This window comes from Cydia splendana, chromosome 8 (assembly GCF_910591565.1).
Source record: "Cydia splendana chromosome 8, ilCydSple1.2, whole genome shotgun sequence".
Classification (NCBI taxonomy): Eukaryota; Metazoa; Arthropoda; class Insecta; order Lepidoptera; family Tortricidae; genus Cydia; species Cydia splendana.
In genome coordinates this window covers 10,097,214-10,609,845 of record NC_085967.1, presented here as the reverse complement: position 1 = coordinate 10,609,845, position 512,632 = coordinate 10,097,214, and the positions used below count along the sequence as shown (strand labels likewise).

At 38.2% G+C, this 512,632-nt stretch overlaps 16 protein-coding genes and 1 long non-coding RNA gene across 34 annotated transcripts; 10 read left to right on the top strand and 7 right to left on the bottom strand.

Moving 5' to 3' along the window:
* The first annotated feature begins 65,589 nt into the window (after positions 1 to 65,589).
* Positions 65,590 to 125,217, top strand: LOC134792815 (RNA binding protein fox-1 homolog 3). Of its 5 annotated transcripts, none has more exons than XM_063764195.1 (14): positions 65,590 to 65,895; positions 80,817 to 80,861; positions 108,888 to 109,142; positions 109,573 to 109,845; positions 109,967 to 110,020; positions 113,433 to 113,525; positions 114,553 to 114,607; positions 115,458 to 115,478; positions 116,448 to 116,550; positions 117,648 to 117,708; positions 117,863 to 117,883; positions 119,778 to 119,950; positions 120,628 to 120,691; positions 120,814 to 125,217. In XM_063764195.1, the coding sequence occupies exons 1-14, from the start codon at positions 65,884 to 65,886 to the stop codon at positions 120,856 to 120,858; spliced, it is 1,275 nt and encodes a 424-aa protein (XP_063620265.1). In that variant the 5' UTR covers positions 65,590 to 65,883; the 3' UTR covers positions 120,859 to 125,217. The 5 variants fall into 5 exon arrangements, with proteins under 5 accessions (XP_063620265.1, XP_063620267.1, XP_063620263.1 ...); XM_063764193.1 differs by lacking the exon at positions 116,448 to 116,550 and adding an exon at positions 116,592 to 116,706 and having other exon boundaries at positions 65,592 to 65,895; XM_063764197.1 differs by lacking the exon at positions 117,863 to 117,883.
* Positions 125,218 to 125,915: 698 nt separating this feature from the next.
* LOC134793090 (uncharacterized) lies at positions 125,916 to 130,952 on the top strand. The gene is made up of 2 exons (XM_063764616.1): positions 125,916 to 128,267; positions 130,482 to 130,952. Exons 1-2 carry the CDS (start codon positions 125,928 to 125,930, stop codon positions 130,950 to 130,952), a joined length of 2,811 nt encoding a protein of 936 aa, XP_063620686.1. The 5' UTR covers positions 125,916 to 125,927.
* A 3,300-nt stretch (positions 130,953 to 134,252) lies between these two features.
* Positions 134,253 to 157,693, top strand: LOC134792814 (cGMP-dependent protein kinase 1-like). Its single transcript, XM_063764192.1, has 11 exons — positions 134,253 to 134,622; positions 139,620 to 139,993; positions 140,296 to 140,579; positions 140,913 to 141,082; positions 141,367 to 141,605; positions 141,899 to 141,999; positions 142,843 to 143,059; positions 150,962 to 151,193; positions 155,810 to 155,908; positions 156,590 to 156,843; positions 157,185 to 157,693. The coding sequence occupies exons 1-11, from the start codon at positions 134,527 to 134,529 to the stop codon at positions 157,342 to 157,344; spliced, it is 2,226 nt and encodes a 741-aa protein (XP_063620262.1). The 5' UTR covers positions 134,253 to 134,526; the 3' UTR covers positions 157,345 to 157,693.
* Positions 157,694 to 158,444: 751 nt separating this feature from the next.
* LOC134792820 (ATP-binding cassette sub-family C member Sur) lies at positions 158,445 to 220,599 on the top strand. Its single transcript, XM_063764202.1, has 28 exons — positions 158,445 to 158,877; positions 185,495 to 185,652; positions 189,438 to 189,598; positions 189,969 to 190,183; positions 195,248 to 195,481; positions 195,575 to 195,904; positions 196,183 to 196,377; positions 196,569 to 196,869; positions 197,025 to 197,206; positions 197,303 to 197,627; positions 197,702 to 197,807; positions 198,330 to 198,481; positions 198,559 to 198,803; positions 205,796 to 206,017; positions 207,054 to 207,199; positions 207,466 to 207,585; positions 208,074 to 208,147; positions 208,236 to 208,363; positions 208,949 to 209,104; positions 209,767 to 209,979; positions 215,150 to 215,307; positions 215,487 to 215,682; positions 216,003 to 216,219; positions 216,398 to 216,525; positions 216,879 to 217,037; positions 217,313 to 217,445; positions 217,919 to 218,121; positions 219,166 to 220,599. The coding sequence occupies exons 2-28, from the start codon at positions 185,516 to 185,518 to the stop codon at positions 219,304 to 219,306; spliced, it is 4,977 nt and encodes a 1,658-aa protein (XP_063620272.1). The 5' UTR covers positions 158,445 to 158,877; positions 185,495 to 185,515; the 3' UTR covers positions 219,307 to 220,599.
* On the bottom strand, positions 220,327 to 222,132 carry LOC134792835 (uncharacterized). Its single transcript, XR_010144477.1, has 2 exons — positions 222,082 to 222,132; positions 220,327 to 221,470 (listed from the first exon to the last, which is right to left on the bottom strand). It is a non-coding gene; the product is annotated as an uncharacterized LOC134792835 (long non-coding RNA).
* Positions 222,133 to 223,389: 1,257 nt separating this feature from the next.
* On the bottom strand, positions 223,390 to 248,742 carry LOC134792813 (carbohydrate-responsive element-binding protein). 4 transcript variants are annotated; one of them, XM_063764188.1, is made up of 17 exons: positions 248,288 to 248,742; positions 245,738 to 245,844; positions 243,370 to 243,443; positions 242,886 to 243,011; positions 242,404 to 242,560; positions 241,508 to 241,603; positions 240,088 to 240,255; positions 238,866 to 239,132; positions 238,211 to 238,566; positions 237,723 to 237,926; positions 236,362 to 236,542; positions 234,296 to 234,405; positions 232,389 to 232,553; positions 226,724 to 226,851; positions 224,852 to 224,975; positions 224,424 to 224,553; positions 223,390 to 223,579 (listed from the first exon to the last, which is right to left on the bottom strand). In XM_063764188.1, exons 1-17 carry the CDS (start codon positions 248,644 to 248,646, stop codon positions 223,455 to 223,457), a joined length of 2,877 nt encoding a protein of 958 aa, XP_063620258.1. In that variant the 5' UTR covers positions 248,647 to 248,742; the 3' UTR covers positions 223,390 to 223,454. The 4 variants fall into 4 exon arrangements, with proteins under 4 accessions (XP_063620258.1, XP_063620260.1, XP_063620259.1 ...); XM_063764190.1 differs by having other exon boundaries at positions 238,211 to 238,563; XM_063764189.1 differs by having other exon boundaries at positions 223,391 to 223,579; positions 237,723 to 237,923.
* Positions 248,743 to 250,060: 1,318 nt separating this feature from the next.
* LOC134792812 (uncharacterized) lies at positions 250,061 to 253,455 on the top strand. Its single transcript, XM_063764187.1, has 3 exons — positions 250,061 to 250,275; positions 250,355 to 250,551; positions 252,550 to 253,455. Exons 1-3 carry the CDS (start codon positions 250,156 to 250,158, stop codon positions 252,866 to 252,868), a joined length of 636 nt encoding a protein of 211 aa, XP_063620257.1. The 5' UTR covers positions 250,061 to 250,155; the 3' UTR covers positions 252,869 to 253,455.
* LOC134792811 (ribosomal protein S6 kinase beta-1) lies at positions 253,440 to 267,889 on the bottom strand. 2 transcript variants are annotated; one of them, XM_063764184.1, is made up of 10 exons: positions 267,592 to 267,889; positions 267,306 to 267,346; positions 266,416 to 266,677; positions 265,911 to 266,044; positions 265,442 to 265,633; positions 264,807 to 264,897; positions 264,160 to 264,402; positions 262,347 to 262,454; positions 256,592 to 256,776; positions 253,440 to 254,630 (listed from the first exon to the last, which is right to left on the bottom strand). In XM_063764184.1, the coding sequence occupies exons 1-10, from the start codon at positions 267,694 to 267,696 to the stop codon at positions 254,624 to 254,626; spliced, it is 1,368 nt and encodes a 455-aa protein (XP_063620254.1). In that variant the 5' UTR covers positions 267,697 to 267,889; the 3' UTR covers positions 253,440 to 254,623. The 2 variants fall into 2 exon arrangements, with proteins under 2 accessions (XP_063620254.1, XP_063620256.1); XM_063764186.1 differs by having other exon boundaries at positions 253,440 to 253,716.
* Positions 267,890 to 268,536: 647 nt separating this feature from the next.
* LOC134792827 (phosphatase and actin regulator 4) lies at positions 268,537 to 360,341 on the top strand. 8 transcript variants are annotated; one of them, XM_063764219.1, is made up of 14 exons: positions 268,537 to 268,794; positions 276,862 to 276,963; positions 309,840 to 310,007; positions 310,694 to 310,792; positions 312,409 to 312,594; positions 341,969 to 342,079; positions 344,048 to 344,212; positions 345,559 to 345,757; positions 346,432 to 346,464; positions 351,208 to 351,393; positions 352,919 to 353,046; positions 355,090 to 355,229; positions 356,193 to 356,329; positions 356,717 to 360,341. In XM_063764219.1, the coding sequence occupies exons 1-14, from the start codon at positions 268,704 to 268,706 to the stop codon at positions 356,730 to 356,732; spliced, it is 1,761 nt and encodes a 586-aa protein (XP_063620289.1). In that variant the 5' UTR covers positions 268,537 to 268,703; the 3' UTR covers positions 356,733 to 360,341. The 8 variants fall into 8 exon arrangements, with proteins under 8 accessions (XP_063620289.1, XP_063620288.1, XP_063620291.1 ...); XM_063764218.1 differs by having other exon boundaries at positions 268,538 to 268,794; positions 344,045 to 344,212; XM_063764221.1 differs by lacking the exon at positions 346,432 to 346,464 and having other exon boundaries at positions 268,538 to 268,794; positions 344,045 to 344,212; positions 351,211 to 351,393.
* Positions 274,698 to 275,677, top strand: LOC134792830 (uncharacterized). The gene has a single exon (XM_063764229.1). The coding sequence runs from the start codon at positions 274,811 to 274,813 to the stop codon at positions 275,663 to 275,665; it is 855 nt and encodes a 284-aa protein (XP_063620299.1). The 5' UTR covers positions 274,698 to 274,810; the 3' UTR covers positions 275,666 to 275,677.
* A 220-nt stretch (positions 360,342 to 360,561) lies between the features above and the next one.
* Positions 360,562 to 420,045, top strand: LOC134792824 (atrial natriuretic peptide-converting enzyme). Its single transcript, XM_063764215.1, has 13 exons — positions 360,562 to 360,985; positions 382,252 to 382,438; positions 394,712 to 394,910; positions 411,028 to 411,184; positions 413,448 to 413,708; positions 414,330 to 414,513; positions 414,661 to 414,876; positions 416,206 to 416,401; positions 416,808 to 416,983; positions 417,251 to 417,429; positions 417,888 to 418,104; positions 418,469 to 418,617; positions 419,082 to 420,045. Exons 1-13 carry the CDS (start codon positions 360,923 to 360,925, stop codon positions 419,265 to 419,267), a joined length of 2,370 nt encoding a protein of 789 aa, XP_063620285.1. The 5' UTR covers positions 360,562 to 360,922; the 3' UTR covers positions 419,268 to 420,045.
* Positions 420,046 to 420,477: 432 nt separating this feature from the next.
* Positions 420,478 to 420,750, bottom strand: LOC134792834 (ubiquinol-cytochrome-c reductase complex assembly factor 6). Its single transcript, XM_063764234.1, has one exon. It carries the CDS (start codon positions 420,748 to 420,750, stop codon positions 420,544 to 420,546), a length of 207 nt encoding a protein of 68 aa, XP_063620304.1. The 3' UTR covers positions 420,478 to 420,543.
* LOC134792833 (small integral membrane protein 4) lies at positions 420,521 to 421,045 on the bottom strand. The gene has a single exon (XM_063764233.1). It carries the CDS (start codon positions 420,968 to 420,970, stop codon positions 420,752 to 420,754), a length of 219 nt encoding a protein of 72 aa, XP_063620303.1. The 5' UTR covers positions 420,971 to 421,045; the 3' UTR covers positions 420,521 to 420,751.
* Positions 421,046 to 423,369: 2,324 nt separating this feature from the next.
* LOC134792809 (uncharacterized) lies at positions 423,370 to 450,700 on the top strand. Of its 2 annotated transcripts, none has more exons than XM_063764181.1 (6): positions 423,370 to 423,537; positions 446,051 to 446,206; positions 447,001 to 448,375; positions 448,470 to 449,127; positions 449,285 to 450,339; positions 450,423 to 450,700. In XM_063764181.1, the coding sequence occupies exons 1-6, from the start codon at positions 423,481 to 423,483 to the stop codon at positions 450,464 to 450,466; spliced, it is 3,345 nt and encodes a 1,114-aa protein (XP_063620251.1). In that variant the 5' UTR covers positions 423,370 to 423,480; the 3' UTR covers positions 450,467 to 450,700. The 2 variants fall into 2 exon arrangements, with proteins under 2 accessions (XP_063620251.1, XP_063620250.1); XM_063764180.1 differs by having other exon boundaries at positions 450,418 to 450,700.
* A 52-nt stretch (positions 450,701 to 450,752) lies between these two features.
* Positions 450,753 to 457,076, bottom strand: LOC134792810 (probable cytosolic iron-sulfur protein assembly protein Ciao1). Of its 2 annotated transcripts, XM_063764183.1 has the most exons (6): positions 456,932 to 457,076; positions 454,929 to 455,150; positions 454,685 to 454,816; positions 454,313 to 454,489; positions 451,569 to 451,762; positions 450,753 to 451,060 (listed from the first exon to the last, which is right to left on the bottom strand). In XM_063764183.1, exons 1-6 carry the CDS (start codon positions 456,937 to 456,939, stop codon positions 450,876 to 450,878), a joined length of 918 nt encoding a protein of 305 aa, XP_063620253.1. In that variant the 5' UTR covers positions 456,940 to 457,076; the 3' UTR covers positions 450,753 to 450,875. The 2 variants fall into 2 exon arrangements, with proteins under 2 accessions (XP_063620253.1, XP_063620252.1); XM_063764182.1 differs by lacking the exons at positions 450,753 to 451,060; positions 451,569 to 451,762; positions 454,313 to 454,489; positions 454,685 to 454,816; positions 454,929 to 455,150 and adding exons at positions 455,310 to 456,109; positions 456,183 to 456,370; positions 456,453 to 456,772 and having other exon boundaries at positions 456,932 to 457,075.
* A 19,201-nt stretch (positions 457,077 to 476,277) lies between these two features.
* Positions 476,278 to 482,212, top strand: LOC134792808 (methylosome protein WDR77-like). The gene is made up of 6 exons (XM_063764179.1): positions 476,278 to 476,534; positions 476,640 to 476,809; positions 477,266 to 477,442; positions 480,691 to 480,856; positions 481,176 to 481,347; positions 481,963 to 482,212. The coding sequence occupies exons 1-6, from the start codon at positions 476,423 to 476,425 to the stop codon at positions 482,162 to 482,164; spliced, it is 999 nt and encodes a 332-aa protein (XP_063620249.1). The 5' UTR covers positions 476,278 to 476,422; the 3' UTR covers positions 482,165 to 482,212.
* A 420-nt stretch (positions 482,213 to 482,632) lies between these two features.
* LOC134792825 (tyrosine decarboxylase) lies at positions 482,633 to 510,198 on the bottom strand. Its single transcript, XM_063764216.1, has 11 exons — positions 509,806 to 510,198; positions 494,887 to 494,938; positions 493,299 to 493,369; positions 490,777 to 491,013; positions 488,591 to 488,877; positions 487,849 to 488,101; positions 486,970 to 487,156; positions 486,331 to 486,395; positions 485,712 to 485,929; positions 484,779 to 484,859; positions 482,633 to 482,841 (listed from the first exon to the last, which is right to left on the bottom strand). The coding sequence occupies exons 1-11, from the start codon at positions 510,118 to 510,120 to the stop codon at positions 482,724 to 482,726; spliced, it is 1,884 nt and encodes a 627-aa protein (XP_063620286.1). The 5' UTR covers positions 510,121 to 510,198; the 3' UTR covers positions 482,633 to 482,723.
* Between the last annotated feature and the right edge of the window lie 2,434 nt (positions 510,199 to 512,632).

The following is a 512,632-nucleotide window of genomic DNA, read 5'->3' as shown; positions in this document are numbered from 1 at the left end:
ACTGCGATCGTACGTGAAATTTGTATCGCTGCACCGCTACGAGGTTCAAAGAATAAGATACAGCCCAGAGGCGCGCAGTTGGCGCTATACTCGTAAGTATATCTTTTGTTTGCAGATATTTTGTTTTCAAACATGATGATGTATGAGTAAATAGAATACGAGAAATATAAATAAATCATTGTTATAAATAATTTATAACAATGATTGTCAAAGAGAATTCAAGTTTACTGATTTTTAAACCTGCTTTTTATTGGTTTACCTTTGTAACTTTCTTAATACATGTGATGTTGCATAACCAATATGGACGTAAGTCCATGGGCGACGATGACCGCTTCTCAACAGGCGGCTCATTTGCTGACTAGCACATAAAAAAACATTTTTCGAAAGAAGATATTTATAATATTTACACCTGGCCGGGATATCCCTATTATATGCCTACACAACATACATGCATACACTAACATAATCCCGGTAAATGTTATCGCGATTGAAATAATATGTACTTATGTAAGTACTTCTCTCAAAAAATGCGAGGAAATATCTATATAAAAGTTCAAATAAGGGCGGGACGTAATGACCTAATGACAATATTTCCACGCATGTTTGAGAAAACATAATTTACATAATAAACTAACATCATTTTAATAGGTAACAATCCTAAAAATATAAATAGATGTTTCGACGACCCAGAACAGGTACGCCTGGCGAAGAAAGAATGAGGAGAGCCGACCCCAAATGATATGGGAAAAGGCTAGGCGAAGAAGAAGAATCCTAAAAATTGAATGGTTTCTGAATCAAATTATATATACCTACGTACAACATAAATTGCCAATGTCGATTAATTAACTATTATTTTTTAGGAATCAAACTTTATTAAAAACGTAACATAAGTGGAAATAGTGTCATTACATTACGTTCGTAATAATAGGCTGCGAAATACCGTGTTGCGCGTGCTAAAGCGCGTCACAACCAAATCAACTTTCTGCAGTTATTTAATCTTTGGCCACAATAACTCCAATTTTATTGCACTTGGGCATAAGCATGCAGAATACAAGGAAGGCACGGAGCGACCAGCGACACAGCCTCCTCGTCTGAAAGCTAGCAGACGACTGCCGGCCACGCCTTTTTCGCGCTAAATACGCACGAAATGTTGAAAAATATTCGATTTCTTTAAAAATAATTCATTGATAAACATTATTCTACGTTGCATTTGTAGTCGGTTAAAACATTTATTTTAGTTTAAAAATAACTTTAATCGAATAAACCGTTTAGTAGAAATAGGCAAAGATAGTAGCAAAACGGCCTATCGTAATGATCCTTTATTGGAAAAATTATAAGTCACAGGAAAAAAGTCAAACATTACAAATGTTGTACATAAAACGTAGATTCGTATATATTTTTTTCATAATTTTTTGTTGAACCGTTAAGAAGATATATACTCTAGAAAGTAGGAGTTTACGGCCAAAAACGGCGCGTAGCGCCTTAAGCAACTTCGGCATCATAAGTTCCTGATTTTATTCACTCCTTATAGTCCTTATACTTACGAGTATTATGTTGAACACAAGTCTTTCAAAAGCAAAACAGCGGATGCCATTCAGGTTTTAATTAAGCCTTTTTGAATTGACGTTTGACGCTCGACTCGCAGTCGCGAGAAAAGTACCTCAACAAAAAAGAAATCAGTTTCGCAAATAGATGCGGATTATTATTTAAGTCGGGAAAAGTGTATGTAGGGTTCCGTGTACAGTAAAGGTATTAAATATCGACACGAATAAAGTGCTAATAATTTGTAGGTACCTACACACTACCTTAACATATGGGCAATAAGAACGTGTACCTACACATATTTTTGGCACTTTGTCCGTGTCGATATTCAATACCTCGACTGTACTAAGAATGAAGCGAATTATTACGTAATTATTCGTGATATTTTTTTTTGCAATTTTGCTACGGAACCCCAACTACGTAGGTAGTTGGTAAGTCTAAGTATTAATTTCGACATCGTTTGAAACAAAATGAGTAAAATTTTGTTTGGCTACGATAGGCTTAATTTTAATTAGCCTCTCCTTAATATCCTTTAGGGTTTCGAACTTTTGTAAGTACCTATCCTCTTATTAGCTAGGTTTTGGAAATGTTAGAATTTTCCACTCGCCGAATCATCTTTCTAATAATACCTACCGTTTTAGGCATAATTTAAATGAGTAGGCAGCCAGGCAAAAGGCTTTATTTATCTACTTAGGTAGACATTCAACTCAACTATATGGTGAAAGTGGGTCGTTGTTGTTCTATGAAGTGAGCAGAAAGTGATACGTTTCTGGTCTAGAGCGTTTTACTTTCCAAGTACGTTTCTTTACGATATACAATTAAAATTTGGCTTAAAATGGATTTCTTGTACAATTTCCATTCTGATATTTAATTCCCTATTCCATAAATAACGATTCTTTTACCTACATTGTTAATTTAAAGTGCCCTTAAGAAATAGAGCAAGCAAGAAATTCCAAAATTGAACTGAGACCGTAGCGAGATCATTCAAAATCATCACGCGTATCTCAGCCATCGCCTCCCTCAACCTTCCTACTTGCCTATTTATATTAAGATATCTTTTGTTATTAGGCATTAATTAATTGGGTAATTAATTAATTAAATATATGGCACAAACGAAGAGTTCATATTCTGCTGAAATAAAAAAGGACACATTTATGGCAAATTATTATTTAAAAAAATTGCGATGTCGCGAAACTGTCAATGACAATGTCGAACTGCGCTTCGGGACTAAAAATTTGTAAGCGATTAAAATTAAAAAAAAACCGGACAAGTGCGAGTCGGACTCACCCACCGAGGGTTCGTACAAATTTAACTTATATTTTTTTTACAAATTTATAGTTTTGAGATTTTTTCCTGCGGCGGTAGCACGGTCGCATTTTTAACGCTTGTCACCATGCCTGTCACGTTCTAACAAGTATGTAAGTGCGAAAGTGACGGGCATAGTGACAGGCGATAAAAATGGAACCATGCAACGCCCGCTGTAATACCTAATCTTTCTTAAGCCCGCTGAAATGAGATACGATGACTTAAATAATTCAATCAATTAAGCCTTTGACGACAGCTTTATTTGTAGGCAATTGAATTATTGATTAAAAGTCACTTAAAGTAACGGGACACCTTGTTTAGTTTAATATACATTTAGGCAAGTTCTCGATTTAACGCTTCCAAGCACGGCCTTATCTAATCTAATATTATTTACGGAAACAACATTACATATATTCCTAACCTACACCGGATCCGCAGGTGGCTTGCCGATTAATCACAACAAAGAATCATAGCTCGGGGTTTTCGACATCAACCTAAATCGAAATGCAAGTCGATAAACGAAATTGCTAATAACCTTACTACACATAACAGAGTTTAGCGCGAACGGGACAGAAGTTGTACTCGAACATTGTGGATTACATTGAGCGAATTTGAGTAGGGTGTTCCAGTGGTCGTTGGGCGGGCGGCGAGCGGCGGGCCGGACTCGGAAACGCGGTAGTGCCGCCGCGGTGCCGCGTGATACCTCTCGCTTCGCATCCGCGCTGCCCGCTTATTCTCACGCCAGCGAACGCGGGAAAACCTTATCTACTCGCCTCAAAGTTTGAGTGTGTTTCCAACACTTACAATAAAGGTAAGAACTTGTTAGTCAGCAACATTCTAAACAAACAATGTGTTTTGATAAGAAGTCGTTTAAGTATAATTTTATTTGTTATTGTGATGTAAAATTGTTAAAATACAGGTAGGTATAGGTATTTAGATACTGGAACCAGAACGTCGACTGCATTTAGGTACCTGTAAGTTAAACATACAGATACCTAGGTTTATTTAGTTTTACCAGATATTCAAAGTCCTTAGATAAACTGGCAATGGTTTATCTCTTTTCAATAAGTAGGTATTTTATCTTTTCCTTTCAACTTAATAACCAGAAACCACGTCCCACATACTTATATGGTTATTCGTTTGTAAGTTGAAAAGTCGGAAATCCAATTCCAAACTTCTGGATATCTGGGCTTCATTACTAGCTCTGTGATCCACTGAAGCCCTCTCCACGAGCGTGCAACGACTTTTTTGAACTTTGAAAGTGCCTGAAACTGAAGTGTCGTTGATGCATATTTACGTGCCCACATTTCGCATGTAGGACTGATGTAGGTAGACTTTGTTTATGTGAATTTCCAGGTAACTGGCAGGTTATAAAGTAGGCTTTGTGGTGGCCATTACCACAAATCCGTCAACGTTGATCTGAAACCACAAATTCCCTGTATTTACCAACTTGTTTGTTTACGCTTGGGCTATCTATCTACTTATGTTCAGGTTTTCATAAATAGTAGGTATTCTTACCTACACATGTCTGAAATACTTTGCAATTATGTTTATTTTCAGTTTTGTTGCTATTAAGTAAAAATCTCAGTTCCTTTGGTTATAAACGGTGCTGATTGCGGCCGCCTTATCGTCCATTAATTTTACCTATTCTATCAGATTGAATAGATACTATGTAGATTGAAACGTAGTAGTTGATCGCGTGCCTGGGTGCTCGTAGACCGCTGATGCGTGTCTATCAGCGGGCGGCGGCGGCGCTGGCACGACGTTGTCGGCGATGCTGCCTTCACTTAACATTTTGCTCGACTGTGAACAAGTCACTAGTTTAACTTGAGACCGATACTCGTAACAAAGATAGGTAACTAGGTCAGACTTTATACTGGCACGCCTTTAGTGCAGAAGTCTATTAGTTGTGAAAAGCTGTATGCATTATGTGACGGCTGCCCACTGTTAAAAGTGTAATTAACAAATACTGAGCACTTGAGGAAGTGTAACATTTGTAATGTTGATTTACGATACATAAAATACAATGTAGATCCTATCAACACAATATATACCCACTAGTGCTCACTATTGTACTAATTTTAGAAGAATACCTGGTCATTTTACGCAAAATGGAAGGACGTATATTTGTACCTATACCAGAAAATAAATAATAGGGAGACAAAAACAGAACCTTTCACAAGTTAGATAATTCCAATAACTGGGTGACAATAAATACTGCTAACATCGGCCATACTCGTGTTACATCCAGTTCACCAGACTGGACATCAGTTGTGCAACAGATGCATCTATGCAGATCGTGCTGGGGTAATTCTAATCGCTTACGAGACGAATTGAGTCCCTGAAGGATCGTGACTTCGAGGTCTGTGGGAAACTAGTATGTGTACCTGAAAGGGCTCACTGGTTAATATGAGCTTTCGACTTCTCCGTGCTCAGAGCGATTGGAATAAACAGGAATCGCAGCGTAGCGTGCCCGCTGATGCGTGTGTATATCAACGCGCAGGGTGTCACGGCGCTTGCCGGCCGCATCGCCTCTAGCCACCTGTGTAGGTAAATGATTGTCAATCTTGCATTTCCGAGATCATTTATACCTACTGGCTGATCAGAATTCCCTGATCAAGTTATACTAGAGCCGAGCTCTCAAATAAAACAGGCGTGGCTTACTCTACCTTGTATTTACTGCTACATGAAGGTAGGTAGGTACACATAATGTGCCGTCGGCACCTAGTTGTTATTTTAGGTCTAAATTATCAGGGATATCAGGGCCAGGGTTCGCGCAACTCGCGTTTGTAAGTAATTATCAACATTCCTATCATAGTACCTATAAAAATTGTAGACTGTAAATTAGTATTTAAGTTTCGTTTTTATGATTGTATGTTCCTACTATTAATTTGAATAAAAGTTCTTTAACTATTTCTTCAACAAAGTTATTTCAAATAAATATTATTCTTATTCTTATTTGTCTGGCAGTTTTACCACCATCGGTTTTCTTATTATGTATTTTATAATAAGCCAACACATTTTTTCATTCGAAACATTTGATAACTCTGTTGTATTCCGTGATACAATAACGCAATAACGAAGCAATAACGAAGTAACGACTACCTACTTTATTAAAAGCCAGAATTTAATGATAAAACTCTAGTGCCTATATTTTTTATACTAATAAGCAAGTAGGTAAGTATTATTTTATTTCCAAGGTCGAGACAAAATATTTTGTGAATTAGATAACATTTGTCGGAGATACATAATATAACATACAGTCCATACACTTACTTGATGCATAATGTGATGGTAGCTTACTGTAAGCACCTTGAGAACGTTTGTAATTAGATATAGGTACCTAATTAAGGCCGAGCTTCACATGTTCTAGTACTAAATTAACCATCATTCTCTGTTTTGGTATTTCAGGTAAGAGGTAAGAAATATGACATCGATAATCAGTGTAGTATGGGAGATACTAGCTAAATTTTAGTTAGGAACTTACCTACCTAATTAAGCTTATACGAAACAAGTAAAAACACTAAAAACAAGGAAGAGGGAAGCTTTTAAGAAGGATATGGCTGTTTGAAGATTTGTGGAAAACTAATCAGCAAGAAAATAGTTTTTCCAATTTTTTATGCAAATCGAAATAATGTTTATTTAGAGATCAACAAAGGCAGGATTATCGAACGAGCGAGCGAAGCAAAGCGAAGTTCTTACATTCAAATTGGAACGCACGGCTGGCTAGAGGCACGTCCCGGCATTTCGATGTTTTTGGCTGAACTATCAGAGGATTTTAGTTGCACAATAACTTTAGTACCTAGTACAAAACGGGGGTCAATAACTACTTTTAAAACGCGAATCACGATGGCTATGTGACGATGGACCTGCCTACATGTAATGTTTATGTCTGTACATATAAGTACTAGTAGTTCGCCCCGAACTGAGAACTCGCGGTTAATCAAAAATTATATAGCGATTGTTGCACCTACTTAGGTACTCGTATAGTGCGACATAAAATAATAGAAAATAAATGAGGGCGCCACTTTCTACGTAACTCACATTTTTGACGTAAAATGCTTACACATGGCAACAATTTAGTATGGACATTTTTGAGTTCCATTTTATTTAATTTCTACTAGTTTATGTCGCTCTATAGGTGGCAATGGATCAAAGATCGCGTGGATTTATTGCAAGGTCTGTGGAGCCCTTAACTAATAGATTTAAGCAAAGAGTAGTATGTATAATATAGTTGGCCAAGCAGATCTTGTCAGGAAAAATGTAGGCGCGAAGGGATATGGTCTCATAGAAAATTTGAGTTTCGCGTCTTTTTCTACTGACCAGATTTGCTTTTTTGCATCAATTTTGAAGCGCCATTTACAAGTTTAGCGTTCAGTAATACAGATGGCGCTATTTTTTCGAATAAAGGGCTTCGTATACGGCTGTCCCTCCCCTGGATTTAAGTCACCACCATAGAGATTAAAATAAACTGTATCTGTGCTAAGCCGAAATATTTCCTGTCAAATGTCAAATACTTATATTATGTTTATTCTATTTTATTTTTATCTTGCTAATTATTTCAAAATGGTAAATTTAAAAACGATATTATAAAAGACTAAGTCGTGCACTTTCATTTGATACTAAACTCGACCATGTTTCTTGCAAAAAAATTACCAGAATAGCAAGAACTCTCACAAACAGCTTTTTGGCCTTCTAAGCTCTTCTAACTCAATAACCCCTTGATCGGGCCTGCTCATAATTTAATGACTAAAATATAATGCCCTCGACTACACGTTTACCCAATTTCATTTAAATTAGAACAAATTTACTTAAGTTATTGAGTATCAAACTATTTTCTGACAGTTCAGCTTAAAAACATCGAAATGCCGGGACGTGCCGCTAGCCAGCCGCGTGTTCAAAGTCGAATGTAAGAACTTCGCTTCGCTTCGCTTCGCTCGCTCGTTCGAAAATTATCTACGATAACTGCAGTTGGCAATTGTCAACACACCCAAACCTTAGCATATATATATTACTTATTTGCTTAACATCTGTTGGGATGTATGCTTGTTTGCCAGCTATTTTCATAGCACTGAAGTGAACTATTCGTGGCTGCCGATGTAACATGGCTGCAGGCACTTTACAAAGTGTACTAGTGGACATTTGTAATTATAATTAGGGTAGGCGTAGCGAGGACCGTCAGAGTAAAAAAACTACTGCAAGTACTAAATAAGGTCGTGGTTGTAGTTTGGCAAAGCACTCCAAGCACCAACTTTACGCATTTATCGGGTTTAAGATGACTCAAGTTACTCCGGCTGACGAGCTTTGTCACTTATTTAATACTTTTATTTATATAAAGTGCATTAGCAGCATTGGAATATTGCAGTTATATTATACCAACAATAACCAACAAATACATGTACTTGCACTGAAAACATGTGAAAGTATCTAGGTTACTCATCGAGTAGTTATGAAAGCTATGTACTTTTCTTGAGTTCTCGAGTATTTATATAGACTATGGTTTCTTTTCGTTTTTTAAGTAAACTAAGTAGGTTAGTATCGAGTGCAGTACCTACAATTAGGTTGATACGGAAAAACCGGGATAGCGTCTCAGCATCTGAGATAAAAGCTAATAGAGGTTTTCATGAACAGGTTTCCTTTCCAACTTCCAACTTGCGATTTTCAGATGTGATACCGGAGCTCGAGTAGCGTATTTATTTTAACGATTTGTCGCATTTCCCTGTTAGATTTTTTTTTAATAAAAAATATATTTTTCTTATAGACGCTATATAGCATAAATCTTACTTAACGACAGTTTTTTGGAGAGTCTGCGCGGAAAGAGAAGAGACGTGGAATGTATGGGGCCCAATACATTCCACGACTCTTCTCTATCCGAACAGACTCTGTATTATTTTTCTATATTTTTACATTTTCTATTCGTTTAAACCATTTTAATTAAAACTCTGACCATTACATATTTTAGTCGTCATGAAGATCTATACCTACATGTAATGATATAAATAATTAATTGTAATATTTGTAATGGAACAATAAAAAAACATTAGGTTTGTTTTTTCATTACACACTCTTTAGTACTATTCCTCTTTTCAGCAAAGTATTTTTGTCAGTGGCATAATGCCAAACATAATATTGTGTGCAATTTATAAATATTTAAGCATAAAAATAAATAATGAAGGGGAATGTGGCAGCCAAGAATACAATTTAATAGGTCCATTAAAAATCTAAAACATCACTATGCTTTTTCATTGAAAGTGATACTTACGAATAGATATACCATATGTCGGAATTGAGGAAGGAGAAATCATCATGCATATGCCATAGGACCAACTCGTGAGTGAATTGAACAGTAAATGTAATGTAGTATGTAGTAATGCAATACGATGCAGGTAGAGCCTCTTAGAAACATCAGGCACTAGACATTGATACGCTTACTCTGTATTTGCGTACATACATTTGATACACTATACACATAGCTTTCACAATAGACTGAAAAGCCACCCCCTCCTAACTGGAGACTGCACAGATTCATGTTTACTCGTATAATGCCAGCATTGACACTTTGCTAATTGAGTCGGCCCGGCCTGCCTGACATAAACAAGAATGCTAAGTTATTATTATTGTCTTTATGCAGTGCATAAGATTGTTATAAAGCCCATGTACAGTCAACTGTAAAAATATGGGTCTAGACAACTTACTCAAAAATATGTCCCATAGTTCTTAATTCACTGACATAAGAGTTATAGGACATATTTTTTAAATGATTTGTACACCCATATTTTTACAGTTGACTGTATTATGCTCGGAAATCGACGAGTGGTCCAATTAAATTATTGCAAAGAAAACATGTTTTAAAAGACATAAACAGCCGGCGTATTATGGATGGCTTTATCCATCTTTATCCACGTGATAAAATAACTGTCACTTTTTAACACCGTGGGTTAGAAAGTGACGGACACCGTTTTATCACGCTGTCACGTAGAGAAGAACGACCATCATATCCGTACAGGAATATAAAACTAAAACTAACTACAATTAAAATAACTAAAACTAAAAATTAAAAATACCTATCAAAATTTGGTGCATTAAATTATTATATTTCAGTGGATGCATTGATGATTATAATGTTTTAGAATTGAATACAAATTACTCCTTCTACGAGTAGGTAAACACTTACTCTATATTTTTACAATTCGTAAGTTTCTTTTCTTAGATCGCTATAACAAGTTAGACTAAAACTGATACAAGGCATCTAATATTACATATTGCACAGTGACTCAACAGTTCACTGACAAATATTTATCTAAAATACATACGAAATCTCTTTGAAAAGTTCTGTCGGTATGTTTATATTTAAAAGCTATTGCGACTGAGCCAGTAAACAAAGAACTAAGGATAAGCGGTGGCAGCGAAAAATGCGACATTGATAGCCAGAACCTTTCACTTTGAAAGGCTTCTTTCATTCTGATACAGTCTGACTATAAATTATTGCGCTACGACGAAAGCAGGATTTACAGTCTATGGAAAATGTTATTATCTGAAAAGAGTCCATATAAATTATTGTGTCAATTTCACTTAACTTTTCTTTACTGTTATATATACTTATAATGCCTTATTAAGAAGATTTTGTGTTCGTTTTTGGGGTTTCGTACCCGATGGCTGACAATTAGAATTAAAAGCCCATCTTTCTATCTGTCTGTTAGCGGGCTCTATATCGAGAAACGTTTTGGTAGACAATTGAAATTTTCTTAGAGTAGGTACCTACCTATTGTTGACCTCATTCCGCTATTGCAACAAATAATTGAATGATGAAGAAAATCGCTTCCGTACAAAAACGTGTTTTTATGGTGTCTTTTTTTTTAAGATCTATCGTTCAGCGGGCTCTATCTTATGATCCTTAATTTAAGTAGGTAAACGACTGAAATTTACACATGTGTATGTTAGTGTGTACATTAAACAACAAATAATAACATTTTTTATTCGTATCTTTCTATCATAAAGATTATATTTTCAGTTTGAACTTTGAAACTAGTCGTGGTATTTCGATTATTTAGGTTACCCACAGCATTGTTTAATAGTAATTAGTTTAGTGCTCACTGTAAATTAAATTAATCTATAAATTTAATTAAACGTTACTTTTGTGTTTATTCGCATGGTACCTACTTTACTCAAATATCCTTTATTTAAATAGGAAAACGTAGGTACCATCGAGTGGGCTATATGTTTGTAACTTTCGTGGAAGGTATTACAAATTAAGGCTTATAAAAATTGCTTTTGAAAATAACACAGAAAAAATAGCTTGAAATATATTGTGACCTCATAATTCCTAATCCGTTGTCATACGTTGCAACAACAATAACGTTTCATTGTAGGCATGTATTTCCCATATATGTGGTCGCCGCTTTAGGACAGCGCGCGCTACAAACTACAAACCTTTCTCCTTTTTATCATATTTTTAAACAAAATGTTGATTTCAGTCAGAATTTGAATGTTGCAACACAGTAGGTAGGTACCTACACTTTACCTAGGTCGTTAAAATTTGAGATCACAAATTTCTACTTATAATAAAATAAATATCCACGAAAGGCCATTGTTACACGAACCTATTAAGTCCCACAGTAAATTCAGTGAAACTAATATGTGCCCTTAGCGGATTTAAACTTACACCTTCACATATATATTTAAAGGAAAGGCTCTGGAGTTGTCTGTGGATAGTTTGGACTATTTGCAAGATTTAACATTACCCGTTATTACATTTGGCAACAATATCGTGTTTGTTACTCATGTATTTCCCTTGTGGTTCTCGCGTTAGGCATTCGGGAAAATACAGGTTAAGGCTGCATTTACACCAGAGATGTGCGAGGTAGCTGAGCGGGGTGCGAGGATGATGAACTTTGTAAATGTTTCCACCAGCCCAGTACCACCGCTCAGCTATATGTATACCCCGCACTTCTTTATGTGCGGTGCGAGGTGCGAAGTTGCGTAAGGGTGGTATTCTACCTAACCAATTTTTTTGTCTAATGTGTATTGCGTCTCACATTTTGCTTATTGAGAGAGTGAGACGCAATGACATTGGACATAGAAATTGGACATGTGGAATACCACCCTAACGAGGATGTAGCGGGATCTTTTCAAATAAGCGAGCCCGATGCGGTGAGGAGAGAGTGAAGCTTAATTATTGGTCAAGACTCCGGTCATTAAGTGCTCCTTACCCGCCATCGTTATTGTACATTCAATTTTAGGCATTTACTCACCTTCTTAATAATCCTCTAGCCGCCCACAAATCAAGACTAGCCAAGAGAAATGCAATTCCGATTAATCCTTTGAGTTACGTAGTCAGTCTGCTATAGGCGGTCCATAGGGCGTAAATACGTTTGTTTGATAATGATAACATTGTCGTATAAGGTAAAATTGTTAAAAAAAATTAAGGAACCTAGAATACCTAGATTTACTCTTCCATAACTAATCCATTGTACGTTTAAATACCATGTTTGAAACTCGTGTACCTAAATAATAGTTCGGTCCCCGCTTTAACTACTCTGAGAATTGCAAGTTACCGCCTCGACACAGTACACACATGCAGACCCGGCGTCAGAGAAAACTCTCTTGTAAACCGGAATCTCAAATTCTGACTTGAGAACAGAAAGAGCTGGCACAGAAATTGTAACTTAATTTTGTTAATTAGTACGTGCTCTTTGTTTATTTTCTGCCCCTTCCATTTCTTCTCTGAATATTCGGTTTTGTTTAATGTTTCCTTTTTCTCCACGGCGTCATTATAATTAAGAGAAATATCGTTTGATATTCAGGTATCGTCTTGGGTCGTCCCATTCGTTTTTCGTCAAGTTCTTAAATTAGTCCTAATATTCTGCTTTCGTCACTCATTCTACATTGAAAGCCACCGACGATTGTGACGAATACCGATATTCAGAGTGACCAAAGCGTGAATGTTGACGCTAACTTAGAGGTACCTGCTGTGTGCAGGTACCTACTAAGTTAATAGGTAATTGCGATTTTTAATAGGTACCTAAAGGCGAACTATAATTTCGGAAATGTTTTTGTTAATTTAAAAAGAAATATAGTGCGTGATTTATCTTTCCCGTAAGAGGTCGATCCATTAATTAAATTACACGTTCAGAGGGGTGGACGGGGTCAAGAAAACGTAACACGTTGTGACAAGAGGGAGGAGGTAGTCACAAAATAACGTCACTTTAATATAGGTAACTATACATACGAGTATATAACTATAAAACAAATTGAGCATGCAAACCTACGTATTTACTTTAAAACTTTTACTTTAAAATTTGTATTAAATCGCATATTTGTAAGTATTTGCAATGATCTCTCAATTTCCAATATTTACATCAATTTCGCCGCGTTCGAAAGGCTGAATGGAACATGCATTTACACAGAGAGGTATTCAATTGAAAACGATAAATAATAGTCCGGCGGGTAGGTTATGGAAATGTAGCGCATGAATACATTAAATAGTGATATTTTACCGTGGCATTACTAACGTAGGTAGTGAGTTCCTCCATCCATCACCAGCTAGTATCCTGTTCTGGTGAAACGATTAACGTGTGCGTGTAGATAGGGCCCTAGAGCGGGCTAAGTATTAGCGAAGTGAACGGCGGAAGCAAGCCCGCGGCGCCATTGTAGAGCGCTACTCCGCCCGCCCATTCCGTAAAATGACTGCGAAAAACTTGGGCGCCTATTGTTCCGCTGTTTCTAGTAATCCGAAATTCACTTAAATACTTCAAAATCATTACTAACGCGATTTTCACAGCACAGCCATCGTTTTTGATGTTTGAAACACGATAAAACTTCGGCCTTCCCTTTGAGCAACAATTTATTCTAATAATATTGCTAACGGCAAAGCTCGTTACCAGAGTACTCGAGTTTATTGTTTTAACCTTTTTGCTGTTAATGCGATAACCTTAAACTGTAGGCCAGAAAAGATCAAAACAGGCAATAAATATACACAGACGTAGGTGTAGTATTGCCGTATTTTCCTAAAGTAAATTTTTAATCTCGTAAATTTTGGTATACATTATAGTTATTCTTGTCATAAAAATACGCCTACGTGTTATCTTGAAGTGTCCGATGTTAAACCCTTACTATTGTTATAAGCTTTCGAAATAATATTAAATATTTAATCAAAAAAGAAAACAAGCTATAAATATAGACGTGTAATATTGCCGTATTTTCCGTTAAGAAGTTTATCCCGTAAATTCTGTTCAATATTGCGCGCTGTTAAATCCCGAGGTAAGAGCCATGACGCCACATGTTACGATGGGCATTGTTTATTTTCACACAAAATCCGTTAGTGTAAGTGTAACAAATATTTCAATATTACAAACAAAGGCATCGGTACCGATTTTAATAATATCTAGATATATAATATCCAATTAGTCAGTCTAGTCGCCGTTGTGGCTGTAACAAAGCAGTCTGTCAATATCACCATTAGCTTTACTGCGGCGTCGACGGGATGTTTCTTCCAATGGACACCCATTTCCGTGATATGGGATCCATTTTCCTATTAGCTGCTGCTACAGAAGTAACTTTTAGGTCCGAATCGAGGTTTCGATATCCTCAAGACATTGCTATTTTTTACAAGTGTCTATACCTACGGCATAGCTTGAAGAATTGTACTTTATTAATCATAATCATAATCATTTATTTGCGATAAGAAAGGTTTTATATACAAGTTGTTTCTGTAAAATTATACATTTTCAAGTCTCATCTTTCTTTTTCATCTTTGTTTCTTTTTTTTTATTGTAGGTGTACCGCCGCGCGCCGTAATAAATAAATACCACACATATATACCAATGAACTGATCCGTAGGTATTTAATTGCCACTACTCGAGGAACATAATAGCACTATCGTTAATGCTAGTTATTACTGTGTAAATAATAACCTCACTGCAAAATAGGAAATTATAAAATGTTATAGAGCTAGATGATCCTGCCACAACGGCTAGTTACGGACTATGTATTGTTTCCTAGATGGTAGATACGGCTTGCAGTTTCTTTTTACGGCGCTGTTAATTTAATACTAAAACACGGCAAAGAAAATGGCTCGCACACAACGGAAGATATAAATTTAGTTTCACAAAAACAGTGCACTACTGCTACCTTTTATTTCTTGTTGGATGTGGTCAAAATGGCAGTAGGTCGTAGGTCGGCGGCGGCGGACGGGCCCGGGCCCTTATCAAAGCAGTTTGCATTCATTGACTGTAGTAGCAAACTGAAAACTTTTTCTTAAGTTCCGATAGCAGCTATATTACTTACTACTTATGGTAATGTGCAGAAATTATACCAGTTTTAATCGGGGCGACGTGTGCGGTAATTAATTGCATTGCATTGCATTACATGTTTTAAATGGAACAATATGATTTTCTAGCATGCTAACACTGCTTTCTCTATTGACATCATTATTCATAAATATCATGAACACGAGAAAGTCTAGTACCTAGTAGTTTACATTCTTGCGCTTTTATGAATACAAAAGAAGGAGGTTTATCCACAACATTCATGTCCTAATTTATTTTATCTATGGCGCTAATGGCACTGATTGCTTTGAGGCTTAAAAATACTTTCCTAATTGTAAGAAATTTGTCCGCAAAGACTACAAATCGGTTTTGCTATAATGTTTGCAGAGAAAATGCGAATACAGAGCTCTAAAAATTAAGAAATCACAATGAAGTTTCTTATTGGAGGCCTTAATTTAATTGTTTGTTGCGTTAAAGGCTTCGTCGCACAGGCGCGTTTTCCGGGCGGGACGTGAGCGGGGCGCGCCGCTTTTACATATAAAACGCTCACGCTCCGCCCGGAAAACGCGCCTGTGTGACGGAACCTTAAGATATCATGTTGCATACCTACTTACCCTTGCATTGCATAAAGTTAGGTCAGGTTCATAATCATAATTAATATTTATTTAGGTACCTAAAATTATTTATACTGTAATGAATGTTTAACCTGTCATATTATGATATTTATAATGATACAGCATAAAGTATTTAATATTTTATAAAAAAAAAATCTAATTATTTATAACGTTTATGCCATCGTCGCAAAAATAACAACAGTACTATAAAAACATTGTTTACGTTCTTGCCGAGTGGCGCGGAAAAAAGATTTTAATACCTACTTCAGTAATTATAATCCCCGGCCCAGTTTGATGTTTCACGTTGTAAATTTAAACTTGGCCCGCGCACAGGTGGCAGCCTGCATTGATTACTTAGGCCACGCAATAATAAACAAGTGTCGCAAGATTTTCGCCAAATCATAATATACCAGGCGGCTTAGCACGGTCGCGTTTTTATCCCTTGTCACCATGCCTGTCACGTTCTAACAAGTATGTAAGTGCGAAAGGGACGCGCATAGTGATAGTCGATAAAAATGGAACCGTGATGAGCCCGCAGCATAATTTCTACTAGAATTACTAGATATACGAGTATGTTCGTTTTATTTCGATAACATCTGTACCCGCATGAGTGTCAAAACTGTCATATACGCCAATGTCTACGTAATTTACTTTCTATACTTAGGTACATCTCGCTCCCACTAAGTAATATGGCAGTACGAGCGAGATGCATAGAAAGTAAGTTACATTCATCCTAGTTTTTATTTCAGTGCTAAACAGGTGGTAGCCACACTGATGTATTGCCAAGAATATGAAACAAGAAGGTATATAGGTTCTCATCTTTCTGTGGATGCACCCAATAAAAGTCAAAAGCATGTATTTCCTTAGAAGTATTGCGACCTCTACCAGTAATAAGGATAGTATAGCAACCACATAGCAACTAACTGTAGTTGATCCCATTATCACGTACCATTTTCCGAGGATGTCTTAGTCCAATTCCTTAGCTCTCTTTGATAGTCTTGGCGAGTGCAGCCTCTGCGTATGTTTCATAATAGGGGTAGGACGCGAGTCGCATCCGCTCGGCGTAGCTCTCTTACGTTTTATTAAATTGTTGAAACAGCATCTACGAGTTGGATTTGTACGCCTTCGAAATATCCGAAACACCATTGTTTCGTGTTCGATACGGAAACGACAAGTACATAAACATAAATGTAGAATTCATTCTCTTATTAAATTTTACATACTGAAATCAAAGAAATCAAAACATCTTTGCGGTGTAAGAATATTTTTTTTATTTTTGAAATCATAAAATTGGGAAGATGTTGGTACATAACCCTGAATAAAAACCTATTAGACCCTAATAATTAATGAATTTTATTAAAATATTTATAACCTCTGCAGGTGTAGGTGTGCTGTAGGTTTCACACTGGGAATTAGTGTAGGTAACAGCACTACCACTATCTCTACAATATAAAGAAACAGGGCATTTATACATTTTTTATACCTAAATAAAATAATAGTATTTGAGGGCCATGTTTCGAATCAATTAGTTTGCTTTTCATTTCAATATTGTTTCCTGCCGATGACGGAACGAAATGTAAATATTGAGCCTATTTTAATCCAAATTATATAACTGAAAATTCCTTTCGAATCTCACGTGAATTTAGCCAACTTGTTTGGTTAAATTAATTGAATCGCATTATTCGCAATTAATAATACAGTGTTGATTACTTATTTTAGCTAATGCAGATACGCAGACTACAGTATAGTAGAGTCCTAATAAGTATAAACTTTGTACATAGGAATAACTATACAAAATGCTACTATAACCTCCTGGATATGAGTTGATTGAGTTTTTGCTAGGTAGGTACTTTAAGATTAAGTACCTTTTACCCTTCAACTCTTTAAAAGCACAAAACGATTTTGTTTTATTCTCATTTAAGTTACGATTGCTGTAAATCAATTTAGTATATCATACAATTTTAACCCCCCTACTTTGCGTAGTGACACACTGAACAACTTTTATTATGGGGCCTAATGCCGAAATCAGCGGCATCACATCAGCCGGAATTTACTCGTATGAAACAGCCAAATTTTTTTCCGGATGTCGGCACTGGTCCCATAATAAAAGTGTTTCAGTATGACCTATATAAAGTCACTGTGCAGAGTATGGCTGGTGGTAAAAATGGCACCCTTTATTAATATAAAATATCATACCTATTCAATGAATTGAGGCTCTCGGCGCTGATAGCTACGCAATGCATCGAAACAGCATAAATTCCTTTATGCAATGCAAACTGCCGCTGCAATATTGCGTGGGTACAAAGCCCGTGTACTTACTCGTACTAAGCCCCTACAGGATGGAGTTGTGGCATTGTGTGTGCTGATTCAAATCCAATACCATCTAGGCACAAGGCTCGTTGATGTAAATTAATTTTGCGGATGGAGGATGGATTTAGGCACTTCAATTACCTAGTCTACATACACCAGTTGTGCATTCAGGAACACGCACTATCCCTGTTGTGTATGTCGGCCTTTTCGAGAAAAACCCTTGGCATTTCTGCTATTTTTCCAAACATTTCGGTGAAAATGGTGACGCTTTTACTTAGTTTAGTTAGTTTGCATTTTCAAATTAGCTCAAGAGTCCTTTAATATCAGTTCCCTTATTAGGTATCCATTCACCTCATATCTACTTCCTATTTATTATCATTCAGAGAATCGACCAAACCGGAGCTAGAATGAAACATTTCTTAGACACATCGTTTACGGAGCAAAATACATGGCAATGACACCATCTCACCATCAATACCATTAATTAATTCAAATTATCTAAGCAATTGTCACACTGCATGTGCCTAAAGTAGAGCATAGGTAAAATAATAAGAATACAAACACGTAGGTAGCTTATTGTCTGCAACATTGCTTGCTCAAATCATAGCCCACAATTTTTGCCGTCCCGTAGTCCAGTCAGCAGCAGAAGTTGCTAAGCGGGCGAGGTGTTCAAAATGATCTTGACGCGACATTATTGTTAAGAGAATAAGAGCGTGTCAAGGTAATTTTGAACACATCGCCCGCTTAGCAACTTCTGCTGCTGACTGTCCAGTAAAAGTAAAGCACAAATATAATTATTAAATTATAGTTCACATCTTGTCTGGCGTTTAATTGTTGTTTATTCAATCCCTTTACCCCTGAACTTCTGCAGTTAGCCGTTTGTGCGTACAGGTATGTAAGTAAGACAACTTCGGAAGTGGATGCATGCAGAGATAGACCCAGGCACTTAGGGGAAACACGCGAACTTGCAAGTTGCAAACTAAGACGGCAGCCAGGCCTCGGCAATAAGCCATGAGTTAATGCTGCAGGCGAGATAAGCCCAGACCGTCTATTCTTGTTAACTTAGGTATTTGTGCGAGAGCGAGCGAGTCAAAAGAACCAGAGTAATGCGCCCTCGAATCCGTAATTACTGATAGTTAATGTTATCATTTTCGAAGCTTACAACCGAATCAGAATCACACAAAATGAGTAACACGACTCCTGTCCAACTCCCTGCGTGAAAAGTCGGTATCGCTCATCTCATCTCATTCGTTTTTCGTTTATTTCCTATTTCGTATCATTCTGTTTTCGTGATTCGTTCTTTATTCGGCTTGTTCGTTTTTTGTCAGTAGGTATCTTCTTTGGTCAATGTCATTTGTTTTTCGTCACAGTCTTCCTTCGTGTCATTCGTTGCTATCCTTCCTCGTTTTTCATATCATTCGCAGGTTATCGTTACAGTCACATTCGTTTTTGTCACTCTCTTTTACAATTCGTCTTATTCTTTTTGTGCACGTTTGCTACTCGTTCCGTTCGCACTCGAGCACTTCGTGAAGGTCGTCATCGTCACACAAATAAATTCCCATTCGATTTCGGACGAACCCGGAACCTCCTGCTTCGTAGTTAGGGTCACGATCATGGCTAGTTATAGGATAGGAGGCTGCTGTTAAACAAATGCCGGGAGGCGGACTAAATTGATACATAGACAACGGGCACGTTCAACTTAAAAAATACCTACTTAAAAAATAAATCTCTTTTATATTTTTTGTTAACAGTCAACAAGGGTCGTCCACGCAAAGAACATTTTCACCTTGTTTCACATTTCAACTATTCTGAATTTAACTTAGTTAATTAATTAAATTACAATACATATCTGTTCTGACACTTTGAAGTAATATTCCACTAACTACTCGTAGGTACAATAACAATTAACCAGCACTTACAGGGCTCACATGTACTTAACTAAGTGATATTAGTGCCCTAAGGGGACTACTTTAAGTAAGTTTAGTACTAGAATCACTAAGCTTTACGAAAGTTTGAGCAGCCATAAACTTGAAATCTATTTCTAGTTTACAGGTTGGCAACAAACGTTTTAAACACCCATCAGCCACGAAGTTTTAGTTTGTACCTCTACATTTTCAAGAAAATTGAATTTGTGAAAAAATTCTTTGGCATTAATAAATTGACTGTACTTATTCGTATCTACTTCTACATACTTGTATGTACCCTAGAGGTTACGGTTACGGCTACGGTTTGAAGTAGTTCGCATATTTGGAGCAACTCGATTCGAAAAGTTGATCCACTCTCAAACAAGAATTTAAATGTAATTATTTACAGCCATTTTATATCGAAGAATGCGTGTGACCTCTACTAAAGAGCGGACATCATTAGAATGCCCTATCAGTAACGGGGTTAGGTATAAAGATACAGACGACACCCAATGTGTTTCACGAGCAAGGAGCATTAACCATTTAAGTAATATTGAATTTTGGTGGTTACATACTGTTAAGCTCAAAATTAAAAAATATTCTCATTTTATCGAATAACAACGAATTCCAACATCGTTCAGTATGTTCTGCTTGCATTAATAAATTGTATAGGTAATTTTATTATTGAAGTATCCGTCCAGACTATATACTAACTATTACCTAATAAAAGCAAAACACTCAAAACGGACCCACCTACGCGGAAAATCTTTTTCATATTTTCGCCCATCGATAAATTACTTCTAAATCATAAAAGTTTATAGGGTAATCGGCTCATGAAAATTGCTCATATTAGCGAATCATTTACTGTTTAATAGTATTTATAAAGTAGCTAGTAGTTCGGAGCAGTACTTGTATTTGCTACCATGCATTAGGTAACTTGCATGCCAATTATGTTGGCTGTAGTAATAGTCTTAGCGATTACTGTCACGCTACGCGATTTATAGGCGGGCAGGTTAATTGCGAATGGAGTAAACGTTATCAGTCATATTACGGTGTATTAAGTAGTTAATGTGGGTTCCAAGGTAGATAGTATTTAGAGCTAGAGATATAAACAAGACGACTCAAGTATTTTGTATAGTTGAATTATCGAGAAGATGGAATTGCATTTGTAGTGGTTGTATGCTGATAGTACAAGAAAATAGAAAATTCAAATATAGAATGCCTGTAAACAAACAATACTACTACATATGCAATTCCACGCTCTCGATGATACGACTATACCTATCTAAATTAGGATTATTTCAATCAGTTTTACGAGAAATACTTATTTTACTGGCCTTTTGACAGCTCAAAAGGAGCTTTTCGAAAGGAGATACCTATGTTTTTTATCAAGTATTTTATAAAGTGTCGGTAAGTAATTAACAATCAAAATCGCTGTCGTTTACTTAGCTAAACGCTTCCTACCTAGTCTACCTACCTATATTTATTAAAACTGTGTGTAAACGTAAACAACAAATCCAATTAACATGACTATTATGTACAGCCATAAAAACGATTAGTTTAGCACCTTACATACAATATTTGTATCCAGTAGTTCTGTATACTTTGTGGATATATCGTGCGCACGGTGGTGAGGTGAGTAAGGTAAACTAGATCTTTTATGGATGCACTGTGTTGAAAGATCTCTCACCATGCAGTTTCCATTAAGCTGTCAACACTTTTTAAGTAGGATTAAGGTACGAGAGCTCGGTAACACGCAGTGCCAGCAATTAGTTCAGAGCATAATGAGTTATATCTGTTCCTATTTACTCCAATACAATTTATTATGACACAAAAATATTGTGTCGCTGTATATATATGTCAGGATTTACCTTAAAATTATAGTTTCCAACAACAGATTGTATTCGATAGTCGATGTTTTGAATGCTCTAAGCCAGCGGTTCTCAATCTTTTTTTTTGACGAAACCCTTTTGGAAAGCGAAATACTTGATGGAAGCCTAGCCTACAATAAAACAATAGTTTTTAGAAATGTGTTTTTTGCATAGTAAAATTTTTCGAGGCGACTAAAGCATAGTGTTCTAAATTCTTGCGGAACCCCTGCAGGGGTGTCGCGGAACCCTAGGGTTCCGCGGAACACACTTAGAGAATGGCTGCACTAAGCTATAGGTGCCTATCGTAGGTAGATATCTTCGTTCGTACTTCGTATAAATGTGTGGCTATGGGGTAACGCCAAGGTTATTCGATGCTAGTGGTTCACCGGTAGTAACTTAACTTTGATAGTTTTGAATAGGCGTAATGGTCTAAGATTCCACATATATGGTCGACCTTCACCATTCTGTCTGACGGATGGAACTATGAAAATATGAAAGAAAATATGTACCAGAACTTAAATAAATAGGGTTGCCTAAAGAAATATGGTCAAGGCTATTTTTAATAAATTTATGAAAAAAAATTTTTTTCGGCAAATTTCACCGATTTGTCTGACGAACGAAATAAGTTTCAATGGAAAGTATACAACTTGTACAACATAAATCAACTAGGTTGCCTATCTTTTTCCGGTCACTATTATGTGGTTGCCGTGTTTAAAGAGGTGATTTTATATCGATAATTGCACTCATCTGTCATTGCGCTTGAATTATACATCAAAATGATGGTAATTTTATTGCAAATACAGTGGTATAGGGTTGCCTGCGAAAATCCGGTCACAAATAAGGGTTGCCAGGCTTTTAATTAAAATAAGAAGGGAAGACTTTTAGCGATAACTCATAAGCGGCTTAACTGATCAAGTTTGTTTTAATTTTATTTGATTGAATTTTTTAAGCACTATTTGCTTGATTTTTTTTCCTTTTTTTTGGACAGATGGTTCAAAAATGAGAAGAAAAAATCTTTTTATTTTCTTTCTAAACGATTATTTCCGAAATGATTCACTTTATCAAGAAATGTTGTTCAAAGACCCCTATTTGTTTTGAAAGGCCTATCCAACGACATCCCACACTATAAGGTTGTCACACAAAAAAAATTGTCACACACATTTTGTTTCTTTCAAAGCGATTATTTCCGAAAATGTTCACTTTATCAAAAAATGTTCTTCTAAAATCCCTATTCATTTTGAAAGACCTTTCCAACAACATCCCACACCATAGGGTTGACACGAAAAACAAAATCCTCACGTACATTTTGTTTCTTTCGAGGCGATTATTTCCTAAAATATTCACTTTATCAAAAAATGTTGTTTAAAGACCCCTATTTATTTTGAAATACCTATCCAACGACATTCCACACTATAAGGTTGAAACGATAAAAAAAATTTCACAGACATTTTGTTTTTTTCAAAGCGATTATTTCCGAAAATATTCACTTTGTCAAAAAATGTTCTTCTAAAACCCCTATTTATTTTAAAAGACCTTTCCAACAACATCCCGCATCATAGGGTTGACACGAAAAAAAATCCTCACGTACATTTTGTTTCTTTCGAGTCAATTATTTCCTAAAATATGTTAAATCTGGCGTAAAGGAAACTATGATGAGTCCATATGAAGAGTATATTGTCGAGGAATTAGGCACTGATACAAATTTAGTCTGGTTAGCAGCAAGGTCGAAACGAATGTGACGGCATCACGCACGCGAACAAAAGCTGTATATTTATTCAAACATTTAAACTTGTTCCACGTGCGTTTATGCAGTTACCTATAAAACAAGATTCTTTAGGTTTACGAAGACACTTTCCAACACTGGCCCTTAAACCAAAGCAATCTTGTTTAAACACACAAACACAAAACTTAAATAGTGACTTACACTTCACTATAACGTTAAATTAACAAAAACATATGCACTGAACTTTCGCTACACCTTATTAACAAAGTTCAGTTATTCACATTATGAATTGTTATTCAATAAATGTTTATAAAATAAACAAGTCTTTTAATTTCATGTAATCACTATCATGTTTGACTAAACCAACAAATAACCATGATGGTAATTACATTAAGAACACAATTATTACATAGAATACATAGTTAAATGTATTTACCTATGACAGTAATGTGAGCTGTCTCACAAACTTACTGTGTTTAACTTTACACAACGCTTTCGTCAGTATATCTGCCAACATATCATTAGTATTTAGATACTCAATAGTAATCTTATTACTATTTACAAGTTCTCTAATAAAATGATGCCGTATATCGATATGTTTGGTCCTAGCATGATGTAAAGAGCTCCTACACAATTTTAGCGCTGACTGATTGTCATTGAAAATTGTCGGTACAATTTCTTTATTTATAATTTCTTTCAGAAATGTACTAATAAACAAACCCTCTTTACAAGAATTAGACAAAGAGTAGTATTCGGCTTCGGTAGAGCTAAGGCTAACTGTTTTTTGCTTGCGACTTTCCCAAGTAACTACTGAGTCACCTATTTTAAAAACATAGCCCGTGTACGACCGGCGGTCTACGTCGTCACTGCCCCAGTCTGCATCCGCATATCCGGTGATGTCCAGCTGCTGCTTGCCTTTCTTAAAAGTCAAACGGAGATCCAAAGTACCTTTCAAGTAGCGCAGGACTCTTTTGGCTGCTTTCCAGTGGGTCTCTGTAAATGATTCATTAAATTGACTCAAGTAACTAACTGCGTATGCGATGTCTGGTCGGGTACAGATAGCAATATACATAAGAGAACCTACAAGACCTCTATAATCATAGGTATCATCTCTTTGATTGCCCCTAGGTAACTTAAGTCCAGTTTCCATGGGAGTAGGCGAACACTTACACTCTTCCATTTTATATTTCTTCAGCACCATCGCGATATAACTCGATTGATCGAGAGTAATTTTGTTTTCATCTCTACACAATCTCATACCTAACACCTGATGAGCTGGCCCTAGATCTGTCATATCAAATTCCTTCATTAATTTGACTTTGACATCTAGCTTATCACGTTCATCACCTGTCGAAAACAATATTATATCATCAACATACAGAGCAATAATCATAAACGACCCCTTCAGTCGCTGAAAATAAACACAAGGCTCAGATGATGACTTATTGAACTTCAACTTACTGCATAGAACATGATCTATCTTCTCGTACCATGCCTTTGAGGCTTGTTTCAACCCGTAAATAGCTTTATTTAATTTGTAGACCTTACTTTCTTGACCTTTAACTATAAAGCCTTCCGGTTGTTCCATGAACACAGTTTCCTTCAAGTCACCGTTGAGAAATGCTGTTTTTACATCAAGATGTTCAATCTTCATACCGTACTCAACCGCTAAGGCTAACAAAGTACGTATAGTGGAATATCTGACAACCGGTGAATACGTCTCCTCATAGTCTATTCCATATTGCTGCGTGAAGCCTTTAGCTACCAGGCGTGCCCTATATTTGAGTAGTTCACCGTTCAATCCACGTTTCACTTTGAACACCCACTTGCATTTGACAGGTTTTTGTGACTCTCGTCGATCTGTCAGTGTCCAACACTCGTTCTTAATAAATGAGTTGTACTCACAAGACATTGCTTCCCTCCAATTGTCAGCATCTGGACCACTCAGTGCTTCTCGTACAGTCCGTGGAGCATCTGGATCGCACGTGCCCGCTAGGAATCCAAAATGTGGTGAACCCGATGAACTGTCATATTCCGAAGTATCCGTACTCTCCTCCTCTGGAATATAAGTTGCATCGGCCGGATCATCACATTCACTAGAGCTAGACGAATCATTTATTGTGATCGTACTCGTTCGATCGCTCGTACTCTGAGAATTTTGTGTCAAATTGGCATCATCAGACGTACCGCTCACTACCGATATCTCTGGTTGTACAGAAGTTGGGTTCGACAATTCGATTACAACATTTTTATTTCCATTATTTTCAATTTGTGGAAATATTTCAATTGACTCAATGACATTGTCAATGTCATCACTTGATACTTTTTTAATGAACGTATTTTCTAAGAAGGTTACATCCCTGGCTTTGATGCATTTTGTTGGTTGTTCCGGGTCCAAGAGTCTATAACCCTTTGTATGCTCACAATACCCAACAAAAATGTACTTTTTGCATTTCGGATCTAATTTCGAACGCTTCAAATTCATCGCATAAGCCACAGAACCAAAGATACGTAAATGACTTAGAGATACCTTTTTGCCACTCCACTTTTCTTCAGGAGTGCTCCCCAGTACAGCTTTCGTAGGACAGCGGTTTTTTACGTAGACTGCCGTGTTAACGGCCTCCGCCCAGAATTCGTTGCTTAGGCCCGCATCTTGCAGCATGCATCTTGCAGCCTGCATCACGGTCCTGTTCGCGCGTTCTGCGACCCCGTTCTGAGCAGCGGAGCCAGGAACAGTGGTTTGATGCACGATGCCATTGCTCTTGAGATACGCCTGAAAAGCAGAACTGGTGTATTCTCCTCCGTTGTCGCTACGTAGCGATTTTATCTTTTTACCTGTCTGGTTCTCCACTAAAGCCTTAAATTCTTTGAACCTATCAAATACTTCACCTTTATTAGTTAAAAAGTACACAAACGTCTTTCTAGAATAGTCATCTATGAAAAGCAAGAAATACCTTGCACCGCTGAATGAGGGAGATGGTAGCGGCCCACAGACGTCTGTATGTACTAAACCCAGGACCTCTTTAGCCCTGTTGTGAGATTTCTTAGGAAAGGGGACCCTACTTGCCTTACCTTGTACACACGCTACACACGTTTCAAAATCTCTACTATCATATGATATACCAGAAGCCATACCTTTTTTCAAAAGTTCCATGCTTCTTCTGTTAAGATGCGATAGACGACGATGCCAAACCTTCTCTGAAGCTACAGATACAGTTCCGTCGCTAGTAACCGCACGCTTGTCCTCCACTGCTGCATTGGCCATCTGTTTGTTCTGTAAAGGAACATTAGAACACGCCCCCACAGTGTCAAGGACATAAACATCATTTTTCAAAGTAGCTGTCGCTGCAATAACCCCATTATCTAATATTTCGCAACTATCGGATTCGAATACTATCTTAAAGCCTTTCTTTGCCATGGCGCTTACCGACAATAAGTTAGCTACTAAATTAGGTACATAATACACATCACTTATAGTCTTTACAGTGCCATTACGTTGTTCCACTTGAACATTACCTCGTCCGGCCGTAAATAGTTTATCTCCGTTAGCTACAGTCACTTGCAACGATTTCTCTGACTTCATGTCACTCATCATGTTCACATCTCGACAAAGATGACTCGCCGATCCACTGTCCACGTACCAAAGATCACTTTCCACGTTCACCGACAGCGCCGTGAGTAGAGCCTTTGCCGACGACGTTTCTTTGCTACTTTTCTTTTTGTTCAACATTGGACAATCTTTCTTGAAATGTCCGGTCCTCTTACATACATAACACCTGGGCAGCTTTCTCGCGGCCGCCAGAGCCGTAACTCCGTCTCCGTCGCGCTTGCTGTCCTCACGTCGCATCCTCTCCTGTAGCAGCTTCGCCGATACAACTTCGCTAGATAATTTGGCAGTTGACGAGTTCTCAATAGCCATGATTAGCGGGTCGTAGTCCTCAGGAAGTCCGCTCAGCATGATGACCGCAACAAAGTCATCCTCCAACCCAGCACCAATATCCTGCAGTTGTTGTGCGACATCCGTGATTTTGTTTATGTATTTCTCCATACTCTGACAATCCGTTAACTTTGTGCTAAACAAAGTTCGCAACAGGCCTAGTCTCCGACATAATCCCTTATCTTCATATGCTTTCTGAAGACTCGTCCATGCTTTGTGTGCCGAGGTCACGTTCCTTATGTGTACAAAGGCCGTCGATTGCACGGACAATGCAATGCGTGCGAGCGCTTTCTGGCCCCTTTTCACATCTTCCGGTTTTTTATTGTCAACCTCTTTTTCCACAAAATCCCAAAGATCTTCATGAACTAACACCATCTTCATCATAAATTTCCACGATGAATAGTTTTCCATTCCTTTTAGTTTTTCCATCACGAGTGGAGATGAGGAACTTATACTGGACGCCATTACTGCCGGCAACCGTATTAACTATTTTCGCTTTTTACGCTCGAAATCCGTTTTGATTTTTATTGAAAACGCGCAGGCCCATGACCTGTTAAATCTGGCGTAAAGGAAACTATGATGAGTCCATATGAAGAGTATATTGTCGAGGAAATAGGCACTGATACAAATTTAGTCTGATTAGCAGCAAGGTCGAAACGAATGTGACGGCATCACGCACGCGAACAAAAGCTGTATATTTATTCAAACATTTAAACTTGTTCCACGTGCGTTTATGCAGTTACCTATAAAACAAGATTCTTTAGGTTTACGAAGACACTTTCCAACAAAATATTCACGTTATCAAAAAATGTTTTCCAAAAAACCGTATTAATTTCAAAAGACCTATCCAACGACATGTCACATTATAGGGTAGAAGCGAAAAAAATTGTCACATACATTTTTTTTCTTTTTTTTTTCGTTTGATAACTATGTTGTAAGATGTCATTTGATATGAGTTTTAAAATAAATAGGGTTTAAAAAAAAAAAATTGATAAAGTGAATAATTTAGGAAATAATCGCCTCGAAAGAAACAAAATGTACGTGAGTATTTTGTTTTTCGTGTCAACCCTATACACCGTGTTTTTATTGAATTCCGTTAACTTCGGGGTATGGTTAAGTACGTTTAAGAAAACTAAATGGCATAGTTAATTTTGAAAAAAAAAAATATTTTTTTGCTTTTTTTTTCAGAAAAATTAATATTAAAAAGTAATTAAATGTAGCATATAGCGTTGTTGTAACACGGGCATTACATTTAACTAAACCAAACAATTGAAATCTGTGACATATCAATGTCAATTCGAACATCGATCGACCGAGATTTTACTTAAGTTTAGTAGCAAATGTATGAACTCATTCTAAACACTAATCAATATGTAAACCGGCCTTAAGGCAAGTGTACAAGCTTGTAGAGGCCTTATAGGAAAAAAATAAAATATTGATTATCTTCGAAATGGAGTTAATTAGAATATCGGTGTCTTTGGGAAAGTTACTTGATTTAAGCTCAGGTATGCACCCTTGAAATTAACGGAAATCAAAAAAAACACGGTGTAGTGTGGGATGTTGTTGGAAAGGTCTTTCAAAATGAATAGGGGTTTTAGAAGAACATTTTTTGATAAAGTGAATATTTTCGGAAATAATCGCTATGAAAGGAACAAAATGTGTGTGACATTTTTTTTTGTGTGACAACCTTATAATGTGGGGTTTCGTTGGATAGGCCTTGCAAAACAAATAGGGGTCTTTGAACAACATTTCTTGATAAAGTGAATCATTTCGGAAATAATCGTTTAGAAAAAAAAAAAAGGATTTTTTCTTCTAACTTTTGAACCATCTGTCCAAAAAATATGAAAAAAATCAAGAAAATAGTGCTTAAAAAACTGAATCAAATAAAATTAAAACAAACTTGATCAGTTAAGCCGTTTATGAGTTATCGCTAAAAGTCTTCCCTTCTTATTTTAATTAAAAGCCTGGCAACCCATTGTATTTGCAATAAAATTACCATCATTTTGATGTATAATTCAAGCGTCAGACAGATGAGTGCAATTATCGATATAAAATCACCTCTTTAAACACGGCAACCACATAATAGTCACCGGAAAAAGATAGGCAACCTAGTTGATTTATGTTGTACAAGTTGTATACTTTCCATTGAAACTTATTTCGTTCGTCAGACAAATCGGTGAAATTTGCCGAAAAAACATTTTTTTCAAAAATTTATTCAAAATAGCCTTGACCATATTTCTTTAGGCAACCCTATTTATTTATGTTCTGGAACATATTTTCTTTCATATTTTCATAGTTTCATCCGTCAGACAGATTGGTGAAGGTCGACTATATGTGGGATCTCCTACTATAATAAAATATACCTACACAGTATCCACACTAAATGATAAATACTTAATATAAGCGCTAATTATTGTTAGCCAGAATCATTATCTTATTGAAGCCTTTGTAAGAAAGCTGAATTTTAAAGTTTACAAAGTTATTTATGTACTTACCTGAAAAGCTTTTGTCCAAGTTTTGTATTCATACCTCCTGGCATGGAGCAAACTGGGATTACACACATTTAGGACCAAATGAAGGTATTAAAACGATTTACAGCTTGCTGGGAATTAAAAATTCAGTCTATTGATTAAAAATTGAATATAAAAACTACAATTTTCGATAGGGGCGCCTGGCGCTTAGTTTTGCGAGTTGTATTGGGAATGAGCCGCTGGACTGTCTGTGCCCCTATCTTACCTCGCCTCATTTCCCGTGGCCTTAAGTGGCCTAATTGCTTTCTGTCGTTAATTATGTCGTTTGGTTTTTGTCCCTCTTGTCCTATGTTACATAACAATGAGAACATTGAGAGACTGCAGTGGTATACATATTACTTAAAAAAAAAATACTTAGAATGTAGGTAGGAATATAAAGATAACCATTGAGTAATCTGTAATATTTGAAATTATACCTATAGTTTTCTTTATAACTTAACCGAAGATGACAGTGGATAACATCTTTATCAAAAAGAGTGCAACTCTTTGTTGTACAGTCGACGTCAAAGATATGTTTACACTTTTCGCCTTATTACAAAGGAGTAAGGTGCAAAAGTGTAAACATATATTTGACGTCGACTGTACGATAACATAATAAGCATAATTATACCTAATAATTTATGTCTTCGAAATCCAACTCAGTAATAAACATAAAATGAGACTTGTATAAATATTTTGTGATATCATCCTAATTTCGCCTGTAGCGTAATACAACACGATATTACTTATTTAACTAAAGATAATAAAATGTAATAAATCTTATAGCCCACACAGGCAGTTCATAACAAGATACATATTTAATATATTTTCTGGTACAATGCTAGTTCTTAATTTCTTTTAGTAATACCACTGTATATATCTTGTTTGTAAATAAATAAATTGTTTTTTATACTGCAAAAAAAAATCTCGAGATAATACTTATCACGTGTGAAATGTGACAAAAACAACATTTCTATCAGATTCGAAACTCTTTTTGTTTATATCTTACTTACGTATGTAAATATTGTAAATGGATACGACTATGTCGGTAAACAATTTCCCCTTTTTTAGGGTGCTCTTTAGATCTTCCTATTGCAGAGATCCCTAGAGCAGCGGTTCTCAATCTTTTTTTTTTGACGGAACCCTTTTGGAAAGCGAAATACTTGATGGAACCCTACAATAAAACAATAGTTTTTAGAAGTGTGTGTTTTTGCATAGTAAAATTTTTCGAGGCGACTAAAGCATAGTGTTCTAAATTCTTGCGGAACCCCTGCAGGGGTGTCGCGGAACCCTAGGGTTCCGCGGAACACACTTAGAGAATGGCTGCCCTGGAGGATTAAACCAACAAAAGTGGGGAATTGGAAATTAATAAGTAACACTGGCCTATTCCGGTGCCGCTTTTGCCCTACAGGCCGTATGTTCCAATGGCTCACTAGAGTTTTATTCGAACGTTGAGGAAACAATTTCAACTGTGACCAGGGTGCGTAGCCAACATGTCAGTCGTTTACGCTCCGTAGCGAACGAAACGCAACTGTCACTGTCACACTAATATGGAAGAGTGGTAGAGAGAGACGACTACGCTACGCTACGGAGTGTTAACGATTGGCATGTTGGCTAAGCACCCTCAGCACCTGAAGCAAAGAAACAAACGAGACGATATCTGTCTCTATCGCATTAACATGGAAGAGTGATAGAGAGATAAAAGCGTTTTCTTTCGTTTTCTGCAAACGATTGTCATCTTGGCTAGGCCCCATGTAATAACTAATATATATCTATCTAATACCTTTAAACGAGCAATTCTTGTTTATTTATTCGAGGATCTCGGTAACGGCTCTAACGATTTCGATGAAATTTGCTATATGGGGGTTTTCGGGGGCGATAGATCGATCTAGCTAGGTCTTATCTCTGGGAAAACACGCATTTTTGAGTTTTTATATGTTTCTCCCAGATATTGCGTAATTAATTGTCAAATTGGAGAATGCAGTTAAAGCAAAAGTACACACAAAATGCGTGTACCTACACATGGCAGTTGCAAAGTTTGGAATTGTGTCTAAGCAGCAATCTGAATGGCTGAAAACGTACATTAGTTATCTGGTGTGGGTTCGCATTTATTATACTGGTTTTTCTGAACATTCAACTAGTCCTGGGGAAGCGCTTGCTAACACCTCGGGGCGAGAGACGCGGGCCGTTGTATTTAACGAGCGAAAATTAAAGTAATTTATGGAACAATTTATTTAATTGACTTTATTTATCTATTAACAAATAAAAATAAAAAGCCCTAATGCTTAATTTTGTTGACTCCTTAAAACAGGGCCATAATTATAATTTAACGTTTGTGGGGGATCTTGAATTGAATTTAGTAGATTTTCAATTCGAATGCGAGTCTTTAACACTAGTAAATGAATGAAGTTAAATATAAGTCAAGCTTTTTGTAATATTATGATTTTGATAAGGTTAAATAGATGCCTATGTTAGATAAGTACTTAGGTATACCTGCTATTCATACGTAGCAATATTACAACCCAAATCATCTCAAATTATTTATACCTACCGTTCTACTAGCAAAACGCCTTCAAAAGTGTCTTCAAACCCGAGTTAATTTGCCATCCTGCTTACAAAAATTTACCTACCTACAGGTAGCTCTTAAGAGTCCGCAGCAAGCTCGGCCGAATTTCACCTTCCCATACAAACTGAGTTTCGTTCTCATTTTAAAACTACGTGTTGGATTGTAACGAAACTTTGCATTTGCTTAATTTATATAACTCCAACTTATAAAGCAGATAAAATAGGGCACCTAATATTGTGTCTATTTACTAAATAATTGGATACACGCAGTCATGGAGGAAGTTATTATAATAAGAGGTTTACCTAAAACTTTTTCTCATTATATCCGAATATGAGGGCAGAACTCGAGACTCGAGATAGCGTCTTTATGGGTTCGAGCCAGTAGGAACCAGAAAAGGAATTGTCTCCGATTGCAGAAGGTCTTAGTTTCCTACACTGCCGGCCTAGCCAAGGTTACAATCGCTATCGCTTCGACAACGAAACGCTTTGTGTCTCTCTATCACTCTTCCATATTAGTGTGACAGTGACAGTTGCGTTTCGATCGCTAGCGCTACGGAGCATAAGCGATTGGCATGTTGGCTACGCGGCCTGGTCCACCAGCGTTTAACGCGCCTGTCGCAGGTGAGCAATGGAAATATAACAGGGTCTGGAATCTGATTTTCAATATTTTTTTCCCAAAAACGTTCACTTTATCTATGTAAAAGTTCTTTTACATAATCCAGCAATTTATGATCGTGTTACAGGCATCACTGTAATAAGGAAAATGGCAATTATTTTATGAAACAAATATGAGCTCTCTTTTTTATTATCTACGAAAAGCGATAGACATAATTACTACGCATTTTTGTAATTTCCACAGAAAATTAGATATACATACATATTATGAAACATGAGAAACATGAGAAATTATACTATTACTAACCTATTGCTTTGGCTTTTGACATTGGAAATGTCTTTTCGTTCGCTCCAGTATAGGGTCCGATTTCACGAAAAAGTGCGATCCCCTTATATCTCGGAAAGTTGTGAAGATATGATATTAAAAAAAGGCTCAAAAGACGCATAATCACGAGAGCTGTAAGGTGCAAAAATAATTATTCGAGAAAGTCAAAAACGAAAAAAGTTATGGTCGAAATAGTGAAAATAAAATTCAATTTTTTCCGAATTTTTGAATTTGGTGCTCGATAATTTGGAAACGAAGAATTATATCAAAAATTTGAGAAAAACGGCTCTGAACAATTTAGTCAGCTACAATTTGAGCCTAAAACAAAGACCACCGGGTTAAGGGTTTGCCCTGTAGGCTAACCTTAAAATAGTCAAAAAGTCACGACATTTTTCACATGACATTTATGACTTCATGTTTCGCAGAGTTCGTTATCGGTGTTTGTTGTGAATTATCGGGATTATGACGGCAGAATAACACTTGCACTGCGTGGGCTATCAAAATCGCTGCAGATTTTTCTTGGTCTAACTCTATCTATCCTGTTTGAGACGGGCGTAGATAACGCACTATTCGACAATCTATGCATTCTTATGGTGGTGGAAATAGAAATAGAGATAGAGGTAGAGGTAGAGGTAGAGGTAGAGGTAGAGGTAGAGGTAGAGGTAGAGGTAGAGGTAGAGGTAGAGGTAGAGGTAGAGGTAGAGGTAGAGGTAGAGGTAGAGGTAGAGGTAGAGGTAGAGGTAGAGGTAGAGGTAGAGGTAGAGGTAGAGGTAGAGGTAGAGGTAGAGGTAGAGGTAGAGGTAGAGGTAGAGGTAGAGGTAGAGGTAGAGGTAGAGGTAGAGGTAGAGGTAGAGGTAGAGGTAGAGGTAGAGGTAGAGGTAGAGGTAGAGGTAGAGGTAGAGGTAGAGGTAGAGGTAGAGGTAGAGGTAGAGGTAGAGGTAGAGGTAGAGGTAGAGGTAGAGGTAGAGGTAGAGGTAGAGGTAGAGGTAGAGGTAGAGGTAGAGGTAGAGGTAGAGGTAGAGGTAGAGGTAGAGGTAGAGGTAGAGGTAGAGGTAGAGGTAGAGGTAGAGGTAGAGGTAGAGGTAGAGGTAGAGGTAGAGATAGAAATAGAAATAGAAATAATTTTATTCGTGAGCACAAACACAAAATAAAAACTTAATACAGAGAAACATAAAAAAGAAAAAGTGCCACGAAATGGTCTCACCTCAGCATGTTGCTGGCGGCTGCTAGCAGATAGCTGATGCTGAACCCTGGCAGTACCTAGTGGAGCTCGGGTTTAATACAACATAAGCACACGCTGTTTTGGTCATCGGACTTGTCTCGATGAGCACTTAGGAGAGTAGTACCCAAGATAGAGCTGATGCTGCACCCTGGCTGTACCTAAATTAACTCAGGTTTGTTGCAACATAGGCACACGCTGTTTTCGTCATCCGACTGGTCTTGATGAGCACTTAGGAGAGTAGTACCCAAGATAGAGCTGATGATGAACCCTGGTTGTACCTAGCGGAACTCAGGTTTGGTGCAACATAGGCACGCGCTGTTTTGGACATCCGATTCGTCATGATGATCACATGGTAGAGCATTACCCCAGATAGCTGATGCTGAACCCTGGTAGTACCTATTGGAACTCAGGTTTGGTGCAACATAGACAAACGCTGTTATGGTCATCTCTCGTCGCGTCAAACTGCTGTCAAGAAAATTTCATATCTTGCAGCAAATGGGCCGCTGCCGATCAAGACTCGAGTGACGATAACGGCGATGTGGCTACCACTTCTCGAGTTGACTACGGATTTGCCGTGTAATAATTTTCTTGTACTTTGAACATTAATATATCCTGCTTATTAATCGAAAAATGAAATATGTACCTATACTTATGCGCCACGGCGACAATTATTCAAACTTCGATACGCGTGTGGAAATTTTGCAATTTGTTTGTTCACATGCGTTATGTCCAGGATACTTGTGTTAATCTAAGAATAAAATAATTATCATTCAACGTTGTAGTTTTATTTTGTAACTTTTTCCTTATCCAGACTTTCTCGTCGCTCAGCGACAATATTTTTTCGAATTCCGTAGATTCATTTCCAATGTGCTCGATAGTCGTGTGAGGCACGAAATCTGTGATTTTTTTTTAAGTTGGAGGATAAACTACTCATTTGTCCAAGAGGTTAGGTGTCTGATACGATGTCGCGTCGCTGACCCAAACGAACGACCGGCTAACACCTCTATTACCCTAATTTATATAGTTAGCCATTGCTTATTCAGAAATAGGGACAGTCAGAGAAAAGTAACCCTCCTGTCAAGAAATGTATGCGTATAACTTTTTACCGCGACTTCGTACACGTAAAACTTCTTAATTGCACTTTCTTACAAATTTTAGCCATCTTACCTTATTAGGGGATGTATGATTGGATAAAACTTATCTTAGTCGCATGTATATCCTTTGCGTGTGTCAAATCATATTTGACCTACTGCATTAAATATGTGGTCAGATAATGGAGTCGGAGTGAGGTACCAAGTTGAGAGTTGTTACTTATGTGAAAAATTGTTTAGGTTGTAAGTTAAATTTAATAATACTTGTTAGAGTTTAGTTTTAGTTTTAATTTTAATGTTTAGTTTAATTATTTTGTTAATACTTTTGTTTTTTGTTAATAAATATATATATATATAATAATACTTATAAAATAGTTAAATAAAATCTTATTTTGAATTGTATTGAGTGCATAATCATGTATGGTCAATGAAAATGTTAATGTGTCACTCAAAAGTTACACAACGCTTAGACAGAATAACAGAATCTGTGTAAAAGCTTTTAGGTGAACATGTATGATCATTGACAGTGTTGGCCGAAAGTTAATGCGAATTGAAAATGTTGGCCATTAACCATTATAAATTGAACCTTAAACCGTAACGGACGATTACAGTTTACGATTCAATTTATAATGGTTAATGGCCAGCATTTTCAATTTGGATTAACTTTCGGCCAACACTGATCATTGATCACTTAGTTTAGAAACATTTTATTTGGTAGTTAAAAATTTTCACGCTTAATCTCCAAAGCCTAAGTAACTACTTAAGTAAGTAGTTTTAGTTGTATATTCAATAGCGTGACCTGTCAAAATGTTTCGGTAAAATAGATTCCACATATTTTTCCACTTGACGAAGCTTGCGTTGCTCATTACGAACTATGGACTGACGACTTGTGTCTACCTATTGTTTATTTAAAAATTGGTACGATGCTATAAATTAAAACTACAAACTTGTTCATTTCTTATTAAGAAACCTCTCTCTCTTAGGTACCTAGTGTACCTACTCGAAGGTAAGCCAGAAAATATATCTGACTTGTGATAGCTAACCGTCTCTAGTACTTTAATGTCAATGGCATTTTAAGCACCACTTAATAAAACATTTATATTATCGTTCATAATGGAGTGTTCAATGTAATTTAATTTTGCACCTGGTGCATTATTTATTCGCGCAGAGAGGTAAGTGCGTTAGTGACATAGAAGGTAGGATTGTATAGAAGTGGTATACGCGTGCCTCCGTGAGGGACAAAACACACGCAAATGCGACACTGTGATTGGTCGAATTCATTTGTTGCCCACCATTATCCATACAAAAAAAAGGTGGGGAACAAATAAAATGTGAGACTGTGACAAGGACAAACAATAATAGCTCTTTCGCTGCTACTCCTACTGAAAGATACATAAGACTATCCCGTTCTGCCAGTTACCCCCACCACTCATGCCAGATCCAGGTATATCCTAGATTCATGGTCAGTGACAGTAACATAGGTACTCGTATATTTGGGTATGCTACATATTACGCAGCCAGCTTACGATTAAATAAACATCGGTCTCTAGCGAGTTGTGCTCTTTACCCTTTATTTACGACGACGTGAAATACATTGTGGATTTGTCTTGTTTTTGCAATGCGAATGTTTTCTTACAGTATCCTTATTTACATTCGTTTTCATGATAAAATACATTGAGATAAAGAAAGAAAATATGTCGGTAGTATATGTAAAATGTTACGATAAAAATAATGTACCTATACACGTGTGTGTGTAAGGTGTGAACATTAATTTTATCAGATTTATTATACCAGAGTCTTCTTCTTCTTCTTTCTCGCGTTAGGTATCCATAGTGCAATTATACCAGAGTGCAAATATAAATTAGATTTTGGTGATGGTTCTCATGGTGAATGAAACATTTTGGTTAGACTGGACAATGTGAATAATAATGCGATACCCACTTACTGTCCCACTTGAATATTGTTACAGTTGAACTTCGTTATTATGAATTTAAGGTTAATTCATAATGAATTAATGATCTCAGACTCTTTAAAAATGATTGTGCAATTAAATAAAATGTAAAATACTTAGTAGTACCTACTTAGTTAGTAGTAGTTGTGTGTCGTGTCAAGGATATAGCATATGAGAGGGACAAATGGAAAATACTCCACCGACAAGAGGATACCTCTTAAATTGAAGAAGAGAAAGTACTTAGGTACTTACATACAAAATTATACTAGAACAAAACCTCTACGAGGTATGCTTAATAATAAAACACACCTACCTATAATATTTTCACAGCAGGTACTGACCAATGGCTTTTTAACCGTGACAGCTAAAGTAGCATTTTGATAAGACGCTCCATGTCTGCGAGCAGTCTTCTGTAGTTCGAGCTGCATTATCGGGTCAAGGTAGCATGCAAGAAGGCGTTTAGTCCGAAATTTTACAATGATTAGCGAATGTCTAGAAGGAAATTCTAATTGTAAAGTAAGTAGATTAAACACGCAAACGAAGCTTACTAAGTTCAAAAAAGCGAAGCACAATTAAGTATTATAGTGTGCGACATGAAATAACATCGACACGACAGAGCACACTAGAATACACTTCAACTACCTACGTGTGAGAGGTTGCCAGACACATTAGAAATCCATGATATTTTACGAAAAACCCAAAATGCTATATGCTCTGCTTGGAATACAATTTAGTTTAATTAAATATCGTAAGCCGGAAGGGTACATCATTGCAGCTGCATTTTATACATCCTATCACCTATACTAATGTATTTACAGAAGGATGTAACGGATGTGGTTTTATCGGAACCGAAAACGGAAACAAATGTTTTCAATTTAGTTTATAGGAATCGGAAACGGAATCGGAACATTCGGAACCAAAAACGGAACCGGAACCAGAATCCGGGGCGGCTCGTTAGTAGATACTAATTTCGAGCGCTATTTCTAGTTTCTAACAAATGACCAAAATCCTTAAATGATAGGAAAATATCTTGATATATAGTAACCCTGGCTAGAGGGAGTTCGGCCCGGAATGGTGTCGGGCTTCGTAACAATGCACGTATGGTACCTATTGTAGGCCGCTTCAAATTAATGGACTCTGTACAATTTGTTTACACATTTTACTTTCACAGGCCTTTTTTGTGAAACTCGGCAGTATTATACTGAGGCATGGCTCGTCGACAATGAACTGAAACAGATAATGGCACAACGAAAACGAAAATATATACATAATTAATGCTTTCTTCAGAGAAAGGTTTTATACTGGGTTTTTGAAGTGAAAACTTCTTTAGCGGCGCTGAGCACTTTTTGAGGTGGGGAAAAAATGATAAACTCGGGACAGCGTAACGCGTAACGCGTAAGGCGTCTCTCCTCTCTTTCTACCGCACGGCGAAAATGTATGCCTGAGCCGTTTCATGTAGGCGGCGCAGGGCGCTTGCGTGACTTATGTCATGTGTGACGGACAATGTTATTCACCAAAGAACTTTAGTCATAACGTATCATAATCAGGTCAATTATTTAAAACTGGACTTTTATATTAAGCAATATAAAGCTCAATGCAATGTTCTAATCTTGTACGGGCTGAAAAACGAGGACCTCACAGTTACATCCTAACTTTATATCACTCCAATATAATTCAATAATTCAATAAAGTCTCATCTTGATGAAATCGCTAATAAAAGTGAACTCTAGTACTGGTGAATAAAACTCAAAATATCATGACCAAATATATTTAGATGCGAGGTCTGCAAGAGGTAACTTTACAATTTCTATTCGAATTTTAAACAATTAACGCTACAAATTTAAGTTCACTGGCCAGCAATTTCGGAACTAAAGTTTTTCAATAGAAAGGAGGATGGGTCAATTATACATAGTGCTGCAAACATTTTGGACTAGTTATTGAGTTTTCACTTTTGTCGGCACTCCGGAGTGCAACCCGTTGTTTTTTTATTTATGTACACCTACTTTAGTAATAAATAACGAATAAATATCATGGGGCAATCTTACACAAATCGATGTAGTCCTGCAGTAAAACCCCAATGAGGCTTGTGTTGTGGATATGTAGGGGACTATTGGACAGTCGGGAGCAAAGAATATAATACTCACTAGGAGAAGAACGATAACTCCATACAAAAAAATGTCCCTTTCAAAAGTTCGTTTATACTACTAGCGCTCTGGTAGGATACCATTGTAATTAGAATTGACAACCCGTTTAGCCTAGCGGGTATTGGCAGTAATCCAGTTCAGGAAGCTAATGGTCCTGGGTTCGAATCCCAGAGAGGGAATTTCTTTTTGTATTTTTTTCTTTTTTGTTGGGATCAGGTTTTTAAGAGCCCATCAACGTGCACACTAGTGCCACTGCTGAATACATTAAACTAGTTTTTATGTTATTGGATTCGTCAATCTACCCGTCCAAAGTTAAAACGGCCGTTTTTGTTTTGAGCTCATAGATCGACGAATCCAGCAACATAAAATCTAGTTTGATGTATTCAAAAGGTACCTAAATACACAATACAGTCCGTAGCGGCCCCTTTTTTAAATACATGTCGTTAAATTTAAATAATCACGATTATTTAGCAGTGGCGCTAGTGTGCACGTTGTTGGGCTCTTAAATTAGCATTTCACAAATAAGTAAAAAAATACGTTAAAAGATAATGATTAGGTACTATATTCAGAAATTCGTGAAATATAAAAGGTAACAAATAGTTACGTATTATTAAGATATAAATATTTTCATAATACGTATGAATACATACACTGATATGGCAAATGGTTACAAGTTGTTATTACATCTATCCGGTTATCGGACATTTTCTGCTTCACAGCTCCGCGCAGCGTTCTTGGTCACCGGGAAACTAGTTTGGATATGCGGCAGATACGTGCCCTTCTGAGCTTTTTCCAAGAAATCATATGACGGCCCAGGATTATATTATTATCTCACGCTCAAGCCATCTGCTGATTCACTTTCTAAAACAAAATAGTCAAAAAATTAAACAATATAATCTATCTTCCTAATTACTAACGTCGCTAATTCCTAGGGTTACCAGCTTAAACAATGCGGGGTTTTACATCTATGTTGAATTTTGATTATAATTTCGGACGCGATATAGCGTCCGCGGGATTTACGGGGATAGTAAGATTAAATTATTATATTTGAATTTGGTAATTAGCACGCTCATTTTTATTTAAAGATTAATATATATCTTACCTTGAAATTAACGCTGTTTCTGATTTACTACAACGGTTTCCACACACACATTAGGGCTTTCCATAATCCGGATAAGAATTGTTGATAAAGTCGCCATTGCCGGATACATACAGCAAGGAAGGAAGAGAGACAACGGTTTAAATTTAACTAAGTCTGTGCGAAGACGCATTTAGATGTGTTGCTCGTACATATGAATAGTTTTTATTTTTAAAATTAATAGGTAAATAAATATATTTCAAGTGAATAAATCGTTTTATATGAAAATTGATATTTTTGCATTAAATGACTTAAATGACAGCATTGACATTACAGACTTTTATCTTGTCTATGTTCTTACCGGCCAGACACAAATCAAGGCCTATCAAAGAGGCCAATTGACAAAGATTTTTTTTTATTTTATCAAGGAGGGTAGAGGCACGTCTACCCTTCGTAGATTTTATGAACATAGACAAAGACAAACTGAAATATAATAGATAATAATATACATATATCAAAAAATAAATAATAATTTACATATGACTACTTCATAAAATACAAATCAAAATATATTTGATAAAATAATTTGATTTGTTCCTAGAAATCGTATCTATAGACAAAGCCAGTTCTAGCAATGTTGCTGTAGTAAAATATTTTGATGTTAATTACTGGCAATCTCGTCTGGGAACGGACAACACATGTACAATTTTGAAGGGTCACATCGTTTCAAGGAAGTCAATAGGCCTTGGTCGGGAGGCTCGGGTACCTCCTTGTAAATCAGGACTTATTTATTACAAGGGGGTTCCCGAGCCTCTCGACTGCCCAATGGTTCCCTACCTCCCCTATACTATATATCGTCATATAAAATAAGTTAGATAAATACTTAATAAAAAACAATGAAAATACCCGTAACTCAAGAACAAAATATTCGCAATAAACACAAATCGCAATGCCCCTATGACAGGGGAGCCCAAGAGGGGATTTTTGTAGTTACTTGAGCGTGTCATCTGAATAAGTACTATAAGTAGAGAGATATCTTGATACGTGGAGATCTTTTTTTTTTTGTTTTTTTTAATTTATTTACTTACTCAATAAAAAATACACAGTAATCCATTAAACATATTTTTTCGCCAAACTGCATGACAGTTTGTTGGCGAACGGTAGCACTCAACAATCTTCCTTAATCTACTGTGTAAGGTATAAGTAGGTACCAAGGCCTATTGACTTCCTTGGAATGACGTGACCCTTCATAATTGTACATGTGTGCTCCGTTCCTAGAGGAGGATTGCCAGTAATTACCATAAAAATATTTTACTACAGCAACATTGCTAGAACTGGCTTCGTCTATACGATTTCTAGGAACAAATCCAATTATTTTATCAAATATATTTTGATTTGCATTTTATGAAGTAGTTGAAGTCATATGTAAATTATTATCTATTTTAGTTTGTCTTTGTCTATGTTCATAAAATCTATGAAGGGTAGACGTGCCTCTACCCTCCATGATAAAATTAAAAAAAATCTTTGTCAATAGGCCTCTTTGATAGGCCTAGATTTGGGTCTGGCCGGTAAGAACATAGGCAAGACAAAAGTCTGTAATGTCAATGCTGTCATTAAAGTCATTTAACGCAAAAATATCAGTTTTCATATAAAACGATTTATTCACTTGAAATATATTTATTTACCTATTAATTTTAAAAATAAAAACGATTCATATGTACGAGCAACATATCTAAATGCGTCTTCGCACAGACTTAGTTAAAATTAACCCGTTGTAGTAAACCAGAAACCGCGATAATTTCAAGGTAAGAAATACATAAATATATTAATCTTTAAATAAAAATGAGCGTACTAATTGCCAAATTCAAATATAATAATTTAATCTTACTATCCCCGTAAGTCCCGCGGACGCTATATCGCGTCCGAAATTTTAATCAAAATGTATCATAGATGTAAAACCTCACATTGTTTAAGCCGGTAAATTTAGACCCGGTAGCAATTAGCGACGTTAGTAATTAGGCAGTTAGATTATATTGTTTAATTTGTGACTGTTTTGTTTTAGAGAGTGAATCAGCAGATGGCTTGAGCGTGAGATAACAATATAATCCTGGGCCGTCATATGATTTCTTGGAAAAAGCTCAAAGGGCACGTATCTGCCGCATATCCAGACTACCGGGATACCGGTGAACAAGAACGCTGCGCGGAGCTGTGAAGCAGAAAATGTCCGATAACCGGATAGATGTAATAACAACTTGTAACCATTTGCCATATCAATGTATGTATTCATATGTATTGCTCCTAACATATATACAGTAATCCTAATAGGAATGAAAATATTTATATCTTAATATACTTTTTTGTTGCCGAATATTTGACGAATTTCTAAATATAGTACCTAATCATTACCTTTTAACGTATTTTTTTATTTTTTTGTGATATGCTAATTTAAGAGCCCATCAACGTGCACACTAGCGCCGCTGCTAAATAATCGTGATTATTTAAATTTAATGACAGGTATTTAAAAAAGGGGGCCGCTACGGACTGTATTGTGTATTTAAGTACCTTTTGAATACATCAAACTAGTTTTTATGTTACTGGATTCGTCAATCTACGCGTCCAAAGTTAAAACGGCCGTTTTTGTTTTGAGCTCATAGATCGACTAATCCAGCAACATAAAAACTAGTTTGGTGTATTCAAAAGGTACTTAAATACACAATACAGTCAGTAGCGGCCCCCTTTTTGAAATACCTGTCGCTAAATTTAAATAATCACGATTATTTAGCAGTGGCGCTAGTGTGCACGTTGATGGGCTCTTAAAAACCTGACCCCAACAAAAAAGAAAAAATACAAAAAGAAATTCCCTCTCCGGGATTCGAACCCAGGACCATTAGCTTCCTGAACAGGATTACTGCCAATACCCGCTAGGCTAAACGGGTTGTCAATTCTAATTACAATGGTATCCTACCAGAGCGCTAGTAGTATAAACGAACTTTTGAAAGGGACATTTTTTTGTATGGAGTTATCGTTCTTCTCCTAGTGAGTATTATATTCTTTGGTAGGTACTATCAGCAATACACTTACCTGACCAGTCGTTAGGCTTTATCACCAGTTTACGCATGTTTCTTGGACTTATCCAAGGCATTCGACCTGGTGTCCTACGATCTCCTATGGAAAAAGCTAAGCCAAGCTGCGGTACCTGGAGAGCTGGTTGAGCTGTTTAAATTTTGGTACAGCAATCAGAGTAACAGGATAAGATGGGCGGCTTCGCTGTCTGACTCCTACAAATTGCAGTGCGGGGTGAGACAGGGAGGTATAACTTCGCCAAGGCTATTCTGCCTATATATGGACCACCTGATTGATGAGCTTAGCGGTACTCGAGCGGGTTGTTCAGTCGGAGGACAGTGCTTCAATAACATCAGCTACGCTGACGATATGGTGTTACTTAGCCCCTCGGTTTGCGCACTTAATAAGCTACTGGCCATATGTTAAAGATACGCAGAGGCACATGGCCTCAGGTACAATTCTAATAAGACTGAGTTACTAATTTTCAAAGCTGGCACAAAAACATACAACATAGTACCACCGGTCATGTTAGGGGGTGTTCAGTTGAAATTGGTGACTCAGTTTAAGTACCTGGGGCATTGGGTCACTGCGTCTCAAAATGATGACGTGGATGTAGAGAGGGAGCGCAGGGCACTATCAGTGAGAAGCAACATGTTGATCCGCAGGTTTGCAAAATGCACAACAAGTGTTAAATTAACCTTGTTCAGATCGTATTGCCAAACTTTTTACACTTGCAGCCTGTGGATCAACTACACGAATAAAGCTTATAGTGCTCTGCGCGTCCTCTACAATAACGCATTTAGGATGCTGATGGGGCTGCCGCGGTACTGCAGTGCCTCGGGGATGTTCGCGGAGGCCCACACGGACGATTTCCGTGCTATTATGCGCAAACGCGTCGCGTCCCTGATGCGCCGTGTGCGCGGCAGCACCAACGGGCTCTTGAGCGCGGTCGCAGGGGCCCATGACAGCCCGATATTTGGGCACTGGGCGAAATCTCACGCGCCACTTGCCCAGTATGACCAGTAAGAACTTATAAGTAAAAAGAATTTGTAATTTAATTTAATTTATTTAGGAATGTGTATTATGTAGTCGTTTTTAATTTTTAATTGTTTAATGTAATATTAATGTGAGTGACTGAGGAAGAATGTATACAAAGTAAAAAAATATTTTTAATTATATTATTTAATTTATTTAATTTATTTTGTGAAATTCCGGAAACCTATTGGGTGTGTTTTTGTAATTTATTTATGTTGTATAGAATATGGATATCTTGTCCGAAATAAAATATTTTTAATTTTTTAATTTTTTTTTTAATTTTTAATTTATCTCATTGCAACAAGGCTCAAAACTGGTCAGATAACTGTGACGCCGATGGAATATTTGTTAACAGGTAACATACTTAAATACAATCTTATATCTAATACTATGCTATATTAACCATTAGGAACTAGTATCAGGTATGTTGCACTTTATAGCATTATAGGTAAAGTAAGCATTATAGGTTCATACAGACTTATTTAATCCGAATCTTACTATCCAGAACATTACGTCGATAATTAAATGAAATAACTTAAGAACGAAAAACAGGTTAACACCACGTCAATCTGTTTTTGTGTAATAATCTACTTTAACCACTTGTAGCCGTCTATATTGGTGGGTTGGTTGCAGGGGCGTATTTACCCTAGGGCCAAGGGGGCCATGGCCCGGGGCGGCAGGCCGCGGGGGGGCGGCGAAGCCGCCCCCTCGCGGCTTTTTCTGGGCGCCTTTTATAATAAAAATTAGCTATATTTTTATTATATTTTAATTGACATTTAAATTAATAAACAAACGAACGCTTCAAACCTCTTTGTTCAAACCCCACCAATTGCTTAAAATATCTACCAATAAGTACCTAAATTAAGCAACATTTTCGTTCAAGAAGTATTAGTACGGCGCAGTGCCGGATTTACCACTAGGCTGAGTAGGCTGAAGCCTAGGGCGGCAGATTTTAGAGGGCGGCAAATTTGGTTCAAAAAATATTTTATTTGCTGTTCAGATAGGGTCGACCAGAATTTTGTCGCTCCCCTATTTATTAGTAAAATTTAAATAACCAGCATTATTTGTCGATTTTGTCGCCCTCTGTTATGTCAAGACCCTTTATATTGAGACAGACAGACGGCCGGACGGACAACAAAGTGATCCTATATGGGTTCCGTTTTTTTCCTTTTGAAGTACGGAACCCTAAAAATTTACCTACTATTTTCTCGAAAAAATTTCGCGCTCGCTACGCTCGCGTTTTCACTTACGTACCTACATTATTTGTGACCCATCTGACTACGTTGGGTGGTTCTTGTGTTTTCGTGGTATTGAATCTCACTAAATTGTTCCGATCCCATGCCGAAACTCAGTATAGATAGAGTGCTCTCGATATCAGATACAAATACAATACTTTTCATGACTTTCCAGCACCTCAGAATGAGGGATAATGACACGACCTATGTAATACGCATCCCTACTACTGCCGTCTGCATAGCAATGATTATCATTGATATGCAGCAATGACAGCACAGAACCTAGTGCAGCGGTAATGTCCACACTATCGGAGCAACTTCCGTCTACTATACGGCTCATATGCGTCTACCGGAAAAAAAGCTAGCGTTCCATTTGTATAACATAGTCCCTCGAGCAGACACGTTGCCAGGCCCGAACGAACTCCTTAGCTATATCCAGCCTGACTGCCAATGCCTCACCTTCATTCTCAATGGCCAAAACCCAGCAGTACCCACCGGTCACCGATCAGATCATGCAGGCAAATATAACGAGGTCGCATCGTCATTGAGTGGCAAAAACGGCCTATACAAATCTGTATCTAGAATAGTGACATTAGTGACGTCACCTTTCTGCACTGAAAAGAATAAAAAATTATCTACGTTCCACTATCAGCGAAGAGCGCCTGAATAGCTTAGCTGTTCTTAATATAGAAGCTGAGCTGACAAACGTTTTAAATTACGACAGCGTCTTTGATGATTTTGTCAACCAATTTGTACATAGAAAAAAAATGTAAATGCCTATGTGAGTAAATGGTAAATGTTTAGTTTTTTTTTATTTTACACCCCTAAGGTACTTGTTGCAGGTTTTTTCTTAAATAAAATACTTTATCGTCACTGCTGAAGGGGGGCGGCAAATCAAAATGGCCCGGGGCGCCAAATTTGTAAATACGCCTCTTGTTGGTTGGTGGGCAATAAAAAAAATCCTTAAAGTAGATTGTGTGTGTGTCATTTTCGTCCAAATTAATGCTATGATTGTGCTATCACTTAATCTGTCAATATTTATTTTATACTACAAATCCAATATGAACCAAATTTTTATTGCAAATCGCAAAAAAATAAAAAATTTATACTTTTAAAGTAAAACTCCCTAGGGCATAAACGTATCACTTTCGATCCGCTTCATAGGTAAACAATGAATGACATTCAGAGCCTGAGAAACCATAAATATTTGTTATAATAATGATACTGATTATACAAAATTACGGCTTAACAGAACAAAAGTGTGGCTGTTAATATTTTACCAGACAGTTTTTCATTATAAATTTTGAGTAAACTAATAACCAAATAGAAAATTAGAAACAGCAATAACGAAATGAGACACTTACCCTAATTTAATTATCGTCTTTATTCCTCTAGTGATGACGGTTTATTAGGGCAGAACATTGTGCCCTCTTTTGTCGTGACTTGAACCCCGAGGAATTACCCGCATGTTAGTAATATTTCATTTATTAGAAATCATGTGAGCGATACAATACAATCTGTTTAGAGTCAAGCTGGCGTCATTTGGCTTTGACCTGAACATGTTGTGTAATATATCAATATAATATGTGATAGGTACCTACCTACATATTTAGTTTTTTTAGGTTCCGAATTTTTTCTCCTCAATCACGCAAGAGCTAAACAGCCGGCCTAGCAAAAGCTTTATATCTCTCTATCACTCTTCTATATTAGTGCGACAGTGACAGTTGCGTTTCGATCGCTACGGAGCGTAAGCGATTGGCATCTTGGCTACGCGGCCAGAATCGCTACAAATCTGGCATACAGAGACTTTGTAAGTTTTGTAACCTTAGGATTTTTTGCTGGGAATCAAACAGTACAGGGAAATGGTTGGATCAAGTTAATACAAATTACAATTAACAGAGAAGGGGGATACGGCCTTAATTCTACTCGGACCAAGTCGTTGGAAGAAAAACGTAAGAGTTATTGTATTGCGAGCGATTAGCCGTACTCGAATTTCCGGATGACATTAGTAACCCCATTCAAAGAAATTCCCCAAAACAATAAGGCTGTGATAAAATCTCTTTGTAACTACTTCCTCGTCGTTACTGCACACTTGCACAATACGTCGCTTTTACCAAAAAACAACTTCTAATATAGTCAAACGAGTTTCATGAAATATGCAGAAATAGTCCAAAGCGTAAACAACGTTGAGAAACTGACAATTCTGTGCTGAATTGTTGTTGCCAACTCTAGAAGCTGGTTCATTTAGTTTGATCCCATTTACTTTGTACACTTAGAATAGGTAAATGCCTCTAATAATATTACTTAATTAGGTATTGATATAAATACAACCAAGACTGTCAAGCCAGACACCCAAGTAGCACAGATTAGCTGTATAGCAGCCGCATAATGAAGTACGAATACGTTTGAAGCTGGAATATAAAAACTGCATAAGAGCTGTATAAGCGTCTTTTCAGCTTTTATAACTCTTAAATGGGCACAAATTAGGCAGCCTTAAGTTCACATAGCTACTTAAGAGCGTTGTAGCAGCAATTTAACGGAATTATAAGGGGTAACAGGAGTTATAAGAGGTGTATATTGGCTGGGTAAGAGACCACCAGTTACCCTTTATTCAGCTAATATGTCACATGTGCGCCCTAATACCGGGAAAGATTGACGTTGGGCTGAATAAAAGATAATTAATAACATACTTTTACACCTCTGCCTTAAAAATCTGCTATTATATTTAGTATAGTGACGACGAACGCAGAGGTGAACATATTTATATTGAAGCAAAAACGTCAAGCGCAACGACACCATAAGTCATTTTGTTAAAGTGTTTAGTTAAATGTTTGTACATGATCTTTTATATATTAATGCGAAAAAGATGTTTGGGAATGCAAGTTTATTGACATTATATATATACATTATCTAAGAAAATTTCAGTGCGCCACGAAAATAATCAGTATTTATTTAAATTAATGATATAAATAAGCTATGTGTAAAAACTATTTCAGTGGTTCGGACAGAATTATGAGATAAAAAGTTAATAATACGTTATAGGAAGTACTAAACTAATGATTTAGGTTAAGAACTCAGGCACAAAACCATATTGTTACCCTTAAAAGTTGGAAAAGCAATTTCAATTTTGTAGGTTATATACAATAAAATGGCGGTCGATGTTAAAAAGCAACGTGAACCGTTAAAATTCTTATATGCAGCATACGACTGTTATATATCTGATAAAGATACTTAAGTGAACCACTATAAAGTCCAAGTCGTTATTTCGATACACTAGTGAACCTCTAAACAGTTATAAGGCATCTTATGAACGTTTTAACAGCCGCTATGCAGACAGTCCCAATGGTAGTATAATAGGCTGCTTAGCGGTAAACATGTTCAGCGCTAAGCCGTATTATGCGCCACATGTGTTCGATTATACGTCTATTGGTTTCATAATAGTTCACTCGTTCTCCCTTATAATAAGTCAGCGAAATAAAAGCTGCTTTAACAGTAAACATGTTCAGCGATAAGCTGTATTATGCGCCCCATGTGTTCCATTATACGTCTATTGGCTTCATAATAGTTCATTCGTGCTTCCTCAAAAAGTCAGAATAATAAAAGCTGCTTAGCGGTAAACATGTTCAGCTATAAGCTGTATTATGCGTCCCATGTGTTCCATTTATACGTCTATTGGCTTCATATTAGTTCACTCGTGCTCCCTTAAATGTCAGCGTAATAAAAGCTGCTTAGCGGTAAACATGTTCAGCGATAAGCTGTATTATGCGCCACGTGTGTTCCATTATACGTCTATTGGCTTCATAATAGTTCATTCGTGCTTCCTTAAAAAGTCAGCGTAATAAAAGCTGCTTAGCGGTAAACACGTTCAGCGATAAGCTGTATTATGCGCCACATGTGTTCCATTATACGTCTATTGGCTTCATATTAGTTCACTCGTGCTCCCTTAAAAGTCAGTGTAATAAAAGCTGCTTAGTGGTAAACATGTTAAGCGACAAGCTGTATTATGTGCCACATGTGTTCCATTATACGTCTATTAGCTTCATAATAGTTCACTTGTGCTCCCTTAATAAGTCAGCGTAATAAAAGTCCACAATTACCTCCTTATACAGCATATGGCGTAATTTTATCCACTAAACAGACCTTATAACGGTTAAAGCATTTGATAACCCTTAAAGCTGTATAGGGTCGTAGCAAATATACCTTTATATCACTCTTTGCGTATTAATGGTAGTTTTCAGAGCCGTAATGCAGCTTTTAATCAGCCCTAAGCTATATAAGTATCACTGAGATCTATTATACAGCTGTAGGACCACGAGTGTGCTCTTATAAGTGTCTTAATACGCACAGAGCGTTAGATAGAACTAAAAGTGAGTAGTTATAGAGCTATCTGTGCTACTTGGGCATAATTTCGACGAAGTGACCCGTTTTCATTGCTTTTGATAACTGAAAATTAAAACTACTCAAAAAATAAACCACCTTACCTTAGTGCTACCCTCACCTACCTAGCCAAGATGTCAATTGGTTACGCCGTAGTGAACGATACGCTCACGTCATGTCTCTCTGTCTGTTTCCATTGTCACATATACGGCTGTCGTCTGTGTTGGCACATACGTCTGTCTAACTCTCTATTACCTACCTATCTTTGTACAGTCCATTTGGTACTACCTAAAGTAATAGTCCAGTAAATTTCTTTATAGCTTCTGCTCCGGTAATTTAACGCCAAATTTCGCTCGGCTACTATGTTGGCGAATCGTAATTTTGTGCTTGGCATTCATTCCGCCGCTGTGCCGAGTTGCCGACCCTTCCGCGGTGTGATTGATTTTAGATTCGTGATTTTAGCCCTTTAGAAAGTTTTGAATCATGCTCAACATTGCAAAAGAATGTGCATTTTAGAACTCCTTTAGAATACTAAACATGAATACTGTAGGTCTGCATAAAAGAGGACCGTGAAGGTGATGGGTGCTTATTGCTATTCGCAGAGTTAACGCCACCACGAAAACTACTATGTATAAGCCAAAAGCCACAGAATAGATGATATAATTTTGCAGGAGAAGATCCACTGTCTTAACTTAATCATGGTGTTCCTATCTAACCCAAAGCACGTTTGGCTAGAGCTCTATCGGGAAAATCGTGTTGTCAAGTTTGCGAGTCATACGCGTGACCGCGCTAGGCGCTGTTAGCTGTTCCAAGCATCGCGACAACCGAATTTACCCGAAGAGATGAATTATCTGTCAAGTACCATTTTATATTAAATATTAAAACAGCACATATTTTAACGTTTGAACGTGTTACAAATGAACTCAGCAAACATACTACAAAGACTGATGCTTTGTTTGATTCCCGTGTGCTACCTTTGATTTAGTCGCGAATATGCGACATCTCTATGTGCATGGGACGAATCAAAGTATTAAATATTGGCGGGAGACATTATACTAATCTAACATCAATTGTTACAGCCCGCAAAATTTACTTAAGTACGTTGTTAAAGTGTTACCTACTAGTCGATGTTTAATGAAGGTTAATATAAGTACCTACTAGTCGTACCGCATCATAGCTGTGGCGGGACTATAGTCCTGTCTGGCTGAGACCATTAAATTTGGCGTGCATTTAGCTTTTACATTTGTCTACAAAAAGAACAAATAAAAAAAACAGTCACTTGAATTATTAGATTCCACGGTAGTGATTCGATCGACGGCAAGCAAATACATCTGTGCATGCGTGGTACATTAGGACAAAAACTTCACTGAGGACATCAATGGATGATCATACATATCGTCGGTATACTTCCAAAACATGATAACTGACAAAATGGTCAAACATGAGTTGTTTATACAGTTTTGTTCACATTTTATTGTTTTAAATATATATGTGACATATTTTAATTTATATTATATTTGGGCTTGGTAGCATTATTCTACTATCATGTTAAATATTTCCGAATATTAGTAACATTCGATTGATCCCATTAGAATCAGGTTTGTACATTGTATATTGAACAGTGATGGCTTGTTCTTGAAAAGGTACACTGTAAACAGATATTTGCTCTGTAGTTTGCACTAAGTAAACTCTGCAAAAGCACATGGCAAACGCCGAAATGCCTCGCAACTTCAAACGCGGACGTAGCAAAGGAAAAGCCTGACATTATCGCTACGCGGGCGCGGGCGCTACGGCGCGTAGCACTTCAAAGGTGAATGTCCCGGAAGACATTTCAATTATTCTAATTATTTACTTTTGTCTAAATATAAAATATTTGTTTAGTATTACCATAAGAAATTCGCTTTTCGGTGAAGGAAACCATCGTGAGGAAACCGGACTTATCCCAATAAAGGCCTAGTTTATCCTCTGGGTTGGAATGTCAGATGGCAGTCGCTTTCGTAAAAACTAGTGCCTACGCCAATTCTTGGGATTAGTAGCCAAGCGGACCCCAGGCTCCCATGAGCCGTGGCATAATGCCGGGACAACGCGAGGAAGATGATAATTAGATTGATTAGTATTACCATTACCATAAGACATGAAATATTATTACTTATACCTAAGTAGAGAAGTACATATTATGTAATTTTAAATCAGTTTTTTTTTCTTTATGTTTAAATAAAATGGATAGGCCTATTTAAGACCTAAGTAATTTGTAAAAACTACCGATTTAAAAGTGTAAGTGGAAAGAAACTGATGAACGTTGAAAATTACGCAAAATGTTTAGTAATAAAACATCAAAGTCAATGGTCGGGTATACCTACTTTCCCTTTCCATTAAATTATTCCGTAAAGCGAGGCGTTATCTTGCTAGGTTTATCACGCTTCAACAGGATTACTTTATATTTTTTCCAACTCCTGGGCGCAATATGGTTCCATTTTTATCACCTGTCACTATGCCCGTCACTTTCGCATTTACATATTATTATGTACTTGTTACGCGACAGACATGGTGACAAGCGATAAAAATGCGACCGTGCTACCGCCGCAGGATCCAGAAGTATAACCTACATGCTCATTATCGAACCTAGTAGTAGTAATTATAGTACTATGTAGTATTAGTTAAGACTCGAGTCCCCTGAGTCCTCTGCTTTTAGACTCGACTAGGGACGAATGCTCCCAGACTGCATGTGTATGACGGGGCTGAGTTTGTATAGAAAACTAGTACCGGGACTACACCCTGGACGTGACTGTATTTTTCAGACTTATGCAATTAAGTCGAAACTCTAGTACAGTGCTTTTCAACTTGTTAGATACTCGAGTCTTATGTAGAGACTTGAGTCATTTTCAGAAAACTCCCATTAATAAAATAAACAAAATATTCATGGGTTTAGGTACACCAAACAATTACCTACGCTTATTTTCTTTACTGCTACTAGTTTTTATAACCTACAAAATTGTTAATAAGTTGCGCTTAAATTAAAAAAGACTATAAAAAACTCAATTCGGGACTTAAGGATGACTCATGCTAGACCGAGCCGTGCCCGGGCCGAGGCGTCTGACATGTAATTTTCTATGATGGCTGATCGGTGATCACGTGGTGCTTTCCATAGAAAAGGAAGCTCAGGAAGCCCGGCCCTGGCCACGGCCCGGTCTAACGTGAGTCATCCTTTAACAGGCTCCGAAGCTTTTTGAGCGCAGTCTCGTAAAAACTAGTAAAAGTCTTCAAATTTAGATTCAAAACACTCGAGTTCCTACCAACAATATTATATGTAGCTATAGTTCATGACACCCGGACCCCGACACGAGCTTCGGTCACCATGCACTAAATCATGCAACTTTCAAACCAGAAGTCGGGGGTTGGAATTGGAAATTTGGAACCCAGGCCCAGGGTTCGGAGCCTCCGAAGCTTTTTGAGCGCAGTCTCGTAAAAACTAGTAAAATTCTTCAAATTTAGATTCAAAACACTCGAGTTCCTACCAACAATATTATATGTAGCTATAGTTCATGACACCCGGACCCCGACACGAGCTTCGGTCACCATGCACTAAATCATGCAACTTTCAAACCAGAAGTCGGGGGTTGGAATTGGAAATTTGGAACCCAGGCCCAGGGTTCGGAGCCTCCGAAGCTTTTTGAGCGCAGTCTCGTAAAAACTAGTAAAATTCTTCAAATTTAGATTCAAAACACTCGAGTTCCTACCAACAATATTATATGTAGCTATAGTTCATGACACCCGGACCCCGACACGAGCTTCGGTCACCATGCACTAAATCATGCAACTTTCAAACCAGAAGTCGGGGGTTGGAATTGGAAATTTGGAACCCAGGCCCAGGGTTCGGAGCCTCCGAAGCTTTTTGAGCGCAGTCTCGTAAAAACTAGTAAAATTCTTCAAATTTAGATTCAAAACACTCGAGTTCCTACCAACAATATTATATGTAGCTATAGTTCATGACACCCGGACCCCGACACGAGCTTCGGTCACCATGCACTAAATCATGCAACTTTCAAACCAGAAGTCGGGGGTTGGAATTGGAAATTTGGAACCCAGGCCCAGGGTTATTATATCATGAGTTTTTCGGAACTTGCGAACTAAATGTTAGATAACCTGGGCTCCTTTGAGATGCTAATGAGAAAGCACTAAGATGAGGAAAACTTTGCAACTACATGGTCACTTTCGTGAAAATTTGTCTTTTACACTGCTGAACTCCCAACTTTATCTTACCTACTCTTAAATATAGGGTAGCCTAAAAATGCGTTTACCTACAAATAATTTACGAAGATTCTTCTTCACATCTTTTACATAATGTCACAGAATAAATAATAGTACTAGGTACAGAAGACTCACTCTCTAACAAAACGCGTCTGTTACGATCAGGACAGATATGGCCGCTAGGTGGCGACAGCGCCACGCGCGGCTTATGGCTAGCCACCAAAATTGGTGTGGAACGGATTTACTTTTAGCTAATACCTGTAGCAAAGCGACGAAATCGCGGAGTGAGCCACGCCTGATAATGTCATTAAAAATTATAACTACAATCTCTACAAAAACGCAAATTTATGATAAGTAATCAACAAAAATATGTATAACCTGGCCGCGTAGCTAACATGCCAATCGCTTACGATCCGTAGCGATCGAAACGCAATTGTCGCTAATATGGAAGAGTGATAGAGGTCAAAGCGTTGCGTTGTCGTAGCGGTAGCGATTGTCACCTTGGCTAGGCCGGCTGTACTCAAAATGCATTAAGTAGGTAAGTCCAGAACGCTGGCATTGGTTATTTTACAACATTTGATATCATGAACTGTCGAAAAACAATGTAAAAGTGCGTACAACATTCAGCGGTCTGCACAGGGTTCTACATTAGGACTAGAGCTTTTATTACCCAAGTATAAGCTCGACGTCGTATCGGGGTGCTCAAACGGAATGAGTGATGACCACACTATGGCCGCCCTAAATATCACTTGCTCTCGGTAAAGCCTCCGCCGCAGGTCTCTTGACAGAAATGTACAAGTCGACATACATTTTTAAGTAAGTAGGTATTACCTACCCAGGTAAAGTTGTTTAGCAAGCAAAGTTAGCTCAATTTCATCTCCTGACTTAGTTTAACATGAATAGTTTAAATTTCTACAGTAAAAAAATGCTTGCTTTTTCAATTTTCAAAGTTACCCTGTTTTTGAAATTACCTTAACGTTTAACGTCTGTGGCGTCGAAGCTCCAAATGCTGAACCAACTTCGATTACTTAATCCGACTGGATGTTATGATTTTAGTTAACTGATGAAGTACCTACCTATAATTGCCATATATATGTCGTAGTCAGATCGTATAATCCGCCGTATTACATTACGGCTAGCCGTTTTCAAAAACAGGGGCGTTTTGAAATGCGGCGGTTCGACGATTAGCCGGATGGCCGGATTGTCATTGTCACTACTATTTTAGATTGTAGAGTGACCAGTTCTTTCGGTCGCCTACGTAACCGGAGTTAGACAATGTTTGCAATTTAATTTTTTTTTACCATGGTCCCACCGCACTACATGTGTTTCTTTTCCAAAACATTCCCTTCACAACTTAAATAGACGGAGCCCCGCAAGCGGGGCTCCTATTTCTGGGCGGTTTGCCCTTCGGGCATCTGAAGCTACCTAACGAACCTAACCTACTTACCTACCTACGCTTTTTTCCCCAAAGTGTAATGTTTTCACGGACGTCTCACTAAATCAATAGGTAGGTAGGTTAGGTTCGTTAGGTAGCTTCAGATGCCCGAAGGGCAAACCGTTCAGAAATAGGAGCCCCGCGAAGCGGGGCTCCGTCTAGTTAAGTTGCGAAGGAAATGTTTTTTGAAAAGAAACAGTCCGACGAACTCCAGATTTGATGGACACCCCAGCGTTTGTCAGGCAGCGCCACAGGTGTTAAAAATGGGAACTAAAAACTGTCAAAGCGGCGGCTAATGACTCGCTGTATTACATTACGGCTAGCCGTGTTGAAGAACGTATGGCGCCGAATACATTCCGGCGGATTCTCATTCAGCCGCATTCAATCCGGCTAATCGTTAAACCGCCGCATTTCAAAACGCCCCTGTTTTTGAAAACGGCTAGCCGTAATGTAATACGGCGGATTATACGATCCGACTGCGACATATACATATGCATATGTCACATATACAGAAAAAGTGACGAAGCCCTCCAGTGGCGAAGGCCGGATCACTGGAGGGTTTCGTCAGTTTATTATTTAAATATAGTAGTGACTTAAAAAACACATATCAAAATATTTCATAAAAATAATTTAATTTTTTCTCAAAGTTTTGTACTTACCTATAACATGAACACTTATTAACATGGCCAATCGAGAAAGTGACTCGTTTCTATTGATCTTGTGACTTGATTGCTTGACTTAATTTGAATACCGTATTTTATTTGTTTATTTAGTTACGACGGGACACGTTATTACTTGCTAGATATACATAACCCATGTATATGTATGTACCTATATTATTATCTTAGCTCAAATAGAAAAAAAGAAAATGGGTTCCTAATTTGGTTCCATGGAAATTGGTTATTTCTTATAAGGGTTGTGATGGGTAAATTGAACCGACATCCTGTTCCAATTTGTGGCTGGTATTATATGGTAAAGCCGTATCTATCCTGTTAATAAAACGTGTAAGGAAAGTAAAAAGAGCGACAGCAAGGGCGGCTCGAGAGGCTTCTCGGGGAAAAGCCTGAGCTTTCGCGTACTCCTGACCCCACGCAATCAGGGCGTGCTTCATATTCCTACCTAACTCACAAGACATAAAATGTTCGTGCAACTGCAAGTTATAACTTGTGTAACTTGATCTTCTTAGGGCCACTTGCACCATTTACTAACCCTAAACGGGTTAACCTGTTAAATCTGGAGTTACCATGGTTACCAGTACAATTTGACACTGGGTTAACGGTTTAACCGCTTAACCGCGGGTTAGTGGGATGGTGCAAGTGGCGCTTAGTGGTAATAAATAATAATGACCTTAAGGTGCAGTAGGTCATAGGACCTAGGATATAGGATAATAGAACATAGGTCTGAAATGCACTTTCAAAAATTATAATAAATTGTGCACATAAACTAAAAATATGAAAATTATTTCAATAAAATAAGCAATATTGTGCTTGAGGGAACTCAGTGATTACTTTTAGGGTTCCGTACCTCAAAGGAAAAAACGGAACCCCTATAGAATTACTTTGTTTTATTTTTAATTCACACAAAAAATTAAAATTCATAAACATGCTATCCGCGGTCCCGAGCACGCACATCCACCTCGCTCACGCTTACGCTCAGTGAGAGTGAGAGAAGAACACAAACCTACTGGGCCTCAAAAGAACCTCGGTCATTTTACTAACTTCCTAATTTTTGTAGTTGTGTGTTGATCTAGACAACTTTAGACAAGGTAGGTAGGCATCTGCAAAGTCAATGTTCATTAATTTATTCATTTATGGATGTTAGCTATATATGTATATTACAGATTTTTTTTCTTAGCCCGTTATAGTGTCCCACTGCTGGGCAAAGGCCTCTTCCCTTGATTTCCACAACTCCCGTTGTTGCTATAATATGTTCTGTAATTGTATACTACAGATTAAGTACGTAACATTAAGTATTTATTTTTTAGGTCAGCGGCAGTTCTCGTGCTTAAGCTATATTTTTCTATAGTAAAATCGTAAAATAATTGGCGGCCTTGAACCACACTTGAACTGTGAGTGCCGGAAACATGGGTCTAAACTCAGGAAAAAATGGACTACGAATCAAAGTCGTCGATTAAAATCATTCAAGGTCCTACACTAAAAAATATCAATGATTGTCAATGAAGCTTTGGTATCTTCAAGTAAATACCCAGCACGTATGCTAAGAACACATCGAGGCTTCGCGTTTGTTCGCCTATAGTACAGACCACAACACACATATTACAATGTCAGTTTATTAAAAAATCCAAAATGAAGCATTCCTTTACACATTGTCATTGCATTGTCAGTATAAGAAGCGTAGCGTTACAGCTACGAGGGTAGCTTGACAGTGAATGAGTTAACAGAGCGTAGGGCCCTACTTAAACTGGTCTATTTTTATCGAGAAAGTATAGTTGCTAAACCTTGTGAATAACAACTGTACATACTATGTAACATATTTATAAATACATCCGCGCTGAAAATTTAATGAATATACCCAATTACCCAATACTGTGTCGAATTACCAAATCCTTCACAAAATTATGATTAATAATCAACCCCTAGCGTGAGGTACTTCCTCACGTTACACCCCTGAACATTTGGAGAGCATAATCTATTCACAAATAACTGATTTCCATCGGAGCAGCAATTTTCGAGCTACAAAGGCACGAACACGCCCAAATCAAGCGTTATACTCCCCTCCATTGTTCGGGGTTAAAAAGAGATTATATGTAGTAAACGTAGCAATTACAGCGGGCCCACTAATGCGTGGTGGGTGACCTTACGATTTATACGTCGTTCGAGTTCCTCTTCCTGTGCACATCACGTAATTCGCGTATTAATATTTTACGTCCTTTCTTGGTCGCACGTCGCATACCACATATTAAGGCAAATGACGTTTATAAATTCAGTTCTTTGTAAAGAATTGACCATATGACCAACCTACATTTTACCGCGGATGGTGGTTCAACGTACTTATTTCCAACGCTGGTGTGATCAATATCAGTACCTTTAATCAGATAATTCAGATATTACACGCTACCAATTGAATGGATTAATTCATTAATATACGTATTATTATTGGTTTGGCGAGTCGAAACTTTGAGGATTGTTTTGTTGGTAGGTACGTGGGTTACGGCGGAGTATACCTACCTAGCTAAATTAGTTTACAATAATAAAATTGTATTCTACTTTACCAAAGTCGTTACGTGCAGTAGATAAAGGACACCTATATACTTATATTCCTACTCCGAATATTTTTAATTCAAAATAATTATATTTTAACAAAAAGTGTACCAACATTACTTAATTAATACCGAGGTATATAGTCGAGAAGAAAAAGGGAAAGTTTGTCAGAGTACCTACTCTTTAAAGTAGCGTTTCTTAACTTTGGAGTTACAAAATATTCAAGTAGGTAGCTCCTTATTTTGAAATATTGCTTTTGTTATTTTAATATTGTGCAAATAAAACAAAAATGGAAATGTGTAAGTACATATTTTTACTACTTAAGTATATTTAATAATATATATTGATTTGGTTTATTAGGTTTGATTTCTTACATAAGTATATAAGTAATATATCTTACAAAATGTATGACTTTTATAATTAATTAACCTGCCTGGCTTGAATACACGAGGATAATTCCAAAAACAAGACGATATTATTTCATCTATATATGTATTCGTTTCTTCTTCTTCTTCTATTATTAACAATGAAGTCGAAATAATTAGTATAGGTAGGTACATTTTATTAATGATAATGGTAAGAAAACCCATATAAATACGTAGCGCTGCCATAATTCAAATATTTCAAATTTAGAACATACATCTCTGAAAAAAAAATCAAATAGAGAATCATTTCATAATTTTTGTTGTATGTGCCAGTAACATAATTAAGTTAACATTGTTTTTATTAGTGAATATGAACGATAAGTATTATTTATTGTTAGAATGGTATCAAGATTGGGAAGATTTAAATTCGTGTATTTGGGTAAGTCTTTAAAAACAATGTTTAGTTAGATCATTTGTCCTTTTTGGGATTATCATACAGACCTTTTTTACGCATATTAATCCATTAATTTCATGTTTTATTACTTTTATTAGCTACCGCGACCTACTTATAGTATAAGCCCGTCTTCTTTAATAGGTATACAATTGGTTTTTATGACTTAAGAGTAGGTACCCTGCTACAATTAGTTTTCTTCTTTAAATTCTGGTACTATACATATTTATAGAGAATGAATATGTCGATTTGCATTTGATTTAGGTTCTTGGAACATTTGGGTGAGTTAAGCTGATTATAATTTTCTTTAAATATTTATTTTTGATTTATTTGCTTATCGATAACAGTTGAGTATGCTTTGATATTGTATCTATGAATACTTAAATTGAAACATTAATTACATCCGTAGCCCAAAGGTTTATTAGGTACTTTACTTATTTTATGGCACTCTACGTGTAGGACTGTGGGTTCTGTAGGGTAGGTAGCATATCGTTTGATGGGTAGGTACTTATTTAAAAACAACTTTAAGGTTTCTAAAAAAAAGTAGAGAAAGAAATCGCCTCGAAAGTCCAACAAAATGTGTAAACAGTATATTATAATAACTATAATAAGTATATCGCCGTACCTACATACCCTGAAAAACGGCCTTCAGGTTTACACCCCAAAAGGGAACCCTGTAGCGAAACTCAAATGTAAGTTTAGCGGCATCTAATGAACACTTTTATAACCCTACGCATCGCGTCTTCTAAGCACCCAACTAAACCCGTCAAACGACTTGCGGAGCTATGTTGATCGCCTAAATTTTGACAGCGTCCCACAACAGATGGCGTTAAATGTACTGTTTTCTACATTTCCTCGGTCGAGCATCGAGTCTTCTAGCGGATGTTTATCATGTAGCGTGCCGTCTGGTACTCTGGGGTAATTTTGAGGTTGCCAGCCAGGTTGCGTAGCCAACATGCCAATCGTTTACGCCCCGCAGCGGACAAAACGCAACTCTCACTGTCGCACTTATATGGAAGAGTGATAAAGAGACACAATGCGTTTCGTTGTCGTAGCGCAAGCGATTGTCACCTTGGCTAGGCACCCAGTTCAGTTTGTTTATGTCTGGATTGAGATTCGAAGCCCGCCTAATCTTTTGTTTGTTGATAATGATAACATTTCAACATACAACTAACAGATGTTCTACAAAAATAGAACGTTAAACGTTCCTATGTATACAAATGTAGGTATACTAGGTATACCCTCATAAAAGGCAATACGATAAGGTGCGGTTACTAAAGAAAGAACCCTTGAGGTATTGCATGTGTTCATATGCCATTATCGTCATTATTTTACCTACTAAGTATCTCGTATCACGAAGATGTCTGAACGAAGATAGTTACAAATGCAATAGCGTGACATTTCTTTTACAATGTCATCAGAAATTGCAATAACTATCATAGATTTAACAGCGATTGCCCGGTAAATTGGATAGGTATACGATAAAGTCTTTTACATTTACTACTACCTATCTGCTACCTATTTCGCTTCACACTTTGCCCAAAACTATCGTGATATTGTCTCCACCAAATCGAAAAATACAATATGAAAAGCGGCTATGGCGGCAGGAACCTGAAAAGGTATCATTTTAATTAAACAAATAAACTCATAGTAATTAGTTAGTTAGTATGTAATTGTGTATTCCAAGCTTAAAATATTTTCAATTTCGAATAAACACAAAGGGACATCAATACGTAATACACTGACCCAATCTGAGAATCGAACCCTTTCTTAACCTCTTTCACAATGAGTACCTATGTAAAATAATCCTTAAGTGGTCGCGTGATAGCTGATCCTACTCACTTACCTATGGGTATTCCGTGCATCTTATCTCGCTTATCTCGAGAGTTGATAAATCGTGGGTAGGAAGATCTACCTGTGTAACCGTCAGTCTCAGAGGTTTCGGAAAGTTTTACCTTTTACACAATCCAAATCCTTTCCTTTCTAAATAATCTAGGTACCTAGGTGGATCCTTTGTTATTTTATCTGCTATGAAGTAAATCGTACTGTTTCCTCTTTCTCCTGTACGGCTACCACCAGTTTTGACATTGACATAACGCTCATGTTTAAGTAACTTACTTTCTATGCATCTCGCTCGTACTCGCATATGCGAGCAATAGTGGAAGCGAGATGTACAGAAAGTAAATTACGTAGACGTGAGCGTTATGTCAATGTTAAAACTGATGGTAGAGGCTCTGTACACTTAATCAATTTAGCAAGGAAAGTTGATTTTAGATTACGAAAGGTGGGCTCTCTGACTTAGCCCTTTTGACCACCGTATGTACTTAATTAATTTGGATCACTCCTGAATATAAAGAAGGGCTGAATGAATGGTACTTTATGTCCTCTCAAGTCCTCTCTTACAAATTGCCTTATACAATACCTACCTATACATACCTAATACTACCTACCTACTCAAATATCCCAAATAAAAAAATCGCGGCATTTAAAACTTCAAAGCCTTCGCTTATAATCACTACACCTTATAAAACCCAGTCCCCCGCCGCGTTTGTCTGTCTGTACGTTCGCGATAAACTCAAAAACGACTGAACGGATTTTAATGCGGTATTCACTTATCAACAGACTTGAGAAGTTGTTAGTAAGGTAATTTAGTGTCGTTTTTAGTTTAAGTATGTATTTTTATGTTTTTATAAAAATAAATGTAAACTGTAATAACTAGTAATTATTGAAATTTTATTTTATGTACTTACAATAAACTTACATCATAATATAGTTTTCACACAATGGGGCGCGCACCCCTATTGGAGGTGTAGCGAGACGACAAATGGGTCTCGAAATGTTTTCTGTAGATTTTACCACAACGCAAATAGTTATTTACGATACAAGTGCGGAAAAGAGGAAACTCGATTGCGAATTACCTATTCGCACGTGTATCGTACAACGTTTTACAGTACATATGGCCCTTTAAACTTTTGACATACGCACGAAAAGTGCTATTTTACGCACTAGTGCGGGAAAATAGGACCATACCGTCGCGATTTAACTTACTCTCGTTTGCAATATTCAACTTACGCCCCATGTTGCACAATGTACTATTTCACCTTTGGACTTGGTGCAGATGCAGAAAGGGTTGGGTAACCCTGATTTATCTGATATAGTGTTAGCGGTACAGCTTGAAATTCGGGGGTTAGATATGAGGATATTGGGTATTATTTGAGGTATATTTTACAAAAAATAATTCAACGGTATCGTATTTGGAGGAGCCCAAACTTGGTATGTTTTGAAAATTATTTTAATTTTAATTGAATACAAGTGACTGAAATGTAATAATGTGATGTATTTTTAGAACCCGCTCCGAATGCCCTTTCATTTAATACCACACACGATTGGTTTCTCAACAAAAAATATTTTTTTTCCATACAAAAAAAGATGACGTCATAACTCCTTTCCGTTTTTTTATGGTGCATTGATTCAAATGGCCTAAAGATTAATCGTGCCGATTTTCATAGCTTTAACACCATTAGCAGCTGATTTTGGCCAACCGCTAGCACTAATATACTTAGCGCCACTTGCACCATCCCACTAACTCGGGATTAACCGGTTAAACCGTTAACACAGTGTCAAATTGTACTGGTAACCATGGTAACTCCAGGTTTAACCGGTTAACCCCAGGTTAGTGAATGGTGCAAGTGGCCGTTAGTGATTTAAATAAATAAATAGCAATTATGTTTACAAATTAAAATGAAATAATCATTTAATTCAGGCATGACCCATATAAGCCTATATATGTACGTCCACTGCCGGGCACAGGCCTCCTCTCATGCGCGAGAGGGCTCAGGCTATGTAGTCCCCACGCTGACCAATTTTTAAATTCTTCGCGGATGAATGCCGGTTTCCTCACGATGTTTTCCTTTACTGAAAAACTAGTGGTAAATATCAAATGATATTTACTCAGTTGATATTTAAGTTCCGAATAACTCATTGGTACGAGCCAGGATTTGAACATTTTGAACCCGCTACCTCCGGATTGAAGTCGGACGTCAGATTCACTCGAACACTTCGCTCTAAATTACAATTATAATATGTATTACTAAATCAAATTGGTCAGTTTATTAATAATAATATAATGTCTACCTACATAATTTTAAATCTAAGTTAGTTCATTCGTTTAGATACATAGAATACATACGTATAAAAATTGTACTTTAATTTTATAATTAATTACCCATAGGTATTTTCATGTCTGTTATCATGTAAATCTATAGGTAGATAGGTAACAAGTGTAAGTTAGTACCTAGGTATTACCTACAAATTAGATTATATCAACGAGTAAATTTTGCATAGGCAAATAAGAGATAAGCCGAATTGTCTCTTTAACATAAAGACACATCAAAAAACGTAAATTTATGTATTAGAGAAAAATGTACAATCGTCAAAGTTCGTCATACTGCGACGTAAATTGATATAAATTAGGTGGACATTGTGATCAGCGATGATGAAGTCGCGAGACGACCACGAGAGGGCGCTCGGAGCGCAGCGCAGGGAGGAATGTAGGGATGACGCCGGCCGGGACCGGGGGGCCTGGAGCGATTCATTGATCCGAACGCTCTCGGGCCCGTGACAGGGAGCGCCGGACTAGGGGGAGGGTCGCACGCAGCATCTCTCTCCCTCTCCGTTAAGAATGAATCTCACTAGCTTACCAACGCGGTAGGTAGGTATAACTTTATAATTTTAAATGAACTTAGGCAATTAATAGGGGCAATAAAGTTGAGAAATAATAATAATTCTATATATTTCATCGTTATTAGTTATTAAACAATACTATAGACCTACTACAGGTGTATGCCGTGTATGCCAAAAACCTGGCTATAGATAATTCCTTTCTTTTAAAGGTTAAACTAACTAAACAAATTGTTAACAACTTTCGCCTCATATGATATCTACCAACAAACTTTTAAGAATGATTGATTATAAAACGCCATTGCAAAGTTCAAAAAAGCAACATGAGCGCGAGAAATTCGTAATCTGTCCAACCGTCCAATGCTAACGTCAAGGAGTACGACAAATACGCTATCTCGTTCTAATAGCCCGAAGCCGAAATATCTTGGGCTGTCTCGTTCGCACTCCGCGCGTTCGAGCAGCTGTCGCGTCTCGTGGCATCTGTGTGAGTGAGGCGAGCCACGCCGTTGTTGCATTTAACGCACAGTCACAGCACATCGACACCAACCGCGACAGTGTTCAGCGCGTTATTCTGCGCTGTTTCTAAATAACCTAAAAAGTTGAACAAACCAGATTATTTTTAGGAATAATCGTAGCAATTATCATAAAATACTCATGACTGCTTCGAATTTATAAGAGTTTGTGCTGTGAAGTCGACGCCCATCTCGGAGGCGTACGTGGAGTGTATTTTTGTGCAACACAAAGCAAATACAAACGGCAAGCTGTGGGGATCAGGGGCCTTTTTTTTGCCGCCGCAGGGGATGTACTATCCTGTGAGTATACATCGATGTATTTTATCTAACGAAATCGTACAAGCGAGGTTACATTGCCAGTTATTATTATCTCAAGTCATCTGAAGTCGTGATAGGATATATTGGCGCACAATAGTACGGCGCATGTCGTTATTGTCAGATGCGTTTTGTTTATACAACGTCCTTTACATATTACAATCTTGCCCTCCGGTTCTTTAACATTGTGATCTGTAGATGATACCTGCTTTATATTTGTCTATTTTATGATTACTTTGAGATGGATACATGCTACCTCAAGACCATGAAGGTTTGATTCAATTAAATCATGTACATGACAGGAATTATCAATCTACCGAGGGCGCCTCTTAAAATGTGTTGTGGCATGAATGAATGAGTAACTTTAGCTTGCTCTAAGGTGCTACCACTGGACGTTTGTTGTGTCTCTTGAATATTAATGAAATTTAAATGTAATATTTTAATAATATTATAATCTGTAATAATGTGGGTGTCCGGTATAGGTATTGTAATTAGCATAATAAGAATAATATTACTCATTTGGTCATGTTGTTTATTTTTAATAACTTCAGGAAATATCAAGTCAATGCAATTGTCAACTCATTCTGTAAGCGCTAATTTTCAGAAGGATAAACTAAAACCATAATTAACCACATTGTCACGAGAATACAGATAATATCTATATTTTATACAGTTTTATTTTGCTATCTACCTAACTTACAATAATGTTACGCGATATCACATCTGTCGGCAATGCCGGTAAATGGAATGTCGATAAATACCGATTTTCACTTAGGGTGAATGATGGGCGCCAATTTGATTTATTAGAACAGAAAATGGAGACATTTTTTATATAAAAATGGAATAAAACACGCGGAAGATTGATTGAATGTTACCATTTTCTATCGCCTTTTCAAATTATGGTAGGTACCTTCATTATATATCAATGATAGGTAGGTACTTAGGTACCTAGTACGTACCTACATTATGTGCTACTGTTGACTTGAACTTTACAATAAATTGGTCTGTTGTCATTGCCCCGGTAAAGCTGGGTGACCCTGAGTATAACATATCTGCGAATCTGTTATAGGTACCTATAGTAACTCTGCCTATTTTAATAGTCCATGTTGTTATAGGTAGATAACCTATTTCACCGATTGATAGGAACTGCCGATTTTAGTATAACTAACCAATGTAAATTGGATTTGGCGCCATTTCAAACTGTACCACAATCATCATGGAATCGTTAGAGCTAACTTTATGAGGTTGTTGTGACAAGGTTCAAAATAGCCAATAAGTAATTAAGTAATTATGCCTATGTCTGACCTACTAACTCCTGAGTTAGTCTTATAAAGAACTTAAAGAAGCTTGTATTCAATCATGGGAAAAAAGACATACCTATGCCTCAATCTCGCGAAGGCGAGTAGCGATTTATCGATGGGAATTGCACCTTAATTTCGTAATATAGGTACCTGGGTACAGTAGGTATCTCTAACAATAGGTATACCCAGTTAGGCTTTTAGTGAAATACAGGAAACTACGTATGGTCTGACCAGCTAATTATACTTACCACTATATTCACATTTACTCGGAAAAAACTGTGGGTAGTGTAGTTAGCGCTATTTATTAGTGATATGATGGTTAAATAGTCTAGAGTTCTAGACCTATCATTGCGAACTTGGATTTTATCGGATCGGTTCTAGCCCACGTTGACTTGACTTTAAGTATTTGCCGTTCCATTAAATTGTATAACAGTATTGGTACACTGTTTTTTGAACCATTGTCAGTAGTTTGACATCGGTGTTTTTTTTTCGTATCCAATCATACCGATTGACCAACTATACTATACGTAATATATACGAAAAAAAAAATTGATTATACGAATTTCGTATCCAATTCTACAATCTGGCAGCCCTGCCTATCAGTTACACTGGGGGTTTCGTTAGGAACCCTATCCCTTATACCTAATTAAAAATTACGACACGCATCGCTCAGTAGCGTGAGGCTCACCGGCCTATTAAAATCGGTCAACCAATGGTTAATCTCTGCTTCTATCCTAATATACTCGTAAGCATGGCGTTAAAACCTACATTATATACCTGTCCACCTAATTATATACAGTCCTATTACAGGAACTCGCGAAACAGGATGCAAGCTACCTTCGATTTTGGGGGGTTGGGTTATGTGGTTGGTTTCATATTTACCTATCTACTTCAAAAAAGTTATCTTCGGTATCTTATGCAAGTTATGCAAGATCAAAATAATCTGCATACCACCTTCACTTATAATTAGGTACACTGGCGTTCAAAATTGCATGGATAGATCATGCAATTTTGAACGCCAGTGTAAATCACGTTATCTCCGTATTCGGCTATCTTCTCCTTAATTTTGTGTAGTATAGGAACTAAATTACTAAACGAAAACCACAAATTAACAGAATCTGTAAAATGGCTTGTATTGTAAGGGAAGTCAGCCTTAAGTTAAACATTATTAACATAAGATAGCATACGAAACATGTAAACGAGCTCTCGCCTGAATAGTTATTAAACTTGCATTAATTACTAACTTTGCCCAGCAAACTTGGTAATAACAATAGGTACCTAAGCACCTAAATAAGCATGCGGAATTAAATTGGGTAGCTTGCTCGTCTTGTCAGCCTACGCAAGATTATGCAAAACCGCTCCCGTTTCTACCAATTCTACCTGCGTTCGAAGTTGCCCTGTTGCTAAAATAAATAGCAGCATGTTTTTCTTCCTTTGTTTAAATTTCGGGCGGAGTCGTAAGGGCAGATTACTGGAACCCGTTCAAAGCCTCAAGGTGAACGCGCGCGGCCGGCGGGGAGATGCCGCTAATAAGGATAAAAATATTTACAACATCTTTCGAGTTCACGGACGATCCACCATTTTGAAATGTGTGCCTACCTGCTTGCGATGCAAAGGATCCGTTTGGCATTGAATGTGCATGCACGAAGTAGGTAACTTATTTATAACAAAAGAAATGTTCACTTACCTGGAGTTCATTCTCACCTGTAAAGGTTAACGCAGGTAAATAACAGATGATACAGAATTACAGAAAGGTTTGCCGGGATCGTTGAAGCTAACCTAATTCGATAGGCCTATACGTGTATGTATACTTAATCTGTGGGATAGCTAGAGTAGGTATTTGTATTTCTAATTTGCATAGCTAGGTGACCGGGATTTGACATAAAGAAAATAATAATACACGGTAATTTTTGACTGCAGATCTGTAATCTTCGCAAACCATACCTACGGCTCAAAACGGGCTATTAGTCTTGTATTTATTCATTCTCATCTCAATGCCAAGATGCCCATGGCATCTGAATCCCATCGGCTTGCTTAATCTAACAAGTTCACGGACACTACGTAAGACAGTATTATTATTACTCAGGGCTTGGTACAGTCGACGTCAAAAATATGTTTACACTTTTGCACCTTACTCTTTTGTAATAAGGCAAAAAGTGTAAACATATCTTTGACGTCGACTGTACATAGCTACAGCGGACAATGTCCACAAACAATAAAAATGTTAATGAGGGTTTTTAGAAACATAATGATGCGTTCAATGCTTTACAAGATGTGATAAATTGAGAAAAAGGTACCTACGTATTACCATTTGCTCCCGCCCTACCCGATCAAGGTGGCAACTATATCGGGAACAAGTGGGAATATTTATTTTCAAACTGGATGGAGTAAATGTATGTGCTTGTCAATCATATCCAACAAGTGCATCCTCTCAGTAGTCTCAGACGTCTCAGTTAGATACTACCGTAAGATGCATGTAAAGGAGTTAACAGCAAGATCCCATAAGACTTATGGGATCTTGCTGTAAACTCCTTTACATGCATCTTACGGTAGTATCTACCTATTACATATCAAAGACGAACACCCGATTAGTGCAACTAGTATTTAGGTACTTAAGGCTTGTTTACTACCGTCAACTACCGTATAACCATGTATATTGCAAGATTTAACATGTGTCACGGCGCGTAGTTATTTCCTTACATGGCCGTTCAGTAGACAGATGTCAAATCGGGCAATTATCGAGTGCTCGTGACCTATTGTGATTGCGAACTGAGTCGGCCGGCATTCAATTACAGTTCAACAAATCTCCTGTATTCCATCGCGCAACTACAGTGTTCCTGGAAAATTGTTCTATGTAGCTACGTACGAGTAGATTATTCGTGTATTGATTGGATCTTGTTATGGTAGGCAATTGAATGTTTTTTTTAAATAACGTCAACAGAAAATATCGCGCGGCGTGATTTTTTCGTTCAAAAGAACCTTTGTTACGATTGGGATTTACTTTGACGACTGAAGTAAAACATTCGCAGTTGCAACGAAATGTTTGGTCGTGATCTGCCTAATTTGCAGAATAAACCAAAACAGACGTGATTTTATGTGATATATTTAAAATCTTGTTCATAATTTCATATGTATTTGTTACCTCATGCGCCTTATTTCCCGAAGGTATATGTATACAATATTGCGTCCAGTAAAAACTACCTACCTCCGGTTTAAACAGACTAGAGATCTAATTAAGGTCCAAAATTGACTAGGGACCTATTTTTTAGTCTAGCTCGTCTGTTAACGCCCGCCGCCTTTGTAGCTATAATGATCCTGTATTTCGTGTGTAACTGACGTGAAGTAACACTTCGTTCCTACACGTGTCAATCAATATTCTAGGGATATTAACTACCTATATCAATGTTACTCTTAATATAAACATATGTAGGTATTGTAGGTGTTCCGCAGATAGCATAGAGAAAAGTATTTCATAAAATTGTTATTGCTAAAACGTGCTTCAGAAAATCTCGGTGAGAGAAATTGCGACATTCTTTTCGACTCCTGCCTCCTCGGTTTGGAAGGATTTTAGTAAAACCGATAAAATAGGTACATGTCTCTCCTCCATTCGTATGGTCGCTTTATCGTTAGACATAATAATCCGTGTTAGGTGCAGTGAAGACAATATTATGTGAGGGTAAACGTTAAACCTAGTTGAGTAAGGTTAAATCGAGTTGCCCTCTTTAAGCCCAAGATAATTTTGTCCGGTTACTCGTCGTCTTCTCTTTTTTTTATACCTATTGTAGTGATAGCATTATATTTATATTCTCGGACGCTACGTGTACATAATATAGGCTCCAAAGCCCGATTAAAATCTGTGAAATCAGTTCATTAGAATATCCTTTGTAAATTGGCCTTACTCAGATATCTTACCAAATATGTATAGGTACAAATTGTTAGTAAATTGAACATTTTCCGCGGTTGACGACTTGCTTTTTGCATATTGTTTAGGGATAACGGAAATTAACATTCTGTTTATTTCATTCCGTATCTTATTTAAAACAGCAATAGATACACATTCGTTTCTTCAGATTTAATTTCAAAGAATCTAATCTGTCTCATACGGAACATGCGAGGAACTCAGTTGGCAACATGTACAAATTCCTGTTGGCCGCAAAGCCTCCAGGCCAGGTTCCCCTCTAATTCGCTGGCTGGGTCCCTACCGCTTTTAATGGCGGTCTCCATTGTACACGCCTCGTGAAAGTTACAAATTAATTTAAATGTTGTTAAGTAACACAGCCATCCTTGTTGAAGCTGTTAATGAGTTACTTATTTCGCTCATTTTGGAGTAACCGCGGGAGAGCGGAAAATCGACTTATCTTGTTCACCCTTTTGTTGCTTTTCTAACTTCCTACTACCTACCTTCGGCGCAGTGTTACATATATCTACATGTGATTCCTATTTGCTTGTTAATTCCATTAACAATTCAAATTGCAATTCCATTAATTCCATTTCCAAAAAATCATATTCCAAAAAATTATCCAATTTTTTTAGGTGGTGATTCGTATTATCCAAATTACATGTAAAATTTAAAATTATACGGTTAATATATTGTATATAATGGCTGTCATCAATCAGACAAATATTTATCTCATGAAACTGCTTCACACATATTTCGCCAAATAAGACATATGATAAGTAGGTAACGTATATTACATATTTGAAAAATGTCGGCATCTCGCGGAAGCAGTCGCAGTGATGAATACTAAGTATTAATCCTATCACGTTACTATAATCCTCCTATGATTATAAGTATGAAAGGGAGTTCGTTACGTTAGGTATACGTTTATTACGCCGACAGGATTTAGCTAGCGCGCTTTTATAAGCGATAAGGCGAGTCTGAAAATATTATATTTCGGCAGCCTAACAATCCTTGATTTGCTAACGGAAGCTAAACCGAGGAGATTTAATTATTCACTCACACTTAGTCAAAATTTATATTAATATTCATACAGAGTGTTTCCAAATTGGATGTATTCATTGAAGGATGTAGATAATTACCTACTACAGTTAATTTGCAACTAATTTGTTTCTAAAGAACACGTGTTTTCACTGTTTTCGGGATATAATGAGATTTTGCTTGTCATGTCCTGCCTACGGTTTAAATGGTGAAGTCAACTTAAAAATAAACATTGCGTTAAATTTACCTAAAAGCTTACCTCCTTAATTATAAAACTCGGCAAACCTCTGTCAGATTTTGTCTCATTCTGACAAACACAAATGTCAAAATGACGGATAGAGACAAACGATTACCAACGGCATCTTAAATTTGGCAGACGTTTATGAATCATAACGCCATTAGAAACAAAACAACATAATATTTATAAACCCTAGTAGTTAGCGGCTAATTTGTTGCAAACTCACTTAAGTACATATTATACATCCTTTATTCATGAAATATGTACGTCCAATTAGAAAACACCCCATGTATAATAAGATACACGTATGGTGTTGCCGCCTAATTTAGTTTACTTGCTTTAGCTTTCGTTAGCCTGGCTCTTATTTCTCTCGTGAATTTGCCGGGATGAAGGACATCAAGATGAATCGACCCAAATTATACTCGTATTTCGTTAAACACACGCTTATTAAGGGGACGGTGCCGCGGTAAAAGTCAGGCCTAAATTTGCTTTTGCTTAACAGAACCTACCAGGAGACACAGTTAAGGAAGTTCATCGAGATTTAATGGAGGTTAGGCGGTATAATATATTAACGAGATCATAAAGAGATACATGGGTGCTAAGTTTGCTTCAAGTTGGTGCATTCTAAATAGTAAAGTGGCCTTAAAATTTCGTCTATAATTTTAATTTACGTAATCTCTGAAGTGTGTAGTTTAATCGTATAAAGATAAGTCAGAAAGACAGAGTTACTATTACATTTACATTTGGGATAGATTACCTACATCATTTAAAATAAATCTGGGAGATTCCCAGAGCCTAGAAATGGACCACTGAAAAAAGCATTTTTCGATTACGTACGATATACGATTGCGTAATAGTATAAAAATCCAACTTAAATAACATTTTCTCACGTTACTGTGACAGCTGTTTAACATCTGTTAAAAAATAAAATGTATCATATCCTAATGTGGTGATCTCTGTAAATCAGCGGGCTATATCCTACTTATTGATGTATTATGTATGTTATGTATATACCTACACCTAAAAACAACTCTATGGCACAGTAGGTAACGGGAACGGGGTAGGTATTCAATCGGATAACTGTTGATGTACTGTATGATTCGGAACATTAATTATAATTACTTACAATTGAAATTATATTATGTATCATGTCTAATAAATATAATACTAAAAAAGTCCATATGATTAATACTTAAGTAAATTAAATTTCCGCTATTTTGCCGATGTAAAAATAAGTCAAAAGTAAGTAGCTGTAAGCGGCTTAGAGAGCCTTGTGTCAAAATGAAATGTAAGTGATTTTAATGTTTCACTCTTAAAACAAAAGAAGTCTTATCAAAGTAATGTCGCAAAATAAGACGTAGTGTAGTTGTTTAACGAACTGTTGCTTACTTATTGCGTGTTGTTATAACTAACTAACTTACTGCCATAAATAGCAAAGTAGGAATCGTCCTTATCGACAACTGACAAACAACGATATAAGTAACCTTTTTAAAACGTGATGCGAAACAAAGTTTGTTTTGCCTGGGGTAAGAGAAATGGTATCACAATCCCTGTTTGGCTTGCCACTTACCTCGGTGTTCGGTCGCGTTAGACAACCTTATAACTTATAAGCTTTCATGGAACGGATCCCTGATGTTATCAAGAAAACGCTTTATGAAGTATACGGGTAGAGTTACTGAGAAACCGGATATGAATGTGTAAGAATTTCGGAATAATAAAACAAAAAGATCTCGATGAGAAGTTGAAAACTTTATAATTATCATATTTCATACAAAGGGTCGTGACACTCATGACTGGGGAACGTTACAGCGCTCCCGCCAGTGATTATGTTTATCTAAACATACGAATATCGTCAATATTTAAGTCCAACACTGTCACTTACGAGATTAGATAATAAAGGTCATTAGAAACCTCCTATCTAACACAAGTTAGGACAACAAACCTCTATGCCTCGACATATCGTTTACTAAATCAAATTTTACGAAGAGAGCAGCGAGTAATTACAGTCCACGATTTTATTTACCCTTCTGTATTATGTTCGGGATGTGCCCCGGTTTATTTACTACCCCGAGCTCAGTCGGCAACCGGCTGCACAGCAAGTGTAATTATTCATTCTAGAATACCGAGTTTCACTCGCTTGAATACAGTAAATTACACTTTCAGTTAACGCATGCATTTTACGGCACAATTTAAATTTCTACCCATTAAAGTGACCGAAGCGACGTTCGCTAACGAGTCTATTTGTAACTGATTTCAGCTGGAAATATTCGCACATGGGTGGGTAGGCTCAGGTCATTTCCTCATATTCGTATTTACACCTAGTTAGAATTCGTTATTAATTACATACACTGCATTTCGAGCGTAAGATATGTCGAATTTCCACCTGGGTTTTACTTTTACCATGTTTAATACTTCTGGTTCTATAAATGTGTAAGTTAACGATTCTTTTAGCTAAACGCAATGGAAAGTAGAGTGTTTAATCGGTTTGCCGCGGCATCATGCTGAGTGGGGATCCTATTTTAGCGTCCAAATTTCTTTTATGTCTGCATCCCTTTCTTTTTGTCATGTACTATGTTGTGGCGTTAAAATAAATGAATTTCTTCTTCTTCTTTTTCATAATTAATTAGGTTAGAAGCACCATTTTCAATCCCTGGTTTATAAGCTACTACGTATTGTCGAAATGGCTCCGTATTTTTATAAAGCACATGACGAGTGTTGATTTGTTGAAAGGCGGGCGCCACCCATTTTCCGGGAGTTTGACTAGCCGCGTGTCTCCGGCACAAGTAAGCGTTCATTTGTCTCGCATTGCGCACGTTCATGGACATTCATTAATCAATCGTCTGAGAAGGTGATTAAATACCGTGTAGCGGCTTTCGGAATCTGAAATCTTAATTATGTTTTCTAAGGACTTAATACTCATTACAACTTATGTATGTAAAGCAATTTATGTAATAACACAAGACATTCGTACATGTAGCGCCGGGTGCTAAATAACTAACTAACACGCGTTTAATGTTCGAGCGATCGTTTTATTTATACGTGTAGAATCCATTGTGGTAAGTCAAGATCTTATTATCAGGCCAGCAGGGCAGGTTTAGTCTATAGGAGTTAACTCTTGTTGTACCGTTGACACGACAATACAGTCAGTCATCAAAAATATCTGTATTATACAAAATGCCAGAACGTCTGTCATAAAATGGATGCCTTTAGGTTAGAGTTGTGTTCGGTATGACAACCGTGTCAGTTCTGACTGTAAATCCTATTACAACAAAATATTGGGTTGTAACAGTACTACATATAAAAAAAGGAAACCTTAGCAACTATACGAGTAAAACTATGTTAAAGTTGCGCTATAAATCAATTATTTAATGGAAGTTTCTTAGCCAAGGGTTTTATTTTTATGAGTGGTACCTACTACAAAATCGTGAAACAAAACCTGTGATTTCCATGCTGTGAAATCACGTGCTTATTACGCAGTAAATGCGTAGTTAACGGTATTGGCAGCGTGGTTTATCTCGCGACCTAAAGGTTAACCCTTGATTGTTAACGCTTAAATACTATTATTTTCAAAATCGTGTTCAATTCATCTCACTAACCGTTCAGTTACTTGTTTTTGCGGCACTGTTCATTATCTGAAGGGGCGTCTGCAAATTGAATGTCATATTCGCTTAAAACTACTTTTAAAACACCAACGGCACAGCAAAAGTAGCAACACTTGTTAACTCGAGCGGTCACTGAACCGCGACTATCAATTAATTTATAAATGTACGTTCATGGTGAGTAAGATCCATTCCACATGCTTGATAATCTTTACAAAAATCTGTTTTGGACACAAATTGGCCGCAGTCCAAGAACAGTCGCAGATATCGTGTTGGATGCGAGGAATGTCGGCAATCCGACTGCGTGTACGTGACGTTGCCCAATGCCAATACGACTTAAATGAGAGATTTATTACTCTGGCAACTTGTCCCACGTCTTTGTACTTCATGCAGAATAGACCCGATCCGGCCCTCTTTCTATCCAAGAAGATCAATTTCCGCAACTTGCGCGGATAGAACGCAATCGATAATTTCCTTATTATGATCATCATGTTGCTGCTAAATAAGCAACAAAAGCTTGCTTTATGTTGATGCTATGAGTTTCCATTTTTAACTTTTAGCTATCTAAAATTGGCTATAGGTCAGACGGTGTCACGCCCAAAACCCTCGGGGCGTCGCTATAACTTCGCCTGATATAATTCTATCGCATCGCTGTCCTTATTTTTTAACTTTTCAATCTTCTCGGTAAATATCAACCACGTTTTCTGTTACAAGTGAACCCCGAATTGAATAGCTTACAGACCGTAGACTGAAGTTGGCACTAAGCTTTATCTGTTCTCAACTCGAGCTCGAGCACAAAAAGGCCTGTTTACGTGATATTCGAGCCACTCGATTCACCTGCCAACTACCACATTGCACCCCTACAACTGCACTATTGGATAGTTCATGTGAGCGCAGTTGTTAAAGGATGTCCTAAAATCGTGCAAATTTTAGATTACCTAGGCACCATTTGTGCGGTGAAGTGTCGGCAATAACAAAAACCAAACTGTTTGACAGCTGACAGTTTAGGTTTGATAAAAAACCGGATAAGTGCGAGTCGGACTCTCCCACCGAGGGTTCCGTTCTTTTTAGTATTTGTTGTTATAGCGGCAACAGAAATATATCGTCTGTGAAAATTTGAACTGTCTAAGCTATCACGGTTCATAAAGATACAACCTGATAGACATACGGACAGACAGACAGACGGACAGTAGAGTCTTAGTACTTAATAGGGTCCCGTTTTTACCCTTTGGGTACGGAACCCTAAAAGTGAGCACAATAGAAGTCAAATTAAAATGAATTGGCTAGTGCCAATAACAGGTAGTTTATAGAACAAAATCATTCATACAGACGATGCTTATTTTCACCTTTACAGCTCTTGGTTACCTAATTGTTAAAACTGCTGCGTTTCGGGCTCATAAAACCCACTTGCGATTTTCAAAACAAATGCATTCCCAACGTGTCACTATTTCGCTCGGATTTTGGGCTGAAGCCATCATCATAGAACCGTATTTTTTCATAAGAGGAGTGAGTGACTGTCATTGGAGCCGCGGAGGCCATTAACTCGATGCGGTATTTCATATTTTGATATTTCAAATCATATATGTAATAAATATTTTTTATATTTTATTCAATCCTTGAATTATTTTTGGGACACCCGTTAGTTACCACGGACTATCGAGTCAGCTAAACAATTAACTAGGTTTTATTTGTGTACTTTGCTACTTTCTATCTCCCAATTAAACCTATTGGCTCGTTCGGTTTGCCGATGTGCAGGCAGTCCAGATGCTGTCATACTAGTGGATAACATTGCATTGTACAGGAATTAAAGACCTTCCGGTCGTTCTATTGTTTACCTTTTCTGCGTCACGTGTATCTGTAATGTAACTAGATGTGAAGGTCGTATCCTACCTATTAATCTGTCCTATTCTAATTACATTAATTTTATCTGAGCATTAATATTCTCATCCGACAGCTGTGCTGGGCTAATACTAATCTACTGTTTGTAGGTCTACTGTGTATTGTGGGTTATTTCTTCTCAAAATAGTGAGCAAAGACCATTCCTGACAGGGAAAGGGTCTAAAGAATTTTACTGGTATGTTTTCCATTTTGATACCATTTTCAATGTAATGACGGTAACGTACAGGATTAAAAGGCGTTTTATGCTTTAGAATTTAGATCACAAGTGACACCATCAACTAAATATGAAAATGTATTGTTTATTAAAAACGGCTCGGCTAAGTATAACATATATGCAGATAATATGTAAGTGCGGTTTTATGCGGGTTAGTCGTCATTGATATGTGCGGTTATAGCGATTAATCAAACGCGGTTCGCCTCGGTGCGGCTGCCGCGGCGGCGCGCGGCGGCGGCACTCCACGTGTGCCTGCAGCGAGCTGTTAGCGTGCGCTGATTGCGCCCACAGACCGCTTCAAAGCAAACCGGTGAAAGGAAGCGTTCCCATGTTTCCACGCTTATGGACCTAGAATGAACTTTTGTTCCCATGTTCTGTTTATCCTGTCATATGGAAACTTGAAACCCTTCTGTTGATTTACTCGCCTAATGAGAAACTATTTGTTAATCATTAATAACTTGTTATCGTTTTGTTATTTAATTACGCAGTTAAAGAATGCTTAATGTGGTAGTTAACTCATTATTACTTTGTTTGTTTCCAATGCGGGAGCGTGATTGATTCATATCCTCATGAGACCTACACACTCACTGTTTACCTATAGGTGAATTTGTGAGCTGCAGATTTATCTGTTACACGCTCACGTCACTCACGTGTTCGCGAGATAATAACAGAGGTTTGCCGAATTTCTAAACTTATTATATATTCCGTCAAATTATTTAGTAATGAAACCTATGTATTGCATCTGGCATTTGAAGGCGAACCAGTTCAGTTGGTGGTAAATAAATACCAGTTTGTACGGCGCGCGGGCGCAGCGCCACGAGCGCCGCTTACTATAATTATTGTTTCACTTCATTCAATCCGCGAGCGATGCCCGTACCCGTGTAATTGGAGCTAGTTTTGATAACTTATTGCGCTCGTCTGACGCGTTCACTATGGAATATGATCCTAGTAATAGTTATTTGTTTTACAAGGGAGCAAAGTTGTTGTTTAACCTCTCGTGCTAACCGAGCATGCATTCTAAAAATGTAATCTTGAGCGTTGCGAGGGTTTTAAGGCACGAGGGTTAAACAAATTATGCCACCGAGTGAAACACAACATTTTTCACCACACCAACACAAGGAAAATACTATCTGTAAAATATCAAACAAAATCAAAGCAAATCGATTCAAAATTAATGAATGTTATTAAATATTTATATTCAAAATCATCATTTCAATGTCAATTTTACCAACAAACATAAGAAATTTAGAGTCGTATTGATACTATCAATGATTACTTTGCCTCACATATGGATAAAATGCAACTTTCTTATCAGTTTTTGAACAATCAAGAGAGCCTTTACCAGCTGGTGTGATGAAAAAGTCTTTTCGGCTTTTTAAATAATTTGATAAAGTTTGATTTGGTTCTGATGGTCTATAGATCATTGCTTGAAAAAATAGGGCGCCAAATGTGACGTACCTACGGGGCTACGCGATCGCGATCAATCTTGTTTGTCAGTGACTCAGTGCTAGAATTAAATATACATATATATTCTAAGTATAAAAATTATTTTGCTGTGGCAGTTGTGACCCGAGAACATCAAGCGTAATTGCAAACCCTCGTCTCAATATTTGGCGGTAAAAGTGTGGCTTTTGTTTTCATGTTCCAGAGAATCCTCTTAATATGATTTTCGGACCCGAGTAATATACATTATGATGTACATATAATCGCTCATTTGGCGAGCGCTTACCTCCATTAACTTTTAATCGGATGAGCAATAAACATGCATAAGGTTATATTGATTGTGGTTATCTTCTTCTACCTAGCGTTATCCCGGCCTTTGTCAGAGTCCACTTTTCTACTTGCTTTTCTCCACTTTGCGCGATTATTTTATTTTATTTTATTTTAGTACATGGAAAACCAACAGCGCTATATATATCCAGAAATTACAATAGAATCACAGAGCCAATTATAGGTTCTCACTTATAGAAATATAATAAATTATAAAAAGTTATATAGTCATCATAATTTTTATAAGTTTTAGTTAACCTTTCATTTGAATTTGAAAAAAAAAATTGCATTGATAATATACATATGTACTCCCATTGTAAGTTTGAATTGAATATAAACCCTTGACCGATATCTGAACGCTGAAGGCACAGTAATTGTCGTAAAAGATTTGACGTCAATACCAATAACCTCGTTATTGGACAGGGCGGTTACGGTGCAAATTACGATCGCGGTAGAATGTAAATGTATTCCGATTCAGGTGAATAGGGCAACTTATCCCGGTCCCGAGAGGAGTATGAAAATTATTTGGGCTCGTGCCAGAACTGCTCGGTTTGCGGGCAGCGACGCCTCGCCCACCCGACTCGATAACTAGTGCCCGCGTAATGCGTAATGCAAGACACTACCGAAACTGCATCATTTGTCTGGGCATCGTGTTTAACATATATGTTATGTCAATTTCACTGCCAATATCGTTTCATACGGAATTATAACAGTAACTAGATCTCTCCTACGCTCGACGACTGCGGTATCGCCGTCCAATCACATTATGCGAATGACACAACAAAACACGAATGCTTTAGTGTGATTAACATTGTAGTACGCAGGGAGTATTTACGTTAGACGATTAGTTTATATTAGCCAACGCGTTTTACGTAAACCAGTGTTATGTTAAGGTCTAGCCAGTACCGCCGAAAACAGAGTTGACCTGGTACATGTTTGCTTTCAGGTGAGTAACGGCAATGTCATCGATACGGGGACCACAACCCTACTGGTATTTACCATTTGATATTTTCGGCACTTTAGCATGTGAATGCATTGTATAATCGTTAAAATAAGACTCATTAATCCGACATCTTACAGCAGTCTCAGTCACGTGCCTGCGAATGTAATTGACTATGTATGTTTAAATCGTTTAGCACTCTTAAACACTGCAATTCACACTTTTGTATCATCTGGGATTCTTGTTATGTGTTTAAGGCATGTTTGTATAGTTTCTTAGGTTCATTAATCGCCTCGTCGGTTAACTTCATTAAGTGTTCTCATCAGCATGATCTGCGCGTCAATTACTCCGAAAACTGTTCGCACGTGATAATCTACGTTGCTTTTGTTTTAATAACTTTCAAATGAGTTTTTTTCTTCTTCTTTTTCTTTTCTGTATTATGTTTCTAAAGTAGCATTTAAAGTTAGATGTTTTAGTTGCCAGTTGTAATTATAGTGCTCTCATGTCTCGACTGGCTTAATTTTATAAAATAACTTTTAAACAATTTTATTGGTATGGCATCTTTAACCCAATGTTATAGTCATATGTATGATGAATGAATAATTTCAATCCTATACCAACTATTATATCACGATACGATACGGTTTAGGTACTTTATATTGTAAGTACGTATTTTCTGTCTACAGGGTGATCAATCCAAATGGGTCAGTATGGAGAAGTCAGAAACTATGAGAGATAGCGAAATCTGTTCTTAGGAACCATGGCTTCGATTTTAGATTTAATAATAATGGCATTAATTTTTTTTTTAATCTATCATACATAACCGGGATTCGAACCTGGTCAATATTCTTTATGTAATCGCGTGTAGTATTTGTTTGTATGGCAACTTTTAAACGATGCGTGATAGGTGGGGGGTGCTCGACCAAATATCATAGAGGGCCCCGAGACAAAACAAACTATATTAAAAAAAAACAAAATGGTCTACTTTCTTTTTAATTTTTTCAAGTTGGTCCGAGCGCGCTGAGATTTGGCATGCAGCGAGACTGGGGGACCAAGATTACCATGTCAAAAAAATTTTTGGAAAAATCCAAAATGGCGGCGGACACGGGCAAAACCAAATTTCCAAGTAGGTTAAGCGAGCCCGAAGGGCGAGCTTCAGGCCGGGAGGCCGAAGGCCGACCCCGGTGGAGGGCCGAAGGCCCGAAGCCTCCACCCCGACTCCCAAAACGCGACTCCCTATAGGAAAAGTGTTGGGTCGTGTTTAAGCTCCAACTTCCCCCTCTCGTATGACGCTTCGGGCCTTCGGCCCTACGCGGAGCTCGACCTTCGCAAGCCTCGACGCTTCGCCGTCGGACATTCGGCCCGCCGGCTTCGCTCATCAAGACAGTTGACTTGGTAGAACGCTTGGAAGCACCGCATTCACGCAGCTCGGTCTTCGGCTTCGCGTTTTGGGAGTCGGGGTGGAGGCTCCGGACCTTCGGCATTCCGCCGGGGTCGGCCTTCGGCCTCCCGGCCTGAAGCTCGCCTTTCGGGCTCGCTTAACCTACTTGAAAATTTGACTTTGCCCGTGTCCGCCACCATTTTGGATTTTTCCAAAATTTTTTTTCATATGGTAATCTTGGGCCCCCAGGCTCATCGCATGCCAAATCTCAGCGCGCTCGGACCAACTTGAAAAAATTAAAAAAAAGTCGGCTATTTTGAAATTTTTTTTATGTAGTTTGTTTTGTCTCGGGGCCCTCTATGATATTTGGTCGAGTACCCCCCACCTATCACGCATCGTTTAAAAGTTGCCATACAAACAAATACTACACGCGATTACATAAAGAATATTGACCAGGTTCGAATCCCGGTTATGTATGATAGAATTTAAAAAAAAATAATGCCATTATTATTAAATCTAAAATCGAAGCTATGGTTCCTAAGAACAGATTTCGCTATCTCTCATAGTTTCTGACTTCTCCATACTGACCCATTTGAATTGATCACCCTGTATAGTATAAAAAATACATTTTCTGATTATATCTTGATCGGGCCGTATGAATTTTTTAAAAAGAATGCGAGTTTGAAACTCTTGATCTACAAAAACGATAAAATTATAATAGGACGTGCGTTTTAAAATGAACCCGATGAACCTACAACGAATTTTCGGTCGCTATGCCCGAGGGTGCTTTATCAACTTTTTAATACCCGCAACAAAGCTCTGTAAAAAAAAGAATCCAGTTTTAGCTTCCGACCTGAGGCAAATTTTGCAGATCTGCGCATAATTTTACAAAATAAAATTTAACAAATTCGTCCCTTGACACCACGTAGGTTTAAACTAATCAACCCTCAATTGGCACTGGTTTCATTTCTTGACCTAAAGGAGGGTCTGATATAATTATAACATAAATTAATGTTTTTTTATGCGTAGGTATACTTACAGATTATATATTATTTAGTATCATTGGTATAAATTTAACAATTACTTAGTTAATATATTTTGCAAATCTCTTTCATATTTAGTTAAGGAATAAAAAATAAGTATGAATCTTATTAAACCTGTAAAACGTCAGATGGTGGCTGGATAATGAGCTTCCAGTAGTTAAAAGTTACGGATTTATTCGCGTTATATATTTTAATGAAAGCTTTTACAATTAGCGCTATTTTAATCTTATAAAAGCCTTTTAGAGCGTAACATCATACCTTTATTTACTACGGATAGGTAATCGTTGGGCAGCGTAGATGGGATGTTCATTTGTTCAGGCCGGGCTTTATTAGGGGAGCTGGGGAATTCACCCGCCTCTGAATAACTTATCAGTGTGAGATCAAACAAATCAACGATATAGCGCGTCACCTTTGAGAGTTGTCGTGGATCGAAGTACCATTAAGGCCTCGCCTGGCCACGTGCCAGAGTTTCGGTATTATTAGTTCGTCGACAACGTCTGAGTTAATCAAGCTCAAATAAGATCAATATTTCCCGTAGGTGATGGTCCAGGGCCGCCGTGCGCCGCTGCCTGTCACCCGGGATTACCGACCAGAACCGACAACGATGTACGATGCCCGTTTCAAACTTCAATTTACGTCTTAACCTAATTATGTCGAGGACCGACACGTAAACAAATTAATCTTTCGTAATTGATTTAGCCACCTAAAAGGAGTACATTGGCAGTGCATAATCCAATTCCAGAACACTGTTTTTAATTATATCGTAACTTAACTGTCGGTATAAATATGATCAACCGTGAATTCCTATTGTCGGAATTTGGATATCCGTAAATACCTTTGTTTGACCTGTGATTGTCTGTATTATGCTCAAAGATATAAAAATCGGTCCTTGAAAAATGCTTCATAAGACACGTAGTCAGTACACTATCTTCGACTTACGAGTACGTTCAATGACGCTTTATTAATAGACTTGTTATACTCTCACGATATGCATTAAAAGAACGCCGCCAAAAAATAGCACGTTCTTTGCCGGCGAATGTTGTATTTGCTTAGTTAGTCTAATTCATTAATGTGAAGGCAATTTAATGATAAAACGATTATAAACGATCAAATATACTTATCCCTATATACCTATCTGTTATAATCTACTATCGACGTAATGTACTAGCCGATGGGGTAGGTAATATTATTTCCTATTCATGCATAATTGAGGCACCAATACACGTAAGCCCTTTCCACAAAGCACAAGAGGGACTTATTACAAAAGTTATACGCGGCGCATTTAATATTCTGTATTGGGGGCAGAAACGTACCTTTTTCATCTTCCACCAGCATTTCTAAGTAAACTGCAATGTATGAAGAATGGCCAAAGGAACATCCCCTTTCTCTTTAATACTGCGTTTGGATCATCTTGCAAATTGTATTAGTAGTCCTCATGTAGTCCTATTCATCTACACAGTGCTAGTTACTTTCCATACATACTTACCTACTATGTAGCGTGACCATTCGCATGAGAAATTCTGCGTTCCAACAAGAGAAACGCTTAGCTGAGTAGTTAAGTTTAATTAATGGCATTACCTACCTTCTGTGGCTTTTGTTTTCCCTTATTGCAATATTCGTTAAATGGTTCCAGCCTCATTTGACCTTTTTCTTTAACTTTAAACGCTTCGCCTTCTGGTGAATTACGTCGAAGTACGACCGAAAGTAGCCTTCAGGCAGCCTTACATTGTTCTCAAAATAGTATTTTATGTTAATTGCGTGTTTATGAACTAGCTCTGATGGTGCACTCCTTATTATAACGATCGGTAGAAAGTGTAAAGGCGAGTTCTATAAAATTGATTTGAACCGAACCGCAAACGTAACGAACTCTTGTCAACTTATTGTTAGCAGGGAGAAAATATACCTAAGACTTTTTATTTACGTGTTCGCAACTCAGGCGACTAATCGCAGAGGTTACTAATCATCGGTCACCGTGGGATCCTATAGTTAGTGGAATAGTTATTTAGTGTAGTAGTGCTAATCCTGCGCGGGATCAGAAATGTAGCCACGCGGATATGTCGCCTAAATCGGATTAGCAGATTCTTAATACGTTTCAATGTAATTATTTAATTAGCCTTAGTAGTAGAGTAGTAATAAAATATTATTTTAAAGAACCAATGCCAGCTAAGTTGAAATGATTCATAATTTATAGGTAATCCCATAAATTAAATTAAACCATACACACAATTAGCCTACTGTATGTATAAATAGTAGTACATAGTTTGTAGTACATATGCAAAGGAACTGTGAGCTCTGGGAAAAGAAATCGCGTTAATTAACGGTGCCGGCGACCCATAAAATGGGCTACAGGGCGCAGTTTCAATGAGATCGCTTCCGCGACTCGAGTGCATGTTGACTCACGATGCACCCCGTTTTTGTGGTTAAATATAAATCTGCGTGAGAATTTCGCTAGATAGATTTAGGTAGATGTTGTTGCTTTACTGTAATTATTCTTAGGATTACACGCGAATATAGTAGTAGCTGGGGGCAGATTTTTGAATTTCGAGTGCTCGATTACGTCACTCGAAAAACTGTAGAAAACGTCTTATTGATATTTTTGAAATAGGTACAAGCAATAGAAATGGAGCGCACGAAATTCAACGACTCCTGCCTAGTCAACTAATAAGGTTGCAGCAACCATGTTAACAAGGGGATTGAAACATCGACATATGCCGTACAGGAGAAAAAGTGGAATATTTTTTTCTAACATACTGCTCTCGTGCTCCGTGCTCCGTGCTCTTTAGGCACGTCTTGCTAGTTAAGTTAACATCAAATATGTATCAACATTGCCCGTTAATTCCATCATTTTGACGCACGCTACTGACTTTTCTTGTGGAAAACCACAATAAATAATTATGTTAGCACAGTCGTCTACAGTGGGTTCATTTAGTTAATTAAACTTAACAGGTCATTCATGGAAGCATTGATTACACATACGAGTACAGTACAGTACAGTACAGGTTATCGTTTTTGTATAGGTGTTCGTATCTAAATCTTGAAAACCGACAAGCGAAAACTTGCAAAATGACAAAATACTTCATGTGGATTTGTGCAAACAATAAATACAAAATTTATTATAAGTAAGTACACATAAAATGAACTTATCAGATTAAATAATTAAAAATACAGCAATTATCCATCTCTTGTTAAATTAATCCGTAACAGGTTATAGAACCTCACCTAAACAATAAACGGAAACGCGACCCGAAACTGAATCGCATTTCCCCGGAAAACGTTATGTATTCGATATTTTGTTACGAAGCTCGGAGCCGTTTAAAGTGGGCTGCGCTCGCGCTGGGTCACGGCTTTCATGGATCATCCACTTGATTAGGGGGCTGTTACTTTTGCGTCGCAGCTTTTTTAAAACCACTGGTAATATAATTACTCATTCAACAACTACCAGAATGCCTTAGTAGACCGCATTTTCGGTTTACAGTCATCCTATAAATGAAAAAAAAAAACGTCGTGACGTCATCTAAGGTAATAATGTCGCTTCTGCTTACAAATCGATTACTTGGTATGATCTAGCAATACCGCACACGTTAAATCAGTTGAGCCGTTTGGACTGCAAGGCACGTCATGGAAACAGACTTATAGTTATTTGTTTTACAAGGGAGCAAAGTTGTTGTTTAACCGCTCGTGCTAATATTGATACCCGAACAAGCGAAAGAATCCAAAATTGAACCACAAGCGTAGCGAGTGGTTCGAAAAATGGAATCTTTAGCGTTGCGAGGGTTTCAAAGCACGAAATTTGCCCCCCAGTTAACTGTGTTTCAATACAATATTTTTCACCACACCAACCCGAAGAAAATGTTAACTGTAGGTATGACATGAAACAAAAACAAACCAAATCCTAATTAATGTTTATTATAAAAAAATATTTATCATTCAAAATCATTATTTAAAAGTCAATTCAACCAGCGAACATAAGAAAACAACTCAAATTTGCATTTGATTACCTACTTTGCCTCATATGTGTGTAAAAAGTATTTATACTTTATTATTCTTCCTATTTGGCCGCCGCCTACTCTATGGATGCGTGGCTGTCGATAATGTCACATATATGTCATTGAAAAATATGAAATGCATTAAAGAAAACGTTTATTTAAGATAAGTTTATAAAATAGTGATTTAGTGTACATACGATGGACGAATAGACATTAAATGTCGTTTCTTTCGTTTCAGGTATGTAGGTTTACTTTTAGTTATTCTCTTACGAATGTAATAAAGATAAAAAACATATAGTAAATAAAACTTTCGTTTCAGATAAAGCAACGCATTATTATTATTTGTCCATCATACTACTGATAAAAAAAATATCTTATAAAACGACATTTTTGTTATTAAGTTGATCGAAAATGGAGAAACTTCGCTTTGAATTTACGATATTGCCGGGAAGTGATGGGAAAACAAATATTTACTCAGTTACCTCTATAACTACGAGTGATAACAAAATCTATGCTATTCCGGAAGAGCTACAATCAGTCGGTCATCATGCAGAATTAATGAAAACAGCTGCTTACAGTAAAGTAAAACATAGTTTAACTAAGAGATATCAGATAAGAAGAATCTGGATTACAATGACCGAAGAAATTAAGAAGAATTATATAGACGAGGATGGTAACATACATTTCGGAGATCGATACTTAGAAGAATTAAACCAAGAACGACCCACCACCGCACCTCAAAAAGATACGGATGCCTTAGGAAAATTATTGGAAAAATTAATAGAGAATACACAAGAAAACCGTCAACAGAGTTTGAAAAATATTGCGGAGAAGTTTGTTATTGAGAAATTTTCAACTAAGAATTCAAACGCTGTTCAGTGGATAGACATTTTCGAGAGAGAATGTGGGCGTTTTCAAATTGCAGACGAGAAGAAGGTTGAGATATTGAGGCTATTCATGGACAAGAGTTGCGCAGATTGGTTTAGTTCCATGATCATAAAATTAACAATGGACGCGGATTGGTCTGAATGGAAAAAGAAATTCTGTGAGTCTTTTGCAAATAAAGGATGGAACCCAGTTACGAATGCAATGTTATTTAAATATAAAGACGGTTCATTGCTCGACTATGCTATTAAAAAAGAGAAATTATTACTGGATATGAGAAGGTCGATTGATGCCGGCACTTTGGTGGATTTAATTGCATCTGGTTTGCCAGAATACATAATAAATAAGATAGACAGGGAGATATTAAATGATACTGTTGATTTATTTAATGAGGTCAGCAAGCTGGAACACATGGTAAATAGAAAAAGCTACGTGTTTAAGAGAAGAGTCGGAAGCTACAAAACTAACAATAAAAATGAAGACCATAACGCATGTAAAATTTGCGAAAAATTAAATAAAGGACCACGTTACCACCCAGAAAACTTATGCTGGTTTAGAACAAGAGACGAGGATAAGAATATAAAGAATGTTGTGAGACATGTCAACAATTCAGTTATTGAAGCTGAATTAAATGAAACGCATCAAAAAAACGAGTAATAACACCATTAATACACGTCAAACTTATAGTAAATGATAAATTTGAATTGAAGGCACTTTATGACTCAGGTTCAAACGTTTCTTTTATTAACGCAAAGCTTTTACATTTGAAAGGGAAAGGAAACAGTTTGAACGAAGCAAACTTAATTACAATTAGTGGTGTTAACAAGACAAAAGGTTTGACAAACTTAAAAATAAAAATCTTCGAATTAGAAAATAATGTAGATATAGATATTTTAGATGAAGAAAATTTCAAAGATGACTTTGTGATTGGATTAGACCTGATAAAGTTATTTAGACTGAGACAAGATGAAAACTTAGATGTATCCCAAAAACAGGAAGTAAACAATAATGACATAGATCCTACAAATGTTAAGAATGAAGAGATCCTTACCGATTTAGTAATAAATAATAAAACTCAAAGTGAAACAGAATACAAAATAAACTTTAATGAACATGTAAAGGAAGAAGATTTTGAAATGAATATAGATCATTTAAATGGAGAAGAAAAAGATGAAATAAATAATTTAATTAATAAATACAAGTCAGTTTTTGCTAAACATAAGTATGATATTGGCACAGTTAATGGATATGAAGCAAGGATAGATTTATTAGTTGACAAATACTGTAGTAAGAGGCCCTATAGGTGCACTGAAGAAGATAAAAAAGAGATCGAACAACAGATAGCAAAACTATTAGACAATAAACTAATAGAAGAATCTTACAGTCCATTTGCTGCTCCTGTTACTTTAGCATTTAAAAAAGAGGATAATAGAAAATCGAGGCTATGCATAGACTTCAGGGATCTGAACAAAATAGTAGTTCCTCAGGCTCAGCCATTTCCATTAATAGATGACCTAATGATTAAAACGAGGAATTGCAGTTACTTTTCTACTTTAGATATAAACTCTGCATTTTGGTCTATTCCATTACGTATCGAAGACAGGAAGAAAACTGGTTTTGTGACACAGGAAGGACATTTTCAGTGGACAGTCTTGCCGTTCGGGTTAAAGACCTCGCCTGCAATCTTTCAGAGGATACTAAGCAATGTATTAAGAAAACACAAACTTACTGTTTTTGCTGTTAATTATATAGATGATATACTCATATTTTCTAAAACATTCGCAGAGCATATTGATCACCTGACACAATTGCTAGAAGCGATAAAGACTGAAGGATTTAGATTGAAATTTACGAAGTGCACTTTTGCATCAAACTCAGTCAAATATCTAGGTCACATAATCCAAAATAACTCAATACAACCGATAAAAGATAACTTAATATCTATAAAGAATTTTCCTGTTCCAAAAACTCAAAAAAATATTAGACAATTTCTAGGAAAGATAAACTTTTATCATGAATATATACCAAGGAGTGCAATTATATTAGACCCGTTACATAACTTACTAAGAAAAAATCAAAAATTCGTATGGTCTGAAGAATGTCAAAAAGCATTCGATACAATAAAAAACCTGCTATGCTCCCAACCAGTACTGGAAATATTTGATCAAAATTTACCAATAAATATTTATACTGATGCTTCATTGGAAGGTATTGGAGCTATTTTAAAACAGACACAGCCTAATGGTAAAGAAAAACCAGTTGCATATTTTTCTAAAAAACTGAATGTGGCTCAAAAGAAAAAAAAAGCTATATACTTGGAATGTCTAGCTATTAAGGAGGCTGTAAGATACTGGCAGTACTGGCTGATAGGAAAAACATTCACAGTTTTCTCTGATCACAAACCCCTAGAAAATATGAATCTTAAATCAAGAACAGATGAAGAACTTGGAGATTTAACATACTATTTATCTCAATATGATTTTCAAATAAAATATGCGCCAGGAAAGACGAACTTGGAAGCAGACTGCCTAAGCAGGAATCCAGTTTTAGAATGTGATGAAAATGCAGATGAACAATTAAAAGTTGTTAATTTAATAAAACTTGAAGATATTTTAAAAGATCAGAGTCAAAATAAAGATATACAGAATAAAAAGGATAATTTAATTAAGAAACATAACGTTTATTTAAAAAAAATTAAGACAAAAGAGAAAATACTACTATCAGAGAGGTTTAGCAGAACACTTTTGAAAAACATACATGAACAGTTGTGCCACATTGGAGTGGGACAAATGCTGAAAACTATTAGTCCGTTATATTCGGCGAAAAATTTAACGAATAATATCAAAAATGTTTGTGCTACATGTGAAATTTGTATTAAAAATAAATCAAGAGGTCAAGACAAATTTGGACTTATGTCTCATTTGGGTCCGGCTACGAAGCCTTTTGAAATAATGTCAATAGACACAATTGGAGGATTTGGAGGTTCGCGATCAACAAAAAAATATCTGCATTTGTTGGTAGATCACTTCACTAGATACGCGTATATACTAGCATCCAAAACCCAAAGCGCAGATGATTTTGTTAAACTACTCATCAATGTAACAGAAACAAACAACATTGGTATGATACTTACTGATCAATACCCTGGAATTAATTCTAAAGAATTTAAGACGTTCTTACAGAACAAGGGTATAAACATAGTATTTACAGCAGTAAACACAGCTTTCTCGAATGGATTAAATGAAAGATTAAATCAAACATTAGTAAACAAGATAAGATGCAAAATAAATGAAAGAGGAGAAAAACGAGCTTGGGCCACAATAGCACAAGAATGCCTAAAAACATATAATGAAACAAAACATTCAGTCACTGGTTTTTCCCCATCTTACCTTATGAATGGTACAGATGATAGAATTTTGCCAAACGAACTTAAGCAAGAACTGCAAAGTGACTTGATTAGAGATAAAGAGATAGCTTATGAAAACACTCTAAAATCGCACAACTATAATAAAAAAGTTTTTGACAAAAATCGAAAGTATCATAAATTTAATGAAGGAGACTTAGTGTACGTGGAAAATGGAAACAAACTAAATAGAAGGAAATTAGATGAGCTGAAAATTGGGCCCTATAAAATTACTGAGAAAATCTCAGACTCTATATACAGAATAGATGTCGGTCATAAAAAAATAGAGTCTACTGATAAAAAAAATATCTTATATGTGAATAAAATGCAACTATGCTATCGGTTATTGAACAATCAAGAGAGCCTTTACCAGTTGGTGTATTGAAAATATACGTTCACATTACACTCCTTCCCTCCGTGTCAGTCGGGTAAATAAATATAGAACATAATTATTGTGTTGCAGCTGGCAAGTTATCAGTAGCGTGATAGCGAGCTTAAGGCTTCCAAGACCCCGTAACTCCGGCGTTGATTGGTGAACTCTTTTTACGCATCCTCTGAACCATTTATTGCTACTTATTACAACGTCATGCCTCGCGGCGCGGCGCTCAGGAAAACTCATTTTATCTTACTCTGGCTGTTCATATGGAGCAAACGTTACAATACAAATGTTAACGCTAGAACAAATATAATTGTATATTATGTGCCTGACTCCGTAAGCGACAAGTTAAACCAGAATAATAATTCATTACTACATTATTACTTAGGACGAATAAAATGTTCGGCTGCGATTATTAGGTACGGGCGGGGTTTTAACAACTTTCTGGCCACAGTAATTTCCCTTGGATGAGTGGATCCCCAAAAATCCAGGGCATTACTCTAAATATTCGTGTAGATATTTTTATCATTATAGAGACGATTTTCATAGTTTGCTGTTTATATAGAATCTGTACAAAGTGCTACATAATTATAAAGCAAACATCGATGTCCGACTTTCCTACAAAGTGAGAAATGAAATGTAAAATACGGCTACATTTTACTAATATTTGAGCAGTCAATATTTCTTTATTTCGTATATTTTGCACGTCTCTGAGTAACGATGTATGTGGGAATATGTATAACTTCGTAGCACTAAAGACGGTCGAATGATAGATGGATCCGTCTTAATACGAAGAAACCGATGGATTTATAATGTTGATAAATTTGTAACCAATGCATATTCTACTCCTATACTTTGGTATTATTTATTTACAATGTATATATATGTGTATATTAGAATACATAGATTTAAGTCATACCTCATTAACCTCATTTCAAACTCTTAAAATAAGGTATGTAATATGCCAGTGCTCGACACTATCTACCCAATTACTTACCTACTTGGCACCTTACATTTTGATTCACACCTTTGTTTAATTATAAACAGATGTAGAATTATGAGGACCTTGGTTTATTTGGTTTATCTTGGTTAATCCTATATAGGTAAATGCACCAGTTACATATAATGCACCTCATGTTCCATAGGTTATTGATTTGTGTAATTCGTTGAACGACGGCAATGCTGGGGCGGCGGGCGGAGCTGCGAATTATTGATGATCGAATCCAAACCGATTCAGCGAGGTGTCGGACCCCGCCGGCACCGCAACCCAACCACAATACAACATTTTTTAAATCCACTTCCACTTGGAACACAAAGGAATCGCTTTAAAACCCTTTATTTTACGCTTAGAAGACTTCTATTATTGACGCCACTAAAATGTCTAGGAGGCATTCAATAGTCATTGTCGTCATTGCTAAAGATGTTAAACATCTGCCAACATCTGATTATGAGTAAAATGTAAAGGAGTTGAATACCGCTAATAATATTAAGTTTGTTTGGAAAATCAGTATTTCTTTATTATATACCTATTCGATTCAGTATTCCCCAATTAGAAATAAAATAATCTCCCTCGTCTTCCATTAATTTGTACCTGCCTTTTAACATCGATCTTGTAAAAAAGTATAAATTAGCCAAAGTACCCCAGTAGTGAAATTTATAAAAAGAAACGAGCACTACCAAAAGTGATATTGGCTTGAGATTGACAAATGGAGTAAGAAGCTTGCGAGGGGCTGTCAAGCGGGCAGCGAGCGCCCGGAAGGGAGCTATTCCAGCTAGTTACGACCGAGTACTAAACGACCGCCTCTATTGTCGCACACATGTCGGCCTGCCAATGTACATACTTACATGTGGCTTTCTATCAGTCCTGTGTAATGAGAACTTGCCTTGATTGTTGGTAGGTACCTATTGCTACTTTATTCAGATTAGTCCACTTAAGAAGGAAGGAAACTTCTTTTTCAGATATAATAATATACGGAGGACAAGCAAATATTTGTATTTTTCTAAATGTATATTGGATGGTTTTGTATTTTAGGACGACGAAGGACGCACGACTCGCACGAGGGTTAAACAAATTTTTTCACCGAGTGTAACACTAAAATTTTCACCACGCTAACGCAAGGAAAATACAAATAACTATAAAATACCTATCAAACAAAATCAAACCAAATCAATTCAAAATGTAGGTATGTTATGAAATATTTACCGTTCAAAATCTTCATTTAAAAGCCATTTCTACTAGCCAACATAAGGAAACAACGCAAAATTTGATTACTTTACCACAATATGTTATGTGGATAAAATTGAACTTTCTCATCAGTTTTGGAACAATCAAAAGAGCCTTTATCAGCTGGTGTGGTGAAAAAATATATAGGTATTTCCCTCCTACAAATCCGTATATACTATAGGCTCTATAGATTCCTACAAATTTGCCTTAAAATACAAAACCATCCAATATTCAGAAACAACTTATGCACAAATATATATATTTGCTAGTCCTCCGTTATTTAAGCTCACTACCAGCTAGACTAATTTCGTGGTTTCTTTGTAAAAGTTTTGAATAGTCTTATACTCAGTCATATTCATATCCATCTAACACATTTCGAATAAGAGTTTAAACTCCTTACAACTATTACCTTTAAGTTAGCGACGTCGTTATTTTCGTAGGCAATTTTTTGTTGATTAAATTATTTGCAAAAACTTCAAAAGTCTGAATCTTCTTAGACGGAAAGTTTTTAATTAAGAATTTGATCAAACAGGCAAAGCAAAACAGACAAGTTCGCGGGAGTCAGTGATGTTATTGCTACTGTTTGTGTTTAATTAAATGTCGATACAATTAACGATTTTATTTCGTTTATAACTGTAGCGCGCAATTTGCACACTCGGGTAAATTTTTCCATCTTTAAGTACGAGCCTGAATTCTCTATACTATCCGCCTATCATATATATTACCCGCACAGAAATAACTATGGTTAGTTAAGGATAGCATAACTCCGATTTTTTGTTGCGAATATTCAAATCATCCTTATGTAAAGTCGTGGTAGTCGACACGAGGGTGCCTGCTGCCTGCCCGCCGGTAGCTGAGGCTGCGCGCTTCGCTAAGCACTGTAAATACTCCCCCGGTCACGTACCACGCTGCAAACTGTTGAATATTAAAATATAAAATAATATTCCCACAATGATCCAGCTGAAACTAGGAGCTCCGTGTTCGAGTTGAAAAAATCTGGCCTAAAAACAAATCCCTCGCGCGCGAGCGCGAATTGTAAAAAATTAAATAACTCCGTCTGGCTCTGAGTGGGGTATTTCAATTCTGCTTCCAATGCAATGTCGTACGTGTTTTTTCGGCATTCAGATTTGCAACACGAAACCAAGTTTTCGTGTAAGTAACTTTGTTTAGAATTCCAAGCACGAAAGATGAAATAGAATATTGCGCTCCGAAGGCTCTTAATTTGTCTTTGCAATGAAATTGTTTTGAACTTGAGTTATTTCCTTTGGAGTTTAGTCGTACACGTTATTTCCATATACGAGGCGCCAGTTTGTTCTATTGAAAAGTAACAGAACCCTTGAAAATAAATATTTGGGTGGATTAATCGTTCACACCAACATCACGTAGTTTGCTTGATAGGGCGTAAGTTTTATTATCGCCGGTTGACGGGTCTGTTTGTGTTTACAAAATCCAGCATCTGTTCGGTGACGAGGGGAGAGTGCGGGCGGTCAGGCGGGAGCGGCTGGGGATGGGCGGGGGTTTGCACCTACGCACTCCCGTAGCCCCATCCCATGTCATTAATCTAACATTGCGCGGTTGAGAACCGCATTCCGCATTCAAATAACGCTATAATATTATGGCATTCTTATGATTTTTTCCTTTGTCTTTTTTATTTCGTAATAAATACAACACGTCAGCACGTAATAAAAATACGGAATTGCCTTAGGTTTGTATATTGTAATGGTAAGGTTCACAATCTTCAAATTCAAATTTTAAACATGTACAAATATATAAGTATCAATGAAATTGTTATTTACATACATATTTAATATAAACTGATAATATAGAAATACTAGATAAGTACCCAAGAAAGGTTTTTATTTGCAAATACCCCAGTAAAAAGGCCTTCAAGATTACTTGGAAAGTATTGAAAGTAGGTACCTATGCTACTTGGTTGCGAAATAAGAAGCACTAAAATGATCCTCTTGTGTGAGTTACCTACCCTTTTCCATCCGCGCTTATTCTAACCACCAAACTTTTCCTTCTGAAATGTGAAAAATATCTTAAGCGATGAGAAATTGTTTCAAAGATTGTGGTGTATTTTCTTACAAGTAACAAAATAAATAAGGGGTCTACTATTCATTTATTATCAGTTTTAGATGCTAACCTCGAATATCTATTACTACTATTCATATACTATTTATATTATTTTAATATACCAGAAATCTCATCTATTCAGTAGGTATACATAAATGTAATGTAACTGCTTCGAATAGTTCGTAAAGCTGAATATGTAGGAGTAAGCGGTTGATAGGGGGGGCAGTCGCATTCTCTATAGAACATGAAACTCTGATTGCATACTCCAACCGTCCAGCACCTCCACGTTTTACATTTATCTATTACATTAAATGGAACTGTTTTAAATAAACTTCAAATAAATCAGAGTACAGACTTGTATATTTTGTTCACTAATAGTCGTTGTCGTTGAACTTGTCAATAGCTGTTATCTATGGGTCAATACGTTTCTCTTGAAATTATCAGGAGCCTGAACGCAAGGTCCCTCGACGGTGACCCCAACTAGCCCCTATCACTATTACATAGATATACAGATATATTATTATATATGTACTTTTATGTATAAATAGCACAATAGCACAATCAATGCTTAGTTTATGAGGTTATAGCAGTTTCAAATTTCATGTTATAAAACGCTTTTCGACGACTGGTATTGGCTTCGCTTTTCAACTTTTCTCATTAAGCATCAGTGTTTTCGCCTAGACTGGTTTTGAGCCTGGGCCTTTTGTAATAACGGTTCCTAATGAAAAAGTCTTGTCTTAAAAGTTATCCAAAGTTGGAAATCACATAATCTCTCCGCGTGCGTAGATTAGATACTTAACAAACTTGGGAGGAACGGATTCAGATTTGCAATTTCGTAATCTTCTTATCGGCAAATATTTTATCTCTGTTATGTGTTCATTTATCATCATAAATTGATAATACAACTGGCAACAAGTGCCGTTACGGGCTCTTAATTTGTATGGCAAAACAAAGTAGTTCATTATAATTAAAATAAAATACCTGTGATAAAGATGTAGGCAGTTTTATGTATTATGTTAAAGTATATATTTCACACTACTGAGTATTGTAGTTGCAATAAAATGGATTATTCATTAAGATTTATGAAATCTATCTTTTAATCATAAGTATATATGTATTTCTTTTTTTTTAGGGTTCCGTACCCAAAGGGTAAAACGGGACCCTATTACTAAGACTTCGCTGTCCGTCCGTCCGTCCGTCTGTCTGTCACCAGGCTGTATCTCACGAACCGTGATAGCTAGACAGTTGAAATTTTCACAGATGATGTATTTCTCTTGCCGCTATAACAACAAATACTAGAAACAGAATAAAATAAAGATTTAAATGGGGCTCCCATACAACAAACGTGATTTTTGACCAAAGTTAAGCAACGTCGGGAGTGGTCAGTACTTGGATGGGTGACCGTTTTTTTTTTTTGCTTGTTTTCGTTTTTTGTTTTTGCATTATGGTACGGAACCCTTCGTGCGCGAGTCCGACTCGCACTTGCCCGGTTTTTATATACCGATTGGTGATTTTATATCCATTTAGCTGAATTATTATTCAACATCAGTCGACATCTAGCTTCAGGGCTACAATGCTGGGCTCGAAACGAACACGATGACGCTGACGCACACCACTAAATCCAGAGACTCGCGTCGCCTTCAATTACTTCCAATTGTTCCTGATATAATTACCTAATTGTGAAACGTAGCGTGTCTGTGCTGTACTCTGGTAATAAACGGCTACCATGGGACTGCTTAAGATACAGCTTAATCTTATAAGAAACCTGCTTACTGTTTTGTTAATCTCGTTTAAAATATAATTAAATTTAATATAGGTAGTAGATATTAGTGATTAAAAGACGCAGACGACGCAGTGTAATTGTGTATAGAAGACAAGTTTTTAAGAAGGCACCTTTAGTAAAAAAAATGAAGTAAGGTGTATTCGGGTATTACCGAATGTCGGATAATTCCAAAATTCAGATGAAAATCACCCTTAATTCCATCATAATAAAAGTCTCTTTTCGGAATTATCCGACGGTTTTCGACATTCGGAATTACCCGAGTAAACCTTACTACGTCAAATAATTAGTTACAGTTATTAATTTCGTTTAGTAGTACCACTGTATATATATTGTATGTAAATAAATGTTTTAAAATATTAGTTACAGTTAAATTATATAATTATGTGTATATAGGCATATAGGTATGTATTGAGATCATTTGTATTCTAAAAGTTAAGGAAATAGCATCATTTTACGGGCGTTAGGATCTCTTTTGCCTAGATAACGATACGAATAAAAATCCTTTTAGACTAAGTGGGAATAAAACTTTCTGAACTATAACCCCTTTTCTTTTCTCACTTATATTTCTGTATCCATCCGCACTGTAGGTATTACCGTACCCAATTACCCAATGTCTTCACGAAAGTGATCAGGTTAAGTGGAGGTATTGAATTTCGTTAAATTAGGTTGTACACCTATTTCGTAGGTTGTACACGTTGGATACCTCTTATAAATACGGTTCCGGAATGTGAATTAGCTAATCGCCATTCCAGAACAAATGGTCTGCCGTCATTGAGTTTGGATTTGGAATTCAGCAAGGATACCTACTCGCAGCAGCAAATGGCAAATATAATTTGTTGAATGTGAATATCAATAGACGGAAACCTCAAAGCCCGTGCTTAACCTCACGTCATGTCTTCAGGGGTTAGTAGCGTAGTAAAATATTAATCCTATCATATAATATCTGCCGAAATGAGTAGGATATAATCCTTTATACGCAGTAGGGTACATTGTTAAGTGCACACCAGGGTTACACAAAGGTCTTGTGCGAAGCTAAATTCATGCATGCTATAAATAAAACAACGCTTCCATGTGTTGCCGAACGTCGTCGTTAGTTAAGGCTATGTTGCACAGTGTAAACTTTCGGAATTTACGGATATCGGCTTCTGTTGGGCATTCGACAGAAGAGATTCCTCTTAAGCAGTCAGACGTTTGGATGCAAGACGAATAGCAGACTCGCCGGTCTATAAAAAAGTCCGTTTGTTTACGCGACAGCGCTCGCCGGATATGACTGGACGGTGGTACGCCACATGTAATGCGTATGGTAGCTTTTCACAAAGTGTTTGCCACTAGTATTATGGTTCATGCTACATAAAATGTTAATGATCATTTGTCTTTATAGGCCCAGTCGGCGTCGGTAGTGTATCATTAACCGCTGTTTACTTTATTGTTTTGATTATTTTTGAATTCTGGAACTGTACTGAAAGAACAATTTTGTACTCGTATTTTCTGAAGAGCGTGTTAGCATGTTATGTATGTTTGAATTGGTAATATATGTAATATATGCCCATGTAAAAAGTTAACAAAACCTCCCTTAGTCTAAAACATTCTAAAAGCTGGGTTTTGTAAGACATACCAACCTATAGGCATGCCTTTGTAATCCTGTTTATTTTTTGTAATCTGAACACGTCCACAGCACTTCATGGAGCACGGAGTGTGAGTCACTGCTATTGTCTGGTTATGATACCATAAATAGCGCAAGATCTTAGGGAGCGCTATGCTATGCAAACGCAAACATGATTTTAAACCGTCGAGTCGCCCCCGCCCAGCGGCGCGGCGCGACTCGCGATGGACAATTAGAAGTAACAAAAGTGGAGAGCCCTTGCGCGGTAGCGCTGACGCCACGCTATAACCTCCCGTTGCCTTGGGCGACGATTCTAAATATAATACCTTCACACGTGATACTACTCCCTCTCGCCTGATAAAGTATTATACCACCCTATACTTGTCTTTATAGTCTCATGAAAGTTATGTCCTAAGCGTCGTTATACTTCTTATGGCGTATTATCTGCTTTACACCTTTTCATTATTTGATCGCGTTTATTACATTTCCGCGCATGAAACATTTTTATAACAGGATTTATCAACAATGACAGAGAGTGTAACATCGTAAAAGATTCTAAGCATTAAACCCGGTGCTATGTAAAATACCTGTCAACAATACAAATATTGTGTACAGAGTACATAAAAGCGTGGGAATACAGGAATGGAATATTCCGTTTGGAAAGGGGGAGTCCATGAAGAATAGCAGCAGGAGCGGCGGGCAAGGAGACCCACTTCGTCGGGATGCGATTAATAATATCTTTAAAAGCTGTTCGCACCCTCCTTTTACTTGTATCGGTATTACTGTCCGACATTTCCCACGAATAGAGCGTAATAATTTTTTCAGCTATTCAACGGGAATAAATTAGGAACCCTTCTATCTAAAAAAAATTTGATAGTGCTTAGGACAACGTATTTACATATCTTACTGCAGTGTTACTCAAACATTTTGCTCTGTGTATTAGGACCATAGAGTTATATATTTGACAGAGGGAATGTCACTTAAGACAAACTGTGACACTGCAATGGCGGACGGTTTGAAAGTGTGCGTGTAGACGAGTGATACCATGTTACACAAATTCTCCCCTAATGGTGAAACAATTATTTTCAATATCGTCCTTTTTTTTTCAAATATTAAAATAGGACAGTTTTACGTTAGACAATAAAAAAGTGTGTACCTAACTGATTTTATAGGTCTTGAAAATGCGCATTGTTGCACAATTACTTTGTGCAAATATTATTTTCAATACCTAATGATATTTAACTTGTAACATATCTGGTTAAAACAAAAAATAAATATAAGGTAAATGTACTAGTGCTCGACATGTTAATGCCCAATAGATGACACCTTGCTGTCACCTCTATTGACAATGACTTCAGTTTCAAGATGACATGTACTGGACTGGGACCGCGTCGAGCACCATGAGTATGTTTACCTTACATAACAAATAAACGTTAACTATCAAACATTATTCATGTAAATGTCTTTAATCTCCTTATTATCGGGAAATTACCATACCGACCTAGTTTGAAATGCAAAATCAATAATTTAGCTATTTACCTAAATATCCTAAATGATCTCTTATATACATAATGATTTAATAAGAAGGGCATCAATTACCCTACTTTCGGGAAATTACCCTATTCAACTTACTGGTCACACTCTTGTTTCGCATTTATTAACAATGAAATATGGAGATTTTATGTACTATACCGTGAGAATTGATAAAATTAGCTATGAAAAGTTATTCCGTCAATTTTTTTCTTTCGATCGGTACAATTCTTGCAGGATTTAACTACGCATGCCGGCATATTTTACATTTTTCTTGGACAAATTTACTTCACTGACGTTTCGATCCGTCTGACGGCAAATTGGTGGATGAGGGCATTGAGATAACTGTCAATGTGTGTGTGTCACGCGTAAATACTAGGAAATTGGTGGATGATGGAATCACAGTTTTTGTCTTAGCAAAACTACGTCCGTAGTATTCTAGGTCCATGATTAGGACAAAGTAAACTAGTTTCATAATTTATTGGCCTCAACTTTGTGTTTCTTAGGTATAATGGCTAAAGAATTCGGATGGACTCATCTCAGTGTGCTAATCGAGGCCGACAATAAAATAAGACGACAATAACAGCCACTAACTCGTGAATCTATTATATTGTTTTTTTAATAGGCTAATAGGCAAGAAGTGGTTATTTTCGGGTGTAGGTATAAGTAAACAATTATATATATATATATGCATAGGTATATACCTTTTTATCTCTTTGTACTTGCTTCATTTTTCGTTAAGGTAAGATGTTCAGTTCATCGTCATCCTAAAGTTTTTATATGTTTTCCGAGCTTTGCTCGGAAAAAGCTCGGTCTCCCAGATATTTAAATATTATATGTGCTCATTATGACTTAATGGTAAACATAAATAGTGAAGCGACGTAGTTCAATTAATTGTTGAACACTGATAAATAGTTAGTTCAAAGTACTTGTAATCCTGAGATGTTGTTCAATATGAGGAGATAAAGGATTAATCTAGGGCAGGCATCCTGCAGAGCTCATTCAAGATGGGAACAATAACATAATCTCGTGGTCTCGACTAGACCGACGTTAAGGGGCACTAATTTCAACTATCCCTTCGCATTCTCTCTTAACTAACCCCACACAATATACTATATCGTTATTCTATTATTTTTGTCAAGTATGTATCTGTATATTTAATTTTAAGCGTCGACAAAAAACTATAACAGGCATAAAATATTTTTCATGACGCTGTTTACAATTAATTGTACACAATCATAATACTTACTTATTTTTTATATTTCATCAATTGTTTTATGTGTTTGGTATTTTAGTTCATAAATAGATGTAGGTATAGACATAGTCTCACGTGGGATTTTGTATATACATACTAATTTCCTCTCCCTACGGAGACGTGTTTGAAATAAAAGGAAAAAAAGAAAATAGACAGAGTTCCGTTTGCATTTGTAATATTAATTGTTATACTGTTACAACAATTAGCTACCTAAACGTTCTTTATCTAGGAGTATGGGCCCTGCCTGCCAGTCAAGCGTGCGGTTGTGAGTAGACTACGCAATTGTGCTCAATAACCACTTCCTAATTTTGACGTATCCGGTACGGCGCCTATGTAGCGACTAGTCATATTATTAGTATAGGTATTTTACATACAAACTATCAAACAAAAAAGATCCTAGTAAATAAGTTATATATTTAATTGTAAAAATGGAAAAGCGGTGAACTGGGATAAAACTATTTATTATTTTTAACAGACCTACAATTAACATTATATATATGTCGAATACCGATGGTCCTAAAAGGCGGTGGGCGCGTGGGGTAGTACGATAATGTATTACTTCTCAGCTAAACCAGTATGCTACCATGCTACCAGTGCATGAAATAAACCTTAGGACTCGTTAACCATACTAGTGCCTACTATACTTCAGTACTAAATGTTTAAAAGAACTAATTGCTATGTTTAACTCAAGGGAGCGATATGAAAGTAAAAAGAAACCGTTTAAATCTTTATTCAAGTCAAACTAGGCCGGCTCCAACCCTACGCCTCTAACATGAGAAGATTTAGCCCTATATGGGACCGGCAACAAACTCAGACGGACAAATCTTTTCAAAACAAGTTAAAACAACACATAACACATCATTTCTTTATTTCACAAAAGTAAGCTTCTAATGAAACATAAGAAAACAAAAATAACACTTGAAATAAAACACTTAGCTAAATGGTTAAAGAACGCGGGATTTTATAAGCTATCAGAATAATCCTTCAGGTATAAACCTTCAGGAACGTAGCGAGTTAGGCACGAGGTTGGCTAACGAGTATGTCCGATCTCTAGCGCGGTCCGATCCAGAAGAAATACCAGCGGCGGAGCCTCTCCGCTCCCGCCTCAGTCAAGTTGGTAAACCTGCTCGACCAGTCTACCAACATACCGACAAAAACGCCAACTCGTGCCTACGCTCACTCGAGAGAAACCTCTCGACGTTCCAAAGCCTTCTACCTGTCATCTTAGTTCAACAATACGCCAATAGATGGCGTTACTCTCTACGCAACTTTATTTATTTCGTTACAACCAAATAATACGTAGCTCAACATTGCTAATCGATTTTATACAGGCGTCTAAAATAATGAACTATAACGCTGCAATACGTCTTTCTGGTGTCAGGTTCCGACACGGCCGTCCTGCGCTACACACGTCCTCGTGTGTGGGTGTATGCATTTGATTCTGTAACAAAATACTCAGCACAGTATCTCATCGCTCGGTCATTCCTGACCCACAATTTGGGTCTCTCTCAAATTACTATTAAAATCAAACTTTGTTATCAATTCAACCAGAAAAAACGATTGTTCAAAATTACTTTAACAATCCTCAATTCTCTAGTCAAAAATAGTCCATCGAGCAACCACTTAATAAAAATAATCAGTAATCATCGCCGCTATCTAGCGGATACACTCCATTAATCATCGCCTCCATCTGGCGGATACTCTCAAATTTATGTGAAAACAGAACAATCTCAAACATCAAAAACACAAATCACAACAGCTCTAATTCATTGCTCGACAGTATCACTACTATTGTCATCAATATCAATTTACGGGGAAATTATCTGGCATTAAAAAAATATTTTGGTCAAATGTGATAATAATCATTGTAGGACATCTTAAAATAAATAGCACTCTGACTTAATAATGCCAATTTTACTCATATGAACACAGTACATCAACGGGAATTCATTTTCAACAAAACAACACCAGTCCTTCGGTGCATTGCCAGTCCTTTGGCAGATACCAGACCCTCGTCAGAAGTAACCATCTCAGCCGCGTAAGTGCTACTCCTTGCAAAGAGCATTCTGCACATAAAAAGCAGACCACGTGCACCTCTTACATGCTCCGGCACTTCTGATGCGGTCACTAAACAATACCCAGTCCATCTAAAGCAAAACAGTAGTGCCCAGTCCATCGGGCGTGCCTTCAGTCCATCGAAAGCAAAACAGTAGTGCCCTGTCCATCGGGCTTGCCTTCAGTCTATCGAAAGCAAAACAGTAGTGCCCAGTCCATCGGGCTTGCCTTCAGTCCATCGAAAGCAAAACAGTAGTGCCCAGTCCATCGGGCTTGCCTTCAGTCCATCGAAAGCAAAACAGTAGTGCCCAGTCCATCGGGCTTGCCTTCAGTCCATCGAAAGCATGACAGTATTGCCCAGTCCATCGGGCGTACTTTCAGTCCTTCGAAAGTACAAGCTTTCAGTCCATCGAAAGCAAAAACAATGTTAAGAGTGAATTCCAAAAAGAAAATAAAAACGGTTCTTTAAATCATGTTACTCAGAACCATTGGTACTATCAGTGTCAACTGATCAACTGAAACTGAACATCACTGATCAAAATCACTAAAGATAGCTTTCTACTTTAGCTTTTACAACAGAAACTCAGCTTTCTACTTTAGCTTTAACAACAGAAACTCGCTCAAAACTTCTATGCAGAAGTAAATCCTCTCAAAATAATCCCAACAAAATGGGAACTGCTCACCAGATTAATAAAGCACGATGCACGCGTCCCAGTCAAAGGTGGTGGTGAAGTCCAACCCAAGCACGAAGGCTGATGCTTTCCGCCTTGCAGTTGCCGTTGCTGCGGCAGATGGCGAGATGCACGATGTAGTTTAACATAGCTGGCTGTTACTGAAATCATCATTAGCACGGCATCAGGTTTATCATGTAAGCAGGATAAACTCAAAGGTTTATTAAATGCAATGTAGCAGACAAAAAAAACATGTTTCCAATGTATACGGGACTTCAAAAATCTCAGAATAAAATTTAAACTTCAATGAGTGCGTTTTATTTCATTCTATGAACAAACAAACATGTGTTCCAAAAATAAGTAACACGGTAAAATGGGCCAATACGAAAAGTGACAGCTAATTAGTTACGTTAGACTGTTATGCTTCGCCATTACACTCATAATAAAATTCACTAATAAACAATTGGAACGAAACCTGTCCTTTTATTTCCAAATCTCCAGAACAGACGATACTGCACAGCTGCGTGTTACAGGTGTGATGGCGTCTGTAAGTTGTCCCTGCTCAGGTTGCAGCACACTGTAACATTAATTTTCATATGCGTAGCTCATGCTTTCATAGTATGCACGATTTGTGATCTATCACGGCATTACGGGCAATAATTTGTAGCAATTTTACTAATTACTAAACTTTACAGGGTAGGGATTACACAATCCTATGCATTGGCAAATCAGCAGGATCCATTTCTAACGGTGCATTGTATTTTCAAAAAAAAATATTTTTGAGGGTAGAAGCACAAGTGAGCGATGAAATAATATCACGTCGTGATAGCCGATATTTGGTTGTAATTAACAACATGGATTTCACTTCAAAATAATTCAAGATCACTTAGATTTAAATGGATTATAAAAATTAATTGTATCTTCATAAAAAATCAATTATTGAGGGTAGATTCACAAGTGAGCGATAAAATAATATCACGTCGTGATAGCCGATATTTGATTGTAATTAACAAGATGGATTTCACATCAAAATAATTCAAGATCACTTAGATTTAAATGGATTATAAAAATGAATTGTATTTTCATGAAAAATCAATTATTGAGGGTAAATTCACAAGTAAGCGATGAAATAATATCACGTTGTAATAGCTAATACTCGGTTTTAATTAACAGTATGGATTTCAAATCAAAATAACTCAAGATCGCTTCGATTTAAATGGATTACAAAAATTAATTACAAAGAAACGTAACGATCCCAGAGATGACGTCACGTAACGACCGCTATGCTCGACTGCCTCAATCACAATTTTATTCACATTTTCACAATAACTCTCACCAAATAACAATGAATTACACTCACCTTTCAATCAAGGTTAGACACGTGAGCTTACCATTACCACGTGTCCAGATTATGGAATGTAGGTCACCAGAAATACACCACGCTCCCAGGTGGCTGTGTAAGCAATACATGATACCTTGGCAATCCCACTTGCTGATGTCGAATACCGATGGTCCTAAAAGGCGGTGGGCGCGTGGGGTAGTACGATAATGTATTACTTCTCAGCTAAACCAGTATGCTACCATGCTACCAGTGCATGAAATAAACCTTAGGACTCGTTAACCATACTAGTGCCTACTATACTTCAGTACTAAATGTTTAAAAGAACTAATTGCTATGTTTAACTCAAGGGAGCGATATGAAAGTAAAAAGAAACCGTTTAAATCTTTATTCAAGTCAAACTAGGCCGGCTCCAACCCTACGCCTCTAACATGAGAAGATTTAGCCCTATATGGGACCGGCAACAAACTCAGACGGACAAATCTTTTCAAAACAAGTTAAAACAACACATAACACATCATTTCTTTATTTCACAAAAGTAAGCTTCTAATGAAACATAAGAAAACAAAAATAACACTTGAAATAAAACACTTAGCTAAATGGTTAAAGAACGCGGGATTTTATAAGCTATCAGAATAATCCTTCAGGTATAAACCTTCAGGAACGTAGCGAGTTAGGCACGAGGTTGGCTAACGAGTATGTCCGATCTCTAGCGCGGTCCGATCCAGAAGAAATACCAGCGGCGGAGCCTCTCCGCTCCCGCCTCAGTCAAGTTGGTAAACCTGCTCGACCAGTCTACCAACATACCGACAAAAACGCCAACTCGTGCCTACGCTCACTCGAGAGAAACCTCTCGACGTTCCAAAGCCTTCTACCTGTCATCTTAGTTCAACAATACGCCAATAGATGGCGTTACTCTCTACGCAACTTTATTTATTTCGTTACAACCAAATAATACGTAGCTCAACATTGCTAATCGATTTTATACAGGCGTCTAAAATAATGAACTATAACGCTGCAATACGTCTTTCTGGTGTCAGGTTCCGACATATACATAAATGTATCTAGTTGTAAACCAGAAACCATAGTAAATTAACTTCAATAAAACAGACGTATGACACTAGTCACACTAGTTCAAGATATTATGAAGTAAAGCTACCGTAGATAAGATTACTTTTACTTTGTAACTCTGTTCTCGTGTATGTGACTTGTATGTCTTTTATGAGAATAAATATCTTTAAACCTAACCTAACCTAAAGCCCCATACACCTAGACGCTACCTAGAAAAAGCTCCTCAATTATTTATTTTAAATTGAAAATATTTGGATCAAAGCCAAACACGAATATCAAGATAATCTTCATTATTACTTTAGTTCATCAAGGGATATTTCATGATGTAAAGGGTGGCGGTACTCGCGTTTCTAATATTGCTTAAATTCGGCAGTAGGTACCTAACAAAGCGGGAGGGTGTCCTGCCTGCCCGCGCGAGAATTCACTCGCAATTTAATTTTGCGCCGGCAGGCGTTTCGGACGTAAAATAAAAGCAATTATGTTTACGTAGTAAAAGCCGTTTGTGCTATCGATTCGGACCTTAAATAATTTTAAGGTATGGTTGGGAAAGCCGTTTGTTATTCTCCTAAATTAACGTTTGGTAAAAAGCGCTTTCCTTTAAAAGGGTTCGCAAATGGTGTGTCAAACGAGCCTCGCATGGTTCCCGCAAGAGTGATGGCTGACTGACGGACGGGACGGGCCCGGTGGCACGGCAGTACGACAGCGTTGGCACCAGCTTGCCGTGTCAATATTTCGATTCGCAGCCCAGAAACGTCAACTATTAACAGACGCACATATTTATTGCGACAGAATTATGTGTTGACCACGTCCCCGAGATGAAGTGACTATAAATCCTTTGATATAACTACGTCGGACCTATGAAAACGATCATACTTGATCTAAATTCTTCAGTTTTATGTTGATTTTTTATTACACTGTCTAAGACTTCATAATTTAAGTCTATCGTGTCTTATTATTATATTTTATGAACCCTACTTATTTTTTTATTACTTGTGGCTAGTTCAATGAGCATTACATTCGTTATCAGAAATATTTCTGAAAGTTTATTTATTGAAACACATAATTGGCTACTAATTCTCCCTTATGTTAATGTAAACCACAAATCCGGATTCTGCTAACGACGTGGTTATGCATGTGCAACAGCCATTTTCTGTTTCGCTTCTTCATTATTTTCTTCTCAAACTGTCACTACATTCCCACGCTCATACTTACGCAATTAACATGTCTATCAGTAAAATGCAAAGTCCAAACGTATTGTAAACGCTTTTTGGAAACAATTGTTGACTTTGCTTTTGCTGGATATAGTTAGATATATGCAAAAGACCGCATCTCATAAGCAAAATCGAGATAGTCCAAGTTTTCAATAAAATAATGTTGTAACTTGTATGTATTTCAGCACATGGTGGGGACGGGCATGGGGAACCCGTTCCCTGCGGCGGCGGCGGCTGCGGCCGCGGCGGCGCAGTTCGCCGCCAACGGCGACGCGCTGGCGGTGAAGCAAGACGCGAACGCCGCGAACCCGCCGCAGCCGCCGCTCGTCAAGAGCGAGGGCCCGCCGCCGCCCGCGCCGCTCCCGCCGGCCAACTTCTCACCACAACCGCCGCCTCAACCGCACCCGCCCAACTCCATAGACAATCAAAATAGCAGCTCAGTAAGTTTTACTTGCCTCGATTATTACTTTTTTGAACTTTATTAGAAACAAGAATGCTTTTTATTAGTCGTAGGTCTATTATTTTCTGGGGGTGTTTTGGAACCTCCTATGCTCGATTTTCTTTTCCGATTCGTACATCTAATGTATAAGTAATGTATATACATGCACAGGAATCATTATTCCAATAAGTTAAATGATCATTTTTTTCATGGTCTCAAATGTCTCAATCGAATCTGTTTTGAATATGAGAGTCGAAATGTCTGCATTGCAGAAATGTAAAATCCGAAATTAAGACTGAATACCCAAACAGTTGGGTATTCAAGACATTATGACGCGGAATGCCTGAAAAAGTAATTGTATCAATTAAGTTCATAAATAAAATTCAACATGTAGGTATCCATATTATTAAGACTAATTTAACCGTTTGCAGCAAAGTGACGGAGATTCAGCAGAAGAGAGCACACCTGTGAGTGTAGCGGCAGTGGTGGCACAGCAAGCGGCGGCGGCCGTAGCGGTGGCGCAGCAAGCGGCGGCGGCGCACGCGGCGGCCGCGGCGGCCAGCGCGGCCGTCGCCGCCGGCGCCACCGCCGCCTCCCCCGACAAACAGCTCGTCCCCGTCTCGCAAGCCTCCCAGCCCAAGCGGTTACACGTCTCCAACATCCCCTTCAGATTTAGAGACCCCGATCTCAGAAACATGTTCGGGGTACGTACCGCACACCTATCGCCCTTCAATACACTAGCGAAAGCACGGCATGAACGAAACATTTGTGTTTAATTGTAGATGACAATATACAGATTTTAATTTACAACGTTTTACATTTCAGCAATATGGCACAATACTTGATGTAGAAATTATCTTCAACGAAAGAGGTTCAAAGGTAAGAATATGTTTTATACATAGCAAGAAAACTTGAAGTGGCTCTCTGAAATTGTATCATCGCGATAACAATTTCAGTGTGGCTACTTCTATTTGGTAACTCTTGAAATAATTCGTACGCTCAGAATGCGAATCACGTTACATAAATACGTGTTCTCTGTGTACGCATTAGTTTCAGTTTATAAACCGAGTGAAATATTGGAATGAAGCGCGTTTGTGGAATAACAAGTCTATAGCTTATCCTATACTATTAATTGCTACAGGCAGATACATTACAATATACTTATATATACCTATATTAGTACAGACATCGGTTACTTTCGTGTCTTCATTAATCTATATACCTCTTAAATGATGTGTATTTGAACTGTTGATTTATATGTAACGTAGCATTCCAATAGTTCTCTTTAAATGCAGTCACTGGGGAGCTTTGAATATATTGATTAACATTATACGGCCTTAAAAATGCTGAAAATATTTGGTTATTTAATATTGTTTGCCGGCCATTTAATGTTACACTAGTGTTCAAAGTTGCTAAGATTGACAATTTAATTTATTCGTTTCTTGATTTTTTTCTTCAACAAATATAAATGTTTATAATTTAAAAACTCATGCCTACGAGCCCCGATGCATATGTTTTCGTCTAGTCAGACCATTTTTTGAGTTTCTCCCGTTTGTATTAACTTAATGTTTTAATTTAATAAATCACTAATGTTTAATGCTAATGTAGTTTAACTTTATATGGAATTATTCTACAAAACAAAACCCATATCCAAATACAAGAAATACCATTTGTCCTGAAAGAAAAAATAACGACTTTTTACCTACCACTACTGAGTCGTATGATCTACATATATGAAATTTAATGGAAATTTATTAAAATAAACAATGTATTTGTGTATAACTAGACGAACTACACTGCATCGGGGCCTGTATATATTATTTAAACATTTGATAGTAAGTAAAATTATATTTGTGCAGAAAATAAAACAAGAAACTAATGTTTAAATCTATGTACTTTCAAAGCGTTACTATTTATGTGTCCTTGTAATCAATATATAAACGAGAATAAAAGATTTTCAACAGCTTTGAAGTTACATAAGAAAATACAATTTCTTTTCAAGTATTTGCTGCCCAAACAAAAGTTTGTAACTATGTATAACGTTTAAAGATTTCCCCTATTTTAACAAATCATTTATCATGCCTTTATTTTGGATTACATGCAATTATCTTTTGGGTTAACAAATCTAAAGGCAAATGGGCTTAGATCAATATTAATACATTGTGTTTAAGACTATCTATCTCATAGCATATTCTTGGTTTTAATGTTTGGTGCAGTATTCTAATTGCATTGTAAATTTTCATTGAATTAATATTATTACAATATCTATGACCTTGATAACTATCTGAAAATACTATGAGCAATTTATGCTAGTGACATATTTTCCATCGTGTCTAAATACCGAGGTCGAATCTGCTAATTACTAACTCTTAATGTGACTAGTTTAACTTTGAAAAGTATGTCCTTAGCATATGTTTGTTGATAGAAAATGTTTATTCTTATTCATTGATACTCAAAAAACAACTCACTGTAAATGTCAGTTCCCTATAAAAGTAAAACACAAGATATCTAAATGATTTTTTTTATAATAATTGATTGGATTGACCGCTTTTTCGTGTTTACTGCTTTCCTTGTGTCAGTTTGGTGACCGCCCCTAAAGTAGTCCATGCTCGCTCATAAAGAAAGTATTTACTTCTTACAAATAATAGCTCCAAATTTATTTTTTCTTCAAAGCCTCACATTGGGATATGCAGTATTAGAGAATGATGCATCGTCACTTTAACAGCTGATTTTCTGAGTCATATTTTCAGGACAGCTCTATTATTCATCACTAATATTATGTTATCGTCCCAACTGCACTCGCATTTCTCTCGTTGTACATACATACTGACTGTGAACCTAGTTTACGAATCATAGCACATAGTCCTGAATGGCTTACTTAGGTCAACATGACGCAACGCGTGTAGTTTGGATGATGGACTCATTCTCAATTTAATCCTGTCTATTATATTGATAGTGATCTTAATATTTTTGTCCTCTTTAAATAATATGAACAGTTCCATTACACGCTTCCTAACCATGGGAACATGATGTATTCATTAGTATTGGGCATGATTTCGCTGGTCCTGATTATTGTCTTAGTCAATCGATAACGTTAGTATTCCGTGTTTCCTAGTACTACTTTATCTAGGGTGCATCACTTAGTTTGGCTTTATCTCGAATGTCATTTGTGTCTTCTTGGTCTGTACGATCGAGTATTGTCTGTGATCACAATGAGCTTATTAGTATCACGAGGCGCCCGCGCCGGGCGTCGCGTCGCGGAATGGCTCGCGCCATCTCTTGCCAACGGTTTCTCTTTCTCTCTGCCCAACAATATTTTTACTATTATAAATACTTGCACTCAGAATGGTAATAATAGAGCTGTCATTGCTTTTATAAGTGTAAGCGTTTCGTACAATCAGCAACTTGTTTGTCACTTTCACAACTCGTCTCTTCCACTGTACCGTGTGCTGTGCTAGCTGCTTTTTGTATCTATGGATTATCACCGTTTATGGACAGTAGCTAACTTGTCTCAGCACGACTGTTTTATACAGATATTTTAATGATTACCTATTGTATTACTTTATAGGTTAAAATATGAATGCCGTTTTTGCCGTTAGTTTTTTTAAAGTGATAATGAATTTTGGATGAACTTAATTAAACCATGACATATGTACATGAAACCAAAGCTTGGGTTTTGATTGCTTATGACGTTCATTAATGTATTAGACTTTTGGCACTGTACAAACATGCACATTAATGATGTATTAGTGTCTTCGTTAGTGTAGCCAATGGACATTGTAATTGATAAGAATATACATATAATACCCGTCAGTCATCAACCCCGGCCATTCAAAACACCAAATCTTTAGCTTTGCTGTACGTAGTTACGGCCGAGCATACCGGTCGGAGATATGAAAATATTAATAGAACAAATCGCAGCTAACATCTCACACAAAGTTGATCGTCGTGTCATAAAGTAGAGCCTCTTTACATAAGACTAGCTCCGAGGTGTGTAAAATGTGTGAACTTTGAATACTACTCGAACACTGTGATACAAACACTCCTTCTAATAGTACAGACTACTAGGTCGAGCGACATATTAATTTACTTTAATCCAAACGCTTCTGTGTACCCATTCAGCTAGAATACGCTCAAAGTATCAACGTAATAAAATCAATTAATATCCTCTCGATTTTTTCACTAGAATATTTAAATAAAGAATATGCAATGCATAAATGTTAATTTTTGTTGCACGTTGTTTTTTGAGCGACGCTGTTTTTAATGCATGTTTTGTCTGTCTTGCATGCAGGGATTCGGTTTTGTAACATTCGCAAATAGTGGTGATGCGGAGCGAGCACGAGAGCGTCTTCACGGCACCGTGGTTGAGGGCAGAAAGATAGAGGTGTGCATGACTCAATGAATACCATCCGTACCGTAGCACTGTAACTTACCCGCTCCCTGGCCACGCGCCACGCCCGCCACCGCCGCCCGCCACCGCCACCGCCGTCTGCTCTGTAGTTACTGTCATGCTAGCGTGCAGCCCGGGCCCGGCGGCCCGCCTTAGCACTAAGTATGCCCGACTCTAATCCACAAACAAACCTTATTTATTTTATCCCTTTACTCTCTAGACGGTCATTTAAAATGCCGATCGAAAGAGAGACTCTCACAGAGAACTGTCTGTAGAACGAACCGTTCGTCTCAATGCCACAGAGGTAAGACTACAAGTTAAAAATTTAGTTCGATTCTATCTATACATTCTAAAAGTAATTCGAAGCACTAACAATGATTTCGGCGACTGAATGGCATTAAATATTGTTGTTTACGAATCTCCCTCTAACTGAACCCTCGACGGAAACTTACTAACACCACCCGTTTTTCCTTTATCTTACACTGCAGTGTCAAATGTCTCGACTGCTATCGGCATATTATTTATAGACAATAATTTACAATACCTATAATCTTGAAAGTCATTATTGTACCTAATATTACAGTTGTAGGAGCTGTTGATTGAATTCTATTTTTTGAGACATTTGGCACAACATTGGCTGATTTTACAGAGTACTACTTAAAACAAAATCAATAATCTAAATCGCAATAGTAGTTAATGTATCATTAACACATTTATGATTTTTTATGTTGGGTTCGAATCCCATATAAATGTATTTATCAATTGATTTATAATTAAACGGTATATTTTACTGATACGCTTAGTGGTTTCGAGCACCACTGTGTACTTACGTATTGGTATTTTCATGCTTTTGCGATGTTCAAAAATTGTCTTAAATCCTTTTAGTTTCTATGCACATTATAATTTCGAATAATAATTTATTCTGAGCTTGTATTTATAGAAAAAAAATCAGCCAATATATAATTATTGCATCTTAGTTTCAATAGACGTATTCTGATCAAGTATTCAATTTCCAACCCAGGTTAATAATGCGACGGCAAGAGTTCAGACAAAGAAACCTCCCACAGTACCAAACGGTAAGCAAGGAATAATTTGTTAAACCTTACAATATATATATAATTTAAGTACTTTGTATATTTTTTAGTCTTGTGCATCAAGCGGTCAGCCACAAAATAACTAGACTAAAACGCCTGGCCCTAATCTGAACGATAAAAACATAATCCATCCTGAGGTTTTCTCTTTTGATCCATCCAGTCATTCAAGCTAGAAATGGATCAGTTCCCACTCTGGGTGAGAGCTGGAATTGTAAAGATCAGTGTTGTCAATGTCCTTTGTATACGTATTATGTTGGCTAGTGCCGTTGTCTGAATGCAATTAGGTGAATGCTATTTAGAGATCGAGTCCACTGTCAGCCCGAGACGGTCTGGGCCTGGCCCGCTCATCAATGCTGCGCAATGCACCGACTAGCGCAATCCGTGCACTCTACGGACTTTTACTCTTTGTTTATTAATAAACACGTTGCCCAACTGCATTCCTAACCTAAATAATGCTCTCGATCGCGCTATCTTCACACGATAATACATTACTGCTCACATTTACACGGTTCTTGAAGGCTGTCTCCGGCGGCGGTGTCACTTGTCCACGACAAATGAACGCTCGTGTGCGAGCGGATTACACCACCAATTAGAGAGCTTGTTAGTTTAACGTTAATCATTTCAATGAATGACTATATGTAATTATGTAGGTATGTATATTTGTTAATTACGTTAACATTTACTGGAATGAACGTCACCATATTGTTTTGCACTGACACCTATACTTACATTCATGTAGTGTGAATGAAATTATTTTTATAATGTTAGAAATAGCTTGGTAAAAAAATTATATTGGTTAAAACTTTCATAACATGCTTTTAATTTGTTACAGTGTGCGTCCAGTGGCCTGAAGGTAAGATCTTGCACACATACTGTACACACCTCTTCCTCGACGATAAAAATGCTTACGCGTCTACATTTTATTATAACAATCATTCGAGCATGATTTCTTTACTTAATGTGGTGGGACTATGTGGTTGATTAGTTCTAATGCTCGATGCAATCTTGTATGTCACGAATTGAATTTACGTCATTTGTAAAGTTCCTCTCACGGCCATGCTTCTTTAGAGCAGAAAGTCAACGGCTGCATAAATACTTGTGTGATATTCGCGTAATGCGGGCGCGGACCCGGACCCGCGTGTGCCGTGTGTGACCTCTGGCGAGCTGTAATGTGGCATGGCCCGGACATCCTTTATGTGAATAATGAATTACATTCCAACGTTACCCGACTGCGGCCGAGACGGGGGAAGGGTATCTAATATACTAGCCTTGTAATTAGAACTGCATTCTAAATAGTATCTAGCATATTTAGTAATTTTAGATTTTGTTTATAATTTGTGATTAATGGTCGGATAATGTCATACTGGCTTCTTTAAACTGCACTCGAATGAAATTAAACAATATCGGTTAACCGAGGAAAACGGCGTCGGTTCCGGAGAAATTCGATTGCGAGAAAGAATGTAGGTATTACGCGACCACCACATCACAAACGTGAGTTGTATTTATTCGAGTGTTTTGCTACTGTGTTACGGTTAAGAGTTGAATAAAAAATCATTTAGCATTTGAAAAAATGACTCCATTTAGAAAAAAAAACTCCATTTTTACACTAAGGCCTCTGCTAGGGAAAAAAGGCCGCCAGAACCTCTGAACCGAGATGCAAACCTGATATGGAGTTAGAAATTGACAGTTTAAAGTAGTTAAAACCCCGATATTTGAGTAACCTAAAACCGGTCACTCGAGGCGTCACAGGGATAGTTAAGGAGCACGCATGCGTTTTGTGGTGTGGTGACGCTGGTAACGAGCCTTGCGCTGGTGTGCGCAGGGCTGCGGGTGTCCGGCGTGTCGTGGCCGTGGCTGGGCGCGGCGCCGGCGGCCGCGCCCGCGCCGCCGCTGGTGCTGGCGCCGCGCGCCGCGCAGCGACGCAGGTAACGCATGCCCTGCACCGTAGTCTGTGTGTTGCATGTAGCCGTGCCGCGCGCCGTGCTGCGCCGCGAGCCCCGCGCCGGCCTCGACCCCTCCTTGTCGCACGCCGTGTTGCCCCGCGCCGCCTACGCGTCGCCCTTGCACGCTGCGTATGCACAGTGAGTACTCCCGCACCCCGCACCCCGCACCCCGCACCCGCCATCTGCACCGCTCATCTAACACTAACCTGTCCTTCCGCCTTCCTGCTCCTCTTACTTTTTGATTTTTAACAAAATTACACCCCGAAGATAACTTTATATGACCACCAAAAAGTTTATTGGAAAATTGGCAGTTGTTTGGTAAAATAAACTTTCTAATTTACTGTAATTTTGCCTTGAGACTGTTAGAGTTTTTGTTGCATTGATAATGTTAAAGATGATCGTACTAGTTTAATGGCAGGTCGAAAAAGTAGATTCCTTGATTATTCGATTAAATTGCACTTTACAATAACAGGACATCGAATTTACCCCGGCCAATCCGTCCCAAACACCACCACTGATTGATGGCCACCCGTCCAATATCCCCGCTTCCCGCTCCGCTCTATCCTTCTCCCATTGGTATGACTGTTTACAATAATTGTTACAAATAACCTTTCACATACTAGTTCTTGTTTTACGTTCGATGAAAGTGTAACTAACGACTAACTGGAACGATTGCTTAGCGCACTGTCATGAACGGTAGATTGGAACTCTTCACAACTTTTTTCACACACTTTCAAAGTAGATATTACTAGTATTTTCTATTGTTAAGTGGATCTTCATTTTATAGTTATTGTAGTTAATTCTTGTAGCAGCCTTTGCGATCAATTCTGTTTTGCCATATTTTATTTAAATCATTTTGTTTAGATAAGCTGACTAGAACTATATAAATATGTTAATTTAGAATTATAATTACATAATATTATATTATATTCGCGTAGGCTTACAGTTACACTGACGTTCTAACCTAAGCGAATGAAAATATTATGAACTACAACGTCATAGGTTTATTTCTTAAAATGTGCTGATAACTCGATGCCGTTGAATATAACAAATTAATCATGTTTTATTTCAATTTTCAGTGTTTATTACGACCCGTTCTTAGCTGCAGCCGCGACGGCTGATTCCAACTACAGGCTTCAGGTAACACAATCACTTGCATGAGTTTTATTTTGACATACATGAACATTATTTCACCATATATGTATATCCGCTGTGTGTGGAGGGCCTCCCTGGCGCGTCCGCGTCAGTCGGACAGAGTGGCAGGTTGTGTGAACCTATACATGTGTTGTTACAGGCCGCGAAGCCGGCAGCCGAGGTAAAGATCACGCCTCTAGCTCAATTTGATCGATATGCGACAATATCTGTATCTCTATCGCTTCCTGATTCATGTACCACCACGCTAGTATAAGTCAGATGTAAATCATTGTGGAGTGAGTGCTGGGATTTTGTTTGCTCCTTTTTATTCGTATGGTCCTATTGGTTGGTAATCCACCGTAATATATTGAGGGTGCACATTGTGTTTGTGGTAACCGAGACGATGGCTGCTGTTGAGTTATCCTTGTTCCTTGGTATTGTGGTGGGTGATTTAGTTTTGCGCGTTTGCTGCAGCTGTGGATTGACTCGAACAGAGGCTAATTTTTATCATGCTCCGAGTAGAACATTGAGCCCACAAAGTCGTAATTGCTACTATCGAAGTATACTAACCATCACCACGTAGCACTTGCAAAAGAATGTTAGTGATCGTAAACTTTGAATAGTTTTTGTCTTTATTTAATTATTCCTGTTTCAATCAATAGTGCATGGCCATTTGTTACATTACCTTACTACATTTTCTGCAACAACACTTACCTTTCGTCCACGTAACATCCAACACCGCATTCGCAAGTTTCCTAACATACTTCACTTGTGTATGGTAACGGGGAACTAGCGACTGCCGTGTAATACCGTCAGCAGCTCGGTTATTCCCAGCAGTTGTATAAAATAAGATCCGACTGAATATAAACTGATGGTAATAAGCCAGCAGCTTCGGCTCTTTGCTGCAGAAAATACTACATCGTTAGACTATAAAACGAACGCTGCATGTCTAGACAATTGTGTAAAACTCACTCACATTCGTAATTTACCACGTATTGTGTTACAAACGGTTTTACGTGCTTTATTATTATGCATCGTTCTGGCTTTTTCTTTACGGCTCATGTAAGCTAAGGGCTTTTAAGTTTCACAACGAGAGACGGTGACTGGTGAGTGATCTTCGAGCAGTAGACATGGTAAAGTATACTCTCAATTCGAAATCTCTATTACTTCAGTCAAACCGGGACGTTAAAGTCATTAAACGTAAAAATCCAAACTTATGGTTTCTAATCTATGTATATTGCCTCCTTGTGGGCTCATTGTTAACATTCGATATAATGCAATAATGGTTACCAAAAACCATGTTTTTTTGCGTTTTTTTCCATCTACTCTCTTTACATTATATGTACAAGTTTTTATTATACATACGACGTTATCGAGCCTCAGGTTAACAACACACTCGTTCACTTACCATATATGAGATCGTTCATCAAAGTGGTGTGTAGGTTTACAGAGTTGGAAGATAGTCGCTAACACAACAGCCAGAAATATGAATGCGAACAATTGCTTTGGGTTAGTTTGTTTGAAAGTAGAAGCAATGAAGAATGACATTATTATTACCAACGGTTCAACTCGCACAATTAGTAAGCCAATATAGTGTTTCGCAGTCGTCGGTTACATAGGTATATAGATTTGTATAGGTACCTAATGATGAGATTTGTGTAGGTATGGATCCATAATGTTGACATAAAAAATTGGCTTATGAATAAAAATGATTATACGTACAATCATACGCGTAACTAAATGTTCTGCGGCCCGCTCCGCTACTACGCCTACGTGTGTTGCTACCGCGAGTGCAGTGAAGGGCTCCTATGTTCACTATGCAAAACGAACGTGATGTGTTATTGGGTCGCGTACTTTAATTCAATCGACGACAAGCACAAGACTCCCCGTGTCCTCTAGGTTGCGAATATTTCGTTCCTATAATCTATATAAATTGTAGAGGTATATGTGAATGACTTGACTGACTGAAATCGTTAATAATGCGTGACTTGGGCCGTTGTTGATAATACAGTATTGGTAACTCACGATACATTTTACATTCTGAAGCATTCTGACGTTGCTGTTCGTATATGTAGGCGGCAGCAGCAGCGGCCGCAGCAGCCGCGCCGCTGCTAAAGTCCCCGCTCACGTCGGCGCAGCACGCCGCCGCGGCCGCCGCCGCTGCCAACTACGGCGCGGCCGCTCGCGCCGCCGCCGCCGCCGTCAGCGGCCAGCCGCAGCACACCGCGCTTACGCCTCTCGCAGCCACGTGAGTATCACAATAACTCTTAAGCTTTGATATTTCAACAAGCTATTCGTCTGTGGAATGCTCTCCCTCTGTCTATTATCAGACAAGCTTAGACACAGCTCAGATCAAACTTACATTTAAAAGCAAGTTGCGCAAGCAAGCAAAATGTCTACGTGATATCTCACACTAGGTACATAAAGTATATATATATGTATGTTTATTAATATGTATTGAATTACTATATATGAAGGTACATAGGTATATTTAAAATCCTAAGTAAGGAGGTATATTATCATTGTAGTCTCGACTTGTGTCTATTCTCGTAACCACTCTCTATAATCCTGCACCGAACTTACTGTTTCTGCACTATTAGAAGTACTTATTAGAACAATTTAAATTATTTTCAGAAAATATTTTATATCTTAGTACAATTTTAGTATTTATATGAAATTTATTTCAATTTACTGTTTCTGTTTAGCCCAGTGGTTGACTGGTAGAGAATGACTTAAGGCGTTATGTCCGCCATTTGTTCTCTTTTTGTGTAAATTTGTGCAAGTAAGTTTAAATAATTATTTTCGTATACATATAGTAGGGCAAATTTGTAACATCGTGTATGGGTACATATACTTAAGTAAATGTATGTAGGTTATATTTTGTTACACATCAATCTTACCTAATGTTTATATTTTATATTTCAGATACGGCAGAGAATACGCAGACCCGTACCTAGGCCACAGCATCGGCCCAGTCACAGGTTATGGGGTCAGTATCAAACTGGTATCAATATGATAATTTAGTACCACGTTATTAAGAGTGGTTATTATTTGTTTATTACAATAATCGTGTCATGTTTTAATTAATGTTGCTTCGTCGTTGTGTTCCAGACGGCGGTGTACAGAAGCGGCTACAACCGATTTGCGCCGTATTAAGTAAGCCAGTGGAACAAATTACGATTTTTACTCGAATATGGATCTACCTTCGATTCCTTTGCCCTAACATGACAATGGACTCTCTTTGTAAAGGTACAAACATAATTTTATTATATATTAAGGAAACAGTAATAGTGCTAGCCGGTTACTGTACAAGCAAGCTTGGGTAACATAGTCGTCCGCCGTTCGGGCGGAGTCAACATACCAAAGTCATTATTAAACTTTCTAACACAAATAGTAAGTATATTAAGTTCAGCTGTTATTGTTTTCGTGTAATGCATATACAAGTGCGAGCAGCTAAAATGATGCATTCGACGGTTTTGATACTTGTAAGAAACCTATTTTACTCTTATCGCTCAGGTGAGTGAACCTACCTACATTGGTAAATAATGTATGTTATTATTTAGCGTAGATGTTACACTTAATATGTATATGACAATAGAAAACTACTTCATGTAATAACGATATTTAGTGAGCTTTGCACTTGCATATCATAGGAAAATTGTAAATATTGAAACTCAATCCATTTCGACTTGTTAGTTTACATGTTAACATTTTGCTGGAACCTTATTAATTTCTTGTTAATTAATAGGGTTAATATAGGTAGGAACTACCTAACTCAGGTAACATTTTAGTTTTCTACTGAACATTTGAACATAAACTTGTTTTAAAGGCACCTAAAGTCGATTTTTTTATCTATTACGTAGTATATTTTACTTTAGAAACTCAAACTATTTTATAAGTAGGTACAAGCGCAAATATAACCATTTTAGAACTGTTTTGAAATGTTTCGTGGTGCAAATATAATGCGGTGCCATCTACTCGGTTGTTATTTTAAAACATATTTTTCTAAAGTTACCTATGTACCACGTACTTTTTTGATGTTTTACTTTATTTTGGATAGTAGTAGAGATTCCTCGGTGTAAGTACCCCGTACGAGTATGTGTTACGCGTCGTAAACGTCCCGCTTGGAGCTCGCGCCGCCGCAGGGCCTCCTACGTTTCGGTCTCGCTGCGTACAGCTTCGCAAACTTCCGTAAATGTTTACTTTCCCATTCTGTTTATTCAAAAATGTAACTATTGATCGCTAGTTTATAAATGATAGCATTTTATTGAATCGTAATCGTAGGCATAACGCTTATATGTAGTGTATAAGAGAAGAAGGGAGCTCCATCGAGCTCTTACATATCATTGAGATTTCTCCTTGTAAATTAGTTTACACGATATTTTCATTAACAGTTTCTAATTTTGACAGCGCTATTTTAATATTTTTATCCGGTTTATCTTCATTTTATTGATCAAACACGCGTTCGGGTCCAACCCTTTTAGACGTCGTAAATTTTAGATCGAATGTTTAAATTAGGATTGTAAATTCGCTCAAACTTTATACCAAAGCACAAAAACCCATCGATTCATACGTATTGGAGCATTGAATTCGTGTCATTCATTTTCACTCAATAGATTTAGTAGTCTTTCAGTTAGAAAAACTTACAAAGTCTGCAAAATCACGGCATCACTCATAAGGCCCACGTTTTGCACCTTCGAGTAGAAAACTACCATACGATACCCGCTTGCAGGTGTAAAACTGGCGTTTCCAGCCACGACACACATTTATTTGTAATGAGTTCACATGTAGTTTGCCATTTAGATTATTAATTCAACCTCACAAACAGTAGATCTGATTTTTGATTTATTAATTATTTTTAAGCCTTACTATGTGACTTTTCTCAATTTGAATATTTAATCGAATAGCTACTGCCATGAACAATTTTAGTTAACTTTTTCTAAGCAAACTCGATGATGTTTATTTCGCAGTTTCACATTTTAACTACATATTGAATTAGTAACATATCAAATAATATAGGAAAAGAAGGGATAGGTACCTACCTTGGAGAGCCATGTAAGAGCGCAGTAGGGTCTGCGAAGATAGCTTTAATTATTATCCACATTAAGTATAGGGCGTCCACACTCGCCCTCCGTAGTGAGTTGTCACGATTCACGTTAGCGAGCGTAGTTAGCCGGCAACAACCATGACAGGTTCGGTCTTAGAGGTCTAGTCCTTCGCGCACAATCTACGTTGTAATTATTATATTTGAAGGTGCTTTTGTAAAGGTTTCATGTGATAATTAAGAATCCAGTTTTGTGTACCTACCTTCTAAACCGCGTTTTAATTAAATATATTATTTTATTGGTTCTACTATTCTATTAATTAAGCGATATTGTGTCATATTTTCCGAGTGCCGGTTATTTTACATTCTCTCTTTTAGCGCCACTGGCTATTTACAATTATTAGTTAATTATTAATCATTAGGATGTATCATTACTGTAGTCATGTTGCAGCTTCGAACAATTTTTTGTGCTTTACTGCTGAATACTCATGCGTGTATACGTATATATAATTTTAGGAGCGTCTTAGATTTTGAATGTAACTGATTGTTTAATGCAATTTTTTATGTAAAGTACAGGAACAAGTACATGTGATTCGTCAGGATGATTTTTATATTTTTTTGATATAGACGTAGTGATGTCACAAACATGTTGATCTAGTGTCTGGAGCTAACGGGGCGTGTTCTGGGCGAGCGCACTCTCGCTTTACTTTACCGTCTATCATGAACAAATATTGGTACATGACAGTTTTTTTTAATCTTACCCTATTAACTACACGCGTTCATAACTCGCCTCGTTATCTTTATTTTTTTCTCAGATTTGTAGATGATTTTTTGAGATCTTATTAAAAAATCACAGAAGTCCTTAGTTTTATATGAAAGTTTCGTAATCTAAGCCAAATTGTTATTACGTGGAGAAAATCTGAATTTAAATAACATATCTGACAAAATGGTTAGTGTGCTACAATAAGAAAAGAAAAAAAAGCATCATGAACAATGTATAAATATAAAGTATGATCATTATAATAAGGATGATATGTATTTTGTAACGCGATTTGTTTCTCAGTTTTTATGAGATGTTGAATTTCAAACTGTTCTCGTTTCCGTATGCTGTGCACAAAATTATATCGATGGCTTCGATTCCGTAGTTAATAGATCTAAAACGAATTGTTATATTGTGCATAATACGGTCATATCAGTAGTGTTGTTAGCGAGTGTCGGTGATTGCTAACAGCATCGCACGCGGCGAGTATGACTACTGTTACTGTGAGCGCGCACACAGTTGCGCCTGCGCCCCCCCTCCGCCCCTACACCACCTAGACAACTTTTCTCAAAACTACATGCTCTTTGAATAACCCTATACGTAACTCGTAGCATGCTTGTTTGTATCCGATGAGAAATAGTAACGTAAAATATCCTGTAAATCTTTCCAACTTTTCGAGTTTTTTGGCACCGGGCGCGGACGCATCTCTAACGTGCTTTGTAAATAATGTTATCGGCGGGCGACCGCTGCATGTTGTGCGATTGATTTCTGCCTTCGGGCCAATATTGTTAACGTAGCCAGAGTTATAAGTATCACTTGTTCGTCAATTGCACACGTCGACGCTGATCAGTTAAGTAGTAGCGTACTCAGATTTCTATTAGCAGGGTTAGTAATTACGCCTACGTATCCAAATGGCTGATGTACATTTAAGATTGAACTCGTAGATCTGCCCGAAGCTCCCGGACACTCCGTAGGTACTAATGGTCGGCACGTCTATGAGTTCAATAAATTCGATTATTAAACGAGGGAACAGGTGGACGCAGCGCATATTAATCGTCAATCATTAAGTTAGAGAGGATGCGTGAGCTATGTTAGCGTGTGGCTTGCGACACAGGCGCGACGTGTCATATGAGCGGTAAATATTAATTGCCTTCGCACCCCACACGAAAGCAAGCTCGCCGCGGATTATATTTTTCGTAAGTAGTTGCCTAAAGGCAGTGGCGAAGTGTGCGCTGCCGAGAGCCGCCGCCGGCGCAACGGCCGCGCCTGCGCGGTGCGCGCCCGAGCGCCGGACGACCAGTATTTGAGATACTAGTAACGTGCTCAATTTCCGTATCTGTATGTTGTACGTATACCTAATGTTAAACGTAAATGTTTTAAAATTAACTAACCTACAATAGATTTGTTACATAATAAATGTCTTCCGTTTGGCACATTTTATAGATTCATCGCACGTTTTATTGCTGCACAGTACTATTGACAAGTGATTTTGATTATACTCGAGCCGAGTGCACAGCGAGCTCCTTAATAAGATTTGTGATAAAATAATTAGATTTTCGTTTCCCGTGTGGCAATTTAAAATAGATTGCAAGCTGATTTTTCTCTTTTATTGTAAATATTTTTTTCAATTGTGAAATATTGAATGAAGTGAATAATTTTAAGTCTTTGGCATTGTATACTCATTTACGTTATTAATAAATTATAGTATGAATTTCGATTTTTATTTATGAATCCACACAACCCACCACGTAAATCTACTCAAGAAAAACTAGATCGTTGACGGCTGGTTATTAGGTACGGTACCTACCTATGCCAATAGGTACCTAGTGTCTTGTTCACCTTATTGACGATCGATACTTTTTTTTTCAGAAACTTTAATTACAATATAGAAAAAAAATAAAAGTTAATTTTTCTTTGTTCTAAATCAAAGCATTAGTGTCAATATTAGATAGTATAGCGTGTGACAGGGACAGCACGCCCACGCGTGCGTTAGAAAGGGATATCACGCCTTGTGAGCGTCTTCCCAAGAGAACCAATCGCGGTCGACTCCCGGCTCGCTTCTTGACAGATTAAGCCGTGAGTCAACTTATGATAGGCGCGTGTGCCGCCATGTTGTATCGCGTGATCGCTGAGGGCGCTGCGCGCGAGTCAGTTCGGTAGCCGACAGCTTTGTGTATAAACGTATGCGCGTATCCGACCCTACGACCGATCATAGCTTTGTTCAATTGTAACAGTTTTAGTATTTCAATGTGTAGTGGACTGTTGTATCGTAATCCGTGTACTTTAAGTTTAATAAACTGCTTTTAACTTCAGTGCCGACTATTACTATACCCACGCCCGCTATATTCTGGCCGCCCAACGTTTTTGGGTTCGATCACGCGTTCACAAAGTGTACCTACCGGCCGCTACTTGTTTAAAAAAATGCCTCCACGTCGGCGTCGTAATGGAAGACTCTCGTTGGGTTCACAAGGGAGCACCGAATCAATCAACGAGAACAGTATCACAATGAACCAGGACGCCCTAACGGCGGTGTTGACCACCTTGCAACAGACTCAGAACGAGTTTTGTCAGCAATTGCTTCGCGAGGTGAGGTCCTCGACTCCATCACAGGCCGACGCCACGGCTGCTGCCATCGCTGCGGCTGCTACGTTCGCTGCAGCTAATGGTAACTTTGCACAATGTACGGCGCGTTACAGCGGCAACAAAGAGGAGCACCTGGAAAGCTTCGTGGATGCCGTAGAAAGTTACAAGTCGTGCATGCATATTACGGACGAAAATGCTGTTCGCGGTCTGTCGCTACTGCTTACCAAGGATGCAGGAGTTTGGTGGCAAGGTGTAAAATCACAAGTAAGGACGTGGGAAGATGCGCTCGACAAGCTGCGAAGTGCTTTCGGCGAGCGACGCCCTCCTTTTGTAATATACACAGAGCTTTTCTCTTTGGTTCAAGGTGAACAAAATACGGAGATTTTTGTTTCGAAAGCCAGAGCATTGTTAGCTAAACTGCCACCAGAAGACCTTAGCGAGCGAGTCCAAATAGATATGGTATTCGGGCTCTTAGATCGCCGCATAAGAAAAAGATTAAAAAGAGAAAACATAGATACGTTTGATACATTGTTGAAACATTGTCAAAGTATTGAAGATTCACGCAAAGAGAATCATGTACCCGTTGCGGCAAAGAAGTCGAACGACCGTGAAAATTCTACAGCAGCGAGCGTTTCGCCGAATCGCGCAAGGTCGCGCGCCACCGGTACGGGCGGCGTTGCTAAGCAACGCGTTGCGGCCGCCGAAGGTACCTACGCTTCAACGTCGCGTGCGCCGTCGTCTTCCGATCAGGCTGACGTCAAACCTCGCCGTTTGTATTGCGTTTACTGTCGTCGCGGCGGGCACAGTAAAGACAATTGTGAAAGGTTAAATAAAAGTGAAGATAGTGATAAGACTGATAAGTGCGTAGAAAATAAGGTCGTTGAAAAAGTGAAGTGTTACGGTTGCGGTGCCCCTAATGTTATTCGGTCCAAGTGTCCTAACTGTAACTCTAAATCGGGGCTGTCGTTTTATTCGCTCGACGTAGTATCCTGTCACGTCGACGACGCCGCTAGCCCGCGCGAGGGCGGGTTGAACGGACACGACTCGTTGCAACATGCATCACCACCGCCGCCCGACGCCGCGAAGGCGCGTGCTCGGCACGGTGAAACTCCCGCCGTACGGCTCGGCGAAAGTCCTGCGCGCGCTCACGAGTGTTCGCGAGAGCGCGATACTTACGCCGCCCGTCGCGGAGCAGCGGCGCGCACCGCGCGCACGTTAAGCGATGCGCCGGTGCCAGGGACAAGCGCCGGCGCCGCGCCGAGCGCTAACCCTTCGCCCGCGCACTGTGGAGGAGGTAACCCTACGCCTGCCGTGGGTGATTTTAGTTATGTACAAACATTGTTTTGTAATAATGAAAATCAAGCTCTGTCTTGTAATAATGATAATCAAACTTTATTTTGTGTCCATGAAAGTCAAGTTTGTGTTGATAAAATCAATGTTTGTCAGGTAAATGTCAAGGCTTCTCCCCGCCCTATTATGATTATAAATGTTCTCGGGGCGAGTGGTTCTGCACTTGTTGATCCTGCGGCTAAGGCTAGTGTCGCCGGTCACACGTTATATGCTTTCCTGCGAAGTAAAGGACACCCGTTAGTGTCGTCAACAATGAGTGTTAGGTTGGCAGACGGTGTTAGTAGGAATATGACTGTACTCATCGCAGAGGTGGAGGTGACACTGAAACACAAGACAAGAAAAACTAGTTTTGTGATTTTTCCTGATGCCGTCGGTAACGAATCTCTCTTAGGAATAGACTTCCTTAAGGATTTTGATTTAATTGTGGATTTTCGCGACGATCTCTGGTATTTCGCTGAAAATAGTAAACAAAAGTATGAGTTACAGTTTGAAAGCGTGTCACCTCCCGCTCTGTGTGTTGCTGCTTTAGAGGTGCTTCGGGAGGACGAAGCCACGTTGCTCGACGCGCAACAACGCGAGTTGCTTTCCCAGTTGCTCACGGAGAACAGGGACCTGTTTGAGCCAGGGGGAGGGCCAACTCCTTTTGCTGAGCACAGGATCGACACGGGCGACCATGCGCCTATCGCGGTGCCGCCTTATCGTGTCACGCCTGCTAAGAAGGAGGTAATGCGAGCGGAAATAGAGAAGATGCTGGCAGACGATATAATAGAGGAATGCGAGTCCCCATGGGGCTCCCCAGCACTCTTGGTCCCCAAGGCTAATGGCAAGGTACGTTTTTGTGTGGACTATCGCAAGCTTAATGCTATTACCAAAACGGATTTTTATCCAATGCCTTTGATCGACGAGCTCGTACAGTCAACGAAGAGGAACTGTTACATGAGCACGCTCGATATGCGCAGTGGGTTTTGGCAGGTGTCTGTTAGGCCGGAAGACCGCGATAAGACAGCCTTTGTCTCTCCTTTTGGTACGTACCGCTTTAAGCGTATGCCGTTCGGACTAAAAAATTCGCCGTCCACTTTTCAGCGGCTTATAGACAGGCTCCGCTCAGGCTCTTCTCTCCAACAAGTGACTTTGCTCGCGTATCAAGATGACTTGCTGGTCATTTCTGAAGGTTTCAACCAGCATCTTGCGGATCTTCGAGCAGTCTTTGAAAGATTGCGTATGTTCGGTCTGCGCGCTAATCGTGAGAAGTGTGTCTTTGCACGTGAAAAGGTAAAATACCTTGGTCATATCATTTCACAAGACGGTATTTCGCCAGATGATGACAAAGTCCGTGCTGTCTTGGACATGAAGGCCCCTTCGACGCTGCGCCACTTGCGGACATTCTTGCAGACCTGCTCTTGGTTCCGTAAGTTTATCCCTAGTTTCTCTGCTGTTGCCGAGCCTTTGACCCGTCTGACAAAGAAGAACCAGGTATGGATGTGGGGTCCGGAACAGGTGGAAGCTTTTGAGGAGTTAAAAAAGCGATTGACTTCAGCTCCTGTTCTTATCCAGGCTGATTATCAGAGGCCGTTCATTTTGAGAACAGACTCGAGCAACTACGCGCTCGGTGGCGTTTTGCTTCAAGGACAAGGTAAAGATGAACGCCCCATCGAGTACGCCAGTCGTCTGCTCACACCAGCTGAAAGAAACTACAGCACTACAGAACGCGAGGCACTTGCGGTCGTGTGGGCCGTAGAGCGGTTCAGAGGATACATTGAAGGGCATCCTGTCGTGATTGGGAGCGACCACCAGCCATTGAAGTGGCTTCTGACCTTAAAGTCGCCTTCAGGTAGGTTAGTTCGGTGGGCGTTAAAACTACAGGCCTTCAACATCCGGTTTGAGTACACTCCAGGTAAGGCAAATGTGGTCGCCGATACTCTCAGTCGTCCTGCGTGTGGAGAGGAAAGTAAGGATCAGTGTGGCATATGTGCCGTCGTCGTGGACTTACCTGCTCGCAGCCCTACAGACCTGCGTCGTGCTCAGCTCGATGACCCGGATCTGGAAAAGATAATAGTAGAATTAGAGAGTACGTCAGACGATACTGCCGTTGGAGCAAAGCGTTGGTCTGAAAGAGGATATTTTATGCAGCAAGGCGTCTTGTACAGGTACAATCCCGATGTTGATAGCGAAGAACCGCAGCTAGTGGTTCCTATTTCGCTTCATCTTGACATCTTGAAGGAATGCCACGATTCTCCGTTGTCGGGGCACCAAGGGGTTGAGAGGACCTTTCACAAGATCTCGCAACGCTTTTTCTTCCCAGGTATGCGTCGTATCATCGCTGAATACATAAAAAGTTGTGTATCTTGTCAGCGATACAAAGCGTCTAATGAGAAGCCTTCTGGTCTTCTCCAAACTCCCGTTCTTAGTCAACGCAACGAGGTCGTAGCTATCGATCTTTTTGGTCCTTTACCAGAAGGGGAGAAAGGAGAGCGTTGGATTTTCTTAGTAGAAGATACCGCCACAAGGTGGGTGGAACTGTATGCGCTGAAAGAAGCTACGTCCGAAGCTTGCGCGCGTACTCTTGTAGAAGAGTACTTTCTCAGGTACGGTTTTCCTCGCAGGATAGTCTCAGACAATGGTGTACAGTTTGTAGGAGCCGTTATGCAACAATGCATGTATATCCTCGGAGTCAAACAGAGCCTCCTCCCGCTGTACCATCCTGAAGCGAATCCCGCCGAGCGTAAAAATCGCGATATGAAGACTCAGCTTGGGCAGCTGGTTGGAAACGATCACACATCGTGGCCAACGAAGCTGGGTGTAATCCGGTTTGCCATGAATAGTGCTGTGTGTCAAGCGACTGGTGCTACTCCGGCGTACCTCATGTTTGCACGGCAGATGAGGTCTCCTATAGAGGTTAGTTATGACTTAAGAGCCGTCCTTGATAAAGAAAACTTTGTTCCTCAGATTACGCCATATCTTCGCTCGTTTATTAGTTCTCTGTCAGCAGTACGAGATCGGGTTGAAGCTCAGCAGGATAGGCGTAAGGAACATGCTGACAAGTCTCGTCAGCCAGGTGATGTATTTGACGTCGGGGACAATGTCCTCATTAAGTCGCACGTTCTTAGCAATGCGTCAAAGAACGTCTCTGCCAAGTTTGTACCAAAAAGAGATGGCCCTTACCTGGTCGTTAAGAAGGTTAGTCCGACAACTTACCTGGTCGCTGATCCTGGCTCACCCGGTGAGATTCTGGGCAAGTATCACTCCTCTCAGCTCGTTCGATTTAATAGTAGAGATGATGTGCTTCCTTCTCCCGTAGTGCCAAAACGAAATAGAGGTCGTCCACGTAACCGAGACCAGAGTGTTGTGCGAGTCCATGGACGTGGGCGTCTTCATGAACTCGAGGGGGAGTCTATAGCGTGTGACAGGGACAGCACGCCCACGCGTGCGTTAGAAAGGGATATCACGCCTTGTGAGCGTCTTCCCAAGAGAACCAATCGCGGTCGACTCCCGGCTCGCTTCTTGACAGATTAAGCCGTGAGTCAACTTATGATAGGCGCGTGTGCCGCCATGTTGTATCGCGTGATCGCTGAGGGCGCTGCGCGCGAGTCAGTTCGGTAGCCGACAGCTTTGTGTATAAACGTATGCGCGTATCCGACCCTACGACCGATCATAGCTTTGTTCAATTGTAACAGTTTTAGTATTTCAATGTGTAGTGGACTGTTGTATCGTAATCCGTGTACTTTAAGTTTAATAAACTGCTTTTAACTTCAGTGCCGACTATTACTATACCCACGCCCGCTATAATAGAAAATATACAAAGGTACAAAAACTACGGCCCAATTCTTATTAACGTTCATATATAGGATTCAATATCGAACCATTTTTATGTTTTAAAACATTTAATGTATGTATGTAGGTGTGCACATTATAGGTAGGGGAAGCTGTTCTACCTCGGACAGTTTTTTCTTTTGTGAATTTTAGAAAAAAAACTAAAGGCTGCAGAATTATTGTTTATCCGAATATTATAAGATACATTAATAAACTATCTAATACGAAATAAAATTTAAAGATTAGTTTATTTATTTTGATGAGATACGTTGACGAAAAAAAAAGGGAAAAGTGTCCAAGGAACAACACTCCTGATGTACCTTGGTCATTTCCCGTTGTACCTCGGACATGATAATTTTAATCAATAAATTTATAATATAATCATAGAAATAATATTTATATATGAAATCACACATATTTTTAGCATATTTACGCCATTGAATAGATTTTTCTAGTACAATTTCCTTAGAAAAATATACTTTGCAATGGTCATTTTTTATTTTTGCCTAAAACATTTTAGGCATTACTTCTAAGATCGATTGCTTGCTAACTTATAACGCAGATAACTTATAATTAGAAATACGGCAAATATGAAACATTAAGTTTAAAAAATATATTTACAGTAGTAGCAAGTACGGACCAAGGTACAACATATTTTCGGTGTCCGAGGTACAACAAAGCAACTTTTTGGACATGTAAGCTTCGTAATAGCACTTTCAATTGAGATTAGGCTGAAATGATCCTACCACCGAGTAGCTAATTAACTTAACTTTAACTTATTGTATTAAGTTTTATTATCTATTAGCAAAATATGAAATAATCATCCTTGACGTAAAGTTCGAAATACTGACTTTTCATAACACAATTTATATTTTAATTTTTTTCTTCAGTTACCGGCCGCTCTTAAGTTTGGTTGATAGCTTGTTTTTTATACTTAATAATAACGTTTCAAATAATATAAATGAAATATTTCAATAACCGTGGCAATGTGGAAATATTGCCATTTGTTCGAGGTAAAACCAGGGGCGTATTTACCCTAGGGTCATCCGGGCCATGGCCCGGGGCGCCAATCCGGCAGGGGCGGCATTGCCGGTTTTTGCGTCATTCAACTAACTTTTACTTCATAATGTTTATTTTTTTGTCTTGACAATCTCAATTTAAAATTCACATAAAAAAATAGGGATAGGCTATATCAGGGACACAGCCGCAGTGGTTTACGTGAAACGTTGCATGGAAAGTTATTGCAAATGCCGCTTATAGGGTCCCGGGACCCCATAGTGTAGGTAAAGGGCACCGCAGGCGTCCTGTATGAAAGAATGCGCTTCGCGCGACCTTACAGTGTCGGGTGCGCCACAGGCGCCCTGTAAATCAGAGCGTGCAAAGCTTAAAGTGTAAACAGGCGCCCTGAATGTAAGAAGCCTGACTTTACAGTGTAAAGACTCCGCAGACGACCTGTAGGTATGTCAGAGCTTTGCCCGACATTACAGTGTAAAGCGCGTCGCAGGCGCCCTGCATATAAGACGCCTGACATTACAGTGTAGGGCGCCGCATGCGCCCTCTATGCAAGACCGTTCTAGAAACTACAGTCTCAGGCGCTCGTACCCGCTATAGCGCCGCCGCGGCCTACTAGGGTTATAAAGGATCGTAAAGAACTGTTTTTGCTTCATCGTTCTATAGGTATTTTGCGTCAGTTTTGTGCATTAATTTTCGAACACGGTAGCCTCAAGCAAGAGCAGTCGTAAAATTTCTATAAAAAATGCCACATTTTTAGTTTTTTACAGCATTAACATTGAATAAGATCTATCAAATGACACAAATTTCACCAGAATCGGTTAATGGACTCATGAGTAATTACTTACTAAATAAACAAATAGGGGTCATTTTAGCTCCAAATGCGCCGTTTTCTAGCGCAGAATCAGCGCCATCTAATATAATGTTCGCAGCACATGCAGTTCTGAGTAATGGCTACTTTTTTCTATACATCAAAACTATACATTAAGCCGTAATGTATAACTATAAGTAATATACCTTAATGATTAAGGTATATCTTATAGTTGCATTACAAAGTTAAGCGGTATCCAGACGGGACGATCAAATCAACCGATTTGATCAGAAATGAAATTGGCGCCAATATCCAATTTAATCACCAATTTTATATTTATGATGATATTAAAGCCCTCTAAATTGAATAAAATGCCCCAGAACGAAAATACTGGCGTCACAAATTGGTATTCTTGCGTCCGCACCTCATTATAAAATGAGGTGCGGACGGTAATATCGGTCATCATCGGCGGTTGAATTCGGCGATCCAAATTGGCGTTTGCGTCCGCACGTCCTGATTCGATCGGGCAATTTAATCAGATGGGCGAAAAATTTACTAGTCTGGATACGCCTTTACAGAGATCGGTATAATTATGCCGCCACGCCATAGCACTTCGTTACATCTTGTTTATGGTCCGACCCCCCTTCTACGGGTTTTCATAGACGTTTACCTAACGTTTCACGTCAAAAATACATAATTAAACATTCTGTATTTTTTATTTTTTTTTGAAGTGAAAACTTCTTTAGCGGCGCTGTGCACTTTTTGTGATGGGGAAAAAATGTTAAACTCGCGACAGGTCACGTGACCGTAAGATTCGTAAGACGGACACGTGACCTGATCGAAAAACTGTTACAATGTCATTGAGTTTTTACTTCTGCCGGCACTCCCGGAGTGCAACCCGTTGTTTTTTTTATTTCATTAACTTCTAGGGCGTCGAAACTTATTGGCCCGGGGCGCCAAATTTCAAAATACGCCCCTGGGTAAAACCATGTCCAAGGTACAACAGTTTCCCCTACATGTTAATTTGGAACATAGTATGAGAATACTATTACTTATTCTGTGCCATAGTCGTGTGATGTAGCCTAAAGTGACCAGAGTTTACGGTAGGTAAGGTGTATTCGGGTAATCCCGAAAGGAAATAACACCAATAAAGTGGAGGATAACTATTTCCGAAAAGGGCTAGTATTTAAAAAAATACTAGCAAATTGTAATTCCCTGTGACTGATACTCATTAATATTATTAGGGCTGATAACATTGCAAGGCTCTTTGATAATGGTACCTAATCATTCTTCAGTATAATATATAATAATTAAAACAATCGGTTCGCCAAGATAATCTAGTCGCGATAAGGGTTTGCTCGTGCGCCGATCGCACAGTGCGTGGTTTGCCACAATCCACGATGTAATGCTGTCGTGCTCACCTTGAACCGACTGTTGAGTGTTGATATTGCGAACATGGTGCTGTGTCCCCCGTTCAGGTGGTCGTCCAAAGGCGGCTTTAACCTGAGCAACGCTGCACCGGCGGAACCAGACGAGCGACGTGGGACTATCGTAAGTCTATCACTTCTTTACTTACGTGCTGTTGCTTACATTACATACTTACCTACTTTACACACAGGTTTAATATGCTATCTTTTACAAACTTTACACAGGTGCCTCGTATGAAGTGAATATTTATTAAAATAGGTAATTTAGTTTCATGACGAGAGATGTGTTCATTGTTCTGTGGAACTAAGTAGACATGTGCGCCGCGCCGCCGCGCCGCCGCCGCCGACGATTTTTCCACGCCGCCGCCGCCGATAAATTTGACCGGCGTATAATCGGCGTGGGAAATTTTAATACCTATCGTATCTCATTCCATGTTGCGTAGTGAGTAGATAGTGTCAGAGATATAATTTAAAGATTCTTATGCTTTTTCGCTTATTATTTGCCAGTGAACCAAATTAGCATCATTTTTGTCGTTGCGGTGTTAGCTGTGTGATAACGATTTAGCGTTAATTAAAACAAGATCTAGTTTCTGGATCTCAGGTTATTATTTGATATTTTATATTTGATATTTTCGCACAGCTTTTTTGTAGAACGCATTTTGTTTTACATCAATAGTCTCTTGATTGTTAATTTAATCAGTGAAGAAGAAGAATCAGTGAACTAAAGTCAAGAAAATAGCAGGTTCATATACATGCTATTTTCTTCTTAGAATCTCCAGCAAGCTGTCACCACGATTATAATTGCGTATGATGCTGGTGACACGCATAAGGGTCATCATTTATGATAGATATGATTTGATTTATTTTAATACTTTATTTGATTTATTTAGCACATAATATACAATTTCATTTAAAATTACACACGATCAATTCATAGTAATTTTATGGTGATTATCAGCTTCTTTTACTTAACAATATATTATATTTCAATCAAAATTATAAAAGTCAGGATAAAGCTTCGTAATAAGCTATACCTAAACAATTATACCTACTTATAGGAACTTAAATCACCAAGTATCATCACTAAGCTAGCAGTAAAGAAAACAAAGTAGACCTTAATATTCCATAAAACGGGACACTTCAAAGACATTCTGTTGAGCGAATCAACCTGCCAGAGACGTTTACTTTCGAAAACGATGACATTTTTATTCTAACATACATTTCTGTTAAACTTCAGTTCAGACATGTAGTAGATGTAGATGTAGTTCATCATTATTTCATTATTTCGTAACAAATCCTAGGTGAGGCGACAGCGGCTAGGAAAAGTCAATATAGATTTAAGACTTAACGTATAAAGATTTTTTTTGTGTTTTATTTGTATTCCTCTTACAAAGTAAGTAAAAATACTGCCTAAAAGCTGCCTAAAATGTAGCATTTTAATGTATCCTTTTTATTTTCATATATAAACATACTGTTGGTAACCGTTAGGTTAGTATTGGTAATAAATGGTTGCCAAGTGACATGATGGGATATCATCATCATCATCATCATCATCTCAGCCATAAGACGTCCACTGCTGAACATAGGCCTCCCCCTTGGACCTCCATACGTGCCGGTTGGAAGCGACCCGCATCCAGCGTCTTCCGGCGACCTTAACAAGATCGTCTGTCCATCTTGTGGGTGGACGTCCTACGCTGCGCTTGCTAGTCCGTGGTCTCCACTCGAGCACTTTTCGACCCCATCGGCCATCTTCTCTGCGTGCAATGTGGCCTGCCCATTGCCACTTCAGCTTGCTAATCCGGTGGGCTATGTCGGTGACTTTAGTTCGTCTACGGATCTCCTCATTTCTGATTCGATCACGTAGAGAAACTCCGAGCATAGCCCTCTCCATAGCTCGTTGAGCGACTTTAAGTTTTGAGATGAGGCCGATAGTGAAAGACCACGTTTCGGAGCCGTAAGTCATCACTGGTAACACACATTGATTAAAGACTTTCGTCTTGAGGCACTGAGGTATGTCGGACGAAAAGACATTACGTAGTTTCCCGAACGCTGCCCAATGGCTGCCGATGGGATATAATTTTCGGCAATAATTTAGAAAACACACATAATATGTTTTGGATAGCCTAGTAAATACTCAGAAAGCTTTAATGTAGAGTTTCTACAGCCACGTTCTCATGCAGTATCAAAAATTATGCCACGCCGATTTCACGCCGATCACGCCGCCGCCGCCGATGAAAATATCATCGGTCGCCGCCGCCGATGATTTTGCCATCGGCGCACATCTCTAGAACTAAGTAGTGAAACATAACTGTGGCAAATTCAAACGGCAACATTTGAGTTTTCATGTATTTTAATTTCATAAATCTTTGAAACATGAAGCAGGTTTAGGTATTAGGGACCTGCCAACACATTGGGGTGCCTTCATCAGTGAAGAAACCTATGTCATTTTCTTTATGAATAATTTAGATAGTATACTTAGGTAGGTATTTCGGCTTAAACAGAGGATTCATATGGCATGATTTTTTATTCTTTATCTGTTTGTCATAAGAGTCGTATTCAATAGCTACTTGTTTAAAATATGGGATTGATAAGAGAGGTAAAGAAAGCCCCGACTTCAAATCCCTAAAGGAAAATTACCTAAATAATGTATGAAAAATAGGTAGTAAAATATGATCTTAAATGGTATATCTAAAAGAAACAAATCCTACAAAAAACGTACAATAAATACGAGTTAGAATTATCATTTCATTGAGAAAATTGTTGAAAAGTTTGTAAAGGAGTAATCCCCGACTTGGTACAAACAGCAACACTCCTAACTGTACATCGGTGCACCTTATTACAAAAGGCATAAGGTCCACCGATGTACAGTTAACAGTGTGGGCGATGGTACTACGTGTCTATGCCATCGTAACATTTAGCTGCACGTTAGGTACGTAGCTACAACGTATATGTTCAACAGTGCTTTTAGATACAGGCTCCATCATCATAATAATAAATTAAAAGGCCATCGACGTGCACACTAGCGCCACAGCTAAATAATCGTGATTATTTAAATTTAACGAAAGATATTGAAAAAAAAAAGGAGACCGCTACGTACTGTATTGTGTATTTAAGTACCTTTTGAATACATCAAACTAGTTTTTATGTTGATGGATTCGTCAATCTATGCGTCCAAAGTTAAAACGGCCGTTTTTGTTTTGAGTTCCAAGATCGATGAAACCAGCAACGTAAAAACTAGTTTGATGTATTCAAAAGGTACTTAAATACACAATACAGTACGTGGCGGCACTGGCGGCCCCCTTTTTCAATATCATTCGTTAAATTTAAATAATCACGATTATTTAGCTGTGGCGCTAGTGTGTGGGTGTGGTAGGCGCTATAAAAATAATAAAAATTAATAAATAATTAATTAAAATTGTTGTTTGTGCTGGTGCAACTCAGCTGAAACGTCGGAATGTAAGGTACCTACCTAAAAACAATGATGAAATTATATCGCGGTAGACCTGTTTGTGTAATTAAATAGAATAGGTTGTCTGGAAGAGATCGCTAAATAAGTAGCTACGACTTCTCACGTTTATTGTTGGCAGTTATCAACAAGGCAGCATAATTTATTGTCGTTTTATAGATTTTAGGGGGCCCCGATTTCGAAAATGATGACGATTTTGGAATCATGCAGTATGTCATAGAAGTCGTCATGGATGTCGTTTTATAGGTTTTGGGGGGCGCAGATTTCGAAAATGATGACCATTTTGGATTCCAAAATGGCGGCCATGCACTATATCATAAGAGTCGTCATGGATATCGTTTTATAGGTTTTGGGGGGTGCAGATTTCGAAAATGATGACCATTTTGGATTCCAAAATGGCGGCCATACACTATGTCATAAAAGTCGTCATGAGTGTGGTTTTATAGGTTTTAGGGGGCGCATATTTCGAAAATGATGACCATTTTGGATTCCAAAATGGCGACCATGCACTATGTCATAAAAGTCGTCATGGATGTCGTTTTATAGGTTTTGGGGGGCGCAGATTTCGAAAATACTAAGTCGCGTCAAGATCATTTTGAACACCTGGCCCGCTTAGCAACTTCTGCTGCTGACTGTACATATAGCGCCATCAAGTTCGGCTGTTGAACTCGGAGGCGCGATGTTTTCTTTGACATTAATCCTCTTCTCACAAACAATAAACATTGGTAACAAAAATTATTTCTAAAAAAATAGCAACATGGCAAGTGTGAACATTGATTTATGTAATTATTACTTCGTAAAGATGGGCACTACGAAGTGGGGACAGAAAATGGGTTGGTGCGAAAATGGCGTTTTTTAAGTACATGCACATTTCGTTGGTGCGCACGTTCGCTCGACGTTATATGAATATCTTTACTTTTGATATCTTTGAGTTTGAATACTTAAATTTTATCTATCTCCTATCATAAATTACTTAGGTCAGCTTTATGAATTACTCTGAATCCTTTTAGGAAATCACTACGAGTAAAAATGTTTGTCTAATCTAAATTCTTTATATGAAATCTATTATTAACGATACAATTACTTATCTTAAACTTAGATAAGAATGTTAAAAATCACAGCAATAAGAAGCAATTCATACCAAATCCATTTAATGCTTCCGTTCAGTACGAGATTGTGATTGTTTTGACCACTGCCAAAGCGAAGGTAAACACTGTTCTTTGTTGGAAATAGCTAAGATTCTCCAATGGCTCACGTTGTGCATGCTCGTATCAACTCGTTAATATTTCAACATTCCTCATTTATTTGTATGTAATGAAAAGAAAAACAAAATATCTAAGATCCAGATATAATTGAGTCGATTGCAGAGCAAGATATGAGATAAGTATAAAACAATTACGAGGTAGGTACTCTAGGTAGGTAACATGTTTACACGTAGGATTTATATGTTTATATTGTAGTCTGCATACTGTCGCTTAACGTTTGATTACACAAAGTACAATAGGGCAGGCGTTTTATGATTTTAGGTCCCAACGGTTCGTTGATTCTATAATCTATATGTATATAGCTACCTACCGACCAAGTATCCTACCGATATATCTATAAGCAGAAAAAGTAATAGGTACCTAGTCCAATTTATACAAACTATTTTTCAGAAATTAACTGACAATGTCGAGGTGCCAATGCCAACTGTTAATGGTAATGTCCCCAATGGCACTACGGAGCATCCACCACAACAAGATGAAGTCCAACAGCAGGAGCCAGGGACGTCCCCCAAGAAGTCCACCACCAGTTACATGAGCATACAGAGCGGGAGGACCACCTATAGCAGGGATTCCGATTTCGAAATGAATAGTAGAAGTAATAGCAGCACAGATATGAAAACTGTATCGGATTTTATAACCAGACCAGCACATGCTGAACCGCAGCGCAGTGAGCGCAAGAGGGGCATCATCGCGCCACACGCGCCGCTTGACACGTCGCGCGCCAGTGTGGACCTGCAATACATGAAATATGAAAAGGATGAAAAGTAAGAAAATACAATTATGTAAAATACAGCTCTAATACCGATTACGAAGAGGCTTAAAACACCTTGCTTAGACTAGCCTACTTTCGCGAGCAAGATAATCCTTTGCACAAAAGTTAAATTTGTTTGATTAAGTACCCAAGTAGGATTCGTGATACATTAGCATTATGGCCACTATTACTACTATATATTTCTTCAAGAATATGTAGAATTAGGCGGGAATCGAGTCCTATTTAAATACTTCTCCGTTGGTAGAGACATCTAGCGCGCTAGCTTGGATTCAAAGTGCAATTTCTGTTTTACAGATCTGCGGAACAAATAAAAAAAGCAATAATGGCCAATGACTTCCTAAAGAATTTGATGGACGAAGAACTATTAACGATGGTAGTTGAAGCTATGAGCCCACAGGTGTTCCAGGCCGTAAGTCTTATAATCCGTGAGGGCGAGTCCGGGAGTCATCTATACGTGTCTGCCGAAGGACAGTTCGAGGTCCTAAAAGGCGGGCAGGTTGTGAAGAACTTCGGGCCTGGAGAAGCGTTCGGAGAACTCGCTATCTTGTATAAAGCTAAACGATTTGCATCGATACGATGTAAGTGATAAGTTTGTTATGAATACTTTATGACTAACTCGCAGTCTTATGTGTAACAATAAAATCCACGTTAATCTGATTATATGATTATGCTTCAACTGAAAGAGGTGCAATAACGAGGATTTGTAAGATATGACAATCCCCAGACGATTTTTTCCTCAGATACCGTAAACTTTTTGCATTGATTATAAAAACAAACATAATCCACCTTTTAAAAATGTATAATGATAAGGTTTCCGAGACAGGTTACCAATAAATTAAAATCCTAAATAACGAAACAACTGTCTAATTCAAGAATTATCAATATTCCTAGCCAGCTATTTTGGTATCCAGGTATAACAGAGGCCAAAGTATGGACGCTAGAGCGGCGGGTATTTCAAAAGATCATGGTGGGCAGCGGGCGGCGCGAGCAGGAATACAACATGCGATTCCTGGCCTCCGTGCCGCTGCTGCAGGGCATACACCCCATCGAACTCGCCAAGATCTCAGACTTCCTCAAAAGGGTAAGAAAACATGATTAGGTAGGTAATTCAATTATTCCTCAAATAAGAATCTCAATTCTCAAGTAATTCTTGATATTCCGCCTTTGTCAGGTAATATACATACCTAATCGTATGTTACCTAAGCAAAATTTGTTACTCTGCGAAATTAAGGATTAGGAACCACAATTCAGGTGCACACTAAATTCCTTCAGCAGTACTATAAAATTTCGAAACCAGGGACAACAGTTTTATTTTGCAACATGCCTCTTACCTTATTACGGTGCGGTTGCAATCTTCGATTTCAGGAGTTCTTCTCAGCGGGCACGGCGGTCGTGCGGCAAGGCGAACGGGGTGACAAGTTCTACATCATACGCGGCGGCACCGTGGCGGTGACGAAGCGCGAGGGCGAGGGGCCCGACCGGCGCGTGGGCACGTTGCGCCGCGGCGACTACTTCGGCGAGCAGGCGCTGCTGCATGAGGACCGTCGGCTCGCCACTGTCACCGCCGAGCCGCCCGGAGTAGAGTGCCTCACACTAGAGCGAGGGTAAGGTTTACTTAAACAATGCGAGGGAGAGTGCTTGTAAGTGCGTAGGCAAGCTCTAGTGTGGTACCTATCTGCTTCGGCAATTAGACCTTGCTGTGCGAGGACTGTCGCTCTGCCAAGTTTCAACCGGGCCTATCGAGTACCTACAACACTAACCGAGTCTACAGGCAAGCATCGGCGTGTGGGTACCTAATTCACGCCGTATTAACGCCAAATGTACAACTTACCATAATCGATCTTCTTTGCCGTACTTTTAAATTTTAAATAACAAATTGCTTTATTTTATTTCTCAGACCATTCACGGAATTCCTCGGCAACTTAGACGAATTAAAGAATATCAGGCATTCCATCCCTCCGCCACTGGAGCAAAGAAAATCATCTCAAGTTAAGAGCGGTAATCACTCTATACCTAGCCCATTTATGTTTGTGAAATTAATACTAACACAATGCAACGTATGTTTTACAAGCATACAAAACATAAATTCCAATATTTTTAATTAAGGAAGCTGCTTTAATCCCACGTAGATAATTACTATTCTTAGAAGGCGTTTCCGCTGCAATTGTTGTTGCCGATTGTATTATTAACATTCAAGATCCATACAATTTCTCTCGGTAGAGACCTGCATGCCAAATGACTGTAAATGTCTATTAATTAGCAGATTAATTGAATGTAATCAAATAGGTAGGTTATTAGGTGCCTTCTGGATTATAATAAAATGGATTGATGATGCCTTTAAAGAGAATATAACCACTACGTGGATACCTCTACTTTAAGAAATCTACATATGTTAATTAGGTACATAATACCTAAATAGTTGATTCATTTAACAAGTGCGAGTCGGACTCGCGCACGAAGGGTTCCGTAATCCGTACCATAATGCAAAAAACGGCAAAAAAACACGGTCACCCATCCAAGTACTGACCCCGCCCGACGTTGCTTAACTTTGGTCAAAAATCACGTTTGTTGTATGGGAGCCCCACTTAGCGGCAACAGAAATACATCATCTGTGAAAATTTCAACTGTCTAGCTATCACGGTTCGTGAGATACAGCCTGGTGACAGACGGACGGACGGACGGACGGACGGACAGCGGAGTCTTTGTAATAGGGTCCCGTTTTACCCTTTGGGTACGGAACCCTAAAAATGTAGGGGTAAGTAGGTAATATACCTACACCTGTGTTTGAGTCTATTGTAATGGCAGGGGTCTCTACAAGTATCACATGCTTTCTTTTATCAGAATTTGAATACGTGGAGCTAAAAGAGCTTGAGATCGTGGGCACGATGGGCGTGGGCGGGTTCGGGCGCGTGGAGCTGGTGCAGTACAAGCGCGACCCGCGGCTGACGTTCGCGCTCAAGTGCCTGAAGAAGGTGGACATGGTGCAGCAGCAGCAGCAAGTGCATGCCTACAACGAGAAGAACATCATGATGGTCTGCAACAGCCCCTTCATTTGCAGGTAATCCTCAGATTAACCTTTTGGACGCCAATGACCGATATATCCGCACCACAGGTCCAACGCCAAAGACGGATTAATCAGTCACAGACCACAGAGCAACATAGGTAGACCTATGTGCATATGCTATAAAGTTAAATTTCAGATTTCAGTTTTGACACTACGGTGGCATATGGCGTCCGAGTGACAGCTTTTGTATTTGACACGGCGTCGAAAAGGTTAAATATAAATTAGACATAATAATAATAAAATCGACCGGGATAATCATAAAGTATGACTTACGTTAGACCGGGTCGGAGCTTCCGGCGCTTCGTTTTCTATGAAAATCATCACGTGATCACCGGTCATCTGTCATAGAAAAGTAACTGCCGGAAGCTCCGGCCCGGGCCCGCCCCGGTCTAACGTGACTCATTCTTAATACAGTTTTTCTCAAGTTAGGTTTAAAATGGTAATTTTTTGGCACTTAAAAGACCGGCACCGAACAAACATTGGTTTAAAATTCAATGAAATTAGAAGCATAAATTTAATGATAAGTACAAATTATGTATGTGTTCCGTAGAGGAACAGATTAGTATTAATTACTTTCTATGCATATGTAAATAGGTATTTTTCTTACATACAAAGCAACACAATTAGGAAAGAATATATTTTCGTGTACTAGATATTTGAACTGGCAACTGCATTTATCTCAAAAGCCCTTCCGGCGCGACACAACCGCGCCACCTAGCGAGGATAAAAAAACTCTTCGCCCGCCGTTAAAACTAAATGGCCGCGTTCGATCCGCGCTCCGATTAAAATAATTCATATATCGGTTCCCGTCGCTGCGATTTAAGTGAAAATCAACCAGAGACTAATTAGTGACCCAGTGCCCCTTATGGATATATGCAGCTGTCGATAAAGCAGAGGATTTCCCAATCATCATACATAGACCACCACGTGGTACGCCAAGGTGCTGCTGGATTTATGTAAGTTGCTCTCAATTTATCTCGGCTACATAGTTTTTTGATCCGTTCGATCCGGATTTTTCTTTCTCTGGTTGTGTTGCTCTTGTATTTTGCGATTTTTGCGGTATTTCGTACCCAGTTTTTGCGTTTAGACACGTTTGTAGTTCAATTTAGTATTGTCATTGTCGCCATCTTTGTCTCGCAAAATGGTTCCTAACCCTACAGACGGCAATACTGAAGCCGACACATCGTGTATTACACAAGACATATTCGAACGAGATCTAATTCTCGACGAATTAAAGAGAACGTTACAGTTCGCAGCGACAAATACAGATCAATTTCGTTCAAGAACGACAGATTTATCAGTGCATCAGCGAAAGTTTACTAAGATTCAAACTAAAATCGAAAAAGCGTTAATTAAATTGCAAAGCTTCAACAAAGAAGCCAATATTAAGATTCGTAACGATTTTAATGACTTGTATTACGCGATAGTTACACATTTAAATAACCTAAAGGAGGTAGACGTAGAAAGGCGTCGCGCGAGCCGCGCGCTTTCCCCCAACGAAACGCTTAGCAACGATCGTCGAAATTTACCAAAATTATCGCTTCCCGAATTTCACGGCGAACCGACTGGTTGGCCTGCCTTTTTCGATTTATTTCAATCGCTGGTACACAATAACAATGCTTACACGGATGCGGAGAAGTTTAGGTATTTGCTCCTTTCTGTCAAAAACGAGCCACATAATTTAATTAAGTCAATTCCCATAACGGAAAGTAATTATGCAATTGCGCTCGATATTCTAAAATCCCGTTATGACAATAAACGCATTATTGCATCACAACATCTAGATAAGTTGTTCGATATAGATATTTGTTCCGCGCGATCAGCTGTTGCCATGAGAAATTTACTTAATGTTTATCACGAAAATATAAAGGCGCTCGAAGTCATGGATTTTCCGGTTAAGGAATGGGATTTCGTTCTGTTAAATTTATTATTACGTAAGATTCCCGTGAATACGCGAAAAGAATATGAACGTTCCTTAACCAACCCGGGCGAAATACCTAAAGTTCAGGGCCTAATTACTTTCCTCGAACGCGAACTTTCAGCGGAACAGATGATCTCAGTTTCCCATACACAGTCCACTCGAAACAATTCCTTAAGTAGTAAAAATAATACAAATATAAATTCAAATCAAATAACACCCAAGCGTGTTTTTGCAACAAGTACGGCGTCAGCTCAAAGTCGACCTTATGTCGATACAAATAAGGTTCGAGCTTGCTTGAAGTGTAAAGGAATGCATTCCCTCAATAAATGTTTAGAATTTTTAGACCTATCGGTGAAAGATAGATTTGCATTTGTTAAAACAAATAATGTATGTTACAATTGTTTATGCCCCGGGCACGACTTAAGGAATTGTAAATCAAGTTTTAAATGTCGTAAGTGTAATAAACGACATCATACTTTAATTCATTTAGAATCAAACATTCCACAGCCGATTATCAATGAAGCTACGGAATCAGTTGCCGTCTCGCTCGCTCTTACGGAGCAGCCCGGCCCTAGCAGCCCGTCAGCAGTTCACGGCGTGAATGAACAGAGTTTAGGTAGTTTAGGGAAACAACCTAGCACGGTTTTATTATCAACGGCGTTGGTTGACCTTTATTACGAAGGCAACAAAGTTGCGACGATTCGATGTATGGTAGATGGGGGTTTACAAGCAGCTCTGATTACAGAATCGTGTATGCAACGACTCAATTTACCGCCACAACATGTTAGCGAGCCGCTGGTCGGTGTCGGCGACTTGCCGCTGGAACCTAGGGGTACCTTCGTGTGCTCAATTTCGCCTAAGGGCAAACAAAATCCAATCATTCCGTTAGAGGCGTCTATTCTGGCGAAGTTAACCCGTCAAATGCCTAGTGTACCACTAGCACCTCTCGCTGATTGGCCTCATTTGCAGGGACTCGCTTTAGCCGACCCTGAATTTCACAAACCTCAGCCGGTCGACATGATACTCGGCGAGGACATTTTCATGGATATTGTTCGCGATGGCATTGTCAGAGGTAAACCTGGCACGCCCACCGCAATTAATAGTGTGTTTGGTTATTTGCTAGGAGGTAAAGTGAACTTTACTTCCAATGTTTCGACTCCACGCCATACTTGCTTTACGTCGTTTGACAACGACAATCTTCAGAAGTTTTGGGAGCTGGAGTCAGTACCAGAGTTGCGGAGTTACACTCCCGAAGAAAAGCTATGCGAATCCTTTTTTCAAAAGACGCATACGCGTGATGAAACAGGGCGATACGTGGTCGCTCTGCCATTCAAGCCCGATGCACCGCCGCTCGGCGAGTCTCGGCAAATTGCCCTAGCACGATTCCATAAATTGGAATACCGTCTAGAACGTAACCCCCAGTTGAAGGCGGATTATCACGCTTGCCTCCAGGAGTACGTGGATCTCAACCACATGGAGCTCGCGGACGATAACCCCCCCGCTGGCGCGAGTTATTACATACCCCACCATTGTGTGTCAAAAATTTCCGAAACTACACGCACACGCGTAGTTTACGACGCTGGGTGTCGCACGACAAGTGGACACGCGTTAAATGACACTTTGTTAACAGGTCCTAAGTTACACTTAGACATTGTTGACGTTCTTCTAAAATTCAGAGTGCATAACATTGCATTTTGTTCCGACATCAAACAGATGTATCGCAATATTCTTGTGCGTGAAAGTGATAGGGATTTTCAGCGCATCCTTTGGCGCCAATCGCCCGAGGAGCCTCTGCGCGATTATAGGCTTCGTACCGTTACCTTCGGTATAAGTAGTTCCCCTTATCTCGCCTTGCGCACAATTAAACAGCTAGCTCACGACGAAGGTGAGCGTTTCCCGCGCGCCTCCCCAGTCTTACTCAATGACGTCTTTGTTGACGATGTGGTAACCGGTGCAGATACCACAGCCGAGGCTCTCGCTCTGCAGCAGGAGCTGATAGGTATTTGTGCCACGGCCGGGTTCGAATTACGTAAATGGCAAAGTAACTCGCCAGCTATTCTCGCTGTTACGCGATCCCCAGATTCTCATGGTGAGCGGCGCGAAAATGTTCATTTTGCCGAAATGGAAAATGACAAAGGGGTCAAAGTCCTTGGACTTCAATGGAATCCGGGATCAGACTCATTTAGTTTCAAAGTACAAAGTACTTCTCGGGCCTGTACGAAGCGGGCTATTCTCTCGGAAATTGCAAAAATTTACGACCCACTCGGGTTATTATCTCCGGTGACATTGTTTGCCAAACATTTAATTCAATTGCTATGGTTAGCAAAGGTTCCTTGGGACTCCGAAGCCTCTATCGATATAGTTAACTCATGGACGAGTTTTGTTAGCGAGCTCCCGCTCTTATCTCAAATTTCATTTCCTCGTCATATTTTTAATACTGACGACTTCGATTCAATCGAAATTCATGGATTTGCAGACGCAAGTCAAATTGCGTATGCCGCCTGTGTTTATATACGTCTTACGGACAATACCGGTAAGGTTCAAACTTATTTAGTCATAGCTCGAACCCGCGTAGCTCCACTTCGGATTTGCCTTACTATTCCGAAAATGGAATTAATGGGATGCGTGATCCTGTCAAAATTGATAGAAAGAGTAATGCGCATTTACGGTGATCGCATTCGCCCCGATCAAGTGTACGCGTGGTCAGATAGTTCCGTCGCGCTCGCGTGGCTTAAGTCACCCCCGCACGAATGGAAAACGTTTGTCTCTAACCGCACCAGTGAGATTTTGTCCCGTGTCCCGGCGAGCTGCTGGCGTCACGTCCCGTCAGCTGACAACAGCGCTGACCCGGCGTCGCGCGGTCTGCTGCCCGCCGCGCTCGTACAAAATGACTTGTGGTTCCATGGTCCTACATGGCTCCAACAAAGTCACGACTCCTGGCCTATACAAAAACCGGTAGTAAACACAACGGAAGAAAAACGTAATAAAATAAAATCAACAAATATTAATTGCGCATGTGTTTCCACATTGCCTACTTTCCCGGACGATGATACTCTTATTACGCGATTTTCGTCGCTAGGTAAATTAGTTCGCGTCACGGCATTAATATTTCGTTTTTACCACAAATGTAGAAAACATAAACAAACGCTCCCGGAGTACATCACCGTACCAGAGTACCACTTTGCATTAAAGCGACTTATATTGATTACGCAACAACAAGTGTTCGAAGACGACATAAAAAATATCTCGTCAAATAAATCCCCTTCCTTACGTTTGCGGCGTCTCGCGCCTATTCTAGATAGTGAGGGATTATTACGCGTCGGCGGACGTATTCATAAATCATTTTTACCTTATGAATCAAAACATCAATTAATTTTACCTAAAAGACATCCTCTTACAAATCTTATTATTGACGATACTCATATACACGAATTGCATGCCGGTCCGCAGTGCGTGCAAAACTCGCTCTTACAGCGATATTGGATTATTTCAGGTCGCGATATTGTGCGTCTACGCGTGCATCGTTGTATTCCATGTTTCCGCGCACGCCCTACCCGCGTGCAACCTCGCATGGGCATGCTTCCCTCAGTTCGCTTGCGCCCCGCGCGCGTATTTAGTAAAACTTCGTGCGATTTTTGCGGGCCATTTTACGTTCGCGCTAATAAAGTTCGTAATGCAAAAATAATAAAATGTTATGTTGCGGTTTTCGTATGTATGAGCGTTAAGGCTGTACATCTTGAATTAGTTTCCGAACTTTCCACAGAAGGTTTTTTAGCTGCGTTGCGACGTTTCACGTCCCGCCGAGGATATTGTACAGATATATATACCGATTGCGGACGTAACTTTGTTGGTTGTAATAATTACCTTAAAGAATTATACGCGTTCTTACGTAACGATTCGGTCATGAGCGCTCTCAACCAACAAACTTTAAAACAAGGATTAACTTGGCATTTTCAGCCACCGTATGCTAGCCATTTCGGTGGACTATTCGAAGCGGCTGTTAAGAGTTTCAAAACCCATTTATATCGCGTAATAGGTACACAGACGCAAACATATGATTCTATGCACACGCTGACCTGTCAAATCGAAGCGGTACTTAACAGTCGTCCTCTCTGCGTGTTAAGTTCAGACTCTTCCGATCCGTTACCTCTTACGCCGGCTCATTTCTTAATCGGCGAGCCCTTAACGGCCCTACCGGACGTTTCTTTGATCGACGAAAACCCTAGTCGTCTTACGCGCTGGCGCTGGGTACAACAAGCTGTCCAGCATTTCTGGCGTAGATGGAGTCGTGAATATCTCCATCAACTGCAGCAGAGTACAAAGTGGCTTCAAGATCGCGGTCCCGCCATCCGTGAAGGCACTGTTGTTGTGGTATGCGATGACCACTTGCCGCCGTTACAGTGGAAACTCGCGCGCGTTCATGCTGTCCATCCGGGCACTGATCAAGTTAGTCGCGTCGTAACTTTAAAAAGTGGGAACACATTGTTCAAACGACCCGTAGTTAAGGTCTGTCCCTTACCCTTAGAATAATTTCTACAATCGTTACGACTTTTAATGTAAGCATTTAAGTTAGGTATAAGTTTCTTTATCTTGTTGAACTTTCGCATGTTCTTTTAAAAGACACTACGTGTTTTTAAGGTGAGCGGCATATTCCGTAGAGGAACAGATTAGTATTAATTACTTTCTATGCATATGTAAATAGGTATTTTTCTTACATACAAAGCAACACAATTAGGAAAGAATATATTTTCGTGTAGTAGCTAGATATTTGAACTGGCAACTGCATTTATCTCAAAAGCCCTTCCGGCGCGACACAACCGCGCCACCTAGCGAGGATAAAAAAACTCTTCGCCCGCCGTTAAAACTAAATGGCCGCGTTCGATCCGCGCTCCGATTAAAATAATTCATATATCGGTTCCCGTCGCTGCGATTTAAGTGAAAATCAACCAGAGACTAATTAGTGACCCAGTGCCCCTTATGGATATATGCAGCTGTCGATAAAGCAGAGGATTTCCCAATCATCATACATAGACCACCACGTGGTACGCCAAGGTGCTGCTGGATTTATGTAAGTTGCTCTCAATTTATCTCGGCTACAGTATGTTTGCAACTGAATCACTTAGACTCTACATTTCCCCAGACGACGCATTGCCTTGAAAATTTCCAGACTTTGTTTATGATCTGGCTCATCGCCAAAAGTCTAGAGAAATTGCAATGCGTGCGACATTTTTCAGAGAGCCAAGGATTGTAAAATTTTATGACTCAATGCAGCTTCGCCACTACCTATTACAAAGTTTTTAGTAACTTTCTGAATAAGCAATACACAATAGTTAGGGTTGCGATAATTAGTCGGAACTGATAAGGGACAGTGGTATTCTAGAGCAGGGGTCTCCATACTTTTTTTTACCTGAAGAAACTTTCGAGCGGGCCACCGAGGGGGGGTGGTGTATCTGGTTGCTGCTAGGATCACCAGATGGCAGGTCACCACCCACTAGGCCAGACCCGTCGACAAAATACGGGACAAAAACGGGACCAGAAAAAATACGGGACGTGATACGGTGACAGTCCCGTATATACGGGACGTATGGCAACCCTAACAATAGGGCGACTTTATCTCGAACGACACACACGTGCTAAGCGTATTAGGTACAGAATATTATGGCATAAATATTAACACTGTCTTTCCTCGTTCCTCGCTTAGCGCATTGGCATTGCCGTCCAGCGAGGAAACGCGGCCAGTCTTGTGGGCACACTACCAATTGCCAGCGGAATAGGAGATATTTGCAGCTATAATTTAGACCCCTTAGGCCCACTTGCACCATCCCACTAACCCGGGGTTAAGCGGTTAAACCGTTAACCTAGTGTCAAATTGTACTGGTAACCATGGTAACTTTGGAATGGTACAAGTGACGCTTAGATTAAGATAGGTTTAGTTTAGTTTTAATTTGTATATTTGAAAAAACACCGTCTTTTAGACTATACCGCACATTCAAAGACAACAAGTACATCTACTTCCTCATGGAGCCGGTCCTCGGCGGCGAGGTTTGGACCATCCTTCAGAAGCAGCGGTTCTTCCCGGAGGCCACCGCGCGGTTCATGGCGGCTTGCGTCGTCGAGGCCTTCCAGTACCTGCACTCCAAGGATATCGTCTATCGGGACCTGAAGCCCGAGAACCTTATGCTTGATAGACTTGGGTATATTAAATTGGTAAGGGTTATAGTTTTATTCTAGGATTAAAATTTATTTTGTAGTTTCCGCTAAAGCGAAGTCAAATACCTATGCGCAAGCACAATTAATTAAGCCCGATCCACATGCATGATCCACATTGTTGAAGGACAATTTAAGAGCTGTATGAACTAAAAGGAGCAAACGAAGTGGTGTTCTCATTCCGCCACATAGCTGCGTCCCTTAATAGTTGTCCTGGGTCATTCTCTGAGAATATGTCTGGCGGTTGCATCTAAAATATTGCCACGACTCTTTTCATGATTTTTGTATGGATCGCGGCAATTAGACCGCAAACTTATTTATAGAATGACCGCCTTTTTTTTTTTTTTTTTTTTTTTTTTTTTTTTTTTTTTTTTTTTTTTTTGAGGGGAAATGCTTTACGTATACCACCCGGCGCGGGGACGGGCCGGGATGGTTATGTGGGACTCCCTGTTGTGGGCTAATGAGACCCCAGGTTTACCCACTAAAACCCCTCTGTTGCCGCCTCGCTGCTATATGGCGAGGTCCCAGGGACGCCGAAGTACTCTTCCGCAACCTCGCCAGCGGCCGTCCGGAGTCGGACCCGACTCTAGGGGAAATCACCCCTTCACCTCAGTGGGCGCGTTGATTACACATCGCGCCCGCCCACGCAGGGACCTTTGTGTGGGCGACAGACGTCCCCGAGCCTGCCGCCCACAAGTGCCCTTATGGGGGTAACCGGCGGTCGTATGCCAACTGCCGCCGCCCCACGCGCTTGCGGCGCATTGGCTGAGAGGCCGGATCTTCCTCTCTGCTACGCTCCGCTGCCTCCTTCTGCACCATCACGTCCTCGCAGAAGGAGGCCACCGCCTTCCATCGACTCTCCCCACCAAGCATGGCTTTTACCACCGCTGGCAAGGACAAATCTCTCCCCACTACGGCCACGAGTGCGGCCCTCTCATCAGCCCACGCTGGGCAAATGGCCAGCGTGTGTAGCGCCGTGTCTTCGGCATTGCCGCAGTCGTGGCATTGCATAGTTGGTTCCCGTCCCGCCCTCCTACACAGGTATCTCCCGAAGCAACCATGCCCCGAGAGGACCTGAGTAAGGTGGAAGGAGAGGAACCCCCCCTTTCTTCTGATCCATCGCTCCAGAACGGGTCGGATGGCTTCGACGGTCCAGTGACCGGCACTTGGCGCCTCCAATCTCTCTTTCCACTTCTGGAGGAGCACTCGACGGGAATCAAGTCTCCAGCGTCTTACCTCCTCCAGAGGTGGTTGAACCCCCCTGGCCCGCGCCTCAGAGACACGCCAATAAAAATCAGCGAGCGCTGCTGCATCGAGGTCCCAGGGCGGAGTCCCCGCCAACACGCACGCTGCCTCGTGGGATACGGAGCGGTATGCCCTCACTATCCTGACCGCCATAACCCGCTGCGGCCTCCGCAACTGGGCTTGATTTTCGGCGGTCAGGGTGAATGCCCAAATGGGCGCCCCATATAGGGCCATCGACCGCACAACACCCGCGTACAGTTTCCTGCAGCCCACATTCGGCCCACCGACGTTGGGTAGAAGCCGGCTGAGTGCCGACGCCGCTCCAATTAGTTTGGGAGCAAGGCCCTCAAAATGTTTCTTGAACGTCCAACGGCTGTCAAGGACTATGCCTAGGTACCGCATTGTCGACTTGACACCAATGGACGTTCCCCCCACCATTAAGCTGGAACCCGCCGGAGGGGCCTTCCGAGGCCCATGGAAACACAAGGCCTCTGATTTGTTAAGGGCCACCTCCAGCCCCAGCCTCCTGATCCGAGTCACGACCGACGCTACTCCCGCTGTGGCCCGAATTGACGCCTCCCTGAAGTTGTTGCCGCGAGCCGTTACCAGTGTATCGTCGGCGTAACAGGTCACGCTCACCTCCGGCAAGTTGGCCCCCCTCAGCACCCAGTCGTACCCGATGTTCCACAGGAGTGGTCCTAGGACAGACCCCTGTGGAACGCCGCACGACAGCCCCTTCTCCTCCCAAGCACCGCGCGCAGGGTACCTAACGGTTCTATCGGTGAGGTAATCCTCCACCGTCTTCCGCAGGTACTCAGGCACGGCATGGCGCTTCAGTGCCGCCTTGATACAAGCCCAGGGCAGGGAGTTGAATGCGTTGGCGAACCAAACCACCAAAACCACCTCACCCCTGGACACTGCTTCATCCGCTAGAGCCTTCACCCTCGCAATTGCGTCGATCGTGGACCTGCCCCGACGGAAACCGAACTGATGGACACTGAGGTTCGGTCCCAGCCCCTCGAGGTGCCGCACGAGACGAGCAGCCACCACGCGCTCCAACAGCTTACTGGCCTCGTCCAGCAACACTATCGGCCTGTAAGCCGAGGGCGAGTCCGGCGGTCGCCCCTCTTTCCGCAGAAGGACATGTTTTCCCGACTTCCACACACGAGGAAACCGCCCCTGCGCCAAACAGCCGCTGAAAAGCGCTCTCAAGCGCGGCTCGAGTGGGCCCAACGCCAGAACCCAGGCCCGGCCGGGGACTCCGTCGGGGCCGGGGGCAGTGTTTTTGGCTCGGAGCCGGAGCACCGCTGCCCCCACCCAAGTAGCATTGCAAGCTGTATATAAGCTGTATTAAAGTTTATTTGTATACTATAAGCTGTACAGTTAGGCTGTACAAAGGCTGTATAAGCGCTTATACAGCCCTTATAAGTAAAAAAAGGGCCCAAATTATACAGCCTTTGGCGTTATTAGAGCTGTAGAGTAGCTGTATAAGCAATACATAAGCTGCATAATAGCTGCATTACAGCTATATTTCGGTGTAACAGGAAACCTTAACACTACAGATAATCTCTTATAAGTACGATATAAGAATATAAGTTTTAAATGAGTTATAAGAAAGAATTACAAGAGAATAATAATCATTTAAGAAACTAAAATGTCTTAATCTTGTTCATTCGTAATATAGTAATGGCGACAATAAAGTGGTATAGTGGATGGTAAAAGTAAAAGTAAATATTATACAGGACTTGAATGGAATTTTACATTATTGGTAAGTGCGGATTATTATTTATTGTGAACCTGTGTATCTTTTCTGGCAAAATATTTACGCGCCTGCAAAATAACAAAGAGAAACCATAAGGAAAATATCAAAAATCGGTAAAGTTACTGTTTGTTTTTAAGGTTAGAGTATCAAAAATATTTATAAATATTAATTCTAAGGCTAAACAATTTATTTTAGCTGGTAATCATAACACGGCGTTAGTCTGCTAAATATTTGCAAGTATTTCTTTAATTATATTTACAAATACGTTTTCTTTTTCTTGTAAAATGGCGACAATTTTTAAACAGCCTACAGGATAGTTGGAGAGCATTATAATCTTAGTAGCTGTGCTGTGTAATAAATGGAGTGTCTTTTACAGCTTTTGTAATTAAAACAGCTTTATAATAGAATATTTGTATTCGTTTGGCTGTATTTCGGTTCTCCGTACATAAGTTATAATTCTCTTTAGAGATCCGTATAACAAATAAAAACCCTGTACTGTAACTGTCATTCATTAAAAACATTCGTAAAAACTAAAAAACTAAAACTAGTGCCTACGTCAAATCATGGGATTAGTTGTCAAGCGGACCCCAGGCTCTCATGAGCCGTGGCGAAATGCCGGGATAACGCGAGGAAGAAGAAGACTGTAACTGTCATATATTCCTTTAGTTTTATAATACACTTATTTTCAGAAATCATTACACTACTATACTTATACGAGTGTAAAATTACGCCAAAAGATTGTTATAAGCGACTCTATCAGTAATACAGATAAAAGCTGTACTATAGCTGCTATTTATTCATTTGGTTTTATAATACCCTTACAGACAGAAGTTATACAACTACTATTCTTATAGGAGAGTAAGATTACGCCATAAGAAATAGCTTTAAAACGGGGTTGACAGATACATTTGTACAGCTACAAGTGCCAAGTGATACTACAATACAGCCTGTATACAGCTTTTACGATAAAATTAGCTTGTAGTGTTTCATAACACTTAATGTTTTAAAACGGAGTTGACAGATACTTTTGTACAGCTAAAAGTGCCAAGTGTTACTACAATACAGCCTGTATACAGCTTTTACGATAGAATTAGCTTGTAGTCTCTCACAACACTTTTAGTTTTATAGTAGATTTTTTATATTCTGATAAAGCACCCCATGCTTCCGCAGAATCCTTTATAATGATTTTATACAGCTTGAGCTGTATAATGTCTGTAAAGTACCTTTTATACAGCTTAAATCTTTTCTGACACTCTTATACGTCCCTTAAATCACTCTAAGTTCTTAATTGGCTGCTATATTGATGTTGCCGACACTTCCATGCTACTTGGGCAGTTCACCCTCCGTTACTTCCGGCGCCTCACCCACACCTCCTACGTTAACCCATTGTGTAAAAGTCTGGATTAAGATTTAAAATATGACGGAGGCAATCCAATAGGTACCTACTTAATGCGAAATAAACCTAGGCAAGGTTTCTGTCTTGGAAACATATGTCAATTACACGAGGAATGAAATGACCTATTACGGTCTCCGTTTAGTAGACATATGACTATATCACATTAACGTTATCGTTTTCGTTAAAAACTTACTGTTTTTATTTATTTTGTAGGTCGACTTCGGATTTGCGAAGCAACTTGACCCAAATGTCAAGACGTACACTTTTGCCGGCACGCCCGAATACGTTGCTCCAGAGATAGTGCTAAATAAGGTAAGATACATACCTACATACATATCTACAGTCGCATATAGCATACAGTCAGATATATCGGAGCCTCTATGTCAAGGCGTTAGAGTGCATGTTCAGATATTGTGAACACCTTGGCCGCTCCGATACCTAGGTATATCTGATGGCGATTGACACACCTAGGTACCTACTTGTACTTACAAACGGCAGTAAACCTAAACACTACAAATGCGTCAATCGTGTCTGTTGACTGCCGCGAGGTATATTTATTTTTACAAGCATTTTATTACTTATTACCTTAATCGAGTATATTTAATTATTTATCTGCAGTTGGTTTCAAATCAAACCTTTCGAGATGGTTTTATACCATTTCCAGTGATTCGACCTAATATGTACCTACCTACTTGAAACAAAATAATGATCCCTCTCAGCGCTCCAAAAATGCAGCAAAACAGTCGTGATCAAAAATGTTGATTAAAAAACCTTGTTTACGATTACGATTTTCACACACAGTATCAACCGCCAACTCATCGAGGATTCTTAATCAACCCAAACTCGATGAGGTTGCACTGTATTTCCGTCCTTCGTCCTTGCGTAAATCAACTTAATAACTTACCTTATAATCTAATATCATCTGATTCAGCTCCAGTACCAAGAGCTCATATAGGTAATAGATAGGTACCTACAGCTTGGTTGATGTATCAGGGCCACGACCGCGCCGTGGACTGTTGGGCCCTCGGCGTGTTCATTTACGAGCTGCTGGTGGGCAAGCCGCCGTTCCGCGCCGCCGGCAGCGACCACATGAAGACGTACACGCTGATCCTGCGCGGCATCGACGCCGTGCCCTTCCACCCCCGCGTGCCCAAGTCCGCGCAGATGCTGGTGCGCAAGCTGTGCCGCGCCGTGCCCGCCGAGCGGCTTGGGTACCTGAAGAAGATGATGGACGTTAAGAATCACAAGTATGATTTTTTTTACCCTAAGGACTTATCATTATCATCAACGTCGGTTGATAACGACGATGTATGGTTTTTTAACCGGCGAAATTCGTTTACGCTTAGCTACATTGAAAAACCAGTAATCTTGAGTGTTGTGTGCCGACCGAGTGACAATCCTAGTATGCAAAATTTTTAAGTAAATCAAGATCGAGTGCGGGTAGTTCGAAAAACTCGCGCAGCTGATGTTGATGTCAACTGTCTATCTTCGAGACGAAGACAATGTCGTATTCGAAACGTCGGAGTAATTTTCAAGCTTAGTTATTCGTGAACTAAATCAGGGTGTGACGACGACTGTTTTCCCACAGATGGTTCCTCGGGTTCGACTGGGAGGCGCTGCGCGAGCGCAAGCTGAAGGCGCCGCTGGTGCAGCGCGTCGCCAGTCCCACCGACCTCTCCAACTTCGAGAAGTACCCTAAAGAGAAACTACCTCCGGACGAAACTTCCGGCTGGGACCTTGAGTTCTAGAACAAATTGTTTCTAATGTGTGAATAAAAACATTATTAGGCCCTTTGCTGAAGCGGTTCAATTCTTTATAGATACCATCTAGATTTTTTTTTACCAAGTATGAAATAAACATGTAGGAATGAAATCTTGAAATAAGATGTGAATACAGACGACATCGTGAATTGGGCTAGGGGTTTCTATGTTTCTACGGAAATAAAGGGTTTAAGTAGGTAGAGTCTGGTATAGGGCCGGCAATTAAGGTAGAACGAAACTCATCCAACAAACAATGAATATGGCGTACTTATGCATTTTTAATTTAATTATTAACGTTTTAAAATTGTGGTTATTACAGATGTTTATTTTTAATTTAGTTCCAAGTTGTTTCATTTCTCCCAAAGTAAACCGACGTATACAGGAGGAATTTTGTATAAGTACGTAGTTTTTGACTGATTCCAAACCAAACAATATCCATATTTACATACCTAACCTAACCCAAGTTTGTTTTGAATTTCATCAAAGTAAAACCGCTAAAATGTGACAAAAAATACCTTCTTGAAGCCACACTGCGCTTGTTTCTGGATTTTGTGTTACGCACAATTATTGCAAACTGTTAGTTCAAACCCAGTCCTATAATACGTTCACCAAGATAGGTACAAAATGCTCCCGGCAGCTTTGAAAACGAAGCGAGAGTCGAAGGAAAGCCGGTGTATCGCAAGAATGCAGGTCAATAGGCGGAAAACCTGTGCTAACACCGCACCGCATGCCCTTCACCAACCACGGACAAAAACTTGTCGCACCATGACATTGGCTTAATGCGACTCAGCTGACCAACATAACACACATTGTATGTACCTACCCGTAACAGAAGCTACCGACTTTGTGATAAACCTTTGAAACGAATCTATCTATCGAGTTTTGGGTCAAGAATTTGTATCAATGGCACGCATCTGTTTCAGTTTACTCACATGATTGCGTCATTGGCAAACAAACCGGCGTTTGTTCTCCCTTCCTGCGTTATTAAATTCCGACCAGTTCCAATTTCATGACAAATAAAGGAAAACAAATTGTGATCTTCAACAAATCTATAGGTAGCTACATGCAGAGTTATTAACAAAGTATGCGAGAGAAGTGCGGTTGCAAAAATTATTATACATGAGAAGAGCACGCAACTCCTCGCATCTACCTGCGCCGGCTGCATTATGCATGAAAGTGCACTAGAAAAACAACCTGTTATAGTGAACTAAATCGTTGGCTGCGCTGGTAGGTCGGTCACTGCTTCCACGCTAGCGGCTGCGGCGGCGGCGACGCGGAGTCGCCGTGACGCGTCGGTCCCTCACACGCATGCAAACTGGCGGCTACTCAACTCACTACTCAGTCACGCAGCAACCGGCGCCGTGAGTACCGATGTTCCTCCGCCGCGTTTAATCTACCGACGAAATAAAAACAAACCGCACAATGCCAAATGAATGAACATCGGCATCCGTATGCAATGGAACGTTTAACAATAATGAGAGTGCAGTGAGTTGGATCGATTCGGCAGTGTTGTTAAAAGTTGTTTAGTTTTTAGGTGAGTTTGTTTTGGTTAATGATAACAACATCTCGGCCCATTAAAAATGCTAAACCCAACTGACAAACGTATGGTTATCAATACCTACATAGGTACTACAAGTTTTATTTTATGAGTATTATCACACATGACATGATATTACATGAGATATAAAATTACCTCAAACTCCTCTAAATGCTGAAAACAGAATACATTTTTACCATAGCAAGTAACCGTAACAGCAGAACAAAATAATTACCTACATTATGTATGAGCAGTAATTAATTATAATAACTATGTCACATCACATTAATTGGCAAAAAATTATAATCAAGCAGCAAATTACTAATTTGAAATTAGGCACCTATTTATTCGGTAGGTATTTGTTAAAACTACAAAACCGGTGAAACGTGCTTTTTAAAGAAATTTCATGTGTCCGTTCTTATTGGAAATTAAACGAACTTACCTGTAAGTGAAGTTCTATTTCAATTATATTAGCTGCACAAACTTCGAAATGATATACTTGTAGTAGGCGTATAATCATACAGCCTCTGGCCATGTTAAGTATTCAGAGTAAAAAGTTAAAATTTCTCAACGAGAATTCAAAATTTTGTATCAGATTTCTGAACGCATAGTCGCGCCCCCGCGCGCGCGCCGCTTCTGTCGCCCTCATTTAGTTTAGAGTAACAAGCCAAGACATAATACTTTCACTGCCAGTGACCCGCTACCTAGGCAGGTTCTCGTCTTATAGGCGCTTGTCGCTACAAAGCGGAAAAACGCATATTATCAGCTTCGCTCGTAGCTCGCGCTGGCAGTGAATGTGCCAACTGATATAACAGCTTGGCCCGCAATTCAGCAAAGCCAATATTATCTTAAACTTTGACAGAGATTTTTCACTATTAAAATCCCTGGTTGTCTCAGGACAACGCGGGTACTGGGCGGGAGGGATTATCATTTCGAAGTTTGTGCAGCTAATATAATTGAAATAGAACTTCACTTACAGGTAAGTTCGTTTAATTTCCAATTATTATTACGCTGCACAAACTTCTTCAATGATATACTTGTAGATGTTTAGAGATAAGTATTCAAAGTTTGTTTTGGCTTTGTATTACAATAATGAAATCAATGATTAACAATGATTTATGATTTCATTTTTATAATAGGTATTTAGTTATCATCAACTATTTTCAATATGTATATTTAGTTAACAACATTATTTAGAGATCTAGTGATCATTATAGATATAGAGATCATCATTTCATCAAACTGCCTGTCATATGATAATTGAAACAAAATGAATTTGTTTCTTATTAATAGGTATTTCATTAGTACCACCAAGTACCACTTAAAACTCAATTATTATAGGACTATCAAAGAAATCAAATGTTAGCATGAGATGCAATTTTTAACGAATTCAACAACTATAAGCAACTCTTGACAGTGTGTTGCTGCTTACAACCTTTAGTAACACTTATTTTCTCATTAACTAGATAGTAAGGATATATCTTTATATAAGTATTAGAATTAGATGGAACTATGATTATGAAATTAAGCAAAATTATTAGAAGTGTAATGTTTTTCTTCCATCAATATTAACTGCTAAAGGATTTTGCTTTGTCAGCCTGAGCAGCCTTGTCAGGCTGCGCACAATGGGTTAAATGAGTGGTGAGATTAAAAAATATCAACACCACTACTTTTTAAGAGTAGGACTTAGTCCATTTACAAATCGTTTGGGAAGAGATTTTTTCTATGAAATAGACATGGAATTTACTGCTTGAGATGTATATAATTTAGGAGTTAACATGCAATTTTGCATGAGGTTTTTGAAGGCAATAAAATGTAATCACTAACAATTTAACAATCTACCATCACGAATATTATCATTCATTTATATATAGCTAACCAATGTTTGGCCTAAGCAACCTTACTCAATTTCAATTTAGTTTTATCCTGAAAAATTAATTTTGAAGGTAGCAAAGGTTACTGTAATTTATAAAGCCATAAAGGTCTTTATCAAAAATCAGAATAAAGTTTCATATTTTATCAATTACAGGGTTTGCAGTTGCACGTTGTGTACAATCACAATGGCTAATAAAAGAAATAAAGTAATTTTTTACTTTTTCTGTCTGTACCTAATGAAAGATTTTCATTAGTTGGTGACATTGTTGATAAGTAATTTAAGACTGATTAAGGTATCAGCTCACACTTTAATGTTGAGGTGGGTGTAATCTAAAAAACGTTCTTCCTAAAATGTTCAATTGTATCATTTGAGGAGAGCCTATTCCCCAATAAAAACCCAAGAACAGATTTACAGAAAATTACACTTCTATACCTAGCATAAGTAATGCTATAAAAACGGCAAGCACTTCTGGAACAGATACCATAAAATAATTAATGTAATTATTTTCACAAAACATACACCAGTATTTCAAGTGTTTAGGCATCATGCTGCTTGACGGTGTTGGGCGCAAGGGATTGCACCATACTGTTGGCCTCACCAATCAGAAGTTCCTCCTGTCTCCTGGTCCTCTTCCCTGCTCGTTCAGAGATGGCTGAACCCCAGTGCACTCCCCGGATAACACTGGGGTAACCAGAATAAGACGCTGTTGAAACTTGAAACTGGTTAATAGAAAGTTTATTTAATTGAGAGCTGGGGCTCTAATCTATACAATTATATGTAACATATACTCATAAATATTTTGTAAAACTGAGTAGTTTCAGTGACCGTGCCTTCTGGTTTTCCTATAACTTTAATACCTTAGATTTAATAATCAAACGAACTTACCTGTGAAGTTTGATTACAATTATACGAGTATCCAAATCCAAGACAACAATATAATTTACTGAGCAGCAGTACATGGAATCATGCCGTCCTTGTCACACATTTTAGAGATATAATATTTAAAAAAAAAAAAAAACAAGTTCGCACTGTCCCTCTCACTCGCTACGCTATCATCCCCCGCCATCCCACTCCGACACCGCTCCTCAGATACCCGTCATTATTTCAGAGTGAATCTTTTTGTGTTATGCACGGAGACTATTTTATTTTTATTTTCGGGGATGGGGGGCGGGACTTTGTTGTCTTGGATTTGGATACTCGTATAATTGTAATCAAACTTCACAGGTAAGTTCGTTTGATTATTAATTATACTTCCTATCCAAATCCAAGACAACAATATAATTTACTGAGCAGATGTTCAGAGCCTTGTATCTAAATACAGATGCGAAAATAAAATGAAATATCGATATCAAATCAGTAAGTTACGTATACCGTTACTGATATTACTGATTTCAGCTGAAGAGAACAACGGTGTCTCATAAGAGGTACATATTAATTTATACCAAAAATTTGTAATTATGTATCTACCTACAAATGTAATTTTATGTAGATATATATATCATAATAATATTATATTATAATGATGGGCGTCATTAACTAACTTAAATTATTATTCTTAAATTACTTGAATCAATATTCCTTTGTGGTGAAAGTAAAAAACAAAAAAGTAGGTATAAAACTTTCTTTGGTTACATTGTAATACCTATTGGTAAGTTGTTTAAATGTAATTTTGCCATTGCTTATGTAGTTAAACCATTACGCCATTGAAAGGTGTGTTCAATCTTTAGTTAGCTCTCAATCAATATTGGACCCATTATATTATTGATATTTCAATTTCATTAAAATACGAGTATACAATGTTTTAATTTTCAAGATTATAATAACTTCAACGGTTGAGGATGTGTGTTTTCTGTCAGACACTATACTTATAAATAAGCCGTTTTGTATCATTTAGATTTTTCCAACCACTCACTGGATGTAATTATTTTATGCGTTATGATTTAACTATGAATGCGTGTCTTTTTAAGTATTGACACTAACATATAACTTTATGACATTTTGCAATGAATATTCAATACAACAATAAATACCCTCTTTTATACACAGCTTATAAATGTGGGTAAAGGAGATTTTTCTTCATTGCCAGGTTGTCATTGAAATCAAGTTTCTATACTTTTAGACTAAGTCCGGACAACGACTAGTAGAAAATCCTGTAGGTATTGTTTTGAAACTTATCATTTTTCAAATTTTCAATTATAATTCAGCTTTAAAATATAGATTTATATAGTTGGTCAAACCAATTTGTCAGTCAGTAACAACCAGGAAAACTATACTCATCCTTTTCTTTTGGGTACTAGTACTAGTGTAAGACAAAGATAGTACGATTCTCTCTGTCTTTGATTGAAATGAGACAGTCACATTCTCAAACAATATGTAAATAGCTAAATAATATATATAGATAGACTACCTTTATTAATAAATAAGTCGTCTTTCTTTACGTATCTTACGTATCTGACCGATGACGACTACACGTGATACAAGTGGTAAGTAAACTTTGGTAGATTGTAGTGTAGGTAGGTGTTAAATTATGATATTATATTTGTGAACGAAATATAAGGCATTTACTTGAAATTTAACTTTCAAGGAGTAACTTATAGTAACATTTTTTTAACGTTACAATAAGACTGTGCAGCGTGCACAGTATTCTTGTGATACCTACACAACCAACAATAATTAGAAAAACACAGATAGCAGTTATTTTTAAACACAAGTTCTATTTAATAAATCAGATAGAAATATAAAAATTAGGTGAGTTGACCGTGACGTCACGATTTATGTAAATTCCATATTATTAGCAAACCGTTTTGACAGTTCAAAAAAAGTAGGAAAATACCCTATTATAACTGTACAGCAAGACAATATGACAACCTAGAGCATTTAAATTAATGACAATATTAAATTTTATTATTGTTTAAGGATATCAATCCTTTATTGCGATTGTCAATCTAGCTATTTAGCGAAAGCGATTCATGTAACAGGTTACAGCATTTAACTCTGGTTGCAAGGTTGTACAATTGTGCAAATTGGTTTTCAGCTGAGGTTTCCAGCGTTGATTTCGCGTCGTGGGATGTATGCGTCAACCACGGCGCAGCCCTTGTTAGTTGCGGCGACGACGGTCCCCTGAAGTTTAGAGCCGAGATAACCAGTAAGCAAATCGTACTGGATTTGTTACGAGTAGGTAAATTGGGCTTGTTGAGATGGTATATATTTGACTGCAGGTCAAATATTGAATGCAAAATCGTTTAAAGGGTTACATATATCACTTTCCATATATTGTTCACTCGTCATACAGCACTGTTTGTGTACATTTTGTTACCAGGATTTTAGCCTGCATTAATACCAATTAAATTACTTCAACATAACTAAAATCTCCTCTGTATTTCACATACGTAAAGCCACAGTCACATCACTATTAAAGTGGAGTCAACATAAAGATCTGGATACAGACTATGACAAGTACATTACATTGGCATCAACACTGTTGCAGTGGAGCAACGTTATATATCTTTGACTCAGTTTACAACGAGCAAAGCGTCTGCAGACCAAACATACCGATGAGCGTAAAGACCGAAGAACGAAGTGACTGAAGAACGAAGTGATCGAAGAGCGAAGCGGCTGAAGAGCGTAGCATCCGAAGAGCGAAGCGACCGAAGAGCGTAGCATCCGAAGAGCGAAGCGACCGAAGAGCGAAGCGACCGATGAGCCAAATGACCGAAGCAATCGAAGAGCGAGTCAATCATTATTATGTAGTTTTAGATATTACGCAATAATCATCATAAATCTTCAACACAATAAATGTGGAGTAAAGATAGCCTCGTCACTATTAATGCGGGGCAAATTTAACCTCGACGCTGTGAAAGCGGAGCTCTCGACACAATTACTGTGGAGTAAATATATTCTCCTCACTATTAAAGTGGGGCAAAGTTACCCTCAACGCTGTTAAAGCGGAGTTCTCGACACAATTAATGTGGAGTAAAGATAGCCACGTCACTATTAAAGTGGGGCAAATTTAGCCTCAACGCTGTTAAAGCGGAGCTCTCGACACAATTATTGTGGAGTAATGATGGCCTCTTCACTATTAAAGTGGGGCAAAGTTACCCTCAACGCTGTTAAAGCGGAGTTCTCGACACAATTAATGTGGAGTAAAGATAGCCACGTCACTATTAAAGTGGGGCAAATTTAGGCTCAACGCTGTTAAAGCGGAGCTCTCGACACAATTATTATGGAGTAATGATGGCCTCTTCACTATTAAAGTGGGGCAAATTTACCCTCAACGCTCTTGAAGCGGAGTTCTCGACACAATTAATGTGGAGTAAAGATAGCCTCTGCACTGTTAAAGTGGGGCAAATATAACCTCAACGCTGTGAAGGCGGAGCTCTCAACACAATGATTGTGGAGTAATGATAGCCTTTTCACTATTAAAGTGGGAGAAATTTTGCTTTTAATCTCGTTTTTAACTAAATATTTATGTGATATGAATTTTAATTAATACGTGTTAATTAATGTGCAATATTTGGTAACACGTTTAATACCGAGTACCTACCTGTTTGATGATCATCTTGTTGCATAGTTTACCTAAGCTTGTAAAGTACTCACTCTACTTAAACTACCAAATTCTGAATCCCAGTTGTCATTAGAAGGTTTTACTTATATTTCCGATACGATTTACGCATGGGTTAACGATCGTCGACGCTATTGTACTAGCGCAGTATTATTATTGGACGTAGTCCATAATATTACACTAATCAAGTACCTATACTCTGTCCATGATTTATTTCATTCTAAAATTACATTGAGTTGATAATGTGCAAGTGTCTAAAAAAAATTATGTAAGCACATTCATGAGGTTTACACGTACAGAGTAGGTACTATTGTAGAAAGTAACTAATAACTGGCTATGTGATGTTTAGCTTATTATAGCATTGGTACTTAATACTGTCAATCAAGAATGTCTAGTTATCACAAAGCAGGAGATTAACTGATGAGCAAAGGGAGGCGACCACACCGACTGGACCCAAGACTCGACGATACCGCGATGTGCGATTAAAGGAAGTACCTAATCCGTTTTAATCCTTACGATCCATTCACTATGTCGGTATCAGAGCACGCATAGCGCGTGCTGGTTGTATACATCGGTTACTGGCATTAAACACTTTAAACAGTCGGTCAAACTATTCTTCAAGTATCTTGTAGATTGTGTATTTAATGAAATTTTTCATTTTACATATAAATGTAGGTACCTGTAGGTATCTTCATAAGATGGTAATTAAACTTGTTGGTTACAGAATATGTATATTTGCACAAAGACACATTCGCTACCGTTCATAAACACTTATTACCAATCGGCAAGGATTAATATTGTTACCTATCTTTTTTATTACACGGTAGGGTAGATCGGACATGGTAAGGGCCGTTTTCTTGAAACGATTACGTAGTACGTATAAATACCTATATAAAGTTTATTCAATTCAGATATGGTTTGTATACTAGTATACAGTATATAAAATCTGTAGGCGAAAGCATGTCAATATAATATAATAATATAGTGTTCGCATTCGTAAACAATTTACTGAGCGAACATTACATAGTAGTAATGTACCATTTTATTCTAAAAAGAAGGTAGTTGTAACAAGTGATTTCGTACGAACGCAAAGATTACTTACTTAGTTGATTTCGTAGGTAATGAGTTTATTACGCTAAATGAAAATACGATTACAAATTAAAGTATACCAGCCATGTCAAGAATTGTAAACGAGACTAGACTTGCCGTGCCGAAAAAACATTCAATTTTCGCTCGGGGGTACGGCGGCGGCCGGCATTACAAATAATGTTTTAATTCTATAATTATTATCATTCAGCGCTCAATAGACATATTAAAATTACTCACCCTAACTTCATCAATCGAAACACACACACAGATATTTAGAGGAACACTATTTTGGCGAAAATACGTGTGACTCGGACTAACACAAAAACATGTAATGACGGGTATCTGAGGAGCGGTGTCGGAGTGGGATGGCGGGGGATGATAGCGTAGCGAGTGAGAGGGACAGTGCGAACTTGTTTTTTTTTTTTTTTAAATATTATATCTCTAAAATGTGTGACAAGGACGGCATGATTCCATGTACTGCTGCTCAGTAAATTATATTGTTGTCTTGGATTTGGATAGGAAGTATAATTCATTTCAAATGAAAGGAAAGCATAGATAGAATATTTTTTATATTCATGAAAATGTGAAAGCATCTACTTATGTAGAAAAAACATCTGGGTTACTTCACCAGGCTATATGTATAACGTTCACATATTTCATCTGAACGGCTACCAATAACTCGGTAGGTATATGAACTTCCAAAATGTTGCAAGACATTTCAAATTTAATTTGTATTAAAACTCTAAAATCCCAAGTTATCACTTAATCAACTTATAACATTTATAGCACAATTATATCATTTAAGTAGAATATTGTAATGTCTTTTTTCGCACCACTGCAAAATGTTCCTAGACATCAAAAATACAGGATTTAATTTCAACTATTCGGTATATAAATAATTGCGATAGCTGTGTTGTCTTCTCTCAGAAGCATCCCATAATTTGGTAAACCGGAAAGAAAGTCTTTAAACATAAAAGACATAAGCTGAACAAATTTAATGTAATATATATATTCTTTTTGACTCCTTCCATAATCCAACAGCTAACTCATTTCTAATCGGCCGCCCCAGCGTGTCAATAAACTGTTACTGTAAGTAAGTAAATATCTGCAGAAAGTATATTTATAAATCTTTATTTTAATGAGCCACCAAAAAATGTCACACTAGGTTTCCTTAAAATATATTGAATTTAGTATAAGTATGTATTTTTGTCTTTTCAGCTCTTTAACCCTTAAAGCTTTTGTGTAAACATACACATAGCCATATTCATTAGCCAAACTTATACTATAACTATACAAACAACCAATTTGTATTAGCAATGTACCACTTTATAAAGGGCTTTATCTTTTGATTAACGTAAGAAATAAATATATATAGTAGCCAGCTTTCTGAGGTACTAAGGAGCTAGTTCCATTTGATTATAACTCCACATAGGTAATGGTACCAAGACTATAATTAAGTATATCCCGTATAAGTACATACATAGTATAACATTTGTTATAATGTTTTAATGTTTATAAGTTGTTATAAGGAGTATCAACAATAGATATATCTATCATCTAAACAGTGTGTGTGTATGTGATCTTAAACACTTCATGAAAGGTCTGGCACATATATCTAGCTAGAGAGATATCTAGTTTAATAGTCTAGGTATGTTAGGACTAAAAACTGAAATCTCATCTTTCCACATGAAACAGATATGTTTTTTACATTCAAGAAATCAAGTAAAAACATCTTGGTGCTAGTGCTCATTTAACAATTTTGTGTTCTTAGTTTCTGGCAATTCTAATGTCTTGTTAACTTAAAACCGCTCAGTTGCACTACCTAAATGTGCTTATGTTAATATATGGATCTTGCCTTGCTGTACATATAAAGTGAACATTATTTTATAAGGTCATCATAGGCATATATTTGTACATACAGTATATACCACAGTCACATATTTTTCTAGTATTCGACTATCAATTTCACAGAAGTGATCATATTTCGGAATACTTGTAGGTGTTGGCACAGATAAAAAAGGAACTTTGTATGAGATAGCCCGGACAAAATCCTTGTATGTGAAAAAAGTAAACCACAGCTTTTAAGAATTTGTTCTAAATGAACACAGGCTGTTGTGGTGGCGCTGTGTGCGACCACATTGTGAATGCAGAGAGGAAAGTCTTGCTCCGCTTCCTCTTCCTTGCTTTTGACCAGGGGTTTTTGTAAATTATTATGTTTAATAAATACTTTTTTGTATGAAACAAATACAACAGCAAATCATACGTTAGAAAATATGATTGGTAGTTGAGCCTTTGAAGTTTAAAGTGCCAGGCTTACGGGCTGGGCTGCTGGAGATTAAAGTTTTTCTGCTAGATTTTCCTAAAAAATCACTTGTCAACAGCATGTTTAAAAGATTTAATAAACCTCTTATGCCATTTATTATTATTCAGTATTTAATTTCAAAAAATGAACAGAATCACTTAAAAGTGACAATACCTTCTTATAGCTGGTACAGTACACAATTTTTGAGAGCTAAATCATCACAGTTAGAGAACAGGAAACTTTATTTTGTATCATTTCAATACTTAGCCTCGTTCCCCACTGGCAAGAATCTCGCCAGCTGCAGCTTAAGTCTCTGGACATCTTCGGAGGACCAATAATTTGTTACAGCGCAGAGTAGTCTTTTGTAATCTTGTCTGGGTCATACTTCTTTTATAATGTTCTTAATTATTTATCTGTAATCAAACAACAACACTATCCTATAAGGATTTTTCCTATAATATCCAAAATTCTGGTGCCTCCCTCCGACAATGTCAAGGTTTGCTCGCTTAATTCTTCGCTTGCTGACATTAGAATAAGTATCTACTTAATTTCACCTACTTGAAGATGAGTATATATCAAGAGACGGCCCAATCCGGCATACCACATGATTAACTCATTTGGTTAAGAGCGGTGTCTAGTCGAACACGCCACAAAACCCAGTAGGTAAGTTTATCTAGCAAGACTTGTAGGTGGCTTATAATGCACCCTATTATCAGGTAGGACATGAGCAATGTCTCAGTGCTGTTGGCAAGGAATATGTGACAATATCCCCTGGCTGCTGGCAGTGAACGCACCTAGTGTAGTACGCCAAGGTTGCCAAGCGCGAATATCAAACAGAGATGTCTAGATTAACACTCCAAAATGATTAGCACAGCCATTTTATGCAGTTAGAAACAGAGAATAGCACTCCAGAATGCATATGCACATCATAACTAGACATGTGCGCCGCGCCGCCGCGCCGCCGCCGCCGACGATTTTTCCACGCCGCCGCCGCCGATAAATTTGACCGGCGTATAATCGGCGTGGAAAATTTTGATACCTATCGTGTCTTATTGCATGTTGCGTAGTGAATAGATAGTGTCAGAGGTATAATTTAAAGATCCTTATGCTTTTTCGCTTATTATTTGCCATCGAAACAAATTAGCATCATTTTTGTCGTTGCGGTGTTAGCTGTGATAACGATTTAGCGTTAATTTAAATAAGATCTAGTTTCTGGATAACAGGTTATTATTTGATATTTTATCGCCCAGCTTTTTTATAGAATTGTTTTACATACATTACTTACTATTCATGTAAAACAATAGACTATAGACTACATCAAAATACGATTACAAATATACGATTGACACTCAAGAAACTATTCTCTTGATTTTGAACTGTCATAGGGAGTTCTCTTTTATCCACTTCCGATACACATACATAATTATATCGATACAATGTAGAACTCAAAATATTTAAAAGTTATAATAGTTACTTAATGGATATTCGACTGTAAAAGAAGTACTTAGTTTAAGCAGATAACATGTAAAAAAGATTACTACTTAATTCTCTTAAAAAGAAACTAATGGACTGAGACTGAATTTGAAATTGAAAAAAAAAAACACAAAACTGAAGTACATTATTAAATGTGAAAAACTATTATAGTCGAGGGTGGAAACTAGGGATTGCAATCCGGTCCGGCGGATCCGGTAATCCGGCCGGATCCGGCACATTTTTCGAGATACCGGATCCGGCAAAATTCACCGGATCCGGTAAAGTGAATCAAAGTACTAAAATATAAAATAAAAGCTTAAAACACTGCTAAAATTTAAAAGTTCTCGCCAATATTCGAATTTTCTCGCTCGCAAACAGCAACACAACAACTTGTTTGTTAGTTGACGCCAGTCTTCTAGCCGACGAAATATGTGTCGTCGTAGCGTTGAGATTTCCGTGCACCGTAAGTACTGGATTGGTTTATACCTATTCAATTTATTGTGTTGTTACATTGTAATTTAATGTACATGTTCTTTCGTTTTATTTTATACAAACCATTATTATAGCCCACTTACATATAATAAGTGTTACCTGCATTTAAAATATAATGAATGAATATTTATAAAACTTGATTCAGCACTTCAGCAGTTAAGTTAAATGTTTTGTCGAATTAAAAGTAATTAGAGGAATATATGTTGATTTTTGACGACCGGTCTGACCTAGTGGGTAGTGTAGTGACCCTGCCTGTGAAGCCGCGATCCTGGGTTCGATTCGAATCCCGGTAAGGACATTTATTTGTGTGATGAGCACAGATATTTGTTCCTGAGTCATGGTTGTTTTCTATGATTTTAATTATTTGTATATTATATATATCGTTGTCTGAGTACCAACAACACAAGCTTTCTTGAGCTTACCGTGGGGCTTAGTCCATTTGTGTAAAAATGTGTTATAATATTTATTTATTATTATTATTTATATGTTATTTTGTTATTATTATGCTACTAAATAAAGCGAAAAAATGTTTTGTGTGAATAAATGTTTTAATGTACCTATACTTGTAAGTGGGATAAGGGCAGGGGAAAGAAAAAGACTTGTATACCTATACAAGTCTGCACATTCATTGATTTTGTTTGCTCAAACTAAAATGGTTGAATTGAAAGCACCTTTTTGTGGGAAATGTGGGTTGGACTCAATGACCTTTTATTTATGTAGACGTGTGACGTTCATAGTTGACAAAATTAAAAATTGATCCAACGATTTTGACAGCTTGACAGGTTGGCGTCACCCATACGCCTAACTAAATATAGGTTCCGGAACCTATATTTAATGGCTCACAATCGTGCGCCTGGTACCATATCTACCTCAAGTTACTTACATCTATGGTTGGACTATAGATATTTTAAGAGAAAAAGAAGATTTCATTTGTGAGACTGATTATTGTAATAAGACTTAGTGGTTAAGTAACAAAAACGTTGATTTTTGAATCTTAAAACAGCCGTTTTATTAATCCAGTAAAAAATATCCTTAACTTAGCATATAACGCTAAAAAACATAATAAAATACGTGACTTGATGATTTTTTTATCGGCAATACCAATCCGGCCGGATCCGCCGGATTGAGGCCAAAATCCGGCCGGATCCGGCCGGATTCCAAACCAGACCGGATTGCAATCTCTAGTGGAAACCCTAAACGACGGCGTTGCATGAACAAAAGATTTCCCTTGGCAGGATTGGTCCTTAGGACCCAAGGATGGATTTAAGAAGTGGAGCCACCGAGATTTTTGATGTTAATTTTTAGGGGGGGGGGCTCTCAACTTTATCTTGATATCTATATCATTTTAGTTACTAGGCCAAGTTTGGTATCGTTTTTGTATAAATCGGGGATGCCAAATTCATTTATGATATCATTCCGGCACCATTCCGAAGTAAAAACACATAAAATATGAAATAAATACATTTTTTTTATTCCTTTTCACGCTCAAACTGCTGAACCAATTTAGTTGAAATTGGGTATAGAGATGGTTTGAGTCCCAGGAAAGAACATAGGATACTTTTAATCTCAAAAATAATCCCTAAAGGGTGTAAAAAGAGAGGTGGAAATTTGTATGGGGATTCAATAACCGCTGAACCGATTTAGATAAAATTTGGTATACAGATAGTTGAAGTCCCGGGGAAGAACATGGGATAGTTTTTATTCCAAAAATAATCCCTTAAAAATGAAAGGTAAGGTGTAGGATTGTATGGGAAATAAATAAACGCTGAACCGATTTGGATGAAATCTAGGTCTACATCTTTGATTTAGTCGAAAATGATACTAAACTTGACATAGAACCTAAACTTAAAGAATTATAACCGCAGACGTCGCAGACGCTTAAAAACCCCCCCACCCCCCACCTGCTTCGAAAATCTGGGTGGCTCCACTTCTTAAATCCATCCTTGGGTCCTAAGGACCAATCCTGCCAAAGGAAATCTCTTGTTCATGCAACGCCGTGGTTGACCTTTTTATGCTCTGAGCACCATCAACTATTAACTATTAAATTTTCATTGTTTTTAATGCACATATCTATTTCGCATTTTCAATTACTCAAAGTTATCTGGAATAGATCGCTCTTTAGCGATTAAACCGCTTTTACTTTTAATATTTTTTGATATGTTGTATTCTACATTGTATCGATATAGGTATATCGAAAGTCGATAAATGAGAAGTCCCTAATCACAATTCAAACTGCCACGAGAATTCCGGCCTCTGAATTGCTAAATTTGTTAATATTTAAACATACCGTTAGTTGGTAAGAAATGATTGCCAAGTGATGATGGGATATCACTTTCGGCACAGAATAAATAATAGTACTAGCTACAGAAGACTCACTCTCTAACAAAACGCGTCTGTTACGTTCAGCACAGATATGGCCGCTAGGTGGCGACAGCGTCAAACGCGGCTTATGGCTTTCCCCAAAATTGGGGCGGAACGGATGTACTTTTAGCTACCTGTAGCAAAGCGACGAAATCGCGGAGTGAGCCACGCCTGCTTTCGGCAATAATTTATAAAACACCCATAATGTGTTTTGGATAGCCTAGTAAATACTCAGAAGGCTGTAAAGTAGAGTTTCTACAGCCACGTTCTCATGTAGTATCAAAAATTATGCCACGCCGATTTCACGCCGTTCACGCCGCCGCCGCCGGTCAAAAAATCATCGGACGCCGCCGCCGATGATTTTGCCATCGGCGCACATGTCTAATCATAACCAAGTACAGTCAGCAACCAGTTGGCTAGTTATAACACTCCAACACACAGCACTAACACCAGATAGAAATAACATAAACAAATCATATTTGTTACCTGATTATAATTAATGTTCCTTTTCGGAATATTATGTGTATTAAATAATTAACCGAATGCTGGCACTATTGGAGAGCGAGGCTTACATCTGGATACCGAGCTATATCTACTTCTCGACGCCGCTGGTGGAGATAGGGATCTAGATGATGCAGAATTACAGACCTAGAATAGGTTCAACACCACGATCCATCGATCGGTATGTAACGCGTCTGGGTCTTTATCAACGAAAGGACGCCGCATTTGGATTTGAACGCGTATGCTCTTGAATCTTCTCCAATCTTCTTATTTTTTCTTCTATTCCGCAATATATATAGATAAGGTAATACTATTTTATTTTCTTCTTTACATATTTCGTCCTTTATTTTAATAAAAACACTTTTTTATTTTAATAGGACGTAATGGCCGCGGCTGATGAAAAACGTCAATGAGGGCGACAGAAGCGGCGCGCGCGCGGGGGCGCGACTATGCGTTCAGAAATCTGATACAAAATTTTGAATTCTCGTTGAGAAATTTTAACTTTTTACTCTGAATACTTAACATGGCCAGAGGCTGTATGATTATACGCCTACTACAAGTATATCATTGAAGAAGTTTGTGCAGCGTAATAATAATAGTTTTGAGACTTGTGGTGTATTTGTGCATAATCATCAGACATATTATCGTACATTTTCCAGCATTTTTGGTGCAGCAGAGTGGTGTTAACGGAATTGGTATAGATAATTTCAACTGAAATGGTAAATTAAGGTTAATATTAACGTGATTAACGCTAATTAATCATTAGGGTTAAAATTATTTAACTATACCAATTCCGTTAACAGCACTCCGCTCCACCAAAAATGCTGGAAAATGTACGATGTCTGATAATCATAAATCATCAATTAACCAAAAGGGGTTGTAATTTGGCCATTCATTCGCTATATTCAATATTCATAATATGGCGATGGTTTACAGTTAGACCCGTTTCCGGAGAGAGCTCTGAACTCACCTGACTTTCCCACCATTGAACCATTAAACCATGACACGGGGAGAGACCTGTCACTTTAATCACAGGAAGGTCGGATTCTCATCAGTCGTCACTAACTACACCTATTGTCACTATAATTTTGTATAAATATACCTACCTTATATTTCACGACCGATATTATACAAATTAATCAAATCATCGTTTTAGATAAAAGGTTTTTATTTGTTTTTTTTTTGTAATTTGTACATGCCTAAGATGAGGGGCCGATTAAGTATGCTTGCGTTAATATCTTGTTTAATACTTATTACCAGTGAACGTTAATTTTCCAGCAATTTTGGTGCAGAATTATTGGTTAAAAGCATCTGTATGCCCGGCTCGATTCGGAAAATGAATTAGATTTCTACTAGACTTCAACAAGTTACGATACGGATAATTTAAATATATTTGTAAGATAGATATGTCAAATTTGACGATTCCGCGATTCTGGAGGTCCTCTTGCACGATTTCGACAAGTTATGACTTAGATATCCAAGTCACATCTAGTCGATATCTAATGCAGATCTAGTTGATCTCTAAATCGTCTCAAGATCTTGTGATTAACCTGAAATCCGAATAGGCCTGAAAACATATTAGATACTTACATACTCAGCACTCGGGATGTTTTTCATGTGCAAAATATACAAGTACCTACATAGGTACGTAATAGTTACGTATTTACAGATTTTTTGTTTAGAATAAGCTCACGTTAGATTTTAATTAAACCTCTTTGACGGTCAAGACAAGGTCCAAGATGAACCACCTTACCGAACAGATGCCTTTGAATCTTACTCCACGGGCACAATCATATCATATACCCTTCTTATTGGTTTGTCGGGATGTACCCAGCAAGAGGTACCTACCTAATTAAAATTTTAGGGTATGCTTCATCACTTAGACCGGTTTACAAAAATGTTCACGGCAATGGCTTTTTAAAAATCCGTACATTTAAGGATAAAAGACTGAATCACTTCCTGAGTTAATTAAGCACGGTAGGTTCAGGTAGTATATTGTCGTATTGAGAAACAAGGAAAATCTTGCAATCTCGTCAAACTGACGTTAAAGCAGATTGTTTATTTATTTCGCTAAGCACGACTGGCGTTGTAGATGTTGTATGGTATACAACATACCTACCTATTCATAGATCCCTAAAATGTATGCAAAGCATGCAAAGTCATTGAAAACGGACTTACGAGTAAGTATGCGATGCATGCATGCCTTCCTGTACGGTTACCATCAGTTTGTCACTGACATAAACGCCGTCGAGAACGTAATTTACTTTCTATACATCTCGCTCGCACTCGCATATTAGTGCAAACGGGATGTATAGAAAGTAAATTACGTTCTCGACGGCGTTTATGCCAGTGACAAACTGATGGTAACCGTACTGTTACGTCTGTTACTCGTAATCGTAACTCACTCGTCGTAAGTAGGCGCGGTAACGTAGTTCACACAGCCAGTCATCAAACTCATCAATCTATAGGTATGACTATTGACTAGGTATACCTACTCAGCTGAAATAGTTTATTTAAATAAACTTTAAAGCGAGAACTTACCTTCTTCAATAAAATAGACCAATAAATGATCACGCGCAGAATAACATCGCCCTCTTGACAAAGATCATAATATTACTAGTCAGGATTTTCTTATAACGAGATGAGATTCTCTCATATTTGCAATGAAGTTCTTTGAAACAAAAAGTTTTTTCGATATTCAAAAACATAAATAGATTGACATTGTTTGTGTTTCTATCAATAGCTGTGACTACTTTGTCGTCACCTTGTTTACGAAGCAAAGGTTTTCCTCTCAAATTAATTTAATTTATATTTATTTCACAGCATCACAGAAATAATTCCTATTCATGATAGGCCATTTTAAGGAAGGTAAAAAAAATTGTTAATGCCATAGTTACTTCCTGGCCATAATGCTATTCGTGGGATAATATCTTTGCCCTTAATGTTAATTATTGTTTGCCAAAGGAGGCAGAAGCTATCCCTATTCCGCTTATCCCTAAGCATACCTACGCCAGAAACTGACTCATATGATTTCAAACATATGTAGGGGGAAGCGGGGTAGATAGGCACAAGGGGCAGTTTTGAACACCCACACTAATTCCTTAACTAAAAACTTATGTTCAACTTCTACAATGCAAAAACGTGGCTTTGTATGTGTGAGTGAGGTACCAGCTTCAGCACATCTCTCCTGCCAGCTGTTGTCACTAGGGGCGTGTAAACGTGTTTCCGGGGTCGCATAGTAAATAAGTTATGATTTTTTTATCGAGTTGTGGTGCGAAATTTTAGACTTTATTGGATGAACATCATAATGAGCGCTAAGTACGTTTATTCAGTAATAAAGTTAGCTTATTATTTTAAAGTAATACTTAATAGTATATTTTTAATAAATGATTTTTATTTTATTTGACCATTGGGGTACTTTGGTACAATAAAGATTGGGGCAGTTTTGAACATATCAAAGTGCCCCTCTAGTGTATCTAAGTGCCCCTGCCAGTTTTTATGTTAAGAAAAATATATATAAAAATAAAATTGTGAATAGTGTACAATGAGAAAGAAAATTGACAAAGAAAAGTTAAAACAACTCAAGTAGCTTTTTGTCAAAAACTGACACTGATTTCATTAAAAGCTTTTTTTTTGTAGTTTTAGTGCACCTGCTTAATAACTGTAGTATGTTCTAATAGCACCGCACTTAATAGACATTTTATAATTTTTAAAAGTTTACTACTGGTCAGCTAACTGAGTTGATTTGTAACGTGTGCTCTGCGGGGCAGTTTGAAACACTTACGGGGCACTTTGATTCACGTGTCAAAGTACCCCAAAATGATGTATCAAAGTGTCCCATGTAATGTATCAAAGTGCCCTGCAGGTGGGGCACAATTGAACAAATCCCATTTTTTGTTAAAATCCATATATCACTTTTACTAGCCATAAATTTAACAAAAAAAGATATACTTTGTATACCTTAGTAAATTTGTCATCTACTATGTACAACTATCTATCAAATTGCGTTTTTTATATCGAAATATTTTCGCGCTCGCTTCGCTCGCGTTTTCAATTACTTTTTAGATATGACAAAGGTGACTTTCGGGTGGCGACTGCAGCAGCATTACTCTGTTGCTACGCTACTGATGCAGCACTGTCAATTTTCGTGATAAAATTATGTGACTGATTTCCATACTAAAAGTAAAAATGTACAACTGTCTATCAAATTGCGTTTTTTATATCGAACAATTTTCGCGCTCGCTTCGCTCGCGTTTTCAATTACTTTCTAAGTTATGACAAAGGTGACCTTCGGGTGGCGACTGCAGCAGCATTACTCTGTTGCTACGTTACTGCTGCAGCACTGTCAATTTTCGTGATAAAATTATGTGACTGATTTCCATACTAAAAAGTAAAAATGTACAACTGTCTATCAAATTGCGTTTTTACCTAAGTATATCGAAAAATTTTCGCGCTCGCTCCGCTCGCGTTTTCAATTACATTCTAAGATATGGCGACTACAGCAGCATTAGGTACTCTGTTGCAAAGTTACTGCTACGGCACTGTCAATTTTCGTGATAAAATGATATGACTGATTTCCATTCTCAGCTGTAATGCGGCAATTAACGTCACTCAATTTACCAAAAAAATTCAATGTAATCTTGATGACCCTAGGGAGAGGGGGCACCATGGTCTACAAATGCTTAGGGCATCAAAATATCTTAATCCGGCACTGGTCGTTTGCGGAGTCAAACGATTTGGGACTCGCATTTTATACACATTTCCATGCCTTCCCGAAAAAAATCGAATCAATCGCGAAAGTCTCGCAACGCATTGAGGTTACAAACGGCACGCGCTCTTCCTCTGGAGTCTGAAGAAGACCACGGTGAGTGGCGCTCTAACCAGGCAGGCCGCTTCGCTTTCGCTCGCGTGCGTATACCTTACTGTATCGTCCGATATACACGTACTCTGTCGTTAAAATCACGTGTAAAATTATAATAAGGGCAAAAAACTATTGATTTTGGAGTGTAGTTACCTAAAATATTTTATCTGGTCTACTGTCCTCTAGCATATCCATCTGTCAACTTTACTTCAAGTTCCGCCTCCAGGGGAGAGGGAGAGAAATTAGGATTAGAAATTAGCCGCTTACTGACACAGACAGAATTCCACGCGGGCGTGTAACATGTCAGAGGCTCCTTCCATGTTAACATTATATGTGAACATAGTATTGTTCTATTTTTAAGTCGGTTAAATTTCCAATATTGTGTCCCACGGTAATTTAAGTATTTATATTTCTTCTCATATCTCAAGTGGGCCATTTCGTCTGAAATTCTAGAAATAGTTTTAGAGAGCCAGGTGATTAATAGTAAACCAATATATTAAGATACTTATTCATAAAATGATTTGAACTTTATTTCAATGTCATAAAGCTTTTATAGTATAAAAATTCTGTTAAAAATCAGTTTGGTTTCTTAAGTTCAAGTGGCATCGACTTGTATTTCACACGTCGTCGTAAAATGGATGAATAATGTTTGTTTTGGTTAAAATATTCTATGCAAAATTGAACCATATTATAAAGAAATAACAAAGGGCGGGGCTCTACATTATGTGTCATATAGAAAAACAAAGGCGGTTAGAATAAAAAACTGTAGTGTCAATCCCATAGGCGTAAAAAAATAGTTTAAACCACACCCTAAAGTAGGTCAATTTGGACCTTATTTTAATTAGGAAATAAGGTGTAATTAGTGAGAGGATTGTACGAAATTATGAAATTCAGTATTGGTTATGGGGAAACCAATGACGTACAAGGAAGTGGGAAATAGCAGGGATGACGGGATCTAAGGTAGGGATCGATAGAGTTCCTTACGAGATCACTCTTCGTTGCCTTCCGCAAACCGTCGGACGTCGGTTCTCTAGCTAGGTCTATCTAGGCTACCTATATTGTGTCCTGACCTGGACTTTGCTAGTTTCTCATGATGCTAGTAGAGTTTGGATTGGAGCATAATGTTGTGTAATTTGTTGTGGGGTTTTACTTGAATAATTTTAGAGAAGTACATTTAAATGTGTTAATTTTAGTGGGTTTAATCATTTTAGTGCTGTTTATTGATTTGTGGTTCAGTCAAGTGCTAGTATTTAATATTGTACTGGTAAAGTTTAAATTATAAATCAATAGACTTATTAATATTGTAAAGTTAGTATTGTTCATAGTGGTTTTGTAATTTTTAGTGAATTTTAATTATTTATTGATTTGTGCTCAGACAAGCGCTAGTGTGTGAGAACATACTAAGTGAAGTTTAAGTTATAAATCAATAGAGTCTTAAAGATTGTAAAGTCTTGAGTTGTTTCCAGTGAATATTAATTAGTTTGTGTTTTAATTGTGTTTAATATGTGTAGTGTTTGGCCTGGTTTATTTTAGTGATATTAAGCACTGAAATGAACTTGGTTGGAATACTCTATATATTAATTTAAATTTAGTTTAGTGAGTTGTTTCGTTCATACTTATGGGTTAGAGAGAACTAGTTCCGATCCAACATAGTGTTGGGGGGTTAGTAAGTTGTGCAGGTAACCTAACGGTGGCAACTACAGCGCAGATTACTAACTTGCGGTGTTTTTGATAAAACCCAGGTGGGGACCTGGCAGTTCCTGCATTTATTAAGACAGGGTCACCCCCTAGGATCTGGAAGATTTGGGTTGTCATCTAGACTTCTTAAAAAAGCCAGATTCTAGTCCAATTATCCCGTATCTATATACTTATATATTCACTTTTATATTACCCCTTTCCGGCCTTACTTCTGCTGTCCCAATCCACTGTGTGGAAGTATGGCTAGCACACGAGGAATAGGGTCTAGACTAAATCGAGCTTCCTCACTCGTCTTAGTTAGCTATAGCATAGAAATTACTCATTTCACATCGAGTAATTACGCGAGTAAATTAAATGTGCATCCCGGGATGCTAGTTTTCAAATATATCGGTAGAATAGTTGGATAGATTAGCTGTTAGGTTAGGGTTTTTATTTATCAGGTCTAAGGCTTTTGTAGGATTGATCTAGATTTATAATTTTAATATATCAAAGCCATTAGATATTTACAGTAGGTAGCTAGGTTCCTTTTCGATACATTTATGGCTATTTTATTGCATTTGTTGTTCATTATTATGGGTTTATGGATTAACTTCAGTTTAGCGTTAGCTAGGATGTAGTTTGGGGTTAGGGTTTGTTAGGAGTTTTTACATATATTTATTTATGACTTATTGACAAACTTGACTTACTTATGACATGACTGTAAATATTTGGTCCCTTGCAACGCTACTGGTAGAAATATATTGTGGGAAAAATTAAAGTAAATAACCACAATATAATGTAGTATTGTAGAATCAATTTGCTTACAAATAAATATTTGTTTTGCCTGTCCCTTGGCAGTTTGTATGACGATTACATTCTGTTTTCTGCAGATTATCTGTGATTTTCACACTTGACTTTAAAAATACGGAGTCATATATTATTGAAATTATATCAATGAGTGATTTATCCAGGCTAGATCGAGGCAGAAGCAAGATCCGTGGTTTATTTTGGTCCGAAAGTGTGATTCAAAATGACTACAATTATAGTTTGGTTAATATTACTTCATTGATTACTAAAATGTATTACAAAATTGCAGAGTTCTGGAGAATTAGAGTGGATCAAATACAGCTGCTCTACTACCAGTATTTTGTTATGTTAAATTGTCCCTTTGAATGTCCTCTCATTGTTGACGAAAAATGTCACAAAATAATGACATGGTCGAATGATGGAATAGGCCTGTCATTATTAAAAGATGTCCCTTCTGGACCACAATATAGTTCCTTCAGAACTGGGGCGGGGATTCTGACCTGCAACTGGATGATGATCACGGGTGTCGCGGAGGCGGGGCGATATCTATACCCCAAAAACAAAATATTGTGACATTTATTAGTATTTGTACATTGACCAACTGACTATTACATTTGACAGACTTTACTTACATTGACATACTATACTGACAATTTAACTATGACATTTTACAGACTTATTTGATTTTGACATACTTACTATTGACTTATTGATTACATCTTATTATAGACTTAATCTGATTAAGTCAAACATTACTATAACCGCAATGATATTTCTTAATACTCTGACATAATTCATGGTTTAATAATTATCTGACATTATTAGGATTTTTAGGTGTATTATTCATAACTCTTTCCTATTATGCGAAAAGGATTTCGGTTACTATTAGCGGTTACGACGAAGGGTCCTACATAAACACTAAACGATCATTTGGCCAATCTACTGATCCAATTCAAGATTAAAATTTATTCAGGTTATTTGCATTATTTTATAATAATTAGTCAAGGTACGGTTTGCGGTATTTTAAAGGTTATTTAAAATTTTGGATTTTCTTATTGGAATTTTTAGTATTTTAGGTAGGTCTAGGTTTAGCTAAGTAGGGGTAAGTTAGGGTTAGTTGAGGAGAGAGATGGGAGATGTTACAGGCGGAACCGCGGGCACAGCTAGTCTCTAATATTTTTCTTGTGTAAGGGTTATTTTATGTACTTTTAGTCGTTTTATTTTCTTGAACCCCCCCCCCCCCCCCCCCCGATACTAAAACCTGGCTACGCCCGTGTTAAACCGCATTTACCGAACAGGAATTATCGAAATCAAACAAATCTTCTGATATGCACAAAGCGGGTCCATTCCTGTCAGACGACACATATGATTCGACAATTCGACATGCGTCCATTCATGCGTAGGGCTACGTCCTTATTTCCTATATTTATGGCTCATGGTTTTTCGACATATCTCCTATATTTCGCGTGGTTTTCAGCGTCCCCTTTTGTAACCCTTTTGGTCCCAGCACTGCGTGGGCTTTCGTCCGTTAACCGGGAGCAGCCAGAGGTCACATAACCAGACATTTGTTACCTACGTAAAACTTGACTGTCTTCGCAAGAATGCAACGTTAGAAATAAAACGTCTGGGTAAGCCACCTCTTCCGCTTAACGTCGACTCTGAATTGACTGGGCTAAAAATCTTTACAAATTAATTAAATAGGTACATATTATACAATTAGTACTTACATTAGTTTCTCGAGCCGATTGGATAGAGCCTTAGTCAGTCATGGAGTCTTCAGTTGTACAGATGAAGATTGCCTCAAGCGTAACGTAACGATAAGTCACCTTTTAGTTTTCTGAGAAGCGCTCGCTCTCATCGCGTCACGTCACGGGTTTATCCCGTGGGTCAGCATTCGCCCTACTCGACAAACAAATGTTCGGGCCATGAAATATTGATGCCTCTTAGTTACGAAAAAAGTTATGAAATTGCGGTTAAGTCATACAAAGTAAGAATGTTGCGATTTTTTAAATAAAGTCTTAGCTACACTGTGTCTCACTCGACTTTCTCGGAATAGTAACCGCTACGGTGTAAGGATTGACTATGCATGGAATTCCAAAGTGCGGAAGGGAGTAACTAGCGACTTTCGGATGGCAACTGCAGCTGCATTAAATTAGCGACGTTCGCTACCTACCGCATAACTGTCACGATTAGAACATTCAATCCGTCACTCTGTTTATCTAGGCATCAAGGCCGCAGCAGTAATGTCGTAACAGTAATCAAACTGAAGTTGCCATCCGAATACCTTTACAGTCCAGTACAGTCCCCCATATCCAGTGACTTACCTACGTTCAGAACTAATCGTTATCATAAATAAGGGGTCATCCATTAATTACATCACACGTTTAGGGAGGGAGGGAATCAAGAAAATGTGACATGTTGTGACAGGAGGGGAGGGGGAGTCACAAACATTGTGACGACACTCTAACTTATTTAAATTATTTAATTCGGTGTATAGTTAAATAACAAGTTTATACGATAATCATTTTTATTCGTTTACTTTTCTTTCCTAATCAGTTTTGGGTTATAAAATTACTAATATTTCTTTTTTGTAAAATATTTTGATAAAATATTTAAAATAGGCGATTTGCCGATTTCGTTGAAAAAATGTGACGTCACACCAGGGGGGGAGAGAGGTTTGCCGAATGTGACCATGTGTGACAATGGGGGGAGGGGTCACAAAGCCTAGAAATTCGTATGAAGTAATTAATGGATGACCCCTAAGCACAATAGACATTTGGCAAGATCGTCGGCCGATTTATTATTTCGGTTCGCATCAATTAACCTGTGTGACGGGATAGCAAAAACCAAACATGCGTAATGGATACGTATAGAGTGCATATTTGGAACCTATTACATAGTAGGTAGTTTTCAGAATAATTTACACATAGACTTACACATCGGTAACTCGTGGCATTTAGGTAGCACTTAAAATATTAGTTTAATTAATTCCTTTTTTTAGTGGTTTCTTTTTCTCGACTCGTATAGGAAGAACATTGTCACATCACTAGTCTGTTATTAACTGTCAGGTGCCACGAGTTACCGATGTGTGCTCATCACTAATCTTTTAAGTGCTACCTAAATGCCACGAGTTATTACCGATGTGTGACATAGTATATGTTTGCGGCTCCCATAAACTTGGTCTGACTTTACCCACTTTACTTGTTCATTATAATATAATAATAATTAAAGCCTTTATACGAAATTACTTGTTTAAACATATACCTATATATCTATTCGATATAAAGTACCTCCAGTTCCCCAGGAAGAGCGTCGAGAGAGATTACAAATTACTATAATATTTTAAATAAATTACATGAGAATTACCAACTAATTCTTGACAATAATAAGGAAGAAGCTTGACTAATGTGGACGTTTGTCTTCGTTATAAACCGCAACTGCCTTTCATATTCAATCTATTATAAAACAAATACAATGGACGTCTCGCGTCTTCGATATATTTTATGTTTCATACTATTAGTTTCGTTAGTTAAGCTGCAACGAATCTTGTTTTATTTAAATTTCAAAGTTTTTTTTTCATAAATGCTTGTCGAAGTGTCTCTTTTTCCTCGCGTTATTCCGGCATTTTGCCACTTTTTTGACGTAGGCACTAGTTTTTACGAAAGCGACTGCCATCTGACCTTCCAACCCAGAGGGGAAACTAGGCCTTATTGGGATTAGTCCGGTTTCCTCACGATGTTTTCCTTCACCGAAAAGCGACTGGTAAGTATCAAATGATATTTCGTACGTAATTTCCGAAAAACTCATTGGTACGAGCCGGGGTTTGAACCCGCGACCTCCGGATTGCAAGTCGCACGCTCTTACTGCTAGGCCACCAGCGCTTCAGTGCTTGTCGAAGTGTGTGTGTGATTTAATGAATTTAACTAGAGAGCCGTGCAACTTTTACTGAGGTCATGTTAAGTTGTTCCCGTGCCTCTTGGGGTGGCCTACCTGTGGTGTTACTATGCCAAAATTTATAAGACCCCTTGTATAAACGGCAGACATGGAATTATCTCCATCATAAAAATACATATATCAAAGCAGTTACAAGACGGAGCGGGTATTAGGCAATGAAACTTAATTCCAGGGTAAAAGTAATTAAGAAAACGTTATGAGTTAAGTACCTACATATATAGTATTAATGCGGTTAAGTACCGCCGCGTGCTTAATTGTTATGTTTATAACAGGTAGTTTCGAGTTCAATTACCTATTCCTATCAACGGGACATGTCGTTGCAATAGAGAGTGCTCTTTGTCATAAATACTGCTACAAACAGACCACTTCGATATTCACACTACCATTAGAAGATAGAGAAAGGATGCCTAGGATTTAGGAAATTAATCTTTCTAAGTTTCTATATTAACCTACAAAATAAACGAAAACTAGTCGTGTATAATTAAGCTTTAAAATCAACTCCGACGTTTCGAAGACGACATTGTCTTCGTGTTTTAGAAAAACTGACTAGAGTTGACATTTATTATCATAAATAATAGCAGATATATATATAACTCCGTATTCTATTCTTTTTGATAATAGGTAAGCTGTAAATAAACTAAACCAAGTTGTACCTGCAGGCTGGCGGCATGGAGGCAGTCTGCGAGCGCGGCGACGGCGCGTGCGCCGCGCGCGCTCTCTCCGCTGCGCTGCACGCGCTACACCTCTACTGCGCGACCATCTCCGCTGCGCTCATATGCTGCTGCGCGAAGGCATCACTACACAGGTTAGATACTATAGGCTTGGATCCATCGAAACGGGCACCTTAGTTCTTCTCTGCCCTCCTAAGCTAAAAGGCAGTTTTTCGACATTTTGCCAAAATTGACTTTTTGTGATATTCGTAATGTAGAGATCGAGATGCATCGACCACTTTGGCCCGTTTTCCGATAAGTGGCTTAGTTTTCGAGAAAAATATCGTAAAAAGACCGTATTTGCACTAATTTTCTAAGCGTTCCTAGTCTAAAAAGCGACTATTTGACAAAGCCAGGCTAAAACAACGTATATGCAGCTATACGTTTTTTTACGCTCTGGTTTGCGTAAAATCTTATCCACCATGTCTAGCCTAAAATAACGTATAAGCCAAAAACTAGGCTAAAAATACGTAAAAGACGCTATACGCGCTTTAAGATTAGGATGTTTAGCAAAATTTTAGATCTGATACTAGTCTAAAAAATCGTATAGTATTTTTTTTTGTTTAAATGTCTCATACGTCATTTAAGCCTAGTATCACTTAACTTTTTTACGTCACCATAATAGTCTTTAGAAACGTATAAATGTTATACGTTCTTCTTTTTTTGTATGGACGTCGTATTAAACGCAAACAAACTTTTATAATGGTTGAAAGTGCGTCTAACTAGTCTATAACGCAGTATATGCTCCAACCTTCGTCATGCTCCCCGCGCGCCGAAAGACACCCTTATGCTAAGTAAAAGCCGTCAGCCGCAAGCGCAGGCTTGTGGCTGCCGGTATGCGAGCGGAGGTGGCATTTTGCGCGCGAAATATTGACCGAACGCCAAAGTAAGAAAAATACTTTATTATTACATTACCATCATATGTTATCAATAATATGTAGTGTTTACAATCAGTACCTTCGAGTATTATCATTTTTATCATGGTATATACTTTAAAATTGCCTCGCAAATACTTACGCTCGACAGCAAATACGTCTTTCTAGCGTAGTTTGTGATGATGAAATTGTTCATACGTACTTTTCTACAGCAAACGTTGTTTAAGTTTTATTTTTTCATTCGACGGTTTGACTGCTTTTATTTAAATAAAATCAAATTTATATTAGAGCTAATTGTATCGGGTTTAATTCCCTATAAGCCAAGTAGGTATTTGACATTACGATGAGTTTAAATCTTATTCAAAAATGTTTTAAAGGGAAATTTAATGAGAATTCTTATGGACAGAATAACATTTTCCGCCTAAGTATTTAGATAACCAGGACAAAGGACCATGGGCATCTTTGTATGGAACCTGGGTCCATCCAAAAACCAACTGAGAGTTATATATATATTAGGCCATTAAATACCTAAGTGGGTTTTATAAAAAAACAATATGTATCTTAAAATAAGTTGGTATGTTTGTGTATTAGGTAATAGTTGTATGTTAAAATAGTAAAAGCTATGAGTTTGTAATCTAATAGAAAAATAATTTTATTAAAATTTGAATCTGATTTTTAATTAGGTACAACCGCTAAAATGCGTTTTAGAATTAAATAAATGACAGAGTATGTGCAGGAATTAATACGAGTTTAATTTTATTGCTAATGTAGACTACACAACTCGCTAACGTCTTACCGTGCGATGAAACTCTCGATGATTCGATGCCTATTGATAACAAACTAAAATAACTATTAGAGATGCCACGAATTCGGTAAAACATTATGTATTATTGTGAGTTACGTGTATGCGAAAACTGCTCACCTACAAAGATAGATGGTTGCTAAGATTTAAGTCAGCAGCAAGCTGGGATCTCCATACAAACGTAGTTACGCTCTCATTTTAAAACGATTAGGTAGATTGCTCTAAAACTTTGTACTCACTAAAGGATAAGGTATATCTATGCCTGTAATTAATGTGCAGCTTCAGATACCATAATAAAAAAAATACAGCGAATATAAGTTTTTCATACAAAACTTATTTTTCCTCTATTTCATTAGTTTTGTTGGAATATAAACTAATTAGGTACTGGTATAGATATACCTTATGTTATTGTATGTGCAATTTATTACAATACAACACGTTGTTTTAAAATGAGTACGAATCTCCGTTTTTATGGGAAGTAATAATTCGGCTGAGCTTATTGCGGACTCTTTTAAGTTTCGTTGCTCATGCTCATTAGAAGTACATGTAATGTCATTAGTAGAGTCGAGTAAATCTAGCCTATGATACAAATAAAATCAGAAAGACTGTACACATTAAAAATTTGTACATATTATGGGTTATTCCCACCAGTTAGGTATCTACCACCAAGTTGTTACCAGTGGTAACTACTGGGAATTTATTTCCCACCTTTCTTCCCAGTAGCTACCACCAACTCAGTTTTGTGGTTATTACTGGGAAGTTTTTTTCCAGTAGTTACCACTGGTAAATGGTGGGATTTTTTCCCTAGTAGTTACCATCAACATTTTTTTTACAGTACAATTTAAATGTCTGTTATTATATGAACAAAAAACACTATACTACTAAGCTTTTATGAAAAAAACGAGGTCCAGCGATTATTTTTGGATTATAATCTTAATTACCATACAAAATTAACATATAAATCGGGTTATTCCCACTAGTTACCATCAAGTTGTTATAGTTAAATAGTAATAAAAACAGTATAAGTAGAATACTATAAAAATAGAGGCTTTATTGAACCCTAACAAAATTGTAGTAACTACTGGGGAAAAAATCCAACCTTTTACCAGTGGTAACTACTGGGAAACAAATCCCATTAGTTACCACTGGTAACAACTTGATGGTAACTAGCGGGAATAACCCAATTTATGTGTTAATTTTGTATGGTAATTAAGATTATAATCCAAAAAGTAATCGCTGGATCTCGTTTTTTTAATAATAGCCTAGTAGTATGGCGTTTTTTGTTCGTATATAAATAAACATTTAAACTACGTGTCTATTTTTTATTCCCATTTCTTCCATAAATACTAATCTATAAAACCGTATATTCGGTGTTTTTGGTGGTATACGTTTTTTTATACTAGCACGCTAGTCGAAAATCTGGACAAAATCTTAATTTTTCCTAGTATACTAACCAAAAAGGCCGAATAGCTGCTATAAGGTCTTTGAACTTAGGATTTCAAGTGGGAATTATTCATTGTTACTAAGCAAAAAGGCAGCATGTGACATATACGGCGTTTTTACCTAGTTTCTACTTCGTAACTAAGTTAGAACGCCGCATAACGCATGTTTACCGCCTTCTTGACTAGTACGACCTACACATTTTTAAGCTTAATACTAATCTAAAGTGTTTTTTATAAAATTAAAAAAAACTGAGCTGTTTAGAAACATACTATAAATACCTAAAATAAGTACATATATATACCTACCACATACAAAAAGAAAAAACGGAAAAAGTTTTTCCGTTTCGTAGAAATTCAAGAAAGATGTTTGGGTTGGTTTTTTGCGATTATCTCGAAACTAGCTTTTGTCGAAAAACTGCCTTTTAGACTAGGACGGCAGTTCTGTTCTGCGGGTATAACGGTATACTTACCAAATGCTGCTGCACAAACTCATAACAATACACCCCTGGATACACGAGTTAGTATCCGGTCATACTTGTTCCGACAACTGAGTGCTCCCTGCCCCCCTCTAGTTCTTATTGGTCGCTGACCAATAAGAGATAGAGCCTACGACGGCCACCCTGTCGCTTTACTTTATACCTTATACTAGTTGCTCATACTGTTGTGCGTGCCAACGCCAACAGTACTTACTTGTCAGGTTAGCCTTGTTCTTGGCAACGGCGTTGTTTTATAACTTTCCAATAAAGTTGACTTACTTACAGGAGCCCCAAACGATGGCGAGGCCAGAACGTGCGAGGTGCCGCAAGTTTGGTGCTGGGTGTTGCGATGATCCTTGGAGCAGCGGCCGCGGGGCTGAGGCCGGGCCTCGTGGTCCCGCTTACTGCTGCCCTCCTCGCCCCTCTAGCCTGGCTCTCCGCTGCGGGTAAATGACATATAAATTTATTACAATATTTACTCACCTACGTGGAAGTCATTAAACTCTCGCTGTTACATTACAGACTTTGAAGTTTTTGATCGATTATAAATAAGTAGTTTGTGGCCATCAGAATGTTCAGGATTACAATAATTAAGAGTGCGTTTACCTGATGTTGTCTAATATGAAATAAAAGTGGGTACGGATACCAAAAGGAACCGTGGGCCACAGTGGAACTTGTTATAGTTCGACTTATTTCGCGTCCTTAGTCGCGATTTCAAGTCTCGCCCGACACAATTAATTTTTCCACGTATCCTTTATTTCTATTATATTGAAACTGTTACATTGTAAAATAAATGACACTTTCATTGCATCATAGCACTCCACGTGGCGCTCTGGACACGGCGATCGGCAGCCTCCTTACTCTACCTCGCCATATACTGGCTCCTCACAGCAGTTTCCACGGCAGCTGTCATATGGCAACAACTCGAGACGGGACTCGCGCCAAACCAAATAGAAATCTATATCCATGCAGTCACCTTGCTCATGGCGATAATAATGGCGGGAGTTGACTGCGTTTGTTTTTATGACGAGGTATGTGTTACAAGATTTTTACCTTGGCGTCTATTCTCAATCTCTAAAGAAGGTACCTACTTACAAGCGAATAAATTCGCTGCTTGCTGATAGCATGCTGCATGCAGTAAATCTGCAATACAAATTTAATCCAATACCTACAAGTTAAATTGATTGTCATTGAGATACTCTATATAGGCCTTTTATGACTGATATATTTTAGGTACAGTCAGCAAAATACATAATTAGCATACAGATTTGTAGGAAGGTGTGCGAAGCTAATGGTTTTGTTGACTGTACATAACCATGATGCTTGAGTTTAAGTAGATGTCTTTTCAAAATGTCGATGATCAAATCAACTCAAGTAGGCAAATGTTCTGTCAAAAATAAACAAACGTACCCAATTCCAATACTCATTACCCCGCTTTTAAGATTCCTATCAACAAGTATGCGATATATGTAAACGGAAAGTGGAACGGCATTATAATAGCTTGATGAGAATTAATGAGTGTTGGCATATCATTTTAGCTGTAGCGCAGAGGAATGTCTATGCGGCTTTTGAAACGCGGCGACACACATTTACAGCGGGACCCATCGCCATTGACCTAAAAACACCCTACCACAATTAATTTGCACATGAAAAGTACATTTGCCTGCCACTTGTTACTCCTGCTTGTATATGATTTTATAGGCGTTTTATTGATATACGTACTATTAATATGAATATTTAAAACACTAATATTTAGAGGGAGAAAGGGCTGACCGCTAAAGAAGCAAGTTGAATGCACATTTATAATGGGTAGTAGCGTAGTTATATTTAAAGAAGTAATTAATCTTTAAGTTAATTGATTCCATTGTGCTACGACAATTAAGAAATTGTATTGTATTTATTGTAGGTATTAAATTAATTGATAAATTCACATGCATATAACTTGATATATTACTTAAATTGTATAATTGTCATATTTGCAATTCACCCTTACGTATATCATCATACACTCCAGGCCAAAAGTATGGAAACAAACTTACATAACAATAAAACTGTAATTTTTACATAAATAATGTATTTATTTATTAAAAAGAAATATAATATAGTAAAATGATAATAGAACATTTTAAAAGTAAATTACTTATAATTTTCTTTAATAAAACTGTAAATTCAACCTTCGTTTCATTTCATCATCTCGTAGAAAGACAATTAAGAAGGTTGATTTGTATGTTCTCTGAAATTTATATTTTTTTCGCATATATTAGGATGTTTTAATACTTTGGGTGCTGTTTTAATGTTATAAAACTGCCTAAAGTAATTTTTGCGTTACCAATACACAATAATAATAATGGAAATATTAAAAATTAAGAAAAATAACTTTGTACTTTAAATTGGGAATTGTAGGTAGGTATATGATTCTCGTCGAAGCGCGCGGGAGCGCTGGTGGCCTAGCGGTAAGAGCGTGCGACTTTCAATCCGGAGGTCGCGGGTTCAAACCCCGGCTCGTACCAATGAGTTTTTCGGAACTTATGTATGAAATATTATTTCATATTTGCCAGTCGCTTTTCGGTGAAGGAAAACATCGTGAGGACACCGGACTAATCCCAATAAGGCCTAGTTTCCCCTCTGGGTTGGAAGGTCAGATGGCAGTCGCTTCCGTAAAAACTAGTGCCTACGTCAAATCATGGGATTAGTTGTCAAGCGGACCCCAGGCTCTCATGAGCCGTGGCAAAATGCCGGGATAACGCGAGGAAGAAGAAGATATGATTCTCGTCGAAGTCGTAGAGTCCGTCTAACTTTGCACCAATTTGAATAAAACAAAGTGAGGTCGTGTCATTGTAAACGTCATATTTTCATAGAAATTTGTCATAAATTGATTTAACGACTTTGTCATAATACTTTGTGATTGTTACACAGAAGCTTGTTCCAACTCTATCGCGTGATAAACCAAAGTGACATTAGACAATTAGTTTGAACTTGATTTTTTTTTGCGCAATAGGTACGGTAAACAATTTAATAAGTTTCTTAATAATGTCACATACGGTTGCTATGGGGCAGTTATGTAGCTATAAATGTACCTATTTATATACTTACTTACTAATTTTACTCTTTAGTTAGACCAAGCTAAGTTGGCAGCGATTTTAATAGCACAGACTGTGCAAGTGTTATTTTAAACGCGCGCGTGATGCGAACTCTACAACCAATCGCGTTGAGGTGTCACACTGCTGTAGGTACTGGCCCCATTCATGCCCCATTCTTATTGCCCGTAAGACCAGTCCTGAGATATACGTCAATGGCATCAAAAACATATGAGTGCGAGCGAGAACTCCAGTCAATTTTATACTTAAATATTAGGAATGAAATTAAATACATTGGCAGTTTCTTTATATCTACAGCCTAGTCTGGTATTGTGTCCGATGAATGCTGTGATTAAAACAAACACTACACTACGTTACGCTTTATGCGTGCTCGCTCAAGATCAAAATCGTATAATTATGCTCCATCTCTTTCCGAGTTTTAATTACAGAGACAAACACTATCGTTGCATACTACATGAATATAACGTCGAGGTAATTGGTTAGGGTTACTTGACGTAGAAAATATTTAATTAAACTAGGTACCTACTTCTAATAAATATTGTGTGATGCATAAATTTCATTATATGTAGGCCTAACCTAAAGGCATACCTATATATAAATAAATAAATAAATAAATAAATAAATATTATAGGTTAATTTTAAACAAATTGACTAAGCCCACGGTAAGCTCAAGAAGGGTTGTGCTTGTGTGTGTATATATAATTGTGAGAAATGTATTTAATGTCTCGGGAGAATGTTCAACCAACATTAATGTTATTAATTTGTTTCATCTACGCGCAACGGTATCCTAGCCGTCAAGTCAGCGTCCTAGGGCGATTAGCCAAGCTTAGACCATTCTATGCACTTAATATATAATGCCTGCCACGTACTTGTACAGGGACTCACTCATCCCATTAAGTGGAATTATGTCGCTTATCTAGTTAGGATAGTGCCCGAGTCACGCTAAGCTGAACGAGGTAGCTGACGCGCTTAATTAACTTTTTGCATCATTAAACAAACCTAGATAGGTATTCGATCTGTCTTATATGTGATATGGTAGGTGGTAGTTAGTAGGCAAGGTAGGTTAAATAGCATTAAATGTATATATTTTATTTGGCGATCCCTTAATCGAATTACAAAGGCACTAAATACAATAAATCAACATCATACTTGTAATTTGAACTACCTATTTAACCGATAAGTGTAGGAATGTTTGTTACAATTTTGATTTCAGAAAAATAACGCAACTTTACTAAATTCGAAAATGTAGAGGGAAACTATTTCGTCGGGTGACAAACAAAACTCACTAAGTACTATCAAAAAATTAAAGTAACAATGCACTTTATTACACTTGTAACACGGTTTATTGTCCAATAATTTCAATGATGTTAGTTAGTGACTTTTGCTTGTCACCCGACGATTTAAATATACCTACTTATACATATAATTTCTTGGCAACAATAAACTTTGAAGAGGTTTGCCAAATATTGTAAGAAAACTAATGCTGCTTCATATTTTTATGATTTATAAAATCAACGCGTAGCACAAATTATCTTAAACGATGTGAGCGATAAAACTACGTATTGCATCGTTGAAAAATAAAACTATTAATAAGTCAACGCTTGACACCCTCAACTCAACAGACAAATGATTAACCAGATACTTAAGTACCTATATTTGCTACATTTATTGTATCTATCATGGAAAGTGAACGCTCCGAGAGTCAAACGGGCACCAGCCAGGCAGCCGCCGCCGCCGTCTGCGACACACTCGGCTGGCGCCAGCATCTTTGCTAGCAAATCCTTTTGAACCTACTTCCATTATTAGCCTTCGTCTTATTGATGCATTTTGCACATGACTTAATGGCTTTCTCTTGTCTCTGTTTTCTAACGCGATTTACAGGGATGTTGACTGATATTGAATCTTATAATAAAATACCGAAGTCGATATAAGATTTGAGGGGTTCCCTCAATTCCTTGTGGAACCCATTATCGGAACTCTACCTTGACAAAAATATTGCTTAAAAACTTAATTTGCCTATCCTAAACTAAGTCGATTAAATGCATAATAGCTATGTATATATACCTACATAATATCAGCAAACTAGGATTACATTTACTTACATACCAATACCTACATGATAAATTGAATGTAATATCTGTAGGTATACTCGTACTTTGTTTCATTTCATATACAATCATAAATTCGAGAGTAGAGACTATTGAAATATCAACAAACACCTTAAAAAAACACCGACAAAGATCTCGTAAAAAATTACATGATTTCATGATATGGGCAATGTTTGTTGCTTTATCAAAAATTAAAATTTCCTGAACTTCCATTACCTCCTGTAAAATTTTCCAAAAATTTTCGAGAATCTCTGTTAGAAATAAAGCAATGTATTTGCACCTTTGTGCTGGTTTATTATATTATGTGTCGTTGACATGTAGTTTTCAAAACTTACTATTGGCTTCCGGCATTCTACTCTTATGTCATTCGTATCTAATTCTTGCTAATATCAAAGTTACATATGTCTTTACTAATATGTAGGTAATGGTGATTCTCATATAAAATAAAACTCACATTTTCGATATAAACTGTTTTCTTTATTTAATTGTATCAGGTTATGGGCCCAGCCACATATTCCTTTCGTACTTAATATTTTTTGGTAAAATTTCGGCAGTTCGCACATCGGATTTTGTAAGAAAGATTTTAAGTTTAAAGCCCTTGAGGACACTTTGTTCCCAGCATTTGAGTTTATTGTTAGACGTATCGTATCGTATGCAGGGCTGTGTATTAGGAATGTCGTATTGTACTCGTATTTTTTAAACGTACGTATTACTTGAATGCCTTTGGTCTATCCCAAGGAAACATTTGATACTCGCAAAAACAGGACGGTTTAAAACTTAGTAAAATGCGCTCTAGCATATTATGCGATTTGCTCTAGAACCCTTCACTGGTGTAATGTTTTAAAGAAATAAGTATTCTATTTGTTTTGAAAATTATATTTTGTTGCAGGTTACAAAACGATTTCAGAATACTCAAAAATCTTCATCAGATATTTTAACCGACATCAGTTACTTGCATAACGACAGCCACTTTTATTCGAAAATATCGTTTTATTGGCTTAATTCACTATTGTACAAAGGATATGAATCACCTTTGGAGCAAGAGGACTTAGGAGAACTCCCGGAGGACGAACGATCAGTGAGACATTACGATAAGCTTAAGAAGATTCATGACAGTCATAAGGTTAGCTAACATACATTACATAATTTGCGTCTCAACTGCTCTCGAGATTTCACTCATAGATATTACTTTATTTTTCTTTTACTTTTATTTCAGAACCCTAAAATTGAAAGCAACCCTTCTAGTATATGGACGTGCTACATTCGTATGGTGTGGCCAAACTTTTATATAGCCGGAGTTCTGAAATTGTTTAGCGATTTAATAGGCGTAGTGCCGCCTTTGGGACTGGCTGTGGTCATTAAATACATACAAGACGCGAGACTAGAATACAATTTGGACGCTCCGGTGACCGTGGAAGAATTTTTAAGTAATGGATATATAATGCTCCTTATAGTGACGTTGGCGCTGATAAGCCAAGGCTTTCTATCTCAAAACTCGACGCATTTAGTGACAGTGGAAGGGACCCGGTTAAAAACGGCTTTACAAGTATGTACCTATGTCCATTAACTAGATCATTCATTACTGAAAAAATAAAGATACCCTAATTATTATTATATTAACGACCATTTAGGCTGGAACGTCCGTTATGCGTAGGTTATTATACCATCATCTTCATCATCGAATGGATGTACTAAAATATTACACTACCTACGTAATATAATACTTTTCCAATAGGGATTGTCTTGGCAATGTTTTTTTTCTATTTTTGATTCTAAACTTAAATCAAGTACGTGTTTTAGATTGTTTTGAATTGACGGTAACAGGGCATGGTGTACGACAAGTGCATGCGGCTGGCGCCGTGGTCGTCGCCCGACGGCACGGGTGAGGAGGCCCCTCTGCTCGCCCCGCCCGAGCCCAACACACAGACCGGGTATCTCACCAACCTGGTCTCACAGGACACTTACAACGTCATGTCTTGTGTCTGGATCTGCCATTATACGTGGGCTATACCGCTAAAGGTACCTATTTTGACAAGTGACTTTATGCATGTCGTTTAAAAACAAATGAATGATCAATATTATAGCTACTGACAAAGCTAAATAATTTTTTTTGTCTTGAGTAAGGGCGGTAAACATAAACTGAAATAGCTAATCATTCTTTAAATTATTAAAGTATTTGTGTATGATTTTGACATTCCTCAACATTTCAGGTAGCTGTTATTTTATATTTGTTGTACACAAAATTGGGAGTAAGTGCAATAATTGGTTCAGCAGCTAGCATTTTGTTTATCACTCCTTTGCAATTCTACTTAGGGAAGAGAATATATGATAATTCTAAAGAAATTGGGCGATGTACTGACCACAGAATGTCAAAGTTGACTGAGATATTGCAAGGGATGCACGTAATTAAACTTTACGTATGGGAGGATCTCTTTAACGAGAAAATTCTTAACCTAAGAGAACTGGAACTAAAATTTCTAAACAAGGAATCAATTTACTGGAGCTCTCTGAGTACGTATAAACTTACATTTAACTTATTCACATATATTACCTTGCCATTTTGCGCCGATTTCTTAGATGGGGTTTGATTTGCATCGACATTCGACACATGTAATATGTATCGACACATATTGTAGGTATACCTAACAAACTTGTTTTGATTTCAGCTTTTACAACCCAAGCTTCTACGATATTGGTAACAATGATAACCTTCACAGTGTACTATTATTTAGATGACAGTAACACATTCACAGCAGTCAACATATTCACTGGCCTAGCACTTTTCAATCAGCTGTCCGTTCCGCTACTTATCTTACCGGTGACCGTGCTCATGGTCATTCAGGCGATGGTAAGACGACATCAATGTTTTCTCATCTCATTTTATTGTTGCCACTTTTAATGCACTAGCACTACCAGTTAATAAAGGTGTTCACAACGGTTTCAGGTCAGCACGAACAGGATAAAACGGTATTTAGATCTTCCGGAATCAAAGAACATCAGAGAAGACGACAATGAAGCGGTTTGTCAAAGAAAATCGACTGATACATTTAACGACGCTTTTGTTGATGTCAAGCCAGACGATAGTTTAACTGAAAACCCTGCTAAGGATGAGGCCGATGATCTGAGTAGCGACCAGTTTTCAGACGAGGACATGTTTAATGTTGCAGAGGATAAACAAGAAATTCTAATTAGATTTAGAAATGCAGGATTCAGCTGGGGACCAAAGAATGACATTGCCTTAGAAGTTGACTATTTAGACATTCCTACTGGTAACACAATTTACTATTTTATCTTTGATAATTCTTACATATATCTTTTTTACATATTACTTTTTTTTTCACAGGAAAACTCATAATGGTGGTTGGCGCCAGTGGATCGGGGAAAACCTCTTTTCTCTCCTGCATTCTAGGAGAGATGTACTTTGACCGAGGTGAAGTCTGTCGGAGCGGGTAAATGTTGAATGTAAATTAATTACAGCCTTCCCTACAATTATATCCATATACAAACCAATCGAATAAGGCGAATACACTGGCGGGATCAATACAATTCCGTGAAGGCCAGATCGCCGGAATGTATTTTTAATAAGGCGTCTGGTATAGGCTAACATCATTCGGTTGTTTTAATGTCATATTTCTATTTTATATGCATTTTGGTAGAAATACCTATCACTTTTTATAAGAGAGAACAATTATGGATAAGGACGCTGACAGGTGTATCTACACTAATGTTGCAAATCAGAAACATACAAGAAAATCCATTAGGTACCTAAATGAATTAAGTATACGCCAATAGCCAATGGATTTAGCGGAATGTAGTAAGAATTGCATTTATAAAATTATTCCCAACATAGTCGTTAAAACGGACGATAGAAGGTCACCTACGTTGCGATTATAATTAGCGGAAAACTATAACTACCAATTGCAATATTTTTAATTACTTACCGTGAAATTCAGTGTTGTAATATTTTTTAGAAATTGTTCAACGTGGTTCGCGGGGCAGCCGCCGTGGCTGCTGGAAGGGTCGGTGCGAAACAACATCGTGATGGACAGCCCGTGGTGCCACAGCAAGTACTCGCGGATCCTGCGCGCCACCGGCCTGGTACCGGACTTACAACTTTTGCCCGGTACGCGAGAAACTTACTTGTGGGGCTTTTGAGATGAGAATAAATAATTCATGATCGAAATGTCTTTTAAACTTCAGAAGGTGACGCGACTCAACTCGGCAGCCAGGGTTCGCCTCTATCCGGGGGACAACGCGTACGTGTGAGCGTGGCTCGTGCTCTCTACTCAGGGGCCAGACTCTTAGCGCTGGACGAACCGCTGGGAGCGCTGGACGCATCGCTGGCGAGACATTTGGTCGCGCGGGCTCTCGTTCCCGCCGCGAGAGGAGGGGCCACTGTACTGCTAGCTACTAACCGGCTCGAGCTGCTGCATTATGCTGATCTGGTAAGTCATTTAACACTTCAACAATCAACTAACAGTAATCAAATCTGGCAGGCCTCCCATAGAAATAGTGTAGTAAATAAAGGTAGTGGACCCCGCAGTAATTTCCTCAGCCAGAAAAATCTTTACAGTATGATAAAGTATCAATAAATAAAAAGTATTGTATAAATTTCCAAAGAATAATAATAATAGAATTAAAGTAAATACCTAAAGTCTTAAATCGTTAATATCTTTTTACGGAAAAATGCTCCGTTCAAACTTTCTTCACTGAACATATTCAAGTAACGTATTGCAACAATATATGAAATATCAAAAAAATATCCCAGCAGAAATACCAATACTAATAAAATATATTTTTTTGGGGCGTGTCTTGGACCGGAAAATTGCTCCGTCTAATTTTTTCACTGGAATGCCATTCTATTGCAGTTTTATACCTACAACATGAAAATATAAAAAAAATACCATGAAACTGTACTATTTTCAGAAATTGCCTTTTTACTCGCTGTGGAAAATTTCTCTATCCATTTTATTTAGTAAATTAAGTTCACAGTTGTCTTTCTATTCAACTATAAAAACATCCAAAAAATAACGAGCGTATTAAAAACTAAACATATCGGGAGCAGTGTGTAGGGAGCGGGGTGTACAAGAGATGATATTTCTTTTGGATATTTTGGATTTAAGTGTATACGTGACTACTTAGTACATATTTAAAAAGAAATCAGGCTGAGAAATTCTCCACTATCAGTTTTTAATAGTTCTAAAATACATAAATTTGGGTATGCATTTTTTTTTATTTTCTTACCCACTACGCCAAATTATATTAGATAGATCTATCTAGATAAGATCATATAAGAAGAAAAAAATGACAGAGCAATTTTCCGATGAAAATGAGCGACAAAAAAAGGAATTATCATAAAAAAATATTCTCATGTTTGACAAAAGTTTTAGATTTTTTTCTAGTATTACATACTGATACAAATAACTTATTTGGTAAAATAATTTTGGACGGAGGAATTACTCACTTCAATATATAAACAGATTTGTATTTTTACGTATAAATACCTAACTTAGGAGTGTTATATATATATATGTTATATGTTAGTCTCCATACAACAACTTGCTTCATTTAACTACACTAAAATAGGTTTTAACGGTAGCTAGGCCCGTTATGATTGCAGAAAAAATAATCAACCGGCGCTTACTTTACATATACATAAGTAATTAAATAGTGAGGTTAGGTTACCCGTGCGTGGTAACCTCACAAGAAAGTTACTAAAATATAGGTATCTTAGAAACAGTATACACTTACCACGCCTTGCGTTAGTCGATTTGTGTTCGTCCTACATGTCGTGTCGGTTATTGTCCGATGGTACGAGGTCGGAGTTCGAACTCTAAATGAACGCATATTTTACTAAATGCGAAGTACCATAACAATACTTTACATCAAAGCGTGAATACATACTAAATAAGTTAATATAGCATGTTTGTACATTCTTTTCTCGTTAGATGGATAAGTGACTCACATGCGATTTTGCCTAGACCGGGAGATAGTGACACATTTTACTGGGTCATTTGTACCAGTATGGCGGTTCGTCAGGGGTCTAAGCATGTAATGAAGGAAAGAAAATGCTATGACCATAGCGCTGGTACCGGCGGCCCAATCGCGTGGGCGTTAGTCGAACGTGTCGGATAACATACGAGTGTCGAACGATTTGTTCCACAAATATCCTCGTATTTTCCGATAGTCCATAAAAAAGAAGTAGGCGGTAGCGTAATGCCATACTTCTCCGGTGTGACTTACAGCCCGCCATACTGAGGCGAACACGTTAATTAAAAAAAAACAATTCAACCATTTGTGCCAAGCTAATTTTTGCACAGGTGATCATCGTCGAGCAGCCATTCATGGACATCACCATGCCATACTCTTCGGACGGTTCCAAATGCCCGCCATACCGCCGCAAGGAAGTTAATTTTTTTTTTTTTTTGCTAAACGATTTGTACCAGTATTGCATTTAAATTTTTGGAGAGTATTTGATAAAATGTGACCGTTATTATAATTGCCATACTTATAGTAGGGGGAAAAAGTGCTGCCATACTTGAAAAACTTATTTAATCGACACGTTTCAAAAATACGACTATACAATACGTAAAATAATTTTTTACAGCATGGCATCGTCATATTCTGTTTGTTTGGATACAATTATACCTAAAAAAAATTATTCCGGATTATAACTACGGGGCGGACGACTGTGAGACTTAAGCCAAGACTTAAAAAATTAAAATAAATTTGACGATTTGTACCAGTATGGCATTTGGATTTTTGGAAATTAGATGATGCGATGTGACCATTATTGTATTTGCCATACTTCTAATAGGGGGAAAAAGGGGCACCATACTTGAAAAGTTGATATTTCGACGGGTTTTCAAAGTACAAGACATAAAATCATTTGTTACAGTATGGCATCTTTGTATCCGGATCGTTTGGGTAAAATTCTACCTAAAAAAAAATATCCCATACTGTTACCATGGGGCGGAAGATTGTCACACTCAAGCAAGATATAATTAAAAAAAAATGGTACGAATTGTTACAGTATGGCATTTTAAATTTACGAACGTTGGAAAAAAAAACGTTTGGGAAAATTACACCGTACTTATGGTGAAGTGCCAAGGTGGTGCCACCCTCGAAAAAATTATTTTCTACAGGGTTTTTTTAGTGTTGAAAAATTAGCCTATACCATAACCGGCTGCACGGTGGGCTGGCCTTAGGCCATAACTCAAAAAAACGCATGTGGTATTTTTTGGTTTCCAATGACTGAATATTATAGGCTAATAAGTCTACTTTTATCAGGTATAAATAGATCCCGCATAACTAATTACTTTCATTCTCTAACAATCCTTGAAAGTTAACGCAACTCCCGTTTGTACGCGCTCTCTTATCAAAGGCTCATTAAGTGAACGTCATTAGTAGTGAATTCCTGAGGCGATAGTGATTTTAGTGATTATTATTAATATGGAGCTTAAAGAATCAGGTATGTTGTTTCATTTTATATACAAAGTATAACTTTTTCATTAAAAGTATATTTATAATAATAGGTCTACGAGGTAACAAAAAGTCATACAAACAGGATTAGAATATTTTGTTTACTTAAACTTCTAGTTATGTTCCCAATGAATTCTAACATCAAAAGTAGTATTATTTTGAAGCTTGATATCTCTAAATTACCGGCCATAAAAGATTATATGCAGACGCTTGCGGGTTTGATAGTTAAAAGACTGCTACGCTTGGGTAAGCGAACGCGTAGCGGCTCTACGAAAATATTACGAATGACAATTCACCTTTTTTTTTCCTTTTTTCAGATGATATGTACATCGCATCATTTACAAGAGGATTTATATTCGAACAATGGCTACCTACGAGTGGTTCAGATATTGAAAGATGTCGTCAAGTGCTGCAATATTTAATACAAATGGTACCAAATGCAGAAAATGTGGATACAAGTAATTTGAATAACGTCATCAAGTATATTTGCAAACGAATCGTGGTTTTTTGGAAATCTTCTGGGAGAAAAAAGTGTGCAGTTCTCAAGACACATGCGGACTGGTTCAGTGAGAAGCAAAATGTAAATCTGCCAAAAGTGAACAAAAAGGCGTTAATTGTTGATTTGGAGCAACCATCTTCATCGAGCCCTTTGGGAGCCCGAGCCTCGACTGCAGCCGGAGGACGGCCAAAAAAAGATTTTTCGGCTTGTAGTAAGCGGTCAAAGCGTAGAAGATTGGCAGCTCTGGCTTCATTTGATGAATCAGCAGTTAGTGATCTGACGAAAACAACTAGTTTCGAGACCCATGAAGTAAATCCTGACGATGTGTTATCTCTCCTCACTGAAGCTAAGTTAACAAAACACCAATACCTGTTCCTTCGTACTTTTATTAATTCTCGGGTTAATCCCATTTTGCCTTCGTATGGTAAAGTAATTGATGCAAAAAAAAGTGTTATCCAGATAATATAATAATTACCGAATCTACAGCTGAGGTAGAATTGCAAAGCTTGTTGGATCACACAGCTTCTCGTATCATCGAATTTCAAAAAGAAGTGATAGCAGCTATACCTGAAGATTCGATGGGTGAGGTGACTTTGATTGGAAAGTGGGGCTTCGATGGTAGCACTGGACAAAGTGAGTACAAGCAAAAGTTCGCCAGTTCAGATGTCACCGCAGATGGGAGCCTGTTCGTCACGTCATATGTACCGCTGCGATTAATATCAACAAATTCGTCGTCAGATGACGCCGAAATATTATGGAAAAACCCTCGCCTTCCTCAACCAGATACTGCCGTCCTATCCGGTTCCAGTTCATAAAGGAGACGAAAGAATGTACAGTTAACGAACAGGCATATTTTCAAGAAAAAATTGACAAGTTAATACCAACAACACTGACATGCGGCGACAAAGAATTAGAAATTAACCACTGTCTACAATTAACAATGGTTGACGGAAAAGTATGTTCTGCGCTCAGTGATACTGCGAATGCAACTTGTACTATATGTAAAGCTGTGCCCACCCAAATGAAGGATGTCCCTACTTGTATGGAAAGGCCGATTGATTGGAGCAAGTTGGAGTTTGGCCTTTCGCCGTTGCATTCGTGGATTCGATTTTACGAATATTTTATTCACTTGTCATACAAATTAGAGACAAAAAGATGGTACGCTACGTCAGAAGAAGACAAACAACATGTAGCCTTAACAAAAAAAAGGATTCAGGACGAGTTTCGGCAGAAGTTAGGTTTAATTGTGGACAAACCACGAAGCGGAGGAAGTGGCACAACCAATCATGGTAACACCGCCCGGAATTTTTTTTAAAATCCTGAAGTGTCAGCCAAGATCACCGGCATAAATCAGAGCCTTATCGAAAGGTGCGGAACCATTTTGGAATGTATATCGTCTGGATACAAAATAAATGTACAAAAATTTCAGGAATATGCCGTAGAAACTGCAGAACAACTTTTGAATGCCTACAAATGGTATCCTTTGCCTGCTACCGTCCATAAAGTACTTTTGCATGGTGCAATTATAATAGAAAATGCTCTGGTACCTATTGGTGAACTTTCCGAAGAAGCTGCAGAATCAAACAATAAAAATATAAAGTTGTTTCGGCGTAACCATACAAGAAAAATGTCTCGAGATGTCACCAACTCAGACCTTATTCATAGGTTACTTCTGAACTCCGACCCATTCATCAGTTCCAGTAGGAGATTACCTCGCAAAAAGAAATCAACACTCTCCTTAGAAGCATTACGTTTATTAGATTGTACAGAATAGCGTAGATTTGACTTTTACTTATACAATTTTACTTTTCGTTTTCCTTTATTCATTTTCTGTGTTAGGCTAAAAAAATATTGTTTTTGTTACTATTTTATTTACAAGATTTATTTAACCTTTACATATATTTGTTCTTTAGCATATATTATACGAAATAAAAGTTTTTTTACTGATTTTCTGTTAATAAATAGTTATAAGTAACATACACATTTAAGGATTAATTCTATATGTATTAATCTGCATTTTTGGTTATTTTTTATTTACCTATGCTTGTCTGTTAGCATAATAGGTATATTATAATATTATACATAAACATATTTTATTAATGTATTAGTATTAAAATGTAAATAATGTTAATTAACATAGATATTTAAGAATTAACTTTTTTATTATTAAGAGAATGACTTTTTTGTTAGAATGTATGAATATATTTTGCATGCAATATACCCTAACACGTTTTTTTTTAAATATACTACATACATAATAATTGTATTTAAAGAAAAAGTAGAATAAATCAGGAAAAATCATATAATATTAGTTATGGCCGCCTTCCCTTGGCGCGCAGCCCACCGTGGGCTGGAGCTTCCACACTCGCTCTATGTCGACAACCAATACAATATTGAAACCATTTTTCGAAGTAGCCCATGATGCTGAAGTTCGCAACGTTGGAATGCAGCAGGTTTACAGCAAGATGAGCCGAGATCTCTATGATTCGAGAAATCGTTCGAGCGGTGGTAGCCGTACAATATTATTCAACATAATATATAGTTATAAGACAAGATTGCCGCCACCTACGTCTTTGAAATTTTGGATTTATATTCGGTAAAACTTAAACTTTCAGGAAAAATTAGTGCCATACTGGTACAAATCGTCAAAAATACGAATAAAATCTTACAATTAAAAAAAAATATTGTGCACATTTGCCACCTCCTACAGGTATGGCATTATGAGATTTCTATTTATGATCACACAGAAAGTGTTGAAAAAAAAATTCAAGATGGTACAAATCGTTTAGCAATAAAAAAAAATTAACTCCCTTGCAGCGGTATGGCGGGCATTTGGAACCATCCGAAAAGTATGGCATGGTGATGTCCATGAATGGCTGCTCGACGATGATCACCTGTGCAAAAATTAGCTTGGCACAAATGGTTGAATTGTTTTTTTTTAATTAACGTGTTCGCCTCAGTATGGCGGGCTGTAAGTCACACCGGAGAAGTATGGCATTACGCTACCGCCTACTTCTTTTTTATGGACTATCGGAAAATACGAGGATATTTGTGGAACAAATCGTTCGACACTCGTATTTTATCCGACACGTTCGACTAACGCCCACGCGATTGGGCCGCCGGTACGAGCGCTATGGTCATAGCATTTTCTTTCCTTCATTACATGCTTAAACCCGTGACGAACCGCCATACTGGTACAAATGACCCAGTAAAATGTGTCACTATCTCCCGGTCTATAATAAATATTCTAGACGAAATGGTTGGTTCTAAGCAGTCATTGTTTTATTAAATCACTACGCGCCTAACTCAATTTGATGTCAATGGGTCTCCTCAATTATTACCTATTAGATGACTATTAAATACAGACCTACGTTATAAATAGTGAACAGTGAACACATAGGTAGTCTTGGGAACACATTTTGTATTTTTTTATGTTTTGTTTAAATGTATTTTCAGATTATAGTGATGGAAGACGGTCGTGTAGCTGGGTTTGGCCGGCCTACTGACAACGACCCGGCGATATCGCGCTGGGCGAGGCTGGCCGGGGAAGCGCGAGCGGCAGCGGCGCGTGGAGGCGCCGGGCCTCCGGGGGGCACGGCGCGGGAACGCACCAGGCTCGTGCGGGCACTCAGCCGCGCGAGATTCAACAGGAGCTTGTCGGAGGATACTACTATAGGGGTAAGTCAGGGACGTCAGTGACTACTAACAACGACTTCTCAATTTCGTAGGTAATAAGTAAGACTGGAAACATCAGGACGAGCGACCGTACCGCGAAAAGGTGCTGTGACACTCAGCATGACGTGGATAGGCACTGAAACGCGCTCGATTTTATAGGATTATTTAGTTTAATGCACAACACAACTAGGATTTATGTAATTCATTCATGAGGGCGTTAGGTCGGTTGGATAAGCAGTAAATTGGCTGGTAAATACCTTTTGCGTACCTACACAACTACTACTTAATGCAGTAAATACGCAATTTTAACATTTCCATCACGCTGTAATGTAATGATTTGAATAGTCTGAGTCATATAAAGTAGTACCTAATCTAATACCTATAGATGTTTGGACAGATCGAACAATAGATTGTTTTGCCCGTAAATGTCTATAGGCAGTTTGACGTCAACCTCGGGCGCAGTTCAGAGCGATTCATCGCCTCGTGTTCCATTGTCGGCTAAATACAATTGTTACAAATAAAGATAATAATCGGATCGGATCACTAATGACAAATAACGTTAGAATATATTTACGGCATAGTAATTTACCATGGGGGGAGGAATATCTGATTGGTAAGTAATTTGGTCCGATATTAATCGGTATTGACAAACATTAACAAAATTACGAGTCATACAACATAAGTATGTAGGTATATTATATCCATTACATTAAAATCCAATTTGAAAGTAATAACCCAACCATTTCCGAACCTCTTGACAGGCCTACTCGTGAATGCCGGCCATCAGCTACAGCGGGCCACGATTCCTATTGAACCTATATTTAATTACACAAACGGGTCTACCGCCATATAATTTCATTGTTTTCACCTTTAATTCCGACGTTTCAGCTGAGTTGCACCAGCTGTCTTTCCGTGACCACAGCTGGTGCAACTCAGCTGAAACGTCGGAATTATAATAATTAATAGTGTACAAAACGCGAGAGTTTAAAGTGTCCTGTTGAACCTTTCGTTACCTTTATTTTTCTCTTTCTTCCACCAGGTGGGTATCAGCGAAGCGGCGGGGGCGCACCTGCTGGCCGAGGTCCCCACATGTGCCGGTGGCAGCTGGCGGCGGGCCACGATCCGGCAGCGACCGGCGCTGTCGCGGCAGTTCTCGTCTCCTCCTCCTTCTGTGCATAATTACAAGTAAGTACATATACTGGGTCAAGCAGATCTTGTCAGTAGAAAAAGGCGGCAAATTTGAAAAATGTAGGCGCGAAAGTATATCGTCCCATAGAAAATTTGAATTTCGCGCCTTTACCTACTGACAAGATTTGCTTGACCATCTATAACTCACAGTTAGGTACCTGATTTTTAAACTAAGTAAAAATTTTCTGGTGTTTCTACATGAGACACTTCTCACTATGACGTGTTCTAAAAAGTGAAAACCTAATAATCTAACATGTTGACAGGTGGCGAAGAGAAGTGCGCCGAGCCGTCAGCGCAGACGAATCAAATGCGGGGTTACGTCGAGAGGCCAGTCTGCTGAGGCGACTGCTGAGAAGGCCACGACCACACCGGACACTCGGAAGGTCAGTTAAACCCTTTGAGCGCCACAGACATCACTGACGCGTGCGGCTACAACCCAATATCAACCTTCGTGCCCACAATAGGCGTAGCATTCAACAGGTTAATACAAGTTTGGTGACAGATGGCGGAGAGACGTAAGTACGCAGCCATCAATATGTACAGACGAGTTGAGTACCTATACAAGACAAGACAGACAAGACAGAGAGGTAGGCCAATCTACTGCGGTGGCTGCTGTGCCGCACCTTTACACTCATCAAGTCAGGCCAAGAGAGCTGATAAACGTTTACTGCTTAACGGTGTTATGTATAGCTGCGCGTATATAATCCGTTTAACCTACAGGTTCATTTGATATATATAATTATAAGACGCCGTAACGACATGCAAGTTTAATCTAAACGCACCAGAACCAAAAATTGATTACTAATTGGTCACCTTGCATTATAAACAGAACACCTTGCATTGTTGATGCAGGTTCATATTTCGGTTACAGATGGACACCAAGAACTCTTCGCCGGCTAATAAGTTCCGATTCAGAAAGTGCACCTGAAGAAACTCAAGCAAACGGTACACCTTACAATACAATTAGGTACTAATTAATATAATGCACTACGATTATGTATATAGTACCAACTGACAGTTTCTTTCGGAACAGGGACAGCAAATGAAACGGCTCTTGAAACTTCCTGCTTTTCGACGGGCACTAACGGAGTCGATGTCGCACTAGCTATGCCTGACAAGCCTGCTGTGAACAAAGAGGAAGAACGAGAAACTGTTAGCGAGGTACGTTATTTATACTAGTACGTATAATTCCGTAAATTTAATTCTCATCAATTTTATTTATGATAAGCATAAGCAACTCCAACCAAACCGTACGTGAATAAATTAGATATGTACCTATTTGAAAACTTTCTATAGGTATGTATTTTTGAAGTGAAATCGCGTAAAACAATAAATTTATTCTTTAAACGAGTTCCTCTAAATCTAGTAATATTAAGTAGAAATTATAGTTGTAATGTAAGTAAACAATGTAATAAATTAAGACCACCTACGTATAGCTTTAACTTAACATTTGCATGCTTAACCAGCAAAATATGTCACTGTACAGGATAATCTTTCCAATATCACCTTGTTGTACCATATTTTATGCAAATAAAAGTATTTTATTTATTTATTTTATTGTATTAAATCATTTTTAGGAACAAGTATAACTGTTCAAGCACTATGAATTCTGTGTTTTTGTACAGTCAACAAGGCCGCCAATGTCTCTATTTTTGTCACTGGGACAAAGGTACCGAAGTGGAACAAAAATCAAATTATTTTGTCTACTTAGTCTTACAATTAGCTTAACCCATAAGTTGTTTCTAGTGTACGATCTGGTGGGCCTACGGCCGCGCGTGCGGCTGGTGGGGCGCGGCGTACTGCGCGGCGGCGGCGGCGGCGCAGGGGCTCGCGCTCGCCGCCGACTGCTGGCTCGGCTACACCGCCGCTGGCAACGCGCAGGCGCCCTTTACGGACGAACAGGTACCATTGTGTCGCCGCATCGTAAAAAACTACCCAAGTTATAGATCAGGTTATATAATTTATGACTGACAATAAATAATGCCATATTTATCTACTCCCTGCTAGAAGAAGTCAAAGCTACATTGATTTAATAGACGAATGCGTTCTAAGACTATTAGAGCGGTTTCGTCCGACTACGTCCGATCCGAACCCGTGAAAATATGGTCCGTAGTAGCCGTAGAACTATTTCTATGGTAAATAAGTTACGCACTAGATCCGATCTCCGTCATCCGATTTTTTTCCGTCATTCAACGTATGCGGTGCGTAACTTACCATATAAATAGTTCTACGGCTACTACGGACCATATTTTCACGGGTTCGGATCGGATTCGGATCGGACGTAATGCGAAACCGCTCTTAAGAGCCATTTGCACTAATATCGACGGACCTAATCAACATCATATGTTACATACTTACAATTTAGCGAAATGTTTTACAGTTTAATGTAACCGACCTTAAATCGAGACTGATGATGATAGTTGAAATAAAATGATTTAGAAGTACCGAAACAAGCTACATATTTATCTACTTACACAGGAATGACCCTTTGTAACTCTGTAACCTCTGATTGACCACCTCTAGGATGCACAACAGGATGAAACATGACTCGTTGGTATTTGCAGATGTGGGAGTCAGTGCGCAACTACGTCCTGGTGTGTTGCGCGGGTTTATGCTGCGCAGGCGGCGCACAAGCGGCATGCGCGCTGGCGGGCGCTCGCGCGCGACGCACGCTGCACGAGCGCCTGCTGCACGCCGCTCTGCACCAGCCGCCGCTGCAGCAGGCGCCCGGCGCCGCGCTCATGCGGTTTGGTGCGGATATCGCGGTCATAGACAAGGTATATATATCCAGTCCATAAGTAATTAAGCGCTGGTCAGCAACTCAAGCCGCAAACTCAACAAGATTTTTATTAAAGTGTGGAAAGATTTTTTCTACGATGTTCTGTAGTAACTCTGTAAGCTAAATACCTCGCAAACCGCCATGGTTCCGGCATTTTGAATAATTTCCGAAAACTCAATCAAAAAATATAAAAATTTTACCTTCCAATAAAATTGATATTATGTTTCCTTTCCACATCGGAGATCTTCATTGAGAGAGTAACGCGATCGGTGACCGTTAGATGCCGCTAGCGTCTATGTAGTCGCTCCGCCCCACGCCGTGACGTTGTTCCGCTTCCCCTCCCTGCAAACCTTTGCTGGCTTCCCGCTACTCGCCACCGCCATGTCATTGTTGAGGAGAAGTACCGTGGGCATAAAAGTAGCCTAGTAGCCTGCCAGGAAGGCATTACTCAGATCTCCGATGTGGAAAGGAAACATAATATCAATTTTATTGGAAGGTAAAATTTTTATATTATGTGTTCCGTATCCACATCGGAGATCTTCATTGAGACCTGTTTATTATCTCCTGGTGGCGAGTCAGCGGGCGCGCAAGCGTTAGGGCTACACCTACTGTCATAGAACTCAGAGAAAGAATGAATATATATAAGCCATATTGCAACCCATGAAATCACAGTGACTCGTTATAATGATGCATTACAGGAAATTGGGAATTTAAATTGTAATCCCAGGTTAGAATCTGACGTTAAACTGGTTTGAGAGATTTCTCATTCGAAATCGCATCCGAACCGCAGAATCTCGGCGAGTCGTGTTCCCAATTAACTTAAGCCAAAATATCGCTAATTAGATAGCTTTCCAGCCAATTTAGTTATCAAGTACATCGTGGATCAAAGCAATCGTAGGCAAGGCCGGCTTAGATAAGACTGTGGCTGAAAGAAATAAGCGCAGTGTCCCCTGACATTTGTGTAATTCTCGCAAGCTGACGTACCCAGACTACCTACTTACTGGGTCTATACTTTATTCCGGAGCTTCTAAGAGTCCAGTCGGTAAGACACGTTATCTGGTTTAGAGCAGAATTTCGGACACAAAATAATAGCGTGAAAGTTAACTATGTAATTGCCCGGGCTACAGTGTAGTAGAGTAAGGTCATTGACCCTGCGGCCTGATGCTAACAGCAAAAGTGCGGCAGCTCTTCTATCGTACTTTTTCTAACGTACCTAACGTTGTAGAGCTATTCAAATTAGGGCAAGTAGATTTCTCGCCTCCCAAGCTGGTGGTTTGGGAGGCGCTGGTCTCGCTATTAATGGCGTTGGAAGAAGGCATAGTGTCCGATAGTGGTTCACATACAGCACTTGTTACAGGCTTATGAACAAGTATCGTTCTGAAAGCTAACATGGACAATAGAAATAGATGTCTGAGATAGCTCACTGCTTCACTGGGTATTAGAGGTACCTGGCAGTCGATCTTATTTTTTATGCACCATGAAGACCATTTCTACATTGTGGGCGTACAGGCGACCTAGACAAGGGGACGATCTAGGGAGTGCTCCCGTTACTGGTTTTCAATACAAACATAGTACCGGAACCGGGAATACCCGGTTCCTCCATATTAGTGAGACAGTGACAGTTGCGTCTCGTTCGCTACGTAGCGTTAGCCCTTGGCATGTTGCATGCATGCGCCAGTCACGCCAGTAGGTACATCACAGCGGACGTCACTCCTGATCTCGCCAGCTCGGTGTTGGAGCGTCCTATCTGACAGGAGCTACGCCTCATTCTTAAGGTCGTTGACTCGTAAGAGAGGGCGGTCTGATGCTGTGTTCACTAGGACCGCCAGTAAATTGCAAGCTTACCACAGCTGCGTGAAGGCTCTCCTTATCACGCCGTCACAGTAAACAGACTAGGCTGGGAGGTGGAGACATCCATACCAAGTCGTATCACCGGCAGCTGCCAGACGCGACGTGGTAGCAGTTCAGTCTGTTAAGAAATACCGTGACACAGTGCGAAGGCTCTCGAAAGCTGAGGCTGGCCAACAAGGCGCCTATCAGGCGAAGATAGTCTCGGCGGCTTCTGGGCGTAGCTGCCGTAGCTTGATAAACCGTCGCCCTCGGGGGTTGTACCGACCTGGTAAGTAGCAAGGAACCAGTGCGGCCTGTGGACGATCTGCTGGCATCAGCAGTTTTTGCGACAGCCGTGGTAACGGAGGGGATGTAGTGTCGCCGTCGTTTTATGTATACTGTAGTGGTGCGGTTGTATGTTTACACTTCTGTCGTCAGCGCTGCAGATGTGGCCCGTTAACGGTTACTCTTCACTGAAAAGGCCTTACCTCGTACATTGTCTACCAATATTGGAGATTGTAACAGACTGCTTGCATAAGATGAGGGAGGAAGTGGCGCGAGGCTTTCGGCAGCTTCGTGTTGCTGAGGACTGCGAAGGTGTCATCTTCCTCCATGAACTAAAGTTTGCGAGTTTGAGACTGAACAGGAGGCGTTGAGTCTCATTTCTGCGAGAAACTCGGCAGCAAGGCAGGCCTGTATGTCGCGAAAAAGAAAACTTTCAATCGGGGTGTTGTGCCGCGTGTCCCACGTGATGTCTAGGAGCGTGATAGTTTAATTCGCTTTATCCGAAGAAACCCCCTATATCGAGCTAGTATAGGGGTATGGTCGCATGCTTTTAAGGAAATCGAACTAATGAAATCAAGTCTAAAATCGATTTTGGCGCTTGCGCAACAAAACGCCGGTTCGGGAGGCGCCGGTGCGTGAGGCGAGACGCGCCATCGTGGCGGCCAGCTCGGGAGGCACCGGTGCGTAAGGCGGCCGCCGCCTGGCTCGGGAGGCACTGGTGTGAGGCGAGAGGTGCCATCGTGGCGGCCAGCTCGAGGCGCCAGTGCGCAAGGCGGTGGTGCCATCGTGGCGGGCGGCGCCGTTGTGGCGGCCGCCGCCGCCGGCTTGGGAGGCGTCGGTGCGTGATGCGAGAGGCGCCATTGTGGCGGCCAGCTCGGGAGGCACTGGTGCGTCGGCCACCGTAGCCAGGCTCAGGTGCGTGAGGCGAGAGGCGCCGTCGTGGCTCGTAGTTGCACTCATCATCACGGCGACACTGCTGCCCTCGGCGGCGCCATCGTGGTGGCCACCACCGGCGCGTAGGTCACCAGCGACGTCATGACAGACGGCAGCCAACGCGGCGATCGTCGCTACACTCGTAGCGTTTCTGCTTCCACGTAACTTACCTTCCTTCCACTCGAGCAGTCGGGACGCAGAAGCGGTCCGCCTTCACCTTGGCGCCAGGACGGGATCGAGAGGTCCGCGATCCACCCGCGCCGCGACCGCAGCAACAGGAGCGGGCGTGTGACGTCTCTCGGAGTCCCGCGGACTGGAAGCGCCCGCAGCCTCAGGAGCGGGCGTGTGACGTCTCTCGGAGTCCCGCGGACTGGAAGCGCCCGCAGCCACAGGAGCGGGCGTGTAACGTCTCTCGGAGTCCCGCGGACTGGAAGCGCCCGCAGCCACAGGAGCGGGCGTGTGACGTCTCTCGGAGTCCCGCGGACTGGAAGCGTCCGCACCGCGACTGCAGCAGCAGGAGCGGGCGCGGACTGGAAGCGTCCGCACCGCGACTGCAGTAACAGGAGCGGGCGCGGACTGAGGAGCGGGTGCGGACTGGAAGCGTCCGCACCGCGACTGCTCTCGCGGACTGGAAGCGTCCGCACCGCGACTGCTCTCGCGGACTGGAAGCGTCCGCACCGCGACTGCAGCAACAGGAGCGGGCGTGGACTGGAAGCGTCCGCACCGCGACTGCAGCAACAGGAGCGGGCGCGGACTGAGGAGCGGGTGCGGACTGGAAGCGTCCGCACCGCGACTGCTCTCGCGGACTGGAAGCTGACGCACCGCGACTGCAGCAACAGGAGCGGGCGCGGACTGGAAGCGTCCGCACCGTGACTGCTCTCGCGGACTGGAAGCGTCCGCAACAGGAGTGGGCGTCCCGCGGACCCCGCACCGCGACACCTCGGGCTCCGGCCCGCAGCGTCGCGGCGTCTCGGAGTCACCTCGGACGACAGCAGAAGAAAGTCAACGGCGCCGGCGCGCGGGGGCCGACCTCCCCTGAGCCCCTGTCGCGTCGCAACTAACGACACGAGGTACTCCCAGGTTAATACGACCTGCCTGAGAACCGTCCTTTAGTGTCGAAGTAACTTCTGAACGGCAATAAAACTAGAATATCATTAAACTGGCTCACCGGATGGTTCGAGACAATCCAAACCTCCTTATCGGCGAAGCGCGGCACCCGGCAGCGGCGCGCGCAGGCTGTCCGCCTCCGCGCCGCCCCCGCCGCCGCCGGCACGATGACCGCACGTTCCCTCTCCGATGCGGAGCGACTTGCGTTACCACTTGTTAACGAAAACCACTGACGCACTTCCTATTTCGATCTCGAAAATGCGAGTTAACGGTAACGATTTTAGCAGCATGGAATGTGAAAATTAATTTAGCAAGAAAAAAGTGGGTAGAATCGAAAAGCACCGTTCGATGACTTCGATCGCGAGACCGCCAAAAGACTAATAGTAGCGATCTCTGCTCTATCTCACTATTTAATCGACCGAGCTTTGGATCGGAAATGTTAATGCACCATGCTGCAAAAATATACGCAAAAAATATTTGCGGACCATCGGTCAGACGGTCGACGAAACAAAGACATGGCGGTGGCGAGTAGCGGGAAGCGAGCAAAGGTTTGCAGGGAGGGGAAGCGGAACAACGTCACGGCGTGGGGCGGAGCGACTACATAGACGCTAGCGGCATCTAACGGTCACCGATCGCGTTACTCTCTCAATGAAGATCTCCGATGTGGATACGGAACACATAATACATTATAATTATTGAACCTGACATTCGTTCATAAATCGATTGCCAATCCCAGCCATAGAGAACAGCCGGACCGGGATAGCCCGACATTTAGGTATAAAGGCTCCGTCACACAGGCGCGTTTTACGGGCGGCGCGTGAGCGGGGCCCGCCGCTTTTATATATAAAACGCTCACGCCCCGCCCGGGAAACGCGCCTGTGTGACGGAACCTTAAGAAGATATTTTTTACCCAAGCTAGAACGCTTCGCGCTCGCTCGGTCAACGAATATGAAGTTGTGAGTATACCTATACCTGTACCTATGACGACCAAAGCCTAATAAGCTTTTTTTCAGAAATTGCCCATTGCTGTGAGCAGATGGGCACAGCTAGGGTTGTTGTGCGGGGCCGCACTACTAGTCAACGCGGTCACCGCGCCGTGGACGCTGCTCGCACTGCTGCCCGCCTGCCTCGTCTATCTGTGGCTGCAGTCGGTATATTTACACAACGCGAGGTAAGTATCATTCTTATTTTACTGCTGAAATCTTATATATGAGACAAAGTTACATCATCAGAATAATATTCCTACTATGATATATTTCAAACGTGACTAAATGATTGAAAGTGAACGTGCTACTTGGTGCTATTGGTAGGCTTATATATTTTCTATTATGTTAGGTATTTTATTCGCAGAGAACTCCAACGTAGCGAAGCATACAGCGCAGCAGGGGTGGTGTCCCTAGCGGCGCAGACGCTTGCCGGAGGCGGGACAGTGCGCGCGGGCCGCTTACAACCTCGCCTGCGTGCCGCCTTCCTCAAGCGGCTCGACCGCAACCATAACGCCCTTCTACTACACAACTCGGCTATACGTTGGCTGGGGCTGACGCTGGTAACTAACCTTTTTTGTTGGTCACGTATCACGTCGCCATTCCTAACTATTCCCTCCAACAACGCGATGCCGTTGAACAACGAATACCTACCTATAGGTATACGAGTATACGCCTTCTGGAACTAACAACGGTAACTGTTCGTTCTTTCTTGTGGCGTAGATTTCATGTGCTACTGGAGGAATCACGTTAGGTAGGTACTTTAACCTCAAGTTACTAAAGAAGGATACTATGATTTAGAATCTGATAAGAGGGATACTTTGATGTATACTGAATACTAACCAAACCGTCCGAATACATGCCTCATGATTTTTCTGTTCAGGATCTTGTGGGAGCCGCAGCAGTTTGCGTCTCGCTTGGCGTAGCGTTGTACGGCGGCAGTGCAGTGGCAGCAGGGCTGGCTGGTGCCTACTCTCTGCTGCTGCCAGCGTTCCTCGCTCATCTGGCCAAGTGCCGCGCAGACTTGGATCTTCAACTAGCGGCCGTTGAACGCGTCCGCGCGCATACTGCTGTACCGCAGGAAGATTATCGGGAAGACTGTAAGCCGACTTTATGAAATTATATTATGTATAAGCTTTTTCATAGTAACCAAATCTCTACAGCCCCGGTTCATGCTCAATTTATAACAGCACCCTAAGCAAAATTCAGGGCATGGCTAAGACACATATTTTAAAGCAATAAAAATACCTTGATAAGCTACAAAATGTTTTGTTTAAGGTCCAATACCGACGGGTTGGAAACGAGATGGCAAGATTGAGTTTGAAAACGTGACCGTCCAAGGTCAAGAGCCGGGCACGCTTCCAATACTTCACGACATCAATATTTCTATAAATCCCAGGGAAAAGGTATGTAATCTTACACATTGGTAACTTGTGTATCTTCAGCAAAATCTGAACAAATTACAAACTTGCACCACGTTGGGCGCCAACTTAAACGATGCAACACAAATACTTAATAACTTTTGAGTAAAATTATTTTTTTTGTACGATAATTTATTAATCAATTCAAATGCTGCGCCCACATAAACGATCGTGCGTTCTTGTCCTTCCTCAAGCCACCTATACATATATATGTAGGTAACCTAACCTCCGTAACCTGCTTCCATGGTGCTCGTTCTTGACCTCCCAACCTCCGTACACCTTCAGGCGACGATGGTCATCTATGGACAGGTCTATGTACATTGTCAAAAAACTTTCAGGTCGCGATATGCGGTCGCAGTGGCAGTGGCAAGTCCACTCTTCTATTGTCCTGCGTCGGCGGGACCACCATCACCAGCGGCCGCGTCCTTATCGATGGAATCGATGCGACGCGCGTGCCGTTGCGCACACTTCGACATCGAATAGTCGTTCTACCACAGGTATGTTAACAAAACTGAAATTGTAGGACTATAAAGCTACCTAAAGGAAGCGTATGAAACAGCACAGGAGCAACCTTTTTACTGGTGCGAAAAGTGTGAATGTCAATTTGTTAAGTTTCTGATTTAAACCACGAGATTGCAGTGAACTTTGGAGGGTATTATAGCACCTTTAATAGCGTAAAGGTCACGAGGTGGCAATCCCGCTAACGCGCATGGTCTCTAGGTATAGTCCCTATTTGACGTCACGATTGTTAATGTGTTTTTGACATACACAGGAGGCTATTATGTTCTCTGGCACGTTACGCGAGAATTTGGATCCTCTCGCCGTTCATACGGATGAAGAAATATGGCACAGCATCAGAGCGGTCGGACTCTTTGACTTCGTTACATGTCAACCAGCTGGTTTAGGTAAGATTGTATGCCTAAACACATATACATATACATAGCACCTAGGTACATTATTAGATTTCATGATCCACAATCTGTCTTTGTTCATCACTCTCATCATTCTGAATTAACCCCTCGAGTCACAGCACTTTAAAATGTCAATAACTAAGCTTCTTATGTACCTTGAAATTAAATTAAGTATGCGGAAACACATATGAAATAATTTGCTTAAACATATCCGTACACGGCCGGAAGAAGTTGATATCTGGTGGGAAAAAATGGAAGAAATTTGAACCTTATGTAATTTTATTTAAAGTTCAAATTTCTTCGGTAGAATATCTCGAGTTATCAACTTCTTCCCGCCATGTACGGATATATCCCATTGGAAACGCTGTTGCCCTGAAGACACGTCACGATTCTCTTTTTTCAGCTGATCTTCTAGCCTCAATCCGGTTTAGCCGAACAAATTTTCGATATTTATTGTTTCCTTCCAGAATGTTCTGTGGGTAAAACTCGGTGCGGCTGGAGCGACGGTCGGGCAGCGCGTGCTAGCGCCGCGAGAGCGCTGTTGCACGCGCGGCTGGCCAGCGCGTTGCTGCTGGACGAGCCGGGCGCCGCGCTGGACGCGCCTGCCGAAAGGAGCCTGCTGGCCAGCATAGCGAACGCCGTACCTGACACTACAATCATCACAGTTGCGGTAAGGATCATATCGACAATGAATGGACAAGGTACACTGTGGCTGGGTGAAGGACCGCTGCTGGCCGGGCGCAGCGCCGCTGGACGCGCCTGCTATGCGAAGTCTGCTGACCAGCATAAAGAGCGCCGTGTCTGAAACTACCATTATCACAGTCACGGTAAGCGTCATATCCACAATACTCAGGGGACAAAGCTCGTGGCGCTGTCTGACATAACAACAACAAACTATGAAAAACGCTGGGGTGTCCATCAAATCAGGAGTTCGTCGGACTGTTTCTTTTCAAAAAACATTTCCTTCGCAACTTAACTTAGACGGAGAGGGCAAACCGCTCAGAAATAGGAGCCCCGCGAAGTGGCTCCTATTTCCACTTCCACTTCCTGTGGCCACTTCGCGGGGCTCCTATTTCTGAGCGGTTTGCCCTTCGGGCATCTGAAGCTACCTAACGAACTTAACCTACCTACCTATTGATTTAGTGAGACGTCCGTGAAAACATTACACTTTGGGAAAAAAAGCGTAGGTAGGTAAGTAGGTTAGTTTCGTTAGATAGCTTCAGATGCCCGAAGGGCAAACCGCCCAGAAATAGGGGAAAGCGGGGTTCCTTCATTTTAAGTTGTGAAGGAAATGTTTTGGAAAAGAAACACATGTAGTGCGGTGGGACCATGGTAAAAATAAATTAAATTGCAAACATTGTCAAACTTCGGGCACGTAGGCGACCGAAAGAACTGGGGCCCGTTTCTCAAATGCTTGTAACTTGTAATACAAGTGGAAGTCCCTTTCTAACAAAAGCTGTCAAAAGTGACATCCGCTTGTATTACAAGTTACAAGCTTTTGAGAAATGGGCCCCATGTCACTCTACAATCTAAATAGTAGTACGATGCGGCTAAACGTAGGCCGCCTTATTGAAGAACGTATCGCAATGACAATCCGGCTAATCGTCGAACCGCCGCATTTCAAAACGCCCCTGTTTTTGAAAACGGCTAGCCGTAATGTAATACGGCGGATTATACGATCTGACTACGACATGTACATGTGTGTTGTTTACAGCATCGCGTTTCATCGGTGCGTGGCTACGACTGCGGAGTGGTGCTGGAAGCGGGCCGCACGGCCGAGCAGGGCGCGCTGCCGGCGCTGCTCGCGCGGCCCGGCTCGCGCCTGGCGGGCATGCTCGCGCAGCCACACGCCTAACAACTCTGTCAAGAGCAGCTACGATTCTTAAAGGATCCCGATTAAATAGTTAATTTTTTTAGTATTTTTTACCTAATACTAAGTACGTGCCTGACCGACCCAACGAAATACAACGCTGATACTTGTTCTAAATAAGCTGGTCTCGCTGGTTCGCTATGTATCTTCAAAGAAAAAGAACCAACCACCCAGAACAAGGAAGCAAAGCGGAATTCCAAAAAAAAGGCGAAGTAACACACATAAGCACAGCAAATGACCTAACCAGTAACCACGGATATAAAAGAATGAACTCGACTTCACAGTTGTATCCTAGATCGTAACCCAAAACGTGTGACCCATAAAAAAATGGTAACACTAGTAAGTCAACGCAAAGACTGTAAAATATAGATAGTTAGAAATTGATGACAACAATGGCAAACAGCTAATTTAGACATAAGTAAAACAAAATCATTGCATTTGACTGCAAGCACTCGGGAAATACCTAACAGTTTATTTAGATAGGACAGTTTACTGTAATCCTTGAATTATTTTCAAGGATTACAGTCTATAACATTCCGAGAAGACAAGATTTTTATTGACATCTGGTAATGATTCAGCCATTTTATCTGTTAAATTATTGTTTGATAGTTAATTGTAAGTAAACTTCTTAATGTACTGCAACGATGAATACTTGCAATTGTATCTGATTAGGTTTACAAAGCAAATTATGCTTTTGTAATTAAATTATAATTAGGTACCTACCTTACATTTATTTTATCTGCACTCTATTTATTACATAGATGAAGATCATGATACAGTACCTGGGTTACTGTATTAAGTACCTATTTGCTTTAAAGGAACTGTACCTATATTTTAACACGAAATGAATGATAATTGTTGTAGTTTATACATTAGTGATAGCATTTTTATTGAAATGCTCAGTGTGTACCAAATAGTATGGAATTGTAAATAATGGTGACTAATACTCGAATGCAGAATGAGTTGTTGGAGTGTGAGTGGGGATTAAATGATCAAAACATGTAGTGGTTTTGTTTCCAAACTGTATTCCAATAGAACAGCGATTGCACATTCCTCGTTAAAGCTCGCGGCGCGGGCGCCCTCAGAGACAACGATACATCATAAAATTATATCACTACATAACAAATTACAACAATATATTTACGTTGGCACCGATTTATATATATAAATATAAAACATTTGTGTAACCACACAATCCATATAAAAATATTTACTTAAAGTAGGCACTTACGTAAATATACTTACAATTTAGTCTAAATAAATCTCGACATCATTAAATTCATTTTCTCTTATCGTACTATAAGTATTGGCATTGACGGCTCGCCAGGTAGGACGGGTATAGTTCACAATGTCTGATCTAGGTACGTCGTGTGCTTGTTAATAACATATCATTATCATACATAACTGAAAACTACTACTTCTTTGGTAAAAACATAAAGAAATCACCCTTGTTGCAGGATGACAAAACGTCAGTTAAAGGCACTAGATTAACGCCACATGTTAAATCAGATATATACAGATATATTTACACTCCAAATTTAGTAATATTCAAGCATAATGTTAGTTGTGACAATTACTTCCACCAATATTGGTCTGATGAAGATTTGTATACATCGAAAAAGTTCAGCTGCCAGAAGTGATATTATCTTCGAATTGTTGGAGAAAAAGAGAACTAGAAATGTTCGGTGCAAGAATTTTCTCTAGATCACCTATCACCGTCCCTGGGTTTAAAAATTTAAGTACCTCAATGATAGGCTTTACACGAAACCTAATCCACTGGCGTGGGACCAGCTTACACTTCACAAATTTTGTGCGTTGTACAATATTCATTCAATTGCAAGTGAACACCAACTATTTGCATTTTTGCACACTCGCCAATCATCGATAATTTTGTGTGCAAATACCTCTTATTTTTGAATACGTATAAAATATTAAGCATAACAATTAAGACACATGGTTTTTATATTATCATTATCACGAACAATTTTCTAAAGCGGCATAATCATGTTTCGAGCCCTTTGCGTAAAAAAAATATCGAAATGTTTTTTTTTGTATCAACTGTAATGGATACTAATTATTTTATGAGGTATTTGTACATTCTATGCCTAAAACAACACCATACCATACAACATAACTATGTAATATTACTCTCTTCGCCGGCCAGGGATTAGTAAACATTACTATACGTTGCTTCTAATTCATGCTAGTGCAGTGTTGGAACAACATTTGTCATTCCAACAAGCTCTTAGTCAAGCAAATGCATTAAACGAGAAAAGAATTTATTCAAAGAACAGTGACCCATTTATATGTATACTTATGTTTTTTTTTAAATAATAACGTATTTTTCCTGCTTGGTTAAATTGGAACTAAGGGTGGTATTCCACTTGTCCAATTTCCTTGTCCAATGTGCATTGCGTCTCACTCTCATTAAGCAAAATGTGAGACGCAAATACACATTGGACCAAGAAATTGGACAGGTGGATGAAATACCACCCTTAGCTAGCTAATTTAACCAGTTGGCTGCGACATGTGTTGGTTTTACAGTGATGTGAACCAATTTCAACAATTTTTCTATGAAATATTTCACTTACTCCACAAAAACAACGAATACTACATTTCATAGGTGTAACAAAGTCTAAATGCTTCAGCGAGTATGAAAAAAATACTAGCAAAAACTATTCGCTACCGTTATTTGGAATATAAATGGTATATACATATTTACTGTTGGACTTGGTTTATACATCGATATTAGAAACAAACAGCCGGCGAAGAGGCAGTCGCGAAACTTTTGTGATGTGAGCGCACTATTAATAGTACATTATTGTCGAGGCTCGGAAGTAGCTACTTGCAGGCTGAGGATTCGTTTTAAACGGACGACCTTGGGAGTCCGTTTAATTGAATCCGAAGCCAGCAAGTAGCCTTCCAGCCGAGTCATATATAGTGCTTTTCTCAAAAATGGTGCAAGAAATATAAATATCATAGAAATATTTTACAAAAGCAACGTTCTTACGTATATATTTTCACAGAAAAAAGTAGAAACAATTGAAAAAATTTGCTTTGCCGCCTTTTTATTTTTTTAATAAAAAAATAGAAATGTATTTTTCTGCCGAAAATACGCCAACCTATTTGAGACAGCTAAATAGTCGCGGTACTAATCATCTGTTTGGCTGTTTAATGGGTCTGTGCCTTCGTTTGATATGGCCATTTCAACTTTTAAAAAGTTTGGAACTCGACAAATAATGGAATTTGTATGCAACATTGCAGTCCCAAAATCGAGACTGCAATGTTTTAAACTTTTTAATTTTTGACTGACCATAAACTACGCGCTTCGCGACCTATTTTTTAAACGGCAAAGTCGACTTTGCCGTCCATTTTTGAGAAAAGTTAATTTGTTTAACTTGTGAATTTAAGTGCGACGTTATAAAAATAAATCCGGTGAAAATACGTGTTTGTAGAATTTAAATACATATACATTCCTAGTTATAAAGCGATAAATAAAGAAGTGCCAGATTCAACAAGTGAGAGAAATCAAAAAGTTATATAACTGTATAATTAAATCAACAACAATAATCTAATAATCGATATAAGTACAACAGTCAATAGGGACATTTCATTCAAATAGTGCACTCGCATCAAGGAAATCCTACGACTTAAAATCCGTGAACCAATTCCGAAACAAAATATCAGGATGACACGTCACTCGCCAAAAAATTTGTACAGTCAGCAGCAGAAGTTACTATGCGGGCGAGGTGTTCAAAATTACCTTGACACGCTCTTATTCTCTTAACAATAAAGTCGCGTCCAGATAATTTCGAACACCTGGCCCGCTTAGCAACTTCTGCTGCTGACTGTACTACATCTGTATTATTTTCTAGGAAATACAAGCAGCCGTCCCACTGCCGACGAAGAAGCGACATGCTATATCAAGCTCAAGAAAAATAAAATACACGTGAATAAAAGAGATCCATATAACTTTAAATTAAATTCTTGATCACTGACTATTCACATTACTAGCGACCTTTAATATTCCGTCCCTCCTGTCGCTTCGGCAGTGAGACTATCTCACCAAGAGTATTCGGTACAGACTTGTGAAGTAGCATCTACTAGTGAAGGTGAAACCTGTGGGCCGTGCGTTATGTGGGCTCGGTCTTGACGGCGGCGCTGCCGGCCGCGGCGGCGCGCGCCTCCTCGGGCAGCCGCTCGGGCGACGACAGGATGTCGGTGGTGGTGCATAGCACGCGGAGGGAGTTTAGGACCGCTGCAATAGATGGTAACATGATACATGTGTAATTTTAGTTACATAACCTTATCAGGAAAAACAGTATGTAATAGATAAATCAACAAAATATAAAATAAAAAAACGATTGAAACGGATACGTTGATGAGTAACTATCGCGGTAACCGAAGACAATATTAACAAAATAGATATTAATCTCTTTACGTGGATTCGTGGAAGTATAATCTGCGAATGGCGATTGAAGAATAAGTAATAATTACCAATCAAAATAAGATTTACTATTAAAAGAGTAGTAGGTTCGGTTTTCCTCAAAGAATTGAGGCAATCAAGGAAGGGGGTTTTATGCCATAGGCAGAGTTGGGCATTATTCGAATAAGTTTTCAACTAAATAATTATTCGATTTAACAATCGTTCGTCATGGGACAACGAGTATTCGCGAATAAAATATTTTCATTTTCAAATAATATATACGTTATTTTATTCAAATAAATAACACAAATGATATTTTAGTACACGCTCAGATTTGCTATCAATAAGCAATTCCAGCGTATTTTAGGGCCAAGGCATTATGTCGCATGTGGCTAACTAGAAAGATACGGATATATGAAAGAACGAGAAAACCACGTAACTCCACTTTCTTATCAGGCCGCGTAGCCAACATGCTAATCGCTTACGCTCCGTAGCTAGCGATCGAAATGCAACTGTCACTGGAATATAACTCTGGAATATATCTATCGCACCAATACATTAGTGCGAGCGAGATGGACTGCGGTCGAGTGGACGCAGTCACTAACGTAAACGTCAATTGTCAACTCGTGGTACGGCTACTGAGCTACTGTGTGTGTAAATAATGTAAATATGTTACCTGGGCGCATCTCGACGAGCGAGCAATGCTGCTCGGCCCACAGCAGCGTGGTGCGCACGAGGTCGGCGCCGCTGCCGCACGACACGCACGCGCTGAACGAGTCCACCAGCGCCGCGCACACCACGCTAAACTGAACCACAGCTAAGGAAAACATTATACATATGCGACAAAACAACAACCATTATAAAAAACAGGACAAGTGCGAGTCGAAAAAAAATTACTTCAAAAAATCCCGATTTTACCGCTTCGGAACCAAAGTACATTATATAAACTAGACACTCATAGTTTTACAGCTTATATCTTATAGCGACCATGTAGTAATAGTATTAGTAATTTATACCGACATCATTACGATGTCACTGGGTACCGAAGGGTTTAACTCCTTTGGGCCAAAGACAAACCTGTATTTTTTTAAGTAAAAAGGATACCAGCCAATACTTCCAGGTGTGCATGGTGCGCGTGGCCACGTGCCGCGCGAACATCTCGCGCAGCCGCCCGGCGCGCGCGCGCGACACCGGCGCGCCCGTCGCCGGCAGCAGCGAGTGGCAGTTGCTGCACACACAACACAACATTACTCACTCGCATTTGGTCGACCACAATGTAACAATGGCCTTAATCGAATGGCTTTGGCTTCAGCTTAGGTCTTCGGTTGACGTAGACTTACCCACTCATACGATTTATACGGGTTTTAAAATAGATGTTGTGTCTACAAAATAACTGCTGTCTACGTTTCTCTATTAATCTTCCGGTGCTTTATTTCTTGCATTATGTAATAGTTATTTACGATACAAGTGCGGAAGAGGAAATTCGAAACGAGTGGCATTTTAAATCGACATGAGTTGCGAATTACCTATTCGCACGTGTATCGTACAACGTTTTACAGTACATATGGCCCTTTAAACTTTTGACATCGCACGAAAAGTGCTATTTTACGCACTAGTGCGGGAAAATAGGACCATATGTACTGTAAAATCATTTATTTTAAATACAGTCAAATACCCTATTGTTCGGGCGCACGAATGCTCCGAGCAGTCAAAGGCATTAGTCCAGTGAAAGAGAATAGAACGCGTCATCGGCTTCATGAGTTATGGGGATGGACAACGGGATTTGACCTTTCGCTGCCAATGAGCGAGTGTGACCATAAGCTAATAAATATATCATATTTAATCTTCCGGAGCTTCTGGAATTATTGAAGTTTCCTACCAGTTTACTGAATAACTTTAAAAATTTCACTTTCAATGTCAAGGTTAACTAACGTATATCGATCCTCTAGTTCAGCGGTCGGCAACAAGCGGCCCGCGGGTCGCATGCGGCCCGCGAACCTCTCACTTGCAGCCCGCGTGCCCCCCTGGCTATTTTGGATGTAATATTGTCAAACAACAATGTCTGATAAAGTCACACATATTAACAAAAGTGCGGCCCGCGTCAACTTCCTTAACTACTATGTGGCCCTTGGCTGCTAAAAGGTTGCCGACCGCTGCTCTAGTTAATCGAACGAGGCTCTTGGAGTATTCATAGCCGCTCCGTTATGAGCGGAAAATTAGAGCGGAGTGACAGACGGTAAAAAGAAATGTATTTTTACGCGTATCTGCACCGTATATTGTTATGCTATATGTGTGTATATATTATTTATCAATATAATATATTTATTTCAAGAAGATAAATACATTATGTTATATGACGATAGCACTTTTATCTCTCAAGCCAATAACAAACTATCCTAAAATAACATGCATGCTCATTTGAACACAGCTACGCCCATCGTGTTTTCTCATGATTTGATATTGGAATACAAACATTATAAAACACACCCACTATTTAAATACCCAATGAATCGCAGCCTAGTCAAATATACCTAATATAATTAAAATAAATAGAGGGTATTACTTCAATGTTCTGCCGCCAGAGTGCAGCATTAGCACCTATCGTAAACCAGAGTAATGTTTTTTGACAAGTTTTTACAGATAATAAAATATGACATTGATGCATCAAGGCGGTTTGTTTACAAAGGGCCTACCGAGAAAGGCGATAATCGAAATTTAGTTATCTGCTTCTTTATCGCTCGAATATGCAAGAGTGCAAGATAACGAAATTTCGATTTTCTTGTTTCGCGGTAGACCCTCAGATTGTGACGGATTGTGGTAGTGGCGCCCCCTACACAGTTTCGTATAATATTCCCTATTGATAAAAACAACTGTGATGACATTAGATCTGATTTCAAGTGTGAAGAGGCTTTTTACTAAGTCAGAATGACGATTTCCATTTAAATATTTGTATAAAATACTGATATGATAACTCACGATATAGAATTGTTCAAACATTCGATTTGCTGTCGTAAACTTTCCATTTCCTCTTTTATTTGGTTTCTCTCAGCTTTCAACTGTTTTATGTACTCTGCTCCTTTTTGTAGCATGGCAGCTTTGCTTATCTGTAAATAATAAATGAACTTGTCATTAACTGCTGTAAAATAAGCCTATTTTATTTACGCATGCTCTTAGGGGCTGTAAGCGGTAATATCAGTTATCATGCGTGACAAATAAACAGCGACGTCGACACAGATGACAAGATGCAGTCAGGTGTTTACTTTCATTTAGATTATGGCAACACTCAGATTCAGTAGAAACAACAACTACGTACAGTCATATACATGTCGCTTGCGGGATAGATCTGTCTCTTTTTTATTGATACAATTAGATAGAGACATTAGAAACGAGTTTACTTCGCACCACAAATTATCGCGGAATAAAGGACCATGGGCAACTTTGTATAGAGCCTGGACCCAACACCAACAGAAATGAGAGTAAGGTCATTAGATAGGTATTTCTATGTACTTCGTTTTGTTCTACGGGCACCAAGCGGAATTCCATTGCAGAACGGAGATATTGGTATTTTAGCCAAAATGTCGTCACCCTTATTACCTAGGCCATAGACTCCAAATAAGTAAATTAATTGCTGCAGGGTAGATGTTCGCGCACCGCCGGGCGAGCACGCCGAATGATTTGCCACGCTCGCTCGGCGGTGGACTCTATTGCCTAGGTAATAAGGGTGACGACATTTTGACTAAAATACCAATATCGCCGTTCTGCAATGGAATTCCGCTTGGTGCCCATAGAACGAAATGAAGTACAGAGAAATACCTATCTAATGACCTAACTCTCAACTCTGTCGGTTTTGGGACCATATTGACGCATAGTCCTTTGAAAGAAAAGCTCTGCCCCACTGCAAGAAAAATTGGTGGTTGAGGTTACCTTAGCGGCAGGGTTGGCGTTGAGGTGCGGTATGAGCGCCTGAAGCGTGTCGAATCCGGTCTTAATATTGTAGCGCCGCTTCTGTTCCGTGTGCATGTGTGTGCGTCGCGATTCGCGCGGCGAGTTGACTCGTCATGGCCCATGGGACACTCGGGACAGCTATAGTCGAGGTTACCTTAGCGGCGGGGATGGCATTGAGGTACGGTATGAGCGCCTGCAGCGTGTCGAAGCCGGTCTTGATGTTGTAGCGCCGCTTCTGTTCCGCGTGCATGTGCGTGCGTCACGCTTCGCGGGGTGAGTAGACTCGTCATGGCCCATGGGACACTCAGGACAGCTATAGTCGAGGTTACCTTAGCAGCGGGGTTGGCGTCGAGGTGAGGTATGAGCGCCTGCAGCGTGTCGAAGCCGGTCTTGATGTTGTAGCGCCGCTTCTGTTCCGTGTGCATGTGTGTGCGTCGCGATTCGCACGGCGAGTTGACTCGTCATGGCCCATGGGACACTCGGGACTAGGGCTCCCGGTATCCGTGTTACACGCCGAAACGAATACCCGTGTTCTTAAGACCGGCGGTGCTAAGAACACGGTTTACACGGAATCGCCGAGATCCGGATACGTATCCAAGAACCGTTCCTAAGAAACGTTTCTCAGATACGTATCTCCGTTTACACGGGTACTTAAGACCGGCCCGAACGGATCCGAAACAGTTTGAGCTAATCAATGCTCTAGCTCTGGGTATGCAAGGTCTAGTATTGAATGTTAACTTCAGATGAACTCGTTTAGCGTACGAATTTTTTTTTTTAATTATTTATAACAGTTTTAACACATGTGTTAATATAACATATTTAACCAACTATACAATACAGGGTCATTTTTGGACGGTACTGTGTGATTTCGGAGTTGGTGCCATACTGAACAACTTTTTGTATGGCACCAACTCCGAAATCACAAAATTTTTTTTGGCCGGTTCATACATTTTGGTCGAGTGGATGTCGACGTTTTCTATGGGAAGGCCAAATTTTTTTTGGGATTTCGAGGTTGGTCCTATAGAAAAAGTTGTTCAGTGTGACCTACCTAATCACCTCGCACAATATGGCTAACGGTCCAAAAATGACTCTGTATATGAATGGAAGTAGGTGTCCCTATTCTATATAGTCTACTATTTTTAATTTTGAACTTACTCGTCCCTAGTTTAGAACCTTAATTAGGGTTCCGTACCCAAAGGGCAAAACGGGACCCTATTACTAAGACTCCGCTGTCCGTCCGTCCGTCCGTCCGTCCGTCTGTCACCAGGCTGTATCTCGTGATCTGTGATAGCTAGACAGCTGAAATTTTCACAGATGATGTATTTCCGTTGCCGCTATAACAACAAATACTAAAAACAGAATAAAATAAAGACTTAAGTGGGGCTCTGGGACTTAAATACTTGGATGGGTGACCGTTTTTATAGATAATGGTACGGAACCCTTCGTGTGCGAGTCGGACTCGCACTTGGCTATTTTTTTTTACTATTATTGCTTTTAAGTTAATTTCATTACACATTACATTTCAATCAAAGAAACACATTTTATATATAATGGTGTAAGTTATATAGTTTCGCGAAGAATAGGTATGCAGACAAATACTACCTACTACTACTTTGTGGTTATTTATTACTTTTATCAATTACCTAACTGTTAACTAATCTACCAACGAAGCAAAAAAAGTACAGCGGCATTTGAAACGCAGGATTTCACGCGAGAACCTTAAAAACCCGTGCTACCTTGGTTACCTTGCAATTATATTGCTAAATACATTAAGATAGATTTCAAAATTGGTAATCATTCATGCTGACTGGGGTCACTTTCACACTAGTGCTCAGGTAATAAATGCCGGCCGGTGGTGTTCCATTCATTAGAACGTGTTGTTTGTCAATACCCTTTTGTCTGATATCGCCGAAGACAAGTAGCGTCCCAAACCATTATCAGAACTGCCATAGCTAATTATAAGCTTTATGTCGGTGTAATAAGGAGAACCTGTCTACACATATATGAAATTGTAACAAATGCAGCGGCTAAAATTAAAGAAGCAAATGTATCGAAGCAAATGAACACGAAATAAATATGACTTTTAAGATATTGTGTTTAGGTAGGTAGGTATGACTCCAGTTCGCCACTTAGTCGGCCAATTCGTAAAATGCAGTCTTTCCAAGTTACTTTAATTTAAAATCGTTTTGTTGCTAAAATTGTAAATAATATTTGTTAGTACAGTCTTAAAGTTCATTTTATATGATAATAAGATAATGAATTTAAGAAAAGTCTTACTTTTCATAAATTCATACTAAATTATATTAAAAGTTGTAAATACATTACTTATTGGCAGATAGCTACACATGAGTACAGTGAAAACTCTTTATAACGTCACTCGATTTAACGACAAACTCCTTAAAATGTCGAAATTGCTTGACTTTGGTTGGTTTACCTTGTTTTCTATACAGTAATACACTCTATATAGCGTCACGCTCACTCTATTTAACGACAACAATACTGCCCTCTTAAGCTAAAAAGCCGTATTTGCATTCAGTTTTCATACAAATTGACTGCAAATACGGTTTTTTAGCTTAGGAGGGCAGAATACGGCATAATACATCATTAAAAAATACTTTCTAAGTTGCCGAAATTGATATAAGCTGCAGCTGTGTATGTTTTTTTGTTTGCTGTTTTGTTGTTTTATTATCTAGCACGTGTTTACTTCGACTGACGTACCGAAGATTCTAAGAAAATTTGTCTTTTGTTTTTGTATGATCAACTTGCACATGTTTACCTCGGGCACTAGACTTTTGACAAGATGTTACACGTTATAAATTAATAGGCGTTGTTATTTGTATGAAATTAATGTTCTTCTTGTGCAAAATGTGTCCTAAGTATATTATAAACAGATACATTAGAATATTTAGAATAGTAAGATGACCTTTTTATTTCACTCCATTTAACAACCACTCCCTACACTTTACGTCAAAAAATCCGCAGTCCCTTCAGTGTCGTTATATAGAGTTTACACTGTATTTATTAATTTTTACGTGGTTTACTATAATAATACTAAGATGTCTGGCTTACGTAACTTAAAAAATAATTAGATTAAAAATATACATTTCTTATTGACAGAATATATTCGTAAAAACTCACACATACAATATACATAATACAAATTATTAAAAATATAAGAACTGTTTAAAAATATGCAATTGGTAAGAATATTGTATACTTACCTACCACCACCTACCAGATCATGCATGGCCAGATTTTAACGTAAAGTCTTTATACTCTTTATTGCTTTTATTTTTTTTAAGCACTTTAAATTTATTGCTATCAAGTTATATTAATAAACCATAAAGTATTAGTATTTGAAGTCTTATATAAAATACTATTTTGATAACTAGCATAGGTATACCTATTGTATTTCTAATTTTCTACTCTTTTCTAACATTGCAAGCAAAAACTACCTGGTCAAAAAGGGTTCTGTAAACCGTTTATTGAATTTCGACTCTATGAACCACGGAATAAGGTTTAATATGACGGAAACTCGTCATGAATCTTTTGTCTACTAATCTGACTCTTAAGTACGCCGCGCCGGTTAGTTCCTTCGCTACTCGTCAAGGACGTGTCCGGAGCCACGGGTAAATAAGATCCGTTTCTTCGAATACCCGTTTATCCGTGGAGACGGATCTTAATTACACGTTTCTTAATTACACGTGCGGAACGGGCCAGAAAACCGTGTACGTGTTATTCGGAAACGGGTATTCGAAACGTGTAAACGAAACACGGACTCGACCGCGAGCCCTACTCGGGACAGCTATAGTCGAGGTTACCTTAGCGGCGGGGATGGCATTGAGGTGCGGTATGAGCGCCTGCAGCGTGTCGAAGCCGGTCTTGATGTTGTAGCGCCGCTTCTGTTCCGCGTGCATGTGCGTGCGTCACGCTTCGCGGGGTGAGTAGACTAGTCATGGCCCATGGGACACTCAGGACAGCTATAGTCGAGGTTACCTTAGCAGCGGGGTTGGCGTCGAGGTGAGGTATGAGCGCCTGCAGCGTGTCGAAGCCGGTCTTGATGTTGTAGCGCCGCTTCTGTTACGTGTGCATGTGTGTGCGTCGCGATTCGCGAGGCGAGTTGACTCGTCATGGCCCATGGGACACTCGGGACAGCTATAGTCGAGGTTGCCTTAGCGGCGGGGTTGGTGTTGAGGTGCGGTATGAGCGCCTGCAACGTGTCGAAGCCGGTCTTGATGTTGTAGCGCCGCTTCTGTTCCGCGTGCATGTGCGTGCGTCGCGATTCGCGCGGCGAGTTGACTCGTCATGGCCCATGGGACACTCGGGACAGCTATAGTCGAGGTTGCCTTAGCGGCGGGGTTGGTGTTGAGGTGCAGTAAGAGCGCCTGTAGCGTGTCGAAGCCGGTCTTGATGTTGTAGCGCCGCTTCTGTTCCGCGTGCAAGTGTGTGCGGCGCGCTTCGCGGGGTGAGTTGACTCGTCATAGCCCATGGGACACTCGGGACAGCTATAGTCGAGGTTACCTTAGCAGCGGGGTTGGCGTTGAGGTGCGGTAAGAGCGCCTGTAGCGTGTCGAAGCCGGTCTTGATGTTGTAGCGCCGCTTCTGTTCCGCGTGCATGTGTGTGCGGCGCGCTTCGCGGGGTGAGTTGACTCGTCATAGCCCATGGGACACTCGGGACAGCTATAGTCGAGGTTACCTTAGCGGCGGGGTTGGCGTTGAGGTGCGGTATGAGCGCCTGCAGCGTGTCGAAGCCGGTCTTGATGTTGTAGCGCCTCTTCTGTTCCGCGTGCATGTGCGTGCGTCGCGCTTCGCGGGGTGAGCCGGCTCGATCGCCGTCGGGAGACACGGGAGGAGAAAGGCTCTGCACATAAACAAATTATTTTATTAACAATTTGAAAAAATATTTAATTGGCGACTGTTTTTATTCCATAGAAGACTATTTTGACTTATATAAATATCAAAAATAGTTGTATTATTTATTCTTGTTATAGATTTATTGAGTATGTTTTAGTTATAGTTTTGCTGTACCCTAACAGGGTCTCATGTTGCGCCTTAACTTTGTAAATGTCACCTGTATTTATTTGTACCAACAAGAACGCAATAAAAATATATGATTATGAACCTGTTGCAGTCTGATGGGTAATCATTTTATAATTGCGCTCTCTATTCCGCGTATTTTAGTACAGTCAGTACCTAAGCGGGCACATCTTACACCTTGGGTTTACATCTTGTTAACCTACATTTATGCCGTTTTGTCGCCTAAATAGTGTTTAGTTTTTAAGTTTATTAAATGCATATTATGTTAGTCTGTAAGGTATTTGTAATATGGGCCTTGTTGCCTGATTTAATTTTTTAAATAAATTAATTATAGATTTTGACTTTCTACCTGGATATAATTAATCATAAAGTCACCGCAACACACACCACAACAAAATAGTTACAACTATCACCAACATCACAATTGGGCGCTTGTTTTAAATATCGACTTTTTTTGTTGTAATTAAATTAATGTAAACAGTAATATTTATAGGATAGCGTCAGTTTTTGTACCAAAGATAAGATCCGAAAGCAAGGTCGAAATGGAAGTACCTACTTGACGCTTCGGCACATGTGGGTATAATAATAGCTACACACATAAAACTATTTAATCATTGGTAGTCCTTATCTCGTTACAAGTTCGAGTCTCGTTAAAGGTTTTCGAATGGTCCGTAAGTAACAGTGTCGACGGGGATATTTGCATTTCCGTTCTGCTTTTTGCTATCCTAGATACTGGAGTTATCTCCTAACATAAGTATACAAAATAAATACGGGTTCGTTTGAATTAAATTCATAAGTTTGGTGACAAGATAGCAACATAAAACTATATATTTTATTGGACTAAATATGTAGTAGTAATTTAATAATTACTGCTACAGAGTTTTATAGTACCTAATGCAGATTAGTTAATTAATTTCCTTCCGCAATTATAAATTTTACGCATTATACATACTGATATAGTCTTGACAAATAAGGGCACAGGTCAAAGTAAACATATCTTGTATCTGAGCTCTTTTTGCGCATATCTGAATTTCAAGGCGTCAGTTCACTGGCTCAATATTACAAAGTTCTATGTTACATTTTCCAGATAATTGAAATTCGACTTAATGTCACTATGACAATATTCAAATTTCAGTTCGATAAAAGTGAAATATACAACCCTGTAATATTGGGCCTAGCCTGTAATTTGCAAGTAAAATAATAAGGCCTTGGATAGATTCAAGAAGAATATAATAAAATAACATTATCTTAACGAAAATAATAATTATATTATCGGTTGACCGAATTGGATGTAACCTCAATAGTCCGCAATTTAACTAAAATCGCATGCGAGTTCGCGCGCCGTGTGTAAACTCGGATGTAGGTAATCCTACTGCTCAAACTGTCAATTCGGAGTGGATGACTGATTATTTTTGTGTAAGTAGGTACATAAAAATAAAGCTGACTAAAGATGATGAAATAAAAATGAACACATTACAAATGCACTGAGATAAGTACGACCTTGACAGTATCTTAATACTTTATTGGAGTTTTATTGTTAAGATAGGAGTAATTGGGGTGACTGACCTGGTGCGGGGACATGACGTCGCTGCCGATGGGCGACGGCTGGCCGCGCCGGTGCGGGGACTTCGGGTCGCCGTCGTCCGCGGGGCTGTTTAGTTTGTATACACTTTGTGCTGCAAAATAACGAAACGTTAGAAAAACGTTTCAGTCTCTTATTTAACATTACGAGAAAATATGCTTCTAAATAATAACTAGTAGTTACCATATATTTATTTTATAGGTATAGCTATAACAAGTTTAACACGTGCATTTCTTTATCTGTCTGTGTACGTCATCGTAGCTTTGAGGTGTTGTTATCTAAGGTAAAGGGCCCCTGTTTCGGCAGGTTAAGGCTCTTGAGAGTGAGTTGAGAGTTTGTATATTTTTTTTAATATTACTAAGCATATCATTACCTTGAAAGCTTTTGAATAAGTTATATTAGTTCTTTGTTGATAATTTAATGTATAAACTGTAGGGTTTTAGTTGAAACTTTTTTTTATATGAATTTTGTCGTGAACCTCTTATTTGGCTCCCATTTCGTGATACAAATTTAGGTCAGCTCCTAAGTTCGTGAATTCGTGTCCCCTGTTTCGGCATAAAGTTTTCTTAGAGTAATTGGTGATAAGTTGCTGATAATCATTTATATTTAACGGTCTTACCTACTTACGAATAATTGTATGGTCAAATTAAAAATAATATTAAAAAAAAAAAAATTTGAGAGCTAGCTTAAAGTTTTTTGTACTCGTCGTCTTTAATGGTTGAATTAAGACTTTGTAAACCATATGGGTACTTTAATACGTGATTAAGAGCCAAACTATTTAAATAATTAAATAAAAATTAAAATTAAAATAAATTAAAAAATAAAAATTATTTCCAAAAAATAATTTACTATCTTATACGTTAAATATAAACATACACAAAAATAAAACAAATAAATTGAATAATAAATAAAATTGTGCTAGTAGTTAATATGAGAATATACGTGGAATATACCTTAAATTTTTTAACTCGGGTCACATTCAAACTCGTTTTATGAGAATTCTAGTGAAAAAAACATATACCGAATTTCGCTCATACGAAACTTCATGAAATACATTAATTGTTTACTAATTTATTTTTTTAATTATCTTCGTTGTTATATTTAAAAACAAGCACTCAAAATGTATCTAGAAAATCCTTGATTCGTTAGTGGCACGAAATAGGAGACACGCGAAAAATAAAATGACCGCTATTTCGTGAGTCGATTTATTGCAATTTTAAGTTATTTCTATGCATATATTCAATCTTTTTTCTTATCAAAACAATTACTAAGGAACCCACAGAAACACTCCCAAAAACTTTTATTCGAATGGGTTTAGCTTTTCCTTCCTATAAGCTTAACAAGTGAGAGCGCGCACCTTACGCCTAAAAAAAGTGCACGCATACAACACAGCTGTTCGCGGCCCTCTGACAGTTTCGACCGTCGTATTACTCTCAGTTTAATTACTAAAATATTGGTTATTACTTTATTGAAGAGATTAAATAATACAGATTTTTTTCATATGTACAATTAGAATAAAAAATAATTGAATTCCTTATTATTTGCGCCAGAAACAAAACTAACGAAATAACGTACTAACACGAACTTGGGGCCGTTTACCTTATCGTATGAAAAACAAATGCCAGTGTATATCCGTGAGTAATCATTACATTTAAAAATAAGCGTAACATAATAATGTAATGCGTAATGAGCGTAATCTTTAACACTCAGAAAACCAATGATCACGGTAATACGGCAGTTTTTATTTATGTGTCAGAATCAATTTATTAACGGGTTTTGGCTGAGGTTTGCGTATCGTGTTCGCTGCGCAGCGAGCTCCAAACCCACTGATAGGTACATTGTGCATACTTTGTCACGAGACTTAAGAACAAGCGGTGTTGATTGCTCGTGTTTACAATTCATGACAATACAAAGACATAAAACAATCAGTTATGGGGGAATCTCGCAATCAGGTATGGAAATTCTCGGGCGAAGAAAGCGGGAAATACGTACATCAAGAGCGCAGAAAGCGTGAGGACTTGAGGAGCAAGCGAATTGTAATAATACTAACAGTGTTGCGCGCTCAACAGCTGCGCGAGCATGACGCTAGCCTGCGGCAACGCGGGCTCGGAGGCCACGCTGCAGAGCGGCGGCGGGCGGCGCGCGCCCGGCGTCCCGCCCGCCGCGTCCAGCAGCCCGCTCGACGATGAGCGCGAGCGGATTCGAAGGGTGCCCGTGTTTAAGTCGCGTGCCTGGTACAAATATCGACATTTATAGTATGACACATTATTATATCGCAACATCAAAAGTCAAAAGGCCAACGAATTAGAGATGCGCCGAATATTCGGTAATTACATATTGGGTGTTCGGCATATTTATCAATGTTCGTATTCGGCCGAATAGCTCGGTTCAAATTGCCGAATATTTACCGAATAAACATTTTTTTAAAGTATCTGGAGCGATTTTTTTGGTAATTTATAAGATAACTACATATATCCCATTAAATTAAAGCAGTTAAATTGTAAAAAGTTTGTGGCTCTTGAACGCTATCAAATCGAGTTTTTTGTTCAGTTTGTAGCTTTTTCTTCGCGATAGAAGACTTGGAGTCATTATTTCCAGGTGTTTACAAATGCATCAAAAATTACTGTCCACCTATGTTCATCACTACATTTTTGCAAATAAACATCTTTATCTTTATCTTTTTATCTTTAATGTGTTTAAAAATTTGAGGAGTATCTACATTTACACGTGTATTACTTAAAAAAATTAAAATATAATATGTGCGGTGCGGAGTGCAGACCGCGGAATCATAAGCAGCGTTTTAGGAAGTTTTAATTAAATAAATAATAAATAAATATTATAGGACAATTTCACACCGATCGACCTAGTCCCAGAGAAAGCTCAATAAGGTTTGTGTTGTGGGTACTAAACGACGATATATATAGTTTTAGTCCAACCGAATATTCGGCCCATCTGTACCACGAATAAATAGTTTATGTTATGAAGAATTTAACTTCAGCGACTATAACTTTTGAATTTCGCGCTTTTTGCAGTGACGGAAGTTATTATAGTCCAGTCTATATCATACTTACATAATATATTTACTTAGTTAGCAAAGTAGATCTTTTTACAACTACAATATATGTTCAAACAGTTGATGATTATAAAAGTCAATTTCACCAACAACAAGTGACAGAGTGATCAACCAGTTTCCAGGAATTGACGCGTTTAGTTTATTTAAGGCAGCCTTAAGATCCGTTTTGTAAACCATGAATAACTCTTCCACACTAGAATATACGTCAGAACTAGAACAACAAGTGACAGAGTGATCAACGTCAATCAGCGAATTTAGCGAACATTTTAACGGTGGCAGACGGTTTGTTGCAACCGATCATAAGTATTTCTAGGGATTAAAATGCAATGCAAGCTCACCCTAGCGGTGTGCCTCTGCGCGGCAGCGGCGGCGGCCTCGTGCGTCTGCGCGGGCGCCGGGGCGGGGGCGGGCGCGAGCGCGGGGGCGGGCGCGGGCGCGGGCGCGGGCGCGCTCACCGTCCAGTCGGCGTTGAGCTGCGCGCCCAGAGGTAAACTGTGCGAGCGGTACTGATCCTTGTTCCGCCCCGCGGTTGACGTACCCTGCTTAATATTTTATGTTTACCATATAGGCCTTTTGGCGAGGAGTGATTTGTAAGTAGACGATAAATTTTAAACTTATTGATAAACATAAATTAAAACATTTTCCCACCTAGTCAGGTTCTATTCACAAAACAAACACGTGGAGTATTCTACTTTCCAATTGAATTTGCAGGAAAATATTATTTTCATAAATAAATACTACAATGTTGTTATTACAAACTGAAATAAAAACTAGTTCAAATTCAGTACCAGATCAGGGAACCAGTAGGTACTAAAAGCTTGATTACCTGTTGCGAAGAATTTGTCAGCGGCGGCGAAGGCATCTTGAACGAGCGCGCATTGACAGTGTTCGTCGGCTTCGCTTTGTACGATTCCACTGGGTTCGGCTGTAAGTAGTGCATCTGCTGTGACCTCGATTGTGTCCTATCGACTTGAGAGTTCGGGTTCGAGTTCTGCTGCCCATAGTTCGTATACTGATTGTTGGGAAGCTGGCTGGAGTACATGGCCAGCCTCGGCCGTGGTTTCTCTCGAGCGTAACCGCTTCGACCCTGGATGACGATGGTGGAAGCGTACTTTTGATTTTGCACTGGTTGCTGCAGTAGTGACACGGTTTCTGGTGCCGTTTGAGAGGGTGGCACGACTGCTGCAAAGACAGGTGAATTAGTTTCGCCTAATCTTTCCAGTAGACATTTCTATTCACTTACACACATTAGAACATCTGACAGAATCAGTACCTAACTCAAATCGTTGATTTCCTATTTTCACGTAAAGTTTTACCCCCTTATTCATAAACGCGCTACAAACCTCAATTAGCTAATAATCGTTTGTCTTTATCTGTCATTTTGACTTATGTACCTATTTGTAAGAAAGGGATAAAACATATAACTAAATCAGGCCCGTAAAGTTTTATAAATAAGAGGGTTAGTTTTTATTAGTCAATACCTGCGTTATACTTGTAGGCGGGATCCGGTTGTGATATAACTTTAGAGGTGTACTGCACTCGTTTAGACTCGAACACGTTGTTCTGCATCTGACTCGTTTGTGGTTGAGGCGAGCTCTGTTCGTACGAGTAGGGCATCACCTCCTGGTTGATCATGTTGTTCTGCATGTCCGTCTGTACGAACAACCGGTTGTTCTCGTACATCTGCATGTGCTCGTTCTTTACTGCTTGATCGGACATCGACATCATTTGAGTATTATTGCGTGAACCTAAAATCAGAAAACAACTGTTGACGATGGAGAGGCATAAATTGGATGAGTTTGCAGGCATAGTATATTTGTTGTACAAACTTTTAGGTAAGATAAATTACATATATCAGAATGTGTCTTAAATGTATGACATATAATTATGTCAATTCTATAGGTTAGTTTACCGCAGCCACGGAATATGTATACAGAGGAAGCTCTCAGTCCATTTAGATTTCGAAAAACGGGACATATGACAAACACATATCACTGAAAGTTATGCCTTCTCCATAAATATACCACGCCCGCAGCTGTTTGAATACGAGTACTACCCAACACACAATTTCCCGCTATTTGAAAAATGGTTTAGGTACCAATGTCACTAAAAGTTTCGATTGGCTAATAGTATTTTGTGCAATTGGTACAGTCAACAACAGAGCTATGAATACAGGCAAAGTGTCAAAAATATGTATACAGTACTTTATTGCCTGTACATTAAGGTCGTGTATACATAATTTTGGTTATAACCACGAGCTATACCAAATGTATAATGAGCCTAACGTCATTATGTAATTAAGACCATAAAGATCGGACGCCTGCGATGGGCAGGGCACGTGATACGAATGGACGAGGCCAGAGTACCCAAGCGTCTTCTAGAAGGCCGACCGGAGGGCCGCAGAGGTAAAGGCAGGCCCAAGCTCAGATGGTTGGATGGCGTATACCAGGACATCAGGATCTTAGGAGTGAAAAGTTGGAGAAGGAAGGCCACAAACAGATCGGACTGGAGAGACTTGCTTGACCAGGCTAAGGCCCACCCGCGTCTGTAATGCCTCAGATGATGATGATGAATCATGTACACAATATTTTATTTGACGTTGTCAAAATGCGCGCTGTACAGGTCAGTCGCTCACGGCACAATTCCCGTGGGGTAATTTTAGAGCTTAGTCAGACTTCTAGTTATTCTAGTTCGTTGGTTTACCGTGAATGGTCATCTGGCTAGGAGGCATGGTGGCGCTGGCGTGCGTGGCGGACAGGTCGTAGCCGTGCCCGTACGAGTCCACGTTCATACTGTTTCGGAACATGTTGTCTTCGGCCGGAAGAGCTGGTTCCTCGGGCACCGGCGGCAGGCGTGGAGTTGACAGTAGGTCTGCAAATTCTACCAATAAGTCCACTTCTTATATTACTATTAGTGAGTTTACTATAGGGTCTATAGGACGCTTTGGTTAGGTACATTGCACCTTAACCCTTTAAATGACAATCGAATGTCAGTCTTACACATAGAAAATAGAAGACATGTATGAAGTGCCATATGTGGGAAATATATATCCCTTACCCTGGTAAAGGGTCAATTTAGTTTTAGTATTACCCATATTAACCTCGTCAGTCCCAGGCCAATTTATGCGCTTTTGACTTTGGAACTTTGTTTTATTTCTGTAAGAGTTCAAAACTCAAGTTTAATTCGTACTTGTACAGTCGCGATCAGATATATCGGATCGGAGCGGCCAAGGTGCTCACAAATATCTGAACACGCCTCTATTGTTAAAGCGTTAGAGTGCGTGTTTAGATATTTTTGAGCACCTTGTCTGCTCCGATATATCTGCGATGGCGACTGTACAAGTACGCCGGGACTTACGAGGCTAACATTTCTAGATCAAAGTTTCTGAATCTCAGAATACAAATTTTATTCTCATAATACCACCACATTCTCAATATGCCTTAATTTCAAATAGACGTGGTGTACGTGATACCTAAACCTCAAATTACCTATATTCGTGTATGCTACATTAACTTATATTATCTAGCTCTCTTAGTTTCAGCAGACCGTTAAAAAATAATTGTTAAAACGACATAGGTTATGAAACTGCACGTAAAACTTATTTAAAATTAATCTATTATAGAAGTCTCAACAGCGATTCGGCATTTGAAGGAACGTACGTTTTAACATTTAGGTATTTTGGGACTTTGAGACATTATGATTCGGTCATTTTAAGAAATAAATAATTTGATATTTAGGCATTATGGGACTAAATAACTCTGAGATTTAGGATAAATAAAGACTATGGCATTATAACGACCGGTCTGGCCTAGGTCTGGGTAGTCCTAGATTCGAATCCCGGTAAGGGCATGTATTTGTGTGATGAACACATAAGTATTTGTTCCTGAGTCATGCATGGATGTTTTCTATGTATTTAAGTATTTGTATATTATATATATCGTTGTCTGAGTACTGAACACAAGCTTTCTTGAGCCTACCGTGGGACTTAGTCAATTTGTGTAAGAATGTCCCTAAAATATTTATTTATTTATTATGAAATTTAAGTTAAAAGAAATTAACCTAATATACCCTATAAGTTTTAGTATTTCCGCATAGAACACTTAAAAAAACTATCGTTACATACCTTGGAGAGGCTCCAATGTGTCCATAAAATCGTCAAGATTAGGTTGAAGTGGTCCTAAACTTGGTTGTATGAAGTCTGCTAAGCTGGCACCTCGTGCTGAAATTATTTAACATCATGAGAACCAGCATTTTATCTGTATTTATATGTAGTTCAAGTTAATCTGACCACGGAAAAGCCAAAAAGAAGGGTTATGAATTCAGGTAAATATCTCTGTTTAAATATGATAGTTCCTAATTGAATAAATGGGGCACCAAAAACTCAGGAAATAGATGGATGACCATTGACATAGATATCTAGGGACTGGCTTTACGGGCAATAATAATGAGGCATGACAGGGGCCAGTACAGCGGTGTGAAACCGCTACAACGCGATTGGTTAATGAGTTCGCATCACGCGCGCGATTGGTCACAACTAGTTGCGTTAGACTGCACGATTGGCTGGAATTCGTAACACCGCTGAACTAGTACCATTTAGTGCCCCATTAGCCCGTCCTTAGATATTATACGTCAATGTGGATGACCCATTGAACCCCGGAGAGAGAAGCACCATGGTCTAGTAATGGTTAGGGCATTAAAGTATGAATCCAGCATTGATATTAAATTAGAAGTAACCGCGCGATCGAATGCGAACGGCTGATGGCTGGATATGCACTCATCAAGGTCAGGTAGCCCTCATCCGCGAGTTTGCGAGCGAAACATTGTTATACACGTGCATAGCGCTGTCTCGGTCACATATCTAGTAGATAACCGAAGGTAAATGAGGAGTTACCGATCTCCCTCGGGTCCGGGAATGCGAACGGCTGGTGGCTGGAGATGGTGGAGAAGAGCGTGTCACTTCACTCATGAAGGTCAGGTAGTCAGTGTGCGAGCAGTAACAGACAGTAAACGAGGAGTTACCAATCTCCCTCGGGTCCGGGAACGCGAACGGCTGGTGGCTGGAGATGGTGGAGAAGAGCGTGTCACTCATGAAGGTCAGGTAGTCCTCGTCGGTGAGCATGTTGGCCGCGAAGTCGCTGCACTGCGAGAACGACTCCACCGTGTCCATGTCCGATATCTGCAAGTTTCAGATTCACTAGGACCAAATTTTGGCAGAAAAAAGCGAGAGTGTAAAATTTACGGTCATATGAAGACTGCTTGCTGCAAAATGTTGCTTCTTGTAAACTAATGTGTGATCTAATTTAATACTTCACACTTTCTCATATAGTCTAGAAATGAACTTTTTACTGCAAGAAGAAATCATTTTTCTTAACAGCTTGGGCTGTAAGGTGGCAATTCCATAGCCAAGTAATTGGTCGATGAATCGTACTACGTCAGAAAAATGGATAACCTCTTATAATTATAACATAACATTTAGACTATTTATCCAAACAAATCCTTACCGCATCCTGGACGGAGGTGTCCCCTTTCCCCAGGAGACGCATTATATGAAACATTCGCCATTTTTTATATTCTGCTATAACTGCTTCCGCTCGACGTTTCCAGTACTTCCCCTCTAATATTGTTGTCTAAAACAGAAACATGTGCTGTGCAAACTCATGTACGAAATCTATCTGTAATAAAATAAACAAAGGAATTGTATTCATATTTCTCAGGCCAAGTCGCTATAGTCTACTATTCCATTCGCGGATTTTTTTTAATCACGTAAAAAAAAACCGTCCGACCAATTACATAGATACCTACCAAACGTTGTACCTTACAGGCCGAGTAACAATCATGTTTTTTTTGTTTACATCCTATTTAGATCCGCATATACATAGAATAAAATATTTTATTTACTCATCTGAATTCAGGCGTTTCAGCCATTTCAAACATTGACTAAAGTAATATTTATTTTAGCTTTTAGATATTTATAAAGTATTTTACCTCTGGCTTAACATGAGTATCCACATCTAACGGCGACGCAAACTGGCACACCAGAGTATTTTGTTTTTTAATAACTGCAAAAACAAATGTTCATTTAAACACATACCTGCTATTAGCACATTCACTGCCAAGAACACGTTAGGTGTGTTAATTTTTTATTGAAAATGGGGCGCTTGGCACGCAAAGTGTTAAAATATTGATAATGATTTGAGCTAGCAAAATTTGTCATATATTACTTATTGTCCCCCATTCTCTTTTCAAGGCATGGTATATACCTACATAAATTTAAGTGAAATCACCATAATTTACGAAAAATCTCATGACAATTTGAATCTTCTTGTATCGAAAGTAAGATCCATATTTGCTTAAACTATTTAGTTAAATACGTTGATTTCAAAGTATTTCGCCGATATCAACAGTAGTATGAGATAAACCGGTAATCACGTTTTGTACGCGGGACAAAGCGCCATTGGCTGAGATGACTGGCGCAGGCGCTACAATATGACCTTAAGATAAGGTGCCAATACTTTGTAAATGGGACAATCAACTTTTTCTTTATATCTTGTTGCCATGGTTACGTCTCCAGGTGCGTTCTTTAACCCTTTACCAGACTGACAGTTCAAAAATGACAATCGAATGTCAGTCTTACTGATCGAAAATAGAACACATGTTCTAAGTGCCGTATGTGGGAAATATATATCCCTTAGCCTGGTAAAGGGTTAAGCCCCATCCGGAAATGTATCTAATATTGCATGCAAGTATTTGAACCGTCTAAATGGGGCTTTAAAAACTGATTTTATGCGTGGTACAACGGTTTTTGTTGTTAGAAGAAATGTTGTATCATGTTTTGCAAACATGTTTGTTAGTAAATGGCCTATTACAGAAAGAGTCATTTTAAATACCATAAAATCAGGGTTTATAAGTGGCCCAGGGGAACGTAATCATAAAAGTGTCAAGTAAAAGTTCTTCACTGTATGGTTTCAATTCATATTCAACTACATATAGGAAGGAACCCTTGTACTTTGATCATATCTGCCTATCTGTCTGCGGCTTATCTCAGTGATAGTTAGTACCTAGTGTACCTACTAGAAAGCCGCAATTTGGCACGAGTATTAATATGAACCGGGCACATTTTTTTTTTTTTAAAGTAGAATAAAATGTAGGGTACCATTACGTTACCATACACATAAAGTGGGGATGAAGTATTTGTATTGCTTCAAACAACCTATGAAGTATTAGTATAGGATGCCTTATAAACTTGTAACACTTTCTAAGAAACTGAATCATCATTGTCTCCGCGTAGGGGACAGAAACACACCAAAAATGTTTCAAGCCTGAATCACACCTGCAACCTATTGACTAACACTGTAATTTTGCTTCCTGGTTTTTTGTGTATGTTATTTTGCTAGAGATGCCACGAATATTCGGCACCTATTCGGTATTCGGCGTACTCGCCCACTCTACCGAAAATTTGGTATTCAGCCGAATATTTAAATGTGCACTATTCGAATAAAGAATTTTTTTGAGTATTTGTTGATTGTAAGCAATGTTATTTTCATTATAGGCTAGATTTGCTTGACTCTAAGGGGCATGGCACACTACGTCCGATTCGCACGTCGCTCCGAAGTTTGAGCGAGACAACGCTATGCGCCAATTATAGCGACGTGCGAATTGGACGCAGTGTGCCATGCCCCCCTAACTACATGCACTACTACAGAACAACAAATTTTTAATTATAGGAAATGTTGTACCTTGTACAGAGGAACAATTTTCATAGTAAATGTGTCTAAAAATGTACACAAATGAGATGCTGAGATGAGATATTCGATACGCGGCCAAAATCACTATTAAAAAATTAAAATTAAATAAAAAAATAAATATCATTTATCTATTCACGACATTTCTAGTTATAGTCTTCTTTCTCGCGTTATCCCGGCATTTCGCCACGACTCATGAGAGCCTGGGGTCCGCCTGACAACTAATCCCATGATTTGACGTAGGCACTAGTTTTTACGAAAGCGACTGCCATCTGACCTTCCAACCCAGAGGGGAAACTAGGCCTTATTGGGATTAGTCCGGTTTCCTCACGATGTTTTCCTTCACCGAAAAGCGACTGGTAAATATCAAATGATATTTCGTACATAAGTTCCGAAAAACTCATTGGTATTGGTACGAGCCGGGGTTCGAACCCGCGACCTCCGGATTGCAAGTCGCACGCTCTTACCGCTAGGCCACCAGCGCTTCCTTTTATATTTACATTTCTAGTTATAGTATAGTATAGTTATTGCTATTGTTTACAAAGTATTAGAGTACAAATATAAAATGGGCACAAACACTCGATTACAATAATAAGTAATGAAATACTCACACTGCATGTGCCAGCATCTCCATATGACGTTGTTCAATCTGATCTTGTCCTTCCACCGAAGTTTTATACCTTTGAAACGATTCCATTTAGGTGAAGTTAATTTTTGTCTGGGAAAGAAATTAATCAAAATGCATATAATAATAAAAAAAACAATTTACCATGCTCTGCTGAACTTTACGCCCGTGTCTGTCACAAATTTAATAATTCCTTACTCCTAAATAAGTTAACTATAAATGTTCTATAACTAATAAGAAACATTTTGACTTGAAAAGAATTGAAAACAAACATTATAAATAATAAAATTGGCCCTGAAAGGAAAGTACGGTCTTCTAAATGTACAGTCTTTCAGTGGAAACTGTACTGTAGTAATATAAAGCTGAAAGATTAAATATGTAGGTGTGTTATCAGAACTGCTATCGATAAGTGATCTTAAGCTTATACAAATAGCAGCCTTGATAAGGGGTTAGACATTTATCTTATCTAGTCTCCACCAGTTCAAATACAGGTAGAAAAGCAAATTGCCAGTACAACTACTTTATTTACCATATGATTGTTAATTGGCTAATAATGAAAATAACATCTTATTTTACAGGTTGTAAGAGAAGTAATAAATTTATCACTTCGCTGGCCCAATATTACAGGGCATGTATCACTTTTATCAACCTGAAATTTGAATGTTGTCATAGTGACATTAAGTCGAGTTTCAACTATCTTGAAAATGTAAGATAGAACCCTATAATATTGGGCCAGCGACTTGCTATGCCCCCTCGCAAATCTCGTGGATACGAAAATCCTTCGCAAAGATTAATTTTATCAATAGAATCAGACATTACTTGGTGGAAATCCATACAAATAAAAAAAAACTTAGTAAAGCTGCAACTCTGCAAAATAAGTATGTAAATGTGTAGTAAGCTAGTAAGTAAGTAATTAGCGTACTAGCAAATAACTTTTTGTTTTGATTAAATGCAAAGATTTACATGATTCCACTTGAATTTAATTTTTTACATACAATACCTTTAAACAAGCAATTCTTGTATATATATATATTTTGGGGATCTCAGAAATGGCTCTAACGATTTTGATGAAATTTGCTATGGGGGTTTCGGGGCCGAAAAATCGATCTAGCTAAGTCTTTGGGAAAACGCGCATTATTGAGTTGTTATATGTTTTCCGAGCAAAGCTCTGTCTCCCAGATATTTGATTTTATACAATAAATCAGATTATACAATATCAGAAGGAAGAAATTGTAAAACACTTGAGACCAGTTAATTTTGGTATATGTTATCAAAGGGGCAACAATTAAATATGCTGATAATTTTTTGATAAAATGCAGTATTTAATCTAGTTATGTGTCAAAGGTGTATACATATCATCACCGCCAGAATAAATAAATAATTAGCATTCAGAAAACAATTAACCTGTAGTTTAATTTATTAATATGTGCTACTACATACTTGTCATATTATTAACGTCTAACACACAATAACTTCAATTACTTTAGGTATTAATATTCTAACTTTATCATGTTCATTAATACAACAAGTATGTAATTAGTAAATAACTAAAAAAATTAAGGAAGTAGTTACACTAATACAAGATAAACTGAACCTAAAGTACATAGTACATAAAGGTTATAATAGCCAAATCACATTAATAAAAACATTAGATAAATTGCTTCTTAGGTAATATGTAATGCTGGCAAATCAAGAATATAATTGCTATGTGAAGATATACAATGTGTCCCAAAATTCAACGATAAGCTGGCACCAGAAGATGCACCTGCTCATGACTACTCGAGGAAAAAATTTTTAAAAAATATATCTCAATTTATTATGGACTTACAAAAAAAATGAAAAACGACACCCCTAGTGGTATTTTGAATGACCATGTCTACAATTTTTCAAATATTTCTGTTTTTTTTTTGTATCGGCAACCTAAGTAGCACTGCTATCCGCCACAACCCTTAAAATACCAGAATACATGTAGTTTTGTCGATTTTAATTTTTTTTGTAATTCCATAATAAATTGAGATATTTTTTTTTTTTTTTTTTCCTCGAGTAGTCATGAGCAGGTCCATCTTCTGGTGCCAGCTTATCGTTGAATTTTGGGACACGTGGTATACTGTAATCAGTACTGATTTATAGAAACTGTAATTGTTTATAAACTTGTTCGTAGTACATAAATATAATCAATCCAGTTATCTGAGTATGTGACCCGTGTCTTTGGTGCAGACTATCATGACCTCTTGTTATCTTTGCAAACTATTATTATAACCAATGGAAGTATACCCGTTTCCCTATTTTTTGATGAAATTAAGTATTGAAATTTAGATAAATTAAATAAATATTACTTTGTTATATTTTATATAAATTAGAACAACTTAAAGGCAGACAAATTACTGACTTTAATCCATAACATTAGGTCAATAATAAATATCCATCAAGGACATTTCTACTAAAATGCAAGAAAGTGAAATGATTGTTTCTAATTAGAATGTACTATGAGTACTTTTATCTTAGTTGTCTGTTTAATTAATATAAATAATCATACCTGTAAGCCAAAGTCATACATTTAAATAGCTTTGTAAGGGATATCTCAATGGAAAGCTGTTGATGTTGTTTACTATCTTCTTTATCAAACAATGAGGGAGGTTCTTTGGACCCTGGAACCGTGTACGTCGCCACCACTGATACTTTTTGAACATTTTGTTCTTCATCTGGTACAGGAACGGCCAAATCATCGAAATCATCTTGGGCCTCAGCTTCAAAGTGCGACACCATGAAATGACCAGAATGTATTGTCTCCTTCCCTGTTCGCGCCTGCATCTTCTCTATATGCGGCATTGTTCCCCCGCCGTCGTTCATAAGTCCAGTTATGAACGCGTTTTTTTGTTCAATAATTCTCTTCATGAAGGCCTATCAACTTTTAGATTTAGACATATTTTTACTTATCACTCACTCACAAATTCACATTGTTTTTTTCCATCTGACTGACAGACAAATAACCTAATGTTGCCATTGATGATAAATATTTTTCCTAAACAATGTTGCAAGGAGTAAAATATGTATTTAAAAAAACATTTTATAGAAATTCCACTTAATATAGTTGGTCAAACCAATTTGTCAGCCAGAAAGAACCAGGAAAGCTATACTCGTCCTTTTCTTTTGGGTGCTAGTACTAGTGTAAGACAGAGATAGTATGATTGTCAAGAGTGTCTGGCCATTTTCGTCAGTACAAAACAGCGGCAATTTTACAAAATGTTGGCCGTTAAGGGCTTCGAGCAACACAGAAGGGAGGTGGCATTCGCACTATTTCCCCTCTGCCTAGGTACAAGATCAACTGATCTAGCGCGGGTAATAAAACTAGTTGCGCTCGGATTTTTCACTAGACCGAGTCCATACGCGCGCGTGAACACAGCAGCAGATAAAATGCCTAATTGCTCGGTTTTTTGTCGTAAAAAGAGGTCGGAGACATCAAATTTACAAAAAGAAGGTGTTACAGTTCACATGTAATATTTTTTTTACATATCATACGTTTAATTACATTTAAACACAATTATTATATTTTAGTCTCATGTAATTGTTGGATTTATCGATTTTGCTCGCCCAGTACAAATTGCGGATCGGTCGAGCGACAAATCCGACTTCTCATCTGTCAGAATACAATAAAATATTTTGACGAAAATATGTTAGTGTGCGTGTTGTGACACTTGTGACCAAAGAATATAATACTCACTAGGAGCTTGTGACTCGTCCGTACACAAAAAGAGATCGAGGTTTGCAAGAATTGTCTTTGACGTGTGTCATTTTCTATGTATTTGTGTCGTCATTACAGATTGGATTTTGTATGTAAGTGTGTGAGAAGTGCGGCTGTGTGCACCTTTCCCCCCGCATGGCAGAAAGATTTGTACGGTAAGATATTGCTTGGGCCCCTCCCTTCCGATGTGTCGGAAGCCGGTGTTGCTCGAAGGTTAAGGGTTATCGTCCCATAGAAAATTTGAATTTCGCGCCTTTTTTTACTGACAAAGTTGTTTGACAGACTATATATAGCTGTATTTGCTGCACTAACGTCAAAAATTGGTATTCATTTTGCGTCCGCACCTCCATTTTATCAGGAATATCGGTCATAATCTCATAATAATCGGCGAGCCAAATTTGTGTTTACGTCCACACCAACTTGGTCAGTTTGGGCGAAAATTTGTTTCCGCCTGGACTGCCTTACATTGTACGGCTCCTTAATATATTTTTTCACAGGTAATCTTTTTGATCAGTCAGTTTATCAATGTCAGCTGTCACGTCCTTACGTCATACTTGTCATTTACACTGATTTCTTCCCGTATTGTGTACTGGCCACACGTTTATCCCGCCAATTTGTTAAAAATTTGCCTTTGGTCTGATCTACCAAATAAAAATAACATTATGAATTCTCCAAGTGCGAGATCTCCGATGAATTCTCCGAGTGCGAGATCACCCTCATATCGACATATTGCTATAAAGCACAAACATTCTCCAATTGAACTCAAAGAAAAGATGAGGAAGGTGTGTATTATTTATGTTTATCATGCTTGGAAAAGTACTTTGATTCATATATGTAAAGCCGTGTGTTTTTCTTTCACAGACTTATAAAGATAAAGTTCAAAATTGTCGAAATATGCTCCTGAACAGGCTCCGTGGCACTGAAACGGACCTACGGGAAACATTGACTGATATCTATAAAAGTATGTTTAACTTTTCCGCGGAAACAACAATCACTGACGAAGAAAATGAAATTATGGAAGAAATAAGGAATGAATTGGTTCAGGAGGAATTACAGTGGTTAGTTTTTCTACAACATCTATTATTGCATTATATCCTTGACTGCACCTAATGAAAATCGGTAGTCATTTTTATACTACCCACATCTTTTTTTTTGTGTTCATGGTATGTACCTAAAGCTTGCATATAACAATGCCATCACCACCAAAGTGCCGGGAGTTGGTTTTAATTGTTGAATGATTGATTTTTGGTGTCATACAACCGTGATACAACAGAAATTGAAATATTCAAGAAAACACCATTTAGAATATGCAGTCAGTTAAAAAATAGATTTGTAATGTGTCACTTATTTAATTGGCACGTATTTAACTGGTCAACTAATTAATCGAATTTGAGTAGTTAAAAAAAATAGAAATGGGTTCAAAAATTAATAGATTGGCAACAAAAACAGAGGCTTAAAATATATCAATATGAGACAACATTTTAATGCCGTTACAGCTTTTGTTTATTTTTAGGCAGGTAGAGTCTGTGCGGAAAGAGAAGAGTCGTGGAATGTATGAGGCTTAATACATTCCACGACTCTTCTCTTTCCGAACAGACTATACCAAATAATAATTTGGCAAATGAATTATTATATTGAAGACCATTTATAAAGCACGTTTTAAAACGAAAACGGTTATCTATTACTTAAAAAAATTAGGTTCCTCAAAAATATTTTGTTTGGTCACAACATGGTCAACCTAACACGCTCATCCTCGCTCCGCTCATCGTCGCACCTATCTTTTGACTCTTGCAGTAATACCTATTGAAAAGTAATTAAAAATTTAAAGACGTAATGGTATAATGGCCATTAGGTGTTTCATGATTAGGAATTTCGACTATAAGTATAGGTACTGACCATTGGTAAATAGATTTGTGGTGTTTTGTGGATTAGGAAATTTGTCAATTTAAAGTACTAGGTATGCGCATGTGTTTAAATTATTTAAAAACCGGGCAAGTGCGAGTCGGACTCGCGCACGAAGGGTTCCGTACCATAATGCAAAAAAAAAAAACAAAAACAAAGCAAAAAAAAAACGGTCACCCATCCAAATACTGACCACTCCCGACGTTGCTTAACTTTGGTCAAAAATCACGTTTGTTGTATGGGAGCCCCATTTAAATCTTTATTTTATTCTGTTTTTAGTATTTGTTGTTATAGCGGCAACAGAAATACATCATCTGTGAAAATTTCAACTGTCTAGCTATCACGGTTCGTGAGATACAGCCTGGTGACAGACGGACGGACGGACGGACGGACGGACAGCGAAGTCTTAGTAATAGGGTCCCGGTTTACCCTTTGGGTACGGAACCCTAAAAATGAAGTATTTAAAGCTTACGTATAAAGATATCTAAAGCATTCTGTATATGTACAGTAAAGGGCCATAAAGTTTGCACATCGGTATTTAGAAAGAGAATATTGGAGGCAACGAGAATGAAAGAGACAACGCTCTACGAAGCCGAAATTCCGATGTGCAAACTTTATGGCCCTTTACTGTACATATATAAACAACCAAATTTTATGATTGCTTTACAATATTAGTTGCCAACTTATTATTTTAGACGCCAACCTATCAATTCAAGTTCCTTATTTTTTTTTGGGTGGCTTGATTTTGCTGCCAGGTTTTTAATAATATCATGCTTAAATTTGAAGCTAATATAAATTTATTGGTGCTAAAATATTAATGCACAGCCAAAATATATTATTATATGCCCAGTGAAAGTTCCTGTTTTATATTTTAGTTGCCTGGTTAATAATAAGCCTATTTAATTTAGGTTGAATTTTGCTCATCATGTTTTTATCCATTATGAGGATCATTGGCAGGAGTACCACTTACAACCTAATACTTGCTGCTATCAGATCAGCATTTGCATATATTTCCAAAACATACATTTTTGCGGTGGTTTTATAAGCTCTTCATATTTACATTTTTAATACATCTGAGTTTCATAGGAGTATTCTAGTTATCACTGTAATAATGCACAGCACATTGTAATAATTTTCAGCACAATCTTTTGCAGGTGGCTTGAAGAACATGAAAAATCACAGGCTGAAAATGTGGACTGGTCTACGATAGAACAGGAAGACAATGTAATATGCCCAGTGTGTCAAAAAGATAACTTAAAACTTGATTTCGGTACTTTGACTTGTTTGCTATGCAAATTTAATATTCAAACACAAAAGTCTTTAGTAGAAATTAAAAAATCTCTGAACAATTGTATTGAAGGACATGGTGCTTTATGCAATAATCAAATTCTGTTTACTACTGTTACAGAAGTGAATGAGAGCCATATTTACCTAATTTGCGACAGCTGTATGGAAATGCGGCTAGTTGTATAAAAGAAATGTATAACTCTTATACAAAAATTAATGCACACACTTATTGACAAAGTGGAACAGTATTATAACATTTATAGATTATTGACAAACTGTTTGGTTAGCTAATCTCAAATCTTAAGATTCAATGACTCTTTCTTTTGGCCACATGGTGTTGGTTGGTTATTAGGATAATCATCTACAAAGGTTTATTGCATAGTAATTATACTTCTTGTTTCACGAGCAACATAAGTTAAGATTATTGTATTGTATGTTGAACCACATGGTTACTGGTTAACTGTGATGCCTTATTTTGGTTTGGGAAGTCAAATTTGTTTAATATCATAAAACTATTATATGTTTCATAATTGCTCTTGATATTCATTGCTTGATTTGGTAACTTTTGCATGTGACCAGCCTGTTGATTTATCTTTAAATTGTTAGAAGTGTTAAGAGGGTAGTCGCTACATTGTTATGAATTTGATTTATATTTGTGATATATCTTTAAGAGAATTGTCTTCTTAGGTATTTTCTTTTGAATCTGTTATTTATCCTAACAGGTTTTATGATAAAATAATTCGTAATAAAAATCCAATTACAAAATAAAAAATGACCTTTATTTCAATTCATGAAGCATGGTAACAAGTTATATTGTAAATTATTATTTTTGTCATATAGTCGGAGTTAGAACATTTTAATATACGTGATTATTCTACCCAAATATTAGACTAAACGGTAACTTGTATAAAATGTCCATTAATAATAGTATAAAACAGTACCATTATTTTCACCGACAGTATTACATGGGCATCTTTGTAGTATAATTCATCATCCTTAGTATAAATGGTCAACTAATGTGAATTATTCTAGGCCTGCAAACAAAAGCCCTCGATTAGTACACGCATACATATTAAATGATATTTAATCACACATTTACCACAATAGTTATTATGCATATCAAGATACTGTTAAATATTAATCCTTAATAATCTGCCCTCATAAATATTTTTATAAAATTAAATATGTAGTATATTATAAGGAACCAGGCAATGTGCCCTTTAATATTAAGAAAATACAAATAATATTTTTAAATCTGTAATGCTCTGGTTTCCTAGGATAGCGGTGCCGTCATATCGCGGCCGTCTCCATACTAAATAATACGGCTAAATATGGATGTCACAGTATTTGTATGGAGACGGCCGCTATATGACGGCACCGCTATCCTAGGAAAACCGATCTTAAGTGTAACATGGGCGGTAATCGAGTAACCTTGCTTTCTTGCTGCCGCCGTGGCCCTGTGGGAGGACACTTTTTACTTATTCCTAATTATCCTCTCGTGCTGAGCATTAGTGCTAGCACTGCGCAACGCTAGCCGCTCAGTCAGAGAGCACTGATAGGGTAATTGCGTCAGTTTACCGTTCAGTGTCAGTTTCCGTCCACTTGACGGATTAGCAAATAATACATTTCATTTTTAATTTACTACTTGCGAAATATAATTTTTATGTAGGTAGTAAAATTGTTTAGTTACTAATAAGGATTGCAATAAGTCCAAATTTGTGGAGCAATGAAGGTTTATATTCAAATTTCGTTAAGTGGACGAAAAATAGAGCCGGACGAAAACTAGTGCAATTACCTACCCTACATACTTATCGATCAACCAGCGCAGACAGTTGATATCAGACTTGCACCTGCATACTTATTTGAAATATCAACGTGAATTGTACCTAACAGTGCTACAATCTGGGATTCCGAAGATTCTCCTCTTGCAGGCCAATCTCATCACTTGCTGTAATTTTAAAATAAACAGTATGGTTATACTTAGTGGAGAATATTTGAAACCCACTAATATATAGATGGTCAAGCAAATCTTGTCAGTAGAAAAAGGTTCGAAATTCAAATTTTCTATGAGACGATATCCCTTCGCGCCTACATTTTTCCAATTTGCCGCCTTTTTCTACTGACAAGATTTGCTTGATCAACTTTAATTATGAAACACGAACCTTTGGAAGATATACGAGGCTAATGCATCAATATTTTCGGTGCATTTATTTCAGATTATTAATGATAATGCAGGTAGGATAACTTATCTAAATCTTAGAATACCTAATTGTCGCGTGACGCCAAACCTAAATACGCCAAGTCAATTTAACCCTTTGAATACCAATAATAAGTTGATGGTGGTATAAGTGTCCGGAATGTCGTGGCCAGACCATAGAATTTGATCATTTCATGAAATGCCATTTTAGAATTGATCACTTCATCATAATAGATATCTATGGTTAGGTTAGGTTCGACTTTATCATAATGTGGCCAACCAATCATTTCATCAAATGTTTACCATCATAAAATTCTAAGATCTGGCCACGACATAAATCTATATTGGTTTTAAATCAAAGCTGTTTGTAAATTTGTACAAAGGTTACAATTGATAATTTTCTTGTAACATTTGCTTCCGGGGCACTACTTTTTGGCGGTCTAAGGATTCGAAAAGAGCTATTTGTTACGCCTTGTGGAGTAACATTTAAGTTCCCAGTTCGGCATTTTAATAAGATATAAGACTGACCATTGCGATGTCTGGGTCAATATACGACGACAATACAAATTATATATAATTACTAAACTAAAAATATTACGATAAATAAATGTCATTTCTGACCAAATTTACATGGAGCAGGGCCTTCCACATTTGAACCTCACGTCGTTGTATTTTCACTCTTGTTGTGACGCATTATTATCATATCACCCTATTCAGCACCTTATTTCATATCACTTGTTAATTCAACATTCCCTTTTTAGACAAATAAGTATACAAAAAACAACAATGACGTCGGTTTAAACTCTGAGGACCTGCCCTATAAGCGACGCAATAAGAATATTAATATAAATATTAATAAGGAATCACAAAAAAAACTGGTTAAACAGGACAATACTTTGGAATTGATCTGAAATAAATTTGTATATTCCTTGTGATTATAATTAGATGGTCAGGTAACTCCATTTCTATAAACACAATCTAGAATATACTTTACTTACATATTTTTTAACATTTCTTTTTCTTATTTAAAAAATAGCGACACTGTTTAATAAACAAACTATCAAAATCGGCACAACAGTCGCCCATATAGTAAGAGTTTACAAATATTTATAATTATTAAAGGAAAAATAAACACTTTTAAAGGCTTCGCAAGATCTAGAGCACAAACGAGGTTGGGTGGTCGTGAAACAGTTTCAAGTGCTGCTGTGATAGGCTAATTTACACTTAAATATTTATAGCAATCATTAAATTGAATGTATAAAAAGAAACAAAGATATATTTTTTGGAATTTGACCAATTTTTAAATTTAAAACTCATAGAGGCGGTGGGATGGTTGTAACTCGTTGTGACGTCATAGCGTACTTCTTTGACTTTAGTCGAGGCAATAATTTCCCAGTTTCATAATATGCAGTCAAACTAAAGCCGCGGATTGGACGCAGACTCGCGGCAAGCGAGGCCGCGGGCAGCACCGGCCGCGTGCGTCCATTCCGCGGCCTAACGGGTCTCGCTTAGGCGCTTGATCTCACACAGCCTTAGGGCTGATTTAGACGGCGCGCGAACTCGCAAGCGATTTTAGTTACATTGCGGACTGTTGGTTACGTCCAATTCAACCGACCGATCAAAACCCGCAATGTAAAGAAACTCTTATGCGAGTTCTCGCATCGTCTAAATGAGCCCTTAACAATTTAGCTATTTGTGTCGGGCGTACTTACTATATAGGTAGACCTTGTACATCCATGAGGTCCTCCTGCTGGTGCTGGTGCTGGTGCGCGGTGGAGGCGAGCGGCACGGCGAACGCGGCGTGGTGGTGCGGGCGCGGGCGGCGCGGCGAGCGCGCCGTGATCACGCGCGGCTTGTGGATCTCGTCCATCACTGATGGCGCCACGTATGTGAAGCCCTGGGGACCGATATTCAATACATTCATGTACTCGTTTGATTTTACTGAAAAATACCCAAGCTGCAGGAGTAATTGATTTAAGTTTGTCTAATTTCTGCTATCCATATTTATTTCCTTTGAGACAATCAAAGATTCATTCATTGTATAATAATGTGTGTCTACGGCGAGCGAAGTTTGACAATTCAGTTCCCACAACTCCCACAAGACATTAGCTATCAAAATCGAAACACGCAAGCCCATCAACGTGCACACTAGTGCCACTGCTAAATAATCGTGATTATTTAAATTTAACGAAAGCTATTGAACCGTTTGACCGCCGTTGGCATGTATACAAGACAACGATAGAACGATACACTGGCCAACGGTCTTGTATACAAGACACAAATTCAACCGCTCGGTAAATGTAGAAAAAATATCAATTGTATTTTTTTTACACTCATGTTAATGTTTTAGGCCTTTGTTTAAAAAAAAATTGCATTTGAAGCAGCTATATAAATCCATTCTTTTAATTGCTCCAGATTTCAACGTTTTTCATGTTCCTCGGCGCCGTTGTCTTGTATACAAGACAGCTAGGGATGGGCATATTAACTCGATATGAGAATATTCAAAATAAATATCAAATCGCAAATCTGGTTTTATTTAAGCATTTGAACACTTGTTAAATGCCAATTGGTGGTAACTAGTAACTAGAATACGTAAAACGAGAGAGAGACAGGCATAACAACTATGGCTGAAGTTCAGGGAGCTTCTTCAGCTGTTGATAGTAGTGTCAGACAAGTAAATCTGTCCTTGTGGTTTATTTGCAGAACAAAAAAATCATTTTGAGATGATAGTGTAGTGGGGGGTGATACCCTGCAGTGACCGCTTCGCACAAGAATGGTACAGGCGGACGCTAGGACTAGTCAGTGTCGCCTAACCAGAGATGGGCAAATTTTATTCGAATGACGAATAACGAATGAAAATAACAAAATTTATCGCGAACGATGAATAAAAATGTAGGATGGTTATTCTTATTTGAATAAATTATTAGTCGAATGAATTGCCACGAACCCTTCGGCCGCGTACGATACCGGAGATTCGTAACCAATTGCGATAGAAGAAAGAATCTACTTTTTACGATACTAGTTACTAAGCAATAAGTTTTTTTCCTTACACGTTACTAGTATCGAAGTAGGAATTTCTATTGAAATAATGAATTACGTAAGCGTACTTTACATTCTTAATACGGAACTAAAATAAACTTTCAAAATGATATCAGAACCTCTTTAAATATTGATAGCATTAAACCCTCTCTAGATTGTTGGCCGGTTATACTGTCAATGTCTTGTTTATTTCTTTATCGATGTCAATTGCCTGTGTTGAATGAGCATTTAGTTTAATTCTGATATTTCATCTACAAAACCTTAAAAAAAGCTGATTACAGTTAAAGTAAAGTGAAGATAAATAAGAGGACGGAACAAACAGAATTAATATGGAATTAGACTTCATTTCCACAAAGAGGGGTGGGAGATCATTATTGAATAATGGTCGTAGATATCATAGAAAGAAATTCTACGCAAACGGTGGCACTTTTTGGCTTTGTTTTAATAATAGTAGCCTGGGTTGTAAAGGCAGTGTCTCTCTCAATGACAGGAATGAAGTGGTGAAAACTAAAATTCATATCGACACCTGTAAAGAAGATTTTTCTGCCAATAGGATTCTTAAAGAACTGGATACTTTGAAGAGGAACTGTTCTCATAATTTCGAGAGTATTCAAAAACAATACGAAGACATGGTATTTAATTTGGAGGATGAAGGACTTGACCTTTTACAATCGATCCCCGGTTTTCAGAACGTTAAGACTGGGCTTTATAATGAAAGGAAAAGGGTTCTTGGAGCACCTAAATTACGATTTAAATCATGTAAAGAAGTCACAATACCTGAAAAATTCAAAACATTCCTGCTGGCCGAATATGAGGATGACGATAGAAAAATTTTGCTGTTTTGCAGTAAAAAAATTGTACCATTAATCAAAGAAGGAAGATATATGCATATTTTGGGCGATGGTACGTTTAGTTCGAGCCCTAAAGGCTTCAAACAATTATACACCATTCACGGAGTTGACGAGCATACGTCAAATATAATACCATTGATTTATTGCTTACTTCCTGATAAAAAAATTGAAACTTACACCATTGTATTTAGATTAATACAATCTCAATTCGAAGACTGGAAACCAGAAAAAATTACCGTTGACTTTGAATTAGCCCCAATGAAAGCAATTCGAAAAGTCTTTCCTTCGGTGGTCGTCAAGGGATGTTTCTATCACCTTAACAGGTGTTTGTTCCGAAAAGCTAAATTCTTGAAGATGACTACAAGGGTCAAAAGAAGGCACGTAGCAAGATGTGCTAGCCTTGCTCGATTGCCAAAAGAGTACATTCAAACAGGTAAAGCTTATGTGATGTGTAAAAGTCCACATGGGGATGACATAAAGAAATTTAATGAATATTTCCAAAAGCAATGGATGAAAAGAACTGATTTTGTTAGAGTCTGTAACTGTTCTGAGGAAAAAATAAGAACAACAAATAATATCGAAGGTTGGCACAGCCGTTTAAATAGATTTGTTGGGCGAAAGAATCCGACGCTAGCACAACTGCTCGAGATATTATCCAAAGAAACCAAATTATTCAACATATTTAAGAAACAAACGAAAATGTTAAAGGAGTACCAAGAGATCGAGGCTGAAATTAAGCAATCAATTGCACAACTAAACCGAAACGAAATATCGGTGGGTCATTGTATAGAATTGATAGCTCCTTTTCGATTTTATTTTTTTTTGCTTTTGTTCTGTTTTTAGTTAAGCCAGTTCAGCGTAGATGTTTTCTTTACCAACGGCAAAGCTTTGCTGTTTGACCGTGTGTTTAAGTAATTTGTAATTTTTCTTCTTACTGTGATTACATACACATACGTTATGATATAAATTCATAAACTAAATAAAGATATTAAAATAGTAAATATTTTTTTAATTATCACTGATTCACTGGACTTTTCACTTGTAAAAAAAAGTTTGAATCTCTAATCTCTATCCTGTGACATATATAAATTATATCTATCTATCTATCTATCTATTGTTAATTAATAACATGTAAAGACAAATACATAACATTTACCGGGTTTAACGGCATTTTATTTATTAAAAAAAACAACCAAGTTAAATGCACAATACGCCATAGATATTAAGAGACATAGAATATACAATTATACATATTACTATCCCGCGTACCCTCGTTCGAAACTAGTTTCGGAAAAAACATAAAAATTGTCGCTCGAAACCAGTTACGAAAGAATTACGTGGTTTCGTTTGAGTAAAAAAAGCCTTGAGTTGTAACTAGTATCGTAAAAAGTAGATTCTTTCTTCTGTCGCAATTGGTTACGAATCTCCGGTATCGTACGCGGCCGAAGGGGCCACGAATAATTTGTTTATTGGAATACCTTATAAACTTTTTACGGTTTCGAAATATTTGGCAACTGCCGGCTCGATTCGGGATATGAACTAGAGATTCACTAGATATTAAATAGTAAAGATATGTGACGTTCCACGGCAAAAGGTACCTTATGGCGGCTGGCGCCGCGATTCGGGAAATTAATTAGAGATTCACTAGATATGAAATAGTAAAGTTATGCTGTAGTTATGCGTAGGCTGGGGCTTACGTCGCATAGCGCCGCAATAATATTGGAGTGGCGTTAATAATAGCGTAAGCGCCAAACGCCATAAGGTACCTTTACCCGCAGGACGTCACATATCGTTACTATATCGTATCTAGTTAATCTCTAGTTCAATTCCTGAATCGCTCTGTCTCATGTGCAATACAACTACCTGCAAGTCCTGCAACTACCTAAATAGTTACTTTAAATATAAATTACGCGTTGTGAGATTCGCTCTGAAGCAAACAACTGCTAAGAAAATTTGGTTTTCTCACTCTTTTAGTACCATTCATCCATCCGTACATATAGCTATCTCTTTCTAGGTCTGGCTAGAAAGTTACTAATATAACTGTGTGTGTGTGAGTATTTCATTGTTCACGCTAATCCTTTGTTTATTATACTACCTGGGCTTATCCTTTAACTCTTAACAATCTTTAACTTGTCAGAACAAATTTACAGTAAAAACAAGTCATATTAAACGTGTTATTATTCGTGTTGTTTATTTGAATGGAAAAAGCCAAAAAACTGAAATATTTTCCGTGGATTTATTCGAATGAAATAACGAATAAATCATTCGTCATTTGAAAAGTGGTCGAGTGATTTATCGGCGGATAAATTATTCGCGAATAAATCATCCGCGAATAAATCATTCGGGAATAAATCATCCGCGAATAAAAAAATCGTGAATTATTGTTTATTCCGATAAAAGTTTATTCGAATGATGCCCATCTTTGCGCCTAACTATGAGAATGTTATATACATATTTGAAATTGACGAAAAATTCTCATGGTAGGGAGGATGTAATACGGGAACTGAGAAGCTCATCTAAGGAACACGTCGAATGTGAAACATGCATTCCCGAACATTTCCGATCCCCATCCTTTTCCAATATTATTGTTCTTCACTCATTGACAATTCAATTAACCCACGTGTAATTTTCCCCAATGCAGTTCCGGTACTTACATTTATATTATCGACACACGATGCGCGGCTCTAACGTTACGCTTATAAAGTTTACGTACCGACAAGCGCTTACGCCGTTGACCTAGAGACTATTATTACTTAATCCGCTCGGAAACAGTCCTTGTCGGTCTGCACTGCGGACAGTCCATGCGCGCCGTTGTCTTGTATAAAAGACTTCTCGTACAGCCTAGTGCGGTGATATTACGTCATGAATCGATATTATTTAGTGGTTGTTTTTAATGATAAAGACCTTTATTTTTAACATTATCGTGTGTAAAAAATATGTTATTTTTTGGCATTTTCGAAATAAATAAAAGTTGGTAAGACCAAAGCCAAGTTGAGAAGATTTTTACCATAAATTGTAAATATCGATATCACTATTTGCAATCCCTAAACTTTTTATTAGTTGTTTACTTAAAATTTGCTCTGGCGTGTGAGTGAGCGTCTTTGCGGACTAGGTCTGGCGGCCAAAAGGTTAAGTACCTTTTGAATACATCAAACTAGTTTTTATGTTGCTGGATTCGTCAATCTATGCGTCCAAAGTTAAAACGGCCGTTTTTGTTTTGAGTTCATAGATCGACGAATACAGCAACATAAAAACTCTGATGTATTCAAAAGGTACTTAAATACAAAATACAGTACGCAGCGGCCTCCTTTTTTAAATATCTTTCGTTAAATTTAAATAATCACGATTATTTAGCAGTGGCGCTAGTGTGCACGTTGATGGGCTCTTAAACTTTATACTTCACACGTATCAATCAAGGAACCTTTATTAGAATGGACTAATTTTCAAAGCAAATTAAGTTGATCTCTCGCCTTGGATGAGACCGGGATACCAGGCGTACACGAAGACAGTCCTATGCTCAGCAGTAGACGACGAGAGGGTAAAATGATGAAGTCTACGTTAAAAAATAGGTCCTAACCTGGAACATGAGGTTGGCACTTTCGCTAAGTGTCGACTCTTCTGGCGAATCGATAGGCGTCTGTAGTGTGAAGCGGGTGTCGAATTGGGAAACGTCGTCTTCACCAGTCTGAAAGGATTTATTAACTATTTATGTTACCAAAACTGATGTAACCTATCAACCTAATGCCCTAACTGACGATCGATAGACGATAGACCCGTACGACGACACCCAGACGATAGACACCCATGGGTGTCGTCAGGAGTACAGTAAATTTTGAAATATATGCCCCATAATAAAATGTATGCCCTCTCCTCCCCTCGGCCATAGCAACTCCCCCCTAGCCCATCAGCTGGCGAAGCCCGTGAGACTTGTCTTTACAATAAGATTTAAGAACACAGCAGAACCTCGACTATCCGAACTAATTGAGACCGAGACTAGTTCGGATAATCAAACATTAACAACAAATTTTTTTAAACAGTAGGTACAGTATATAGAATAATAACACACCTGAAAAAAGTTGAATGCTGTTCGGATGATTAAGGGTTCGGATAAACTATGTTAGTATTCGGATAATCGAGGTACGGATACTCGAGGCTCCACTGTAGTCAGTTTACAGTGTAGACGATACATGGCAGTAGGCATTAGGCAGTTCAGTACTACTGTTCTCGATTGATTGTATCAAGGTTCCATAACTGGCGTTAAACAATTGAATATTTATCGCTACTAATCGGCGATCTTGTTCCACTTTCTTGGTAGTGTAGTTGCGTTAAAGGAATAGGTATAGGTCAATGTCAATTAAGGTTCATTATGAATTTTAAACTCTTAAATCAGTTCAACTTAAATTGATCTTAGGGGCTATTCATAAATTACGTCATTTCAAATTAGGGGGGGGGGGTCTGGACATCGGATGACGGTAGCATGAAGTAGGAGGAAATGGGGTCATTTGAAGCATGATTTTTGGATGATTATAGGGGGGGGGGGGTCCAAAATCGTCAAAAATCGATGACGTAATTTATGGACAGCCCCTTATCGATTTATTTAACTCTCCTTCAGTGGCAGATTTACAGTCTTTGCCGCCCTAGGTCCCAGGCCCTGTAGCCGCCCCTTTCTCAGCACCCATCATTCTGTGCATCACATTAACTACATTTTGAGTTATTTCTTGTCAGTGATTTTTTTGTCACAATTTGTCGCCCCTAATATCTCGCCACTCTAAAGGCCCAGTAGGCCCGGGCCTACTGGGCTTTTAGGGCAAATCCGCCACTGCTCTCCTTACAACTCCATGAAAATGGAAAGTGATAACCACTAATTAATATCGCCCATCGCCCAACGCCTATGGCAATAACTTACGCCTCGCTTGCTGGTGATGGATTATTTTGAACGCTTCGGAGACTCAAATTTTTGAGAGTGATAATAGTTATTTGTTTTACAATGGGCAAAATTGTTGTTTAACTGCTCGTGCTAATATTGATACCCGAGCAAGCGAAAGATTCCAAAATTTAATCCCATTGGGTTTCATACTGTTTCATGAGATGACTGCTTAACTATAGTTCGTTTTTTTTAGCATTAGAAAGAAGGTAAGCGATCTTGACACGTCTTTTAATTGAAAAACTCTTTTTAAAAATCAGTAACTATTACTAATGAAAGCAGAAGAATATAAATGATCGTATTAGATTCATAATTGTTACATATGTGCCGTGACTTATTTTTAAAACGTGTTTTTCAATTAAAAGACACATCAAGATTGTTTACCTTTTTTCTAATGCTAAATACGAACTATAGCTAAACTCAAGGTAGGCTGCAGTAATAGTAATAAAGAAGATAAAATACCCACCAGTCTCGGTTTAATAGGAGGTTCCAGTCTGCGAGAGACCACGTCCTCCCAGTTGACATGTTTGAAGAACGCGTGGCCGCGTACGGCCTGAGCACCCGCGGCGCCGAGACGCTGGGTCTCTGATCGCTTCATGAGGCGGCGGATGAGCTCGCGAGCGTCTTGTGTGAGGTAGGCTGGCAGCATTAGTTTACCCTTTAAAATTTTCTCTATAGTCTTTGTACGATTGTCGCCGGTGAATGGAGGCTGGAAGCAGAAAATTTTCTTTTAATATCATATTAATTTTATAAAAGTAGCCTGCAGCTTTATCTCTAGGGAATTCAGCTGAATGAACGCTAGAAGTGGTCGACTACCCGTCCAATCCGGCAGAGAGTTTCTACACCAGCATTTCCCAAACTATTGGTGGGTCGCGAGCGAATATTTAATGGGCCCTTAAACTATAGTTCAATTCAATTATTTATTTATTTTGAATCATATAGACTACTATGGAATAGAATAAGTGTTACAAATAATATTTTATGCCCACTTTTTAAGATAGCCAAGAGGTGGGTCACTAATTTGACAGTTTTTGTTATGTGGTTCGGAGTCCAGTGACTGGACTCCAGTCAACTTTGGGAACCACTGTTCTACACAATATCGTATTCTCTTACCTGTCCAATGAGCATGTCATACATCAGTGCTCCCAGACTCCACCAGTCTACGGCTTTTCCATGACCACTCCGTGTCAGAATCTCTGGTGCCCTACAAATAATAAGAGATTAATGGCTGTTCATATTTTTAAAGTGAAATATGGTACTATATGGTTACTTGGGGGCTGTCCATAAATTACGTCATCGATTTTTGACGATTTTGGACCCCCCCCCCCTAAAATCATCCAAAAAACATGCTTCGAATGACCCCGTTTCCTCCTACGTCATGCTACCATCATCCGATGTCCAGACCCCCCCCCCTAATTTGAAATGACGTAATTTATGAATAGCCCCTTGTCTAAAAAAATAGGGAAAAAAATAAATTTAATTTCTTATTTAGGATGCCTTGCCATTAAAGAATAAAAAATCTATAGTATTGCTAAATATAATACTGTAGCTTAAAATGTTAATTTAATAAACTATGATGTATTAGTTAGATACTTATCTACAAATCAGTTCTTAATTATGATAGTTTATCTCTAATGTTGATATTTAAACTAGGCAATATTATCCATATGATATATATGAGTTTTAATAATCCAAAATTATAGCTAGAAAATAAACTGTTAATTATTTTATACAAAACAAATACTTACATATATTCAATGGTACCACAGAACGTGTGTGTGACAATACCTTCCTGAATATGTTCTTTACATAATCCAAAATCTGTAAGTTTTACATGGCCTTGGGCGTCCAATAGGACATTTTCTGGTTTCAAATCACGATATATTATGCCTAAACTATGTAAATGTTCCAGTGCCAATATAATTTCTGATAAATAAAAGCTGAAAAAATACAATTTTGTTATTTCAATTCAAAATTACAAAAAAGAGCAGCACATTCTCAAATACTAAAGAAAATATTGAGGTTTCTAATTCACTTTGTTATTAACTCTTCATTTACATGTTGTAATTGATAAATCAACTATGGTTTTCAAAAATAGGAAATATTAAATATCAATGACACACTATCCAATATTAGAATGTTCCTTTTCTTTAGTATGAAAGTTTATAATTTAGTGTGCAAACAATGCACTTCATAAATGAGTTGAGGTATACTAACCAAGCTGTGTCCTCTAGGAAAATACCTTCTCTCTCAAGATGCATAAATAGCTCGCCACCACTTAAGTATTCTAAAATTAAGTATAGTTTACCACCTGTTTGGAAAGCATATACCAATTCCACTATAAATGGGTGCTGAAATAAAAAATATATTTTATATGCATTGTCCAAAACTGCTTTAGAGATGTTGTATGTTGTAATGTAAGTAGGGCTGCTACACACACATACATACAGGTTTCCCTAGGTTTATGGTAGTTCTGGTTTTGAGGGTATCCAAACAAAGAATTTCATTTTTGAACTAAAGATAATTTTCTATGGTCTCAAATCAAGAAAATAATCTCTTACATGTGTTTTTGTATTTCAAAAAGTTATTTTATGTTTGAAACTACCACATGGAAATATTTACTGTCCTATTTATTAAAATTTCAATTGTTACAAATCCTGTGATGTTTTCATTATTAAGGAGTGTTTCAGATAATTATTTAAAACAGAATTCATATAAATACCTTTACAGCTTCTAAAATATTCCTCTCAGCTTTTGTGTGTGCAGTGTCTTTTTGATTTCGAACTATGGAAGCTTTTTTGAGCACTTTCATAGCAAAATGTGCACCAGCATCAGTTCCTGTTATTTTCCGCACTTGAAACACCTTGCCATATCCACCCTTTCCCAAAACCTTGCGCAGTTCGAAATCTTGAGGACCGAGTCGTTTGCATTGTCCTGGGTTAACATTGTCTTCAGATAGTTGGATTGTCTCAGAACCTTCTTGTCTGCAAAGTTCAACCATTACTTATTACTACACCATAATGACGTAATTATACTCTGTATCTTTAGGTATTTCAATAAAAGTAAACAAAACCTAACCCTCAAATGGCTCCTTAAGCCAGCAGAGGGTAGATAAAAGCATCAAATAATGTAGGTCAAAGTCAGGTAGTTCAGTGACACATCCAGGCGGTTTAGTATTTGGTTGATTAACTAATAAATATTATAACTACCCGAAAATTTACAAATTGTTTGTTTACTTTTATTTAAATACCTAAAGATAGACTATAGGTACCGTAAAATCAGGTAACTTTAGTCCACAACTTACAACTATGTTCCAAATTCAAGTTCCAGTAAAATATGTATTCAGTATTTTTCCAATTTTTTTGAGTTATAATATATACTTTATACACAATTTTGAAAATAAAATAGTATCTTACCTTAGAAAGAGCATTAGTGTATCTAAGCTCCAAAATAAATGTAACGAGTACAAATCATACAAGCTCGTTAAGAATAAACATTAGAAACTGGACCATAGTTGTACTTAAGGACTATACTATAGTTACCTGATTTTCGGTACCTAATTATTTTATGATGTACTAATTAAATAACGAAGCATTATTCGACTTTACTTACTCAACAATGCTATTCACGTGCAATTCGGGCTCGTAATCGACCTGCATTCAAAACAAGGAGAGTTAATTGTTGCATGATCAATCACAAAACACTTATCAATGTTTGTAAGTGATAAAATTACAAATAAGGATAAATAAACATAAATGTAGACCAATTTCATTCATAAAAGTGCTACTTTTGAGCCACGACGAAATTTATCCTTGAGTTGTAATTGAGAATTTACTTGGTCATGTTTTTAGGTTAGCATCACAAGGACTTTGTTGGTTGATACAATTTGCATAAATACCTCGTCGACTTCAATAATATCGTCCTCGTCTGAATCTCCAACGTTTACAGTATCAGGATCCACATCTAAATCCAAATCAAAAACACCTGCCATATATGATGACATTTCTATAATATCACATCAGCAAAATGCTCTCTTTTGAAATAATACCAGAAAATGGATTCCGTATTGACAATAGTCTAATAATATTTAATAAAACGTGATTTAAGCAGTTAATTAAAATTTAATTCAAGTTTACAATGCAAAAGTAATACAACTTCTGTCACGCAAATGTGAGTGAGAGAACCGAAAAGTGTGGAATGGACGAAATTGAATGAATGAAATTGCTGAAGTCACACACACGAGTCAATGACCATTCGATGACTGTAGGAAATAGTAGACTTGAGAACTTTCTTTTGAATAGATGGCGCTACTATCAATATAGTCTATCAAACAACTTTGTTAGTAGAAAAATGCGCGAAATTAAAATTTTCTATGGAACAATAACCTTTCGTGCCTACATTTTTTAAATGATAATCTATCAAGCCATTACCGTCAGCAGAAAAAAGCGGCAATATTAAAAAATGTAGGTGCCAAGGATTATCGTCCCATAGAAAAAATGAATTTCGCGCCTCATTCTACTGACAAAGTTGTTTGAACGGCAGCCGCTTTTTTCTACTGACAGAAATGGCTTGACAGACTATACATTTCTTTATCTATTTCCGGTTGTCTTTCCATTCGCTTTTATACTCTGTGGTACCCTTTCAAAACATAGGACTTGTGAAAATATTTTTTTTGTCTCGTAGTATTCAAATATTTTTTACAAAACTTTTAGGCGATACTTTTAAAATTAACTACAGATTTTTGGTATAGTTTCATTAATTAATCATTGATTATGTAAAATCTTATAAAAAATATCTTTTTGTCGTAATTGGAATTTGAACGTACTTTAAATATGATTGTTGAACGTTAAGTGAGGGTGTAAACATGTATTTAATGTGTTTTCATTATTTTGATTGAATAGTTTTTCATATATTTCATACATTTACTTTAACTTTGGGCAAATGTGTATAAAATGTACTTATGCAATTCAACTTTCAACCAATTTTTAGTTATTAAAGTGAAACCTTTCAATGGCTAGTGACAGCGACAAAAGTTCGAATAATCTTGATTTGGATGGATATTTGAAAAACAACAAGAAACAAGGGAGTGGTGGAAATATTGGTAAGTTCTATTTTGCCCTTTGTGTGATTTATTTAATTATTGAAAGGATAATTGTTTTTCTAACCTAATTTGCCCAGTTAGATTAAGTCATCAGTGGCTATTTCTTCCACCTACATGCTTCATATATTTGGTCAGATCGGATTTGTAAATAATGTAAGTTTGCTGCATCATATCTTAAGTGTATATCAACATGTAGTGTTATAACACTTACTCAGTGAGTCATTACAATAACTATAGTTCGTTTTTTTTAGCATTAGAAATAAGGTAAACAATCTTGATGTGTCTTTTAATTGAAAAACACATTTTAAAAATAAATTACGGCAAATAATGTAACAATTATGAATCTAATACGATCATTTATATTCTTCTGCTTTCATAAGTAATAGTTACTGATTTTTAAAACGCGTTTTTCAATTAAAAGACATGTCAAGATCGCTTACCTTCTTTCAAGTTCTTTCTAATGCTAAAAAAAAACGAACTATACACTACTTGAAATTATTTCAATATTAATTACATGAAGATATCATGAGTCAAATTTCATGCTTGATATTGTATAAAGTACATCCCATTAATAGCTTTCTCTGGTTTTTTATGTTTGCTATTTATTTAATTTTTTCTGACATCATTTATTGCCAAACTCATGATGGTCTGGCCACCAAAAGATATTACTAATTATGTGTATTATGTATTGTGTATAATATTTTACATCTTTTGCATGACATCTTGTTTTGTATTAATAGAGCTGCCATGCTGGTTACTAGAGTTATAATTCGTTTTTTTTAGCATTAGAAATAAGGTAAACAATCTTGATGTGTTTTTTTATAGAAAAACACGTTTTAAAAATAAGTCATGGCAAATAGGTAAGAATTATGAATCTAATACGATCATTTATATTCTTCTGCTTTCATAAGTAATAGTTACTGATTTTTAAAAAGTGTTTTTCAATTAAAAGACATGTCAAGATCGCTTACCTTCTTTCTAATACTAAAAAAACGAACTATAGACCAAGAAAAGTCTGCAGCGATTTTGATAGCCCACGCAGTGCAAGTGTTATTTTAAATGTTAAACTTCTATGAAATAATGATGTATAAATAATATTTGCACTGCATGGGCTATCAAAATCACTGCAGACTTTTCTTGGTCCCACTCTAGTAGATTGTACCAGGTTACTTTATACAATGAAATCCTATAGTAGTCATTATAATCTATGTTTACACTACAGCTGTATCAGGGTGGCCACTTTCTGGAAAACCGGGAAAACCGGGAAAAGTCAGGGAATTTCGCTAGTCATGGAAAAGTCAGGGAATTGTCAGGGAAATTTAATGGAGGTCAGGGAATAAAAATTGTCTCTGTATGTACAGTCGACGTCAGAGATATCTTTACATTTTTCGCCTTGTTTCAAAGGAGTAAGGTGCAAAAGTGTAAACATAAATATCTTTGACGTCGATTGTACATAATATAAGTACATAATAAAAAAACAAATTATTAATTTTACCATCTCCAAACATTATAAATATCTACTATAGTAGGTAAATGCGATCACTCTATCACATCACACTAATAGTAAAGAAAAACGTGTTATAATGACAATGCTGATTAAGGACGAAGTTACGAAGGCTGAAATAATTTGGTGTTTGTATCAAGTACTAAGTCATAGCTAACAAAGGAGCGGTGGACAAGCCGTGGATCTCTTTCCTCTGATGATTCCGGACTCTGATATCGCAAAAAAAATGCGCTTTCAAAGAACAAAAATAGCCTACACTGTTGTATACCTACGGACGCCATATTTTTTTCGACAATTAAAAGAAGTATTTGAACAAATTAAATTATTTTTCAGAAAATATTTTAATTTGTTTTTATCAAGTAGACCACCTGCCGCGATAGCAGAGGACGCTGGTTCGATTCCAGCCTGGGGCACTGGAGGCCTTGGTCACTTTTTCTTAGTATATGACATTTATTTCAGTTTATAATTAAAAGAAGCATGTTCTGATTGTGATGTCGTTACCATAGGCTTTGACGAATCCCTTAATAAAGTTGCTCAGAAAGGGCAGATGGACATCTTTTTCCGTTATTGGGACAATGAGAAAAACCAAGTCCGAAGTAGATATTACGGCTCAGCTTTTCTGGGGCACGCAACTGCTGCTGATTTGTTGGAGGCTTTTCTTGCCACGACTGATGGCAATGACACAAAAAAAATATTGCAGGTTTCGATGGATGGCCCTAATGTAAATAAAATATTTTTTTGCAAGACCTAAAGTCCAAACTCAAAAGTAAGGGCGAAGCAGGTGACCCAATTCTGCTCAACATGGGGAGTTGTGGACTTCATAATCTCAACAATGCGTTTAAAAAATCACTGAAAGCCTCGGGATGGAAGGTTGTAGTGTTTTTACGTTCTCTATACTACCTATTCTGCTATAGCCCCGCGCGACGTGAAGACTATACAAGGTTTTCAGGCTCGAGTACATTCCCATTAAATTTTTGTGCAGTACGTACAGTCGCCATCAGATATATCGGGGCGGATAAGGCGCTCACAAATATCTGAACACGCCTCTATTGTCAAGGCGTTAGAGTGCGTGTTCAGATATTTTTGAGCATCTCGGCCGCTCCGATATATCTGATGGCGACTGTACGTTGGCTCGAGAACGTTAGCGTTGTTGATCGCGCCACTAAAATTATTTCGTATGCTTTGACTAAGGGAATATCTTGTTTCGATCCCGCAATCGCAGTCAATGCAGAATTCCGACGAGAGAGGCTCGATAAAGTGTTGGACATATTTGTCAAAAATAACCGGCTTTCAGGATATGAAGCAGATAACGCCAAAAGTGTCTGCAACATGAATCTAGTATTAAAACTGAATCTGGCATGAGGGTGGGGAGAAGTGACCGAACAGGATAGTCTTATGTATCTTTCAGTAGGAGTAGCAGCGAAAGAGCTATTATTGTTTGTCCTTGTCACAGTCTCACATTTTATTTGTTCCCCACCGTAAATTTAGTATGGATTATGGTGGGCAACAAATGAATTCGACCAATCACAGTGTCGCATTTGCGTATGTTTTGTCCCTCACGGAGGCACGCGTATACCACTTCTATACGATCCTACCTTCTATGGTCTGCAATGATATTTGTAAATCACCTGAATTTGAGAAATCAATGAAACAATTTTCCATTAAGGATGGTCACCGACTGGATGATGTTTGGCTCGGTTTGATAAAAAAGGAAAATAAAGACATGCAAACTTTAATAAAAATGGTCATGGTGTTATCCCACGGAAACGCTTATAGTGCTGAGCGTGGCTTTTCCATCAATAAGGAGATATTAGTGGAAAATCTTTCGCAAGAGTCTATAATTGCGCAAAGACGCGTTTATGACGCTATATCCTAGAGTCGGACCAAGAAAAGTCGGCAGCGCATTTGATAGCCCACGCAGTGCAAGTGTTATTTATACGTCATAATTTCATAGAAGTTTGACGTTTAAAATAACACTTGCACTGCGTGGGCTATCAAATCCGCTGCAGACTTTTCTTGGTCTGACTCTACCACGGCGGTATAGACAAAATAAATATTGAAAAAAAAAGATCCACGCGGCTCGATTATATTATATGATACTTACATTTAATATCCAATAAATTCAGTAGTCAGAGGTACCTACTGTTTCAATTGGTTTTTCCTGTATACATAGCTTTTAACAATAATGGTCAAAAATTAAATGAATTATTGGGTAACTGTAAGAACTGTATGATAGCAAATTACAATTTTTAAATGCAATGAAACAGTACAAAAACGTCACCTGAAGTAGGATGTGAACCCACGACTTCCGTCTAACTATGCTTTCGCTCTTACCAACTGAGCTATTCAGATACTACTTCTTAGTATTTACGTTTTTGTATTATTTCATTGTACATATTTATAAATTGTGATTTGCTAGCAGATAATTCTGCAAAAGCGCAAAAATGTATTCCAATTATATATTTTATATTTATTACATTTAAGATTATGGTCAGGGAAAAACTTGAAAAAACGCCTGGAAAACCGGGAAAAGTCAGGGAATTTTAGTTGTAGGAAATAGTGGTCACCCTGTGTATAATTCATTGGCTTCAAATTGGGAGATTGAGATAAATAAATACTAGGACTAGGTTAGGAAGCCATCAAAAGATTAATATAAGGTAAAAAATAAATCCTATTTTTTTGCAATTTGTATTCCTATGTATTGGCGAATTTTTTTTGTTCATAGTAGGATGTGGAACAATAACGAAAATGTTACCGAACAACCACTGAGCTACACCTATCTAAATTATGTCATGCACCTAACTTTGACTGCAAAAAAAATTACAGATTGATTTACTGGTTCAGTTCACATGTACATAAAATAACTAAACAAATGAGGTCTATGATTGTGTAAGTGAATATGTTATGTCAACTTCTACACACACCAGCACAATGTTATGTATAGTTTTTGCCAACTTATGTGAACAATACTGTACCTTGATTCATACCTTCTTCATACCAGCTTCATGTTGTATCTAGAGTCTGTTTGGAAAGAGAAGAGTCATGGAATGTATTGGGCCTCATACATTCCACAACTCTTCTCTTTCCGCACAGACTATACTGCCATGTTAGTTGTTGGTCCTGTGGATGAAATTAAGATAATTAAAAAACTTCAGTAGTCAGATTCATAGCACATTTAGATAAATGTCTTAAACATATTTGAATAACCAGTTGAGCAAAAACCTGTAGATTTTGTTAGCCAGTTTAAAAATAAGCATTGATTCTTACTGTGACAGTAATGAAAGGGTACTTAGAAAAAAAAATACTTCTACAGGTGACTCAAAAATTTACTACTTTTGAAAAACCATAGGAATATAATATGGGTGCTGTCCTTGTATCCTCACACCATGCATCAAACTGGAATAAGCCCAGTGTGCCCTACCTTGGCCGTCATTAACTAAATTCAAAAGTTATTTAAATAAGTTAATAATACCCCCCATGATTAGGTAAAATCATATTTTTCATCCAGACTATTTAGGAAATTATTAAAATTTCCTGGGAATCATCTGCACATAAAGTAATAAAATTAAGTTTATTAAATATAATAATTGTCCTGTTAGTCATGCCCAATGTCTATTCATTCATTCAAACTGAGAAGAGATAACTGATTTATTGGTAGGAATACTTACTTACTTTTATTAGGTTGAATATTTGTAGATTCCAACTCTCAAAAACCAGGATGATGAAACAATAAATATATACATCTAAAAAATAGCAGCTCCTGGCCTGGCATAGCAACATCTGGCATGGTACTGAGGATGCTGGCAGCATTTCCTTGCTGTATTGCAAATTGATACGGTCGAAATATCTCTTTCTCGCTCTAACTTATAGCTGTGTCCTTAACTTACGTAGCCACGTATGGCGACCACCTTACACACTATCGATATATGCGCCACACCGCACCGCGGCTTTGGCGCGGTCAAAATATCTCTTTCTCGCTCTAACTTATAGCTGCGTCGTACGGTGACCACCTTACACACTTGATACGTGTGCCGCACCGCACCAAGGTCGCGGTGTGGTGCGGTAGTCTGTTATGGCTTTAATACATAAATGTGTCGAAGTTTAGTCAAAGGTCCCACTTTGTGGCTTACCATAAGGACGAGATTTGCTCTTTATACGAATAACCTGTCAAAGCTTCCTTATAGCAAGCGACAAAGTGGGACTTTTGCTTGGAAACGACATAAATATGCTATAAGTCTATGAGACGGCCTATGTATGTACTTTACATTGCGCGAGAAAGTTGCCGGGTCTTCGATTACCTGTTAATAAATTAAAAGTTAGGTTAATGTTTCCGAACGTGTCTTAAGTTTTAATTCGAACATCATTTCCGAACGTACACCTTCACGCGAGAACTTTTGACAGATGTCAGTTCATGACTTGTGCTATTTTTGTTCTGTGTGTTTAAATGGAAACAACACACAAGCTGTAAATTTCTGTACCGGAAGAATATGAGCTGAGTACACATTTCTGAAAATGAATTGCACTTTAGAAGAAAGCACAACAGAAAGGATATCGCCTCTGCTGGAGAAAATAATATGTAGAATACAGTCGCAAAACAACGCGCAGGAATCCACACAAAAAGATTATATGTTTATATTGATTGTAGTTTTGATGATTGAAAATGGATTTCTGCCTATGAAAAGTGACTTGGAGTTGTTACACAATGTTGAATCCCTTGACGCCGAGCAGTTGAGAAAGTGGAAGAATAACTCTTCTATTTATGAAGCAGTTTTTTCTATGCCTGGCATGGAGAGGTTTCCACTCAAAGTGATAATGAGCCCTTTAGGAGCAATGGTCCTACTCAATGTTTTGATCAACAATTTAGACTCTGAGACATATTCAGTTTGTTTGCCTGTCAGTAGATATGTTGTGTCACTGCAGGCATCCAAAATTCCAATGATTTTTCGAGATTTGAAACATTTGTCTACTGTATTTAAGAATAAAATTTTGTCTGTAGTCAAAAGTATTATTCTTACACAATTAGGATATTCAAGTGCTAGTTTGACTGGTGTACCAGAAGAAGTGTTTATAAAAATTATGTTATACCTTCCTGTTAATGAAATTATTCAATTATCAATGCTATGTAAAAGATTAAATTATTTAATAGATAATGAAACTCTGTGGCATGAATTGTGTAAAAGGGACTTTGGTAATCAGCTTACTACCAGTTCCGAGGGCTGGAAAGAGGTTTATAGGGAGTTATATATTACAGAACACAATAGAAAACTACCAGAAAGTCATCGTTTAGCTGGAAGTATGCATGATCATATGGATTATTCCGATTTTGTATCTTATATTGATAACCCCATGTGGGATGTAATAATATAAATGAGGAAACAAACATATTTTTTTTATTTAATTACCTTCCGGTTTGAAGTACAGTGGAATCCGTTTATTATGACTCCGCATATACTGACCAACCGCTTACTATGACGTAATTACTGTGCAAAGTTTGGTTTTCATATAAATTTCTTTGTGACAAATTCGGATAAGATGACTTCGCTTATAGTGACAAACCCCTTACTATGACATATAAATCCTATTTTTATGAAATTATGTCCGGTTATACTGACATATTTCACACATTTGCTGGTTTTCGTGGCCGTCCCCACGTCTTTCCCTGCGAGGACGTTTGGAGCGTGCAACGTGCGTGGCGTTTAAGTTATTTTAGTTTTGATTCTCGGTGACAAGTTAATAATTGGTACACGGTTAATAAAACATCATCTCTCACAACGGAATTTGAGATTAATTTGGAAAAATTAACAAAAATAAGAAGTTAATCAACTATGCTTTATATGACATCCGCTTAGTATGACGTATTTGTCACTTCCCTTCAATGTCATTATAAGCGGATTCTACTGTAGATATCATTGCACACATGTGCTTTACAAAAATATTTTATACCAAACTTGACAGCCCAGTAACGGGACAGCATTGAAACTGGAAAAAGTAGAATTTATTAAGATTGTTATTTTCTTTCCATTGATTCTTTGAACATCTCTAATCTAACTACTATATATTAATTACCTCTGTTCTTATTTTAATTTGAGCATGAAGCAAAATTATTTATCTAAATATACAATAACTGGTGTGGGGAACTTTAAAACTATCAGAAGTTCCTGCTTAGTTAATACAAAGCTTTGTTTTTAAAATAAACATAACAGGTATATTTTTTTTGTCGCAAAATAAGAGTGAACTATTCCATAATAAAACTTTGCTTCATGGAGCCTCGATAAAGCCTGGGTGTTAGAAATTTATCTGGAATCTAAATATTAGACATACAAATACCTATATAAAGTTGATATTGTTATTTAGCTGTTATTATATTCACGAAATTGTAATTATTTACTGATTTTTTTTTTGGGTTTTGCCATTATTTTTCGACCTTTTTACTACGTATTTTAGTGGGACAACCAGGGTTAAAACCTTTGTGTGGTTATTTGGATGTATTTTTGTATTCATCTTATAAAAAGCTGTTGTCAATGAACCACTAATCTAAGAATACAATTTCAATTTTGGCTTAGGTGACAGCGGTGACAAAACAAACCTGGGTATTCCCCCAGTTGGCAAAGGCGGACGGCATTTGTCCATACCCTTTGATTCAGCGACTGCTAATGGTGATTTAAGTGAGTATACAAAAATTTATTTATTTTTTAAACATACAGATTGGCCAGAAATATTTGTAATTAGTGCTTGAAATGAAACACCTTTAACTAAATGATACTTGGGTGTGGAGCCACACTGTGGTTGCAGCCATTCATGAAATATTACGTTTTAGTTAATAGTACCATTTATTTTTATATCAAATATTTCAAAAGTAAGGGTAGGAGCTTTCATATAATACCGAGATAACACGCGCACCAACGAAAATGTTCACAAACGCCATTTGCGCACCAACAAACTGGCCCACTTCGTAGTGTTCATAAGGCCCGTCCTTACGAAGTACCAACGAAAATGTTCACAAACGCCATTTGCGCACCAACAAACTGGCCCACTTCGTAGTGTTCATAAGGCCCGTCCTTACGAAGTACCAACGAAAATGTTCACAAACGACATTTGCGCACCAACAAACTGGCCCACTTCGTAGTGTTTATAACGCCCGTCTTTACGAAGTACCAACGAAAATGTTCACAAACTCTATTTACGCACCAACAAACTGGCCCACTTCGTAGTGTTCATAAGGCCCGTCCTTACGAAGTACCAACGAAAATGTTCACAAACGCCATTTGCGCACCAACAAACTGGCCCACTTCGTAGTGTTCATAAGGCCCGTCCTTACGAAGTACCAACGAAAATGTTCACAAACGACATTTGCGCACCAACAAACTGGTCCACTTCGTAGTGTTTATAACGCCCGTCTTTACGAAGTACCAACGAAAATGTTCACAAACTCTATTTACGCACCAACAAACTGGCCCACTTCGTAGTGTTCATAAGGCCCGTCCTTACGAAGTACCAACGAAAATGTTCACAAACTCCATTTGCGCACCAACAAACTGGCCCACTTCGTAGTGTTCATAAGGCCCGTCTTTACGAAGTACCAACGAAAATGTTCACAAACGCCATTTGCGCACCAACAAACTGGCCCACTTCGTAGTGTTGATAAGGCCCGTCTTTACGAAGTACCAACGAAAATGTTCACAAACGCCATTTGCGCACCAACAAACTGGCCCACTTCGTAGTGTTCATAAGGCCCGTTGTTACGAAGTAATATATAAGTCAATGTAGTATAAAACATTGAGTATAAATTAGTATAATGTAGGAAATCTAAGGGTATAGTATAAATATATGAAATTTAGCAAGAACCTTCAAGTAACCTAATATATGTATACCTAACAGCTATCTGGTATTCGTTTTCTTTGCTAGAATTTGTAATACAAAGAAATAATAGCGAGAGCATACATAGGTACCTACCTATACAAAACTTTTACTCGCTATATTTTCTTTGTATGCAAGTTACTTACATATTACAATTTTTAGCAACTAAAACTAACACCAGACATAGATATATGTTGCTAAAATGTTCGTGCCAAATTTCAGGTAATTTCAGCATTACGTTTTAAAATGAGAGCGTTATTTCAATTGCGATGGGAGCGTCTCTTTGGCGGCGGGTTCTTGTGACTCAAGAAATAAAGAAATATACGTAAATAGGTACACTTGTATGCAATATAATAGCAGTCATTTTTCGGGCGAATACCTAAGTACCTACGCAGGGTAGGGTTTCCCATTTGTCCCCTTGAACTTTATTCCATTAGCATACAGTTCATGAATGCGGCGAATAGCCTGTTTTTTTTTATACTCGTAAAGCCATATTACTAACTTCTTAAAAAACATCGACTAAATTATAAAGAAACGAATATTTTAGCTCATACATAAAATAAAATAAATTAGGATATAATTATGCAGCTCGAACACAACAATAAATAGATAAAACTGAGTTGTATTAGCCGCTGCGTGAATTGGCGCAGTTTAGAAGGTATACGAGATTAAGTAATGTAGATAGAGATAGAGTTGTCGGTATAGGTGGTCGGAGGATAATACGCGCGGAGTGGCGCTGTGTTTAAGCGAGAGGGGTGCGCGAGATGCGCCGCGCAGCCTCCGTCGTCCTCGCCTCTGTGGCGCCGCGTTCGGCGAGTCGCCGCTAGCCGCGAGAGCTAGACGCCACGTCGCGGGTGCTCGTGGATGTAGGCTCCGTGCCGCTGATGCTGATGGCGTGGTGTAGGTGAGCGGCGCCGTGGAGGGCCCGCGAGCGCCGCGCGACCGACCGCCTTGGCGGTGCTACGGACCCATGCTCACTCACAGCCGCTCCGACGGCGATTTCCCCATTTACGCTAGAGGTGAGCGTATCCTCCCTATCTCATACGTGTTGTTGTCGTTGTGGTTTTAGATCACTAGGTCTATGTAATCACTAGATTAGGTTCACGCATGAACGAATCATTTCACTACATTTCATCTCGCGTCTCTTGTTTTATCGTTATGGTATTATGGTCGCTCCTTAAATTTTGTGATTATGTTTTCGACGAAACATGTATATACCTAAAACCATTTATGATTTATAGTCTGTCAAGTAATAATAATACTAATACCTATCTTATTTAGGAGACTAAGAAAATCTTTACTCCTTAATCGGATAATTCAATTACTATAGTGGCGTCAGTTGGTCGCGGACGGAGCCCCCGAGAGCTTTGCAAATCAATATTATAGCGTATCTGTGTTTACAGCCAGCGTGTTACGTTTGAATCTTCTCTACTACGGCATAACTTAATGAATATACAAATAGGTGGTTGGTTCCCAAAACTGTTTGTTGTTCAGTTCTCATAGCTCACAATTTGTTTATGCATCACAGGCTTGGCCGTAAGCGTAAACCTTGAATTTAGGGTTGGTCGCGTATGTTACACGCTAGGCAAGCTTTAAGCTTGGAGAGTATGGTTGGATTATTTTCTAGGGCAATATAGTGCCTATTTATAAATAAAGGCTGCACGCTTAATCTCACAGTAGTAGGCGGCTCATCCAACCAAGTTAACGCGGTGCACGGTCGTTCGAGCATTTCATTAGCCCTTACCTACTGAATATTTTTTACTAACGAAATCAATAACGGTTATAATCGCCACTTTAATCGAAGCTGCTAAATTATGTGTAGGTGTCGTGTACTAATTTGGAGATACTGTTGTTTACCTTATTTGTTATAAGTGCATAAGCTAAAATTTCCTATGGCCTAATCTAAAGGTTAGCCAGTGACTCTCCGATCGTTGCCTATAAGTAGTCAGATCCCAATCCCACATCTGGTGCATAATAAAACGTGTTTCATTATAGTGTAAATAACATTATTTGCGGTATTTGACACATTATGACTGACGTATATAGAGATGTAACTAACGCAAATCGATTGTCACAGCAACCGATTACGATTGGATGGCACGTAGACTGAGGTATCGAATTGTGACGTATAATGAATTTTTATTTGAGATTTAAATAAAGCTAGAATTATATGGTTTTCCCGCAAGCTACCGGTCGGTCGGTGTATTTAATACACCGACCGAGTAGGTCGCACCCATTGTCAAAATTGAAACTAACTGGGGATCTATTTTAAAGTTTATTTATGTTATTTCTGTGTCAAATTTGTTGTCTGTTAAGTGACGATAAATATATCCATATTTACAGTTAATTATCCACCTTTTCCTTATTTTTATTAAAAGAAAAATGAAAAATTCATATCGATTTACTTAGACGACTACCGATTCATAACGGTGGTGTCCGACCAACCCTAAAATTAAAAAAAAAAAGACGTAGAACGTAAACGTTCGCAGTGCAGTTGTTTTCCTTTGTGATTTCGATGTGCAAAACATTTTACGTAGTATTGCTGTTGTGAGTGACAGACGTCAAATACCGCAAATAATGTTATTTACACTATAGTAGGCACATAGGTCTATTATAGACATTAGGTACAGGTTGTCTTCTCTTGGATATTTTGGATAATGCGTCCCGTTGCATCGAATTTGTCTAAAACCATGAAAAGTAGTAACGTAATTTGATATAGCTGACTGAATTTTATATTACATATATGTATACGTTTACTTACTTAAAATAATAAATTATCTACCAAAATTGATAGCCATCTCAAGCGAAGTCTATTGCAGCGATCAAGATTGCTACGTCAAAAATAGCATGTCAGACTAAACCACATTACTAGATATCGGATGTTTATTAACTTGATATATTAATTGACCGAGCGTTAGCGAAGGTCTCCGTTTCAGCTTTGGCAAAAATGCTTTCGTATGTCCGGATGTGCCCCTTTACAGGTAGCAATTCCCAACCGAAATGACCTACAATAAAAAATAGCGCTCTATGAAGTTGGGTTTAATTTATAATGTCCACTTTTCACAGTCTTCACAGAAGCCATTATGCCTAGAAACCACCCTGCTGATAACTCAGCAATTAGTTGACAAAAAAAACTTTGGAATGTTGTGCACATCAGACGGACATGGACATGACTAATATTTTGGGGTTACACACCCAAAGTCGTTATACGAACAAGTCACGAACTACACATTAGTATAATATAGTTTAATTTGTTTAAATACTACACGTTGAACAGTATTGTAAGTGTAACATTGTTTTTATTTGAGACGCAACTGTGAATGAGGTCAAAATTCCTTCGAGGAACCTAATTGGCCGAGATTGACGAATTAAACTTTCGTCTAACGATTGTTGATTTGCCCTTGTATTTTTTAGGTGATTGCTAAACAAACTAACGGAACGCAGGCATTCTACAGAAAACAAATTGATAAGCAGTGCTGAAGTTTTATCACTCGCTATCTTATCTATTGAGACTGTTCTGGTTGTAATACCTTAGTTATAATTTACGTTTCATTGTATTCGGACATTGCAATAGTCTAATGTTGTGTCTCAAACGTGTACTTAGCTGAGTGCTGTCGTCGTGTTGTGTCAACAGTGCCGTGTGTGATATGGATGACCTAGTCGTCAGCTCTAAAACGAGGCACCGACCCATTGATGACGATACTAGAAGCGACTCCGGAATTTTAGATACAAACCAAATACCCTGTAAGTGGAATCCTGAATTAACGCGCTATTGTAGCGATAGCATTTTATCAGCTTATTCCAACCTCCATTCCAATCTTAGTAAACATCGTAAACATAGTTGCATTTGTTCACTCAATTTGACCTATAAATTCTTGTTTATTTTGACATAGAAAAAAATAGTTTGCAAAGGTAGAAAGCGGTAGATTTGCTGTAGTTATTTATGCCTTTTTAGAACATCTTCACGGTGTCATAGTTTCGACACGTCACAGTCACTGCTCAGATTTTTATGCGTATTAAAAACGAAAGTAACTAAGTAGGTATGTACTTACCGAAGATCGCAAATGGTCTTTAGTTTTTATTTCAAATCAATATTTTTTTTTATTATAATGAAAGCAATTCACATTTCTTAGAACAACTTAAGTAGGCTTCTGTAAAATTACAAAATTAAATTATTTTTTAACAATAATCATTCATGAAGTATTTGCTGTCTGTTCTTTAGTACCTTTGTCATTAAAACAAACTTGCTTTATGTGCTATCAGTATTTTAATAGCTATGTCGACTATCTATCTATAGCGTCTCTATCACAATGGGTCTAGAGCATCTCGAGCAGTCCCGTTTTGCGTTCATGTTACTTAAGGGGCCCACTGATTACCAGTCCGCCGGACGATATCGGCCTGTCAGTTGTTCGGAGCTGTCAAATTTTTGTTCTAACTGACAGGCCGATATCGTCCGGCGGCCTGTTGGTCAGTGGTCGGCTTTAAAATATAACGCGGTTAGATTTTAATAAACTATTTAATTAAAGTAATAGTACGTAATTGCTGTAAAAGTTGTAGGTTTACAATGTTTCGATACTTTATTATTTATTATTATAGACATTGAATCTATGTTAATTAGTAATCATACGAGGCCCATCAGGAACGCTACATTCATTACACAAAAAGTAGGTAGGTACTTATTACGAGTGCGTGGCCATAGCAACCCTTAAACAACTGCCTAGCTATCACGGTTCATTAGATACAGCTTAGCCTGGTGACAGACAGACAGACGGACAGACAGACAGACACACAGCGGAGTCTTAGTAATAGGGTCCCGTTTTTACCCTTTGGGTACGGAACCCTAAAAACGATGAAAGCATTTTTTGGACATGAATTGCATCGTACTGAAATATGAGCATCGTATATAATCTTTGTTTAAACTCCAGCTTGCAAAAGTCACCAATTGCCATGAATCGCCTAGTACCGTCGTCCACATTGTTATCTGAGAATTTGTAGACTTGCTACTAACTATGAAAATATTTCGAGTAGGTACATACACAGGTACATACGTCACGTACGCGGTTTCTTGCTGCAGTGTGATTTACCTGAGGGGATTGCATTCGTGCAGTCAAATAGCGCGGGATTCTTGTACAGTGGGGCTGCATTTAATAATGTACACCTGCCCGAGCGGGGTGCGGTGTACCACAGACGAGTAAGTAACAGACTGTCAATTCCTATACAAAATTGCATCGCGGTCACAAACCTTTTGTAGGTGGCGCCACCACGTGAGCGATGTCTCAGGGCCTAAGGTTTCTTATGTAGAAAACTGAGACAGTTTAATGAGTTGGTTTTGCTGTCCTCACGACATTGGTACAGTCCGTGAGATCTTAGAAGAACCTTCGGGTCTCGGCTATAATCGGACGTAATCGTGTAATAGAAAATGACAGTTTCAATTACTTTGGTTGACGAATTAGTGGCAGTCCAACACCCAAAGAGTGCAGTCGTTTTTCTCCTCTTGAACTATATAGAGCAGTTAATACCACCATAATATATTCGTTATTATTTCATTAGATATTTAAAAAAAATGATTTTAATGGAGACACGTTTCAAAAAGGGTATATCTGTAAATAGTCAATCGCGGGAAATTGTATATAATGTATATAAATACTTTGCGAAGGAAGCGGCAACTTTTAAGAAGAGCGATAATTGTAAATATTTTAATAAACTTCAAGACCGGGTGATAGAAGCAACAGGCATTTCAAAAAGTACTTTAAAAAGAATTTTAAACGAAGCCAACCAAAAATCTCCATCTATGCCTTTTGAAACGCCACAGAGAAAGAGACCGAAAAAAGATTATTTATTAAATTTAGATAGTTTTGATTACGACGTAATCAGGAGAATGGTATATGACTTTCATTATAGATTCAAAGAACTCCGTAATTTGAAAAATTTGCGATTGAAATTAATAGAAGTGATAAATTTCAAGGGTTCTACGTTCACGCTACGAAAAATTTTACGAAAATTGGGATTTCGGTATTGCAAAACCAATGATAACCGAAAAACTTTAATGGAAAAACATGATGTGCGACTTAAAAGGACACAATTTTTATCTAAAATAAAAAAATGTAGAGAAGAAGAAAAGAAATAGTGTATATGGATGAATCGTACATACACACCTCGCACGTTAATGGCAAAGGCTGGTCAGACTCTAGCAACGCAGGGATTAAAAAACCAATTTCCAAAGGGCAACGTCTTATTATAGCTCATGCCGGCAGTGAAAATGGTTTTATACCTGGTGCGTTGCTTATGTACAAATCTACGGACACAACGGGAGATTATCATAAGGAGATGAACAGCGAAAACTACGAGAAATGGCTTAAAAATCAGCTCATTCCGAATTTGCCGCAAAACTCCGTGCTAGATGTAGGGTTGCCAGATCGAAAGGCGCTATTATCGGGAAAAAATATAAATTTTTCGGGATTTTGGGACTTAAGTCGGGAAAAAGTAATTGTATTAAAAACAACGATATTTTACACTATTGGCACGACGTCAGCTGCTCTGCCCATAGACGTTTTTATATAAAAAAAAGTATATATTCTTTTAAATCTTGAACAGTCTCTCGCTCATCGCTCGATGCGGATCGCTCGCTGGCTCGACGATAGTTCGAAACTTGAAATTATTGTCTTACAACGTGAAGCTATTTTTCGGGACAATTTTCACTTTGTCGGGAATCGGGAACACATGCTAAAAATCGGGAGAATCCCGCCAAATCCCGACCATCTGGCAACCCTAGCTAGATGCGAAAAGATGCCAAATTCTAATACCCGGAAACAAGATATGATAAATTGTAATGGTAAAAACAATGAAATTATATCGCGGTAGACCCGTTTGTGTAATTAAATATATGATAGATTGGTTGAAAACTCGCAACATTCCAGTAAACACCCGACTAAACAAACCCGATATTTACGAAATTATCTCAAAACACAAACCAGAACATATTCAATATTCAAAGATAAAATAATGGCTGAACATGGTCATTCTGTTCTGCGGTTACCTCCGTATCACCCAGATTTTAACCCTATCGAAAATATATGGGCTCAAATAAAACAATATATAGCCCAGCGTAATGTTGATATGAACATGACAAGCATCAGGAATCTTCTCCAAGAAAAGGTTAATATGATCGGTCCGGAAGACTGGCGAAAAGTTTGTCAGCACGCAGTTAAATGTGAAGAAAATTTCCGTAAATACGAAAATAGAATTGATAACTACAGTGACCAATTTATAATTGATACACATGACTCCGATAGTGATGATGATAGGCTCACACCATAGCATTAAAAATGGTAATATTAACGCAATTTTCTAATCTTGAAGTTTTTTACTTTTGTATTATAAATTCAAATCTACTTCTCCTTCTTCTTGGTCGTGACCTCATGACTGAGGGACGTGACTTTATTGGGCTATTCTTTCTGTCACTGCTCTCCAGGCCGTTCGATCTTCAGCCATTTGTATAGTTGCCTGGAGTGAAGTCCTGGTAACGTCTTGGACCACATCTGTCCATCTTCTGGGCGTGCCTCTACTCATTCGTCCATCGACACTCCCAGTAATAATACGTCTTTTAATGCGTGTGCGTGCCACGTCTGATTGTATGATCGAAGAAAATCCAATATGCGATAGGTATTCTCAGCTCTATATAATTTCTTCCAGAAGCGATACATGGTGAGATGACATTATGTTTTCAAATTTACCTCCGGTCGAAATTCAAATTCTGATTCCATTTTACTTAAATTATGACAATAAGTCTAATCGCAATATAGTTATCTAGCGAAATTTAATTTAAGTGCCTTTAGATTAGGGTTTATTTTATGTTGATGCTAATTGTCCACTTAACTTTTTACGAAAACTTAAAAAAGTTTTATCAGCTATTAAGAAATAGTCCGGTGGCCGGCTGCATGAAACAAACCTCATCAAAAAATAGAATATACCTACCCTGTAGAGGTACCTGACATTTAGTAGCTTCCAACGCACTTGGTCGGCCTAGGCTTAACCTGGCAGATTTTGTACAAATGGCAAAAACGTTGGACAAAAATTCATCAAAAAAAACCTCATCGAAAAATAGAATGAAACTTGTATGGTAGGATACCTGACCTTGAGGACAGTAAAAAAAAATTGGTCGGCCTCACCTTAGCCTGGCAGTTTTTGCAGTCCGACCAGATTTATTGGGTCACGTGAGAGCTACAATTTACCTCATCGAAAAATAGAATGAAACAAACGGATTATAATAGCTAAAATAAGCCTGTTGACGTATGTCTTGGTCGGCCTCACCTTAACCTGGCAGTTTTTGCAGTCCGACCAAATTTATAAAAAAATCATCAAATTTTTTTTATCGAAAAATCGTATGAAACTGGTATGGTACGATGGCTGCCTTTGAGGACAGTAAAAAAAAAGTGGTCGGCCAAATCCTGTGTTGGCAGGTTCCTGTGTCCGACCAATTTTGTGGTACCACGTGAGAGCTACAATTTTACCTCATCGAAAAATAGAATGAAACAAACGGATTATAATAGCTAAAATAAGCCCGTTGACGTATGTCTTGGTCGGCCTCACCTTAACCTGGCAGTTTTTGCAGTCCGACCAAATTTATACAAAAATCATCAAAATTTTTTTATCGCAAAATCGTATGAAACTTGTATGGTACAATAGCTGCCTTTGAGGACAGTAAAAAAAAAGTGGTCGGCCAAATCCTGTGTTGGCAGGTTCCTGTGTCCGACCAATTTTGTGGTACCACGTGAGAGCTACAATTTACCTCATCGAAAAATAGAATTAAACAAACGGATTATAATAGCTAAAATAAGCCTGTTGACGTATGTCTTGGTCGGCCTCACTAGGGCTTCCAAAATTACGGATATGTCAATTACGTAATTAGTTACGAAATTCAACATTTTAATTACGTAATTACGTAATTCCGTAACTGACTGAATGTTTTAAAATAAAACAAAAGTTTCAAATAATTGGTGATCCTTAATAAGAAAAGAATGATACATTGAATGAATGATACTTTTTTATTAACCGACTTTAAGATCTCAATAGAATGAGGACCTCAATTCGGTTGTACTAATATTTAATGTGATGTTTGTAGTACACACAGATTGGTCGCATTTATAGTTCGTTTTTTTTAGCATTAGCAAGAACTTGAAAGAAGGTAAGCGATTTTGACATGTCTTTTAATTGAAAAACGCTTTTTAAAAATCAAAAACGATTACTTATGAAAGCAGAAGAATATAAATGATCGTATTAGATTCATAATTGTTACATATTTGCCGTAACTTAATTTTAAAATGTGTTTTTCAATTAAAAGACACATCAAGATTGTTTACCTTATTTCTAATGCTAAAAAAAACGAACTATATGTCAAATCCATGGAATCCATATGGAATCGAGGGAGCTCCTCAAATCTTAAAGGCATACATACTTATAGTACAGTTACATAAATGTATTTTCATCAACAAATCAATCATTTACATTTTAAAAAAGCGACATTAGATGAAGTGGATCTGCGGATTATGATCAGAACGGAACTCTTCAATGACGCATAGTTCAAGTTCGGCTATTTATCTTCTTAGTTATGTTTGTTAAGCAAGTTCGGTTTTTAAGCTACATTTTTGTCAAGCCCGGGGTTCTGATGATGGGATCTAGGAGGCATCGAGGGAATTCCTCAAATCTTAAAAGCACACTTAAGGTAGTGATTTATATATTTTCATCAACAAATCAAGCATGTACCTACATTAAAAAAAGTGACATTTGATGAAGTGGAGTTGCTGATGATGATTAGAACTGAAACACAAGTTAGGTATTCAAGTCATATTTTTGTCAAGCTTGATTTCTGATTATGGATTCTATTAGGAATTGAAGGAACTCCTCAGCTTATTAGCACACTCTAGCGGATTTTTTATTTACGTTTAAATAGTGCTATTCGGTGAAATGGAACTACTCATGAAGACCAGAATGGAACTCCTCTACGACAAAATGTTTATTAAAGCATAGTCTAATAAAACATGGTCTTCCATTCCCAGAGTGACACGGGCCTACGTCACAACAACATGGCCGCTATATATAGCGCTATCGCATATTATCATATAGCGCTGTCGCATGATGACGTAGGCCCGTGTCAGTTAGGTGACCTAGAAAAGACGGGAATGGAGTACCAGGCGGAGTATATTATTATACCATGTATTAAAGTCTTTAGGGTTAACTGGCAGAAGAAAAGAGCCTCTCGGCTTCAATACTTGCGGGTTGCAGGTACAGATAATAAATAATTGTATGCAGCTGTCAAGTAGACTTCTCTCTCACCACCAGTAGTAATATCACCAAATAATAATGCGCTAATTTAAAATGTTGTTTTATGCAAGTCTAGGCTAAAATATCGCACATATCTGATTATATTATTTTATTGTTAATAATTCCGTAATTACGGGATTGTTCGTTTTAATTACGTAATTATTTAAAGTTCAATAGTTATTCGGAATTACGTTATTACGGAATTACGTAATTACGGAATGGAAGCCCTAGGCCTCACCTTAGCCAGGCAGTTTTTGCAGTCCGACCACATTTGTAAAGAATAATAATTTCTATATTGAAAATATGGTTTCTTCGCAGCTTGAACTTAACTTAATAATGCTAACTGAAAAAAGTCATAAGTAAATGAGTCCATGGAGGTCTTAGAGGGTTTAAAAAAAAAAGAAAACATTCAGTTCAAATTTTATTCATAAATCTATCTAATATCTAAATAACGTTTTCTAACTACTGACGTGGTTTCAGAGTAACACTTACGTTGAGATGATGTCTCACAGATGTCAAAAATAAAAAGGTTTTCATCGATTTTTGACAAGTTTTGAATCGTATATCCTACTTTTCCACTACAGATAGAATGAGGAGGCATAACTGACATTTCATCACGCCAGGTGGCGCCTCCATAGTGGAGTTGCCGTCACTGTCAAATCACATACATTGTTTCCAATAAATTGTAAACATTCTCCTTTTTTAACCGACTTCCAAATCCCAAAGGAGGAGGTTATCAATTCGGTTGTATGTTTTTTTTTTCTCCACAATACTGCAATAGTGTGCGACAAATTGTGGAAATATACCTATAGGATCTCCCTTTTTTCCCAAGGACCCGATATGCATAAATCGGTGAGAAAAAGCTTTGAGTACCAAAAACTAAGGCAAATGACAAAGACCGTTTGTGTAGGCTGCATTTTAAGGAAGATAAATATTTTGGAAAGAGTAAATACACCGGTAAGCTAAGTTTTAACGAAGTAGTACATAATTTAGGGCATAATGGCTTGGCCACACATGCTGTATTCCATACGCATCATGACTTTGTGTACCTATCTGATGGGCGGGCGTATATGAAACGCCTTCTTGTACATGCAGGTGATCCAGGTATACACCAAAGCTTAGTTTTCAATCGAACACTTGTAATATAAGAGGAAAAACTGCACGTGAGCCTTCCAAAATTTTAATAAACGGTAAAATACACAAGATAACCTCACATATATTAAGTGATTATCTTTGCATCAAATCAGCCTTTTTTCCATCAACTGTAGCATTTCTCCTTCGAAGCTCGGTTTGTAGAAAAGAAATTCCCACCTTTTACCAGTGGTAACTACTGGGAATAAAAATTCCCAGTAGGTACCACCAAACCGAGTTGGTGGTAACTACTAGGAATTTTTTTTCCCAGTAGTTACCAGTGGTAAAAGGTGGGAAAATAATTCCCAGTAGTTACCACTGATAAGAACTTGGTGGTAACTAGTGGAAATAACCCTTTTATTGTTAATAATTACTGTTAATCATAATCATCTTCGGAGTCGAAGTCTGACGAATTTTTCCCAGACTCCGACTTATCTATTGTTATTTCTTGGACTCGCAAAGGCGTTATGTGTCCTTCAAACCATTTGATCTTATACATTTCATCTCTTAATGTCCAGCCACAATGTGTTGCATCAAATTTGATGCAAGTGGATTCTGCCGCACACTGCCACATTGAATTTATGAAAGCCGTCCGTAACAAGCCATACGTCAACAGGTTTATTTTAGCTATTATAATCCGTTTTTTTTCATCCTATTTTCGATGAGGTAAATTGTAGCTGTCACGTGGTACCACAAATTTGGTCGGACTGCAAAAACTGCCAGGCTACGGTGAGGCCGACCAAGCCATACGTCAACAGGTTTATTTTAGGTATTATAATCCATTTGTTACATTCTATTTTTCGATGAGGTAAATTGTAGCTCTCACGTGGTACCACAAAATTGGTCGGACACAGGAACCTGCCAACACAGGATTTGGCCGACCACTTTTTTTTTACTGTCCTCAAAGGCAGCTATCGTACCATACAAGTTTCATACGATTTTTCGATAAAAAATTTTTTGATGATTTTTTTATAAATTTGGTCGGACTGCAAAAACTGCCAGGTTCAGGTGAGGCCGACCAAGACATACGTCAACAGGCTTATTTTAGCTATTATAATCCGTTTGTTTCATTCTATTTTTCGATGAGGTAAATTGTAGCTCTCACGTGGTACCACAAAATTGGACGGACACAGGAACCTGCCAACACAGGATTTGGCCGACCACTTTTTTTTTACTGTCCTCAAAGGCAGCTATCGTACCATCAAGTTTCATACGATTTTTCTATAAAAAAATGTTGATGATTTTTTTATAAATTTGGTCGGACTGCAAAAACTGCCAGGTTAAGGTGAGGCCGACCAAGACATACGTCAACAGGCTTATTTTAGCTATTATAATCCGTTTGTTTCATTCTATTTTTCGATGAGGTAAATTGTAGCTCTCACGTGGTACCACAAAATTGGTCGGACACAGGAACCTGCCAACACAGGATTTGGCCAACCACTTTTTTTTTTACTGTCCTCAAAGGCAGCTATCGTACCATACAAGTTTCATACGATTTTTCGATATAAATTTTTTGTGTTTTTTTTTTAAATTTGGTCGGACTGCAAAAACTGCCAGGTTAAGAGCGCTCTTACAAGAAAAGTCGAAATAATGCAAAATTGATGATACTAGTCGACGAAATTCAGGACTTTGCGCTCATTATTAGAAACAATGAGTACTTGTTCCAGTAAAAGCGTCTTCTTATCTTTATAAATATCGTTGTAAATATTAGAAAAAGGACTTATTAAATTAGTAATGATTTTTTTTCTGATGGTCGTTTCCGAAAAACCCCGTGAAGCACTGAATGGCGAGCTCTTATTTGGAAATGTTGAGAATTTTACTCTGCTAAACCTGGCTATTTTGTATTACTAATACCCTGTACTTTAGGCATATCAAACTATATTTTTCCTACATACCTTTGAGAAAGAGAAAATCAAAGTAAAACGAACTCGATTTTCTCTCCGAAACAAGTGTCAATTCCTACGAAAATCTACTTAATATCGAAGTCATTTTCATACTCAAGCAATCTGCAACGTTTGCTTATACTGTTGGTATACATTAGTGTTTATGAAATTCTACTATAATTTTTTGGCAATTTTTTGAAAACTACTCTATATTACCGATGACGCGCGCTGCGCCAGCTCAGTGCCGCGGCAGAGCTTGTAGAGGCAGGACGTGTGTCGGTCGGCTCCGCACATTTTCAACGGCGACGACGAGGTTTTTTATCATTGTGTGCGGCGGGCGCCGTGTAAAACGCTATACTGTGTGCGTGTAAACCGCAACGAGAGACTTTGATCCTAGCACCGTTTTTATAGTATTATAATTTATAATGGTACAGTTTAATAAACTACCGGACAGGATTAAAAATATTTGAAACGACCTGACATTCTATATGTATTTATTTGACTCAAGATAGTACTCAGGGTCTGATGATGGAGCCGGAAGGTGGTCACCAGTACCAATCAACAATGCAACTAAACCACTTCGTGTTTAGGCTCGTTTTATTCGTCTCAACAAGATCTTTGACTTAAGATAGTACTCAGGGTCTGATGATGGAGCCGGAAGGTGGTCACCGGTACCAATCAACCATGCAACTAAACCACTTCGTGTTTGGGCTCGTTTGATTCGTCTCAACAAGATCTTTGGCACAAGATAATACTCAGGGTCTGATGATGGAGCCGGAAGGTGGTCACCGGTACCAATCAACCATGCAACTAAACCACTTCGTGTTTAGGCTCGTTTGATTCGTCTCAACAAGATCTTTGACACAAGATAGTACTCAGGGTCTGATGATGGAGCCGGCAGGTGGTCACCGGTACCAATCAACCATGCCACTAAACCACTTCGTGTTTAGGCTCGTTTTATTCGTTTCTATAAGATCTTTGACACAAGATAGTACTCAGGGTCTGATGTTGGAGCCGGAAGGTGGTCACCGGTATCAATCAACCATGCAACTAAACCACTTCGTGTTTAGGCTCGTTTGATTCGTCTCAACAAGACCTTGGACACAAGATAGTACTCAGGATCTGATGATGGAGCTGGAAGGTGGCCACGGGTACCAGTCTACCATGTAACTGAACCACTTCGTGTTTGGGCTCGTTTGATTTGTCGCAACAAGATCTTTGACACAAGGTAGTACTGAGGGTCTGATGATGGATCCGGAAGGTGGTGACCGGTACCAATCAACCATGCAACTAAACCACTTCGTGTTTGGCTTCGTTCGATTCGTCGCAACAAGATCTTTGACACAAGTTAGTACTCAGGGTCTGATGATGGAGCTGGACTGTGGCCACGGGTACCAGTCTACCATGTAACTGAACCACTTCGTGTTTGGGCTCATTTGATTTGTCGCAACAAGATCTTTGACACAAGGTAGTACTGAGTAGAGATGTGCGCCGATGGCAAAATCATCGGCGGCGGCGTCCGATGATTTTTTGATCGGCGGCGGCGGCGTGATCGGCGTGAAATCGGCGTGGCATTATTTTGGATACTGCATGAGAACGTGGCTGTAGAAACTCTACATTAAAGCTTTCTGAGTATTTTCTAGGCTATCCAAAACATATTATGTGTGTTTTCTAAATTATTGCCAAAAATTATATCCCATCATGTCACTTGGCAACCATTTATTACCAATACCAACCTAACGGTTACCAACGGCATGTTTAAATATGAAAGTAAAAAGGATACATTAAAACGCTACATTTTAGGCAGTATTTTTACTTACTTTGTAAGCGGAATACAAATAAAACACAAAAAAAATCTTTATAAGTTAAGTCTTAAATCTATATTGACTTTTCCTAGCCGCTGTCGCCTCACCTATATTTTTTTTAATACCACATCGGTGGCAAACAAGAATACGGCCCGCCTGATGGTAAGCAGTCACCGTAGCCTATGGACGCCTGCAACTCCAGAGGTGTTACATGCTCGTTGCCGACCTTTTAAAAACCTGTACACTCCTTTTTTGAAGAACCCCATACTGTAGACCCTCGGGAAAACCTCGGAAGGGAGCTCATTCCACAGCCGGAGCGTCCGCGGGAGGAAATTACTCTTAATTCGCACAGTACGCGACCATTTAGGTTCTAGGGTGTGAGGATGAACACCCTGCCGACGGCGAGCGGTGCGGTGATAGAAAGCAGCCGTTGGCATCATGTCAAATAGTTCCTCAGAGCACAGCCCATTGTACAAGCGGTAGAACACACACAAGGAGGCAAAGTCTCTCCTTAGACTTAAAGGTTCAATACCGCTTGTGAGTTTGGCACCATCGACGATTCGCACAGCGCGCCTTTGGACTGAGTCAAAGGGTCCAAGCTGGCATCCAGGTGCTCCTGCCCAAAGGTGACAGCAGTACTCCATATGGCACCATACTGACTTGCGATTTATAAAGCAGCAGTCTTTGCCCCGGAGTAAAGTATCGCCTCGCTTTATTGAGCACACCGAGTTTTTTGGACGCCAGTGCAGCCTTACCTTCCAGGTGGCTGCGGAATTGGACGTCACTGGAGATGTCAACACCGAGGATCCCAATACTCCCTGACATGGTAAGGGCTGTGCCTTGGAACTGTGGGACCACAGTAAATGGGGTTTTCTTAACGGTGAACGCGCAAACTTGTGTCTTGGTGGGGTTGAATCGCACTAAATTGTCCCGACCCCACACCGAAACTCTGGATAGAGTGCTCTCAATGTCTGACACAAGCTTTTCACAACTCTCCAGCACCACAGAACGAGGGATATTGGCACGGCCTGTGTAATAGGCATCCCCGGTACTGTCTGCATAGCAATGAATGTCATCGATAGACAACATGTCATTGATGTGCAGCAAAAACAGCGTAGGGGATAGCACAGAACCTTGCGGAACGCCAGCGTTAATGACCATGCTATCGGAGCAGCTTCCGTCTACTACGGCTCGTATGCGTCTGCCGGACAAAAAGCTAGCGATCCATTTGCATAGTCCCTCCGGCAATCCATAAGATGGTAACTTCGACAGGAGACCCCGATGCCATGGATTTGATTGGATGACCTAGGATTTGTTACGAAATAATGATGAACTACATCTACATCTACTACATGTCTGAACTGAAGTTTAACAGAAATGTATGTTAGAATAAAGATGTCATCGTTTTCGAAAGTAAACGTCTCTGGCAGGTTGATTCGCTCAACAGAATGTCTTTGAAGTGTCCCGTTTTATGGAATATTAAGGTCTACTTTGTTTTCTTTACTGCTAGCTTAGTGATGATACTTGGTGATCTAAGTTCCTATAAGTAGGTATAATTGTTTAGGTATAGCTTATTACGAAGCTTTATCCTGACTTTTATAATTTTGATTGAAATATAATATATTGTTAAGTAAAAGAAGCTGATGATCACCATAAAATTACTAAGAATTGGTCGTGTGTAATTTTAAATGAAATTGTATATTATGTGATAAATAAATCAAATAAAGTATTAAAATAAATCAAATCATATCTGTAAATAATGACCCTTATGCGTGTCACCAGCATCATACGAGAAATCATAAAATACGCAATTATAATCGTGGTGACAGCTTGCTGGAGATTCTAAGAAGAAAATAGCATGTATATGTCATTTTCTTGACTTTATTTCACTGATTAAATTGACAATCAAGATACTATTGATGTAAAACAAAATGCGTTCTACAAAAAAGCTATGCGATAAAATATCAAATAATAACCTGAGATCCAGAAACTAGATCTTGTTTAAATTAACGCTAAATCGTTATCACAGCTAACACCGCAACGACAAAAATGATGCTAATTTGATTCACTGGCAAATAATAAGCGAAAAAGCATAAGGATCTATAAATTATATCTCTGACACTATTTACTCACTACGCAACATGGAATGAGACACGATAGGTATCAAAATTTCCCACGCCGATTATACGCCGGTCAAATTTATCGGCGGCGGCGGCGTGGAAAAATCGTCGGCGGCGGCGGCGCGGCGGCGCGGCGCACATGTCAAGTACTGAGGGTCTGATGATGGATCCGGAAGGTGGTCACCGGTACCAATCAACCATGCAACTAAACCACTTCGTGTTTGGCTTCGTTCGATTCGTCGCAATAAGATCTTTGACACAAGTTAGTACTCAGGGTCTGATGATGGAGCTGGACTGTGGCCACGGGTACCAGTCTACCATGTAACTGAACCACTTCGTGTTTGGGCTCGTTTGATTCGTCGCAATAAGATGTTTGACACAAGATACTACTCAGGGTCTGATGATGGAGCTGATGATGATAGACAGGTACCCGTCGCCACCTTCGCGCTCCATCATCAGACCCTGAGTACTACCTTGTGTCAAAGATCTTGTTGAGATGAATAAAACGTGCCTAAACACGAAATGGTTTAGTTGCATGGTTGATTGGTACCGGTGACCACCTTCCGGCTCCAACATCAGACCCTGAGTACTATCTTGTGTCAAAGATCTTGTTGAAACGAATAAAACGAGCCTAAACACGAAATGGTTTAGTTGCATGGTTGATTGGTACCGGTGACCACCATCCAGCTCCATCATCAGACTCTGAGTATCACCTAGTGTCAAAGATCTTGTTGAGACGAATCAAACGATCCTAAACACGATGTGGTTTAGTTGCATGGTTGATTGGTAATGGTACCTTCCAGCTCCATCATCAGACCCTGAGTACTGTCTTGTGTCAAAGATCTTGTTGAGACGAATCAAACGAGCCCAAACACGAAGTTGTTTAGTTACATGATAGACTGGTACCCGTGGCCACCTTCCAGCTCCATCATCAGACCCTGTGTATCTTCAGTGTCAAAGATCTTGTTGAGACGAATCAAACGAGCCTAATCATGTTACTACATGGTTGATTGGTATCCGTGACCACCTTAATCATCATCAGATCCTCAGTACCAGTTCGTTTTTAAACCCTCGTTGATACAAACTTTACAACCTATAGGTACCAAATGCAATGACGAAACATGTAAATAAGCGAGTAGGTACCTATAATTTCTTTCGAGTAATATACCTTCATAAGTACAAGTATGGGGCTATTCATAAATTACGTCGTTTCAAATGGGAGGAGTGGGGGGGGGGGTCTGGACATCGGATGATGGTAACATGACATAGGAGGAAACAGATTCATCCGAAGCTTGATTTTTGGATGATTTGAGGGGTGGGGGGGGGGGGGGGGGGTCAAAAATCGTCAAAAATAGATGACGTAATTTATGAACAGCCCCTATGTACATTTGCACTGCATTTAGTATTTTCGTACTTACCAAATAACAGTTTTAGAACTTTAAAAGTTAAGTACAGTTAGTGTTGTTATGGTTGATTTCAATATGCTTCGCGAAGGATCAAGAATGTTTAATCCATCATTGTAGTGCGAGTGTGGTAGAAGGGATCGGCGTACTGAGCTCGCACGGCCTGCCGCAGCGCGTAAAATACCTAAACTCGCTCAACGCCGAAATGTAATAGCGCTCTTAAGGTGAGGCCGACCAAGACATACGTCAACAGGCTTATTTTAGCTATTATAATCCGTTTGTTTCATTCTATTTTTCGATGAGGTAAAATTGTAGCTCTCACGTGGTACCACAAAATTGGTCGGACACAGGAACCTGCCAACACAGGATTTGGCCGACCACTTTTTTTTTACTGTCCTCAAAGGCAGCCATCGTACCATACCAGTTTCATACGATTTTTCGATAAAAAAAATTTGATGATTTTTTTATAAATTTGGTCGGACTGCAAAAACTGCCAGGTTAAGGTGAGGCCGACCAAGGCATACGTCAACAGGCTTATTTTAGCTATTATAATCCGTTTGTTTCATTCTATTTTTCGATGAGGTAAATTGTAGCTCTCACGTGACCCAATAAATCTGGTCGGACTGCAAAAACTGCCAGGCTAAGGTGAGGCCGACCAATTTTTTTTTACTGTCCTCAAGGTCAGGTATCCTACCATACAAGTTTCATTCTATTTTTCGATGAGGTTTTTTTTGATGAATTTTTGTCCAACGTTTTTGCCATTTGTACAAAATCTGCCAGGTTAAGCCTAGGCCGACCAAGTGCGTTGGAAGCTACTAAATGTCAGGTACCTCTACAGGGTAGGTATATTCTATTTTTTGATGAGGTTTGTTTCATGCAGCCGGCCACCGGACTAAAAGCAGAACAGCAGTATCACCTTCGTATGTTACCGCCGATAATCGAAGTCTTTTTCTAAATTACGAAGGTTCTTCTAAGATCTCACGGACTGTACCTCTATGCAACTGAAAGTTTGATAATGCAACGCTAATATTAATATGTTACAATTGTTGAAAAATACAACTTCGCATGGAATTAGAGAGTGAACTGTAGAGACATCTAGTCTACCAGTATTTATAATATTCTTGTCTCTGGAATCTGGATGCACTATTCACGCAGTGCGCTGCACATGCACGGTCGGGTCGCCCGGCCGACGGGCGCGCCTCCTACCTGTCCAGTATCCAACTTAATCGATTTAAAGTGCCGGCGCCAAACGCTCACCCATCGACGACATAAAAGTGCTCAAAATGCACATAAACCGTACCTAACCGCAAATGTCGTCATTAAAATTACCAGGTAATGGTACGTTACTACTGCATTGATCTCTATACTTTATTACCATGTCGTCCACCATAAATATTGAAGTGCCCTGAGCGCACAAATGAAGCAAAATGAAACACCGGCTTAGCCGGTGCATTCACGTGACGAAGGAGGCTCGCCATAGCCCGTCGCCGCCGCCGCCGCCGAGGCGAGCGAACAACCGTCAAACAGGCGATGCATTGCAACATGCAGGAGCGCGAGGCGGGGCCCCACTCTGCCCCGCGACGCGGCCCGCACGCCAGTCCGCCGATGCGCGTCCCTCGCGACGCAGGCATGAGAGCCTCGTGATTATTGCCGCGCGTCCGCTTTGTTTGTGTTAGTGTTGTGGTGGTGACACTGAAGGATGTGTTCGGATATGGCCGCGCACAGTTGACATGTCGCTTAGCGCGCCGGCCCCGGTGGTGCTCGGCGGTAGGGCTGGCAGCCTCGACCAGCTCGATTTCCAAGAGCGCAGGCAGCTGATCGCCAGCTCCCTGTCCCTTACGGACTTCTTGCACGTCGGGGCGAAGGAAGTCGCTGCTGTTGCCGGTCAGTCCCCTTCCCTTACGCGCCTAGTCACATTCCTAACAATAGCCTTGCGAAACCAAAGGCTCATGCATGACATTTGGCCTCCAACATCAGTACACACAGTATGTGCGCCTGGCGCACTAACGTCATACGTTAATGAATAAGAACTCTAGTTGCTCAGTGCCTAATAGTTTTGTACAGATAAACCGTTTGACCTGCATTTAAAACTCGTTAAAATTAACAATGAATATGTTCTACCGTACCTACTCAAAATTCAATTTTAAGTACAGACTACAGACATGTACTTAATATTTTGTGGTAGCGTTGTGCCCCAAATTTTCAGCGCAGGCAGTGTAGGTATTAACTCGGTAATAGAGTTCTATGTGATAGTGAACTAAAGAGTAAACAATGTTATCTGCTTGTGTTGTGTCTCATTACTCAATAATAGCTGCCTACTTTAGATAACGACTTCTAAGAATTTGGTATTGTGTAGAGCAAAATTACCATGCGAAAAGATGTCCCATTGTCGCTGTTTATGTATTGAGTACAACATATACCTAATTAAATGTATTATACAACTTTGGTTTGTTTCGGGCAGACCAGAGAATCAGCTGGGATTTCTTATCTTAATTGTGTACTTAACAAGCCCATTCAGACAATTTTCTATCTAGTTAAGAAAGGGCCCGCGATAATAAATGTTTTTTTAATAATATGCTTAGAATAAAAGTTTCTAAAACCCGTGTCAGGCTTATTTTTGTAGTCGTGTTTACATTAACAAAAGTAAAATCTTTTAAAAACACAAACCGCATTGTAAAATTGTAATCCGTATTTAAAGAATTCGAAACAATTTTCTGACGTAGGTAAACGATGCTATATTGGTGCGTATACATTTTGGCAATCTTGAGTTCATCAGCATCACGGTTTCGAATTTTAACAAAGTGATGTCGTTCGTAACAGCACAATTATACAAACGTATGAAATGACGTCATAAAAGCGGACCCTGAAGGAGCGGTGTCGCCGTATCAGATTATTCTCAAAGCTTAGTACCTGACCTGGCTATACGTATACGTCAGAATCCTGGTAACGCATAGCCGTTACAGCCTTCAGGATCAAGTTATACCAAAGTCGAGCTCACGGCCGAGACAAATGTACTGTAATACTGTTGAATTAGGCAGCCGTCTGTCACCTCTCTCACACGAATCACATGATCGTAAACCCTAGCCTTCGCGTGTCGGTATTTTGAACATTTACCTATGAGTTCAACGAAGGAATAGCTTCAATAATATGCCACTGTTCAACAGTAAACATCACCATACAACTCAATTAATTTCGAAAGGATGGATCACTTTTAGCTCGTACAGAGCGGAGTTCTATTTTTGATATAAGTATACACATATGTAATTGAAATATTGTGGTAGTAACTTTCGGAAACAGGAAACAGTAAAGTAAATATCGGTATTACCCGGATATTTTATGAATTATTATTAGTTATCATTTGTTTCTATTAATAAAACACATTGCGCTGCCATCTGTTTCTAGATTACCAAACATGGTTAATGCGGATAACTGATCGACCTCAAGTTTGACTCGACAGTCATGCTAAAAGCTGCTTATGCTAAGGTCAAATTGTAGGTAAAGGTCTTTGCTATTACCGTTTATACATTTGTTGCATGACGAATACATTTATCGGATTCAATATTTTTTATTCGTATTCAGTGATATTACGAGCTAGCGGATCCAAAAACAGTATTCTTTCAAAAAGCATTAAGTCTTAATTTGCGTTAGGGAGCCCTAGAGGGCAGGTTTCAATCCTCAGGTGAATAATATCTTTATCGCAACATAAAATTTAATTTAACTCTATCGCTTTTAGGAGCTCATGTCTTAAAACTTCGGAAAAAACTCATAAGTCACTTTATGTGTTTTCAAACACCAGCCAAAATGTATTTTTTTTCGCGATTTCGGTTTTGGTCCCACAGTAAAAGTTGCTCAGTATAATCCCAAAACCTCCCTGGCAACGGGAATGCACTTATTTTTTGGCCACCCTGTATACATATAAACGAATACTTTAAAGTTTAACCCGTAAACGTCGCTATACATAGCTAGCTAAAGGTAATAGCTCCTCCCTATCTTAATTTCCAATTAGTCTCTTACGTTTTCCCACGTCTACACCATACGTACTAGCTAACTACTCGAAAGTGAAAATACGGTTTTCCACCATTCATAAGTTTCATAACTTACAGCGTGTTTTATGTAGAGCTATGCTCCGTACTTTCACTATCTTCATCTTATCGTGTTGTAAAAATAGATCGTACATTAATTAATGTACAAATTAAAACATTTATTATCATTATCTAAATATGTTTGTATATATTGTCAGTGACAAGTAATTTCTTGCTTTAAACTAATACATAGTTAGTAGTTATACGAGACAAGGATCCATATTTATTAAGCACTTCGCATGAAGCGTTACAATGCAATGAAATGGCAGTTTCCCTGCCAACATTTGCGAGTGGGTATTTATTTTCCTAGTAAATAAATACAAAGTTTAAATGTAACGCATATCTTACCTAGAACCTTGCCAATTTGAATTGAGGCCTCCGATTCGGTGACATTGACAAAGCATTAAAGGACTCAATTTATAATTGGCCGTCGTGTCAATGTATGAATTAAACCGGAACATAACCAGCAAATGATTTTTTATTGAATATAAATTGTTGTTCACAAATAGGTTATCTCGTGTAGTTATCTTGTAATGTAATGTTATGTGCATTATTTTATTAACTCGTATTATTCACGTGATGATCTCATATTGATGATGGTTGTGTTCAATACCCATTTATGACAATACCGTTTTTTGTACCTCTACACCCAAGCCCATGTGCGAATGGAGTCGTCGACCTCTTACTTGTTATGGCTCGATTAATGTTTGGTGCTAATTATTATTTTGATAAAATTGGTGTCGTTCTCAGGCAATAACATATTTTTTTTCAATTGTAAATAAAATAATGCTTTGTTATTGTAAAGATGAAACTAAAAATCGTTCCTATTGTCAAGCGAACCAATGAAACGACACTGTACCTAAAAACATTATATTATTATGTATATATTATATAAAACTCGTGTTGTTTGATTTTAAGCAGGTGTGGTATTAGCTTTGTTCTCACTTAAGACTTAAGTGTACTCATACGCTACGAGAGGAGCATGCTAATTATTATACTGTTTAAATAATCTTGTTATGCAATAGGTATAGTACTTTACTATGAATCATAATGCACATAGAACGCATTCTTCACTGTTATTACCAACTATAGGATCTACCTGTGCCTGATGTGAAGAAAACCTATTAAAGATTTTTTAAGCGTATTTTGCTATTACATCTACATAATATACCTACTCGTAGGTATCCTTAGTTTTTCCTAATACATTTTCAAGTCTTTCACAATACCTAATCGTATCCTTAGTTTTTCCTAATACATTCTTCTTGCTCAAATGCTCATCTTGTATCTATTTAGTTACGGCGCGACGGGTAGAACATTTATGACCTTTTCGTGTTCTTCTAGGCGTACTCTTCAAGAATATAACAGCCAATTTAAAACTATTACAGTACTGTGAGCTACTTCAGAGAATTCGCATAATTAACATTATTTCCACTAGCTACTCTGTATTCAGGCATCGTATCTGTAGGCAGACATCTTAACGTCTTAACATAACTTATGTAGAGCAAATGTCAACGCTCCCGGAACGTTCCTTCAAGCTAAACTTGAATCCAAGCCTGTAATGATAAGAATCTCGTCAATCGTTAAGAATAATTTGGTGGTACATTCGCACAATACGCCTATTGAGTCGTGATGGCACATGAATAGCGGTTTGTCGAGGACGACGCTGTTCATCAAACACTTGATCTGACCAGTCTAAGAGTGCTCTCTGACTAAATATAGTTGTTGTATGTCTTTAGATCAGGTTAAACTTGAGATGAAAAGCTGCTGAGATTTTTGTGAGCTGCCAGTGTGCCGGTGCTGTCGCACCTACAAAACAAAACAAGTACAATGCTGATCTACGATTTAAGTATTGTGATTACGGATCTTGAGTTCAACTTACACTAGGAAATGTTTTGTGGACTGTTGGTGCTGCCTCATCGATCAAGCTCGCGTGGGCTGCGCAGACATCTGCATGACTCATTTCTTATCTACGCAATTACGGGGTTTTGGTACCGTAACCTGCCTCTAAACGCGTCACCAACCTTCAACTTGGTTTTACTACGAGTTTAACACGTACGCGGCAGTTTGTCAACATATCAAACTGTGATAACGAGCGATATTATCGATATTAGAAATAATGCGTGATAGGCATCGTGTTCCTAATGAGATAGCTTTCTATGTCGTCCAGTAATTTATTTATTTTGTTTATTCGTTTATTATACCACAGTTTATTCGTTTCAATTACTGTTAAATAGGTCCGTTTAACACCGATGGCAAGGTCTAATGGTAGCATTAATTCTTTCATTCGTTCCACTTGCTACTGTACTGTTGTACTTAAGCATTTTTCGTAAAATTATGTCTGTAAGGGATGAATTCTTTGTCCGACAAAGACTAGTAAGTGCTGACTATTAGTATCTAGGTTAATCCAATGAGAATGCACGTAGCCCGAGTACCGATACTATTACGAAATTATACCGTGTACTCATAACGTATGATTATTCCCGAGTGTGTTTAAAAAATTAACAATGTTATCAAATGGTTTGATCACCAGTGTCCAACACATTAATAACTTCCCGGAGTCACAGCTTAGTTATATCTTAATTGATGATATATTACAAAAAAAATTACATTAATACAATCTGTATAAGTGGATACAGATTCCGTGTCCACTTATTTTCTGCAATTTTATTTTTTGTATGTTGTTTGTATGTTGTAGGATATTTTTGCCTTTGCCTAAATAAGTGTTGTTATTATTGATTTAGTTTAGCGGTTATCTGCGGTCTGGCATAGCTGTGTTTACACGATGCCCTGAATTTGTTATCATCAACATTGTAAGGGCTTTTATAAATCGATTTCAAAGGTCATTCCTTATTGCCGAGTACAATGAGCACGCATACGCATAAGTAATAACAACAAGTAGGTACTAGGTACGTTATTAACTTGTTACTCCTCGATAACCCAAGTATTTGTTTAATATCACCATAGAAGCGCTGCTGGCCTAGCGGTAAGAGCGTGCGACTTTCAATCCGGAGGTTGCGGGTTCGAAACAATGAGTTTTTCGGAACTTACCCAACTAGCAAATCTATGTGCTATAAAAGTTGAGAGCACGTTTTTATTTTCGCTTTTTGGTGCTATAAACGGTGTAAAAACAGTCGAGTAGAAGTCCTGTAAGCGTTTACTCAACGCGAAAAGGCGCACTTATACAGACTAAAAGTGTTATAAAAATCGAGTAAGCGCTGTATAAGAAGCAAATCGATGCTGTAAGAGTTGAGTAAAAGTGGATAAAAGCACTTGTAGTGTTTTAATAGCAACGATACTAACGATAGTGCTTTTATTCGACTATTTGTTCTATAAACATTAGCAATTTACTATTACTCAGTAAAAGTGTTATATAAAAGCAGCCGCACTGCTTTTTCTCAGCAAAAATGTTTCGTAAAGGTAGCCGGATTGCTTTTACTCGGCATTTTAAATGTGTAAGAGTGCAGTAAATGCTTTTATTCAACTAATAAGTGCTAAAAACGATCTCAGGTAAGCGATTATATTTCAATTATTTGATTAAGTTTGAGGCCTAATCGTCTTCACGTGTCTAATAAAACAAAAAGGTACTTAAGTATTTTTTACTGCTGTCATCCATGACATTTATTTTTACCGTGATTGTGTACATAAGTTTTTACTGTCTGTAAGTACACGTAATACAGTAAAACCCAGCGCGAAAAATACTTTATTGATAAAACCAAAGGCACTGGTTCATATATATTCATGGGCCGCCTATTTTCTTAAATTTCAATAAAAAAATATTAATAAAAATAAGTAAAAATTTGCTTACACGATCTAGTTTCTGTTATATCTCATTAATTCGACTATAAGTCGAGTAACTGCGTTTACTGCTACACTTATAGCACATGATGTCGCCATGTTTATGGATTTATAGTCCGGTGGCCGACTGCATGAAACCCTACCTGATAAAAAAATTGAAAAATCCTACTCTGTAGGGGTAGGACTTTTAGCAGCTTCAACTGCTCTTGGTCGGCCGTGGCTTAACTTGGCAAATTTTGCGCAAATGGCAAAAAAGTGGTACAAATATTCATCAAAAAAACAAAAGTGGTCAGCTACATCCTGTGTTGGCAGGTTCCTGTGTCCGACCGAATTTGTGGTACCAAGTGAGCTACAATTTACCTCATCGAAAAATAGAATGTCACTTGTATGGTAGGATAGCTGCCATTGACTTTTTTAGGGTTCCGTACCCAAAGGGTAAAACGGGACCCTATTACTAAGACTTCGCTGTCCGTCCGTCCGTCCGTCCGTCCGTCCGTCCGTCCGTCCGTCCGTCTGTCACCAGGCTGTATCTCACGAACCGTGATAGCTAGACAGTTGAAATTTTCACAGATGATGTATTTCTGTTGCCGCTATAACAACAAATACTAAAAACAGAATAAAATAAAGATTTAAATGGGGCTCCCATACAACAAACGTGATTTTTGACCAAAGTTAAGCAACGTCGGGAGTGGTCAGTACTTGGATGGGTGACCATTTTTTTTTTGCTTTTTTTTTTGCATTATGGTACGGAACCCTTCGTGCGCGAGTCCGACTCGCACTTGCCCGGTTTTTTTTTAATGCGGACGGACTGAAAACGCTGTCAGGCTAAGGTGAGGCCGACCAAGACATATGTCAACAAATTTAATGTAGGTATTACAATCAGTTGTTTTGATTCTATTTTTCGATGAGGTAAATTGTAGCTGTCACGTGGTACCACAAATTCGGTCGGACACAAGAACCTGCCAACACAGGATGTAGCTGACCAGTTTTGTTTTGCTGTCCTCAAAGGCAGCTATCCTACCATGCAAGTTTCATTCTATTATACGATGGGGTTTTTTTTTTATGAATTTTTGTGCCACTATTTTGCCATTAGCGCAAAATTTTCCAAATTAAGCCGCGGCCGACCAAGAACAGTTGATGCTACTAAAAGTCAGCTACCCCTACAGAGTAGGATTATTCTATTTTTTTGTCAGGTAGGGTTTCATGCAGTTGGCCACCGGACTATATTGAAACGTCAACATGGCTGACTTGTGCTGTTAATGTAGTTCAAAACTCTTTAAAAGTACTCTAAGCTGAATACATTTTGAATAAAACCTGTAAATACACTTCAGCTCCTATAACAGCGGTTTGAACTCCATTACCCGAATTATGATATAAGCGCGCTGTTACAGCAGCATTGTTGCCAAATGGTTATTTGATTGCTTTTAATAGGCTTTTATAGCAACAGAGAAGAGAGTTGAGTAACAGTTGTATTAAAGCGCCTTATTCAGACAATTAGCTAATCTATAGCTGTTATATGATTTTAATAGAACAATTATGCTGAATAAAAGTGATTTAGTAGCGCTAACTCAGCATTTATTAAAAGGTGGAATAAAAGTGCTAAAAGATAGTGCTATAAACGTTTATACGACATGATTATAGCACTAATTAGCGAAAATTGCTAAATAGTCGAGTTAACCGCTATTATACGATATATTGGTGCTTCAACAACCGTAACTCGGCTGTTATACGATTACAGGCTGAGTAAATCAATTCTTATACGACTATTTTGCTAGTTGGGTATGTACGAAATATCATCTGATATTTACTAGTCGCTTTTCGGTGAAGGAAAACATCGTGAGGAAACCCGACTAATCCCAATAAGGCCTAGTTTACCCTCTGGGTTGGAAGGTCAGATGGAAGTCGCTTTCGTAAAAACTAGTGCCTACGCCAATTCTCGGGATTAGTTGCCAAGCGGACCCCAGGCTCCCATGAGCCGTGGCAAAAATGCCGGGATAACGCGAGGAAGATGAGAAGGCTGGACATTGAGAAGCAACGTTTATGTTTGACATCATTACATCGAAATCTGGCATGAAAACTTAGTCTAACGTAAAAACTTTATAGGCCTTTTTAGGGTTCCGTACCCAAAGGGTAAAGCGGGACCCTATTACTAAGACTCCGCTGTCCGTCCGTCCGTCTGTCTGTCACCAGGCTGTATCTCACGAACCGTGATAGCTAGACAGTTGAAATTTTCACAGATGATGTATTTCTGTTGCCGCTATAACAACAAATAGTCAAATACTAAAAAGTACGGAACCCTCGGTGGGCGAGTCCGACTCGCACTTGTCCGGCTTTTTTTATTTCCTGATACTATTATACCAGTCCAATTGCGCTAAATTTCTCCAATCGATCTGTTATTTATTAGTAAATTGGTGGTAGTAAATTATCCAATACAAGGTTTAGTTAGGCACGACTTGTTTTGTGTCGCTTGTGGATCCATTCTCTATAAGTCAATAATGTCAATATTAGAAATTCGAGTGTATTATATAGACATGATTTAATTACTAATATTTCAATTATGTCAAAGGACTAACCTACGAGTCATGTAAATAAGCAAACATCTGGTTTTTATTTAGTCCTACAAACGTAACGGGGATCCCTTCTCTTAATTGAACGGGTGTCTATACTGTCTAGTGTCTATCAATTTACAGTTCAAACAATGAGTCCATGATCGATTAGATTGTTTCGTTGCACACACGGTTGCTTGAGTTCGACGCGTTCAACTCTTTTACCTGTCTCGAACCATCCGGGCATTTCGTGCAGGTAAAAAACTGGAATGATCCCAAATATGGAAGTGCTTCCCTCGCTGCGGGTGTACCCTCTTTGAACCTTTCTTATTTTATTTGAAACATGATGGAATGACACCGTAAATACACTTGCCCGTTTTTTATTGGCGCTTATGATGAGAGTCTAATTTCCTAGGGGAATAAAAAAAACACAATTTCTTTTAAATTGGAAGTGTTTTAATGCTTACGAAAAAAACTGTGATTCTTAATAAGGAGTCCAAGGATCATCCAACGCTGGGACGAAAACGGTGCACTTCGGTATAAGACTGAAGATGTTACTTGAATATTAAATAAGTAAATGAACCGTGTTTTGTTTTATGCATGACCTGACCCTAAACTTTCGTCGGTTTATCCTGTTTCGTCTGTGATTTTAACAAACAACTGTTCAATTTTGGTACTTCTTTTCGTACTCATTATACCTACTGATTTATAAATCAACGTCCCCAAACTGTAGATATAGAACTGAACTATAGGTGATGTTAAAGTTTTCTCTTTTGTATGTTCCCGTTGTTATTGTGATGGGTACAGACAGCCTTTGACAATAGGCTCTCGACATAATGGGGCCATTTATTCTGTCAATGTAGGCATGTATGAGGAGGTATATTGTACGTAGGCGGTATAGGTGTTGCCATGACATGAGGTGTTGACGAGCGCCAGCTTTTAGTTTTTAAAATTGTTAATTACCTGACCTTAGATGGACTAATTACCTACCTAACCCTTATAACTAAGAACAGCTGTAAAAAGTAATGAAATAAATGCATTTGTATTTGAAATTACGTTTCATAGTTTTGTAATTTTGAAATATTAAGCACGTAGAAAATAATATTTAAGTAATTATTTTACTGTAGTTACATATCATTTATGTAATACATAGTTATTTACAAAACGAATCTAAGAGTAATATGCGAATATGCAAGGACAGCGCTCTTTTCAAGTCTTTTTATTAGGTAGGTCGTTAAGTAGATAACCATGCTTAAATGTCATTGAAAATGTAGACTTTATATATTTATCAATATCATTCATGCTTTTTTCTTCACGTTTATAGAATTGTAGTGTTAGATTTTAACAAGTTGCCGGTATATAACAAACATACAACAACATACATAGTATAAGGTTTGCTTAGTTTGGGGCTAGGTTGATATGAGATCCCCAATCTATGTAAGATGTCCCCAATATTTATTTAATTTTATTTATAAATTGTGTTCCAAATAACTATTATACCTGACTAAGTTTAAAGACATTCTCCAAACACATGATTTTTTCGCTATTTTAAATAACCATGTAAAATACAGAAAAAGACATCTCGTTATTCATCCTCGGGAGGGAATAAGGAAGTAGGCTTTCCGTAGAACTAAAAATACAAATGAATTCGTCAACTGTGGTTCATTACTTTAGTTCAAGGTCTGCTTTAAGTATCTACCTAATTAGGTTAAAAGGTAAAACATTTATAGGGTCTGTGCGAAAAGAGAAGAGTCGTAGAATGTATGGGCACCTCTACATTTCACGATTCTTCTCTTTCCGCACAGACTCTAATACGCTTTGGTAGCGCTAAAGAATGTAACTGAACCTTATAATTTTTTTATGTAATATATCGAACAACTGCAAAAGTTTGCCTAACGTGAACGTTATTGATGTATAGTATGTATACGGCCTGAACGGTATCAGTGTCATCAGTTAATTTATTTTTCAAAACAATTTTATTTGTCATTAAATTATTTGCAACCTTCCATTATCTGGCATTTTATTGCACAATAAATAAAAAAGTATTATTTTAATGGCGATACGTAGATATTTGTATTAGGGGTCATCCATTAATTACATCACACGATTTAAAGTTTTTTTTAAACCGCCCCTCCTTGTCACACCTTGTCACATTTGGCTAACCTATTCCCCCCTGGCGTGACGTCACATATTTGGCAATTTAGTTTTCAATGAAATCAACAATTTAAATTAGTTTTTATTATTTTAACAAAAAAGAATATTTTTGATAAATTCATCCATTGTTACTTTATAACACGAAGCCGATTAGGAATAAAAATACATCCATAAAAACGATTATCATTTTGCAAAAACTGGTTATTTAACTATTTACAGCGAATAAAAAAATCAAAACCATTTTCGGTTAGAGATGTAGTTAAAGTGACGTCACAAAGTTTGTGACTCCCCCCTCCCCCTTGTCACAACATGTCACATTTTCTTGACTCCCTCCCACTTCTAATTGTGTGACGTAATTAATGGATGAGGCCTTATAACTAATAAGCGATCAAAGTACCTATAGAAACTCGAGCATATAAAGAATGTCGTCTGCTATTGCTTGCAGCCAAGAAACAAAATGGCACAACAGTGCGCACCAACAGCCTGGGGTCGGGCGCGCGAACGCCGCCGGTGGAGCGGACCAAGTCCAAGTTCTCGGCCCTCGGTAGGCTCTTCAAACCTTGGAAGTGGAAACGGAAAAAGAAGTCGGAGAAGTTTGAAGCAGCCTCTAGAAGTAAGTTGTTATTGCATGTTATTAAAAACAGTAACAGGAAGGTCTGCTAGTGTGGACCAGCAGACTAGGATAGTCGCCAGTATCGGTAGAGCAGATCCAAGGCAGCGGTGGCGTAACGTCATCGCCAAAGATTTAAACGACTGTGAGTTAGCGGAAACCGATGTCCAGGATAGAGCGAAGTGAAAGGAGAAAAGTAGGAAAGCGGACCCCGTCACAGTACGGGAGAAACGCTAGGAGGAGGATGATGATGATGATGATCGGTAGAGCAGATCAAGTCCAGATTCTTGGCGTTTGGTAACGTAAGCTCCTCTAACTTTGGTAAAGCATTTGTATGAAAACTCAGAGTGGGAGGTTTATTTATCTATACTCACTGAATCATAACCACGGGAATGGGTTTTCTGTGGCTCAGTAATAATTTTTCCTAGCCATTTAGTTCATGTTAAATTTAAATCTACGTTATTTAATACAATGAAATAAGTAAGAGCCGTTTCAGCTAGCCACCTATTAAAAAAGGACATTTACAAAAACGTTATGGCGAAGGCAAACACAGTTTTTCTCGTCTTTAACTTGACAGAATAATTATTACTTCTAATTCTACGACTTAAAAACATTGATTGTATGATGAATAATGCAAATTATTTTAAAGATTATACTTTTTTATTAATTGTGACCTTTCTTCTTTGCAGCTTTAGAAAGGAAGATATCCGTCCGAGCAAATAGAGATGAGCTTGTGCAGAAAGGGATCCTCCTGCCGGAGAGTCCCTGCGCGCCGGTCCCCGAAGCTAGTAAGAATACTCTATTTATTTTTGATTTGAAAAATAACGAATTATCAACTGTAAGGAATAAGAGTCGATGAACTTTTTTCTGTTGCTCTTTGCTATGGCATTGTCTTCGGAGGTCTAGTGTTTTCCCTACGTCAAAGAGGTTCACAGACAGACAGACACGCACGGTTACTGTGTCACAATATTTACCTTCGTTTTAGTTTAGGATGGCGCTTGTTTAAGGTATTATATTATTTATCTAGATTTTTGCTAAAGGAATACGGAACAAATTGTAACACTTAGCTTCTAGGTCTAAGTCAAATAACAATTACAAAACGTTGATTGAGAAAACCCATTACCAATATTCATACGATATACTCTCGATTAATCTTGACTGTCAAAGATATTTGCGCGTACGTTTCTTATGTCATTCGTCAACACTTTTACTGTTTACATCACTTCCTAAATTTTCTAAAGTGAGACATGCATGGTTCATGGTATTTAACACAGCGGTATGTGTCGGTAGACATTGTTTTTCTTCAAAACATGAATTCGTTTAAAGTAATTGGTTATACGTACTCACGCATCGCATTTCAGAAAGGCGTATTTTGTCAATTATCACGATCACGACTGCACGAGTGCTCGTTTCTCGGTGTGCAACTCAAAAAAACCAATCTATTATTATGTCAAACAAAGTTGTTAAATCGTAAGGTAGAGAGTTTCTGAAGTGTTAAGACTTTTTATTCCCGGGATATTTTCTCACTGTTCTCAGAAATTAACGTATAACCACGACCAGCCCAAACATTTTTAAGGGAAAATACTGTCCAATGAGCTCAAGCTAGGGAACAAAAGTAACATAATTTGTTAAAGTTTGGACCTACAGCCACGTACGTATTGTCAGCACCCCCTTTCACATCGATATTGGCTCCATTAACCTTATTTCAAATCATTAGTGTAAAGATACTGATAAAAATGTGGTGACTGGTACAGGTCGATTCACAAAAGCTTGCACGAATGGTATTTACGGAATTCTCATTGTATGAGTGACACTTGTATCGGTATACAATGAGAGCCGCCATTTTATCGGTTAACGTGATACACTTCATTCATTCATTCCATTCGTGCCAGCTCTTGTGTATTTTGGGCGCCAATCTCCATCAATGCGGATTTTGTTTATTTAATTTATTTATAATTGCTTACATGTATAGGTATTCAGGTCTTCAAGTAATAATCGTTTCAATACATGTTACCCATATAGGCCCCGTGCATGAACTATAGGATAGGAGCCGTCAGATTTTTGGCGCGAGGCGTAAATGTGTCGTTTATGCTTCCGATGTAGCCCACAAGATGGCAGAACCTACTATGCACAAGGAAAAATGTACCGACGAGAACGGTAGATGGTAGCACTTGCTTTGGCAATGTATATGTGCACATATGTTTTCGATTCAGGCCACAAGATGGCAGACCCTCCAACGCGCACGGTCCCTATCGGGTGTGGCAATGACAGACATTTTAACCCATATTTTAGCCGCCCACATATTAAAAGTTTCGAAGACAAATTAAATTTTGATTCTGTCAAATTAAATTCTGTACGCAGTATTCAATCCCATGTCCCATTCTAACGTGCGATTATTCCGCAGATGAAGACTCCCCCACATACGAAGAGGCGGCGCGCGCCGAGCAGAATGTGATGGACCGCGGCATCAGCAACGCGCACGCCGCGTTGCAGGCGCAGCTCGCGTCGCAGCTGCAGCACCAGCAGGCCGCGCTCGCCAGCGCGCTCGCCGCCGCGGCCGCGCACCACTCCATACACAACAACAACATAGGTCAGTGTCGCATGTTATCTATATAATTGTAAAAGAGACGTAAAGTCTAAGAAATAATCGTGTCCGTTGTCCGTTAAGCGCTAAACCGTTAACCTAGTTTCAAATTGTAGTGGTAACCATGGTAACTCCAGGTTTAACCGGTTAACCCGGGATTAGTGGAATGGTGCATGAATGTGCTTACACTTGACGCATCTTATATAATCAATGAACTTTATATAGTACAAGGGACGAGAATACTGGCAGTCTAACAAATTTAAAAATCGAAATGTTTTATATAACGGATCCATTACCAACGGTCCAGGACCATTATGTATCGTAAAACGGCGTTCCAAATTTGAATCGTTCTGCTGCTATCAGCCTAAATTAGTGTGCTATGTTAACTGCGATCAGTTGGAACTGGTGACCGCGTTGTGGTTACCGACCTCTTAAGTAATAGGTAATTGTTGAATGCAAACTTAAAACTTGGCATCATGACAAAATGGAACTGTTGTGGGTTGTGGGTCATTGTGCTAAAGAAGTGGTAGTAGTAGACTACTTTTAAAAGTTTACAAACATCGCTCAGGGCAACACGGGTTGGTACGGAAATGTACAATTCCCTTCATAAATAATTGCATGGAACAATTCATAAATATCGTTGTTGTTTTTGTAATGTGTGGTGTAAGTACAAATCACATAAAATACAAAGACACATGGAAACCACCAATGATGTTCATAAGAATCATAAGACTCAGTTTTTTACTTATATAAAGTATCCTCATAACTGTCATAATCTGTCGCTAGACTGAAACTAATCCTACAAAATCTCGGTTTTTATGTTCTTTTGACAGTTTTCTATTCTCTGTTGGTTATTAATTACATCGTTACAACGTGTCGATGTTAAATTATTTAAAATTGTATATTTACCTATACTTATATTTCTTGTTCATTCGTAATATGTACTTTATTATTTGACCTTTAGACAGTGCCGTTGCACAAAGGCGAGTCATTTGTATGCAATCTGTGATGAACCAGATCGCGAGTTCTAAACGAAACGTTAAAAACTGTTAAAAATATTTCTCGATTTTTTTTACTGATACTTAATAATATCTATTACTCATCGTGTGTGCATTCACTCAATATCTGTATTTAAATATGAATCTAAGTGACGTAAACACATATCAGGATGACATATATAATACTTATACATGACCGATAAAATGAACGCAGAAGATAAAATCCTGGAATGGATGTTATCCACGTCGTATTGAAACTTAGTAAATCAGTGCAATTTTATTAAAATTAATTTGGCTGGTATTCTGTTATCGTTTAGCGATTAGTTAATCTCATTCAATAGCGCGCAATAGATAGTGCGCCGTGGGTACTCGCGTTTCATTAACGATGCCATTGTGTGACAGTGTGAAGTATAGTAGCTATAGAGCACTCGTTAGTATGCTGTCGTAGGATGTATGAGCAACGTACAAACAGCATGTAACAATTAACTTCTGTGCTGTGGCTTTAACAACAATTTTTTTTCATAGTTAAACAGTATGGTTGTTTCTGCAACGCCTTCCTCTAATGTCTACTATTTCACTCATTGAGAGATGATTCCTCTTCTCTTCTTTTGTTTTATCTTCTGCATTTATTTTATCAGTTATGTATAAGTATTCTATATGTCATCCTGATATTCCTGATATGTGATTACGTCACTTACATAGGTACTCTTGTAATTTGCTCATTAATGTTGTTTAAAGTCTAATTGATAACTTATTATGCAGTGAAGTAACGTACCTAGTCTTAAAAGGTTGCCAACCCCTGCTTTATTCAACACCCGGCAACCCATTGGCTTTTTGTAAAGTCCAGCGATCACTTTACTAAAAGCGAACCGAACAAAGTCATGCTCTGCGAGCACACTTTTGACATTGGCGAAATAGTCATATATTTCAAAACAAGAAGAATATTTATATAGATTGTTTGTGCAATTGACTAATTAAATACCTCTTTTCGTAATGTAAATATTAAACAACCTAATAGGCACAAAAATATTATTCCTGTTTATCTACTGGCATAGGATATATAATAGCTACTGGTAATATTTTATTCTGGTAGTTGATATCCTCGTGGCTGATCTAAATGTTATGGTGTAGAGATGGGTCGAATATTCGATGAATTATTCGGTATTCGACATATTCGGCAAGTTTTGCAATGTTCGACCGAATAATTTCCCCGATATCAATAGAACAATAAATGATGCGACTTGTCCTGTTAAATCCGTAGGATGTTTTTATCAAATATGGACAGTGTTGAAATGCGATTAATCTTTAGCTGCTAATATGTAACTGAAGCGTTTCCAAATGGTTTATTAGAATGATACAGATGAACCGAATAATTCGGCTGAATTGTCCGGTAAGATCATAATAGATCGTTCGGCCGAATATTCGTATTCGGCAAACTCTATTATGGAGTTTAAATAAGCCTGGTTTACACCAAACTAAACCGTAATAAAGGCCTATATCTCCCCATAAACCCTTACCAAATACTCAATCCCCTCCCATTTCGCACAAGGGTAAGCTGTAAATGTCCAACGTGTCATTTCGACAGCGAACAAGGGATGCTCATTATTTATTCCACTCTCCGACTAGCTAAAATATTATTCGTTTTGGGGCAAAATTATACACCGTGAAGCGCAATTTGCCATGACCGTGCTAACCGTCTCGTTTACATTAATTGAATTAACTAAGTACTAATTAGTCCCAAAGCTTTCCTAATTAAAAAGGCTGAAGTAATTTCAACTCATGCCTTGCAAATGAACGCTCAACTAGGTTAGTCTAGTGATTATTAAGTAGCAAATGTTGGACGCGCATTGATGAGTGGCTATTTGGCGCGTGCTGGGAATTAGCGACATCCTGGCCAGAGTTGATTGGTACAGTAATCTATCTTTCAATGAGGCTAAATACGCGTGCGCAAAAAAGAAGTGCATAGTTTGCCTGGATAGGTTACTGTCGTAGTCTCTATGCTGTGTCCTGACAGGACGCCGGACGAGCATTCACCTCTAGCCCGCCACTCGGGATGCAAAAGTAACGCCATTTATGACGTCACTAAGCATAGTTAACACTCAATACGCGACATAAGCGTTTAAAAAGTCACGCTAGTAAAGCAAAAAAAGTACGCGTTAGACAACAATGGAAACTTTTCTTGAAGGCGTAAAAGTTCGAACAATGTGTTATAAATAGATGACAATGACATTGTGTATTTATAAACTGCATAATCTCTCATCAGTTTTAGTAACTAGTTTATCTATTTCAAAAGTTTGTGTGTTAGCCGGTGAAACACGATAAGTCTCACCGCAATATCAGCGGTTTATTCATGACTGAACCTGGGAACGATCGTACACAATGGAGGCATCGAAATGGAGACGGTTTTATGGAAGTTATGTGTCAGGACGTGCGCTAGACGTTGCGACGCGGGTGCTCGTGAAAGTCTAGATCTGGCTTTCAGTGGTCGGGGGTGAGCGGGGGTATGTTGGTGCGAGCGGCGGCGCGCGCCTCAGTGCTCGCCCGCCCGCGCCCGCGCCCGCCGGCCCCGCGACCGACCTGCCGCAACCAGCACCGAGCGCGAGCCGCCCTAACCTCATTCTATCTACCCACGACATACGCCACCTGTCAAATCACCGGCTAATCTCTTATGTCATCCCCCATAGACGCCACTCTCCGCGCCGAAACTCCGCGGCCGATGACACGGTATTGACTCATGCTACGTAATGGGACTTTCCTGCTGTGCTCACGACCCGAAAGAAGTCGTCCAAACGTAACTTTTCACGAGGAATCTTTGTGCTCCACTAAACAATGACTTCTTATTTGTTTTTATGCCTCGAGTGAAAACGGCACAAACTTTCGTCGTTACTATCGGTCCCTTAATAGGTTTGTTAAGGAGTTAGTTTCACCTATTCCTGTGCGTAATACCCAACTGGAAGTTGCATTTGTCATTAAGTAGGCAGTATGTGCCGAAGCGCGAGCTTTGCGGGCGGTATCGATCGTCGCCGGCACGGCAGCACGCGACCGCGGCCACTGCACCGGCAATGTCCCACGGCGACTATAATCACCCGACACTGCTGCTCATTACCTTTTACTCGTTTAAAGTACTTTCAAAACAACATATTTTGCCAAGAACGGTTGCCAAGGGATTTGAATGTGTAGCGTTAAGCCTGTAATTATTGTCTTAACCTTTTAACGGTTTCATTTATCAATAAAAATATGTACTTTGAAACCATCATTCTTTGGGTAAAGACAGAGATGAGCTTTTATTCCCTGTATGATGTCAGCGGTTCCACGGCGACCATAATCTCTCGCCTTTATTAATGCTTTTTACCTTTTACTCGGTCACAGTATTTTCCAAACAACGTGTTTTATTTTATCAAAGAACTGTTGCTGAGGGGTTTTAGTCTAATAAACCTACTCGTAATATATTCATTAATGTTTTGGTTTATGTAGGTAGGTGTGTTGACAAAGGCAATATTGTCCCACGACGTCTATAATCACCCGTCACTGGGAATGCTCATTACCTTTAGCTCATTCAAAGTACTTACTTTCAGAACAACTTATTTAATTCAGCCCAAAAACTGTTGTCGAGGGATTCACGGCTCGATTCGGAAAATGAATTAGATTTCTACTAGACTTCAACAAGTTACGATACGGATAATTCAATAGTAGATTGTTAACCAAGGGTTGAAAGGCACCCATTTCTGTCGAGGTAGTTTGGCGCTCGAACGCAGTGAGAGCGCCAATAGTCCGAGACGGAAATGGTGCCCGAGTTAAACACTCTACTTTTCATATCGAATGCGAGGAAACCAAACAAGACAAGGCAATTTCGCAAAATCAGTAATTGAAGTACCCAATAGACCTACGGCCATGATTTTTTTCCTTATGACTTACTTGCAATCGGAGACTTTACATGTGTGAAGATTAATAACCCCTAGGGGCTATTCATAAATTACGTCATTTCAAATTAGGGGGGGGGGGGGTCTGGACATCGGATGACGGTAGCACGACGTAGGAGGAAACGGGGTCATTCGAAGCATGATTTTTGGATGATTTTAGGGGGGGGGGGGGGTCCAAAATTGACAAAAATCGATGACGTAATTTATGGACAGCCCCCTAGCAAAAATCATTTAGATTGCAATATTTACGAAAACACTCATTTATTAACAAACTGCAGTAATTTTAAAATGATTTGTTCATTATAGTATGAAAATATTGAAAATCAGCGGGATTGCCTCTTACTTTTTAATTTTATACTTTTTCGTTCTAAAACCCGCAACAGACTACCGGACCGCACCGCGATCTTGGTGCGCCGCACCACGTAATAACATAATAAAAGTATTTTAAATATTAAATAACAATTTAATTAATAATATAAGAAATTCTTATCTTGTATTTAATTTTATTTCATGAATATAGTGCTAAATAACTTTAAAAACCAATTTAATATCGTACAAACGTTTAACTGTGGCTGTATAAGATTCTGCCTTTGCTCATTTACGCAAGTGTAAGGTTTAAAAAAATATTTTTGGTGTATTCCTTTTGGTTCCCGCCTTATGAAATCGAGTAAATAGAATTCAACGAAAGAAATCAAGAATAATTTGTTTTTAACAATTTACTTACATCATTTTTTATAAAAAAAAGGATCAACGTGGGATTAGTAAAATTAAACAATTACCAATTGTTCCAGGCGAGGAAATAAAGACACTATTTTTCCATTTTGTTTCCATCCAGTTGTTCGTGGGACGGGGACGCAGAGGAGTACACCACTTTTCTGCGCTAGAGCATAAACGTATCACTTTCTGCGCACCTTTTAGAACAACAACGACCCACTTTCAGAGCATGAGATATGAAAAGATATTTGTAAGATAGATATGTCAAATTTGACGTTTCCGCGATTCTGGAGGTCCTCTTGAACGATTTCGACAAGTTATGACTTAGAAATCCAAGTCACATCTAGTCGATATCTAATGTAGATCTAGTTGATCTCTAAATCGTCTCAAGATCTTGTAATTATCTCGAAATCCGAATAGGCCTGTAAGTTAGGGTTTATTCAATCCGAATGAACGCCGCAGGGTTTCATTTAAAGTGCAGTCTCAACTTTTTAGTGGTCTGACTATAAATAATAATGACTTTATCGGTAGATGTGTGTTTTTGCTTCATGACTGTAAAGGCAATATTGTCCCATGAAGTCTATATTTTAATCACCCGCCATTGGGAATGCTTTTTCCCTTCTAATTCGTTCGAAGTACTTTCAAAACAAGACTGTTGCCAAGGGATTGAGATTAAGGTTACTCCCTAAGTATTTTATGTCGGCTGTACACACTCGTCGAGACACCCCGAGACAGGCCGAGAGCAAGTGTGTACAGACTGCTCTCGTCTTGTCTCGGTCTTCCCATAGTCTAATAAAACATGGTCTTCCATTCCCAGAGTGACACGGGCCTACGTCACAACAACATGGCCGCTATATATAGCGCTATCGCATATTATCATATAGCGCTGTCGCATGATGACGTAGGCCCGTGTCAGTTAGGTGACCTAGAAAAGACGGGAATGGAGTACCAGGCGGAGTATATTATTATACCATGGGTCTTCCTTGTCTCGGTCTTCCTTGTCTCGTCTCGCTGTTCCCCAATTGCGGTCAGTTTTTTACTTATATAAAGTATCCTCATAACTGTCATAATCTGTCGCTAGACTGAAACTAATCCTACAAAATCTCGGTTTTTATGTTCTTTTGACAGTTTTCTATTCTCTGTTGGTTATTAATTACATCGTTACAACGTGTCGATGTTAAATTATTTAAAATTGTATATTTACCTATACTTATATTTCTTGTTCATTCGTAATATGTACTTTATTATTTGACCTTTAGACAGTGCCGTTGCACAAAGGCGAGTCATTTGTATGCAATCTGTGATGAACCAGATCGCGAGTTCTAAACGAAACGTTAAAAACTGTTAAAAATATTTCTCGATTTTTTTTACTGATACTTAATAATATCTATTACTCATCGTGTGTGCATTCACTCAATATCTGTATTTAAATATGAATCTAAGTGACGTAAACACATATCAGGATGACATATATAATACTTATACATGACCGATAAAATGAACGCAGAAGATAAAATCCTGGAATGGATGTTATCCACGTCGTATTGAAACTTAGTAAATCAGTGCAATTTTATTAAAATTAATTTGGCTGGTATTCTGTTATCGTTTAGCGATTAGTTAATCTCATTCAATAGCGCGCAATAGATAGTGCGCCGTGGGTACTCGCGTTTCATTAACGATGCCATTGTGTGACAGTGTGAAGTATAGTAGCTATAGAGCACTCGTTAGTATGCTGTCGTAGGATGTATGAGCAACGTACAAACAGCATGTAACAATTAACTTCTGTGCTGTGGCTTTAACAACAATTTTTTTTCATAGTTAAACAGTATGGTTGTTTCTGCAACGCCTTCCTCTAATGTCTACTATTTCACTCATTGAGAGATGATTCCTCTTCTCTTCTTTTGTTTTATCTTCTGCATTTATTTTATCAGTTATGTATAAGTATTCTATATGTCATCCTGATATTCCTGATATGTGATTACGTCACTTACATAGGTACTCTTGTAATTTGCTCATTAATGTTGTTTAAAGTCTAATTGATAACTTATTATGCAGTGAAGTAACGTACCTAGTCTTAAAAGGTTGCCAACCCCTGCTTTATTCAACACCCGGCAACCCATTGGCTTTTTGTAAAGTCCAGCGATCACTTTACTAAAAGCGAACCGAACAAAGTCATGCTCTGCGAGCACACTTTTGACATTGGCGAAATAGTCATATATTTCAAAACAAGAAGAATATTTATATAGATTGTTTGTGCAATTGACTAATTAAATACCTCTTTTCGTAATGTAAATATTAAACAACCTAATAGGCACAAAAATATTATTCCTGTTTATCTACTGGCATAGGATATATAATAGCTACTGGTAATATTTTATTCTGGTAGTTGATATCCTCGTGGCTGATCTAAATGTTATGGTGTAGAGATGGGTCGAATATTCGATGAATTATTCGGTATTCGACATATTCGGCAAGTTTTGCAATGTTCGACCGAATAATTTCCCCGATATCAATAGAACAATAAATGATGCGACTTGTCCTGTTAAATCCGTAGGATGTTTTTATCAAATATGGACAGTGTTGAAATGCGATTAATCTTTAGCTGCTAATATGTAACTGAAGCGTTTCCAAATGGTTTATTAGAATGATACAGATGAACCGAATAATTCGGCTGAATTGTCCGGTAAGATCATAATAGATCGTTCGGCCGAATATTCGTATTCGGCAAACTCTATTATGGAGTTTAAATAAGCCTGGTTTACACCAAACTAAACCGTAATAAAGGCCTATATCTCCCCATAAACCCTTACCAAATACTCAATCCCCTCCCATTTCGCACAAGGGTAAGCTGTAAATGTCCAACGTGTCATTTCGACAGCGAACAAGGGATGCTCATTATTTATTCCACTCTCCGACTAGCTAAAATATTATTCGTTTTGGGGCAAAATTATACACCGTGAAGCGCAATTTGCCATGACCGTGCTAACCGTCTCGTTTACATTAATTGAATTAACTAAGTACTAATTAGTCCCAAAGCTTTCCTAATTAAAAAGGCTGAAGTAATTTCAACTCATGCCTTGCAAATGAACGCTCAACTAGGTTAGTCTAGTGATTATTAAGTAGCAAATGTTGGACGCGCATTGATGAGTGGCTATTTGGCGCGTGCTGGGAATTAGCGACATCCTGGCCAGAGTTGATTGGTACAGTAATCTATCTTTCAATGAGGCTAAATACGCGTGCGCAAAAAAGAAGTGCATAGTTTGCCTGGATAGGTTACTGTCGTAGTCTCTATGCTGTGTCCTGACAGGACGCCGGACGAGCATTCACCTCTAGCCCGCCACTCGGGATGCAAAAGTAACGCCATTTATGACGTCACTAAGCATAGTTAACACTCAATACGCGACATAAGCGTTTAAAAAGTCACGCTAGTAAAGCAAAAAAAGTACGCGTTAGACAACAATGGAAACTTTTCTTGAAGGCGTAAAAGTTCGAACAATGTGTTATAAATAGATGACAATGACATTGTGTATTTATAAACTGCATAATCTCTCATCAGTTTTAGTAACTAGTTTATCTATTTCAAAAGTTTGTGTGTTAGCCGGTGAAACACGATAAGTCTCACCGCAATATCAGCGGTTTATTCATGACTGAACCTGGGAACGATCGTACACAATGGAGGCATCGAAATGGAGACGGTTTTATGGAAGTTATGTGTCAGGACGTGCGCTAGACGTTGCGACGCGGGTGCTCGTGAAAGTCTAGATCTGGCTTTCAGTGGTCGGGGGTGAGCGGGGGTATGTTGGTGCGAGCGGCGGCGCGCGCCTCAGTGCTCGCCCGCCCGCGCCCGCGCCCGCCGGCCCCGCGACCGACCTGCCGCAACCAGCACCGAGCGCGAGCCGCCCTAACCTCATTCTATCTACCCACGACATACGCCACCTGTCAAATCACCGGCTAATCTCTTATGTCATCCCCCATAGACGCCACTCTCCGCGCCGAAACTCCGCGGCCGATGACACGGTATTGACTCATGCTACGTAATGGGACTTTCCTGCTGTGCTCACGACCCGAAAGAAGTCGTCCAAACGTAACTTTTCACGAGGAATCTTTGTGCTCCACTAAACAATGACTTCTTATTTGTTTTTATGCCTCGAGTGAAAACGGCACAAACTTTCGTCGTTACTATCGGTCCCTTAATAGGTTTGTTAAGGAGTTAGTTTCACCTATTCCTGTGCGTAATACCCAACTGGAAGTTGCATTTGTCATTAAGTAGGCAGTATGTGCCGAAGCGCGAGCTTTGCGGGCGGTATCGATCGTCGCCGGCACGGCAGCACGCGACCGCGGCCACTGCACCGGCAATGTCCCACGGCGACTATAATCACCCGACACTGCTGCTCATTACCTTTTACTCGTTTAAAGTACTTTCAAAACAACATATTTTGCCAAGAACGGTTGCCAAGGGATTTGAATGTGTAGCGTTAAGCCTGTAATTATTGTCTTAACCTTTTAACGGTTTCATTTATCAATAAAAATATGTACTTTGAAACCATCATTCTTTGGGTAAAGACAGAGATGAGCTTTTATTCCCTGTATGATGTCAGCGGTTCCACGGCGACCATAATCTCTCGCCTTTATTAATGCTTTTTACCTTTTACTCGGTCACAGTATTTTCCAAACAACGTGTTTTATTTTATCAAAGAACTGTTGCTGAGGGGTTTTAGTCTAATAAACCTACTCGTAATATATTCATTAATGTTTTGGTTTATGTAGGTAGGTGTGTTGACAAAGGCAATATTGTCCCACGACGTCTATAATCACCCGTCACTGGGAATGCTCATTACCTTTAGCTCATTCAAAGTACTTACTTTCAGAACAACTTATTTAATTCAGCCCAAAAACTGTTGTCGAGGGATTCACGGCTCGATTCGGAAAATGAATTAGATTTCTACTAGACTTCAACAAGTTACGATACGGATAATTCAATAGTAGATTGTTAACCAAGGGTTGAAAGGCACCCATTTCTGTCGAGGTAGTTTGGCGCTCGAACGCAGTGAGAGCGCCAATAGTCCGAGACGGAAATGGTGCCCGAGTTAAACACTCTACTTTTCATATCGAATGCGAGGAAACCAAACAAGACAAGGCAATTTCGCAAAATCAGTAATTGAAGTACCCAATAGACCTACGGCCATGATTTTTTTCCTTATGACTTACTTGCAATCGGAGACTTTACATGTGTGAAGATTAATAACCCCTAGGGGCTATTCATAAATTACGTCATTTCAAATTAGGGGGGGGGGGGGTCTGGACATCGGATGACGGTAGCACGACGTAGGAGGAAACGGGGTCATTCGAAGCATGATTTTTGGATGATTTTAGGGGGGGGGGGGGTCCAAAATTGACAAAAATCGATGACGTAATTTATGGACAGCCCCCTAGCAAAAATCATTTAGATTGCAATATTTACGAAAACACTCATTTATTAACAAACTGCAGTAATTTTAAAATGATTTGTTCATTATAGTATGAAAATATTGAAAATCAGCGGGATTGCCTCTTACTTTTTAATTTTATACTTTTTCGTTCTAAAACCCGCAACAGACTACCGGACCGCACCGCGATCTTGGTGCGCCGCACCACGTAATAACATAATAAAAGTATTTTAAATATTAAATAACAATTTAATTAATAATATAAGAAATTCTTATCTTGTATTTAATTTTATTTCATGAATATAGTGCTAAATAACTTTAAAAACCAATTTAATATCGTACAAACGTTTAACTGTGGCTGTATAAGATTCTGCCTTTGCTCATTTACGCAAGTGTAAGGTTTAAAAAAATATTTTTGGTGTATTCCTTTTGGTTCCCGCCTTATGAAATCGAGTAAATAGAATTCAACGAAAGAAATCAAGAATAATTTGTTTTTAACAATTTACTTACATCATTTTTTATAAAAAAAAGGATCAACGTGGGATTAGTAAAATTAAACAATTACCAATTGTTCCAGGCGAGGAAATAAAGACACTATTTTTCCATTTTGTTTCCATCCAGTTGTTCGTGGGACGGGGACGCAGAGGAGTACACCACTTTTCTGCGCTAGAGCATAAACGTATCACTTTCTGCGCACCTTTTAGAACAACAACGACCCACTTTCAGAGCATGAGATATGAAAAGATATTTGTAAGATAGATATGTCAAATTTGACGTTTCCGCGATTCTGGAGGTCCTCTTGAACGATTTCGACAAGTTATGACTTAGAAATCCAAGTCACATCTAGTCGATATCTAATGTAGATCTAGTTGATCTCTAAATCGTCTCAAGATCTTGTAATTATCTCGAAATCCGAATAGGCCTGTAAGTTAGGGTTTATTCAATCCGAATGAACGCCGCAGGGTTTCATTTAAAGTGCAGTCTCAACTTTTTAGTGGTCTGACTATAAATAATAATGACTTTATCGGTAGATGTGTGTTTTTGCTTCATGACTGTAAAGGCAATATTGTCCCATGAAGTCTATATTTTAATCACCCGCCATTGGGAATGCTTTTTCCCTTCTAATTCGTTCGAAGTACTTTCAAAACAAGACTGTTGCCAAGGGATTGAGATTAAGGTTACTCCCTAAGTATTTTAGTAAAGGACCCTAACCTTTTATTCGTTTTCAGCGGTTTGATATTTCAGTAGAAATCTTTGAAACCATAACGATCTCGTTAGAAATGTGTTTTAGTAAGTGGATGTAGGTAACACCTCATTAAAAAGTTGTTAGTAGTCGTTATTAATGTAAACAGTTGCAGGTTAGTTAATTGGTCGTAAATCTATCTTACAATTATTTTCTAGGCTACGCATAAACAATTAGTGAAATCATGCGTGTGATTGACGGTATCCATATTACAATAACGACTGCATGTTACAATAATCGATTGTTAGGTTTTAACATAGCAGAGCAAGAAAGCTACATATTTATCTTGCTTTATTGTTGTATTGTCCACACAATATTTATTAGTTGGGTTATGTAAATGACAGCTTGACATGATAACTTTTCATAATAGTGATTGTGTCGGAAACAATGAATTGTAGTATAAATCGGTTATGTAAATCACTACACCTTATAAAACAAAGTCCCCCGCCGCGCCTGTCTGTTTGTGTGTTTGTATGTTCGCGATAAACTCAAAAACTACTTAACGGATTTTCATGCGGTTTTCACCTACCAATAGAGTGATTCTTGAGGAAGGTTTAGGTGTATAATTTGCTAAGCCGTGCGAAGCCGGGGCGGGTCGCTAGTACAAATATAAAACACTTTTATATATGCTAAAATCCATAACGTATAAGTCAGACAAACCAAGATTAGGTAATGATTATGCGTTTTTAAATAAGCTATTTCGTTTTAATTAAATGTTTATCATCTATTATATATCAATTATATAACTTCTAGCAACGTAGGTAATCTTACAAAGTGATAATTCAATTGATTATTTACACTTCCAAGTACAGATAGCCAAACTGGATAACAGATAATAATTATTTCGCCTCATGACGAGGCAATTACCTTATATCTACGATTAATCCAGCGAGTCGAAGTGATTTTCACTGACCCTTCATTTTATTACATAAAGACAATCATCATTCATGATGTATGCATCCATTAACACAGCATTTATTTACTCAAATGCCAGAAAACAAGTAAACATTCGGACAGACAATGCCCAGCCTAAACTAAACCATTGATTGAAACATGACGCATATTCTTCAAATGTGCTGTGGATTTTTTTAATTTTACCTTTTAAAGAACTTCTACGCAGTCGAAAAATGAAAATTTCTAAATTGAAACGAAAAAGTCGCAGGCGGAGGCTAATTGACTTACAAAAGCCTACATCGGAGAGTCAGCAAGCCGTCTTGTAATTTAACACTTCTCATCAGATGTCGCTGGCGACTGCGCCTGTCGAGTAAATGCATCACCTCGGGGCCCAGACGTAATTATAACTAACTTGGAAAGTTTCAATCTGATTAAACGGTGTCTCCCGACGTCAGTTCAACATTCAGGTATAAGCTTATAGATCTTGTGATTATGCCGTTGTTGTTGAGTTAACTTACCGTAAAAAGTTTTGTTATTTGTTAAGTAATCACGCCTCAACTCAACCTTTACATTTCATCATTATGTGCCTACATACACGTCTATGCATTTAATTTAATTACTGTGATGTGTACAAAATATATACCACGTCCAAATCCAGTTTTCAAAATAATAATCTGTTGATTTTTGTAACATGTCCTTCTTTAACGGTTGTTCTTCTTTTATTGAACCTATCCTACATCACAAATAGGCATTTGTGCTTGGTGTGAAGCACTTGCACCACTTCTTATTTCGAAATTGTCCTAATTGTGTATAAATTCTGGTGTTTATTCGTGACTATGTCGTCTAACCTGTCAGCAGCAAATTGACTGTTTAAAAGTTGGTAACGAAGGCACCACGTAATTTCGTACCATACATCCCCAACTTTGTTATGTCGGCTGTACACACTCGTCGAGACACCCCGAGACAGGCCGAGAGCAAGTGTGTACAGACTGCTCTCGTCTTGTCTCGGTCTTCCCATAGTCTAATAAAACATGGTCTTCCATTCCCAGAGTGACACGGGCCTACGTCACAACAACATGGCCGCTATATATAGCGCTATCGCATATTATCATATAGCGCTGTCGCATGATGACGTAGGCCCGTGTCAGTTAGGTGACCTAGAAAAGACGGGAATGGAGTACCAGGCGGAGTATATTATTATACCATGGGTCTTCCTTGTCTCGGTCTTCCTTGTCTCGTCTCGCTGTTCCCCAATTGCGGTCGGTTTTTTTGGGGCCGAGTCAAAGGGCCACATTTGCCACTCATAGATCGTCATGAGCGAGGGTTCAAAGAGACTGCATTCAGTCATATTGGGATCATTTAACCGTTGCTGGTTTCGGGCGGTAGCATCTAATGTCGGTCGCGGGCGGCGGGTGGTCACATCGACCATTGGCCGCGATCCGCAAGATATTTGTTGAAACTTTTTTTAAATCTCAGTCTACAAACTACAGTCTGAATTAAAACAAAGCAATAAATGTTAAATATGAGTCCGTGGCTGTGTCGTACACGAGCGCTGGGCGCGGGCGAGACGGGCTGCGGGCGTGGAGTCAGAGGCGGCGGGTGAGAGCGGGCGCCGTGTCGCGCGCGCCGCCCCGAGGCCGGCGCCTGCCGCCACCGCCGCCGGCGCCGAGGGTCTCTATGATGGGCTACATCATGGGCTGTGCCTGCCTAAGAGGTGAGTGACTGGAGGCGGAGTGCGCCGTAATGCACGCGCCGCTTCGCGGTCGGCTCCTGACGCAATAGTCAGCACGGGTCAGTCACATAGCGGTCTCTATCATGGACTACATGCTTTGGTAGGTCTCTGTGCTGTTGCTGCCCGTTTGTACAGTCTGCTACCATAATTCTGCGAATTTATATAAATTATAACTATGAGTCGCGGTCTCCACTCAAGAACACGTTTACCTCAGCGGTTGTCGGTTCTTCGTAAGATATGGCCAGCCTAAAAAAGATAAGATATGGATTTTTGAGATTAGTAAGATATGGATGCTGGATGCGGCAAGCTGAAGACAGGCGCTCTGGCGCTCTTTAGGGGAGAGCTATGTCCAGCAGTGGACTAATATAGCCTGATGATGATGATGATGATGATGATGATAACCATGAGAAAGTTTATGGAGAGGAGAATTGCGGGACAGCGATGGCTACAATGCCATGGTTAGGAGTTTAGGGTTAGCAGTAAACATTGTATTTCCCTAAGATGATTTTTCTTCAATCTAGTCCTTCTTCAGTCTGGACTGTGTCAGATGTGTATAAAACTGATTATTAACAATCGAAACAACAAAACACCTTTTGTGTTACCAAAGTGCATTCCTGAATTTACCAACTGATAACCAAACAACCTGGATACACGTAATGAAAGATTAAATCATATTATGTCGAGAACAGCATAAATACAGGCGATGTGATTCACGCAAGCAGATGAGTTTGGAGCAGAGCAAACTTTAACGACGTTAAAGTTATCGAGGCGAGGAGAGGAGAAGTGACTGTCGACTGGCGCCTACGATTAATCTGCAGCTTCACTTGGAATTAGGCAAAATATATACCTACAGTAGAACAAGGCAGTAGATAGGTACGCTTTATGATAGATAACCGTAAATCCATCGGCTAACTGCTTCGCATGTCCAAGTGACGATTATTTATTCATTGAAATAAAGATCGATTGTTTCGCAGTCCAAAAATCTACTTGTTTCCGTAATTGACAAAGATACCTACACAGAAATGTACCTAACAATGAATATAAACCGTTCTCCCGATGAATCTAAAGTAAGTAAATATATTATGGAGTATAAAACCATTATTCAAATAGAATTGCGTTATACCTCCTAACGATTGTACTACAGCATATTTAAAGCAGCAGATTTGGAATTTCTCTGTCGATATTCGTAAGTACCTATTGCGCGTTGTAAATAATGTATTAAATGGAATTGGGAATTGGAACAATCGCCAGAAATAGGTCTTTACTTTGCCATTCTGTTCCAAATTTCGTATTCCTTTTGTTAGCCGTACAAAGAGAATCGTAACGTATTTAAAGTCTGGTTTGACTTAATGTAACTTGTTCAGAGATTTAAGATCAAAAATTCTGAAAGCCAAAACCCTAATTTGTGAAGTACGGTAAATTGAAACAGAGGTACATATCGTTACACCTTATAAAACAACGTCCCCCGCCGCGTCTGTCTGTTTGTGTGTTTGTACCTATGTTCGCATTAAACTCAAAAACTACTGAACGGATTTTCATGCGGTTTTCACCTATCAATAGAGTGATTCTTGAGGAAGGTTTAGGTGTATAATTTGTTAACCCATGCAAAGCCGGGGCAGGTCGCTAGTTTATTTAATAAATATGACCTAGAAAATACCATTCTGGAGACTAAAAAGGATTAGGACAGCTGACGCCTAGAGAAATATTATGGCACAAGATGACAAATAGAGAAATATATGGCACTAAACCGGAAGAATTACCATGATAACAGTAATTTGTTTTTCGTATTTTTTTATAAATCATTCTTCAAATTCATTGTAAGTAAATCTACGCTTTAGAAATCCATTCCCATTCATGACGTGGATTATACATTAATATTGCGTCTATAGCCGCATCGAGTTCGGCGTTAGCCAACCCGCTCGCCATGAATAATAAAGAAGTAATCCATGTGCGATACATTTGTAATAACTCCTCTGAAGTCTGACGTCATAGTGCAATACTACATATGGTTGAATGAACGTAGCTGAAATTAAATAGGGTTTTGAGACTTCTGAGATACGATTTTGTGATATCGTTTTAATATTTGACTTACTGCTTAGTGTTATGGTCATTAATATTAAATTTTAGACTTTCCGGAGCCCATCGCCGAGGCTGTATCGTAAGTACAGTCAGCAGCAGAAGTTGCTAAGCGGGCGAGGTGTTCAAAATGATCTTGACGCGATTTTATTATTAAGAGAATAAGAGCGTGTCAAGGTAATTTTGAACACCTCGTCCGCTTAGCAACTTCTGCTGCTGACTGTACACTTGAATAATAGTAAACATAAGCAGACCTTTAATAAAAAACTCATAATATATTTTCTGACTCCAGCCCTGACTTATAAAAATAAATAAATATTATAGGAAATTCTTACACAGATCGACTAAGTCCCACAGTAAGCTCAAGAAGCTTGTGTTATGGGTACTCAGACAACGATATATATAATATATAAATACTTAAATACACACACACTTCTAACGTCTAAAATTCTAACGTCTGGTTACCTACCTAGCTTAAATTTCAATTATGCGAGAGGCTGAAATGTCAGCAGTTTTTCCGCCCACGCTTATATCGTTGTATTGTACCTATCCATTGTTTTTTAAACAGCGACCCACAGACATTTTTAACTAGGTATATACATTAACTTATTTACTTACCTGTATTAATTCTTGATCTCGCACTTTTTGAAAACGATCATGATACAATTTTCAGTTTGTACACTTCAATCATATTTTTTACATAAGTTTACATAAGGGGTATATTTATTATTTATATTTGAATAAGAAAGACTTTGAAAGGCGTCAGGTAATTATGGTAAATGTTAGATAGGTAAATCTACAATTAAACAATCTGTCATTTTGCTTACTTTTTAAACTTTTTATATATTATTTTCTACCTTTGAAAAAAACTTACTGTCATTTTATTTTTAATAAGTAGGTAACAATGTATAATCTGTGGTAACTACAACTGTGCAACCTCCTTTGACGTCACAGTGCAGCTCTCTATACTAACTGAGCGCAGCTGAAACTGCATGTACAAACAGCAACGCTCCTAACTGTACATCGGTGGACCTTATTACAAAATGCATAAGGTCCACCGATGTACAATAGTACAGTTAACGGTGTGGGCGATGGTACGTGGGAGTTTGCAATTACAGCACTTCTATACGCCCCCGCGTATATAGTTGTATTCTTTGTTTATATACCAGTTCTTTGCAGTTAAAAAAAAACCGGCCAAGTGCGAGTCGGACTCGCACACGAAGGGTTCCGTACCATTATCTATAAAAACGGTCACCCATCCAATTACTGACCCCGCCCGACGTTGCTTAACTTCAGTCAAAAATCACGTTTGTTGTATGGGAGCCCCACTTAAATATTTATTTTATTCTGTTTTTAGTAATATTTGTTGTTATAGCGGCAACAGAAATACATCATCTGTGAAAATTTCAACTGTCTAGATCACGAGATATAGCCTGGTGACAGACGGACGGACGGACGGACGGACGGACGGACGGACGGACGGACGGACAGCGGAGTCTTAGTAATAGGGTCCTGTTTTACCCTTTGGGTACGGAACCCTAAAAAAATTAAGGGAAAATGCATCCATAAAAAATGTGTTTTTTACGGATGCACACTACCTTAACTTATTGGATTCACATTTGGGATAACTTCTCTGATAAATATCACACAGAAATGTGATAGGACTCTACAGATACAGCAGATTTCTAACCCCCGTTTTCGTAGTTTTTAAAGAACTGTAGATAACCTTTTTAAAGTTCCGTAACCGAAGGGTGCCAACTGGAACCCTTACTAAGACTGCGTTTTCCGTCTGTCAGTGCGTAGGTATTCAACAACAAATAATTATTTTAATACAATCAAATTAAAGAAAAAAAGCGCTGGTAGCCTAGCGGTAACTCCGGCTCGTACCCATGAGTTTTTCGGAACTTATGTACCTACGAAATATCATTTGATATTTAGCAGTCACTTTTCATCAGTGATGGAAAACATTATCGTTATGAAACCGGACTAATCCTAATAAGGCTTAGTTTACCCTGTAGGTTGGAAGGTCGGATGACAATCGCTTTCGTAAAAACTAGTGCCTACGCCAGTTCTTGGGATTAGTTGCCAAGCGGACCCCAGGCTCCCATGAGCCGTGGCAAATAGCAGGGATAACGCAAGGAAGATGATGAGACAAAAGGTATCTGAACTTATCTAGCCTGAAAGGTAGAGGGCCCTGACCAAGACCGCTCTATAAAAATAAACCCAGCAAACAGAAACCGGTAATGAATGCTTGAGGTGCATCCCTGCAAGTTGATTTAATACTTGCATTCGTGTATTTCATAACTGTACAGTACAATTAATGATATCTATAAAGTTGTTGATAGTTGTCAACATCAAGGTATATCCTCTGAGATCGATTACTATGAATAATAAAGTTTTGACACTTTCTAAAGTTAGTTTGCATATTTTAGTAAGGTAACTATCCGGGAACATGATGCATAGCAAGTATTTTGCAGTGATATGATACAATATTGCTATACTTTTTTTATATCTGACATAATTTAATACTGCCATTAAAAATTCGAATTTAATCATAATACATTCATGGAGATGTTGAATAATACAAGCAATTTGTTCAACGAAATTGTTTACTTATTCAACATTCTGATTAATCTAATGCGGTCATTGAACCTGAAGATCTCGTACTGTTGATTCTTTCTCCAACACTAAATGAATGGCGATAAATTAAAAATTCACAACAAAGCGAGTCAGCGCGTGGGCGGGCGGCCGGCAGCGCTGAGGGCGGGCGGCGATCGAAGGGCGCGCGCGGTGCCGGCGTGAGGACGGGGGGCGGCAGGGTAACGATCGTGCGGCCGCAGTGTTCAGTTCAGTCTTCCAGCCGCGAGCGCGCCGCGACGCCGCGACGATGAGCGACGTCGGCACGCTCGCCGCCATGGACGCCTTCGCGGGCGGCGCGAGGCGGAGGCCCGCGCGCCTGCCGCCGCCGCCGCCCTTCGTGCCTCCGCCGCCGCCGCAGCGCCACGACCACTACTACATGCGCCGCAAGTCGCCCGTCCCCAGGCAATGCGCGAACCTCGCGCTCTTTACACGCAACGGTACCGATAACAGCCATCAGCCTTATCACTCAAACTGCCGCCGCTATCACTCATCTTTGCTTACATTTAACATTGGCATGCTACGTAAGCTTCTGACAGCAGCAACAAGCAGGTTGACAAGCTGTTATCGCACGCGCTTGCCGGACGCTCGCCGGCCGACACGCCGGCAATGTCAATGTCACGCTCTCATCATCACTACAACAATACTTGACCGTTCTTACCTTGTACCGTGGCACTCGTTTGACTTTCCTTCAATCAATAATGGCTGAAATTATTAAATAAGAGTACGAGGGCTGGTCCGAAAATTGTTAGGTGCTCAGGCTCTACTCATGAGTACAAATCGCATAGATTTGAACAGTATTTATACCATGCATAGTGAGGGATATTTCACTAAGCGCCACTGCGCCATCCCACTAACCCGGGGTTAACCGGTTATTTCAGGATATTTCAGTAAGTTGCTAAATATGACCATGAAAAATATTTAAATTAATGCGAATAGTTTTTTACTAAGTATTATTGACTGAAAGCTGTTTTCGGTGTGTTTTTGTAGGTTCCGTCTGCTATGTTAAAAAAAAATATTTGCAATTAGCAGAATCTTTAAAAAAATTAATAAAAAGAATAATTAAAAAAAAAATGATTTTAGAAGATCACTCATAATTGGTATACTTAAATAATATTCAAATCGCATTAGTAGAGCGGGAGCAGCTAACAAATTTCGGACCAACCCTCGTAATGATCAAGCCATTCTGCCTGTAGATCTTTCGTGGATCACGACGCAACATACTAATAGTTTCCCAGCTGGTTGGAAAGTTTTCTAAAGCACGTTATGTGATATGGTTATGCCCAATGGAATAGAAAATAGCGATGAAACTTTATTAATAAAATAATACACGCAATTTTATTAATAACTAGCGATCCGCCCCGGCTTCGCACGGGTTAACAAATACACCTAATCCTTCCTTAAGAATCACTCTATTGATAGGTGAAAACCGCATGAAAATCCGTTCGGTAGTTTTTGAGTTTATCGCGAACATACAAACACACATACAGACAGACGCGGGGAGAGTTGATCATCGTTGTTTTTTTCATTGTGCTTGACATCTGTATTTACAATTTATAGATTGTAATAATGTGGTAAGTACGTCCCACAATAAAAAAGGACAAATACATTAACGTGTAGTGAAATACCTAAATTACCTAATCAAGTAGTTAATATGGGGTTCATTTAATAAATAAAAAATACAAATTGTGCTTATGTTCCATGTGCACAAGGACCTTTTTCTGATGGAAAGGTCCTTGTGCACATGATGCATCACAAGGACCATCTGATGAAAGCCACAATTTGTCGAAAATCTCTTGACACTTAGGCTTACTTACATGTGAATGCTTGAAAAAATATTATAAATTGCAACACATTAATAATAATAAAAAAAAACAATTTTTTCCCCATCCTTTGGTGTATCAGAAACACTATACCTATCTGCCACAAATATCTAACAGAAAAGCAGCAGAAGAAATTACGAGTCAACTTAGTGTCAATTTGCAAAATCGAGCTTCTATCTGATGTGATTCTGCGACAGAAAGTAATCGATATTATGAGAATCTGGGCCACGGGGACTGTAGCATATTCTTTCTCGCCCGTGGGGGTTTGCCCAGCTCTGTGAGTCGTATAATTAAATCAAATAATTATTATTTATTTTCAGGCATCTAAGGTCCATACAATAACATACATACAATATAAAATAAAGAATAAAATGATGGTGTTGTGAAAGTAAACGGCTAACTAGGAATATGTAAGATTTTAAACAAATTTTCTTAATATGTCGGTAAATAAGAAACCTGTAGAAATTCGAGAGACGTCATAAATATTAAGTAAGTAACTCAAAGCACTTCTACTTGTTATTTTGCCGAAAATGTTAAACGGGTAGGAAATGTTGGAATGAAAGGAGAGTAATCCACAGTCTCTTGAATTTTAATGCTATTGTAAATGTTAACCTTTCGGGGAAAACTGACATAAAATCATATACTTACTTTTTTGTAGCTTATAAACATGAATTCATCATATGGTATCGTTGCATGAAAACAAAAGCCTATGCTAATAAATTAATACTATATTAGTAGAATCAAAATATCATTTGGAGTAGGTTACTTAGAATAGTCAGCATTGTATGACTACAATACGACATTAAAAAACACGAGGTAAAAATTAACGCGATTAAAAATTATTAGGGGTTGCGTGATAAAGCGAGAAATGCTGTGGAAATGCGGATTGCAACAAAAAGGTATCTTTTTTGCAACAAAAGAAAAGTGACCACGCCATTTACCCGGTGGTAACACTTCTCTCTTAGCTTTCTAAAACAAAAGCCACTATTTTGTTATTGTTCGGTATTTAGAAAGCGACCACGATGCCCAAGTTGACCCTTGCTTTAGGATTTCGGTATGCAGAGCGTAACATTAGTTTTCATAACACTTTTTCTGTAACGTTTTGGAAAAGCTACCTAAAGGGAGATGCGTCTAAAGAAAGACGGATGTTTGCTAAGACATGGCGTGCTCCGACTTGCGTTATTTTCAACACTTAACGAGCACTTGTCTCAAGGGATCATGTGTGATTTCTCACGCATAATCGTTACATATAGGTACCGAGATTACACTATTCGTTCGACGAAGACAGATTTGCCGATGTGTTGAGATGAGAATTAGCAGTTCAAGAGTGTCATTCCGATTCCTTGCTAAGAACGAACGAGTTGGTGGTTCAGGCGACCCAGTTATAGTAGGTACACTCTCTTTTTAGGCATAGTTTACATATATCGAACACACGTTACACATATCCTCCCAAAACTCTTGTTATGGTGAGAACTTATATTGGTGCGAGATGAATTCCAGTAAACGACGGGTTGTAACATACCGGCGCGTACGCCGATAAATAACAGCTGAAGGTGCCGTCGCGTGGCCTCGCGCAACTATGTGCCGAGAGTGCGGCGTCGTGCAAACTACGCCATTTAATTGCTCTCCTGAATGTCAATCACCACATTCCGTGAAATTGCGCAGCTAGATTTATTTCCGAGTGGGAATTGGCAAATTTTACTTTTGAGTAAAAGTTTAAACAATATTTATAGGTATTATGATGTAATAATTTATACATAGGTATGAAACAAAATAGTCTCGCGGTAGTCACGGTACGTCAGTAGCGGCAAATCAGTAACCGTCCAACCTATCAGATGGACTGAAACTATAGTTCGTTTTTTTTAGCATTAGAAAGAACTTGAAAGAAGGTAAGCTATATTGACATGTCTTTTAATTGAAAAACGCTTTTAAAAAATCGGTAACTATTACTTATGAAAGCAGAACAATATAAATGATCGTATTAGATTCATAATTGTTACATATTTGCCGTAACTTATTTTTAAAATGTGTTTTTCAATTAAAAGACATCAAGATTGTTTACCTTATTTCTAATGCTAAAAAAAAACGAACTATAAGGTGATCCTACGCGACTCTTTGTAATTTTTAGTGTACCGTGCAAAACTTTGTTCAAGGAACACTTAGGTATGGGATCACTTCGGTCTTGCAAATCGGTTAATTATTATTAGTGTTCAAAGGAGAGCGGAGATGACTTATTGTATCATAAAATATCACTAAATAATAAAATAAAATATCTATCATAAAATAATGACGAGTTATGTATGTTTTTATTTATTTATTTATTACACAATAAGTTACAACTTTTTTGTTAAGGACAATGCTCCACAAAACTACATTTTGTTTGACTGTGGAGTCTCACTATACTATACTTAATAAAATTTAAATATTATAATAGGTTAACAATGGGAGTTAAAATACTTAGGTAAGTATGTCATGAATACTCTGTAGGGATGTACTGTGTGTGTGTGTCTATTTTGAGTTTCTCTTCACTTGATATTATCACATATATGTAACAGCTTTTAACCGAGCGCTGCCACAGTTTGCTTTACAAGTACTAAGATCTAAAGCCCATTTGGATTGTTTCCAGTGTTAGTTCTGTCAGGTACTTTGTTCTGTAAGCTATTCCGATTATTCGTACCGAAATATACCTAACTGTTGATAATAAACAATCCACGGAATTCGATTAATCTGGACATATTTACGAAAGCGTAATTTTAATTCATCTTTGTTAACGCTATATAGTTAGCCTGTGAATTGTACGTTTATGAAATAGGTAGGAACAAGCCACAACGTTAGGTACTAACATAACATTCGCAATTTCGCAACCCAAAACACATCACAATAATATTTCAAACACGACGAGAATTCAGCTTATTATCCGAAGCCGCATCCCATTCCAAGCCCGTTTGTCCATGAAAGCGGCTGAGAATGCTGGAATACTAGCTGTGAGTCAGGTGAAAAGGCCCGCTTCCTCTGGCAGCGAGTGACGGCCGCGGCCGCGCACCGCCCTTGACCTGCCGCCGCGCTTGTCTTCCGCACCGGCTGATCGCGGAAGAAGGGTTCTCGCTATTTTATGTTAGTAATGTTAATCCGTTCCACTTTTAACACTAAAATATCTGAACAATTGATCATGAGAAGTAGAAGTGTATTAAAATTGGGCAAGTCCGATTGAGCGTTAAAACGACTCCAGCTACGCCTCTACCAATTTGCATAAGTATTGATGTCATCATTATTTACCGTCATAATTTAAGTGCTTATATACATATTTGTAGGTACCTGTGACAGAGGGAAGCAGTTGTTGTACTCTCATGATTCTTTTTTCTAAATTGTTATTTTGTAAATTTGTAATACTTATTGTTGTTTTAATAGGTAGGTATTAGGTAAACCGTAAAGTACTTAAATGATTTTTTTTGCACAAATTCCTCATTTCACCGCTTATCTCTAAAGAGAAAAACGATTTCATTATCAGAACAATGGGAATGAAACAGCTGTCGTTCAATTATTTTCACATCTGCTAAAAGAAATCTCTCAAGTAGAAAAGAACCTAATTTATTTCCTCGTTATGAATGCCAAGTTCTAAGTGGAGTTGGGAAAGTTAGGTCTTGGCAATTTGCATTGAACCACATTAAGACTTACATTATTTACTGCTATATCTATTATTATATGGTTTTAAACACTTGACTTGTTTGGCACTGACGTATTTTCTTACTATATTGTGCATTTCAATGTCTGGATAATTGGGTCAGCAATGAGTTATAGTTCTTTTAAAATATCGGTCATTTTAAAATTAGATGTTGCGACGTGGTACTGAGTCACGTTACGTAGGTACACAGGGCTAGTGCTATTTATAAGTGGTAGTACATACGTTATTGTTTTGATTTGAAATATAGGAAGGAAAGTTAAAAGCATACAGGATTTAAAAGTTAAATATCAGTCTTAAGCCGTAGCCCCTAAGTCATATCAAGTTGAGAAAATCGGTAGTGTCAGGTTCCGTAACAGCCGCTTCTACAACAACATAAGTACAAAACTCCGTATAGCTCCTAAACTACTTCAAAGCTGATCTATGAAAAAAACATATCCACTTTACGCGCAGAGGTGTTACATAACATAAATACTGACAAGTTACAAATAGTAAAAGTAGAAGTAAAACGTAGAGCGGTTTTATTTTAAAAACTTTACTAAAACTTGGACTATTTTATAACAAAAGATCGCTTATGGCCAATTATGCTCCTGCCCACCTGAATGTGAGCACGTGCACCATACCTGTTTATGCGATTACATTCGAATTTGTTTTAACATTTGCGTAGTTTAATAAACATTGACGTAAGATAATCATCTGCAATGTCTAGTTTACCGGGCATCGTCGCCCGCCCACGTGCGAGTTGTGTGTCTATGTCACGAATGTTTCTTATCCACCTCATTCCAGTGAAATAATCTCTCGGTTTCGTGTCAACGCGACCCAATTTAATCCATTAAAACAATTTATCTTTCGCCTGAAACATTCACATAACTTTTTGATAAATTATTTAAGCCTTTATGTTGGTATTTAGAACAATGCGTATGTAAAAGAGTGTTTGACATAGTTACTGGTGAACTCGTGTGTGAGTAGAACATAATAAATTATGATCCTTGATCACTTTCATTAGGTGGTCGTTAATTTCCCCAGAGGCGTTGTTAATAGCATGGAATACTTAAAAGGGTATTTCATGAGGAAAAACTCTACTTTATCATTTCTTATTTCATCGCTCTATCGTTTTACAGAGAGTTCTGAAGTACATGTTTAGTTATTTATGGCATAAGTCCAAATGTAGCTTCAAATTGAATTCCTCAAGTACGGCATTGACGAATCCAGAAAACTGTTTTCGACATTAAATTAGAGTGTTTATTAAGAAGACGACGCGCTCGTGTTGTCGCGTCATTGATGTTTTCTGCGTTTGTCACGGTAGATGTATTTAACGAGCTCGTGGGATGTGACTCCCGAGAAAATCGTATTTGGCAAACCAGCATAAGAGTGATACAGCTCCGCGAGAATTGTGCGTCTTCAAAGAGCATACTTATATTAGTGCTTGAGATGATGCACTCGGTAACTATGGGAATAACAGCCCTGGGTTCACGCTCACGCTGCTTGAGGAATGTGTGCAGAGAATGTTCCACCTAGCGTATCGTACTCTTGACATTGCGTCTATTACTGGACTACTGGCGACAGGTCCTACGCGCCGTCCGCATTTCTACCTAATTACATCACCCATCACTCTTCGACTCACCGTACAACTAATATTATGTAATTAACACGACTAAAACTTATGTTTCTGGTAAACAAACCGTTTTTAGTTTCAACACCTACCTAAGAGTCAACAAACCACAACGTTTTGTTATCATGGTAAATATTTATAGTAGGTACACGATAATACACGACTTTATTGAAAAATCATAAAATTCAGAGTGTTTTCCTCGCAGGTAACTAACTATACAGCGCCGCGCCCTCGGCATTGCGGAAAGCGGAAAACCTTGAATCCGCAGAGGTCCTTCAAAAGTCACACGTACGGGATAGGGTGTTGTGGTTACGTAAGATTGCAGCGAGCGACGTCCCCGGAACTGTCAGGGTGCTCGGCCAAGGGCGGCGGGATCGATCGGCGCTGAGCCACGCGTGCGAACAAGTCAGCGCGCTCGCGCACCAACCCCCACTCCCTCCAGCCTGTTGAATAAACACCGGCGTCCTTGTATAACTTAACGCTTACAATGATTGAGGGTTATTGTACGTCAACAGGCCTCTGGTCCTATTGATATTGAAAGCCGTAAAATAACATCCGCCATTTTCAGTTGTTTATCTTGGATGCTTCGTCCCTTTAATAATGATGACTAATTGGATTTTATAGGGCGAGAAATTAATGACTTTGAGGTTACGTAACTGTGATAATTTAAATTGAATTGGGGCTCTTTTCAAGCCAATCGTTCGTTAATTGCTGATGTTGATAATAGTTCATAAGTATTCTAATTTCTCTTTTCCTGTAAAAGCATATTGACTTGTCACTAAGAATTAATTGGCGTTCGCTTTCACTATTGATAACTTCATAATCTTTTTGGTTGAGTAAACTTATATAATTATTATTCAAACCATACGTATTGTGGATTTCATGATAATGTTGGTTCGAGCAAACCTGCAATTGATTTTTTTTTTTATTTATGTCAAATGGAATAAAAGTTTATAAGAGGAGTTAAATTTTTACAAAGTCTAATTTTAAATATTTAACATGAGATTGGTTTAATTTACAATTTGCTTAAAGTGAACTTTGTGTCAACTGTTCACGTACCTACTTGGAATTTTCCCTTTTGATAAAGGGAAAATTCCAGCACAGAGATATATCACTCACTATCAAATCTTAATAACAAAGCTGTGTTTACTAAATATTCTCACGAAGTAGGCCAAGGCAGTGAGTATGATGGATTGTGTGGGTACCAAATATAATTATTGATCAATCATAGTTTCGTTTTCGCGTAGGCGACGTCGGCGCGAAATTATTTTTTCGTCGGTTGGTTAATTTTGCGTCGCGGGATGCGTCAATTGCTTTCCGGGCAAGGACTGCAAAAATCCGGTTTTTTCCTGTGTCACAGTAGACTAAATGCCTTTGTTAAACTCATCATCTCATCATCATCATCATCTCAAAAATCATAAATAAAAAAAAAACTGAAAACAATTTAACATACTTTCGTACGACGGTTAAATGCCCCTGATGTCACGCACTAAACACGCGTGTATGTAGACTATTACTTGTCTGCTGCTTTATAATATTGTTGATTTTATACATAATACATACTAATACAAGGCATATTTGATCCTCTCTAAAATTCTGCCAACTGACTGATACTGACATTGATTGTTATTTGTTTCTCGTCAGTCGGTTAATTTTATGTCGCGGGATGCGTCAATTGCGTTCCCATAGCGCGGCCAAGGACGCGCGGTGGGCGCCGCGATGAATGGAAACGCGTGCCGCCAGCGCGCATGTCTCCTAATTTTAGCACGAGCATACCCACATTATCCACCTCCATGACATTTTTTTTATTTCGTACATTTCTGTTACTGCAGAACATGGTATAATAATATACTCCGCCTGGTACTCTCTTCCCGTCTTTTCGTGGTCACGTGACTGACACAAGCCTACGTCATCATGCGACAGCGCTATATGATAATATGCGATAGCGCTATATAAAGTGGCAATGTTATTGTGACGTAGGCTTGTGTCACTCTGGGAAGAGAAGACCATGTTTTATTAGACTATGCTGCAGAATGAGGACTGTCTTTTCAAACGACTTTTTGTCCCATGACTCTGTTGCACTTAAAGCAATAAGAGAGAATAAGCCCTTTTGAAAAACCACTCCTCAAATTACCTACAGACTACATACCTGAGTAAGATTTACCGTCTCACAAACCAAATGTTAGATGAACGTAATTCGATTCATGATTTCATATTTGTCCCATGACGCGCTTTCGATTACAATTTTAAAGTTTGTTTTAAAGTTAACGGATCTTGCCACCCTTAACCCCGGAAAGTGATTGCCTACTATATCCGCGCCGAGAACCGTAAACACAGGCTTTTAGTGAAAATCACAGCATAAACATAAAAACGTCGTAAATCGATCTTTTGTATTCTACCATTTTCTCTAGTTACGATCGTGATAGAGTATCGATACAAAATTTACGATTCGGTTCTGTAAGAAGCAATTTAGATATAAATACTGCCAGCCCTACGTTTGTTGTTCAGTATTATTCCGTGTTTACCTACTTCACTTCAAGCCAAGTGCCAAAAGCAACATGATGAAAATTGATAACAGAACTGCTTATGTTTCCTATTATACAATGTTTGTTTATTTTGTTTACAGAACCAAAGAAAGACAAATTGGAAAATGGCGGCGAGCTGATGAGGCCCGAGCGTCCGAACTCCTTGACAGCAGGCAAGCACACGCGGCGGATATGTTATCAAGGAGACGTAGGTCAGTACCTTGTCGTACCTGTAATTGAGGAATCAAACAGTTTCGTTCATTTGACTCTCATTGCGGTGATTGTTCGTAAGTTGTAGGTAGGTACTGGTAAAGGAAAATACCTTGATTTATTTTTACTTTGTAGACATAGGCTCAACGCTGTGTACCTACTTATTGAAAAAAATATTTAAGTACTTGGTATTAAAATAAAATCTACCATCTGTGTGTAAAATGCACTGTAGCTGCACTATAATTTATGTAGCGTTTTTTGTATACGTACCTGTTTGGTCTAGCTATCGAATATAATCAAACACGGGAATTTAATTTTGTTACAACCCACATACGTCTTGATCAATAGTGCTGCCTCGTAGGTCATTGAATTTGCTTGGTTCAACTTTCGTTAGCCATATATTAGGTATCATTAATCAATCGATTTGCCCTTGTCAAGTCTCAGCAAACTCTGAAGGACAAGTCTCCCACATTTTTATTCGTAAGTATATTGTTAGGTGTTTTATTCAGTATGTCGCTGTGAAAACGGCCACTCAATACGGGCCACAAAAAAGCCATTATCTAATAATTGCCAGACAATGTTTGTGTGATTCACCAATCTGGGCAGACGGATGTACCTAAAGCTGATTGTTAGCCAAAAATCGTGGCGTAACGTAACGTAGTGGGATAGTACGGTTACAATGTTCGTCACCGCGCATGAGAACAGCATATATGTACATATATTTCAAAAGTTTATTGTTTTAAACAAATAAGCGTAACAGTATTTAACGCACGTTGCCAGTTTCTCTTTGTAGGTATATATATTGTATTGTGTATTGTACCTATAGTTAGTCAGCACAAATGAAACAGCGCGGAATTTATTTTCTAGACAATTTAGATGGTGATAATTTTTTCCATTACATTCTTGACTTCTGTTACTGACTTCAACGACAAGACGTTTCATACAAACTGCTTTGCGCTGCATGGTGAGCCTACAATGAAAGTCGAGTAGTAAATCTTTAGGATATACTACGGGAGGTTATACTACGGCAGAAATATCGCTAACTGAACCAAGTATGTGCCTTATGGCATAACTGGATGATTTATACCTAACAATTCATGAACTACGTGGAATTCTGTTTTGGGTTCCGAACACCGTCACCTTTGGTCATAACTAAGAGCTGTTAATGGACCGAGGCGATAATAAACTCGGTATCTCAATAGTGCAATAAAATCATTGTTGGGATTTACCCACAAGTTAAAGTGGCAATTGAAATGTATTCATTGCCGTATTTAGGTACTCATTTGTAGTGTGTAGTGCCGTCACTAGTGGCGTTCAGGCTTTTAGGAGAAAATTACACGTAGGTAGGTATTGCAAATAAGCAAACCCCTCATTAATGAGATTTTCACACAAGCATACCTATTCGTACGGATTGTGAAAATAAATAAGCTGGCTATTGGGTGCTTAATTTCCAAAAGGTTATCTTTTTCGCTAAATTAGCGCTAGCTTATCTACGGGATCTTGACCTTCTATTTTTAAGACAACGCTACGCACGAGCTCTCGGGGTCTCGAGGCAATGGAGCGGGTGTGTTATCTATAAAAGGAGTTTAGCTTTAAATCACCTAAAAATGCATTAAGCTAATAAAGTCGAAAGCTTACTGAGTGCCCGGCTTAGCAAAACATTAAAATGCACAATACCTGCCGGAATTGAAAACGAGTGATCAATACCACTAGATTCCTAATTTATATCGCTCGTATTTCAAAAATAGCATTTCGCCGTTTTCCTCAGATTTTCGAGTGACGAAATCGAGCACTCGAAATTCAAAAATCTGCCCCCAGGTGATAGTGTGCTTCCATCTGTAGCAAGTAGTGTAAGCGCATTCAGAGCAAAACTAAAGTAGTAGTAGATTTCAATTATTAGGCGAGAGAATCTTCTGTAAGTTCTGTAGTTAATCACTATGGGTTAATGGTTACTGTTATCGTTCCAGTAGGCGGTTACGGGGAGCCCGGCGGCGACGAACAACTAGTGCTGTCCGAGCTGCCGGAGCCGCCGATCGCGCTGTCGGAGATCGGGCCCATCCCGCCGCCGCCCATGTTCAGCTCGCCCAGCCCCACACGCCACCATCACCAGCACCAGCAGCATACGCACGAGGACTGTACGTATCCATACAGTGACAATAGTACTGTCCGAGCTCCCGCTGTCGGAGATCGGGCCCAAACGCGTGAGGACTGTAAGGTTACTCTGTTTGGCATACGCGCAAAAAATGACTGATCACGACAAAACGGCGCTCGACGACGGCGAGGAGATGACAGTAAAACGGCAATCTAGTCTTAGTAGCCTGGTGTCTGTTTTTAAGCATTTTTTATCTTAATATTACTAAAAACTTGTATACCAAAGTATGTACATAGAGTTAGACCAAGAAAAGTCTGCAGAGATTTTGACAGCACACGCAGTGCCAGTGTTATTTATACGTCATCATTTCATAGAAGTTTGAGGTTTAAAATAACACAGCACTGCGTGTGCTGTCAAAATCTCTGCAGACTTTTCTTGGTTTAACTCTATTTGATTTCAAAAGAAAACCAATATTTTTCCCAATGAATATAGTTTTGGTCCTTTGACCGAGCGCGGCAATGAAATCCACATCACTGCCAGGATTACCGATTGATTGACGTGATTGAGTGACTTTATTTCTTTTGTTTCGTTTCTTAGCTTTTTACGGTCCGTAGTTGGTTTAGTTTGACTGGTGACTGGCATATATTATTCCTAACAATTAGGTGTCCTTCAAAAGCATTGGTCTAGACATCTAATGAATACGACACATAAAATTCAGACTAATTATCTACGTACAGTCGAATTATAACGCAGTCAATTGCAGTAGTACCTGTAATTTCTCTTCTCGTATTAGCTTTACAAAAAAAAGTACAAATTGTGTCACTATTTGATAAACTTAATGGTCTACCTCTACTACTCGCTTATTCCTCACAGGGAACAACCAACATCTGTGAACTAAATTGTAATCTGATAAATAGATACTTAATAAAATTATAGATATGACATATGTATATTATTTTAATAATTTAATTTGTTTGAATGTATACAAGTATATGACTTTTGTTGATTAAAGTACTTACTTAAATTATTACAATGAAGTGAAATTTATTGCACTATGTAAATACTGATGAACTGTACATCTAACTGTTGACATGTAAAATATTACTTTTTACCAATAAACGCTATCTATCTATCTATCTATCTATTCAGTCTATTCTAGGAGGGCGTATGTAGTAGTTAGTCGCCACACGACTGTAGATGATCTGATGAAACAAATTGTATAGTTTGGCAAGAGTAAATTATCAGTGGAGCATAGGCTGAGAAAATTGTACTGCATTTTTTAAATGTTATATGCGTTATAACCCCGAAAAGAGGGATGAGTATAGTTTTTATTCTACTGCTATTTAGTGACAAAACTAGTTTGTCTGAATGTGTTATTATTTATGTTAGCCGAGGACGAGGACGACGCGGACTCGGAAGAGGAGCTCCCAGTAACGGACACGTCTCGCGTGGAGGAGATCCCGCCGAAGGAGCCTAGCTTCAACGCCGTGCCTCTCAAGTCGGCGCTCAAGAAGCGGACCGGCGACGCCGGCACGCCGCTCGCCACGCCGCTAGCGCCCCGCCAAGATCACCACCATGCTAGCTTCAAGTCAGTATACTTTACGTTTACTTTATTGTAATATCATAAATTTAGCAAGGAAATGAAATAGTTGTAACTATAACTTGAAATCTTTTTTTAACTTATTTAGGATTGTGTTTCACTTCGGTCGATGTACCTTCAGTTGAACTATTTAACATGCTTGATGACTGTTTGCTTTGACTATTATCAATTTACAATAGTCGAAACAGCGGTTGAACGCCAGCGCGGATAAGAATAAAAATATGCATTGACCGTTTGCATTTAACTATATACAATCCCAGCGCGGTTTTCAAAACGTGCTTACGGTAGCGTCTTGTAATCGGAGCAAGCCTTTTTGTAAAAAGCAAAATAATAAATTAGCTACCGATATGTAAATATTTTATTTCAGAGATAATGAAAAGTGTCTTTTTCCCTCTATCAGAAAAAAAGATGTAAGTGTCGATGTGAGAAGTTTTTTGATGAAGTCGAAGTGAAATACAATTTTAGTTTTAACAATCAGCTAAAGTAATATACCTAAAGTGAAATTCACATATTACACTCTGTTCATATGTAAATTTCTACACACAACTCAAACAGACCAAGGTTCTAAATTCAAATGTGATAACCATGTGATACCTACTAAAAGTGTAAATAAAATTGGGCGTGATTGTGAACTTGTTTGTTTCCACCATGCTCCGGCACAGACGGCCGCCGCCGAAGCCGAGGGCCAGATTCTGGTAATTGTCCACTCTATGTCAATGTTGTCGGCACCGCCCACAAGCCCGAGGACGGCCGCTTCGCTCTACCACAGGACGGATTTACAAAACAGTTTCATACTAACAGCAACAGACGACTGACCGTTGGTAGACCTTATCCCGTTGCAATAAGGGCCACCATATAGCATCTTTTGAGCGTCGGCGTCTAGTCAGCGCTATGTAAATTGGCGTCGCTGCGCAGTTGTGTCAACGTTGCGTCGAGCAGCAGCCATAGAGTTGACCAGACGCTGACACTCGGGAGACGCTAGTGTGGGGTGGCTCTAAGGCTTACATAATACATATGGTCAGTTAACTGTGTCAATGTTGTTACAACTGTGCTGAGAAGTTACACTATTATAATTATGCGCGTTACTCACCAACTAACACACGTGATAAGTTGCAGGTGGGCCGTTCAAACGCCGCGCTTATAGTAGTGGAATCTATCAGCGGTTGTATAATATATGAAACTGTTACTTTGTCAGTCCTCTGTTTGATGCATCGTGCATTGCACGCTCTTCACGGACTAATTCAACATTAACAACTTGTGATATTGCGACCATAGGCCTATTGTCTAGTTTTGTATTTTTTTTGTTATTTTGAATGCAATCACTGTTAAATAAACTAAAATAGAATAGAGTTTATTAACATCTATGAAGTCATCATACAATTTTGATAAAGGGCTTGGGTTATTCGGTTAGTTGGAAGTTATAATATTTCCATTTCTACCATTCGATACATAAGCTGAGATAAGATATAGAAGATAAAATGGATCTGCGACTTCCGTGGTTTTATCCCTTTATCAGTTTGGTCAAATCGAGATAAAGTCCTCGTAGTAGGCGTATTTCTTGATATTACCAGCTATACTATTAGGATGCAATCTCACAAGCTGTCTAAAAATGTTGAATTGTGCCCAGTTCACTGTCATCTTCCACATACTCTGTCGTGACGAATGCTGACTCCGCACGACCCCACACTAGACCTCCTTTAACAATACACGTGCAAGTGTTGTGCACTATCTACTAATTACAATAATCACCACTCGGATGTTATCATATCAACTCACTGATACGAAACAATAACGATTCAATATCGTTATCGTAAACCATGGCGTAAGCGGTGTTAGTGTATATTTAATGGATGGTATCAATGCCCTGCATTTATATGTTATGGTCATATTACGTGTTGCATGTCTATGTTTCCTTCATACATTTAGCCGTTAGTACTAAGATGGGCTTGACCAATTTTTTACCTTATCATGATGCAATAAAGTGAAAAATTGGATACATCTCTTTGTAGTCGACCATATAATAATGTCGTTAAATATCGTTAGGCCGGAATTACAGATGTACCTAAGTTTTACTGACTTATAGTCTGTATCTTTAGGTATTTAAATAAAAGTAAATAAAATCTACCTTGAAATGGCTCCTTAAGCCAGTTGAGGGTAGATGAAAACATTACATGATCAAATAATGTAGGTTAAAGTCAGGCGGTTCAGTGACAGATCCAGGCGCTTTTGTATTTGGTTGGTTAATCAATAAATGTTATAACTACCCTAAAATGTACAAATTGTTTACTTTTATTTAAATACCTAAAGATACAGAGTATAGTAAGAACCAGTGGCGTAGCTAGGGGGGGGCGGCGGGGGCGGCCCGCCCCGGGTGTCACTCATTTGGGGGGTGACACCCGACCGTGAACATCAGTAGTGCCATCTATAAAAAATCGTAAAACTGTGGCAGATTGCACAACCGCCATTAAGGAAATAATATACAACATGCCCACGAGGAACCCGAGAGATTTTGACAGAATATTCCTGATCATATTTAAAGACTAAAATGTCCTATAAACTGTTTTGGAATTCGCCTAGTTTCATAGTCCAGTAGCACTAGCATAGCAATGTACAAATTGCAGAACATTCCCAAAAAGCGGAAACGTTCTCGAGAATGTTCTCAGAACATGGAAATTATTGTTCCGCCATCTTGGATTTTTTCCAAAAAAATTTTTTTTTGACATAGGAATCTAGAGGCCTCTATCTCCCGCCATGCCAAATCTAAGCGCGCTCGCACCAACTTGAAAAAAATTTAAAAAATGGTCGGCCATTTTTTTTTTAATGCAGTTTGTTTGGTCTCGGGGCCCTCTATGACATTTGGTCGAGCACCCCCCACCTATCACGCACCGTTTAAAAGTTGCCATACAAAATAAAAGTGGCCAGTTTTCCCGCAATTGTAGCATTTTTCCAAAAAAACAATTTTTGATAAGTATTTAGGGGATCCCGAGATTCCGTGGCCAAAATTTCAGCGCGCTAGTGCAAACTTGAAAAAATTAAAAAAAAAGTCGGCCATATTGAAAAAAAACATGGCGGCGTCAATATGACATTTGGTCGAGCACCCCCCACCTAGGTCTGACCGTTTGGCCGGGCCGTCATACATTTTTCTGACCGGAAGCGGTAGACCAAAAGTCGGAATTTTCTGGGGGTAAGGATACTACACCTAAACTATCGTGAATATTCATGGTATAAACTACGATAAATAAATAAATTCTCGTTCTCGAGAACATTCTCAGAAGTTACCGAGAAATTCTCATGTGGAAAGTTTCGCAACTTTGGAAAGTTTTTTTTAATTATGTGATTATTTCTGTAATTGACAAAAAAAAGTTAAAATTATTTTTGGGTGACAGTTTTACAAATTATAGCATTTACATTTTATGTACAAAAAATCGAAAAACGAGAAATTCTCATGTGGAAAGTCTCGTAAATTTGGAAAGTTTTTTTTTTAATTGTGATTATTTCTGTAATTGACAAAAAAAAGAAAAAATATTTTTGGGTGTCAGTTTTACAAATTATAGCATTTACATTTTATGTACAAAAAATCAAAAAACAATTTTATTCTGGCGAAATTGACGTAAACTCTTTTAGTATTTTTTCCTTATTTTGGCCTCAGAAATGCATGGTTAAAATCTCTTGGGGTTCCTGGTATGTAACAATAATATGTTGGTGCCTCGTAGGTTTTTTTATTCAGAAAGTTTTTTTTAATTATGTGATTATTTCTGTAATTGAGAAGCTATGTCACTATTTCTAATTGGGTGACTCTGGACTATTTGAAATTCATTGTGAAATCGGATTTTACAGAATCTCTTTGAAATCGCGCACTTGGCAATTTTTTTTTAACGTATATATTTGTATATCTTTCACGGGACAATGATGACTCGGACCTTTGGGAGGCGTGCGCGGAGCCCAGGCCAACATGTAGACCCTTATGACACTTATGAAATGTGGGTTACACCGAGCGGATGCTGTCCTTGCCCGTGTCATAGAACGCGCGCAGAGGCAACACCCGCCAGGGTGTGGACTATTGAGAGTTCATGGAATCTAAAATGAAAGCGATGGAGTAAATTGTGAGCTATGGAATATTAAACGTAATTTTATAATTGTAAAATATTAAACATATTTTACAATTTTGATTGAATTTTGGGGTGACACCCACAATTTCCGCCCCGGGTGCCACCCATGCTAGCTACGCCACTGGTAAGAACACAAACATATTCTATTGTTTTCTTATTCTAACATACCTATAGCTGATCTCTGCTAAAAGTGTAAATCTGGCCGTATGATGCGATTATATTGTATTGTAATTATTCATTAGTTTGATTGCTTAAGACATAAATACGTGCTTTTTACATTATAAATTGTTTTGTTGTTGTAGTTAACAATAAAAACAATTAAATTATTGCATTCAATTTAGATCATTTGTAATTTACGAGGTACGGGTGCTATTTAAACCCGTCCTGTTATCCGTGTGTAAAATGCCACCGGCGCATCCAAAAACACAAGCATCATGTCAACTCAAACGGGTCACTTGGCTTGGATATTTCCATAATAAGTGACCCTTATTATTTCGCGCGCGTGTAGAACTTGAATGCCGTCATAAACATAAATCCCGAGAGTGAAACGCGTCATCCATTAAATTATCGCATTAACGTAGAGCCGGGAAACTTTATTGTTATGGCGTCACGGGCCTCCGCGACTTCCGACCACTCGTTCCTGTTTATTCAAAACACTGCGCATTCGAAATGTTCAAATGTAGCTCTAGATTTAGGTCATTATTTACTAAATATAAAAGGGGTAACTTGAAACATTTGATTGGTCAGATTCTTGGACCTTATACAAAACAGCTATTTGCTATCAAGCTTAGTACAGGCAGGAGTAATTTAGTGGTGCTTATTTAAGGAAAATACCCTTATCATTTGTCACTGTTTAGGTATTTAGTGTAAAGGTTAAAAAGGAGGCTAATTATAATTCAAAGAGGTACCATTAATTAATGTGAAGACGATCTTAATAAGGGACAGACAATTACTTGCTCGATATACAATTATTTTAACGGCCTCCTTGCCTAGTCGGTAGTGACCCTGCCTACGAAGCAGGAGGTCCCGGGTTCGAATTCTGGTAAGGGCATTTATTTGTGTGTTCATCACAAATACATTGTTCCTGAGTTATGGATGTTTTCTATGTATTTATATATATATGTGTATTTATATTTATATATATCGTCGTCTAGTACCCACAACACAAGCCTTATTGAGCTTACTGTGGGACTAGGTCGATCTGTGTAAAATTGTCCTATAATATTTATTTTTATTATATTTTACTTTTCATTTTAGCTGATAGAGAGAGTAAGTGTTCCAAAGACAACCTATACACAATACTAAGGATATTTCTGATTGTTTCGGCAGCAGTCGGCCGGTGCGGGTGGGCAACGCCATGGAAAACAAGGAGAACGCTCGGCCGTGGGAGGGCGCGGGCGAGTACCGAGAGGAACACGCCACTGAATCTGACCGCGTCGCCGCCAAGCTCGCGCGCAAGGAGAGCCTCAACATCAAGCTCGCGCTGCGGCCCGACCGGCAGGAGCTCATTAACAGGTAAACAGGATTGTGACTAAGGGCTTATTGAGACGATGCGAGAACTCGAATGCGAGTTTCATTACATTGCGGGCTTTGATCGGTCGGTTGAATTGGACGTAACCAACAGTCCGCAATGTAGCTAAAATCGCATGCGAGTTCGCGCGCCTTCTAAATCAGCCTTAAGGCCCACTTGCACCATCCCAGTAACGCAGTTAAACCGTAAACCCAGTGTAAAATTGTACTGGTAACCATGGTAACACCAATTTTAACTGGTTAACCCCGGATTAATGGAATGGTGCAAGTGGGCCTAAGTTTTACATTTCATCTTACCCAGGTTCACAGTAGCAAGTAATAAAATCTACGATTCAATATTTGTAATTGAAATTAGACGAATCCAATCAAACAATGCAAAAAACTTATGAATAGTGCAATCGCGTATTACTACAATGAATTGAGGAGATAACCGCGACGAATCAGTGATTCATGCCGAGGTGTGTTTATTTTCGTATGCATCGCCAGGCCAACTCATTGTTATCAATCTTTTATTTCTTCCTGTTTCTTTAATGACGCGCTCTTGGCACTGGCATTGATTTGATAGACCAAAGCTATATACCCTCTATAGCTATTATACGAAGTTAAATCTAGGACAGTTATGACCAGACAGAAGTTATTGTGGCAAAATAAAGTGATTGACAAAATGAAATATCGACATGTCTGTTATCGATGTTACCTTAAAGTACATAACTAGTTCGATATCTTATTTCATATTTTGTTAGTCTTCTATTCTTTTGGCACTGTATACTACAGTTTACGTTTTTATTTTAAGTACACTAAATATAGTAATAAAGAAATAATTTACCAGTTTGTAATTGATGTACGATTTAAATTTTGTCGGTAATTTACAGCAAGTAGAATTTACATCTTTTAATTATTAGTCTGTTACAGACTTATCGATAATAGATTTATCGATGTTTCATTTCCTCAAACACTCGTTTATGCCACAAAAATTTCTATGTTTGGTTGTGACAAAATTAAGAACCGTATTTCACTTAAATAGATATTATGAAGTGTGATAGAGGCGAATATAACAGTTTATTAATTAAGGTTACCCTGAACTACGATATTTGGGTCGCAGCCAAGATTTTGCGTTAATCGGACGTTATGAAAACATTCCCGGCGTGGAGCTTCGCAAATATTATTTCGCTCGCCAGTGCGCGAACACAATCCAAGCGGATACATCTTATTGTTCGGCCTGGTTACGTCACTTATTAAGCTTAATTAATGTTATCCGCAGAATATCATTAATTTGCGAATATTTGGCTCTCGTGCTGAAGGGCTGCTAACTAATAGTGCCAAGCGCGACTATCTCATACTACTCTCCAAGCGCTCGAAAACTTGCCAATAAAGAGCTGAAACACGTCCTATGCGTCAAGAACGTAACATTATGACTAGCGACCTTAGCTGCCGCACTTGTATGTCGTTAGAACCGCGTGCGAATAGCTTTAACAGTGACGTGCTGGATGAAGTGTCTGTCTGGTCTCAGGAACATCCTGGTGGTGCAGAGCGAGTGCGAGCGGCAGGAGTCGTGGGAGGCGATCGGCGCGCGCCTCATCCGCCGCCTGTCCATGCGCCCCACCGCCGAGGAGCTCGTCGAGAGGAATATACTCAAAAGTAAGACACCGAACACTTACATCTTCTTTTATAGCCAAAAGTAACTTATCCGTACCTTGTACAGTCGACGTTAAAGATATGTTTACAGTTTTTGCCTTATTACAAGGGTGTAAGCTTCGAGCAACACGGAAGGGAGGCGGCATTCGCACTATTTCCCCTCTGCCGAGGTACAAGATTAGCGCGTCAATCTAATCTAGCGCGGGTAATAAAACTAGTTACACTTGGATTTTTCACTAGACCGAGTTCAGACGCGCGCGTGAACACTGCTGCACAAAAATGCCTGTTTGCTCGGTTTTTTGTTATAAGAAGAGGTCGGGGACATCAAATTTACAAAAAGAAAGTGTTACATTTCACATGTAATATTTTTTTTTACATATCATACGTTTAATTACATTCAAACACAATTATTATATTTTAGTCTCATGTAATTGTTGGATTTATCGATTTTGCTCGCTCAGTACAAATTGCGGATCGGTCGAGCGACAAATCCGACTTCTCATCTCTCAGAATACAATAACATACTTCAACGAAAATGTGTTAGTGTGCGTGTTGTGACACTTGTCACTCGTCCGTACACAAAAAGAGATCGAGGTTGCAAGATTTGTCTTTGACGTGTGTCATTTTCTATGTATTTGTGTCGTCATTACAGATTGGATTTTGTATGTAAGTGTGTGAGAAGTGCGACTGTGTGCACCTTTCCCCCCGCGAAAAATGGCAGAAAGATTTGTACGGTGAGATATCGCTTGGGCCCCTCCCTTCCGATGTGTCGGAAGCCGGTGTTGCTCGAAGGGTGTAAGATGCAAAAGTGCAAACATATCTTTGACGTCGACTGTAAAATCAAGTAGTGTAATAAGTTTTTGGCAAAATTTTCATGTTTGGTCACAAGCTTTTATCGCTGCCTGTACTTTTCTTTCCACAGACAACTAATACTCATCGAGACCATTCTATGAACAGTAATATTTTTGTTTGACATCTCATTTCCTATGTTCAGCCTCCAGAGTTTCCCGATCATATAAACGTTGCATACTCCATCAAAACACATGTGTCATTCGCATTTGTTTTGCAGGAATACATGGACTGAGATATGTTATTTGCCACAGGAATACATGGATTGAGATATGTTATTTGCCGACCGAAACTGTTACATTTGACTTTGATGACTGGCATAAAATTTAACACACATTTTACTTATGTTGATTGTTATTAAAAAAAAACAAGAATAAACGAAGAAATTACCTAATATTCCATCCAAGAAGTGTCTAATATGTATAGTCAGGAACAAAAGAGGCTAAACGGACGAGATTTTCAAGATGATCTGAACACAACTGTACTGTTTACAAAATTTCCAGTTGCATAAGCCAACACTTGAGTGCTAAATAATTAGAACAGTGGCATCATATCTTACCGTTGGCGCATTTCCCAATACAACAATATGTCCCGATACGCTCTACTAACTCGGTCATCTCAATCAAGTGTAACCGTCTATGATTAAAAACCATTTCAGGTGTATAGTTTTTTGTTCATTTAAAAGCGGTAGTTCTCAAACATTTTTTTGCAGACGAACCTTAACATAATAATATACGAAGCCTTGGATTAGTCTATTTTTCTGTAAATAAAGAAATACTTTTCGACAAAGAAAGAATTATACTAACTCTTAGAAAGGCATGTTTATTTTATAGCTTTGAGGGATTTTTAAATGACCAAAAACTTGAATGATGAACCAACTTGAATGCAGCAAACCATGAAGTCAAAGTAAGGCATTTCCTTACCTACAAACTCCATAGTGCTTGACAGAATGAAATATTGATAAACCCGTTATCAATGAGCATCTTAAAGCCAAAGATTAATAAATAAAAGAAAATCATAGTGTCCTGAAACCTCACCGAGAAGTTATGAACAGAAATCAAACGCAAATAGAAGACAAGCAGTACCAAAACACTTATGTCGACCTCTTATTTCGTCAATGCCTCGATTTGGGGGACTTGCTAGAAAAATACAGTTGGTGTATTGTGTATTTGGATTAACAGTAAATATTTTTTGCAGGTCAATCACCTGCTGAGGAAAAGAAACAGAAAGAAGAAAAGAAACGGTATCTTCTTCGTAAGCTTAGCTTTCGACCGACCGTCGACGAGCTCAAGGAGAAGAAGATTATACGTTTCAGTGACTACATTGAGGTTACACAGGTAAGATTAGTTTCTAGTAAAAACGAAAACAATAGTTTCAAAAATCGTCTATATACTCTAAAACATTGTACAATACAAATCTATATATCTATCTATCTAATACCTTTAAACGAGCAATTCTTGTTTATTTATTTATAAGGGGGAGGCCTCTGTTCAGCAGTGGACGTCTTATGGCTGAGATGATGATGATATATATTTCGGGGATCTCAGAAACGGCTCTAACGATTTCGATGAAATTTGCTATATGGGAGCTTTAGAGGGCGATAAATCGATCTAGGTCTTATCTCTGGGAAAACGCGCATTTTTGAGCAAAGCTCGGTCTCCCAGATATTACTCTTTATTGAACACCTCAATAAAAGAACACAGAAACACATTGTATGTATTTATATTTCTGTAGTATTTTATAAAGAACTATATAAAGCCTTCCTTGAACTTCATTCAGAAGGCAGTTGCTATTGCAAACATGCACTAGCGTCGCTCTACGCTTTTTCCATTTCCTTTTATTTATTGAAAAGTGTAGCAGCGGTTGTCTAACTTATGTATTATTACCGAAATCTTTCGGGAAATAAGCTTCCCTTCGCTTTAGAAATGTATGTACGTACCGAAGACTTATTTGTCCTACTGTATGTTTCATTAATGCTACGATATTGTATTGTAGGTATAGTATTGTCACAAAGTCTATTGAGAATGAGGGCGGAATTTTAGTAAAACTGGTATAATTATAGTGTTCAGTGTTTTTCTCATAATATATCCATTTGACTAAAATAAGACAAAGTTCACCAAAGATAATATAAATAAGGAATTTTAAATATATCAAGGTTTTTCTGTAAATTCACCACATTTTACGGTGTTTAACTCGTTAAAAGCTTGTGCTAGGTTTTGAATACTCTAGTGCACACTTTGAATTTACACTGATGTCCCTGTAAGGTAAGTATTAACATGATAGTTTTGTTTATGGTTTAGGCCCACGACTACGACCGGCGCGCGGACAAGCCGTGGACGCGGCTGACGCCGCGCGACAAGGCCGCCATCCGCCGCGAGCTCAACGAGTTCAAGAGCTCCGAGATGGCCGTGCACGAGGATAGCAAACACCTCACGAGGTACTATCGCTAACCGATCATAAACCCCAGTGTGTCATACTGTGTTAAAACCCTTAATTACATTATTTTCTAGTAAGTTAATTAATTTCGTTTCTCTGTCGTCTTTGTCGTATTCTCGTGGCTGGGGGATGTGACGACTATGGGCACTGTTCACCGACGCTCCAAGTTGGACTATCTCGGGTCTGTTGCACGCTAGTCTGGAACGCCGCTGTTGCCTGCTTTAGTCATTGTAAAATTTGCCCAAATTCAGCCTCACTTTGAAGTAGGTACATAGATTCCCCCGCACAAACTTACAATCAATTTTTAAAAGAGTCTGTATTAATGCAATGGACACAGAGCGACTTTGTTTAATAGAGTGATTAGAGTTAATAGGTTGTCTGTTCGCAGGTTCCACAGACCATGACGGCTGTGCACGGAGCTGGCCCCGCGCCGCCGCGGTTGAGGCGGTCGTGACGGTAACATGACTGACGTATCCACTGACATTACTGACCCGCGCCGGGACCCGGCCCGCGCAGCAGCCGGCCCGCATCGGTAAAGTGTTGATTATTCTAAAGTTACGTTGTACCGCCATTCTAAACTTACGTTTTGTATATGCGTCCCGTGAGTGCAATCTTGTTTTAATTGACTTTTTATTGTAATCCTAGTTATTGCCGAGTACAATTTTATTACTTTAATGGTATCGTTTTATGTTAAGTCGTATTCTAAGCGTACCTATACATTCTTTGAATTGACCTTCGCGAAAGGTTAGTGATACTGATTATTATGATGGAGATTATGTGCTTGAAGCTCGGTGTATGTGAGATTTTTTGAAATGTGAAACGTATCCATCATATGTAGATTTGTGATTTTTTTCTTATATAGCTATTAGCTCCGTAGTCATTAAGCTAGATTCGATTTAAATCATATTTATTTCACATATATTTTTATGGTCACAATAAATTTTAACTAATAATTTGAAAATTAGAGCTTTATTGAGGGCGTACATTTTAAATTTAACTTTGGTCGCGTGTCTTATTGTTGTTGAAAGCAATTTTAAAACTATGGCCATGAGATACTGCCACTAATTTAAACTGTTTTGTCGTGAAACGTTTGTAGTTCATTTAAAAAGGCAATGTGATATCGCCTGCGACGTAATCGCAGTTAGCTTGTTGCATTACACTGTTCAACACAAACGAACCTACATGTACCGTATACAAGACTTTGCGTAGGGATGTAGGTGTTATATTGGTATACTGGTGTCAATCAATAAATATAATCCAACTAACGTAGGTTTCAAAATTTGGATTCCACAATTGACTTAAACATTCGAGAGATTGAGAAGTGCTTCCAGATGCTGTGTAATGTAACAATAAACAAATTAGAACATAGATGCCAATAATAATGTAACTTCAAAAAGTATTTAGTTATTCTTTTTTTTATATTGATATCAAATTTCGAACTCGAGCATTCCTTTAATCGAAAATGTCGTAGCTAACCACCCAACATTTATTTCCATTTTTATGGATGGTTATATATGTAGCTTTGAACATTCGCTTAGTAACTACGACACAGCGACTGAACTTGGAGATCCTTCTCACTTGAGAATTTAAGGAATAAGTAGTAAATCGACGACATATTTTAGTACAGGGAAATGCACAGTGATTACAAAACGCACAGACAGCGTACTGTAAAAGTTCACGTTATCATAGCTAAGAAGAAACTCGTTCTAGGGGGCGCGAGGTAACAGATCTCTTATCATAGACAATTGGTAGCACAGGCAAATCGGCGGGAACAACTTGTTAAACATCTTGACGCTCTATCTTAGGACTAGCGTTGAACGAAGTATTGCGTAAAGGACTTAGTAAATTGATCGAATAAGCTCGTATAAAGTTGTAGATGTTAAATTAATATAAATGCGCCTTCTGACATTACATTATTATCGTTTTGTACTGTATCAACGGTACGTTGTAATTGAAGTACCTTTTCATTTCCTCGAGAACGTTTGTATCGTCTAATATTAATAGTATAGATAGAGAGCAATAATAATATCAGTTTTGTATATGGATATGTGAAAACTTTAAATCTTTAGTGTTCAGAACATGTTTTTAATTATTAGTATGTATAAACTCATGATTAGAGATGTATTAAAAATCATTTTATATCGCAATGTTTAGTAGCGGTGCCATTTTGTGACGTGTTTTATACTAAAGTCAAGCGTACCTACTTGTGAATATTAACAAAGTTAAGTAGACCACACGGTACGGCACCATCGTAAGACACAGTAAACGGACCTTTCGTCGACTTTATTACAAGGACTTATGGTCGACCAAGGGTTAATTACTGTGTTGATGTCAGTACTAGTGAGTACCCGGTCACGAGCTCTGCCGCGGCGCGCGCTGCGAGCCCGCACTGGGTCGGCTGCGTCGTGTGGCCGCGGCCACTCCTATTCTATACCGACCATAACATTGTCATTAACATAAATTTATGTATTACTACACAATCATTTAATTATAATTATCTCATGTTAAGCGACTTCGTAATCACAGTACTTTATGCAATATTATAATAGAGAGCTACAAGAGTTGTAAATGGTGGTTAACTTTGAGACCATTCCATTATAGTTACAATTGGAAGCCAAAATGACGACTTATTTTTCTAAAATGTTTTGTTAGATTTGCAAATAAAACGTTAAAATAAAATGTAGGCGTTAATCGATATTGTATTAATAAGAAGACATTCAGATTTCCAAAGATCTAAGGCTCAACTAAATTCTTTTAGCTAGCTTATGTATTGCCATTATAATTATGTATATATGTTATTGCGATATATCGTGCGACTGTTGATGTCTCAAGTGACTGTTGGGGAAGTGAGTATATATTTAGCTGTTATATCGAAGATACATCGCGTGCAATTCACGGGGTTGTTAAACGAAAATTATGATCAAGTCGTCTTTGTGCGTAGTTTAGTTAGGATTTACAAACGAAGGTAATGTACAGCGATGTCACTTCAATTTAGCCGCTTCAATAGAAACCTTTGCGTTCGAGTACCAATCACGATCATAGTTGATAATTAGAACCTTTACTTTGAGTAAAAATAGATACTTACCAAAATATTGTGATACAACTTTTTTAACTGTAGTTTTCGCTCGGTTTATTAAAACACTTTCTTTTCTTGGTATTATAGAGAGAATGTCAAAGCGAACATGGTCAATACACTAAATTGTGTATAAAGTACATATGAAAAAAGTTATGAATATTTATTTAGACACTTTACGTAGAATGTTCACGACTATCTCGACTCCCAGATATGTATCCGATTAGTGTAAGCACATTTGTTCAAGTATATTCTGGGCACTTGCCAAATTAATTTCCTAGATTATTGTTACAGTTTTATGACATTCTCTTACATGTTAACCTCGAAGGTGCTATATGTTAGCAATATGAGTGCGCACCAACCAATTGTCATGGCTAACGATAGTATTCCATAATGAGATTTATGTGTATAAATTTACATTTGACAAGGCGTTCTCGGCAACTGTGTTGTAGCTAGAGAATTTATTTTTATACTTAGTATACAGGGGTGTTTATGAAAAGCAAAACGTATAGTTTGCATTTTTGATGTCATACCTTATTCAAGTCTTTTATGCACGTGTTTATTCTTTTTTATAATAAATTTGTGGTAAACGTAAGAATATGTTAATCTTGTTACAAGAATTATGATACAATTGTATTATCAGCAACAAGTCATTTTGAATACAGATTGCAAAGTACCAATGAGAACATGTCTGTATATAATTTTAATTATGATGTAAATTACGGAATCTCTTATTTCCAACGGTATCGCGCGTCTCTTTTGTGCTACTACGATATATAAATTGCTACCATCAGTAATCAGTTTACTGTTGCTTTTATTTGAATATTGTGTAAATTATTAATGACATGTTGTAATAAGTATATTTTATAATAGCCATAATTACTTGTTTTATATAAGGTAAGTCTGTAAATACCATGATTATACATTAAGTTTTATACTCGATTGTGTTTTGTTTTATCTCCAAGCCCTACATTAAAATTTAGATACAGGAAGCTGCTGTCACATTTGACCTCCCTTGAATATAAATTTGTAGACTGGGAGGATCAAATATCTCTCCAAATGACTGTACAAAACCTCATTAAAAACAATGGCTCCAATGCATAAATTGGGCCCGGTAAGTTGGAATGAATTAACATTATCATCGCATTCAAAGGGCATTGTTTCGAGAAATGCTACGAAGGCTTTGACCCGTGAGGCTGTGGTAGCACTTTCGATGGCGCCTAAGTTATGGACGCGCGGCCGGGTCGAGACGAGAGAAAGTTAACTGTAGTCCGTGCCCGTTACCGGCTGCGTCCGCGTCCGCGCCAGTCCGCGCCGCGCTGCACCGACCCGTACACGCGCTCGCGCACCGCGCACGCCCGCTCCCGCGCAATGTTTACATTACACCCGACGATCCCGCGAAAAGATAACAGAAAGCGACAGTGCCAATAAGTGTGCCGTTAAACTGTGGACAGTGAATGAACCGCTCCTTTTTACGAAGGGTCGCGGTGTGAAAGTGCGGCGCCCGGACAAAGGATCGGGATGACGTTCTCTGGAAACATGAAGGAGAAGCCGCGATCCGCGAAAAACGCATGGGAGTCGGAGGTGAGATTCGATGGTTTCTATCATTGTCTTTGTCGCTAATTAATACAGGCACGCGTGATTCACAGTATTGTTATGAATACAATTGATAGATCTTTATATGCATGGGTATTTCAGTCATTAACGGTTGTTTAGTACCTTTTCTCTTTAGCATGTAGGCAGAGTAGGCTAAGTAGGAGAGCTTTTACTTTATGAGTACCTATTGCGAAAAGAGTGCATACAAATATTTATATTTAATCGAAACTAGTAGAAAAATGGATTCTGGGAGCAAAGATTTAAAGCCAGCCTTCGTAAGTTAACATTTGAAATTATTTATGTGCATCAAAAATAGTATGTACCTATTCCTATGTAGGTACCAAACAGGCACACCTACTACTTGGTGATATCCAGATAGTGGAATCACTTTTATTGCCAAATTGGAATAATGGTGTGGATAATGCGATAGGTACTCGTATATTTATTTGGTCACTTTGGCTTTCACTAACTATTATGATACAGAGTGTACCAACTAGAAATGCTGCCTATATAATCAGGCCTACGGTTGTATTTAGCTCTTAGTTGAGCAAATTATTTTTCCTTCATTTGTTTTAGTTGATATTAAAAATCAATGTATTCTACGAGTATGTATATAACATATATGATAATAAACTATAATAACGATGTCCTAATTGGCTTAATAATCTACTGTTCATTGTTAACTACCGTTTACTTGTATTGGACCTCCCTGTAGGTAGCTGTCAGTCTAGACATTTACAGCTTAGCCATATCTCTTGAGCAGCAACAAAGACTTTCCAGTGTGGTAAGCTTTACGAACTATTGCTTAGTTAATAGTAGGTTGTAATAATGGTCAGTGTCAGTACCAATCATCTCGCCGACAGGCTCAACCCTTTCCATGTACGTATTCCTGCAAAAAAGGTTCCCTTTCATTCCCACCACATGACCTCACTTAATGCAAGACTGGGGTTCATTACTTATTTAGATATTTACTCAGGCACAAATATATCGATACCACAATTATATTTTTAGCATACCATAATTTAGACGTTTTATGTTACTATGAGATCATAGAAGGTAGATCGTATAGAAGTGGTATAGTGGTGGTAGTGGTATGGTCCGTGAGGGACAAAACATACGCAAATGCGACACTGTGATTGGTTGAATTCATTTGTTGCCCACCATTATCCATACTAAAAAAAAGGTGGGGAACAAATAAAATGTGAGACTGTGACAAGGACAAACAATAATAACTCTTTCGCTGCTACTCGTACTGAAAGATACATAAGACTATCCCGTTCTGTCAGTTACCCCCAGCACTCATGCCAGATCCAGGTATATCCTAGATTCATGTATGAGATATAATAAAGCAGGAGTGGTCTAAATAAATGTAGGTAGGTACCTCTTTTGTCAGCCTATTTGAGTGTCCCACTACTGGGCAAAGGCCTTTCCCCGGGTTCTCCATAACTCCCGATTTTGTGCTTCTTCCGGCCAGTTGTAAAGGAAGGTTTTCATTGGACGAAAAGGAATGAGGAATCTAATTGTGTATTGTAGGTTGTAGGTATTCACTATTCTAAACCCATATTTTGATACTACAGTTTGTTATATGTATAGGAAAGCTTTTCGAAGTTATTCGGACAGAATTAGAATTACCGAGTAGGTAAGTAATATAAGCAGTTTAATGCTGACAAAGCTTAGAACCCTCGGCAGGTATCTAAATTTCCTAATTCCTATTTGCCTGTCGAAATTACTCGTGGGTGGGTGGATTTCAAAATCCTGCGAAAACTTATGGTTCGGTCTTTATAAAAAAAACTAGTAGGTTGTGCGAGTTGCAACTTTTTTATATGTTTTTAAGAACTATTATCTTCATGTTCCTTCAATTACCATCTCCAATAACTTAATAGTTTTTTTTATATAAAATGTTTTATGTGTCTAAAATCATCACCGTCTACCGGAAAAATCTGAACCTTATTGTTTGCAGTGAAAATTATAGCATACAGTCGCCATCAGATATATCGGAGCGGCCAAGGTGTTCACAATATCTGAACACGCGCTCTAACGCCCTGACAATAGAGGCGTGTTCCGATATTTGTGAGCACCTTGGCCGCTCCGATATATCTGATGGCGACTGTACCTATCGTACGATTGCGATTTTTCTTTTACTTATATCTTTTCCATGTTGTTGTTTAACACATGGGAAAATATGCAATAATTCCTTCACCGAGAAAGTACATTTAAAAATATTTAAAATTTTGTCACGAATATTCGTCAACACCGTCATGGTAATGTCAATTTGAGCTTATCTCCGTGTATGAACAACGAAATACCGCTAAAGGTCCTTGCCCTATTTTTCACTTTAATATAGAATGCCAAAAATGATTTCACTATAAAGTCACATCATTGAATCGTGAGAAATATTACGAACAAATTTGTAAAACGTAGTTTGTCACAACAGAGCATCATCACCGTTATGCTTTGGTTTAAAAAAGTTACAAATGATAGATTAGAAATAATTATTGAAATGAATGGCAAACTACATGAAGTTTATTGTGTAGCATAGACATTAACTACTATTATTCGTATTCTAGAAATAAAAACAAGAAACTTTCAAATCGTCAACACCATACCCATCATCACCGGGAAAAAATGACGACCGGTGATGATTTCATGTGTATGGTGATGACGGTTCTCAGAAACTTTTCTAGTTATTTTGCTATAATTCATTATTAAATTAAGCTGTATGTTTGAAAAACGTTCTCTATGTCTTCTAACACTATATAATGTCTACCTTATAAATGTAGAATAAATGTAGAAGAAGATATGACTATTTTTTTCACACTAGAGGATGGTTAGTTTTAAATAACATTTTGACTGAAGTAGGCAAAATTTAGGTCACTTAGAACTTAGAACATACAAATGTTTATTTTTTATTATCTAATAATGTAAATCGTGCAACTTAGAGTCTGTAATTGCATGTTAGTCGTGTTAAAACAAAGTATTTAAACAAGCAACATATATTAAGTTTTAAGCGACCATAGGCTACGGTACTGGCTCACTATCGTAATGGCCTTATGTTTTTTGATAATATTATATTAATTGATGTATATAATTACAGCAATTAATAATTATACCATTGGGTAGTCACCGGACCCAATACCTAACATTTTGTAACTTAAGACATGCATTACAAGTAGGGGGCTTGCAACTTATAAAACACTGATTATATATTAATGTTTAGCTATTAAACAATATATATATGGATTTAAATCATTATAGCTATTTTTAAAGTTAATTTATAAAACTACAAAAATACAAACTTATGCAATGAATCAAATTATCAAAAAAAAGTAATATATCATAAAAATTAAGCTCACTGGTAAGCCAGCAATTTTATAATATAATATAAATACCAAATTATGCAGTAGATAAAAGAAGATGCGGGTTTAAACTGATAATAAGAGTACAATATTGTTAATATGATTTAACATTGAAAAAACCCAAAAAATAATAGAATACATAAATTGCCTATTTCGGAATATAAATTATTTAAAATTATACAATAAAAATACTTGTTATATATTTATTTATATGAATAAAATGTATTTTTTATAATTTTCTAAAAATAATTTATGTAGCTAGTCTTATGTTCAAAAACATGTTATTTGTAATGTTTATTAAAGTTCTAAAGCCTTACAATTAAAAAAAGTTTTTGTTTTTTTAATACGTTTTTAATACATATATAAATTAGTTCCCAAATTGTCATTACCGTACATGCAGTGTCATTACCGTCTATAAAAGAGTCATTACCATACCATGATTGTCATCACCATCTTGCGTTTTTATTTTCCGAAAGCGATAACTTCCAATATAAGCCACGAATGATTGTATAAATACCATAAATATCCTCAATATACAACCCCCTATTACTTTACCCAGCTAGAATCGTGTTAAATTAAACATTAAAAAAAAATATTTTTTTGTATGGTGAAATTTTTGGTGATGAAATCCACCCGGGTAGTAGTTACCTAAAATATTTACTTGGGATACTTTTTATTACCTTACAGGTACGTAATTGTATCATCTATACCACCTATTTTTGCACCGCCTACAACTTACCTATCTGCTTTGCCTAAAGGTTGACTGGTAGAGAATGCCTTATGGCATTAAGTTCGCCTTTTGTACAGTGTGTTTTCTTATGTGCAATAAAGGATTAAATAAATAAATAAATACCTTCAGTTTGTGATACATATTTAGTTTTCCCAGTTTTCGTAATATTAGAATATGAGGTAAAATAAAATATTTACCGGCCCACTTAAGTACCTAATAGGTAACGTAACTTGGCATACCTACGCTTAGCAAACATGAGTTAATTCTGAATTAATTTAAAAATGCAAAACGCTCTCATGAGAATATTTACCTAACCGTGTCGAGGTATTTACTTAGCTAAGTATGTTATGCTGCCGCTCTAAGTGAGCTTCGTGCTTTTAACTACATGTTTGGAAGGTGGATAATTATACCCATAAGTTGTTGCGTGGAAGCATGTTTTCTGTCCTTAGAGTTTTTGCGTTTGCCTCTCACTGCCTCTCGATACAAGTCAATGCAATGCCGACACCCGGAATATGATATGCCGCGTGACAAGACTATAATGTATAAAATGGTAACAGTGTGTTATAGATCGGTTTCTGATCTTATCGAACAAGTTTTGAAGCAGGAAGTGTTTTAAAGCTTTAACCATGCAATACGTGCACAATACAGACTGAAGGATTTGAATTATATTCGTACTTTTTAGAAAAAGCCTAATGTCGGTCGGATATAATCATAAATGCGATCGTGCTATTGTTTATAATTGTAAATAAAACTAGTAGTTCGCCCCGAACTGAGAACTCGCGGTTTGCCAAAAAATACCAAACTCGACCATACTTTCTTGCAAATAAAATGACCAGAATTGCAAGATCCCTCACAAACAGCTTTTTGGTCTTCTAAGGTCTTCGAGCCTGCTCATAATTTAATGACTATAATATAATGCCCTCGACTACACGTTTACCCAATTTCATTTAAATTAGAACAAATTTACTTAAGTTATTGTGTATCAAACTATCTTCTGACAGTTCAGCTTAAAAACATCGAAATGCCGGGACGTGCCGCTAGCCAGCCGCGTGTTCAAAGTTGAATGTAAGAACTTTTCTTCGCTTCGCTCGCTCGTTCGAAAAGCAACCAACACAATGAAAAGCACGACACCGACTACACAATATTAGCCATGAGACTAAGTGCTTTGGGTAGGTGCATTGGGTGTGTACACAGATGACTGGTGGATGTGGCATAGGTACAGGCTCTATTATCAAGACATAAAAGTCCATGTTCAGATATTTTTGAACACCTTGGCCGCTCCGATATATGTGATAGCGACTGTACCTAAATGAATAACATGAATATATACCTACATCTATACATGTTTATTTCGCACTAACATAAATATCTGCCTCCGTTTTGACCTGTATTTACGTTAAAGAGAGCAGGCGGCTTAGCACGGTCGCGTTTTTATCCCTTGTCACCATGACTGTCACGTTCTAACAAGTATGTAAGTGCGAAAGGGACGCGCATAGTGATAGTCGATAAAAATGGAACCGTGCTGAGCCCGCAGAAAACAAAACAGGTTTCATTAAAATGGCAGGCACCTTATGTATTAATTAGGTACGTAACCGTATGTACCTATCTGTACGTGCCAGTAGGTTACACCTCCTACTAAAAATAAGTACCTACTTACCATGGTATAATAATATACTCCGCCTGGTACTCCATTCCCGTCTTTTCTAGGTCACCTAACTGACACGGGCCTACGTCATCATGCGACAGCGCTATATGATAATATGCGATAGCGCTATATATAGCGGCCATGTTGTTGTGACGTAGGCCCGTGTCACTCTGGGAATGGAAGACCATGTTTTATTAGACTATGCTACTTACCTAAGGTCATTATATGACACTGAGTATCTACGTACCCAATTTATTAACTAATGAACATACGTAGGCAGATATACAACACATTTACTTACGAGTAGGAGTTTGAGTAGGAATAAGCTACCGGCGTCATGTACCTACTTATAAACTTAACAAAAGTTTAGTAGAAGGTTTCAAGAACATCTTTAACTATCGAAATTCGAAACCTACGCTTTTAGTAACTAATTGTCTATGACTAACTTACAGGGTCTGCATTACTTGTAAGTTGTAACATACATAATATTTAGCAATAAAGATGTTTGAGAATACGGCATTGCGTTTTCGTCCGCCTATAGTCTGTATCTTTAGGTATTTAAATAGAAGTAGGTAAACAAACAATTTGTAAATTTTAGGGTAGTTATTACATTTGTTGGTTAACCGACCAATTACAATACTTAATAAACCGCCTGGATCAGTCACTAAACGACCTGACTTTAACCTACATTATTTTATCGTGTAATGTTTTCATCTACCCTCAACTGGTTTAAGGAGTAATTTGAGGGTAGATTTTGTTTACTTTTATTTAAATACCTAAAGATACAGAGTATAGCCATAGAAAACTGATGTATAGAGTTACCACTCTTTCTTTACTTATATTACTCTATGGCCTAGAATATCGACTACCGTAGGCTCAAAGGGCTTAACGGACAAAACACGATTTTTCAGGAGAGCCAAAAAACAGTTTTGTTTTGAGAAAAAAAATCATAACTTTTTTGTTTGTATGAATAAACTGATGCCTGTATGTGGCTTATTCTTAACTTTTTGAGCTCTTTTAAACTGATGGCTTGAACTTTTAATACAATTCTTATTTACGAAAATAGCATGTCCATTACGCCAAAAAACACGCCTGTTTTTAAGAAGGGCGTCCTATACGCCTCTTTTTTTATGGTTTATATTATGAGAAAAAGGGCGTAATGTACAAAAAATTAAACTGTTTTAGCACCATTTGGCGTAAATCCAACAATTTCGTTGCAATATTGGCAACTTGCATTTAAGAAACACTGTACTTCTAAGTACTATAATTTACTACTTATTTATTTTTCAAAAACTTATAGAGATGTATTCACTATTTAGTTTTTCCCCATTTTTAATATTTTGGATACTTAAACGTGGAAAAGGTCGTTTTTTAGCCAAAAATCCAATTTTTTTTTTATTTGTTTATATTATTTCAACAGAATCACTGCTGTCCTGCCATCTATATCTATTTATGTAAATCAAAACAATTTATAACAATTACTTTTACTATAGAAAGTAAGTATGTATGCGTTATTTCTGTTTGTACCTAATCTTAATTTGATCATAAATTTTACTTTTATATACTATAATACTATTAGGTACAATAGTAGTTTTGACATTTCGTATGTTTGTTTAGTAGGTAAAACTAAATGAATATGAGATTGTTTATGACATAACATCAGAGTAGGTATCAAAAAATGCATATAGCCAGGCTTACCTACTTCTATGGATTTAAATCGAAACGTTATAGACAATAACTTTCATAAGGTTAATCCTATAAATTAGGGAAAAACAGTATTAATAATCTAAATCATAATCTATTAATATCTAAATCAAAATAACAAATGGCCCAGTCACATACAAAACTAAAAGTTATCAGTCTAACCTTAATTAATCGCCATAATTATTATTTGAATATTGGTAGTCATATTAACTCACATTTATAGACGGGTCTAACGCGAAATGTATTCAATCACCTTTATTTACCGACGTTTCGACCCAGGTTTCACTGGTCGTGGTCGCGGCTAACTGATGTCCCAGCAAAATGTCAAAACAGAGATTTGTGCAACTACCCGACGAAAAGTGTATGGCGTCTATAAATGTGAGTTAATATGTGTTCAACGCGGAAGTTTTAAATATTATATAGGTAGTTATGATTTATTATTTTCATAAAACTGGTGAAAAAAGTACCCACTAATTCAGTTTAAATTGTCAAATTTTAGTAACCCTATAAATAAAGCATTAATTAGCACATGAGCAGGTAATGCAAGTACCTACTTAATAAAAAAATTGACAAGGAAAGTACTAGGTCATCCCACTTGAACACAAAAAAGCAACAATTACAAACTAGAAATTGTACATAGTATGTTGACGTATCTCTAACATTGAATTCTCTAACAATCGTATAAATATCCACTAGTTGTGGGCGTAACGTACATTTAGCACTCAAATATCTACTGCATATAGGCGTAATGGACAAAAAAATTGCACAGATTTAATAAAATTTCCGATGCAAAAGGGCGTATCGTACACAAAGTTGGGAGTCACGCCAAAATGTCTCACAACATTTTTTTGAATTGGCAGATACGGCAAAATGCGTTGGAAAATTGTGTTCAAGCATTGATTTTTCATAGGGCTTAATGGACATTTTTTTCAAGTTATCGAGACGTTAAAAAATATACCATTCGATAGAGAAAAAAATACTGAGTATAACTGCATTCATAACTCATTTTCGCCATTTTGTCCCTTACGCCCTTTGAGCCTACGGTAGTCGATATGGCTTTCTTAACCCAGATTAAAATGAATCGATATTTTTTACGTTTTCGGTGAATTGTTAAATCAGCTGTGTGCGCGAAGTGTGTCAGTGGACGACGTTAACGGAGAGGCTGCGATCCGGGTCAGCGCTCTTCCGACTCGCTCGGACCTCGGACGCCATTCCTCTAATTAAATCACCAGTAACATCTTTCACGCACGATCATATTCGTAAACAAATAATAGGTGTTCATATACATTTTGTACGGTTATTAATATACCTAATTACTTTCTACAACATGGGTGCGTGGGAAACTCGATAATAGTTATGGTTTTCATTATTTTTAATCTTATAGCATAGCAGATAATTTATCACTATATATGATTATGACGAAGTAACAAAATACATATGCAGTTCGTAGGTACTTATTCATTATAATACTGTCTACTCTACTGTTTCTTAATTAGGTTTACCTAAAGTAATCTTACTTAATCGTTAACAATAATTGAAAGCCTCTTCATGCGATGACACTTGGTCATAAAGTTCATTCTACGCAGCCATACAGGGCCATCGTAGCTTAATTACTCCCAAGGGAGTGATGCGTATTGCTAACCTATTTTTACTTATTAACCCCCGACGCAAAAACAGGGGTGTTATATGTTCCACGCCAATGTCTGTCTGTCTGTCTGTGGCACCGTATGGAACAACTTCGATGCGGTTTTTTTACGTGTAAACGAGCGGTGGTTTTAATATTTTTAAGTACTTACTACGTACTTAAATACTAATTTCAATTGTCTAATACTTCGAAAGTGGTGCAATAGTGCAGAAAAGAGGAAACGAATTACCTATTCGCACGTGTATCGTACAACGTTTTACAGTACATATATATGGCCCTTTAAACTTTTGACATCGCACGAAAAGTGCTATTTTACGCACTAGTGCGGGAAAATAGGACCATATGTACTGTAAAAGTATTTATCTATACCTACTATGTATTATAACCAAATTAATTAACATGTATTTATTCTTAAATAGTAATAGTTTTTTTTACATTTCTCAACATCTTGCAATTAAATTTGTAATCACTAAACAATTTCCAGCAAGGTGAACGCTTAAAGTTCACGACATGAAAGCAAGTCTTTTAAAGTCACGACTCTACCTAAAATTGTAAAGTTGGACTTTGCTTAGAAGTTCTAAGAAATGTTTATAAGGTAAACTATACTAATTTAGCACAATGATTGACCATTGGCCTATTCAAACTTATTTTAAGGTAGTAAATAGGAACCTTCGAAAATAGGAACCTACTTTAAAGAGCCCGTCATTGGGAATTAGTTTACTCTACTTCATACATTTATGGTTTCCAATCAAAAATCTGCCTACGAAAAAATTGCAAAATACTAGATCAAGAAGTTATAAATCTACCTTCAATCTAAGAGTTTCATATTTAGGTACCTATACTGTAAGGTACCTATTATAGTTTATTTACTATTGCAATAACTTTTACTCTAGACTAGATGTCGGTATTATACTTAAATTTAGTGAATGTCTTACGAATGGGTACCTAAGTAGGTAGAACATACCTACAACAAAAACTAAATTCGTGTCGACATGCAGCTCAAACAACTTAATACGCGTACTATTCTGTTCTAATCTAACTGTCACTTTGTTTGATTTTGAAATAGTCACGACAGTTACCGCAATAGCACGATTCGGTTACATGTGGTTACATTACCTACAAATCAATCGATCCGTTTCGCTCGTCGCCTATGTTCAATAAATATACAATATTATAAATACTTATTCATATTATACGTGTCTAAAATGTAGCTTAGTAGTATTGTTCTTAGTACCTTACTCACGATTTCAACAGAAGTATTCCGAAGTAATTCCCATGGAAAGCTCAGTAATCTAGCTGTTGGTAGCATGGTAAGTATTAAGTAGGTAGAATATCGCACGATTTAAATGGTAGGCAAATTGTCGTGATTCAAAGAGAAATCTACGATTCTGCACCAGCAGATTCTCGCTGGTTCATCTAGGGTGCGGTTGAGTCACAGTATATATTTTACAAACAAAAAGTATTTAAAAATGTGCTTGTTCAGTATAGATAGTTAGATACAGAATGTGAAAGGTACTTAGGTCCTTTATTAGAAAGCAAATTACAGATCGCTGGCCCAATATTACAGGGTTCTATGTTTCACTTTTATCAAACTGAAATTTGAACATTGTCATAGTGACATTAAGACGAATTTTGAAAATGTAACGTAGCATCACCCTGTAATATTGGGCCAGCGAGATGTTGAGATAAAAAAAAAAACACTGCGTCGAAGTTTTGTCAAGAAACTTCCGCCAGTTTGTCTAGAACTTAAAGCTAATTAATAGCTTATACCAAAGTTGATTTAGAATCTGTAAGTACCTACGTGAACCTGAACTTTTAGATTTGATTTTAGATTAGCTACTTTGTTTGACATAACTCTAATACGATTATACTTTTAATGACACAGCTATTAAATACCTACAGATTATTATTAGTCATACTTAACCCAGCAATGTAATGTAGACAACACTTAATAGAAACGCATTGGATGCGATGGTATCGTGCATTAAGCCTGATAGTTCGATGCAGTAATCAGTAATCGCTGTATTACCGGTTGACGAATTACCTATCGACTTTCACGGGCGCCTTACTTCCAGTTTTAATTGACGGGTTCTTGCTTTCTTTGTCGGCAGCTCGATCACTGTCCATTTGAGTCACTTTCCGTAATTGTATTGTTAGTAAGTTATAACTTTTACTCATAAACTTTTATTTAAAATTAACAATCACCAAAAATGCAGTAATTTGCATTCCCTGAACGATTACGCTTATTGTCCATGTTTCAATGCTTTGAAACTTTCGAGAAAAGTGGGTAGGTGCATAATTATTTTCTCTATTGCCTGATACCTTGGGCATTACACAAATGAGCGGGCACAGCAGCGGTGATTGCTTCCAAATTGGTAGGTTTAGATCGAAAGTGATGTCGACCGCATTGTTAGTGCTTGAGATCATGATAAAACTAGCTGGAGGTGTGAACAGTGCCGAGCCTTTGTTGCGCTCACAGATAACTTATCCACTAGATGGAGCATGAAATACGACTTTTACAGCTCATAATTTAAAGTACCATCAGCAGTAAAAGTGCATGGCGAATTTATCAATGAATTCATTCATAATTTCGGCATGCAATTTCGCAGCTCACTTCACGTGAGCTCACTACGTGCGCAATTGCGCATGCGTAAATAAGTATTAAGTATTTATTTAAACTTTATTGCACAAAAATACAACTTAGGAATGTACATACAATATATTTTCACCACACCAGCTCGGAAAGGCACTTCAAAAACTGATAGCAAAGTTCCATTTTATTCACATATGTGAGGCAAAGTAATCAAATGCAAATTTTGAGTTGTTGTCTTATGTTTCCTGGTAGAATTGACTTTTAAATGATGATTTTGGATGATACATATTTAATAACATTCATTTGGATTTGATTTGGTTTGATATTTTACATTTAATATTTGCTTCGGGTTGGTGTGGTGAAAAATTTTGTGTTTAAAGTTTTTGTTTAACCCTCGTGCTTTGAAACCCTCGCAACGCTCAAGATTCCATTTATCGAACCACTCGCTACGCTCGTGGTTCAATTTTTGAATTTTTCGCTTGCTCGGGTATCAATATTAGCACGAGCGGTTAAACAACAACTTTGCCCCCAAGTTAACAAAACGTTAACAAATAACAAAACGTTAGCTGTTGTAATATGAATGTGAGCGATGGAATCGAGTGGTGCGGCTTGCGGCCTAGTACGTATACTGTAAGTGTCAGTGGGGACTTGGAGTTTTCCTGATATTGTATGCTTTGTAACGAATCGTAATGCACAGACTAATGGTAGGTGGTGTATGGTCGCGCTGCTCGGGCGCAGCGCCGAACGTGCCGGGATGTAGGTCGCGACAAGTGCACGCCGCTGCATTCGCAAACGCCTCTGCATTAACAAACGCCGCACTACGATCGCGGCATTTAAACGTGCATTTCTTAAATTAACCGTTCCACTTCCTCCAAGCACGTTCCAACATTCGATGATTTCTAAATCATGGAAAGCTGTTTTATCACTTTATTACCATGACCGTACCCTAGTAGCATTTTCGTTGGGGCCCACGGTGCCAACGGTAGGGAAAACGTTGGGATGAGGTTCGTTCCGTAGCCAACATTAATTTTGTATTGGCCCACCATCGCATTTACCAACATTCGCTGTGGCACAGATGCCCAACAATGGGCCTTTGTGTATTTTGGTACCGTTGGCTAAACAACGATAATATTCGTTGGCCCAATGATGACATATATCGCATTTACCAACATTGGCAGTGGCAGTGATGCCCAACAATGGGCCTTTGTGTATTTTGCTACCGTTCGCTAAACAACGATAACATTCGTTGGCCCAATGGTGACGAATACCGCATTTACCAACATTGGCTGTGGCACGGATGCCCAACAATGGGCCTTTGTGTATTTTGGTAACGTTGGCTAGTCAAGGATATCATCCGATGGCCCAATGATGACAAATATCGCATTTACCAACATTGGCTGTGGCACTGATACCCAACAATGGGCCTTTGTTTATTTTGGTAACGTTGGCTAATCGACGATATCATCCGATGGCCCAATGACGACAAATATCGCATTTACCAACATTGGCTGTAGCATTGATGCCCAACAATGGGCCTTTGTGTATTTTGGTAACGTTGGTTAATCAACGATATTATCCGATGGCCCAATGATGACAAAAATCGCATTTACCAACATTGGCTGTGGCATTGATGCCCAACAATGGGCCTTTGTTTATTTTGGTAACGTTGGCTAATCAACGATATCATCCGATGGCCCAATGACGACAATATCACATTTACCAACATTGGCTGTAGCATTGATGCCCAACAACGGGCCTTTGTTTATTTTGGTAACGTTGGCTAATCAACGATATCATCCGATGGCCCAATGACGACAAATATCGCATTTACCAACATTGACTGTAGCATTGATGCCCAACAATGGGCCTTTGTGTATTTTGGTAACGTTGGCTAATCAACGATATCATCCGATGGCCCAATGATGACAAATATCGCATTTACCAACATTTACTGTGGCACTGATGCCCAACAATGGGCCTTTGTTTATTTTGGTAGCGTTGGCTAATCAACGATATCATACGATGGCCCAATGACGACAAATATCGCATTTACCAACATTGGCTGTAGCATTGAGGCCTAACAATGGGCCTTTGTGTATTTTGCTACCGTTCGCTAAACAACGATAACATTCGTTGGCCCAATGGTGACGAATACCGCATTTACCAACATTGGCTGTGGCACGGATGCCCAACAATGGGCCTTTGTGTATTTTGGTAACGTTGGCTAGTCAAAGATATCATCCGATGGCCCAATGATGACAAATATCGTATTTACCAACATTGGCTGTGGCACTGACGCCTAACAATGGGCCTTTGTGTATTTTGGTACCGGTGGCTAAACAACGATAACATTCGTTGGCCCAGTGAGCACAAATATCGCATTTACCAACATTGGCTGTGGTACTGATGCCCAACAATACCAGTTGAGTTTGCTTGTGGCGTCACTAGATGGCGTTACTGTCTCCAAACATCGAAGTTATAGTTATTTTCTCGATTATTCCGGATATAATCATAATATTTTTTTAAAGTAACTTATAAATCTAATAGCTATAACTATAAAATTTATACATAAATTTAAAAAAATGTATTTTACCAACATTTTCTCAATTTAAATCTCAAAAAACATAAATCTCGCTTACGAAGTTTCGAAGTGCGGTTAGTATATATACAAATTAGAGTGTATAGTAAGTGTACTTGCTTCGGCAGTACATATACTAAAATTGGAACGATACAGAGAAGATTAACAACAACTGCTGCCTAGCCTTAGGGCCTTCATGTGGATACAACCAATGCCCACCGTAGTGTAATTGTAATATTTATCAGCAAAGGCCCAACGTCGTATTACACAACCACTTACTTAACGTAGGGTAACTGTAGGACTCGTAAACAAAAGCCCATTAGATAATTAGACTGTAGGCACACTATAAATTACACAACTATTTACCTACGGTAGTATTGTAAGAATCCTACACAAGGCCCAACGTTAAAGTTACAATGTTGGCCCTTTGTGGGACAAGCTGTGTTGGGCCTTCAACCTGGTGCACGACTACCTACCGACCTACCTGACTTGCCGTTGGGTAATTGTTGAATTTGCAAACAGAAGCACAACGAAAAAATTGCCCTTTTTTATTTTTTTGCAGTTGGCCCTACAGCAAGCCATACGGCCAAATGTAACAATTAACCAACCATCAAACAAATGTGTATAGGCCTAACCACGGCCCAACCAAAACCACCACCGTTGAATAATTGTATAATTTATTTAAATAGGCCCAACGAAAAAATTACTCTAATGGCCCTCTGTTGGGAATCTTCGGGAGGGCCTTTGTGGAGGGCCCTCCAGCAAATCGTACGGCCAAATGTAACAATTAACCAACCATCAAACAAATGTGTATAGGCCCAACCACGGCCCAACCAAAACCACCACCGTTGAATAATTGTATGATTTATTTAAATAGGCCCAACGAAAAAATTACTCTTATGGCCCTCTGTTGGGAATCTTCGGGAGGGCCTTTGTCGAGGGCCCTCCAGCAAATCGTACGGCCAAATATAACGGTTGCCCAACTAATACGTAAACAAAGGCCCAACAAAATCCCTACAAGAAAATGCTATTAGGGTAGCTCATTGAAATGAAATGAAAATGATTTATTTGAAACAACACAGTCTTAAAATTAATAGATGACAAGCATGTGATATAGTTATGCAATTGGTTGTCCCAAAGAGGATACCACTGTCTCAGCATATGTCGGAGCACTTAGTGCAACGACGCTGATTTTCGGTGGACCCTTAAACTTATAAAATAAGAAATAAAACATTACTAACGTAAACATACTAAAACATATAAAAAACAATGCGAAGCAGGTAGTATTATAAAATTACTACTGTCGGCATAAAAACAGAATCAGAATTCTTTCAAAAACAGGTACATATAGTATGGAAACATAGATGAATGAGGAATGTATACAGCTTAAAAAATTGAAAGTAAAGTAAAGTAAATTTTATTTGTAGAACACAGGTGATACAGGTCTTAAGTAAAAATAGTTGAATACAGAGCTCTGTGTTTTGCCTATTGGCGTACAAATGTTATAAAACTAAAACTATGGTGACTCTATGGTATTAATAAATTCTTACAATTAGATTAGCATATTATCAGAACAATTAATACTTAAGGTATTATTTATACATCATATGTATTAAAGATGTAACATATAAAATTTATAATTCAAAACGCACAAACATTAAGTAAACAAAATAATAAGTACAAATTAAATCATTACATAGACTGGACAAGTTATAATTGGGTGTTTTTAGTATCGGCAAGAAAATCATTTACTGAGTAATAGCATTTATTTATTAGATATGATTTTAATTGTATTTTGAATTGATCAGTTGGTAAGGACTTTATATTATTTGGGATACTATTAAAATTTTTTGGGGCCATACCCAATATACTTTTGCCCAAGAAAGCTGTGTTGTATTGACTATTGCAGATGTTGTTATGATATTGTATACGTACGGGTACCCTGCGTTGTTGAGATACCATTTTGAACAGTTGCGGATTTGTTTTTATAAAATTTGCTAATTCATATATATATAGTGCTGGAAACGTTAATATTTTTAATGATTTAAAGAACGGAACACAACTTTCTCTCATGTTTATTCCACAAATGGCCCGCACGCATCTTTTTTGTGCTATAAAAACAGCGTCTCTATGAACAGAGTTCCCCCAAAATGCCATGATATGCGGTTAATAGGGCGTCTTTATTTACTATTTTTGAGAGTTTTAGTAATGCAAATGCAGACTTATTCATTTTTCTACAGATATATTCTACGTGGTTTTTCCAAGTTAGTTGATCATCGATCATAAACCCTAAAAATTTTGTTACAGCTACTCTCTCTATTGTATTGTCAACATATTTAATATTCATATTAGGTACTGTTTGTCGTTGGTGAAAATGCATGATATTGGTTTTGTTTAAATTAATAATTAAATTGTTATTATTGAGCCATGTTACCATTTCATCTAATACTAAATTTATATCATGTTCATAGTGAACATTTTTATTAAAACTTACAATAGAGGTACTGTCGTCGATAAACATGATCATTGGATGGTGAACTTTACTTGGGAAATCGTTTATTATGTTCTCTGTAACTATAGCAAACGACACAGATTCACGGAACATGCTCATGTGTCATATGAATATGACACTTACGAGAATAATGAGCAAAGTATTCTAGGCATTAGCATAAGCAATTGTTTAAAAGTTCAAACGTAACTGAAGTAAAGTTTTGAATAAATTATGCTTGTTTGTACGTTTCGCATTCCCGTGTAGACAGGTAATAATTCATATTTCACCTGCATTAAGATAGCCCGTTACTCACTTTAACTCTTATTTATTTTGACATGACGAAATCGAAAGCTATACCTATACAAAGCCATTTGAGAGCCGCGCGGTTAGGCCGGCCTTGTTCGAGAGAGGTGAGGCTGAGACTCGAACTTAAAATACTTTAAAATAATCTCTTTGTTTGGCATGCTGTTCAAATGCCACTTGTATGTCAGAGTGTCACGCTTTTGCGATTATAGAAGGTTACCTATTTATGGCTTATTTAGTTGAACATATTTTAACAACTAAGGCCCACTTGCACCATCCCACTAACCCGCGATTAAGCGGTTAAACCGATAACCCAGTGTCAAATTGTACTGGTAACCATAGTAACTCCAGGCTTAACCGGTTAACCCGGGTTAGTGGAATGTTGCAAGTGGCGCTAAGGCATTTTGTAGATCAGTTTTATTTGAATTTCTTTGACGAATTGTAGAGTTCATTCATATATGTACTTTTAAAGCACATAAAGTAAGATTGCCTATTACAAAAGACACGTTTTGCAAGCTTGCCTCGAGCTTCGAATCTTCCAAGATTAAAGCATGCAATGTTGTGCAACTGACGTCATTCGTCTTACTCTTAATGCATTACAGTGAATTAAGTGAATTTATAGCCGTGTCCTGGCAAACAAGAGTGTAAGTTAGTATTAAGTTTTGTTGAACAAAGTTACATCCATCTAGGTATGTACCTATGGAGAGTTCTTTCAGATAGGTACTGAAAAAGAATAGGTACGTGTATTGTGTGGGACTGTAGATGCTGTAGGTAGCAACGTGTACGTAAGTAGGTATATAATAGATAGAGATTTTATATGTAGATGTTAGGGGTGGGGTAACAAGTTCTAAATTTACACTTAACTGTAATATTCCAGCTGAATTATTTCGTAAAATCATTTTCAGATTTACAAGCTCTATTCAAAGACAGCAGGAGTTCAAAGCGATTCATCCCCATCAAACAGTGTAGCTGACACCCTAACACTGTTTGATGGGCCACGCATAACAATTAATCGTATGTTATATTTTATTTGAATACTTAATAAGCCAATTGTTTACGTAGCCGTATTCTCGCGCAATAAGTAGGTACAAACAAAGTTCACATTGATTTTTCCAATGTCACATACGGTCGCTTTGCATTGTCGTTGACTACCGGCACAATCACGAAAGTTGCAATTTTCATGATAAGTACCTATATCTACAGGTAGGTACACATGTAAAAGTCATAATTGACTGATTCATGTACATAAATTTAATAGGTAAGTAATGTTACTCGTAGGTATATTTATTGTAATTATGTTCTCTCCAAAAACAATGACAGTTAATCATAAGTTTTAAAATATTACTTCCACGTTGAAAGACCCTAATATGTTTTCAACAATACGCTGGAAGTGTATTAGCGCCTTACACAACCGGCCATTTTAACATTATCTGATCTGACATTCAATTACTTCCAACTTATTGAGGTATAATGGTAGCGTTCTTGTAATGTTGCATTCCCGTTGTCGCAACTTTTGCCATTTCGTATCGCTTTCTTGTCAGTTGGTAGGTAATATATTAATTAAATGTAGGTATACCAATTACCTATACAAAATGACAAGAAAGCGATACCAGGGTAATGTTATCTATTTACATATAAAGCTCTAAGGCATACATATTTGGTCCGAGATTGTAACTTTACATATTTTAATTAACTCTTGCATTAAAAAAATAGAATCTTAATGAAAGGCATTAGATTGCTGAAGGTACCCAGGGTTTCCTCAGCTAACTTCTTAGATGTAATATATCTACTGAGATATTAGAAGGTTTAATAAATTAAAATATTATTCATGTTAATGTGGCTAGCAAGATGGTTTGAGTTAACCGCAGAGTCAAACCGCGAGTAGGGTTTCTGGTTTCTCGACCTTTTTTATTTCTCGGGGCACGGGAATTCTCGACCAGGATTTCTCGAGTTTCTCGAGTATCTCGAGAAATTTTGAAAGTTTCAAAAACACCATGTTATATTTTTTTTTGCTTTATTACAAATCAGACTCACAGGAGTCGTTGGTGAGATCAATAGGTAATCAAACAAATGGTAACATTTATTTACCATAAATTGTAATCAAAAATTCAACTACAGACAAAAAAACAATAGGTGCAGGCGTACGCGCCGGCCGTGTGATATGCGTATTTCTTTAGGTATTTAACAAAGTGTATTTTATTAGGCAAGAATAATCAAATCAACTAATTTAACTCGAACTTACAGAAGTTTTACTTCGTAATATTAATACTTACTCAACGTTACAATGAAGCTGCTAAAATTGTGCTATTTTGTTAATAGGAATATATCGGGATGATTTGATTTATCAATAGTAATTTAATTTTGTGATATTTCTTATGACATGGCCTTATATTATAATTCGATTTTTTTTCTAGCATAAGAAAGAAGATAAGTCATCTTAACGTGTCTTTTTATTGCAAAACACTTTTGAAAATTAAGTCACGGCAAACATGTAATGTTTATAAATCATATGCGATCATTTACATATTTTCTTATAAGCGTTTTTCAATAAAAATACAGGTTGTTTACCTTTTTCCTAATGGCAAAAAAAAGAAGTATAGTAATAAGTAATGAGCCTAAAACGAGACGAATTCTATAGACATTAGGGAGTAGTAGTTCAAAAGTTTCAAAACATGAAAATCGATTGAAGTCAGAACGATAAAAGACGGATCAAGGCAGTTTTCTTATTTGGTTGGTTAACTATAATAAATGTTTTAAGTACCTGAAAATGTAATAAAAATATTGTATGCATTTATTTATCTAAGTACCTAAAGAAATACACTATAGACACATCACGTGTTATACGTGTGTTTTCTTTTTACTTATCACGAGGGATTTATTTCTCGAGTTCTCGAGGCATTGAGTTATTTTTTTCCGTCTCGACAAAGGACAAATTTCTCGAGATTTCTCGAGCAGAAACCCTAACCGCGAGCCACTTTGAGAAACAATCTACGCTACATTCTTGTGCGTAGCGACATTTTATTCTTCTATTTGTTCTTATAACTGTACTTTAGAATTAGAATGCACAATAATTACTCTTAAGGACTAAGTGCTTATAGAAGACTATAAGTATAAATATAGGTAGGTATTCTTATACCTACCTATATTTAGTGCACAAACTAACAACTCTACATTGCTCATAGGAGTCATTAAAACGTACCTAATAGCTTGGTCTTTGACTCTTTGAACTACTTACATCAGAAAGAGAATCCAAAACGTGGGTAAAACAATTAACCCAAAACAAAAGTAAGTTAGTTTGTAGCCGTAGGTTAGGTAATATGCTGAGAATGCTTACCAAATACGGAAAATGAGTTCACGGCTTTCAGCTTAGCAGGTGCATCTAAGCTGATGGGTTTAATATATTCATCACCCAACTTCTATTATGCGTCCTCGATGTTTATTCGCACGCAATTCATTATATACTATGTATTACTTACATATTTTATTGTCTGTATGACAAAAGGAGATGAAGTGTTTCATTCAATCTCATCCCCGCATTCCATTTGAGCTGAATGACTGGCAAGCAGAAAATTAGTTTTAAAGCAGTGTCATCCAAATCTGGCTCAATTGTCTGTTAATTGGCTACAGATGTCACGATTCTTGAACAATCTGTCATGAATATTTAGCTCTGAATACTTGGTTAATTGCCCACTTGTTTGTAAGGTACGTTAGATAGAGTGAGTCCATGAAAAGTCTGCAGCGGATTTGATAGCCCACGCAGTGCACGTGTTATTTTAAACGTCAAACTTCTATGAAATTATGACGTATAAATGACACTTGCACTGCGTAGGCTATCAAATCCGCTGCAGACTTTTCTTGGTCCGACTCTATCTACTTGGTGAAGTAATTCCTTTATACGCTTCAGTTTTCTTCAAACCCAGAATCGTACGAAAATTATATTATCTTAATCACACACACATACACATCACAATCACGTCTACATGAACCATAACTTTTCCATAACTCCCATAACTTTGATAACTTATTGTCCTAAGTTTGTTCCAGAGCTTGGGCTTTATCTGCTTTTTCTATCCTTCTCAGATTTTTACTTCCAAGTTATAGACGCTAGTATTAATATAGTATCAGATTTATTGTTCTTCAGGTATTTCTCGATCATTTTCGGGGGTTAGAAGACAATCAATAGTGTTGTTTACTGTGTTTTTTGCGCAGTTGGGGTATGGCTGGACAGCGCCGCGACGTTGTCGCGCGCACCGGCCGCCGGAGTCGACGATGTCCGTGAGCAGCGACATCCGCTTCACCCGCCGCAAGCTCAGCCGGCCCTGCCGCGGGTGCTGCGCCGCACTCGCTGCGCTGCTCGTGCTGCTTCTGTTGGCTGCCGTCGCCGTCTACCTTGGACGTTAGTACTATATTTCTATCTATTACTTTTATGGGAATATCTGGTTTGAAGGTAAGGGAATGGCCAGAGACTGCACAGGATCGGGAAGACTGGAAAAAGTGAGGGGAGGCCTTTGCCCAGCAGTGGGACATTATAGGCTTCCAATAATAATAATCTGGTTTGAAGGGCAACCGGGGAAAGTCGGCGTCTCGACTATTTTACAATTCTTACCATTTACACGTCACGAAAAAAACGTGCCGTGGTAAGTAATTGTTTGTTTGTTACGTGCTCACGACACGACGTCCTACTCTAGATAACCATATTTAAAAGGAAAGCGCGTTCTTAAATGCAGTTCGGACGAAGGACCATATCTTCAATGAATGATGTAAATATTTAACATTATCAGTCTGCTATTACTCATATCATTGTGAACAAGCAGTTAATCAAATTTATATGCTGCAGTAATGGAATTTATACTTTAGGGGCTTTTTACGTTATTAAGGGGCCGGTATATGACGTTTTCGATTTAGACCTCACTTTGTGACCATAATTTGTTCAATAAATGTTTAATAATTGCATTACATTACACGTAAATTAGTTCACGAAGAAACCGTGTACCTGTTGGAAAGTGCTGGCTGTCTACGCTGTCATTGATATTTGAATTTGTTCTTGTGACATGTTTTCTATTATGATGCATATCTATCAATCGTGTAACACGTAAGAATGTTTTCTCTCTAAATAAAATCATATTAATATTGCATCAATACACTTGTATTATTCTATCACTGCTTTCCACCATCAGTGGTAGCAGAGCGTGGTTAGTAAAAAATAAAAGTGATAAATAATATGCAAGAATAAAAAAGTGTAAAAGTGAGAAAAGAAAAATGGGTTCGAATTTTCGTAACATCGAAACATTAACGAAATCCAATTACGACACATGGTGCCTACAAGCACAAGCAATCTTAATAAGAAGCGACTTGTGGGAATACGCGAGCGGCGAAAAAAAATTATTGGAGACCGCGACTACTGAAGAAAAAAGTGTTTTTGAAAAAGAAGATAGAAAACCAAGGTCTGAGCTATTACTGCTAATATCTCCAGCAGAACTTAAGCAAATTAAAGGTTGCAACACGTCAAAAGAGGTATGGGACAAATTAGTATCCATCTATCAAAGCTCGGGACCAGCCAGAAAAGCTACCCTATTAAAACAATTAGTTTTGAAGAAAATGTCACCTCAAGAAGACGTAAGAGACCATCTCAACAACTTCATGGATGTCGTAGGTAAACTAGAAGACATGAAAGTCACTATCAACTCAGAGCTGTTAAGCATAATGATGTTGTATAGTCTGCCTACAAATTTCGACAGCTTTAGAACGGCGATTGAGTCGAGAGATACTTTGCCTAGCCCTGAAACTCTCAAGGTAAAAATAATCGAAGAACATGAAGCAAGGAGGCAATCTGAGCCCCAAACTTCAGAAGCATTCTACATGAAAGCAAAGAAAAAGAGTTTAATGTGCAGCAATTGTAATAAAAAAGGGCATTCAACGGAAGATTGTTGGTCGAAGAAAAAACAAAAGAAAAACGTAAACAAAAATCAACAAAAGAGCTTCAATGTATGTCTGACAACTGAAACGTCAAAATTCAAAAATGGATCGTGGTGTCTTGACAGCGGCTGTACGTCGCACATGACAGGAGAAGAAGATTTGTTGACAAACCTAATCCCTGCATCTGATAAACTACGATTGGCGTCAGAAAAGCATACTGCAAATGTAGAAGGTAAAGGAAAAGTGGTACTACATGCTGATGAGTACGAATATACTTTAAAAAATACGCTTTACGTTCCGGACTTGACAAATAATCTAATGTCAGTAAGCAAAATAACAGATAATGGCTTTAAAGTCTTATTTGAAAAGAATGAAGCTAGTGTCCTAGAAGACGAAAGTGTAATCTTAAAAGCAAAGAGAAGAGACGGGTTATACTACCTTGAACTTGAAGAGCCGACGGAGACAGCAAATTTCACGCCTGTAGTAGAAAGCGAAATTATGAAGTGGCATAAAAAATTAGGTCACGTTAATGAGAGAGACCTGAAACTAATGCAAAGAAATGAGATGATAAGAGGACTTGATTTCAAAGAAAAATCTCTTGAACCGTGTGAAACCTGCATCAAAGGTAAAATGTCAACTCTACCATTTCAAAGCTATGGTGAAATATTCTCTACTGAGCCTCTACAGATAATAATGTATGCGGTCCTTTTGAGCATCAATCAATGGGCGGTTCGAAGTATTACGTCACGTTCATAGACGACTTCACAAGATATTGCTGTGTATACTTCATGTCACAAAAAAGTGAAGTTATCGAAAAATTCAAGGAGTATAAGAAGAACGTCGAACTATTCCATAAAACCAAGATACAGAACCTCCATACAGACAATGGTGGTGAGTACCGATCAAAAGCTTTCGACAACGTCCTCAAAGAGTACGGTATAAACAGAAGACTGACTACTCCCTACACACCTCAATCGAACGGGTGTAGCGAGAGAAAAAACAGATCTCTGATGGAAAAAACAAGATGTCTAATGCTTGACTCCAACGTCCCTCCATATTTATGGGCAGAGGCAGTGAATACTGCTAATTACCTGATAAACAGGAGCCCAGCAAGAGCTCTGAAAGGAAGCTCGCCCTACGAGAAGTGGACAGGAAGAATACCATCAGGAAATCACCTACATGTATTCGGAAACAGAGCGTTTGTTTTGAATAAAAATCGCAGAGGAAAATTGACTGCGAAAGCTATTGAAGGAGTGTTTATAGGATATGCGAGAAACGCAAAAGGTTTCAGAATATACATACCGGCGAAAAATGACATTGTTATCAGCAGAGATGTACGAATAATGGAGAAGATGCATTTCAAAATGAATACTGATGAACAATATGAAAATATTCAACGGGAACGTTCAGAATCTAAAAAAGAAGAAATTGAAATTGAATTAGAACCTTGTAAAACTAATAATTACTTGCCTTTTCAGGAACCTAATCAATTTTCTTCTGATTCAGAGTCTTCTTTCCAACCTGCTGTTGCTGATCCAGAAATTTCAGAGCCATTTGAGATACCTGAACCTGCTCCAAGTGCAAGACCACAGAGAGTAGTGAGGCCGCCAGAATGGACACGAGATTACGAGCTAAGCAGTTGTGTTACTATGTCTACGTCTGAAAATAAAACTGACTGCTCGCTACTTACTTATGAAGAAGCTGTGACAAGCACGGACAAGCGAAATTGGGAGAAGGCAATTCAATCTGAGAAGGATTCACTCGAAAAGAACAACACGTGGGTAATAGTTGACAAGTCAGAAGCCAAAGGACACAAGATTCTGTCCAACAAATGGGTATTTAGAATAAAAGATGACGGTACGTACAAGGCGAGATTAGTCGTACGTGGCTGCGAGCAGAAAGGTAACCTGGATTTTGAAGAAATTTATAGCCCAGTTGTAAGTCAATCTGCTCTAAAGACATTATTAGCCGTTGCCGCATCTAAAAATTACTACTTCATGACTTTTGATGTCAAGACCGCTTTCTTATACGGCGAACTGACAGATGAAGTTTACATGAAACTACCTGTTGGCTATGACATTGGCCGTAATGGAACGGAAAAAGTTTGTCGATTACGAAAATCACTATACGGATTAAAACAAGCTCCGTTCACATGGAATAAAACCTTTACCCGAGCGATGTTTGATTTAGGTTTCAAGACAATCAAAACCGAAAGATGCGTATTCGTAAACGAAGACAAGTCAATAATAATCGGATTGTTTGTTGACGATGGACTTGTCATAGGAAAAGACCGAAAAAAGATAGACTGCATTTTGAAAAAACTTGAAACCAAATTCGAGATGAAAAGAAATGAAAATCCAAATACTTACCTGGGTATGGAAATTCATAACTCCAAAGAAGGAATAAGGTTGACGCAGAAGACCTATATTAACGATATTTTGGAAAAATATAATATGAAAGATGCTAAATCTTGTGACACACCTGGAAGCAACGATGCCAAGTCGACACAGGAAACTCCTCAGGAGAAGGAATACCCCTATAGAGAGGCAGTGGGGAGTCTACTGTATCTATCGACCAGAACGAGACCTGACATCGCACAGGCTGAAAATTTAGTTAGCAGAAATGTTGAAAATCCGACTAAACAAGATGTCGTAAAAGTGAAGAGGATATTCAGATATCTAGTTGGAACTAAAGAGAAGGGTATACTGTTTAAAAGAAATAGCCCGTTAGAAATCATAAATGCTTACTCGGACTCTGACTATGCGGGAGATCCGAAGACGAGACGAAGCACATCTGGCTCAGTACTTATGATAGCAAATGGACCTGTTTCATGGGCATCCAAGAGACAACCCATAGTGTCCCTTTCATCTACAGAAGCTGAATTTATTGCTGCAGCAGAATGCTGTAAAGAAGCGTTATACCTAAAATCGTTCTTAAAGGAAATAACAGATATAGAAGCAAAAGTTAATCTGCATGTTGACAATCAAAGCTCAATACAGCTAGTAAAATCTGGATCCTGCAACAAAAGATCTAAGCATATAGACGTGCGATACCATTTCATACATGAACACTTTGTGCAAGGGCTGATCAATATAAACTACTGCCCAACCGAAGTACAGCTAGCGGATATAATGACAAAGCCTTTAGGTAAAGTGAAGTTCGCTGGACACTGCAAGACACTAATGTGTGGATAGTGCATACTGCAGCCACATGAGCATCCATCAGGAGAAGGTGTTGGAAAGTGCTGGCTGTCTACGCTGTCATTGATATTTGAATTTGTTCTTGTCACATGTTTTCTATTATGATGCATATCTATCAATCGTGTAACACGTAAGAATGTTTTCTCTCTAAATAAAATCATATTAATATTGCATCAATACACTTGTATTATTCTATCACTGCTTTCCACCATCAGTACCGACTCTTCATGCCATTATATTTTTAATTTGCTGTTATTCTCTACAAATCGACACTAAAAGTATCAAAAAATCTAAATATGGAGTTCCGTTTGAGACAGAAGCAAAACAATTTTGTCTTTGACTTATTGTGTGTAATTGAATTATTCTGTGATTTTGAAAGCTAGATAATTCAACTACCAATTTATTATCGAATTATATTTTTACTCACAAAGACAACACAGAAATTCAATCTCAAATGTAAAGTTTCGAACAATTTCCATACATTGAAGACATCACTCAAAATTCCTCTTCAAGTCAGATGCCCGCTGGGGCTGCACCGAAGCACACGTATACTTCTTCAAATGAAAATGACAGCTTGATTTGCTTGCTTTTGACAATTATATTGACATTAAATCATATACGCACACGCACAATAGGGTACATAAATATCAGCTCACGTCTCATTTAAATGTGATTTGCTGTTATTTACGGGTCATAATGGTTGAAAACCGCAGTAAACTATCTTAAAACAGTCGAATTTAAGTATTATGTTCCTTCAAAACTCGCTTAAAATGAAAAAAGTTTAAAGACTCATCTTTACCGATTGGGATTAATTTTCATTATGCTGGTATTCATTTGCGTCATTTTAAAAACGTATTTGACTTCTGTACGTCAATGAATTTTGATGACATTTGTAATCTTGTATTATATTATAGAACTTTTATCTTAAAATATTGCCTATTAACACGAAGCGTTATGTAATTCGTATAAGTAATAACTGAAAGTCTTGTACCTAGATCTGTAATATCATGGATTGCGACGAATAAATGATTATGATTATGCCGTTCGTTCGTGTGTACGTGCTGTTCTCTGAAAATCTTTAAGAAAAAATAACGGCACCAGCACTAAGTACTAGCGAGTTTTTGCGGCTTTGGAGACCGAGATGAAGCTTACAGGCCAATAGCGCTGTGGCCTGGATATTGTTATGTATACCTGTGTATCGAATGTTTGATAAATTTACTATAAAAAGCAATGTTTTATTTCGATTAGGTCTACATTTTGTGCATATTGCATATCTGATGTATTTTCGTACTAAACTTGAAACTTTCGTTGAAACTAAATAAAATAATTATTCCAAATGTACAGTCACCTGCAATTTATGTTACACAACGCAGGCCGCAAAAATATCTGACACGATCTTATTTGTAGAACCATAAGAGCATGTCACATATTTTTGCGGCCTTCGAAGAGTATGTACCGTCATTATCACCAACTATGCCCGCTTTAAAAAAAAACACGAATTTCTCAAAAAAAAAATCATATCATATGATGTTTTTTTTGTTCAGCACGTCCATTTTGATCAAACGCATCAGTTTATTTGACGAAAAATTTTTTTATCGTGTTTTTACCCATTTTTTTGCGTTTTAGAGGGCGGGCAAAGATATCCGGGGTTTTCGACAACATTGCCCACGTCAATTTGGTATTCAAATACAGCTAGTATGATGATGATGTCTCAGGATCACTTAAAGGTTTTGGGCAATCCTACCATTCCCTGTTAATAACTTAGCGATAAGTGTAAAAACTTTTAAATAAATTTGCTGGGCAATGTTGCCTACCCGTTTTTGCCCATTTCCAATAAGGCTCGCCTAAGCATTTTACAAAGGCTAGGGTTGTCACTTTTGAGAAAATCTGTTACAATAGTTTAATGGCCAAAAATATGATTTTTGCTGTGTTTTCCATTCGTTAACGGGATAAAACATCTAAATAAAGGATAATAAGACAAATTAAATACAGTATATATTTATAAACTTATTTTAGTGTACAAACATAACCTTATTTTACTTGCGAAGTTGGGTAAATTAGATGAAAGTGACAACCCTAATCCGTTTTTGGTGGTGGGCAATGTTGGTATGGATGCCAAATTACCGGATTACTTTGCCCACCTTTGATTTTAGTTTAAATCTCAATAGACATAATCTATGCTTCATGTGTTATAACAGAAACCCGGAAATATTTGTCTAAGGGTTCTCAATTTTTTCTACTTGCATTCATTATTTATCAATTTTTTGCCCGCCGAAATATACCCTATATTAGACAACTCGCTCAGAATTCCCAAGTCAAGTTATGCACAAGTTTGGTATATAGTTTTGTCAGAAATACGAGGGGCGTTCAATATATAATGAGAATGAGATGCAAACTCTTTAAATATTAGGAAAGGAAATACTGGCCGGTAAAGCTAATCTACCTAGCTGATTGCCATGAAAAAAAAACTACCTGTTTTTTGTTTAAAAAAAATACAGCGATTTCTTTGCGTTGCTATTGAGTACGTTAGCAAAAATGGAGAAAATTGAACTGCGCGCCGTTATCAAATAGTTGTGTTTGAATTTTTTTTCTACGGACCAAGTCAATTTAGATTTACGGGACACTTTAAGGTCTAATGCTCTTCCGTATTCGTCAGTCGCACGTTGGTGCGCCGAATTTAGACGTGGAAGAACATCGACCATGGATGACCCCCGCTTCGGACGCCCTACTACAGCAGTAACTGAAGAAATTGTGAAAAAAGTCGAAAACTTAGTTTTGGCGGATCGTCGTGTCACGGATCGTTTTATTGCTGAAAATGTAAAGATTTCAACGGGGAGCGTGCATAATATTTTACATGAACGCTTGGGTATGAAAAAGGTATCAGCGCGTTGGGTACCCAGAATGCTTACTGACACGCAAGAACAAACTAGAGTCGAGATTTGTCAAGAAGCTTTGGACCTGATACAGCAAGACCAGGAACTTTTTTTGGCGCGATTTATAACAATGGACGAAACATGGCTCCATCATTACGACCCTGAAACGAAACTGCAGTCTATGACATGGAAAAGGCCATCATCTCCAACTCCGAAGAAACTCAAGGTGGGCCCACCTGCCTGGAAGGTCATGGGCTCTGTTTTTTGGGATGGTAAAGGGGTCGTAATGATTGAGTATCTCAAGCATGGAGCCACTATTACGGGCACTTTATATGCCAAACAAATAGCAACATTGCGCAATGAGATCCGTGAAACACGGCGAGGTAAACTCTCGAAAATTGTGTTGTTCTATCAGGACAATGCACCGGCACACAAGTCCGCCGTTGCAATGGCTGCAATACGTGATGCTGGGTTCGATATCCTTAAGCATCCTCCGTATTCACCAGACCTCGCCCCTAGTGATTTCTACCTATTTCCGAGATTGAAGGAATACCTAAGAGGCAAGAAATTTGAAGACGACGACGCGGTAGTCGCTGCAGTACAAGATTTTTTAAGTACTCAAGATGAAACCTTTTTTAGAAATGGAATTTCAAGTTTAGAAAAAAGATATACTAAGTGTATTATGCTAAAAGGTGACTATGTCGAATAATAAAATAACATTTAATAAAAGTTGTATATAACATACTCATTCTCACTTTTTATTGAACGCCCCTCGTATAACCTATTTTCTACTAAAAACAGCAGGGTGGCCATAACTATTATAATTTTTTCTACATTAACGAATTTGTTTAAAATTGTCGTTTTGGGCAAAGTTTCCCTGGAGGCAAAGTTGGCGCTAATGAAGTAACATATTATTGCAGGTGAGTGTACATAAATGTTTCGGTGATTTTGAGATTATTTTCCAGGTTAGTTTACTAACAATCAAGTTATGCAGATACCGATTTCGTGAACGTATAAGTAGTAAGGTACCGCTATTGTTTAGCGATACCGATTATTTTTCAAGGTAAAACTATACCGGTTGAAATATAAAGATATTAAAATTACAGCAGGGACAACCATTTTTTATAGGTGTACCTAAACCATCATTGGCCGAGCGTTAGCAAAGGTCTCCGATTCAGCTTGGGCAAAAATGCTTTTGTAGGGGAAGCCCGGGTAAAACGCATATGTTAAGGGAAAGTGGCAAAATAAAATATAAGTATCTAATAATTTTAACTCTTTTTACTTTTCATTTGTACGTTGTTTTATAAACCTTGGAAACAGCTATTAAAAAAATAATAACTTATACAATTTCTTCTATTAACACCACTAAAATCAAAAAGTGTCTATTATCCTTTTTGCCCGCAGGGGTCGGGCAAAACGGATATGCCACTAGGGCAAAAAAAATATCTTAAAATGTCACAGTCAGTCTTGGCATTCGTCACAAAAGTAGCTGCATACAACTGCTGATGATATGCTATTTTCATACACCCAATTTTGGCATTGGAGACACTTCTTTATTTTAAGTGTCGTTGCAAGGTAATAAGTGGAATCCGAAACATTTTTGAGGCAGAATTTATAGACTTTCCTTCTTTTTTTACTAATTTTACAGCTCGGCCTAACGATTTTTCTGATCGCGATGCCATATCATGCTTTTTTTTGTAATTTAAAACCACCTGAAAAACACCGGTAATAAAATTGTCTGTAATAATTATCCGTCTTGCCTATATTCGTTTTGCCCATAATGCCATTATTAGATCGATGAACAAAATTCAAATGTTATTTGTAGATTATCCAAAAACTACTATCACAAATTATACTTAAATAAATATGCCATTGAACAAATAAAACTTATAATTATACACTACATGTATAGTAAAAAAGTTGTTGCACAAACTTTTGCGAAAATCGTAACGCTACAGCACAAACTCTTTTTTTTTCTCTTAACAACAAACGAGCGCTTACATTGTTTTGGTCAAACTGCCATGGCGTCACCTGCCGCATGCCAAATAATGGTGTCAAGTGTCAAAGCGCCATCTATTACCCATTTTTAGAAAAACTGATTATTCTTCTTACCCACATTATGCGTATTTTCCGGGCTTCCCCTATGTTCTCCTTTGCAGATCACATTTCTCAACTGATTCTCGTGAAAATTTGTAAGCAGGTTCGATATAACTATTCTGTTTCGCTTTATCCGCCAAAATGGAATTGCCACCCTGCCGAAACTTTATTTATTTAAATTCCCATTGAATGGATTTTGCACCTTATGAAAAACCGTATAGAGTAGTAAATAACATTTTACATCTGACTTAATGACATCTTATTTTATTCGCTTTAATTGTACAAAACGCGTATCTCGACAAAGCAATATTAGGTAGTAAACCAGTCAACAATCAAACGTCACGTGTGACATGAACAGACAAGGAAAGCAAGACTAAATGCATTGGTTCTCTTTCATCTTTCAATGGAACGCTTTTACCCTCAAAGGAGGCTAGTGGTCAATGCTAAACTAAAAGTCCAACCTTAAAAAAACATGATGGGTCACTGACCTGACCCAGTAAAGTGAGGTAGTGTGCGTGAAGTGTGCTTGTGTGTGAAATGGGGTAAATTGACAGAATCTGAAATTTTACCCACCGCTACCGTCGCCTGGCTAAAAAATAACTGCATTCCCGTTGCCAGAGAGGTTTTGGGATTATACTGAGCAACTTTTACTATGGGATCAACCCCGAAATCGCGAAAAAAAATTTACCCTCCCATAGAAAATGGACCAGCCAAAATGTATTGAAACAGTCAAATTTTTTTTTCGTGATTTCGCAGTTGGAGCATAGTAAAACTTGCTCAGTATACTTCCAAAACCTCCCTGGCAACGGGAATGCAGTTATTTTTTTAGCCACCCTATATACAATCAAAAATTAAATCGTAATTCGCAAACTTATCCAATTGCTCTCAATTAAGTATTAGATATAGTTAGTACTAGTTAAGATAAACGTACTGGTGCTCGACGCGGGCCCAGTACATGTCATCTTGAAACTTAAGTCATTGTTAATAGAGGTGACAGCAATGTGTCATCTATTGGGCATTAGCATGTCGAGCACTAGTACGTTTACCTTATGCATCTTTGACAAAGGTTAGTTAGGGCCGCATTGTAACCTACATTATTAGGTAACTGAGGATAGGTACCGTATGTATCTATATAAACATTCTAAAAGATTTAGTTCGCGATTATTAAATTGCATCATAAGAAAAACTTTTACTTTAGTAAAACACAGGCAAGTTTTATCTAGATCGATGTCTTCAGTTGCTTCAAACATTGTGTCAAACTTTTTCATCTTATCTTGGCAAGAAAATTAATTACGTAATTTGGCGATGTCGTTACTTAATATGTAGTTACTTGGATGACAAGTCGTTCGTTCGTGTTTTTAATCAAAGAAATACTGATATCTACATTCTATTCTACATATAGGGTTACATAAAAGACGTAAATACAAAGCGTTTCCGGTGCTGCTAATGACGATCAAATACTTAAAACACATTAACCCAATTTTTCATAATGACGCACGCACGCATGCTGTGCGCTACTTTTTAAACCATTTTAAACACAATTTAATATAATAATATATGTAATTTAAAGTAGGTAGGTACTTAAATGGTATACCTACCTACCTAATGATATAATAAAACATTGTCAGGTTTTTGGTTTGTTAATGTGTGACATTGGTCATTAAGTAAGTATAGAAGACTTGTTTAACATTTATTTTCGAATGTAAATACTTTGCCAATTTTGATAATAAATGTAAAATCTGTTTGGTATTTCTAGAAAATTCGCGAATACGGCTATAGGTTGGCTATAGGAAATTAGCCTAAGTAGGTACCATATAGTTTGGTTGACGTGGTTGAAACTTAGAAGAATTAATGAGACGTCTTTTCTCGGTATCCTCTATTTATATGCAAATTCTCACATCATAACTCACTGTCTAACATGAGCAAATAATTAATAGTTATTAGTCAGTCTTGATGTATTTATTTGATAAATGGTTCTGCAACTATACGGCATTGTTAGTAAACAGTGAATCGTAGTGCTCATCAAGGCGGAGGCGGCGACATTTACCAGCGCAGGCGGCGACGGGCGGAGCGCAGCGCTTTTGTCCCCATTGTTTACCAAACAAACGCCTAACAAGAACCAGTATAAATATGTTCTAAGTAACTAATAAAATCGAAGATCTCTATTACTTTGGTTGACTGAGGCAATTGTTTGGTAAGCGGCCGGAATAAAAGTACAGATAGCCCGTCACCGCGAGAACGCAAAGGCCGGCAACTCGCTCGGTGCGAATGGCCTTGCAATCGCGACAAGTGGACGATTGTATATGAACCACTCAATGATGTTTTCATCATGATTAAAGATAAGCAAAATTAACTGCAGCATATAACAGTTACGAACAATTAACAAAACAATGTGACTTTCGCATCAGCGAACAATTAAGACACACTGAACAGGGACATTAAGCGTAATGAGCCCGGTTAATAGCAGGACCAAACATGGCGAAGGTGTAACGGTCACAATCTACACACGTAGCCACCTTAAAATGTTATTACACTCCCGAATATACCATATACTAATTATGCCTATGTGTATCCTCTTTACAGACATGTACCTGTTTGGCGATCCTCTAAACCGGCAAACATTCCGAGGCTCGTTTGTGACGGCCTGGGGGGCGGAGGAGGGGGAGGGACCCAAGGGCAATCACACGCGGGAGGGAGCCATGCGGCAAGCCCTGCACGATCTCTACCGGAATTCTGAGCTTCGGTCCTGTTTTGTGTCTGCGGATGTACTTGCTTTGGACAGGTAATTATAATGATGTAACTACCATGTATTAGTTATGTACTTTCGTTGTAAAGTTCAATAAAGCTAATGTTATGGGTCCATTTTGACTAGTGACATGGAGATCACATAGTAGTATCTCTACATTCGACTAGTCTGAGTGGCAGTTTTCTTACTTTACAAAAGTGTACATACGTTAGCCATGTCATGACCTAACATTCTTACAAGTCGAATAGGTCCCTAATGAAAATTAACATTTCGATTAATAATTCATAATTCTTTATTGCAACCATACTATGTATATTGGTACTTACCGGTCTATTTAAGTTAACACGTAGCATGGTCAATTTCGTAATATCACAAGCCTTAATCTGTCAAAAAACAAAGTCGAATACCATTCCCGAGTTTCATAAGACCTCAGCACGAGTTAGTTATTTGCCACCAGCACTGTAAAATTGCGGTCGTGTCTGGCGAGCCTAATACTTGCAGCAAAATCTGAAAGTTGTTTTGTCACATCACAGCTACGATAAATGGCATGAGCTAATAGTCACTGATTAATTTTCCGGTGAACGGAACGGAAAAACTTTTTGTTTGTCATTATTGAAATAAGGCGTTACATAAGGTGTTTAGCGCCGGTATCGGCACTCGATCGTTTCGAATGCACCAACATCGATATGGTAGCTTATAGAGAAAGTTCACTTTCTTGTGATCTCGGCTAGGTCGGAGCGTGCTACACTGTTGTAAATTGTAAACAAGCAAAAGGACGTATTAACTTGAAACTGTGCTTAATAACCGCGAAGTTTTCTAAAGAAACGTTATTACTATGATTATTTAATATTGCTGCGTTTATTAGACAATGTTAATAGACGGTTTAAACCTGATTTCTCTCAATTAATCGACCTGCGGCGCCAACGTGATAAGTTAGTCATGTCATGTTTTTTCACGCAATCATTAATTTGTGTATAATTGCATATTCAAAAGTTTAATTAAAAATAAAACCAATTTAACCAACGACCTCAACCTCAACCAAAATATACATAAAATGCTATCACTTCGTCAGGATACCTATGTAATAGTAGGTACCTATAGTGGTACCTATGTAATGTAGCTATAGTGGTACGTGGTACCTATGTATGTCATGTACCTAAGCAGAATTTTATTAGTAGAGCTTTCTATTTGCATATTGTGTCATGTTAGCGGGCGTGTACATACATAATTGTTATGAATTATGAGATTACCGCGTTGTAAAAGATTAATGTGTAGACCTGTCTACGTAATCAATAGGCAATCAATAGTAATGGATTGGTAAGTATTAAGTACATTACACTCATGTCAATAAAAAGTTAGGTAGTAGAGACGTGGTAGGCACCGTCCCCTATTAACGGGTCGTTCTCTCATTTCGTGCAAATCGGTGATGTTCTCTCGATTTGTAAATTTTCTTTTAAATGGTAAATTTTTGGGTTTTCATGCATTGTGGATTCATTTATTGACACTTTTATGCTAAAGGCACCTTCGTAACCTTATTACTTTTCATTTAATAAGACTGGTGGTAATGAACTACGCGCTGGTAATGAAATGGGCATGGATGGTAATTTTATCAGTGGACGGTAATGAAACAAACTTATGAAATCGCAATAAAAAAACTTTATTTAACGAAAATTAACACCATTAATATAATTAACAACATTAAAATCACGTGTCTCAAGCGCTGTGCAGACGATCAAGCCGACTTAACAAATATTCCGGCTTGACATTCGCGACTTATGATTTACCACCTAGCTTGTAGCGATTGTCAAGCACAATTTACGTAATTGAAGACGTATTTCGTATTGTTTATTTATTTAATGTTTACACAGCACTACATCAGTCTTATCACCAACACACTGAGAAACTACATACTTTAATTTAAAATTAACATCCAAATACACTCGACTGCCAATCCATCCACCGCAGCTCCATAAACTCGCAAAATCTCAAGCAAGGGTTATATTTCTAATGTCCGGTACAAAAAGTCTTACAAGCCTCTCTACTAGTTCAAGGCAGTCAGAGTCTCCACGAAAAGCCCAACAAGCTAAAAGTAGTAGGCTTAAGTTGTGCCTCACCTCCAAAAACATGAAGCCCAGGGTTCCTAAAAGAAATATTTTTTGGTAATACATCCTAAGGAAATTCTTTTGGACCTTTTCCAATAGTAGAATGTACGTTGACTCGTAAGGGATCCAGGCTATCCAGGACGCCTCCAACTTGCTTCTGACCAGAACATTGTAAAAAACTTTTATGGGGCAAGGGAAATGGAATTCTCTGACGTTGCGAGTGACAAAGCCTTATCTACTGAATCTACAGTGGCAAGTGCTTTGATGTGGTCGTGAAATGTTAGCCGCGTATCGAATATGACTGCAAGATCCTTTACTGAGACGACTCTTGTTATTACAAGAGTCTATTGACCCAAGAGTCTATTGGCTCAGGTCCAAGAAAATATTGAGCATGTGTAGGAAATAGGGCTCGATTAAAACTACACACTTGACACTTAGCCGCATTGAAAGTCAGTTTGTTATCCCGACTCCATTGGAACAGAGATGAAACATCCTCCTGCAGCAACTTACAATCCTCCTCCTTCTTAACTCAATATACCAATTTAAGATCGTCGGCGTAGAGTAGACAACGAGCGTTATGGATAACCGAGAGCAGGTCATTGACCATTATTCCAAATAGGAAAGGCCCCAAGATTGAATCTTGGCTGTCACCAGAACGAGTATGGTACGGATCTGGTACGAAGTGGCCATGCTGGTCGTTGCGTACTGCGGTTGATCACGCAGATAACTGGCAAAAATGTTAAGCAAATGTGGATTGAACCCAATAGCGTCTAGTTTGTGTAGGAATACATAGTTATCCATACGATTGAAGGCTTTTCGGAAATCATAATACAGGACGTCTACCAGGATACCCAAATCCAGATGCTCTGAGATGGTGTAAACCAAGGTCAGGTTAGTTTCCACAGACCGTTTCGCTCTGAAACCATGCGGAGTGTTGCACAGGAATAATGGTTTCACTTGTTTCGACAACGTGCCATGGAGTATGGACTCAAACAGCTTTGCTAAAGCTGAACGAAAAGAATACCTTGACTTTGGGATCGGTCTTACCCGTGAAATCTTCCAATGGTGAGGATATGTACTTGTGGAGAGTATGTACCAGATTAAGCATGAAGTGTATTGGACCATTCTAATGCTCTAAACACCCCTTTAAGATATATGCAGGTACCTACGTAGTCTGGACCAACAGCATAGAAGCCCGAAAAACTTACTTTTGCGTTAAGACCCCTTATGCAGGTACCTAAGTAGTCTGGACCAACAGCATAGAAGCCCGAAAAACTTACTTTGGTGTTAAGACCCCTTACATTTTGGTGAATTAGATCCAGTGAAGGTTTCGAATCAGGATTCCGAACTAAGTATTACTGGTTGGTTTTTGTCTGACTCCCATTGACGTTGGATTTACGAAATGACCACGATTATCGGGCTACATAGTTGGAAATAAACAGGATTCATACATTGTCGAGGGTACTCCTATTTTGAAAGTCTTGGAGTCTCCTTTGAGCTTAAGTTCGTCGACAGTGCACCATGAATAACAGCAGATATGCCCGTATGTCCTCCGATTGTCAAGCTATATTCCACAGATGGATGAACTTGCGATGCTCCATCGCCCTGAGAGGTTTACACCGTTTTTTACTGCTGGTATCAGTTTTCTGAGATTTATCACGCACGGGTTGGGAATTGTCGCTTTTGACAGCGGAGGCACTATTATTACTTATCGGCCTGTGTTTATGTTCATGTAGTTTCTGCCTTTTATTCCAAACATTTGCCCCGTTCTCTACCTTATCGTCGACAGGTACCTGATGATTCCAATTCCAACTCACTTAGTCTCTTAGTAACGTGTCAAATTTCTCAGCACAGTCCTTGAGTGCGGTCTGGTATTATATGTAGAGCGGCAGGTTATGTTAATCTACTGCGCTCTAGTTAGATCCATAAATCACCAGTTGGGCTCCCCTATATATTATTACATACAGTTTTAAATGCTTATACCAACATACTATTTATAATAACTCAACCCTCTTTCCATTAAATGCACTGCCTCTAATACATTATCATTACCTTCTAAATTCGTTCATTACCTTCCCTGGCAAAATTGGAAGGAAAAGAAATGAATGAAACAGATATGAATGAAATTTTGGAAGTTTTCGTCGCCTAGGTCGGTTGATATCAGACCTTGATTTCGCAGAATAAGCCACCCGAAAGGCAACCCTAAAACACATCAATTAGGTATAATGTTAATAATGTACAATTGGTACTTACTGTATAATAAATCACTAGATGGCGATGAAGATTTATCTGAACCACACTCCTTCCCGACACGAGAGAACGTAGGTATTTTCGTCAAAAGTAACATACGGACGACCGCTGTGGTAGCACGCGGCCAACTGACTAGAGATGGGTAACTCAGGAGTGATAGATAAAAAAGATATATATCTTTCTCGTTTCATGAATCACTCTTCTTGTCTTTACGAATCCGAATGTATCAGTATATCCGTACCGCTCACTCCCTCGGTAACGATTTACTAAAGCGAAAGCGATGATTCGGTCGCGCGTCGACCGAATTAACACGAACGAGCGACAGCGGTCGTTCAGGCGGATTCGGACGCGTCATTCGCTATTCCGCGGGAACGAGAAGTAGATAGTATAGTATTTCTCGCTCGCGCAGGATGCAATGCAAATTGCAATGATGAGTTATTAATTCGGTTAATGAGTTAAATTGCATTGCATTTGATAAAATGTAAACAAAAAGCATATATTCTTGCGCATGACAATACGAACCAAATCAAGCTTCCTTGTGAATGTACTAATCTATATCCATTATGATACAAAATGAAAATGAAAATGTCGCCACGTTATAATAACAATTCTGTCTCTCTCTCATTCATAAGATGACGCAAAGTCAGTAAGTGTCGATACAGTTACGAGCGGGACAACTGATACACACGGATATAAAGATATAAAAGAGTGATACATATCCCAGTGGTAAAAAGATATATATCAATCTTTTCCCTCTACTGACACATTTCGCCCATCTCTACAACTGACTGGTCTGACTGACGAACAATGTGTTGTATCCGCGGGAAGTGCTATATACCCTTGCTATATAGCAAAATATAGCTAATCCATTTCTCGCGTCGGTAATGAAGAAAATGCTTGGACCATACACTTATAAGGCTGTATAGTTTTATTGTTAATTTCTTAGAGTATAATATTATACGATATAAAACATAACTAAATTACTTGTTTACTGAACCAAAAAGAAGTTTTCTATTTTTAGTATCTTAAGGTTCAAATGGAGGTCAAAGTATAGCTTCACGCGATACGTGCAGAGAGGAATGAAAATAGTGGGGGTTAATTGTAAATATAAAGAAAATAACCACCTTTTTAGAATTGTTCATGGCGGGCCCATATACTTTAGGTCCTATGTTACAACCTTGCATTGACAGGTATTCGAAAACACCAACACATTTTTGGTAAATTGCAAATAATACCGATTTGCACGAAATGCGAGAATGACCCTACATATGTAGGTACCTAATTCACCAGAGATACAAAACTACAAAAGATCTGTGATCGCGTGTGTGAGGGCTAGGTTTCATTAGCGGTAATGCGGTTCACTACGATTATGGGCATTACGAGTATGTAGGCTGCGTAATCACCCCGACATATGTATTGTTATATTGACATGAGAAAGTTTATACGTGATATGTTCAAAGCTTTGTGCTTTCTATGTATGGCACGTCGTTGAAATACAGTGAAGGTCGATCTAAATACAAACGTTCGCGCGGGTCTCACGCAGACCTTTCTTTACGTGGCTCGAATTCTAGAGTAAATGAAACCACACGGAAAATGAGAAATTGCTTATCCGTGTCGCGGTTTGTTACGAGATACCTTGGGTAAAATGAGAGTAAACGGTGCTAAATAAACAATGGGGAGATAAAAATAGCTATGTAAAATATTTTTTTAATACTTAGGTTACATTATTATTTAACTTTACCGAGAGAAAGCTACATACCTAACATCATATGTTGCTAAAAAGTTCATTATTATAGGTACTTATGCATTATTATGTTATAATTATTATATTATAATAAACATTGCAACAATTAGGTAAGTACTTAATGTGCTCTAAGTAGACTCTTTATGGTTCATAAACGAAATTAACAACAGCATGTTACGTACGGCGGTTCCTATACTGACTTTCCGGTATACTTATGTACATACTTACATATATGCATGCCGGTAGCTGCCTACATTCTCCTTAACAAGCACTTATCCAATTGTGGCTTCCGAGCCTTTGGACGATTACTTCTGGGAATAAATACAAAAAGAAAACAAATTAGGGACATAGGAAATACATATAAAGATCCCTTAAGTAAAAACAAAATCGATAGGTTAAGGCTTAATAGGTTATGTACGAATAGATAAATATTGTACCTACCTACACCGGCTACACCTAGCAGCAAACTGGCTAGACAAAAAAAGACTAGGTAAATAAAGAATATGAAGAAGCCTAAATAGTTTCGTTTTCTGATCGTTTTATAAATTCAAAACTTGCTCGATTTAACTAAATTTAAATCAATGTTAATAGCTCTATCATTTTGTTACGAAACAAAATGTCATTTGACTTCAATCTATTCGTCAAGTCAATTTTGTTACGGCTACTAACCACTTGATAACCGTACAATCAACAGAAATGCCTTAAGACGACTTTCAACTATTAAAATATTAAAGAAAAAAATATTTCAAAAATAACTACGTCGACTAAGTACGTGAATGGACCGCTCAAAAACAAACTATATACATTGTGGAGTGTAGACTGTAGCTTTTTCGTGATGTGGGGGTTCGTTGGGAGAAGCGTAGAAATCCGCCGCTGGAGCGCGCTGGCCGCTGTGCTGTCTCGAAGTCCGCTATACCTCCATTTACCGGTATATGTGTTGTGTGAAATGAAAACACATATATTTGATTTATTCACTTGGAGAGTGTTCAGGCTGGTATGAGTGAAGCTCTCTTGATGTCTCTGATATCTCTGAATAAGCCACGAAACGGCTCTGCCTTATATAGCAAAACACAAGGCCGCTTGGTACCTTCTTCAACTAGTGGGTGTATCATGCAGAGTCAGTAATGTATATTTTTGCCAATCTCGTTAATTATAAGCACGTATGAAAGGAGCACGAATCCTAGACTTATAAATAGGTACAATATTAAGCACGTATGAAAGGAGCATGAATCCTAGACTTATAACTAGATATAAAACATTCCACGCAATTCATTTGACATAATATACGAGCACAAAGTAAAACATAATATACAAAAGTAAAAATAGTAACCTAAACGTAGAGACTAATTAAACACATACATGAACCCTAATAGCTATTTACGACAGTCTCCCCCACGTGTGTCAACACCGTCTTCATGCGCGGAGTAAATGGGGATAAGTCTAGAAACTGGGCGGCGGACGTCACCTGCGCGTGTGCGAACAATGGCCACTCTCACATGACCATCTGGGCCAGGAAATAGCTGGGCGATTACGCCTCTGGGCCACGTTCCTCGTGGCATGGAGCTATCCGCAATGATGACTACGTCACCTTCATGCAGTTTTCTCACGTTTTGGTGAGCACCGGGCCTGGGGAGGAGGCTGGGTCGGTATTCCCGCTGCCAGCGCCTCCAAAATTGGTCGGCTAGCGTTTGCGCTGTTTTCCACGAAGAGAGCGACATAATTGCGTCTGTGAAGACACCCAGTGGCGACATGGCACTTGATCGACCGATTAGAAAGTGATTCGGCGTCAGGGCTTCGATGTCTAAATCTGGATTCACTGGTGTCAGCGGTCTGGAATTGACTATGTGCTCTGATTCTAGCAGTAAAGTATGTAGAACTTCTTCGTGGGGTGCTCTTTCTTTCAACTCGTTGATGACGATCGCGTGGTTGCCGTGACTGTAGAGTGCATGAAAATGTACTAATAACTTGACGAAATCTTCTTTTGCATGTAAAACAGGCATGTGCGTGTTTTTATCGATTCTAGCATTTAGTACGATGATTCCGTTTTTGTCAAGTTGTACAGCGATTTTGTATAGCGGAGATTTCTTCAGGAGTGGCCGCCCAGTTTCCAGAAGCTTGATTTCCTCCGGAAATGCAGCATGTTGACTCCGTCGGATTAGTAATATCTCTGCTAAATCTAAATGCCCCTTATTTATTTCTATGTCTGTTTTCTTAGCGAACAATGCGGCTTTGAAAACCTCGGCGGCAACCAGAATACTAGCGGTGGCGCGAACTAATCGTACGTTATTAATAATGAACGATCGCCACGCGGGTGCGAGTGAGACGGGTATAGGCGAGTCCCAATCGATCCCTGTCCACCAAACGAAACGTAACGTATCGCGATCTTGCTCAATTATTTCGATCTGTAAAGACTCTAACAGGTCGGGGCCAGCCAACAGCGCGCTGTTAAACGAACGTCTGTAAGCTGTGGCTGCCGTGTCCCAAACTAATCGCGTTTTCCCGCTTTGCGGCTGAAAAGTTGGGAAGTGCGCCAGAGGCCACGTCCGGGGTGCCTCGGGGGGCGGCGGCGAGTCCATTTTCTCCGCGTAACCTTTGTCGAGCAAGTTGTTCATATGCTTTGCATATTCGGCTTTAAGTTTCGCATCGCGGTCTAGCTTTCGTTCTAGACTGTACAGCCGTTTTAATGCTTGCGCTCGGTTATCGGGGAGTTTCTCGTCATCTGACCGCCAAAGTAAGCCCGAGCGATACCTTTGCTCCCCCGGTATCTTCTCGCAGGTGGCCTCTAACAAATCTAGCGCACGTTGGCCGGGGTCGGCCCGAGGTACCTTCTGCGAAACGCCTAATGATTCTGTCTCAGAATGTCGTTTCGCAAGTTGTAAGGCCTCGTCTTCCGCGGTATTAGGCTTTGCGTGCCCAACAAATTGTACCGCAGGTGCGATGCTGTCCGCAGTTTCGTGTATCGTCAAAGCCATTGCCGCGCCTTCGTCAAATAGCGCGAGGGTTTGGACGGTACCTAACGGTTCCGACACCTCTTCAGGAATGACTTTGAGACACGTCTGCGGCAGCCTAACATTGAGTACTGCAGGTGCCGCCGGGACACTATTACCGTTCGCGGATGCGGCCGCGCTTAATCCGTGTAATAGTTTATTATGTCCGGCTTCGCACTGACTCATGCCACACGCGACATATTTACATTTAAAACGCGCACGGTGACTCGCGCCTAAACATCTATAGCACAATCTAGTACCCTTCACTAAGTCCCATCGCTCAGATATAGTCGCGGCTAGAAATTTCGAACACTCGCTAACTTTGTGTTCTTTGCCGTTCTTACATATGGCGCACGCATCGCGCGAGACAGAGACAGACAATATCTCCCGCTGGGGCTTAGCTCCGGTTGACGCTGGCTTTTTTAAATTACCATCGCGGCGCTTTACTTGAGCTATAGTTGATTTACTAGTACGCGATCTATTTCCCGTATCACGTGTGTATGATTCGCGGGAATCTGACTCCGAATCCGAACTATAGTCGCGAAGGGACGCGGGGGCGCGGGACCTAGCGAGAGCGTGGCTCGATCGACTGGGCTCGCGCACAGAGGAAACCGCGTTTTGTTCATTTCGCGATCTATCATACGTATCACGGTAGAACGCGGGGTCGCGAGACCTAGAGAGAGCTTGGCTCGATCTTCTGGGTTCGCGCGCAGAGGAAACCGCGCTCACTGCATTCCGTGATCCGTTAGACGTATCACGCGTGTACGTTTCGTGGCAATCTGACTCCGAATCAGAACTAACGTCGCGAGAGTACGCGGGGGCGCCGGACCTAGCGAGAGCGTTGCTCAATCGACTGGGTTCGCGCACAGCGTTTACCGCGTTTCGCGATCTATTAGACGTATCACGCGTGTACGTTTCGTGGTAATCTGACTCCGAATCCGAACTAACGTCGCGAGAGTACGCGGGGGCGCCGGACCTAGTGAGAGCGTTGCTCAATCGACTGGGTTCGCGCACAGCGTTTACCGCGTTTCGCGATCTATTAGACGTATCACGGTAGAACGCGGGGGGACGAGACCCAGAGAGAGCTTGGTTCGATCTTCTCGGTTCGTGCACAAAGGAAACCGCATTCACTGCATTCCGTGATCGGTTAGACGGCTTATGTCGGTTTACGCGCTTGGCCGCAGTACTAATTTCGTTAAGAAACTCGGAAATTGCTACTAACCCGGGTGATTCTACGTTAGACTGCCTGTATTTGGCCCAATCATAGCGCACTATCAGATTTAATTTATCCACGATTTTATTCACGAGCTCAGGCGCGTGCAAGTATTTTTCTTGACGCAAGGATCTAATGGTGGCGACGGCATTCGCTACATGCGCGGCGAATGAGGCTATATTCGAATTGTCTTCGGATAAACGCGGCATGCGTTTAACATTATGAATTTCCGTAAGAACAATCTCCTCAGGGTCGCCGAACTGCCGTTCCAGCGCTTCCATTATCTCGTACGGATCCTGAACTGTGTACATTATTGATTTTACGGCCGTCCGAGCTTCGCCCTTAAGTGCGCGCCTAATCCGACTGACGTTATTGACGGCACTAAACATGGGCGACGTATCTTCGAACTCTGCCCTAAATGATATCCACTCGGTGATATCTCCGCCGAATGCAGGTAATTCCGGCGGTTTATGGTACATTGGCGCGTAGGTACCGTGCGGTACCTCTAAAACGCGCGGGGGCGGTCTGCTAGCCCGGTCGGCGGCTGCACGCGGCGGCGGCTGCGCGGTCTTTTTCGGCGGCGGGAATTTAACGTTTTCTTTCGCGACCTCGTGCTGTAACCTAGCTTGTCGTTCTACCCAACTTCTAGTACGTTCTTCGACGGTCGCGTCACTGCTGCCGACAGACTGCGCCTTCAGTTGCGCAACCTGCGGCCGTAAATTTGCAGTGTCGGACCCTGTCTTAGAAGCTTCGACGGTCGCGTCACTGCCGCCGCGAGACTGCGCCTTCAATTGCGCAACCTGCAGCCGTAAATTGGCAGTGTCGGACTCGGTCTTAGCAACGGCTAGACGGGCTTTATGAACCTCGAGCTCGGCCATTAGCACGGACAATTTATTGTCGCGTTCCCTAACCGATTTGCGATTAGACGGCGCCCGCGACGGCGGCGGCGGCGCATCGGTGTCTTTATTCACTAGCGTATTCGACCTACTACGAATTACTACGGTGGCATCTAACGTCTCCGAGTGTACCGACTCGGTTCCACCGGTAGCATTCGGGTTGCCACTGGTGCCCTTGCTCCACGTATTAGTCTCGTTGGACGTAGTCTTACCAGACGAGGGGGTAGGGGTATCCATGTTCGGTGCGGGCGCAGGTGGGCCCTTGGTGCGTGGGCGAAGGCTCCTTGCTTCCTTTTCGGACATCTTTCTGGCTGGAACTACTTCACTTAACACACGCGGGGGGTCCCTAACTTGACCTGCCTATGCCTATGACTGACCGTTGCCGTGCGCAACGTCAGTGCCCTAAGCGTGGATCCCTCGTGGCACTGAATCTCCCGCAATGGCAAAGTGCTATGCCTAGAACGTTCGATAGCAGTGTGTGGGTATCAACCATGTGACACTTGCAACGAAAGTTGCCAGGACACGTGAGCGGAGGTGGTCCTACGACGCTGCACGGTCCGTCCGGCAAGCCGGTAAATGGGTTACGGAAAGGTATAGGGTTTGGGTCTAAACCGAAGCGAACTTCTAGGCTCAGCGCGTCCTTTATTCTTTCTTGCCGTCTGAGTCAAGCAACGTTCGCTTAAAACTCAGCGCGTACTTGTTTCTTTCTTGCTGTCTGAGTTAAGCAATGTCGCTTGAAACTCAGCGCGTACGTTTTTCTATCTTGATGTCTGAGTTAAGCTATGTCGCTTGAAACTCAGCGCGTACGTTTTTCTATCTTCATCCGGCTTCAAAAGGACCAAACTGTGGAGTGTAGACTGTAGCTTTTTCGTGATGTGGGGGTTCGTTGGGAGAAGCGTAGAAATCCGCCGCTGGAGCGCGCTGGCCGCTGTGCTGTCTCGAAGTCCGCTATACCTCCATTTACCGGTATATGTGTTGTGTGAAATGAAAACACATATATTTGATTTATTCACTTGGAGAGTGTTCAGGCTGGTATGAGTGAAGCTCTCTTGATGTCTCTGATATCTCTGAATAAGCCACGAAACGGCTCTGCCTTATATAGCAAAACACAAGGCCGCTTGGTACCTTCTTCAACTAGTGGGTGTATCATGCAGAGTCAGTAATGTATATTTTTGCCAATCTCGTTAATTATAAGCACGTATGAAAGGAGCACGAATCCTAGACTTATAAATAGGTACAATATTAAGCACGTATGAAAGGAGCATGAATCCTAGACTTATAACTAGATATAAAACATTCCACGCAATTCATTTGACATAATATACGAGCACAAAGTAAAACATGATATACAAAAGTAAAAATAGTAACCTAAACGTAGAGACTAATTAAACACATACATGAACCCTAATAGCTATTTACGACATACATGTTCATATTAATCACCCGGACGTCTACTATCGCCCAAGCAGGTATGTTTTCCTGTACTACAGGAAGCTTAGCAAGAGTGCCTAATACTCATGGCCTACTCGTTATTAACTATTTAGCCTTTAAAGTTAAAGCATAGCATTTAAAGTCCGCCTAAGCAAACTCTGCACCAACTTTAACAGAACACATTGTGGAAGTGCCATTATAAAGGTCATATTCTAATAGAAAGACGTTATGATTACAGTCCCAAACTTTGTCTTTGTAAAGTCCGTAAAGAGTTAGCTTGGATTGACTTATGTATAATTAAATATTGCATATGTATAGCATACATTTGCTATAGGTACATCGAAATGTAAAATACCGCGCATCAAACGTTGTTCCGTTCTTACTAGAAAGGAGGTCAGAAATAAACAAGATTACACACTGGCATAAAATTAGCAGACAGCTTTCAATAAGTAGGTATCAGTGTTAATTAGCTTTTTGAATAATTTTCAACAAATCGTACGAGTAACATGAATAATATACCTAGCTTTAGCTTTTATTTTTTTTTTCGATTATAATTTCACATTATAGCTATGAAAATTTTGTACCGTAAAACGGGGTGAGTAGGTTTCGCGGGGAGAGGTGGGTTATGAATGGGGAGAGAAGGTTTGAGAGGGGGGTGAGAAGGGATTTTAAGGCTACTGCTACAAAAATAATGTATTCCAATTTAAAATGGAGCTATAGTAATACGCATAATAAAAAAAAATCGATCCAACAATCTTACAAAATCACCTTTGTATGAAAACCCCTCTCACCCCAAATATGAGGCACTACGGGGTGAGGTGGGTTTTCCTCTTTATCGTCAAAGTTATGAAATGGAACTACCCAAAATAAAATAAAAACTAAAATATAAACGTCCGGAACACTTATTATGTATATACAGTATACACCATTCAGTTTTCATATGTAAAAATAAAATGTTAAGGACTGTATCGTTTATTATAAATACAGATAAAACCTGGTCTAACTGTTGACGTGTGTATTATTTTGTATTACTAAGTTCTTAAGGTGTAATCAGGGGGTATTTTTAAGCCATATCTGATATATTAAGGTTTTACATTTATTTTATTTTAGGGACTTTATGATGATTTGAATACCGTCTAGCAAATGTAATTTGGACAAGCCTATCGAGCTTAATTTGAGACTATTTCACCTATTCCTTGGTACGATTTACAGAAACAAAAGGTTAATATGCTGCCAAAATATGCCATCTAAGTGTCCTTTTCATGATTGCTCAATTGAACATCCACAGAATAAATGTGGTGAATTTTTATCTTTACATGAAAACGACTTTTTATGCAACATTTTGGATTCCCGTCAATTTCTGACGCGAGCGAAATGAGGGAAACAGCTAAAAGAATCTACCGAAATCCAAAGCCTAACGGACATTCATGGCGTTGAACCATGGCTAGAACAGGTCGATAGAAACGCTCCATGATGGATATATTGTATACCAAAGTCGGGGTTGTCGTAAGTAACATGCTCTAAAAGGCCACCAAGCACAGATCCAAAACTTTTTTCCAACTAAAAGAAATGATTAGACTATGCCCAGATGTTTCGCTTTACGAATCATATGTAATTGCTGTTTACATAGTACGATTTTTTTTGTGTAATATCTCGTCTTGTTCGCAAACCGTAAATTTTCTTGTAGTATTTATCCAAAATCGTTGTAGTTACTCGGGAGGATTGGGTAAATATTGTCCAAACCATATGCGTTACGTGATCTCCCAGGACGAAATGTTACTTATTATTAAAGCACTAATTAAACTATATGTGTAATTTTTTAATAAAAATATAATACCAGAAAAAACAACTAAGTAAAGTTGTATTCAAAATAAACGATACAGTCCTTATCGAGGTTTGAATTTCAGTTTTGACCCTACTCACCCCATTTTATCGTACTATGTAAATAGGTAATTTTGTGGTTGACGACCGGTCTGGCCTAGTGGGTAGTGACCCTGCCTGCGAAGCCGATGGTCCTGGGTTCGAATCCCAGTAAGGGCATTTATTTGTGTGATGAACACTAATATTTGTTCCTGAGTCATGGGTGTTTTCTATGTATATAAGTATGTATTTATCTATATAAGTATGTATATCGTCGCCTAGCACCCATAGTACAAGCTTTGCTTAGTTTGGGGCTAGGTTGATCTGTGTAAGATGTCCCCAATATTTATTATTTATTATTTAATTTATGTAGAGTATAAACGGTACCTTACACGCATTGACCTTTAAACTTCTCAGTTACCTATACCTCTACTAGACCAAATTAGGTACTCATTGTATGTATATCTAGAACAAAAGACATCAACGAGCTTCTAACCTAACAGGTTTTGCGGGAGTGCCGCGGGACTTAGATCATCAACTAAATACCGTTTCCCGTATTATTTCGTTAAATCTCGTATATACTCTACTAAAGCCACTCAGAAAGATGAAAAGATCTTTTACAGTACATAACTATATACCTACATATGGTCCTATTTTCCCGCACTAGTGCTTAAAATAGCACTTTTCGTGCGTATGTCAAAAGTTTTAGGGTCTGTGCACACCGGCTTGCGTGTGCGTGACGTGCACGTGTGCGTGCGCTAAAATGTTGGAGCCGCACACGCACACGTCACGCAAGCGGTGTGCCGTCTCTCATAAGGATCTGTATACTACAACGCCGCACGCGCACGTGCACGTCACGCACACGCAGCCGGTGTGCACAGGCCTTAAAGGGCCATATGCACTGTAAAACGTTGTACGATACACGTGCGAATAGAATTTACTCTTTTCCGCACTTGTATCGTAAATAACTATATGAAAATAGGTAAGTCCTATTTACGATTCAGGAATCAAAATATGATAAACATCACCATAACCCCTTTACCTATACTTAAGACATATTACCTACGTACTTATGGCTGAAAAGTTGAAAACGTTTAACAAGCGAGTCGCTTAACTTCAAACTCGGGTAAATCCATCTGTCAGATTATGCGCATAATCTATCAGATTTTGGTAACTATTAAGAAAAGGTAATAGGGTACCTAGATATTTGCTGAGGGTCGAATGGATTTACCCGAATTTGAAGTTAAGCGACCCAAGCCCAAGCGTTCTTGAAAGAGTGGTTTTTAAAATACACTCGTAACAGTAGGTTAAGTAGGTTTAACTAAAAAATAGGTTTTAGTACCTAATAGTTGAACAAGAATTTATGTATTAATATTTCTCAACTATTTATGCGATATTTTACATTTCGATGGTGATTAAGCTAATTAAGAATAATGTTGCGTTTGAGATTGTTTTGAATTTATGTATCAATAAGTTATCCCGATATTTACTAAATTTATTGTGTTACGGCGCTGTGAATCTGTGATCGCGTTTATCACGCGATTAACGGTAGACGCAACATTTGTCTTGCTCTGCCAAATAATGTCAGAAAGTGACACATGCTTGTCGTTACGCGAAAAGCGTGACGCGTGAAGCCCGCAGCACAAGATAAAACGACAGTTGTTTTTCAGTGTGGAGGAAGGTACGCGCGTGCACTTCGAGGTGTCGTTTGAGCCGATCTTCACAGCAGTGAGCACGGGCGAGGTGGTCGCGGTGCTGGCGCGGGAGCTTAATGCGCCCACTGGCTACTTCAACGTGACCGTGCTGCCGGACACGCTGCACATTGAGGTAATGTAGCTGGGGCCGATTTTGGAAATTCGACCGCTCGATTTCGTGTATTTCGTTAAATAATATCTCCACTACTATGCATTTAAATTCTACTAATAGAATTGAAAACCAGTGGTTAATACCACTCGATTCCAAATTTCTATCTATTTAAAAAAATTAGCATTTCGCTGTTTTCCACCAATATTCGAGTGACGAAATCGAGCGATCGAAATTCAAAAATCGCCCCCCAGGCAGGGGTGCGAAACTCCTGACTTCGGCCAAACTCGGCTCCGCTCGGCTCAGCATTGCTCCGAGCAATTATTAGGGTTGGCACCACTTGACTTCCTTTTGCGTTCACGACCACAGATAAGATAATCACTTGATTTTTGACAACCCTAAATTGCCGAAAGGGATAGTGCCATATATTAGAAAGGGATAGCATGATTCGACCCTGAACCGCTGTCAAACTTCGGTTTTGTAGGAAGTTTCCTTTCTGTACGGTAGTACTATTATTTATTCTGTGCCCCAGGTCGTATATAGAGTGTGGTTACTTTTAAATGTGACCGTGACGTTTAGGTGAACGCGCCTACAGTTTACAATGCTAGGTAGCTGGGCGTATATACAGTGTGACGTTTCAAGTCGATTCTTTTGAGAGCATGAGGTGGTCGCGGCGCTGGCGCGCATGCTGAGTACCCCCACTGGCTACCACAATGTCACCGTGCTGCCGGACACTGTACATTTAGGTAACGTAGCTGGTTGTACCTACTGTAGGGTAGCCGCGGTGCTGGCGCTCGGGCTGAATGTCTACCGGTTACTTTTAAACGTGACCGTGCATACTGCAAATTGAGGTTTAACGTGAGGTGTTGAGTCGCGCCAATTGAACGCGCCCACTGTTTACAATGCCACCGTGTGCTGCCACTGCATATATATATGTCGTAATGTTGAAGTAACTTACCGTCCAACTACGGACCAAGATCAACTGGAATGTCTTCGTTCAGGCGCGAATAATGTATCAATCCTAAGGCAAAATATTTTCATAAAAGGAAATAAACTCAAGCAACACCAACAAGCAAATTGGTATTGATACGGTTATTCAGATCCTTATATTGGCTAAATTAGGCTCATACTTTATACGTTTCTAATGCTTTTCCTTGCCGCACTTATTAAATTCATCAAAAAGTGAGAAACCCGAAATTCTATAAAATGATAATTGATTCTATGCGAAAATATTAATTTATGACGGTAATTAATTAATAATGATAGGTATCAAGAATGCCCATTCAATTGAACCAGAAATTGTGCACTTACGAAGTAGTTCCAAATAAAGCTTATTTACATATTTATTTACCTGTGTTCCATTGCGAAATTGGACTTCGCATAACGATGAGAATTACCTACGAAATATGGAGATGTATTTAAAATATGTACAACATGAATTTATAAGTAAGTAATAATGTTAGTACCAGCCAGTTTACAACCTCACCACCACAATAAAAGTTCCTAGTAAGAGAAAAGGGTGTCTGGTCGCGCGTGACCAAATAATTGCATTAGCAAGCTTTTCGTGACTGGCTTTTATTATTAGGTAAGTACCTTCGTACATTCACATTACGTAAAAATATACTTAAAATAGATTACACGTTTTATTAGAACTAACTAGCTTAGTTCAAGTCACATATCTACCTACATACCTTTACCTTATTAATTATAGTTCATAACTTCATACTAAGTACTATTCATACAATAAAATTATAAGAGTTTATATAAAGTTACATGGGTGTTTATGTACTACGTATGTAAGTACTAAGTAGATGCAATTACTACTAAAGATGACCGCATCTGCAAAAAGTAGTCCCCATTTTCATCTCTGATGGATATTATATTGACAGTATGGAAAATATTTAACACGATTTACTGATGTACTGATGAATTGATGATGTATGTATTGACCATAGAACACGACATGACACGAAGGGGTTGTGACTTTTATAAAATGTTGTGATTATTATAAGAGTTAAGAGCACAGAGCAAAACACTAATTCTATACAACTTTTGAAAATAAATAAATAACAAAGGGGTATAACTGTGGTTAATACATATTAAATTGTGTAAAAATAATATATAAGTATAAAGTTTATGTATGCTGAGTGAAAACGGAGACTATACGTTTGTATAGAAAAGCGGTCGCTCATGCCCTCGCTCGCAGTCGTACACTTTCCTAGGATAACAACTAATTCCTTTCCTTTGGCAAGTTTATTTAGTACTTAAAATGTTCTAAATATTCCAGGAAAGCACTGTGATATCATCGCAAGCGTTGCAAGAAACAGACGCAACGCCGGCAGACACGCCGACCACGGAAGCAGTAACGGCGGAGACGGTCGAGGAGCCGCGGGAATGCGCCCCCGTCACACTCTCGCTGTGCGCCTCCCTGCCGTACAACGCGACCACGTATCCGAACCTCGTCGGCCATCAGAATAAGGACGCCTTGCTGAGAGATCTAGTCGCTTTTAGAGAACTCTTGGACGCCGAATGCTCTCGTCTAGCTCAGGTAAAAAGTTTCATTAGTGACTACTTAATAAAGCAAGTTGCATTTGTAAGGTATATTATAAGATTATAACACATAGTGAACCAACTGTAAACTGTAATTCTGACTGAAACAATAAGTTAGGTGTCCTAAGAGAATATGATTGGGCAAGATACCGACACAGCATAACAAGTGGCCTAGATTGCGGCCATTGACACACAATTTCAGTTAATACCTAATTTTAATGTCTTGAGTTGAAATTTAATGTGTTCACCCTGTGGACTTATTTCTAGACGCCAGTCACGTAACCATGTTTCCGTCACGCCCGAATTGCGTTGAACCCTAGCGATAATTCAATCGGAAGTGTGAAATATTTCTTTTTTTTCTGAATTTCTAAGAGATACAGAGTGGCGTAATAGTGCGGTACGGAGAGCTAGTATTGTTTCTAAATAACATTGTGAAAGTCTGCGGGTAAAATCTTTGTACAGTCAGCAAAATTATTAGCGTAGCACCCCTGCATACAAACATTGTATGCGGGAGGGTTCAAAACTACCTAATCGTTTTGCTGACTGCACCTACGCTCGCTCCCATTTAGATCACGCATTCGCTGACCGAAACTAAATTTTTTGTTAAAACTGATTTCAGGACTTCGTCTGCCAAATGCTGCAGCCCCGCTGCGCCGACTCGCGGTTGGTGCCGCCGTGCCGCGCGTACTGCCGCGCCTTCCATGCCGGCTGCGGCGCGCGGCTGCCGGATCGGCTGCGCCCGCACTTCGACTGCTCGCGCTTCCCGGACTATTACGGACCCGGATCGTGTGCGCCTGAACCTGGTATGACCTTGGGTTAAGGATCAAACCATTCAAACCCCTCTTATACATTGCAGCTGGCTTTGTGCCTTATTGTGCCATATAAAGTTATTGTAAAACTTGTTACTTACTGATTTATTTTTATTTTAACTGAGTAAATTTTCCTGTCAGATTGCTGGGGCGGTCTTCAACGGCTAGCGCTGTCCCGTCGTTCGTGCGACGGCGTGCCCGACTGCGCGGACGCGGTTGACGAGCGTGGCTGCGCGCACTGCGCGTCCGCTGGCGGCGGCGCGCTGCGCTGCGCGCTGCACCCGCGGTGTTTGCCAAGACATCTGCGTTGCGATGGCACGCCCGACTGTCCTGATAACAGTGATGAGGCTGGATGCTGTTAGTATACAATTACTTCTATCATTAAGCTCTCGTATGCATCTACGCGTCGGCGGGCGGCAGCGCGCTGCACCCGCGGTGTTTGCCAAGATATCTGCGCTGCGACGGCACGCCCGGCTGCCCTGATACGAGTAACAGCGACGAGGCTAGATGCTGTTAGTATAAGTAATTCTCGTACGCATAACTGCAGCAAGCAGCCACACAGCCTCTGCTGCGATAGCATAACCGACTGCTCCGATAGTGATGAAGCTGAAGGCCTTCGTCGAGGCTGAACGCTATGGAGCATTATTTAAAAAAAAACCATTCTGGCGCCTCCTCCATTGCTTGCTGATTCTGATGGATAATTTGTGTGTGCCTTTGTTTCTACTTATTCAGGCAACGTAGCACAAACAGTTCCGACATATTTTTGGAATGTACTAAAATTGTAGCCATTTTCCATTTACCAATACCTATACAGGGTGATTCATGAGACGTGAGCAGGACTAATCCTGCACACTCAGTAACTGATAATTGATCGATCACCGTCGTATTTAGGTGAAACAACCACACTTTTTCCTATTTTTTTACTTTTTGGTGAGGGCAAATTTATTTCTCTACAATCATGGTCACTACAAGACCTAATTAATAAACATAAAACCTCTTTAACCGTAATGACAGCATTTTGATTACGAAGAAAATAAACTGCCAAACTTGAGGGAGATACGAGTTTTCAAAAGTAACCAGACCGTGATGACAGTGATGACATTTAATTTGACACAGGATATCGATAGTTTAGTATTCTAATTGTAGGGTGACCATGCATGTAGTAAATAAATTAAAAACTTTTATTTTCAACACGACTAGAAAATTAACGTTAAGCTCACTAATACTGATACGAAACAATTGCTTATAATTTACGAAATGCGCAGTGTAAGTCCTGCTCACGTCTCCTGAATCATCCTGTATAGGTAATTAGGTAGGTACATTCTATGGGAACAGCTTTTATATTTACCATCTTCAAAGACCCAAGTTTTTAGGGTTCCGTCCGTACCCAAAGGGTAAAACGGGACCCTATTACTAAGACTCCGCTATCCGTCCGTCCGTCCGTCTGTCACCAGGCTGTATCTCACGAACCGTGATAGCTAGACAGTTGAAATTTTCACAGATGATGTATTTCTGTTGCCGCTATAATAACAAATACTAAAAAGTACGGAACCCTCGGTGGACGAGTCCGACTCGCACTTGTTTTTATCAATTTTCCATTCTGAAGGCACATAATTGAAATGTTGCTCTATGTTACTGAATAAATAATATTTTATTTATTATAATATTCTTTAACTTATCTTCTAGTGTGGGTGTCTCGTTCCCTTGCGGGATGGCGGCGGGAGACCAGAGAGACGACTCTCGGAGCAGTGCGTAGCCGAGGCGGGTACGCGGTGTGGGCGGAGCGCGGCCGCGCCGGCAAGGTTTGCGCCGCGCCCTACGAAAACGACAAACGTGCGCTAAACAGCGTCGGAGCGTCGCTCTGCAAGGCGCTCACTTTCAAGTAAGAGTGCTATAGATTACTCACATCAGAACAAAATACAACTACCAGCAAGTTTTGTGCTCGGTATGGAAACGGCAAAATCGCAGGTCGGCAAAACGCGTATTTCAATAGCAAAGCAAATGAAAATCTGCTAAGCCGGTATCAGTTCTTTACCTTATTGCTGCTCTATAATAATATAACGTTTAGTTGGAATTATATGCCGTGTCGATTGTAGAGACACGTAATCGTGCCTATTTTAACCTTGTAGCTGACCACTAGGAAATCTTATTATTTAAAAAAGGTTTTTATCAACGTAAGGTCGCAACATAATGATTCAATAGTCAATACTAGGTATATATCTTGATATGAGCAGTTGACAAATAACTGTTTACTGCCTTGACTTATGATTGCCATGTTTATGTTTCAGGGGTGTAGTCAGCGCTGAAGCAGTTCCCGATATCGAAGCAGAAGCCGAAGATTTAGATAACGAGAAGACTGAACCCGAATACGTTGAAATAGTAGATCCATTTGCGGCTGAGATCTCATTTTTGAAAAGCGAATGCCCAGAGAGGAAAGTAATAAGGGTTATATGTGATCAATTGGGTAAGTTATTTTTGGTCCTTGGAACCGGATATCTTATTTAATATTGTAAATGCGAAAGTAACTCTATCTGTCTGTTACCTCTTCACGCTTAAACCGGAGATTTAGATGTAATTTATCATGGAGATAATTCTGACAGCCGAGGAAGGACATAGGATATTAGTTTTTATCAATCAGGCCGAAGCTAATAGTATCATACAGGAATGTGATTTTCGTTTTCGTTGCATTAGGTGTTGTAGTTGTAAACTTAATGTCACTCTTATCTCCCAGAGTGCGGCCTACCATCGGCCCGAGTTGCGCAGGCGACTGCCGGCGTGGACGGCCTCCTGAAGTCCGCGCAGCCCGGCGACTGGCCGTGGCACGCGGCCCTACTGCGCTCCCACGTGCACGCCTGCGACGCGGCGCTGGTGCACCCCGCCTGGCTCATCACTACGGCTTCTTGCTTCCAAGTAAGAAAACGCAAAAACGACTCCATACCATTTATGACCTTCATAATATATAGCTAGTTGTTGAAACCAACGAGCGAAGATCGGCAGCTTAAGTAGTTGAGCACAGGACGTACTTAGACGATGTGCAGTAAGCTACTCAGGTTCATTCCCGTAGTACAATTAAGAGGCCTCCAGTACCTGCATGGCATGTTCTCGTGAGTCGTGACCCAAATACCTACTTATAGCCAGACCAAGATCTCTGCACAGATTTTGCAGTGACAAAAAGTGAGGAAATGTCACCATAAATTTCGAATTCCTATGAAAGTGCCTGTGACGTTTATTGTATCATTGTTACACATTTTCATTGCAATATCGTTTAGCTCAGATGGACTCTATACCAGTTTTATTTCGCTATCTTATTAAATCAGTACCTAAGCTCTTTTACGTAGAGCCTCGAATTAACAAAACGTTATCAACAGGGTCAACCAAAAGCAGAGTGGACGGCTAGACTAGGCACAGTCCGGATACAGAGCACGACGCCCTGGCAGCAAGAGCGACGAGTGGTAGGCATGGTTCGCTCCCCGGTGGAAGGAAGCATGTTGGCGCTGGTGAGACTGGAAGAGCCCGTGGAAATGACGGACTTCGTGCGGCCAGCGTGTTTGCCGGTGGATGGACTCAATTCAGAGGAATATGAAGGTTAGACATTTCAACGAAAGTTTCCCGTGTGACAAAACTTCGACGATGAGACCTCCCATTTGTTTTATAATAGGTGCCAGCCAGATTTTTGAAAACCATAGGTATCAAAAGAGGCTTTAGAAGGCATTCAATTGTCGTCCCCTGTTACATATCTTCCGATAAATTCGACTTGTGGTTTGTTTGCCATATTTGTCAACTTTCGTATTTAGAATTCGCTCCACTCTTTGTTTACCTTGGACAATTCCGAACTATAATTCGCACATTAGCACCTGCGTGAAAAGTGTGACTTATTCGACAGAGAGACAGCTTTCTCAGATTCTGAAGACAGATTCCTTGTGATTAAATGTTTTGTTGTATGTTGTAGTATGCAACACACTGGGCTGGACGCGCAACAGGGACCAGGTGCAGCGCATCCAGGTGCTCCCGAGCCCCATGCACAACTGCGAGAACGCCAGCATCGCCACCGTCAACGGCATCTGTGCCGAGCCGCTGTACAATCAGGACGACTGTGACGTAAGTACTAGCTTTATATTATTCTAAACAGATTGGCTGCAACAGGCAGGTTTTCCATGAGAGATTGTGACCTAAGGATGCCTAAGGTGTATTCTGATAATTCTGTATCACTTCCCAATGTCGGCCAATCTCGAAATTTTTACGCTAACATTATAGAATTATGGATGATTTTCTAACTATTGCCTACGCCTATCAGAGTTGTTTAACACAGAGCCTGATAGTACTTTCATACCTTTAAAAGAATGCGATAATTTGTAACCGTAAATTTGACAACTGAAGTAAATAGCGCTGTAACGCTCCATACCGTACGTGAAAACGAATGTTGTTGTAGAAAGCCTTATAAGAAAGATATTCAGCTGTGCTTGCGGCTGCGTTAAGTATTATACATTAGTTGCACTACTTTACACGTCTTTGAATTATTTGGTCTATTGATAAAGTATATAACTGATTTTACCTGTTTACAGGAGGAAGAATACGCAGGGAGCTCCATGATGTGCTTCGACAAGCAGAGCAAACACTGGTCGTTGCTAGGTGTGAGCGGGTGGCGCATCGCCTGCTCAAAGATTGGGCTCGGCCGTCCACGGATTTACGACTCCGTAACGTCGCATATCGACTGGATCCGACGCACCATCGCCAACGCCGCGAGGTGACCTGACCACAACTGTGTGATCAAGCCAGAATAAAATTACCAAATGTGTTCATCAGCCGCAAATTATTAAAGACTTAAAAATGTATTATGTGAAATTTGAAACAGACAGAACATAGCAAATTGTCAGTTTACAAACTTCTTTCATCCTCATGCAAGCCTTAGGTAGTCGTGACTGAAGGACATGTCCGATAATTTGTTTCTAGCTCAAGACTGTTGACATCAGGTGTTAAGCACACTTTTAGAATAGGTCTCTGTTATGCACTATGTATAATAAAACAAAAATGTGATAGGCCTTTTTTTTCTAAATGTGTGCTTACAACCTTGTGAACCTAAGTTTACTTGGCTGTAGGTATGTATAGTCCTGATATGAATTGTGTCATTTGTATGTATTGTTAAGTTTGAAGATTGAATTGCAGACAAATATAGTAGTCATTGGTGTAATTTTAAAGCTGAAACTAGAAAGATATTCAAGTTAGGAAGAGTAAAAAGTCTCTAAACAAATGTTTCTAGTTGTGATCATTGACTTGTATATGAAACGATTCTAATGAGTACCTAAACATTTCTGTTATACTGTTTAAAATTTTATTTTAACTGTTATTTAAGGTACAAAATGACTTCAAATTGGAAGTCACTTAGATGTATTTCGAAACCTAGTAATTATAAGATAATTAATTTATTATATATGAAATATGTACAATTTATAAGTAAGTATAATTTGACTGTAAATACTTTTTTTATATAAGAAAAGACCAAATTTGAAATAAAACTTTTGTAATGAATTGGTTTGTTTTAATTTAACAATCAAATCAATGTATGTTGACAGACCGCTTCCCTTTAAATAGTGGTTGGGTATAATATTCTTTGGGATGTAGGATATGTGAGTAGATGAGCCATTTTATCAAAAAGTGCACCAACCATTTTTGACTCATTTAGAAAGTTGTATGTTATTCCTTCACTGCAAGCTCTTCAGATTGGTTACAAAAAGAAAAACATTTCCATACATTTTTCTACAAGTTTATGAAAAATGTATCACATATCTTCCCTTGTTAGGAACGAAAAACCTCATGATGTTGATTATAGGTACATATAATTTTCCAAATAAAAAATTTGGTGTTTGCAATTTTTATAAAGGTAACAGTCTATGAAATAAATTATAAATAAATTTGATCTTTTCAGAAGACTATTTTATAAAGAGTATAATTAAACAAGTGTTGATTTGTAACTATGAATATATTATACAAATTAAATGCTCACTCAATGGTCCTACTCGCAGGAAATTATTTAAGAACACCTTCATCTTGCAATTCCTGCCTGATCTTTTCCTGTACATTGGGAGGCAAGTTATTCAGCTCCTTATTTATGTATTCATTTAGATCTTTCAAGGGCTTGTAGTACTGGTGAACTATCTGCGAGCCAGCGAGCATGGAGAACGCAGCCGCGGCCGTGAACGCCATGTACTGCCCCCAAGTCACTCCCACAGGCATTTCAAAGTGACGAATACTTCTTGATTTTGTCTTCAACAATGTCGTGTGCTTGCCTCTTTTTAAAAGTATTGTAAAAGTTCACTTCACCCACTCTCCAGTTAATCATTGAAAACTCCAAAGATGCTCCAAGAACAAAGAATATAGGTAAGAACCTATACATGCCAAATGTCTTTTTCCCAGGCCATTTGTTCACTAGTTTATGTAGCCACCCTATTCTCATATTTCAAATATGAGTAATAAAAGTAAAAAATAATTTCTTGCATAACATTCCATCTGAATCTAACCTATAAATGTTTACGTCAATGTCAAAGTCACAACACAGTATGGACGTTTAGATACTATTTAACGAACAGTTATTGCTGTTAGATATCAACTGATATCAACAGTAAATCACGAACTTACAGTACATATTATGTTATCATGGACCTGTTTAATAAGTTTATATAAATGACGTCTTTAACATAAACTGAATATCACCTTGTAAAGCGCTTTTGTGTGAAAATTGTTTTCCTAGGAGTAACATCTTGCAATATTTGATCGTTCCCCAATCTTGTCAAATTAAAAATGCATTCATAATAGTAATAAATATTTCAATTTGGTCAGTAGCTACTTAAAAATCGATTAAATATTAATTTACACAACTAATCACAATATCAAACATTTCTACAATACAATATCACTGAGAGGCTCATAAAGTCTTGAAATTAGCTTGAAATAAGACCGTTATGTCGTAATGTATATGGAACGCACCGTTACTATAATTGACATTTCAAATTTTAGGTTAATAGACTACTCTTTGGTTTATTTGAATTTTGAAAAGCCGATGTTTGTTTGTGTTATTAAAATGCTTTGATTTGATGTAGAACCATTGTAGAACGTGAATAAGAACTGATTGGGTTAATTTCTCATCATCAAATTTATGCCATGTGAGTTATATGACATTAATTTACCTACTTCTTACCAATTTCCTAGGATTTCGTCAGATTATGTTTCCGTAAATACCTAACTCTTCTATTTGTATATCCTTACAAGTGAGATTTGTGTGCTAGTTGTTTATTAAAATATCAATACATAATGATAAGAATAGCAATGCTTTTATCATTAGTTTGTTTCACATTGATTTTCTCACATTTTAATCATAAAGTCAAAGTTACAAGCATGACGGCGTGTATTAAATTTTTGACTTTATTTTGCTCTTAAAGTAGAAAATATAAGTTATTAAGCTATCTGTCAAGCACAAACTAACATTGAAATATCTGCACCTAGTTTTTAATCTTCCTTGTGATATCAATATTGTGTGCATCCAATTATGTGTCCATGCATAGATAATTAAATGTTACTATAATTAGTTGATAATTAGTCATTAAACTTTGGTACACTGATATTTTTTCCATTCTGTCATAAATCAAATTCCATTACCTTTTTCTTTATCAAATCCATGTAACTTAAAATTTTCTTTCAGCTCTTTCGGATGTTAGTGTTCTTGTCAACTAAAAAACAAATATTGAATTATTTCAGAGTAAACTAGAGACATTTTAGTAAAACGAATGTGGAATGAATGTCCAACCAAGTAAATGCAAAAAAGTCAAAATATGACCGGAATTATATTGCAACTGTACCACCCATCAAATTGTCAGAAGCCAAACGGCTGAAATTGCACAGTGAAAGCTGGGGATTGTTGACGGACTTCTACTTGGAATCTGTTAAAATAAATTGTTACAGGGGCCAAGTTTATTCGGCTGCTACTATAAAAATAGGAGACAGAGCCGGTCAAACAGTATGTGTCTTGAGAGGGCCTGTTGTTGGCATGTTATTTGGTCTTACTACTCAAGAATGGCTGGATATTGAAGGCATGGTGGAAAATGAACAACAGTTATTCTACAGATATTTTAAGGCAGGGTTGCATGGCAATTTCAGCTGTGAGCAGAAACTGTTTTACAATTTTTGCCTGACGAACCAAACATCTGAAGTTTTACTGGCATTTTTTACAAGATGCGTCAATACAAGAAATAAGGATAAGAGTGATGCTCTGCTTCAAATCAATGAGCTCAGGAAGTGCAAACATGATGAATTAAGTTATTATATTGATTACCTGCAAACCAACTGTGATATAAATACCTAATTAAACATTTATGAGACATTTTAGTCCTTAAGTAAATCTTTAATTTTCATTAAAGGTTTTTTCTTTTTTTGTTTGTTCTTAATTTTTAAATGCTATGTTTTTTTTTCGTTTCTAATGTTTCAGTTATATTAAATTATGTGAAAACTTTTTGTGGCTGATGACGTGATGACTGTGTAATCAATAATTTTACTAATTAATTAAATTTATAAGCTTTTACTCATTGTTATTTTTAATAATGACCCTACACATTCACCTCCCTGTCAATATAACTTTTGAATTCTTGGACTAATTGAGTAGCCCCAGACATGAAAACTGAATAGTTGAATACCTAGTAAAGGAAATCCTTGTACAGCAGCAGGATAAGGATAACGCGACGTGTGGGCCGGTAGTCTGGGCGGCAGATTTAAGTTCGCCGTGGGCGTTGACACCGAATCGGTATCGTTTTTGCTAATAACGATCTTGAAACAACATTATGTGGGCTGCGGAAGGCTTCGGCGCTGCGTACGCGCTAGTAGGCTTCGAGCCAGCGCGGTGCGCGGACGTACGCGCAACGAACGAGCGAGCGCTCCCGACTGTAGCTGCAGCGATCGAGAGCAAGTCTCACTGAAATGGAAGTGGCAGGTCAATGGCGGCGGGAGTGGGCTGGAGCCGCCGAATATGGGAAGGTGAGGCCGCCGCGTCTGTTACCCTCCGCTCGACCGAGCTTACGTGACCCCACTAAAGCTTATCAATAACTTCCTTGTATAAGTTTACATAACAAATACTAAAACCTGTCGTACTAAAAAAAAGTTTCAGTCTTAACACTGCTTTTAACACGACAGTAGGTAAGAACTTAACTATGCAGACTTGCCTACCATTTGACATGCTTTAGAAATCAATTAACTACCAAATATGGAATATGTTAAGTAGAATCCCTAGTTGCTAATCAAACGCTGATTAGAATGCGAAAGATAGGTGCTGATATAGTACGAGTATATGTAGACGATATAGCTATGTTCCTTACCGGTTATACTTATGGCATTTCGATTAAGAAGCGGTCATTGCCAAAAGAGTAAAGTTGTCTTTCCTTATACGGTATTTAAAACTTGGAATGACGCGATTGCCTGAGCTACATAGCTAGGCTATTGCCTCAAAACCTAAATGACACTAGTGTACCGTTACGGTAAGGTTCAACTTCGGAAAGATGTCCCGTAGACCTGTCCGGCACGGTGTCTCGTTTTTCTTTGTTTCTTCAATTTTATGGAACATAAATATACCGCATACGTCCACTTTGCTTTTTGTATTTTTATGAGCAACTTTATTATAGCCCGTCTGGTTTGGTGTTAGCCGGGATTACGACTTAGAAAAACAAAAGCTCTTTCGGCAACTGGGTAAAGAAACCGCGCGGGGATATACTCGTTTTCATTTTTAGGATTACCTATAAAAATAATCAAGGTACCTATTCATGAAGTGCCGCATTGAAACGCTTTAGAAAGACCAAATTCTGCCTCTGGTAAGGCCAAAACAAACGGAAACCCGGGATCACATAGGACGCAAGCTAACAAAGCGTTACGTATTTTTTTATATATAAGTAGGTACCTATAATCTCACTGAATATGCATAACTTGGATTAATTTTGCGCCTATCAAGCATAACTAAGTACCTATATGGAAGCTTAATTGGAAAATGAAACTTGTCAGGTGTTTACAGTCCAATGCAAAAATACAAACACATTAAAATAGTAGATTGTGAACTAAGGGATGAAATGGTGCCTTTCACCCGACCCGATCCGAGTTATCTAGTTTTCATTTCGAATACTACGAGAAAAGTATAACTGTACATGTGTATTTAAAAAAAAACGACTGAGTATGAACTTTTATAGTATTTTTTGAGGGTACTTTCAGTTAGAAATTTAGGTAAAAGTATCGTTATTTAAGGAATGGGGAGTTTAATACCAAAACGGAAATTTTTCAACAAATCTATTAAGTACCAATTTTTAATAGCTTATAGTTTATTTATAGTACCTATAGGTAGGTATCCTTAAAGATGAAAAATAAATAAAACGCCCTAGAGCAGAAACGCATCACTTTCAGCCCGCTTCATAGATAAACAATGACCCACTTTGCATGAGAAATTAAAAATACAAAGGATCTCAACCGACTCATCGGCAGGAGTCGCTGTTAATATTTTAGTGCATTAAACATTATTGTAGCGAATTGTACCTAACCTAGGTATTCTAATAATTATAAAACCTGCAATGATCCCATAAGGGTTACGTGACAGCTATAAAAAATAACGCAACGCATGGCAAGTCACAAGTCGTGAGATAGTGCGCCATATATATCAAGTAACACAATGGAGATCGCGGATCCGTAGCGATTATCGAACGGAGAAAGTCGCGACGGATGCGAGGAAGCTACTGATCGCTTTGTCTATCTATTCTATTAGACAACTTCCTGTTCATTAAAATTAGAACTTGCAGCGCATCTCAACTGCCTACTACTTAGTATGATTGTGTTGTTGCTAATTACCGTAATTACGCAAGTGGCTTTCCGTAACTTAGGTTGCAATACCTACCTGCAATCTAAACTTTTGTTTTTAGAATAGGAAGTTTTTTTAAATAATCTTAATCCTTAGTAACTACATAATCAAGGACAGAATATGACTGAAAAAGTTGACTTTTGATCTTTTTAGGTTCACGACGTTACTTCCAAATAAGCTTATCCAGGAATTAATAATACATACCAAAGTTTTTGTTGACGCTACCGACAGCATCACAATCATTAATTCATTTCACGTACTGTATGTTTTTGTCAGTGATTTCTGACTTTGTTCCTGCTCTACGATACTAATTGCATTGATAGGAATTACCTATCATTGTTTCTAAATAGACATTTTAATGTAGGTAGTTGTATTACGAACAATGTCAGAATAGAAACTAGTCCCAACATCCGAATGTCATTAAATTGGAAAGTGTCGCTGTTGCTGTTCCGAACAATGGGTAGTACCTATCTAGTTAACAAACACAAAACGTTTTGTCGTAACGTAATATAAAACGCAAAATACCGCTTAGTGAAGTAGTTTTCTATGTCGTCACATATTATCATAACTACATATATATAATAATAAATGCAATATATGTAGGTACATAAGTCCCTCTGTAATCCCATCATTTAGATAGGTAGTGGGTACAGTTGTAGGGCATTTAATTATTTTCCATCATATTTTCACGGAAACGTACGAACGTGTCTTGCTATTTCAGTCAGATTCGGTACAAAAAGTACTGAGATTGACTGAAGTAGCATGACAAAAATACAGACGTTTCCGAGAAAATATGATGGATAACAATTATGCACTGGTATAGCTACTCGTACCTATTACTTCTGTCCCTTAGACGCGTAGGTGACCAGTTGACCCCAATGACATGACAATGGTCATCAATAAAATAATCTTGGTGAACTTTTGTTAGAAACTGAATAAAAACATAAGCTCACTTAAGTACTTTTCTGCCCACAAACACCATTGCAACATTTTAGTTTAACATATTATTTACATTGGCGATAAGATACGGAGCAAATTTAAATAGGTAGGTAGGTAACTAAGTGACCCTATCCTATACTTAACTGATAGCCAAACAATGTGTAAGGTAGGATGGATAAGAAATCATTGACTTGATTATGACATTTGTTAGACAACTATTGATAGGAAATTGTAAAGGTGTTAGAGATGTAGTGCATAATTATTTTCCATCTTATTTTCACGGAAACGTACGAACGTGTCTAAAGTGTCTAATGTCCTGCTATTTCAGTCAGTCTCGGTACAATAAGTACTGAGATTGACTGAAGTAGCATGACAAATACGAACGTTTCCGAGAAAATACGATGGAAAACAATTATGCTCTACTGTATCTACCAATGAATGAATAAGGACTTGCGTAGCCTAGTCGCCGGTACTAATAACCCTGCCTACGAAAGAGGCCCTGGGTTCGAGTCCTAGTAAGAGTAATTCTTGTTGTGATGAAACGAACTGTAAGTACTGTATAGATAGATCAAAGCTTATTCTTTCCATGAAATAACTCTGTTCACGATCATTGGATGAAGACATCATAGAACGAATAAAATAAACAACCGGTCATATTTGCTTTATGAACGTGGACTCGTGGTTTTTTACAATTTCGGCAGGTGAATGGTGGGCGTGTATTGATTTAAATAGTTAAGTATACGTGTACGACATCTGGTATTGAACTTATTTTCAAACGTGTCAATTTGCTTTAACAAAAACTAAAGTATACCTACCTACACAATGTGTAGCTCTGGCCATGATTTGAAATTTAGATTAGCTCTACCTCTACTGCTCTATCACAATTTGTAACCAACGTATTTTTTTTGCAGCCTAGTATACATATATTATTAAAAAAAAGTATATAACTGGCAAGCTTATTGAAAGCACCTATATGAAGGTGAACGTAACAAAATTCGAATGGTTTTGGTAGAATTTTTGTAAGAGTAGCTTCAAGTCGAATAGGTAAGGTATAGGTAAAAACTAGTTTCTATAAAAGTATTTCGTAATAAAATGTAGTTTTTGCGCTCCTCTATTCATAGGAAACGTTATTGTTAGCAATTGCGGGTTATGTAGGTAGATATATAGGTACATTAGGGTTTTGTGTAAGTGCATCGATCCATGACATCCCTCAATATGACTTGACTGAAACATAGGTACATGCTTAATATAGAAACTAATATAGAGAGGAAAGAACATTCTTTCCGGGAGCAAAAAATTATATAATTCTAGGGAGAGAAAACTATAACAAATATTAAAATTATTTCAAATATACCAATTTCATAAAATTAGGTACGTACATAGGGCACATCCTACATGTACATACCTACATCATATAGTTACGTTAACTTTGAATTTAAGAAAAAAAATCCTGTTTATTGAAATTCTACCTACTTGTCCTAAAATAACTAAAATGGCTTCTTATAATAATATCTCTTTTCCACTGAACCCATAAAAATAATACGTATTAAAAGTAATTTTAAATAAAACATCAAGATTTAACTTGTTTTAGTACCTAGTACTTTAACAAGAAAATACGATTTGTTGTCGACCAAACTCATTTTATAAGAAAAACGATTTTAGCGCGTCTCTAAACGCGCTAGTCTAACTCGCTATTGGCCACTTCAATTTATTGTTTGGTACCTACGAGACTGGCACCCGGCGACGGGTCATGGCTCGACAAGGTCTTGGTCTTGTCAATAATTAGATCATTCGATAGCCGCATAGATGGAGATTGATAGTAAATTGAGGCCTGCACAAGATTAAAACGAGGTAATTTTACGAACCTAATCTAAGATTGGAGCCGCGTTGATGTCTTTTTCAATGCAAAATGCAAATTCAAATTATGATAAGAACGTTTTTATTATTAGGTATCAGTACTTAGTAGGAACCTAGAATATGGCTCACCATAAATAATCTTAGGATAAAACCGCGTTGATCTCTTTTTCATTGCAGAATTGTAATTGGAAGAAAATTCAAATTATCTACGTTAAGAAAGTTTAGGTTATTAGCGCAAAATGAAACTCTTTCGCTACATTTCTCGCGTGACACAAATTAGCCTCCTTTTGTTTGCCGCAACAGATTATTGTGGTCATGTCAATTACACAAAACAACACCTTTCACTGATTTGCGAAGCATTGTTTGATGTAGAATTCTTATTTAACATATGTACCGGTCTTTATTTGTATTGACAACATGTATGAGACGGTGTTAGCATACTAAATAATATGACAAAGCTCGGAACCGCGCGGAGCCAGCCGAGCCTGTTCACAAAAACAAAAAAATCAACTGGCTCCGTCCTTCATTCTTATTCTTTTTAATTCAAGTATGCCTACAATACAAACACACACAAAATGTAAAGCTTCGAGCGATTCATTGTCACTCGGCTACTTAATATAATCATCATGAAGATGAGCGATCACGTCAAGGATAGGAAATTAACTAGTAATATACCTAGTAAGTATCAACAGTCTACATCTAAAGGCATAATTTTCTTATTGTGCTGAGCCAGTATTCTCAATACAAAACATTCGTTAGACTTCCGAAACCAGTATAAGTGTGATCTTAGATTAAGCAGGTTATTACAGATATTAGGATGAAGTTATATTAGACGAGCTGATAGTCGAGTAAACGATTGGGTTTAGCTGAGGTTGTTGGTCGGGGCTCGTGTGCAGGTGCCGGAAATCCTGCGCAAAGGCCGCGGGCCGGGCCGAGGCTGCGCCAGACCATCCGTGCTGTGTTGTTTGTACGCATCGTCATTACCAGCAGCCTAATGTCGTTTAATGATCATTTAACTAGCTATCATCAAGCCAGTGCTAACATTAACCTGAAGGTAATCTGACAGATTTATGCCCACACTGAAATTAATCAATACATGTATGTTTACGTCTAGGTTGGTCTAGGCTAACCTCTAATCTGGCGAGGTCGCGGAAGAGTACTTCGGCGTTCCTGGGACCTCGCCGTATAGCAGGCAACAGAGGGGTGTTAGTGGGTAATGGGTCCCATTAGGCCTGTATGGGAGTCCCACATAACCATCCCTGACCCGTCCCGTCTCCGCGCCTGGGTGGTATGCGTAATGCATTCCCCCTCTATAAAAAAAAGGCTAACCTCTAATCCTCGATAACCAGATTAAAGTAAGAATTGCTGGCTTTCTCGTGTGATTGCGTACAAATGTCGTAAGAATGGGAAATACGTAAAATATCTAACGGTTTAGCAGTTTCCATGACGGGCAGATGACCTGTGAGTCAGAGCGACAATAGAAATCGAATACTTAGGCACTAATTTCGTAATATCAATGTCAATGGCGTAATCAAGGACGTTGACTCGAAAATATCGCTGCAAGGATGATTAGGTACTATTTGAATACCAATTACTTTGTACATAACAGTTAGGTACCATGACGCTTCGCAATTGTTGCACCTTAAGGGTCCTAGCTAAATTGGTTGTTCAATAATTACGCTATAGAATTTCCAATTTTATTAGATAGTATTTATTATATAGAATTTATTAGATATTAGAACCAACCAGCGTAACATGACCGAGCGATGTACTACCGGAGCGTAATTGGAATGCGAGCTTATGCTGGTTAGTCCGAGCAGTCAGCCCATCCGAAGCGCGCCCTAAGCGGTTTTAATAACAACCATGCCCTGTAGGTACTTATTTAGCCTGACTACAAATTATAAATGAATACCTACATATTCCAGGTTTGCGTCGTGTTATAATAGAACGAAATGAAGCAGCTGTAAATAAAACGAAATCAGTTCTGTCGGTTTTTGACTGATTGGTTTGTTCGTTTGTATAAATATGTAATTCAATTTACAGTTAATAAGATAAATATAATCCGGATAATAAGTTAATTTCTACTTAACTAGAATGATACTCTTCTATTTTAGTTTTCACACATACCGGTAAAACTGTTTTAATATTTTTGATCACTTTTAAAGCAGATTACTGAATCACTAACTGTCACATAATTATTTATTACAGCACGCTACATTTATACTATACTATTTATACTGTTTTTATTAGTATTGAATTCTAACAATATTTTGGTGGTAACTACTGGGAAAAAAAATTCCCACCTTTTACCAGTGGTAACTACTGGGAATAAAAATTCCCAGTAGTTACCACCAAGCCGAGTTGGTGGTAACTAGTGGGATTTTTTTTTCCCAGTAGTTACCAGTGGTAAAAGGTGCGAAAAAAATTCCCAGTAGTTACCACTGGTAAGAACTTGGTGGTAACTAGTGGGAATAACCCATCATGAATAATTTGTAAGAATCGATACAAAGTCTTCGAGATATCTGTTAGTGGTGCCGGACATCTCATAATCCGGAAATAACAAATTGCTTCAGTCAATAAATAACTATAGCAACGAATTATTAGTAACAAGTATAGGTTAATATAAAGTAGGTACGTCAGTATCGGATTGAAGTTCTGACTGAATCATTAGGGTATGTAAATCATCTGAGGTGAATCAGTTGAACGTGGGGATATTTAAGTGGTTTCTTGCGAGTCGGTGGATATGGCGCGCTCGCCCCCGCGAGTCGACGACCCGCTCGACGCGGATCACACCACTCTGTTCGCTGTAAACCCTAATTATACAAGTTACAATAAAATTAGCAATAATTTAACAAGAGCATAGAAAAAAACTAATGACGTTGCTCTGAAGTCATCAGGGCGGTACCTAGCTGTCTGCTAAGTATCTTGAGTTGACAGGTACTTATAGATACTTAAATTCTTAGTTTAGGTGTCGTCACTTCAGCCTTTTGTGTTAAACTCGTTATCTCAAGTTTCGACTTTTGTTTATAATTAAAAAAAAGTAAAATAGGCGAATCCTCCACTCATCTCGCATAACAATAACTGCATTATCAGATAACAGTTTTGTTGACGATAACATGACACAATCAACAAGTAGCACGGGGGTGTTAAACTATCGCAAGCACGTGTCATTCATTTCACACGTTTTTCTGGACGCTATGTAACGCGCTGACCGTTATCTGCCATCATCATCACGTATGTGCCGCTGCAGCGTCATGTCTCTCGAGATCAGTGGGTTGCGTTGCGACCTTACTTTTGGTTTTCGTTGGCGTTCGATCACGTCATGACGTCACCTTATTTTCTGAGATAATTCGCCTTGATCCGATAATAATGACGGTTAAGGTTTGCAACATCGTTTACGATTAACGATGTAGATCTAATTTAATTAAGGTTTTTTAACCGCAGACTTAATTGGATTCTTTGGAAACTTTAAAACAATGGCAACAAGAAAATTACTTCCCGTTAAAACTTAGCAACCTAACGTTTGATTAAATAAACAAATATTCCTGATCCTCGTTATATTTATGTAAACGTTACGAAATCAATGAAAAAGAAATGTTGAATAATTACTATAATTAGTTGCTGCTGAATGATCTGCTCGCCGAAAACTAGTCGAACGGCATCTGCTATAGCGGATTCGCAATTAGCTTAATTAAGACAGTTGGCTTGTTTTATTACTGTCGATTTTTGGTCATAGATGTAGGTGCGTCGAAAATATTCCGTAAGCTCGTCTAGAACGCGCTAAATAACTGACTTAAGATTAAATTTGGACAATCTCTTCAACTAATTCCCTGAAGACGATAATTATATATATTTTTAACTCGGAAATTTGTATACTTTTAGTAAAAGAAAATTCCTGAATGGTACCCCGTTCTGTTTTTACTTATTAGGGCGAGCGAAGCGAGCCCTATCACTAATCGACGAACTATGCATTCTTGTGGTACACTTTACGGAAAAACTACTGCACTGTTAGGTTTGAAATTTAACATAGTAATTTAAATTCATGTCTAGATGTGTTATCAAACATAAAAATATCATTTTATAAACCTAAAAAAATAAAATAAAGTAATAACACTTTGTATTACTACTAGCGCCATCTGTTGGCAAAATGATGAATTAACATTCGTGCTAATGTTAATTATTTATCTCTCTAACAGATGGCGTTAGTAATAAATAAATAAATAAATATTGGACATTCTTATACAAATTGACTACTTAAGAAGGCTTGTGTTGTGGGTATTCAGACAATACGATACCTATGTGGTGTTTTCAAGTTCAATAATGTCGATGGCGCTTACGCTATTAACAACGATGAATACCAAAGTGGGTACAATTTTGGATTCAACCCACCTCGCTTCACTTGGTTTGATTCCCATTTTAGCAATTAAGTTTTTGTGAATACCTACTAGAACAATCAATCTTGCTGTATATTTACTGCGGAGGTCAATTTACTCGTATGTTTTGTGACGCTGACGATGTGATGATAAGTCATGTTGTGTTAGCAAACTTAAATCGGGTATTTTCAGTTCGAGATACAGTTTTGGCGCCATTAATTTATTACGTAAGACGAATTTGGGGTGGAGGGGGGTCGAACATATCTTATTTTTTCTTACAAGGGGGTGGGAGGGGGTTTTCATAGTTCTTAAGTAAGATCACAAAGATGCGATATTTTTTTTAATTTCTATGAAATTATGACGTTTAAAATAATACTTCCACACTCTATGCTATCAAACACGGTGCAGAGTTAGCTTAAACGAGCTCAAGTACCTTTGTACAGGTACAAATAAACATTCATAAAAATATTTTTTTGAAAATAAATTATATTGGTGGGAGGGGGACGGGGTCAGCCTATTCTTATTATTTCTTACATAGGGGAGGGAGGGCGTCAAAAGCTGGCAAAAATTGTCTTACGTAATTAATGAATGGCGCCTTTAGTGTTACTATTGCTTGGAACTGCTAAAATTATAAATAAAGATAAGCATAATTAATACAAACTTCAGTAACTTAGGGCCGATACAGACGGACTACAACCCGACTGCAACTTGTATGGGAACTGCACGCCAAGCCAATCGAAACGTCGGCGTGCAGTTCAGCAAAATGACCCAGTACCCTGGCAGTACCTAGTGGAACTCAGGTTTGGTGTAACAAAGGCACATTATGGTTTGGTCATCCGACTCATCTTGATGAGCACTTAGGAGAGTAGTACCCAAGATAGAGCCGATGCCGAACCCTGGCAGTACCTAGTGGAGCTCGGGTTTGATGCAACATACATAGACACACGCTGTTTTGGATATCCGACTCGTCATGATGATCACTGGGTAGATCAGTACTTTCAGTACCCAAGATAGCTGATGCTGAACCCTGAGAGTGCCTAATGGAGCTCGGGTTTTATACAACATACGCACACGCTGTTTTGGTCATGCAACTCGTCTTGATGAGAACTTAGGAAAGTAGTACCCAAGATAGAGCTGATGCTGAACCCTGGCTGTACCTAGTGGAACTCGATCAGGTTTGATGCAACATAGACACACGCTATTTTGGACATCCAACTCGTCATGATGAGCACTTGGGAGAACAGTACCCAAGATAGAACTCATGCTGAACCCTGGCAGTACCTAGTGGAACTCAGGTTTGTTGCAACATAGGCACACGCTCTTTTGGCCGTCCGACTCGTCTTGATGAGCACTTAGGAGATTAGTACCCAAGATAGAGCTGATGCTAAACCCTGGCTGTACCTAGTGGAACTCAGGTTTGATGCAACATAGGCAGGCACACGCTGTTTTGGTCATCTGACACGTCTTAATGAGAACTTGGAAGAGCAGTACCCAAGATAGAGCTGATGCTGGACCCTGGCTGTACCTAGTGGAACTGTGTGTGTTAGTTTATGTGTGGAGCAGCGTGATTACCGCCAGTAGGTATCCAGATGGGATAGTTTTTCGATCAATTGTGTGGAGTGGACGCAAAAATAAATTCAAGAACATTGGCTCGCTGACCCAACATTATGTAGGAAAGCCAGTTGGGTTCCTTACAAAAAGTACTGGGCGGCCGTGTAGGATGTAATAAGCACTTATGAAATTGTATACTACGTGTGGATGATATTGGCAATTTGATTTTGTCGTCTGGACACGTTTTTAAAGGACAAAGTAAAAGCTGTAACAGACAGGCGTACCGGACAGCAACCGGTTCGGTACGTTAAGGTAGAAAACCTCCGCGAGCCCTTACAAAGCTCTGCTTTTTGCTAGTTAGATACTTAGTACCACAATAAAAATATGAGTAGTTACTATAATGGGGATATGGTAGGTTATAGTACCTACTAAAATCGAATTGTTTTGTGGTTTGTGCACAACCGTTTTCGCTAGTGGAAAATCAAATGCACAGCGCGAGCGCGGTCCACTGTTGGATTGGATTTGGGTTTAGATTACTTACACATATACCAGTCTTGTGAGATGACACCCACCACCCACTGTGAGCTGCAGAAGTTCATTCATTGTTCATTGGAGAAGATCGCAATCACCCGACTCGCAATTTCATTTCGCCCCCGCATCGGCGATCACGTCACTACGGCAAATAAATGTACTTGCCACCGAAGGTCGCCTTATGCTCGTACTGCTAAGCCTGAGCAGGTTTTACAACAATTGTTCCGATAAGATATGTTTTATCTGCTGACTCGCCATTGTGTAAGTCCAATAACAAACCTACGCTTACCAATGAATAATTACTAGATCCTGGATAAAAGACAGTAGGTAGGTATTCTGTAGGTACCGACCATAAAAGAATGAGCGTATTATAGTTTGCGCGAAAGCTTATCGGTCAGGGCTTGTGCACAAATCACGCGAGGTTCGACAGGAGGAGGGGGGGTCACGAAAAAATCACGATAGATCACGTTGGGGGAGGGGGGTATAAGGAAACCTCACGTGTATTTTTCTACAGTGAACAAAACTAAGAAAAAAGCACCTACCACATGAGTAGATACTTTTCTCTATCTCGGTCTCGTTAAACATAAATCTTCACTCTGCACTTCAAAATAGCGAGTCTATTTAACGAAAATAGAAAAAAAATCAAGATTTTCAAAAAAATACACGTGAGGTTGTGTGGGGGGAGGGGGGTAGCCAAAAACCTCACCAAATATCACCAAGGGGGAGGGGGAATCAAAAAGTAGCCGAAAACACCTCGCGTGATTTGTGCACAACACCCCTCACGTATTTAATTTACAGTAGGTATTATATATCAACGATGAGACGATGACTTTGGATTTGCAATGAGGTCTAATTTTAAATGTGGATCTGCCGTATCGAAATAGGGATATTGACAATTTTTTTGAAAAATACATTTAATTTTTTCATTCATTAATTTTAAATAAAAAATCGAGTTTATTTACTTTAATGATTAAATTTTGCGCCTAAACGCTCCAAGCTGTCACGTGATCTTGATGACGTCACAATGTGATAAATAAACAAACTGCTGTCAAACTGCCAGTCATAGCCACAGACAAGACATCCTCCAGACTGAGCATAGTAGTTCTACCCCCTCTGCCACAAATACTGTAGTTTTTGTGCCCCATGGCCCCATCACAGGAGCGCTTTTTCAACGCGCGTTAAAAAAGCGCTTGAATCTGTCTGCACGCTAAATTCAGTTTAATGACCAAGGCTTAAAGTCGAAAATCCAACACCGCTTGGTAAAAAGCGCCAACGCCATCGTGTGAATAAATACACATGTATCCATTTGTGTCATTCAAACGCTTTTTTAACGCGCGTTGAAAGAGCTCTCGTGTAAATAGGGCCTTACTCCATTTTCGAGTCGAAAGTGTCTTTGTGTGACGTCCGTGTCTTTGAACGGACCAATCACGGCACGGGACCTCGCTCACCTCGTCACCAGCACCCCCGTATTTTTGGCAGCATCGGTTTCATAAAATAATTGTTCTAAACTCCGTGTAGAGGATTCCTAGTCTATGGTCATAGCATACTCGTAGATAAAAATGTAGTATTTAATTTCTCTCTCTTTCTAAAAGATAGGTACTTACTGTGTTGGTTGCGGTTGGAAGCGCACAGCCGCATTTGTTGTATTAGGTATTAAGTACCTAAATTCAATGCAATTTTCTGAGGGATCGTTCGTTAGCTATAGGATAGGATCGTCTTTATACGAACTTTATGACATGCACTGTCTTATTTAATTGTAGTGCAATAACAATTACGAGTAAGAGTTGGTACCTAGTTAATTGTACCGTGAACGAGCTCGACGTGGTGAAACTTATATTGTTTAGTGTTGGTATTGGTACAGAATTTTCATTTCTGAATACGGTCCAATGCCTGTACTGCGAGTAACTGCATGTTCCCGTCAGTACATGTACAGTACAGTTGTAGGTACACCGAGCAGCGCAACAGCGTTGGCGGACAGTTATAATAACAGTTGAGCTCATCATAAACCGTGGTCATGAATATTTCATATGAGAACTTACTTGGAACCGCGCAAAAACTATGAGGAATTTTGGACCTCTCAAATGTAGCGCGCTTCTACTTTACAGTAAGTAGGGATTGCAAACCGGATTGATTTTCAATCCGGCCGGATCCGGCCGGACCGGATCCGGTTAGGTATAAGGATATTAAAGTTAATTAAATTACATATTTTTCAAGTTTTATGCGTTATATGAGAAACAAAGGGTATTTTTACAAATGTATTCATAAAACAACAATTTGAAGTTAATAAGAAATAACTTTTTAACAATAAAATAAAACTAAGTATTAAAAAGTGTCACATAGTCAATCTCAAATTAAAAATAAAATTTGAAATCTAAGTCATTTATAAATTTTATTATACATATTTAATCATTTACATTCTGCTCAAATTTATACGTTTACAATAAAAATATAAATTTGGTTAGATTCCAAAGCCTGTTAATGGGATAATTATGGGATGGGAAATGGAACTCCTCGAAAGGACAAGTTTTCGTAACTGTTCTTTGATGGAATTATTTGTAACGCTGACATCCATTCTAGTAACAAGATATTTTACCTTTAACCAAAATTGTATGAAATGCGCTCCAATATTATCTTGCTTTCATTTTTTATCCGTGAAAATAGTTTTATAGCCTAAATCCTGTAAATCACAAATAAATAAATAATTCATGAATAAATATATGGGGACAATTTTATATAGATCGACCTACTCGTAGCCCCAAACCAAGCAAAGCTTGTAATATGGGTACTAGCTAGCTCTAGGTAGTACTACTAGGCGACGATATATATACGTATAGTATATTGATAAATACATGCTTATATACGTAGAAAACACCCATAACTCAGGAACTAATATCTGTGTTCATCACACAAATAAATGCCCCTACCGGTATTCAAACCCAGGACCATCGGCTTCCTAGGCAGGGTCACTGAATGATCACTACTCACTAGGCCAGACCGGTCGTTACAAATGCCTTCCATGGCATCTCCATCCTTTAATTTTTCCTTCTAATTATTTAAGTAATCGTCGTATCGTGCCGATTCGTGCCACCAACATGAAAGAAGAGGAAATCCTCTTCTGTTCTCTATCATCGTCATATTAAATATCTTCTTATTTTACTAAATTTAATTTTTTTTTCGTTCTGTATTCTGTTTAACTTCTTTCTTCTATCCGTCGCCTTTATCTCACCTAAAACGCGCAGTGGGTGCTGCGTGCGGTCTTTTTTTCTATTTTCCCGGATCCGGTAGCTCCTAAAAAGGGCCGGATCCGGCCGGATTACCGGATCCGCCGGACCGGATTGCAATCCCTAACAGTAAGCCTCTTTACGTGTAACTAATCTCTTGTAACTTTCAAATTTGTGTAAAATAAACCTACAAATTATTTATAATTATTTTAAAGTAAAATTTAACTTTATAGTAATAGTAATAACTTTACTTCTAATCAAATAAACATTATATACCTATTATATTACCTATTTACCTATGTACTCGTAGTGTACTGTACCTACTTGTTAATGACTTCTGAGACACGATAATCGGTTTGCCGAGATCCATATATTAACGCAAGCATAAATTACGCTCATGACAAATACATACTTTTCAGTAGCGACCTACAAACCCGCTAAGTGTTTATTTTTTAGTGGTTTTTTTAGTTAGCTTTAGGTATGTAGGTTGACGTATATTCGAAAGATAAACTATAAAATTCAATGCCTAAATCAGCGAAATGCTATACATGGAAGTATTCTGTGCGCTCAATTATGACCCAACGCAAACTACCCCGCGATAGGCGGTACTTACAAACTGCTCGATTGGCAATCTCAGTACCACCGAGATGACAGTCAGTGACAAATGGCTAAATTGATTTATAAAAACAACGTTTTTTTGTAATTATAAATATATTCATGTGTCGTGAAGTGGTGCAGAAGTTATTTTAGTTCATACCAAGGACAGTGGAATCACTTTTCACTTGTAGTAAACAGATAACTTCAGTAGAATTTGGAAAAAACATGACGATTTGTTTTCAATACTACCGTGCTACGCTAAAACGTAACAACTGCATACGACTTTCATAACAACATACGACTTTTTAAATTGCGAGGATAATAGGGATGGTGTTATGCTAAATGAAGTAGACTATTTTATTAAATTGTGTTTGGTTTAGGTATTTTCTATATAATTATAAATGTAGTAATAAATTCCTTCTTACAGATTTGTATTTTCCTTTTTTAATTCATGAGATGGAGCTATAAAAAAACTACCCAGTTATTTCAAATTAATAATCAAATTTGGTATTGTCATTTTACATTACTTTCCATTCAGATTCCCACAAGATGCGATTCGCAGAGAACTATGGAAAAAAGCTGTCCAATTAGAGAGACATGAAATTGAGTGGATGCCTGGCAAGATATCTAGAATATGTTCTATTCATGAGATATAACCCGTGAGATAATCATACCCGGTCTCCTAAATGTAGATACATTTTTCCTATCATGCTTTCACTGAATTAATTTAACAAATACACACATTATCTGAAAATGTTGATCATTTGAATCCACCCTCTACTGTCACATATATGTAGGTTCTCTCTCAAGCCATTTCCGTCAGTAGAAAAAAGCGGCAAACATATTAACTCACATTATAGACGGGTCTAACGCGAATTATATTCAATTACCTTGATTTACCGACGTAAATCAGTTTCGTTTCGTATAAGTCGTGTGAGTTAATATGTGTTCAAAACGCGAAAGTTTAAAATATTACTAGCAAAAAGCAGAGCTTTGTAAGGGCTCGCGGAGGTTTTCTACCTTAACGTACCGAACCGGTTGCTGTCCGGTACGCCTGTCTGTTACAGCTTTTACTTTGTCCTTTAAAAACGTGTCCAGACGACAAAATCAAATTGCCAATATCATCCACACGTAGTATACAATTTCATAAGTGCTTATTACATCCTACACGGCCGCCCAGTACTTTTTGTAAGGAACCCAACTGGCTTTCCTACATAATGTTGGGTCAGCGAGCCAATGTTCTTGAATTTATTTTTGCGTCCACTCCACACAATTGATCGAAAAACTATCCCATCTGGATACCTACTGGCGGTAATCACGCTGCTCCACACATAAACTAACACACACAGTTCCACTAGGTACAGCCAGGGTCCAGCATCAGCTCTATCTTGGGTACTGCTCTTCCAAGTTCTCATTAAGACGTGTCAGATGACCAAAACAGCGTGTGCCTGCCTATGTTGCATCAAACCTGAGTTCCACTAGGTACAGCCAGGGTTTAGCATCAGCTCTATCTTGGGTACTAATCTCCTAAGTGCTCATCAAGACGAGTCGGACGGCCAAAAGAGCGTGTGCCTATGTTGCAACAAACCTGAGTTCCACTAGGTACTGCCAGGGTTCAGCATGAGTTCTATCTTGGGTACTGTTCTCCCAAGTGCTCATCATGACGAGTTGGATGTCCAAAATAGCGTGTGTCTATGTTGCATCAAACCTGATCGAGTTCCACTAGGTACAGCCAGGGTTCAGCATCAGCTCTATCTTGGGTACTACTTTCCTAAGTTCTCATCAAGACGAGTTGCATGACCAAAACAGCGTGTGCGTATGTTGTATAAAACCCGAGCTCCATTAGGCACTCTCAGGGTTCAGCATCAGCTATCTTGGGTACTGAAAGTACTGATCTACCCAGTGATCATCATGACGAGTCGGATATCCAAAACAGCGTGTGTCTATGTATGTTGCATCAAACCCGAGCTCCACTAGGTACTGCCAGGGTTCGGCATCGGCTCTATCTTGGGTACTACTCTCCTAAGTGCTCATCAAGATGAGTCGGATGACCAAACCATAATGTGCCTTTGTTACACCAAACCTGAGTTCCACTAGGTACTGCCAGGGTACTGGGTCATTTTGCTGAACTGCACGCCGACGTTTCGATTGGCTTGGCGTGCAGTTCCCATACAAGTTGCAGTCGGGTTGTAGTCCGTCTGTATCGGCCCTAAGTTACTGAAGTTTGTATTAATTATGCTTATCTTTATTTATAATTTTAGCAGTTCCAAGCAATAGTAACACTAAAGGCGCCATTCATTAATTACGTAAGACAATTTTTGCCAGCTTTTGACGCCCTCCCTCCCCTATGTAAGAAATAATAAGAATAGGCTGACCCCGTCCCCCTCCCACCAATATAATTTATTTTCAAAAAAATATTTTTATGAATGTTTATTTGTACCTGTACAAAGGTACTTGAGCTCGTTTAAGCTAACTCTGCACCGTGTTTGATAGCATAGAGTGTGGAAGTATTATTTTAAACGTCATAATTTCATAGAAATTAAAAAAAATATCGCATCTTTGTGATCTTACTTAAGAACTATGAAAACCCCCTCCCACCCCCTTGTAAGAAAAAATAAGATATGTTCGACCCCCCTCCACCCCAAATTCGTCTTACGTAATAAATTAATGGCGCCAAAACTGTATCTCGAACTGAAAATACCCGATTTAAGTTTGCTAACACAACATGACTTATCATCACATCGTCAGCGTCACAAAACATACGAGTAAATTGACCTCCGCAGTAAATATACAGCAAGATTGATTGTTCTAGTAGGTATTCACAAAAACTTAATTGCTAAAATGGGAATCAAACCAAGTGAAGCGAGGTGGGTTGAATCCAAAATTGTACCCACTTTGGTATTCATCGTTGTTAATAGCGTAAGCGCCATCGACATTATTGAACTTGAAAACACCACATAGGTATCGTATTGTCTGAATACCCACAACACAAGCCTTCTTAAGTAGTCAATTTGTATAAGAATGTCCAATATTTATTTATTTATTTATTACTAACGCCATCTGTTAGAGAGATAAATAATTAACATTAGCACGAATGTTAATTCATCATTTTGCCAACAGATGGCGCTAGTAGTAATACAAAGTGTTATTACTTTATTTTATTTTTTTAGGTTTATAAAATGATATTTTTATGTTTGATAACACATCTAGACATGAATTTAAATTACTATGTTAAATTTCAAACCTAACAGTGCAGTAGTTTTTCCGTAAAGTGTACCACAAGAATGCATAGTTCGTCGATTAGTGATAGGGCTCGCTTCGCTCGCCCTAATAAGAGCGGCAAATTTAGAAATGTAAGCGCGCGAACGGCTGTGGTCTTATACAAAATTTTAATTTTGCACCTTTTTCTACTGACAAACTTGCTTGACCGGCTATAAACATATAAAATATTCTGAACTGAAAGTGGGGATTTATTGTGACTCCGCCTGTTCAAATATTTTTGACCCGATTCGTGTACCCATGTAAATTTTGCAGACTGTATAGGGGTCAAACAGATCACTGTGTTATGTCTTTCCTGTAGACATACACAAGAGTTAAGGGCTATAAAGGTTAATTTTCTTATTTAACCCTTATCCACGTGAAAAGGTCCTCCTTTTATTCAGAGAACTATGATAAAAGCATTGCTTACATGCCCACAAGCTGTTAACTATTGCCCACAGGAGAGAAAAATGTACCTACTGTTCGCGATAACACACTAGTTTTCTCTCCTGTGGGCAATAGTTAACAGCATGTGGGCATGTAAGTAATGATTTTATCATAGTTCTTTAAATAAAAGGAGGACCTTTTCACGTGGATAAGGGTTAAATAAGAAAATTAACCTTTATAGCCCTTAACTCTTGTGTATGTCTACAGGAAAGACATAACACAGTGATCTGTTTGACCCTCAGCCAGTCCGATTTCTAAGATCAAGTTCGCCATACATTTACTATGGCGTACTTGATCTTAGAAAAACGGACAGACTATACCTGAACGTGACTTCGCACTGCCATGCAGATTGATAATAAAATATACAAAATACTTATTATAGCGGAATACATTTATACAACAATGATATATTTACTTATGTTGAGTTAGTCTGTCATGTCATAACAACATTTTAACTAGTTATCTTTTAATCTGCATTAAATTATTATACGTGAATTATTTGACTGGTTCTTCACTGTATGGCATAAACCTATCCCTGTCCAAGTCATATTCTAATCAAATATGAACCGCGAACTCTCAGCGGCCAGTACGTACAGCAAGAAGGTTATTAGCGGATTAATGTAGCTGATTGGTAGTTATTGACATTATATGCATTTCATCTACACTTAGCTATGTACCATTAGTGTAATAAAGATGACTCTTATTTTGTTTACGAGCTTTGATTACAGGCTCTGTAAACGCGTCGTCTTATTTGAATGTAGGCGTAATTGTGGATGTGTGCTAATTTGGCCCGAGAATTTGAACGGTAATGTTCCTAAAGGCGGTATCCATGGTTATATATGATCGCAGGCCTAAATGAATAGCAAAAAAAAACCGGCCAACTAATTACACGCTTATGTTTGAAGCTTATTTTCTTTCTTTTTTATAATTTTGAACTCTATAACGAAAAAACATTACGTTTTATAAAAGGCGTAAGCATAGCATTTATGTAAATGACATGTGACACTTTGTACGTACCTACAAAACCCTGCGATCATATATAACCATGGATACCGCCTTTAGGAACATTACCGTTCAAATTCTCGGGCCAAATTAGCACACATCCACAATTACGCCTACATTCAAATAAGACGACGCGTTTACAGAGCCTGTAATCAAAGCTCGTAAACAAAATAAGAGTCATCTTTATTACACTAATGGTACATAGCTAAGTGTAGATGAAATGCATATAATGTCAATAACTACCAATCAGCTACATTAATCCGCTAATAACCTTCTTGCTGTACGTACTGGCCGCTGAGAGTTCGCGGTTCATATTTGATTAGAATATGACTTGGACAGGGATAGGTTTATGCCATACAGTGAAGAACCAGTCAAATAATTCACGTATAATAATTTAATGCAGATTAAAAGATAACTAGTTAAAATGTTGTTATGACATGACAGACTAACTCAACATAAGTAAATATATCATTGTTGTATAAATGTATTCCGCTATAATAAGTATTTTGTATATTTTATTATCAATCTGCATGGCAGTGCGAAGTCACGTTCAGGTATAGTCTGTCCGTTTTTCTAAGATCAAGTACGCCATAGTAAATGTATGGCGAACTTGATCTTAGAAATCGGACTGGCTGAGGGTCAAACAGATCACTGTGTTATGTCTTTCCTGTAGACATACACAAGAGTTAAGGGCTATAAAGGTTAATTTTCTTATTTAACCCTTATCCACGTGAAAAGGTCCTCCTTTTATTTAAAGAACTATGATAAAATCATTACTTACATGCCCACATGCTGTTAACTATTGCCCACAGGAGAGAAAACTAGTGTGTTATCGCGAACAGTAGGTACATTTTTCTCTCCTGTGGGCAATAGTTAACAGCTTGTGGGCATGTAAGCAATGCTTTTATCATAGTTCTCTGAATAAAAGGAGGACCTTTTCACGTGGATAAGGGTTAAATAAGAAAATTAACCTTTATAGCCCTTAACTCTTGTGTATGTCTACAGGAAAGACATAACACAGTGATCTGTTTGACCCCTATACAGTCTGCAAAATTTACATGGGTACACGAATCGGGTCAAAAATATTTGAACAGGCGGAGTCACAATAAATCCCCACTTTCAGTTCAGAATATTTTATATGTTTATAGCCGGTCAAGCAAGTTTGTCAGTAGAAAAAGGTGCAAAATTAAAATTTTGTATAAGACCACAGCCGTTCGCGCGCTTACATTTCTAAATTTGCCGCTCTTATAATATTTTAAACTTTCGCGTTTTGAACACATATTAACTCACACGACTTATACGAAACGAAACTGATTTACGTCGGTAAATCAAGGTAATTGAATATAATTCGCGTTAGACCCGTCTATAATGTGAGTTAATATGTTTGCCGCTTTTTTCTACTGACGGAAATGGCTTGAGAGAGAACCTACATATATGTGACAGTAGAGGGTGGATTCAAATGATCAACATTTTCAGATAATGTGTGTATTTGTTAAATTAATTCAGTGAAAGCATGATAGGAAAAATGTATCTACATTTAGGAGACCGGGTATGATTATCTCACGGGTTATATCTCATGAATAGAACATATTCTAGATATCTTGCCAGGCATCCACTCAATTTCATGTCTCTCTAATTGGACAGCTTTTTTCCATAGTTCTCTGCGAATCGCATCTTGTGGGAATCTGAATGGAAAGTAATGTAAAATGACAATACCAAATTTGATTATTAATTTGAAATAACTGGGTAGTTTTTTTATAGCTCCATCTCATGAATTAAAAAAGGAAAATACAAATCTGTAAGAAGGAATTTATTACTACATTTATAATTATATAGAAAATACCTAAACCAAACACAATTTAATAAAATAGTCTACTTCATTTAGCATAACACCATCCCTATTATCCTCGCAATTTAAAAAGTCGTATGTTGTTATGAAAGTCGTATGCAGTTGTTACGTTTTAGCTTAGCACGGTAGTATTGAAAACAAATCGTCATGTTTTTTCCAAATTCTACTGAAGTTATCTGTTTACTACAAGTGAAAAGTGATTCCACTGTCCTTGGTATGAACTAAAATAACTTCTGCACCACTTCACGACACATGAATATATTTATAATTACAAAAAAACGTTGTTTTTATAAATCAATTTAGCCATTTGTCACTGACTGTCATCTCGGTGGTACTGAGATTGCCAATCGAGCAGTTTGTAAGTACCGCCTATCGCGGGGTAGTTTGCGTTGGGTCATAATTGAGCGCACAGAATACTTCCATGTATAGCATTTCGCTGACAAAACCGCTTCCATGCAACTACCCTTTCAAACAAACCTTTCGCTATTTATAAGTATTATATATTTTATTTCGTACCTTATAAACAAGGAAGTGTTTGTTCTCTTGCATTTATTTTACGCGCCAACTAAATGTCATGATATTTTCAATTTATTTAAAAGACTGCGACATCTACATTTTATTTATTGTTAATAGCAAGCGCAACAGGTTCTTTCACAATAAATTTTATAGGTAAATAAAAACTTACCTGAATGCTTCATCTGTAGAACAGACTTTCAGAGAACTGCACCAGTAAGGAGTTATAGCTCAAATTATGTTACCATCGATATCACAACATTAAGTGCTTTAGATTGCTATGGCGCAAACCGGGCTCCTATAGAGGAAACAGAAAAGAAATACCGCTATAAACTGTTTAAATCCTTAATTCCATAATGTCCAAACTATAGGACAAGCCGCCGACCCGGTTTAGCCTTTTTTTCCTATCCAAAATCATTACAACTATTGACATGTACTTATTAGCGGTCTTCCGTGTTTTGTATCGATTTAAAGGTTAAACAGCTCACAGCTATACTTACGTTAAACATCGTGGTTCCAGGTGACAGAAGGCGGCGTGACGCGGCAGGTGGCGCGTGCGATGGAAGTCCTCCACGCGAGCGCTCCGGGCGCGCGCATGCGGGTCATGCGGGCCGCGTACCACTCCACGGCGGGGCCGGGCGCGGCAACGTCCTACATGGTGCACTCTTCCCGCAGAGTAAGTATTCCGTTACCACTAGTAATTAAGATCATCCTGCTCTTCAGAAGCTGTACCACATCTTCTGGCGCAACAATGCTGTTCTGACAAGTTAGTCAATTTTCACCACACCAAGTCATACGTATACGAGTCGATAGCACCTGATGACTACAGGACCCAGTGGCAATATAGCTACTCGTCGCATCCCTCTGGCCGAGAGTAGTTTTATTTTCCCATAGTACCTACTTATAAATTTATCTACATTTTATTCTCGGTCAATTATTGATTACATGACGTAACTTTTCAATAATACAAATCTGAACAGGTAAGCGATAATTATAAGGCTATTTCAAACACGAGTCTTAAGATCGGGTGGTATACTTATACGAATTGTTAAGATTTATATCTAAACTAAAGCCAAGAAAAAAAAACGAGATGAGTAAAAAGTGGCTAGGCCAATGACCGGTATTGTCATTATAATAATCCCTAAAACCATCATGCATCAAGATAAAAACTACACACCTTTAAAGGTTATTGTCTATTGATACGATCTATTAAGGCTCCGGCTAGCGACAGCGTGGAGGAACTTGTCAAAATGTACCTACTCCTTATGATAATAAGTCTATGAAGAAATAATACTGTGCTATTAAAAAAATGTTTTGCTATTCATAACCACGTCAATGACCAGATTTATCTATAGATTTACATCATTTTTCTAATACCTACCGAATTCAATTGTTTCATTCTTTTGAAAGTCACTACATAACATTAATGTATTTTTAATGAGTTTCAAATTGCCTTTTTGTTGATTTCAGGTAATATCTTCCGGCACCAGACTACTATCTCCTTCGTTAACCAGCAGACCGTTTGGAGATACGCCTTCCCTACCATCGCTGCCGTCGCTACCGCTGGAAATATCATCAACCCCCTTGGAGTTGGTAGATACTCCGGAAACAGAGAATTACAAAGTGACAGAACCAGACGACACAGAAATTTCCCAACCTTCAAAATGGAAAAGTTCCACAGGCAAGAGCTCAATAAGAATGCCCAGCGAAGAATCTTCGTCCACTGATAACGCCAGCATCATCGATCTCGACCCTAAACCCCATCACAAAAGTATATTCAGAAAGTATTCGTATGATTCAGAAAATAGTGACATCTCGACAATGAAACTAAGCAGTCGAGCCTCCCCACTATTGGATGCTCCCGTATCACTGAGCACTCTTAAATACAAATCACTACTGAATGGGAGTAACGATTGGACTAATAGACGCAAAAGTTACAGCTTTGAAGAAACAGATCCGCTAAATGAAACCATCTCACACTGTAACGACACACTGGCAATGGAGTCCTCCACGGACAGTGGCATCTGTAAGTCAACTGAAATAGTAAATGATCACGCAGATTATGAGAGAAAGGACAGGAAATATTATCCTCCTGAAGATTCATTCAAAGATTGGCTTAACAAAAACCGGCAAACCTCATTCAACAAAACCAATCAATACATATCTAATAATAGAGGGTACAATGTATTGATAGAAGAACCAAGTGAAAGTAGTATTACACTGCAGTCAGCGGGTAAAGTATCAATTACAGTGCCCATCACACTTGAATCTGAAGAAGAGTATCAACACAGGAAAGCCCAGGGTATTGAAGAAGCCGAGAGGAGGCGCAAGAAAGTCGAATTTTGTAAAACTGAGTTACACTTTGCGGCTGAATCTGGGAAAGTTAATATTATAGCCACCGATGAAAAACCGCCACCTACAAATGATTTTAGAAGGAGGAAAAGTGCTTTCGTACCAATGAAGAAACCCGAGAGACCGACTACTCTGTTGCTCGAAAAGAAAACAACTGATGATACGATGATTGATTTGTTACAACACAACACTAGTGAGGTAGTTGAAAACGATGAGAATACAGCAGCTACAAAAAGTATTCTCAAAAACATAATTCCTAAGCCCAAACCATATCTTCTAGGCGAGAACATGGCTCTTGGGCTCGCTGACGACGTTCCGAGTGGTAACAAGTCCAGTATATGTAGCGACAATTCAGATGTTCCGACAGCTGTTTCATTAATCAATAGGCAGTTGCAAGAAAGAAGGTGCAGCAATGAAACAACCTCCAGTATGGCTAGTGAAACTGACATAAGCAGTCCTCTAAAAACATTCACGTCGAGGCCAATTAATGCAGGTAACTAATAAAGCATTCAAATAATAAAATTAATGCAAATAACGTAATATTAATGCAAACATGTAATTGAATCTGATGAATGTTTTTGTTTCAGGTCTTATCAAGAGTGTAAGCTCAAGAAGTCAAAATTCTAGCCAACAATATTCGTCAACCACTGAAGTCACTGACACCTTCAATTCAGTTAAAGAAAAGTTGAAGGCGTTGCAAATGTCTCCGACACCAGCAAGATCGAAAACACGCCAACTTCGGCAATCTGATCTAACTTACTTTGGTATTCAGAATGATAAAAAGAATACAGAAGACGACAAGCCCAAGTTCATCAGAGACAGAATAAAAATGCAAAATGAAGCAATTGATAACATTTTCCAATCTGTTCGGCTTATTCAGCAAGTATCTAACAGTGTATCCAACAGTGTGTGTCACAGTGAAGCTGAATCAGAAGATGCTGTGGAATATCAAAATATTCCTCTTAAAACAAACTTTGCTCCTATACCGACGCCACGATCGCGTACAAAATATACCGACAGAGATTCTGAAAAAGTAACAGTACTAAAGCCTATTGTAGAACAGGATTCCGTAGTGATAAAACAGAATATACAAGATACAACGAGGCGTTCTAGGTCACGAAGATATGAAGAGGCTTCTTCACCGGCAATTCGAAGTATTTCGGAGCCCCCTAAGGCTAATCGATTAAGCTCTTTGGAAAAATCACATCGACGAACCCACAACGTCAAACAAAATATTACTGCAAGGTAATATTTCTCTAGCTAGTTAAAATAAACCACTTTCATACATAATCAATACTAACACCATCAATTTCGTTTAATATATTGGGATTTCATTTTATATTTTAGTTAGTTTGCGAGGAATGATGATGATTATTAATAAAAAAAATATATTTTGTTTTAGGATAAACAAATATGAAACAAAGGAAGAGAAAACGAATTATAGTGAAAGGCATCCTTCAGATACCGCCAAATTGTATTTAAGCGAGGAGGACGACGACGACGACGCGATGCCTACGTATGTCAACGTAAACAAAGAACTATGTAATAATGCAATACCAATAACTGGTGAGGATAAAATACGTAAACCAGAAATTGATAGAAAATTGTGCCAGTCACATAAAACTGACACTGGTCACAGAGAAATCGTTCAGAAAGCAGATAAGTATACAGTAGAACGAAGATTGCGTACAAGACATGAGAAAGCTGGTAGTGATATTAAGCCCATAGAAAACCATAAAGATCAATATGAATTAGATCGAAAGTCACGTGCAACACCTAAAAAAACAAATAGTGATCATAAAGAAACTACCCGAAATCAATCTAACTCTCGAGAAAAAATCCATAAAGCAGACAAATGTAATGATAGCTTGAATAAAAGAACAAACTCCTCGAGGAAAAAGAAAGTAGACTCAAAGGCTGGGCCTGCAGATGCTCCGCAATCGAGTGACCCTTCAGTAACTTCACAACGCATTACAACAGAAAATAAAATAAATAAGGACGAGAGATCTACGTCGACGAGCAGGCAAAGTAAATCACATAGACATGCGGACAAAAATATGACAGAACGGATTGCTGAGATTTCCGACACCCCTACAAAGGACTCGAAAGGATCAACCAAATCTCAGCATGTGAGGAGTGCAAGTCGTAATTCGACTTCCAAGAAAGACACTATAGAAAACCATAAACGATCTAGCGCGAATTCTGCTGATCGCCACCGCAACTCATTGCAACTAAAGTCTGGCGACAAAAACGGGGAAGAGCACTACTCAAAAGACAGAAAGTCAAGGAGAAACGAATACGTTATCAATTATGATGACAAGAACGGGACAGTAGCATCTATATCTAAAGTACCAACTGGACCTGGATCGACTAGGAAGAAAAAAACTTCTCTAGAAAGAATTAAAGACACCCCTAAAGAGTATAGAACTCAAAGCAAACCCGAGAAAATTCACCTGCGTAAGTAAGCTGTTTGCATGCTTTCAACAATCTAACAAAAAATAAAATACAGCCTCTAAAAATGTAAACGTCTTTCAGTGCAGTTCCCAGAACGAGATATCCCAAGCGGACTGAGTCACGCGCATAAGACATCGAGGACAAAAGTGCATATACAACGGACTTGCCAGCTATTGTGAACTGAATATGAGTAATGCTAGTGTAAGGAATGCCAAAAACTAGCCGATTGCTGTAAAATTAGTATTTATGTATGGAACTTGCAATTTTTTATAATTTATGTGGTAATTAAACATCGAATAATACTGATCTCACATTAAGGTTAACAATACAAAATAACAGTTATTAATAAAGTATACGACTTAAATTGCGTTTCTTTTATTGAAAACTAAATGCGTTTTAGAATATTAATTAAGCGCATAGACAAAAGGTAATGGTGCCGTACAGCGCCACCTAGGCATCAGTTGTTAAAATCACTTCTCGATACATTTAACTGTGTTTATCTACATAGTTCTTGTGTCTATGGCAAGTGTAACCTTACATTACACGGTAACCAAGGGATCCTTGTCAGACTTGCTTACAAACACTTGCACTTGGTTGTCTAACCTTTTCTGTAGATCCGGCGAGAACACTGATAGGAACCCTCTCTCGGAATCTGAATGGTTGGTTAAGATAACAGAAATACCTTTTTGGGCCGCATCGAGCACGTCGTGATGAAGCATTTCACCTGAAAATAATGAATATGATAAATAGTTGATTCGACTTACAGATACAGAGTTCCTAAAGAACGTTGGGTCGCAAGATTTGTAAGTATGTATACTACTAATACTACTTACTATACACCTCTACATTTTAATTTGTAACCGGGAAAGTTAAATATTACGTTTACTTTGTGAATGATAATATAATTATGTAAACATACAGTGCTCACTCCATACATCAGTTTCCTAACTTATTTAATAAATAGTATAGTTGTATGGGAGGTATATTAAAAGCTACCTATTATTAATAAGTATTAAACTCGCTTAAAACTAAAACTTCTTAAATTTTATTACAGATAGTTTCCGCTAAGCTCACTTAAAACATGAGTTTTTATGTATATATGTATACAGAGTGAGCACTCTAAGCTTACCTATTACTCTGTACTTACAATAATATATACTTTGTAGCCATATAGTCCATTGATATCTTCAGAAGTAGACTTTGTAGCAGATAGATATGATTCTCCTACTCACCAGTCAGATATAAATCAGCAGCCACTCCTTTAAGCACGGAGGCGCCGGATCCGGCGCACAGCGCGACGGTTCTGACGCCGTCTGACGGCGCCTTGCCTTTAGCCAGCGCCAGGCGAACGTGGGGCAAGCCGGTCAGCTGCTTCATTTTAGCGATCGCGTCTGATAGAGGGATCTCGGCTTGGAGGTGTAGGAACCTGAAATCACAGTAAAATGAGGGTGCGGTTTGTAGGTAACATCACGCTCCGCATTTGTTGCGCTATTTAGGGTCCCAGCTAAATTGGTTGTTCAATACTTACGCTATAGAATTTCCAATTTAGCAAGAACCCTAAATGGCGTAACAATCCCGTGTGGTGACTGTAACATGAAAAAAGAATGATGAAAGATGATCGACAATAACAGCAGTCGAAAAACTGCGTTAAGAGTCAGAAAACTTAAGATTCTTATTTGTTCTTGAACCCTATTTAATAACCAATCATCGAGTGAATCAAGTCCGCTTAAATAGGTAAGTGTCTTAGGGCATAGCCCGCTAGGATTCCTAGGATCTACCTATAGGGCTGTATTTGGCTAAATCATTGTCGTATATCTCAGGACTGGCCTTACGGGCAATAAGAATGAGGCATGAATGTGGGGCCAGAGGGCCTACCGCGAACCACGTTCGACGTTTTGCCTCTCTGTCACACTTACGTACGAATTTACAAGTGCGACAGAGAGGCAACACGTCGAACGTGGTTCGCGGTAACCCCGCAGTACAGCGGTGTGACACTGCTACAACGCGATTGGTTGATAAGTCGCATCACGCGCGCGATTGGTCGCAACTAATTGCTTTAGACTGCACGATTGGCTCGAATGCGTGAGTGTTACCGCATTTTTAGTGCCCGTAAGGCCCGTCCCGAGATATACGTCAATGGGCCAAATGCGTTCCTGGTGAGCATATGTGACGTTCCACGGGAAAAGGTACCTTATGAGGGTTTCTAGTTTCGGAGATATTAAATGTTTTGTAAAGAGGTGAAAAAATGCTCAAATTTTTTTTATTGTGTGATCTGAAACCTTAATGCCTAACGTTTGTTTACCTGTTTTTATTTTTGTTATAAGTTAGTTATAAGCCTAGTAATGTCGTCTCAGAGTTTAGTAGAAAAGGTACCTTATGGAAAAAAGATTGAAAATTCCCAAAAAATCTAGTCAATACGGGAAAAGAAGTTTGGTAGAGAACTGTATTAGCATTCTGCAAAACTAATTTGATAATTTCAGTTCTGGTTGGGGCGCCTCGCAAATATTATAACCGTACATAGACCGACATCACAAATCCAAGTAGACTGCTATTATACCAAAGTTACTCTTGTCAAGTCTTTCTTAACTAGAATAATCTTCATTTGGTTTGGTCGCATGCAGTAAATCAGCCATTGGTTTGCTGAAAAATGCCAATACCCGACGCATTACCTTATGGAATATCTGAGGTCATTGAACCTCAATGCCGCTTATCTTCAATAGCAGCCGAAATATATTATTGATAAGAAATAGACGATTTATACCATCTTAACCCCAAAATATTATTAGTTCATCCTAACTGTTCCATCATCATCATGCCTCATCATGTAACTTGACCACAAGGTACCTTTTCATTACATACAAATTATTGGTCTTTTTTAAGATTATTATGACGAAGAACTAATTAAATTGGGGGCAGTTTAATGTAAATTAATATTTTCTATTCATAAAAGATAAACTATAATATGATTGATATTTTGTAGTGATGTATTATTAGATTTATTTCCATAAGGTACCTTTTCGTAAATGTATGGAGCAAATACTGTTATTGTTATGTAAGTTTAAAGTGGCATAAGGGGTTAAATATAGTATTTAGTTGGGGTTTTAGGATTTATTTCATTTGAATGACAGAATTTCTTTCATATGTGCTCAGAAAAATTGATTGTGTGTCACATTAAAAGTAAAAATATTCAATTTTGTGATTTTGTATGAAAAAGTCAGAAAATACATTTTCACCTCTAAATCGGTATTGTTTTTTGCTTAAACTGTCTGTCAGTGTCGTTTTCTAATAGATAAAATTTAAATCTTGAGAGCTCATTGCAATCAATCGTGAAAATGAAATAAAACTTTATTTTCAAGAGATTGGTTAGTATACACATAAATCAGTCGATATCAAAAGTTTCTATTTGCATTACAGAACAAGTCGCAATATTTTTTTAATCTCAGATATATAAGGCATTATTATTTGTAGTCAACTATGTAACTTACTTCAGGAACATAGTTTTTTAGGCGGCTAAACTTAAAACTTCTCTATCGTAAAGTTGCTCATTTCACAACATTATTTTCAAAAAATCATATCTCTGTAACTACGCAACCTAGAAGGTTGATCTTTTGTGTTATCGATAGCTTATTTATTGTAGATTACTGGGGTATGCATAACTCCATACCCGCCATAAGGTACCTTTGACCGTGGGACGTCACATATTACCTACTGGATAATGAGTTTAAAAAAATAACTGGGTCAAACAGATCACTGTGTTATGTCTTTCCTGTAGACATACACAAGAGTTAAGGGCTATAAAGGTTAATTTTCTTATTTAACCCTTATCCACGTGAAAAGGTCCTCCTTTTATTTAGAGAACTATGATAAAATCATTGCTTACATGCCCACAAGCTGTTAACTATTGCCCACAGGAGAGAAAAATGTGCTGTTCGCGATAACACACTAGTTTTAGTGCTAGAGTTAGTGCTAAAATTACCTTCCCGCTCCGAAGTTAGGGTCAACCCCTGGCGTGATAGGTTTGGACTCCTTGACCGGGAAGGCTGAAGCCAGCCAGTCATTCACACCGCCTTGCACGCAGTCCCAGCTCGTGTGGGGAGAATAGAGGGATATGCGTTTTTCGAGTAGGAAAGATATGATGCGTTGCTTCCAAGCACTGAAAGAAATGAAGTAATTTTCCAGTGTTTTATTGATTAGACCAGCTCCTCTGCGTTCAATTTAGAGAGCGGAAGTATGTGCCGCTGCCGTCTAACATTCTAAATTAGAATTATACTTCAAGGCCCAATTCCTTAGGGCACCATCTTGGCTAGAGAACATGAGAGTCCCATTAAAAAAATATAAAATAGTTTACCTTTGCACTACGGATTTCAGAGGAGCGAAAATAGGAGGATGGTACGCAACAATCATTTCGCATCCTTGGCTATCGGCTTCAATAGCCACATCCTCTGTCAAGTCATTGGTTAGTAACAGCTTTGTAATATTCCTGAAAATAATAATTATGCTGTTGAACCAATGATTTTCGCTTATGAGTAATTTTTTTAATAATACAAATAGTAATAATTGTATTTTAATAGTTTATGGAAATGATTAGGTACCTAGGAGTGTATGGCTCTACCAGCAAGCCAGTGTTATCCCAGCTTTCTGCAAGGCTTTTTGGTGCAAAATCTTCCAACACAGACACCACTTTGCCAACTGTCACTCCAGTTTTTTCTCCCATTGACATTTTGATGGATGCAGAAATAGAATAAAAATGATGGAAAATAGATTGTTTGCCAATTATGTGCAATCTTCCTAATTTCACAAGCATCAGATAAGACCTAAAAATACGTAAAAATTAGATACTCTCACAGGAAAGCTACACATAATTACACATCTGATGTTCTATCATAACTCAATAACCATAAGACCTATATTTTTGGAAATATAGATATAACAGATTGCAACTGATTTGATTTCAAATAAAACTATAATGTTCTGCTTTTATGAAATGAATTTATTTCACTTCAAGTGATAATATATATTTAAAACAATCTGTGAAATTAACAATAAAACATAATAATTTACCATTATAAAAACAAATACATCATTTAAGGTCAATGAAGTAAGTATGATTAATAAAATCAACGAACAACATCTTATTCTAAGTGGATTATACATAATATTCTAAAATGTATACAGTATAGTACAAATTTGACCTTAAAACTAAACAACACTTGTGCCATAGTCACTAGTCAGAAATTTTCCATATTCTTATTTCACCATCATCACTACAAGAAAGCAGTTCTTGGTTCCCAGTAGGATTCCATGCAACACAATTTACATCTTGAGCATGAGCATTCAGTTTTGTACAAATCAAATCAAATGTCGGGGCATTAGGGTCAGAGGCCTCAGCCTCTTTAAATATTCTAATTATGTCATCACCACAAGCAGTGGCTATCAGCCCAGTCTTATGGCACCAAGCTATGTCATATACACATCTTGAGTGATACCCTGAAAGTGTGCAAACACATTTCCATACAGAATCTCGGTCCGCAACCATGACTCCCTCCTGATTGTCAGGTTTATATTCCTTCCATATTTTGACAGTTCTGTCATCACTGCAGCTGGCCAGTCTCTCTCCCGTCTTATCAAAGGCTAAGCTCCACACAGTGGACTCATGTGAGTGCAAAGTTGCTACACATGACCAGTCATTATCAACAGGATCTTCCTTGTACAGCTTTACAGTGTTGTCATAGGATGCAGAAGCCAGGATGTCTAGAGTTGGGTGCCATGCCACCTACAAAAATAATCAATTTAAATTTTCAGACTTCTATAAACTTAATGATTTCAGTATGTATAACAATACTAACTTTCTTGACATCTTGATTGTGGGCATTGAGAACCGATGCACATTCATATTCATCATCCCCTGCAACCTCCCACACCCACACAGATTTATCTCGCCCACAAGTTGCCAGCAGCTGCCCTGATTGAGACCATGCCACACTTTTTACTTCATTCTCATGTCCTTCCAGTGTAGCATTGCATTCAAACTGACCTGCAGACATAGGATGATATTGCAATAGGATCATAAACTTTTATAATAAGTTTAGATTAAGTAAATAGAAATCCATACAGACCACTTTTCTTATCCCAAATGGCTGTGGTTGCATCGAAGCTGGCTGTAGCGAGGAAATTTCCACACGGCGACCATGCCACTTCTCTAATGGTGCGTTGGTGTCCATCCACGAGAACTGTCTTTATGGCCCATTCCTGCCCTTCTTTATTCCAAAGTTTGATGGTTTTGTCCTCTCCACATGAAGCAAACATTTTACCGAGAGGTTGCCATGATACATTCCACACTATCCCTTTGTGACCGGTCACAGTTTGCAACAACTCCATCCGAGCCATGATCTACGCAGGCACTCAGTTGTTTACTTTGATATATCTCAAGGATAACCTATAAATTGTTGAATTCCATAATCAACTAATTATCACCGAATACCAGGACAATATAATGAAGTGCAGGCAATGAAATAAGTATAAATAAATGTGATGTCTCGATAATTAATTGCAGTATATCACCAAGATAATAAATATCATAGATGCAAATACATACCCGCTCATTAAGTAAAAACAATTGGTATTTCTCTTTGATATAAATAGTAGCTGTGATTAATACGATAACTCTGCAGTAGACGAGTACAAAGAAGAAAATGAACTAAATGAAGATAAAAGAGTATTTTGCAATAAATCTGTGAAGAAGCAGTCACATAATTTGCACACAATTCTCACCACAGAATAAGGAAATTTAGGAAATGACATTGACAAATGCCTTAAAATTAAAATGCATTAAAATGTCATTCGAATACCAATTCTTGTAAAAACGATCGACGTTTAAAACCAAGGCTCAAACATTTTAAAACTATCGAATTTTCTATTTATTACTTCGAGCAACACGGAAGCTCGGAGTAATTAACAATATAATTAATTGGTTATATTCTCTAAGCACGGAAGGGAGGCGGCATTCGCACTATTTCCCCTCTGCAGCAAGGACCGGAAAACCCCTCTTTACGCTTAATCCTATCCATTCGGTAACCCAATCGATTCGGTTACCGTATCATTCGGTAACCCTATCATGCTGTTACCTGATTGTAATGGTAAGCTTATTGAAACGGTAACCTTAACCTTTAACCGAGTTAATCTCAAAACCCAATCGCGATAGGGTTTTTGTTAGGGGTTATTAACAGGTTTTTATTCAGTTATGGTAACCTTTATTATCGGTTGCTTATAGGTTTGCTACATCCGTATTTAGTGATGTGCCGTCAGTAAAATACTAAAAAAAATAGTGAATTTATTAATTGTTAACTTTGTTAATTTTGTTTTAACTTTTTTGTTTATTTAATTACTATAATTCATTTATTTTATTAATGATATTTATTTTATTAATAATTATTATTTTATTAATATTTTATCAATAATATTCATTTTATTAATGTAGTTTATTTTATTAATAATATTCATTTTATGAATGTTATTTATATTATTTATTTCTTTTGTTTATTTTGTTTATCTTGTTTATTTTGTTTATTTTGTTTATTTTGTTTATTTTGTTTATTTTGTTTATTTTGTTTATTTTGTTTATTTTGTTTATTTTGTTTATTTTGTTTATTTTGTTTATTTTGTTTATTTTGTTTATTTTGTTTATTTTGTTTATTTTGTTTATTTTGTTTATTTTGTTTATTTTGTTTATTTTGTTTATTTTGTTTATTTTGTTTATTTTGTTTATTTTGTTTATTTTGTTTATTTTGTTTATTTTGTTTATTTTGTTTATTTTGTTTATTTTGTTTATTTTGTTTATTTTGTTTATTTTGTTTATTTTGTTTATTTTGTTTATTTTGTTTATTTTGTTTATTTTGTTTATTTTGTTTATTTTGTTTATTTTGTTTATTTTGTTTATTTTGTTTATTTTGTTTATTTTGTTTATTTTGTTTATTTTGTTTATTTTGTTTATTTTGTTTATTTTGTTTATTTTGTTTATTTTGTTTATTTTGTTTATTTTGTTTATTTTGTTTATTTTGTTTATTTTGTTTATTTTGTTTATTTTGTTTATTTTGTTTATTTTGTTTATTTTGTTTATTTTGTTTATTTTGTTTAGTTTGTTTATTTTGTTTATTTTGTTTATTTTGTTTATTTTGTTTATTTTGTTTATTTTGTTTATTTTGTTTATTTTGTTTATTTTGTTTATTTTGTTTATTTTGTTTATTTTGTTTATTTTGTTTATTTTGTTTATTTTGTTTATTTTGTTTATTTTGTTTATTTTGTTTATTTTGTTTATTTTGTTTATTTTGTTTATTTTGTTTATTTTGTTTATTTTGTTTATTTTGTTTATTTTGTTTATTTTGTTTATTTTGTTTATTTTGTTTATTTTGTTTATTATTCTTATCAGCCTTGAGGTCTTGCGTATGCTATCTCTTTCACACCTACGGAAAGTGAATGAGATAGCAAATTACAGCAGGTAAGAAAATAGTCCTACGCTTATCACTAGATTTGCAGAAAGTCGCAGATCGCAGCATGAATTGTATTGTATTATTTGGCGTGTTTCCACTTGAGACCGTCATTTATTACTCATTGGCAATAACAATAAGATTAAGTCGTGGCGTGGTGAATTTTTTGTCAGCATTTGCTAAACACGTGTGGTAGGCGGTGTATCAAACGATATTAATATCTATTCATTTCCGTCTAATAATGAATGCAAATTTTAAATATCAGTTGAACTTTTAAAAACACAATGAGTCTCGGTAGTAACTCGGACACTGAAACTACATACTAAACATAATTCGAAAACAGAAAAAATCATGAATACTTTCCCCATTTGTTCCTGCCCAACGTGATCGCCGCGATACATGAGGTGGGGACATATATATGGGAATGATTTAAATGAAGTGCCTATTCCCATCTGTGCCCGGCGGAGAGAAATAGGAATACACCATATCGAGCTATTCCTTATCATACCTTTAAAAACATCTTTTTTAGGGTTCCGTACCCGAAGGGTAAAAACGGGATCCTATTACTAAGACTCGGCTGTCCGTCTGCCTGTCACTAGGCTGTATCTCATGAACCGTGATAGCTAGGCAGTTGACATTTTCACAGATTATATATTGCTGTTGCCGCTATTACAACAAATACTAAAAACAGAATATTATAAATATATAAGTTGGGCTCCCATACAACAAACGTGATTTCTGGGCTGTTTTTTGCGTAATGGTACAGAACCCTTCCTGCACGAGTCCGACTCGCACTTGGCCGGTATTTTATTTTTTACATTAAATTAGGCACAGTGAGCCATTGAAGTGTTTCGCTATCCACCATCCGATCAGATCAGCTGAATTGTACCTGATGATTTAGTTATCACATTAAAAGCAATACGGGTATCGACCAATACAAAGACTATGCGGCAGTAAATTAAATTCTTAAGATTTTATTGAATAAAATTAGGTTTAATTAGACAAGAAATTATTATTATTTACTTCTATCTATACGGCACCCAGACTACGTTTTAATCCAGGAATATTATTAAGAATATAAAATCATGATTACATTTACTTGATTAAGAATGAGATTATTCTTATTAATTTTTTTATTTGCATAATTTTGACGGGTATAAAATCAACATGATTTTATCCTTAGGAATTCTTATTCAAATAATGATTTTATTCTTGAATGCCCAACACTGCTTACTAAGTATGTATCTATTTAATTTAATCAAAATTATTTCACCTACCAATGTTACAGATACTTAATAAATATAATGAATTCTGGTATTAATGAAAGATTTGAAGTATTAAAATAAGGTTATCACTGCTATAGATAATATATATATATTTTTTTCTGCTCGCTGCATTAAGCAAAACAAGGTAAATTACGACTTTTAGCTGACACAACTCACCGCATCTGAAAACGTTTAAAAGTAATTGCTTATTATAAAATAAGCTCATAATAACTATTATGTCATTTGTCAACAATGGTTAAATATCTACCACACTACCACAATCCGCTAACGCATGTATCTTTATCACAAAGTGTTTTTTTTAATCACTCTATCTAAAGATAAACTATACCTACCAGTAAAATTACTAGTTAGGTTAAAATTTTTCCTTAAATCAGTCTTTAATCTGTAGGTACATACCAAGTTTGAACCCGAAAATAGAAAAATAATATCTAAGTAGCATTAAAAATATAACTAAATAATAGCAGATATTGCTAGGATAGGATGGTGTATACTTGCAGCAAGCCCTTTTCTAAAAATTCCAAACTAGAATTGCTCCGAAATGAACAAAAACAATAAGAACACACACAGGTATAAAGATAAACAAAGGAATGGCCGCGCTGCGGCTGTCGCTCCAAAATCATACTGTAATCGCTCAATAATGTTTTCAATTTTAGCTTAAGGACTCAAAGTACAATATTGTTTGAATTGACAATAAGCGAAGTTACCGACAAAAAAACGTGTTTGTGCTGGAGACTTAATAGACCGCCCATGCCAACCAAGGTTATTCAATAATAAGTTCAATTTAAGTGTGCGTAAAGATTACAATCGTTTGAACTGGTTCAAAACCTTATTATGAGGTAACTGAATCGACTGGGTTTTTATTTCGGTTACCGGTAACCGAGGTTAACTCGATCTGATACGGTTACCGAATCAAAGTGTTACCTTATCAGACGGTTACCGTTATGGTAGGGGTTTTTATAACCACTTCTAAAATAACCCTATGAAAAACCCCGGTTAAGGTAACCGGTTCCGGTCCCTGCTCTGCAGAGGTACAAGCAGGGACCGGAACCGGTTACCTTAACCGGGGTTTTTCATAGGGTTATTTTAGAAGTGGTTATAAAAACCCCTACCATAACGGTAACCGTCTGATAAGGTAACACTTTGATTCGGTAACCGTATCAGATCGAGTTAACCTCGGTTACCGGTAACCGAAATAAAAACCCAGTCGATTCAGTTACCTCATAATAAGGTTTTGAACCAGTTCAAACGATTGTAATCTTTACGCACACTTAAATTGAACTTATTATTGAATAACCTTGGTTGGCATGGGCGGTCTATTAAGTCTCCAGCACAAACACGTTTTTTTGTCGGTAACTTCGCTTATTGTCAATTCAAACAATATTGTACTTTGAGTCCTTAAGCTAAAATTGAAAACATTATTGAGCGATTACAGTATGATTTTGGAGCGACAGCCGCAGCGCGGCCATTCCTTTGTTTATCTTTATACCTGTGTGTGTTCTTATTGTTTTTGTTCATTTCGGAGCAATTCTAGTTTGGAATTTTTAGAAAAGGGCTTGCTGCAAGTATACACCATCCTATCCTAGCAATATCTGCTATTATTTAGTTATATTTTTAATGCTACTTAGATATTATTTTTCTATTTTCGGGTTCAAACTTGGTATGTACCTACAGATTAAAGACTGATTTAAGGAAAAATTTTAACCTAACTAGTAATTTTACTGGTAGGTATAGTTTATCTTTAGATAGAGTGATTAAAAAAAACACTTTGTGATAAAGATACATGCGTTAGCGGATTGTGGTAGTGTGGTAGATATTTAACCATTGTTGACAAATGACATAATAGTTATTATGAGCTTATTTTATAATAAGCAATTACTTTTAAACGTTTTCAGATGCGGTGAGTTGTGTCAGCTAAAAGTCGTAATTTACCTTGTTTTGCTTAATGCAGCGAGCAGAAAAAAATATATATATATTATCTATAGCAGTGATAACCTTATTTTAATACTTCAAATCTTTCATTAATACCAGAATTCATTATATTTATTAAGTATCTGTAACATTGGTAGGTGAAATAATTTTGATTAAATTAAATAGATACATACTTAGTAAGCAGTGTTGGGCATTCAAGAATAAAATCATTATTTGAATAAGAATTCCTAAGGATAAAATCATGTTGATTTTATACCCGTCAAAATTATGCAAATAAAAAAATTAATAAGAATAATCTCATTCTTAATCAAGTAAATGTAATCATGATTTTATATTCTTAATAATATTCCTGGATTAAAACGTAGTCTGGGTGCCGTATAGATAGAAGTAAATAATAATAATTTCTTGTCTAATTAAACCTAATTTTATTCAATAAAATCTTAAGAATTTAATTTACTGCCGCATAGTCTTTGTATTGGTCGATACCCGTATTGCTTTTAATGTGATAACTAAATCATCAGGTACAATTCAGCTGATCTGATCGGATGGTGGATAGCGAAACACTTCAATGGCTCACTGTGCCTAATTTAATGTAAAAAATAAAATACCGGCCAAGTGCGAGTCGGACTCGTGCAGGAAGGGTTCTGTACCATTACGCAAAAAACAGCCCAGAAATCACGTTTGTTGTATGGGAGCCCAACTTATATATTTATAATATTCTGTTTTTAGTATTTGTTGTAATAGCGGCAACAGCAATATATAATCTGTGAAAATGTCAACTGCCTAGCTATCACGGTTCATGAGATACAGCCTAGTGACAGGCAGACGGACAGCCGAGTCTTAGTAATAGGATCCCGTTTTTACCCTTCGGGTACGGAACCCTAAAAAAGATGTTTTTAAAGGTATGATAAGGAATAGCTCGATATGGTGTATTCCTATTTCTCTCCGCCGGGCACAGATGGGAATAGGCACTTCATTTAAATCATTCCCATATATATGTCCCCACCTCATGTATCGCGGCGATCACGTTGGGCAGGAACAAATGGGGAAAGTATTCATGATTTTTTCTGTTTTCGAATTATGTTTAGTATGTAGTTTCAGTGTCCGAGTTACTACCGAGACTCATTGTGTTTTTAAAAGTTCAACTGATATTTAAAATTTGCATTCATTATTAGACGGAAATGAATAGATATTAATATCGTTTGATACACCGCCTACCACACGTGTTTAGCAAATGCTGACAAAAAATTCACCACGCCACGACTTAATCTTATTGTTATTGCCAATGAGTAATAAATGACGGTCTCAAGTGGAAACACGCCAAATAATACAATACAATTCATGCTGCGATCTGCGACTTTCTGCAAATCTAGTGATAAGCGTAGGACTATTTTCTTACCTGCTGTAATTTGCTATCTCATTCACTTTCCGTAGGTGTGAAAGAGATAGCATACGCAAGACCTCAAGGCTGATAAGAATAATAAACAAAATAAACAAAATAAACAAAATAAACAAAATAAACAAAATAAACAAAATAAACAAAATAAACAAAATAAACAAAATAAACAAAATAAACAAAATAAACAAAATAAACAAAATAAACAAAATAAACAAAATAAACAAAATAAACAAAATAAACAAAATAAACAAAATAAACAAAATAAACAAAATAAACAAAATAAACAAAATAAACAAAATAAACAAACTAAACAAAATAAACAAAATAAACAAAATAAACAAAATAAACAAAATAAACAAAATAAACAAAATAAACAAAATAAACAAAATAAACAAAATAAACAAAATAAACAAAATAAACAAAATAAACAAAATAAACAAAATAAACAAAATAAACAAAATAAACAAAATAAACAAAATAAACAAAATAAACAAAATAAACAAAATAAACAAAATAAACAAAATAAACAAAATAAACAAAATAAACAAAATAAACAAAATAAACAAAATAAACAAAATAAACAAAATAAACAAAATAAACAAAATAAACAAAATAAACAAAATAAACAAAATAAACAAAATAAACAAAATAAACAAAATAAACAAAATAAACAAAATAAACAAAATAAACAAAATAAACAAAATAAACAAAATAAACAAAATAAACAAAATAAACAAAATAAACAAAATAAACAAAATAAACAAAATAAACAAAATAAACAAAATAAACAAAATAAACAAGATAAACAAAATAAACAAAAGAAATAAATAATATAAATAACATTCATAAAATGAATATTATTAATAAAATAAACTACATTAATAAAATGAATATTATTGATAAAATATTAATAAAATAATAATTATTAATAAAATAAATATCATTAATAAAATAAATGAATTATAGTAATTAAATAAACAAAAAAGTTAAAACAAAATTAACAAAGTTAACAATTAATAAATTCACTATTTTTTTTAGTATTTTACTGACGGCACATCACTAAATACGGATGTAGCAAACCTATAAGCAACCGATAATAAAGGTTACCATAACTGAATAAAAACCTGTTAATAACCCCTAACAAAAACCCTATCGCGATTGGGTTTTGAGATTAACTCGGTTAAAGGTTAAGGTTACCGTTTCAATAAGCTTACCATTACAATCAGGTAACAGCATGATAGGGTTACCGAATGATACGGTAACCGAATCGATTGGGTTACCGAATGGATAGGATTAAGCGTAAAGAGGGGTTTTCCGGTCCTTGGGTACAAGATTAGCGCGTCAATCTAATCTAGCGCGGGTAATAAAACTAGTTGCACTTGGATTTTTCACTAGACGGAGTCCAGACGCGCGCGTGAACACTGCTGCACAAAAATGCCTGTTTGCTCGGTTTTTTGTTATAAAAAGAGGTTGGGGACATCAAATTTACAAAAAGAAAGTGTTACATTTCACATGTAATATTTTTTTTTACATATCATACGTTTAATTACATTCAAACACAATTATTATATTTTAGTCTCATGTAATTGTTGGATTTATCGATTTTGCTCGCTCAGTACAAATTGCGGATCGGTCGAGCGACAAATCCGACTTCTCATCTCTCAGAATACAATAACATACTTCAACGAAAATGTGTTAGTGTGCGTGTTGTGACACTTGTCACTCGTCCGTACACAAAAAGAGATCGAGGTTGCAAGATTTGTCTTTGACGTGTGTCATTTTCTATGTATTTGTGTCGTCATTACAGATTGTCTTCGAGCAACACCGGCTTCCGACACATCGGAAGGGAGGGGCCCAAGCGATATCTCACCGTACAAATCTTTCTGCCATTTTTCGCGGGGGGAAAGGTGCACACAGTCGCACTTCTCACACACTTACATACAAAATCCGGTTTTTACATACAAAATTGTACGGTGAGATATCGCTTGGGCCCCTCCCTTCCGATGTGTCGGAAGCCGGTGTTGCTCGAAGACAATCTGTAATGACGACACAAATACATAGAAAATGACACACGTCAAAGACAAATCTTGCAAACCTCGATCTCTTTTTGTGTACGGACGAGTCAGGACGAGTGACAAGTGTCACAACACGCACACTAACACCTTTTCGTTGAAGTATGTTATTGTATTCTGAGAGATGAGAAGTCGGATTTGTCGCTCGACCGATCCGCAATTTGTACTGAGCGAGCAAAATCGATAAATCCAACAATTACATGAGACTAAAATATAATAATTGTGTTTGAATGTAATTAAACGTATGATATGGTAAAAAAAAATATTACATGTGAAATGTAACACTTTTTATTTGTAAATTTGATGTCCCCGACCTCTTTTTATAACAAAAAACCGAGCAAACGGGCATTTTTGTGCAGCAGTGTTCACGCGCGCGTTTGGACTCGGTCTAGTGAAAAATCCAAGTGCAACTAGTTTTATTACCCGCGCTAGATTAGATTGACGCGCTAATCTTGTACCTCGGCAGAGGGGAAATAGTGCGAATGCCGCCTCCCTTCCGTGTTGCTCGAAGCAGATTGTATTTTGTATGTAAGTACTGCGAAGCGCTGGTGGCCTAGCGGTAAGAGCGTGCGACTTACAATCCGGAGGTCGCGGGTTCAAACCCCGGCTCGTACCAATGAGTTTTTCGGAACTTATGTACGAAATATCATTGATATTTACCAGTTGCTTTTCGGTGAAGGAAAACATCGTGAGGAAACCGGACTAATCCCAATAAGGCTTAGTTTCCCCTCTGGGTTGAAAGGTCAGATGGCAGTCGCTTTCGTAAAAACTAGTGCCTTCGTCAATTCTTGGGATTAGTTGTTAAGCGGACCCCAGGCTCCCATGAGCCGTGGCAAAATGCCGGGATAACGCGAGGAAGAAGGATTTTGTATGTAAGTGTGTGAGAAGTGCGACTGTGTGCACCTTTCCCCCCGCGAAAAATGGCAGAAAGATTTGTACGGTGAGATATCGCTTGGGCCCCTCCCTTCCGATGTGTCGGAAGCCGGTGTTGCTTGAAGATTTATTATGATTTTAAATCACAAATCATACAACTATTTAAAAAATCATACTAAATTTCAATTGACAGTGTTTAATTCTTTAATGGATACAGTCGTTAATTATCATTTTTCATTATATAATTTAGACTTGATTTAGACCAATTTAGACTAAACCAAATAGAAAGAAAATCGAAGGCAAAGACGTTATTGACGCCATATTTTCTTTCAAAACCGGTTCGGCGGCCGGCCTGGATGGGATCTCGCCCCAACATTTGAAAGATCTTATTTCTCATTCCGTGGGCGACGCAGGTGAGCAGCTTGTCTGTTCCCTTACTAAATTAATAAATTTTATGTTTTCAGGCAAAATTAACACTAATATCGTCCCGATTCTATACGGGGCAAACCTGATCGCCCTAACCAAAAAGGACGGAGGGGTGAGACCCATTGCGGTGGGGTCTACTTTACGACGTCTGGCTTCAAAAATTGCGGTTAGACACATTAGATCAAAATTACAATCCCTTTTTGAACCAATACAGCTAGGTTTCGGCACGAAAGGTGGGTGCGAGGCAGCCGTCCATGCCCTAAGGACCTACCTTTCACTCGATGATTGCGAAATTGTTGTCAAAATTGACGTTAAAAATGCTTTTAATTCGGTTAGTAGAGACACCTTGCTGACAGAAGTTAAGGACAAAATTCCGGAACTATACAATTACCTTTTTTTTTGCTATTCAGACTCATCTAAATTAATGTACAAGTCACATGAATTATCTTCCGAGGTTGGCTGTCAGCAGGGTGACCCTCTCGGGCCAGCAATTTTTAGTTTGGCTATAAATCCAATTATCAAAAATTTAAAATCAAAATTCAATGTGTGGTACTTAGATGACGGAACCCTAGGAGGTGACGTGAATACTGTACTCTCTGATTTGTCTTTTATTAAGAGTAGTTTCGAAAATATTGGTTTAGAACTGAATTTCAGTAAATGCGAACTCTTCATTCAAAAATCTTCTTGTACTTTGACCGACTTACAACCCAAATTTGACGATCTGACTCCCAATATCAAATCAGTAGATAAGTGTAAGATTCATTAAAATTACTAATTATTAGAAACAGATTTAATGAAATAAAGAGTTGAATAATCATTGGTAATCTATAATTTAATAAATTTAAAAGTAACGTGATTGATAGTTGACCTTTGTAAATAGAAGGTAGTTGGAAGAAAGAATAAAAGACGACTGGCATGGCGGTTAACGGGCATTCGGTTACGGGCAGAGGTGAAGGGAGGACGATTGTGAAGTGATGTGATTGGAGATTGAACTGTAACGGAATATTGTGATCAGGAAATATATTGCTGTTATGAAAGAAGGAATTTTTATTACAGATCAGAAGTGGTAAGTACCTACAAGTCAGTATGGTATTCCTGAATGTATTATATTATGTAGGTATTAATATTAGAACTGATTGAGTTAAATCTTAATTGCCCAATTAAGTTGTTACAATAGTAACAGTGGTGTAAAATTATTATAATTATATACCGTTAATTTTATCAAGAACAAAATAATTGGGTAAACCCATTTCGGCCTAGTCGTTCACTCGAGAGCATTACACTGCAAGTTTTCTCTTCAAGACCAACAGTTAGGTTTTTTTAGTGTTTGCTGTAATGACTATCCATAATATAATTAAAGCATTCATTACATCGCGGGTAGCGTGAAACCTTTGGAACACCATTTTATTTTGAATAGTTCGGATACCTTTATGATTATTTACAGGTGTAGATCGGATTCTTTTAGTCTATGTATGTACCGCTTATTTGGTTACAACTTTTACCATATTTTCAATATATTACTTATCAATACGTCAGTATTATGGTATTATATAGCGGGGTTAAGTCTTTTCGAAATTATAAACTACTCAGACTGTAAATAAGTAGGAATGATACTTTTACTGGTAGTTACCGACCCGCCGACCTAGCCGGAGTTACAATCGCTGTCGCTTCGACAACGAAAAGCATTATGTCTCTATATCACTCTTCCATATTAGCGCGACAGTGACAGTTGCGTTCCGATCGCTACGGAGCGTAAGCGATTGGCATCTTGGCTACGCGGCCCGTTTCGTATTCCGGATCCCGTTTCGAATATCGGATCCATCTCGCGTTCCTGGATTTCGGTCCGTGCCGGATACTGGAACCGTGCCGGATGCATACCTGATTTATGCCGGATGAGTTCCGGATCCATGCCGGATTCGTACCGGATCCGTCCCGGACTGGTGCCGGATCCGTGCCGGATTGGTATCGGATCAGTGCCGGATCCCGAATTTGTTGTAGATTCCGTTTCTGTACCAGTTCCAGAATTTTCTCGTTTCGAAAAGCCTGTGTTCCGGATCCGTACCGGGATACGGATCTGTTTTGGATTTAAGATCTGTTTTAAACGTCCCGCATTCTATCCCGGAAGCAGTAACGTAAATTAAATAAATAAATAAAACAGTTGAATTTAGCTTAATAAGAACAATTTATATTTGTCTACTATTAACAATCCAAAGATTTAGAACTCTTCCATTGCTGGTGTTGTTTTCGAGTTCCAGACTATGGACCATGAGGAAAAAACATCCAGGCGGCGCTTGAAAACTCCTGAGCGTGGCCGAAAATCGAAATCTGATGATGGACAAGAACGTCGAAGCCGAAGTCGCAACCGCCGCCAGTCCCCGAGGAACAACAGACGGAGTCGCAACCGGCGAAGCCGCAGCAGCGGCAGACACGGCCGAGGCAATGAGAGGTGGCTTCGAAGATCAACACGGAAGGACAACACGGCCAGGACCGCTTTCACGTGGAAGCCGCACAGGACAGGAACGGATGGCTTGTATATCTTTGTCGTCTTCAGTTGTAGATTTTAATAGATGTCGTTTATTGCTTAAACTGCGAATATTTTGGTACAGTACCTTAAAGTTATTTGTATTGACGAAAGTTGTCTCGAGGTACGGATTCACAGATTATGGGGGTGGAATCGTTGTCCAGGCAATGCTGTGGTGTCCAGTAGTTCGTTCAAGTTAGTTGTATGGGGCTCATTAGCCTAATTTATAAGTTTTGATCTTGGTTGTTTCCTCTTTTGGCAAAATGTGACGTTAACGCTCGCTGGTAAAGGAAAGACTAAGTTACGTTTCTTCAGTATTTGTTCATAATTTAGTATATTAAAAAAAAAAAAAAAAAAACAATAACGATCGATGCGCTATACGCTATACACCGATATTGTATCTGTGTAAGGTGTCCCCTAATATTTATTTTATTTTATTTATTTTTATTTATTAGTAATACCTACCTACGTAATAATGGGTTGAGCTAGGGCAATGTAGGTTGATTTGCGCTGTAGTATACCCATGACATTTCGAAGATATTTAAATGAGTGTTAGGTTATTTCCTGACACTATTTAACTGTGGTTTGAATGTACGCTGTAAAGTTGAGTTTCTCATCTTCCTCTGTCGGTTGTCAGTCTGCTTATCCAGAATAACACCTAATTACTTTATAGACGAAGTTTTTCTATTGTTTTACAATTACATGACGTCTGGTAGGTACCAGTGGTACCTAATATATGAATAAACTTTTGACACATTTAGAGACCACGAGGCGGAAGCAGCTGTTCTATACACGCATACATATCTCGTTTAGTCTGCGTTTAGAGTTGTACAAAGAGTACAAATTGTATTGAAGCCTGTTCATCACCAAAGCTAGACCGCTTTCTGTGAAGGCGCTTACTGCATCCCAGGAAGCACTGTGAAATAGTATTGCCGTGTCATCTGCGTAGCACAACGTCTGCATTGGTCAGATCCAAGAAAGTCAAGTCGTTAATGTAGATTAGAAACAAAGTTAATCCAAGTATATGTAAAGTTGTTTGTTTAAAATTACCGACTTGTTCTTTAACCCTAACACATGTGTGCGGCCTGACAGGACAGTTCCGCGTATCCGGGAAATCTACAATTTTCTAATTATTATTAGAATAATATGAGAAACTGACGGGAATTTTTTTGAATTGGCTGGTGTTGATTGAATAACCAAGGTTGGGCCTACACTAGTAAAGTATTCGTTATAACCGTGTATTGATTCGCTTTCAGTATCCTTGGTTTTAAGAAGTTCGTTGCATTTTAAATATTTTAGCTTGGTTATTGTAGCAAGCAAAGGTCTGCTGATTGCTGTTGATCAATTCGTCAATTGTGGTTGGTGCAACTGACGCTTTAAGTGGCAAGTAATATAACGATATGATGATAACAACTACATATGATGATAAGTATAATATTATCGAATTATAAAATTGTTGGATTATAGAGTTATTGGATTATAGAGTTATTCGATTATAGAGTTATTCGATTATAGAGTTATTGGATTAAAGAGTTATTGGATTATAGAGTTATTGGATTAAAGAGTTATTGGATTATAGAGTTATTGGATTATAGAGTTATCGGATTATAGAGTTATCGGATTATAGAGTTATCGGATTATCGAGTTATTGGATTATCGAGTTATTGGATTATCGAGTTATTGGATTAACGAGTTATTGGATTATCGAGTTATTGGATTATCGAGTTATTGGATTATCGAGTTATTGGATTATAGAGTTATTGGATTATAGAGTTATTGGATTATAGAGTTATTGGATTATAGAGTTATTGGATTATAGAGTTATTGGATTATAGAGTTATTGGATTATAGAGTTATTGGATTATAGAGTTATTGGATTATAGAGTTATTGGATTATAGAGTTATTGGATTATAGAGTTATTGGATTATAGAGTTATTGGATTATTGAGTTATTGGATTATAGAGTTATTGGATTATAGAGTTATTGGATTATAGAGTTATTGGATTATAGAGTTATTGGATTATAGAGTTATTGGATTATAGAGTTATTGGATTATAGAGTTATTGGATTATAGAGTTATTGGATTATAGAGTTATTGGATTATAGAGTTATTGGATTAAAGAGTTATTGGATTATAGAGTTATTGGATTAAAGAGTTATTGGATTATAGAGTTATCGGATTATAGAGTTATCGGATTATCGAGTTATTGGATTATCGAGTTATTGGATTATCGAGTTATTGGATTATAGAGTTATTGGATTATAGAGTTATTCGATTATAGAGTTAATGGATTAAAGAGTTATTGGATTATAGAGTTATTGGATTAAAGAGTTATTGGATTATAGAGTTATCGGATTATAGAGTTATCGGATTATCGAGTTATTGGATTATCGAGTTATTGGATTATCGAGTTATTGGATTATAGAGTTATTGGATTATAGAGTTATTGGATTATAGAGTTATTGGATTATAGAGTTATTGGATTATAGAGTTATTGGATTATAGAGTTATTGGATTATAGAGTTATTGGATTATAGAGTTATTGGATTATAGAGTTATTGAATTAAAGAGTTATTGGATTATAGAGTTATTGGATTATAGAGTTATCGGATTATAGAGTTATCGGATTATCGAGTTATTGGATTATCGAGTTATTGGATTATCGAGTTATTGGATTATCGAGTTATTGGATTATCGAGTTATTGGATTATCGAGTTATTGGATTATCGAGTTATTGGATTATCGAGTTATTGGATTATCGAGTTATTGGATTATCGAGTTATTGGATTATCGAGTTATTGGATTATCGAGTTATTGGATTATCGAGTTATTGGATTATCGAGTTATTGGATTATCGAGTTATTGGATTATCGAGTTATTGGATTATCGAGTTATTGGATTATCGAGTTATTGGATTATCGAGTTATTGGATTATCGAGTTATTGGATTATCGAGTTATTGGATTATCGAGTTATTGGATTATCGAGTTATTGGATTATCGAGTTATTGGATTATCGAGTTATTGGATTATCGAGTTATTGGATTATCGAGTTATTGGATTATCGAGTTATTGGATTATCGAGTTATTGGATTAACGAGTTATTGGATTATTGAGTTGAGTTTATTGGATTATTGAGTTGAGTTTATTGGATTATTGAGATGAGTTTATTGGATTATTGAGATTAGTTTATTGGATTATTGAGATGAGTTTATTGGATTATTGAGATGAGTTAATTGGATTATTGAGATGAGTTTATTGGATTATTGAGATGAATTTATTGGATTATTGAGTTAAGTTTATTGGATTATTGAGTTGGTTTATTGGATTATTGAGTTGAGTTATTGGATTATTGAGTTGAGTTATTGGATTATTGAGTTGAGTTATTGGATTATTGAGTTGAGTTATTAGATTATTGAGTTGAGTTATTGGATTATTGAGTTGAGTTATTGGATTATTGAGTTGAGTTATTGGATTATTGAGTTGAGTTATTGGATTATTGAGTTGAGTTATTGGATTATTGAGTTGAGTTATTGGATTATTGAGTTAGTTATTGGATTATTGAGTTGAGTTTATTGGATTATTGAGATGAGTTTATTGGATTATTGAGATTAGTTTATTGGATTATTGAGATGAGTTTATTGGATTATTGAGATGAGTTAATTGGATTATTGAGATGAGTTTATTGGATTATTGAGATGAATTTATTGGATTATTGAGTTAAGTTTATTGGATTATTGAGTTGGTTTATTGGATTATTGAGTTGAGTTATTGGATTATTGAGTTGAGTTATTGGATTATTGAGTTGAGTTATTGGATTATTGAGTTGAGTTATTAGATTATTGAGTTGAGTTATTGGATTATTGAGTTGAGTTATTGGATTATTGAGTTGAGTTATTGGATTATTGAGTTGAGTTATTGGATTATTGAGTTGAGTTATTGGATTATTGAGTTGAGTTATTGGATTATTGAGTTGAGTTATTGGATTATTGAGTTGAGTTATTGGATTATTGAGTTGAGTTATTGGATTATTGAGTTGAGTTATTGGATTATTGAGTTGAGTTATTGGATTATTGAGTTGAGTTATTGGATTATTGAGTTAGTTATTGGATTATTGAGTTTAGTTATTGGATTATTGAGTTTTGGATTATTGACTTATTGGATTATTGAGTTATTGGATTATTGGATTATTGGGTTATTGGATTATTGGATTATTGGATTTTTAAATTATTAAATTATTGGATTATTGGATTATTGAATTATTGAATTATTGGATTATTGGGTTATTGGATTATTGGATTATTGGATTATTAAATTATTGGATTATTGGACTATTGGACTATTGGATTATTGAATTATTGGATTATTGGATTATTGGATTATTGGATTATTGGATTATTGGATTATTGGATTATTGGATTATTGGATTATGGGATTATTGGATTATTGGATTATTGGATTATTGGATTATTGGATTATTGGATTATTAGATTATTGGATTATTGGATTATTGGATTATTGGATTATTGGATTATTGGATTATAGGATTATTGGATTATAGGATTATTGGATTATTGGATTATTGGATTATTGGATAATCGGATTATTGGATGAAACGAAGACGGAAATAGAGAATGTTATGTTGTGATGAGACACCGTTTGTGTCATAAGAGTGATTCAGTAAGTAACACATTAAAAAAATAAAAATAGAATCAAAAAACAAGAGAAATAATGTGCTACACGTAAAATTTGATTAAAAAAATGGTATGTTGTGAGACACGTTTGTGTCATGAGAGTGATTAAAAAAAAAAGAAAACAAACGGAATCAAACAAAAAAAACACAAGAAATAATGAGTAAAAAAAAAAAACATAGCAATCGTATATGTACTTTATATGTATTGATGCATAAAAATTATTGTATATTGTTGTATAATTATTGAATAGAAACTTATATATTTAGATGGATTTATTGGATTTGAAATAATTGTGAAGATATAGATTAATTCAATTAATAATAAGAAAAATGTATATAGACAGACAAAGAAATTGTATTAAATGGGTAATGAAGGATTAATAATTTTCTTACTGAATGCCCGATGATTTGACATGCCGAGTGTAAGATTAGATGACAGACGCGATTAGTATGACTGTGCATGAGGACATGCACAATGTCAGGATGGGCGAGTGTAAGATTCATTAAAAATTACTAATTATTAGAAACAGATTTAATGAAATAAAGAGTTGAATAATCATTGGTAATCTATAATTTAATAAATTTAAAAGTAACGTGATTGATAGTTGACCTTTGTAAATAGAAGGTAGTTGGAAGAAAGAATAAAAGACGACTGGCATGGCGGTTAACGGGCATTCGGTTACGGGCAGAGGTGAAGGGAGGACGATTGTGAAGTGATGTGATTGGAGATTGAACTGTAACGGAATATTGTGATCAGGAAATATATTGCTGTTATGAAAGAAGGAATTTTTATTACATAAGTATTCTCTTTGCCTCCTGGGTTCTCCTATATTCGAAGAATCTTTTCCCGATTATATTTCTAACTCCATAACTAAATTCAAAAGTCACACGGATCGCTTCCTCGAAATTAGCCCTCATTATGTTCTTGTGATTCTTAAATTCTGCCTTTTTGTCCCTAAATTTACGTATGTGCTCCGCTGTTGTCCTTTCTGGATACATCAAAATTTATTGTCGCCCATAGATGATTTGATCAAAATTAGTTTAGAGACGATTCTAAACATTCAGCTAAGTGAGCCTTCCTGGTCTCAAGCGTCCCTCCCCATTCGGTTTGGAGGTTTAGGAATTCGCAAAATTTCCAGTGTGGCTTCCCCAGCCTTTTTGGCGTCCACTCATAGCACGTCTGGTCTCATAGGAAATATCTTAAGGGCTTTGCCCACAAACTGTGAGATCGCGGGCTTTGAGGACGCCAAAAATGCTTTTAAAATTGCTTGCCCAGGCAAACAATTTCCAGACAACCCAAATTCACAAAGGAGTTGGGATAATGTTTACTGTGATTTAACTTACAATACTCTCCTAAACAACTGTACAGGTCCAGACCGCGCGAGGCTTTTGGCGGTCGGAGCCCGGGAAGCCGGTTACTGGCTACATGCCCATCCTTCGCCCAATACTGGTACTTTCTTGGATCCGGCCTCCCTTAGACTGGCGACTGGTTTGCGACTCGGGGTTTCGGTGTGTACGCCACACATATGCTCTTGTGGCACGGACGTGGACCGACTGGGACACCACGGATTATCTTGTCAAAAAAGTGCAGGCCGTTTTTCGAGACATGCGTCGCTTAATGACATAGTCCGTCGGTCTCTTGCCACCATCAATGTGCCTGCTCTTCTTGAGCCGACTGGCATTATCAGAGATGATGGCAAGAGGCCCGATGGAGTGTCCTTAGTTCCTTGGAGCTTGGGACGGATGTTGGTGTGGGATGCTACCTGCGTAGACACACTGGCACCGTCCCACCTCCAACGGACTACTGTAAAAGCGGGCGGAGCGGCGGAAAGCGCCGAAATTCTAAAACGTAACAAATATAAGAGCCTCGGTAGAGAGTACCATTTTGTACCATTTGGTGTTGAAACTCTAGGTCCATGGGGTCCCAGCGCGCATAAGTTGTTCGCAGAAATCGCGAAGCGTCTGGTTGACGTAACTGGTGACCGAAGAGCTGGCGGCTACCTCGCACAACGTATCAGCATTGCGATACAGCGAGGAAATGCCGCCAGCATCCTTGGTACAATGCCTCAAGGGCCTATTTTAGATTTAAGCTAGTTATTAATTTCGTTTAGTAGTACCACTGTATATATATTGTATGTAAATAAAGATTTATTTACAATAGAAAGAAAAATACAAGTACGAACTGTCATAATAAAACGTCAAATACTTGGACAATGTGCAAAAATTTGTTATCGTGCGTGCAGCTTTCAATAAAATTGTTTTCACACTTCGTTTTGATTCTCGACGTCCTACACCTGTAGTTTTGTTACGAAAATTAAAAGTAACCTTGTTAAAAAGTTTTTTGAAATTTTTATTGTTCAAGTATTAACATTTGTCCTGCTAGGTTATAACCAGTTACCGTATAATGGAGAACAGTAATAAGATTGTGGCACCACATCTCAATGCCGAAGTATACAGGACCGATACGACTGGAAATGAAGCACCGTCTTACCTAGACTACATTAAGCTTCATCCAGGTAAATATTAATTCTAATCTTCTCTTATTGGAGAATCCTATAAACACAATAACATAAAAAATTGGATGCTGGGAAAACAAATAAAATTATATTTTATTTTATCAGATGGCAGTGTTCTTGTCGGTTGTTCAGAGCTGACAGGAAGATATTGGGTAGGAGGTGCCGCCATCTTCAAGAATATTACCGAAGCCAGGGAAATAAGCTCTAAATCTATGAGAAGTATTCAATTGGACTCTGGTACGGCTGATGGATGCTTTATAGGAAAATCTTCAAAGGTAACGTAACTTAGGACTGGCTTCAAGCCAATGACTTGGTATATTTTTATAATTTTAATAAAATAAAGGGTTTTGGAGTAACTTTTTTAGTAATTAAGATTTATCTTAGATTAAGTACAAATACTGTACAATACCCAGAAATAAATAGCTTTTTTATTTATTTCAATAAAATATAATCAATTAGGTATCTTGGACTCTTGGTCTGACTCTAGGTAAGTTTATTTCTGTTAAAAAAGTATTTCATGGTAGATTTATAGTAATATACATGCGCATTGCCAACCCTAACACTTCGCACCCTCGTTGAGCTCCATGTTATGTATGAGTTGCATATTAGTGTTTCTTTCAAATAGCAGTATGATATACAATATTTTTTAAACTAGTGATTATGTATATGGCCCTTTCATTCACACTCCTGTTAACAATGGAAGATAATAAGAATCTGTTCATTATTTACAGGTTTTAATATGTGAGGACCGTGGTGCAATTGGTATTTGGAGCATAAATGAGGATGATGCGTGGAAGCAATGGAAGGAGGAGATGACAGTTTCAGAGCATGACAATGGGGTGATGGCATTAGACTGCCTTGAACCAGAGAAACAGTATGTGACAGCTGGTGCCGATGGCCATATTAAGGTAATCGTATTTGTCTGTTAAACTAATTCTATATTTTAAATATGCTCAATTTCATTAACTTCTTCTTACCTTGGTAATTTCTCATTTTCAACTTATATTTACCCGGGTTTAATTATTCAGTTCCTTCTGCTATTTTCGATGTATAATGGATAAATAATTTTATATAATAAAGCACATTTTTGAATAAGTATCTGTAATTACTACTTTTGATGAAATGACTCATTATTGACACCTATTAAGTCATAATTAGGTTTACTCAATCAAAATGATTTTTACGTAAAAAGATGATCGAGATTCGCGATTAGCAGCACCTAAAAAAATTATATGTTTTGAACTAAAAATGTTTATAATATGATACCACATAATCATCATCATTGGCCACATCATCTGTTGTAGATGTTTGTTGCGGCGCTTGTGTGTTTATGGGGTCCCGCATCGTTGTTGATGGCTATAAAGTCCTATAGACCGGGAGATAGTGACACATTTTACTGGGTCATTTGTACCAGTATGGCGGTTCGTCAGGGGTCTAAGTACGTAAAGAACGAAATAAAAATGATGGTCATAGCGCTGGTACCGGCGGCCCAATCGCGTGGGCGTTAGTCGAACGTGTCGGATAAAATACGAGTGTCGAACGATTTGTTCCACAAAAATCCTCGTATTATTCGATAGTCCATAAAAAAGAAGTAGACGGTAGCGTAATGCCATACTTCTCCGGTGTGACTTACAGCCCGCCATACTGAGGCGAACACATTAATTAAAAAAAAAACAATTCAATCATTTGTGCCAAGCCAATTTTTGCACAGGTGATCATCGTCGAGCAGCCATTCATGGACATCACCATGCCATACTTTTCGGATGGTTCCAAATGGCCGCCATACCGCCGCAAAGGAGTTAATTTTTTTTTTATTGCTAAACGATTTGTACCATCTTGTAATTTTTTTTCAAGACTTTCTGTGTGATCATAAATGGAAAACTCATAATGCCATACCTGTAGGAGGTGGCAAATGTGTACAATTTTTTTTTTTTATTTCAAGTATGTTGCCCCTTTTTCCCCCTATTAGAAGTATGGCAAATATAATAATGGTCACATTGCATCATATAATTTCCAAAAATCCAAATGCCATACTGGTACAAATCGTCAAAAAATTGTTTTTTGTTTTAAGTCTTGGCTTAAGTCTCACAGTCGTCCGCCCCGTAGTTATAATCTGAAATATATTTTTTTTAGTACAATTGTATCCAAACAAACAGAATATGATGATGCCATGCTGTAAAAAATTATTTTACGTATACATAGTCGTATTTTTGAAACGTGTCGATTAAATAAGTTTTTCAAGTATGGCAGCACTTTATCCCCCTACTATAAGTATGGCAATTATAATATCGGTCACATTTTATCAAATACTTTCCAAAAATTTAAATGCAATACTGGTTCAAATCGTTTAACAAAAAAAAAAAAATTAACTCCCTTGCGGCTGTATGGCGGCCATTTGGAACCGTCCGAAGAGTATGGCATGGTGATGTCCATGAATGGCTGCTCGACGATGATCACCTGTGCAAAAATTAGCTTGGCACAAATGGTTGAATTGTTTTTTTTTAATTAATGTGTTCGCCTCAGTATGGCGGGCTGTAAGTCACACCGGAGAAGTATGGCATTACGCTACCGCCTACTTCTTTTTTATGGACTATCGGAAAATACGAGGATTTTTGTGGAACAAATCGTTCGACACTCGTATTTTATCCGACACGTTCGACTAACGCCCACGCGATTGGGCCGCCGGTACCAGCGCTATGACCATCATTTTTCTTTCCTTCATTACATGCTTAGACCCCTGACGAACCGCCATACTGGTACAAATGACCCAGTAAAATGTGTCACTATCTCCCGGTCTACTATAGCAGCGCGGCATTTCTTGCCACATCGATCGCACACAAAACGCGAGTCCGCATGCGGTGGTAGAGCACGACGAAGACTTTTCCGCTTAAGGTTCTCCAGCCAGTCATCGTCATGCTTAGAAGTTCCGACTTGAATGTCATGACGCCACTCCGGTCTCATTTCGGCGCGTTTCTCCCAGCCCTCGGTCCGAATGCCAAAACTGTCCATGTCACGCTTACATGAGTCCTTAAACCGTAGAGTTGGGCGCCCTACAGGTCTTTTTACGTCCGCTATCTGACCCAGCATTACTTGGCGTGGTAGTCTCCCAGGGTCCATGCGATGTATGTGACCGAGCCAACGAAGTCTTCTCTGCTTTAACATAGCAGTTAAGCTGCAGCAACGCGTTCTTGAGAGTACTACCTCGTTGCTAATTTTATCTTGCCAAGTAACTCCAAGTATAGTCCTCAGGCAGCGCATGTGGAAAGCGTTCAGCTTCCGTTCTTGTTTCGCGTATGTAGTCCATGTTTCTGATGCGTACAGCAATACACTTAGGACGCAGGTCTGGTATACAAGGACTTTGGTGTATGTAGTGAGCATACGGTTTCTCCATACGCGCGCGAAAAGCTTCCCAAAAACAGTTGATGCTCTGCCTATCCGAGTGTCTATCTCCTTGTCGTTAGATAGTGACTGGGTGGTGGTAGAGCCAAGATAGCAGAAATGGTCCACGACATCGAGCACAGCACCGTCGAGCATGATGTTCGGAGATTGGTTTACGCCTTGCACCATGATGACAGTCTTCCTGGTGTTTACGCTCATAGAGAACAGTCGACAGGCGCGACCAAATCGCGTCACCAACTCCTGAACTTCGTTTTCAGAGTTTGCAACTAGTGCAGCATCATCCGCATATAGAAGTTACCGCACATAGGAGTCTCAATTACTAATCATCCTGGCTGCTGGCCATAGGCTTCGGCACGTAGCAGAAAAAAAATATTGGAAAAAAATGACGTCACCTCTTTACATACTGAAATATCCCTCACAATGGTATAAATCATATTGCAATCGCATGAGTAGAGCCGGAGCAACTAAAAACTTTCAGATCAGCCCTCGTACTCCTCAATTTAAGCTCATGTGGTGAATAATGAGAAGTTCAGGATAGTACTATCTTCTTGATTTATTAACTTAATAACTAGGTACAAGTAACGTTTAGGTTTTTGGAAATCTATATAAAATACGGAACGGGGAGCCGTGACGTATGGTGTGTGACGTCATGTGTCGTCAACCGGTCTTCGTACGAGTACTTACTTATGTTGCGCCAACAATATTTTTATTATTGCTACATGGAAAGCATTTAAAATAAGGACCCATTTTTTTCTAGGTGTGGGATCTGACTGACATGATCTGCATTAGGAACTACAGTTTAGCACACTGTGCCGCGGTGTCTGGGGTCTCAGTGAGACCTAACACCACCACAAGCTTTGCTTCTGGATCTTTAGACATGTACATCACACTGTGGGATGATAATATAGACAAACCAATTGTAGGTAAGAATTTAATAACAAAAAAATGTTATCCATTCAGTCATTATAGACATAATTTAGTAAATTAAACAAAATTAATAATTATAGATCACATACCGTGTACTCCCTGTGACATATATATACACTTTAATTTATTTATATATCCTGAAGTTCTATGAACATCCAAGAGGCCCACAGTGGCTTAAGATGCACATGAAAGGAATAAGTAATTGATTTATCATGCATCAAGGTTGTTTGCAGCCTTTTCCTATATTGAAGAGCACTGCAGGATCATCACATCCAATCTTTTCCCTTTAAATAATAATTCTATTTTGCTTTTCAGACTTAGTTAAGAATGACTGTGGCATCCGTTGCCTACAATGGATAGATGAAAACCAGTTAGTGTATGGAGATGAGGCTGGAGTGCTCCGAGTGATGGATGTGAGACATCCTGTGAATGTGGCCACGCTGTGTGACTTCCCTGCGCCAGTGCATAAAGTTGCTGTCCATCCAGAGTAAGATGAATTTTTTTTTAATGTTTTTAAGACATGACTATTTATGACAGGTATCGAAACATCAATCAGTTTCCTACAGAGGCATCAATGCCTTATTTCTCAATGCAATCTTTTCGAGCGATGGCGCCATAACCTTCAGCCTACTCTCGAGTAGATGGCGTTAATATAGTTGGTCAAGCAGATCTTGTCAGTAGAAAAAGGCGGCAAATTTGAAAAATTTATGTGCGAAGGGATATCGTCTTATAGAAAATTTGAATTTCGCGCCTTTTTCTACTGACAAGATTTGCTTGGCCATCTATATTAATATTTAACAAGTTAACACATATCAGTGATAGAATAATGATCAAAGTCAAATGGTGTTCTAACAGTTTTAATCTTCTGTCGAAAGATGGCAGTAAATGTAATGAATTGTAATGTATCTACATAATTTACCATGACAGTAACTCTCTATTTCAAATTCTCTTTGGTGTATGGTAAAAGCTATTTTGATGGCATGCTTCTTTCTCAAAATTTCTATTAGGTTCAGCCCTTTGTACTTGTTTGTTTCGCATTACCATCCACTAGATGTTATTCCTACCGTCTGCCATTATTTGAAATTTTTCTTTCTTTATTCAGACACGGAAGAATAGCGGTCTCCTGTGACAATAAAATAGTTTCCGTGTGCGACAAAGTGGCAGACAGCAAGTCGAAAGTACTGTACCACGATCGTCACTTGCACAGCAACTACGTGCGAGGTGTGGCGTGGGACAACAGTGACCGCAACACTCTGCACTCCTCGGCTTGGGACGGGCTCATCAGAACTCATAATGTTTCGTGAATGTTTGTGGTACACATTTTAAATACATTTTGATTTTCCCACCAACCAGACTTAAGTAGTTTTATGTTTTCTCACCAAAGCTCTTTGTTGAAATGAGGCGAGATTAATGACTTGTTACAATATTATCGGTTGTAGTTTTGGCAAAAATCATTTGGAATTGGCAGATGAAAAAAATTGTTATCTATATTACTTTCCATTTTAATATCACTATGCCTGTGATTATTATCGCAGTCTGCATCCACCGACTTTCGGGGACCCTTATATCCTGCCATGCGAAGTGCTTCCCTGATGATGTGGGTAAAGAAATATAGATAACGCAGAAGACTCACGTAACGGTCCTTTCTCGTAGGATTGCACGGTGTAATGGCAACATGTAAAGAAAGGATAGCCATTGGGACATAATTTACAGTGGCGACCACGGAAGCCAAGTTTTGGGATCACCTAAGTCGGTAATAAAATAACAAAGTCTACAACACTAACAGTGAATATATTTTGATAGTGAATGAAACAGGGATGAATGCTGAAGTAGTTTATTGGTTTACGCGGGCGAGTAGCGGGGTCAGTGCTGGGGCGAGGGCGCGCGGCGCTCGGGCGAGGCGCCGGGCGACGAGCCGCGCCGCCCCGCCGCCGCCGCGCCGGGGCTCTTCAGCCGCACCATCGTGTCCAGGTGACGGAACCTGATGGAATTACAGAAAGGTTAAATGGGGTCAGCCGGTCGAGGTATTTTACAGATGACGCCAGTACCTATAGGATTTACCTGTCAACCCTACGAATAGTGTCCAATACTTGTTTTTTTGCTATATACTTTATGGCCTGGGTCAGTCCCCAATCCCCATTCCCCGCGCATGAGAGGAAGCCTGTACCCCGCAGTGGGACGTATATAGGCTGAATTATTATGGCCTAGGTTTAGGTAGCCCTTTAAGCAGTGGCGGATTTCCCATAAGGCACAGTAGGCCCGGGCCTAAGGCGGCAAGATATTAGGGGCGGCAAATTGGGACAAAAAATTCGCTGATGATAACAAAAAATAACTCAAAATTAGGCCAGGCAACGAATTCTCAAAAAAAGGTACCTATAGAGGGAAATGCATGAAACACAATTTTTGACTTCCTACCTGACTTTATTTGGACTATCTAGGAGGTGAATTTAACACATCAAAAGTACCGGGGGAAGAGAGGGGTTTTTTCGGTTTTTCGCTTATATCTCGAAAACTATGCGTTCTAAAGACATGATCATTATACAAAATGAAAGCGGGTAAAATTTGCTACAAGCTACAAGTTTTTTGATATCTTGAGGGCCCTCCACACTTGTGCGCGAATTGTTGATGCCTTAGCGCCTTTGTTCCCCGTTTTTAGGGTTCCGTACCTCAAAAGAAAAAAACGGAACCATTATAGCAGCGGTCGGCAACCTTTTAGCAGCCAAGGGCCACATAGTAGTTAACGAAGTTGACGCGGGCCGCACTTTGTTAATATTTATGACTTTATTAGACATTGTCGTTTGTCAATATTACATACAAAATAGGCAGGGAGGCTTGCGGGCCGCCGGTTGCCGACCGCTGCATTATAGGATCACTCCTGCGTCTGGCTGTCCGTCTGTCACAGCCTATTTTCTCCGAAACTACTGGACCAATTAAGTTGAAATTTGGCACACATATGTATGTTTGTGACCCAAAGATGGATGTGTAACGTAAATAAATGAATTTCAAATATGGAGGCCATTTTTGGGGGGTAAGTAAATGAGAAAATTAAAAATTAAAATTTTTCATCGTGTTACATATCAAATCAAAGAGCTCATTGTAAGAATCTCAAATATATTTTTTTTCATAATTTTAGGATAAATAGTTTAGCAGTTATTCAAGAAAATAGCCAAAAAATTACCATTCCCCTCCCCCCCTTATCTCCGAAACTACTGGGTTTAAATACCTACTAATTTGTCCTTTAAACTTCTCTGGAATTTGCTGGAGGCCAAAAGGAAAAAAAAATATATGAGTGTTTATAGGTATAGCAAAAAAAATGTTTTTCTTGTTTCTTTTTTAGATTTTTTGAATGTTTTTGTAGGTACATTACAAGTCAATGCTATTGGTAAAACTGTCACTTAAAATGAATAGGTAAGTATTTGCTTATTTTTTTCGCAAAACCTATGTTCCCATGATCATATCACAAGGACGTATACATAGTTTCTGAGTAAGCGAAAAACCGAAAAATGTGACCTTCAAACCAAACTCCCCTACCCCCGATCAAGGAGACTTTTGATATGTTCACCTCCTAATAAAGAGTCAAAATAAAGTTACTAAGTTAAAAATGTCCCAAAAGTCCTATAAGTGTCCCAGGCATTTCCCTCTATACTTTTTCGTTGCCTGACCTAAATGCAGTCAATGAGAGAGGGGCGGCTACAAGGCCTGGGGCCTAGGGCGGCAAAGACTGCAAATCCGCCACTGCCTTTAAGCCAAATTTCATAAAACAAAACTAGAGACGTACATACTAGTAGCCCCTTTCTCAGCACCCATCATAATTATAGACTGCCGCTCCTAATATCGGCCCTACTGGGCCTTAGGGCACATCCGTCACTAGCCAAAGGGTTTCATTTGACCAGTTTTACGGAACCCTACATGACGTACCTTAATGGTAAATCGTTCGCGTCGTGGTCAACGCTCTGGAAGAAGAACGCCAGCGGCCAGCTGATCCAGGATGCTGGTTTTCTGAAAACATGTAAATTTATATTTTATTATAAGTTCTAACTCATTTACATGCTATGCTCGTAGTACTACGCCTGTAGCAGTGGGGTGACACTGGAGTTTTCGGACACTCGGCTCCGTTCGGCTCAGCGTTGCTACAAGCAATTATTAGGGTTGGCAAAACTTCACGTTCCTTTTGGGTCACAACCACAGATAAGGTAATATACCTACTTAAATTTGACAACCCCAATAGCCGAAAGGAATAGTGCCATACATTAGAAAGGGACAACATGATTCATCCCGGAATCGCTGTTAAACTTCAGTTATGTAGGAAGTGTCATTTCTGTACGGTATACGGTAGTAGGTACTATTATTTATACTGTACCGGTAGTTCCTACCTACGTAGAAGTAGAAGAGTCGCAATTAGGCAATTTTGAATGGCAGTTTTTACTTTTTTGTAACATGACTTGGGTAAGTAAGCCAGGAGCGGCATTCAGATTCCGGCACCCGCCCCGGGTGTCACTCATTTAGGGGTGACACCCGACCGTGAACATCAGTAGTGCCATCTACTGCGAGTCAACCACAACAACAACAAATCATATTATATGCCATTCTCAACCAAAAGGGTACTTATTATCGGTTGTCAATAAGGAGCTATTTCCATATAGCTTCAATTTGAAATCAACCTTATCGACAACCGTCAATGTGGTAAGTACCTTTTGGTTGAAAACGTCACATATTGTTAAAGTTCGAATACGCCTCCATCCGATTTATATTTATACAACTTCATAAGATTGCGGCGGCGGCGGCGCGGATGCTGAGCGTGGTAAGGGCGTCGGGGGGTGTTCGAGGTCTTTTGTTGATGGAGATACGTACGGCGTGGGCGGTTCAAGCTGCACGCCGGCGTCGCCCGGCGTGTCGGGGGTCTGCGGCGCGGGCGCGGGGGGCGGCGACCCCGGCGTGGCGGGCACGGGCGGCGGGGTCTTGTTGATGGCCGGATTGTAGATCTTTGGGTCGCTGACCATGCGCACGAAGAACGAACGCTTGTGGGCGAGTGCGGCGCGGTGCCGTCGAGCACGCTCCTCGTTGAGATCCTGCAAGAAGCGAAGGTAACATGTCACTGACGATACAAGTAAGGTAAATATACGTTTCCATGAACGCTTAAAACTTGGATGTGCCTACGTTTCTTATTTTCATACGAGTCTAGGTATGTAAGAATGAGTGAAAGAAGGCTAACAAAGAGAGTGTATAAGGGAGAAGTGGAAGTGGGAGTTGGAAGGGGTAGACCTCGGCGGACTCTCTCTGATCAGATTGGGGAAATCCGTACATACGAGAAGCAAAAAAAGTAAGTGGTTAAGGCAAACATTTAAAAATACCCTTGACGCCTCCCTTCATGCATGCTTTAAAAAATTGCTATGCATTAAAAGTGCACGAACAATTTTAGTTTCCCAATGACTAATAGGTATGCTATATGAACATCTTGTTAAGTTGTTACCCTTTCTTTATCTGGTCCTTCGAGAAGTTCTGTAGCGAAGTCCGTTATTATATCCCACGCAGTTTCTGAAAATTAAAAAAAAAACATGCAGGCAGCCATGGACCTTACCAAGATCATACCTATATCTCAAATAGGTATTATGAATATTGGGCTTTTTCCACTTGTTAGAGTTAGACCAAGAAAAGTCTGCAACGATTTTGCGTGTAAGTGTTATTTTAAACGTCACACTTCTATGAAATTATGACGTACCTACTTATAAATAACACTTGCACTGCGTATGCTATCAAAATCGTTGCAGACTTTTCTTGGTCTAACTCTAGAATAGCAGTAGTCGTGGACTCGTGGTTGTGGCACGACCTGTCATTAACGAGTACAATAAACCCCATGTACCTGACGCGTTCAAATTAATAAGAATGAGAAACAGAGGGCCTAATACCACTCGTCTCTTTATCGCTAGAATATGCAAGAGCGATAGTGTTGTTGACAACGCTGATGGAGAACGCGTAATTAAATAACATTACGCCTTTAACTGTAAAGCATTTCTTTCCGCTGTAATTTTAAATAAACAAATAACTACCAATGTTGAATAATTTTACGGTTTAGACACAACACTCACAACAGTTTAAATTCGATAATTACCGATGTCTTCGCGTGTAGCGTGTTGCGCCACAACACAGAAACGGATGACGAAGCGATCGCGCACATTCGCAGGCACCATGTGGATTTTTCCGGACGCGTTCATTGTGGTCAGGAGTTTCTTGTTGATCTCGTCTTGCTCCAACGGAGTCTCGCCGCCGCTCACTAGCCGGAAGCATACGAGACCCAGCTATAAATAAAAAATAAAGTTATGTCGGGTCAAGGATCGATCATAAGATATTCAGTGAGAAAAATTTGAGGGAGCCGACTATAATATTCATTCATATTTCATTTCCCGTAACTGTAACATTTACCTAAAGGTTCCCACATCGAATGTCGATTATGGGGTGATTCGAGTATGTATGATGTGCGTTTTTTATTTCGTGTAGTTTTCCGGTCGACAGTATTAGAAGAAACGATCTCGAGAGCAGCACAACAATTAGTGGTACACTTACCTAATCGCAAAAGTCTCAGCTTCCAAATAGAAAATGTATTTAAAATAAGTATGAACAATAAACATAAATAGCTTATAATTATAACTAAGGCGGGGTCTAAGGGAAAATTATAAAGTGTCTATAAAGAGACGCGTTATCTCTTTCTATTGTTCTCTTTCTCACCTCCTACTATAGAGTACTAATAGAGGTCAAGCAAAAGTATATTTGTATGAATTGTATGATTGATTCATTTGATCTCAAAGTTTGCGAGAACGACGCGACATTGTAGTCATCTCGAACGCATAGTACGTAGACGCCTTTCCATAGGATAAAGATCTGGTGTGTGAGTACGCAGTATTACCTTATGCCGGCACTCTAGCAAGACAATTGATCGATAGACAAGAAAATTATCTTCCGGCTAAAATAATGATGATTGATGATAATTTACCGTGACTTTGTTGCAGACCTCGAACCGGTCGTCCTTTCTAACCAGTTGCTCGAAGTACTTGGCCAACTCGCAGTGGCGACGCACGTAGCGCTGCAGGCCACTGATGCCGTAGCTGCGCAGCATGAACCACAGCTTGAGCGAGCGGAAGCGCCGGCTCAGCGGGATGCCCCAGTGGCGGTAGTCGATGGCGGTGTGGTCGTAGCAGTGCTGGAGGTACAGTGGGTCCACTACTAACGCTGATGTTAGCAGGTATCTGATCGGTTAAAAACAAAATGTTTAGGTAATCAAGCAGTGCTGGCAGTAGGTACCTACATCTAAAGGTAAGGGTATGCTACCGTGTACATTTAAACATTTTAAAAACCATATGAAAACTCATATGATACTCGTAGCGCCTCTGGTCTGTTCATTGTGACGTACCTAGACGCGCCATGACGAAACTGCCCTGTTAGAATTTAGGTATAGATCGAGGACCCTTTACTAGACGCATGGTTTCCTATAGCAAAAAATTGTCTAAGTGAATAAATACTAAGTTGAAAGTTTGGTTTTGAAGGAGGCATCATTATTGTGCCGAAAAAAAGGACGTAAGCCGTAGGTACACTAGGTACAATCACCTCACGGGAATGTTAAGCAATTTAGGGTTCTAGCTAAATTGGACATTCCATAGCGCAAGTATTGAACAACTAACCTAGCTAGGACCCTAAATGGCATAACAATCGCGGAGCGTGATGGTACATAAACAAACCTGTTGGTAACCCACAACAGCGAACAGTCGAAGTTGGTGAGCATGAGCTTGTTAGTGTTGGTGTTGAAGCTATCCGCGTACTCGACCCCGGCCAGGTGGTGTTTGTGCTCCTGACAGAGGAACGCGGAGCCCGCGTAGGCCGCGTCGACATGCAGCCACACGCAGGGGTACTTGCGCACGATGGGGCCGACCCCGGGCAGGTCGTCGTACGAGCAACACGAGGTGGTGCCCAGCGTCAGGGATACGAAGAACGGCACGCGGCCGGCCTCTTCGTCTTCTTCCATCGCCTTTCAACACAGTTCATTATTGTCTCATTGTAGTTTTTAGGTGACATGATTTAATATAATATATTTTGTTCCTTCATTGTTAAGCAACTAGGTACTTATTGCTACCATATTACTACGCCGTAGCTCGTAGCAGCGTTCGACCGCTATTTACTGAAAATATTCTTGGCGGGTTGATAGCAGTATAACCTGTGAGTATAATTATCAGTGGCGCATTTACCCTAAGGCCAAGTAGGCCCGGGCCTAGAGCGGCGATATATTAGGGGCGGCACTGGCAGTCTACCCACATATGATAGGTGCTGAGACTGCTGAGAAAGGGGCGGCTAGTACGTACTACAGGGCCTGGGGCCTAGGGCGGCCGACACTGCAACACTGATAACTATATATCAATTAAGTATAATAATAATTATGCCTTCCGAAATTTAATTCATTATTTCATTGGCTCGTGTGTGGGAAAAGTATCTTAGAAGGTTAATGCAACTATAAAATACTATCCTCATATTGTCGACTTTATAGGGGTCTACTTTATACCTACTTCATCTATTGAAGTATTTCCTCCAAAAGAACTGAGAACTTTTATTTCCAACCCACAATTCATTGTCCTATTCTTTCCAAGCATTAAGCAATAAAGTGGTCCACGAGAGCTGCTCTGTATCGTGAAATTTCAATATTTGCGGTATTGAAAGTGGCACACAATGCGGCTCCATTACCGCCCGGCGCTCCACGTATTTCCGGAATCCAGGCCGAGTCATTAAATGCGCGGCGCCGCCGGTGGTGCCATCAAATTAACGCCCGATTATCTGGCCTGCCTCCGCGCGCACCGAGCATCTCCCCCAATTAAATTTCCAAACAAAAACTAAGCGTATTTGCATTGCATCATTGGGGGTTAAGGTATTTTTACGTAATAATTAATGTACCTGTATAAGCGAAATCACTTTCAGGGTTTCGATGGACGGAAATGCGATAGATTAGTCTCTTTTCGGAATAGTTTTCAATACTTGAAGCATATTTTACTAGTTGACGTATAGCATATCGCATTACGATCACTATACAAGTATATCCAAAATTATAGTTAGTACCATCCGTACCATGTTATGCATATTTGTTTTCACACAAACTTCCATTGTCTCGTTTTCTCTACTTAACTACGAGTATACTATCAAATTTAAATACAAGCCGTAAAAGTATTATCTTTACAAATAACGTTCGCCGAAATGGGCTACTATTACTTCACCAAATGGTTTCACCAAACATTTCTCATCAGAACTTAATTTTGAAAAACATGAGCGTTGTAGAAACCATGCTGCATTCAAGCTACATGGTAGCGGTTCTCTCGGGAAATTAGGCAGTCGGCATGTGGTCGAGATGTAATTCTATAACAGCTTCAAAAATTTTAAAATTACGCTCTTGTTTCCGATAGGTAGGTAGTATTTTCCTTTTTAAAATATGTCCAGGCGTCGAATAACTAAATTTCATACGTGATATTTAATGCTATATGGACCTACAGCAGAACTAAATGGCCTCGATTTTCGAAGTAGATAGGTATATCTACATATTAAAAAGGCAATATTAAGCGTTTGTCAGGTTTGGTATAAAAAGGTGGATTTTTTTAATATACTTACTTATTTACATATATGATATTATTGTCTTTATCAAACTGCCAACAAGACTAATGTATTCCTTTAGCACACAAACAAATAAAAATAAAATACCCCTCAAAGCACCTATACCGTCTTAACTAGTTTCAATGCCATGTAGTATATTTTCACGCCACATTTTCGTTTGCCTTTAGCGTTCTTTTAATTACAACTCGCTAGTCTTTTCTTATACAATAATACACCAGTCGACGCGAAATTAAATCCGAAATTAACCCTAACCATTGACTTAAAATGAGGCACTCACCTCCTTGAGTGTCTCGCCCCTCAGCGAGCCGTGCTCATCGGGCTGTAAAATGCGTAGTTTGACGAAGCAGATCATGGCGGCCTTCTCGACGCACGAGTGGGCTTCCTTGGAGCAGTAGGCGATGAGCTTGGAGAGCAGGAGACCTTCGTCCACGTTGGGGAACTGGTGTTTGAGCCGTTTGATGCCGTTGGCGCGGGCGGCGAGCATGGATACCAGCACGCATTCGCTCGCTGAACCCTGCGTCATTACCAGACATGGAAGTTTTTGTGGCAAAATAAAGTGATTGCTGTTACCTTAACGTGATAAGTAGGTACTTAGATATTTATTAGTTTTATTACATTTTAGATAGCTTCCGCGAAATACACAACACGATCTATATCTTCTTCTCTTTTGATATATTGATAGTTTTCTATTCTTTTGGCACTGTAAACTACAGTTTACGTTTTAATTTTTAAGTACTAAATATATGTAATAAAGAAATTATGTACCGTTTTGTAATTGATTTGCATTATTGAAATTTCTCAGTAATTTAACCTACAGCAAGTAGAAGTTACCTACATATTTTAAATTTAATATTAATCTAGCTAAGACTTATCGATAACAGATTTATCGATGTTTTATTTTCTCAAACACTCGTTTTTGCCACAAAAACTTCTGTTTGGTCATTACAGAGACGAGTAAATCTACAAACATAAATTAATCTCCACGTAACGCCGCATGTGTCAGCATTGTTGTATATGGCGCTATGAATTAATATGTTTGCATTTTAACTTTTTGCATATAAGAACTGAAACGGTACCTACCTGCTGCTTTATATAACCACGAATTGTAGAATTGGACTTGGCTGACCACTATCACGGGCATTAAATTAAAATTACAAGTTTTCAAACACTGGGCACAGTGACAGATTTCATCTCCATACAATTTATAACATTAAAACGCCAAATCTCCCAAAATTGTATTGATATGACACCTGTCACCGTACCCTTCGCGTTAAAAAATACTTTAGTGGATACTTAGGCAGTCTTGTTAATTGTTATATTTGTTATTAAATATCTAATCTCTAGATATAAATAGAGCATCCGGTTAATGACCAAGAACAATATAACATTAAGCTTCCACCTCTTTCTAAATTGTAATTGACCGAAGCGAAGCGAAGGTCTACGTTTTGACTCGGGCATTTTGCTTTCGTATGTCCGGATGTTCTCCTCTACAGGTCGCAATTCTTAACCGATTCTCGTGAAATTTTGTGACCGAATTTTATGACTAAATAAATTTTTTTTGTCAATCCGGTTTTTGGAAATTTTTAAAAATGGCGGAGTCGTGATACCTGGCGCCTAAACAAATAGTCGTATCGATATCATAAGACTTTTTTCTTTTTGAGACATGTTTACAGAGTTAATAGCAAAAAATGCAGAAAAAAATTATTGCTGGTTTAGGCGGTATTTAGATATTTAATTTTAACTAATTTTAATTTGAGAAGGAGTAGCTAAATTTCGTCAACCCATCTAAGAACTATTTGGCTCAGTTTGTAAACGTTCGCTTTTTCTGTTTGCACAGAGGGTCTGGGTTCGATCCCCAGTAATTGTATGCTGGGATATTATAACTTTTTGTATTTTTTTACACATAAATTTCGTATTGTTTTTCTTTAATTTACTATACACCGTGTTTTTATTGAATTCCGTTAACTTCGGGGTATAGTTAAGTACGTTTATAAGACGACCGGTCTGGCCCAGTGGGTAGTGACCCTGCCTATGAAACGACGACCGGTCTGGCCCAGTGGGTAGTGACCCTGCCTATGAAGCTGATGGTCCCGGGTTCGAATCCTGGTAAGGGCATTTATTTGTATGATGATACAGATATTTGTTCCTGAGTCATGGTTGTTTTCTATGTATTTAAGTATTTATATATTATATATATCGTTGTCTGAGTACCCACAACACAAGCCTTCTTGAGCTTACCGTGGGGCTTAGTCAATTTGTGTAAGAAATGTCCTATAATATTTATATTTATATTTATAAGAACTAAATGGCATAGTTAATTTTCAAAAAAAAAATTTTTTTTGTTTTCTTTTTTGTTTTTTTTTTGTTCAAAAAGTAATTAAATGTAGCATATAGCGTTGTTGTAACACGGGCATTACATTTAACTCAACCAAACAATTGAAATCTGTGACATATCAATGTCATTTCGTACATCAATCGACCGAGATTGTACTTAAGTTTAGTAGCAAATGTATGAACTCATTCTAAACACTAATCAATATGTAAGCCGGCCCTAAGGCAAGTGTACACGCTTGTAGAGGCCTTATAGTAAAAAAAATAATTATGGATTATCTCCGAAATGGACTTAATTAGAACATCGGTGTCTTTGAGAAAGTTACTTGATTTAAGCTCAGGAATGCACCCTTGAAATTAACGGAAATCAAAAAAAACACGGTGTATTTAAAGCTCTTAGCACCATGTTATTTCAAGCTCTGCTCGCGAGGTCTACAGCTCACAGAGCCACTAGTTGTAATTCGTTACCTCAATAACGCCGCCGCCATTACTCCCTTGTTCGAGTGCGAGGAACGCCGGCGGCAGACCGATCGCTTTACCTGTAATAGTCCGTTTATAAGGTTTCTTATTCACACCTGCTGCGCTCCTAATGCTATAACATACCCCTGAGGCTGAAGGTGGCGGTGAGCCAATATTGATTTAAGAAAAATGTATTCTTTGTATTCATAAATATTTTCTTGATTCAACATTTTTGCCCCCTAATGCTATTTTGGCATTGAAAAAATCTGGCATGGTACTAACACACTGCTATTTAGCTTGACATCATAACTTGGATCCCTAGTCCAGAATGTCACTGTAGACAGGTGACCGATCATATCCATCAGTTTCAGAAATAGAAGTTGAAATCAGATTAGGGCTCCAGGTTTCGCCTAAGCCTCGAATGTACTATATTAAAGTATTAGTTTAATAAAAACTCAAAATCCCCAGTCATTATTATTCCCAATAGAAAAAGCCGTTACGGATAAATAAATCTAACTCACATGCGAAACGTAATTCAAGACAAAAAAAGTATGACAATGTTGCCACTGCAATAATTTGTTTGTAAAATAGTAAATTCCTTTTGATAAATAATCACGCTTAGATAATTTATTTATTAGTAATTTTACTCCTACGATTTAAAAAAAGTACTTTTAGTTACTTATTTTTACATAAATACAAGACGCGCTAGTAAAAAGTGGCAACATTTTCTTACTTTTCTTGGTCTTGAATTACGTTTTGCAGTATATATATAGACCTACAAGGCTACAATACAACAGCTATGCTACATACGTAGCAGGTCCTGCTACGGGCTACGGCGTAGCACACTTACGCGTAGTAATAGTAGTCAAAGTCAAAATGAAATCCGAAAATTGATGATAGAATTCAAAAGTCCGATACAATTCCCAAATCCAAATTCCGATGGCACCCGGGGCATAAGCACCCTTAGGTATTTAAAGAACTGAGTGGAGTTCTGCGCTTTCAGTCACTTTTGGCACCAGCTTTGTAAGCGCAAGTATGTGGCATTCAAAACAGTCTTTTTGTCAGTAGAAAAAGACGGAAAATTAAAAATAAGTTGATTTACCATAGAAACATTTAATTTCGCGTCTTTTTCTACTGATAAAGTTTTTATTAATGTCGATCAACTTTTACGTTTTTAGTGTACCTGACGCGAATTCATAGGTAGGTTAAAATTTACATGTTTAAATTTCAAACGCTAATTTGTGTAGCTATACTTAAGTATAATATATAAAAGTGCCGATATCTCATAAACTATGAGATTTTCATTAAGGGTTTTTGCTTAATATCTTGTAGGCCATCAACTGTTCTATAAGCCCTTCAAGTCGTATTACAAACCGAAATAAAGTCTTGGCGTTGGTTTGGGTAAAGCCTTTAAGTCTTGGCGTTGGTTTTAGGGACACCCGGTATACCTACATAAACCACACATTTACAGAGTTGCTTGTACAATGTACCCAACCAAAACCGAGGTTACTTTCCAAATCTCTAAAGTCTAAACTATAGTAATTTGTTAAGTCCATGCAAGCATTGCAAACCTAAAATAATTGCTAATTATGCTTACCCATCCAGTCCAGCATAATGATTTCCAGCTCTGTGCAGGCCGGGCTTGCCGCCTGGAACAAACGACTGCGATGAATGGCATTACGTGTGCTACTTTTGACACTGCGGCGCCGGGCCATCGTCAACCCGCGCGTATTTATGGTGACCATTGGACTTATCAAATTAATTTATTGGGAGATTTTTATGACGTCATAATAAGTTAAGTTAATCTTCCTTTTTAGTGGCTTGGAAGCGTATTCAGATTTGTAAAATGTTATTCTAATCTGATTTTAATGACTGTAGGTACCTATTCTAAAGACTCTTCTCAATATTTTAATCAGTGCGTCGCTTTCGCACTCCTGGGTACCCACTTATGTCTGGGAGCGCGATGTTCTAATATCGAAATCGTATTGGTACAATGTTTTACGAAACGGAATACGCCTCCTGATAACAGCATTATTTTGATGGTATGAAATAGTCAAACTAGCACAAAAGCCGTTAACAGCGGCTATATTGCCTATCAAGCTGTTCTAACCGAGTGATTTAGCAAACCGATTGCAATAAATTTGGTGATGACAGTTATTCTCATTTATTTTATGATCGCAAACTTTACGTGCTACGATCGGACTTAAAAGGAAAGGGGATGACTGCGTTTCCATACAAACGTTAGTCCCCATTTTCTGGATATTTTTTGGATGCTGTGTCCCTTCGTTTGACTCTTTAAAAATTTTTGATTATTATACTAGTAAGAGTTACTAGCGAAGTACAAATTCCATACAAAAATTTGAAATGCTCCTAACTCTTATAACTATTAATTAAAAATTCGAAAAAAAAAACAAACGGGACCAAAAGGGATTACATTAGTATGGAAAGGCAGTTTCGGGGCTACTTTTATCTTATGTGTAGATAATTTAAACATTATTTCCTCACACGATCAGAATAATTATCCTTACTCTAACCAAGGCAAGCGGCTTTTCATGACTAGAACTAAGTTCCCTAAACATAAACATTGAGCACATTAAATCTAAATATATTTTCAACTCATAGTTTTTGCTGTTGTACTTATCCTTGTCCTTATTTTAAAAAATTGCCGCCAATATAAATACGCTAATTGAAGTTTAATATTTTTAAATTTAAACAATAGCTGCTTTAGGAAACTGTCATATATTCTTAAAAGTCATAATAGGTATGCTCATTATTAGCAAGAAGACGAAACATTTACCTACATCCAATTGCATGATCCGCAGGTGGTTCTAATTGCATAAGTTTTTACAAACCTAATGTAATGTTGATATATGCACAGTGTAGGTAAGTACCTAATCTTTCTACCATGTGTAGCCGACAGCTATACTTCATATACTTGGCTATACGGAACATCTTAGGCACACATGCACGCAGTCAGTATAGATATAAAATGGGTGTATTCTAGAATATTTTTGCGGATTAAAAGGAGTATAATTTTGTATGACATCATAAATACATTTTTCATTTTCACTTCATACTAACAGCAGGTAAATCCCTACTAGTATTACGAGTAGCTCTGCCTGCGAGATGAAGACCTCGCGATAAGATTAATATTAAACTTAAAACATTTAAAAACAAAAAATACTTACTTCGTTGAGTGACGTTGAGTCACTATACTCATTATCACAGCGCACTCACAACGGTCTTGAGTGACATAGATGCTAATGGCACTTAAGTCCTTTATGCCAATTCTAATTCCCATAATTTTGGACATATTCAAAAAACAAAACTACAGAAAAATTATATCTCACTAAATAGGTTGAGAATTGCGACCTGTAGAGGAAAACATTCGGACATATGACAACAAAATGCCCGAGTTAAAACGGAGACCTTCGCTAACGCTTCGGTTAATAAATGCGAAATAACTCTTTCTGTCTGTTACTTCATCATTCTTAAACCGCTGAACCGATTTAGATAAAATTTGTTATGGTGATAGTTTGAGGCCTGGGGATAAACATAGGATAGTTTTATCAATCATCATCATCATCATCATTGAATACAGACGGAGTCGGGGGCAGACGCTAGTTAGATAATGGCTCCTCTACACGTTGGCCCAACCTATTGGTCCAATATGTTGGGACAACCTGTAGAGGGGGTATTGGTGTCGGTTGGCTTTTGGCGCGCGGGTTGGCGATGAGTTGGCCGCGGTGTCGGTTTTTCGGCCGCACATCAAAGGGATTGGCCAAGCGATTGCGGTACGCATCTACACGTGGCCCAATCCACAGTGCGTGCTCGAAAGCGGTCGAGTGCGGACGTTTGTGCTCAGTATCAATTTTAGTTTTTTTTTAATTAAAATGACGAGTATGTGGCCTCGTTATGAAAGTAATGAAGGAATAGGAAATTTACGCAGACAGTACATTTACAATTTAAATAAATAAATATAACAATACATACTTATAGTTAAATAAATGAATATTATATACAGCTTGGCAAAAAAGAGTAGAAATTAAAAAGTGACTGTAGTGTCGTCCCTATCAAACCAATAAATATAAGAAAACAGGACGACACTACAGTGTTGCCACTTTTTAATTTCTACTCTTTTTTGCCAAGCTGTACATATCTAACTATATATAGTAAGTAACTACATTGCACAATTTGCACAGCTATGTTGGTAAGCTAGTAACAAAATTAAATAAAATTATAATATGCTCTAAAATAATTTAAGCAAATTATAAGGTAACATGAAGATATTTAATTAATTTAATTCTTTAATAAAATCTAACGTTCATTTATTTTCGGGAAGTAGGTATCATCAAAAAACTCTTGCAGCTTCTATGACATTTTTTTAAATTACTTGATGATAATAATGGTACATGGCGTATCTTAGATAAATTGCTGCAACGGCTAATGCTTCCACGTCCATCTTGGAAACCGGTCAGATCACAACTGAAATTCGCCATTGTGTAGTAGCGTTCCGACCAAGGCACGGCCAACTCATGGGCCAAGCGTTGGCGGAGCGTTTGGCCAACGTGTAGAGGAGCCATAAGATAAAATGAGCGAAAATTGCGTCTACCAACCAATCCGATCCTTATAAAAATTGAGCCACTGAATTTGTATGTAATTTATACAAATTTTGTATACCTCTCAGTGGCGGCGCGTCTAGATTGTTCGTAGGCAAGCCGTAGCTGAGTTTCCTTCCTTTTATTCATAAGTTTAAAGAAAATAGCCCAAGAGCCTGAATATCAAACAAGCCGATGGGAATCGGCTTCTATGGACGCTCCGCCACCTCTAGTAACTAAATCATAAAGTCAATGAATTAAGCAGATGTGGTTCAGAAGTTCGTACAATAACTTCGTAGGTACTTGTTAACTATGGGACCTATTTAGTTATAATTTATGTATGTTTTAAAAACTTCATTGTCAACTTTACATACTTAGTGGAAGTTTCTAAGACTTCCTGTACAAAATGTGTCAAGACAAACGCAAATTATTCATAGCGAACGTTTACAGAGCCAATCGATATTCTGGTCGGAGGCTTCAGATCGATGCGTTGCAATAAGTATCGGGACATTATACGGGTATATCTATACCTAACTAGGTAACTATAATACCTTACAGTGGCATAATAATGACCGACGTCATTATGCATTTTGCTTTCCTCGTTCAGCCGGTTAAAAATAAACACGTAGTAGGGTATTTTTATTAAATATGTTGCAAATTATTGGTGTATGTACATGTTAAGTATATAACGGGTCGAAAATTGTTTCTTATGTGTAAAATATTAATGAAATGTATTGAGAAAATAAGCTGTCCCACCACGCATATAACAACTTAACAACCACCAGCGACCCGCCCCGCTAAGCACGGGTAAACCTTAACAATTAAATTATATACTTTAAACCTTCCTCAAGAATCACTCCATTGATAGGTATGTGAAAACTGCATGGAAATCCGTTCAGTACTTTTTTTTTTTATATCGCGAACATACAAACAGACAGACGCGGCGGGGGACTAAGATGTAGTGATTAGTTAGGAGCTAACTCTGCATTACATTGTCAATTGTTTTATATGTATTTTTGGTACCTATTTACGCATTATGAATGCGTGTATCTATATTTACAAAATTTTGCACGCGTAGGCTTTTAGGGTGAGAGTTGTATGCTCTATGGCCAGTTTGAGAAGGCCACGTTAATTTCACAACAATAGGCGCTGTTATCTTGATGTAACGTCTGTGATCTGAGAAGTAGAACGTTTAGCTGCGGAAAATATTAGGATAGAGTCACAGGGAATTTCAAACGCAGGCTGGACACCTAGATGCATATCCAGATTTGAAGAATATGATATCAAATTTATTTCGATTTGATTACGTTGAACGCAATACGATTGACATGATACTGGTACACTGAGTTATTATTATAATAGTTTAATGCACTGATATCATATATTTAAAATCTGAGTTTGTCCTCAAAACTATATTATGTCTACAAAGTACAATTCCAAGCAAATAAAATCTTTAAAAAGTGGTCTTAGATCGTAAATCACCACTTACTTAATACATTCACTGCCAAACCAAGCTACGCGCCGATAACACGGGAAAACCCATACGTAGCGGAAAGCGCCACGCACCCGCTTAGCAGGTCGCTGGTAGTAAATGTAACTAAAGACAAAAAAATATTTAATGAAAATTAAGTAAAATCGGTTAGGTATGCACATCCGCCCATGCTAATAAAATATGTGCCTATTTAAATGCCTAAAACTTAAAAACGACTTATTTTACAAATAAAAAACATTTCCCACAAAAGCACTTTCACAAGTCTGACTAGCGCTTCAGAATATCGGAAATTCGCAAATTTTTAAATCAAGGGAACTCGTACACACAATGGACCAGAGGTCGTTCATTGCATGTGTGTAGGTATCTACTCAGTGTAGATGTAGAGCAAGTGGGCGATTTTAAACTTTACGTAAAATTACTTTAATGAAAAAACTTGACTTTCATACTTTTATGAAGAGACTTTCGGCGCGATTCGGGAAATGAATTAGAGATTAACTAGATACGATATAGTAAAGATATGTGACGTCCCACGGGTAAAGGTACCTTATGGCGGTTGGCGCTTACGCTATTATTAACGCCGCTCCAATATTATTGTGGCGCTATGCGACGTAAGCGCCGGTCGCCATAAGGTACCCTTTTCCGAGGAACCTCACATATCTTCACTATTTCATATCTAGTGAATCTCTAATTCATTTCACGAATCGCGGCGCCATCAGCCATAAGGTACCTTTTGCAGTGGAACGTCACATATCTTTACTATTTCATATCTCGTGAGTCTCTAATTCATTTCCCGAATCGAGCCGTTTGTTACAGTCGGCATGTTAATGCGGTTCCTAAACAGCAGTTGCTAAATAGTCATACATATTATGAAAACAAAGCTGCACTTTAAGGTGGAAGCAAGCCGCTTTGCATGGTGATAGTAGACACCAAAGTAAGCGATTTTTTCCGAAGCACCCAAAAATTCACCCCTTAGGAGCCGAGATTTAGCGAGGTTCTATTAGGAAAAAGAAAAAAAATCCACAAGTTTCATGGAACAACAAATATTTAAAAAAATATATATCATTTAAAGAAAATCACTTTTAATAACGTAAAAAAATAAATACAAAATTTTTTCAAACAGTATTAGTGTGAAATTATTAAGTACCATTTTTTTCTCTTTTGCGCTTTATTCTTGCAAATAATGTCCTCGACTCTTAAGAATGTCTGAAAATAAGTATTTTTGGTTAAAGTCAAATATATTTCTTACTAAATGACGAAAACCGCATCAAAATCGGTTCGGCAGTTTTTGAGATAAGTACAATAGTTTCAGAAGTTGGCTTACTTTTATTTATATGGGATTATTCGTCTTATATAGTCCAAAAGGCGAGTAAGTCATAGTAAATTATACGTAAACTAGAAGGTAGGTACTTAATTTATCTACATTAGGGATATGTATATAATATATATTTATATGTGGAAAACTGCCATAGTCACCATCTTACATAAAAAGGAGATATATCGAAGCCGAGTAATTTTCGCCCCATAAGCCTCCTTTCCCATACGTACAAACTCTTTGCTAAAGTTTTATGCAACCGCCTAACTTGTATCCTCGATGAATGCCAACCTCCCGAACAGGCTGGTTTCCGGAGCGGATTCTCTACAATCGACCATATACATGCGGTAAAGCAGTTAATGGAGAAAAGTCACGAGTACAACCGGACCCTGTGCGTGGCCTTCGTAGATTACGAAAAATCCTTCGACAGTGTCAAGCGTTGGGCGGATGTTTGACTCTCTCCATCGCTGCTCAATCGAAAATTGCTACGTGGATCTGCTCTAGGAGCTACATAATTATATACCTCGGCAACAATACAAGTTTGGCTTTACAAACACAGTAACTCAATATCTATCGAAAGGGGATACCATTTCAACCAAGTTTTTTACGGCAGTGCTAGACGACGTCATAAAAACGCTTGCATGGGACAGAACTGGTATCAATATCCATGGTGTCTTCTTGTCGCACCTGCCGCCTTTTTTGTTTGCCGAGTCCCTGGAAGATCTTCAAGGCATGGTTGAAGTTGAAAGCCATGTTTCTTTGAATAGATCTTAAGCTGAATACGTCCAAGTAGTGACGGAAGTAGTGTCACCAAATGTATGGGACGTGCAAATTTTGGTATCGAATGAATTCACTTGGCACAGATGTAGTATACGTAAAGCTAAACCAATCCAGCCCGGTAGCCATCCGCCACCCCCTGGTGGGTAGGCAGGGGGGCATCCAAAGTTACACGCCGCATATCGGCTTCTATTTACCTACCACCTCGAGTTTGGTATCAATTCCAGATAAAGCGGGCATGAGGAATTCATTTTTGAGACCTTTGATGTACAGTTTAATAGAAAAAAATAACAATATTGACGAATAAATCAAAACCGGCGTGCTATTTTTTTATTCAACTATTGCTATTATCAACCGAAACTAGAAATGCTAGAAAGTTGAAATTTGCACACCAGGTTACGTTTATAATGTGTACAAGAGATAAGAAGAGATTTTGTAAAATTCAACCCCTAAGGGGGTTAAAAAGGGGATGAAAGTTTGTATGGGGTTCATGTTTTATTTTAAGCTAGGAATTTCAAACTTCGTTAAAAGATATACTATTAAAATACAAGAAAACTAATTTCAGCGTTTTTGAAAATTCATCCCCTAAGGTGGCGAAATAGAGGTTGAAAATTTGTATGGATATCAAAAAATTTTTCGAGTGTGGGGCTTGAAACTTTTTATATGTGCATATTACTAGAATACAAGAAATGTAATTTCAGCGTTTTTAAAAATTCATCCTCTAACGTGGTTAAAAAGGAGTTGATCCATTAAAAATTACTTTGACTGCCCCCCTGCCTACCTGCCAGGGGGTGGCGGATGTCTACCGGGCTCAAATAGCTTAGCTTTACGTATATTACATCTGTGCTAAGTGAATTAATCCGATACCAAAATTTGCACCTTATGACACTACTTCCCTCAGTAAAGACTAAAGTTATGACGAACATCTCTAGTAAATCGATTCCAACCATTACGGTTGGGAACGAAAGACAGGAGGTGGTCGAGCAATACGTGTATCTTGGATATATTCTATCATTTGACAAAACACATCAGCAGAAGGAGATCTCCAGGAGAATCCAGCTGGGTTGGGCGGCATTCAATAAACAAGCGGACATCCTCAAACCCGTTAAAATTCCACAATGCCTGAAAACTCGCCTCTTTAACCAATGTGTCTTACCTACCATGACCTACGGTGCCGAGACATGAAAGCTCACTAAAGAGGCTGTGTATAAAATCCGAGTGGCACAGAGAGCCATGGGGCGCGCCATGCTCGGCATCAAATTTCAAGACCGAGTGAGGAATGTCGAGATGCGACGCCGCACCAAGATGCAAGACGTTGGATGCGTCATCACCAAACTTAAAATGAGCTGGGCGGGACATGTTGCCAGGCAGAGTGATGGCAGGTGGGCGGTATGGTGACCGCTTACAGACGGAAGAAGTGCCTGGCGTCCGTTGGCTCGTTGAGTGGACGACACTTCTGGATGAGATTGGCTCAGGACCGGGATAAGTGGCGTACTCGAAGAGAGGTCTTATGCTCAGCAGTGGGCGATTAAAGGCTGATATGATGATATTATATATTTACAAGAAAAAGATTATTCATCTTCAGCTTCATTCATACTGGCTAAACTGGTTAAACTAGAGAGATATACTAGATAAATATACTTTATACTGAAAAAGTAATATTTTTATCAAATTATATAAGTTATTATACGTACTTTAACGTACCTAATAACTTTACAACTTTGATTTGCTCAATATTCGGTAGGGATTAAAGTACTAACCCTACTTTTAAACACAATGCCTCATAATTTGTTTAATGAATTTGAAGATATATGTATAAATGTTTATATAATACATAGATAAAGGTGTGTTTTATATTAATAAGGAAAGCACAACATAGTTAGAACTTAATACAGTACTTAAATGTAGTCACTAATTATAAATCGTCATGTCAATAAAACTAGGCCAATTTCTGGAACATGAATCTTATAAACTACTTAACCGATTTTGATGCGGTGTTCAGTTTCTGATAAGAAATATGTTTGACTTTATTATTAAGTACTTATTTGCAGACATTTTTCAACCTGGAAGACACTATTTGAAAATTAAACGTAAAAGGTTTTTTTTATAATTTTACACTAGCACTATATTTCTTGAATATAATTATGTGTAAATTTTTTTTACATCAAGAAAAGTTATTTTCTTTCGATTGACACGAAATTTATCTTAGTCGGATGATCCGTGAAACTTGTAGATTTTTTTTCCTGTTTTTAACAGACCTCGCTTTTTCTCGGCTCCTAAAAGACAAAATTACGGGTGCTTCGAAAAAAATCGTTTTATTTGGTCTCCACTATCATCGTGCAAAGTGGCTTGCTTCCACCTCAAAATGCAGCGTTTCGGCAAAAAAGCTCCATAATTAGTATGACTAAAAGAGGAACCTTAAATATTTTTCTTTACAACAAAGTGCACATATATTTACGTAAATAGGTACGTATTTTGTTTACAGTGTTATACAAATCGCCCCAAACTAAGCAAAGCTTGTATGTACTAGGCGACGATATACATACTTATATAGATAATTACATGCTTATATACATAGACAACATTCATCACTCAGGAACAAAGTTCGTGATAAACATAGGTACAAATAAATGCCGGGATGCGAACCCGGGACCTCCTGCTTCGTAGGCAGTGCATGGTCTTTACCGAATGGGCTAAGGTACAGTTCATTTAATGATGTAGGTACCTATTCATTAAAAGTTAATAGAAGACTTGATATGATACATACAAAATAAAACGGCCACGCAAGAAGCGTTTAAAGTAAGGAGTCGTGAAAAAAGAAAGGCTTTTGTCTGACAATTGGCTGTTTAAAAAAAACAACGGGTTGCACTCCGGGAGTGCCGACAGAAGTGAAAACTCAATGACTAAAGTTGCCTCCAGAAACTCGCGAACTAAATTGACAGGTCAATGTGCACAAATGATACCACAGTTTGGCCAGTGCTGTTCATATCGATATTTTCAAAAAAGTTTGAATTAGAGAATATCGCGAAAATTCACCGCTAAGGGCGCTACTGTTGTGCGGTCAGTTAAAATGTATCTTTAACTAATTTTGTTAAGTTATTTTACAAATGTTACTTGTTATTTCGGAAATTGTGCAATTTTATAGTACTAGAGACAAGGATATTGGATGAACATATTGTAATTCAATTTTTTTTTGTTATATTTGTTAGGAAGACTTACAACTAGAGTAACAAGTTAGGTGATAACATAGAAACAGCGATTTTGGCTCAAAGGGGTCATCCATTAATTACATCACACGGTTAGGGGGAGGGAGGGGGTCAAGAAAATGTGACATGCTGTGACAAGGGGGAGGGGGGAGTCATAAACTTTGTGACGTCACTTTAACTCCATCAGTAACCGAAAATGTATTTAAATTATTTTATACGCTAATTATCATTTAAATAACAAGGTTTTGAAACGATAATGGTTTTCATTCGTTTAATTTAATTTCTTAATCGGTTTTGGGTTATAAAATTACTAATATTTCATTTGTCAAAAATATTTTGATAAAATATTAAATAAATATTTGCTGATTTCGTTGAAGAAATGTGACGTCACACGAGGGGGGAGGGGTTAGCCAAATGTGACCAAGTGTGACAAGGAGGGGGGGGGGGGTAAAAAAACCTAGAAATTCGTGTGACGTAATTAATGGATGACCCCAAAATACAAATACTTAATAAAATATATAAAATGTTAAATATATCAAATATTATAAATTAAAAAAAAATATTTCGTACAATGTGATTAAGTAATTTCTCTTTAATGTGATAAGATTAATACATTATTGTGTGACGTGGACGCAAAAATTAAATCGTCTCGGTGATCCCTATTGCTTCGATTGTAAACTGTAAAGTCCAGTCCCTAAACTGGACATTCAAGTTGAACTTTACATTCACTTCTTTGAAGCGGGGACAAATAGGAAAACACCAATAACGGGTGTATTCTTATTGTTCCCCGCCGGGAACAGACAAACATTTCCATTTGTCCCTTCTCATGTATGGTGTAAGTCACGTGGATAGGGGACAAATGGGATTACACCAATAATGCACCCATTATAACCAAAAATGGGTGTATTCCCATTTGTCCCCGATGGGAACATAGGAAAAGACGCTGCATATAAATATTTCCTATTTGTCCCCACCATATTGGTGTGGGGACAAATGGGAACACAAATATCGGGCGTATTCCCACTTGTCCCCGCCGGGAACAGATGGGAGTAGGCGCTGCATATAAATAATTCCCATTTGTCTCCACCTCATGGATGGCGACGGTCAGTTGGGGCCTTTCCCAAAATTTTCCTTGGCCCTAAAATACGCTGGAGTTGCTTGCCTATTCAGATTTGCCATCTGAGTGTGTATTACAAAAATCATTCGTGTAATTTATTCGAATAAAATATCGAATAATTCATTTATTATTCGAAATTCTAAACGAATGGTTTATTCGCGAATAAATTATTTATTCGCGAATAATCTCACCACGAATAATTGTTTATTCGAATAATTATTTAGATGAAAAATAATTCGAATAATGCCCAACTATACTGAATGCAATACTAACATCGAAATTTGTCAATTTCGCATCCGCACCTCCTGATTTGATCGGTAACGTCACAATCTTACAATCGAATAAACCTCTTTGCTTGTGACATTCATATAAATCGAAATCGGTCGTGACCCCTAAACAATTATCAGTATCAGATGGGTAGGTAGTAAGTGCAATATCTTATTACTTATCGATAATATTTTATCGACATATACTCGTGACTATTTTTTCTTTGCTATTCCTGCGGGCTCAGCACGGTTCCAAAACGCGACCGTGCTACGGGGGCTGGTATCATTTTATTTGTCAAACTCATGTCACTTTAGTTCGCGAGATTCTGGAGGCGACCTTAGGCCAAAATGTCTGCAGCATTATGTATAATTGACCCATCCTCCTTTCTATTGAAAAACTTTAGTTCCGAAATTGCTGATCAGTGAGCTTGTTTAAAATTCGAAATTCAAATTTGTAGCGTTAATTGTTTAAAATTCGAATAGAAATTGTAAAGTTACCTTGCAGACCTCGCATCTAGTCATGATATTTTGAGTTTTATTCACCAGTACTAGAGTTCACTTTTATTAGCGATTTCATCAAGATGTAGCTTTATTGAATTATATTTGAGTGATATAAAGTTAGAATGTAACTGTGAGATCCTCGTATTTCAACCCGTACAAGATTAGAACCTTTTTCATTGAGTTTTTCTTTATTGATTTAAATGCCATCTAAATGAGTGGCCATCTAAACCTTACGGTCACGTGATCGCCTTACGCTGTCTCGAGTTTATAATTTTTTCCCCACCTCAAAAAGTGCCCAGCGCCGCTAAAGAAGTTTTCACTTCAATAAGTTCTTGTTAGTTTATTTACTAGACTTAATGAACCAATGGCAGGAATAGGAAGCGATTATCCACCCTCGAACGAGTGACGTCCGACCTTTCGATCAATCACTGTTCGTAATAAATGTCAACATTTGTTTGGAATTGGAAGACGCATCTAACAGACGTGCACGATACGTGCTTTTGCAAAGCTCGTATGGCAGCATATAGTTTTTTAGGGTTCCGTACCCAAAAGGTAAAAACGAGACCCTATTACTAAGACTCCGCTGTTCGTCTGTCTGTCACCAGGCTGTATCTCATGAACCGTGATAGCTAGACAGTTGAAATTTTCAGATTACCGGGAATCCTCGGTGACTTCTTATAAGCTTGTTCGAATAGGGCCGTAATTGTAATCACATGAATTTTGCTAAACTTATTTAGGGGAAGCCCGGACAATACGCATAATGTGGGTAAGAGGAATAATCGATTTTTCTAAAAATGGGTAATAGATGGCGCTTTGACACTTGCCACCATGATTTGGCATGCGGTAGGTGACGCCATGGCAGTTTGACCAAAAAAATGTAAGCGCTCGTTTGTTGTTAAGAGAAAAAAAAAAGAATTTGTGCTGTTTCGTTACGATTTTCGCAAAAGTTTGTGCAACAACTTTTTTACTATACATGTAGTGTATAATTATAAGTCTTATTTGTTCAATGGCATATTTATTTAAGTATAATTTGTGATAGTAGTTTTTGCATAATCTACAAATAACATTTGAATTTTGTTCATCGATCTAATAATGGCATTATGGGCAAAACGAACATGGGCAAGACGGATAATTATTACAGACCGTTTTATTACCGATGTTTTTCAGGTGGTTTTAAATTACAAAAAAAAAGCATGATAGGGCATCGCGATCAGAAAAATCGTCTGAGCGAGCTGTAAAATTAGTAAAAAAAAGAAGGAAAGTCTATAAATTCTGCCTCAAAAATGGATCTTTCGGATTCTACTTATTACCTTGCAACGACACTTAAAATCAAGAAGTGTCTCGAGTGCCAAAATTGGGTGTATGAAAATAGCACATCATCGGCAGTTGTATGCAGCTACTTTTGTGACGAATGCCAAGACTGACTGTGACATTTTAAGTTATCCTTTTTGCCCTAGTGGCATATCCGTTTTGCCCGACCCCTGCGGGCAAAAAGGATAATAGACACTTTTTTATTTTAGTGGTGTTAATAGAAGAAATTGTATAAGTTTTTATTTTTTTAATAGCTGTTTCCAAAGTTTATGAAACAACGTACAAATTAAAAGTAAAAAGAGTTAAAATTATTAGATACTTGTATTTTATTTTTCCACTTTCCCTTAACATATGTTCCCCTACTGCATTATGAAAACGGGTGCGCCTGTGCTACGAGTGCTACGCCGTAGCTCCTAGTCAACTTAAGGTAGCTACCACTGATTAACAGTCCGCCGGACGGTATCGGCCTGTCAGTTGTTCGGAACTGTCAAAATTTTGTTCTAACTGACAGGCCGATACCGTCCGGCGGACTGTGAATCAGTGGGCCCCTTTAGTGAAAGTTTTATATTTCTTTGTTAACGAATACAAATACTTTACATGATGCGATAGAAACATTTTTAGGTCAATGATGATTTAACAATTTTTAGGGTTCCGTACCTCAAAAGGAAAAAACGGAACCCTTATAGGATCATTCGTGCGTCTGTCTGTCCGTCTGAAAACCGTTTCCAAAATGAAACTGTCCTTAATTTCTTATGAATAATGGCTTGAAAAAGTGGTAAATTTTCTTAAATGTGATTTTTTATGTTATTTCTATGCAGAATCACGATATCTTTCTATATAATCGGATTTGTGCATAAAATAAAAGTCCAAAGTTTTTTCCTATTAGGTACAATGATTCCATATACCTATATATGTACTTTGTATGACGTATGGTTGGCGAAACATAAAGAAAATATCGAAAAATGAATGGATTTTTTGGGTCATATAGGTCATCTGTTGGGATGAAACGAGTTTATGAAAAGTAGCCATTTTTAAGGAAATAGTAACTACTATTTCCCGAGCGAAATATTGAGAGAAAATCCCGAGAGAATTGACCGAGCTTTAGCGAAGGTCTCCGTTTCAGTTTGAGTAAAAATGCTTTCGTATGTCCGGATGTTGTCATCTACAGGTAGCAGTTCTTAACCAATTCTCGTGAAATTTTGTGAGCAATTCGGTAAGTAGTTAGAATTTTTCTGTCGTTTTCGTTTTTTGGAAAATCTTCAAAATGTTCAAATTGGACATAAAGTACCCTACTAATCTAAAATTACTAAATTAAATTATTTTTTGTTTTTACATTTTAAATAAGGTTATCGAAATTGATATCATACAGCTGTCCTTTTTATTCGTTATTTATCCATATCCATCCATCGCATGAGTAGAGCCGGAACAGCAAGGTCTTCAAAAACTGATAAGAATGTTATTTTTTTTTATTTTATCCACAAGAGAAATGATTTTAAATGATATATATATATTTAAAACGTTCATTTGGATTGATTTGTATTGTTTTACAGTTAGTGTTTTCTTTGCGTTGGTGAGGTGAAACATGTCGTGTTTCACTCCGTGACAAAGTTTGTTTAACCCTCGTGCCTTGAAGCCCTCACTACCCTCAAGTTTTACCAGTTAACTAAGTTTTAACAAGGGGTTAAACAAAACTTTGCCGCATTGTAAGACAAATAGGTAACTATTTAACATATATAGGTAGGTAATACTATAAGGACACTGGACATTAGGACACCTAGCCATTCTTGGACATATAACTATTCCCATAAAGGAAAATAGTGTACCTACAGGTAACCACACCAAACAATTACTTATCATTCCTACTTCAATTTTCGGCCATACGTACATAATTATTACCATTCGCGATTTTGTATTTATAAACAAGACAGTTCCTTACCCATGAGAATCCAATGCATCCGATGCCAGCAGACAGCATATCGCCCAAGATAGACGGATACGCGTTGCCCGAAGGGAAGTAGGCGTGGAAGCGCGGATGCTGCCAGTGCGTGACACCGGGCATGATCTTCTTCTCCACGTCGTCCATAACCTTGTCCCAGTCCTCAGGGTGCTGAGGAGCTTCGGCCGGCAGCGCGGCGCGTAGGTAGCCCGGCTCCACCGACGGCGTCACGCGCCGCTTACGCAGCGTCGTCATGTACGTACATATGTAATCCACCATCTCCTTCCCCCGAACCCTGAACTCTTCCGTATCCATCTCGAAACTTTATAATTTCCCGCGGAGCAGAGTGCGGTGTCAGCGCCGCGAAGGCCTCCGGCTGACTCGACGACCACACAGTCAGCACTCGGCTGGTCGAGAGGGCGGGGCGGGAGCGCGGGGGGATGCTTGCCGCGAGTTACGAGAGTCAAAAGCGCGCGATAATCGATCTAAATGCAGTCACATTTTCTTACTTTTCCCTCGACGTTAAAAAAATCTGTGTAAGATTATATGTTGATTAGGCGTAAGTTTTTACATGAATCGTGTATAACTTTTAATTTTGGTAGGTAAGGAAGTTATTTGTAAAAAATCGCTGCCGCTTGTAAGGGGGCGGGAGGGCCGCCGCCCGCCCTCGAGCGCCACTTCATTCATTGTCCGCTGAAATGCACCGTATTCGAGTTCTCAATGAGTCGCGACTAATATAATATGTGGTCAGATCATGATTAGGTACCGCTATTAATATTTAATGAAGCGATTAAAGTAGGTAGGTAGGTACTTAACTTCCTTTTGTAAAAATTTAATCTATATATTTGTTTTATTTTTAATAGGTAGCCATTTTATTCTTAAACCTTATATTCCTCGGAGTAAATATCTATGGAGTAGAGACGCGCACTAATTTCTATCTGAAAAATTCTGTCGTTTTTGGCGCGGGGGACGAGGTAACGCACACAAATAATGTTAACACTAATGCATTTTTAGCATGCGTCGCTACACACGCACACGACAAAATTATCAAACACTAGCAAAAACTATATTCACACAAGTACAAGAACAAACACAGACAACCCTGTCCGTGAACGAGATGACGTCAGTTCTAAGTAAACCTAGATAGTGCGAGGGACGCGCCGATAATATTGTCGATAAAATTGACAATTAATTTTAATTTCTGATTTTATCAATTATAATAATAATACAATATCAAGTCTTTGTACCAGCATTTTACTAACTTTGAATTTTTGTATTGTTTAGATGTTATTTCTAATAGTTTGTCAATTTGTTTAGGGCGAATCTTGCAAGCTGATATAGAATGATTTTTTATTATCAGTTCATTAGTTAATATTTTACATGTTGGTTTACTTCTGAAAGCAATGCAATATACTATCGAGCATGCAGATCTGATGACAGAGATGGAACGCGGCCATAGGATGTCATTTAAGGGATATTGAGTAGGGGATAATTAGTATATATATCGGCGGTAGATCGTAAAATCGGGCATATCGAGATATTACTAGGCATATCATGAAACGCCGCCATTTAATAATCTGCCTTTTGCATTTTTTGCCACGGCTAGTGCTGCATTCTATGTGGCATTTGGAGCAGAATGCGTAGATACTAAAATCATACGCTACCCAAACACGTACTATAAGTAGGCTGTCAAGCCATTTCAATGGTTATCATTTGCTAAAATTAGGACATTCTACTTATTCGATATGCCTAAATGTTGAGGTTTGAACGGTATGGCTGGTGGTCACTAGTCAGATCATGACATGCCGGCGTTTCATGATCTGCTTAGGAATATCACACCTTGAAGTTAGCACGTCTGGTGGTCACTAGGCAGATCATCATCTGCCTAGGAATATCACTCCTTGAGGTTTGTACGATATGGCTGGTGTTCGCTAGGCATCATGACCATCTGTATATTATTCATTATGTTTATATCGATTTTACCGATATTGGTATTTATGGTGTCCCATCACTAATATTGGTACGGTGATACCAGAGTAATAAATTAAAAGTGCCTATTTATGGAAAGTGGCAGCCGTAAATACCTTAAATTATTAAAATATTTGACATGTTAAATAAAAATATATAGCTGGTCAAGCAAATCTTGTCAGTAAAAAAGGCGCGAAATTCATTTTTTCTATGGGACGATATCCCTTCCCGCCTACATTTTTCAAATTTGCCGCCTTTTTCTACTGACAAGATCTGCTTGACCGGCTATTATGTAGAAACTAAAGGAAAATTTAATTTTCAAAAAAGAGTCTATCGGTAATTTTACGTTATTTAGGGGTTGTGCACAAATCACGCGAGATGTTTTCGACTACTTTTTGATCCCCCGTCCCCCTTTTCTTTATTCTTATAGATCTATTTATTTGATTAAATAGATTAGGTTGATATGAAACTAAGGTGTTATATAAAAATAATGTGTTACATAAATTATATGTGACGTCCTACGGGTAAAGGTACCTTATGGGGGTTGGCGCTTACGCTATTATTAACGCCGCTCCAATATTATTGCGGCGCCATGCGACGTAAGCGCCGGCCGCCATAAGGTACCTATTTCCATGGAACGTCACATATAACAAAAAGCAACGCAAATAGGGCATATTACTGCAACGTTCTGCCGCCAGAGTGTAGCACTAAGCTAGCTAGTAAATTTTCTCTTTTCTCTTTATCGCTCAAATATGCAATAGTGATAGAGAGGTTAGATAACGAAATTTAAATTTTCTTGTTCCGCGGCGGACCCCCAGATTGTGATGGATTGTGGTAGTCGCGCCCCCTACGCAGAGTT

Excerpts from the sequence above, each read along its gene's own strand:
- LOC134792815 (XM_063764193.1), top strand. Across the intron at positions 116,707-117,647 it reads TTGCACGCTGCGTATGCACA|TGTTTATTACGACCCGTTCT; the intron begins GTGAGTACTCCC and ends TTCAATTTTCAG. Across the intron at positions 119,951-120,627 it reads CTTACGCCTCTCGCAGCCAC|ATACGGCAGAGAATACGCAG; the intron begins GTGAGTATCACA and ends TTTATATTTCAG.
- LOC134793090 (XM_063764616.1), top strand. The coding sequence starts at position 125,928 with ATGCCTCCACGTCGGCGTCGTAATGGAAGACTCTCGTTGGGTTCACAA. Across the intron at positions 128,268-130,481 it reads TCCCCAAGGCTAATGGCAAG|TCTCGTCAGCCAGGTGATGT; the intron begins GTACGTTTTTGT and ends CATGCTGACAAG.
- LOC134792814 (XM_063764192.1), top strand. The coding sequence starts at position 134,527 with ATGGTGCTGTGTCCCCCGTTCAGGTGGTCGTCCAAAGGCGGCTTTAAC. Across the intron at positions 139,994-140,295 it reads AAATATGAAAAGGATGAAAA|ATCTGCGGAACAAATAAAAA; the intron begins GTAAGAAAATAC and ends TCTGTTTTACAG. Across the intron at positions 141,083-141,366 it reads TCTCAGACTTCCTCAAAAGG|GAGTTCTTCTCAGCGGGCAC; the intron begins GTAAGAAAACAT and ends CTTCGATTTCAG.
- LOC134792820 (XM_063764202.1), top strand. The coding sequence starts at position 185,516 with ATGGAGGCAGTCTGCGAGCGCGGCGACGGCGCGTGCGCCGCGCGCGCT. Across the intron at positions 198,804-205,795 it reads TGCTGCATTATGCTGATCTG|ATTATAGTGATGGAAGACGG; the intron begins GTAAGTCATTTA and ends ATGTATTTTCAG. Across the intron at positions 216,220-216,397 it reads GGAAGATTATCGGGAAGACT|GTCCAATACCGACGGGTTGG; the intron begins GTAAGCCGACTT and ends GTTTTGTTTAAG.
- LOC134792813 (XM_063764188.1), bottom strand. The coding sequence starts at position 248,646 with ATGAAGAGAATTATTGAACAAAAAAACGCGTTCATAACTGGACTTATG. Across the intron at positions 236,543-237,722 it reads CGCAGAGGCACACCGCTAGG|GCACGCGACTTAAACACGGG; the intron begins GTGAGCTTGCAT and ends TATTTGTACCAG. Across the intron at positions 224,554-224,851 it reads ACACCTGGAAGTATTGGCTG|TTTAGCGTGGTGTGCGCGGC; the intron begins GTATCCTTTTTA and ends GCTGTGGTTCAG.
- LOC134792812 (XM_063764187.1), top strand. The coding sequence starts at position 250,156 with ATGAATTCTCCAAGTGCGAGATCTCCGATGAATTCTCCGAGTGCGAGA. Across the intron at positions 250,276-250,354 it reads TCAAAGAAAAGATGAGGAAG|ACTTATAAAGATAAAGTTCA; the intron begins GTGTGTATTATT and ends TTTCTTTCACAG. Across the intron at positions 250,552-252,549 it reads GTTCAGGAGGAATTACAGTG|GTGGCTTGAAGAACATGAAA; the intron begins GTTAGTTTTTCT and ends AATCTTTTGCAG.
- LOC134792811 (XM_063764184.1), bottom strand. The coding sequence starts at position 267,696 with ATGTCATCATATATGGCAGGTGTTTTTGATTTGGATTTAGATGTGGAT. Across the intron at positions 267,347-267,591 it reads ATATTATTGAAGTCGACGAG|GTCGATTACGAGCCCGAATT; the intron begins GTATTTATGCAA and ends TTTTGAATGCAG. Across the intron at positions 264,403-264,806 it reads ATGACATGCTCATTGGACAG|CCTCCATTCACCGGCGACAA; the intron begins GTAAGAGAATAC and ends TTCTGCTTCCAG.
- LOC134792827 (XM_063764218.1), top strand. The coding sequence starts at position 268,704 with ATGGCTAGTGACAGCGACAAAAGTTCGAATAATCTTGATTTGGATGGA. Across the intron at positions 351,394-352,918 it reads CGGCAGGAGCTCATTAACAG|GAACATCCTGGTGGTGCAGA; the intron begins GTAAACAGGATT and ends GTCTGGTCTCAG. Across the intron at positions 353,047-355,089 it reads CGAGAGGAATATACTCAAAA|GTCAATCACCTGCTGAGGAA; the intron begins GTAAGACACCGA and ends TATTTTTTGCAG.
- LOC134792830 (XM_063764229.1), top strand. The coding sequence starts at position 274,811 with ATGAATTGCACTTTAGAAGAAAGCACAACAGAAAGGATATCGCCTCTG.
- LOC134792824 (XM_063764215.1), top strand. The coding sequence starts at position 360,923 with ATGACGTTCTCTGGAAACATGAAGGAGAAGCCGCGATCCGCGAAAAAC. Across the intron at positions 360,986-382,251 it reads AAAACGCATGGGAGTCGGAG|TTGGGGTATGGCTGGACAGC; the intron begins GTGAGATTCGAT and ends TTTTTTGCGCAG. Across the intron at positions 418,105-418,468 it reads CAATTCAGAGGAATATGAAG|TATGCAACACACTGGGCTGG; the intron begins GTTAGACATTTC and ends TGTATGTTGTAG.
- LOC134792834 (XM_063764234.1), bottom strand. The coding sequence starts at position 420,750 with ATGCCTGTGGGAGTGACTTGGGGGCAGTACATGGCGTTCACGGCCGCG.
- LOC134792833 (XM_063764233.1), bottom strand. The coding sequence starts at position 420,970 with ATGAGAATAGGGTGGCTACATAAACTAGTGAACAAATGGCCTGGGAAA.
- LOC134792809 (XM_063764180.1), top strand. The coding sequence starts at position 423,481 with ATGGAAGTGGCAGGTCAATGGCGGCGGGAGTGGGCTGGAGCCGCCGAA. Across the intron at positions 423,538-446,050 it reads GAGCCGCCGAATATGGGAAG|GTGACAGAAGGCGGCGTGAC; the intron begins GTGAGGCCGCCG and ends TCGTGGTTCCAG. Across the intron at positions 448,376-448,469 it reads GTCGAGGCCAATTAATGCAG|GTCTTATCAAGAGTGTAAGC; the intron begins GTAACTAATAAA and ends TTTTTGTTTCAG.
- LOC134792810 (XM_063764182.1), bottom strand. The coding sequence starts at position 456,723 with ATGGCTCGGATGGAGTTGTTGCAAACTGTGACCGGTCACAAAGGGATA. Across the intron at positions 456,371-456,452 it reads CATTTGGGATAAGAAAAGTG|GTCAGTTTGAATGCAATGCT; the intron begins GTCTGTATGGAT and ends CTATGTCTGCAG. Across the intron at positions 456,110-456,182 it reads ACAATCAAGATGTCAAGAAA|GTGGCATGGCACCCAACTCT; the intron begins GTTAGTATTGTT and ends TTATTTTTGTAG.
- LOC134792808 (XM_063764179.1), top strand. The coding sequence starts at position 476,423 with ATGGAGAACAGTAATAAGATTGTGGCACCACATCTCAATGCCGAAGTA. Across the intron at positions 476,535-476,639 it reads CTACATTAAGCTTCATCCAG|ATGGCAGTGTTCTTGTCGGT; the intron begins GTAAATATTAAT and ends TTATTTTATCAG. Across the intron at positions 476,810-477,265 it reads TTATAGGAAAATCTTCAAAG|GTTTTAATATGTGAGGACCG; the intron begins GTAACGTAACTT and ends CATTATTTACAG.
- LOC134792825 (XM_063764216.1), bottom strand. The coding sequence starts at position 510,120 with ATGGATACGGAAGAGTTCAGGGTTCGGGGGAAGGAGATGGTGGATTAC. Across the intron at positions 486,396-486,969 it reads CGCTACACGCGAAGACATCG|AAACTGCGTGGGATATAATA; the intron begins GTAATTATCGAA and ends TTTAATTTTCAG. Across the intron at positions 482,842-484,778 it reads GCGAACGATTTACCATTAAG|GTTCCGTCACCTGGACACGA; the intron begins GTACGTCATGTA and ends TAATTCCATCAG.